The sequence below is a fragment of the Zingiber officinale genome, chromosome 4A, assembly GCF_018446385.1.
Source record: "Zingiber officinale cultivar Zhangliang chromosome 4A, Zo_v1.1, whole genome shotgun sequence".
NCBI lineage: Eukaryota > Viridiplantae > Streptophyta > Magnoliopsida > Zingiberales > Zingiberaceae > Zingiber > Zingiber officinale.
In genome coordinates, this window is record NC_055992.1 from 157,869,015 (window position 1) to 158,445,730 (window position 576,716).

Consider the following 576,716-nt stretch of genomic DNA (forward strand, 5'->3'; position numbering starts at 1 on the left):
TTCCAAGCAGCGGCGAGGCACTAGGCCTTCTTGGATATTAGAACAACAACCACTTTTTAGACAAAAACCTCTTAAAGATATTTAATATTTAATTTACTTTGAAAGCTATAATTTAAAAGCATTCAATCCAAATATGATTTTGGAACCCAATTTAGATTTCTTCCTACTGAGTTAATTAAAAACTTCTTAGGTATATATTTCTGTAAAATTTTCCTAATTTGGCTCTTATGGTATTTAAGGTAACAATTCAATCCACTATATTTTCTAATATATTGAATATTTGAGTATGTACAATTTTCAAATTCTCTAATTCATTTTTCAAGCTTTCATTTTTATTTTTTATTTTATCATAGTCTTCTAATCGATAAGATTTAGCTAGAGTTGACTTTAATTCTTTAACTTCTTTTTCTAATTTACAACAATTGTTTCTTAATGATTTAACAAATTAAAATAATTTATCATGAGGAAAAGATCGTACCTGACTTATCTTGTCAATCCCGTGATCCGAAGCTCCCCCTAAAGTACAGCTTTCTTCCGATGTCGCTCCTCCTTCATCGATACTTTCGATGCTCATTTCGGACGAGCTTGCTTCGTCTCCTTTTTCTTGGTGACTTGCCACTAGCGCAAGTCCACGCGATGACTTCAATTTCTGATTTGGACGACGTTTCTTCCCACGTCGCGTTCATATTCTTGTACTTGTTCACTTGGGTCGGCTTCTTGTTCTTGCTCTTATCCTTGTCTTTTAATTTAGGGCAGTTATCTTTCACTTGCCCTTCTTCATCGCAGTGGTAGCATCTTATCCTTCTTTTTCTACCCTGCACTTGATTAAATCTTTTAGTTTTAACTAATTTTTTAAATTTACGTACCATCAGTGTTGTTTTATTATCATCGAGAGAAGATTCTCAATCTTATTCGTCCAACTTTGCTTTCAAGGTAATGTTATGCTCCTTCTTTAAACATGCACATCTCGTTTTATGGACTTTAAAAGCTGAAATAAATCTTCTACAGTAGTTGAATCTAGATCCTTAAATGTATAATAAGCATCTACTAATGATGCTCATTCAGTATTTCTAAGGAATGCATTAAGAGCATACCTTAGTCAATCTCGATTAATTACCTTTGCTCCAAGATTCGTGAGTCCAGTGATGAGCTCCTTGATCCTTGAGTGAAGGTGTGCAACGATTTCACCTTCTTCTAGTTTGATGTTGCTGATCTGGTTTCTGAGTAGATCCCGTTTCGCGAGTTTCGCCTCCGAGGTTCCTTCGTGTAGTTCTAGGAATTTCTCCCAGAGCACCTTTGCAGACTCGTAGGCTCCGATCCAGTTGACTTTTTGTGGCGGTAAGACGCTTAGCAGATGAAACTCTGCTTTGTCATTTGCTACGAAATCGGCCTACTCCTTTTTGGTCTAGTGGTATTTTTCTTTACCTTCAAGTGCTACAAAACCAAATTCCATTATTAAAAGGAAATCGAAATTAGTTTTGAAAAATACCTCTATATTCTTCTTCCAATTGGCAAAATCCTCCTCGAACTTCGGTGGATAGATGTTTGATCCGGCCATCTCGTGTGCTTTGTTCGACGGTTAGTCCTTCTGAAGTGAACCTTGCTCTGATACCACTTGTTGGCCTGATAGCGGCCGACTAGAGGGGGGAGAATAGTTCTGCAATCAAAAACAAACATTTCTCGAACTTTTATAGCGTAATTAAATCTAACACTTGCATAAATAGAATTAAGAAATTAAATAAAGAAAAAGATACATAATTGATTTTCTTGGTTACAACTAGGGAGGTTGTTAATTCAAGTGATTCGGCGGTAAGAATGGGGGACCCACTTCCTGAAGGGTCCCAGCCTGAGGACGGATGGAGGGCTGACTAAGCGGGTAATGGCCGCGTCAAGTAGTTGAGCAGGTCCGAGCGGAGCCAGAGATAACCCAGCCATAGGCTTGGGTTTCCGACGCCAAGGCGGGAGGACTGAATGGCCGAGCGGGTGTTTGCCCGGCTGGAACCGAAGGGCCGAGCGGGTGGTCCGTTCGGCCAGGATAAGGGCGAGGATACAAAGGTTAGCCGAGCGGCCTATTCGTTCGGCTCGGGATATGGGATGTCAGCAAAGGCATGTCTGATGATTATGTCGTACACAAGATTTCACGATAGAGGGTCTTGCCGTCACATCATGGAGAGGTTGATACAGTAGCGGTATGGCCTTATGGATGCCCTTCTGACAGACCCATACCTGGGCATGGTCGAAAGCAGGTGATCGCTTTGATTGGCGCACCCAGGCTCCTTCGAGAGGTCTATATAAGGTCTCCATTTCTTCACCGGAGGTACGCTGGTCTAAATCTCTGAAGCCACCTCTTTGTTATTCCTCGCCTGACTTGAGCGTCGGAGGGCCGTCGCCGGGATACCCCTCCCGTCTCGGTTTTGTTGCAGGTTCGCCGGAGCACTCGAGGATCCAGCAGGGAGCGCCACATCCCCAACGTCCGTTGACTCCCGGTTCGGACAGGATCAATTTGGCGCCGTCTGTGGGAACGCACCTGCATCCAAGCAGAGGCAATGGACGAGGCTGGAAGAATACATACCGTGGCACTCTCACAAGAAGAGTTGGACGCTATAGTCGAGGCGAGGGCAGCCAAGATAGTGGCGCAGCAAAAGGAGAAAGTACAGGCTGAGCGAGCGCAACAGCAAACCTCGGCTTTAGCAGGCCGGGTGGCGCAAGCAGACCGCCCGGAATATGTTTCAACAGGAGGGTTTCCTCAGGCACTCTTCCGTACTCCCCCAGAAATCGCGCCCGCTCACGGGGAGCAAGGATCTTCATCTGATGAGCCTCCCGTTCGGGATCATAGGAAGGGAAAAGCTCCCCGAGCGAACGCATCGCCCGAACAGGTTCACCGACAGTTCTCTGAAGCCATACATCGGGATCCGTTACCAAAATACTATACACCACCGCCGATCGGAGCTTACAATCGGACGACCGACCCCGACGATCATTTAGGGAAGTTCGATAGCATCGCCACCTTGCATCAGTACTCCGATGGCGTAAAGTGCCGGGTATTTCTCACCACTATCGGAATCTGCGCATAGGTGGTTTCGGAGGTTGCCGGACGGCTCTATCACTAGTTTCCAGGAGTTCCGAACGGCATTTCTTCATCACTTTGCGAGCAGCCGACGTTATCAAAGGACAAGCGTCAGCCTGTTCACCATCAAACAAGAACCAAGAGAATCTCTCCGGGCGTATATACAGCGATTTAATCAGGTAGCGGTGGACATCCCCACAGCCACCTCGGAGACAATGGTAAACGCCTTCACGCAAGGCCTCGTGGAAGGGGACTTCTTCCGCGCGCTCATTCGCAAACCGCCCAGAGACTACGACCACATGCTACACCGGGCGAATGAGTATATAAACGTGGAAGAGGCGGAGGCTGCCCGACGGAAGGGAACTCATGCCGAACGTCCGGCCCATGCCGAACAGAAGCAGCCCGCTGCCCATCAGCCACCAAGAGGACCAAGAGTTGAGGCATCTCGGGCACATCATGCGAAGTCCCCGGTGGTCCAAGAGGTAGCGGCCGAGCGGTCAAAGATGAAGAAAAAGAGGGTATGGACCCCCATGTTTTGCTCTTTCCATAATACTGACTCCCACAACACCCGCGACTGTCGGGGCCTGCCTTCAATCACCCATCCCGTACGACGGGGTGGCCCGCGTCGACCGCCTTCGCCCGACCGCCAGCAGCGGCATCAAGAGTCCGGTCGGTGAACATATAGGAGATCTCCCGACCAGCGCTTCCCTCCAAGGCATGAAGATCGTTCTCGGTCCAATGAGCGACCTAGGCAGTCCGCTCGGGAAGAGGAGAACAGAAACAACACCTCCCGGGGAGAAATCAATATTATTACGGGTGGGCCAAGCAGCTCAGAATCCATGAGGTGGGTTGCAGCCAAGAAAAGGCGAGCGGGCCCGAGATCAGTTTCGGGCCCAAGGATCTTGAGGGAGTTGAAGTGCCGCATGATGATGCCCTTATCATCAAAGCGGTGATAGCCAACTACACCATCCACCGTATCTTCATTAATACTGGCAGCTCGGTCAACATCATCTTCAGAAAGGCCTTTGATCAACTACAAATCGATCAAGCCGAGCTGCTGCCCATGACAACCCCCCTCTACGGGTTTACGGGCAACGAGGTTCTCCCGGTCGGACAGGTAAGACTGGCTATCTCCTTAGGGGAAGAACCGCTCCGGAGGACGAGGACAACAAACTTTGTGGTGGTCGACTCCCCTTCATCCTACAACGTAATACTGGGGCGACCGGCGTTAAGCGAATTCCGAGCTGCTGTGTCGACATTCTACCAGAAGATCAAATTCCCGGTCGAGGACAAAGTCGGTGAAGTACGAGGAGATCAGTTGGCCGCTCGGAAATGTTATGTGGAAATGGTCCGAGCCGAATCCAGTGCAGCGCGAAAGGCTCCACGGATCGAGGTACATGTCATAACTGAGAAACCTCCTGCTTTAATTTATGATGAAAAAGAGGAGGTTCAGATCCATCCGAGCCGATCGGAGGCTACAACCTTTATTGCCGCCGACCTGGAGGACGAACAGAAAGAAAAAGTGGTCAAATGCCTCCGGATGAATCATGACATCTTCGCCTGGTCGACGCATGAGCTGCCGGTGTCTCCCCCAGCATAGCCCAACATAAGCTTACCAGTAAAACAAAGGAGAAGAGATTTCAGCGCCGAGCAGAATATTATCATTCGAGCGGAGGTAGAAAGACTCTTAGAGGTCGGCCACATACGGGAGGTTCAATTCCCAAGCTGGTTAGCAAATGTGGTGCTCGTCTCCAAGCCGGGCAACAAATGGAGGGTGTGCATCGACTTCAGAGATCTGAACAAAGCTTGCCCGAAGGATTTCTACCCTTTGCCCCGAATCGACCAGCTCATAGATTCTATAGTCGGATGCGAGCTTATATGTATGCTGGACGCCTACCAAGGCTATCATCAAGTGCCGCTCGACCGGAGGTATATTGTACGAGCCAAAGGCTCAATTCCGAAGGCCCCGTGCCGCTCGGCCGGAGGTATATTGTACGAGCCAAAGGCTCAATTCCGAAGGCCCCGTGCCGCTCGGCCGGAGGTATATTGTACGAGCCAAAGGCTCAATTCCGAAGATCCTGTGTCGTTCGGCCAGGTAAACGTTGTCCAAATTAGGCTTAAAAGCCCGTCTAGCCCAGATATTAAACCGTAGAGCCGCGCCGACCGGCTATAAATATCCACGCCGACGAGCTCCGTCGTTAAAGATCGAGAGCCGCGCCGACCGGCTATAAATATCCGCGCCGTCAAGCTCCGACGTTAAAGATCGAGAGACGGTCCGGCGTCTATAAACCCTCCGGCCGGGAAACCGGGAGACGAGCCGGCGTCTATAAATCCCCGAGCAGAAGACCGACGAGCTCCGTCGTTAAAGATCGAGAGCCGCGCCGACCGGCTATAAATATCCGCGCCGACGAGCTCCGTCGTTAAAGATCGAGAGCCGCGCCGACCGGCTATAAATATCCGCGCCGACGAGCTCCGTCGTTAAAGATCGAGAGCCGCGCCGACCGGCTATAAATATCCACGCCGACGAGCTCCGTCGTTAAAGATCGAGAGCCGCGCCGACCGGCTATAAATATCCGCGCCGACGAGCTCCGTCGTAAAAGATCGAGAGTCGCGCCGACCGGCTATAAATATCCGCGCCGTCGAGCTCCGACGTTAAAGATCGGGAGACGAGCCGGCGTCTATAAATCCCCGAGCAGAAGACCGACGAGCCCGCGTAAAGATCGAGAGCCGCCGACCGGCTATAAATATCCGCTCCAACGCCGTCGTTAAAGATCGAGAGTCGCGCCGACCGCTATAAATATCCGCGCCAGCTCCGACGTTAAAGATCGAGAGACGGTCCGACGCCTATAAACCCTCCTACGGAAACCGGAGACGAGCCGCCTATAAATCCACGAGCGTAAGCCCGCCGAGCTCCGACAAGAAGATCGAGAGCCTCGCCGACCGGCTATAAATATCCGCGCCGACGAGCTCCGTCGTTAAAGATCGAGAGCCGCGCCGACCGGCTATAAATATCCGCGCCGACGAGCTCCGTCGTTAAAGATCGAGTGCCGCGGCGACCGGCTATAAATATCCGCGCCGACGAGCTCCGTCGTTAAAGATCGAGAGCCGCGCCGACCGGCTATAAATATCCGCGCCGTCGAGCTCCGACGTTAAAGAGCGAGAGACGGTCCGGCGTCTATAAACCCTCCGGCCGGGAAACCGGGAGACGAGCCGGCGTCTATAAATCCCCGAGCAGAAGCCCGTCGAGCTCCGACGTTAAAGATCGAGAGCCGCGCCGACCGACTATAAATATCCGCGCCGACGAGCTCCGTCGTTAAAGATCGAGACACTACGGTAAGATCGTAGTGGCAAGTACCTCTTGGGAGAATTTAGGAGTCATTTATCAGAAGTAGGGATTCAATCCCAACTAACTGCACCTGGTACACCCCAACAGAATGGTGTAGGAAAAGGAAGGTATAGGACTCTTATGGAAATAAGTAGATTGATGAGTTATTAAGAATATTATCAAAATCATTTTAAGGATATACTCTGGAAACGGGAGTGAATATAGTACCTTCTAAAATCAGAACTCTCTACTCATATAGAATTGCTGAATAGGCGTAAGCCTATTTCAAAGCATATTCGGATTCGGGTAGTCCAGCACATATGCAGAAGAGAGACAATGATAAATTGGACAGGAATTCACTTGTTTGTGGGTTATCCTAGTGAAATGAAAGTAGGTTTATAGTCTTAAAAATCAGAAGGTCATTGTTAGCATCAATGACCGATTTTTAAAAAAGGACTATGTAATAAACCATGTACCCATAAGAAAACTTGTTCTTAAGGAAATAATAAAAGACATGTCTAATCTAGTACCAACTGTACAAGATGAGATACCACAAAGAAACTACAACACGTATCACAAATGATACATAATTGCAGAAAGTGTCTTGTCGTAGTGGGAGGGTTGTTAGGCAACCTAAAAAGATTCATGATTTGGGAGAGTTTTTGGACTCGATCCCTGGAGGACATGAACCTGATCTCCGGACATATGACGAAGCACTCCAAGATAAAGATGCAGCATCTTGGCAAAGAGTAATGAATAAAAGAATTAGAATATATGTATTCTAATAAAATCTGAAAACTTGTAGAACCACCAAATGGTATAAAAGCCTTTGGGTATAAAAAGGTCTATAATAGGAAAAGAGGGATAGACAGGAAGGTAGAAACTTTCAAAGCAAGGCTAGATGAAAAAGGAAACTTTTTCACTGGTAGCCATGCTTAAGTCTATCCGGATTCTTTTATCTATTTGGTAAGTGGATGTCAAGACAGCATTCCTTAATGGAAGTCTTGAAGAAAGCATCCATATAAAGCAACCAGAAGGGTTCATTGCAAAAGGCTAAGAGCATCTTGTGTGCAAGCTCAATCAGTCTATGGACTGATACAAAGCTTCAAGGTCTTGGAACATCCAGTTTATCAAAGTAATCCAGACCTTTGGATTCATTTAGTAACTGGATAAGTCTTGTGTATACAAAAGGTGTGATGGAAGCGTGGTGGTATTTCTTGTACTATACGTAGATAACATTTTTGGTAGTTGGAAACAATATCAAAATGTTGTCAGAAGTAAGGGTATGGTTGTCCAAACAATTCGATATAAAGGACTTGGGAGAATGTATATATTCTTGAGATCAAAGTAATAAGGGATCGAAAGAAAAGAATATTTTACTTATTCCAAGCTTCATACATAGGAAAAATCCTTGCTCGTTTTAAGCATGCAAAACTCCAAGAAAGGTTTCTTACTTTTTTAGGATGGAGTAACTTTATCTAAAGATATGTCTCTGTAGACATCAAAGGAGATAAAGGAAATAAAGGCAGTTCTTTATGCTTCGGCTATCGGAAGCCTAATATATGCTATGCACGAGATCAGAAATCTGTTTTGCCAAGGGCATAGTTAGCAGATATCAAAGTAACCCTGGACAAGGACAGTGGACTGCAGTAAAGCATATATTGAAGTATCTTAGAGGCGCTAGAGATTATATGCTAGCTTACAAGGCAGTTAATTTGGTCCCTGTGGGTTACACGGATTTTGACTTCCAATCGGATAAGGACAATAATAAGTCAACCTCGGGGTTTTGTGTTTACTTTAGGAGGTAAAGTCATAACTATGGAAAAGTGATAAGCATAAGTGTTTTTCTGGACTCCACCATAGAAGCTTAGTATATGGCAAGCCTATGAGGTAGCCTTAAAAGCTGAATGGCTCAATAACCTCAAGATAGACTTAGATATGATTTCTGGTTTGTCCAAAGATTATTACAATTTATTGTAATAATGTTGGTGCAGTAGCAAACTCAAAGAAACCATAAGTCTATAAGGCAAGTAAACACAATAGAGCGCAAGTACCACCCAATACGAGAAATCGTATAAACGAGGAGAAGTTGTTGCCGCCTAGATTGCATCAGGTAATGACCTATAGATCCTTTCACTAAGGTCCTTAAGGCAAGAGCTTTTGATGGGCATGTTGAAGGGTTGAGAATCAGATGTATGACAGCAGATATGACAGCTTAGTCTTTTAGTATAAGTGGGAGATTGTTGGAGTGTAAACTGAAAGCCTAAGCTTTGTAAACATTCATTATGAATAAAGAATCACATTTGGTCAAATTGTCTACATTTAGTTGTAGTTGTTCAATTAATTTATACTGTAGATAACATAGTATGTGGTGCCACATGCAGAAGATGATGTTATCAGTACCTTATAAATTATAAACAGTAGCTCACGACCAAAATGGAAAGGAACAAACCATTAGAAGGTCGTAGTGTAATTAGGTATCAGTTTATCTTGACTGTATAATTACACTAGTACACTTAGAGTGTATTGAGTAGGACCATTTGAGGTCGTTTCTTTTATACTGATTTTATAAAGAAACAAAGACCTCGGTTATTATGGAAGTGTGTGCTCTTAATCCTGATATTATAACAAGCACATATATTTGATATTTATTTCTTTAATTTATCAATGGGTGATATTTAGTTCGATGAATCAATAAGCCCGATAAGTTGGGAAATGGTATCACTTATAGTGTGTGTTATTGATTATAGAAGGAAACTGTGTCCTAGAGATACTAGGTTGAGAATGTCCCCAAGAGGAGCTCAAAAGGATTGTCATGTTAAACCCTGTAGGTGGACTTAGTCCGACATGACGATGAAGTTGAGTGGTACTACTCTTGGAGCTAGATATTAATTAAGTGAGTTGCCAGTAACTTACTTAATTAGTGGACATTTGTTATCTTAAACACAGGGAGACTAACACACTCATAATAAGAAGGAGCCCAAAAATGTAATTAGGGATTGGTGCGGTAGTTCAATAATAATTCTCTAGTGGAATGAATTATTATTGATAAAATTAAGTTATGTGTTCGGAGCGAACACGGGATGCTTAATTTTATCGGGAGACCAAAACCAATTCCTCCTCTCGGTCCCTATCGTAGCCTCTTAATTATAGAGTACTATACCCACCTATACCCACCTTCTTACCCATCCTATAGGGGGCCGACCAAGCTAGGGCCGGCCATGTTTTGGTTCATGGGTGAATTCATGTGGCCGGCCCTAGCTTGAACTCAAGATTAGGTGGCCGGCCCTATTAAAATCAAAAGGAATTTTATTTTTTAAATTTTTCTTATGTGGATAACATGATTTAAAAGAGAGTTTAAAAATTTAAATCTTTCCTTTTATAAGATTCTACAAAAGATTAAGAGAAGAGTTAAATTTCTTTCCTTATTTGTAGATTAAAAGGTTGATTTTAATTTTGGTAAAAACTTTACTTTTAATCATGTTCATAATTTAAAAGAGAGTTTAAAAATTAAATATCTCTTTTATAAAGCTTCTACAAAGATTAAGAAAAGATTAGATATCTTTCCTTATTTGTAGATTGGAAGAGATTTTAATTTTTAAAGATGACTTTCTTTTTATCCACATGTTTAAAAGAAATATTTTAATTTATAAAATTTCCTTTTTATTGACCATCATGAAGGGAAAATTTATTAGATAAATTTTTTATAAAATTTCCGGAAACAAATTAAGAAAGTTTTAATTCTTGATTGAATTAAATTTCCTTTGCTTGGTTTAAAGTGGCCGGCCACATTGTTGATGAGATCAAATTATTTTTAATTAAATAAATTTTCCTTATCAATGGCAAAAGAATTAAGGAAATTTTTATTTAAATTTCCTTATTTGCTAAGGCCAAGGATTATAAAAGAGAGGGTAGAGGTGCCTTCATGGCTTACAACTCTATTATTTTTCCTCTCTCTTTTTCTTCCTTGGTGTGGTCGGCCATCCTCTCCTCCTTTCTTCTCTTTGATGGCCGAACCTCATCCTTCTTGTGGAGACTCATATGGTGGCCGGATCAAGTTTAGAGAAGAAGAAGAAGAAGGAGAGAAAGAAAGCTTTGTTTCTAGCATCCCTTGGAGCATGGTGGTGGTGGCCGAACCTCTTCATCCTAGGAGAAGTTTTGATGGCCGAAACTTGTAAGGAAGAAGAAGGTGCTAGGTGGTTCTCATCTCGGAAGATCGTTGCCCACACAACGTCCGAGGTTAGAAGAGGAATACGGTAGAAGATCAAGAGGTTTTTCTACAAGGTATAACTAGTAATTTTTCTTTCCGCATCATACTAGTTATTTATGGAAATAATACCAAATACAAGAGGCTTACAATTCTAGAATTTCGAATATGTTTTTCGATGTTGTGTTCTTTTGTTTTTTCTTTTCCTTGTGATTTGATTGTTCTTTTCGGTTAACCTAAAGTTATTTTAGGAAATTAAATATTAGCTTTCTATAAAAGGTTTTGTCTAGTCGGTGGTGGTTGCTCCCATATCCAAGAAGGCCGTGTGCCTCGCCACGTCAGTACTGGGAACCAATTATGGAAATTAATATTTAATGAAATTAATAACTTAAGGTGATTTGGGTCGAACGTGTTAAGTTCCGCAGGAGATCCAAGTCAAAACCTAAAAGAACAAATAGATTAAGTTTTGGATCAAACGTGTTAAGTTCCGCAGGCGATCCAAAATTTAATTTAAAAGAACACATGGTAGCTAGGAAAAGGTTCAGACCTTTGTACAAAATTTTTGTACAGTGGAACCTCTAGGTTTTCCGAGTAGCAACCAACAGGCACAGCGGTCTGCCATTTGGTTCTGAATGCTGGCCGCTCGGGAAGTCGTATATAGAAGAAGAACTCCTTCCAGTGCTTGTTGGAGGTTGGCATATTCTCAAAAAATTTGAAGCCTATTCTACTTTGGAAAATAAAAGTACCCAACTCGGATTGTTTGGGGTAGAAGAAGTAGTGGAATATTTTGGGGTCGAGTGGGATACTGTGCAGCTTAAAGAGGACGATCACCCCGCTCAGCAGCCTAAAGGAATTCGGCACAAGTTGGCCGAGCGGGATGCGAAAATAATTACAAACTTCCAAAACAAAACGATGGGTAGGAAATCTAAGGCCGCCCTGGAATTGGTCCAGAAAAAAACAAATGGTACCGATCGGCGGGTTATGGGACTGGTCGGTCGGGTCGGCTACAACTATTTCATGGTTGTCCGGGATCCCGTACGTCCGAACAAGACGCCGAGCGCCCTCCTCGTCAAATTTACTCTCCATGGTCATATACCAGGGACCATGAACATCAACAGCGGGTACGGAAGTGCTCGCCATGACTAAAGTACCCAGAAAAAGAAAGAAGGAAGCCGAAAGAAACTCGGAAACGGAGGACAGATAAAGGTTCGCAAGCAAGGGGACGAAAGGAGTTCCCCGCGAAAGGGAAAGGCCGAACAAAAGGAAGGGAGAAGCTTACTGAGAAAAGATGAACGGAGAGGATCACCAGAAAGCCAAAAACCACCAAGAGGCAAGAACTAGGACAGCCGGAACGATGCAGCCGCGGGCACCTTCGACGGAGGACGCGCAATTAAACAGAGAATGCAGCGTAAGGGCGAAGACGAAGGCTTTATGCGAACGAGGCTGGTCAGCCTCGTCCGTCGGATGCAGGTCATGAGAGACGAGGTCATCATCTAACCGTCTATTTCAAAACAATCGGCGTCCCATCACCACCGCGCGAGAAGAGCCACGTGGCGCTCTGTCACCAGGCGCAATTAATGCGCCCATACCGCGCATGCTTCGACTTAATGAAAAGGATTTGCGTGATTTTCGAGAAGATTTAGACAAGCAAACATCCACGTTGAGCGCCAAGACATCCAAAACGAAGAGCCGAGCGGCTGAATTTGGCATAAGGGCCGAACGGCTCAAGGGATATTATAAGCGACGGTAAGGCGACGACCGCCCGCTCGGACACATAGTCCAGTCAGTCGGACTCACTGCCTCCTTCGACTAGACTTGAAGGGGAGGCAAGTGATCCGGCGGTGAGAATGGGGGACCCACTTCCTGAAGGGTCCCAGCCTGAGGTAAGATGGAGGGCTGACTAAGCGGGTAAGGGCCGCGTCGAGCAGTTGAGCAGGTCCAAGCGGAGCCAGATATAACCCAGCCATAGGCTTGGGTTTCCGACGCCAAGGCGGGTGTCTGCCCGGCTGGAACCGAAGGGCCGAGCGGGTGGTCCGTTCGGCCAGGATAAGGGCGAGGATACAAAGGTTAGCCGAGCGGCCTATTCGTTCGGCTCGGGATATGGGATGTCAGCAAAGGCATGTCTGATGATTATGTCGTACACAAGATTTCACGATAGAGGGTCTTGCCGTCACATCATGGAGAGGTTGATACAGTAGCGGTATGGCCTTATGGATGCCCTTCTGACAGACCCATACCTGGGCATGGTCGAAAGCAGGTGATTGCTTTGATTGGCGCGCCCAGGCTCCTTCGAGAGGTCTATATAAGGTCTTCATTTCTTCACCGGAGGTACGCTGGTCTGAATCTCTGAAGCCACCTCTTTGTTATTCCTCGCCTGACTTGAGCGTCGGAGGGCCGTCGCCGGGACACCCCTCCCGGCTCGGTTTTGTTGCAGGTTCGCCGGAGCACTCGAGGATCCAGCAGGGAGCGCCACATCCCCAGCGTCCGTTGACTCCCGGTTCGGACAGGATCATCAAGGAAGTTAAAAGCGTACTAAAACTCTCCTTTAGGCGGAGAAACCTCTTTACAATAATTTGCACACTCAATTATAGAATATAACTCAAGAATATTCAATTACAAGTGTTGTGTTCTATTTCCTAGGTTCAGGGGTCATGTTATAGCCCCTGGAAAATCTTATCCTGCGATAAAAGGCACCTCCGGCAAGGCGCCAGTGGATAAAATTTTATCCACTGCCAACGACAAAATTTGCCTGGTTGAAGGCGCCTTCCACTAAAGGCGCGGAGGCGCCTTCAATTCCCTTTGAAGGCGCCTCCAGCAGTGTTTCCATCCTCCTTTCGCTCTTCTACTGTTTCGATCGCCTGGGTGATCTCGGCCATTCGAAATAGGGCTTACCCAAACCCTTTTTTCGACCTTCTCCTCGAGCAGATTTTCGCTCCGAGCTCTTGTCCCTCGGACTGTCGCGCACGTCCTTTTTATCCACCAGTGTACTCTTCCGCAACACCTCGCCCCTCGGATGCACCAAGTTCGTCAGCTCTTTCCTGTGCCGTCCTTCTCGATAACCGCAACTTTCGATCGTCTTCCTATGCTCCTAAGCTTCTACACACTTAGACACAGAGTTAAACACCAATAGGATCTAACCTGATTTGGTTGATCACATCAAAACTACCACGGGATACCAACTATCTCTCTTTTTTTAATGTGATCAAACCCCAGTTAAGTTGGGGTAATTAAAAAAATTTCTAATTTTTGCAAGTAAAAAAAATTACAAGTAAGAAAATTTTTCTAAGTAAAATTTGCTAGAAAAAAAATTTTAAAAAAATTGAAGTAAAATTTTTTAACCTTTCTGTAAGAGGAAAATTTACAAGTACCCTTTAGACTTATTCTACCCTACTCCCCTTTTGATCATATTAAAAATAGGGTTCATTTAAAAATTTAAGAGTAAAAAAATTTCTAACTATTTTAAAAAGATAAGAATTAATTAAAAATATTTAATTAATTTTTAACAGAAAATTAAGGTATTTTTAACAGAAAATTAAGGCTCACCAGAGGGGTGTCTTATGGTGGATCGATGAGCCGGTTGTGATACTAATCAAGTGGTCGTGTCCCATAAGAATAAATGAATGTGAGCCGAATGAGAAGCTGGATCTGACGGCACGGAGTCGAACACGACTTGGACCCAAAAGGTAGCATGCAGGCCAGGACCTAACAGCAACACTCAGGCCGGGATATGAGATCGACACGTAGACCGGGATACGAAATCGACACGCATGTCAGGATATGAGATTGGCAAGCAGGTCGTGATACAATAACAGCACGAAGACCGAAACAAAACGATGACTCTATGGCTAAAACACAATAGTGGCACAGAGGTTTGAGATAATGACATGTAAGCCTGAAGGTCGAAACGCGATCACAGCACCCCGGCCAGAGGCCTACGGTGACGAGGAATCTACATAGGATAAGCGTCGGATTCTCAAAGATAGCGACAGCTAGCCATGGCGTGGAGGTGGCAGCAACTATGGCACGAAGGCCATGGCAGTGGTGGGCAACAGCGACACCCTCAGCACTGGAGTGGGTCGTGGCCTCGTGGGTGGCCGGCGGCAGCTAGGTGGCGACTGTCGGTGTGGAGAGGAGGCGGCAACGAAGGGGGGGTTAGTGGCGTGCATGAGGGAAAAGGGAGTTGTTGGCCGCGTGACGGGAGATAGCGACGAGACACGTCCTCATTGTCGTATGCTATGACAGTCGCTGGATGCAACGCTGGTCGTCGGAGAGGGGAAGAGAGGAGAGGGGTGATTCGGTCATGGAGATGGTAGACATCGATGGCGAATGACATCAGAGGCGGCGTTCGCGAGGGTGAGGTGGTCTTCCTCAACGTGAGGTGGCGGAATATCACGGGAGAGAGAAGAGGAGAGGCAACATCGATGTCATTGGGATGGAGAAGGAAGAGGGGAGCCGACCATTGAGAGAATGAGAAGTGTCGATGTCAGCATGAACGCGTGGCGACGAGGGGAATGAGGCTTCGGAGGTCTGTTGGTGTGAGGGGAGCAAGTATGTGTGCTGCCGACACCAGGGGAAGCAACGAGGCGACTAAGGCATGCTTTCCCAGTGGTGGCGGCGGAAGAGAACAAAGAAGCTGGTCTCTCTCCTGTGCTTCTTCCAGCGGAGAAAACCCCAAAGGAAGAAGACGACCCTATCCCTTTGGCAGCGGAAAAATCTCCAAGTCCCCCCTCAAAAGTGCTTCCTCCCCTCTCCTAAAGCCCTAAACAATGGAATGATAAAAATACCCTCCCTCCTCCCCTTAATTCCTCTTGGACCCCTAAAATATATCCGCATCACTGTCCATGGTCATCATTCGTCAGTGTCCCAATGCAATCATTGGTGATCTCCGGCCATGAAAGTCGATTGTTAACCATCCGAAGCGGTTGTCGGAGCTAGCAATGCGCAGAAATCGTGAGACGTGGTTTTTGTTTTTTGCTGCAACAATCTCTACCGCGACAAACACCGTTGTTGAGCATCAACCTCCCGACGCAGTCATCGGGACTCGCCGACCACATACGTCGATTGCTTGCCTCCTCACGAGGTCGTCGATGCCCGCAATTTGCGCTTCTACCACGATAGTTTCTGCCACAACAAACACTGTTCGTCGCCCCACAACTTGACACCGACACACTATGTAATATGCGTCCACTCCCATTTCAAAGTCTATCATAGAACCCTTAGTTAAGGACATCGTTGAACTCGACGGCAAAGAATCATTCCTAGTTGGTGAGATTTGTAAAGACACCATCAACTCTAATGGTCTTCTACTTGAGGACAGATCCTCTGGTCCGCAATTTACGGACCAGAGGATGGTCCACTATTATAGACCTTTGATTTAGATGGACCATACCAACTTAAAAGTGGGCTCTATCTAAATCAATAGTTCTCATACAATGGACCATCCTCTGATCTGCAAATTACGGACCAGAAGATCTCTACTGCTTCTACTTAGGGAGCTTTTATTGAACCTGGTTCTCTGATATTAATGTCAAATTTATTTCGACATATCAAAAGCATATAATAGATTATAAATTTTTTAAAAAATAATTCTATATAATAGATTACAAACTTTTAAAAAAATAATCCTTAATATACCTCAATCGATGGTGTCATAAACTCCGAAAACTATGAACTCAGAGTCGGATAATAATCACAATTATCAAATTATAATTCGATTATATTCCTTACCGTATAATATGTCTTGGACATTACCAACAGACCATAACATTACAAACTAACCAAAATCTCCAGTGAATTCATTTCGTTTCGTTTCATCTCTGAGCCCTTCATTTACTGTTAAATGGGAAATCAAGAGAGTCCATCAAATAATTGAAGGTTCTAAAACGAAAAAGAATCCCGGACACGTGGGAGTTGGTAGTTGGTCCAACCCAACTGCTCCCCACTTCCATTCCATTTATGTACACGATAAACGACGAGCGCCGAGTCGGAACTCGGACCTGCAGGTGAGGCGAGTTACGACTCGACCGAGTTCTCCCGCACTAGCTCACGAAGCGCCCGCTCCGACTCGGCGCCATCCGCCCGGGCGACGAACGGGTGCCCCAGAAGATCCGCGACCGACCACCGCTTCCCGCTCTCCTTCTGCAGGCAGCACTCGATGAATTCCCGGAACTCGCCCGAGGCGGCACCCTCCGCTACCGTCCCGATCGCCCCTCCTAAGCAGATCGCCACCATCAGCGCCGCCCAGTCAGGCTGCGCCCCCTCCGGTAGCAGCGGAAAGTGACCGCGGTGCAGTTCCAGCACCGCCAGCCCGAGGCTCCACACGTCAGCCGCGTACGGGTCGTAGTCCCCGCCGTGCGACGCCGGATCGAACCGCTCCGGGCTCATGTAGGCGCAGGTGCCCACGTAGGAGTCGCAGGGGTCGAGCGACCGCCGCAGCACCTTGCCAACCCCGAAATCGGCGATCTTGACCACGCCGACGGAGTTGATGAGGAGATTGGCGGGTTTGATGTCGCGGTGCACGATCTGGCGGGAGTGGAGTTCCGCGAGGCCTAGGAGGGCCTGGCGTGCGATGGAGGCGAGCGCGGACTCCGGAAAGGGGCGGCTCCCCCGTCGGCGGAGCAGGGCGTCGAGGGATCCGCCGTCCATGTGCTCGAGGAGGAAAGAAACATCACCGGATGGGGTGGTGATGACGGAGTGCAAACGAACCACGTGGTTACAGTCCGAAGCGCGGCGTAGGATGTCGATCTCGCGGTACGCCTGACGCCGGAGCAACGGATCTGCGCGGACAACCTTGAGCGCGTACACGGCGGCACTGCGGCGGTGACGGACCCTGTGAACGGTGCCCCCGTTGCCGTGGCCGAGCACCCGAATCTTCTCGAAGTCCGAGACCCGCAGCTCAGTCGACGGGGCCAACGAGGAGGAAGAGGAAGAAGAGCACAGTGCCGCCGCTGCCGCCGGAAGAGGAGGAAGAGCGAAGCGGACGCCACAGTCAACGGCGGCGGCTGTTTCCGGAAGTTCGAGGGTGAGATGAAGCTGGGGAAGCCTTCGATTGCCGACGGCTGCCATGGCGAAACCTTCGGTGAAAGGATTAGGGCTCGATCGGCGACCCTTCGATTCGAAAGGTAGCGCTTTTATTAATAGCGAGTGGGATGAGATAAGTGAGAATCCGGTCACCGTCCGTAGGATAACCAAAGCCCTACGACCCGCCCATATAATTGCACACTGGTGGACACATGGGTCCGTTGGCCAAGGAGGTGAAGGGTTTTCGCGGTGCGCGGATCCCATCGACCAGCGTGAGTTAAACGTGGAGACAGCGGACGAAGTCGGGTAGAAGGTGTGGGGATGGTTTGCGTTTTTTGGTAATTAATTAAGAGGCCATTTAATTAATAAATCAGTATTATTAATGGAAAAAAAGGGACACGTGAACTATACGGTCATTTTTTACGCACGCGGCGGGCCCATCGTTAGTCAGTTAGGCTGGGGGGTGTGAAATTTATAATACTAATATTTTATTGTTATATTTTAAATGACAATTTATGAAAAGGTACACCCTGTTTTTTCAATTAACCAAAAACATACCGTACTTTATTAATTACCTAAGCATTAATTTATTTTATCTTTCCATTCTACCCCTATGTTAAAGCATATAACCTTAATATCACACTCCCAAATTCATTTTTTTAAAACACATTATTAGGAAGACTAAAAATAATAATAGATGATCTATTTGACTTCTTATTATCTAAGAAATTTATATGACCTGAAATGAGTGCAATCAGAATTCTCTAAATTAATTAGTAGGCTTCAACCATAAATTTACAGGACTTAAAACAGGTGCAATTGGAACTCTCTAGGTCAATTAATGAGTTTCGAACCTAGAAAATTCCGATTATACTCATTTTTCCAAAGTTGTTAAAATGTTATTGAAAAAAATTGATTAAAATTTCACATAGGATCTAATATGAGTTCATATCAAGCTCAATGTGAGATTTCAGTTGATTTCACTTGAAATCTACTAATTGACTTAGAAAGTTCTGATTGCATACAGTTTAGGTTATGTGGATTTCTGATATTACAAGGAGTTCAAATATGTCTTTCGTTATTTATTTCGACTTCTCTGTAAGCATTCAAATGTTATTGAAAGAATCAGCTAAAATCCCACATTGGGTCTGATATGAGTTATGGTCCAACGTGAGATTTCAGTCAATTTTTTTAATAATATTTTAATACATCATGAGAAGCTAAAATAAATAATAGAGGACGTATTTGGACTTCTTGCAATCTTAGAAATCTACAGGACCTGAAATAGGTACAATAAGAGCTCTCTATGTAAATTAGTGGAGTTCGACTAAAATCAGCTGAAATTCTATATTGGGCCTGATATAAGTTTATATCAGGCCAGTGTGGGATTTCAGCTAATACTTTCAATAAAATTTTAATACATTCGGAGAAGTCAAAATAAATAATAGAAAACATATTTGGACTTCTTGCAACCTCAGAAATTCAGAGGGCCTAAAATAGGTACAATTGAAACTCTCTAAGTTAATCAATGGATTTTGATCGAAATCTTACATTAGGCTTGATATGAGTTCATACTTGGACTCCTTGCAACCTAAAAAATCCACAGGACTTGAAATATGTGTAATTAAAGCTCTCTACGTCAATTAGTGGGTTTCGACCAAAATGGCAGAAATCCCACGTTGGACTTGATATGAACTCATATTAGGCCCAATGTGGAATTTTAGTCGATTTTTCAATAGAACTTTAATATCTCTGGAGAAGTCGAAATAAACAATGAAGTGCATATTTGGACTTTTTGTAACCTCAAAAATTCACAAGATTTTAAATGGATGCAATCAGAACTCTCTAGGTCAATCAGTGGATTTCAACCAAAATCAGTTGGAATTCCATATTAGGCCTGATATGAACTTAAGGGTGTCAACTCAAGGACCCAACCTGAGTCGACCAGAAAAAAAATCAGGTTCTGGTTGGCCATTTTTAGATTAGGGTCAGGTTCGGGTTGAAGCATTTTTAGGTTAAAAAATTTCGAGTTTAGTCGGGTCAAGTCAGGGTTGATCTAAATATAGGATTTAGTGGATTTTTTTTTGTTAAATAAAATTTTATTTTAAAAATTAAGATATTTTTGTGTATTAATATCAATGTTAGTATGATAATGATGGAGTATTGAGATAAATGTGAAAAATTATAGGAAAAATAGCCAAAAAAAAAGTCATTTTTGTAGGGATCGGTGGCAGGCTTGAAGGGGAGTTGGATAGCTAGGTCACCCCCAATTCACTTTCTTCTCTACAAGGTGTTAGTGCGTAGCGGAATATACTAAACAAAACAATAAGAACAAGCAAGAAAGAACAAACGCTAATACAAATCCTTTACGTGATTCGAAGATTGCTTGCTCCTACTCCACGGCGTGTCCTTGAGGTGGACGAACCCTTGATCCTTCGGTGGATCAATCCCCGACAATCTCCAGCTAGCTCTTACTCCTTCTCGGTGGAGTACAATCTCTCACAAGGTTCTCTTCCTCTTACAAGATGAACTTAGATTTAGGAGGAAGAGAATAGACTTGAAGCTTTGGGCAATGACAAGGAGTGATTCAACAATAATTAGTAGTCTCCTTCAAGCCCCAAAGCTTCCTATAAATAAGAGAAGAGAGTTGATCATCATATCAACCCATCTCAGCACCAGTCGACTGGCAAAACTATCAGTCGACTGGTGCTACAGTTGGAGGTAGCCAACGGCTACTTTGCAGCACCAACGGTCTGCCAACGGTTATTTACCAGTCGACTGCATGTTTTAGCAGTCGACTGGTAGCTGTTTGCTGAGCGAAGAGAATGTTTTTGTTCGCTGCCAGTTGACTGCGCAGTCGACTGCTAAGATTGCACATACACTGCTAAGACTGCACATACACCCTTATCCTCTCCGGAGTCACCCTTGAAGTCCTCTTCCTCGGCCTTCGTCCCTCAGATGCACCCGAGCCCACGGCTCCTCTCCATGTCATCCTTCACGTTACCTTGAAGTCCACTTCCCTCGGCTCCACTCCGTTGCGTCTCGTCCGATGGTCCCTCGGATGCCTTCCACACCATCCTTCACCGACTCAAGGATCTGAGCCCTAGGATGAGCTTCCCAAGCTTAGTTGCACCAAGCTCCTCATGTGTGTTTCACAAAGTCCTGCAAGACTCAAACACACATATCAAACACATATTAAAGCATAACTTAAACTCTTTGACACACACATCAAAATCATGATCCTACCGATCAAATTTGGGTCAATTGCACCAATAAGAATCGGGTTTTTGGGTTATTTGGGTTGGTCGAGTCCGGGTTGAATTTGGGTTTAGGTTCTGATCAAATTCGGGTTGGGTTTTAAAAAAGAAAATCCAATCCAACTCGAACCACCTGAATTTACATCCTTATATGAACTCATATTAGATCCAATATAGGATTTCAACCAATTTTTAAATAATATTTTAACACTTCTAAATAAGCCAAAATAAATAATGAATATCATATTTGAACTCCTTGCAACTCTAGAAATCCACAGGACTTGAAATTGAGAGAGGAGAGAGAGATGTTGAGGTTGAATGCGGTTGATTGGAGGGATAGAATGGGAAGGCTAAATAAATTAATGTATCATTTTGTAATTATTAAAGTATAGTATGTTTTTTTAATCAATTTAGAAGGGCAGGCGCGTTCTTTTATAAATTATCTTGATTTAAAATCAATATCAAATAATAAAATTAAATACAAGTTTTAGTATGATATTTATTATAATATTAATTTACCCTAGAGCATAGGGCCGACGATGGGCGCATGACATCTCTGGTGTAATGCGCAGGAATCGATTATCAAGAGTTGATGATCTGGAATTACCCCCACCATAAGTCTAACATCATGTGTATCTGTGTTTATCTTTTTCTATATTCATGTGGCTAATATTAGTGGTCGTTAAGGTAGCATATCTAATTTTATTATTTTATTATTATTATTATTATTATTTAATGAAAAAAATAATTGGCATAAAATATTAACAAAAGGGTTTCAGCGGGAGTTTATGATGTTGAGTGCCCACCCCACCTATTAGCCGCCTCTGGGCCACTTGCTTTGAGTCCAAATCAATTGATTGATAATCAATAAACATTTTCAAATAAATGACGAGATAGAATTATGAAGGTGACAAGAAGCAACTCATGTGGCCTCCCCTGAAAAGCAGAAAATATAAAAATAATGAATTTGATTAACTAGACTTAAGTGATCGTGCTAGATAGGGTTAGACATGGTTGACTAATCGAAGGACCAGTTAAGAAGGGATGAAAATATTATTTAGACTGGAAGAGAGATCTTAGACTCATTGGGATCAATTGGATGAGACAGAATAAAGGGATTAATCATGGTTAATTAAGCAATCGAGTCCCATGAGGTAATTACAATTAATTAAATAAATTATTTATGTAAATATATTCTTTTCATTATAAATTTAGTGTCTTATCTTGTGTCAAAGTCGAATAGATGGAAAGCTGGAGACGTGATATTCTTGTTGACCGTCTGTAGACTCTGCTCAGATCTATAACACATGACGTCAGTGCCGAGCTAAGAAAGAGGTCCCCGGCGTTAGCCCTGCGACGCTCAAGTCAGTCACTGACGATGAAACAGAAGGCGGAGCAAAAATGAACAGTAGAGAGCACAATGTCTCGCATATTGTGTACTTCTATTGATGCTTGGACCCCCTTTATATAGAGCTCCTATAACGCGCGTGAACACTCTCCAAGACGAGAATGCTTTTCAAAGTTTTTCCTGAAAAGACTTGTCAGTAAAGTGTCCCTGACATAGTACCTTAACGAGTCGAACGTATCTTTGAAGTGACAGTAGAAGCTTCTGCCGTACGATCTTCTAGCTATCCATGCCCGGTGTCGGCGGTACCAACTACCAAAAGGATGTCGATGGATATCATAGGGAATGTACTGCTAAGCCGAACGGATTGACCGCTCTGTCGAAATTTCGTCGCTCTAGTGTCCCGTCCGGTCGGTCAGAACCTCGCTACTCCTATGCGTGTGTCCGCTCGACCGAAGTTCCCCTCTACCACTGTCGAGACCTGCTACTAGGCCGAGTGGGGTAGCCGCTCGGTCGAAGTTGAACTCTGCTCATATCAAACTCTGATGTCTGGGCCAAGCGGGGGTAGCCGCTCGGTCCGACTTCTGCACCTCGTCTCCTCCGTCTGACGTCTAATAATCCATTGAACGTTGGTCATTTGATACCTCCCCGTGTCGAGCACGAGCTTAGACCGGAACCTTCTTCCTCGATCGATACATACTTCACCCGATCGATCGATACTATTTACACATTGATCGTCTTAATTTCCACCTTCATCGTAACCATGGAATATGATGTCCCCTCGGGGCGGTGCGATGGTTAAGGTATGGGGCGTTGCCACATGAGGTATTGGGATCGAAATTCGGCGTAACCGAGCATAACCTCTCCCATGTATTGGCCATTTGTACTAATAGCTAGTAGCCACCCGTGATTTACCTCCTCTGTATTGATCTAGGGACAGATTGACGAATATGCTGGGACGAATGAATCATCTTTTGTCACATGAAATATGACTCCTCGTCAGCACCGCATCGGTGCCTATTTTATATATATCATTTCAACTAACTAAATCAAAAGGAACCAGTTGTTACTTATTTATTTATTTATTTATTTATTTATTGTATATTATTAAAAATAGTCAATTTGTTCTTTATCTGCTATAATTATTTACTCATTTATAAATATTTTGTTTTTATAAAATAAATATATTTTCAGTCATAATAATAAAATAAGACAATAATTATGGAATAAAAGGATGTCGCTAGGAATGGCTATCAAATGTGCCAATCAATCATTCCCTACACAACACGGCACAATTATGATAGTTTTTCCTTTATTTTTTCATTTTAAAAACATCAATATATATATTAGAAAATAATAGAAAGGAATGCCTTTTAAATTTCGTTTTTTTTTTCTACACGATATATATAAAATAATTATCTTGTTAAGTTCGTTAAACCAAACGGGTGGTTGTCTTAATACTGTATTTTTTTATTAATCCAGTTATTTAATTTTTAATAAATTTTGAAAGTAGATAATCCAATTTTAAAAAAATCTCTACCGATCAATAAAATAAATTCAAAAAACACAAATATCTACGATCCAACTTGATAATTGAATAATCCTCAGTGTTTGGGTTACCCGTTTGGCCATTTACCGTCGCACTGCATTTGTAGGAACCGAAGGTGCATGCACCCAACATCCGCACTTATAACGTGTCACGTTCACTTCATTATCTACTTCGTGTCACGTTCACACACCATCAATTTTATGGAATTGGAGTTTGGCATCGAATGGCCTACTGAGCTTTTCATGGGCCCCTCAAGCTGATACGACTTACTCTATCAATTCGCTGACGTCGCTGATGACGTTTTCTGCATAAATTAATCCGTGCTACACAAGAGCACGATTTGCATAGGAAGATCATATTTCATTATTTATTCGTGCTACACAAGCTGTAATAAATTAGTAGATCTCGAATTTGTAAATACGAGTTGCGCGTGGGTCACGCCTAACTTTATCTGAAGAGGGCCGCATGTGGTTGAGTTTGCTGAAATAGAATCGGCATGTAGTCTGAGTCTGATAGGCTAGCGGGGTGGAGTGTTTTTGACTTTTTATCTTTTTCGATTTCTATGGATCATTGAATGTTTTTATAACATACAGATTATTTTATATGGACGTCAAAATACCATCAGTGTCATAGACAGATATATACAAATTTAAAAATGAAGGTGGATTGGGTTTTCATAAACTGTGAGCTTAGGGCCTTACCCTTCTGGTTAAGGTGGTCTAGCACATACAATCCAAGGAGGATGCTTTAGAAATCAAGTGGATGCATCATGCTTACTTATGGAGAGCAGATGTTTAGACTTAGGAGATGGAACACTTGAATTCCTTGCTAATTAAGCGAGTACTATAGATATGAGATCTCATCCTATCGATTGTTGGGGAGCCGACGAATGCTATGCAAAGGATATTGGATTGGTCGGAGTAGGATGGTGGAGTGGTTAAGCCCTATGATTTCTTCAGGCAAGTCGGTTCTTAGGTGCAAACGGTGTGGAAGGTGTACATTCAACCCAGCAATGCACTTATGCTTTAAATGCTGACACAAAACGTCTTATGACTAGAGATTGTTGGGACCGTTGGTCGGTTAGAATGGGGGTTGAATAGTCTTGCACAAAAAATAAAACAAACTTTTCTCGGACTTAAAATAACACTTGCATAAACGATAAATAAAAGAAACTTGAAAGGTAGAGACTCAGAGAGTTTTATTTGATTACAACTGGGGAGATTGTTAATTCAAGGAAATAATGCGCAGTAATTTCTCTTTCAGGCGGAGAAGACTTTTTACAATAATGAAAACTCAGAAAGGGAGAAGCTAAACAAAACAGAAAAACTCACAAGTGTTGTATCAAGAATTGCTTGTTGTTATTTAACTTCTGGACCAAGGCTGTATTAATAGCTTTGGTCGAGGGTGTCTGGAAGGGTTCCAAGCGCCAAGAATGAGATAGAAATCTATCATCGACGTAACGGTCAACATCCATGTCAAAGTGGATAAAATAAGGTTCCGGGTGCCCCAACCCTAAAAGTCAACAAGGTTGACTTTTTCAATCCGGACCCTCTGCTCTGATGTTGCTCGCCTTGGTCCGGATCTTCCGCTTCGGCTCCACTCGCTTGGGTGATTTCGACCATCCGGAATAGGGCTCAACCGAACCCAACTCCCGGCCTTCTCGATCAACCTTCTGTTGGACCCCGTGGTAGTTTTGATGTGATCAACCAAGTTGGTTAGATCCTGCTGTGTTTGATCCCTGTGTCTGAGTGTGCAGGAGCTTAGGAGCACAGGAAGTCGAGCGGAAGACGCAGCTAGCGAGAAGGACGGCACGGAAAGGGAGCCGACGGGCTCGATGCGTCCGAAGGATGAGAGAGCTGCGGAAGAGTACTCCGGTGGGCGTGAAGAGCGTGCGCGGCGTTCGAGGGACGTTAAGCCGGACGGAAGGCTGCTCGAGCAGAAGGTCGGGAATTGGGTTCGGGTGAGCCTTATTCCGGTTGGCCGCAATCACCCAAAAGAACGGAGCATCGGAAGCTGAAGAAACCAAGCTGAAAAATGGAGCTGCCAGCTTGGAGGTGCCTCCAGCAGGCTTGGAGGCGCCTCCATCATGAAGGCGCCTTCAACAGGTCAGATTTGACCGTTTGTGTTGCGGATAAAGTTTTATCCGCTGACCGAGCTGGAGGCGCCTTGAACCTTGTTGGAGGCGCCTTGGACCCTCGGGATAGACTTTCCATGAGCTATATAAAGCCCCCTGGAGGTAGGAATGAAACATAAACTCAAGCATTCAATCTGTAGTGTTTCCTAGCAATAGTTCTGAGCTTTTGAAAGTGTAAAAGGCTTCTCCGCTTTCAGCAAAGGAGACTTTTTTTACTGCGCTTTTTCTACTGGCCTGCATTAACAACCTCCTTGGTTGTAACCAGGTTAATTCTCCTATGTCTTTCTTTTACTGTTTTATTTAACTATTGCACTAATTGAGTTGAAAGTACGAGGAGGGTATATTTATTTATTCAGGAGCAATTCACCCCCCCTCTTGCCGGCCTCCGCTGCACCAACAAGTGGTATCAGAGCCTGATCGCCTCAGAAGGACTAACCGCCAACTGAAGCACTACGATCAAGACGATGGCCGGAGCGAACATCCATCCCCCGAAGTTCGACGGAGACTTCGCCACTTGGAAGCGAAAAATGGAGGTATTCTTCAAAACCGAGTTCGATATCTTACTAACAATGAAATATGGTTTTGCAGCTCCTAAAGACAAATAAGAGTTCCAATGGACGAAGAAGGAGCAGGCGGATTTTGTGGCGAACGGAAAAGCTGAGTTTCACTTGCTCAGCGTTCTTCCGCCCCAAGAGGTAAGTCGGATCGGAAGCTACGACTCCGCAAAAGACCTCTGGGAGAAATTCCTAGAGCTCCACGAAGGCACCTCGGAAGCAAAGCTAGCGAGGCGCGACATTCTTCGAACACAACTAACGAATCTCCGAATGAACACCGGCGAGAAGGTAGCGCAACTCCAAGCACGGATCAAGGAGCTGATAACGCAATCTAACCCCAACTCAATCTTTTAAATTTATCAAGTATCTTTCTAAAGAGTTAGATCAATTAAAAAAAGAGAATACTGAACTAAAGTTGAACCTAGCAAGAGCATGCCCGTTAGAAATGTATGATCATCTAAAATCAGAAAAATGAAAATTAGAAATTAGAAATTGAAAAACTGAAATCTGATGCATGCTTAAATCAATTTCCAAATTCAAAATTAAGAATTTATGGTAAATTAAATTGGTATATAAGGAAGCATCAAGGTCAACTTAGGAAAATACCAAGAAACTATGTACCCCTTAGATTTTTGAATAATCCTGTAGGAAGGAACCTCTATTGGGTTCCAAAATCTGTGCTTAATTAATTTTTCAAAAATTAAAAGCTTACAGTGAGAAAATTAAACATTGAAATTCCTTATGGAAGCTTTGTCTAAGGAAGTGGTTGTTGCTCCAATAACCAAGAAGGCCTAGTGCCTCGCCACGACCTGGAAGCTAAAATATTGAAAGAAAATGTTTAATTAACTTTCTGAAAAAGCATTAAACAAGAATTAAATAATGCTTTGAAAGTTTATCAAAAATTTGTTAAAATAAACAAAAATTCCTTAGAATTTTTTTTTAACTTAATTTTTTTTTTGTTAGAATTTTTTTTTGAGAATTCTAAAAGTTCATTCACTTGACTTAGAAATTTTTTTTGGGAACCCTTGAACATTTACTTAGGATTTTTTTTTACTAAGAATTTTTTTTGAAAATTCATTTTAACTTAGCAATTTTTTGAAAAATTCATTTTTAAACTTAGAAATTTTTTTTTAAAAAAACTTCATTCTTACTTGGAATATTTTTGAAACATTTATTTTACCTAACATATTGTTAGATAATTCTCTCTATTTTTTAACCTCGTTTTTGCTGTGATCAAAGGGGGAGAGAAAAGTACAAGTTTAGAGGGAGTTAGAAAAAATTTTAAAATTTTCTTTTCTTTTTCTATTTTTTTGTTGCAATTTTACTAATTGCAAAAAATTATACTTAACTTGTTAGTCTAGTAATTTTTCTTTAAAATTACTTTTTATGTCTATTTTAACCCTAACTTGAACTTGGGTTGATGCACATCAAGAAGGGGGAGATTGTTGGACCCCGTGGTAGTTTTGATGTGATCAACCAAGTTGGTTAGGTCCTGCTGTGTTTGATCCATGTGTCTGAGTGTGCAGGAGCTTAGGAGCACAGGTACTAAGACGCAGCTAGCGAGAAGGCGGCACGGGAAGGGAGCCGGCGCGATGCGTCCGAAGGGCGAGAGAGCGGAAGAGTATTCCGATGGGTGTGAACGTGTGCGGCGTTCGAGGGGCGTTAACGGACGCTTTCGAGAAGGTCGGGGTGGGTTGGTGAGCCCTATTGGGTTGGCGCAATCACCCAAAAGAGCAGAGCCGGAGAGGCTGAAAATGGAGCTGCCAGCTTGGAGGCGCCTCCAGTAGGCTTGGAGGCACCTCCATCATGAAGGCGCCTTCAACCCTGTTGAAGGCGCCTTCAACAGGTCAGATTTGACCATTTGCGTTGCGGATAAAGTTTTATCCGCTGACCGAGCTGGAGACGCCTTGAACCTTGTTAGAGGCGCCTTGGACCCTCGGGATAGACTTTCCAGGAGCTATATAAAGCCCCTTGAGTGTATTGATACTAGTTCAAATTATAACTTATAATACTTGCACTATATGTGCATGTATTATTTTTCAATTTTTTTATTTCTTTCAGTAAATTATCATTTGCTAGTTTTAATTTATCAAAATCTTCTAATAGACAGGATTTTGCTAGAATTATTTTAAATTCTTTATTTTTTTTAATTTACAATAATCTTTAGATAATAATTTAACGAATTTAAACATTTTATCGGGAGGAAGAGATCGTACCTGACTTACCTTGTCGATCTCGTTGTCCATGGCTCCCCTTGAACTGCTGCTTTCTTCCGATGTCGCTCCCCCTTCATCGATGCTCTCGATGCTCATTTCGGAAGAGCTTTCTTCGTGTTCATCTTGATGACTAGCCATCAACGCAAGCCCGAAGAAAGCCTCAACTTCCGATTCAGACGCGTTTCATCCCACGTCGCCTTTAAAGTCTTGTACTTGTTCATTTGGACAGACTTCTTTCCTTTGTCCTTATCCTTGTTCCTTACTTAGAGCAGTTGTCCTTAACTTGCTCTTCTTCATTGCAGTGGTAGTATCTAATTGTCTTTTTCTTTCTACCCTATGGATGGTTAATTTTTCATGATTTAAATAATATTTTAAAATGTCTTACCATCATTATCATTTCTTCGTCGTCGAGAGATGATTCTGACACATGTTTGTCTCTTGTTATCTTGAAGACGATGTTGTGCTTCAGCTCCTTCATACCTGCACATCTCGATTCATGCACTTCAAAAGCTGAAAATAATTCTTCTAAGGTAATAGATTCTAAGTCCTTAGAGATATAGAAGACATCTACTAGTGATGTCCATTTTGTATTTCTAGGGAATGCATTAAGAGTGTACTTTAGAGAATCTCGGTTGTTTACCTTTTCTCCGAGATTTGAAAGTCCGGTGATGAGCTCCTTAATTCTTGAGTGAAGTTGTGCAATCATTTCGTCTTCTTCAAATCGTAGGTTGGTGAGCTGGTTCCGAAGTAAGTCTCTTCTTGTGAGCTTGACTTCGGGCGTTCCTTCGTGTAGCTCAAAGAACTTCTCCCAAAGCTCCTTTGCTGAGTCGTAGGTGCTGATCCGGTTGACTTCTTGTGGTGGAAGGATGCTCAACAGATGGAACTCTGCTTTGTCGTTTGCCACGTAGTTGGCCTGCTCCTTCTTCGTCCATTGATATTCTTCCTTTCCCTCGGGTACTATAAAACTGAACTTCATTATTAATATTAATTCAAAGTCAATTTTAAAGAATACCTACATTCGTTTTTTCCAGCTAGCAAACTCCCCCTCGAATTTCGGTGGGTATATGCTTGGTCCAACCATTGATTCAGTGTTTCGATTGACGGTTAGTTCTCTTAAAGCGTCTTGGCTCTAATACCATTTGTTGGGACCGTTGGCTGATTAGAAGGGGGGTTGAATAGTCCTGCACAAAACACAAAATAAACCTTTCTCAGACTTAAAAGAACACTTGCATAAATGATAAATAAAATAAACTTGAAAGGCAGAGACTCTGAGAGTTTTACTTTGTTACAACTGGGGAGGTTGTTAATCCAAGAAAATGATGCACACTAATTTCTCATTCAGGCGGAGAAACCTCTTTACTGAAATGAAAGCTCAGAAAGAAAGAAGCTAAATAAAACAAAAAAAACTCACAAGTGTTGCATCAAGAATTGCTTGGTGTTATTTAGCTTTTGGACCAAGACTGTATTTATAGCCTTGGTCGGGGCGCCTGGAAGGGTTTCAAGCGCCTTGAGTGGGATAGAAATCTATCCTTGACGCAACAGTCAACATCCACGTCGAAGTGGATAAAATAAGGTTCCGGGCGCCCGAACCCTAAAAGTCAATAGAGGTAACTTTTTCGATACGGGCCCTCTGCTCCGGTGCTGCTAGCCTCGGTCCAGGTCTTCCGCTTCGGCTCCGCTCGCTTGGGTGATTTCGGCCATCCGGAAAAGGGCTCAGCCAACCCAACTTCCGACCTTCTCGAGTAACCTTCCGCTCCGGGTTCTCGTCCCTCGGAAATGCCTTGCGCCTTCTTCTTGTCCGCCCGCGTACTCTTTCGCACCACCACGTCCCTCAGACGCACCGAGCCCATCGGCTCTCTCCTGTGCTGTTCTTCTCCCTAGTTGCGTCTTTTGCTCAACTTCCTGTTCTCCTAAGCTCTGCACACTTAGACATAGGGTTAAACATAATAGGACGTAACTTAACTTATTTGATCACATCAAAACAACCTTGGGGTACCAACAAAGACAAGTAAGACTATATAGAGGATTTGTAAGACCGTTAGATTTGATAGAGGGGGGGGTGAATATCGATTCGAAAATCTCGAGTTAAGACGCAGCGGAAAAGTAAAGAAGTAAAGAGATGAACACTGTTGATTTTTACTTCGTTCGGAGCCTGTGACGACTCCTACTCGAAGGCCCGTACTCCTTGAGTACTTTCGTTGGGCAATTCACTAGCAATTCGGATAATTACAATTTACGACAAACAATGAATTAAAAAGAGAGCCGGAGTGAGTCGTCGGAGCTTTGTGAACGTTGTTGGAGCGCAGAGCAGCAGAGTGATTGGACTCAGAGTTCTCAGAAGACTGATATGTTGAAGCTCCTGCCTGGGGCTTCTTTTATATCCCTTCCGGGCGCTGGATCCCTTCCGGGCGACGTAACACTCCCAACCAGCATGCTCCAAGTGTCAGCGTCGTCACAGGGATAAAATTTGCCTCGGGCGCTGGATCCCTTAGGCGCCGGACTCAGTGCCTGAACCATCCGGCGCCGGGATTCCCTACAAGCGGTGTTAGTCAAGGCAAAATAAAACCCCGCAGTTATTGTAGATTTTATAGATAAGCAAAGTATGACTTAGATTCCGTCTTTCCGAGGCCGGAATCTAGTCACGATCTCGACTTAGATATCCGAAATAGATCTAAGCCGGATCGACGCCTAATGTTCCCTTCCCGGGAACGCGTCCCTGATCCTCTCCTCGGTGACTTACCTCACTTACCTGCCAGACGTCCGGTCAGCCCGTCGACCCGTCTAGACTTCTCGCCAAGCGTCCGGTCAGCCCGTCGACCCGCTTGGACTTCTCGCCAGCTATCCGGTTAGCCCGTCGACCTAGCTGGACTTCTCGCCAAGCGTCCGGTCAGCCCGTCGACCCGCTTGGACTTCTCGCCAGCTATCCGGTCAGCCCGTCGACCTAGCTGGACTTTTCCTGCACACTTGATCAAAGTGTCAGACAACAACACAACTAACTTAACCTATTTGTCATTCATCAAAACCTGGGTTAGACCATTTGTGCTACCCGCACCAACAGGATTGACAATGTACTTTTTACATATAGGTGTTGAAGATGCAAGAACATCTATTCTTTAAATGTTCACCTGATGTGGATATAGTTTATAGAGACCTAGGAAGAATTAAAGAGAAAGAGGAGGGCAGTTTAGTCATTAAACTGTTTAGAGCTTAGGCTTATTAGGTAGCACTGTTCATCCGAGAGAAGGGGGCTTGGGTGTTCCTTGCTGCTCTGGTACGCTGCCACCATGGATCAAGGAGGAGGGAGAACTTCTACTTGGCTTTGCATGCCGCCACCTTGAGGATCAGCGATATCAGTCTTTGCACATCCGTTGTCGCTCATGTCATCGTCGCGCGTCCACTCTGGATCCATCCTCCCTCCTCTGTTCTCCCTCCCTCTCCCCTCTCCTCCTCTCACCGGAGCCGCCTCCGAGCTGCCTTCTTCCTTCAATTCGCAGAATTAGGAAAGTCATCTTCTTGGCAAGGGGTCACCGCCTCTGAGGAGGAGAGAGGGCTTCAGGTTCTTTCGTGACCGGGAAAGCCTCACATGACACTACGTCGGCACCTCCTCGGCCTCACCCACAACACTATTCTTGCCGCTTCCTACCTCTTCTCTCTCTCTTGCAGGCGCATGTCACCATCTCATGAGATCACCATCACCACTGTTAGTGCAATATCCTTTGGGTCAAGGTTGACCTGGTTGACTAAGCTTAAGAAGACTCAAGCTTAAGTCTTGATGTTTGGCTTTCGATGTTTGACAATATATTGAGACTGACAATATATGGAGATTGCAGGTGCAATCGTTCATTTGGGGAGATTGTTGGTACAATTCTCCTCTGGTCAAGGTTGACCAGTTAGATATGAAGAAGAGTCAGGTAGGTCAAGACTGACCAGATACTTGATTGGGAAGTCCTGTTGAGTGAAGCTAGGTAGTATGAAAATCCTGGTGAGTGAAACCAGGTGAAAGACCTAGTGAGTGAAGTTAGGCAGAAGGAAAATTCTGGTGAGTGAAGCCAGGTGAAAGACCAAGTGAGTGAAATTAGGCAGAGAAGAAGTCATGGTAAGTGAAGCCAGACAGTTGGGAAATCCTGGTGAGTGAAGTCAGGTGAAAGATCTAGTGAGTGAAGCTAAGTAGTATGAAAATCCTAGTGAGTGAAGTTAGGTGAAAGACCTGGTGAGCGAAGTCAAGCACGTGGAAATCTATGTGGGTCAAGGTTGACCAAACACCTGGTATTGAGAAGTCCAAGTAGGTCAAAGGGTTGACCAGATACTTGGCACGAGGAGAAAAGTCCAAGTGGGTCAAAGAGATTGACCGAACACTTGGTGAGGAAGTCCTAGCAGGTCGAGGGTGACTGGATGCTAGACATGATGTCCCAACAGATCATGGTTGATCGAATGTTGGATTTTTAGGGTCTTTAGACTTGATTTGGCAAGTCAACAGTGAGTCAATCGATCAACCGATCGATTGAATCATAGTCCAATCGATCGATTGATAGATTGGATGGATGCCGCGAAGAAGCCTTAGCTCAATTGATCGAGTGATCGATTGGGAGTTATCGTCGTGAGCACAGAGACCCTCCCAATCGATCACCCGATCGGTTGGGAGCCTCCAATCGATCGGGTGATCGACTGAGAGCTTGGAAATCGCGCAAGACATGTGAATCGATTGGGTAATCGGTTCAAGCAATTTCCAAGAGCACAAAGGTGCTCTGGATCGATCAAGCGATCGATCCAAAGCCTCACCAATCGATTGAGAGCAATTCAATCGATTGGGATCCGACCGTTGGCGCTGGATAAAGTCGTTGTAAGCGTCTTCTTCAGCACTTCTTCGCCCGATACTTCTCTAATCTTCACAGCGACTTCTCTGAGCTCTCACCGCCAGTTCTTGAAGGTTCTTGGAGGTAAGTGTTGGTGCATCCAAGTCAAGAGGCGATCTACAAGAAGAAGAATAAGTTAGGGTTAGGGTTTCCAGTGTAAATCTTGTAAGATTTCAATTGTATTTGTTTCCCTTTCTTTCTTCTTGTACTGAGAGTGTTGTAGGGCTTCTCCGCCTTCGGTACTTACCGTAAAGGAATGTTTTCATAGTGGAGAGTGCTCGTGTGTGGATCCTTGGATTAGTCACCTTTTCTTGATGTGGATGCCAAGTAAATCTTTTGTGTTAGCATTGTATTTTTGTTTCTTGTTCTTTCCGCTGCATATCATCACCAAGAAGCAAGCTACGACGAGCGCGATGAGCTATTCACCCCCCTCCTCCTTAGCACATTTCGACCCTAACAAGTGGTATCAGAGTGAGGTCGCTCTTCACCGAAATCATCGCCGGAAAGGGCAACAAGGCTAGAGGGTGAAGAAGTTGGAGCAAAATTCTTCAAGTCAAAGATTTCATCAAGCTCAACTTCAAATGGAATTTGGAGATGGATTTGGATTTGACACGAGGGTGCCTCCACCATTTGTATCCATAAACTTCGATCTTTGGAGATCAAGGATCGAAAATTTTCTTATGATAGAGATAAAGCAATGATTTGCTCTAATAGAAGGTTTTGAAGGTCAACAAATTTAAAGGGAAAAACTCTCAAGAGGAGCAAGTGGAGCCAAGAGAAAATTCAAAGGAGCGAGGCAAACGACAAACTGACCAAGCTATTGGTCAATTTGTTGCCAAGCAATATTTTGACTTAAGTTGGAGAATTCAAGGATGCCAAGGAGCTTTGGAGAAAATTGGCAAAGATTCATGAGATCCCTACCACTGTACTAAATTAAGAAGAATCCAAAGAGGGCGACTCAGTGGATCAAGATTAAGAGCAAGAGGACTCCGAAGTTGAGATATGCTCAACTTCTGAAGAAGAAGTCCAAGAAGTCTCATCTTTAAAGGAATGCAATGAAAAGGGCAAGGAGGGAATATACTTCTTGTCCCATATACAAGATGAAGAAGCCTCCACCTCTAGAATTGAGGGGGAGCGACCTTCGTTGACACCAGATCAAGAAGAAGGAGAAGCTTCTACATCCGGGTCAAACGGAGAACAAGATGATGCATTATTCAAAAATCAAGATACATCAAATGGAGGATCAAGTGTCATCCCTACATGCGAAGGTAAAAATATTTCAATTAAAAATAAAAATCATATTATATGTTTTGAGTGTAGGGAACATGGACATTATAAGAGTAAGTGCCCTAAATTAATCAAGAAGAAGGGCTAAGTGGCACTAAAGGGCAAGGAGAAGCCTAAGGAGACCACCCCCACAACTAAGAAGAGCAAAGAGCGCATTGTGTACTTTTTGTGTAATCAAAAAGGACATTATCGGAGTCAATGTCCAAAGGAGAAGAAAGTGGTCAAAGCTGAAGTCGTTGTGAGCGTCTTCTTCAGCACTTCTTCGCCCGATACTTCTCTAATCTTCACAACGACTTCTCTAAGCTCTCACCGCTAGTTCTTGAAAGTTCTTGGAGGCAAGTGCTTGTGCACATCCAAGTCAAGAGGTGATCTACAATAAGAAGAAGAAGTTAGGGTTAGGGTTTCCAGTGTAAATCTTGTAAGATTTCAATTGTATTTGCTTCCCTTTCTTTTTTCTTGTACTGAGAGTGTTGTAGGGCTTCTCCGCCTTCGGTAGTTGCCGTAAAAGAGTATTTTCATAGTGGAGAGTGCTCGTGTGTGTGGATCCTTAGATTAGTCACCTCTTCTTGAAGTGGATACCAAGTAAATCCTTTGTGTTAGCGTTGTCTTTTTGTTTCTTGTTCTTTCCGCTGCATATCATCACCAAGAAGCAAACTACGATGAGCGCGACGAGCTATTTGTTGGTTAGTCCTAGGAAGATCGTACCGGTTCTACTATACAAAAATTTTGTACAAGTGTCGAACTTATCCTAATAACCTATTGTGTTCTTTATAAATTAAATTCGGAATTGCAAACGGAACTTAACATTATTGATTTCAAATTTAACTTATCTGTTGTTAATGGTTTAGACTTTGGATCGCAAACGATGTTTAACATTATTGATCCAAATTCACCTATGTTATAAATTAAATTAAATATTAATTTCAGAAATCGGCTTCCAGGTTAAACATGGCGAGACACTAGGTCTTCTTGGATATGGGAGCAACCACTACTTTCTAGACAAAGCCTTTCAATGAAATATAATATTTAATTTCCTTATATAACCCTAGGTTTAACCAAAAGGAACAATCGAATCACAAATTCGAAAAATAAAAGAAAATACAAACTCGAGTCATAAATTTGAAACCTAGAATTATATGCCTCTTGTGTTTGGAATTCATACGAAGAAAAAACTAGTATGATGCGGAAAACAATTACTAGTTATACCTTTCTTTGTAAGCAACAACCTCTTGATCTTTTACCGTATTCCTCTTCTTATCTCAGACGTTGTGTGGGCAACGATCTACCGAGATGAGAACCACCCAAACCCTTCTTCTTCCTCCTAACAAGTTTCGGCCAAGCACTCCTCCTTGAGATGAAGAGTTTCGGCTACCACCAAGCTCCAAGGGATGCTAGAAACAAAGCCTCCTTTCTCTCCTTCTTCTTCAAGCCGACCACCAACAAGAGCTCTAAGAGAGGGATGAAACCGACCACTAAAGAAGAAGAGAAGAGGAGAAGAGCAAGGTCTAGGGCCGACCACCACCAAGGAAGAGAGGGAGGAAAAATATAATAGAGTTGATACCCATGAAGGCACCCTTACCCCCTTATTATAATCCTTAGTCTTGGTAAATAAGGAAAATTTAAATAAAAACTTTCTTATTTTCTTTTCCATAAAAAAGAAAATTTAATTAATTAAAACCAATTTCCTTTTTTTAAATCCACATGGTCGGCCACCTCATAGCTCCAAGCAAGGAAAGTTTTAACACAAGAATTAAAACTTTTTAATTTGTTTCCGGAAATTTTTAATAAAAATTTATCTAATAATTTTTCCCTTCATGGTTGGTTATAAAAGGAAATTTTATAAATTAAAATCTCTCTATTAAAACATGTGGATGATTTCCAAAAAGGAAAATTTTCTCTAAAATTAAAATCATCCTTTCAATCTACAAATACGGAAAGATATCAAATCTTTTCTTAATCTTTTGTAAAAACTTATAAAAGGAAATATTTAATTTTAAAACTCTCTTTTAAATCATGAACATGGTTAGTTTTATCAAAAATTAAAACCTTCCTTTTAACTACAAATAAGGAAAGATATCAAATCTTCACTTAATCTTTTGTAGAAAGTTATAAAAGGAAAGTTTTAAATTTTAAACTCTCTCTTTTAAAACCATGATATCCACATAAGAAAAGATTTTAAATAAAATCCCTTTTATTTTCTAGTGGCCTGCCACCTAAGCTTGGGATCCAAGCTTTGGTCGGTCACCTTAAATTGGCTCCACTCTTGGCTTTGGTCGGCCCTAGCTTGGGCTCCAAGCTAGCTTGGGCGGCCACCTAAGGGTGGGTAAGAAGTGGGTATGCGGTGAGTATAATTCTCTATATACAAGAGGCTACGATAGAGACCGAGAGGAGAAATTAGTTTTAGTCTCCCGATGAAATTAAGCTTCCCGTGTCCACCTCGAACACCCAACTTAATTTTATCAACAATAATTCATACCACTAAAGAATTATTATTGAACTACCGCACCAATCCCAAATTACATTTTGGGCTCCTTATTATTATGAGTGTGTTAGTCTCCCTATGTTTAAGATGTCGAATGTCCGCTAATTAAATGAGTTACTGACAACTCTCTTTAATTAATATCTTAGTCCAAGAGTAGTACCACTCAACCTTATCGTCATTTCAGACTAAGCCCACCTGCAGGGTTTAACATGACAATCCTTATAAGCTCCTCTTTGGGACATTAACAACCTAGATTCTTGGGACACAGTTTCCTTCTATAATCAACAACACACACTATAAGTAATATCATTTTCCAACTTATCGGGCCTATTGATTTATCAAGCTAAATCTCATCCTTTGATAAGTTAAAAAAATGAATACTAAATATATGTGCTTGTTATTATATTAGGATTAAGAGCACACACTTCCATAATAACTAAGGTCTTGTTCTTTTATTAAGTCAGTACAAAAAAAACTTACCTTAAATGGTCCTGCTCAATACACTCAAAGTGTATTAGTGTAATTTTATAGTTAAGATAAACTAATACCAAATTACACTATGACTATTCCAATGGTTTGTTCCTATCCATCTTAGTCATGAGCTACTATTTATAATCTATAAATAACCGATAACATGATCTTCTGTGTGTGACACCACACACCATGTTATCTACAATATAAATTAATTGAACAAATACACTTATCATATAAATGTAAACATTTTTTACCAGTGTGATTCTTTATTTCAAAATAAATGTTTACAAAAGCTAGGCTTTTAGTATACACTCTAACAATCTCTCACTTATACTAAAAGACTAAGCTGTCATATCTGCTGCTATACATCTGATTCTCATCCCCTCCATATGCCGATCAAAAGCTTTCGCCGGAAGGGCCTTAGTGAAAGGATCTGACAGGTTATCTGTTGATGCTATCTTGGCGACGACAACTTCTCCTGGCTTTATGATGTCTCATATCAGGTGGTACTTGTGCTCTATATGTTTACTTGCCTTATGGGCTCATGGTTCCTTCGAGTTTGCAACTGCACCGCTATTATCACAATAAATTGTGATGATTTTGGGTAAATCAGGAATCACATCTAAGTTCATTAGGAAGTTCCTAAGCCATACAACTTCTTTGGCTGTCTCAGAGGCTGCCACATACTCAGCTTCCATGGTTGAGTCTGAAACGCATTTCTGCTTAACACTCCCCCATGCAATGGCTCCACCTCCTAAAGTAAACACAAAACCTGATATAGACTTACTATTGTCCCTATCTGATTGGAAATCCGAATCCGTGTAACCGACAGGGAGCAAATCATCTGCTTGGTAAGCTAGCATATAATCTCTAGTCCTTCTCAGGTGCTTTAATATATGCTTTACAGCAGTCTAATGTCCTTACCCAGGGTTAATTTGATATCTGCTAACCATGCCCACGACAAAATAGATATCTGGTTTCGTACACAGCATTGCATACATAAGGCTTCCCACAGCCGAAGCATAAGGAACTACCTTCATGTCCTCTATCTCCTTTGATGTCTTCGGAGACATCTCTTTAGATAAAGCTACTCCATGCCTAAAAGGTAAGAAACCTTTCTTGGAGTTTTGCATGCTAAAACGAGCAAGGATTGTATCTATATATGAAGTTTGAGATAGGCATAACATCCTTTTCTTGCGATCCCTTATGATTTTGATCTCAAGAATGTGTGCACATTCTCCTAAGTCCTTCATATCAAATTGTTTGGACAACCATACCCTTACGTCCGATAACACTTTAACATTGTTGCTAATTAACTAAATATCATTTACGTATAGTACAAGAAATACCACCACGTTTCCGTTACACTTTTTTTATACATAAGACTCATCCGGATACTGAATAAATCCATATGACTAGATTACTTCATTAAACCGAATGTTCCAAGATCTTGAATCTTGCTTAAGTCCATAAATGGACCGATTGAGCTTGCACATTAGATGCTTCTTGCCTTTTTCAAAGAACTCCTCTGCTTGCTTCATATGGATGTTTTCTTCAAGACTTTCGTTAAGGAAAGCTGTCTTGACATCCATTTGTCAAACTTCATAATCTATATGAGCGGTAATGGATAAGATTATCCGGATAGACTTAAGCATTGTTGTAAGATACTGCAAAATTAAAATAATAAATATTATTGGACGAAAAATCTTATTAGATTTTTCAGAATTTTTAGAAATTTTTCGAGATTTAAATGGAGTCCGTATGACCCATTTTGAGAGGATAAATTTGGGGTACAGAGGAAGCCTGTTTGGAACACCAATAAAGTGGGAGTTGATTGAGAAATTAACCTTAGGGTTAATTAATAATACCTAGGTTTATATTGATTTTTTTCCGATTTCTTCCTCACCTCTCCGATTCTTCTTTCCCTCTCCCTGCGATTTATCCCCTAACCCGCAATGCCGACCCCGCGCCTTCTCATCCTCTTCCTCATGATTCCCCAACGCCGAGCTTGTGATCATCGGCCCCTTCCTTCGTGTGAGGCTAGGACGACGACTCCGGCTGCATGAGAGCAGTTGATGCTCTCCCTCTCGCGACGCTCCCTACTTTCTCTCTCGGGCTTGGACGACCCGATGCCGACGACTTCCCTAGTGATCTCGTCCTCGCCTCACCACCGGAGGAACGCAGACAGGTCTTGACGGTTCTGATGTTGTTTAGACCATCTCCAACGGAGCAATCGCCTCTTCGGCGGTTTGCTTGCTCGGGATCGATGGTGGTTCGGCGACTAGGGCATTGCAGGAAGCTTGCCTTGTGTTGTTCAGAGCCCTTCGATCCCCTCTGATCCTTCTTCTTGATCTCTTCACTGGCGGATGATCTGTTGCTCCACATCTGTTGGATCGAAGCATGTGACACCACCAGGAAGAGTTTAATCGAGGTATGCCTATCTCGCATCATACAGTTTCAAGATCTTGATTGATTGATCTTCTTGGTGATATTCTGCCTGTTTTGGATTGGAGGAAAGCATCGGATCAAAGTATGGTGGAGGTCCCTATTGTCGATCACTACCCTCTCTAATTCTTGAAGTGTGGAGGCCACGGGTGAGGATGGAGGGTTTGTTGAGGTAAGGTTTGATCTGTTTATTAATGGTTCAGCTATTCTTTGCTGTACAAAATTTAGTTTTGGATTGTTTTGGAAGGATAGGTGTGTGTGCGCCCTTGTAGCTTATGGACAGGGAATCATGGTGGTGAGCTGCTGTATTGCTACTAAAAATCTCACGGTAGGTGATTTCCAGTGAGGTATTTCTGCTATTTTCATTAGTATATGCTAGGTTAGGTGGTCTAATGGGTTGTAGGGTTTTGTTATTCTTGCTTAGATTGATTAGTGAGAATTAAGGAATCAATTAAGATGTGGATTAATAAGGATTTGTATCGTATTATGTTGGAGATTGCATGATTTGTGGTTGTTTGGATAAATTGTTAGAGGTGAATCATGAGGGTGATTATGTATGTTTGAATAATGATGTATAGTAGATAATAATGGGATATTGGAGTTTATGATCGGTTATGGATTTGGGATTCATTTGTGGATGGAGTTAAATCTAGTTAGATTAATTTGGGTGAGAATTTAAAGATGAATTATGTTGGAGTTTGTGATTGATGATGGTTGACGATTTGGTTGATAGGTTGATTGGATGATTATCGAATTGGGAGATATTGTTATGATGTTGGATAAAATTAGATTATTGTTTTGGAGGAGTTTTGGAGATGTATCATGTATAACCTAATCTAATTAGGTTATATTATGATTAAAGTTAGTTGGAGGATTAATCCATAATCATGTTTGATTAGGGTTATCCTAATTAGGTGGGGGAAAGTTGTTTAGTTATTTACTTCATATGTAACTAGCTAAATACATTATATGATTGCAGGACTTTGGGTTGAGACGAGTGTTTCGACGTGGGATTTCCAAATCACGATCGACAGATTTAAGGCGGGTATTTCTTCCTTGGCCTCTTTATAGTTTCTTTGAAACTTAGTGCATGATTATTATTGGATGAATTAGGCTGCTTTATCTTATATCATGATCGGTTGTTGTTTTTCCTGCATGATACTTATGCTTGACCCTTGTGATGATCTATTTAATTCATATACAGTCTCCACTCTTGATATCTACTCTGTTGTGATTACACGTGTAGAGTATGTCTTGTAGGGATTGTCGGGTTATTGGTATTACCATGTTGATTGGGTATATGATGTGGACTGTACATAGGCGGGTATGTGTTATAGGAGTCACCTTGTTGACCGTGCATTTACATGTGGTGTGTACATACGTATTTGTCATGTACTTTTGGAGGAGTTGTGTTGATTGTATGTTTGAGGTATATACACATGTCTATTACGTTTTTACTGGAGGATACATGTTGATTGTACTTATATTTTTGTGTACATATGTCTAGTGGAATTATTGGAGATTTTTGGTTGATTATACATGTGTAGTGTGTACATATGTTTGGTGGGATACGTGGAGGTATCATGACGATTATACTCTTGTTGGAGGTATTTATGAGTTTTGGGATTGTTGCATGGATGATGATTATATATATATATATCATGTTCATCATTCATTGCATCTGATGACCATTGTCTCCCTTGTGGTTGAGAGAGTCATCGGTTTGGTTTAGCGCCACACACTCTGCCACTCATGGGTAGTGGTAGCAGGAGCAGTTGCCGCTCGTCCTGTCGTGCCACCCGGTTACGAGGTTTAGTGAGATCCGACGTTATGAGCAGTCAGGGACCCTGATGCTATGTAGTTAGATAACTACTTAGCATTCCGTCTGCCTCAGCTGCTTTATAGAAGTTTGGAGTATGAGGCTTGTACGGTTGTCACGGACCCAAGCCTCTCGGCCATACTAGGGTGGCGGTGTCTGGAGAGGTGTCGGGGTGACCATGGAGCATGTATACGCAGTTATTATTCTTGCATTTGATGCGCGGTGCATCTGCATTTGCATACATGCCTAGTAGATACTAGTTGCATGTGATTGTGATATGTTGCACTTGTTTGAGATATGGTTAATGCATTTGGTTGTCATGTTGCATACATGTCATTTATTTTACATGTATATGCAGTCGTATGTATTTATATTGCACAGGTGTCACGGGTATATCTGTTACAGATCCGGTGAGTTTATTGATCATTGTACCATGTGTCGATTCCATATTGGGTATGTATATGTCATTATGTTAGTTGTGATTTGTATAGTTTATATGTCAGGTTATTATGTCAGATATGTTTAGGTGCATTGTGTTGGTGCGGGTAGCACTAACGGTCTAACCTAGGTTTTGATGAATGACAAATAGACTAAGTTAGTTTTGTTGTTGTCTGACACTTTGATCAAGTGTGCAGGAGAAGTCCAGACAGGTCGACGGGCTGACCGGATGTATGGCACGAAGCCCAGTTAGGTCGACGTGCTGACCGGTTGGCTGGTGAGAAGTCCAAGCGGGTCGACGGGCTGACCGGACGCTTGGCAAGAAGTCCAGCTAGGTCGACGGGCTGACCGGATAGCTGGCAAGAAGTCCAGACCGGTCGAAGGGCTGACCGGACGTCAAGTCACTGGAGGGGAGTGACTGTGAGGACGCGTTCCCGGGAAGGGAACATTAGGCGTCGATCCGGCTTAGATCCATTTCGGATGTCTAAGTCGAGATCGTGACTAGATTCCGGTCTCGGAAAGACGGAATCTAAGTCATACTATTTGTGCTAATTCATACTATTATAAAATGCGCTAACAATCTATTTTGCAGGATATATATTGCCTCGGACTAACTTTGTTTTGCAGGAAAAAGGAGTTTTCTGGAACAAGGTGGTCCGGGCGCCCGGAAAGCAAAGTATATCCAGGCCAAGTCGTCGCCACGTGGAGCATCTCGGTTTGAGCAGCTACGTCACATTCCAGGCGCCCGGAAGGAATCCAGGCGCCCGGAGCAACATATAAAAGAAGCCCCAGGCAGGAGCTTCAGAATCATCTTTATATCTGAGAACTCCGCTACTGCTGGTCCTGCTGCTCTACGTTCTTGCGACGCCAACAAGCTCCGATAAAGTGCTCCTTCGAGTTTTAGTTAATTTCCTTGTCGGTATTTTTTCACTAGCATTTCCTGTACTTATTTTGTAACTATATTCGAATTGATAGTGATTGCCCAACGAAAGTGGTCAAGGACCACGGGCCTTCGAGTAGGAGTCGTCACAGGCTCCGAACGAAGTAAAAACAACTGTGTCTATTGTTTTTAAATTTCGCTGCGTTTAACTCTTTTTAACACTATTTTTTGAATCGATATTCACCCCCCCTCTATCGAACGATCACGGTCCTACAAGTGGTATCAGAGCAGGTACCGCTCTGATTTGGTGCAACCACCAATCAGACTGGGGGTGAAAACTTTCCTTTGTTTTTTTTTCCTCTTAAAAATTTTTTTTTCTAATTCTAAACTGGTATATCATTTTTTTTGCAATTAAATCTAAATTGGTGCAACACCGATCTAGATTTGTCTACTAATTTTTTCGTCCCGCACTACTAATCCAAGACCAAGTCTTGGGATTTTTTTTTGTCTCTTTTCTTTCGTCTGTGCACAGGACTAAAATGTCTCAGACAGAAGGATTCAGTACAGTACGCCCTCCACTCTTCAACGGGGACGATTTTCCGTACTGGAAAAAGCGGATGGAGGTTTACCTCAAGACAGACTTCGACCAGTGGATGAGCATTACGAGACCCTACAAAATTCCAGTAGACAACTCTGGGAATTTACTGGATCCTGAAGACTGGACAGCAGACTTAAAGAAAAAGGCATCAACAAAGAACTAAACAGAGTCGGTCCACACAAAAACGCTAAAGAACTGTGGGACAAATTGATCGAGCTGCACGAGGGAACGAGCGACGCCAAGGTAACGAAACGAGACCTGCTTTTAAATAAAATTTTTAATATAAAAATGCAGGAATGAGAAACGGCGAATCAGCTCCACGCGAGGATCAAGAACATCCTCAACGGGCTTCATGCGATAGGCCACCAGATGGAAAACAGAGACTTAATAAGGTACGCATTAAACGCCTTTCCTCGTAATAGTTTGTGAGCATCAATAGTGGATGCCTACAAAATTTCAAAAAATCTTTCTAAGTTAAAATTAGATGAGCTTTTCTGTGAATTAGAATTACATAACAAACTAATGCTAGAGCCGAGAAAGGTATAGCTTTATTCTCGAAGTAGAAAAAGCAAGCCTGAGTTTGAAGAAGATTCCAACCAAGACTCAGAAGACGAAAAACACAGTGAACTTGGTAAGAAAAATGTTCACCGGAGAAAGAGGACCTTGATAAAAGGACGTTCAAAGATCGGCTCTCCACGAGCAAAGGCGTTACTTGCTTGGTGCAATAAAGGGACACTACTGAGCAAATGCCCAAAGCTGAAGCTCGACAAACCAAGCCAACCAAAGAAGGCACTCAAAGCAGCGTGGGACGACTCCTCGGACGAATCGGAGGAAGAAAAGCGAAACATCGAGCCACCTCGCGCTGATGAACCTCAAAGAAGATGAAGACGGGTCTGAACCCGAAACAAGCCACGAGTCCGTACTCGTTTCCGAAGGCCCGAATGAGGTATACTTTAATTTAAAAAAAAATTTTTTTGAATTATTTCCTGTTTAAACAATAAATTAATTAAAACAGAAAATGAAAACAAATCACTTATTGAGGAAAATCAAAACCTCAAGGAACAAATCAAAAATTCAAATCCAACTCAAGATCTAACACTTGAGGAGGACAATTTATCATTAAAAAATGAGATTAATAATTTAAAAGAAATGTTAGAAAAATTCACAACAAAATCAAAAAATTTAGACTTAATCCTGAATAATCAAAAAGCATGTTATAATAAAACCGGACTAGGATATAAGTCGAATTCAAATAAAACCTTCAAATCATTAATAACCCAATACAAATCAACCAATCTAGCTTGGGTTCCGAAAGCGTGTCTGACCACGCAAGTAGGACTTAATCAATATTATATACCTAAAGAAAAAATACATTATATAAAATCGAATAAACCAAACCAAAATCCAAAATACAAACCTGAATCAAATTCAAAATCTAAACACTTTAAAAATCAATAATATTATCACAAAGTTAACCATAACTATAAAAAGAATCGACACAAACCTAAAACCAAAATTTAAAATCAATGGCCAATAATTCAGGGGGAGGCTCCAGAATAGCTGACACCTCCAAAACTAACTTACCCGACAGGGTAACCCAAAACAAATTAACCCGGCAGGGTAATTAGGATTAGAGACCAAGTTTAACTTGAATCATGGTACCGGTGAAGTTTTTGGATGATAGTACGTTAGGGAAACTTGGGCATCGCATGTCTAGAAAGATATGGCTTCGATCTGGTGCATTTGGCCAAGTGGAACTGACTGAAGCTACCCTTAAATGAATCCTAACCAGTTAGACCAAGATTTAGTACTAAGCTCTGTGGATAGGACTATTCGGAAAACCTCGAAAGGTTGGTTACTTCTAATGACGTCCATGTGACTCACCAAGCTTAGAAGTTTATCTGAAGAATGCATGTTTGTAGAGACCAAAACTAAACCTGAATCTAATACTAGTTAAACCAAACTCTGTAATCAAACCAATTCATCTCACAAAATCATAGGATTCCCTGATTGATAATATAGATCGGGTGAGATGAATAAGGCTTAAATTTGCTTAATTAAAAATTAAGTTCAAAATTTTAAACTTAAAAATTAAATTAATTTCAAAATTTTAATTTTAAACTTAAAAATTAATTTCAAAATTTTAATTTTAAAATTAAATTAATTTCAAAATTTTAATTTTAAACTTAAAAATTAATTTCAAAATTTTAATTTTAAACTTAAAAATTAATTTCAAAATTTTAATTTTTAAACTTAAAAATTAATTTCAAAATTTTAATTTTAAAATTAAATTAATTTCAAAATTTTAATTTTAAACTTAAAAATTAATTTCAAAATTTTAATTTTAAACTTAAAAATTAATTTCAAAATTTTAATTTTAAACTAAAAATCAATTTCAAAATTTTAAACTTAAAAATTAATTTCAAAATTTTAATTTTAAACTTAAAAATCAATTTCAAAATTTTAAGTTTAAGACTTAACTTAAATAATGTCTGCTCAAAAATAAAAGACTAACTTTAAATCCTAATTACTGTAGGAAACCAAGTGGATTTTGGACAGTGGTTGCTCCAAACATATGACTGGAGATCACACCAAGTTCACTCAACTCACTTACAAAAGCTTAGGAACAGTTACCTTTGGAAACAACGGCAAACTCAAGGTAATTGGTATAGGTAACATTGAATTAAAATTAGACTTTATAATTACAAATGTTTTACTTGTTGAAAATTTTAAATATAATCTTCTGAGTATAAGTCAATTGTGTGATACTAGATATAAGGTTAAATTTCTATCCACAGAGTGTTTAATCAAACATCTAGATAATCCTACCATAAGCCTAAAAGGTTTTAGAAAAGACAACATCTATGCCATCAACTTAACCATTTCTTCCATTAAGTGTTATTTAACACAAAAATAAGAAACTTGGTTATGGCATAGGCGAATGTCTCACACCAACTTCAGAAATATAAGTAAACTAAATGGACTTGTGAGAGGCTTACCAAAATTACCTAACTTAGATTCAACCATATGTAATGCTTGTCAACAAGGCAAATGTTCCTGTCTGGAAGCTGAGAAAATGAACCTGCCGGTATGACGTGTCTGGAAGGTTGACCGCATCCCCATGACCCGGTCGATGAACTGTCCGCTACGTTGACCAGATCGTCAGAAGTCCTCCTCCGGTCAACTGTACCTGTATCCAGCGACCGGGTTCCCCCGGTCTCTGGTACCTCGGTGCTCGAGGCGAATCCCACAAATGCATAAATATCCGGACAATCGAAGTGCTGTCGATCGGATGGATAGATGCTATACGGACGCTGTCGCGCGAGCGATCGAAATGACGCCTATCGGTCGGATAAATGCCAGACGGACGATACCGCGCGTGCGACCGGAATGATGTCGTTCGGTCGGATAACTGCCGGGCGGACGATACCGCGCGTGCGACTGCGATGACGTCGATCGGTCAGATAGATGCCGGGCGGACGATGCCGCGCGTGCGACCGTGGTGACGTCGATCGGTCAGATAGATGCTGGGCGGACAATGCCGCGCGTGCGACCGTGGTGACGTCGATCGGTCAGATAGATGTCGGGCGGACGATGCCGCGCGTGCGACTGCGCTGACGTCGATCAGTCAGATAGATGCCGGGCGGACGATGCCTCGACCCCGAACGGGGGAGATAGATGATCATGAATCTGATCCGTGACCAGTGAAGGCCGCTCAACCCCGAACGGGGGATATAGACATATGATGTGCTGGTCCGCTGAACTGGTCCGAAACCGGTGATGATCGCTTGAATATAATCCTCCCGGCCGATCGGCTCGGGGGTCTTCGCCATCGAGCCTCTGGCTCGTATATAAACCTCCCGGCCGAACGGCTCGGGGGCCTTCGTCTTCGAGCCTGTGGCTCGGATATAAACCTCCCGGCCGAACGGCTCGGGGGCCTTCGTCTTCGAGCCTGTGGCTCGGATATAAACCTCCCGGCCGAACGGCTAGGGGCCTTCGACATCGAGCACGTGGCTCGGATATAAACCTCCGGCCGAACGGCTCGGGCTTTGACATCGAGCTCATGGCTCGGATATAAACCTCCCGGCGGAGGGGGCCTTCGCCATCGAGCACGTGGCTCGGATATAAACCTCCTGGCCCGGCCCGGGGCCTTCGACATCGAGCACGTGGCTCGGATATAAACCTCCGGGCCCTTGACATCGAGCACGTGGCTCGGATATAAACCTCCGGCCGAGCGGCTCGGGGGCCTTCGTCTTCGAGCCTGTGGATATAAACCTCCGGTCGAGCGGCTCGGGGCCTTGATAACTCGACCCGAGCAGGGAGAGAATATATGATATCTTGGTCCGTGCAGAGGTCTTGACCGGGAGGTTTATAGTCGCCCGTTCGACTCTTGGTCGGTCGCCGGGAGGTTTATAGTCGCGGTCCGATCATGCCCGACTCTTGGTCGGCCGGGAGGTTATAGTCGATCCATTGCGGCCCGACTCTTGGTGATCGCCGGGAGGTTTATAGTCGCCGGTCCGATCTTGCTCGGCCGCGCCGCTCGAGGTTACAGGTCGACCTTTTGATGATCTTGTCTGGCCGGAGGTTTATAGTCGCCGGTCCGATTGCGGCCCGACTCTTGGTCGATCGCCGGGAGGTTATAGTCGCCGGTCCGACTCTTGATTTTTAACGCGGTGCTCGTCGGTCTCCAAGTGAGACTATATACCCGACCGGCTCGGGCCTTCACATCGGGCTCGGATACCATATACCGGGCCGAACGGCTCGGGCCTTCTGGGCTCGAATACCATATACCCGACAGCTCGGGCCTTCACATCGAGCGCTGGGCTCGGATACCATATACCCACAGCTCGGGCCTTCACATCGAGCGCCGGGCTCGGATACCATATCCCCCAAGCGGCTCGGGCCTTCACATCGGGCTCGGATACCATATCCGAGGCAGCTCGGGCCTTCACATCGGCCGGGCTCGGATATCATATCCGGCGAGCGGCTCGGGGTCTTCGATCGGCGACTAATCGGATCATATAATTGTGAGAGCAGTATGGAAAACCGATGAAGTCATGAGGATGGCGAGAACTCTTGGCGTCGTCCATCTTCACGTTCGGATCGGCGCGTTCCCTAACGGCGCCATTTTGTTCTGTCTGCGAGAAAACGAACTGCCGGTATGGCGTGTCGGAAGGTTGGCCGCATCCCATGACGCCGGTCGATCGCCACTTCGTTGACCAGGTCGTCAGAAGTCCTCCTCCGGTCAACTGTACCTGTATCCAGCGACCGGGTTCCCCCGGTCTCTGGTACCTCGGTGCTCGAGGCGAATCCCACAAATGCATAAATATCCGGATAATAATAGAATATTGAAATAAATGCAAAGAAGGTACGAGAACGTACCCTGGCCCAGGGGGGCGCCCTCGGATGGATGGATGAGTTGGTCATGTTGCTGACCGAGTCGTCGTGGCCCCAACCGTGAGCTGGGTGGGGACCCGCTGATAAGCAGAATCCGATGGTGGCGATACACAATGGCTCATAGGCCGATACGCGACACGCAGGCCGGATCATCATAGCAGTAATACAAAGAACAGAACATCACGGCTCGACGGCCGGAAAACACAATGGATGCATAGAAACGCCGCAAAGGGCCGGATCTCAAATGTACAGCCGTCGATGCGAGCTGTCAGGACGGAGGTGTCGGTGGCTGCGGCAGGAGCTGCCGGTGGTGACGGCGCTAGACGCCGGAGGCGTCGGCTGCCAGAGGCGGCTGTGGCCGGAGGCGGATCCCACTGTAGGGTGATGTCGGGGGCTGCCGGACGAAGCCCGCGCCGGAGGAGATTTCCGGCAAGAAGAGGAGCAATGCTCCTGTTCCGGTAGGTGACTACTGACAAGGGAGGAGGACACGAGGTGTCTTCCTCGCGGTGGCCTCTCGTGCCAAGGTCATGACTGCCGACAAGAGGAGAGGGAGAAGGGAGCGCCGGCGGCTTCGTCGGCGCTAGCGGATAACTCGAGAAGGAAGGAGCCTCTCCCTGGTGGCTAGCGGCGGAAAGGATCACGGAAACCCCTCTAAAATGCGAGCAGGCCTCCTCCTTGGCTGGCGGCGGAAAAAACCCTTTCCCCCTCCTCCGTTTCTCCCTGGCGGCGCCCCTCACAGAAACGCGAGCCTTCCCCGTTTTCTTTCCTCGTGCTTGCCTTAATCACCAAAGAAACCTAAACCTCCTATTACCAAAATGCCCTTTTTCTTCCTCTTAATTACCTTTGACCTCTTCACATATCCGGATCAGCAAACAAACTAAATCCACTCACAAACAAACAAATCAACCACAAACTAACTCAATATTAGAACTTCTACATTTAGACCTTTTTGACTCCCATGGAGTCAAATCTATAAATGGAAACATATATTGTTTAGTAATTATAGATGATTATTCTAGGTTTACTTGGGTAAAATTCTTAAAACATAAAGATGAAACTTTTGAAATTTTTATAAATTTTTGTAAACAAATTGAAAACGAAAAAGATATTAAAATTAAAAGAATTAGAAGTGACAACGGGGGAGAATTTAAAAATCACAACTTTAACAGTTTTTGTCTTGAAAACGGTTACCATCATGAGTTCTCATGCCCTAAAACCCCCCAACAAAATGGGATTGTAGAAAGAAAAAATAGAACATTACTTGAAGCTTCTAGAACAATGTTAAATGAGTATAACCTACCTAAATACTTTTGGGCAGAAGCTGTTAGTACAGCCTGCTATGTATAGAACAGAACAACAATAAATAAAACCCATAACAAAACATTCTTCGAAATGTTTTATAATAAACAACCAAATATAAAATATTTTAAAGTATTTGGGTGCCCAGTTTTTATCTTAAATACAAGAGAACACTTAGGAAAGTTCTCCTCTAAAATTGAAAATGAAATTTTTGTAGGATATTCCCTAAATAGTAGAGGCTATAGAATTTACAATAAGGTTACCTTAAAAATTGAAGAAACTACTAATGTAAAATTTGAAGAAACTAAACAAGACTTAGAACTTACACAACCACCTGAATTTGTTCCAGAAACCAACCAAACTCTAAGTCATGAAGAAGAGGAACAACATCAAGAGAGTCAACCCCCTAGAACAATAAGGGTTAACCCAAATCACCCAACTGATCAAATAATTGGTGACCCAGACTTGAGAGTTCAAACCAGATCATCCTTTAGAAACCTAAGTCAAATTTCTTTAATTTCAAAAATTGAACCCAAGACTGTGGATGAATCCCTACTAGACCCAGACTGGATTATAGCTATGCAAGAAGAACTAGCCCAATTTGAGCGTAATGAAGTTTGGGACCTAGTACCACCACCTAAGAATAAGAAAATAATAGAAACAAAATGGGTATTCAGAAACAAATTAAGCGAAACTGGGGAAATTACTAGAAATAAGGCTAGAATAGTAGCCAAAGGGTTTAGTCAGGTTGAAGGACTTGACTATGATGAGACCTATGCCCTAGTAGCCAGACTAGAATCCATTAGAATGTTACTAAGTTATGCAGCCCATAAGAGATTCAAACTATACCAAATGGATGTTAAGTCTGCCTTTCTTAATGGACTAATTAAAGAAGAAGTATATGTAGGTCAGCCTCCTGGATTTGAAAGTCTAGAACACCCTGATTATGTTTTTAAGTTAAAGAAAGCATTATATGGACTTAAACAGGCACCCAGGGCATGGTATGAAAGGCTAGCATCCTACTTAACATCTAAAGGATTCAACCAAGGTCAAATTGACCCAACCTTGTTTGTTAAATCATTAAATGCAGACATATTTATTGCACAAATATATGTAGATGATATAATATTTGGCTCAACAAATTCAGATTTTTTAGAAGAATTTATTAATTTAATGGAAAAAGAATTTGAAATGAGCTTAGTAGGAAAATTAACTTATTTCTTAGGATTACAAATCAAACAAACAAATGAAGGAAATTATATTTATCAACACAAATACAGTAAAGAATTACTTAAAAAATTCGGAATGGAAAATACAAAAGAAATAAAAACACCTATGGCAGTAAACACAATCTTATATAATGACCCAAATGGAAAACCAGTTGATTTAAAATATTATAGGAGTGCAATAGGTAGCCTACTATACTTAACTGCAAGCCGACCTGATATTTTATTTGCAGTTAGTATGTGTGCTAGATACCAAACTCGTGCTAAGGAATCCCATCTGACACAAGTCAAAAGAATTTTTAGATACCTTAAGGGAACAACAAATGTAGGAATTTGGTATCCTAGGACAAATAATTTTGAACTAATAGGGTATTCTGACTCAGATTATGCTGGATGTAAATTAGACCGCAAAAGTACAAGTGGTGGATGCCAATTATTAGGTTCATCACTTGTCAGCTGGTTTAGTAAAAAGCAACATTGTGTTGCTCTATCTACAACTGAGTCAGAATACATAGCTATAGGCGAATACGTTGCACAATTATTATGGATGAAGCATACTCTAAAAGATTTCAACTTAAATATCACAAATGTAAAAGTATTAATTGACAATATAAGTTCAATTAACTTAACCAAGAACCCTGTGCATCATTCAAGAACCAAACATATTGAAATTATGCACCACTTTATCAGGGATCATATTACTAAAGGTGATATTGAACTCAAATACATTGAGTCTAAATCAAATTTAGCTGACATTTTCATAAAACCACTCCCTGAAAGTGAGTTTAGCAACTTACGTCGAAAATTAGGGATGTGCTCAATAGACTAGGAATTTTAAATTTCAAAATTGTTTTCAAAAATAATTCTTTCAAATTATAAGTTAAAATTGTGTGTTTTCAAAAATTTCGATTTTTAGATTTTCAAAAACAGTTTTGGCCTTAGACTAGTTTTGAATCCTTAGAAAGTATGTACCCAGAGGACTAGTTTTTGAGCATCTCACCAACACCTTAGGTTTACCTTGCTTGTGTTTGACAAACATAGAAATGGGTGAGATGCATAGGCCAACTGTCTAGACTTAAGATGCTTATTTCGGTGCATCAGCATAAGTCTGGACGTTAAATACAACTCAGATATTAATCAGATTAAGGTCTTCAGTCAAGTCAAAGACTGACTGCTTATAATCAACTTAATCTGACTAACCATGTGAAAGCTACTATCTTCTGATAATTAGTTAGTACCTAATTGGTTAGACAACTGTTTAAATTTAAGTATCAAGTTCAGGGGGAGAAATTAATTAAAATTTTGTGTGTTTGAAAAATACCTTTGTACAACTATTTTAAAACTGACATATTTTTAAAATACCAGCTAAACTAAGTGTTTGAAAAACTTGGAAGTTGAATCTCACCTAATTTTTAAACCCGATTTAAAAAGTTGAATAGTTAAACTTATTCAGTTTTGTAACATATGCTTGAAAATTAAACTTTCCAAATTTAGCTTTTATCAAATTAGCCTTAAAAATTTATTTTGGCAAATTTAATCTTACTTGTTTAATTTTTGCTTTGTTTTGAAAAATTGAAGTCATAAAAATTTTACCTTTTTGAGAAGTAAATATTACTTAAACTTGAAAAGAAAATTTGAAAGTCCTGATTTAAATTTTTTTACACGCTTGAAAAGCTAAACTTAATTAAACTTAATTTTATTTAACTTGTCTCCCCCAAGTCAACTTGATTTTTTCCTTGGATTTAAAAATTGTACTTTGAACCAAACTCAGATTTTTTTTCAAGATTAACTGTATTTATTTTTTTTAAAGTAACTCTACATTATGATTGTTTACCCTTGCTTATTTTTTTTGATGAATGCCAAAGGGGGAGGGTTAGGTGGTTAAGTTAGAGATAAACCAACTTGAAAACACTAAAACTAAATTTAAAACTGATGCACCTGTTTTTTTTGCGCTCTTTCTTTTTTGCGTTCTTTCACTAACTTAACCAGATTGTCATTCCATCAAAAAGGGGGAGATTGTTGGTGCGGGTAGCACTAACGGTCTAACCTAGGTTTTGATGAATGACAAATAGGTTAAGTTAGTTTTGTTGTTGTCTGACACTTTGATCAAGTGTGCAGGAGAAGTCCAGACAGGTCGACGGGCTGACCGGATGTATGGCACGAAGCCCAGCTAGGTCGACGGGCTGACCGGATGGCTGGCGAGAAGTCCAAGCGGGTTGACAGGCTGACCGGACGCTTGGCAAGAAGTCCAGCTAGGTCGACGGGCTGACCGGATAGCTGGCAAGAAGTCCAGACGGGTCGAAGGGCTGACCGGACGTCTGGCAGGTAAGTGAGGTAAGTCACTGGAGGGGAGTGACTGCGAGGACGCGTTCCCGGGAAGGGAACATTGTTGGTGCGGGTAGCACAAACGGTCTAACCCAGGTTTTGATGAATGACAAATAGGTTAAGTTAGTTGTGTTGTTGTCTAACACTTTGATCAAGTGTGCAGGAAAAGTCCAGCTAGGTCGACGGGCTGACCGGATAGCTGGCGAGAAGTCCAAGGGTAGCACGAAGTCCAAACGGGTCAACGGGCTGACTGGACGTTAGCGAGAAGTCCAGCTAGGTCGACGGGCTGACCGGATAGCTGGCGAGAAGTCCAGACGGGTCGAAGGGCTGACCGGACGTCTGACAGGTAAGTAAGGTAAGTCACTGGAGGGGAGTGACTGCGAGGACGCGTTCCTGGGAAGGGAACATTAGGCGTCGATTCAGCTTAGATCCATTTCGGATATCTAAGTCGAGATCGTGACTAGATTCCGGTCTCGGAAAGACGGAATCTAAGTCATACTTTGCTCATCTATAAAACTGTGCTAACATTCTTTACTGCAGGGTACATTTGCCTCGGACTAACCTTTTCTTGCGGGAGAAGGACTTTCTGGAGAAGAGGGGGCCGGGATCCAGGCGCCGGAGGTCGGCCCGGAAGGATCCCGGCGCCCGGAAGGCAAATTTCATCCAAGTCGTCGCCACGTGGAGCATCATGGTTTGTGCAACTACGTCACCAGCGCCGGAAGGGATCCAGCGCCCGGACATATAAAAGAAGCCCAGAGCGCAAAATCATCATTCGAGAACTCTTGATCCTGGTCCTGCTTGCTCCACGTTCCTGCGACGCTAACAAAGCTCCGACAAAGTGCTTCTTCGTCTTTTTGGTTAATTTCCTTGTCGGTATTACTTTGTTTCATTAGCATTCCTTGTACTCATTTTGTAATTATATTCGAATTGCTAGTGATTGCCCAACGAAAGTGGTCAAGGACCACGGGCCTTCGAGTAGGAGTCGTCACAGGCTCCGAACGAAGTAAAAACAACTGTGTCTACTTTTCTTTTCCGCTGCGCTTATACTCGATATTTTCGAATCGATATTCACCCCCCCCTCTATCGAACCTATCGGTCTTACAAACATTAGGCGTCGATCCGGCTTAGATCCATTTCGGATGTCTAAGTCGAGATCGTGACTAGATTCCGGTCTCGGAAAGACGGAATCTAAGTCATACTATTTGTGCTAATTCATACTATTATAAAATGCGCTAACAATCTATTTTGCAGGATATATATTACCTCGGACAAACTTTGTTTTGCAGGAAAAAGGAGTTTTCTGGAACAAGGTGGTCCGGGCGCCCGGAAGGGATCCGGGCGCCTGGAAAGCAAAGTATATCCAGGCCAAGTCGTCGCCACGTGGAGCATCTCGGTTTGAGCAGCTACGTCACATTCCAGGCGCCCGGAAGGAATCCAGGCGCCTGGAGCAACATATAAAAGAAGCCCCAGGCAGGAGCTTCAGAATCATCTTTATATCTGAGAACTCCGCTACTGCTGGTCCTGCTGCTCTACGTTCTTGCGACGCCAACAAGCTCCGACAAAGTGCTCCTTCGAGTTTTAGTTAATTTCCTTGTCGGTATTTTTTCACTAGCATTTCCTGTACTTATTTTGTAACTATATTCGAATTGATAGTGATTGCCCAACGAAAGTGGTCAAGGACCACGGGCCTTCGAGTAGGAGTCGTCACAGGCTCCGAACGAAGTAAAAACAACTGTGTCTATTGTTTTTAAATTTCGCTGCGTTTAACTCTTTTTAACACTATTTTTTGAATCGATATTCACCACCCCCTCTATCGAACGATCACGGTCCTACACATTGATTATGATAGTATGATCATGTTCTTTATTCCCTACCGAGACTGTATACTTGTGATCTCCATCTTTGTTTATGGACCATGCACTATCTTGTCTATTACCCGCTGAGTTACCTATACTCACCACCGCATGTATACATTTATGTTTTCAGGTAGCTTGTAGATGGTTGGTATCGCTCGGAGTATCCTGTCTGTCGGGTCCTACGTCACATCCGAAGACGATTTCACCTAGTGTTTGTTTTCTTTTGTATATTCTTTTCTTATTTTTGACATTGTATTTGTGTTTAGCCATGTGGCTATCTTATTCTTTTGGTGTTGTATTTGTGTTTAAGCCGTGCCAGCATGTATTGTATTTATTTGCTTTGTGTGGACTTTCCTTCATTTTTCCGCTGTGTTTTTAGTACAGCCGTGTGGGCTGCTTTATATATAACTGCGTGGTTGTGATTGTTTCATTCCAGCCGTGTGGGCTGTGATTATAACTGCGTGGTTGTGTATATATTCCAGTCGTATGTGGCTGATGTATATTTTGTATGTATTGAGGCTTCAGATTGTCACCGGTATAGGGGAGATGCTGTCGGATTTTTGTCTGGCAGGGACTTCTTTGGGGGCGTGACAATTGCTACCAGTGAAAAGGTCTCCTCATAATCGATTCCCTCTTTCTGAGTATACCCTTTCGCAACAAGCCTTGCTTTGAAAGTTTCTACCTTCCCGTCTGTCCCTTTTTTCCTTTTGTAGATCCACTTGCATCCAACGGCTTTTACACCATTTGGTGGTTCTACAAGCTCGCAAACCTTATTAGAATATATAGATTATATTTCAGAATTCATTATTTTTTGTCAAGATGCTACATCTTTATTTTGGAATGCTTCGTCATACGTCCGGGGATCAGGTTCATGTTTACCCAGGATCAAGTCCGAAGACTCTCCCAAAAATATGAATCTCTCAGGTTGCCTCACAACCCCTCCCACTACGACGAGGCACTGTCTGTAACTGTGCATAATTTTTGACACGTGTTGCAGTTACTTGTGGTACTTCATCTTGTACTGTTTGGTATTAAAGTAGACGTGTCCTCTCTCATCTCTTCTAGAACAATTTTTTTTCTAGGCTTGTGATCCATTATATAGTCTTCTACCCCTAGATTTTTGATCGGATACTAGGGGCACAGCTCCCCAATCAGACTTTAGGGGCACAACTCCCCTATCAGACAGTAGGGAGACAGGTCCCCGATCAGAGACTCGCGGTACTGCTTCTCGATCAAGATCTAGGGGTCTCGCTCTTTGATTATAGGCTAGGGGCCTTACTCCCCGATCAAGGACTAAGGGTCCAGCTCCTTGATCAGGTGTGCTATAGGCTCACACTCTTCACCATGGGATTTTGCATTCTCTTACGTCTACAGGCTTTCCACCCTCAACCCGCAGCACTCTGCTTCCTTTTATTGTTACGGGCTCTGCTCCCTTATATTGCTATGAGCTTCATGTTAGGACCAAAAGTAGCTAGAGGGGGGGGGGGTGAATAGCTCGTCGCGTGCTCGTTGCTCGATGTTGCTTGTTTCTTCAAGAATGCGCAGCGGAAAATACATAAACAAACACAAACACGCTAACACTAGGAGTTTACTTGGTATCCACCTCCAACGGAGATGACTAATCCAAGGATCCACACCACGCACGCACCCTCCACTATGAAAACACTCCTTTTCGGTAACTACCGAGGGCGGAGAAGCCCTACAAGACTCTCAGTACAAGAAGAAGAAAGGGTAGTAAAGAATAAGCAAAAGCTTACAAGAAATGCAGTAAAAACCCTAGCTTCTTCTTCTTCTCGTTGCAACTCGCCTCTTGACTTGGATGAACCTCCAAGAACCTTCAAGAACTGGCGGTGAGGAGCTTGGAGAGTGCTGGGGAGGAGCTGTGTTGAATCTGGAATGAATCGGTAAAGTGCTGCTGAAGAAATCGCACGCCAACAGCTATAAACGACGCCAACGGTCGAATCCCAATCGATTGGATTGCTCCCAATCGATTGGGGAGGCTTTGGATCGATCCACGGATCGATCCAGAGCGCCTCTGTGCTCTGGAAAAACTTCTGGATCGATCCAGCACTTATCGCGCGAAGCAGCAGCGTCCCAATCGATCCACTGATCGATTGGGACCTCTGGATCGATCCACGGATCGATCCAGAGAGGTTCTGTTCGTGGGGACTCACCGGATCGATCCACGGATCGATCCAGATCTTCTGGATCGATCCACTGATCGATCCAAACCTGCTGGATCAATCCACGGATCAATCCAAACCTGCTGGATCAATCCACGGATCAATCCAAACCTGCTGGATCAATCCACGGATCAATCCAAACCTTGGTTTTTGCCCAAAACCAAGCCCAAAGCCCCCTAAACCAACATCTAGTCAACCATGACTTGTTGGTACATAAGACCTAGCATCCGGTCACCCTTGGCCAGCTAGGACTCTCTCACCAAGTGTCTGGTCAATCCCTTTGACCCACTTGGACTTTTCTCTTCTTGCCAAGTATCCGGTCACTCCCTAAGACCTACTTGGACTTTTCTTCCTCGTGCCAAGTATCCGGTCAATCCCTTTGACCTACTTGGACTCTCACCAGATGTCTGGTCAACCTTGACCCATCTGGATTTCTCTTGCCTGGCTTCACTCACCAGGACTTTCCCAATTGCCTAGATTCACTCACTAGGTCTTTCACCTGGCTTCACTCACCAGGATTTTTCTCCTGCCTAGCTTCACTCACTAGGACTTCCCAATTGCCTAGCTTCACTCACTAGGTCTTTCACCTGGCTTCACTCACCAGGATTTTCCTCCTGCCTAACATCCCAGTTAGGACTTCCCAGTCAAGTATCCGGTCATCCTTGACCTACTTGACTCTTCTTCATTCAATATCTTATTGTCAAACATCTAAACCCAAACCAAGACTCAGCTTAGTCAACCAGGTCAATCTTGACCTGAGGGATGTTGCACCAACAATCTCCCCCTTTTTGATGTTTGACAATACCACAATAACACTTACAATGCCACATGTAAGTTAGGCTAATCCCATAGCCTCATTCTTCATGCCACTAGGTAATGAAAGCATAAGTTAAGCTTTTCATTCTCCCCCTAAGAGGGAAAACTCCTTCTTAGATAATGAAAGCCTAACTTACTCCCTTTCACACGTCCTTTCATTCTCCCCCTATTGGCACACATCAACCTATGCCCCCTCTTTGGGCACACTTCAACAAATCCTTTTGTTGAAAACTCTCCCCCTGAAGAGTTGCTCATCATTGGTTACAACTTCACTCGTTGAACCAACATGATAATGAAGGTCCCATACCCTTCATTTATGCTTAACTTCTTCCTCAATGTAGACAAATACCCAACCTTGAGCATTTTCTAACATCTTGAGTTCCCACTTGAAATAATGAGGATATCCACTCCCCATTTCAAGTTCAAAAGCTCGTCCATGAGCATTTTCTTTAAAGAAGGTTAACCACCTTCCAAGGTTCATGAAAATAATTTTCATGCCTTTAAAGAGTCCCTCCCCCTAAAGACATGGTGGTAACTTCTGTCATTGCACCAACAATGACTTGGAATCCCTAAACCTTTAGGAAACCCAGATTTAGAAGTTTTGAGGTTCAAATGTTCAAAATTTGAAACAAACCTCAACCTAAACTTCAATGAAGTCTTCCTTAACCATTCCATCCTTGTTTTCAACACGAAAACACCCTTTTTATGTATACAAATGTATTTTAAGGGTTTGGAATGGTTACATAGACTAACCATGGTTCAAAGATGCTGAAGTCAGGCCTTCCCAGCCAAAATCAGCAACTTGGATCGATTGGAGTTGGGATCCAATCGATTGAACCAACCGAATCGATCCACTGATCGATTCAGTATGTGTGGATCGATCCACTGATCGATCCAGCGAGCTTCTGCTTGCGAGATTTACCTTCTGAATCGATCCACGGATCGATTCAGGATCGATCGGAGTTCTGATAGTTGCTGAAATTCCATTTCAGTCAACTTCAGAAACCCCTAGAAAATTCTACAAAAATCCAAAAATCATGAAATTTCGTGTAGACATTATTTAGGGCATACTTAATCATGGAAAAATAGCTTTCTATGAAAATACTTTATATTTTCAAAGATTGACACAAACTTGAAAACTTGCAAAAACTTTAGCGTTTTCTTCAAGTTTGTGTCTAACTATTCAATGGTGATTACTATCAAAAGATAGCCTTCACCAAAGTTTTCCAAAAATATTTTAAAAACATTTTCAAAACCAATATCCCATCATGTTCCTTGGGCATAATGCACATGACTTGTACATTAGATTTCCCAATGATGGGAAAACGCATAACTATGTGTTTTGATGAACTTAACACTCAAAAGAATGCACTAAATCAACATCTTGAGTTTTGTTCATCATCCTAACATCTCACTTGTATCTAATGTGCACTGAAACACATACAAGTCATCTTATAGGTCTTTGTGAGATGTAAGATTTTGGTTTTGCCCTATTCTAGGGATCATGCATATCTATCTAGGCATTTTGAGAGGTAGACATCCACAAAGGATGTTACTTGTTGATTTACTTGTTAAACAAATGTCACTTGTTTATTCCACTTGTTGTAAACAAATGCCACTTGTTTAACTAATGCCATATGTCCTTAATTTTTAAGGAAATAAACATAATGCATGATAATGTTATGACATACATCAAAATAAAATAGCTTTCAAAAGAAAGATTCCTATAACTACATGATGTATGTATGGCATGACATGGTATTTTTGTATTTTTCATGATAAGTCATGAATGCAAAATACAAATAAGATAAAATATGATGTCATGGCATATTATGAGCAAACAATCATGACAAGGTTTAGCATAAATAAAATATACCTAGATTACCTATCTAAGTATCGTTAATCTTAGCTAATCCTAAAACTTAAACCCTAGATTGCCCAAAGTGCTTCAAGAGAGTGCCAAAACCTAAATGGGCATTTCTAATTCTCTTGATTAATTTATGCCAATTGAAATTAAGCTTATCCTCAAATGTTGGCATATTCCATTTTTCCTCAAGAGTATCACATAAATCAAGGCTGAGTGCCTTAAATTTATAAGAGAATACCAAAATCCCAACTTGGTATTTCTCTAGGTTTTCTCAATTTATGCCTTTTAAGATAAAATCAATTTTCCACCATTAGGCACATTTTACTCTTTCAAGGAGTAAATAATAATTCCATTTCATTTTCAAAGGTTAACAAAAACCTTGAAAATGCTCCTTGAGTGTCAATTTCCTCAAAGTTGGGTTAACTACCCTTCTAATCGGAGTTGACACTCTCTAACCCATCTATGGGGTAGAGAAGATGCTCCTAGGAACCCAACACCTATTGGTGCTCCTTGGATGCTCTAGGTACTCACTAGGGATAACTTCCCTAGATACCTTCCTAGTGACCTTGTTGAGCTTCTTAGAAGCCTTGGTCACATTTTCTAGGTCAACTCTAGGGATAGCCTCTCTTGTGACCTTGTTAGTGACTTTCTTAGACTTCTTAGAAGTCTTAGTCACTTTGGTTGCAAAGATACTTCTAGGGATATCTTCCCTTGTATCTTGGACTTGACCTCTAGACTTAGGGTTTGTTCCATAGCTATATGGAACCCTATGATAACTAGGCACATCCTTTTTAGCTTTGGGTTTGTATCCCAAACCTCTATGACCATTGGATGACCTTTGTGCTCCTAGACCTAGGCTATGCTCATTTTGGCCTAATAAGATATTTTCCATCCTTCTTAGGGTCTTTTCCATTTTATCAAGTCTTGACCTCAAGACTTGATTTTCCATCACTAAGTCCTTAGTTTTTGGTTTTCCATTAAGTCCATGAGCATTTTTGTTTCTAGTCTTGTAGCTACAATCCTTAGAGTTCTTGCCTAGACTTTTACCTACATTCCTAGCCTTAGGTGTAGTAGTTTTGGCATGTAGGGCCACATGCTCTTCCTTAAAGCCCTCATGCTTCCTATTCTTATGGTAAATCGCATTAAAATGATAAAAATTAGAACTATCATGTTTTTTACCATAATGTAAAGGAGTAGGCTCAATAAATGTTACCTTCTTCTTTACCTTGGAGGCTCCCCCTTGACTAATGCCTCCTTGAGCCTTGACCATCTTCTTCCCCTTGAGGCATTGACTCCGGTAATGCCCCTTTTGATTGCAAGAGAAGCATATGATATGCTCCTTGCTCTTCTTTGTTCCGGGAATGGTCTCCTCGGGCTTCTCCTTGCCCTTCTTCTTGGTCAAGTTGGGACACTTGCTCTTGTAGTGCCCACTTTCCCTACACTCAAAACATATTATATGATTTTTATTTTTAATTGAAACATTTATACCTTCTTGTGTAGGGATGGCACTTGCTCCTCCATTTGCTATTTCTTGAATTTCGGAGGTGGCACCATCTTCTTCTTCTTCACTTGACCCGGATGTAGAAGCTTCTCCTTCTTCTTGATCCGACGTCACCAAGGATTGCTCCCCTCAATCCTAGAGGTGGAGGCTTCATCATCTTGAACATGAAACAAGGAGTATGCTCCCTCCTTGTTCCCTTCGTTGCATTCCCTTGAGGATGAAACTTCTTGGATTTCCTCTTCTTCGGAGGTTGAGCATCTCTCAACCTCGGAGTCCTCCTCTTGGTCTTGCTCCAAAGAGTCACCCTCTCTGGATTCTTCATGATCTTGTACAGTGGAGGGGATCTCTTTATGAAGCTTGGCCAATTTGCTCCATAACTCCTTTGCATCTTCAAACTCTCCAATTTTGCAAAGGATGGTGCTTGGCAATAAATTGACCAAAAGCTTGGTCACTTTGTCATTTGCCTCGCACCTTTGGGCTTGCTCAGGGCTCCATTTGCTTTTCTTTAGAACTTTGCCCTTTGAATTTCTTGGAGCCTTGAAGCCTTCCATTAGAGCAAACCATTGCTCTATCTCCATCATAAGAAAATTTTCGATTCTTGATTTCCAAGAATCGAAACTCGTAGAAGTGTATGGTGGAGCCACCCTTGTGTCAAATCCAAGCCCATCTTGGAATTGCATCTTGAAGTTGAGCTTGATAAAGTCTTGAACTTGAAGAATTTGCTCCAACTTCTTCACCCTCTAGCTTTTCTTGATATGCTTGACCCTTCCGGCGATGATTCCGGTGAAGAGCGGCCTTGCTCTGATACCACTTGTTAGGACCAAAAGTAGCTAGAGGGGTGAATAGCTAGTCACCCGCTCCGCGCTCTTGCTGCTTTTGTTCCTAACAGAAAATACATAAACAAACACAAACACGCTAACACTAGGAGTTTACTTGGTATCCACCTCCAACGGAGATGACTAATCCAAGGATCCACACCACGCACGCACCCTCCACTATGAAAACACTCCTTTTCGGTAACTACCGAGGGCGGAGAAGCCCTACAAGACTCTCAGTACAAGAAGAAGAAAGGGTAGTAAAGAATAAGCAAAAGCTTACAAGAAATGCAGTAAAAACCCTAGCTTCTTCTTCTTCTCGTTGCAACTCGCCTCTTGACTTGGATGAACCTCCAAGAACCTTCAAGAACTGGCGGTGAGGAGCTTAGAGAGTGCTGGGGAGGAGCTGTGTTGAATCTGGAATGAATCGGTGAAGTTCTGCTGAAGAAATCGCACGCCAACAGCTATAAACGACGCCAACGGTCGAATCCCAATCGATTGGATTGCTCCCAATCGATTGGGGAGGCTTTGGATCGATCCACGGATCGATCTAGAGCGCCTCTGTGCTCTGGAAAAACTTCTGGATCGATCCAGCACTTATCGCGCGAAGCAGCAGCGTCCCAATCGATCCACTGATCGATTGGGACCTCTGGATCGATCCACGGATCGATCCAGAGAGGTTATGTTCGTGGGGACTCACCGGATCGATCCACGGATCGATCCAGATCTTCTGGATCGATCCACTGATCGATCCAAACCTGCTGGATCAATCCACGGATCAATCCAAACCTGCTGGATCAATCCACGGATCAATCCAAACCTGCTGGATCAATCCACGGATCAATCCAAACCTTGGTTTTTGCCCAAAACTAAGCCCAAAGCCCCCTAAACCAACATCTAGTCAACCATGAATTGTTGGTACATAAGACCTAGCATCCGGTCACCCTTGGCTAGCTAGGACTCTCTCACCAAGTGTCTGGTCAATCCCTTTGACCCGCTTGGACTTTTCTCTTCTTGCCAAGTTTCCGATCACTCCCTAAGACCTACTTGGACTTTTCTTCCTCGTGCCAAGTATCCGGTCAATCCCTTTGACCTACTTGGACTCTCACCAGATGTCTGGTCAACCTTGACCCATCTGGATTTCTCTTGCCTGGCTTCACTCACCAGGACTTTCCCAATTGCCTAGATTCACTCACTAGGTCTTTCACCTGGCTTCACTCACCAGGATTTTTCTCCTGCCTAGCTTCACTCACTAGGACTTCCCAATTGCCTAGCTTCACTCACTAGGTCTTTCACTTGACTTCACTCACCAGGATTTTCCTCCTGCCTAACATCCCAGTTAGGACTTCCCAGTCAAGTATCCGGTCATCCTTGACCTACTTGACTCTTCTTCAATCAATATCTTATTGTCAAACATCTAAACCCAAACCAAGACTCAGCTTAGTCAACCAGGTCAATCTTGACCTGAGGGATGTTGCACCAACACTTCATTCCTTTTAATGGGTAGAGCTCAAATTATTCTCTTCTTAACTCTGTGGACATTTGGGAGTTGAGGGATCGACACTTTCTCTCCCCGACTTCATGGACATTTGGGAGTCGAGGGATCAAGTCAGATCCTCAGCCGATCGACACCACTTCGCGAGTAGTTATGATAAAGGCTTTACCCCCTCATATTGCTACAGGCTCTGCTTCTGTGGACTTCAAGGCTTATCCTCCTCTATTCGGGATCGTGCTATCACCACTGGTCTCGGACCAGAGTATTGCCACTGGTCTCAGACAGGAGTATCGCCAACGACCTCCTGGTTGGCGCTCCCGACTCTCGCCCCAGCGCGAGTTATAAGCAAGTATGCTCTCGCGACCAACAACCTCCAGGTCGGGCTCCAGACTCTCACCCCAGTAAGTGAGCATGCTCTTGTGACCAACGACCTCCTGGTTGGGCTCCAGATTCTTGCCCTAGTGCGAGTTATAAGCAAGCATAATCTGGCGACCAACGACCTCCCGTTCGGGCTCTAGACTCTCGCTCCAATGCGAGTGATAAGTGAGCATGCTCTCGTGACCAACGACTTCTCTGTCGGCGTTCCATACTCTCACGCCTAGCGCGAGTTATAAGTGAGCATGCTCTCACGATCAACGATATCTCGATCGACGTTCCAAACTCTCGTCTCAGCGCGAGTTATAAGTGAGCACGCTCTCATGACCAACGACCTCCCTGTCGGCTTTCCAGACTCTCGCCTCAGCGCGAGTTATAAGTGAGTATGCTCTCACGACCAACGACCTCTCGTTCGGCATTCTATATTCTTGCCCCAACGTGAGTTATAAGCGAGCATGTTTTTGTGACCAACGACCTCCTGATCGCCTCTCAAGACTTTTGCCCTAGTGCGAGTTATAAGCATGCGCCGCACACGGGCACATCGACTAGCCGGTCAAGTTTCCTCCCTGGTTGGGTACTCTTCTCACTCACCGATAGGTCGATGTTCGCCACTCAGTCATCACTCGTCCCACTCACTGTTAGGCTTACAGGCTTCGTGCCCACTCGGCTCATGGGCTTTGTGCCCACTCGGATCTTTGGCTTTGCCCCCACTTGCACTGCCTTCAATGGGCTTCATGCTCGCTCGTTGCATCGACGTTGTGCTTTCCAATCTATCAAGATCTTCTCCCCCTCGGTTCACCAGCTCTGCGCTTGCTCGACTCAAGGGCTATACTCCCGTTCGCCTTCGATCTCACAGACTCCACGCCCACTCCGTTCACAGGATTCGCTCTCGCTCAGCTTACAGGTTTCACTCTCATTCACCATCGACCTCTAGGTTCTGCTCGGCATTGTCTCTATTGCTCGTTCGGCATCTTCGTAGCCGCTCGATCTATATCATTTGGTTGTTTGCTCAACCACTCATTGTACCACTCAGCCACTTGCCCAACATTCTCTTGGATGCTTGATCGACATTCTCTCGGATGTTTGATCGACATTCTCTCTAATGCCCGGTCGACATTCTTTCGGGTGTTCAGTCGACATTCTCTTAGCTGATCGATCAGTATTGCCTGACCATCCATTCAGCTACTTGCTTGTATCGCTTGACATTTTTACGTCCACCAACTAGGCATTCGCTCGATTGCTCGGTCAACACTTTCTCGATCGCACGCTCGACATCACTTGCCTATCGTCTTTCGACCCGCTTGACATTCTCCCTATTGCCCGGTCGACACTTTCTCAGTCGTGCGCTCGGCTTTGCTTACTCATCATTCATCTACCCGCTTGACATTATCTCAGTCGCCCATTCGATATTTTTTTCGATTACTCGGTCGACATTTTCTAGGTCGTACGCTCGACACCGCTCGCCCATCGTCTTTAATTTCCATCCACTCGACGTTCTCCTGATTGCTCAGTGTACATTTTTTGATCGTTCGATCACGGTTTACTATCACTCGATTGACATTTTCTAGGTCACACGCTCGACACCGCTTGCCCATCGTCTTTAATTTCCATCTGCTCGGTGTTCTCTCGATTGCTCGGTGGCCATTTTTCGGTCGTCCGGCCCGGTTTACTATTGATTGGTTGACATTTTCTCGATCGCGCACTCAATACCGCTCACCCGTCACCTTTCTACCCGCCTGGTGTTCTCTCGAGAGCTTGGTCGACATTTCTTTGATCTCTCGCTCAATTCTATTCGGTCTGTTGCTTTGTTCCATTTATACACACACTCGACATTCTTCTATTCGTTGGGCATTTGTTAGGTACCATTCGACCGTTCGATCGAATTCTCTCGGGCAACATTTTGGACTCTTGTCTGAGATTGAGTTATAAGTGAGCAGGGCTCTCATGGCCAACAACCTCTCGGTCGGACACAATGGCTAGTCGGTCGGGTTCTCTCCCTGATCAGGTGTTGGTCTCACTTGTCACTCTATTCGACACTCATCGCCTGGTCGACATTCCTCTCATTCATTGCTTGCGCCTCACTCGCCACTTTGTCCGGAACTCATCGCTCGCGTCTCACTCATCATTCTATCCCGCATTCGCCGCTCGGTCGACACTTGTTTTGCTTCTTGCTTGACATTTACATGATCACCCAACCGCTCTGATCATCATCGTCTGACCATCTACTCGATATCGCTTGGTCTCTCGAACGACATTCAATCGATCGCTTGCTCGGCATACGCTCGGTACCATTTTTCGCCGCTCACTTGGTATTACTTTAGTCACTTGCTCGGCATTGCCACAACTACTCGTTCGACTTCATATGATAGGTCCAACGATTGGACTTTGCCTTTAGGAGCGATTTTTGCTTTACATTATACTGGGTCTAGTCAGTCGGACTTGCAGCTCATTCGACTAGACTTGAAGGGAGTCTTTTGATGTGCATATAGTTTATAGGAACTTAGGAGGAATTAGAGAGAAAGAGGAGGGCAGTTTAACCATTAAATTGTTTTAGGTGGCACTGTTTATCTAAGAGAAGGGGGCTTGGGTGTTCCTTAGTGTTTTGGTACGCCGCCACCACGGATCGAGGAGGAGGGAGAACTTCTTCTCACTACAAAAAAAAAGTACATTAGGATCGAAAAATTAGTAGGGTTGTAAAAACAGATCCAATATAATCAATCAAGTGTAACCACTCTTAAAATCACTCCAATTGATTTTTTATGAAGCGATTGGTAAACCGTTGCTATTGGACATATATATATAATTGGTTATTAGAACCGATCCTATAAATTTCTTTTAGAAGCGGTTTAGGAACCGCTTCTAAAGGTCACATACAAGATTAATGAAAAAAATATGCTCGCATCTTATATTATTTTCACAATTCTAGCAAACTTTTATATTTTGACGACCCTCTTTGTACCAACGACCTTCTGTTTTCTATCAACCATCTATGTTTCAACGATCCTCTCTATTCTAGTGACCCATCAGATTAATTGCACTTTAATATCATCCTTTGACATCCACATTATAAATCATCTTTGATTTTATTTCTCAAGATAATTTTTTTGTTTAGTTGTCGTGTGGTGACAATATTTTTATATGTTAATGGTAATAAAATTATATATATATATATATATATATAATTACGACATATATTAAATAATGGTTGGATGGATAATATGACTCAAGGTAAGTCATGCATTATTATGAACCAAATTCAATCCAATTAAGTTAAGCATAGAAATAAAACAAATTGGATGGTCTCGTTCTTTCAACGAAATCAAACATATTTGTTTTGAAAACAATTCAAAAAGTCAAAAAAAATATATTTTTAAATATTATTTATCCTTAAAATAATAAAAATACAATTTACTTGGTCTCCGATCTTATATTCCAATTAATTCCACATTCATCTAAAATCCATAATCGAACCACCAGATCAAAGGCAGTGGGCTTTCTGGAAGAATCTCGGCCCAATAAATCTTTCAAGTTCTTTGCTGCATTGCTCGGCCGTCCTCGAAGCCACTGCAGTCGCTACCCGCGGTGGCTCACTGCGGCGGAGAAGCATCGCGACCTCGTCAACCCTTCTCTCGCCACCGCCACCGCCACCTTCCCTGCGCCGCTACTTCGCCGTCCCCTGAGCCCCCGATCCCCTCCTTCCTGAGGGGCTGTAACCTTTGGCGAGAGCTTCCGCCTGAAACCCTAGGGCTCTGCTTGCCTCTTCGTTTCGATGACGCTAGAATCCAAATACGTCAACGAGGAATGCCTGCAGGAGTGGAAGGGTTCGAACGCTGGGTTCAAGGTCGCCGATCCGGTCCCCATGGGCCGCTTCCTCTACGAGCTTTGCTGTGCCGTGGTCCGTGCTTATCGAGAGTTGTAGGGTTTTTAGATTGCATCGCCTCCGCCAAAGATGGAGCGAGGTCTGATGTTTTTGTTTTTTCGATTGGATTGGGCTCAGGTTCGTGGAGATTTGCCGACCCCAAAGTGCAAGGCGGCGTTGGACTCGGTCGTGTTCGTGGAGGAGCAACAGCTGGAGGATATGAGTTCTGTCTTGGCCGATACCATTGCTCATATGGGGCAAGATGTCAGTTACTTTTATGCAATTCCCATAAAGATTCGTTCTATCTTATTCATGGAGCTTATTACTAGCTCATGATCTTCTGCTTTTGAGCTGGATTCGTGAACTAAGAGAAACTTTTCTGGTTAAGCTATTTAGGTATTTTAAATTTGTTTCTCTTAAGAGTAAATGGTGGCTAAAGTCTCAGAACACATTAGTATAGTTAGTCAGTTCATTGGGTTCACTGAAAGCATATTAAACCTCTCCTGAAAATTAAGTTGATTGTTCTGTTGCTATGAATGCTGGTTAGTACATGCAATGAGGTGTCATCCTAGCATGTGTAGCGTTTGTTTTACTCTATGAAGAAACAGTAGACAATGAAAGAAGTCCTAGCCGGGCATAGTTGTGGATTCAGCCATTTGATTAAATTTGAATAGGTTCTAGGTAAGTGACTTTGAATATTATGGAAATTATCTGATTTTATGCTAACTGGAGAAATATTTCAAGTTTGATTCAGCCATTCGATGGAATTTGACTTTACCACAGAAAAAAGGGATCAATTTAGCTGCATAATTAGGGAAATCCTAGTTAATGTACAATAAGGTAATCGTTCCAAGATAACATGACCTGATGGTCTTCTAGTGATTTATTGAAATCCTTGAAATGGTTTTCTAGACTGCTCTATTTTCCTCAAACAATTTCCTTTCTTATTGGACAGTTTGTTGACATATTTTTGGTCATTTTTGAAGAGTAGCTGCATTCTTCAGGTTAACAAAATTTAGGAGTTAAAAAGTATTATGTATGCTGCAAAAGTTTTCTTAAAGTCGGTATCATACAACATTTACTTATCTATTTAAAGAGCTAACAATTCATGTTATCATGACACAGTGTCATGCCATTTTGTGTTGATATCAGAGGATGTAGAATGTTAAAATGCTAGTTGAAACTTCCTAGGCAACCTATATAAGTGATGCAAGATTAGCTAAGAGTTCTTAAAAAGACAATATGTGACATAGGATTTGGTACTTTTAACGAATCATTTTATTTCAATAAATCAGTCAGTTAATATCGTAGTAGTGCAATACTGTCACTTCCATAAGTGTACTTCTGTCACTTCCATGCTAGCTCCTACTTCATATTGTGTTCTTGTTGAATTCAGTTTGGATTTATAAGTATAAATAATTATGATTCAACTTCATCATTCACCCATTTTTTAAAGTATGGCTCTGTAGTATGGTGGGCTTGCACTTAATGAATGTTTAGAAGGAAGATGAATTCAGTAATGTCTTTAGTTCAATTAGCTATTGAATCATGTTACCTGATGCTTGAGCCAATTATTCCATACCTTTGTTGACTTTGACCTATAAAATTTCTTGTAAGACCTAATTTAATCATATTAGACAGTTTGAGGATTCTTGCTAAATACCCCAACCAATTTGAGTTCAGTTGTACATTCTTTCTGAATGTATAATATCACTGTCAGAATTCGAATGGCTCTATTCCTATATAAACAAAAACTCCTCACTCGTTGCAATATCATAATCACCAAAAAAACAAACAAAGTGAATACTCAAAGATGAAATGATAGTAAATGTTGAAATATCTAATAAATAAATTGCTTCAATATATACTGGACTCATAATGACAATAGAAAAATAGACCAAAAAGGAAAGTTTACAAAGAAAATGAATCACTATAGACATCATGCAACATAAAACAATAGAAAGACACTCAAAACCGTTCGTTGGGTTTAAGCATGACCTTGAATTGAGATGGAAAATTGAACCTTAAGTGATCCGCTCAAGTCTACAAACTTGGAGATCAAAGGAAGCAAAGCGTGATGTCACAGCCCATTCAATGTCAAGCCTAAGAAATGTTTCTCTAGAATTCTCTTCTCTTCATGAAGACATCTATACTTTGTAGGAACCTTCTAGGCACATAATATACACCATTGGATCAACCTTCCCTTCTTTTATTTATCATTCCCAAGAACATCCTCATCAATAATGGTAGACTCCTTAATAATCTCTCAAGCCCTCTCAATCTCTGTTAGCGTCTTGTGTGGGTCTTTGGTAAGTTAAACTTACATAGTAACTTTGCAGGGATAAATTATCTAAGTGTAATACAGGCGAGTGATATTGAAATTAAGCTTGTGGCTAATGATATCAGAGCTAGGTTCTCATTATTCCTTCCCATTTTTATCCTTCTTTTGTTCTTCCCATTTTTATCAGTCTAATTCTTTCATGTTCATCTTTCTTTTATTTCTTTGAAAGCTTGTTAAAAGAGTTAATGTGTTCTTTACTTTCAATTATTTCTCCTATTTAAGGGTATATCTTCATATTATTGTAATAGAAACTACACATTAGATTAAACAGATTTTATTCCAACAGAAGGATTACGACACCAATACATGGCCCTCACCCTTGCATTATTTTATATCATGGTTCAGTTTTGTGGTAGTCCATGTTCCTCCTCCATTGCCAAAAGCATCACTATAGGCCTTTTAACCTCGTGTGACAAATTTGAATCTATAAACAATTAAAATTTATATCAAAATGAAAAAAATCCTGTTCGCATGCATGTTTTTTTTTGGAGGGGTGGTTACTCAAATTTCAAAACTTAATTGTTATGTTCTTTAGATTAAGAACTGCAGTGACAATTGTGTGTGGAAAAGAAGTAAAATGGTGAGAGAGAAGAGAGGAGGGCAGCTAGACCTGATGCATCCATACTCTGAGCATGGCACATATAACTTTGCTTTTATATAACTATATGTTAGGATTTGCCCAAAGACCAAAATCCTAGAGAGATTTACGTTATCTTTCTAACTTTCCCTACTCTAATACCACCTGTGTGTATTTCTGGTAACTCTCGTCTTATGTTCAAATGTAATCAGGTAACTAGAATGACTTGGCTTTTGATTGGATACACTTAGTCATATCCAAAAGGTTCAGTTGGATTCTCACCTTCCAAAGATAATTGCTGGGTGATGAATTATGTTTTTGGTTCACTTGAGTCCATTCATCCATGTCCATGTTGTGAACTTACCTTTCTGGAAAGCTAATCTAATTGTACCTTACTCTTGGAAAAGGTCATCTCCTTATTTGTTTGCATCATGATATTTTGTGGTAAAGGAATTCAATTTGGTTTATCTTAGTTGACCCACATCATTTTGTAAATATTTATAGGCATATGTCATATCTTTTGTTGCATCAAATCACTTCTATCTAATTTGTGTTGGTTCTCTTTCTCTCTGGTTCTATCTAACACATCCGTTGCAATTTATTTACCATCACATTCTCTTTATATTTTCAGATTACAATGCCCGGGGAGAATCGGGCTCGTCTTATCAAATTGGTAAGTGCATTTTTGAATTATGCCAATCATAAACACTAGAATTTGTTGATTTTCTACAGTGTGGAATGAACCTTTCTAAATTTTTACCACTTTTACAATTTTTCATTACATATTTCTCATTGGACATGAATTTTGCCTTTAGCATTTCTCTTCATGCTGTATTTCCTTTGAGAGAAAGAAAGAGAAAGAGAAAGAAAAAGAGGGGAAAGAAAAATAAACATTTTTTTGGAGGGAAAGTTTGGTAGGAAAAAAAAGTGAGAGGAAATAATCTTTTTCTCAAAAATTTTCCATCTAAATTGGACACAAAGTATCACTTCAGCTACTTTGCTTGCTCATTGCCCCTGACTATGAGTCCAGCTGCTACATTTCAGGAAATTATTTGTTATTTAACTTTAAAAGAAAATAAATATATAATGAAAAATTTATTATTTTTTCCCTTAATATTCAAATACAAATTCCTTTAAGGAAACACAGTTGCCTTATTTCCTTCTCTTTTCTTGCATTCATATTTCTTGCATTTTGTCTCTCTCCAAGGTAAAACCGGCTTGGTGTTTAATAAATACAGTGTTTTAGATGCTGTAACTCATGCTTGTTTGTCATCTCTGTTGCTGCTCTTGTTATGTTGTTTATTGTGATTTTTTTACAATAGGTTTTATGATACCCATCCTATTATGTATGCATAATAGTCCCGATTTGGGATGTCCTTCTGTTTTGTGATTTTTTGTGTTTGTTAGCTGAATTGACCACCATGGACACCAATTAGTATGTGCTAGTAACTGTGATAGTAAAAGGTGCTGTCACATTCTTTTGTGGTCCATGAAGGTAATGCTTAGCAAATTGGCTTGGGAAGGCTAATAAAGTTGTCAAGAAATTAATGACTAATGTTATTTTTTATGGAAAACATTAATTTAAAACAGAAAATTTTCATGAATCGAACAAATTCATGTTTCCTTCTCTTGGCATGACACATTATTGCCTTTCCTTCCCAGACTCACTGTGATACCATGTGCTATGATGTCGTTGTGCCACACGATTGTGAATCTCGTGCTAATTGACATACTTTAAGAAGCTTCAAGCTAGTGAAGAAGATTAATTATTGTTCAGTTTAATAAGATCAGGAAACATACTAAAATAAATAGAGGAAAGTGGAGATTATATGGAGAAGCAAAATCAATCGCTATTGAAAGAAAGAAATACTCCAGTCTTCTACATCATTTCTGGAGCAAAGAATCTGTTATATACCCAGCCAAACACCAACTCAATAGTGAACTGTGATTGGCTTGGTGTTGATCAGGTGGAGTTTGTTAACTGGTTATTCAGATTGAGTTTGTGTCTAGTTTATTTTGGTCAAGTGGAGTTATTTATGGAATAACCGTGAGTTGCTATTTGGTAGTGGAGTTGTAGGAGGCTTTGGTGTTGTAAATGACTTTGGAAGTGCGGTAGTGGGAGTCTTCTTCTATGTTCTAATAGAGTCAATATTTAGTTATGTGACTTACTTTGAGGTTTGTAAACATTGTACATATGAGAATAGATGGTTAAAAGGTGGAGTTCATGATTTCAAATTGTGGCATTGGTATTGATTGTGATCCCAACCGGCAATGTAACTTACTGATCCAAGATGCTAGTCAACAGTGGCTTGATTTTGATATTGATGGCCAACTGTTTCATGAATTTATAATTTATTTTTTCCTATTGTGTCAATCCCGGGGTCTAATTCCCACTCATGAGGAAGTACCTCACTTAATGACGATGTGATAAAAGGGAACCAAAAGCCAAACAACTATATACTTATCCAAGACACTATATACTAATTCAAAATAACTAATAAATTCAATAAACTTTGTATATTCATATATTTTTTCCCTACAAGTACAATGAAAACTATACATATAAAACATCATACAAACAAAACAAAAATACAATGAAATAAAAATCAAATTAGCAACCTGATTGAGATCTCTGAGCAACTCTATGTACTAGCTGAAATTAACTGGTGCTATTGTTCACTACAATGTCGTCTCAATGATTAACTCTCTTTCATCCTTGAGATATCCTCATAGACTCCTAGGTTGTACCAAATGCTCTCCACATAGCTGGTGCACCACACCACTTTCCCTGCTTGTTGTGTTTTCCAATTACTGCATTTATTGTGGTGTTATCACTTTATAACTCTCACCATCTCCATTCACATCAAACTTATCTTCAATGCATCCCCTATTTCTGGCACTATCATAGTTCTTGCTCAACACAACCTTTCTCCTGAATTCAATGGTAGACTAAAAATTTCTCCATTAGGTTGATGTGAGAAGCCATCAACTCTCATGCTGCTATGATGTTAGCCCTTTTGCCAACCACTGTTGCATGGCGGATCTGTGATTTCATTCGACCCTTTTATTAGCCAGTCTAGTATATAACTGCACTTCAAGATCCTACATGGATCCACTGGCCACAAGTCACAACAAGGGGTATATACTCTGCTAATCTTTGATAGGCAGCCTCTGATGATACTTCCACTTGGATCATAATGACATAGCAAACTGATGGTCTAAATGGTCATTTCCCTGACATTCTGGGGGGATGATCATTTGAAAAAACCAACCATAGGCATGACTATGTGGAATATTTTGAACACTTAGAAGTTAGAACTATGTCAGGAGAGGTGCAAAACATGCGCTTAACGATAACCATGTCTTTGAAGGAGGGATCCAGTTCCTAAATACCAGTAAATTGTGGAAGTCTTGATGTTAACTTCAGTTTGATAACTAGTTATTTGGGTTAAATTTAATTTTTCCCTCTGAGATCATATCAGAATATGAAAAATGAGTGAATGTAGAAAACGAAATAAGAACATCTAGAAGGAAGAACCTTTGGAAATTAATTAGTTTTAGTTTCAGTTCCCTGTCATCACTAATGTAACCAATAATTGATTTCCAACTTCATTAAACTGTTAATAGAGATGCAAGAGGCCTTTACAATCCAAAGGTTTTGAAATTACAATTTTGTATAACTCTCTTTTTTTGTGTTCAATCTTCTCTGGCAATGCCTTAATATAATATTCATTTGGAGTGTAGAGCTGGTGATCTGGCGATAAAAAGAGTGTATTATGCCTTTTACATGTTCAAATGTCATGGTCATGTATGTTCGACCAATTGATAAATTGGTGCACACACACTTTTTAAGGGAAAAAATTTAGATGTTCTAAATTCTTATTTAAAATTATTATGGACTTATGGAAATTGTCTAATTATTCATTTTAAAATCTTTGCTACTTCCAAAGTTTGGATTTCTTTGTACCATTTTTTAATTTAGTTTTTAACATTTGTTATGCAGACTAAATGGCTAGTTGACTCGTCACTGGTTCCATCTAGGCTTTTGCAGGAGAGATGCGAGGTGAATCTGTTTAATTGTTTAGTTGAATTATGTGTTGACTATTTCATGGATTATTTAATTTCATTTTTCTGACTGATTTCTTTCATTCCAATACCTCATTAATCCTTCTTCTAGGAAGACTTTTTGTGGGAATCTGACTTGAGTAAGATTAAAGGTCCAGATTTGAAAATGAAGGAGGTAATGGATTTAGTTCAAATGTTTTATTCTGGAATTTTAATCCTTGTGATATATTTGCTGCTTGTAATTCTTTCTATAGACATTCATTCTTAGGTAGTTTCTTTGCTTTATACGCCCCATTCTTTATTTTCACACATTGGAGAGTCAAAGAAAGGTGTTGATTAATGAGGGAACTGAGTATCTGAATCATCACTTTTTGTTGCAGGTCAGAGTAAACACTCGCCTTCTTTATCAACAAACTAAGTTCAATCTTCTAAGAGAAGAGAGCGAGGGATATGCCAAGCTGGTAAATAATCTATTTGATATCTGAATTTTTTTGACTTATAGTAGTAATTCACTCAAATGTTAATTCATTTCCTGTATATATAATTGCCCTTGTAACTATCATGGTTCAAAGCATGTGCTTCCTAAATCTGTGCTTCATAAAGTGCATATATAATGATTTGCACCGGTTACTTTCAATCTTTAAGCATTTTACTTTGGGCTAATGTTCCAAGCATGGAGCCGACAATTCTATTAACAAACCTTTTGTGGTAATGGACATCGACTCTAAGATGAGTTGTGGAGTGACATGATATAGGCATATCAAACAAGCAAATTTAATTGGTCATAATTGTCAATACATATGTAGATATGATTTATTTATGCCTTGGCACTAGTACAATGCGTGGGTGTGTGGGTGATCTTGTAGGAAAGGTAAACATAACTGTATAACCACGATTTTGCATGTAAATACCTTAAACACTAATCAAACATCAATATGACCATGGTTTGTAATACCAAACTGTGTTGGTTGACATGGGTGGAATCTATGGTCCATTGACGGACACCAACATTGGCATCATATGGAGTTGCGAGGTCGTAGCAACTTCGTTGTGACCACGCGGAGGCCTTTGCGAGGTCGTGAGGCCACCACGACCTCATGACAACCACACGGAGGCCTCCATTTGGTCGTGAGACCGCTGCGACCTCGTGGCGGTTGAGGGCAGGCTGTTAGTTATTTTGGTTATTTTATTTTATTTTTCCTTTCTTCTTTCCTTGTTTAGAGTTTATTTCATCTTAGTTTAGGGTTTAGGCTATATTTTCTTCTTTTTAGGTTAAGGGGGTTTAGGGTTTAGGATAGTTAATTTCTTTGCCTTTTTTCTTTTTTTATTTTTTTACAATTAATTCCTTTTCCTTAGATAAAAAACATCTATAACAATCAAATATTGATAAAAATATTTTTAAAATGATATTTTTTTTATATTTGAAAAAAAACTAAAACTATAATTGCACGACACAACATAATATGGTACCTAAACCGTATAATTTTGCTCATATATCGAAACTCTGGAACGGCTCAAAATTTTAAACTTTGAATTCGACATATGTCCACACTATATGATGTTACAATAATCAATCTCTTTAACTTGAAGCATTCTAGAGTTGATATTTTCTAAACTTTAGATATAATATATTGGTTACATTTTTGATAAGATTTGTTTTAAAGTACTCCACATGTTTCTAATTTGTTTTAGAAAGTAAATTGTGGACCTTTCAATGGAGTATCTCTTCCTTAGTTGTAATTTTCATCACTATAATGGAATACCCTTTGGTACGTGTATTGAATGAACATACTGGAAACTCTATTCATGTCTCTGAGCATCTATGGAAAGATTATTTTTAACTATGGTTATTAAAATCAGCTGATTTTGAAACAAATTGTCTCAGCCGTATAGGTATCGGCAAAGGCTGATCTGACCTCCCATAGCTTGATTGAGAAGTTTTAAAAAGTAGATATTTGACAAACTTAGAAATCAGTTATACTCTAACAGAAAGTAGATTGAATATTGTTTTGAAGTTTGAGATTATGACGAATGTGGTCACTTTAACCGGTTCTTTCCCATCTTAGCTTGAATACTAGCAATATACTAGAGGGAGAGAGTCCTAATTGCTCTAGTAAATTCTAGCTTTAATCTCTCACTTTATCATCACCTAAGATTTATTGCATGTGATCTACCACTAATTAGACTAAGCATCTCATTTATGTCTTTTTCATTTTGTGTTAAGATAGATATTATCAATTGAGAAAGCATAACACTTCTCTTGATCAATACTGTCTCAAATCCCCATACATAACTAAATCCAATAATTTGAAATATTAAATAATAATCAATTGTAAAATGTAATTTAAGAAGATCTAACATTTGATTATTGATTCAAATTAATAAAATATGATTTATTATCTATGATAATATAAAAGATATACTTTCACTTTAATAATATAATATTAGTTATTATTTAATATTTATAGAATATTTTTTTCTCAATGATAACAATAGTAATTTGATATTACTAATTTAATAATAATAATAATTGTAATAATATTATGACATTACTACTGTTATGACTAATCTAAGTTGTTCATTCTAGTATTCATCACATATATTGTCACATTAATGATATTAATTTGTGAGGTATAAAATAATTCTTGTTATTGCTTAAATTAATTTATTTAATTTTGCACTTTTTTTATTATGATTCTAATTTCACTCGTCTTGTTAATTTGATACATATGGATAGGTGTTTTGATCATATGATTTTGATACGGATATCAATTTTGATAATAACGTTTATAGCTACCAAATGTTCTTTTGTTATGGGTTATAAGTAGCATTTATACTGGCTCTATTACTTGGACTCTTCATTTACACGTTCAATACTTGCGTAGACACTAACACTCTATTACTTCTCTTTGTTTACTCAATACTTGTGTTGGACACTAACACTCCAACTCTCTAAGTTAACACTTGACTCCTTTTATTATGTAGATTTTTTTTTAGAAATAGCCATGCTAGACTCTTGGATCCGCATCTATGATAGAGACTCCTAACAAGCATAATATTTGTAAACAACTCATGTTTAGTGCAAAAGTAGTCGATTAGTCAAGCTTTTTATCTATCAACTTCCAATTTGGTCGCCAATAAGCTATACCCTTGGTTTAAAATTTTGTACCATGTCAAAGAGCACAGTCAAAACATATCATTCTAATAAATTAATGAAACTTGATACTACTCAACACAAGCATGATATTAGTGAAAGATGAAGAAATAAAGTAGCGATAGATTTGATATTTTCAGCAACTTTTTAACGAAGGTGTAGATGAACAATATAACTTTGGAAATTTAAATTTTTATCAAAGAATTTAAATTTCAGAAGTAGATCATGCGTTAAATGGGATTAAAAATGGAAAAGTGGTTGAACTGGATAATATTTCAATAGAGGTATCGAAGTGTCTAGGGAAGCAATGTATTGAATGACTTATGAAGTTATTCAATCAGAGGAGGTAAGTACCACCCCTTATAGAAACAAAGGAGATGTATAAATTTTGCGAGTTACAAGGGCATTAAGCTAATGAGCCATATTATGAAACTTTGGAAAAAGTGATATAAAAATATTAAGGAAGGAGACCAAGATGACAAATTAATTTGGATTCATGCATGAAAGGTCGATAATATAAGCTATATATCTTATTATACAACTGATTGAAAAGTATTAGGAAAAAAAACAAGACTTACACATGATATTTATTTATTTAGAAAAAGCTTATAACAAAGTTCCAAGAGAAGTCTAGTAAGAATTCTATAAAAGAAAAGTGCTACGTAGAATATATTGAAACAATTAAAGATGTGTAGGAGAATCTAATGACAAGAGTGGAGACTTCAGACGGGTTAATTGAAGTTATTCTTATAAACATAAGGTTATATCAAAGATCCATATCTTTTTACGCGAGTTATAGATGAACTCACCGCCATGTTACTATGATGCTTGTTGTTTGCAAATGACAATGTTTTGATAAATGAGACATGTGAAGACGTAAATGCTAGTTTGAATTTTGGCGGGAGATATTAGAAGTTAAAGTTTTTCGGTTTAGCAGACTAAAGACAGAATATATGGAATTTAAGTTTAGTAGTAGTAGATATAACGACGAGTATATCTGCTATATTATATGAATTGGGTTATGTAGCGAACACACGAACAAAAGATGAGAGTTGCAAAAATGAGGATGTTAAGATAGATGTGCGGACATTGGACATGATAAAAATAAGAATAGAGTTTCACCTATTGAGGTAAAACTACAAGAGACATTTAAATTGGTATGAACATGTATCCTAGTTAGGTGATGCGAGATTATGACAAATATGCATATTTATCGAGGAAGAGGGAGACCAAAGAAGACTTGGTTAGCAATGATAAAATAAGATAAATTTCATTTAAATATAGTCAAGGATATAGTAGAGCATCGAGCCCAATCTCATAGGAGGATCCATAAAGTTGACCCCATGTAGTGGGATAAAGGCTTGGTTGTTGTTGATGGTGAATATAAATAATATATATCATTTTAATTTTAGCTTGTGTTCGTACAACACAATGTCAAAACTGCATCATTCTATATGAGTCTTTAATACCAAATTTATATATATAATTGTGTTCTTTTCGTTTTCATCTTCCTCCCCCCCCTTCAATTCACTACCAACACCATACGTTAGTACGGTAACGAAACAGTGTTGTCCAAATTTCTACATTTTTTGATTGATGAATTTCATGTTGTTTATTTATTTTGGCACATGTATTTCACGTGGTTGAATTTGTTAAGATTCTTCAGGGAGCACAACCTACTTTAGTCTTTCCAAAATTGCTGAATTCTAATACCTGAAATACCAAATAATTCTTTTGTTGATTATAGAGCTCAAATAAGCATCTGCATGTCTTTGTTTGCTAAATATCATCTCAAGCGATCAATATTTTGGTTGAGTTAGATATTTTGTGTTAATAGTGCCAGATTTAGAAGTAAGGGTTAGCCTCAACTGGGGAGAGAATTGGTTTAGTTTTGTTTGAATATTTTCAAATAATTGTACTGCTACATTCTATATTTTCAAATAATTTTTGGATTGATTTTGTAGGTAACACTTCTTTGCCAAGGTGTATTGGAAGGGATGTCTGCAAACACTTCTACAGTGACAATTAGCACAATAAAGGTTTTATACTACTGCTTTATGTTTTCATTCAGAACTTCAGTAAACTGGTTCTTATTGTAATTTGTTATGCAGTCATTGATTGGACATTTTGATCTGGACCCCAATCGTGTCTTTGATATTGTAAGTTGGCTATTAATGCGTATGCACGTTTTTCATATGCTCGCAATTTTCGCATATTAGTATTTTTTAAAATATTTTTGCTCATGATTGAAATAACTGCTTTGTTGCCATGTTCAAAATTGAATGTAATTTTTCGATGAAAGACAACTTATGATTTTGTTTTTCTTGTGCTGCTATTTCTAAGGTTTTGGAATGCTTTGAACTCTATCCTGACAACCACACTTTCTATGATCTGATACCTATTTTTCCGAAGGTATGTATTAATGCCTACTTTAATTCTTCTTTGCTTAACTTTTTGCCAGTTTTCCCCTCTTCACTTCTTTGAAAATTTCTGTTTACAGTCACATGCTGCTCAAATTCTGGGGTTTAAGTTCCAATATTATCAACGGTTAGAAGTAAACAGTCCTGCTCCACCAGGGCTTTTCCGGTTAACAGCTTTGCTTGTCAAAGCTGAGTTCATAGATCTGGATAGTATGTAAGTTCTCTACAACTAGTTTCTTAGCACTTAACATTGTATTTTTTTACCTTGTCTCCGCTTATGTTGGCCTTCTTTTGATCAACTTATTTTGATCACAAATGACAAGTAACCCATATTTTAAGTTGTTCATGTGGTATTTTGTTTGTCATCTCATCTCGATATGGAGAACTATTCAACAAGTTTAGTCATTCGTCTTCTTTCAACTTGGTGCTAGAGCAAGACTCTAACATGGTACTATGTGAACCATCAATTTTCATTTTTTCCTGTCATGAAGCAGACACATTACTTCTTTTTGATATATTCTTTTGTTTTATGTTATTTTGGTACTTTGTCTAACACCCTAGCATCACTCATGTTTTATTATATATCCAGGGATAAAATGTGCAATGGAATTAACACTCTTCTGTTGTTGCTTTCTTTATCATTATTTCTTAAGGTCGTTTCTTTCCTACATGGGATGCTGAGAAATAGTATATCCTGTGAGCATTGCGCATGCGTAATTCTATGAGAATTTTGATAGTGCTTAGCTACTTTTTTTTATTTTTTTTTGCTTGTGCACAGTTAGTTTCTTCTCTACAAGTTCTTTGGTTTTTTTTTTTGGATACCTTGTCATTTGTGAAGTTGTCCAAGTTATTAACAATCATATTATTTTTTTTTTCACATAACACTACATTATGTAACAGTGCAGCGTTATAAATTTCAAAACAATATTTTTTCATAAACTGCTTGGGTTATTACACATTTTAGCTAATGTTTAATTGAAAGTTCATATTAGTTATAATTGTGTGCTTGGTGACTGTAATTTACATGCAGTACAATAGAGCACCTTTTTTTTGAGTTACTTCTTGGTATCTTGTTACAATAATTTTCATCTGATAGTGCTAGGCTATGAGAGAATTTGATGCCATGATTCTATGTTCAAGTTGGATGGAATTGGGATGAGTAATGTCATGGTGATATTGACACAACTTAGTATGCAACCTATTGATATTTATAATGTTTTAGTTGGTTAATGTTCTATGTTAAACATGCTCAAATGACGCTCTTTTTTTGTCTTATTGGACATGTATTGGAATGCTGTCCACAACTGCTTTTTTTTTACATGTTTACACCTGTTTGTTATCTTGAATTCAATACTGGTGGCATTTTAATTTCTCTTTCAGATGCTCGCATTTGCTTCCAAAGGATGATGAGGCATTTGAACTCTATGATGGATTTGTAGCAAGACGTTTGGATGAGGTGCATTTTATTATTGCATATTTTTTATATAAGCCTGATGTTGAGTGCTGACCATGTGAAACAACAATAATCAATTATTCGGATCATTGTCATAAATTTTTTTTGATATCGGATCATAACACTTGTAACCTTTTTGCGTAGGGGAGTAACCCACGAAGACACATGTTCTTGCCCTTGGTTCAAGTTTTCCGGTTATCCTATGTTCGTGAACAAAAGTTGCACAACCAAATATTTTTAATGATAAATTAGTTGAAAGACGAACAGTAGGAAAACATGTTCTAAATGTATTGAATGGAGTCTTGAATTGTAGAACTTTAAATGATATTCTATTAATTAAATATGCAACAATTGAAATAGCTTCACTTCACAAATATTTTGGCACTTTAGTTGAAAATTGTAATGCCCAGGCTACCTCCAGGAGGTGATTATTTTTTCTTTCAACAATACCATTTTATTAAGGTGTATCTATACACAGAGCTGTGATGAACTATCCCCTTTTTAAGGAAAAAATTTCCTAAGATCATGTTAAAATACTCCTTCCCATTGTCACTTCTAAAAATCTGTATGTTAGTTTGAAATTGAGTCTTCACCATATTGAAATTTTTTTAAAGACTTGTTTAACTTCTGATTTTTCCTTCAATAAATACACCCAGAAAAATCGAGTATGATCAGTAAATGTGATAAGCCATTTCTTATTAGAGGGAGTGCTTATCTTATTAGGGCTCCAAACATCATTGTGAATTATGGTAAACACTTTTGATGGCTTGTATGGCTGTGAAGGGAAGAATGTGCGGTGGTGTTTTGCAATCTCACATACTTTACAATGAAACAACGATGAATCTTTATTGTGAAACAATTTAGGAAACAAGTGCTTTAAATATCAAAAATTAGGATGATCTAATCTAAAATGGCACAGCATAATATTACTGTTCGAAACAGAAATAAATTCAAAGCAGGAACCTCTTGGTTGAGATTGTTTTCTTGATTCAGATCCATCTTCAAGGAGGAAGTAGAGTCCTCCACTCTTTTTAGCATTGTCAATCATCCTCCCCGAGGTCAAATCCTGGAATACACTATGAGACGAAATGAAATTAGCTTGACAATTTTGATCATGGATCAATTTATTGACAGATAAAAGATTACAAGCTCATTTTGGAACATGAAGAACATCATTTAGAGTGAGCATAGGTGATACTACAACAGAACCTTTTCTTGCAATGGCTAAAAGAGTGCTATCTGCAATCTTAATTTTTTGGTTACTTGCACAAGGTCTATATGAAGAGAAAAGGTTTGACATTCCTGTCATATGATCAGTTGCACTTGAGTCAATCTAGGCACGATTAGAATTGACACTAAGGTTGTTGTCATGCAATTACTTTTTTGAGCTATTGAACAAGAATGATTTTTCTAAGACTCGGAGTTTGTAAAGAAAGATTGTTGTATTGATAGTGTATGTGGATGATATTATGATGTGATTGAAGTGGAAAGACGGAAGAAAAGCCTAGCAGTTGAATTTGAGATTAAGGATTTGGGAGCGTTAAGGTATTTCCTTGGTATGGAAGTCGCTCGCTCTAGAGAAGGTATTGTTGTCTCTCAACGAAAGTATATTCTTGATTTCTTGGAGGAAATATGAATGAGTTGTTGTAGACTCGCAGAGATTTCCATGGATCCTAATATAAAACTCATGGAAAAAGGAAGTGTTCCTGTTGATATTAGTAGATACCAAAGGTTTGTTGGGAAACTAATTTACCTATCTCATACTCGGCCAGACATTACTTTTTTAGTCAGTGTTGTGAGTCAGTTCATGCATGCACCATTTAAGGAACGCCTTGAGGTTGTTTATAGAATTATGAGATATTTGAAGACTATTCCCGGAAAAGGTCTAATTTTCAGAAAGACTAATCAAAGGATTGTTAATGTGTTTACTGATGCAGATTGGGCAGGATCGGTTAATGATAGGAGATCCACTTCATGATGTTGTACCTTTGTATAGGGAAACCTAGTAACATGGAAAAGTAAGAAACAAAGTGTTGTAGCTAGAAGTAGTGCAAAAGCTGAGTTTAGAGCAATGGCTCAGGGAGTTTGTGAGGTATTGTGGATATACAGAATACTTGAAGTGCTCAAGAAACCCATAAAACTTCCATTAAAGTTATACTCTGATAATAAGGCCGTAATAAGCATTGCTCATAATCCAGTCCAACATGATAGAACGAAACACATTGAGATTGATTGACATTTTATAAAGGAGAAAAATTAAAGCGGGGACCATTTGCTTATCATTTGTACCTTCTAACAAACAAATAGTTGACATCTTGACGAAGGGACTTGCAAGAGTCAACTTTGAACAATTAATAAACAAGTTGAGCAGGATTGATATTTATGCACCAATTTGAGGGGAAGTATTGGTAAATTAGGAGATTCTGATTGCATAAAATCAGGAAATAATATTTGGAAATCAGGAAGTAATATTTGAGATAATGATTGCATAGAACTAGGAAAGAATCTTGGAAAATAGGAAATAATTGATTTTAATAATTTCCATTTATTATGTTTCCTTTCTTTTATTTGTTCCTATTTCAACACTTTGTATCTTCTATTTAATATTAACAATTCCTCTTCTTCTAGTTTTTTTCCCCTTCAATCTTCCTGGTTTTCTTCAAATATCCACAATTTTTAATCACTTTTATTGCAAAGAGAGTCTTCTTTTTCCTCTCTTTACCCTTCTCACCTTCAACACTAACTAATTCAGTTTGTCTAACTATTGTATTTATTGGTTCACTTTGAATATGTCCATCTTTATCTATGTTCTTTGATTTTACCAATTTGTCGATGTTACACTTTTGATTCTGGATTGTATTGTTGATTCTATCATCATTAACATCCTCAAACATTCATTTAACCATTATCCTCTATTACACTTAAAATCTTTTAAAGTACAAAAACATATCTTCTTATATGTTAGCAGATTTTCCACATATAATACCTGCTTTTTATTTAGTTAGTCAATGATATTTTTTAGTCTTTCACTTGTTAATCTGTTGGTTGAAAAGCAACGTTCCTTTTTTGTTCCATACTACTTTTTTTTGTCTGTTGGTTTTTTTTTGCTATATTTTGGATGTTCGTTTAAGATATTCAAATTGCACATAGAAAATTTATACGCCAACAAAATATTTTAGGTGAAATTTTTGTTTTATACAGGTTAACAAGATTGGCAAAATTAATCTTGCTGCAACTGGCAAAGATCTAATGGATGATGAAAAGCAAGATGTTGCTATTGATCTATTTGCTTCTTTGGATATGGAGAGTGAAGCAATCAAAGAACGGGTGCCAGAAGTTGGAAATAACCAAAAACTTGGTTTATTAATCGGCTTCCTTTCCGTTGATGATTGGTAAATATGTTGTGTAGAGAAGATGAATTTCTTGATAATTTTGTTTTTTTTTCCTTAAATTGATATTTATATGGATATAAGCACATGTTCTTTAGTATTTTCTTTTTTCTTGCAAAGATGCATTTTATTGGACTTCTTTTATGCTAATTTGGTAAAATTTTATTAGGCAACACGGGCATTGCAGAACTGGGTTAATCTCTGGAAATAGTCATAATGTGTACCTTTATTTCAATGCCTGTGCTACTTATAGACTAGGGTTAATATTTGAATTAATCTTAACTTAGGTTTGTTTCACATAATCTTCATTTTGTTTCATGACACGAACTTCCCATTTTCATCTATCAATCTTCTAAAAATGTGAGTGTGGCACAGTATTATCGACCGCACGAGCTGAATGGGATGGAGTTTACTGATGTGAGGATTTCAAATATCCTTGGATCTGTTGAGAGAAGTGAAGCCAATCTTCCATAGACGGAGAGGATATGCAAAGTTGATTAGTCATTAGAGGATGTTGTATCCTGTTTGTGTTCATCTGTTCTTATTTGTGCAATTGTTTGCATGTTTTATTCATCTGTTATCATGTATATAATTGTTTACAAAGCTGCAACTAAGCCATATAAATTGATACTTTCTCTACTCCAACATGGACGTCCTACAAAGCTAAAACATGATCATCTATCTCTTCACTACCACACAAGTAATCAACTGCAACAACTGAACTTCCTACAACAGCACTATCAAATAACTTACAATCTAAAAATTAATCTAATATATTAACTTCATTTGGCTCAAATAAACTGGATACAAACTAGGCACAAATTTGACAGATATAAGAAAAACTATTTTGGATGGTTGGTTTCCAAATAGAAACAAGTTCTCGCATAAGCTCGCAGAAATGATCATATGGTTTGCTGGTTAGCTACACCAGTATGATCTGAGATGCTTCCTAAAATCTCAACGAAGGCTTCCTTCTGTAAGTTATAGGAGAGCATGGGACAGGTTTCAACTACAATGAGCATTAAGCTGCCGAGTGTCTTTTTGTTGAAATCATTGCAATTGTAGAATCAAGCATTTGATTTCAATCCTTATTCACCTATTTACTTTCATTCATCTGAATTCTTGTTTCTGCAGGTGTTTAAATTGTTTCCTTAACTGTTCTGTAATAAATTCATGCTATTCTTTTTATATTCTGGCTGGAATTCCCTACTTGTTCTCATGGAAATGGCACCTTGGATTTCAGGTACCATGCCCAAATTCTCCTTGATCGACTTTCTCGTCTAAATCCAGTTGAGCATATTGACATTTGTGATGGATTATTCAGGTATGCTTGATTTTTTGGTATGCTTCTTTTACTGTTATTTTTTATCACTTCATTCCTTTTCCTTATTATATTGAAGTGTATGATGGCTGATTTTGATCAGCCACTTCAGGAATAACTCTGCTGAGCATTTATTTTGGTAGTTTTCTTATGTAAATTATCCTACTGTTGGACCAAATAAGTATCTTTGCCTAGACCTTTCTCCAAATTAGAGAGATATTCAGGTGGTAACAGGCTCGGTTATCATTTATGACCATTTTTTTTTCACATGTGGATAAAGCTAAAAATTTATGGCTGAGGATTAATTTATCTTGCATTTATACCGTCCAACAATTTGAAAATCTAATCCATATATAATGGACTTCCTTAGGATGAGGTGCATCCAAAATGTCACCTTTTATAGTAAACCCAAGCGTTGAAATCTTGATCCATTATAGATTCTGGTCTTTTGTTGATTTTTGTACTATGAATGTATGCTACATTGAGTTATTACAAATTGTTTTGGGATGAAGAGGCCGATATCAATCAACCAAGACTATATCCGCCAATGTCAAAGCATAAGGATCTAGATTACATATATAAATGAAAAAAAATAATGAGACCTTCCATCCTGATTTTTGACTCTTATTAACTTGTATAGGTTGACTAGGTGGTGTATCTTGTTACTAGCATTTTCTCTAATACACTGTTAATAGAGTTTTACTAGACTAGCAAATCCTGAGCTGGATATCATTGATATATAAACACAACTCTCACACCAGTTTTATGAAGGCATAGACACACTCACACCTTGGTTCGTCAAGGACCAATGGGAGAATATTTAACTGTTCAAGGGCTTACTCAGATATCTCATTTAATCTAATATGCATATAGATGGAAGTTGTTGCTTAGGGTTATGACTTTGATTCTTCCCATAAATTCACATGGTATCAGCTATAGGCAGGATCTTGCTGCCCCAAAACCTGTGTATTCAGAGTGTGCACCCTTGTTGGTGAATTCTTTCCTTGCTTCAAATGTTGTGGTTTGTGGCACTTGACTGTAGATTTAGAGAGGATTGCACCATCTTGTGATCCTTACTAGATTGTGATCTCCTACCTTACAAGATCGCAACAGCATCAAGTTTTTCTGCTTCATGATTCTGTCAGTTCACTTGTGATCCGTTTGCTTTAGCATATAGATCTGCTATAGATACTGGCATCAGTTCCCAAGGATTAAAATTTTAAATCTTAACCTGATAGAAGCACTGGTCCTAGTTTGATCAAGTGTGTTACAATATTGACACATGATATGATCCTGTATGCATTGCATCACTTTGATTCTTAGTTGTCCCTTAGTTCCAAAATACCTATTTTACCTTAATATTTATAAAGTTACATATCTGGATTAAACAGTAGCTGTAAATGAGAACATCCATTATATTCTTGTTCTGATTAGCTTGTGTGACATATTAAAAGATTGATCATGTCAGTGGCACTTTCTAATACCTTGTTAGTAGTGTTTTGGCTGACACTAAAATGGATGACACTGTGCCTAGCAATTTAAGAGCGGGACCATATTGGATATGCTAACATGATATTCACACTAGTGTTTTCAAGGCTTATACACAACTAGTCTCTAAGACCTCAGAGGCCGGAAAAGGTGCAGGCACACAAAGGAAAAGTAAGGGATAAACCTGCATATTGTACAAGGACCTATTCATAAGTATCTCATTCAATCTAATATACATATAGTTTAAATGTGGCTATCTTGGCTTTTGATTTGATTCTTCATCATGAATTCACGTGTAGCATGACTAGTGTCATGTGACTCAATTATAACCTGTCTGACCTTTTTAATTATACAGATTGTGTCACATAACATGTTTAACTCATTTTATCAAACGGGTCATAAACTAGTCGATGGGTCATTGTGGTTTTAAGATTTTGACCCTTATATGGGTTGGGTTAGGGGTGCAAATGAGCCAAGCCACTCGTGAGTTGCTCTTGAGCGGCTCGGTCAAAACTTGACTCGAGTTCGAAGTTGACTGAGCTCAAGCCGAGTTCGAGCCGGCTTGATTATAAATCAAGCCGAGCTCGAGCCTAATTATTACTGGCTTGGTGGCTTGTCGAGCCAAACGAGCAAGTAATAATATATATTTTTATAATATATAATATATTAATTTGTTTATTAAAAAATAAAAAAATTTCAAGCTCTAGCTCGGGCTCATAATTAAATATCGAACTCGAGCTTGAGCTCAACTCTATCAGCTCGAGCGAGCTCGAGCTTGAGTCGAGCAGGTATAAATCAAGTCAAGCCGAGCTCGAGCCTAGGTTGGCTTGAGCTTGGCTCGGTTTGTTTACAGACCCAGGTTGGGTATGGGTTTAGATTAAATGTATCACAAGTCAGAGAGAGAAGATCTATTTTTGACCGATCAACCCAAATTGCCACTCATTGTAGCTAGGAGCTCGCTGCCCCCACATCCATGCCATCCTTAATGTCTTCCATAGTGTGCTCTGTTGGGGGATAAGGATGGGGTTTAGATAGTGTTTCTAAAACTGGAACTGACAGGGAATTGTAGGCATTACTGGTTCTCTTTTCTTGTTGTACCAATTCAAAATCTAGTTCAACCAGGGTGCTCTCCATCAATAGGACTGGAGGTTGGCTGTTGATTTCTGGTTTAACCAGTTGATCTAGACGTTGGTTTGGGTTAAAAAACACTTCTTTTGACAGTTGTCTTCTTATTTAAGAGATGCTGTTCTCCTTACTAGATAGCAGGCTCCTATTGATCCTTCAAAATATTGCAACAACACCAGATCATTCTGCCTCGCAATCCTCTATAACCTCACTTCAGCATTGAATGTTTCAAGTTCTCAGCTCTTTGATGCCTCTGTTTCAGCCGAGATCTGCTTTACCTGCTGAACTGGATCTTCAGCCTCAGATCATATTGTCACAGAATCCGAGTTACTATCCTGATACTGATTTACTATGCTCATAACCAGATATGCTAGTTTCTTCCAGGATGATATGCTGATATGTTTGATTTACTGATCGTCAACCATCTTATTTTTATCTGTCAGTGCATCTCCAGTCTGAAGATCTTTTTCAAATCTTTCCTACATTCACGACTCATCGTCTATCTTCTTGTTGTTGCCAACTGATCTTATCTGCTTCTCACTTCAAGGGATTCCTTTGTTCCAGGAGAATGTCAAGTTCTTTGATTATTTCACCTTCTATTTTACAACACCTCTAAATCTTTCTGACTCCATAACCATCATTTCGATGAAACGTGGAAAAAATGCTTCTTAGGTTGTTATGAAAGTTGCTGAAAGAGATCCTCAACCATTTGCTGCAAGATCCTCACACATCAATCAAACCATTGAGGCATTTCGATTAGCACATCAACGGTTTGATGTGTGCATATATCAGTTGATTCCAGGCATTTGCTGCCACTTTTAGAAACTTACTCAAGGTCACATTAGTTGTTGAATCATGCAAGGCGGTAATGATAAGCTACTCACTATTCTTTTCCTTCCCACTGTGTGATCTGAATTGGGCCAATCAAAACTCATTCTAGGAGACACATCTATCCATGTTCTAGAAATGGATGTTGTGTGCGCCCACTACTAATTCCTCCTGAACTAGCACAAGATTGATTTGCTTCTATGGTTCAGTCACATTTGATTATCACTCTAGGAGGGGATCATGGCTCCACATGCATTAAACTCATTGATTCTAGATTCAAGTGCTTCTGGGCATTGTCTCATAGTATATTTCCTGTATCTCTAGCCTCACAATGACTTCCAATCCTACTAGTGTCATTCTTGCCTACCTTTCCTCATTAGTAAAAGGCATTGGCCAGGTAATTCTTACTTTGTTTCACTTTTATGCCTTTTTTTTTGTTTAGTTCACTATATTTGATAGAAATTAAGTCAATAATTACTTTTTTTACTTTTGTTGTTTATTCTGTTTTAATACTAGATTCATGGATTAGAAGAATGTAAGACATAAATCCCAATAATTGTGTAAGTTAGCCATGGCTCCAACTTCCGCTCTGGTGATTGAGTTCACTTGTTAGAAAGTAGAAACATTGTTTCTTGGGACATTCAACCATGCAAAGTATACAAAAAATGCTTTGTAGTTCAGTCTTAGGTGTCTTGAGTGTTTGTGGGAAAACATGTTTGGTTCTATTTAATGTTTATTTTTGTATGACAATTTTTTTAATGAAAGGGCGTTAATCCTTTTTATTTATCTTCCTTTTATGTCTATTTAATGACCCCAAGGATAATGTTTGGTTGTTGTTGTTATGTTGAGATAAAAATACTGGTTGGTGTTTTCATATGAGCAATGGATAATTCTTAGAATACTTCTTAGCTTTTTTCACTCTTTTTTACTAGTCAATATTCTGCATTATTGATCTTGTTCTCATACATCATTACAATTAAATACTGTAAAATCAAAGAATAGGAATTTTTCTCCATTCCTGAGTCTAATGTTGAGCTACTTCCTTTTCTTGCTTTGTTATCTTGTCAACCATTTTCAGTTGGGGAATTATTATTACAACAAATTCAGTCACTAAGGATCTACAACAAACAACTTAGATCCTACAATAAACAAAATTTGAGCTTGTTACAGGTGTTCCTAAAAATTTCATCTTAATAGATCCTTTTGATCCCAAATTGTATCTTCAACCTTTACCACTTTTGTTTCTATATACTCATAGTGCACCACCACATATTCTCTTTTGCACTACCTAACAAAATTTAAAATCTTAATACATGTTGGAGATTTAGTTTTTCACTGGGATGGGTACTCTCTTTGTACTTCTAAAGTGTTGAGAGTGCCGATGGTAAATTGGAGATGGAGGATGGAAGAAGATAAGTAGAATAAAAAGAAAAGGAAAATGTAACTACAAGCCCATGGGTAAGGTTAAAAGTACCACTCCATACTGGAGTTTTGATCTCAATTAGAATTGTACAGTCTAGACATTGTATTGTGCTGACTTGGTATGCTTTGGCAAATCTAAATCGATTTCAATGACATTTCATTCTTTAATACTCTTTCACTTAGTTTAATTATTTATAAAAATATGAATGCAGCTATTAAATAATCAGTTCGATTAAAGTTTCACGCATTGTATTGCACCAACTTCCTGCATATTAAAGCATGTTGGGATAAATTCATTTGGGTTTTTGCTCATTTATTCTTGACTTATTTATTCCTTTTTTTACTTGTATTTCTACTTTTAATATGGCTATATCAAATTGTAAAAGATAAAAATAATTTTATTCAGTATTTACTAAATGGTTGTGCAAATGAATACTATAATTTCCCACTTAACTTATTTACTTATAAAAATAAAACTATAGGAATTAAATTATTAATCGAATTATTAGAATTTTTAAAGAAATAAGGTACATGGAAATAATAAAAAATTACTTAAATGCATATTGACACATATTATGACATGCCAAGGCCTACTGAGTGTCGAGACAATACGATTTTCATTGACATGTTTGGTACAAGTAGCATAGAAGAGATCATTTGTTACAAATTTACTTAAAAATACATTTTGATCGTGTTGCTGAATGTGGTACATAAAATAGATTTTAAAAATCAGAAAAGTAAAAAAATTAGAAAGAATAAACTAACAATAATTAGTATTTAATGAATAATCCAACAATAGATTTTTTAAAAATCTAAAAATGAACTTTGTTTAATCTTTACTATGTATGTCTTTGATTAGTGCTTTTCCTTTTCCACTAGCCATCAATCTTATGTTAAAAAAAATCAATCTAATCAAAAGTCTTAATTAAATTGATAACAATTTTAAGTTAATTTAATTCTAAATTAAGGTTAATTAAATTGAGTAGCTTTAATTTTTTTTTTTAATAATTTAAATTCTAGTTAATTTCAATCAAATAAATTTTAAAACATGATTAAAATGATTTTTTTGTTAATTACATTGGATTTGAAATGTGATGAAAATAATTAAATTGTAATTAAATTATATAGATTAAAATATGATTCAATTTAATTAGTTTAATATATATTTCAAATGTGATTAATTAAATTAATTTAATTGATATAAAACCGAAATGAGTTAATTCTAATTTAAAATATGATTTAAAATCTATAATATTGTCAATTTAATCATTTTTGAACTAAAATATATTTAATTAAATTAATTTAATCTATAATTTATAATAATTAAATTAGTTAAATTAATTAGTATATTGATTAAATTGCATATAATAAACTTTACCTTATTAGAATTTCCTTATGTTGACTTCCCAATGTTTGCACCATCTCCTCCTTGTAAACTTTTGAACACCCTAGACTTGCAGGGAAGTTACTTGGTGCTTCTCCTTGAGAAAATTCTTAAGAATAACTTTGAATTCTCTGCTCACATGGCTGCACACCTCCACCACATGGTGGTAATTCTCCTCGTAGATGCTGCAAGCTGCCAAAGAGTTATCATGATTTTCTCTAGATATCTCTCTCTCAAAATCACTTTGATGTTACCATGATTTTCTCCTTTTCTTTATAGAGTTCAGTTATAGCTCGTCACTTCTCATCATTTGGAGATAAATTGTGATATTATGGCTATATCATACACTGGAATTTAGTTCTCTTGCTTTGTGGAAGTCTATTATTGTGTGCAAGTTATTATTTACTGTTAAAACATTCTCTAATGGTTTAGTTGACATGCGAAAACATCGATTGGTGGCAAAAAGGTATATATAATATATAGTATTGGCAATATAGGTATATTCTCACGTGGCTAAGATTTCTTGAATATCAAGATTGCTTTCTTCCCCAATATAGGTATATACAGTATATTTAATTTTTACATATATGGATATCAAGATTGCTTTCTTCCCCAATGGTCTCAATTAAGAGCTATATATAAGACATCTTTTGTTGTTTAAAGGGACCATGACCTTCTATCTAAATTGAAAACAGTAATTCTATATATGGAAGCAATCTCCTAGAGCATGATTTGGTAAAATCTTTCGCTTATCTAACCAAGCATGATCAAGAGTGTATAAGGCCACTCCTAGTTTCAGGAAATGTTCTTCTCATTGTTTATGTTACTCATAGGTTACTATATAGGATTGACACTACATGAATTATAAGGTTGAAATTCCATCTCTATTAGCAATATCAAATTTAGGATTAGGTAACATGAGGTAATTCCTAAGCATTGGAATGCTCTGATAGGGATGCATTCACATTTCAAAGTAAATATGTGATAGAGGTTGGTGTTATATGTACTAGATCCTTTGACATCTTGTGGATCCAAATGTTGACTAATACCAGGGCATAGATGCCATTATCTTGTCTAGGGAAAAATCATAAATTGGTTGGCTTATTGAAATATCTTGCATTCACTAAATTAATATGCCATCTTGTTTTGTGATTGTGGTAGCCCCTTTCTCGAGTCTCATTGTCCTGGGTCATTAGTTTACAGGTTCAAGAATTCTTCAATATCCCAAGGCTTCCCTAGTTAATCTCTTATATCATGATTGTGTCATCTTCAAGATGCATATTGGCATGGTCCTAGTTATTGTCTTTTTAAGCGAATGATGCTACTATATTGTCAGGATGCATAAATGCATATTGGGCATAAACCAAGTTATTATGTCTTTTTGGTTCAAACAGTTGGGTGTCTTTCAACTAAACCGATTAAATTATATTATGATAATTAGGTCATCATTTGCATTATATTATGATTTAGTTTTCCATTGCAGGACAAAACACGAAGAGTTTCTTTTTGTTAGATAGAAAGCGATATTAAGAGACCATTATGCAAGGTTTAAAATTTCGATCCGTGTCGAGATTTTGGTCCCAGACCGGAACGATACGATTTCGGTATCGTGCCGTGCCGATACGATTTCGGTATTTTTTTATTTATATATAGTAATTATTAGATAAATATATTTATTATGTATAATTTAAAAATAAGTTATATATTAATTTTATATAAGTTTTCATTATTAAATAACTTAATATTGTTATAAAAAATAATCAAATATAATTTTTTTTAAAAAAACAATTGATCTATAAATAACTTGAATTAAAAGTGATAAATCATAATATTATAGTATGTTAGCGTGAATCAAATAGATGCAATGGTTAGTGTAATATTTTACTTAGATAACCTTTATAGTTCTCCAATATCCCGATTAAATAATCATAATTATATAAATTAATACAAAATAGTATTATATATATAAATTTATTTACTTAATTAATAATTTAAATAATATATATTTAAAATAGTAAAAAAAATAGAATATCAATAAAACATTAAAACAGTAAAAAAAAATAATTAAAAAATATATATAAGAATATAAATTTGATTTATTAGAATTTTTATAAATTTTTAAAAAATTTTAAAACAGTAAAAACAATTCGGAATATTATTTAATAAAATTTATTAATTTTTTTAAAAATTTAAATATTTTTTTTTATATTTTATTGAGATAATTTAATTAGGGTTTATGAAAGCTTCTTTAAAATATCACAAACAAGGAGTAATTGTTTGATTTATTTAAAATATTAATTTTGCACAGTGGCGTCACGTCCTCCCATGACGCGTGCGTGCGCTTGCGGCCCCAAAGGCGTTTAGCGACACCTCTGACGACGCTTCCGCCAGAAGCGTCATGCGACGCTTTCGACGCCGCTAGAAATGTTGTGTCAAGATGGCGTCCGCGACGCGCCCTGCGATGCTTCCGATGGCACCGGAAGCGTCTCGTGATGCTGCCGACGACGAGCGCGCTTCCTTCTGGCGCGTGACGCACACGACGAAATCGCCGCTAGTTTAGTGCCGATTTCAGTGCCCGGGCGGAATGGTAAGTTTCGCCCTTTCCGCCCGGCATGGAACGAAATTTTGAACCATGTCATTATGTATGTTGTTAGTTCTAATGACCTAACATCTATGATAAGCCTAGAGTTGAATATACATGAAACAAGTTGAGTTTATACTAAATCTTTGGACCAATTTGAGGGGGAGTGTTTGGACCCTCTTGTGGACTACCTGTGCTGGAATAATCTCATGAAGTCTAATATTTGTAAGTGTAAGGAGATACCTAGGATTTTTATTTTCTTCTTAAACATTAACTAACATATTAAAAAGTGATCTAAGAGGAAGATAGAACTCATTGAGCATTTAATAGTTGTGGTTTAGCTGTAGAAGTTCAACATAGAGGACAAAGGATGAATAAAATATATAGGTGATGAGGTTAGAGACAGACACATAAGTAATGCAGTTGTGTGATGGTTGCTGGTTTACAAAAAAAAGGATATTTGAATCAATATAAAAGATGTTTAACTATCTACAGTTGCAAGCTGCACAATTTTAACATTGAAAATTTACCTTCAGGGTTCAAGTGTTTATTTATTTATTTATTTATTTATTTTCTTCTCTAGTAGTGGTGGGTATAACAGTCTAGCAGTGGTATTGTGATGGGTACGCTTGCCTTTCTTGTTAAGTCATGATTTATTCTTTCCATTCAATTTTGGCCTCAATAAATCTTCTATATCAACTATCTTTTATCTGGCTGTAGGCTCATTAAGAAGACTATGTCAAGAGCTTATGATTTAATCAGTCAAACAAGCTTTAGAAGCCTTGGAAGCCTTAGTTATCCTTGCTCTGATTCCTTGGATGCAACAGTTGCCGCTTCCAAGCTGAATATTTATGATGATCTTCCCCAGGAATTTTTTCAAATGATTGCTGCTGTTGGACCATACCTCTACCGTGATACAATTCTGCTTCAGAAGGTGAAAAGTTGTTTTATTGCTTAATCATGGTGACAATGCTTTTTCAAACTGTTTCTTTATCCATGGGCATTTTTTTGTACATATGTTAACCACATGATGTCTTTCTTATGTTTTCTTTCCCCCTCTGCATGATTTGGTCAATACCATAGGATTGCATGGTGCATCATTGATACAATATTTAAGCCATAGACTAAAATTACAGGCTAACTTCCAATGTTGAATATAATGAAGATACTATGTCTACCTATACCAATATGTAACTTATAGTAGGGTGAGCATTCGGTTAATTCGATTAATTTGATATTAATTTTGTATAAATTTTTTTTATTGTTATTTTAAATAAATTTAGTTAATTCGGTGTTAATTGAAATAACTAATTCGGTTAATTCAATTTTAGTAAAACTTTGATTTGATTTGGTTAGCCAACACTAAATCGGTTTTCGGTTAATTCGGTTAATTTATGTACCGAATTAACCGAATGCTCACCCCGCTGTCTTATACCCTATAAATATCAATACACTCCTTATTCTGGTTGCATATTTGGTGATATTTGCATGTGCAGGTGTGCATATTGTTAAGGGCATATTATGTATCTGCACAAGATATTTCCAGTACTGTCTCATGTGCTGATTTGAATGATGCAAAGAACCGAGATCCTCGTTTTCGAGCTAAAGAAGCTAGACATAGAGTTGAGGAAGCTTTAGGAACATGTTTACTCCCCTCCCTGCAAATGGTACCTGCAAATCCTGCAGTTGGCCAGGAGATATGGAACATTCTGTCTATGCTTCCTTATGAGGTTCGCTTGGTATTGTTATTCTTTGTAATGAGTTAATATTGGTCCTATCCTGTCAATTTTGCATTGTAGGCCCGTTATCGTCTATATGGTGAATGGGAGAAGGAGGATGAACAAAATCCAATTCTTCTGGCAGCAAGGCAACTTGCAAAGGTCCATATCTTTTAATTTCTTTCATATCATCTATGTATATTTTGTATGCACAGAACTTAGTTCCAGTATTTGGGAAATTAGTTGGACACAAGGAGAATTTTGAAAAGGCTTGCAAAGGAAAACTTGAAACAACTGAGTCGCATGGTAGCCAAGCTTGCTCATTCTAATCCGATGACTGTTCTCCGCACAATAGTTCAGCAGGTTCACTTTTCCCAAGAATGACTATCCTATTATTTTTTTTTTGGATATATCATGCCTCCATCCCCATTGGAGATAAAGAACTATGGAAAGACCATAAATTGCAGATTGAAGCATATAAGGATATGATAACACCTGTTGTGGATGCATTCAAGTACTTAACACAGGTACCGTTTTTATTTGATCTTTTATGCCTATTGTGCTTCTGGTAAATGGTTATATTGGTTCTCTTGTAGCATTACTGAGCATAACCATGATGTTGTTCGGACACTATCTTTTTTTATGCACATTCTTATTTTATCAAACTGAACCAACATACATTTGTAAATGCCAAGTTTATATTAACATTCACTTTTAGCTTATCGTGCTGACTATAGTTTGCTGCCTCGATAACTATCTCTTATCATTGTACGTATATGACCATGTTGCTGGGGAGATTTGCTACAGAATCTCGATTCAAACTTGTGTGCTTTTGAGGTTTGTTATATGGTGGATCAAGATATGGATCATTGCTTCATCATTGTACTTGAACTCTATGAACAAAGCAACACCACCTGTTAGTGTCACCTACTACAAGAATAAGATAATTATGAAGGGAGTGGACAATGGAGGACGCACTTCCTTCAACTTCCCTCTATTTCCTCCTTTATCTTTCTTTTTTAGCCTTGAGTATAGAGTCATATATCTGAATCAATTTTCAAACGCTGTAACATGTGAATACCTTGAACGATAGTGAATTGTTCTAGGTGAATTTTCTGGTCTATTAGAGTTGGTAATTTGATTCATGGGTGGTAGTATTGGTGTCAGAAATTGCAAAACCTAAGTATCCTTGGCATCTGATTGGTGGGATTGAATCCGGATAAATTCAAAATATGTAAAATAAATAAGCTTGTTTAATAATTAAGATATAAAGGTTATTCAAAAACCTAAAGATGCTTGATATATTTGAGTAATATTATTATTATAAAAGAAAAATTTTCTTTACTCTGTAAATATCCGAATAAATAATTTATATCATAGAATTTGATATACTCACTATTAACCAATTATATATAGTATTATATATTCATTGTTGCACATGAGCAAAAGGTGAGAGTTGCCAAGATGAGGATGTTAAGGTGGATGTGTGGATATACGAGAATGGACAGAATAAGAAATGAGAGCATTAGAGAGAGAGTTGGAGTTGTAGGAAAAAATTCCAAGAGACACATTTAAGATGGTACGGGCATGTACTTGTACTTAGACGACCAATAAATGTTCCAGTTATACGATATGAAATTATGACAAATATGCATATCAAACGAGAAATACTAAAAAAGATTTGGTTAGCAACAATAAAACAAGATAAAATTTATTTAATATAGATGATGATATAGTAGGAGATAGAACTCAATGACATAAAAGGATCCATATAACCGACCCCACCTAGTGGGATAAACCTTGGTTGTTAATATACTCACTTATATTGAAAATTGATCACTCAATCAATAATATTATATCAAATAATATAATCATTAGCATCAAAATATTCATTTTTAATCTAGATATAAATAAATGCTATAGAAACTTGTAATTGCATATCAAATATATTGCACAATTAAATCTGTAGTTATATATATTAGTTTTTACATATTATTTGACTGTGTTCATTAACAATTTAATTAATAATGTTAATTATATATTCAATATTATTTACTTATTTATTATATTAATTAATCTAACAGTATTGGAGTATTAATTAATTATGTAGTAATTAATAGTTTTGATTATTAATTTGTTTACCCCCAAACAGACCAATTTGTTCACTTATACATGCTCACAGCATCCTTCTTCTAATGTTTCCATCCACCTTAAATCCGCCTCTACTATCACCTTTTTCCTACACCTAATCCAATTATTCATATGTTAAAAACACAAAAAATAATACTGATAATATTTTTAGTATTTAGTTTAAGCGCATCCTTTAATTAGTATATTTAATGAATTAGTTATATTGTTTTATAATGATTAAAAAAATATCAAACAATATTTTAACTAAAACATTTACATATTGAAAATTCAGATTAAATTATCAAACATAAACATAATGAATGACATCTGACAATTATTAACATCTCATGAATGGTGGTTAAAATGCATTAACAATTAATAGTACATAAAATAGCAATTGATTTAACATAACTAAAATTATATAAAACATTTAAATACTAGATGATAGTTAATGAATAAAAATTATAACTAAATAATATTGTTAGTTTCATTTCCTCATTTGTCATAGAAGCAATTAATAACACTGAATGTTAAAACTGTTTCATATATTAGAAGCTTTGCAAACTTATAATTAATCAGTGAACACGTGTCACTGCAGGGACACTTCATTCCTCTTCTCCTTCTGAATTTAGCAGCCACACAACTTCAAGGCACTATTTCTTTTCCCTTCCTAGCCAAGGCCTGTGCCTCTTCTGTAAACTCACAGCTATGAGGTGTCCCAACTCTAGTTGGCTTCATTTTTCTTTTTTTTTTTTCCATTGCCTGCGACGGCAGGATGGTGGAGTGATGCCACCTGATTTTGTGAAAAAGACCGATTCCTTAAATTCTCATCTCTTCGATCTGTTTTCTGGCCAAATCAATTATATTCTGGGTTGTTTTTTATTTATTATTTCGTACCTCCAAAGGATTGATAGCATTGCTTGACTTCTTGACTGAAATCGGATTATTCTCAGCTGATTTTGATCCAACTGAGCTGATGGGTATCTAGGGAAGAACACTATTCTTTTAGTTTAGTGAGGAAAACTAAAACCAAATATAAAAATTTCAGCTTGGAAAACCCAAACCCAAACCAAGACCAACTGAAACTGTTTTGGTTTGGTTTGAGGTTCGGTTTGAACCACACTGAATTGTTCGATTTGATTTGGTTTTAAACTGTTAAATAAATATAAATATAAATTAATCAAAAATAAATTAAAAACTAGTTTCCGAATAATACTTCTATTGAAATTAGTGACAAAATCATAATTTAAGGTTAACATAGATTAGGGAAGATAATAATAAGAAATCATAATAGTTAACATTGCATTTTCCCCCTTATATATATATTGAAAAAACCTTAATGGTTTGGTTTTAACAGCATGAACAAGTTCAAACTGAAACCAAATCAAAACTGAAAATTGTTCCTAGTATCCAACCTGAAACTAATCAATAAACCAATAGATTGAATTTTTTGGTTTGGTTCAATTTGGTTTGTTGGGCTTGGTTTATAGATGCCTACTCCTATCCGTATTGAAATCGGCTGAGTTTGCCAACCATGGTCTAGTTTTGCTTTTCTTAATTCGTCTGGTAAATAACAATTGGTATTGATTTCTAGCATTAATTTCATGATCATAACTTTTATAACAGCCACTGCTGTTATTCACCAAGTAAGCTTGGGCAAGCATAACTAAAATGAAATCAAATTGTATCAAACCATAGTGGGAAAAATTTTAGTTTGTCAGTTTGACCTTTTTTTCATTTATTTTATAAAATAAAAAAATCGGTATAATTTGGGACAATGGCAAGCTGCTGATAAAACCAAACAGAACCAACATGGATCATATTTAAATATACCTTATATTTATATGTTTAGGTATGTATTTTGTAAGTTAATAAAATTTAATGTATTATTTGAAGTATTTTTGGTATTACAAAGAAATATTTACAGGAATCATTATAGTACAAGAATCATCAAGGAGATGGTTTTTGACAAGATATATGAGAACAAGTCAATAAACGATTTGATGAATATTGACAAGAGAGTAACAAAGAATAAGATACAACTATGACTTAATAGAATACTTATGTATGATTGTAACAAAAATTTCCATAGTAAAAATTAAATATGGACCTTAAAGTTGTTTTTTTTTTACTTGGAGTGGAAGTAGGGGGGAATGAAGTAGTTCAAGTGAAGGGAAATGGAAAGAAATGAAAGGTAAGAATTAATACTACCCACTATTGTAACTCTGTCCCATGCCTGTTGTTTACTTGGACGGAATCAAAAGGAAAAAAAATTATGCCACTTGATTATTTGTGGGTAATAAATGCCTAAGCTTCATTTAATTTCATTTTTGCTTGATTTGGGTAGAAATAAGAAAGTGAAATTAGTTGGAATTAAATTAATTTCTTCTTTTATACAAACAGGATGAATCAATGATTTGATTTGTTTTCTTATCTATCCTATTTCCATCCAACACAACATCATATTGGAGTGAGCTAGAGGAAAAGTTGATGTATTTTTATTTTGACTCAAAAAGTAAAAGAAACATGATGCATTGTTTGAAATCTTGTGTCGTGTTGTGAAGCCTAGTCAAAATGTATCGTTCCGATAAATTATAAAAACTCGAAACTACTATAATTTATCCTGTGTTGTTAACTTAATTTGTTGATGAGTATAGTGTCATACTAACATTCAACACCCTTTGACGTGTTACAAACAACGTGAAGATAAAGTGATGCTCGTTAGTTTTTTAGCTTATGTTCATGCAAAACAATGTTAAAATTGTACGATTTTGTATAAGAGATAATAATATGGATGTGTTCTATTTTTTATTCTTCTTTTTCATCTCCACTGGCACCATAACTCAAAAATAACAACAATATGGTTCTAGGTAAAATCCAAAATTCAGGCATGACGCGAGATTTTGAATGGTACATGCCTAATTCAAAAGCCTTGCAATGAAAAACAAAAGCAAATCTAACAATAATGGTTTATCTGACTTAGAAAACACATGACCTAATCAACAAACTAGTAAGGGGTAATGGATATGGTAGGAAAGTTCAGTGGTTATGTTCAACACAATACAAAAGAATAAGGGAAGAGACATCAAGAGGGTTAGTGGGATGAGAGGCGAGAAAGGAGGGGTCTGCCACTTGAGGGATGGTGGTGCTGTAACATGACAAAGGGGAAGCTGCAATGGCAGTAGTCTTTCTCCTCTAAGGGGAGATTAGGTGGTCAGTTGAGAAGAAGTTCATCCATAACTTACTAATAATATTTTCTTTCATTCAAAGAGTAAAGCTCTCGTTGGAGGATTCATATTGCAGGATTCTTCCATGTATTATTTCTCAACATGCTATAGCATGTTGCACTTTCCATTTAGACAACTGTAAATTATCTTTACATGTTTGTAGCACCAAAACCTTGCTTTTGTTTGAATAAACTGACATCTGAGTGTCTCTTGTCATCTGCCTTAATGCCCTAGTCCATATTTACATTTTAAGTGCCAAATATTATTGTGTTATCAGAACTAGTATCCTAGCTTCAGAACATTCATTTGGCAGATCATAGGATAAACCTTGTCTCTTTATTTTTCTTCGTTTTCATTGTTTTGAGGAATTGGAAACAGTCCTTTTTTTTAAAAAAAAAATTTATGTGCATTTCCTCAGTACTTTTTCTTCCATGCATTTTAAGGGACCACCACCAGGTTCATGTGTATGTTTCTTCGTGAGGTAAATTTGTTATGCTAAAAATATTTTTTATTGTCATGTGTAGATTGTGTTCTTTTACAGAGTTCTTGCACCGAGCAATTTATTTGTTGGTTGATCTATTGAATTTAGTTTTGCCATGTCTTATATATTTATCAATTATTTGCAGTTTCATGTTTTTTTTCATGTGTATATTTCCATTTTCCATGACAGTTGGAGTATGACATGCTGGAATATGTGGTGATTGAGCGTCTAGTATATGGAGGGCGATCTAAGCTCAAAGATGATGGCCTTAATCTGTCAGATTGGCTTCAATCTCTTGCATCCTTCTGGGGTCATCTGTGTGTATATATTTCTTCAAATAAATGCTTTTAACCTCCATAATGTTTGCTCATGATAATTTATTATGAGCTGAATGTGTTTATTTGTTAAACTCTGGTTTGTTAAATTCGGCCTACAAAAACTGCTTTTTTTGGTACTATCACCAATATCACTTATTTGCTTGTTTTCAGTTGTAAGAAGTATCCTTCCATGGAGTTGAGAGGTCTTTTTCAGTATCTTGTCAATCAGTTGAAGAAGGGCACTGGTATTGAGCTTGTTCTTTTACAGGTAGCTTCAAAGGCTTTATCTTTTGTTTATGGTCTTGCTAAGAATTTTGAACCTACACATTTTGGTCCAAGTGCAGGAACTTATTCAGCAAATGGCAAATATGCAATACACTGAAAATATGACTGAAGAACAACTTGATGCTATGTCTGGAAGCGAGACTTTGCGGTATCAGGCTACTCTCTTTGGAATGACTAAAAATAATAAGGTAAATTCACATTCGGCCGCTATAAGTCATCATGTGAGACTATTAATCAGATAATCTTTCAACATTTGTGATGATTTGTGTTTTTAATATACTTGTATATGTTTGCCCACATTTATCATTTGCATTTCTATTACTTCTCACTATAGAGAGAGGTAGGATAGTGCATGTCCAAAATAGAAACTCATCTCTCCTGTCCTTTCACTCTCTATGCTCGCTCTAGCTCAATTTAATTATGTCCTTTCTGCTCTAGCAATTATCTGTTTACCTCTGTATTCTAGATAGTGAGAGAGATAACGCGTGCAAACACTTTTTCCAACTATTTAGGGTGACTATATGAATGTCTAAATCTCTTTTAGTTGAAATTTAATAGTTTTATTTGGCCTTTACCTCCCCTTTACTCCAATTGGTTTGACTTATCTAACTACAACTTCTTCTAGTCATGTTTGGACATTTTCATATGATGCTAACTTACGTTCTCTCATTCTATCATAAATAAAAACTAAAAATTTGGTCTCTTAGTAACTGAATACACACATCTCAACATATGCATTACACATTTGGCTGTAGCTTTTGCCTAATGCTCAATGCCAAACTGGTATCTGTTGTGGCTTCAATGCCTATGCAAATTAGTTTCGATTAGACAAAGCCTCAATGAAACGGATTTGGCTATATTTTCTTTTACCTGGACAATAATTTTTCTTGTTTAATATCTACATTGTTTCAGATTTAATCGTTGAGAGTTTGCGAGTTTTTGCATGCTATTGTATTTGGTTTCTCCATTTTTGTTCTACTATTGGCACCCTACAGAAGAAAATTTTGTTCTCAAATTGGTTGGCTGGCTTCAAATGAGAGATTTTACTGTTAGGTTTATCAATGCTCAACTTGGTATAAGTTATTTCTGTGATTATTAGGTGTATTTTTTGTTATTTCTTATTGTTCTAACTCTTATTTTGCCAATATTTATGTTTTTTTTATTATTACATAAATTGATTTTCTGCATGGGATTTAATAGATAGGTAAACTTTTGGATTTAGGCCAATATCTATTTCCACTCTTGTTGGATTCATTGATGAAGACAGCCATCTGAACCTTGGCATGCTAGATTCAAATTTAAAGTTGATGCTCTAAGATAAAGAAAAATGTACAAATTGTATGTCATTATTTCTTTTGCTGTTGCTTTTGCACTTTGTGTGTGAGAGATAACATAGTTGCCAGAATCCATATCCATTTGTAGATCTGATGGTAGAACCTTGGCATGCTAGATTCAAATTTAAAGTTGATGCTCTAAGATAAAGAAAAATGTACAAATTGTATGCCATTATTTCTTTTGCTGTTGCTTTTGCACTGTGTGTGTGTGTGAGAGAGATAACATAGTTGTCAGAATCCATATCCATTTGTAGATCTGATGGTAAAAGAATATCCAAGTATGAATTAGTTGTGTTAGTTTGATAGGATAAATGAAATTGGAATCATTAAGAAACAAATTGATGAAGAGAAAATTAAATAGTTAACTAATGTAAAGTTACCAAGTAGTATTAGATTATTGTAGCAAAAAGGTGATTAGCTCATCCTAGGCTTCCTTCATAGTCCATCCCCAGGTCATGGGAAGAGAGGTAAATCACGGGATCAACTTATAAAATAGTATTAAATTATTAATATATAGAACGATGGTTTTGAGGTTAATGTTGATCAAGTGGTACTATATTTCTTTCTTGATTGACGATGACATCTCTTGATCTAGCGAGAGTAGTTGATAAGGCACTTGGTTTAGCTAGTGACAGATTGTTAAGGTTGAAGGGTCAATCAAGCAGTGGCAAGTAGAGCAATTTAAGTTGGATTTCTCAATATTAACTCAGGCAATCCCTATATACATTAGCAAATTTTGACACAGTAACAATTCTATACCTTAGCAAGTGTTTTTTGGTTGTCATTTTATTGTGTGGTTGATCTTCTGGTGTCTTGCAGTTCTTTATAAAACTCCCAAGTTGTTTAATTGTATGATCATATCTTGTTTTTTCTTTTTGGGACTGAGTTAATCTACTGGAGTCTTTGCAGTTCTTTATAAAACTCCCAAATTCTTTGGTCATGTGATCATATTTTGTTTTTTCTTGTAGGTACTGAGTAAATCCACCAACAGGCTGAGGGATGCATTGCTACCTAAGGAAGAACCAAAGTTGGCTATTCCACTTCTAGTACTTATTGCTCACCACCGCTCCATGTAATGTGTTTTGCTTCACCATTTATTCAAAACTGTTTCAACTTATTCTGTTTGTGTATCCATTATGTTAGTTGTTGCATGATAATTTTACTAGTTCATTTTGAATTGTGATTTATAATGTAATTATAACTCCAATGCTGAGTTCGTTGCTTCGTGTATAGGGTTGTCATGAATGCAGATGCGTCATACATCAAAATGGTTAGTGAACAGTTTGACAGGTGTCACGGCACACTCCTGCAATATGTAGATTTTCTATGCAATGCATTGGCTCCTGCAGCTTATGCTCAATTAATTCCTTCTTTAGATGAACTTGTGCAAAAGTACCATCTGGACCCAGAGGTGATTTTTGTTTTTCCTTTTTATTCTCTCTTTTGGTTAATTAATACAAGTGTCTCAAACTTTCAATTTTTGTTTAAAAATCTTTCTAAAAATTTCACTTGCTTCCAATTCATAGCTAAACTGTTTAAGCTATTTTAATAGTATCCTATTCTTAATAATATATGTTCTATTTGAATTTATAAACCAATTTTATAAACTCTTTATTTGTTAAAACTCTTTTTCCTTCAAAAAATAAGGTATTTTCCATTAGGAACAATGTGTTTTTTAACTTGAAACACTTTCTTCATTCAAAGAAAAATCATTTTCAAAAAATCAATAATTATTTGAATTGAAGAACTCATGTGGACAATTGGATGAAGTTAAAATTGTTTAAATAGTTTAGCTATCAAATTGTAGCCATGAAACTTGTGGGTGGTTTTGGGAAGACATGAAAGTTTATCTTCAGATTTCATTGAATGCACCTTTATTGGAAATAGCATTAGAATTTTCTGCTTTTACTTTTTTATGTGAGCCTACATATGACTTGTTGCTTCTTATAGCACCTAGATAAAACTGAGCTGTATGATAGAATATGATTTTTGTTTTGTCATATGTAGATTTAGAATCTAAATTCTCGTTTGGCACAGGTTGCCTTTCTGGTATACCGGCCCGTGATGAGACTCTTCAAAAGAATGCATGGATCTGATTCTTGCTGGCCCCTTGACACCATTGACTATTCAAACAATGAAACTGAAGAAAATGAAGTAGAGCCTTCAAATTCATCAAATGATGTTGTATTGGATCTTGGTTCACCATGGAGACCTATAATGTAAGTTCTGTTGGATTTAAGCTCTGTTTCTTAGCTTTGATCCAATCTCTCTCACAAAGTTTAGCTGTATGCAGCCTGTCCAATATGTAGCTGGCTTATTTCTGAGCTCAATAACTTTTGGATTTTACATTGAAATTGCATCATGCTTCTTAATATTTAACATATTCATGTTCTACTTATAATTTTTCAGGTGGTCAGATCTTCTTGCTACAGTCCAGTCAATGCTTCCCTCAAAAGCTTGGAATAGCCTTTCTCCAGATCTGTATGCCACATTTTGGGGGTTAACTCTTTATGATCTTCATGTTCCCAGAAACAGGTATGAGGCAGAGATTGCCAAACAACAGTCTGCCATGAAAGCCTTGGAAGAGATTTCTGACAACTCAAGTATTGCAATCACAAAACGTAAAAAGGACAAGGAAAAGATTCAAGAGGTTTTAGATAGATTGACTAGTGAATTTCAAAAGCATGAGCAGCATGTCTCATCTGTGCTCCAACGGCTTGCTCGTGAAAAGGATAAGTGGCTAAGTTCCTGTCCTGACACTTTAAAGATCAACATGGAGTTTCTTCAGCGATGCATTTTCCCTCGTTGCACTTTCAGCATGCAAGATGCTGTATATTGTGCTAATTTTGTGTTTACCTTGCATTCTCTTGGAACACCTTATTTTAACACAGTGAACCATATAGATGTTCTTATCTGTAAAACCCTGCAACCTATGATCTGCTGCTGCACTGAATATGAAGCTGGAAGACTTGGAAGGTTTTTGTATGAGACATTAAAAATGGCATACCACTGGAAGGTAAATGGGAATTGTTTCAGTTGTGCTACATTGGTTTCTTATGTTGGTTTTGTAAAGTTATCTTATCAAAATTGTCTTATAGGAAGATGATTCATCAGTTTGCTTCAAATTCATGCCATAAGATCTTGTTTTTTTCCTTTCAGAGTGACGAGTCTATTTATGAAAATGAATGCGGAAACATGCCTGGATTTGCCGTTTATTACAGATTTCCAAACAGTCAGCGTGTCACTTACAGCCAGTTTGTTCGAGTATGCACTTTTCGTGTTTTTACTTTTATGTAGCATTAAATTCCTAGATTGTTTGAAGTTTAGAAGTTTCGTAGATGCAGCATTGTTGCTTAGCCTTGGTTAGACATTTTAAACATGTGGCTTGTAGATCTTCATAAACATGTTCGATAACAGAAGGAACAAAAAATAACTTGCTTAATTTCAGATGCAGAACACACACACACAGAGTTTATAGGTTCAACAGTCTATGCTAGAAGTTGTTTATGATTTTTTTTTCCATGTATTGATTTTTATCATGTTCTTATATCTTTACCCAAATGTTTTATGTGCCAATCAGCATGTTATCTTGTTTTATTTGCATTTTTTTTATATCTCGTGTATTCTCATCTTAACTTGTTTTGCATTATTCTTCAGCTAGGACATCCTCTTCCTTGACTTATTTCTACCTCTGTTTTTTCTAACCCTTTCTGTTTCGTTTTTATTATGTCTGCCCAATTTTTTAATCCTGCCATGGATGTATTGTCTTTCGATGACATTGTTGCTACGACTTTGCATCATCTTTGAAAGTGCTAGGCTTTAAAGATCTGCTCTGAATTAGATGATTGAAATATATCACTAATGTATGTTTCCTACACCTCCATCTATTTATTCAATAGATTTACTTGATACTCCTATGATTTTTGCAAAGTTCTGCAATGGCCATCTGCTGGGTAATGCAAAAAATTTATTCTCAGTTTATGGCTAGTGTTCTTGATCTTAGGAAATAGAACACACTTTACATATATATAATTGGAGATTATTTTAGCAAACTCAGTTTCATTAATTATTTCAGCTAATTTTGTTACTGTATTTTACTGAATTTTTATTTTGTTTTGAGAAGGTACACTTCAAATGGAACACAAGAATAACACGGTTACTTGTACAGTGCTTGGAATCTAGTGAATACATGGAAATAAGAAATGCACTTATTGTTTTAACCAAAATATCTAATGTGTTCCCTGTTACCCGAAAGTCTGGACTTAATCTTGAGAAAAGGGTAATAATCATTTCTTTACCCTTTTTTTCAGACGCCATCTAAAGAATTCAGAATTCTCATTCCCATTTTGGTTGGACTATTCTTTATAGGTGACCAAGATTAAAGGGGATGAAAGAGAGGATTTGAAGGTTTTGGCCACTGGAGTTGCTGCGGCATTGGCTGCTCGTAAGGTTAGTCATAAACTGGATAATGTTGTTTTTGACCGATTTAATTTGCAACAAATTTTATCCATATCAATTTTCTGGTCAATGTCTTGCTCATTCTTTATCTACTGACACAGAGCTTATGGGTTTCTGAAGAAGAATTTGGCATGGGCATTGTAGAGTTGAAATCAACAGCATCAGCTGCAAAATCAGTACCTGGTAATTTTTCAACGTCTTTATCAACTGCAACATTACTCCAAAGGATGTTAAGAGGACCAAATTCTTCTACAGGAAATCAGATTGTAGACCCTTTGAGCACAGGCAAGGAACATATCCAACACATGAAATCTACTGATAGAACAGATGGCGGAAGTGTTTTGAAGCCTGATTCTACACAACCGAAAGTGAAAACTGGCCTTCTGGCAAATGGGCAGGAAACAAACTTCTCTATATCTGCTACAATGAGTAAGAATTCTGGTCTTGTGAAAAACATCGATGAATCCATGAGATCAGATGATGTGAGTGCCAAAGCTTATACTAAAGGTGCTGCAGAATCCGATGTAAGTAATGATCATACTCCAACTATGCATCTTATGTTGCACACTTCATCGCCTTTGTAGATATCAGTTTCGAGAATCTATTATGTATAATTTTCTGGATATATTCGGGTCTGGTATCATGGTGTTAAATTCTTCAACATACTTTTCACTAAATGAAAGAAAACAAATATTTTAGTTTACAATTTAAATCTCGTGCTATCGTACCTTCTTGCCTGATATTATTTTGAGCCCATACTGAGCCATGGGACAATGTTGGAACATCACACCATTTGCTGTCTTCAGCAAGTGTTCAAAGGTGACCATGAAAGAATGAATGTCAAACAAAGCATGACTTGTGAGCCAGCAAACAATTTCTCTGTTATGTGCAGGTGGGAATAACAACTGTACATCCTTTCTTCATTTCCAATCCTTCCTCTCTGTTGATTCCTCTTCATCTTCTCTCTCTCTTTTTCTTTTTTTCAATCTTGCTCCTGTCCACCAACTACACCATATCAACAGAGTTAAGTTGTGCCAATCTATATCATGCAGCATAGGTCAACATCAAGGAATGAAATAAGCAGCTAAACCTTGCTTTATTTAATTGTTCATTTAAGTGCTATTTATTTAACTGCAACATGCTTTCAAACACGAATAATGAGCAAAGTAACTTTATATAACAATGAGGGGATGCCATTTTATAGTCCTTACAAGCCAGACTAAAATTTACTTGGGCACAACAAATTAGTCTTATATGATTTACGTACAATAAATTTCTCAACATAAAATTATATTAGGTTTGATTGAAATAGTGAGAATATAAATTAATATAAAATTATATTAGGTTTGATTGAAATAGTGAGAATATAAATAAATAAAAATAGAAATTGAAGCATCAATTGATTTCCTTTTCCCCAGTTTATTTTAAATGGGTATTTTATATGCATCATTCTCCAGCAATGACAGCCTCTTAAAGAGTTGTTGTCTACAGCATAGTCATTTCCTCCAATAAGGAAAATTGTAAGTCAACAATAGGAAAAACACTGTGCATCCCAACTATCCCCTCTGTCTTGAATAACTGTGCTAAAGATGAGTTCTTGCATGATAACTAAAGGCGCACATCTGTGGAAAAATTGGTAGACAAAGATAGAACATTGGATGCCTTACAATTAGCAATTTTACTACGTTAAAGATTGGAATATTAACAATATTTTATTAATCATTCTCAGTATGATTGTTCTCATAACTTTGCAATGTGTGTCTTATATACACTCATTTGAACTCTGTTTGGTAGAAGAAACAGAATTGAATCAATTGATTACAAGCTTGATACTCATGAGTAACTAAAATTGAACATGTACTAGTAGACAATTAACAAATTTTATATGATATCTAATGTTTATCTAATGTTCTTCATCATGTTTATTTAGTTTAATTTGTTCTTTTAGATTCATAAAATAGTTTGGAGAATTCAACAATTGTGAGTTCGGGCTATGGTTAGTGGCATATTGGGTGTTCCTTAAAATAGGCACGTTATTAGGTGACTCTTCTTGACTTAACATAAGCTCATTCAAGGTTCTTTGATTTTAGTAGAAGTGGGTTATGCTTTGCCTATTATCTCTTATGATACTATGGTTGGCATCAATTGTGTGTCTCTCATTTCTTTCTCAAAGTGGAGTCTTAAGGCAATTTAACAAGTGTTTTTTGTAGAGTTAAATTTTAGGACTCATTTAAAAGTTCTTTAATCAAAGGAAAGTGCAACTAAATGAGGTGAAGGCTCTGATTGCTGGATCTTGGGTAATAAAATTTGCATTGCTCTTGGATCTTCTTTTCCTTTTCAACTTGAGACTGTATGAGGAGATAGAGAGGCTTACTTTTGCTGTTTGTAGCTTTACTTTTATTTTTTGCTTGGCTACGTTTAGTAGGATTAAGCTTAATGGTTATTTATTTTGGTTAAAAGAATATGTACTCTTTCCATCGTAATGATGAAGAGGCCAAATAACAAAGGTCAATTAAGAATAGTGTAGATAACATATGGAAGAACATCCACCCTATTTGTAACTCTGCTCCCATTTGAGGACATCAAACATCTCTCCGTGATTGATAAAGAGGTGTCGTCCAACATTTAAAATTTGAGATCTCCAAACGAACCAGTAAGGATGTGGGTAATTTGGTACTTGTATCAACACACAATATAGTTTAGCACGAGTTGAACTGTGTTGATGTCTTTGATCTACTCCTACTTAATCCATTTACCTAAAAAGTATAATTAGTTGTGTGAATATTACATAGAACAACTTGCAGAAATTTAATTATAATTCAATGCTACTTGTGCATAATAACTTATATTTTATTATTATTATTATTGTTAAACCAATGTTTAATTGAGCTAAAAAAACATATTCAATTCAGTAATGAATTTACTTGAGTTCAAGACTTGAAATGGTTTCAACAAGTTTATGTTAACCTCTACTGGTGAAATTATAATTTTATTGATTAGAGTTTGATTTTAGGATTGAATTGTGTTCAATCTGGTTTTACGTTGAATCATTTTTAATTGAACTTAGACTGGATTGCCTAGGGCACTGCCATGTGATGGCATGGCTAAGCAATCTGACAGTAATAATGAGAGGTTGAGAGAACAAAGGCTAAGGAAGATAAAAAATAAAAAAAGGAACAGTGCATAGTAGCTTGGTTTCTCTTCTTAGACATTGTTGGAGTTTGTATTGTTTGACATTGCTGGAAAGGAATATCATCCAATACAAATGATACAAAGATTTTTGTTGCACATCACAGTTAAAACACTTTATTTTTGTATGCTGCAGCCTTGTGTGAGTTTGATACATTAGATGATTGATACATTTTGCCCACGTCAACTGGCACAAACCTGGATCCGAGACTGATTTTGTCTACCCATACAGCTTTGTATTACAGAGGATGGACTTTTTTGGAGTTTGATTCATGCATATTTCAGATTTATGACAATTTATATCTGTTATGATATAAAAGAAATATAAATACATATGTCGGTCCCTTTCCTGACAAATCAAACTTGTAGGATAAATATCTGGCCAATCAACTTAACATGGTACCAAAGGAGAATGTCTTGAGTTGATATCCTACTTGTGTCAAAGATACTCTCATTATTCATGTGCTGGATTTGAGCCATCAATATACCCATCCACACATGAAGTGGAAGGGATAGAAATATAAACTATAGGTTGGTCTTTTTTTTTCAATGTTCAAGCTTCTAGGATAATGAATTAGCCAATCAACTTAAATACCATATAGAGTTGTCCTCCATGTGCTTCCTATGCGGGTAGTTCGAATGCATCTGGTTTTCTCCTAGGTTTTTCAACTTTATGCGGTTCATTTAATCAATTATCCTTTTTGTTTTCAAATTGAAATTGTAAGTATATTTTCCTGATGGCCCACACCAGTTTTATAATCTAGTTTCTATACTAAAAGCTGGTAGAGTTCTTATACTGGTATAGTTGTTGGTCAACATGCAAATTATGTACCAGGCATTTTGAAGGATATATGTTAATAATCGATCTAGGTTTGGTGTACATCACTCTTACTTTTTAAGTCAAATAACCTATTAACAATTTTTTGGGAATTGTTTAGGCTGACTAATCAAGGTCTTTATTAATAACAAACTGTTTTTCATTTTGATATTTAAGATTCTCATACCTATCATCTATAATTCTCATAGTACAGACTACTGAGGATATTTCTTCTCATCACATAAGAAAAAAAAGGTAGATCCGTGCTACCTTAACGGCCTCTCTAATGTCAGACCCATAAATATGGAGGGAGGTAAATGCAGGTACGTGTTAGGCGCATGGTGGGGTGATCACAAGTTGTCAGTTCTTCGGAATCGACCTCTAGTCATTACGCCAGGGATGTCATGCACCCATCATCTGAGCTACGCCCTACGGGCTCTTCTCATCACATAAGAGTATTAATAGATAATGGTCATAATAAGTTGCATGGGTGAACAAGAGCATAACAAAAAATCATTCTTTTATGGTTAAGATATGATGAATAGAATAATTAAAGATATTGGGTTGATGCTTGTAAGGTTACTTTCAACTGCACTCTTTGTCTTGCATTTTATGCAACTGTTGTTGTATTGTGTCTTAAATGTGTTATTGTATCAGATCCTAAGCTTCTTTTTAATATTTTTACAATTAATATTGGCACAATATACCAAATCTTCTCTTGCATCATATCGAAATTGTTCTTGAATTTTGAAATTTTTATGACCTTTGCCATGTGGAAAATAATTGGCAACTTCTGAAGACACTATAATTTCGTGTAGTGTTGATTGAAATTATACAAAAAGCAATAGGCTTGGCTGATTGTCTCTATAATGGAGAACTTGCTGTAAGAATCCATGCTTAGGCTAACAACTTATGGCTGCCCTTTCCTCGTAGAGGCATCAATTTATAGATCAATCGGCGAACGATACTGCAAGAATCAATATTTGCTCATAGTTACCAACTTATAGATGCACTATCATCATAAGACATCAATCTAAAAGATCAACTTTTTTAAACTCTATTGTTTTTTGTGATTTTCTGAATGATCGCTTGTAACAAAACTGAAAGCAATCTACCTGATGAACAAGCTTTGTTGCCCTAATCATTTTCTAAACTAGCAACAGGAGTAAACCTTATTCTGAACTAGATATATTCTTGTTGGCAGACAAGAGTACTGCAAAAACGAGCTTCTATTCCAAAGTTGATAAAACAGGAGGTTGCCAAAGAAGACAACAAATCTGGAAAACCAGTTAGCAGGAGTGCCAGTCAACAGTCTTCTATATCTGCAGACAAAGATACCCAAGTTTATCCAGCTGATACTAGGGAGGGTGGAACTATTGTTACTTCTTCTGCAGTATCCAATGGCATCTCTGTGCCTGCTTCTGCAAAAGCATCAGTTGCATCTACTAGAATGAATGAAATGCATGAAAATGTGGAAACTTCTGATGCATCCATTAGACAACAGAAGAGAACATTTCCTGGTGAAGAACAAGAAAAAACATACAAACGCAAGAAAGGGGAAACTGAAACTAAAGATGGTGAAATTACTGATGTACGAGTTTCTGATAAAGAAAGAGGTCATGATGCAAGAGCAATGGATAAATCTCCTTTTCTGGAGCCTGAGAAGCCTTCTTTGGAAGAGCAGAGTACTAATAGATCACTGGATAAATCAAAGGATAAAACTAATGAAAGACATGAAAAGGATCACAGAGAAAAGTCGGATCGCACTGACAAAGATCTTCATGACAAATCAAGAGATAGGTCACTGGAGAGGCATGGAAGAGAGCGTTCTATTGAAAAAATACAAGATAGGAGCACCGATAGAAATCTTGATAGGTCAGTTGAGAAAGCTAGAGAGGATAGAAGTAAAGATGATCGGACCAAGCCCAGGCATACTGAGATCTCCACAGATAAGACACATCTCGATGAACGATTTCATGGACAAAGTTTGCCTCCACCTCCACCATTACCTCCCAGTTTTGTTCCTCAATCAGTGGGTAGCAGTAGAAGAGATGATGAGACTGACAGAAGAACTACTAACACAAGACACATCCAGCGACTTTCTCCTAGACATGATGAAAAAGAAAGGAGGCGATCAGAAGAGAATACTTTAACCTCCCAAGATGATTCAAAACGTAGAAGAGAGGATGACTACCGTGAAAGAAAGCGTGATGAACGGGATGGACCATCAGTCAAGGTAGACCTTAATTCTGTGTAAAATTTTCTATCATTGTCCAGAATGATAAAAGATCACGTTTTAAAAAGGTTACACAATTATCCACATTATATAAAGTCCTTTTCTCTATTAAAATTTTCAAAATTCTTTTATTTATCATTATTATCCTATTTTAGGATTTGCATAATTGGCATGTCCAAAAGGCTTTGGCTTTCATTATCTATTAGGTGATCATGATTAAATATATAGGTGGATCTTAATGTGGCACGCATCTGAGATAATTGGCTAAAGAAACAAAGCAACAATTTTATCAGAAGCTATGGAACATTGTAGATAAAACTCTTCCGGATGAAAACTAACCACCAATATGCAAAAATTGCCAACAAATTTGTAATGGCAGCATGTTGTACCGAAGTGGAAACTGGAAACATCTTACTTTGATAAGATAGTATATACCAAATGTGAAAAGATATATGGTTATCAGCAACATTACTATTTAATTAGTGTTTGCTCTTCATCCTTGTCTTGCTTTGTGTTATCCATTCAATAACCTACATAAAAACAAATACACCCGTGCAGTTTATTAATCATTTTTGATTGGGCAATATGTTTCTGCTCCATTTGTAATCTTCAACATTAAGCAATGCGTGGCAACTGATTGGTCAGCTCCACTTTTAATGATGTGTAATTTCCTCCAATGCATGTCTCAATTATTATCATATCAACTTTCACGTCCATCAACTTTTAATGGGTACAAGGTCTTAAATCATACTACTCGTTTCATGTTTGCAAATGGATAGTGATGGTTAGGTTTTCAATTCCTTTGCAAGATAGTTGACTGTCAGATTTTGGTCAAGATCATTAATATGCTAAAAGTCAATGATGTTTTTGTGTTATGATCACCAGATGGATGACAGGGAAAGGGATAAAGTACCCATGATGAAGGATGATACGGAACTCATTGCAGGCTCCAAGCGAAGGAAACTGAAGAGAGAACACATGTCTGAAACAGGTGGAGAGTATTCCCAAGCTGGTCAGCTACCTTCCTCACTTGCTCCAGGAATGCCTCAGTTATATGATGGTAGAGAAAGGGCAGACAAAAAGGCAGTCATAGGGCAGCAACGTGCTGCATACATAGAGGAAGCACCAAGAATACATGGGAAGGAAGCTGTAGGCAAAATTAACCGAAGGGAATCTGATCAGTATCCTTGTGCCTACTTATATGCTTTCAATTACATTTCTTCACCAATTTATAACATCCTCTTTAGATCTAATCTTGTGTTATTTCAGTCGACTTATAGTTTTTACTTGTATATGTGAAAATATTTTTTTTCACAAATTGTAAGTAGCATAAAAATGAGTCAGACAAATAGATGACCAATTAGATTAATATTTTTCTTCATCAACAACTACTTATATACCTACCTTTTATTTTGCTCCAGTGTTCTGAGTAGTTTTTTTCCCCTTTTGTAGTTGAAGAAAAAGGGTGTGCACTTCTAGGATAATCATCAGAATAGTGAAAATGGCTACATGGTGTTTATGTGTTTATATAGTTTGCATGGCTGAGTAAATAAATCTCTCTAAGCCTTTAAGGGCTCTGCCTCTTTTACTTTCTACATCAAGAATTCGTCAGTCCTTGTCTTAGTATACCTTGGTAGAACAGTAACTAGCTAAGAGAGGAGACGGAACTGTATGCTTCTGTATTCTGTAAAATCTGTGCAGGCTAAGGCAAAAAGCAAACATGCTGTAAGACTTGAAAATAGCCAGGGTAAGAAAATGAAGTAAACACAAAAGTTCTTGAGGCTCTCTACTAGGTGAGGCTCATTGGTGAGATCTAGGAAGCCAAAAGGGCATCCCAAAAAGTTTTAGAGTATCTACAAACCATCAACAAAACCAAATTTGTAACCCAACTTGAAGCACTAAACCAAATTGAACCCCAACTTGGTTCTACAACCCATCAACAAAACCAAATTTGTAAACCAACTTGAAGCACTAAACCAAATTGAACTACATGAATTATTGTGCGGTACAATTTACATTTCAAGTTGCAAGTTGTTTGTTGCACAAGGCCAAAATGCATATCTAGATAATTGATGTTTATATGATTTTTTTTTTTAAAAAAAAACAGTAGATAGCAAGCTTCTCTTCTTGTTTTCATCTTCCATTTTGGTCTAGAAAGTGTTACTTTGACTTGTAACTTCAGACTACATGAAAGGGAATGGGAAGAAGAAAAGCGAAGACCTGAAGCAAAAAGGAAGCACAGAAAGTAGTCAGCGATGAGCATCTATGTGCTGATGTTCTAGGAGCAACATCACAAGCTATTGCAGGCTTAGCCAGGTGTAAGATAACATCTAATGGTGTCAAAATTTTGTTGAGCTATGAACCTGTTACCTCGATGAGTACATCTAGTGTTTCTGCTGTCTGTGCCATGCCAGTGCTGTCGGGGATCAGAATAAACTCAGAAGATGGATTCAACGATGGAATTTGTAGTACTGCATTTGTGGACCTTGCCACAAGCAGATCTATTAAGCTTTCAGATTCTACAGCACAGAAGATGACAGAATTCTCATTAACTATTCCACTGTATCTGCATTGTTTATGGTGTGTCATTATCCTTACAGATCCATTTGTGGTAGCCAATCATGAAAATATTAATTATGATGATTGTGATATAATTTATTTGGACATTGTTGGGAGATCGGCGCAGCGTGCAACAGTGTGTAGATTGGAACTAGATTTAAATTAATTTTGCAAGCATCCATAGTTTTTGTGCTATAGGTTCAAAATATGAAGTAAAAGATTTTAATTGGTATGAGAAGGATTAATGATCCATCTTGTGTATGTAAACGCTACGCCCTCGTCTTGCGACCAGTAAATTTTGTTCTTCTATATGTTTTGTAGGAATTGGTGTAAAGTAATTTTGTAGATGTTGCAATTCTTGACATGTTTTTGGTGGTTGGTGTAGGGCTACTTACAGTGATGGCCTGGTTTCAGTTGGCATGGCCTATTAATCTTTTATCTGTAGTCTTTTCTGGATGTTTTTCAATAATCCAAAAGAAAAAAAAACTAGCCACTTGTGACTTCAAATTCTACTATTTAAATTTCATATGTTAATAGACTGACGAGAACATTTATAAAATAAATAAAATAAAATTAAATAAAATAAAATAAAAGAAAAGATAAAGATAAAATATCTTATCTGAATAAAATGTATTAAAGGTGAATGTAATAGATGAATAAAATGTATTAAAGGTGAATGTAATAGAGTATTAATAAATGATGCAGAAATAAAAGAATGATAGAAGAAGTAAAATTTTTTAATAAAGATTTAGGTGATTAACTTAATTTAGATAATTTAAATAGATTAATGAGTATAGAAATTTATTTAAAAATAGAACAAGTTTTAAATGAGATGTACAATGAAAAACTTGTTCGATTAGATGATATTCTAATAGAGGTATGAAAATGTCTAAGTAAAAAAAGTATTAATTGACTTACAAAATTATTTAATATGATATTGAAAAAAAATGTCTGATTAATAAAGGATAAGTACTCAGTTTTCTTATATAAGAACAAGGGAGATATATAAAATGATGTAAATTATAGGGGTATTAAATTAATGAGTTATACCATGGAACTTTGGGAAAAAATAATAAAAAAATATTAAAGAAGGAGATCACAGTGACTAAAATTCAATTTGGGTGTCCGAAAGATCAACAATAAAAGTTATTCATCTTCTTAGATAATTAATTGAAAATATAAGGAGTAAACAAGATCTACACATGGTATTAGGGTTGTAAACGAAATGAGACTAGCTGAGCTTTGGGGTGTTCAAGCTTGTTTGATAAGGTAATAAGTCGAGCTTAAAATGAACCAATCTTTTGAAATGGTTGTCCAAACTTGACTTGGTATATTTTTTATGAGCTTGAGCTTGTTTGAAGCTTAGCTTGGTTTGGTTTGTTTAGATGTTATCGAACTCTTAATTCAAAAAAGGTAGATCCGCTACCTTAGCGACCCCCATAGTGCCGACCCCACGGATATGGAATCGAACTCTTAATTCAAGCTTGGCTTGAGCTTGGTTTGTTTAGATGTTATCGATCTTTCAATTTAAGTTTGTTTGATTGAAACTTTCAGTTGTTTGATTGATTATTAAGTTTGATAATTCAAACTTATTTATTTATTTTAATGTTTATTTAATATATTGATAAGAATTTTATTAATGAATATGGTCCGTGAACATTATTCATGAATATTATTCATGAACGTTATTAACAAACATTGTTCACGAACGTTGTTCACGAACGTTAACGAGCTGAACACATATGTGTTCAAATTTGTTTATTTAGTTTAACGAGCTATTCAAGCTTGTTCATTTAATTGATCTTGTGTATATTGAACGAACATAATCAAACTCTTACCAAACCGAATACCAAACTTATTCATGAACGCTTGGTTCATTTACAGCCCTACATAGTATTCATTTATTTCAAAAAAGCTTATGATAGAGTCCTAAGAGAAATTATATGGAGAATTCTAGAAACAAAGATGTGTTAGCATAACATATATTAAACTAATTAAGGATATGTATGAGAATGTAACGATAAAAGTAAATACTTCAGGTAGAGTAACTGAAGCATTTCCAATAAAGATAGGGTTACATCAAGAATCAGCTCTAAGTCCCTATCTTTTTAAACTAATTATGGGCGAACTCACTGCACATTCAAGACACAGTACCGTGGTACATGTTGTTTGTAGATGATATTGTTTTAGTAGATGAAACACGGAATAAATGTTAAACTAGAATCTTGTCGGGAAACACTAGAAGAGAAAGGTTTTAGGCTTAATAAAATAAAGACAAAATATATGGAATTTAAGTTTAGCAATATTAGATATAATAAAATAATTGTTAAAATAGGAGATGACGAGTTGTTCGGAACCGATAGCTTTAAATATTTAAGATCATTTTTACAAAATGATAGAGAGATTGAGAGAGATGTTTTACATAGAATACAAATAAGATGGTTAAAATGGAGGAGAGCATCAGATGTTTTATGTGACCGTAAAGTATCTCTAAAACTTAAAGAAAAATTCTACAAAACTGGAGTTAAACCTACTATGTTATATGAGGTTGAATGTTGAGCTATAACTCGAGCACATGAATAGAAAATGAGAGTTGCAGAGATGAGGATGTTAAGGTAGATGCTGAGATATAAACGAGCTAAGCCGCTTGTGAGCTATTCGGGTCTCGATTAAAAAACATCGTTCAAGTTTATTTGATTAAGTTAACAAACTGAGCCCAAGCCTGATTTCAAACTCGAAAACATTATCGAGCCGTGCTCGAGCTTAACAGTATTTAGTTTGTGAGGCTCGCGAACATATTCGTTAAGAGACACGTTTATCTTTATTATTATTATTATTATTAAATATCGCATAAATAATAAATATAATAATATATTATTAATTATTATAGCTAATTATCTTAAACAATCTTTAACCGAGCTTAGTTCAAGCTGAGCTCAAGTCGAACTCGAGCAATTTAATTTTATTACGAGTCAAATTCGAGCTTAAGAACTAAAGCTTGAATCGAACTAGAGCTGAGCTTGAGCTTAGGGATAACAAATTGAGCATGGGCCTCTTATTGTTTTGCTCGGCTTGTTTACAACCCTAGGTAGATGTGTGGATATACAAGAATGGACAAAATAAAAAATTAGAGTATTAGCGAGGAAGTCGGAGTTGCATCTATAAAGGGAAAACTCCAAGAGACACGTTTAAAATGATGTGGACATGTATTTAGACGACCAATAAATGTTCTCAATTAAGCGATGTGAAACTATGACAAACACGCATATTAAACGAGGAAGAGAAAGATCAAAAAAGACTTGATCAATAACAATAAAATAAAATTTATTTAAATATAACTGATAATATAGTTGGAGATAAAGCTCAATGCTATAAAAGAATTCATATAGCTGACCTCACTTAGTAAGATAAGACCGATTGTTATTGTATGTTGCCAATAAACCTTTATTAATTTGTCTTTAGGGCTATGATAAAATGAAAGAGTATTTAATTCTCTTTATGATATTTGATTTTCAGTTAAAAGTGTATTTGTAATGATTTTTTTTAATGGGCCCACAATGGTTCAATTGTGGGTTATTTATTTTTTTTTGTAGTCGAATTGGTTGTTTTAGATTCGATGTTATCGGCATTTTAAACCTTTGTTACTTTGTTATGGTTTTTATTACATTTCTTCGGAGAGGACGGAAATAAAAATGGAAGAAAATTTTTCACATGGAATTTTTTTGAACGTTTATTTCTTGAAAAAGAACAGACTACTCGTCCACTAACTGTCCTTCCTTCCTCGCTTCCTGCCTATGCGTGGCTATGTATTTTTTATTCACATTTTTCTTCTTCCTATTTTGTCTTTTTTTTTAAAAAAAAAAATTCTTTCCTTTTGTTTTTTTTCTTTGTATCTTTATTTTCTCTATAGATGTTTTTGGTCGGTCATACCACAACTTAGGAAATAGACAATATTATGCGAAATTATTTTTTAAATAGCGTCTTCATGATCAGTACTACAGCACCATATTTTTTCAATAGAATTATGGTTTGCTGGCAAATTAATAAGTAAACTTCTACAACCTATTTCATTTTGAGTTAATCATCTAATCACATATGATTACATGGTTTAGTTATAATGTTTCAGTAAGTTTATCCTATTAGAGTCCATACAAATAAAAAATAACAAAATTCGGGTTGAGGGAATTAAGCAGAAAACGTTTAACATTTTAACGAATTATTTTATGGATATAATTGTCAGTTCCAAATTTTAATGCACATTGTGGAAAATGTTGTATCCCAGTAAAATATTTTTAAGAAATAAATTTTAAAATAGCACTCTTATTATTTATGTAATAATAATAATAATAATAATAATAATAATAATAATAATAATAAGATAATTTGAAAATAACATTAGTATTACTCTTGGTATTATGATACAGTGGTTAAACTCTTCAAATGATTAATTAGATATTTACAGATGGAATTTTTTTCAAGGGATAATAAAGCTGGCCGTTTAAAAGGATTATTTTTTATTTACTTAGATGATTGATGAAAACGTTTTACGAAGTCAATCGATTATTTTTAAAATTAATCTATTTTTAAAAAATTGAATAGCTAGAATATCAAAAAAAAAATAATAACACCGGCATCATCATGACATTGACTTGTTAAAACAATCTAATCTCCGGTGTTGACCCAGGGATTAATTGGTCAAAGTCTTTATTGAAGTCGTCCCGTTTAGTATTATCATACACGTCCATGCTCAACCAGAAGTGACGATACAATTGATAGGTCTAAAATCAACGACGTTGTATTTTTCATTAATGCCCCCACCTCGTTCATGAAATTTCAAAAAATATCCTGTCAAAGTTGGACAAAATCCAAAGGGTATTTTTTTTTAATTAAAATCGAAAAAGGTACTCATTTTTTATTTATCATGAAACAATATTTCATCACATCTCAATCCATTCTTTATTTGTGAAAATACAACTTTTTCGATACTATTATATTATAGTAGGTACCTAAAACTACAATATAAACAAATGACTTTTATATATATATATATATATAACTGCTACACTTACATAGTTATAGTTATAGTTATAATAATTATTATAATATAATATTCACCAGATTATAAATAAAATATCAATGTCATAACATCTACCTTTCTTAGCTACTATAATATAATATTATTGTTAAAATATAATATAATATTATTAGTATTTACTAAAATTGAAGTGGGTATGTTGTAACAAGTGTGAACCATGACTGTTATAATAATAAAAAAATAAGGATATTTTTGAAGATAAAAAACTAAGGATGAAATGGAAGGAAACATTGTCTTGGTGATAAATAAAAAAGAAACGCCCCTTTTATGAATCTAATAAAAATGAATACCCTTTTATTTTCCAGTGAGTTGGCGTTGAGGCTGATCAGATCGTCAATCTCCCAGAGTCAACATGGACTTATAGAGAGATATACCAAGAGAAGAAGAATTAAGGAAGTAAAATGTTAGAATAATGACGGGGGTATCTAGGCCTGGCACACTTTGATGCTTAAGTAAGTCTACGATGGGTAGAATGGAAAAAAAAAGTACAAATATTCTTTTAATACTCGAAAGTAGTTTTGATGTGATCAATCAAGTTATGTTAGGTCCTGTTGATTTTTAACCTCTGTGTCTAAGTGTATAGTAACTTAAGAACACAGGAAGTCGTGCGAAAGACACAGCTAGCGAGAATGACGGCACGGAAGAGAGCCGACGGGCTCGGTGTGTCTGAGGGACTAGATGCTGCAGAAGAGTACGCGGGCGGATGAGAAAGAGGCGCATGACGTTTTCGAGGGACAAGAAGACAAAGCAGAAGAGTGCTCGAAGGCTGAAAAATGAGTTTGGGTGAGCCATATTCTGGATGACCGAAATCACCCAAGCAAGCGAAGCCAAAGCTGAAGCGGAAGATCCAGACCTAAGCGAGTGAAGTCGGAGCAAGAACCCGGACTAAACAAGTTAACATAAGGTTAACTCGTTCGGGCGCTCGGACCATGAAAATTTATCCAGATCGCGTTTTGCCCGATCCGTTGAGACGGGGATAAAATTTTATCCCCCTCTAGGCCATGGAACCCTTGCAAGCGCCCTGACCAGGGCTATAAATACAGTCCTAGTCCCAGAATCTTAGACAGATCACTTGTAAATAATTTCCTTTGTCTATCTTTGTATTTTGAGTGCTTTAACTGCGGTAAGAGGCTTCTCCGCCTAAAGGAGACTTTGATAGTGAGCTTCAACTTCCTTGGATTAATAACCTCTCCGGTTGTAACTAAGTAAACCTCGTTGTGCCTCTACTTTCTAATTTCTTATTTAATTTATGCAAATGTTAGTTTAATTAAGCTATAACGTTCGAGGAAGGTTCGTGTTATTTTTATAGGGCTATTCACCCCCTTTAGCCGGCCGCTAAGGGTCCTACATATTCTTCCAAGTCAAGATGGTTCCCTCTTTCTGCACCCACAAGAGCAGACAACCTTTTATAGAGTTGCGGTTGTGCTCTCACGTTCTCCACGTGTTCCGAGATCCGTGCTTATATTACCCACGCTTTCTAAAATAAATGACCAAGTTATCCACCTCTTTTGGGGTAAACGGCTGTGTTTCACACATTCTTTAGAGAAAAACGGTAACGTTGTCAATATTTTCAATAAGCAATGGTTCAATGCCCCACTCGCCGGAAGTCAGGTATATCTATTCAGCTCTGGGGAACCAGGAGTTTGGAGCGGTACGAAGCCAGAGACAACATGAAGTCGACGGTGGTCTTGAGTCTGAAGACAACACAGAGTCAGGGGCAGTCTGGAACCCATAGACAATACAGAGTCGCGGCGGTCTAGAGCTGGAGACCACACAAAGTCGGGGGTGGTCTAAAGTCGGAGATCGGCTTTCTATTAACTTTGGCCACTACTTTAGTAGGACATTGACTTTCCCTTAACCACGTGGCAGCCTCTGATTATCTTTTGTATCACTAGTCTCCCCTTTAAGTCTAGTTGAAGGAGACGAGAGTTTGATTGACTGGACTGTTGTGTGGCTGAATAAGGTGATTCCTGTTGTCCTAAGCAAGTTGACTTGCTTTAATTGCGGCAAGAAGGGTCACTTCGCTCGGGAGTACACTGAGCCGAAAAAGGTAAATCCGAATGTGTATTCTTTTCTTGAGTATTTTGTTTCTAGCTCAGTATTGTTAGTTGATTCTTATCCTTTATAGATTATATAGCTCAGGAGCGAGTTACATTTGTAGAGTACCGTCGAGTACCATCTGGCAACAGATGAATCTATGTAGGAAATAATGCAAGAGTTAAAGTCAAAAGAGTAGACACTTGCAAACTCAACCTCCGTGGTGTTAGTGTTTTGTTTCTACATGATATCCTGTATACTCCTGAAATTCGATGGAATATAATCTTGGTTCCGTTACGTGTTTTCTTGATTTAGGATATTGTATAGCCGATGTGTTGAACTTAAGATTAACTCTGTGTTAATCGGATATGATTTTTTAACAAATAGTTTTATGGTTTTTGATGTAGAAACAAATGTCAATTATGCTATTAAAGGTTATTTTTTAAACATTGCTCTAACTAATGATGCAGATATAACTGATGAGGTTTGGCATGCTAGATTAGGACACATAGGACAAGAATGTATGAATCGGTTGACTAGAGAGGGTCGATTGGGTATTGAGATATGCCTGATGCGGGTGCGTGCTAGAACACGTTTCATAAACATGCGCAGCAGAAAATAAAATAATAATAATTCCTAATTATTACTGTTGGTGCGGGTAGCACTAACGGTCTAACCTAGGTTTTGATGAATGACAAATAGGTTAAGTTAGTTTTGTTGTTGTCTGACACTTTGATCGAGTGTGCAGGGGAAGTCCAGACAGGTCGACGGGCTGACCGGATGTTCGCACGAAGTCCGGCTAGGTCGGAGGTGAGCCGGATAAGGCGTGAAGTCCAGCTGGTCGTGGTGACGGGCAACGAAGTCGGCTAATTGACGGTGACTAGATAGTGGCGAAGTCCGAGACGGGTCGGCCAGGTGACGGACGTCTGGCAAGTAAGTGAGGTAAGTCGGAGGGGAGCTGAGGGCAGCGTTCCAGGAGGAACATTAGCGATCGCTTGAATCCATTCGGATATCTAAGTCGAGATCGTGACTAGATTCGATCTCGGAAGATGGAATCTAAGTCATATTTTACTGTTAATTCTATTTCATAAATTGTGCTAACAATCTGTTGCGGAATACATATGTGCCTCGGACTAACTCTGTTTGCAGAAGGAAGTTTCGGAAGCGAGGTCGGCGCTGAAGGGATCAGGTCAAGCGGGAGGATCGGGCGGAGGTATCTGGCGAGTCGTGCACGTGGAGTTCGCTGATTAGACACCTGCGTCGCACGGTAGCTCGGAGGATCAGCGCCGGGCGATATAAAAGAAACCCCAGGGATGGAGCTTCTTCAATAATCAATCTGAGAACTCTTCTACTGCTGGTCCTGCTGCTCTACGTTCCTGCGACGCCAACAAAGCTCCGACAAAGTGCTCCTTCGATTTTTAGTTAATTTCTTTGTCGATACTACTTTGTTTCACTAGAATTTCCTGTATTCATTTTGTAATTATATTCGAATTGCTAGTGATTGCCCAATGAAAGTGGTCAAGGACCACGGGCCTTCGAGTAGGAGTCGTCACAAGCTCCGAACGAAGTAAAAACAACTGTGTTCATTTACTTTTCCGTTGCGTAGTTTTACTCGACTTTTCGAATCGATATTCACCCCCCCTTCTATCGAACGATCACGGTCCTACAATTACATCATACACACCACACGCATATAAGGATACAATATGTCAAACATGATCTCATAATTAAAATTTTATGGATACACACACTACATGCTCTGTATACCTTACGAATGACTTATAACGAGAAGGGCACCAACCGTAGCTACGTTATCGAGCCTCGTATCTATTCGTATCAACACCGAGCTCCTCAAGACAACTCTTTGAGTACAAGCCTCTCCTTCAAAAGTTACTAGCCACGAAAGAAGAAGAGAGATCAAGAGGAAGAAGAAGCAAACAAGGAAGATGTCTCTTCCTTGCTTGCTGGTCATGGCAATAAGGAGAAGTATTTCTCCTTAGTATGGGTGGCAACAAAGGGAGGGGAGAGGGAGAGGAGGATTAGGTTTCTAAAATTCCAATTAACCAAATAATGAAACTTCTGTCTAATTCTTTTTAATTACATTTATATATAATCCTTTTTAATGAGTTGGATTAGAAAGCACAAATCCAACCAATTATCTCTTAATAAAAAATTAGCTCATTGACCCCTTGGTTTAGTTCACAACTAAACCAAGTTGGTTCATGACTCATGATTAAACAAAATATGGTTCAACTCTACCATAAGAGATGTACTCCATTCGCGCTTCCATTATGATAAATATTTTCATATTTGTCTTATGTATGGTCTAACCAAACATTTATATCTTGATCTAAGAATCCTATTCTTTATCTTATTTTATGTCTTTTAGAGACTCATTAGTGCGTGTGAACTAATAGGTTCCCGGTTTATCTTGGTCGTCCATAATTAACTACTTAATTATAAAATGATCATGAGCGACACCTAGCAGTACATCATGATCCTCAATTAGTCGAAAATCATAATTGATATTAGAATTAATTCTAAACCCTTTAGCAGCTACAGTGAGTCATGTCTCGTTCCTTTCACTCGTCTTATACCTACTTGGTTCAGGACATGGTTTATGTCTCTTGTCCCCACTAGGCTGACTACATCACACCTAGCCCAAGTAATACTTCCTCGTTCTGCGGATTCAAATTACTCATACATGGGTACAAGAGTCTCACACTCTTAACATGTGATGCTTTGACTAAAGACTTTAAGTAATAATCCTAACAAGTGACTATTGTTGGTCCCTTTAGCGGCCGGCTAGAGGGGGTAGAATAGCCCTACAATAAAAAATGAACCTTCCTCGTTCTTTATAGTGTAATTAAATCTAACACTTGCATAGACAAAGTAAATAAACTAAAAGGAAAAGACACAATATAATGAATTACTTGGTTACAACCGGGGAGGTTGTTAATCCAAGAAAGATAAAAGCTCAGTAAACTCTCTTTCAGGTGGAGAAGCATCTTACAGCAGTTGACACACTCAATTACAACTCAGAACTCAAGATGGATCAATCACAAGTGTTGTGCTATATTTCCAAGGTCCAGGAGTCATTTTATAGCCTCTGGAAAATCTTATCTTGGGTTAGAAGGCGCCTTCCATTAGGCTGGAAGGTGCCTTCAGCAAGGCGCCAGTGGATAAGAGTTTATCCACTGCCAACGATAAAATCTACCTGGTTGAAGGCGCCTTCCAGCTTATGAAAGGCGCCTTCGATGAACAGTACGAAGGCACCTTCCATTCCTGGAAGGTGCCCTCCACAGTGAGGCGCGGAGGCGTCGTTGAGGTGCCTTTAATTCCCTTTGAAGGCGCGTCCAGCAGTGTTTCCAGCCTCTTTTCTCTCTTCTGTTGCTCTGATCGTCTGGGTGATTTTGGTCAACACTAAGAAAGTCTCCTTCTCTGAAGGCAGAGAAGTCTTTTACACACTAACAGCTCAGAACTATTGCTAGGAATGAATACAGAGTTGGATGCTTGAATTAATGAATATTTCCTAGCTCCATTGGCCTTTATATCTCAAAACATTCTCGGGAGCTCACCGACCCAGCTGTTGGAGCAATCATAATGGTCCATGCGACCATGTGTTTTGGTGTTTGGGCAAAGGGTTTAAGTTAGGTTCACCCTTGTTATTTGATATGTGTACTTGAGTTGTGCAGGACTGCAGGATACACATGTGACTCAGGTTGACGACTTCGGATCCGGTGAAGGATAGAACATCCGAGGGACCGTGGACAAGGCAGCAAGGACAAGGGCCGAGGGAAGCGACTTCGAGACATACGCGAAGGATGACATTGGGGACGAGCCGCGGGCTTGAATGCATCCGAGGGACGGGAGCCAAAGGAAGTAGGCTTGAAGGCAAGAGGTCAAAGCTGCAAATCAAGCGTCAAATGAGTCATAAGGGTGAGGGTACGAGTGCATAAGAAATTGTACTCGGAGTAAAATCCTAATTTTAGGGTTTTACTGTAGCAGTACTGTAACAGTCGACTACATATTTTATCAGTCAACTGGTGCAGTCGACTGGTGCAGTCGACTGGGGCAGTCGATTGGCAGCGAACAGAATGCCTCTGTTCGCTCGGTTAGTGTGGAATCGAGCCGTTGGGATGTAACGGTCGAATTTCCACAGAGGGCAGTTGACTGCATGTTTTGGCAGTCGACTAGTAGGCGGGGTTTTCAACCCGCGGCCTATATAACCAAGGCTTGGAAGCTTGGTTATCCCTGACGAAATTAGACTTGGTTAAGGTCGAATTAGTAGTCTACAAGTGCTCAAGAGTTTCCCTTGTGTCCAAGAGGTCTTGGTGAGTTTGTGGTGAGGTTTCTCCACCCACAAGGAGGTTTGAGCTAGCCGGAGGTCTGCCGGGGAGTAATCCACCGACGGATAGGGATCGTCCACCTTACGGACAGCCGTGGAGTAGGAGCTTTATCTCCGAACCACGTAAATCGTCGTGTGTTGGTTTGCTTGCTCTTTTTTGTTCTTTGTATTTGTATTTAGCTTTCGTATTTGTGTTTGTATTATTTGTATTTCGCTGCGCAACTAACAAATACTTAGAAAGCGATCGATTTAGGGGCGCCGTCTATCCAACCCCCCTTCAAGCTGACTACCGATCCCCAACAAGTGGTATCAGAACGAGGACGCTCTCTATTGAACTAACCGCCAAGGAGGCAAAAGATGACCGGCTTGATTGAACCTCCAAAGTTTGAAGGAGGAAGCCTTGGGGACATCACCTATTGGATGATAAAGATGGAGATCTTCTTCAACACGGATTGGGATACCATGATGGTGGTAAAGGAGTCATTCAAAGTCCCGGACAAGAAAGGAAAGAAGCTCAGAACACGACATTGGACGGATGAGAAAACCTCATGATCGGAGGCAAACTCATAGGTAATAGCAATTTTAATTAATTTATTGCATCCTAATGTGATATAGGTAAATATGAGAACGCCTATGAATTGTGGAGTAAAGTGAAGAAATTACCATGGGAGGAATTTTTGCCTACACAAGAAGAAGACGAAGAAAAATCTGAAGAAAGTGATGAAGTGGTCCAAGAGAAGAAGAAGGACCAATCGGATGTGGAGACCAATTCAACATCAAAAGAAGAAGAGGAAGTAAATTTGGTCACATTTGAGGAAAAGGATGAAGAAAGGTCATCCACAAGTGTGGATGAGGAAGATATAACATCTATATCCTCAAGAATTGAAGAAAATTCCAAGGCAAGTGAAGAAGAAGAAGAGGTCTTGGAAGTGGTCAATCTAGCAAGCACCTCCACCGAAGCAAAGTCAAAAGATCACATCATTTGTTTCGGGTGCAATGAGAAAGGACACTACAAGAGTAGATGTCCTATGTGTAAGAAAGAGGTATCTCCTAAACTCAATTCAATCTCTTTAGAATCTAATTTGAGTTGTAGGAAGAAGAAGGAGAAGAAGCACATTAGATGCTTCACGTGTGTAGAACTTGGGCACTACCACACAAGATGCTCAAGGAAGGGAGAGTTCAAGAGGTTGGAGCATCTAAAGAAGTGGGAGAAGAAGAAGAGGAGCTCAAGTCAAGAGGGAGTTTCAAGGGTAAGGGAGGTATACCCTAATTTGAAGTGTAATTCAAACTCTTATGTGTTAGGATCGATGGTCGCGGCTAGAGAGGGGGGTGTGAATAGCCGACCCCAAATTCTCGTTTCTTTCTACAATTAGAGTTAGCGCAGCGGAAATAAAACGAATAGAAATGAAATCGGAAAGATCAAACCTCAAACTCGTCGATGTAACGAGGTTCGGAGATAAACTCCTACTCCTCGGCGTGTCCGTAAGGTGGACGAAGCCTATCAATCCGTCGGTGGATGAGTCCCCGGAAAACCGGCTAATAAGAACTCCTTTTGGGTGGAGAAACCTCACCACAATATCTCTTGCAACAGCAAGAATGAAGTACAGAAATACAGCAAGAAATACAGACAATATGAATGTAAAACACCTTGCTTGCCTTGGTGATCGTTTGAAGCGAACTTCACGAAGAACAACAAATGCTGATCGGTAAGCTCACGAAGCTTTGAAACAAAGAGCTCAAAGAAAGCTCAAGTCAGTCTCGTGAGGAAGAGAGTTGTCTTCTCCTTCGTCTCATCGAGAGGTCTTATACACTGCGAGGAAGACAAAGACAGAATCTAGCCGTTGTGCCAACGGCAGGCAGGACCGATCAGTCGGAAGCTCGATCGGTCCAGATCTCTCGATCGGTCTTGGGGACCGACGGGACTGTATGATCGGTCCCGGACGATCAGCACTCTTCCTGAAGAACTCGCCCAAGTTCTTCGATCATCTCTGATCGGGTCGTGGACCGATCAGTCGTGGATCGGTCCACGATCGGTCCCTCCTTTCTCTTTGCTGTTGCGCTTTACGATCGGTGCACCGATCGGATAACATACAGTAGCATACTGTTTGGTTACTGATCGGTCACCAGACCGATCAGATAACCCAGTGTATCACTGGATCGATCCACTGATCGATCCAGAGCTCGATTTTTGCCCAAGCCAAGTCCAAACCAATACCCAGTCAACCTTGACCTGTTGGTACATCATGCTTAGCATCCGGTCACTCCCTTGACCTGCTAAGACTCCCCACCAAGTGTCCGGTCAATCCCTTTGACCCACTTGGACTTTTCTCTTCGTGTCAAGTATCCAGTCACTCTCTTGACCTACTTGACCTTCTCAACACCAGATGTCCGATCACCCTTGATCCATCTGGATTTTCCCTTGCCCGGCTTCACTCACCAGGACTTTCACCTAGCTTCACTCACTAGGATTTTTCACCTGGCTTCACTCACCAGGATTTTCAATCTGCCCGGCTTCACTCACCAGGACTTCCAAACTGCCTAGCTTCACTTACTAGAACTTTTACGTCTCCCTGGCTTCACTCACCAGGACTTTCCACATCCGGTCCAGAGAACGAGCTACCGAGCCCTCTCTGACCACAGTTCGGAGAACGAGCTACCGAGCCCTCTCCGACTTCCATCCGGTCCAGAGAACGAGCTACCGAGCCCTCTCTGACCTAGTCCGGAGAACGAGCTACCGAGCCCTCTCCGACTTCCACTTGCCAAGTTCCCATACTTGGACTTCTCCGTGCCAAGTCTCCATACTTGGACTTTTCCCATGCCAAGCTCCCTGCTTGGACTTTTCCCGTGCCAAGCTCCCTACTTGAACTTTTCCCATGCCAAGCTCCCTGCTTGGACTTTTCCCGTGCCAAGCTCCCTGCTTGGACTTTTCCGAGTCAGGTCAACTCACCTCGGGTCAACCAGGTCAACCTTGACCAAGGGTTGCACCCACAACCTCCCAAGTTTCTGTTCTTGTCAAACATCAAGATACAACTTGAGTCAGGTCAATCAGGTCAACCTTGACCTAAGGTTGCACCAACAATCTCCCATCAAAATACAACTCTTCTGTTCTTGTCAAACATCAAAATACAACTCGAGTCAGGTCAACTCGAGTCGGGTCAACCAGGTCAACCTTGACCTAAGGTTGCACCAACATTATGTTCCCATGTATGTTAGGAAAAATAATGTTAATCATTATATGCCCATGCAAAATTTTAGTTTCAAATATCATGATAGGAGTAGGGTAATTGTAGATCAAAACCCTAGGAGACTCATTCATGAAAAATCTAGAAATGGTAGACCTAAGGAGACCCAAGGCATTAATCCCAAGAAGGGGAGACATATGCCTAGAAAGGGTAGGTCTAGGAATGTCCAATTTGGACAAATTAACTCTAGGGTTAGGAACCTAGAGAAGGAGAATCAAGCCTTAAGGGGAAAGCTTGATAAGTTAGAACAATTCCTTAAGAGATTCAATTTTGGATCTAAAGAATTAAATATGGTGTTGGGTAGCCAAAGACCCAACCATGATAGATCGGGCTTGGGATACCGATCTAGTTCCTCCAAGGCTAATGAGAGATCATGTGCTAGGGTGGCAAATGATCATGGCAAGGGAGAGTCCTCCAAAGCTAAGGGAAAGTCTTATGCTAGGGTTGCATATGACTATAGCAAGGAGAAGCCAATAAATGGAAAGGGAAAGTCATTTAATGATAAGGAGAAATTAACCAAGGACAAAGTGTCCAAGGTTAAGAAAGTTAGATTTGTAGGTCAAGTATCACCGGAGGTGCACCGGAATGGCCTAGCCATTGTGGATGAGTCACCTAGGGAGGTGGCTAAGGCTAAGAGCTCTAGGGGGAGCTCAAAGAGTCAATTTGGGACCCATGGCCAATGGATCTCAAGTGAGTTTTACTTGGGAGTCTAGGTTAGGTCATGGAATGTGCCAAGTGGTTTGGAGACGGACTTGAGTCTCAAACTTAGGGAATTGACACACATGGGTTGTGTTTCATGCTTGAAAATATGACATTTGGGTCACATAGCATGATAATTAGTTTTGGATGTATAGATGTCATATAAACCAATGCTAGGGATGCATTGTGGGTTAGTATGGACAAATACATCAAGAGGAAGCCAAAACTAGGACTTTAGGTCAAAGTTCAATTGAACTTTTTAGCTAGTTTTGTGTTTTGTGTCAATCTTGGGATTGGTGATAGATATATTTTTATATATATATTTCCCAAGTAGATATTGATATAATAGACCTCTCCACAAAATTTGGAGATTTTTGGAGGTTTGTGGAATTTCTGGCGCATTTCTGAAGTTGGCCAGAAAAGGCTGATTTTTTCATGAATAGTGTACCAGTCGACTGGTAACACTGTTCACGAGCACAGAATATCTCTGTAAGCTCGTTTTCATGGGGGCAGTCGATTGGTACTTCTTGCAGTCGACTGATACCAGTCTGAAAGTGTTTTCAACACTAGATTTTGACCGGGTCAGCTCGTATAGATGTATGAAATCCATGGGGGATTAATACATGAGTTTAGGGTCAATTTGAATGACAATGTGTCAACAATTAGGATATTGTTGGAGAACTTTTTGGATGTTAGGCAAAGGGGGAGAAGTAAGGTTTAGTTGGGAAAACCTGAAAGTACCTTTGTGTAGAGGGAGCCTTGGGATAAGTTCTTAAAAAGTCCGTTGTAAAAATCCTAGCTTATTGGGGAGCATAGGTGTAGGGGGAGCCTTGGGATAGGTTCAAATGCATGATGCATTGATTCGGCGTTAAAAGTCAAAGTGTGTAGCCTTGGCATTGTAAGTCCATTCGGCGTTGTAAGTCCAAGTGTGTAGCCTTGGCATTGTAAGTCCATGTGGCGTTGTAAGTCCAAGTGTGTAGCCTTGGCATCGGTATGGATGAATTTGTACGTCTTGTTGGCCTTCTATCGGTTGGGACACTAGCATCTCTTGAACAGCTTGTACTGATGTATCTCAAGCTCAGTGGATCTTGCATGAGTCGATCTTGATTATATCAATATAGTATTCTCTAGCCACCGATTGGTCTCCTTTCACCTCTCCAACTTGGTTTTTTATAGGGGCTGAATTTTTTTGATGAAAGTGGAGACTACTACTTAGAAAATACTTAGCGTCGATCTCTCTAGTATGACGTTGTAGATGGAGGGCATATTTATGATAGTAAAGGGTGTATGTCGAATCCTCATTAGCGGATCATCCCCTAAGGAAAGGGAGAGATTGATCTGGCCGAGTAGTTGCATTTCATGCCCTGTGGCAAAGGCGAAATTGTTCTCCCACAACGCCCCTGCCGCACCCGACCCTAGGTCATCACGAGGGAGGTAAATCACGACAACCGAGCAGGCAAGTAGTGGGTGGGGTGAGGTGCACAGGGTCTGGGGATTTATGCCCCAACAGTCCCACGGTTTGACCCCACATTCTCAAGTGGCAAATAAACTACTACTTACCAACTTGGATGACCCGTGGGGTCTGCACTTCATGCCTTGTGAATCCATACATGGAGGTGTTTATAGGACGAAGCTCTTCTTCATTAAGTTATATTTGCTCAAAGTTATTTTTGAAGATGATGTTGACGGAGTACCCATATCTATGAACATTCTTTTCACTATGTAGTTGGCAATAAGAGCTTTGATCACCAGAGCATCGTCATGAAGAGTCTTTACTCCTTCTAAATCCCTGGGCCCAAAGCTAATTGAAGGATCATTTCCTTTTTCCCAATTAGTGCTGACTCCATAACTCTCCTATCTTCGGCCATGAGCCTTTCTGTCCCGAGCGAAGTCTACATATGTTGGACTCCTAAAATCATGTGGACAGTTCCTCGGGGATCAATCTTGCCTTTTGCCTCTTTTATCTTTATCCTTCTCCCAATCCACTTCCCTATAAGATAGAGATAAGCCTCGAGGCGTCCTAGAGGAGTAGTGAATTTGTTGATTTGACTGATGATTAGTATCAGCATGGCAAATGGGACAGCAAGAGCCTCGGTAAGGCTTGGGGGATCTTCTACTCGGTAGGCTCTGATCGACTTTTTATTGATCAACCATTTGTCATAACTCCCTTGCGTATTGTTGGCAATCGTGACTAGAATGAATTTTTGATTGATGATATGCGCAATAACCATCCATCTCGAGTGGCCCTCGACCTAACTTAGGCGTAGGGGTCGCGACAATTTCCACCGTCTGCACAACTTTTTCTCCCATTCAATTTGTGAGTTTCTGATTTCGTAAAGTAAGATGGGGAGCGTTACGATCTGGCTGATTAGAGATGGAAATCAAAGTTGGAATTTCCTTTCTCCTTACTTATTGAGCTTCATCAACATGAACATATCTGACTTTCTGAGCCTGGAAATCTTCAAAATCGACTGAGGACTTCTTTACTAGAGACGTAAAAAAGCTCCATCGGTTAAGCTTGTGAGAAAACACTGACTAGGACACCCAAGATAATTGAGGGAACATCCATAGATACCTAGTTTAACCATTGTAAATATTTTTTCAAAGGTTCTTTGGAGTTTTTCTTGAGAGCGAACCGATGGAGTGAAGTTTTTTTTATTCATCTTATTCTTGGAAAAGTGATGCATGAACACAGTTTTATATGTATTGATGTAATAAAGAGATGTTCTCAAATTTATAGATATGGTACTCATGTCAGTTGTTCCATTATATTCCCCGATCGACGGTGCTATGAAATATCATGATAATTCATCTTGAAGGATGTTTCTTGAAAATGGAGGGCCTTGAGGGGCATTCTCTCTGCTAGATGCACGAGCTTTTCCCTAAAAGGATCTTAACGTGGGATCTCTTCCGAAGATTCCAAGGATGATACTCGCACAACTGCTGTCCCAATTGGAGTGGGACTCGTAGCCTGAGGCATTCTGGTTGGTCGAGTTGATCGTTGATGAGGCGCATCTCGAATAGCAGAGGGTTGGGTACTGGCGGTGTTGGTTGTTGGGATTGTCCTTGCAACACCACTTACACTGTGGCGGCAACTTAGCCTATTGAAATCATGTGTTGTCGAGGTGATGACATCAAGTCTTCTAGTGTCACTCATCTCAACATCTCAATTATGGTCTTAACTTAGATTTCTGACAGATGACACTAACTTGATCCTGCTAGAGATCACCGACGACTGAGCTAACAATGAATTGACATTGAGGTTCACCAAGTCGTCAATCTCCTAGGGATAGCAGAAACTTGTTGAGAGATCCACCAAAGCCTAGAAAGAAGGAACAAGGAAGGGGAGGGTTAGAATGATGTCCGGGGTGTCCCGACTCAATCATTCTGACACTCAAGTTAATCTACGACAGGAGAGAATGAAAAAGAAGAGTACTTGATGTTCTTCCAAGTCAAGGCAGTTCCCTTTTCCTGAGCCCGCAAGAGCATGCGACCTTTTATAGAGTTGTGGCTATGTTTCACGTTCTTTATATGTTTTGAAATCTGTACTTCCATTACCCACATTTTTTGAAAAAAATGATTGTGTTGTCCACCTTTTCAAGAACAAATGGCGGTGTTTTCCATATTCTTTAGGGGAAAATGATTATGTCGTCTGTATCTTCACTAGACAATGGCTCAATGTCTCGCTTGCCAGAAGTCAGATATACCAATCCAACTCTAGGGAACCTAGAGTTGGGAGAGGCGAGGGTGGTCTGGAACCGGAGAACGACTTTCTGTTGACTTTAACCACCACCTTAATAGGATTATTAATTTCCTCTTAATCACGTGGCATACCTATCGTATCATAAACTAATCAAAATTATAAAGATTAATTCAAATAATTTAGACAAATATATTAGGAGACCTGCTTTTCCCCCCTCCCCTGGCACCCTCACCTCCTGGCCCCACCCATTTTTTTGACCTTTATACCCCTGGCCCTTATTAAGTGTCCGCGTTTTTTTTACAAATTTTTATTTCTTTTTAATCAGTTTTTTATCAAATTTTTTTTTAACAGTTTTATTTTTTAATCAGTTTTTATCAATTTTATTCTTTTTAAATAATTTTTTATTATATATTTATAATATTTTATTTATTTTTTAGTTATAGATTTTCACATCTCACACACTCCTCCTAGCTCCATCATATTATTTACCTTTATATTATGTTTTATTCCATTTATTTTTGTTTTTTTATTTTTTTATTAAATATTTTTTCGGCATGAATATCATATTGTTTTTATATTTGTAATATGAAATCGGATCCTATGTCTCCAATTTTTTCTCTCCCCGTGTTCCACTCGTCGCCTCTAGCCCTCTACCGATGACCTCTGGTCGTTGCCGCGACCAGAACTATACCCTAGGGGGAAGGTAAATCGAGGAGGATCGCCATCGACATGATCGACATCGAAATTTGGTCGAATTTGAGCAGAGACTCAGATCGATGGTGAAGGAAAGTCTGCTCAAATCCGGCCAAATTTCGGCGATGATCACATCAATGCGACCCCACTACGTTCACCTTCCCCCTAGGATATAATTTTAATCGAGGCGGCAACCGAGGGACGTCGGTGGTGCCGCCGACGGTGGGTTGAGGCAACGAGTGGAAACAGAGGCAGGTGATATTGGAATAGAGGATTAGATCTCTTGTAAGCTTTTATTTTTTTAATAGTAAATTTCAGGGGTTATTATTTATAAAAAATTTAAAAGTAAAATATAGATAAAAAATGAAAAAATTGATGAAAAAATAATAAACAAAATTTATTAAAAAAATAAAACTAAAGAAGTAAATAAAATTGAAAAAAAAAATAAAGAAGTAAATAAAATTAGAAAAAAATAATTTGTTATTTAAAGAAACAGGGGTTAAAAGGTCATTTAATAGGGGAGAGAGAGGGTGGTGGACTGTTGGGGGTGGGAAAAGCAATTTACATATATTAGCTTAATTATCTCATCAATAATGATTTTTATGTTTTGCACAGTAGATATTTATAGTTTATTTTAGATTTTCATATATTTTAATTAATTAAATATAATGACCCTATAACTTGCTTTTACTAACAACTTAAAAATATCATTGGAGAGGTACGTGAACCTTCTATGTTAAAACAATAAAATTATCTTTTAAGAAAAATATAGTTCAATGCCATTAAAATATAATAACAAAATAAGATAGTTTGTTTCTTGAAATTTCAGGATCTAAAATATTATTATTATACATGTCCAAAAAAAATACATTCAAATGATTGAAATATTATATTTTGCAATTTCTATACATTCTTTTTCCAATCTCAATTCAAAATTACAGCGCAAAATGAATAAAATAAAAAGGGATAGAAAAAAAAAAAAAAGCTCCCATCAATATAAATTCGAAAGGAGAACTGGAGAAGGATCATATTGGATCAATTATAATTATAAGTAGTCTTGTGCTATATTTTATTAGAGATTGTTTTCATCTTACATTTTGTAGGCAGTAATTTTATGATTGGGCCAAGTTTTCCTTCAACGAAAAAAAAAAACTAAAGGAATTTAAAAAAAAAAAAAGATTGTTTTTACTGAATCCTCTTGAGGCCCTTGAAGTCGGCGGTGTCGATGCATTCCTCCCTTCCTCTCCACTCGCTCAGCGCCCTCAGTAAATCCGTGGCCTTCTCCTTCGCTTCGTCGCTGCACCCGATCTGAAGAAGCAGCAGAAGCTTCTGGAACACCCCCGCCTGCAGCAGCTCCTCCGCGCACCTCCCATTCCCTCCTCCTCCTCCCTCCTCCTCCCCGCTGCACAGCTTCCACATCGCCGACACCGCCATCTCCGTCGCAGCCTCTGACACCCTGAACATTTTCTTCACCAGCGCTGGCACCGCCAGCGCGTGACCGCGCGCCGCCTCCCTCCCCTGCTCCAGCCCCATCAGCTCGTCCAGAACGCCCAGTGCCTTCTCGCACGCGCCCCTGTCCGCGTCCACCAGCGTCTCCACCACCGCGCCGACGAGGCCTAATCCGATCGCCCTCGATGACGCCGAGGTCTCGTCTTTGATGATGTAGAAGACGGCGACGAGGGAGGCCTTGGTGGCCTGAGGCGAGACCGGCCTCTTGATGAGCTCCACCAGCGCCTCCACCATCCCCTCCGCCGCGGCCACCGCGCCGGACTGCGTCCCGTTGGAACCCACCACTAGCTCCCTCACGAGCACCGCCGCGGCGGCCGATTCGCGGCCATGGCGCATGACCGCCGCGAGACGGCGAAGCGACGCCGGCGCCCCCAAATCCTCTGCCACTGCCGCTTCGGTGAGCGGCCGCGGCAGCGCGGCCAAGAGGGAGATTGTCTCTTCCTCCAGCGCGAGGGGTGGATCTTGGCGGTCCGCGCTAATCCCCTCCGCGAACGCGCGGAAGGCAAATGCGACCGACCGAGTGGCGCCGGCCGACACGAAGCACCGCCGGTTCCGCTCGCTCTCCCTGGCGAGCCGCTTCCCCGCGGAAATCAACCTCTCGCAGCGCTGCCAGTCGCCCTCCTGGGCGGCTTCCGACATCTCCGACGCGAGATCCACGGCGTCGGCTCTGGTGAGCGGGGCCCTCGGGGTAGGGACGCGTCGGGGACCGTAAGCGGCGGTCCAGTCCTGGATCATGCGGAGGAGGGAGTGGTTGGGGATGAGGAGGAGGTCGGCATCGGGGCCAAGTGGGCGGTTGGTGACTGGACAGGTGCCGTTTCCCTGATCCAACCACGCCTCGATGCTCCGGCGGTCGTAGGTGATGCCGGTTGGCGCGGCGACGGGATCCTCCATGAGCTCGAGCGATATCGGGCACTGGAAGTGCGCGGGGACGGAGAGCTCCTCGGAGGCCGCGGCAGCGGAGAGGGCCAGCCGCTTGTCTTCCTTCCGCTTGGGGCTGCGGCGGCGAGTTCTCCACGGAAACGCCATGGAAGATGAAGATCTGAGAATGAAGATCGAAGATCGGAGAACGGAGATCAGAGATTGGATATCGAAAGAAGGATGGAGAAGAAGAAGAGGAGGAAGATGGGCGGTGGAAGGGAAGCGGATGGAATGGGTGGGCGTATATGAAATTGAAGGGGAAGAGGAATTTTTTGAAATGTTGAAAGAGTAAAGAGTCGGATTTGAATGTTGACCGTTGATTTTTGAACATGTAAAACCGCGGGAGGAAACGGTAAGCGCCACGCTGGACGAGGGGACGCCACTTTCTTCCTCTCTTTTTTTTTCCTTCTCTTTTCGTAATTTTGTTCGGTCTGATCAATCGTTTTACCGACCATAATTTAATTTTTAGGTGAAATTTCATTTTACCACCCTAACTTTTTTATATTTGCAAATTTCTACAGATTGTTAGAGACAATCTCATTCATTTAATAGACCCACTATTTTTGCCTTTAGCTGGACGCTATCCCTACGTCAACGTAGAAAAAATCACGATTAAAAATGATTGAAATAGTTAAGAAGAATTTTTAGTGGCCGAGGTCTATCATCTTAAAATGATAATATTTTCCATAGACACTACTGATAATATTTTTCTTACGGGTATAGTTGAATTAGTATTTAAATGATAAATTGTCACGAGATTAAATTTTTGAAGAACAATTTCTTAAAGAATGAAATTTCTCTCATCTAAAAACGATCGATCATGATTTACCTTCTTTATTTAACTATGGAATTGACGTCGATGAAAAATACTGTAGAAATTTTCTATGAAAACTAGTAAGATATTTTTTAATTTAACCCTTATAATTGCAGATATTAATTTTAAAGTAAATTATATAAACTTCCGTATGTCAATTTATTCTCTTTTATTCCCAGATTTTTTTTAAGGCGTACATATTCCATAAAAGTATATTATTATTATTATTAGTTTGTTTCCTTGACTTAAATAAAAATTGACGTGACCAATGGTCTATTAAGAATGGACTTTGGTCAAAAGTCTTCCTCTTGATCAACAACTACTACTAGTACCCTTCTTTGGGGTCACAAAAATAAATTAATTAGCATGCAATAATTAAACCACCTCGATAAAATGATGAAATAGATCAAACTTTTGAATTGACCGGCTCTTGCAATTTATCTTAGACTTAATTATTAGGGTGGACTAAATAGGCGTGTTACGACACACATAATCACGAGAACATTAACATCCGAGAAGAATGCGTCCGACTCGTTGTCCATTTCCCTTTCGAGGTCTCCTTGCTTTGGTGTCGAGTAACAACAAGTCCTCTGGTCATTGCCTTGCTTATCGTGTCGTGCGGACTCAATTCGAGCAATTTTGTGTAGCATGGCTAGTGATTTGGTTGAAATTGATAATAGTTGAGTTAGTTATGGTTAGTGATTGATTGAAATCTACTTGAACCGTAACTGAGTTGGAGTCCAATTCGATCATATTTTGTGGTTTAGTTGGAGTAGTGTGTGTATGGGAAGCTCTCACTTCTTTTTCTTTAGATGAAATCTTTATTTTTTTTTAGTTTGTACTAGGTATCTAGCTTACATCATTGGGATAACTGACTTTGTCTCATAAAAATTTCCTACCGACTAATGAAATAAATTGAGAAGTGTTTGTTATAAGTAGCCTATCAATCTAATATTTTTAGATCAATCATCTATTAAAAAAATTAAAATGGTGTCTTGCTATTCATTACGATGGGTGATGAAATCTCACCTTTGATTCTTCTCATTCTTGCTTCCTAGTAGTTTACTCTAGCAAGCAACATTTGCCCAATTTCTCTAATGGTAGATCTCTACTTCTGATCTTCTCTCACATTTTGTTTCCCTAGTGAGAGTTGTGGCATAATTCTTTGTTATGAGATTGTTAGTATAATCATTTTCGGGTTAAGTTTGATCAGTTTGACTAAGCTTAAGTAGATTCGGACTTGGGTTTCTATATTTAGACAATATGTGACAAAATATCAAGTAGGTCTGGAGTGTTGGATTTTTCGGGCCGCGAAAACCGCTTTTCGCGTCACGGAAACCCCGAATCACCCAAAGCCGTAGATCCGTGCAAGGAAAATTTCCGAAAACATGAGTACGAGTTTTAATACTTTGATCTACAGTAGATCTACAAAGAAAACATTTTACCTTCGATGCGTGCCCTCGCAAAATCTCGCTTGTCCAAGGTACGTGTCGGATCTCCAAAGTATCAAGATAGATACTTCTCTAGTGATATCCACATGAACAAGGAGTACTCTCTAGCACTCAAGGATGGAGAAGAAAGACCCCAAGTGTGCTAGCACTCTCTCTAGGGCTCTCGGATGGGAATGGAAGAAGAAAGGAAAGCAAAGAAGAGAATACAATACACTCCTCTAAAAATATTACCTTTCTTCTTGGACTTCTTGGATTAACTCACTCAACCACCTTCTCCTCTCAATGGAAGTCACGGCAACCTCTAGCCAAGAGAGGGGAGAAACAAGGAAGAAGATTGAATGAATGCACACATAACTCCACAAAATCAAAACCCCCCTACCATTAGTGTGGCCGGCCACACAATGTAACCCCCTTCATTAATGTGGCCGGCCACATTAAAACCAAGGGAAGAGTGTAACCCCCATGAGGTGGCATACCTCATGAGGTGGAGGTGATGTGGCAAGGATGAGTCATCCTTATGATGTGGCAATACATCAAGTCAAACTTGATATTTCAAATTCCATTTGGTCAAGTCAAAATTGATCAATTTCTTCCTTGTTGAGTTAAATCCAACCTTTGATTCAAGTCAATTTCAATTTAATGAATCTCAATTCATTAATATAAATTGACTCAATGAATCAAATTTAAATTAGACTCATTCAACAATTGAATCTAATTGAGTCTAACTCAATAAGTCTAATTCGAATCCAATCTTTGGTGCATCATATGAACCTAATCCAATTAGTTCATCATATGAACCTAATCTCCATCCACTTGTTCTTTGTGTGTGACCCAATAGGCTCTTGTAACGTTGGCAATGTTTCTAAACTCCTTTAGAAACATAAGCAATGAGCGGCATCTAGCAATACATCATTGCTACCCAAGTTACAAGAATGTTGAGATCCAACATCACCTTGTGACTATTAATTGTGACTTCTCACAATATATGACAAGTGTCCTTCTATCCTAGACATCTAGATTGATCAATGTGAGGCATAGACCGTCTCATCCTCTGACCAATCTAAATCTTGAACTCCAAGTAGACTCACTCAATCAAATGAGCTCAATATCTCATATTGACTCATTTGGGTATGGCCATACACTTCGTGGTCTTACTCTATCAAGAATATCGATGTCACTCCCGTCATATAGGAGGGATAGATCCCATCTACATCACTCACATCCCTCTGCATAATTCGTTACATACCCAGTAATCGCCTTTATAGTCCACCCAGTTACGGGTGACGTTTGACGAAACCAAAGTACATAACTCCTTATGTAGGGATCCATGGTGACTTCAGGTCTAAGGACTAATAGTCATACTAATAGCCACATGAGAAAGTATATGACACTCATATAACGATCCATGATACTTTCTCATGGCGGGTCATTCAGTATACATTCTCTAATGCATACTCATGTGTCAGCTTGATATCTCTATATCCATGACTTGTGAGATCAAGTCATCGAGCTGACCTACATGCTAGTCTTATTGTATTAACATTGTCCCTGAATGTTAATACTCGACTAGGAATGATTTAGAGTAGTGTTCCCTATATCATCTCACTATCGATTCAACTAATCGATTGATATAGGTATGAACCTTCTACTCAAGGACGCTATTATACTTAGTCTATTTGACACTAATACAAATAAGTATAATAACCAAACAAATGCCTTTATTAATATACAAGAATATGATACAATGAGTCCATACAATCATCAAATGATTGGCTCTAGGGCTCTAACTAACATGGAGGACCAGATACTTGACTAGAAAATCACAACTGAAAGTTAGGCAAAGATAAGTTCTAACTGTGGTTAGACAAAGGAAAGTCCAAATGAGTCGAGGAGGATCGCACATTGGCAAAGGAAAATCTTAACTGAGCTTAGGTAGGATGGAAGTCTACCGAGTGATTAGTCCTAACTTGAGAGTTAGACAAAGAAAAGTCCAAGTGAGTCAAAAAAGATCGCACGTTAGCTAAGAAAAGTCATAATTGTGAGTAGACAAAGAAAAATCCAAAGGGATCAAGGAGAATCGCATATTGGCAAAAGTAAAATCCTAACTGCGGTTAGGCAAGGGAAAGTCCTAACTGAGATTGACCCATAATAGGTGTTGAATCAATTGACCCAATCGATTCAGACCTTACTAATCGATTGAGTCAATCAATTAGGCAGTAATTTGTCGTGAAGAGAGGTCAATATATTGGAGGAAATGATTAAGAATAGTTTAATCGATTAGGCATATTGGGCTAATCAATTAAGGCATTTTGCGAGAGAATAGAAAGATTGAGAATCGATTAAGGCCTTGTCTAATCGATTGGTATAGCTCGCCAATCGATTAGGGTTTAGAAAAAAAAAGCTATTCTGCAAGTGAACAGACAAATAATGATGTGGCAATCGATTATGAGTGGGCCTAATCCATTGGGAGGCGTCGAAGAAACCTAGAAAAGGGTTTTAGTGGGCATTTCGAAGCAACACTCTCGTAACATTGTTGGCCGCTAGTTCTTGAACAATTTAGAGTGGAGTATTGCTGCATTTTCGAGTCAACAAGAGACAGTCCATAGCAATAAGAGATCAAGAGCAAGGTTCTTTATTGTTGTATTTATTTCCTTATTCTTGTTGTATCCTTGTTGTATTTTCTCATGTATTCTCGTGATTAAGTTTGTATGAGGCTTCTCCGCCTTCGAAAGGAGGTCTTCATAGCACAACTGTGAGTGAGGAGGTCACCCTTGGATTTGTTACCGCAAGGAGGTGAATTTCAAGTAAAACGAATGTGTTAGCGATTGCTTGAAGTTTCCACTACAACAAATTATCATCGAAGCGATCGGAGTTAATCACCCCTAGCTCCCAATGCGTCCTAACATTCTTAACTAAGTCATAAGTTTTTTTTTTAAAAAAAAAAAATTCCAGGTATTCATCTCTTTAAATCAATTAATCATAGAAGTGACTGGTTCGATTTTATGAAAATTTTCCACCGGCTAGCATGATAAATCAGGAAGCGGTCACGAATACCTATTTAAGCGGTCAACGTTTTAGATTTTTCATCCAATTGAAAATTTTCTATAGTGTGTCGCAATTGACACTACAAAAAAATCTATATTACCAATGAAAATTTCTATCCATATTTCGTCGCTATATTGGTTTAGCGACAAAAAAATGGTAGCCTGAATATATCGTGTTGAAGATGATTTACCGATGGAATTTATATTCTGTCCTTATCTAACGATGGAATATCTTACAATTCCATCGGTATATCTAGCTACAGAATTAGTGTTTTCGTCAGTATATCTAGCTACTTTCCGTCGATAATTACCTACAGAAGTTATAATTCAATCGGTAAGCATCGATGGAAACATAGATACCATCAGTAACCTATTTTAATCATGATACGTACCAATGAAATCTTATTTTCTGTCGGAGAACACCGACAGAATCCATGGATTCCGTCGGTACACACCAATGAAAATCTTTGGTCTGTCGGTACACACCGATGGGATCCTTGAATTTCATTGGCAAACACCAATGGAACAAAGGCTTCAATTGAAAAAACATCTTAGTTCTATCGATATTTAGCAACGGAATATGTGTTTCCGTCGAAACTTACCGACGGAAAACAAATTTCCATTGGTAAATTTAAAATTTTTCTTGCAAGAGAACCTTTATATTTAGAATGTACCCTGTGTCTAAGTTCCAAATATATATAAACCATTATAGACAATGACGATACAGACACAATTCATACATCACAATCAGATGAACAAATACAATTCATACAATACATCATCTATCACATTCATGTTAGGGCGATTTGTAGCTAGAGGGGGGTGAATAGCTTGTCGAGCTTATTGTCTTGCTTCGTGATGATGATATGCAGCGGAATGAACCATGAAACACACTGACAACGCTAACACAAAAAATTTACTTGGTATCCATCTCAAGAAGAGGTGACTAATCCAAGGATCCACACACGACATGCTCTCCACTATGAAAAACACTCCTTCTTGGTAACTACCGGAGGTGGAGAAACCTCGTACAAGACTCACACAACAAGATACAACACACGCAAGAAGAAAATACAAGAATGAAAATGAAAAACCTTCTTCTTGCTTGACCTTGTTGATGGAGATGACTCTGGACCCTTTGGAAAGTGCAACAACACTTCTCTTCCAAGCTCTCAGTCCGACGGTAAGTAGTAGTGAAGGATTGTGTAAGCGCTACGGAGAAGAAAGCTAGCCACGACTTTATCCTTGACGCTTTTAGGACTCCCAATCGTTTGGGCTTGTTCCCAATCGATTGCCACATGAGATCGACGCCATCCCAGCCGTCCGTTGCTCGCTACCTGCGCAACGATCATATCCCAATCGATTGGGGAGGCTTGAATCAAACGGCTAATCGATTCAGAGAACCTCTGTGCTCCGCTGGAAATAACCTGAATCGATCGACCAATCGATTTAAGCTTCCTCGCGTCTGCGTAAGAAAATCAGCCTCCAATCAATCGACTGATCGATTGGCAGTGCCCAATCGATCGGCTAATCGATTGGGGACCATTCTATGCTCACGACATCGCTTCCCAATCGATCAGTCGATCGATTGGGTGATGTTTGTCGCAGCATTGTGCCCAATCGATCAATTGATCGATTGGGCTTGGTCCAATTTAATCACTTGATCAAATTGACCAACCCTAATTTGCCCGAGTCAAGTCTAGGGCTCCCATACCCAATATCTGGTCAATCGTAACCTGTTGGGACTCCTCATGCCTAGTATCTAGTCAACCTTGACCTGTTGGGACTTCTTCGCCAAGTGTCCGGTCAATCCTTTGATCCACTTGAACTTTTCTCCTCGTGCTAAGTGTCCGGTCAACCTTAACCCACTTGGATTTCCTTCCACTAGATGTCCGGTCACCCTTGACACATCTGGATTTCTTTATGCCAAGTATCCAGTCACTCCTTTGACCTACTTGGACTTCCCAACACCAAGTGTCCGGTCAACCTTGACCCGCGTGGATTTCCACGTGTCTGGCTTCACTCATCAAGTCTTTCCATCTGCCTAGCTTTACTCACTAAAACTTTCCATCTACCTGGCTTCACTCACCAGGACTTTCACTTAGTTTCCCTCACTAGGATTCCCCCATTGCTCGACTTCACTCATCGGGACTTTCACTGCCTAGCTTCCAGTTAGGACTTTCCCAGTCAAGTATCCGATCAACTTTTACCTACTTGACTCTTCTTCACATCAAACTGGTCAAACCTTGACCAAAGGAGAATTGCACCAACAATCTCTCCAATCGGACGATTGCTCCTGCAATCTCCATATATTGTCAAATATCAAAAATCAAATATCAAGACTCAAGCTTGAGTCAACTTAAGCTTAGTCAACTTGGTCAATCTTGACACAGGGATATTGCAACAACAAAACATACAAACAAACACAATCATACAAACTAATCACAATAATACACAAATGATAATTAATCGAGATACCTTGAGATACAACTTAATGCCTTCTCGAGAACCCCAGACTGGACATCGGTAATCGATTCCTACTATATCTCTAAGGATTTTGAGGTAAGTGCCTTAGAAGGTTTATTTTCTACTTTGAAATTACACGAAACTTGATGTGCATGACTGAGAAAAGAAAAGGGGTTGAGTCAAAACAAAGTACTGTAAGTAAGCAAACCGGACTAGATTTAGATTCATCAATGGATGAAGACGATGAAGCATACATGGTAAGAAAGCTAAATCAATTCTTTAAGACTAATAAATTTAATAAGATGTAGGCTAAGAAGTTTCTCCCTAGAAGAAGAAAATTTTGATACTACAACTGCATTGAAGAGGGGCGCATCAAAGACAACTGTCCGAAGCTGAAAAGCAAAGTAAAAGAAAACAACAAAGACAAAGGGACAAGAAAGTTCAAACAACGGAACCTCAAAACAACCTAGGATTAGTCGTCAACAGAAGCATCTGAGAATGAAGAATATGCTAGAATCACACTTACAACCAACTATCAAGTGGAAAGTATTGAGAAATGGGGAGCTACTTCAGAGGAAAACAGCGGTGAAGGGAGAGCATCCAACTTCGAATCCGACACGATAAGTAAGGTATGTCTTCTGTCTCTTCACCAATTATACGAAAGTATTAAACTCATGTCTACATCTTTATGTAAACTTAGATCTAAGAATATTAAATTGAAAAAGGATAATATGAATTTGAAAATAATCTTAGCTAAAGCATGTCCACTAGAAGAATTCGATAAAATTCAAATGGAAATTCTAAATTAAAAGAGTAAGTAGAAAGATTGAAAAAAAATTATGCATGCTCAAAGTTTTTAAATTTTAGAAATAATAGATTAAATTGGTATATTAAGAGTCATAGGGATCAAATTATAGAAGTAGTTAGAAACAATATTCTATAATTTTTTTTGATAAATCTAGTAGGTAGAAATTTATTTTAGATTTCTAAACCATGCTTAATTTGCTTTGATTAATTTTTATAATACATGCTTAAAATTTAATTTTGCTTTTAATATTGTTACAAAAATTAATAAATTCTTAAACTCTGAATTTTTTGACCAAATTTTTTTAATGTGAAAAATAAAAATATTATATGTTAATATAAATTTTTTAAAAATTTGTTGACTACTATATCATTTTCTATGATTTTTTTTTAAAAAAATACTCTTTTATTAATTAAAAAATCTTGAAATTTTATTTACAAAATTTATTTTTTCTGTGGATAAACATCATGTCTTATATACTTAAAAAAAATTAGCAATATTTTTCGAAGTCTAAAACTATTCTTAAACATTACATTCTCAATATATATATCTCTGTCTCAAAAAAAATATTTTGATAATGAAAAAATAGTATGTTCGTGACAATTTTTATACTGATTCGAATACATATCTTCAACATTAACAAAAAATTTCAATATTCTTCAAAAACTGAAATATTTTTTAGATTAATTTTTTCAATTCTAAATTTTAATTCTTAAAAATTACTTTCTTTGCAAATTAATATCGATAAAAATCCACAACATTGGGATGTTTGTATATGACCCCCTAGAAATTTTTTTAGATATTTTTTCTCTAACTCTACTTATTTTTTTTTCTATTTTTATATGATTAAAGGGGTAGAATATGTTATTAAGTTAAGTTTAGGAGGAGACTTTAATGCATTTATTGCATTTATTTCATTACAATTACTACTTGCACTTAAATGTCAAATTACATTTTACTTGTTTGTTTAATCTTAATCGTAATGGTTGATACATATAAAAAAAAAAAGAAGAGATTATAAGTATCCTAAATTAATTTTGATATGATCAACCGAGTTAAGTTAGGTCTTGTATTCGTTAACGTTTGATACCTTGTGTCTAAGTGTATAGAAACTTAGGAACACAAGAAATCGAGTAGAAGATGCAGTGAGCAAGAAGGAAAATACGGGAAACGAGTCGACGAGCTCAGTGCATTCCAGGGATGAAAAGCTATAAAAGAGTGTACCGGTGGACGAGAATGACGCGTGAGGAACATTCGAGAGACAAGAAGCCGGGAGGAAGTCTGCTTGAGGAGAAAGTCAAAGTTGGGTTCGGATTAGCTCAACTTCGAATGACTGGAGCATCACCCGCGTGAAAAAGTCAACTCCAAAGCTAACTTTGGAATCTGTAGCAATTGGAGGCGCCCTCGTGCCTAGGTTGGAGGCACCCTCATGTGATCCGGAGGCGCTCTTGTGCCTCTTCAAGGGAGCGCCTTGCTGGAGTTTGGAGACGCCTCCATTCCTGCAAAGTCATTCGTCGACTGTTGAAGTTTGGATAAATATTTATCTACACTGGAGGTGCTCTGGACTTCTTTGGAGGCACCCCCAAGCGATGAATACCAACAACCACTTCATCCCAAGAGACTATAAAATATCTTATGATGCTATGAATAAAACAACAACTTTTGTATTCAATTTTTAGTCTTTTCTTGAGTTATCAAAGTATGTAAGAGACTTCTTCGCCTTCAACAAAAGAGATTTTTTTGTACTTTCAACTATCTTAGATTAACAATCATCTACATTATAACTAAGTAAATAATAGATTTCATACTTATTATTTTTAAATTATTATTCTTTTAAATATTAATTATTTATACCTAATTAATCTTATTTCTTTATCTAGTTTAAAGAGTAAGAAAATTACTCATGGGCTCCGAGTTCACTTCATGAATTTTCTTTCTTAGTATTCAGTGATTCATCACCTTATTAACACGTCTCATCACCAAAAAGTTTCTCCTGTAGATCTTTGTTATTTACTTCATATCTTATCACTTCATTTACCAACTGCTATTGAACTTTCATCATCAAGAAATTTCACCTTTAACATTTTTTATTTACTTATTATCTATCTTAATCTACCGAGATTTCATTTACCAACAATTGAATTTTCAAATTTTACCTGCGCTTGTAAGACTTTTCTGGTCCAATCATCCATAACTCACTTTAATTTTTATAAAAGCATATTGATTTTTTCCATTGCACTTATAACGTGAGTATCAAAATAAACTAGATAAGCATGCATTGACCTACTTGACACGTAATATTAGTATAATATAAATCTAACTTTAGAACTTTATCAACTACATCAGAATTTAAGGGCAGATTTAACCAATTGATGCCTGTTGGTATCAACCTGGATTACCATTAGATCCGGCCTCTTGAAGCCATGCGGTAGTTAAGATATCAAATATTATTAATATTTGAAATTTTAGGATCGAAATTTATGTGTTTGAGTATATCTTTTTTAATGCATTGGTCATATATATTAATCACTAAAAAAAATAAGTTATTAGTGATGGAATTAGCAATAGACACTTAAATTCTGTCTCTATATAGCGACGGCCAAATTAATTATCGTTGCTAATAACAACGGACGTGAAATATGAAATTTAATTTGTCTCAATTAGTAACGGATAATATCGATCACTTTGTATTACATGCTTATGTTTTTTTTTACCTCTGAATATAATAATTTATTTAATTCATTGCTAATAGCAATAAATAATAATTATCTATCACTATTAGTGGTATATGGATATGTTTTTCGCCTTCAAACTCGTTAAATTATTTAATCCATCACTAATATAGACGGATAATTAATTATCCGTCGGTCGCTAATAGTGACGGATAATTAATTATTCGTCGTTTAGTGTTATCTGCATGTGTTTTCTCCTTTTAAACTCGATAAGTTGTCGTAGTAATATTTGGGATATTAGGGCACAGCGCCGCTGTCGATCTTCCTTGCGTGTTTTCTCTTCATAGCGTAGCTGCTTCGACGATTTCCTCCTTCGACTTAAGGTACTCCTCCGACTTCTCTTCCTTCCCCCCGCTAGGCCCTGCTTGGCCGCGCAGAGGTCGCCTGCCAGAGTTGCCGCCCATGGCCTGGCAGAGGCCACCGCCCGCGCCCTGGCGGAGGGCGACGACCTCTGCTTGGTTGCGACTGACGGCCTCTGCCAGGCCGCGACCGACGACCTTTGCTAGGGCGCGACCGATGGCCTCTGCCAGGCTGCGACCGACGACCTTCGCTAGGCGCCGCGGCAGCCTTCGCGGCTGGCAGCCTCTGGCAAGCGGCCTCTAATAGGTTGCGGGCACAGCCGGCAGTCGCTGCCAGGTTGCAGGCGCAACCGACAGTCACTGCTAAGTTGTAGGCTCGTCCGACAGCCAATGTCAGGCTACAGGCGTGTCCGACAGCCACTACCAGGCCGCAGGCGCATCCGACAGCCACTGCCAGGTTGCAGGCGTGACCAACAACCCTTGCCAAGTGGTCCAGGAATTTAAATGACTTTGCTTATCTTTAGTGTTGCACATTGTGTTTCTAGAATGTTGATCTATATTAATGGTAGTGAACTCATATAGGTCTTTAAAAGCCCTCAATTGATTTAGTACTTAGATCATCAAGTTTAGAAGTAGGACTAGTTTTATATCAAATTTAGAAGCTAATTTTTAGACTCTTGCTAATTATTTTTCTCTTGCACAATCGTGTAAATACTCTACTAATATATTTTATGTGTATGTGCATATTGTTTATTTAGATACTATGTTACTTATTTAGTTAATTATCAGATTGATCTTATCTGCAAGATTAACCATATTGATATTACTTGTATGATTAACCATGCTTGAAAATATAATTACGCTTAGTTTGACATGATTAACCATGTTTGAAATTTTATTCCTTTTAGGATACAATGTATATGAATAATGCTTGGATGTACAATAGGTCAGACAATGAATTTATCAGTCAAGAATTTGTTGTTGGGGTTGAAGAGTTTGTGAACTTCGCTAAATCTCATCCAGAATGTTTGAATGATGCCTATTGGTACTCCGTGATAGTTTTGATGTGATCAACCAAGTCAGGTAGGTCATGTTGGTATTTAATCCCTGTGTCTAAGTGTGCAAGAGCTTAGGAGCACAGGAAGTCGAGCGAGAGACGCAACTAGCAAGACGGATGACACGGGAGAGAGCATATGGGCTCGGTGCGTTTGATGACGAGGTGCTGCGGAAGAGTACACTGGCAAACGAGAAGGACGCACGTGGTGATCCAAGGGACGAGACGCCAAGAGGAAGACTGCTCTAAAAGAAGGTCGAAAATTAGGTTCAGGTGAGCCCTATTCTAATTGGTCGAAATCACTCAAGTGAACGGAGCAACGGAAGAGCCAAAGGAGAAGTTTGGAGCTCGGTAGTAGCTACTGGAGGCACCTTCAATGGATCGAAGGCGCCCTCATAACCTTCTGGTGGAAGACGCCTTCAACCCTTTATGAAAGGCGTCTTCAATCACTTGAAGGCCCCTTCGACTGGGCAAATTTTACCTTTGGCAAAGGATAAAGCCTTATCCTTTAGTGCCTCATTGGAGACGCCTTTCAACCTGTTAGAGGCGCCTTCCAGCCCGGGATAAAATTTTTCAGGAACTATAAAAAGACCCCTGGACCTAGGAAATAGAACACAACATTTGTAACTGAATACTCTTGAGTTCTGTTCTATAATTGAGTGTGTTAACTGTTGTAAAGAGGCTTCTCCGTCTGAAGGAGAGTTTAGTGTGCTTTCAACTTCCTTGGATTAACAACCTCCCCGGTTGTAACCAAGTAGCCCTTTCATCCCTCTTATTTTTTTAGTCGTTTATTTTGTTTATGCAAGTATTGATTATTTTTAAGGTATAAAGATTGAGAAATGTTCGTTTAAATTTTGTAGGGCTATTCACCCTCTCTAGATGGTCGCCTAAGGTTCCAACAGTGTCGAGTTAAAGTGTCCATATAATCAGCGTAAATGTAGAAATATGGCTTTCCGTGATGAGGATACAGTGAAAACTCATATATGTATGTTGGATCGAGACCACGCTAGAGGGGGGGGGGGGTGAATAGCGTTCGTGGCTATTTCTTTCGATTCGTAAAACAAATGAGTAAAAGCGCAGCGGAATAAAGAAATAACAAACACAGAGAGACAAGGAGATTTACTTCGTTCGGAGCCTAAGGCGACTCCTACTCGAAGGTCCGCGATCCTTGATCGCTTTCCGTGGGCAACAACTATAAGCACGATAAAAATATTACAGGCTAATTACAATTTAAGGCAGTAAACAGATTATACCGACAACAAAAACTAAATCTGAAGCTCCGGGTTGTCAGGGTGTCGTTGCAGCACTTTCTGGATCGAATCGTTAGCAGTTTGTCGCAGAGAGATTGCTTAAAAGATTGTTGTGAAGATTGTTGTTGAAGTTGCACCTCGACCCTTCTTTTATATGAAGTTCCGGGCGCCTGGATCCCTTCCGGGCGCCTGGAGTGTGACGTGGCCAACCAACCAGGATGCTCCACGTGGCGAAGTCGCGGCAGGGATAAAGTTTGGTCCCGGGCGCCCGGACCTATTTCGGGCGCCCGGACCTATTTCGGGCGCCCGGACCTCCGGGTGCCCGGATCCATCCCGGGCGCCCGGACAGCCTTTTTCCAGCAGGTTCCTCACCTGCAAACAAAGGTTAGTCCGAGCAAAATCCCCTGCAAGACAGTGTTAGAATAAGATAAGACATTGTGAAGAAGAATTGACAGTCTTCGGACTGTCCGAGTCTGACTTCGGATTTCCAACCGGAAATCCTAGGTCGACCCCACGCCTACTGTTCCCTCTACGGGGAACGCGTCCTCACCTACTCCACTCAGGAGATTTACCTGTTGCCAGTCGATCCTCCAGATTGACTGGACTTTTGCTTAGCACTCGACGCTTCCAGACTTCCTGTTGGACATCCGCTTCCCGGCTAGTCCAGTCTTTCACCTGGTTCGCGACACCAGGACTTTCCACCTAGAGTTACCACCCCCTAGGATTTTTGCCTGAAGCCATCGACCTGCCAAGACTTTCCGCATAGGGTTACCACCCCCTATGACCTAGGGTTACCACCCCCTAGGATTTTCCACCTGCCTAACCGCAGCCAGGACTTTCCTGAAATACTCATTCAAACATGTTAGATCACACACTAACTTAACTTTGAATCCTTTGCCATTATCAAAACTAAGGTTCGATCGTTGGATGCTTCTGCACCAACAGGTATGAGTTTATTCCAAATTATTACAACTGATATTGTTATGAAAATCCATATGTATTTGAAGAAATTTGACCTTCCGTTGCTTTGTCGTCCTGCCCGATTGCTCCAAAGGAATCATTAATGCATGTAAATGCAATGCAATTAATGGTTTACGATGCAATGAATGCATATAATCAATCAAATAGAGAGGAAACACCTACGTTCGAAGTTCAAAAAATGTATGACATGTTGAGGCTAGTGAGAGAGAATTATGGGAAGGCATTCCTTTTGGCTATTCTCAACTATCAGCTACTGCAATATTACTAAACATGAAGGCAGGACATTATTTCTCTGAACGATGTTATGATGAAATGTGTCAATTGATGTCAGAGTTGCTTCCCACTGATAACTGCATGATTGATAGTTTCTACAATACAAATAAATTGATTAGAGATTTGAGTTTGCCAGTAGAGAAAATTTATTGTTGTATCAATAATTGCATGATCTTTTGGAATGAAGATAGCGAACTGATGAAATGCAGAATGTGTAATCACCCTCATTAAGAAGAAGAAAAATATTCACTTAAAAGTCATGTATTACTTTTCGTTAACTGCTAGGCTCCATCGCTTGTATGCATCTGCCGCAATAACAAGTCACATGAGGTGACATCAAAACCATGTACACAAGGGAAATATAATGTGTCATCCTTGTGATTCACCAACGTGGAAACATCTTGATACAATATTTTCCTCCTTTGCCTTAGAACCATGTAATATAAGACTTGGACTGTCCACAGATGGATTTCAGCCATTTGGAAGTTATGGATAATAATATTCATCTTGGCCAATTATATTAACACCATATAACTTACTTCTATGGATGTGTATAAAAGACGAATTCATGTTTCTTACTGAGCTTATTCCAAGTCCTCAGAATCCTAAAGGGCAAATAGATGCTTTTTTACAACCTTTGATTGCTAAGCTAAACCATTTATGGAATGTAGAGTTTGAGACTTATGACATTAAAAGTAAATCAAACTTTACAATGCATGCTGCTTTATTATATCAATTATGTATATCTTATACTGTGCATTTGCATATATAGTCATGCAGCCAACACAGAGACCGCTGGTGACTAGATTGTGTTGGGAGTTGTTGGTGACTGATAAGTAATTATGTATTTAGTAATTATTTTAGTACTTTAACTTCTTTTTAATAATCTAACATATCTAATACAATATTTTTCCATGCAGTTTTATCTCAAATGGTCACTAGGCAGCAACATATATATCCAAAAAGTTTAAAGAATGATTGTCTCCTGCTGGTATTACATGACGACTTGTAGATTAAGATATGAAGAATTTTTATTATGGAGAGTTTTTAGTAAGTATTTAGAATAGAAACTTATTTGTAATTAACATAATATTAATTGTCAAAATATATTAATGCAGAAGAGATATGTTTGGAAGGAGGGTCAGGAGGAAATGTTCAAAACAATTTGAAATACCTGCTGCTCTAAACTGTACAGGGACATGTTGTACTGTTGGTTGCTACTTGGAATATCGTACTGGTTCCCTTGTACAAAAATTTTGTATAAGTCTCGAACCTATCCTAACAACTTATTGTGTTCTTTAGAAATTAAATTTGAAATTACAAACAGAACTTAACATTATTGATTCCAAATTCAACTTATCTGTTCTTAGAGGTTTAGACTTAGATCGCAAACGATATTTAACATTATTAATCCAAATCCACCCATATTACAAATTTGATTAAATATTATTTCAGAGATCAACTTCCAAGTTAAACATGGCGAGACACTAGGCTTTCTGTTGGTGCAACCTTAGGTCAAGGTTGACCTGGTTGACCTGACTCGAGTTGACCTGACTCGAGTTGTGTTTTGATGTTTGACGATGTTTGACGAGAAGAGAGTTGTATTCTTGATGTTTGACAAGAATAGGTGTTTGGGAGATTGTAGGGGCAACCTTAGGTCAAGGTTGACCTGGTTGACCTGATTCGGGAAAAGTCCAAGCAGGAAGCTTGGCACGCGAAAAGTCCAAGTATGGAGACTTGGCACTGGAAAAGTCCAAGCAGGGAAAGTCCTGGTGAGTGAAGCCAGGCAGGTGAAGATCCTAGTGAGTGAAGTTAGGCAGTTGCAAAATTCTAGTGAGTGAAGCTAAGTGAAAGTCCTGGTGAGTGAAGCCAGTCAGGTGAAAGTCCCGGTGAGTGAAGTCGGGCAGTGGAAAAATCCTAGTGAATGAAGCCAGGTGAAAATCCTAGTGAGTGAAGCTAGGTGGAAGTCCTAGTGAGTGAAGCTAGGCAGATGAGAAGTCCTAGTGAGTGAAGCTAGGTAGAAGGGAAGTCCTAGTGAGTGAAGCCATGCATAGGAAAATCCAGGTGGATCAAGTTTGATCTGACACCTGGTATTGGTAAGTCCAAGTGGGTCAAGGTTGACCGGACACTTGGCATGAGGAGAAAGTCCAAGTGGGTCAAAGGGATTGACCGGACACTTGGTGAGAGAGTCCTAGCAAGTCAAGGGTGGCCGGATGCTAAGCATGATGTACCAATAGGTCATGGTTGATCGGATATTGGTTTAGGGGACTTTGGACTTGGTTTTGGGCAAAATCCATGGGCTGGATCGATCAGCCGATCGATTGGCTCATGCCCAATCGATCGCCTGATCGATTGGGTGAGTCCCCACGACAAGCCTCCTCCCAATCGATCGGGTGATCGGATTGGGAAAAGCTCGTGATCGCACAAAACAGCTCTGGACCGATCGGCCTATCGATCCAAAGACTCCAATCGATCAGTCGATCGATTGGGAGCTGTGATTTTGCGCGATAAGCCCTTGATCGATCAGTCGATCGATCGGTGGACCGATCAGGCAGACTCCTGATCGATCTGTGGACCGATCAGGGCACTAGCCGTTGCGACGCAACGACTATATTCCTTCGTGTTTTTCTTCGCAGGTATAAAAGAAGCTACAGGGCTTCGTTGCTGTTACTGCTTCTTCCTTAGAACTTCTGTTCTTGTGCTCTAGAGCTTCTGCTCTTACCTGCCATCAGAGCTTTGCTGAGCTCCTCGCAGCTGAAGCTTCGCGTGAGCTTCTCGTCAGCTGCTGCTGGTGTGAAGCTGCTGCTTCATCACTCCAGTCAACAAGAAAGGCAAGCAAGTGTTTCATATTATCTTTTGCTTTCTTGTATCTGTTGTACTCCTATCTTGCTTGTGCAAGAAACATTGTGGCGAGGTTTCTCCACCCAGAAGGAGTATCTTGTATTAGCCGGTTCTCCGGGGACTCATCCATCGACGGATTGGTAGGCTTCGTCCACCTTACGGACACGCCGAGGAGTAGGAGTTCATCTCCGAACCTCGTTACATCGGTTTGTTTGAGGTTTGTCTTCTTTTCCTTCGTTTCTACGTGTTATTTTCCGCTGCGCTAACCCTAGTGTGTAGAAACGCGACGATTTGGGGTCGGCTATTCACACCCCCCTCTCTAGCCTCCGTACGAAGGATCCTAACACTTTCTTGGGTATGAGATCATCCACCATTTCCTAGGCAAAATCTTTCAACGAAATTCAATATTTAATCTCCTTATAGTAACCCTAAGTTTAACCAATAAGAACAATTGAATCACAAGATCAAAAAAACAAAAGAAACACAAGATCAAATCATAAATTCGAAACCTGGAATCGTTAGCCTCTTGTGTTTGATATTTCAAGATCTAAACAAAAGAATAAACTAGTTATGATGCGGAAACTAATACTAGTTATACCTTTTGTAGCTTATAGACCTTACGATCTTCTGTTGTATTCCTCTTCTTATCTCGGACGTCGTGTGGGCGACGATCTACCGAGACGAGAATCCACCTAAGCCTCCTTTTTCTCCTTACAAGTTTCGGCCACCAACAATCTCTTAGAGATGAAGAACTTCGGCCACCAACCAAGCTCCAAGGGATGCTAAGAAACAAAGTCTCCTTTCTCTATTTCTTCACCATGCTAAATCCACCCACCAAAATCTCCTTGAGAGTTGATGCTGTCGGCCACCAAAGAAGAAGAAAAGGAGAAGAGGAAGAAGATGAGGGTCGACCACCACCAAGGAATAGAGGAGAGGAATAATAGATATATTGTTATGAGGTGAGACACCTCTACCCTCTCTTTTATGTTCTTTGGTCTTGGCAAATAAGGAAAGTTTTAAAACATAATTAAAATTTCCTTATTTTCCTTGCTAATGTCTAATAAGGAAAATTTAATAAAACCTTCCTTATAATTCTTTCAATAGTCGGCCATATCAAATCCTCCAAACAAGGAAAGTTTTAAACACAAAATTAAAACTTCCTTATCTGTTTCCGAAAATTTTTAAAATAAAAATTTCTCTTTTAAAATTCCCTTCATGGTTGGTTATAAAAGGAAACTTTTATAAATTAAAATCTCTCTATTAAAACATATATATGAATGATTGCAATTAAGGAAAGTTTTCTTCAAAAATTAAAATTTTTCTTTTAACTACAAATAATAAAAGATATCAAACCTTTCTCTTAATCCTTTGTAGAAACTATAAAAGGAAAAATTTAATTTTAAAACTCTCAAAATTAAAATCTTTCTTTTAACTACAAATAAGGAAAGATATCAAACCTTTCTCTTAATCCTTTGTAGAAACTATAAAAGGAAAAATTTAATTTTAAAACTCTCTTTTAAATCATGGCTTCTACGTAAGGAAAGATTTTAAAATTAAAATCCCTTTTATTTTTATTGTGGCCGACCACCTAAGCTTGGGTTCCAAGCTAGGCCGACCACATCTTAATCCCATTCAAGGCTTGGTTTGACTGACCCTTGCTCCTGAACACCCAACTCGAGTTCATCAATAATAACTCATACAACTAAAGAGTTATTATTGAACTACCGCACTAATCTCATATTACTATATGGACTCGTTCTTATCATGAGTGTGTTAGTCTCCCTGTGTTTAAGATATCGAATGTCCATTAATTAAGAGTTACTGACAACTCACTTAATTAATATCTAGCCCCAAGAGTAATACCACTCAACTTCATTGTCATGCCAGACTAGGTCCACCTACAGGGTTTACATGACAATCCTTATGAGTTTCTCAAGGGGGCATCATCAACCTAGATTACTAGGACACAATTTCATTCTATAATCAACAACATACCATATAAATAATATCATTTCTCAACTTATCGGGCCTATTGATTTAACGAGCTAAATCATACCCTTTGATAAATTAAAGAAATAACTATTAAGTATACGTGCTTGTTATTATATCATGATTAAGAGCACACACTTCCATGATAACAGAGGTATTGTTCTTTTATATAGTCAGTATAAAAAGATACTACCTCAAATGGTCCTGTCCTGCTCAATATACTCATAGTGTACTAGTGTAATTTATTAGTCAAGATAAACTAATACCTAATTACACTACAACCACTCTAATGGTTTGTCCCATTCCATCTTGGTTGTGAACAACTATTTATAATTTACAAGGAACTGATAACATGAACTTCTGTGTATCTCCTTACACCATGTTATCTTCAATATAAATTAAATGGACAACTACACTTAGCATAAATGTAGGCATTTGACCAATGTGATTCTTATATGTTTATACAAAAGCTAGACTTTTAGTATACACTCTAACATATACAAGTGGAGGCAGAGGAGCACCAGACCATCTGAGGTCTCTGATGTAGTTTGATAGTCTTGGAGAGTCATTTGGGTTGCCCGGCATTGGTAGGACAATTCAGCGATTGCACACAACAATCATAATTCAGAGCCTACTAGACTGAGCACCAGATCTACAAAGCATACTGCTAGATCTCGTTCGATGGTGGAGCATGCCTCTGACTTGGTATGATTAAAATTAAGTTATATAAATATTTCTGACATATGTTTTGTAATTCGTTTTAATGTATTTATATTTTTTATATACATGCAGCTATATTACATAGACCTTCAATTTGTTAGGAGATATTTAATAAAACTCATAATAAGAAGGATGTGTCATTTGTTGATCAACATTTTTTAGCAATTAATATAAGTATATTAAATTTCGTGAATATAATTGTACACTTTATGTGCAGGTTACTAAAATTATTATTTTAACATAGGAAGCAATGACCACTAGAGTTGTTGAGGCGTCTCAGCCTAATGTAGAGGGAGATAGGTCACAATCTCTTTCCACTGATGTAGTTAATGACATTTATTATGATGTCGTCGGTGGAAAGAAGAAGACATCCCTCTATGGGCTTGACTCTCAGGCCAAAGTTATGTATGAGCGAATGAAGACTCTAGGGATCAGGGGTTGTCTTACTTCCTCCTCCTCATCTAGTGAGGTACGAGAATTGCGAGAGGAAAATGAGGACTTGCGGACTCGACTATCGTCATTGGAGCAGACGATGGCCGGGAGACACACAAAGATACGAGACATGCGGTGGCGATAGACTTAGGGCAATATTTCATCAAATGCAAGCATTTGTAGCGACGTTATCTTCGGATTCACAGATGGTTGACCCACATCGTTTGGAGTCCTAAGAGACCCAGGATCCCAATGATTAAGATAATTTATTTTGAGGTATGTATAATTTATTTAGGAATGCAGGTATGCATTTTTAAAAATGTTCGTTAGCTAAACTATATATTAGTTTAAGATAAATAGTTATATCCTTCGTAGTTTAATATCTCATTTTCTATTCACAACTAATCTTAATGAAATTTCATGTAGGACGTAGAGACGATAGTTCCTTATTTTGCTTAGGATGTATTGTTGTATTGGATTACTATCTATTTGAGAAACTTTATCTTGTATTAGACTCGAACCTATGTTTGGATTTTACTATTTTGTATCTAGTTTAGTTTAATTCAGCTTGATTGTTGTCTGTTTGTGATGTGTTATGTATTTAATTTATTAGGTGTTATGAGTTTGTTATATTGTTAGTTTTTATGTGTAATGAGTTTTGTTGTTAAGTATTATGAGTTTATTGTGAAAACTGGTTGTGGTGGTTGTAGTGATTTTTATTCATACGTAAACAAGGATAACTGGAAAAGAAAAAATCTGAAAAAATGAACAATATATTAGCGATGGAAAATTGACTTTCCGTCGCTATTAGCGACAGTTTATTCCTAAATTCCGTTGCTAATAGCAAAGGAAAATTGACTTTCCGTCACTAAATATCGTCGGACGATGTCCTTTCAGTATGTACGATATCTAAAAAAATAAATAAATAGCGACGGATATTTAAATATTCCATCGCTAAATACTTTTGACAGAATTATTGCTCCGTTTGATTTTTAGCGATAGGTTTTTAAAAATCCATGGCTAAATTTTTTGACGAATGTCTAAATTGCCGTTGCTAATGTGGTAACGACCAATATACAACCGATAAAATAATTTCCGTCTCTATTTTTTATATTTTTTATAGTAAATGGCTAGTAATCATTAGTTATTTATCTCATCCGTATTAAAACAGAGTTAAGTTGACAAGGATATTAGGGATAAATGAATCATCTTTCATCATATAAATTACCATTAGACTCTATGGTATCTCAAATAGTTAAGAATTCTAAATAAATTATTTTCTGACATGTCAAAAACATAAAAAGATTCTTTACACTATATTATTAAATCATATATATTTATTAATTATTTATTATTAAATGATCTTTACTAGTTTTAAAAGATTTTTTTTAAAACAAAAATTCAGTATTGATCTAAAGTAAAAACCTCAAACTCACGTAACTATCTGAATTTTTTTAATTCCACAACCACTCGAGACGAACTTTTCCCTCAAATAAAAAACAGCATCCAGTTAATTTGATTCATAAATTAATTAAATTAATCGAAAATTAATTTAGTGTTGGTTAACTAAATTTTACTAAAACTAAATTAACCAAATTAACTATTTAATTAACACTGAATTAACTAAATTTATTTAAAATAATAATAAAAAAAATTTATACAAAATTAATATCAAATTCACCGAATGCTCATCCCTAAATTAACCGAATTAACATATGTGATTGTTTAATTGTATAGAAAATTTATATCAATTATTAAGATAAATTATAGATTATTTAAAAATCTAATGGCCTATGATTATACACTTTATTTAAAAAAAACATTCTATATAAATATATCATAATTAAATTTAAATTATGAATATCCAAATGATAATATAATACTCTTCCGTTATCTCATAGCCGGGATGGCTTTTTCCTCTGATATAGAGTAGTCGGTGGACAAATTTTGATTTTTCAAAGTCAATATAATTTATTTGGCTTTGAAATAACAAATAAATTAAAGGAATTGTGTCACACGTTGGACGTAGGGAAATCGTTGGGAAACGCCATCGTTGATTCGGAACGGATCTCCAATCGCGTTTCCCGGACGCCTTCACTTCGCCGCGACCTGAAATTATAAAACAAAAGAAAAAGGAAAGTCATCTACTCGACCAACGACAATACCGGCTTCCCTCCATTAACAACGGCTTGATATTTTGTGGGCCAGCTCTCCCCCCAGGCCAGGTAATCGCTGGGTAACCGTGCTTTCCTTACCTTGCACCAGGAAACGCAACTCGAATCCTCACCATCCATTTATCGGAGGGTGATCCCTTTCGCATGTTCCTGCGAGAGAATCTTCCTCCCTAATCTAGAATGTACTTTCTCTCCCTTAATAGGGAGTGCGGAGAGTAGCGCAGAGAGAGAGAGAGAGAGAGCACATTGAGCAAGCGAGCGTGTGCCGGAAGCCAACAAGAACCCTAATCGCCTCCCTCTTCAATGATTCTGATCTCCATTCTATAGCGCGATCGTTGATGAATCGTTTCTGATTGCTACTAATCGTCTCGGATGCACGAATCTGTCTTCTCTGTTGTTATCGATTTCTCGTATACTGAGTGGATTGTATTTTAAGATTTGTTTTCCTTTTGCTGCATTTTTTTTTTTTTTGAGTTTGGTTGCTGATTTTTCCGGTCATACGATTTCGGTTTTTGTACGTGGTTTTTGACTGTTTCGTACTTTGACGGATTCTCGGAGGGATTTTTGAGTTGGAGCGCTATAATCCTGGGCATGAAACTGGGTTAGACGCCAAAGCGATGGAGGTGAGGAAAGAAGTTGCGATGCCGGAGCCAATGCGGTTTACGACTGTAAGTGGCGGGAATGGGGCGTCGCGGCCTTGGATTTTGGACGAGAAGGATGGGTTTATCTCATGGTTGCGGGGAGAATTCGCGGCGGCCAATGCTATCGTTGATCTGTTGATGTTTCATCTTATGGCCTCTGGATCGCCAGGCGAGTATGAAGGCGTCTTGGAATCCATCAACGAGCGGCGGTACTACTGGACGCCCTTCCTCCATATGCAGCAGTACTTTCCGGTGGCGGATGTCGCGTCCGCTCTGCAGCAGGTCGAATGGAGTCAGCGGAAACTAATGCCACAGAGGTATTCCTATGGCACAAAGGGGAGGGACGGAAAGAAGTCTGGGGCTGGACACCATTATGGTCATCGATCCGACGGGATTCTAGAAAGACATGGATCTGTTTCTCTTGGTACGGCTGTGGCTGATGATAGAAATGTGAGGAAAAAAGATGGTCAGGTAGAAAATGGTAAGCATGTACACCAGAATAATGATGCCCCTACGTCACAGACAAAGTATTCATCTCTTCATTCTGAGAAGGATGGTGAGCATTGGGTTCATTGCAAAGTTTGCCTTCCTTCAACTTTTTCCTAGATATTTCAGTTTATGGTTATAGAAGAACTTAAATTGCCCTCAAAACCATAACTGAAATGAAATAATTTATTGAATCTATGCATCATGTTTGCTTTTCTATCCATGTGATTTCTCTGACTTCCATGCGCCATTTTAATGGATCAGACCCCATCATTAATTTTAAATCTGTAAAACATCTGCATTTTATTTTCTTTGAGAAATTAGGTTTGATACAAGTTTTTCTGTCACTTTTTTTTTATTACATGGTATAACCTGATATGCTCATTTTATGCAAATAAATTCATTCAGGAGTTTGCAATTCATCCAGCTCTCAGGAAAATGTTGGCCAAGAAGATGGAGGTGGGAGTGTTGAGAATAAGTGTAATGAGTTGGATCCTTTTGTTGTGGGTGATAGCCAAACCTTAGCTAATAGAGGTATGCCTTTCATCTTCATGCTAATTTATTTTTGGTTGAATTACTGGAAAAATCTATAAAGAGGATGTTTTATTTCAAATGTAATTTAAGAATATATTCTTTTTTCAGTTCATATCTATCCTGGTTAATGAGATTCAATCCTCTACTTCTAGGGTCTTACAATAATTCTGCTAAGGACGGAGCAAAGGCGACTTCAAATCCCAATGAGAATCAGAATGTTATTCCAATTGCAAAAGAATTTATGGCCAATGAATTGTGTAATGGCACAATGGTATTTTTCTTATATATTAGCGCATGCATATTCTCATGTCAGGTTTCTGTTATTTGGTGGAATTGCATAACATTTTTTACTTGGCAATGAAACTACTTCACCATATTATGTAGGTTAATGTTGTTGAAGGGCTTAATATCTATGAGGATTTACTGGATAGATCAGAGGTGGATAGACTAGTTTCATTAGCTAATGAAATGAGAACTGCTGGTCTTAAAGGAGAACTTCAAGGCAAGTCAACCTGATCACCTTACCCTTTTTCTCCAATATGGTTGACAGTAAAAGAAAATATTGATTTGGTGTTTCTTTACAAGTATGTGGGTTTATATAATAGTCAAAATTTATGGTGGTTAAAGACAATGTTTTCCCTGGATAATTAAATTTTCTTTTATTTGTTGTTTGCTCCTGACATACTGAAAGTTAATCTTATTAGTTTGTAATATACATTAAGGTGGATACTGCAGGTAATCTTACCTTACATTTTCCTAGAATTAGCAATGCAATGGACTCAACTTTTCTAAACTTTGTTTCAGTACCCATTTTAATCTTGAAATTCTGATATCTTTTTTCTATCTTCATTCTGCAGCAATATTTCGTTCATTTAAATTCTTTGAAGATTGTTATCAGCTTCTTCATCTAATTATATGGATGTTGTGACTGAAACTCTTGTTTTCTTCAAAGCGTACTCTTTATATAATCCTTAGACTACGATACTTTTACCTATGACAAATCAGGTTTCATAGTGACCCCTTGTAGAGAATAAAGAGAAGTTAGGGAATCATTTCTTGGATATTGAATTACGAATGGTATTCAGCAGTTTTGCCAGAAATTTATTGGTTTTTCTTTTTATCTTAGAAACATCTTTAAGCTTCAATTGGTTTTCAAGATAAAGCCAGCTGTATTAAATCCTACATTTTACATGCATGGAATGATTACGAGCAGGGCAAACACTGGTAGTTCTGAAAAGACCGATGAAGGGACATGGAAGAGAAATGATTCAATTAGGTGTCCCAGTTGCTGAGGGACCTCCAGAAGATGAAAGTTATGGTTTTACCATAGGTAATTTCTGAGTCTAGTCAAATGAACTCGATCATTTATCCTTCAACATATATTAAATCCTCTAATTTAAGCTCTAACATTTGCAGAGAGAGAAGTCGAAGACAAAATTCCTAGTTTACTGAAGGATGTGCTTGATCGTTTGGTTCGGCTGCAAATATTTCTTATGAAACCTGATTTTTGTACTATTGATTTCTTTAATGAGGTAAAACTTATTCTAATGCTTTGATACTGGAACTTGTTTAGATGCAAACTAACATGGCTGCTTATGTAAAGGGAGATCATTCACAGCCTCACTCATGGCTACCATGGTATGGTAGACCTGTATGCAACATATTATTGACTGAGTGTAATTTTGTATATGGCCGAGCAATGGCATTAGATCAAAGGGGAGATTACAATGGTTCACTGAAACTCTCTCTCACTGCGGGGTATGTTCCTTAGTTGAAGCTTCTCCCTTTTCACTCTTCTCCAATTTAGTGTTATATGGGAGAAATTCAAGTCTCAAAAATTATTATTATTTTTTTGTGGTTTAAGATATGTTTTCCTTTTTCTAATCTTTATGTTATCCAGTAATTAAGCTTCCAGTTTGTGTTTTGGTTTCTTGGCATTAAAGCCAAGTCTTCAATTAACCATTATATTTGAACATATGAAACACGAGTGAAAACCTCTAGCTTCGTATCAACAATCTTTGCAACAGAAATGGTAATCATAACCAGAGCATGATTGAGGAGCATATTGAATACCATTTTATTTGTTCATTCGTAGAGTTGGGGGAAAATTCATGTGAAAACTTCAAGGGTTTTAGTCATATGTAATCTGGCATGAGTTGGGAACGAAATATGGTTAACAATGAATGTATCTGAGACCTCATAGCCTTGGACCAGCGACTAGAACGGTGTAAATATTTTAAAGGAAAGTTGCTATAGTAGATGAAGTCTACAATTTTTGTTGGTTTGTTAGAATGGATCTTTACATGTTTTCCAAAATTTGTATGTCCCGAGTTTTGTATTGTTTATCTAAGCTAGTAAGGCAATCATAATCTTAAGCTCCTTAGAAACCAGGTAATGTTTAGAATGGAGTTTTTTAATCCATGTGCCATGTGAATTAAGATCATCAAACACTCAACTAATTGAGAAGAATTGGCACAAATAAGTCATGAGTTCGAACTAATTGAGGGGTTGGCTATGTGGATATATAGTATCCATCCGTTGAAATTAAGATCCATGCTATAAAGCTTTTGATATTATTTTACACTAGTTGTCAGGAGCTGGTACAATCCACGACCGTTCCTTCCGGGCTTGAGACTGATGTTTTTATAGTATTGCCATAGAAAATCTTATTCCAAATGTTCACATACAATTATGAAAGATACTAACTTTTTCAATTAGTTTTAAATTTTATTATTTTATGTTTCATTTCCATTTAAATAAAATTGTGTTGATCAAAAAATTATGATATGATTGATTAGGTAATAAGAAATAGCAGATTTCTTTCATATGAGTTTGTTGCCAGAAAATCTCACAATGGCATAGGTGTATGGAATTTTAATGTTTTTTTTTTCTATCAACAATTTTCGTGGTTCTAATTTTAGTAGGAATGGTAGACTAGAAATCAACAATCAAGACTTAGATTTGATTTACTATTATCAAAATTTACATATTGTTAGATTATTCAGGTGTAAACACTTAACAAAATTATCTATTTTGTTGATATCACAACATAAGATGATGACGATGACATTCTAGAATGCCTATGTTAAATATTATCATAAGATGTGCGTGACTATAATAATGTGCATAGTAATTATTATGGAAGCTAGCATTGAAAAATCCATGCAAGACTGTCCTATCTCGGCTTTGTTGCTCCAATCTGGAATGTCTAATTTAGATTTTCATTAAAAGTCAGAAACCTTCATTGTATGCACATTGAATTGGTGGAATTAATCTGTAGCCATTTCTCTTTGTTTTTCCTTCAGGTCTCTTATTGTGATGCAAGGGAAAAGTGCCGATCTAGCTAGACGCGCTATCCCTTCACTTCACAAGCAGCGAATCCTTCTAACTTTGGGGAAGTCTATATCAAAGAAGACTCTCATATCTGAAGGCTTGTTCTCCGGACATCCAACCTTTGACCCATTATCTGGTAGGACACATCCATCAAGCCATGCCTTATTTGGGCAACCAAATCACCCTCAGGCAGCTACGCCTTTCCCTGCACCAATGTTGTCAGTTCATCCTATACACCCTGGCCACCGACAGTCTGTTTCTGGCACTGGAGTCTTCCTTCCCCCTGGGTCTATTCATCCCCCACCACCAAAACTTACATCAACTGAAGCTATCCATGCTTCACAAGCAGTTACTTTAGCTGACAAACCAATTTGTAATGGCGATGCTTCTCCAACAATCGAGCAAAAGGCATCCCCGAAGAGTACAGCAGAGTCGACTAGACGCAAGATGGAAAGCAATGCTTGCTCGAGCAACATCGATAGTGCTCCCAGCGCAGAGCAGCAAGATGCTGTTGTGAAGAAGCTAGCAAGCAATCTGACAGAATGTTTAGTAGAAGAGAAGGTAAAGAGACAGAATGATGTTATACCGGGTACTACAAGGAAAATTTTGGAGCAAATGTAAAGAGAGTGGAATCACATCATTTCTGATAGTTTCTGCATTTCATTGGTTATGAGAAAACCTTCCAGGTTTGTAGAATCTCTTAAATTTAATATTTTCATCTTAAATCTTGAATGAACTTGCAAAAGTGACTTGCATTTACTAACATTAATATTTTTCTGACTGCCAACGGAAGGATATTTTCCAGACAATAGGTGGGTTCCTTTTTGAATTTAGATAAACAAACATATTAGTTATGTATGTTTTTGTTTTTGTTTTTGTTTTTTTTTCAATATCTTATAGTAAAATATTACTATGAAAATATAAATGAACTCCTAAAAGTATACAAAGTATAATTACTATATCATCAAAATGTGACCAAAAGGTGATGAGCTCAAATTTTAAAAATAGTCTCTTGTAAAAAGTAAAGTAAAATTACATACAATGGATTTTTTTTTGAGATTTCGTATTGCGAAAGTTTTGTGCACCAGATTGTCTTTATTATCAAATGTTTTTTTTGTTGAACTTGTTTGTTAAGGGTTTGTTTTATTATTTATATAGAGCAAGAGATGATATCGTTTATTTTCCACTATCACCGGTTTTATAGTAAGACATAGATAGGTAAATTATGGAAATATTTTATCATAAATTTTTTTGAAGCTCTTGATAACAAAGGTCGTTGATTTTGAGCATTCCATACGATTAGTTTTACAGTCATTTGTTGAGATTTTACCTTTGAACTGTTACCATTGTATGGATGATTTTACCTTTGAACCGTTATCATTGTATGGGGAAGGGTTCGAACATGATAAATATTTTATTGTCAAGAATTGATCTCCAAATCTTTCGATGATGATGCCCCATATAATGACCATCTGTCCATCTATGTGGGACCTCTTGCTCAAATACAAAGTTTGTCCATCCTATGGGACCTCTTGCTCATATACAAAGTAGGTTCAAAGCTTGTATGATGAAATTATCATTTTGTTAGATGTTTTTGAATTGAGATTCGCAGTCAAACAGTTTAGTTTAAAACCTCAAGATGGTCCCACACATATTATGTGGTATACGATGATTCGTTTACTTTAAGTGTCTTCGTCAATATTTCTTAAGTTAATATGGAAAAGATAAATCATGAATAATTATTAGTTATTAGTATAGGTAGTCAAGATATGAAAAAAGATATCGATTTTTAACTTTAAGATTTTATGTAACAATATCATATGCTCATTGTACCATCATGAGAGAATCTGGTCCCACACAGATCATGTCATATAAAATTTAAGATAAATTTTCTTGATTATATAAAGGTGATACGATTGTAGGGAGTAATATCAATTATTTCGTTCTTGAGCGTCTTTATCATCGACCCACTTGATGAAGACACATAAATCATGTACTGAATCATGAGTATTAGCTAGAGCCCTAGAGCCAATCATTTGATGATTGTATTTTGGACTTATTATATCATATTCTATATAAATAAAGACATTTGGATTTTGGTTATTATACTTACTTGTATTGGTGTCAAATAAACTAAGTATAATAATGTCCTTGAGTAGACGGTTCTCACCTATATCAATCGGTTAGTTGAACCAATAGTGAGATGATATAGGGAACACTACTCTTAATCATTCCTAGTCGAGTGTTAACATTCAGGGACAATGTTAATGCAATAAGACTAGCATGTAGGTCAACTTGATGACTTGATCTCACAAGTCATGGATATAGAGATATCAAGTTGACACATGGGTATACATTAGAGAATGTATACTGAATGACCCGCCATGAGAAAGTATCATGGATCGTTATATGAGTGTCATATACTTTCTCATGTGGCTATTAGTATGACTACTAGTCCTTATACCTGAAGTCACCATAGATCCCTACATAAGGAGTTATGTACTTTGGTTTCGTCAAACGTCACCCGTAACTGGGTGGACTATAAAGGCGATTACTGGGTATATAACAAATTATGCAGAGGGATGTGAGTGATGTAGATGAGATCTATCCCTCCTATATGACTGGAGAGACATCGGTATTCTTGATAGAGTGAGACCACGAAGTGCATGACCATGCCCAAATGAGTCAATATAGGATATTGAGCTCATTTGATTTAGTGAGTCTACTTGGAGTTCAAGATTTAGATTGGTCAGAGGATGACACGGTCTATGCCTCGCATTGACCAATCTAGATGTCTAGGATAGAAGGACACTTGTCATATATTGTGAGGAGTCACAATTAGTAGTCACAAGGTGATGTTGGATCTCAACATTCTTCTAACATTGGGTAGTAATGATGTGTTGCTAGATACCGCTCATTACTTATGTTCCTAAATGGGTTTAGGGCCATTGCCAACGTTACAAGAACCTATATGGTCACACACTAAGGACAATTAGATGGAGATTAGATTCATATGATGAACCAAGAGGATTAGATTCATTTGATGAATCAAATTGGATTAAGAGTAATCCTAATTGGGCTAACTTGAGTTCAACTCAAGTTGATTCATGTGTTCAATGAGTCTAATTTAGATTATGACTCATTGAATCAATTTAATTAAATGAATTAGATTCATTATATTAAGTTGGCTTGAATCAAATGGTTATATTAGATTAACCATGGAAGAGATTTGGTCAAGTTTGATTTGACTTGAGAGGAAGATTAAAAGTCAAGTTTGACTTGACTTTATGCCACCTCATTGGTGAGTTGACATTGATGTGGACCAATGATGTTACTACACATCATCATGGGTGTCATCTCATGGAGGTTACAACTCTTTAATGGCTCCACATTAATTGCACTTAATGTGGAAATGAGAGTTACATTCTTTTGAATGTGGCCGGCCACTATTGTAGGGGAATGAAATGAATTTTTCATTCAAGCCTCATTTACTTCATCCTCTTTCTCAAGTTTTTGCTCTCTCCCTGATCCGGCGGTAAGAATGGGGGACCCATTTCCTGAAGGGTCTCAGCTTGAGGACCGATGAAGGGCTGACTAAGCGGTTAATGGCCACGTCGAGTAGCTAAGTAGGTCCGAGCGGAGCTAGAGATAACCCATCCAGGGGCTTGGGTTTCCGACGCCAAGGCAGGAGGATCGAAGGGCCGAGCGGGAGTCCGCTCGGCTGGAACCGAAGGGCCGAGCGGGTCGTCCGTTCGGCCAAGATAAGGGCGAGGGTACAAAGGTGGCCGAGCGGCATATGCGCTCGGCTCGGGATATGGGATATCAGCAGAAGCATGTCTGATGATTAGGCCGTACACAAGATCGCACGATGGAGGATCTTGCCGTCACATCATGGAAAGGTTGATACAGTAGCAGTATGGCCTCATGGACATCTTCCTGACAGATCCATATCTGGGCATGGCCCTTCTGACAGACCCATACCTGGGCATGATCAAAAGCAGGTGGTTGCTTTGATTGGCGCGCCCAGGCTTCTTTGAGAGGTCTATATAAGGTCTCCATTTCTTCACCGGAGGTACACGAGTCTTCTACTTAAAAGCCACTTCTTTGCTATTTCCTCGCCTGACTTGAACGTCGGAGGGCCGTCGCCGGGACACCCCTCCCGGCTCGGTTTTGTTGCAGGTTCGCCGGAGCGCCTGAGGATCCAGTAGGGAGCGCCACGTCCCCAGCGTTCGTTGACCCCTGGTTCGGACAGGATCAATTTGGCGCCGTCTGTGGGAACGCTCCTGCATCTGAACAGAGACAATGGACGAGGCTGGAAGAATACACAATGTGGCACTCTCACAAGAAGAGTTGGACGCTCTGGTCGAGATGAGGGCCGCCAAACTTGTGGAGCAAAAACAAAAAGCATCAGCCGAACGGCCGGAGCAACAAGCAACATCTGCGTCTGGTGGCCGAGCGGAAGCACCTCAAGCCACCGTCGCATTCCATCGGGCCTTATTTCGCACCCCTGAAGCCGCACCAGCTCGAAGAGATAGAGGCTCTTCTTCAGACGAAATGCCAAGGCGGGATGACAGAAAAGGGAAAGCTCCCCGGGCGGACTCATCTCCCGAGCGGATCAATCGCCAATTCTCGGAGGCTATTCTACGAGACCCTTTACCCAAGCACTACGTGCCTCCGACGATCGGCGAGTACAACGGAACAACGGACCCGGATGATCATCTGGGTAAGTTTGATAACACAGCTACACTCCATCAATATACAGATGGAGTAAAGTGTCGCGTCTTCCTTACAACTCTCTCGGGATCGTTTCAACGGTGGTTTCGGAGGCTGCCGGACGGATCCGTCACTAGCTTCAAGGACTTCCGAACGGCCTTCCTCCACCACTTTGCCAGCAGTCGGCGTTATCAGAAGACAAGTGTCAGCTTGTTTGTCATCAAGCAAGAGCCAAGAGAATCGCTTCGAGCTTACATCCAGCGATTCAACCAAGTGGCGATGGATATCCCGACGGCCACATCGGAGACGATGATGAATGCCTTCACGCAGGGCCTTGTGGATGGGGACTTCTTCCGGTCGCTCATCCGAAAGCCGCCTCGAGATTATGATCATATGCTACATCGGGCTAACGAATACATAAACGTGGAAGAAGCACAAGCAGCCCGGAAAAAGGAAACTCCTACCGAGCGGGCACCTATTCATGCCGAGCGGAAACAGCACGCCGCTCAGCAGCCACCTAGAGGACCAAGAGCCGAAGCAGTCCGATCCCCCCACGCCAGGTCACACGTACAAGAAGTGGCTGTCGCTCGGCCAAAGCCAAAGAAGAGGTGGACCCCTATGTTCTGCTCCTTCCACCAGACGAATACGCACAACACGAAGGATTGTCGAAGTCTTCCCTTCGTGGCTAATCCCGTTTCCAGGAAAGCCGAACGACGGTCACCTCCCATCGACAGGAGACAAAGGACCTATGAAGCCGATCGGACACGCACCGAGAGGCGTCATCAACAGACGCCCGATCGGCACCGATCTCCGAGACAGGAGAATCGACGGGCGTCCAGAGAACGGTCCCGACCGTCCACTCGAGAAGAAGAAAACAGAAGCAATACTTCCCGGGGCGAGATCAACGTTATTGCAGGCGGGCCGACCGGAGGAGACTCTAACCGAGCCAGAAAGGCGGGCGTCCGGCAGCTGCAGATCCACGCAGTCGGAGACTTAGAAGGAGTTGAAGTGCCCCACGACGACGCGCTGCTCATTAAAGCGGTAATAGCAAATTACACTATCCACCGAATATTTGTTGACACAGGGAGCTCGGTCAACATCATATTCAAGAAGGCGTTCGATCAGCTGCAAATTGATCAAGCCGAGCTGCTGCCCATGACGACCCCGCTCTACGGGTTTACGGGCAACGAAGTGCAGTCGGTCGGACAAATACGGCTGGCTACCTCGCTGGGAGAGGAGCCGCTCAGGAGGACCAGGACAATAAATTTCGTGGTGGTTGACTCTCCCTCGTCCTACAACGTCATTTTGGGACGACCGGCGCTCGGCGAATTCCGAGCGGTCGTCTCAACCTTCCACCAGAAGATGAAGTTCCCCGTCGAAGACAAGGTGGGAGAAGTACGGGGAGACCAGTTAGCAGCTCGGCGATGCTACATCGAGATGGTCCGAGCAGAATCCAACTCCGCTCGGAAGGTGCCTCGAATCGAGGTAAATACTATCACTGAAAAGCCACCCGCCTTAATTTACGAGGAAAAAGAAGAGGTGCAGATTCATCCGACCCGATCGGAGGCCACGACTTTTGTTGCCTCTGATCTGGAGGAGAAGCAGAAGGAGGAGCTGATCCAATGCCTCCGACGAAACCATGATGTATTCGTCTGGTCGACACATGAATTGCCTGGAATTTCGCCGAGCATAGCACAACATGAATTGCATGTCCGACCGGACGCTCGGCCAGTGAAGCAGAGAAAAAGGGATTTCAGTGCCGAGCAGAATGCCATCATCCGGGCGGAAGTAGAGAAACTTCTGGAGGCCGGCCACATACGAGAAGTGCAGTTCCCGAGCTGGCTGGCTAACGTAGTATTAGTCTCCAAGCCGGGCGGCAAGTGGAGAGTCTGCATCGACTTTCGGGACTTAAACAAAGCATGCCCCAAGGATTTTTATCCCCTACCCCGGATAGATCAGCTGGTGGACTCTACGGCCGGCTGCGAATTAATTTGTATGCTTGACGCCTACCAAGGCTATCATCAAGTGCCGCTCGCCAAGGAAGATCAAGAAAAAGTAAGCTTCGTAACGGCCGACGGCACATATTGCTACAATGTAATGCCGTTCGGATTGAAGAATGCCGGGGCCACCTATCAACGCTTGATGAACAAGGTGTTCAAGGAGCAGATCGGGCGTAATCTGGAAGTCTATGTGGACGACATTCTTATCAAATCCGTCCGAGCGGCCGATCTCTTCAAGGACATGGAAGAAACCTTCCGAACGCTTCGCAAGTATGGAGTCAAGCTAAATCCCCAAAAGTGCATCTTCGGAGCGAAAGGAGGGCGTTTCTTGGGGTACATAGTGACCGAGCGGGGAATCGAAGCCAATCCCAACAAAGTGAAAGCTCTGCAAGACATGCCGCCTCCAAGAAATACAAGGGAAGTGCAGCGGTTGACCGGTCGGATAACTGCTTTGTCCAGATTCATCTCCAAAACCGCCGACCGGAGCCTTCCATTCTTCAAGATCCTGCGCAGGGCTACGAAGTTTCAGTGGGATGAAGAATGTGACCGAGCATTTGAAGAATTGAAAACATATCTAAATTCTCTGCCTGTACTTGCCAAGCCGATCGGGGGTGAGTCACTTTATATGTATCTGTCGTCAACTGAACATGCTGTAGGCTCAGCACTTGTGAGGGCGAGCGGCGAAGAGCAACCGGTGTATTTTCTAAGCCACATTTTAAAAGATGCTGAATCTCGTTACACCGGGCTCGAGAAGTTGGCCTTTGCTTTGGTTCTAGCTGCTCGGCGCCTTCGACCGTATTTCTTGGCTCACACCATCATTGTCCGGACGAACAGTCCACTCGGAAGAGTACTGTTGAATCCAGAAGCGTCCGGACGGCTCATCAAGTGGACGACAGAACTAAGTGAATTTGACATCCAATATCAACCCCGCTCGGCGATCAAAGCCCAATCCTTGGCTGATTTTGTGACCGAAGTGCAAAGGCCAGAACCGGAAGCTATGTGGAGAATATATGTGGATGGGTCCTCCACTCGGCTCGGAAGTGGGATTGGAATATTGCTGCTCTCACCTCAAGAAGAGAAGATGCACCTATCCGTCCGGCTGGATTACAAAGCTACCAACAACGAAGCAGAGTATGAGGCCCTCATAGCCGGATTGCAGGCGGCCCGGCATGTGGGTGCCGGTCGGGTGACTCTCTATTCGGATTCACAGTTGGCCGCTCAACAACTTTCCGCACCTTTGAAATCAACGTGTTCGGCTTAAACTCGTTGAGGCCTTTGAAAAACTCAAAGCTACTTTCCGAGAGGTTCTTATACAGAAGATCCCGAACGGAGAACCAGTAGACGAGTTAGCCAAACTCGCAAGTTCAATAACACCGGTTGCCATTCCAACCAATTGAAAAAGTACTACTGGTGGCGCACGTCGATCGGATGCAAGGCCTCACGTTTCCAAGCGACTGGAGGACACCTCTTATAGAATTTCTCCGTTCGGGCACCACACCCTCCGATGAATACAGCCCGGCTCCTCGGAAGAAGGGCGGTCGGTTTACACTCATCGGAGATCAGCTTTACAAGAAAGCTTTCTCGCCACTTTTGAAATGTGTAAGCTCGGAGGACTCGACATCCTCCAGGAAGTACATCAAGGATCATGCGGAAGTCATCCGGCGGGCGCTCATTGGTCAAGAAGATCCTCTTGGCGGATACTTTTGGCCAACTTTACAAGCAGACAGACTAGCTGGTCTACACGCCTTTCATGCCGAGTATCACAACTTCTCCCACCGACGAAGAAATGAAGGCGTCAAGTGTTTCATGCCGTTCGACCAATGGGGAATGGATATTGTCGATCCGTTTCCGATGGCGCCGGACAGAGGAAATTTTACTAGTGGCGGTCGACTATTTCTCCAAATGGGTGGAGGCCGAGCGGCAGCAAAGATCCGAGCAGATGGTTAAAATTTCATCCGGCAACACATCATTTGTCGTTTGGCATCCCTCGTCGACTAGTGTCCAACAAGCGGCAGTTCACGGGGAAGATGTTAGAGGATTGGTGCAAGAGCTACGGCTCGAGCAACATTTCACATCCGTGGCCTATCCTCGGAGCAACGGTCAAGCTGAAGTGGCCAATCTCCTGCACGCTCGGCTCGACCACTTGGGAGGAAGTTGGCCGGATGAAGTGCCGAGCATTTTATGGGCCATCCGAACAACTCCTAAGGAAGGAACGGGCGTTACACCTTTTCATCCGGTGTATGGCGGTGAAGCGGTCATTCCAGTTGAGGTCGGCGTTGAATCCATCCGGGTCCAGTGTTATGATGAAGGCAACGCCGAGCGGAGGAATATGGAGCTGGATTTGGTCGACGAAGAGCGTGCCAAGGCATCCGTTCGGCTGATGGCGTACCGTCAACGGATGAAGCAAAACTACAACCGACGCGTCATCCCCCGATCATTCCAGGTCGGCGACCTTGTCTGGAAGAAAGTCAAGCCGGTCGGCGACGTCGGCAAGCTTGAAGCTCCGTGGGCAGGTCCCTTCAAAATCATCGAAAAGCTCTGCTCGGGCGCGTATTATTTGGAGGACGAGGACGGTCGGCAGTTAGATAGGCCATGGAGCGCGAACCACCTCCAGCCTTACCGGGCGGGATGAAAGGTGTACCACTGTAAATCATTCTGTGTACTTTTTTTTCGACTAATATTGGAAATGCAGAAATGAAGAATCAAGAGAACAAATATAAGGCATTGGCAAGAAACGAAGGCTCCGCGCCGTTTAGCCGGAGGTAAATGGGTCGAGCCAAGCGCTCGAGGATCGAAGTCCCAGTACCTTCCGGACGTAGATAAATTATCCGAGCCAAAATGCTCGAAGCAGACCCTGAGCCGTTCGGCCAGGAGTACGTTCTCCAAGCTGGGTAAAAGGGGCATATGGATTATCCGAGCCGAGCACCCGAATAGTGAAAGCCTCCCAGCCGATCAGATTCGCAAGCGAATGACCCGTGCTGTTCGGCCGGGCATAAATATTGTTCAAGCGCGGGATATGAAGGCCAAGGTCGCTCGACCTGGTAAGGAGTTAGCCTCGAAGGCCGTCTAGCCCAGACGTTAAACTGTAGAGCCGCGCTGATCGGCTATAAACATCCGCGCCGACGAGCACCGTTGTTAAAGATCGAGAGCCGCGCCGATCGGCTATAAACATCCGCGCCGACGAGCACCGTCGTTAAAGATCGAGAGTCGCGCCGATCGGCTATAAACATCCGCGCCGACGAGCACCGTCGTTAAAGATCGAGAGTCGCGCCGATCGGCTATAAACATCCCGAGCGGACGAACGAAGATCAGAGTAATAAACCGCGAAAACTACCGTCGTTAAAGATCGAGAGTTGCGCCGATCGGCTATAAACATCCGCGCCGACGAGCACCGTCGTTAAAGATCGAGAGCCGCGCCGATCGGCTATATACATCCGCGCCGACGAGCACCGTCGTTAAAGATCGAGAGCTGCGCCGATCAGCTATAAACATCCGCGCCGACGAGCACCGTCGTTAAAGATCGAGAGCCGCGCCGATCGGCTATAAACATCCGCGCCGACGAGCTCATGATCGTTCACAAGTACTAGATTGATTAATGCCGGTCGGCCGACGGTTTGCCAATACTTCGCGCGCACTGAATGCAAACAGTATGGTTAAGCGCTAAGTGATTTTGAGGAAACGAGCCAATTGATTAACCCGATCGGTCGTTTCGTAGGAAACCCGGGGAGCCCAACAAATTATACGAATAAGCAGCAACGCATTAAAAAGGGGCAATGAAAGGCAAACAAAAAATACAAGGAACATAAGGGGGCCGAACGACACGTACAATAAAATTTTTTGCATCCGCCGAGCGGATGAAATACAAAAAGTACTTGAAAGAACTCGCCTCACTCCGCGTCTTCAAAGTTAAAAAAGGCGTCCGGGATGTCATCAATCATGGCCGCCAGGTCGGAGGCGGGAATATGCATTCCCTCGGGAAGGTGGCCACCCTTCTTCAGGTACGCCATGGTTACCCTGACCGCTTCGGCGAAAGTAGAAGAGACATTGTCGCCAAATTTTGCGCCGAACCGCTCCGAATGGAGATATTCTTGGCGCGCTGCTGCTAAGCGACTCGGCTCTCCCTCCTTATACCTCTTAAGCACCGCCCGGGAGGCAATTAGGGAATCTTGCACGGCCTTCAAGTCCATCTCAACTTTCGTGCGTTCGGCCGAGCGGATCTCCCGCTCGGCATTCAGCTCGGCCTCTAGCTTTTTAGATTGCTGATCTAGGGCCCGGACTTCAACTTTCATTTTATCCAGATCAGCAATCGCCCGCCTCTTCCGGCCACTGGCGCGCTTCACGTCCCCGTCCCGCTTCTTCACCAAGTCTTCGAGTCGGGCCACCTCTGCAGCCAGATCAGCAGCCTTCTTCTGTTCGGCCTCGAGGGTCTGTTTCTCCCGCTCGGCCGATGGACCCCCTGATACTTGGAGTTTTTCCAGGAGATCCTCCAACTCGGCCAGCCGGTGGCTAGTGGCGATTTGCTCAGCCCAATGCTGTAAGGAAATAATAAAATCAGGAATCAAACAATAGCATGACACATGAAGAAAGATGAATTTACCTGTGTGGCCTGCTGCATGTTGTTATCGCCGAGCTGCTTGGGTGTCATGAGGGCCACCTGAATCTGGGCGTCCTCGAAGAGCTTGGCGAGCGGACCAGTCAGGGTTATTTCGTGAACGGGGCTCGAAGGCCGATCGGCGGACAGTAAATATTCCTCCGATGGGAATCGGAGAGTAGTCTTGATGGAAGGGTGGCCGGCCGGCGCTTCTTCAGTCGCGGCCGCCTGATGTGAGGACTCCCCTATGGTGGACGTCTCGCCCAACCGACGTAAGCGGCGACGAGTCAGGGGAGGACGGTAGGCGAGGCCACGGGAGTCCCGATCTGTGATGGCGTGCGGCGGCGGATTCGCCGATCGGCGCTGTGGTGCCCCTCTTGGGTCGTGGAAGGTGGAGTCTCTTGACGTTTCCACGAACCTCAATGGTGGATCTCCACTGGGGCCTTGACTCGGCGGGGCGAGAAGCAGGATCCGCCTCAACCTCCGTTAGCGGAGGGGGCATCTTTTTGGGATGCGCCCCCTCCATCCGGCATGGGATGAGACCCCGCTCGTGAGCTCTCTCTTGGTGGCCGCTTCAATTTCCACGGTCAACTTGAGTGACGGTAGCCTTGGCGCCACATGACTTCAGCTGCAGAAAAGAAATTAAAATCAATTAGACAAAAAGACTAAGAGTAAAGAATCCTTACTCATGCGGAAGGGAGATTTGCCGAACGGAGACAATCCGAAAATATACAACACCCTGAGAAGCAATGGTCAATCTTGTATCGTGACGGACAACGATTCGCCGCATGAAGATATGCTGGGTTGCTTCTGAATTTGCCGAGATCCGGCTGGGTCGGCACGGCGGTTTGCCATTTGGTTCGAAATGCTGGCCGCTCGGGAAGTCGGATGTAGAAGAAAAATTCTTTCCAGTGCTTGTTGGAGGTCGGCATATTGTCAAAAAATTTAAAGTCTATTCTACTTTGGAAAATAAAAGTCCCCAGCTCGGATTGTTTAGGGTAGAAAAAGAAGTGGAATATTTTGGGGTCAAGAGGGATACTGTGCAGCTTAAAGAGGACGACCACCCCGCTCAGCAGTCTAAAGGAATTCGGCACAAGTTGGCCGAGCGGGATGCGGAAATAATTACAAACCTCCAAAATGAATGGATGGGTAGGAAATCTAAGGCCGCCCTGGAATTGGTCTAAAAAGAAACAAACGGTTCCGATCGGCGGGTCATGGGGCCGGTCAGACGGGTCGGCTACAACTATTTCATAGTTATCGGAAAGCCCGTACGTCCGAACAAGGCGTCGAGCGCCCTCCTCATCAAATCGGCTCTCCATAGTCAGGTACCAAGGGCCATGAACTCCAACAGCGGGTTCAGAGGAGCTTGCCATCTCGAAGGAGCAAAAAGACAGCGAGAAACCGAAGGAATGGGAACAAAGGAGGCAGAACAAGTTGGGAAGGCCTTGTAAGGGAAGGGAGAAGCTTACTGAGGGAAGGTAGACAGAAAGGATCACCAAAGAGCCGAAGACCACCAAGAGGCGAGAGCTGGGATGGCCGGAATGATGCAGCAGCAGCGGACACCTTCGACGGAGAATACGCGATGAAACAGAGAATGCGGCGTAAAAGGCGAAGACGAGGGCTTTATACGAATGAGGTTGGTCTGCCTCGTCCGTCGGATGCAGGTCACGGAAGACGAAGTCATCATCTAGCCGTCCGTTTCAAAATGACCAGTGTCCCATCGTACGGATCGTCACCGCCACGCAAGAGGAGCCACGTGGCGCTCTGTCGCCAGGCACAATTAATGCGCCCATACCGCGCATGCTTCGACTTAATGGAGAGGATTTGCGTGATTTTCGAGAAGATCTAGACAAGCAAACATCCATGTTGAGCGACAAGACAACCGAAATGAAGAGCCGAACGGCTGAATTTGACAGAAGGGCCGAACGGCCCCAGGGATATTATAAGCTATGGAAAGGCGGCGACCGCCCGCTCGGACACATATAGTCCAGTCAGTCGGACTCACTGCCTCCTTGACTAAGGAAGCAAGTGATCCGGCGGTAAGAATGGGGGACCCATTTCCTGAAGGGTCTCAGCTTGAGGACCGATGAAGGGCTGACTAAGCGGTTAATGGCCACGTCGAGTAGCTAAGTAGGTCCGAGCGGAGCTAGAGATAACCCATCCAGGGGCTTGAGTTTCCGACGCCAAGGCAGGAGGACCGAAGGGCCGAGCGGGTCGTCCGTTCGGCCAAGATAAGGCGAGGGTACAAAGGCGAGCGGCCTATCTTTCGGCTCGGGATATGGGATATCGCAGAAGCATGTCGATTAGGCCGTACACAAGATCGCACGATGGAGGATCTTGCCGTCACATCATGGAAAGGTTGATACAGTAGCAGTATGGCCTCATGGACATCTTCCTGACAGATCCATATCTGGGCATGGCCCTTCTGACAGACCCATACCTGGGCATGGTCAAAAGCAGGTGGTTGCTTTGATTGGCGCGCCCAGGCTTCTTTGAGAGGTCTATATAAGGTCTCCATTTCTTCACCGGAGGTACACGAGTCTTCTACTTAAAAGTCACTTCTTTGCTATTTCCTCGCCTGACTTGAACGTCGGAGGGCCGTCGCCGGGACACCCCTCCCGGCTCGGTTTTGTTGCAGGTTCGCCGGAGCGCCTGAGGATCCAGTAGGGAGCGCCACGTCCCCAGCGTTCGTTGACCCCTGGTTCGGACAGGATCACTCCCCTCTCCTCCTCTTTGGCCGAATACCACATAGGTGCTAGCACACCTTGGTTTTGGTCTTCTCCATCTAGAGTTGTTTGTGTGGATACTTCTAGAGGAGTATTTATTTTGATACTCTAGAGATCCGGCATTTTGGACGAGCGGGATTCACGTCGGACACGCATCAAGGGTATAAACATCTTAACCTTTGTAGATTTAGTGTAAATTGAAGTTTTCTAACTCGTACTCGAAATTTTTCGAATTTTTCCTTTGCACGGATCCGGTGGCATGGGTGATTCGGGGTTTCCGCGACGCGAAAAGTGGTTTTCGCGGCCTGAAAAATCCAACAATGAGGTGTTGTTATCATGAGGTCTGGGATTCGAATCTTGGTAAAGTCGAGATAAATGTCTTCTTTATGTGCTAACTAATAGCCGTTCGTGATTTACTTCCTCCGTGTTGATCTTGAGACGGGTTGATAGGGATGCTAGGGACGAGCGTATTCACTTTTTGTCATCATAAATCCTGGACTAAAAGATCTCTTCACTTGATGAAGGCACATAAATCATGGACTGAAAGGTCTCTTAGGTGAAAGAATATAATATTTAACTCTGAAAGGAATGGATTGTATAAAAATTGACTCTTGTCCTATGAATAAAATAATTCTGTCATCCGAATATTAACTGGGCTACGCCATGGAGTCTACTTAATCAAGTTCCATGGTATTAGTTGGAGGTCATGCCCTTTTTCAAATTTTGGTCATTTACACTAATGATGAGTAATTATTTATGATTTATTTTTTTTATGTTATCTAGAAATAAATTGACGGAAATATTGAAGATGAACGCTTTTATCACGTAGTGTTAATTGGAGGCAAGCTGCTGCCACTTCAATGTGCCACTTCAATGTCAAGACCGAAGGGGGCAAGTTACTCAATCTGACCTGATCATCTAGGCAATCCAAGTAGACTAACAGTGAGTTATGTTGGTCAAATGATCTGTTGGGTCAATCAGGTCAGTCGAGCTAAGTGGGTAGGCCATTATGCAGACTTGGGTTGGCCAAGAGATCCAAATGGTCCAAAGAACTAGCTAGATCAAGTGGGCTAGTCGAGCCAGTGAAATCATGTGATATGTTAAATTAGACCAACTCGATATGCTAAATTAGAACATAAAATAATAGACCAAGTATATTGGTAAGTTAAAAATAGATAGAGCAACTAAATCAGACAAATTGAAGCTGGAGGATGGACCACTATTAATTCAAGCTAAGCAGATGAGTAGAATAGATAGAACAAATCAGGCAAATCTAACTTGTTAAAGAATAAATTGAAATAAAAAATATATTATCACCTTGCACGCTCCAAGTTATTATATGAGTAATTAGTTGAGATCTTTTTCTGTTTTACTTTCCTAGTTTAAATTGGGGTAGGTGGTCAGAGGTTGTCTGGAGGTCATGGTGATGGGCGGGTGGCCGAGCACCGAGCGAGGGCGACCTCTGACCGTCCATCCCGACCTAAATTATAAGATTGTTTATTTCAATTTCTATAGATTTATGAGATTGTAATGAGTTCAAATATGTTATTCATTGTTTGTTTTGATTTCTTAGGTGTGTTAAAATATTTTTAGAAGAATCGACATGTAAAAGAAAGGAAAGAAAAAAGAAAAGAGATGTCGTGCATAGATGAAAAGAGAGAGAAATGACCGAGAAAATAAAAAATAATCAAATTTATCAAGAGGATAGAATGAGAAGAGCACTGCTTTGATAAATAATAAAGTAGCATGTATTTTTTAATAAATTCAAAAACTTATCTACAACTTTTGATAAATTGCCGTTCATATTTATCAAAGAACATAATTTCAAAAAATATCTTCCTCACCTTTCAATGCTAAATTAAAGTAAAAATTCGACTTCTTTATTTTAAACTGTACCAAATTAAAGAGTTTCACTATTAATGATAAACCCAGCTACTCAAAGAGTTTCACCATTAATGATAAACCCAGCCACTATTAGGTGACCATTTTAGTTTTATAGAATTTTTTCATTAGTCATCATAGTAAATCGAAAAATACTCACAACAGACGATCTAGAAATCTAGTATTCCTTGATTGTGCGCTCCATTTGAAAAGAAAATTTCTACAAATGTGTCATAACTAGGGATCGAATTGTCAGTACCAAGGTGATAATTTAGGTATTTGATCACTGCACCATAGTCTTGGGAGCATTTCACCATTAATGATCCTACAAAAGTTTTTTTTTAAATGTATATTATTAAACTTATAATGATCTCCAAAAATTATTTATATATATATTTAAAAATATTAGAATTTTAATATATTTTTTTTAAAATAAAAATACAAAAAAGATTAATAAAATTTTTTAAAATTAAAGGAAGGTTAATAATAATAATAATAATGCATATATCTTTTAATAGCTAATTAAGCGAAAAAAATTAAATAAATAAAAATAAAAACTTAATTTGGTATTATTTTAATTAAAGCATCATGTGTTGATTTCATCAAAGCATCACTATTTTAGTGTTGATTTTGTCAAAACATCACTACTTTTCTTAAAAACATTATCACTTGGTACTTATTTCTTCAAAACATCACCATATAGCTGTTAATTATCAAAGCACCATTACCTATATGAATTTTTGAAAACAGGTTGTGAACAGCTACAAATGCCTTGAATTTGAGGCTTTAGAGCATGATAAGCTTAAGGAGCTCGGTAGAAACTTATATGACTTGAATTGGGTTTCATCATAACAATCTAAGACTATCAATGATTTTTGCTTGAAATTCATTTATATGAACCTAAATAATTTAGAATTATGAAACTCAGACCTACAGCAGAAGATGAGAATGTAAAGAAAGTCAAAATGGAGTGCAACCCTAATTCTAAATCTCCTATCTGAAATTATAAGTTGTGCCAATTGACAAGTTGGTTGAATTTTTAAAAATAGATTGTGGATGGATAAGAAGACATTGAATATGAGACTCTAGAGCACGATAAGATTTTATATAGAAGACTCAAAATCAAGATTATACATCATACCTATCTTTTCTACATTCTCATCTTCCACTTCCATTTCATATAAAAAATTCTATCGTGCTACTCAATTTCTCCAAATCAAAATTTATTTATGACCTTAGATAAATTTTATAGGATCCAATCCAAATCATGTAGATTTTTACATAGCTCCTTAGTCTTATCATATCATAAATTAAGTCTTAGATTCAAAATTTTCTTAGCCGTACACATTCTATTCTAAAAAAAATTCATGCAAGTGGTGATGATTTAATGGAATCGATATTATGATAATGATACTTTAAAGAAATTGACACAAAGGGGGTGATATTTTGATTAAATCAATATCAAAATGATATGCTTTAACTAAATTAATACCAAAGTAATCTTTTATTTTTAGTTATTTAATTTTTATTTTCTTCGGTTTTAATTTTGTTTAATTTTTCTCTCTTTTAATTAGTTGCCTAAAAGATAAAAATAATAAAAATATTTGTTATTTGAAAATAACGTTACTTTAATTTAATTTTATTTTTTTTATTAATTTCCTTTTATTATTTTTAAAATTTTTAAAAATGGGATAAATTTAGGAGAACATTATGAGTTTTATATATTATTTGAAAATCACTTAAATTAAGTTTTCAAGTGATTAATAATTTTTGTATGAAAGATTTGATTTAATTTGTTCGATTTGGTTAAAATAGTAAAGATGTTTAAAATGTTTCGGCTAAAATACTGAGTATTATTAATGATTCCTTACTAATTAAAATTAAACATTATCAGTCAGACAAACGATAACTGTTGTTTGCTTATTCTATTTTGTCGTCTCTTAGGTGGGACCTGACTACTTTTTATTCGTCAATTTACTAAAAAGGAGCATCTGATTTTATAAATGGACTAAAAGATATATTACAATTTGATAATTATAAAAGTGTGCATCAATATATATAATCTTTTTATTCATTCATATTATCATATTATGATGAATTTATAATTTTTTTTTAAAAATAAAATATATAATTAAAAGATACTAGGCTTCTTACACAGCTTAATTATTTATTTTTTATTCATCCCTCTATTCATCCCTCTGGATAATTACTCCTAGATTTCCTTCTCTCTTTACGAAAACGTAATCAAATCTCTTTCTTTAGTTAATTACTAAAAGCTAATCCATCCTTTTAGTAAATTGTCGTTTTTTCTTTTTTGTTTTCTTGGCCTCTCTTTATTCTTCTGCACCCAAAACTCTTTGGATCTGACAAATAGAAGGAGGGCGGGGAGGGAGCTGCGAAATCTCACTGTGCTCTTTGGATCTGACAAATAGAAGGAGGAGGGCGGGGAGGGAGCTGCGAGATCTCACTGTCCTCTTCTCCTCGTCGGGCCGGGGGTGGCGATCTCTCGGCGAGGTTTTGGATTTGGAGGTGGCGGCGCTGGCTTGCCGAGGTCAAGGAAGGTGGAGAATGGCGGCGGTCGCGGAGGCTCCTGCTCCCCGCGACTCCGGGAATCTCAATCAGAACGAGGGCCCGTCGCCGGATGACGCCGTGATCTTTTTCGGGATATCGCTCTTGCTCGGAATAGCATCGAGGCATCTACTGAATGGGACGCGCGTCCCCTACACTGTCGCGCTGCTCATCCTCGGCATCGGCCTTGGATCCATCGGTTCGTCTCACTTTCTTTGTCATTGTATTTGGCATAATTATTCTGTTTATATATCATCTAGTTAATATATATAATTAGATTTGTTAATTTATGACAAATATCAACGAAATAATTATCTTCTCGTTGTTTTTTATATTCTTTCTTTTCTAGTTGTTTACACGTGAACTTTGTCCTTTTTTTGTTTTAAATATTTTTTTAATTATATTTTTTTTCTCCAATTAATTCTTCAACCTGCCAGCTAGCCAGCAGCGGTATCCTTGCGCCAGTCCCATATGCCAGGCGCCACCGCCGCCACCTCCGTCGGCGTCTCCGCCGCCTCCACCATCGGTTCTCTGCTCATCAACGGAAACAACCTTCGATCCCTCCTCCACAGCAGCAATTTTCCTTTCGCTAACCATCTAAAGAAGTATTTTTGCTGCCTACATCATCTGCCCTTTCGTGAACTCCCTTTCCTTTTCCCCTTAATTTCAAGAACAACAAGCTTCTTCTGAGTTTTTTCAGCCCACGGCAGCAAGCATTCTTTCCTTGTTTCCTCTCTTCCACCGTTCTTTCTTCCGACATTGCTTGATCTTCCGGACAACACCAGTAGTTTTTCTCTGTCCCGGCAGCCTTCCTCTTTTATTTCCAGCAACAGGTTAGCTGAGGTCCAAGGCTAGCTGTTTTCTTTTCCAGCAACAGGCCACGACTCCTCTCCTTTCCTCAGCAGCTTTCCTCCGAAGCTCCTCCGGTGACAACAAGAAAACCTTATTGTTGGAAAAAGAATTATGGGAGAAGAAATGGACTTTACGTCGAAGAGGAAAATAAGAAAATAAATGTTAACTCCATTCATTTTTATTTATTGAAAAGTAACATATTTATAGTCTTATTGGATAACCAGTAATCTCAAAAATATTGAATCTAGACAATTTTATTTTTTTATCACGAACACTTATTCTTAAACTCCGCCCATGATGACCGGTCATGGTCGGTCGCAAGCCCGAATAAAGGAGGAGGGTTGCGTTAGGTTGTCAGCCAGTGTCAAACTATGACAAATATTCAATAAATGAATCCATTAAACTATTGTGCTAATGCTAGGTTGTTCCTCGGAAGGAACGCGTTGCAGGGTCTGACTGTAACGTCTCGGCAAGGACCGCTACATCTCCAGAACTCGGATGTAGTGATGAATATGCAAGAGTTCGCGTTACAGGGTCCGACTGTAACGTCTCAGCAAGGACCGCTACATCTCCATGAGAACTTGGGTGTAGTGTTAAATAAACAAAAGTTCTCATACCATAGGTTAGATAAGAACAAATATGATAGAAAAACTAATAATCTAAGATTTGGAATATGGAATATAGGAACTCTCACTGGTAAATCAATGGAGGTAGTAGATATGATGATTAGGAGAAAAATTAGTATTTTGTGTGTACAAGACAAAATGGATAGGTGAGAAGGCAAAGATGATAGAAAACTCGGGTTTTAAGTTATGCTACACTGGAAAGAGTAAAGCAAGAAATGGAGTGAGTATCATTGTAGATAATTTGTTAAACGATGAAGTTGTAGAAGTAGTTAGAAAAGGGGATAGAACTATAGCCCTTAAGATAATAGTGGCGAAAAAAACTATGAACATAATTAGCGTATATGCGCCACAAGTAGGATTAGATGAAACTACCAAATCAAGGTTTTGGGAGGACTTAGATGAAATATTACAAAATATTCCACCAAATGAAATGATTTTAATAGGAGGTAATCTAAATGGGCATGTCGGAGTGAAAAATGAGGAATATGAGAGAGTACATGGGAGTTATGGGTTTGGAACGAGGATGAGAAAGGGAAAACTATATTAGATTTTGCGATAGCATATGAACTTATATTAGCTAATACGTTTTTTAAGAAAAGAGAAGAACACTTAGTCACATTCAAAAGTGGGAATAATAAATCGCAAATTGACTTTCTTATGGTTAGGAAGAAGGATAGAAAGATTTGTAAAGATTACAAAGTCATCCTTGGAGAAAGTAGAAGTACAAGCATTAGGTGAAATATACGATGACTCTAATACAACATGGGATAAGATGATATCAAAGTTGAAAATAGTAGCTAAGAGTGTACTCGGTGAGTCAAAGGGGCATCCTCCACTAAGTAAAGAATCTTGGTGGTGGAATGAGAAAGTACAAAAGAAAGTGAAGAAAAAACGAATAGCTTATAAGGAATTAAAGTACAAGAGAAAGTGAAGGAAAAACTAATAGCTTATAAGGAATTATATATTTCTAAGAACGAGGAAAATTTAAAAAAATATACAATAGCGAAGAAAGAAACTAATTAAGTAGTGAGTGAAGCAAAAAATGAAACTTTTGAACGGTTATATCGAAAATTGGATATAAAAGAAGGGGAAAGAGATATTTATAGAATAGCTAAAGTGAGAGAAAGGAAAACAAGAGATCTTAGCCAAATAAAATGTATTAAAGATGAATGTAATAGGGTATTAGTAAATGATGGAGAAATAAAAGAGCGGTGGAAGAGATATTTTCATCAACTTTTTAATGAAGGTTTAGGTGACCAACATAACTTAGGTAATTTAATTAGGTCAAATGAGCATAGAAATTTTAATTTTTATCGTAGAATTCAAAGAGTAAAACAAATTTTAAATGAGATTGATGGAAAAAAAAATGGCTTGACCGAATGATATTCTAATAGGTATGAAAATGCTTAGGGAAACAAATTATTGAATGACTTACAAAATTATTTAACATGATATTGAAAGCGAAAAAATTCAACGGAGGATAAGTATCTTAGTTCCCTTATATAAGAATAAAGGAGACATACAAAATTCTGCGAACTATAGGGTATTAAACTAATGAGTCATGAAAAAAAGTAATGAAAAAAATTAAGAAATGAAACCAAGTGACCGAAATCAATTTGGGTTCATACGCGAAAGGTCGACGATAGAAGCTATACATCTCCTGAACAATTAATTGAAAAATAAGAGTTACATATAATATTCATCGACTTAGAAAAAATTTATGACATGGGATTAGATGGAGTCAAATTTTAGAAAAAGTGTTAAACGTATATCAAGGTGTAAGGATACGTATATTAGTGTAAAGAATTAGTAGTGAATAACAAAGAGTAAGAATTTGAAGGGAATAAAGATAGTCTATAAATTATCTTTTGGATCAAACTAAACTTTAACACTAGCTACGAAAGCAGCGAATCCATAGATGAAACATTTGAATACTTATTTCAACAGCTTAACAAAAGGAGAAAGAGATGTTTATACAATAGCTAACGCGAGAGAGAGAAATAAGCATATTAGATTTAGTTGCAATAAAGATGAATCTAATATGTATTGGTAAAAGATGAGAAGATAAAGAACTGGTGAAAGAGATAATTTTATCATTTTTTAAAAAAGATTGAGAGAGACGTCTTACATAGAATACAAGCAGGATGGGTGAAATGGAGGGGAGCGTCGGGTGTTTTATGTGTCCGTAAAGTACCTCTTAAACTTAAAGGTAAGTTCTATAAAACCGCTGTTAGACCTGCTATGTTATATGGAGCTGAATGTTAGACTATGATTCGAGCACATGAGCATAAGATGAGAGTTGCATTGATGAGGATGTTAAGATAGATGTGTGGACATATGAAGATGGACAAAATAAGGAATGAGAGCATTAGAGAGAAAGTCGGAGTTGCATCTATTGAGGACAAACTCTGAGAGACACGTTTAAGATGGTACGGACATGTACTTAGACCTGCAGTTAGGCGATGTGAAACTATGATAAACATGCATATCAAACGAGGAAGAGAAAGACCAAAAAAGACTTGGTTAGCAACAATAAAACAAGATAAAATTTATTTAAATATAGATGATGATATAATAGGAGATAGAGCTCAATGACGTAAAAGGATTCATACAGCCGACCCCACCTAGTGGGAAAAGGCTTGGTTGTTGTTGTTGAATAAGAATGAGGTTGAAAATCACCTTAATAAAAAAATTAAGCTTATTCAAAGTGACCAAGGCAATGAATACGTTTCACCATTCATTGAGTTGTGTGTTAAACATGAGATTAGATACAAAACAACAACTTCTTATACAACTCAACAAAATGAAGTTGCTTAGCGAAAGAATTGCACTCTAGAAGAAATGATGAATGCTCTTCTATTAAGATATGAACTGCCAGAGTTCTTGTAGAGGGAAGTTATGTTAAAATCAAATTACCTTTTAAATAAGGTGCCCCAAAAGAAAATAGATAAAAGCCCTTATGAGTTATGAAATGGAAGATAACTATCCTACAAATATTTGTGAATGTGGAGATATTTTGCCAAAATTTTCATGCCTGATCTGAAAAGGATTAAAATAAGATAAAAAATTGTTGATTGCATATTTATTGTATATGCACATAACAGCAGTCAGTAGATATTGAATTTTTTAAATATGAGTCATAAATTCCGAATATGCACAAGAACTCGATAATAGAATCGAGAAGTGCGTCGTTCATTGAGCATGTGTTTCCGTATAAGATCCGAGGAACCTGATAGATCGTTTGGAGCGATAGAGGGGGGGGGTTGAATATCGCGCGTTTAAAACTATTTTTTTCTTTAACCTTTTGAAACCAAAGTCGTGCAGCGAAAATAAGAGAAGGGACAAGGTCTTTTACTTCATTCGGAGCCTAGCTCGACTTCTACTCGAAGGCTCGCGGTCCTTGACCGCACCAATGGGCAAAGCACTAAAGCTCTTCTTTCTGAGATCCACGAAAAGAAGCAGATCGTACAAATAAGCAAGATAGTAACAACCCTACTATCTTGCTTAAATGAATTACAATGCAAGCTTATATAAAAATATACCGACAAGTAAATGCAGTTGAAGCTTTGGTCGGCACTTCCGGATAGTGTGGCTTGCTGAGCTGATGAGGGCTTGTAGCATGGTTTGCTTGCAGAACAGAACTTGAGTCGATCAGAGAAGTGTTACCGAGCCTCAGACCTCAAGCTCCTTTTATAAGTACCATTGTTGTTCGGTCGACCGACGTCGGCCGAACCCTCCTTCCTTCCTCACCTCTCGCGACGTTGGCTCGATCTTTTGCATTGGCCTTTACTTCGATCGACCGATCCCTCTGTTCGGTCGACCGAACGTCTTTGTTCGTCGAGATTTGTCGTGATCTATTTACTGCGCCTTTAATATTAATGGTTGGTCGACCGATCCTCGCGTTGGCCGACCGATCGCTCAATTTCCTGCGTCGATCGTTCCGATAAACCGATCTCGTTGAGTCATCTTGGTTGATCGATCCACGTTGATCGGCCGTCCGAAACCCGCAACACGAAGTTAGACAATAATCCTGCAAAGCGAGATTAGCGATAATATAAAATCGTGAGTAATAATATAAGACAGAATCTGTCTTGATCTCAACTCGAAAACCTACGGTTTCTTCACTTGGATCGCGACCTTAGGTTGTTCCTTTGGGAACTCAACCTCATCACTCCTCCGGTTGCTTACCTCAACTTACCTACCAAACACGGTCCTCAAGACCGTTTGGACTTTACTCCTACATGTCCGATCGTCGATCCACTAAGACTTTTCTAATATTATGTTAGTGACAATAATATACAGAAAACAACGGTAAACCTAAACCTAAATTCTGAGAGATCCATTTGGTCCGGCCGATCGGAAAATCATCCGATCAACCTTGCAAGTTCACTCCTCAAGACTTCTCGTTACTTAAGGTTACACCCTAGGATTTTCCATACGGCTTCACTCACAAAGACTCAGTGTTCGGCTACCGGAGATCGTGTCCTCGCACTATCCACAGCTTCCATGATATACCGAGATTTCCCTTACCTAGCATACAACTAGGACTCAGTATTCAACTACCCAGGGATCAAGTCCTCCAGACCTATCCACCTGGCATCCACGATATACCGAAATTTCCCTTACCTAGCATACAACTAGGACTCGGTGTTAATTACCCCAGGATCAAGTCCTCGCACTATCCACCTTCCACGATATACCGAGATTTCTCTCCTTTTGCAACTAGACTATCCCTTGCTCGCCTACAACTAGGACTTCCCTAGATCAAGCTCCATACTTAAACATTCTTACTTAAACATATTTGTCTGACATTAAAACCTTGGAGGTCGATTGCACCAACAGAACCAAATTCTGAAAACAGACATTTGAAAAACAAGAGGAGATGAAGATGATAAACTGAGGTTGAGCTTAAACGAAGTAAAAGAGTTCGAGTGGAAAAATCCTACGAAATAGATTTTATCACTTTTATATTAGAAAGTGAGTCCCAAAGTTACTAAGAAGCAGTAACCTTTTCTAATAGACCTCACTTGAAGAAGTAAATGCATCTGAGATAAATTATATCTTATAAAATCACACTTGGGAACTTGTGTTCTTCTTCCGGGAAGTAAATCACTAGGTTGCAAGTGGATCTTCAAGAAAAAAATGAAATCAGATAGCACAATTGATAAGTACAAGGCTAGATTGGTAATTAAAGGTTACCAATAATGAAAAAACCTTGATTACTTTTATACGTATTCTCCAGTGTTGAGAATAATTTTAATTAGAATATTGTTGACTATAGTCGCTCTATGAAATCTAGAAATATATCAGATGGATGGAAAGACGGTCTTTTAAAATAAGGATTTAGAAGAGGAAATCTATATAGAACAACCTGAAGGGTTTTCTATGCCAGGGAAAAAAACAAGGTTTATAGATTGGTGAAGTCGTTATACGACTTGAAACATGCACCAAAGCAGTAATATAAAAAAGTTGATAATGTCATGAAGAAAAGTGGATTTAAAATTAATAAATATGATAAATGTGTCTACATAAAATCACATAGAATGATTATGTCTTTTTGTGCCTATATGTAGATGATATACTTATCATTGAGAGTAATGATAAGATAATCAAATCCACTAAAAATATGTTGAACTCAAGATTTGATATGAAAGACATAGGCCTAGCTGATATGATTATAGGAATCAAAATTCTTAAAAGGACTTATTCTTAGTCAATCTCATTGCGTGGATAAGATTATTAAGAAATTCACCAAAAATGATACTACATTGGCATGAATGCCAATAAATATGAGTCAACATCTATCGAAGAATCAAAGAAAAAATATCTTAGATAAAGTACTCTCGAATGATTGACAGTCTGATGTACTTAATGAGTTGTGCACAACCAGACTTAGCCTACGTAGTAAGTAAATTGAGTAGATACACGACTAATCCCGGTGTTGAGCACTGGAAAGGGATAACAAAAGTATTAAGGTATTTAAGGTATACTTGTGTATATGACTTGCATTATACGATATATCCTGCTGTGATCGAAGGATACAGTGATGCGAACTGGATAACTTTTAGAGGTGTATTTATTTCATGGAAATCTTCTAAGTAAACCATAATAACCAGATCCATCGTAAAATCTGATTGTAGCTCTTAACAAATGTAGTGAAAAGGCTAAAAGACTACAGCAATCTTAGAAGATGTTCCTTAATGGCCAAAACATATGTTGTCAATTTACATACATTCCGATAGTCAAACAGCAATTAGTTAAGCACAGAGCCAAATGTATAATGGTAAGTCTAGACATATACATCGTAGACATAATACCATTAGACAATTACTCTCAACGAGTGTTATCACTTGTGAAGTTAAAGGATAACCTAGTGGATCCACTAACCAAATAGTTAAATCGAGAATTAGTTGCAAGCTCATCACGAGAGATAGACTTAATGCCGATAAAAACTAATGGTATAAAGGAAACCCAACCTGTGTATGCTAGAAATCACAAGAACTAGGTTCAATAGGATAACCTAACTATACCAACTAAGTAGGGGAACTTGTAAGGAAATAGGTTGCTAAACACGCAAACGCGCAACGGAAAAACCTATTTCCTCCAGAAGATCCATGCGAAGGGAAACAAAATTATATACTAAGTTTATATCTAAGAACATGATAGAGTATATCTTTGGAGCGTGCACACGATCTCCCGACAGCTCGGATCTGAGCACGATCAAGCGTTTATGCCTCTTTCGGTATCCACACGAACAAGTGTTCCTCCATTTGTCTCACAAACTCACAAAAATGGAGAAGAAAACACTTATGGTTGTGCTAGCAACCAAGAGTGATTTCGGCCAAGAGAGGAAGAAGAAGAGGAAGGATCATGAAAAAGTAAGACAACTGAGAGTAAAATGACTTAAGTATTTTTCATCCAATGAAAACACTTAATGTCATTAATTCCATTAATGAGCCTTAATGAGTATTCACTCTCTATTAAGAGTCATTTTGAAACTCCTCATTTTTTCATTCAATTTCGAAAATTGAATATAATGATTCATTGAATTTCGAAAATTCAATGAATGTCTTCGTTATCCTCGTAAGTCTAACAATATAACTCATGAGTCAACTCGAGTCAACTCACTGAAGTCTAACTCAGTCAATTGATTGAGTCTTAATTAATTCTCATGCAATTCAAATTCAATGAATCACTATTTTATTAATTTGAATTGACTTCCTCAAGTCTAATTTGAATTGGACTTGATCGATAACTAGATCGATTGAGTCAACTCGATAAATCGATTGATTAGACTTAATCCAATGATTCATCATATGAACCCATCTCCAAATCTACTCGTTCTTTGTGTGTGACCCAATAGGTTCTTGTAACGTTGGCAATGTACCCAAATCAACATTTAGATACATAAGCAATGAGTGGCATCCAGCAAGGCATCATTGCTACTCAAGTGACGAGAAAGTCGAGATTCGACCTAACCTGTCCGTGACTATTATCTTGTATGACTTGGTCCCTCTATCCTTGATATCTAGATTGATCAATGAGGCATAGACCGTGTCATCCTCTTATCAACCTTTGTGTTTCTTGATCTCTAAGTAGACACACTCAATCTAATAAGCTCAATATCTCATATTGACTCATTTGAGCATAATCATGCTTTCTTTGTATCCTACTAATCAAGGGGCCCACAGATATCGCTTCCGTCATATGGACGGGATAGATCCCATCTACATCACTCACATCCCTCCAAACAATTCATTGCATACCCAGTAATTGAATTTATTGTCCACCTTGTTACAGGTGACGTTTGCCGATACCAAAGTACACAACTTCTTATGTAGAGAACTGTAGTGACTTCAGGTCTAAGGACTATTCATACCAATAGTCACATGAGAATGTTTATATATTCTCTAATATAAACTCATGTGTCAACCTGATATCTCATATCCATGACTTGTGAGATCAAGTCATCCGTTGACCTACATGCTAGTCTCAACGCATTAATATTGTCCTTGTATATTAATGCTCGAGTAGGAATAGTTAAGAGTAGTGTTCTCTACAATATCTCATTATCAATTGAACCTACTACCCAAGGACATTATTATACTTATTCAATTGGCACTGAACTGAAATAAATATAATAATCAACTTTGCCTTTTATTAATAATGATATATGATACAAAATAAGTTCTTTACAATCATCTCATAATTGATACTAGGGCTAATACAAACAGAACTACCTAATAAAAAGATGGAAGTTAAACATACGACTTTACTCTTAAGAGATCACTCATGTGAAAAAGAAGTGGAGTCGTTTCGAAGAAAATTAGAGGCACAATTCTTAGAACTTCTCACAAAACTAGGCGTGTTCATGGCCTAGAATGAACTAAATTGTATCAGAGAGAGTCTTGGGTGAAATATGTCAATACTTACATAGATGGTACACCATTTCAAGGACATCGTGTCTACTGTAGCAAACAAATCTTTACAAGGGAAGGTTCAAAGGGTAAAAACTACTTGTCCTATATAAGACTCAACTGTTGAATGTTATCACATACCCTATGTCTATTTGGGGGATTATTGGATATACGTGAATGGAAAAGAAGAGAGGAAAGACGCTCCATTCACATTGGGAATGGGACTTTAGTCCTACATTAGGAGTTTCAAAGTGTATTGGTTGGTTTATATTGTTTCACAAGCATTGCAGTTGTAAACAAATGTATGGGGAGAGGCTTTCTCTCATGCTTGGGTGCGCAAGGGTGCAAATCTAGGGCCCAGATTGTACTAAACCAAGTTGACTCGTGTGCGAGCACGACCTACGTACGACGAATGTTGGACTGATTAGAGCCAAATTTATCCAAGTGAATGAATCAACATTTTGCTACTCAAATCCAATTTTACTATCTACTCAAGTGCATAACGAATGCAATAACTGATGTTAATGGTGTATCTAAAACCTCCAAGCATTTTGATCCAGGTGAGTAAAGGCATTAAATGGCGATTAATTAGCCAATTAAATGTTGAATAAGGTTGGAGCTCCTATAAAAGAGGAGGTTATGATCTTGAGCGATGTGTGCATGAAAGTGATCGCTATCCACCTACGTTCTCCCACTGTTTTTCGTCTGTCCTACATCCGCTCGGTAGATTCACTCATGATAGAATTCGGGTACCTCTTAGTTCGCTGCAATTATCAATGCTTGGTGGGGATCGTGATTTACTATTGTATTATAGAAAACAGACATCCAACATAACCTCGAAGCATAGCTAGAGATGACGAATCTGTTTTAAGAAAACTATTTGAACTACGAACCTCGGTATCTTCTATCTTTGGTCACGGTAAACATCTCTGCACACGTCTCTATTCATGGCTCTGGTCACAGCAGACGTCTCTAGTCACAGCAAACGTCTATGGTCACGGCAGACATCTCAAGTCTGAAGTTGATTTTAATTTGTAATTTTAATTTCAGCAAATCCTCTATCTCCGACAAACAATCTTCATCGTGAAAGATTGTCCAACAAAGAGAAGAAATGTTGTAGGTGGAAAAGGAAAAGCCTGGGGCGACTAACTTATGTAGGAGAGAAGGGTTCAGCTAAAGGAAGAAGTTGGAAGAAAGGAAGAAGAAGAATAATAAAAAGGGAAAGAAAGAAGAATTGAGAGATGCGCGAAAAGGAGAAAGAAAGAAGTGTTGGAGATTAAACTTATTTTTAGATTGAGATAAAGTTAGAAGATAGAGATAGAATATTATGGATAGAAATAGAATAGATGAGATTACAATTGTTGATATGAATGAATGTTCATGAGATATAGATAAAGTTAGAAGATAGAGACAGAATATTATATATAGAGATAGAATAGATGAGGTGTCATAAGAATGAGTGTTCAACAACAACAACAACAACCAAGTCTTTTCTCACTAGGTGGGGTCGGCTGTATGAATCCTTTTATGTCATTGAGTTCTATCTCCTATTATATCATCATCTATATTTAAATAACTTTTATCTTGTTTTATTGTTGCTAACCAAGTCTTTTTTGGTTTTCCTCTTTCTCAATTAATGTGCATATTTGTCATGACCTCACATTACCTAACTAGAATATTAATTAGCCATTTAAGTGTGTGTCCATAGCATCTTAAATGTGTCTTTCTGAGTTTTCCTTCAATAGGTGCAATTGCGACTTTTAATATTCTTATCTCTTAGCCTATCTATTCTTGTATATTCGTAAATCGACCATAACTTCCTCATCTCTACGACTCCTTGATTCGTAGCCCAACATTTAACTTTATATAACTTAACAGGTCCTATTGTCATTTTGTAAAATTTTCCTTTAAATTTTTGGAGGTACCTTACAATTACAAAGAACACCTGATCCGTTTCTTCATTTTAACCATCCTACTTATATCTTATGTAAAACATCTTTATCAATCTTTTCTCTATCCTTTTGTAAAAATGATCCTAAATTCTTAAAACTTTCAATTAATGGTAACTCATCATTTCTTTTTTTAATAATCATCTTGTTATGTCTAATACTATTAAACTTAAATTCTATATATTATTTACTCTACTAAGCCTAAAAACTTTTACTTTTAGTATTTTCTATCAAAATTTGAGCTTAGCATTTACTATCTTATCAAGTAAAATAATGTCATCTACAAACAACATGCACTATGATAATTTATCTTGAATGTTTTGAGATCCTCTATTAAAATATAAAAAGACATGGATTTAGAGTTAATTCTTGATACAACCCTATCTCTATAGGAAAAGCTTCGATTAATCAATTTAGAGTCTTCACTCTTGTTATTACATCCTCATATATATCCTTAATTGTTTCAATATACATACAGTAACACCTTTCTTTTCTAGAATTCTCTATATAATCTTTTAGGACTATCATTTGTTTATTCTAAGTTAATGAATAGGATGTGTAAGTTAATGAATATGATATGTTAGTGTTGTTTTTTTCCCAATACTTTTCAATTAATTTTCTAAGAAGATATATAATTTCTATTATTGACATTTCAGGCATGAATCCAAATTAATTTTTGATCATCTTGATCTCCTTAATCTTTTTTTTATCATTCTTTCCTAGAGTTTTATAGCCTATGGTTTGCCTGATTTTGTATATACCATTAACATATAAAGGCTAAATCTTATCCTCCGTTGGTCGAGCGTTCTTTCGTTTTCAATATCAAGTTAAAAAACTTCGTAAGTCATTTAATATTCTACTTCCTTATGCGCTTCTATACCTTTGTTGGAATATCATCTAATCTAACCTCTTTTCCATTTTACATTCCGTTTAATGCTCTACAACCCTACTTAAATTTCCTTAGCTAGTCACTTAAACTTTCATTAAAATGGTGATGAAAATATCTCTTTTATCACTCTTTTATTTTCTCATTCTTCACTAGTATTCTATTAGATTCATTTTTAATCTATATTATTTGGGTAAAATCCCTTGTTTCTCTCTCTCTCTCTCATTTTCACTATTCTATGGATGCCCCTTTACCCTTCTTTTATATTAAGCTGTCAATTCAAGCTTTCGAAAGCTTCATTTTTGACTTTACTCAGTACTTAATCTTTTTCTTGGCTATTACATACTTTTTAAAGATTTCTTTATTCTTACAAGCCTACAATAACTTATAGGCATGTCTACTTCCTCATTCCACCACAGATTCTTTACTTAATGGTTACGTCCTTCGACTCAACCGAGCACACCTTAGCTTTCAACTTTGATACCATCTTATCACATGTTGTATTAGAGTCATCGTATATTTCACCTAATGCTTGTATTTCTACCTTCTCCTTAAATATATTTTGCTTCCATTCTTTAACTTCCACCACTTAATTCTAGAATTATATATATATATATTTTTATTGATACTATGTTTGAGGCGTATATCCAACACTACTACCCTATGTTGGATAGTTAAGCTTCTCCAATGATGACTTTGCAATCTTTACAAATCTTTCTATCCTTCTTTTCCTAACCATAAGAAAGTCAATTTACGATTTATTATTCCCACTTTTGAATGTGACTAAGTGTTCTTCTCTTTTCTTAAAAAACGTATTAGCTAATATAAGGTCATATCTATCGCAAAATCTAATATAGATTTTCCTTCCTCATTCCTCGCTTCAAACCCATAACTCCCATGTACAACTCATATTCCTTATTTTTCACTCCAACATGCCCATTTAGATCACCTTCTATTAAAATCATTTCATTTGGTGGAATATTTGTAATATTTCATCTAAGTCGTCCCAAAACCTTAATTTCATCTAATCCTACTTGTAGTGCATATACGCTAATCATGTTCATAGTTTCTTTCGCCACTATTATCTTAAGGGCTATAATTCTATCCCCTTTTCTAACTATTCCTACAACTTCATCCTTTAACAAATTATCTACAATGATACTCACTCCATTTCTTGCTTTACTCTTTCCAGTGTACCATAACTTAAAACCCGAGTTCTCTATCATCTTTGCCTTCTCACCTATCCATTTTGTCTCTTGTACACACAAAATACTAATTTTTTTCCTAATCATCATATCTACTACCTCCATTGATTTACTAGTGAGAGTTCCTATATTTCATGTTTCAAATCTTAGATTATTAGTTTTTCTATTATATTTGTTCTTATCTAACCTATGGTGTGAGAACTTTTGCCTATTTAACATTACACCCAAGTTCTCATGAAGATGTAGCGGTTCTTGCTGAGACGTTATAGTCGGACCCTATAACTTGAACTCTTGCATATTTATCACTACACCCGAGTTCTGGAGATGTAGCGGTCCTTGCCGAGACGTTACAGTCGGACCCTGCAACGCGTTCCTTCCGGAGAACAACCTAGCATTAGCACAATAGTTTAATGGATTCATTCATTGAATATTTGTCATAGTTTGACGCTGGCTGGCAACCTAACGCAACCCTCCTTTATCCAGGTTGGGACCGACCATGACCGATCATCATGGGCCGAGTTTAACATCATTCTTATAGAGAATAAATTTCTCTATACTTTCATCTATACTTTTTAGAAAATACATAGTATTTTGTGTTATCATCTATAAAAGTGATGAACTACTTATTCCCATTTCCCACTACGTGTCGGTGTACCTTTTGAATCACACATGTCAGTGTGAATCAGGCCGAGTGGTTCGTTGCTTCTTTCAACATGTTGAAAGGATGATCTTATTATTTTCACATTAACACAAATCTCACACTTGTATTTTGGGTCAAGATGGAATGCAGGTATACTTTGTATGTTAATTAATCTAGACAACACATCGTAGTTTACGTCCTAATCTACCATGCCAAAAACACGAAAACTCAAACATATAAACAGAAGATTTTTCAATTTTATTAACCTTAGGCTTAATAGCCATTACATCGAGTTTGAATAGCCTATCGGTTACATAGCCCTTTCCTAAAAATGCTCTATTTTTAGACAAAACAACTTTGGCTGATTAAAAAATAATACGGAAGCATGCTTACTTAATAATGATTTGGACATTAGATTCTTCCTAATCTACGAAACATATATCACATTGTTGAGTGTTAACCCCTTGCCCGAGGTCATTTTCAGGACCATTTTCCTTTGACCTATGATGTCCGAGGTTGCTAAGTTCTCATGAACAGTTTGTTCTCATCTTTAATTTCTTAAAAGTTGTGGAGCAGCTCCTTATTACAACATATATGTCTGGTGGCATCGATATTGACCCACCATTGTCGCGGATTTAAACCCACCATGTTCAGTTCGGAGACCTCGACACAAAGGTCATCCATTTCTGCTCATTTAGGTTGACCTCCGGCTTCTTCTTTGACTTTCTGCACTCCGAAGATTTGACCGACTCGGTCAAAACACTTCGCATAGAACTTTTTGCTTATACCTCCCCTAGGTCCCATCTTAGAAGACTTAGGATTCTTCCGTTTTGAGTTTTGACCGTGCTCAACCACGTTTGAGTTTCACAGGCTAGTAGCCTGATAGAATAACTTTCTCTCGGAACTCTTATTGCCCTCCTCAATTTGAAGTCTAACAATGAGTTCTTTTACATTCATTTCCTTCCACTTATGTTTTAGGTAGTTCTTGAAGTCCTTCCTACCGGGATGCAACTTCTCAATGATTGCTGCCACCTGAAAGGTTTCACTTAGCACGATATGCCTTTTGAGTGAATCTCGTGCAGAATCACCTTAAGCTCCTGGACTTGTCGAATCATCGTTTTGGAGTCAATCATCTTGTAGTCTAGAATCGTCCCACAATGAATTTTTGGCTCTTGCATCTTCCGTCTTGTACTTCTTGTCCAAGGACTTTCACAGCTCCTTTGTCGTTCTTTTTATATTGTACACAACATACAACGAGTCGGTATAGAAGTTGAGGATGCAGTTTCAGCAAAAGAACTCAGAATGAGTCCATGCCTCCAGTGCATTGATGCCCGATGGCCTCGACATCAGTAGCATCCTGAGCATGCTTGGGAGGTTCCTCGTCAAGAACCAAGCTAGATTTAGCGTGGTCAGGTGAAAGAGCATCTTATGCTGCCATTGCTTGAAGGTCAACCTAGTGGACTTCTCTGGCCTTTCCCATTGAGAGATTTCCAATGGGGGTGGAGGGAGTCTTCATGTGTTGAGCCTGTTGTATCTCAGCCATTTTCGTGGTCATCTCAATAGAAAAATTTTTTGTTTTAAGACCGTCGGGCAATCTTTCACAATGAAGATTGCTTGTAAGAGATAAGGGATTTGCTGAAATTGAAATTACAAACTAAAATCAACTTCCTGTTGATATGCCATGAGTTGATAATCTCAGGCTGTCAAGTAGGGAAGAATAAGCTAATTGGAAAGATGGGCTGCTAAGAAGGCTTGGCTGAGACCTGGGTAGAGATGTCTACCGAGACCAGAGATGTATGTCATGATCAAAGATGTCTGCCATAACTAGAGATGTCTGTCAAGACTAGAAATGCCTACCGTGACCATAGACGTTGTTGTGACCAGAGACCTTTGCAGAGATGTCTGCCGAGACCAGAGATGTCTATTGTGACCAGAGATATAAGATACTGAGGTATGTGGTTCACGCAGTTTCTTTAAAATAGATTCATTGGATATCTATTTCTCAAGATACAATGGTAAACCACGATCCCCACCAAACATTGATGGTCGCGACAAATTAAGAGGTACCCGATTACTATCATGAGTGGATCTGCCGAGTGGATACACGACAGAGGAAAAACAGTGGGATAACGCAAGTGGATAGAGATCACTTTTCTTGCATACACCACTCAAGATCATGGCCTCCTCTTTTATAGGAGCTCCGACCTTATGCAACATTTAAATGGCCAATTAATCGCCATTTAACGCCTTTTCTCACCCAGATCAAAACGCTGGGAGGTTTAGGATACGCCATTAACATCAGTTAATGCATCCTTTATGCATAGGGCTGTAAACAAGGCAAGCCGAGCCAAGCTTGGGGTGTTTAACCTTGTTTGATAAGATAACCGAGCCGAGCCAAACTGAGTCTAAAATGAACCAAGCTTTTGAAATGATTGTTCAAGATTGACTTGGTTTATTTTTGATGAGCTTGAGCTTGGTTTGCGCTTAGCTTGAGCTTAGTTCGTTTAGATGTTATCGAACCTTCAATTCAAGCTTAGTTTGAGTTTGGTTCGTTTAGATGTTGTCGAGCTCTCAATTCAAACTTGTTTGATTGTTTGAAATTTTTACTTGTTTAATTGATTATTGAGCTTGATAATTCAAACTTTGTTTATTTTAAAAGTGTTTTTTTGTTTATTTAGCATATTGATAAAAATTTTATTAATGAACATGATTCACGAATGTTGTTCATGAATATTGTTGACAAACGTTGTTCAAGAACCTTAATGAGCCGAACACATACGTGTTCAAACTTATTTGTTTAGTTTAACGAGTTGCTGAAGCTTGTTTATTTAATTGATCTTGTATGAACAAATATAAATAAGCTTTTACCAAGCCGAATACAAAGTTTGTTCACGAACGTTTGGTCCATTTACAGCCCTAGTTATGCACTTGAGCCGGTATCAAAATTGGATTCGAGTGGCAAAATGTTGGTTCATTCACTTGGATAAATTTTGTCCAAACCGGTCCGACATTTGACGTGTGCATGTCATGTTTGCACCTGAGTTAACTTGATTGAGTGCAATTCAGGCCCTAGATTTGCACCCTTGTGCGCACTCACGGGTGAGAGAAAACCTCTCTCCATACATTTGTTCACAACTACAATGCTTGTGAAACAATATAAACCAATCAATACACCTTAAAACTCTCAATGTGGGACTAAAACACAACAAAACTTCTTTCCTCTCCACTTCTTTTCCATTCACATACATCCATCCAACACTGACCACTCTTTTCTTTAAAACTGCAGTAGCAACACCTTGTTGTCCCTTTTCAAGCCGTCGACAGCCTTCTACAAAATGTTGCTCTTTTTCTAGCGATCACAAACAGTTTTTCTTAATTTCAGTTTTTTCTCAACAATAGCAACTCTCCCTCTTATCGTTCTTCACCGTCCTTTCCCAATCGAGGAGTAATGACGTTCTACCCCTCCGTCAAGTTTGTTGGGGAGTAATGACGATAAAAATAGCGGTCCAAGATGAGAATCATAAATTAATTGATTTCAATCGTCAAAGATTTGACATATTTAACATTGTAGCCATATCATAATTATTATTATTTCCATAAGTGTTAAGATGATCTATTATTGTATTTGTCATATTAGTATTCATATATATTGTCTAGTTAATCTGTATAAATAGGATTGTTAGCTTATGACAAATATCAACAATGAACCAATTGTCTTCTCATTATTTTTCTCTTGATTCTTTCTTTCCTATGTGTTTCTATGTTTTTATGTTTCAACACTACCTTGCAATTACAACTGTATTTGTTGATAACCTTTTGTGATACTAAATGGCGGAGGAGAATTTCTGCATAAGAAGATCTGCATACCGTTTGATTGAAGATTTAGAAATGTATGTGGATGTGACTGTGAATACAGGCACAGTATGTCTCAGGTCTCGAGATTGACCAATGTTCTCTAATGCATAAGAAGATCTGTTCAAAGTGTCAAGATAAACTTTGAGGTTATTATGCTACTTTAGTGGTCTTACTGATATTCATGTTATGTTTGTTGTTGCTTTAGTTCATTATAGCCATTCTTAGATAGATTATTAGGAAAGACTGATTTTTTGTAGATATTTCAAGGATTAATACAGCCTATAGCTTCTGGATCTTCTAGACCAATGGCCATCCTAGTTTGCAACTAAATCTACTGATACACAGTGAGATGTTAAATGTTATTTGTAGATAGAATTTCTTGGTAATTTTGCACCAGATTGTTCATGTAATGGAAAAAAAAAGTTTGATGAAGAAAAAAGGGGCGATGTTTCCATTGAAGCCTTTTCACCACTTCACTTAATGATTCAAGTGACTATTTATTCAATCTATCCAATCCTATTTTTTCATCTTTGTATATTCAATGCGGAAGTTGTTTTAGGACATGTAGATAGCTTAATCGATTATAATGATGGCAACATCTAGATAATTTTTTAAACTGATATTCATTTAATGAAGTAACATATGCTTCCATATGAGTCCTTTCACTTGAGTGAATGATTTTAGCCACGTCATGCATCTATCTTAACTTTTTCAGTCATCTTTGTGTATTCCATGCAACCTTCCAAGCTGCTTTATAGTTTAGAGCATGTAAATGACTTTCTTTATTATAGTGAAAGTATTGACTGAAGCAGTGTGTGTGGACAAGTTTAGCACTGTAGTCCACTGTATGACTGTTATTCTTGAATCAATATTATGATGGAATCTTAAATGGATTTGGTATTATACAGCTCATTTTCCATCTTAACTTATATGGTTGCCTTCCTCCACTATGCAATTCTTATCCAATTTACTTTGTTTTCAGAATATGGAACAAACATTGATTTAGGAAAATTAGGATCTGGCATCCGTCTTTGTAAGTATTAACCTACTAGCAGTTAATGCTAACTGATATATCTGACTGTGATAGGGCTTACTGGGTTGTTTCCAGGGGCAAATATTAATCCTAATCTTCTCCTATCTGTTTTCCTTCCCGCTCTTCTTTTTGAGAGCTCATTTTTATTGGAAGTTCATCAAATAAAGGTATTATTCTATCTTCATATAGAAAATTATTAAAAGGTTATATTCTCTATGTTTTCATATAGTTGATTATGTCAATTAATATTTGAAACTCTATTTTTTGGACTGGAATCTTTCTTTAGTGAAGTGTGAAAGATTAATAACGTACTCTTGTTATGGAATCTACACTCTTGGAAGGTAGCAAAGGTTTACGTGTTTCTCCTTGTCTGCATGGATGGAATGATATATAACTAGAACATATTACCATTCCATTGCTTCTTTATGGAAACTAGGAAATAACTTAATACTAGTGAAATTATAATTTGTAGATACCTTTCCTAGGTCTGCATCAATGACATTGCAAGGCATGTGCATAACACATGCCATATTTTCTACATCAATGAATCCATTAAAAAAAATTTAAAGAAAAAAACTCTGTTGGAGAAGTTCTCCTTATTTTGATTATAAGTTCATAGCTGCACTGACTGTTTAAAACTTCAAATATCACTTAACGTATATGGATAAATTAACATTGGTTGTTCTGTGTTATCATTAAGTTCTCTCCATTTTAGTTTATCATCAAGGGCACCCCAAGGACTCACCACTTTGTACTTTCTAGCAAATAAACCCCTTTGAAGTTGTCTAAACTGGTACAGTCTCACCCACTTGCCAAAACAACTAGTCCTCTTTTAGCCTGTCCAAATATTATTGCAACCTTTTAATTTTGTCAAACTAGTGTACCTTTCCGTTTCCTTGCAATGCCACTTGTTCTCTCTGCACATTGCCTTGTCTCCCTTCTGTTGGCGAATTCCTCTCTTTTCTTCTCTAATTTTACACTATTGTTCTTCATTTCTCTGCTTTCATGTATTTGAGTTTATTGTTTGTCGTACATTTGGAAACACTTGTGGAAATCTCTAAATAAGTAGATCTTGATGCTTTTGACCCTCACTTAGGTTATTCTTTTGTGACTTCTTTAGGACCATATGGTAGTTTTGCCAAAAGTACTACGTGGACTTATCTTGATATAAATTGGAAAAGGAAGACATCAAACAACTTTACAAGATCCATGGAACACAGTAGCGATTGTGGTGAAGTTTGACCATTTTAAGTCCATGTAGCAGTCTTGGAAACATTTCTCTATATGAACCTATACTTGTCTAAATTTGAAAAGAAAAGCATAAAATGAGTCTTGAAGGTCCATGTAACTGAAAGGAGGGTTTGTTTGTGAAATTCGACCATTTTGAGCGCATATAGCATATTTGCCAAAATCGCTACATGTACTTTTATTGTCTAAGTTGAAAAAGAAAGACTTAGCCCGGTGCATGAAGCTTTCACATGCGGGGTTCCGGAGAAAGATCCATTGTACGCAGTCTTATCCTACTTTTTGCAAGAGGCTGTTTTCAGGATTCGAATCCGTGACCTTTTAGTCACAAAGCAACAATTTTACCGTGTGTCAAGCTCCCCTTCTGAAAAAGAAAGACATAAAATGACTTTAAAGGTCCATAGAATTTAGAGAAGAGCTTGTTTTTGGAATTATACCTGTTTAGATTTCTGTAATAGAGGAGTTTGAAAATTGCACTACATGGACTTGTAGTGGTCTAAATTTGATAAGGAGGGCATATATGACTTGAAGGTATAGGGTATAAAGAGGAGTATTTGTTTGTGAAATTAGACCAATTTGGGTTCATGTACAGTTTTGGCCAAACCCAAAATGTTCAAAATTGAAAAAGAAATATATTGTACAAATCCAAAGGGTTCAGGGAACACAGAGATTACTTATTTGTGAAATTAAATCAATTTAAGTCTATATAATAATTTTTGCCAAAATTGCTATATGAAAATTATTTACTCTAGTTTTGAATTTGAGTGGATATATGCATTCCGTGAAGCCTTTGAAGTTCACCCATGATGATTGCCAACCTCCAAATTGATTATACTTTTAGGATTGCTACTTCACATTTCTATTACAACAATTAATGAAAATTTTAATAGGCTTTAATTCTTTCATGTATACATAATTGCTTGTGATGAAGTATAACCCTAAATAAGAAACCATGAAACCTTTTAAACATTTTGTGCCACGGTGAACTAATCACAATGCTAAGGTGTCTTCCGTGCAGCTTGTGCAGGTTAGTGTCGTAGAGAATCAGTGAATATTAACAAGGGATAGATGAGAAAAACTTAAAAAGAAAAGGGAAGTTAAGTGTGGGAACGAGGCTACATAACAATTTCAAGCAAGGTGTCTTCCAATCGGCTTTCATTTCTAACTTTTGGGGAGGGGTGGATGGGTGGGGGTGCAACGGATTGAGTGGGTAGATTTAGAGGAGTATTTTTTGGCAGGTAAAAACAAGTGGGTTGCTCTTTCATGATAAATTAAATTGGGGTGTCCCTTTTATGATTCGGTGAAATGGGACATCCTTATGATTTTTGCCCAATATTGTTCCTTGCAGATAATTATAAGAATTTTTTTTTTTGTTTTGAGCAAATGCCATTGAAATGACCCTAAGTTTTTTTTGTTTACATTCTATGCACCATATAACATTCCAATAAATAAGAAAACTATTTTATTCTCTCTAAATCATAAATATTGTTTATTTATTCTTTATGCGGAATCGGAAGGTCCTCGGGAGTGATCAAGGGTCCCAAGTCTCCAACGTCATCCATTTCTTCACCTACCTATCACAAACCAAACCTAGTGAGTCTAACTCAGTACCTCTAATCCATAGTAGCAAAAATTCCTTAACCAGTCGCATGCATCATTAACTTACAATTTATTGTCAAAGAAACAAGTAAGCAGACATATAAGCATTTTTCCATAAAACATTAAACTATGAGTATCACACAACATTTTTGTGTATCCTTTAATCATTAAATTATATAGCATTTTCTTTTAGCATTTATCATATATCATTCTTGGGTGGAGATGTATCAGTTATCCTTTATCCTTTGTTTGATTGATCAATTTGTTTAACCATGATACCAGACGGCGGGGCGTCAACAATTCTCGTCTTTGGGTCGTGGCCAAATATGAGAATCTGGTATTGGAGTCCCTCTGAGCTTTGACCCTCACAAAATTTCCATTAATCTTTATCATCATTGTCATTTTTTATTTTTTTCATCATTAACATGAGCTCGATAAGCATGAATATCATTAACTAAATAAAGCTAAATAAGTATGATTATCATTTACTACATAAAGCTAATTAAACAATCATACCATTAATCTACACGAGGCTCAAATAAGCATGTATATCATTAACTGCACGAGCTCAATAAGCATGGATATCATTAACTAAATAAAGCTAAATAAGCATGATTATCATTTACTACGTAAAGTTAATTAAACAATCATACCGTTGATCTACATGAGGCACAAATAAGCATGCATATCACTAACTACGGGAAGCTCGATAAATATGAACATCATTAACTACTTAAAGCTAAATAAATATCCACACTCCTAGACCTCCTTGAACATCAAGTGACCAACCATTCGTCAAAATCTGCTACACACCCACACACCCTTCGACAACTTCTCAAACCTTGTCGCAAATAGCCCAAGTAATCCTTCAAAAATCTGCTACTTGTAGCTCCCAATTCCCCCTCAAAAACTTGCTGCACATACCCTAAATACCCCTCAAAAACCTGTTGCTCTTAGCCCTCAAATCTCCCTCGAAAACCTATTGCGTATGACCTTGATATCTCTCAAAAACTTGTTGCACTTAACCCTTAAATCCTCCTCGAAAACCTGCTGTGTATAACCTAGAAATCTCTCAAAAACCTGTTGCTCTTAGCCCTCAAATCCCCCTCATAAATCTGCTGCGTATAGCCCAGAAATCTCTCAAAAACCTGCTACGTGTACAGGTTCAAAGGCATAGGAAGAAAAGTCAAAAAACTGCTGCATATACAGATTCAAAGGAGTAGAAAAAAAGTCGAAAACTTGCTGCATATACAGATTCAAAGGCGTAGAAAGAAAGGTCGAAGATTCAAAGGAGTAGAAAGAAAGATCGAAAACCTGCTGCATATACAGATTCAAAGAAGTAGAAAGAAAAGGGTTTAAGAGGTGCCTTTGTGCTTGGAGGCTTGGTGTTGGCGCAGGTGACGACGAGGAGCAACGATGGGGCGCCCCCTTGGCCTCGTTCTTCCTTCCAAGGTCGAAGCCGAGATCTCTCCCTCTCTCTTTCTTTTCTTCTGCCGAGAGCTCTCCCTCTCCCTTTCTTTTCTTCTGCCGAGACCTCTCCCTCTCCGTTTTTTTTTTTTTAATTTCCACCGCCCCTCTTATAAGAACTAAACCCTAGGGTTGTGTCCATTCCTTACTAATTGGGCCGAGCCCATGAGTCCATTACTTGGTTAATAGCAATTTGGCACCCTTAAATAAAATAAAAAATTTATTATCATGTTCTCCCTTGGCTTTTTCTTTAAAAAAATAAAGTCGGACCCTATAAATCCTCTCCCCGTTAAATGGATTCGTCCTCGAAATTCTAAACTTACCAATTAACTCCGAGTAGCGGTCCCTCATGTCAGCTTCCGTCTCCCAAGTGGCCTCCTCGTTAGTGTGAATCAGTCACCTGACCTTGACCATCTTGACCGTCCAGTTCCGTAGCTTCCTCTCTTGCCGGTCCAGTATCTGTATGGGTCTCTCCGGATAGATCCGAGGTAAGCTGTAATGGTTCAAAATTTAGCATATGGGAGGGATTCGACATGTACTTGCATAGCATTGAGATATGGAATACATTATGTACCCCTGAAAGATTAGGTGGCAAGGCCACCCGGTAAGCCAATGTTCCCACCTTGTCTATGACTTCGAAGGGCGCAATGAATCTCGGGCTGAGCTTACCTTTCTTGTCAAATCTCATAACACCCTTTATCGGTGCTATTTTCACGAAAATGTGATCCCCAACTATAAATTCCAGGTCCCTTATTCTTTTGTCAGTATAGCTCTTTTGTCGACTTTGAGCAGTCTTCATTCTATCCCTGATTCTGGCTACTAGATCTGTCGTGTGCCTCACGATTTCTGGACCCACCTCTGCCCTCTCAACCACTTCATCCCAATGGATAGGGGATCTGCATTTCCTTCCATAAAGTGCCTCATAAGGAGTCATGCTTATAGATGACTGATAACTGTTGTTATAGGTGAATTCCATAAGTGGTAGCTTCAGTTCAAATCGATCACACGCTCGCAGTAAGCCTTCCAAAATCTGTATCACCCTCTTCGATTGACCAGGGGACGAAATGCTGTACTAAATAGTAGTCTAGCTCCCATGGCTGAATGCAAACTTTTCTAGAAAGCCGAGGTGAACCTCGGATCTCTGTCCTATACTATAGAAACGATAGAAACGAGAATCTTATGCAATCTGACTATTTCCCAGACGTACAACTCTACATACTGAGTCATGGAGAAGGTCGTCTTCACTGGTGGGCAGTGCGTCGCCTTAGTGAGACGATCAACTATCACCCAAATGACATTAAAGCCTTTCACCGTCTTCGTAGGACCACTACAAAATCCATGGTGGTGTTCTCCCATTTCCACTCTGGAATTAAAAGTAGCTTAAGTATCCCTGCTGGCCTCTGATGTTCTGCTTTGACTTGTTGATAAGTTAGGTATTCAGATACGAAATGCGCGATGCCATGTTTCATACCTGGCCACCAATAAAGTAATTGCAGGTCCTTATACATTTTTGTACTCTCTAGATGTACAGAATCTAGAATATTATGAGCTTTTGTCAAAATCTCAACTCTTAAGTGAGTCAACACCAGAAATCCAGAGTCGGCCCCGATATTTGACAGTACCATCTTCGACCGAATATAAACTCAAACCCTTAGACTCATCCTTCTGTATCCATTTTTATAGCTGTCCATCAATAGCTTGTTCTATCCGAATTTTGTCCCTCAAGGTAGGTTGTATTGTTAGAGTGGTTAAGCTGGGAGCCTGACTCCTAGCATACATCTATAGGTTAAATCCCTGAATTTCTGTTTGAAGAGGTTTCTGTACTGATAGTTGTGCAATGACTATTGTTTTTCTACTAAGGCATCAACAACCATATTAGCTTTCCCAGGGTGGTAGCTAATATCACAGTCGTAGTCCTTCACAAGCTTTAACCATCTTCTCTGTCTCATGTTCAGTTCTTTTTGGGTGAAGAAATACTTTAGGTTTTTGTGGTCAGTAAAGATTTGCACTTCTCCCCATACAAATACTGTCTCTATATCTTAAGAGCAAACACAACTGTTGTTAGTTCAAGATCATGGGTCGGATAATTCTTTTCATGCACTTTTAGCTGTCGGGACGCATATGCAATGACTCGATCGCGTTGCATAAGAACCGTGCCCAAACCTAGCTTCGAAACATCTGTATACAACACATACTCTTCTTGTCCTGAAGGCATAGCTAAAGCAGGCGTTGTAGTAAGTGCTTGCTTCAACCGTTCAAAATTGTCTTGACAATTAGCTCCCCATGTAAACTTGACATTCTTCTTCAGGGCCGTTAAGGGCACTGCAATGGAAGAAAAGCCCTTGATGAATTTCTGATAGTAGCTCACCAAACCTAGGAAACTGCTTATCTCAGTTGCATTTTTAGGCATTGACCATCCTCTGACTGCCTCGACTTTAGTAGGATCTACTTTTACCCCATCCTTCGAAATAACATGACCTAGGAATGCTACTTTCTCTAACTTGAACTCACACTTGCTGAACTTTGCAAATAGCTTTCGGTCTTGCAATATTTGCAAAGCGATCCTCAAGTGTTGACTATGCTCCCCCTTGCTCCTTGAATAAATCAAAATGTCGTCTATAAATATAATAATGAACTAATCGAGATATGGCTGAAATACGTGATTCATGAAATCTATGAAGATTACTGGGGCATTTGTCACTCCGAATGACATCACTATAAACTCATAATGTCCATATCGCGTCCTGAAAGCCATCTTATGCACGTCCGTTTCTTTTACCCTCAGCTGATGGTATCCTTATCAGAGATCTATCTTCAAGAATACCGACGCCCCTTGCAACTGATCAAATAAATCTTCGATTCTTGGCAAAGGATACTTGTTTTTCACCGTCACTCTATTCAACTCCCAATAATCGATACGTAGTGTCATACTTCCATCCTTTTTCTTCACGAATGATACTGGTGCGCCCCATGGCGAAAAGCTTGGGCGAATAAATCCTTTTTCGAGTAGCTCTTGAATCCGATTCTTCAGTTATTTCATTTCTGCTGGAGCGAGACGATACGGTGCCTTAGAGATTGACACTGTACCTAGTATCAGCTTAATGGAAAATTCCACCTCCCTTTCCGGAGGAATGCCAGAGACATCCTCAGGAGATACACTAGGAAATTCTCGGACAACTTCGACATCCCCCACCTTCTGGTCGACTACATCAGGTATAAAAACAACATTGGCTAGAAATCTTTGGCATCCCCTCGTCATGAGCTTCCTCGCATTGATGCAAGAAATGAGGTGCGACCTCTCTCTATTCTTGGCTGTCTCAAAAATAAACGGCTCCCCGCGTCGGAAGTCGATCGAAGCTCCATTCTGCGATAACCAATCCATTCTCAGAATAATGTCGAACTCGGGCATTGACAATACGATAAGATTTACCTGAACCACATGCTCCTATAGTCTAAGCTCCATGTCCTTCTCCATCCTGGTAGATAACATCTGCTCGCCAGAAGGTCCGGTGACTCTAAACCCAATCCCCATGTCTTCTGGTAAGATTCCCAGTCGCTTTACGAAGGCCTCGGATATAAATGAGTGTGTAGCTCCTGAATCCTGCAAAGCATAGGTAGCTACACCTGCGATAGATATCCTACTTGTGACAACAATACCATTATACCCATTTAAGCATACCAATTTCCAAAAATTGCCCGTTAAGCCCCTTAAAGTTTTGTATCGATCAAATTCCAGTCCTTATTATGTTTGGAGCTCTATATTTCTTGTCTATAATCCTGTTATTGGAGGTCCCATCTCAGATCATGTAAAACTTCGAGACATGCAATCCTAAATACCCATGCTTAACATTTTATGCGATAGACAATAAATACATTAAATTATTTAGTTGGATTACATGTGACAAGCATAGTGTCTGGCTCTACTTCCTTGGCATGCATCACAAATGCTCGTCCGATCACCGGTTCTCGCAGCTTTAGGCATTCTTTAGCTTTGTGTCCATCTCCTCCGTATTTGAAGCACTTGTAGGTACCCCACAGACATTGGCCTGCTGGCAATTGCAATCATTGCACAATGACTTTTCCTCTATTTTTAGGGCAGCTGCTCCTTGTGGTTGTTGCTTCGTTTTCCTGTGAGGCTTCAACTGCCCCTGCTCTTTCTGTGGTCTGGTATATGACTTCTTATTCTACTGTTATGGATGAGGCCTCTTCCTCTGCACTTCCCACTCGATATCTTTCAAGGACTGCTCGGCTTTGTAGGCTCTAGTGATAGCGTCCTGATATTCAGTTGGATCGGCCAGCAGAACGTCCCGGCGGATGGTAAGCCTGAGACCATCCAAAAAGTGCCTCAATTTTTCAGTAGCATAATTTGCGATTAGGGGCATAAAATGACATCCTCTATCGAACTTCTTGACAAACTCAGCAACAGACAGGTCTCCCTGTCGGAGACTCATAAACTCCCTCTTCAACCTCGATCTCACGTCAGTGGTAAAGTACTTTTCGTAGAAGATTCTCTTGAACTCCTCCCAGGTCTGGGTATTCTGATTAACCCCCTTTTCAGCTCCCTTCCACCATAGAGAAGCATCATTCTTTAGCAGATATATAGCACATCGAACTCTGTCAGTGTCAGTTATATCCATGTATCGGAATATCACCTCCAAGATCGGATCCACCCCTCAGCAACAAAGGGGTAGTAGTGCCAGCAAAATCCTTAGGGTCCATCCTCCTGAACTGCACATACACGTCCTCCTCTCGTCCCCTATGGGCGTTACTAGTATGCTGCTCCAGGAGTCGAGCCATTCCTTCCAGTATATGGATAGCAGCATCTGGTAGTGGAGATGGGGGATCGGGCACAACATGTCTCTCCTCACGCTCTCCTCCAGCACGGCCATCTTCTCTACGCCTTTGATAGACCCGTCTTGGAGGCATACCTGCACATATCATCCAATCATATTCGTAACCATCTTGCACTCATTCGGAACATTTAACCGCCTAACTTTTATATCATATAAGCATTTAAATTCAGCATATACAATTCAAAGCGGTAATAACTCACAAACTTGGGGCTCAGCTCTTGAACTCCCTGGAACTTGACAATACACATCCCTTACAAAATCCTTGCTCTGATACCAACTGAAATGACCCTAAGTTTTTTTTTTGTTTACATTCCATGCACCATATAACATTCCAATAAATAAGAAAACTATTTGTAATCAATAAACAAGTCAAACATCCTGGAGATCTAAATTCAATACTATTTTATTCTCTCTAAATCATAAATGTTATTTATTTATTCTTTATGCGGAATCGGAAGGTCCTCGGGAGTGGTCAAGGGTCCAAGCCTCCAACATCATTCGTTTCTTTACCTGCCACAAACCAAACCTAGTGAGTCTAACTCAGCACCTCCAAACCATAGTAGCAAAAATTCCTTAACCAGTCGCATGCATCATTAAATCTACCTTTACTTGGAATTTATTGTCAAAGAAACAAGTAAGCAAGCATATAGACATTTTTCCATAAAACATTAAACTGTGAGTATCACACAACATTTTTATGTATCCTTTAATCATTACATTATATAGTATTTTCTTTTAGCATTTATCATATATCATTCTTGGGTGGAGATGCATCAGTTATCCTTTATCCTTTGTTCAATTGATTAATCTATTTAACCGTATTACTAGGTTGCAGGGCGTCAACAATTCTTGTCACTAGGCCGTAGTCAAATATGGGAATCTGATATTGGGGTCTCTTTGGGCCTTGTCCCGTAAACGGGGTTCCTTTGGGGCCTTGACCCTCACAAAATTTCCATTAATTCTCATCATCATTGTCATTTTTCATTTTTTTAATCACTAAATAAGCATTCATACCATTCATTTAAATAAGGCTCAAATAAACATGTATATCATTAACTACATGTGCTCGATAAGCATAAATATCATTAACTAAATAAAGCTAAATAAACATGATTATCATTTACTACATAAAGCTAATTAAACAATCACACCATTAATTTACATGAGGCTCAAATAAGCATGAATATCATTAACTAAATAAAACTAAATAAGCATGATTATAATTTACTACATAAAGCTAATTAAACAATCATACCATTAATCTACATGAGGCTCCAATAAGCATGCATATCACTAACTACGTGAAGCTCAATAAATATGAACATCATTAACTACTTAAAACTAAATAAACATCCATACTCCTAGACCTCCTCGAACATCAAGTGACCAACCATTCGTCAAAATCTGCTACACACCCACACACCCTTCGACAACTTCTCAAACCTTGTCGCAAATAGCCCAAGTAATCCTTTAAAAATTTGCTACTTGTAGCTCCTAATTTCCCCTCAAAAACTTGTTGCACATGCTCTAAATACCCCTCAAAAACTTGCTGCTCTTAGCCCTCAAATCCCCCTCGAAAGTCTGTTGCGTATGACCTTGATATCTCTCAAAAACCTGCTGCTCTTAACCCTCAAATCCCTCTCGAAAACCTGCTGCTCTTAGCCCTCAAATCCCCCTCGAAATTCTGCTGCGTATAACCCAAAAATCTCTCAAAAACCTGCTGCGTATACATGTTCAAAGGTGTAGGAAGAAAAGTCGAAAAATTGTTGTATATGCAGATTCAAAGGAGTAGAAAAAAAGTCGAAAACCTATTGCGTATACAGATTCAAAGGCGTAGAAAGAAAGGTTGAAAACCTGTTGCATATACAGATTCAAAGGAGTAGAAAGAAAGGTCGAAAACCTGCTGCATATACAGATTCAAAGGAGTAAAAAGAAAAGGGTTTCAGAGGTGCCTTTATGCTCGGAGGCTTGGTGTTGGCGCAGGTGATGACGAGGAGCAACGATGGGGCGTCCCTTTGGCCTCGTTCTTCCTTCCAAGGTCGAAGTCGAGATTTCTCCCTCTCCCTTTCTTTTCTTCCGCCGAGACCTCTCCCTCTCCTTTTTCTTCTCTTTTTTTTTTTTATTTTTTTTTATTTCCACCGCTCCTCTTATAAGAACTAAACCCTAGGGTTGGGTCCGTTCCTTACCAATTGGGTCGAGCCCATGAGTCCATTAGTTGGTTAATATCAATTTAGCCCTCTTAAATAAAATAAAGAGTTTATTATCATGTTCCCCTTGACTTTTCTTTAAAAAAATAAAGTTGGACCTTACAACCATGACCAGAATCATTTAAAAAGGATTGAAATATTAATTAAGACTGAGAGAATTCGTGAAGGAAAAATTATTGATTGAGAGCATGGTTTAAAATCTCAATCTGTTTCAGAGTTTTGGTTTGTGGTCTGAATGATACGGTTTCGGTACCATATCGTGTTGTGCCGATATGATTTTGTTTTTTTTAAATATAAAATATATTAATTTTTAAAAAATTAATCTAAATATTTAAAAAAATAAAAAATAAATAAATTTTTTAAAAAGAAAAAAATACTAGATTATGGCACCCCATATGATAAATAAATAAATAATTTATTATATTTTTTAGAATTAAAATAAATAATATATATATTAAATTAATGGGATAGTTTTAATAGGGTCTAATTATGCCTATTTAGATTATCCCAACTATAGTTGGGAGTCGATTGAAATTATTAACCTAAGTTTAATTAACTTAAATAGTTTCGCCTCATGCGAAACGTGCCGGTGTTAGTGGTGTGTCGGTCGACAGGCAGAACGAAATGTTCGGCCATGCCACCCAATTTGTCATGAGATTTTAAACCATGACTTGAGAGTACTACTAGGGAACATGCGTTATATGTGAAATGCAACCAAACACAAAAAAATACTCATGGTTAACTCTAAGTGACGAGATGAAGTGTTAACATGGTTTTTAGAGCAAGCATTTGTATGGAAGAAAAGACTCATTTAATAATAACTTGGTTCCTTTGATTCTCTAGACTCATACAAAATCATGGCACTTATGGTCGAGCCACGATATTGGAAGTACCAAAATGCACTATGCACTAAGTAAAGCCTATCATGTATTATTTTTGGTTCCTTATTCCTTTCATTTACAATGTAGGATATTAACAATCTTATTCCCATTTCAATTGGGGGATTGATGAGTTTGCTGCCATTTATATGATAATGTGTATCATACAATTATCTTTCATCATTAGGTAAGAAATGGTGCATCCGAGCTAGCTTGCACTTTCTCAAGATTGACACTAAACTTCTGTTGGTACAGAAATGCTTGATGCAAATGCTGCTGCTTGCTGGACCAGGTGTTCTCATATCAACCTTTTGCCTTGGGGCAGCTGTGAAGGTGTGCTGACTTCCATTATACTGAATTCTTTGAGGCATCTTTGTCCATCATTGCTACAATTATAAACCTCTCTTGGGCTTCAAAAGCTTTGTAATAATTCTGCAGGTTACCTTTCCCTATGGTTGGGATTGGAAGACATCATTGCTTTTGGGAGGGCTTCTTAGTGCTACTGATCCTGTTGCTGTTGTCGCATTACTGAAAGAACTTGGAGCAAGTAAAAAGATGAAGACAATAATTGAAGGAGAATCCCTCATGAACGATGGGTATGACCTTTTCATGCCATTTATTTTAGATATTGTGCTGCATCCTTACAAAAATTTCATCTATACATGGGTTTCAATACAATTTTGTGGTGCTTAAAACTGGGCACCAACTCGCAATTATCCTTACAGATTGGTGCTTAATGACACCAACTCATACTAACATACAGTAAGGGTGTTGGTATGGAGACCCTACTCTGTTTATGGGAATTTTCTGTTTTCATTTCTAAATTTCTCATTTTATAGTATTTTATCTAGTGTATTTTTCTTGTGATAAAATTAATACTTGAAAAGGTGAAAAGCTGATATTTTTTTGATTTTTTTTCTCAATATATAATTTTTCCCCTAGGAAGCCCAAATCGGATACAGAAAATAGAGAATTGCACAAACCCAGCTGGTCTTTGAATCTTCAGTAAAGGCAGTGGATTAGAAAGGCCATTAAGGCATTAATGCTTCTGCCTGTGAAGGATTCACAAACAATTCTGTATGGTTGTCTGGTTGTCATGGTAACTCTGTGGAGAAAGAAATAAATCTTTGTGCATGGTTTTGTAACGCTTGTTGCCATGGTAACTGTTAGAATATGTAATATATTTATAGGGGTATTTCTGTAATTATGTAACATATATCTTTTCTATAAAAAGCCTAACCCATGGTATCCAATACATGAGGTTTAGTTTTCTTTTTAACATGGTATCAGAGCCACCAGCAAACCCTAATTTCTTAAGAAAACCCTAAAGTTTCCGCCGACCTTCTCCCTTGCGCCTACCTCGCCGACGAGTGCCCCCACTTCTCCTCTTCTCCTTTCCACACTCGCTGGCCCCGCAAGAAGCCGCCGCGACTCGCGCCTTCCCCCATCTGGACCAGATCGCCTCTTGGTCTCTAGTGCCTTCCTTGTCCCGTGCCGCGATCACCACATCCACACACCCAACGCTGTGACAGGGTTTCCGCTGCAGCCGCCGTCGTAAAGGACGGAGAACTCTGCTGCTTCTGTTGCCGCACCTCTTCTTCGGCGTTCTTCTACTGCCGCCACAAGCACTGCCGACGAAAGCACAACACCCTAATCCCTGGCCGTCGGATTAGGGTTTATCCTCACATCTCTTGTCGTCTCCAGGATCCCCTCGATTGTCTTCCTTCCTGCAGATCGCATATCTCTCACCCAGCTTGTCCAGCCGATTGTCAACGACGCCACAGTTCTTTCCAATCTGTTTTAATGGCTACATCCGGTGTTCCAAAACCGGATACCTCAATCTTTACCAACCACATCACTGCACCCCTCTCTTCTGAGCAGTTGGATGGTAAGAATTATGCCTCTTGGGCATCTCACATTGAGCTTTGGCTTATTGGACAGGGATATGAGACACATCTCACTCAAACTGAAGAAGATGTTCCAGTCACCGATCGCCCTCTATGGAAGAAGGTTGATGCTCAGTTGTATTGTATTATCCGAGCTACCATCCATTCATCTCTTAGGAATGTCTTCCGTACTCACAAAACCTGCAAGACCGTTTGGACACAGGCTCAACAACTCTTTACAAACACCTCTCGGCGACTCTATCAGGTTTGTGAAGATCTCATGACCTTCCTCAGTGAGCATCAGATTAAGGATTCAATGTCAACTTATCTGGGTTCGGTCTCTAGCCTTCTTTGTGACTTTAATGAATTGCTACCGCCTGCGGCCACTCCTGTTGAAGAGTTTGAAAATCGGAAGAAATTTTTTATGTCTTTGGCTTTATATGGTCTGCCCACATGTTCATGATCAGATCCTGGGCAGCCCCACAGAAGCTACCATGGACAATACCTGGACGACTCTCCTCCGTGTCCGGGCCAAAGTCTTGACGATGCCTCCTTCTGTGCCCGTTGACTCGTCGGCTTTGATCTCTCGACACAACAACAGACCTCCACCTCGCAAGGGTGGCAAAGGGCGTCCTTGGTGTGATGCCATCGACCGGGACACACGATTGATAAGTGCTGGAGTCTACATGGTCGACCTCCTCGCATTGCTTAGATTGTTCAGAGTTCTGTTACTTCCTCAGTTTCTGCTTCACAGTTAACACCAGAGCCGCCGACCCCACTACCTTCCTATAATGACTTTCTAAAATGGTTTGAGGATCGTCATACTTTTGATTCCACTACTACCGTTGCACATGCTGGTAATTCCTTTGTTGGCATATCTCGTTCTTCAGAAACTTGGGTTCTTAATTCAGGGGCCACCGATCATATCACTGGTAATGCTTTCCTATTTTCTTTTCTTACTACTTCCGGTTACTTACCTATGGTCATTATGACCAATGGTTCCCAAACTCAGTCCCAAGGTATTGGTATTGTTCATCCTTCTCCGTCTCTTTCCATTCAAAATGTTCTTTATGTTCCCGGAGCTCCATTTAATTTATTATCAATAAGTCAACTTACTCGGTCTCTTGATTGTGTCATTTCTTTTAGTAAAACGTCTGTTTCCTTACAGGACCGAAGTACGGGGAGGATGATTGGCTTCGGATGTGAGTCTCATGGCCTTTATCTACTTCAACAACCCTCTCTTGGTTGTTCGGCGACGACATCTCCATTTCTTATTCATGCTCAGTTGGGGCATCCAGGTCTTGATAAGTTAAAACAATTACATCCTAGTCTTTCTCACTTAGAGTCTTTATCTTGTGAGTCGTGTCAGTTAGCTAAGCATGTTCGTAGCTCTTTTTCTCCTCGCACTGTGAGTCGGGCTATGTCCCCCTTTGCCTTGGTTCATTCTGATGTTTAGGGTTTGAGTCATGTTTCTTCTACATTGGGATCACGATATTTTGTTACTTTTATAGACGATTTTTCCCGTTGTACATGGTTATATCTGATAAAAGATCGTTCAGAATTGTTTTCTATTTTTGAATCCTTTTTCCTTGAAATAAAAACTCAATTTGGTACTTTCCTTCGAACTTTGCAAAGTGATAATGCACGCGAGTATTTATCTACTCAGTTTCGTACCTTCTTGACATCTCATGGTGTGTTGCATCGCACGTCTTGCCCTCATATCCCTCAACAGAATGGGGTTGCAGAACGCAAGAATCGTCATCTTCTTGAGACCACTCGAACTCTTCTTCTCCATTCTCATGTCCCTCCTCAGTTTTGGGGTGATGGCGTACTTATTGCGTGTTATCTCATCAATCGCATGCCTTCATCCACTCTCCAGGGTAAAATACCTCATCAGGTACTTTATTCGCATCAGTCTCTTCATCCTTTACCATCTCGGGTCTTTGGTTCTATATGTTTTGCTCATGCTCTTGATCCCGGCATTGACAAACTCTCTCCCCGGTCTCATAAGTGTGTCTTCCTTGGTACCCACGATCTCAGAAAGGGTACAAGTGGTATTCCCCTATTCTTCGTCAGTACTTCATCTCTGTTGATGTCACATTCTTTGACTCGGTTTCTTTTTTTGGTCCTTCCGCTTCACTGGCCAAAGTTTCTCCCTCTCCAACTACACCAGTAACTATCTTTTGTCCTCCGGAGGCGCCTCTATCATCTCCAGCCTCGTCTCCTCCTTTGCAGGTTTATCAGCGTTGTCCTCGTTCTGCTTTGCCGCCGACCAACACTGACACTGCCGTGGGCACATCTTTGGAGCCAAGTCCTTCGCCGTTTCCTCCAGTCCCATCTCCTGACTTTGATGTTCCTATTGCACTTCGAAAGGATATGCGTTCCACTTGTAATCCTTCTCCTCACTATGTTTCTTTGAGCTATCATCGTCTTTCTCCATCCTATTATTATTGTCTGTCTTCCTTGTCATCTGTTTCTCTTCCAAAGATTGCAGGTGATGCTTTTGCACATCCAGGATGGAAACAGGCTATGCTTGATGAAATGAGTGCCTTACAGAGCAGTGGGACTTGGGACCTTGTTCCTCTACCTCCTGGAAAATTAGTGGTTGGTTGTCGATGGGTGTTTACGGTGAAAGTTGGTGTAGACGGCACGGTTGATCGGCTTAAGGCTCGTATCGTCGCTAAAGGCTATACTCAGGTATTTAGATTGGATTATGGAGACACTTTTTCTCCTGTTGCCAAGATGTCTTCTGTGCGTCTTTTCTTGTCTATTGTTGCAATTCGCCATTGGCCCCTTCATCAATTGGACATCAAAAATGCATTCTTACATGGTGACCTGCTCGAGGAAGTCTACATGGAGCAACCTCCTTGTTTTGTTACCCAGGGGAAGTCTACTGGTCTTGTATGTCGCTTGCGAAAATCTTTATATGGTCTCAAGCAGTTACCCAAAGCATGGTTCAGTAGATTTAGTATCGTAATTCAACAGTTTGGCATGACTCGAAGCGAGGCTGATCATTCTGTCTTTTATTCATCTATGTAGCGGTTTATGTTGATGATATTGTCATCACAGGTAATGATCATCATTTTATTCACAAGTAAAACAACATCTTTTCAAACATTTCCAAACAAAAGATCTCGGTAAACTCAAATATTTCCTAGAGATAGAAGTGACACAGTCTAAAGATGAGATCATTATATCTCAAAGGAAGTATGCAATGGATATTCTGGAAGAAACAGGAATATTAAATTCAAAGACAGTCGATAATCCCATGGATCCTAATGTCAAGCTCATGCCAAATCAAGGGGAGTCTCTTTCAGATCTTGAACGGTACAGACGATTAGTAGGGAAACTAAGCTACCTCACTCGTCCAGATATCTCATTTGCAGTAAGTGTAGTAAGTCAGTTTCTCAACTCTCCGTGCAAAGAATATTGGGATGCCGTGACTCGCATTATTCGATATATCAGGGGTGCACCAGGAAAGAGCCTTCTATATAAAGACAAAGGACATACTCAAGTTGTGGGGTATTCTGATGTAGATTGGGTAGGATCTCCCTCTGATAGAAGATCTACTTCTGGGTTCTGTATATTTGTCGGAGGTAATCTTATTTTTTGGAAAAGCAAAAAGCAGAATGTTGTGGCAAGATCCAGTGCAGAGGCAGAATATCGAGCTATGGCTACAGCCAGTCAAGAACTTATATGGCTAAAACAGTTGCTTCAGGAACTAAGGTTTGGAGAGGTTACACAAATGTCACTCATATGTGACAACCAGGCCGCTATGCATATTGCCTCAAATCCAGTCTTTCATGAGAGGACAAAGCATATTAAAGTTGACTGTCACTTTGTCAGAGAGAAAGTCATATCTGGAGAAATATCTACTAGTTTTGTCAATTCACATGATTAGCTAGCAGATATATTCACTAAGCCACTCAGAGGCCCCCGAATTGACTACATATGTAACAAACTGGGTGCATATAATCTATATTCTCCAGCTTGAGGGGGAGTGTTAAAATATGTAATATATTTATAGGGGTATTTTTGTAATTATGTAACATACATCTTTTCTATAAAAAACCGAACCCATGGTATCCAATACATGAGGTTTAGTTTTCTTTTTAACAGAAACTACTCGTGGCGAAAGAAATAAATCTCTGTGCATGGTTTTGTAAAGAATCATCACATTGTTGATTTCACGATGAGGAACTTGCAAGATCATTAAAATCAAAAAGTTGCAATCAAGAAAGTTACTATAAAGGAATTAAGGTAACAATACAAATTAGCAGTTTTGTAAATATAGGGTTTAAGATTTAAGTATAGACATAATAAGAAATGTACGTAGACGAGGATGGACAAAATAAAAAATGAGAGCATTAAAGAAAAAGTCGGAGTTATATCTATTAAGGGAAAACTCTGAGAGATACATTTAAGATGGTACAAACATGGTCAATAAATGCTCTAGCTAGGTGATGTGAAACGGAAAAGAAAGACAAAAAAGACTTAGTTAGTAACAATAAAACAAGATAAAATTTATTTAAGTATAGATGATGATATAGTAAGGGATAGATTCCAATGACGTAGAAGGATCCATATAGCCGACCCCACCTAGTGGGATAAAGCTTGGTTATTGTTGTTGTAAATATAGTATACATGATGACTAACTAGGTAGAAGTTGGTAATAAAAAAATAAGATGGTGATTTACAAATATGGCTTGACCATCATGGATTTTCATCCATGTAGGATAACTACCACACACTAACATTAGCTAATTTGCCCCATTTATCCCTAAATGAATATTGGTGCTCTATTTTTCACCGCCATGTGGTTTTAGCTTTTTTTTTTTGTTTTTTTTGATAATTCTTTGCTCTTTTGTATTGGTCATACATATCACAAATTCTTTTGCGTAAAAATAATAATGAATCAAAATTACTTGGTAAATAAATGTTACATAGTGTTATGGATCATGGAATCAACTGGGGGGGGGGGGGGTAGATGCCCTGAATTCTTGTAAAATATAATTTAATTCAGTTTGTTAGATGACAATGTATGCATGTACGATTCATATATCAAAGTGTGATATATACATCATCAAAATAAATACACAATAGACATACTAACAAATACTTACAAGATTATGTAATATGGTTTGGAGACTTGCTCCTACATCCACAACCCACAACATGTCCATTACATCACTCCTTGAAATTTATCCACTAAATTCTCCCTTAAATGGGATGATGGAGTATGCCACTACAATGAGTTAGTTACATCACTAGATTCTCCTCACAATGATCAAACTACTGAGCTACTCAGTTCAACCTCTATCAACTCTCCCTAGTTTGTTGGGACATACCCTCAGCCTAGGTCCTTCTTAGCCTGTCAGGGCATCGAGTATCCTTGCTTAAATTACCTGTGATCCTCTTAAGTCATACTAGGCAAGGCCTTGTTGTTGGAGACCTTCACTAGTGAAGGATATAAGATATAACTATTGCTTCTAGTTCCATGCAGAAGCAATCACACTTAAAATATGAAATAAGTATAAGACAAGAAAAATCAACCTCTAGATTATTTGATAGATAAAAACTTAGACTTATATGAGAAGTTATCAAGGGAACCTTAATCAGCAAGCATCAAACCTTGAATGAGCTTTCCAATCCCCTTGGTGATCCTTGCTCTAAATGTGTGCCAGGTATGAGCCAAAATACATGTTATTAGGAATTCACTACTACTAAGATATAGCAATTAACAATCATGCTTGATATATAAATATATAAAAGCAAGCATGTCTCAAGATATTTAATATGATAAGTCATCAAATTATGTAATTTACCCACTTCAAGCAAATTTAATAGATGAATCATAAATAACGATTTGCATGAGGGAAATCAACAAGGGAGGAACCAACAATCTCTTCATTAAGGTTACTTTTCATGCTATAAGATGCAACCATGGAAATTAGGTAAGCTCCCACGTCGATTGTTCTACATTGGATAGTTGTGTACTTTTGGGTAGAAATCAAGTATCTTCACAAAAAAAGTATACTTAAGTGGTCAAATCAAGTGCAAAAGTAAATAGAAAATCAAGGTCCTCTTCATATGTGAGTTTGTTTGACTCAGGCAACAATAACTGGGTTGCATATTGCTCTTATTGAACTAATGAATGTATATTGTGATAATCCAGCTATAATGTTTGTTGCTTCCAAGCTAGTCACCCAACATTTTGAAAAGCACCTGGAGATAGTGTATAATTTTGCTAGAGAAAAATGTATAATATAAGGAGTTTACGTCTTTTGTTAATTTCAATCATAAGTTGATGGATTTGCTAACTGATCCTTATAGAGATACTAGAATTGAAGATATTTAACAAATTTGGATTTTACTTTATAATATCTTGGAGGGAGTGTTGAGACTTTGCTATAATATCTACATATAAAAGGGCAAGTTGTAATATGTAAATGTCTAATGTAATACATATATAGGCAGGCAGAGGGAGCTACCTATGGTTTGATGATTTGTCCTTATTATTGAAGACATATCGATTGAATAAATATATGGTGTGATCCCATCTACTATCCTATAATCTGAATGGTGACCTGATCTTTTTCCTATTCATGTAGTCATGTATGCATCCCAGATTTTCATTTCCACTTAATACCTATTCCCAATATGGTTTGGAGAATGAAACATTATACTATGTTGGAACATTCCATTTGTCTCCAAATAACAAGTAGAAGATCATCTATTTCTTTTGAGTGCTTAAAAATTGAAGTATGTAACAAGCCCTGGGAAAAGCGTAATACCGTCTCCCTAGGCTGGAGACCTTTGCTCACTTAGGAGAGACAAACACATGCTGATGATGTGGGGGTATCTCAACAATCTCATATCACAATATACTAAGTTTTGAAGGTCAAGACAACCAAATTTGCTCTTATAACATGGGCTCAGGTGTTAGGCCAATCTAATTTAAAATGCTCAGTCACTTAGGTGAGGGATCTTCCCTCACTTCAAGAGTGATATGCACAGATTGTTGTTATGAGCCATCTCAATGAAGTGGTTGACATAGATAATTGCACCAGAATGTGTTAGTAGACCTTTACCCAATTGATAATCAGTTATCTGGACACACAATTATTTACCAATTTTTCTAATTGACACATTTATTGACTGAAATTTCTCCATTTACTAAACTATTCTTTTTCAGGACTGCAATTGTTGTATTCCAGTTATTCTACCAAATAGTCATGGGTCAGAGCTTCAATGTGGGTGAAATTATTGAATTTATATCAAAAGTTTCACTTGAAGCGTAAGTTGTATACTTTATTCATCTTAGTGTATTTAAGTTAATATGCAATGTGGGTTATGAATTTTCTAATTTCAGTGTAGCTATGGGCCTAGCTTTTGGAATAGCATCTGTGATATGGTTGGGTTTCATATTCAATGACACAGTTATTGAGATCACACTGACTCTAGCTGTCAGCTACATTGCTTTCTTCACGGTAAGTTTAGACATCTCTTTCATTTCCCGTGTTGAATTTTCTTTGCATACCTTTCTGGATTCTAAGTTACTAGACAAGTGCACCGCATTTAATCAATCACGGCTCAGTTTTGTTCTTAAATAAATTTATCCATCTAGGTGATGCAATGATGGGATGTTGTTTACAATTTATTATTGTTTTGATCATGTATTTTTTCACTTTTGTTTGGTTCCTTCTGCAAAGCTTACATAGGTTAATTTTAATTATACATCTTAATTGATCATCCAAGGCATTCATAGGTTATGATATTTGAAAATCTTTTTGAATATGCACTAAATTCTCCCAATGTTGGTTTTCTATCTTCAAAAATACTTCTAAGTAGTTCAATCTATTTGGCGATATTTCAGGATGCTTAGATGTTAGATAAACTTTATCCAATAGTATTTTGAAACTTTACATTTTCATGCTCCACTAAGATATTGGTGGTATTCAATGATGTTGTATTAGACTTTCTAAGTAAGCGGGCATATATACATAGCTTGCTTTTATGTGTTGGGTCAGTTGGATGCAAACAACAAACTCAAAACACAAAATAATGCAAGTGGTTTTATGTGGTTCGAAAGTCCCAAAGACTCGTATTCCACGACCTATAATCCTTCGATGAATCACTTTTGCTTTTGGAATTCCACTACTTTTCTCCTTCTCGGATATGTAGGTGGAGAAACCTTTTGCAACACCTGCTATTACATCAACAAGAGGAATACAAAGATAAGCAAAATAAGTATAAAAATTTAAAAAAATTACGACAATTAGTGCTTTTTCTTTGCTGCTCTCTTGCTCTTTTGCATGGTTGGAAAATGGCTCAACAATGCTCCTGCATTCTTTCAAGAATCATCTCTAAAAAGCTCCAGAGTTAGTTCAAACTTTCCAAGCTTTCCTCCTTTTATATGCTGCTTGCTATTCTAGAATCCACTAATCAATTGACTAGTTCAAACCCATTTGTCGACTAATTACCGTAGCTCATGGTTGCTACGCAAGTACGCAACCTTCTCAGACCAACAACTCTTTTCATGTTGCATCAATTGATACCTATCGATTGCCTAATTGATTGTACTAGTCAACATTTTGTTCATTTGCTTGCTAGCTTGAGTTGGCTACTCAGTCGACTTGACCTCCAGGTGATTGAGACCTATATCAGTCGATTGATACTTTGATTCCAATAATTCTAAGACTGAATCTGTGTCATGCTATGAAATCTCATGTCTCTAAGATTTCCTTATCTTCCTGGTATAATTGACCGGCTTATCATAACTTTCATTGCCTAAAGACCTAGTCTTTGAGATTTAGTCAAGCTTGACTAAACAAGATTTCCAATTCCTAGAGATCATTTTTTGGGACTTCATCCATTGCCTATTATCTTGTGGATTTCGACAAACCAAGATTTTCTAGTTGCCTAGCTATAAGTCAACTTTGATCTACTAGGACTTACGTTTGTTTACAATTCACTCTTCTAGGACTTCCTCTATTGTTAGACATCCAATCAACCTTGATTTGTTGGTACTTCATCACTTGCTAAAGATGAGGTCCTCCTTGACCTATCCGTACTACCACGGCCACACAATGTTGGACTTCCTTTTCTTTGCTAACTTTTTATTGAACTTCCCATCACTTGCCAATACCCTTTGGACTTATCCATTGCAAACTACTTTTTGGTCTTCCCATCCTTGCCAAATGTCTAGTTGATCTTGACCTATTTGAACTTCATCCAACGTTAAGTATAGCCAACTGAGGCCTACTTGACACATCCAAACAACAAACGCATCGCTTAAACCTTAAAACACAACCTTGATGATAGTACCAAGCTAGCCTAATTGCACCAACAATACAATAATGTCTCAGCATTTTCAAATCTATCACAAGGTTATAAATCTATCACTTGTGAAACCTTCGTTCATTCGAAGTCACCAACTTGGTGGAACATCAACTCACCCAAGTCATCTACATCAATTGCCAACTCAACAAGAGTTAATTAATTTAAGAGAACCTAGTGTCAAATCCCTAAATACCTAAAGCTTGATCCCCTAGAGTAGCAATCTTCCCATGCATCATCATAACTTCTCGTTGCAATGACATTTGCATGGTGAAGCTTATCTTGCAAAATAGGTGGTGGAGGTGGTGAGTCCTAGATTGGAGGTGGGATGCAATAGATTAGAGATGGTAGTGTGAATAATAGAGGAGGTGGGGGCGATGGTAGGAGGGATAGTGGTGAGGAGCTAGAGGAGTTGGAGACAAGGATGATGATGATGGAGGAGATGGTGGAGGAGATGGAGAAATCCAACTTGAAAATGACTCCTCTCTTCCAATGATGATAGCGAATGGTTCACTGTTGGATCGAGATGCGCTAGAAGGGGGGGGGGGGGGGTGGGGGAATAGCGCTCGTGACTTTCACACGTTTCGGATTCGGAAATCGTTCGAGTAAATGCAGCGGAAATAAAATAAACAAACACACAGAGGACCAAGGTATTTTCTTGGTTCGGAGCCTGTGGCGACTCCTACTCCAAGGCCCACGTTCGTTGAACGTTTACTTTGAGCAATACCTATATCTCGTAAAACTATTACAAACTAAGTACAATTAGAAGCAGTGATAAAAATTATACCGACAACAAAAGACTAAATCTGAAGCTCCGGGTCGTCGGCGTTGAGTTGAAGCTTTATCGGAACGTCTCATTAGCAGCAGGTTGCAGAAAGATTACTTTTTGGAAGGTTGATTAACTGCTGCCTCGAGAGCTCCTTTTATACACTGCTGGAGGTGCCTCCAAGGCAGTCCGAGGCGCCTCCAGGCCTCCCGAGTCGGCCGCGTGGATCAGCGTTGAAATCTTCTCCTCTTATCCTGCTTGAGGCGCCTCCATGGTCACTCCAAGGCGCCTCCAGGCCCTGGTCTGAGGCGCCTCCAGCTCCTCTTCGCAGCCAACTTCTGCTTTGCACCCGAGGCGCCTCCAAGCTCCCTGGAAGCGCCTCGGACACTGTTCATCCGAGGCATAACTTTGTTTTTTGACCCTGCAAGACATGTTAGACCATACAAACACAACATATCCTGCAAAACAAAGTTAGCACATAATAAATATGATAAATGAAATACTTTGACAGTCTCTGAACTGTCCGGTTCTGACTTCGGATTTCCAACTGGAAACCCTAGGTCGAACCGACGCCAACTGTTCCCTCTACCGGGGAACGCGTCCTCACCTACTCCACTCAGGAGAGTTTACCTTTTACCAGTTCGGTCCTCCAGACCGACTGGACTTTTGCTCAGCGTCCGATGCTTCCGGTCTTCATGCTGGACGTCCGGTCCACACCAGGATTTCAACCTAGGGTTACCTCCCCCTAGGATTTTGCTTGAAGCTCCGACCCGCTAAGACTTTCCGCCTAGGGTTACCACCTCCTAGGACCTAGGGTTACCGCCCCCTAGGGTTTTCCCTTTGCCTAACCGCAGCTAGGACTTTTGCCTAAGTAAATTTAGGACTTTCCTGCAATGCTTATTCAAGATATCAGATAACAAAACACCTTAACTTTGAACCCTTTGACATAATCAAAACATAGGTTCGATCATTGATGCTTCCTGCACAAACAATCTCCCCCTTTTAATTATGGCAATATAGTTCAAAGTCAAGAAAATATAGCAGTAGTATTAGGAATTTAAAGCAAAGGAATAAATGAGATAAGAAAAGAAAAATTCCTTATATTCCCTCCTTACTTAATGATCTCTCTCCCCCTTTTGACATAAATCTAAAAGAAATTACTTAGGGAGAAGGATTCTATTTTTCATGTAATTTTTAACTGTTGGACCTCGTGGTAGTTTTGATGTGATAAACCAAGTTAGTTAGGTCCTGTGTTTTGTTTGAACCCCGTGTCTGAGTGTGAAGGAACTTAGGAGCGCAGGAAGTCGAGCGGAAGACGCAGCTAGCGAGAAGGACGGCACGGGAAGGGAGGCGACGGGCTCGGTGCGTCCGAAGGACGAGAGAGCTGCGGAAGAGTACTCCGGTGGAGCGAGAAGAACGCGTCTTGGCGTTCGAGGGGCGGACGGAAGCTTGCTTTCGAGGAGATGGCGGGGGGTTGGGTGAGCCTATTCGGATGGCGCAATCACCCGAGGCGAGCCGGGCAAGTCAACGGAGTTGACTTGTCGGCGGTTGATCGACCGAACCTATTGATCGGTCGACCGAACCCTCTTATCGGTAGCCAACCGCAGCGGACACGTCGAATGCCACGTCGGTGGCGTTGGTGAAGGCGATCGGTCGGCGAATCTCCGATCGGTCGACCCAAGTTTATCCAGAGGCGAGTCGGCGGTTTGATCGGGCGACTCAGTGGAGGCGTTGGCGATCGGTCGACGAACAAAGGATCGGTCGGCCGAACCTATCTCGATCCACGGAGGCACACGGGCGGGTGAATCGGCGGTTCGATCGACCGAACACGGGAATCGGTCGATCGAGTCAAACCTGATCCCGGAAGATCAGGTGATCTGATAAGCTCGAGAACCCCTATATAAAGAAGGTCTCGGGCAGCTTTAGAAAACAACGATTTGATATGAAATTCAACTCTGTAATTACTGTTTAAGCAACTTCTGTGCTCTCAAAGTGTACAAGGCTTCTCCGCCTTCAAAGAAGGAGTTTCTTCTGCTTTCCATCGCTAGATTATGACCCTCTTGGTTGTAACGAGTTAAGATGCATCTTGACTTCTCTTTACATTATTAAGTCTTGCTTAATTTTAGGTTGAAAAGCTTTAAGGAGGGCAATTCACCCCCCTCTTGCGGCCTCCGCTGCACCTACAATTGGTATCAGAGCCTGATCGCCTCAGAAGGACTAACCGCCAACTGAAGCACTACGATCAAGACAATGGCAGGTGCGAACATTCATCCCCTGAAGTTCGACAGAGATTTCGCTACATGGAAGCGAAAAATAGAGGTATTCTTTAAAACAGACTTTGATATTTTAATTACTATGAAATATGGTTTTGCAGCTCCTAAAGACAAAGAAGAAAGCACGTGGAGCCAGAAGGAGAAAGCCAATTTCGTCGCCAACGAAAAAGCTGAAATCCACCTCCTCAGCGTTCTGCCACCTCAGGAGGTAAGTCGGATCGGAAGCTACGACTCAGCAAAAGATCTTTGGGAGAAATTTCTGGAGCTTCACGAAGGTACATCTGAAGCGAAGCTGGCGCGGCGCGACATCCTCCGGACATAACTAACAAACCTCCGGATGAACAACGACGAGAAGGTAGCGCAACTCCAAGCGAGAATCAAGGAGCTGATAACGCAACTAACGAACCTTGGAGAAGAAGTAACCAACCGGGTTTCCATCCGATACGCGCTCAATGTCTTCCCGAGGACTTTAGAATGGGCGTCCTTAGTAGATGCTTACTACATTTCTAAGGACTTTGAGGTAAGTAGTTTAGAAAACTTGTTTTCAACTTTCGAACTTCATGAGTCTCGAGTTGCAGAAAAACCGGTAGAGAAGTCGAACCTCAACATTGCCCTACGAGCTGAAAAGGACGATCCCGACTCCGAAGCGTCAACCGACAAAAACGAAGCTGCGTTAATGGTAAGACGTTTTAATAAGTTTTTTAAATCTAACAAGTTTAGATCGCAGTCAAGTAAACGTCATCAAAAAGGAAGGACAGTCCGGTGCTACAATTGCAACGAAGAAGGGCACATCAAGGATGATTGCCCAAAATTGAAGAGCAAACAGAAAGATAAGGAAAGAAGCAAGAAGCCAACTCGAACAAAGCACAAAAATCTGAAGGCGACATGGGACGACTCTTCATCCTCCGAGTCAGAAGTCGAAGAATTTTCAGGAGTAGCTCTACTAGCTAACTATCAGCCAGAAGAAGAATCAAGCTCAGAGATGAGCATCAATGAAGGGGGAGGAACATCAGAAGAGGAAAGCTGCAATGAAGGGGGAGCATCACCAAATCAGATAAGTCAGGTACGCAATCTTACCCCTACTCAGTCCTTTCGCTTTATTAAAGCACTTTCTAAAGAGTTAGATAAATTTGAAAAGGAAAATCAAAATTTGAAATTAGAAAATGCAAGGTTAAAAAATGAAAATCAAGAACTGAAATCTGATGCATGTCTAAAAGTAAATATTTTTCCAAAATAAAAAATAAAGTTATATGGAAAATTAAATTGGTATGTTAAACATCATCAGGGTCAAATTAGGAAAATACCAAGAAACTATGTACCACCTAAATTCCTGATTAATTCAGTAGGAAGGAACCTCTATTGGGTTCCAAAATTTGTGCTAAACTAATCTCTTAAAATTAAAAGCTTTATAGAGAGAAAATTAAACATTTTCTTTATGAAGGCTTTGTCTAAGGAAGTGATTGTTGCTCCAATAACTAAGAAGGCCTAGTGCCTCGCCACGACCTGGAAGCTGAAATATTGAAACAAAAATGTTTAATTAATTTTCTGAAAAAGCATTAAAAGTAGAATTAAAATTCTTTGAAAGAGTACAAATATTTTTTTTAAAAATATTTATTTGGATTTTTGGAAAATTTTTAACTTAGAAAATATATTTTAAATTAGAAAAACTCTCATAACACTTGAATAATACTTTGAAAAATTAATCAAATAATGGTTCTTCATTTTTTTTAAATGCTTAGAATTTTTTTTTTTTTCTATCGTAAGAACTTGCTTCCCCGTTTTTGCTGTGATCAAAGGGGGAGAGAAAAATACAAGTTTAGGGGGAGTTAGGAAAATTAAAAGTTTAAATTTTTAATATTTTTCTAAATAGTGTTGCAATTTTATTTATTGCAAAACTTATGCTTAATATGCTAGTTTAGCAATTTTTCTTTAAAATTACTTTTTGTGTCTGTTTTACCCTAACTTGAACTTGGGTTGATGCACATCAAAAAAGGGGTGATTGTTGGACCCCGTGGTAGTTTTGATGTGATAAACCAAGTTAGTTAGGTCCTGCGTTTTGTCTGAACCCTGTGCCTGAGTGTGCAGGAACGTATGAGCGCAGGAAGTCGAGCGGAAGACGCAGCTAGCGAGAAGGACGGCACGGGAAGGGAGGCGACGGGCTCGGTGCGTCCGAAGGACGAGAGGCTGAAGAGTACTCGGTGGAGCGAGAAGAGCGTCTTGGCGTTCGAGGGCGGCAGGCTTGCTCGAGGATGGCGGGGCTGGGTTCGGGTGAGCCCTATGGGATGGCATGATCACCCAGGCGAGCGAACCGTGTTGAGTTGACTTGTCGGCGTTCGATCGACCGAACCTATTGATCGGTCGACCGAACCCTTCATTAACCGAAGCCAACCGCAGCAGACACGTCGAATGCCACGTCAGAAACTGACTGTTGGTGAAGCTGATCGGTCGACCGAATCTCCTGATCGGTCGACCGAACCCAAGTTTATCCAGAGGCCAAGTCGAGCAGTTTGATTGGGCCAACTCAGCTGGAGACCGTTGGCCGATCGGTCGACCAAACAAAAGGATCGGTCGACCGAACCTATGCTCGATCCACAAAGGTTATACCTGGACGGAAGAATGGGCAGATACAGCAGGTTCGGTCCACCGAACCTGGGGATCGGTCGACCGATCCCTCTCGAGTCAAACCTGATCCCGAAGGATCAGGTGATCTGATAAGCTCGAGAACCCCTATATAAAGAAGGTCTCGGGCAGCTTTAGAAAACAACGATTTGATACGAAATTCAACTCTGTAATTACTGTTTAAGCAACTTCTGTGCTCTCAAAGTGTACAAGGCTTCTCCGCCTTCAAAGAAGGAGTTTCTTACTGCGCTTTCCATCGCCCTAGATTAACAACTCTCTTGGTTGTAACCAGGTTAAGATTCTGTCTTGACTTCTCTTTCTGTTATTAAGTGTTGCTTAATTTTAGAGTTGAAAAGCTTTGAGGAGGGTTATTTTTACTTGCAGACAATTCACCCCCCTCTTGCCGGTTCACGCTGCACCAACATTAGCTCCCCTGAAAAGTAGCTAACTTTGAAAAATTATTTGAAAAACACTTAGTTAATTTTGAAAGTGTTTTGAAAAACCTTAGTATTGTCAAAACACATAGCTTCTTTAAATAATTATTTTGAGAAACACTTTGCTAAATTCTTTTGAAAGCTTTTTAAAAGATTTTGAAATAATTTTCAAAGTATTTTTAAATAATTTTTCAAATGATTTTGAAATACTTTTCAAAGTATTTTTAGATAATTTTTCAAATGATTTTTAAAGGATTTTTCAAATAATTTTGAAATTGATTTTTAAAGAATTTTTCAAATAATTTTGAAAAAGATTTTTCAAAGAATTTTTCAAATATTTTCAAAGTTTTTTTTAAAAGATTTTTATAATAATTTTCAAAAAATTTTAAAAGATTTTTTTATAAAAATATTTTTCAAAGATTTTAAAAACGTTTTTAAAATTATTTTCAAAGATTTTTAAAAGTTTTTTAAAAGAATTTTTAAAGATTTTTAAAATTATTTTCAAAGATTTTTAAAAGATTTTTAAAAGTTTTTTAAAAGAATTTTCAAAGATTTTTAAAAGATTTTTCAAATAATTTTCAAGATTTTTAAAAGATTTTATTTTTAAAAAAATAATTTTCAAAGAGTTTTTCAAAGATTTTTAAAAGTTTTTTAAAATAATTTTCAAATATTTTTAAAAGTTTTTTAAAAGAATTTTCATAGATTTTTAAAACATTTTTAAAATTATTTTCAAAGATTTTTAAAAGATTTTAAAAATAATTTTGAATAATTTTAAAAAGATTTTTAAAGATTTTTAAAAGTTTTTAAAAAGATTTTTCAAAGATTTTTAAAACATTTTTAAAATTATTTTCATAGATTTTAAAAAGTTTTTTAAAAGAATTTTAAAAGATTTTTTTTTAATAATTTTCAAAGATTTTTAAAATTATTTTCAAAATAATTAAAGTGAGTTAATTAAATTAAATTTATTTATGATAACTTAATCAAATTTTTTATTTTAAACTAAGTTCAACCTAGATCCATCTCACCCGATTCTAGTTTATCAATCAAGTAATCTTAAGTAATTTTGTGAGATGGTTATCTTTTAATTTTGGTTATTTCTAAGGTTTAATTTACATTTGAGTTAAACTTAGTGTTTTCAATTAGTTAATTAAACACACATTTCAAGGATTGATTCCCAGGTCGTGGCGAGACACTAGACCTTCTTGGGTATGGGATCATCCACCACTTCCTAGACAGAGCCACTCAAAGAAATTATGTATTTAATTTACTTTTTGAACCCCTAGGTTTAACTGGGCAAGTGTAAATTACGCCTAGGTCCTTAAACTATCCTGATCTAGACATGCATATTAAAAAGTAGAAAGTTCAAGCATCAAACAATTCATTTTATGATAAAAATAGTCTTTTTATTGGCTCCCCCTGGATCATAGCCTCGATATAGTCTATCAAGGTAATGGATTTGATCCTTGAGGACCCAATATATTCCAAGTCCAACTTGATTTACCAAATTGGACTTGGTTACCATGCTTGGATTATGTTTCTATTGTTTCTTTTAACTAGGGATAGATATGCTTTATATTTTCTTTTGGTTTTAAATCCAAGTCCAGATTTGTTATAAATGGCTCGTTGTTTTCTAAGAATCAGATCCAGATTCTTGGAGCCCAAAGTAAACCGTTCCAACGTGTCCTTGAGTTCTTTAATTTGAATTTTCAAATTGGAATTTTCTTCCTCAAGTTGTTGGACTTGAGTTGAACTTCCAATTTGAACTGGCTCATTTAAAGCACTCAAGTCAGTCGTCTCCTTAAGGGATGTTACCTTCTTTTGGAGCGACTTGATCCGGACGTTGGATTTTGCCATCTTCTTTAATAAGTAAGGTACTAGTTTTTGCAAGTCATTGAATTGAGTCTTGGCGAGTAGAGAACTTACAGTGGGGTTCGGGCCTTCGGAGACGGATGCGGATCCGTGACTTCGCTCGGGCTCGGTCTCTGACTCGCTCTCGGTTTCAGATTCGAACTCGGACTCGGTTTTGACGATGTTTGCTTGTACTGGTAACATGAGGAAGCTTACCGGTTCTTCTTCATCAATCTCAGATTCGTCTGACGACTCGGACCAAGTTGCCTTCAACACCTTTCTTTTCTTCTTGTTTGGACAATCTGGCTTATAGTGCCCCTTCTGGTTACAGCCGTAGCAGGTGATCCAGTCTTGTCCTTCAAGTTCGTTTGAGTCGCCTTTTTTAATTTGCAAATCTTTCTTACAAGCTTTACCAGTTCGGAAATAACCTCGTCGTCGTCTTCTGCGTCTGATGCGTCTTTGGACTCGGGTTTGGTTTTGCGCTTTGTTTTAGTTTCCCGGGTTCTGCTTGTACCTGCAACCAAAGCTATACCCTTCTCGGCTGGGCGTGCATTAGTCTGTTCATGCAACTCAAATTCAGAAAAAAGTTGATCTAATTTTATTGATGAGAGATCCTTGGATACCTTGTACGCATCTACCATGGATGCCCACAAGGTATTTCTCGGAAAAGCGTTGAGTGCATACCTTACAACGTCCCTGTTCTCCACCCTTTGGCCGATCGCATGAAGCCCGTTGACTAGGTCTTGTATCCGGGCGTGGAGTTGGGTAGCCGTCTCACCTTCCTGTAATTTTATATTATACAATTTATTCAAAATTAAATCGCGTTTACTTACTTTAGCGTCGGAAGTGCCCTCGTGTAGTTCAATCAGCTTCTCCCATAATTCTTTGGCGCTGACCAACTCTGTTGAGTTCTTCTTTTGTAAGCCCGCATTGTAGCATGCAGGTTGCTTTGACATCAGCTTCAACCTTCTTCTTAATGCTGGTATCCCAGTTGATGCATGAAACTAGTTCTCCGGTGCTGTCACGTGGAAGCTCGAGACCGGTCTGGATAATAATCCACATCTCGATTTGCGTCTTGAGGTGGTATTCCATCCGGTTCTTCCAATAGTCAAAGTTCTCGTCGGAGAAGAGTGGCGGGCGGACTGTGCTAAAGCCTTCTTGGAGGGCCATTTGTAAAACTTGCACAAAAAATAAAAAATAAAAACAAATCCCAGGACTTGATCCTGGATTAGCAGTGCGGGATGTATAATAAAAAGATCACGAACTCGAGTGGTGTTGCACCAACTTCGACCAAAAATCGATTCGAATGTAAAAATAGATCGGAATATAGCAATTATACTAATTCCGATTGACTTCGAAAAATTGAAAAAACCACGAAAAAATTTGCTTGACTGGTGGTTGCACCAAATTGAAGCGACCCCGCTCTGATACCAATTGTTGGATCGAGATGCGCTAGGGGGGTGAATAGCGCTGGTGGCTTTCACACGTTTCGGATTCGGAAATCGTTCGAGTAAATGCAGCGGAAATAAAATAAACAAACACACAGAGGACCAAGGTATTTACTTGGTTCGGAGCCTGAGGCGACTCCTACTCCAAAGCCCACGTTCGTTGAACGTTTACTTTGGGCAACACCTATATCTCATAAAACTATTACAAACTAAGTACAATTAGAAGCAGTAATAAAAATTATACCGACAACAAAAGACTAAATCTGAAGCTCCGGGTCGTCGGCGTTGAGTTGAAGCTTTATCGGAACGTCTCATTTGCAGCAGGTTGCAGAAAGATTACTTTTTGGAAGGTTGATTAACTGCTGCCTCGAGAGCTCCTTTTATACACTGCTGGAGGCGCCTCCAAGGCAGTCCGAGGCGCCTCCAGGCCTCCCGAGTCGGCCGCGTGGATCAGCGCTGAAATCTTCTCCTCTTATCCTGCTTGAGGCGCCTCCATGGTCACTCCAAGGCGCCTCCAGGCCCTGGTCCGAGGCGCCTCCAGCTCCTTTTCGCCAACTTCTGCTTTGCACCCGAGGCGCCTCCAAGCTCCCTAGAGGCGCCTCGGACACTGTTCATCCGAGACATAACTTTGTTTTTTGACCCTGCAAGACATGTTAGACCATACAAACACAACATATCCTGTAAAACAAAGTTAGCACATAATAAATATGATAAATGAAATACTTTGACAGTCTCCGGACTATCCGGTTCTGACTTCGGATTTCCAACCGGAAACCCTAGGTCGAACCGACGCCTACTGTTCCCTCTACCGGGGAATGCGTCCTCACCTACTCCACTCAGGAGAGTTTACCTTTTGCCAGTTCGGTCCTCCAGACCGACTGGACTTTTCCTCAACGTCCGATGCTTCCGGTCTTCATGCTGGATGTCCGGTCCACAACCCGTCCAGACTTCTACCCGGTTGGCGACACCAGGATTTCAACCTAGGGTTATCTCCCCCTAGGATTTTGCCCGAAGCTCCGACCCACTAAGACTTTCCGCCTAAGGTTACCATCTCCTAGGACCTAGGGTTACCACCCCCTAGGATTTTCCCTTTGCCTAACCGCAGCTAGGACTTTTGCCTAAGTAAACTTAGGACTTTCCTGCAATGACCATTCAAGATATCAGATAACAAATCACCTTAACTTTGAACCCTTTGACATAATCAAAACATATGTTCGATCATTGATGCTTCCCGCACCAACATTCACTACTGAGGGATTGAGAGTGTTAGAGATAATAATTCAATCCTCCTAGATCAATCCCAATCGCAATCAGATCAGGATAATCATATCAGCTTCACAAAATCAACCAAGCATTAATATTTGATTGGATCTCCATAAATACTTGATTACACTCTAATTGTAGCACAATTTCCTAAATACCTTATTAACGTAGCTTTGTGTATAAATAAAGACAGTACCCTACACAATTGTATCAAGCGAATAGTTCTTCTTCTTTCTCATTGTTTCTCTAGTTTTAACTTGGTATCAAAACCCTTCAAAGGGAAAACTCCCAGAATTTGCTATGGCGCATCTTCCCATAGTTCCGACTACATCGATGTCTCCGTTTGCATATCTAGTGCCAATTAAACTCGATCAAAGAAACTACATTCTCCAAAGGTCTCAAGTTTTGCCTGTATTGAAAGGGCATGGATTATTTCAATAGTAAGCGAAGATGCAATAATCCCTCCTAAAATAGTTTCTTCTACCAACGAAAATGGAGATTCTATCAGTGCTTCCAATCTCGATTACCTTGTCTAGAAACAACAAGATCAACGTCTCCTTAGCTGGCTGCTCTCCACTCTTTCTGAAACCATCTTGTCACAGGTTGTCAGGGTTTCGTGCACCTCGTCATGGAGCATGTGTTGCTCCCTAGAGAAAATGTTCTCCTCCCAATCGAAGGCGTGATTGATGTGACTCCGTTTGCAACTTCAAACCGCTAGAAAAGAAGCTTCCATCACCGATTACGTGCAAAATATAAAGTTGATATCAGATAACCTTGCGATCGCCGGTCAAATAGTTCCCGAAGCAGATCTCGTCCTCTATATTCTCGGTGGCTTGGGCCCCGAGTACGAAAATTTAATCGTGTCAATCACAACAAGGTTGGATATGGTTAGTATTGATGACCTTACTAAGTTTCTGTTAACCCATGAATATCGTCTTCAACAACTCCACCCTTTGGCTGCCTGCATCGTCACCCCTTTTTTAGCCATGGCAGGACTTCATCTTCTCTCTTTGAAAGGGTCGGGAGCTTCCCTTGTGCAGGAGGATAGAGGCACCTTAGGGTATGGCCCAAGCAGGACTAACAACCCATTCTTGCGATGGCCGGAATAACAAAGGAGGACACGGCAGATATCGACGATCCAAATGCCAATTATGTAGGATGTTTGGTCATATTGCGGCTAATTGTCAGTCTAATCTCTCGTGCCAAATTTGTAATGGTATAGGTCATTCTGTTGTCTCTTGCTAGCGTCGATTTGATTATCACTTCAGCTCCACCAATAACCCGATTGCAATGGTCACTGCACCATCTACTATTTTGACTTGCATGGTCTCCAGATTTAGGTGCTATTGATCACCTTATTACTGATCTTGACAATCTCCTTATGCACTCTCCATACTAAGGTAGGAAAAAATTATGGTTAGAAATGATAATGCTCTCCCAATCTGTAATATTTCTCATGTTGTTGTTAATAGTCTTGACAGATCACTACACTTGCATAATATATTGCACGTGCTTGCTATAACGAAAAATCTATTAAGTGTTGCCTGCTTTACAACCGATGATAATGTCTTCTTTGAATTTCATCTGACATTGTGTGTTGTTAAAGACCAAATCACGAAGAAGGAATTTCTTCGTGAAACACTTGATGGGGGTTTATATCAGCTAATCTAATATGGGGAATTCAACACCAAACAAGCTACTTTTCTCGGAGAGCAACACGGTGTCACCGGCTTGGACATCCATCTTCAACAAAATTTCTTTTATTGTCTCTAAATTCTTGTTACCTATCTCAGGAAATAAGATAGTTGCTTGTTGTGATGCTTGTCAATATGGGAAAGCTCATAAACAGCCATTTCCAAACTCGCAATTTCGAATTGCAAGTCTTTTAGAACTAACACATTCAGATGTTTGGGGCCATCACCAATTTTCTCCTCTAATGGATGTTATTTTATGCATTTTCTGGATGATTATAGCCACTATACTTTGGATTTATCCTCTTAAGCAAAAATATGATGTCTTATCCATGTATCTAAAATTTAAAGCGTTTGTTGAGAACCAATTTACTAGGAAAATTAAAGCCATTCAAACTAACTAGGGTGGCGAATATCACAATCTTGCTACTATCACTGGCTTACACTGAATTCATCATCGCCTCTAATGCCCATACATGAACAAGATAAAGTTGTTGAACGCAAGATCAGACATATTACGGAGATAGGCCTCACCTTACTTGCTCATGCGACTATGCCACTCTATTACTAGGATGAGGCATTTCTTACTGCGGCTAATCTAATTAATCGACCCCCAACTCCTACATTGCGTCACTAGTCACCCTTTAAGATCTTATTCCATCGGCTTCCTTGTTGATTCTGAAGCATGAAATACATAAACAATATCCGTAAATACTTATGGTGGATTCGCAATAGAACTTGTTCTTCGTGAGTGGATCTGTAGCATAACTTGTTCTTCGTGCTTGTCGTCAGAAGAGTGATCATGTAATCAAAAAGCCCTTCACAAGTCCATGAGCCAAATCCCTCTTTAAGCAGATGTTCCTCTTGCAGAGACAGAGACTATTCTTAGTCGCTAAAACACCAAGAGTTCCAGCAGTCGTTAGTATCTCTACTTGGACACATTAATAATGGAGGTAAGTGGGTAGTTTGTGCACGATGCAGTTTTGTGATAACTGCAAGCCCACTGCATCACTACCAACATCTCTTACTTGTCCAAGTCAAGTCACAAAAACCAAATAGCCATAAAGACTAAATAAGAACATCCATACGTGAGGAAAAATGGTTCGTGCGATAACAAGCACACAGAGCGATTAATGCTAAGAAGGTTATTATACTTTACATAGCCGCTCATCTAAACAAATTGGAGACATCAACATCTTGCATTTACCAGCAAATTGGAGACATCAACATCTTGTATTTATCCCAGATTACATCGTTTACATCATTACAAACATCTCTAACCTCTCATAATAACAATCATGTTGAGAGCATGTTCAATATTATAATTATTCATAATAACATTTTAAGTACTCAACCAAAAATGTAATTAGTTGACTAGTGAATAAATGCATCTATGTTAATATGCTTTTTTAGTTAAAATCTATTCATTCTAATTAGTTACTTTATAATTGTGCTTCATAGACCGAATCATCTATAGCTAATATGATACATGCTAAAGTTGTCGTCACTGATTAGAAATTCAAGTACACAGAAAATAGTCACTTAGGATAAAATTGAGATTAACTTATAATTTCAAGGGTCTCATATAGTAGAGAAGCAGAGATTCATTCTCTTATTACCCTTATTGTCACTATTGCACGTGGTATGAATCACATATTTTTCTCTTTATCAATAAAGAGTGCATGTTTTTCTCAATTTCAACATCGTACAGATTTTTGATCTAGACATTCCCAATACCTAAACTTGAATTCAACTCATGAACTCCAATTTAGCCTCTAGGTTTAATAAATGGCGGGTACATTTACTCCGATTATGAATATTATAAATGATCTCATCTTGATACAACTATTAAGTTGATCCCAACTTATAGAAATGTCTCCATTCATAGCTTCACAAGTCGTGCCATAAATAATGGTCTTATCTCTATTTATACTTAATAAACGGAGATGATTTTCCATGTGAGTGGACCAATCTTAATCTACCAACATAGACTTTATTCAAATGTAACAAAGACATATACTGAATAAATCATGATATTTCATATATCTAATTATTTTTACAATATGTTACATTTTACAAAGTCCTCAAAACTTCAATGTCCTTAAAATAACTCTTTAGTTAATGACATAGTAAAATGATCTGCAAGCATAGCACGTGTAGGATATACTCAAGAATTATCTTTTTCTTGTCAATAATATTCCTTACAAAATTATACTTAATTTCTGTATGCATACCTTTGCTGTGATATTTAGGATTTTAAAAAAAAACTATAGCAGCTTAATTGTCACAATATTCAATAACAGAATTCCCATTATTCTCAGCAATCTTTAGATACTTTAAGAACCTTCTTAACCAGACAGCTTCTTACATAGCCACTACACGAGCCACATATTCAGCTTCCATTGTCAACAACGCTACACAAGTTTGTTTCTTACTGTTCCATGAGATAACGTCACTATTTAGCAAGAAGGTATAACCATATGTGAATTTTCTGTTATCAAGGTTCCTGCCCAATCTATATTTGTGTAGTCCTTCAGGCTTATCTTTGAACCTTGAAAACAGAGATGTCCCTTTGAGATATTTGAATATCCTCTTCATTGTTTTTCAGTATCTCGATCCAGGGTTTGACTAGAAACGACTAACTAGACCAACAATATAGTCTATATCAGGACATGTACACAATATAGTCTACATTAAACTACCAATGACACTGGCATATGGTCTTTTCATCATGTCGGTTATTTCCTCAAGAGTCTTGGATACATACTTTTACTTGATATATGAGTTTGTTCAATGTTGCAATCTGACATATTCAAATGTTGTAGCATCTTAGAGATATAAGCCTCTTGACACAAACTCAAGAGCCTTTTTGATCGATCCCTTATAATCTTTACTTCTAAGATGTACTCAATTTCTCCCATATCTATTATGTCAAATTGTAATGAAAGTCATGATTTGACTTCTGTCAGAAACTTTATGTCACTTCTAGTTATTAGAATATCATCAACATATAATGATAAGATGACACTTTCCTTTTTTTTTTTTTAGTAAACACAATGATCCTCATTGATCATTTCGAAACCATAAAATAAAATGACTTCATTAAATCTTATGTTTCATTATTTTGATGCTTGTTTTAGCCCATATTAAGTCTACATACTTTATTCTTTTGGCTTTCCACAGTGTAACATTTTAGTTGTACCATATAGACTTTCTCGTCAAGATTGCCATTAAGGAAAACTATTTTTATATCCATCTAATGTAATTCTAAGTCAAAATGTGCTACTATAGCTAAAATGACATAAATTGACACAAATTTCATAATCGGAAAAAATGTCTCTTCAAAATCAATATCCTTCATTTGGGTATATCTTTTTGCAACTATGTGAGCTTTGCATCGATTAATCGATCCATCTGTTTTCCTCTTACTTTTGAGAATCCATTTATTTCCAATAGCCCTTTGGCCCAAAGGAAGATTGATTAAATTCCAAACTTGATTCTTTCTTATAGACTCCATTTTCTCATCCATTGCAACTTTCATTTTTCTCTAACTGAGCATCTCAATGCTTCCTCAACCGTTTGAGTTCCTCATTATCAAGTGGGAGAATCATTAATGTCTCATTCTCAATGTCAAACTTTCTCCGAGGAATAATCTGATGACTACTTTATAGGTTAGACTGTTGAGAAATTAACTCATTCATTGACAAATCACTCCCACTAGGTTGACTAGATTTAGGCATCCCTTGTGATACCTGATTTATTGATAAAGTACAATCCTCTTCCTCTATTACAAATAGAGAAATAGTTTTATCTACTTCACCTCTCGTTGGGAACTCAATTTTAAGAAAAGTAGCATCTCTAGATTCTATTTTAGAGATGGTTCCATTTTGTTGCTCATCGATGAAAATATAACCATTAGAAGCATCAAAATATCTTACAAAGATACACTTCTTACCCCTGAGTCCTAATTTTTCATATTTGTAAGTCTGATCATAAACATAAGCAATTGACTCCCAAGGTCTTAGATTACTCAAATTTGATTTTCTGCCAACCTAACGTTCATATGAAGTAAATGGAACAGATTTAGAAGGCAATCTGCTACTCAACCTCAAAACTTAGAAAGATAGGTTTTGAGTTGAATCGGCAGAAATTCAGATTTGAGTAATCTAAGATCTTGGGTTCAGTTGCTTATGTTTATGATAAGACTTACAAATATGGAAAATTAGGATTCAGGAGTAAGAAGTGTATCTTTGCAAAATATTTTGATGCTCCCACTAGGAAAGACACTAGCGCAGTAGAAATCAACTTAAAACCTATCTTTCTAGGTTCAGCTAGGGCAATCTTTGTCATGCCCCAGAGGAGTCCCTGTCCGAAGAAATTTCGACAACATCTCCTCTGTACGGGTGACAATATGAAACATTACTACATACAAAATATACATCAGCCATATACGGATGGAATATATACACAACCACGCAGTTTATATCATCAGCCACTCGGCTGGAACAAAATAAACACAACCACGCAGTTTATATCATTAGCCCACTCGGCTGGAACAAAATAAACACAACCATAATAAACGCAACGAAAAACACAAAACAATATGAATGTAAGACCAACAAAATCACTAACTAAAATACCTGCAACCACCAGACCAGACTCCAAAATCCACATCGACTTATTGGAAAACAAAATATGCAAAATCAACATAGCACCCAAACAGTAACAAAACCAAAAAAGAAGACTATCCTCGAGTGTGACGTGGGACTGGCAGCTGGGACTCTCCAAGCATCTATGACTCATCTACCTGTTACCTGGCGAAAGAAAACCAAATTGCGAGGTGGTGAGTATTGGAACTCAGCGGATAAAGAAAGGATAGTGCATGAACATATATGCAAATAGAAAGTGAGCTAAGAGTATACGGTCTCATAAAAGAAATAGCAGATACTACAATAGAACCAAAATAAATGCTCATACCTGAAACCATATCTTAAGCTACATCTACAATGAGAATATATCTCAACATATGTAAGCATATCAGTATATGTGAACAACAGCAGTAAGTAAGCAATAACAACATATATAAACAGTAGCAGCCAAAGCAAATATAATAACAGCGTATGCACGGATGGTCACTCCCGCCCACCTCTCTGCACCATGACCCCTGTATGGTCGAGAGGCCGGGTCAGTGACAGACTGTACACCACTCCAGCTACCACTCTCACGAGTGGCCGAGGGGACAGTTGCATAGTAGCTAACTAGCTACATCTGCGACGGGGGTCCCTACTGCTCGTAACTCCAGCTACCACTACCTATGATTGGCCGAGTGCGGCACGACAGGACAAGCGGCATCAACTCCAACTACCACTCTCTTGAGTGGCCGAGGATGCGACCCTGGTCAACGACTCTCTCGACTGCAAGGGAGAATTGGTCGTTGACATGCATGCCATGACATGATGCGCCAAATGCAACAATCATCATACAAATATAAACAAAAATTAGGTATGCTACATGAAGCCAACATGCTCATTATAGAACATAACTAAACAATAATCAAAACATGCAGATATGGTATCCAATATCTGCTAAATATCATATATGACAACAAGAGACTGTATGGATATAGAAATCAATAACTCAAAGGTCTGAGTGGAAGTATCAAGCGTAAGAAAATAAGAGTGGAGTCAAGGTAAAACAATCCTTATCCAAAAATAACTCATGCACTAAGTTCAAAGAAGATCGTATCAAATCAATCCCATGTAAAGACGCTCGCCTCAAATCAAAATCCTGCATCAATATATTTTATTTAGCTAAATTCACATCGATTAAATAGCTAAATAAAATCCCTAAAACTAATTAAGAAAACCTCAATCCAACGCTAAATCTCGATTCATCTAATCCATTTGATTGAGTCAGGTTTAATCCAACATTCCTAATTCATCGAATAAATCCAATCATCCTCAATCAATAACCAAACGCTCCACGTATGATAATCAATTCAATGAGCCTAACGACAAACATACAATCATGATATTCAACCAATCTCAATTACACAAACTATAAGAGGTTTGCTAACTCCAAAATCCATGATTAACATCATAAATCAACAAACCAAAACCAATGTAGAAATAAAATCAAATCTCAACATATCTTACCCCAAGTTTGGCAGCTAGGGGTACTGGACACGACTCACGACCAACAACAACAATCCATTACTGTCCTCTACTTCTACCCTTACTACCTATCAATCTAATCAATGAATCCATCAATTAGTCTTGTAATTCAAATCAAGCTTGATTCTATAACCTTACCACACAGATTTATGTTGGCAATGCCAGGGGCCAACGATGGTCCTAGCTCAGCGACGATGAGGGCGAGCGTCGCCAGCACCGTCACGGGGGCGTGCCGCTCGGCCGCCTTCAGCAGCGGCGTGTAGACGGCCCGTACCCAGTGGACGAGGCGCGTCTCGCGCTCGCCAACGCCGCGGCCGGAGAGGAAGATCGCGGCGAGCGCCGGAGCCAAGGTAGCTCAGCGTCGGTGATCAAGCCCGCAGCTGTCGGCGTCGGAGCTCTATGGTCGGCGGTGTTGAAGAGGGGCGGCGCCAGAAAACTAGGGCACGGCTTGGAGGGAAAGAGGGTCGGCGGCTTTGCTGCTCGCGTGAGGAGGAGAAGAAGATCCCCGGCTGTTGTGGCTCGGCGACTAGGGTGCTCACGTGAGGAGAAGGGAGATCGCCGGTTGTGGCTCAAGAGAAGAGAGGCCGACGGTGGATTCGGAGGAAGGGTTCGGTGAAGGAGGAGGATGGCTTCGCGCGAGGGGGCTCGGGAGAGGTGAGGAAATCGGCGTGATTTGGGGAAAAGAAAACCTAGGTTAGATATTTTATACCTAAGCTTTAATTAACTAACTTTAGGTTAATTTAATCAATCAACTCCTAGCGTAATCGAGATATCTAAACGGCCGTTTACCAAGCCTATAAATTTATCCCCTCAAATTTATCATACGAACTCCAATTAATTCCCAGAAAATTTCTAAAAATTTCTGAAAATTCCCTTAAAGTTATTCCTCAAATAACCTTATTATTTTATTATTATTTGGGTGCCGTATTTCACAATCTTAGGCAGACCAACTTCAGGATTCTCTATTGGATTCACATTTAGATCCTCTTCTGGATTCTCCTCAACCTCTTCAGGATCCTCTAGATCCACATAGTGAAGTAGCTTCATAGACAACTCTGCATATGTGATGCGCCCTTCACAGCGCCCCTTATGCATAGTGTGCTACTTCTTTGAGACTTGTCGGCAGTGAATGAATCACAACCCAAATCTAATAGTTGTCCGGGATAGAAAATCCTATTGCTCAAGTCTCCAGAATAATCTATCAAGCCTCCTAATGTGTCCTCTGACTCTATAAGTACGATCATACTCTATGTATTGGATAGCCTCTCTTAGCTTATTTTGCAATACATCACTACGAGTCATAGTGTATATTATCCGTGTCATCTGAAATTGAAATTACTAAGGCAGTACAGTAACAAAACTTACTCATTCCAATTCAAAAATATGCATAAAACTAACACATAAGCAATCAAGAAAAATAATTTTTCTTGATTTGTGAAGCTTTAGTCAACTAATCCGCTGGATCGGTTAACTGGTGTTTATTCAGTCGGTTGATCAGTCAACTATTGACTTCGAAAGTTGAGTCCCAGTAGGTTCAAACTGGTGTTAATTGAGTTTGATGTGATCCAAAATTCTTATAAGAACTAATATTATAAGAATTAATTTGATTGGATCTTTGCCAAACCCAATTGTTTAAGCCCAAGCCTAAGTCCAATTAATTGAAGCCTTGAATCATTAAGCCCAATTTTAATTAATTTCAACATTAATGCATTAATTTAAAAACATTGCATTAATTTCTACATGCATTTCATTAATTTAAAAACATGAAGGCTTATGCCAATAACATGCAATAATAAAAAAAATGTTGTTTTTTTTTCAACATGAAACCTAATGCTTCGTTTCTTTTCTTCCGCTGTCACTCGCCGCCATTCTCTTCTTTGCCTCTGCCAAAACATCCACACCGCCAACCACTCCAACCCCTTCACCCGTTGGCCAAACATCGAGGATTGACCCCCTAATCATCCGTCGGCCAAAATCGGAGGACTAACCCCAAATGCGTTTGGGATCCTTTGTCAGTCGCAGATCACAACTGCCTCCTGGCGACGGGGCAACCACAATTTCATTCGATGAATGTGACAAATCACGACAAGGTTGCGTTTTCGCCTGACGACTGTGGCAGATCATGACATTGCCACAATCTCGCCTGGTGCGGTAGTAGGCAATGGAAGAATGTGACGGAGCCAACTCCGTTGAACAACAGATTTCAAAGAAGAAAGATTTTTAGGAGTTTCAATCCTTTAGAATTAAAATTTGCTTTGATACCATTGTTGATTCTAAAACATGAAATACAGAAACGAAATCTATAAATACTTATTGTGGATTCACACCAAAGCTTGTTCTTCATGAGTCGATCAGCAGTAGAACTTGTTCTTCGTGCTTATTGTCGAAAGAGTGATCATGTAATTGAAAAACCCTTCAGAAGTCCACGAGCCAAATCCCTCTTTAAGTGGATGTTCCTCTCGTAGAGATGAAGACTATTCTCAGTCACCAAAACACCAAGAGTTCTAGCAGCCGTTTGTATCTCTACTTGGATGCATTAATAAAGGAGGTAAGTGTGCAGTTTGTGCACGATGCAGTCTCATGATAACTATAGGCCCACTACCCCACTACCAACATGTCTATGGGTATCTTCGCACATTTGGCTGTGCTTGTTATCCTTTGAATCGGCCTTACAATCGTCACAAATTGAATTTCTGGTCTGTCAAGCGTGTGTTCCTTGGGTACAGTGATGCTCACAAAGGATATCGGTGTCTCTATCCACCTATTGGTCGGATTTTTATCTCTCGCCATGTTAACTTTGATGAGACCTCATTTCCATTTGCTGCAGCACAATCCTTAATGCCCTCTAACTCTATACCACTCGCACCGACTGCAATGTTTCCTCAGAGCTCTCTATTTGGTCTTCTATTGCTCCAGTGGACTATTTGCCTCCCCTTATGATCATTTGGGTGCTTAGCCTCAATCCAGTTCAGATACTACTAATTCTCCATCGCTTTCACCTCCATCTGTTGCATCTACTAGTGGCCCTCTCAAAGCACCAGCTTGCTCCTTGCAGCCTATGATTGCCTGTGCCAAATCAAAAGTCGTTGCACATATTGTCAGTATGGAGGATTCTGAACCAACTTGCTTTACCATCGCCAACAAAGACCCTGCTTGGCGGGACGCCATGACTTTTGAATTCAATGCCCTCATTTAAAATGACACTTGGTCACTTATTCCCTGCACATCTACTCAGAATATTATCAGCTACAAGTGGATTTTCAAACTTAAGCATCGCTCTGATGGCACCATCTAGCATCACAAAGCTCGTCTTGTCACCAAAAGCTTTAACCAACAGCCTGGTATACTAGGTTGAGACCTTTAGTCCTGTCATTAAACCCACCACCTTATGCACAGTTCTTGCACTTGCTGTCACTCAAGGTTGGCCTATCTATCAACTTGATGTCAGTAATGTTTTTTTCCATGGGACTCTTCACGAGGAATTTTACATGTCTCAATCACCTGGCTTCACATATCCTGACTTTCCTAATCATGTATGTAAACTTCACAAGGCTATCTACGATTTCAAACAGACTCCTTGGGAATGACATGCCACACTACGAGCATCTTTCCTCTCCTTGGGTTTTTTGGAATCCAAGTCTGACTTCTCACTATTCTTCTATCACTCGGCTCAGATTACTTCCTATTTGTTAGTCTATGTTGATGTTATTATCTTCATTGGCAATTCCTTCCCTCATATCTCCTCTTCACATGCTCAACTATGTGAGAGATTTCCTTTGAAAAATCTAGGTCAACTTCACTATTTCCTAGACATTGAAGCTACTTGCACCCCTCAAGGGTTTTTTCTCTGTTAGTCCTGTTTCAATTGATTTAATTGAGAGTAGTTTGTAATAATGCAATGTTGACATAAATTTGGTAGTTTTCCATTAGGAAGTCTTGAATCATTTCCATGAATTATAGATAGTTTAACATTCTAAATTAGCTAAAAAAACATAAATTTATTTGACATTGATTGTCATTTAAGTTCCAAGATTTAAAATTCTGAATTAGTTCTAAAATTTACAAGTTGGATTTAATAAAGATAAGGAATTAATATGCTAAAACTATTTCTTTATTGAATATGTGTGAATGGAGAAGAGTTGGAAGAGGATAGAAGCTTCATTGTGAATGTGACTTTAGTCCCACATTAGGAGTTTTTTGGCACATTGGTTGGTTTATATTGATTCACATGCTTTGATGATGTGAACAAATGCATGGAGAGAGGCTCTCTCTCACGCTTGGGTGTGCGGGGGGTGCAAGTCCAGGGACCGGATTGCACTGAATTATGTTGACTCGTGTGTGGACACACCTGTGCATGTCGAATGTCGGATCGGTCGGGGCAAAATTTGCCCAAGTGGAACAATCAACATTTTGCCACGTAAACCTTTTGTTGCTGTGTAACGGATTCATTAAATTCGAGATTAATGCGGAATCAAAACGGTCGAGTGATAATGAGTGAAATGGTGGGCGTTTCACTACTCGGCGAATAATGATCATTAAGATCATTAACGCTGCCATTGGTCTGAGCTCCTATATAAGGAGGTTGTGATCACAGGTAGAGGACACATAACAACACAAGTAGAAGCTCTCTACCTTCATTCCCTCCTCTATCGTGCAACCCCTCTCGGTAGAGTGCCCGTGATAGCAATCGGGTGTAACTCAGTTCGTTGTGATCACCAGTGCTTGGTGGGAATCACGGTCAACCGGTGTATCCTGCGAAATAGATGACCCTAGTAAACCTCGAAGCACAATCGGAGGTGGGCAAATCTGTTTCAAGGAAACTGCATCAATCACAGGCCTCGATCCGTTGCTCAAAGCCCGACCGACCTCTTGTTTGGTCAGCCTCTTGGCTCGACATCTTTGCCCAGCCTGCATTATTCGTCCGATCGGCACCATCTCGACCTGCCTGTCTGTTCGCCTGACTGGCACCATCTCGGCCTGCCTGTCTATTCGCTCGACCGACCTAGCTCGGTCTGCCTACTTGCCCGGGCCAACCTCTTTGCCTAGTCGAACTTGCTCGACCTTACTGCCCAGTCGACCTCTCTCTGTCCTCCCAGTTGATCGTTTTACCCGCCCGATCGTATTACTCGGTCGGCCTATCTGATCTGCCCGAGCAGACTCTGTGATCTGCCAATGATTCACACTATTTCGCTAGGCCTGCTCGAGCTGCTCTGCCCGATCGGCTGCACTACCCAGTCGGTCTGCTCGGCTAGCCACTCGCTCGGTCTGCTCCGAAAGCTGCTACTCTGCTGATCTGTCCACTCGGCGACTTAGTCCGCTCTGTTGCTTGGCAGATTTGCTCGCTTGACAACACAGGTCTGCTGCTTGGCCGATCTGCCCGCTCGGCAATACAAACCTGCTGCTCAGTCTGTCCGCTCGGCGACTCAGTCCGGTCTTCGGCACATAGCAGAAACCAGCCCCTGCTGGCAGTCTGAGATTATTCGCTCAGGTCATTTCGACTGTAAGTTGAATTTAATTTAATATAGTTTAAATTCAACTAATACCCCGTAAATCTCCGGCAACAGATTGTTTCTTCCAACATTCCTAACATATTTTTTCCTAACATTTTGATCTTAGGCATCATAATCCCTGAGCTCTACATAAATTGCAATTTACTAGATCTTGGAACCCATTTTTCCTCTTTTGAAAACTGATGAAGCTAACTTAACTTACATCATTATAACTACATTGGAAAGACTAGATCTAAATGTAAAACAAATGAATCATTTAATTATTGGAATGAAAAATATGTTAAATTCATTTTTTTTTTATCTGATTTCATTTGTATGGAATGGGTGAAACTGGAAATACCAATGTTTTATGTGTCACATTTTCAAAATGACTATAAAAGGAGTCTGTTGATGGGTGCAACTGCAATATATTGAATCATTTTCATTGTTTTTTCATGAATTTCTTAGAGTAAAGAAATTTGTCACTGTATATGCAAGTTCATTTGCCAACAAGGTAGTGTATTTTCTTTTTTGCATTAAAACCAGCTTATTTTCTTGTTATTCATCATGGTGATTCTTTTCATAGGCTCAAGATGGGGCAAATATTTCAGGTGTCCTAGCTGTGATGACTTTAGGAATGTAAGTGCACTTTCTTGCAATGATGCTTGCAATTGTTTAGTTTGCAATTTTCTTCATATAAGTTCACTTGAATTGGCAGGTTTTTTGCAGCTTTTGCTAGAACAGCATTTAAGAGCGATAGTCAAAGAAGTTTGCATCATTTTTGGTATGGCTGCTATAGGCCCTGATAAAGTATATTCTGGAGATTGGCTGCATTTCTTGGTCATGTTTGCTTTTACAATAACACTTATGCGTGTAAACTTTTAGACAATATCGAATTACACTCGCTTTTATTGCGTTCATTGATGTGGTCAATGTACTTCTGTCATGAGAAAAAACTAACTTTTAATTCTTTTTCAGGGAAATGGTCACTTACATTGCAAACACATTAATATTCATCTTAAGGTATAACTAGTTCATTTTATGTTTTATTTTCATAGGCTCATCAAAGTTTACCGTGTTCATTGATAGAAGAGTTTTTGCATTTATATTGTATGTTTTTTTCTTTTCCCCTGTTTCTGGTTATCCTACTTAGTTACAGAAACAGATTCTTTACATTACTAAGGTATGACTAAGTTAGCTTTCCTTAGATCTTCTATTGTTGCATTGGTTAGCGCCTCATGGAATGAAGAGTCTCTTTCTTTCTCCTTCTTTTTGTCTACGTTCTTATTTGCTTAATTTCATGGTTCGTACTTTTCTTATTTGTATAGGATGGAGATAGAAAAAATATTATTCTATTTTAAAGAGAAGCATTAGATCGTATTTATAGGACTCAGCATAACATCTTGTATAGAAATATTTAAATCAAAGGCAAAGCTAGCAAGGATGCTGAAGGTCTTGCAAGTCTCACTATGAACATTTAGATGATAAATAAAATAATCTTATACTTTGTTTTGTAATAGGTTTATGAAATTAAATTTTTAATTATTTTTCTTAATCTTGAAATATGATATTGCTTGTTTGGACTATTGATCTGGTACAAGGGATATTGCTGTTATGCTCTTACCAGACTACCATATAGCACAATGATAAGGCCATAAATATGTTCAGGATATCTCCCATTTTGTATTGTTGATATTATTTATTTATTTATTGATTTTTCTTATGAAATTTCGAAGTCTTGTTAATGATCTTCTGGAAAAAGAGTGGTAGTGAGCAATTTTTATTTTGAACATCTCTTTTTCTGTGCTATTAGTAATCTTCAATTGCTGTTGCTTTCTTGTCATGATTAAACTCTTACCATTTTCTTTTGCTTCAGTGGAGTGGTTATTGCTGATGCTATATTCCACAATGAAGGCCATTTTGAAAGGCATGGTAAGTAATGTTTTCCCTATTAGTGTGATTGTTACAAATTTCTTTAAATGCTCCCTCAATGAAAAATTTATTAGGGACAGCTCATTTGTCATTCACCAGGAAATATAAAACTTGCACAATATATAGGACTTTGAACTTTTCTGATCTCACCTGTTTAACAATGTTGATATGTGCACCTTTTAATTTTTTTTTATTTCCACTCTTTTAGCTAAAGCGATTTTAATTCACATTTGAAGGCATTATGAAGCAGAAACCTTTGAAGGTACTTTGTGACCTTGTTTGAGTTTTCAACGAAGTTAGGAAAGCTTTGTGTTGAGACTTTCTTTGGTTTATCTACTTTACATCTTGGTGTGTTGGGAAAACGGTCTCGAAGTTTAATAATTTGTATATAGCTTACCTTATTTAGAAAAGGCGTTTCAAAACTTTAATAAAGATAATGGACAAGAAAGAAAAGGAGAAAGATGCTCTAGCTTACCATGCCTTGCTTTGGGCCTTGAGCACCAATTTGTGTGGTAAAAGCACTAAAGTTGTGGCATTATGGTTTGAGAAGAGTTGTCATGCGAATGATGTCTGATGCGTTGATAAAAGGGGGCCCACCAAGTGCGGGTCAAGAGCGGAGATAGCAATCAACATGGAGATCAAAGTCAAGGCGGTCAAAGCCAAAGAACCAATTGGCTCGCCAAAGGTGGGTCGAGCGGAGGTCTACTGCAGTTGCCGATCAGGCATGAAGTGTCCGATCGGCAAGTGACTTGTCCGAGCGGAATGCCCGGATAGCCAAGAGCACTACGGCCAAAACATCAGATGCTCATCACGAAGTAGAGGAACGCTAAGGCAACCAAAGCGCTGGTCCGGTTGGGCGGAAACAATCAACTGGGCTAAAGCATTATGGAGAAGATCGGCTGAGGTCGACCGAGTGGGGATCCTCGGTCGAGCGGCTTCCCCGCTCGGCCAAACATCCCTTTTATATCTCTTAATATCCCTTTGGGAGATAGTGTCGCTGACAACGAAGCATGATCAACAGGTGGATCGTATGACAGAAGCTTCTACTGTCGCATTAGGGTCAGAGACACTTTCCTGACAAATCTTTTCATAGGACGTTTAGGGAAACGTGCCTGCGCCTTGAGGCACGTCCACGTCACCCACTGGGACGCTATATAAAGGGATCTATGCACCGGCAGAGGTACACATTATTCACTATTCACTCCTGTGTTTACTATTACTCCTTTTTCTTTCATTTTTCCGATGACTGACTTGAGCGTCGGAGGGCTGACGCCGGGGACCCCTTCCCTAGCTCGGCACTGATGTCGACCCAGAAGTCACATCCCCAGCCAGCTTTCTTCACGATTTTCGGACAGGATCAATGTCATAGCCTTTGTCTTCCAAGGAAATATGCTCTAATGTCCAGTGTTTAAACGTTTGTCTGATTAACATGACATCATTTATTGGAAAAGTGCAAATCCATATAATTTTACTAAAGTTGTTGATACCTCAAAATGGTTAGCTAAGGATTCTGTTTTCTTGACAGATTCCTCGCGTTTTTAGCCTCGGATAGGGTGAATTTCATTTTCACTCCAAAAGACGACACGTATTTGTAAAATGCCTTCCAGATTTTTCATTATTATCAAAATGCTGATAGGGTTTACCCTTTACTTGCCAAATGCCTTCAAATTTCATTATTGTCAAAATGCCCCTGTAACCTATCTTTGTTTGCATAATGCCCCTAAGTTTTTAACTCTCTAGTCAGCATTTTAACAGTGAAATTTGAGGGAATATTTTGCAAAAAGAGATACTCTTTTGGGGTGAAAGTGAAAATTACCATGGTGGATTTTACATGAAAACTTCCAGGTACTGTCAGTCAGTATAAGTAGACTGCAGTAGCTCTATTTCAATATAATCTTGGAACATTGGACATTGGTTTTTCCCTTGGGGTTGTATCTTCTTAGGAAGACTTTGATTTCAACTATGTGCATACAAAAAACCTGATACAATGGGTATTCATTCTGACCCAATGAAATCAGACCCAAAACTTGGATTCTTTTGGTCTTCTTTAGGCTACTATAAAACATGATTGACTGTTTTATCAATCTTTCATTTTCCTTGCACACCAACTTTGTACGCACTTGCTCACCTACCTCTACTCTTGTGCTATTGATTGTGCCAAGAACATTTCTCGCCTGCAAAAGCAATCTGGTGGTCTGTTTTACTGGCCAAAACATGTATATGTCTGCCTGGTCCAGTGTACTTGTTTAATTCAAAATAGCAATTAATCTAACTTGACCTATGTTTATTACATATATAATATACAATTTGTTAGCTAAGTTATTACTGTATCGAATCTTGCTTGTTTAATTATAACATCAATAATAGTAATGAAAGAGTGTTACTAAATTTGACAATAATATTGGACTTAGATATCGCATATTTCAATCATGTTGACCCTTATTTTCAACCATGTTCACATAATAAATCTATGCTGCTTGACTCATTCTATGGTCCAGTTAGAATGCTAATACTATATGTCTAGTACAATAAAATATCATCGATGGAACCAATGATTTGTTAGTGTAGTTTTAAAAGATGGAATGTAGGAAACTTAAAGATAGTTCTAAAATAGATCACTTAAATTTTAAATAGTCAAAGTTTCAAAAAGTGTGTGCTAGTGGTTTGTGCCTTGTGGTCCACCCACATGTGATAGTGCATATACACTATTTTGGAAACATATGTGGGTAGTATTAAAAAATGGTTATATTGATTAAAAGGATTGCGTATTATACAACAAAGAATATCAGTGAGGATACTTCCACATTGAAAAAAAAAATTAATCAAACAATGTGAGACACATGAACATGAAGTATGACAATCAATAATAAAATACAATGCAGAATAGATGAAATATAAGATATACATTAATAACATTTGAAGAATTAAAAATTAAATGTTACAAAACATCAAATATGGTAGCTTAGGATTGTAAGCCATTTTTGGTTCAATTTAAAGTAGTTCAAATGAATTAAAAAAATCAACTGCATGTGCAAGACCTTATATCTACAGCTGCTAAGCAACTCCCTTTCAAATATTTCTAGGTAATCCATGAATTGTAGGATCGAATTTGACGCTAGAGGGGAGGGTGAATAGCGTTATGAATTTACGAACTAAAATAACTTTAAAAATAATCATAGTGGAAATAATTTAACTAGCATAAATTTGATCATGTAAGACAAGATAATATAAATAGGCAAGACTAGTTTATAAATTGACACGCAAGACAATTAAAATAAAGTAAGGTGGAGAAACCTCATAGAAAAAAATCTAAAAATTAAGCACAATTTAAAAACAGATATGACAACACAAGAAGAATAAAAGGATTATGTTAGGTGTTGCCAATCAGAATTGAAGCGTGAGATTGCAACATGTTGCAACATAGAAATCTTGAGAGCACTAGAGCATGAGAATGAATTAGAGATTGAGTAAATTAGTGACTTGCAAGCTTTGCCTCGAGGCTCTTTATATAGCCCTCTTTTGTTGCTAACGTCACTCCCCAGTAGCCTAAATCTTACTTCCTGTTGACGTGATTGCAACTTTTATCCGTTAGATAATGTTAACCGTGTTCTCCGGTGAAGCCCTTCGGTCGCCTAGAGAGGGGTCAAACTTGATCTTGACTCGACTCGCTCAAATCGCTAATAACATTATCTCTCGGTCGCCTGAAAGTTGCTCCTATCACCTGGATGCTCCGGTTGCCCCAACCCTGGTAGGGTGCTTGGACTCTCCGATTTCCATCGTTGAGAGTCATCACTAGCCAGTAGTCCCAAACTCCTCGTTTGGAACCGTCCAACTTTGCTTTCCTACAATGGTTACACATAATGAGTATTATAGAAAATGAAAAGTTTTTCGTACTTTGGGTCTAGATGTTCAACCCCAGCTAACTCATCTAGACTGAGTTGCCAAGCTACAACTCTCAGCTGATTCCACTTGGACTTGTCTACCAGGTTGCAAGTCCAGCTTACTCTGGTCTTATCTGCCAAGCTTTAGCTTCCAACTTACTCCACCTAGTCTTGTCTGCCAAGCTTCAACTCATAGCTTACTCCACTTGGATTTGTCTACCAAACCTTCAGTTTTCAGCTGGTTCCACTTGGACTTGATTCACTTAATTTCCCAACTAGGACTTTCTTGCTTGGTTTCCAACCAAGACTTAGCTCCTGCCTAGACTCCAGATGCCTAGTTCCCAACTAGAATTTCACCATTTGTCAAGTAACTAACTCATGCACACTTGACACAACTTGTTAGATTTCAATAAACCTAACTTCAACTTTAGTCATACATCAAAATTTTGGGTTCAATGTTGTGCTCCCAACACCAACATGAATTACATGGAATAATTTGTTGACATTTTGCACATAATTCTTATTGTTACCATTTAATTTTGATGATTTTTTATATAAACATCACGAAATGTTTCTTTTAACTTAGTTGTCTCACAGGAGCAGGAAGCTATCTCCTGGCTGTTACCTAAAATAAATGCTTGATGCTTTGGAATGAATAATCACTATATTTATGCATATTTTACCATTCTAATCATGCTAGTACCTGAATCTCTTATACTGTTAAATAGGACTGAACATCAGTTGGCATTAAAAGAATAGTTCATGCTCATAACTTATGTCTTGTTTTTCTTCTCTTCTTAGTTCCCCTAAGCCTCCTTCGGTGTTATAATACTGGCGATAATCTAATTAAGGAAATGTGAAGGATTAAGATATTGTTGGAATACATTTGGTAGGATTGGCCTCAAACTGTAATAGTAGTTGTATAATGATAGAGCATTTGTCAAGTTGGATATAGAAACACTAATTGTACTGTCTTGCTGTCGATATATTTTAACCAGGGAGTTCGTGGGGCTATGTAATGTTGCTCTATGTTTATCTTCAACTCTCGCGGATCATTGTTGTGGGGTGTTTGTATCCCTTTTTACAATACTTTGGCTATGGTATTACATGGAAAGAGTCCATAGTTCTTATCTGGTCAGGATTGAGAGGGACTGTTGCATTGGCTTTGTCACTTTCTGTTAAAGTAAGTAGGTCCCTCTAAATGTTATCCATCTACAAGTTTTATTTACAGTCCTCTATGCAATATAACTACTGAACTTTCTTCTGAAACTACTACTCATATTAGAAGTCACTTTAAGCACTTTTCATAACTTTGCTATAACTGAAATTGTACTAGTTAAGTTGCCTTTCTTTTCAATCTTATTTATCAATTTGACAACAGAATGGTCTTGGGCCTTTGAATGGTATATATGACTGCATTTTTTTTCTGACAATTGATAAATTCATGATTCAAGTATCAGGTAATATGGCCAAACGACAATAAACTAGAATGACCTGCCCAAATTAGCTTGAGGACAGGCCTGATTGAGAGCTCTTCACTGGTTCAGCTCATCTGAAGTGTCTGTAGTTTTTCCAAGTCGCCTTAATTTGACCAAAGGGACCACAATTAAATAGAAATATACCTTGATCAAGTAGCCCACAGTCTGTTTGAGGCACTACTATGCCCCATGCAATCACCCAGGGTTCTAATTGATCCAAAGACGGATTGATTGTGAGAAAGCAAAATTCTAAGGAATGACCGAGCCAGAGTCAAAGATCTAAAGCTCTAGTCTCCATAAATATCATTATTGGTACCCTTTTCACTGCCTCACGTTCAGCTCCAAGCCTCCAAGTCATTATTAGAGGTGTCACGTGGCTCAACATGTGGTGCTTCTATAACAATCCTATCATCTCATAAACTCTCCCTCTTGTCCATTGATTACCGCTTTATGTGCCAACTTGTAGTTGCCCTTGCTTTCTTCCTTAGGTCGAGCCCTTCTTCCCTTGTGTGCGCGCTTAATTTTCCATGTGTATTCCTGCTGGTAAATAATCTTATGAAAATTATACACACATCAATTACTCTCCCTACTATTATATCTTACTCGATACATAATATTACCCTTGTACTTCTACTAACTACCCCACTTTGAAGAATCAGCCTATTAATCCTCTATCTTATTTCCATAGTAAACCCTTGCATGCCTATAAATCAAAGATTTTTGAGTAATTTTTTTTACCTTTCATCCTGTTATCTTTCTCTTTCATCGTCTCTTCTGGTCGTATCTTCTTTCTCCAATTTTCATCTTGCTTCTTAAATTTTACTTTTTTGTGTCTTCATAAGTTTGGTAATCACTTATGTTAGCCTCGAACCATCCACTAGATAACATGGGAACTCTCCCTGCTCTACTGACACTCAATGCTCAAGTTGTCACTGACCTTGATTACTTCAGTTAAGGCAAACCTTTTTCGAACCACATTGTTCAAAGGGCTACCAAATCTTGTCTATTCCACCCAAAGTGGAAATATACTACTTCACCTGAAGTGCCTTTCAGTCCTAATTTACTTTGAACAAAGGGATATCTCCAAGCAAATTTCTTCCCTTTTATAGTGGACCGTCAACCAAGCATGCAAATCAAAATTACCTAGACTGCATGAATCCTTGACGGCTATCATAAATGGGGCAAGGGTTATCCAAAATATTTGATTATAGGCAAAGCCAAAATAACCAAAATTCAAAGTAAGTACTTTTTCTCAGAGAACTACAAACTGATAGCCCCTACCAACTTGATAGGGTTAATCATGAAGTCCAAGCTTCTAAGATTAAACTTTATTGTTCTTGATACTCCATGATTATTGATCTTCACAGAGTGCTCGCTGAACCTAGAGGAAAAAAATCCTCCATGCTAAATGGGAAGTGACAAATCATGGAAGAACTTTAAGAAAGCCTGTGATTACCTATGTGGTGCTCATCTCTTCACCAAATCATACAACAAAACCTCTTTTCTAATGCTCTGAGGACGTAGAGAAATTGATTCACAAATATATGGCATTGTTGAATTGAGTGTAAGATGGTGTGCATTGCTCTGATAACAATGCATTTTGTCTTGGCCCTTATTTTGTGCTGACTTAGGATAGTTCAGCTAGCACAAAATGCTTAAATATTTGTTATCTAAAGACTGAAGTAAAGTTGGAGATGCATCAACTAGAGCACTAGGAGTAACAAAGAGGATGATGCTAAAGTTGGAGAAACCGAGTTGTATTTATAATATGTAGCTGTATCTGATTCATTTTAATGTTATTAGTTTAAGTCCAACTCTTAGTGGTTAGCAAAGAGATTTAGGAGCATGTGGAGAAGACAACTTCAATACCAGATGTCCTGCATTGATTGAATTGTTTAATATAGGCTTGGACAATTATAAGATTAATCTCAGTAGGATGCTTTAAGAATCAATGGCATCTAATGCGCATACTCGTTTTAGTATTAGGAAGGTGCAGTCACTAGTTGAGATGCTTATTTTCTTTTATAGCTTGTTTCTCCTAAATTTTAATTCGATTGACTTATAAAAGCTATAGATTTATATTGGAGGTAAAGAACCTATGTGGGGGAAATTATATTTTGAGTTGATCTCGGAAAGCTTTGAAGCGCGTTTAATGTTGACACGGCACAATACCAAAACTCAACCATTTCAATCAGAGATTGAAACTTGGGCATGAGGCGATATTTTAAATCTTAATTGTCGCTACTTATTCTTGCTTTTCTATGCCATTTTTTTTTTGTTTTCATGGCATCTTTCCGCCATTGCCACATTAAATTTCCTCTTTCTCATTTATTATTAACACATGAAGTCAAAGCTTCCATCCTACAGCTTATGCTACCAGAAAGGAGTGTTTTAAAAAAAGGTTGAATCAAAAATAAAGGAATTGGGCCATTGTTGTATTAGCCTAATGCCATCCAACCAGTTTTATTCAAATTCTTTTATAAAAATAAAGTTAATTGCAAGGTCTTATCCATCAATTTTGTGCAACTTTTAGGTTTGAAAGCTCTTAGAGGCTTGTGATATTGTTGTGTGCTTCTTATGCAAAGAACAAATAACAACTTGAATACGAGTTAAGTCCGACCAGAGAGATGCATGTATTGACAAAGCCTTCAAATTAAGACTTTCTTGTTAGGTAAAGCCAAATTAAACATTAGTATTCAATAAGGTGCTTGTGTGTGTTCGTGTCAAGTATGTCTGTGCCAGAAATATGAGAATATAAATGTAAACAACAATGCTCGCACCTTCACTTTACTTGTTTTAGAAACGTTGCTCCTACTCCAGCACACCAATGGAGGCTTTTGAGAATTGTTCAAGTGACCTCTTCCAGCTCAAGGCTCTCCAGGTGCTTTATAGATGTTACCCAAACGACTCTATTTGGTCCATTTCTAGTCCAGTAATCAATCAGGGAGAAGTAGTTGCATAAGCAATGACTAATTGAGTAGTTGACTTGAATTTCCCTCCAATCTTGATTGGATTGATTTCTAATCAAATGTAGCTTAAACATGAATATTTTGTTCTCCTCAACTATAGCTCGAACATAAATATTTTGTTCACCAAACCCTCATTCAATTGACTCATAAGTAAGTTGATTGAACCTATGCTCACCTCCAATTTACTAAATCTACTTGGAGATCCCCTTACTTGATTTACCTCAATGTAAACCTATGCAAAGTCTTTGGATCAGGCTAAGCCTTTGAATTTAATCTCGAACTTGTTGCCCCTCGATCAAAGGCCTCACTTAAGCCACTAATAGTCGATTATTTAACTAAACACATCATCCCATGATAATGTGGCCCAAAGACAAAAATCCAAGATTATATTTCACTTGTAATCTCTCATAGTTTTCTTGTCTCTATGTCTTCAATTTCATTGATGCTCTTTGTTGCCCTCAAGTTCACCTCATGTTAGATCCTCAATTCCTTAGATGCACCAAGCTCTCTAAGCTTGTTCTAACATGTCATCCGTCTTCTCTTGCCTATTGAGTATTTGTCCTGTCTATCAAGTTTACTTCTTGTTAGGTTGCCTTAGATTACACCTCAGATTAGACCCTTGGTACTTTTAATTCTTAAAGTCAAGCCAGCAAACCACCAACCACTCCATGCTCCTTACCCTAAAGTCCACCCCTGCTAAGTCTTCAATCTTCGAATAACCAAGATCTCCAAGCTTACTCCATGCCATCCTTTGTGTTGCCTCTAAGTTCACTTTGCTACGGGCCTCTGAGCCATCGAGCAGAAATCATTCAAACAATTTGAATGTCAAGTCAACCAAGCTTTGCAAGGTCCATCCACACTTCATCAAATCCATGCACACTTTATTCACACATCTGAAACATAATTCAAACATAATGTAACCTAAAACTCTTTGCCAAACACATAAAAACCAATTGTGTCAAATCTCACCACTTTGGAGCATTATTGCACCAACACCTTAGGCTAAAGTAAATTTTTTTATGGTTATGGTATGATTTGTCATCCTTTAAGAATAAGGCTGTTGGGTTGTTAAGAAACAATACCTAAATAGATAATGCAATAAAAATTAAAATGTTAAGATTGTTGTCTGAGGTTTCTAAAAGGATATACTAAAAGATGCTAATATTTGAGAGGAATTAGGTATAGTTTAAATATATAAAAATGATAAAAAAATATAAGAGCTAAGATGATATAGATTGTTCAAAGGCGATTGATACATTTTTTTAATTAGAAGAGTCAAATTGTTTAGAGTAGAACTCATGTAAAAAGTAGAGAGAGTCTAAAGAAAATTTTACTTGGTGTAATAAAATATAGTTTAATTATTTCTAGTCACATAGCCATTTCATTGAGATCAATTAAGGAATAAAAAGCATGTAGCCGACTTTAAATAGTTTGGACAAACATAGTTTGAAATCTTGAGCCATATCGAAATTTCAGCCTTTGATTGTAATGACAATTTTGATATTGTGTTCAAGTGTCGATGCATGATGCTAGTACAGAATTGGATGTGAAGAGAGGAAGATGATGAAAAACAAGAAGAGAAAAGACAATTAAATACTTGAGCGCAACAAGTGTAAAAGTATTTTATTGGTGTTTTGGACTATAACTGGGATGCTATAATTCCAACACCATGTTGTGTTGACACGCGACGCACTTTGGTGTGCATTGAAATATTTTGACATATTAAAGCATGACACGATGAATTTAGATGAGTTTTACATATTTAATCCACTTTCACTTAAGTTTTATACTTTAATAAGACTATTGTTAGTTGAATTTTAAAAAATTACTCTTTTTTATTACAATGCATGTCGAGAAGTATTATTTGTAATTTTACTCTTTTTTTACTTTAAAATGAAAACTATTGTGCATGATATGACATGTTAAGCGATGTCGAGTGTTAGCACAACACGATACTTGTTCACCTAATCATCACAGGCGACATAATAGAGATTATCTGCATCTGCCAGTATCAGATTTTAGTTAATTACTAGAACAATATCTTTCAAAGGTACTATGATTATTATCTTGAACGGGTCCAAATTGGAACTCAATTCTCAAATTGGTTGTATTGGATGATTTGGTCCGATCATAAAACATTGATGTAATCAAAGGTGCATTGTAAGTCATACTTACAGAGATAGTAGCCTTCTAGCCCTACCAATTACCTTTAGTAAAGCTTTGCTTTTGATGGTATGGCTCAGCCCCATGACAAGCTGACACTTTAGTTGGCCTAAACATTATGTGAGACCTATGTAAAATGGTCCCCATTTTAAAATATCAAGCCTTCTGATGCATGTAGTTATCCAGTAACTTGAACACTATGACATTGTTACTGATCAGGAATGGGCACCACATGTTAAGTCAGATAGAGACGGTTTAATGAAGAAAGGAGTGTTCTAAATCAACTATAGAGAAAATAGATAAATAAAAAAGTTGCACAATAATGGAAAAGATATAAAGATTTTGATGTTGGTTGTAACTAGCTTATTATCAGTATTTTTTACATTCCATACGTATATACCTCAAGACTCTAAAAACACCCACCACAGCCTGCTATAACTTGCTGATCATAGGCCACATTTTGACTTTTGGGATTAATGCACTTTTCAGTCCTATGCAGAAGTTATACTGTGAGTTGCCTTGAATGGAGAGTTATTTATTTGCTACTTGAAAAGGACTATCATCTCTTTGGATGCTAATGTAGCACTTTGCTTTTGCTATTCTTCAGCGTAACAGTGACAACTTGAATCAAACAATTCTCACACAAGAGTTAGGGATCCTGGTATGTTTTTAAGAGTTGCTATATTTAAATGTGCCAATAAAATTACCTGAAATATGATATTGTTTGTTTGATGCAGTTTCTATTCTTTACTGGTGGGGTTGTTTTCTTGACATTAATTGTGAATGGATCAACTGTACAGTTCTTGCTTCATTGTCTAGGCATGGATAAACTGTCGACAGAAAAGGTTAGTACTTATATTAGTGTCAATCATAATCATTTTCTATGCAAGTTATTACTTTCCACAGAATCATACACGACTTTTATCTTCCAAGTAAATTGACTTGATTTTGATGTGCTACAATCATTATAATTAATATGAAATGACGATGTTGGTTACCAAAATATCTATTGAAGTTACACATTGAAGGAGATTATCTTAATTATTTGTAGCTTTAAGAATGTAATTGGAGTTCATGTGTTGAAAATCTTCTTTTATTTGTTTCCTGAATCAATTAGTCTATCATACAAATGATTGTACCTTCAAGTAAACATAAATCTGAGCAAGCACCATCAGCTAATAATTTCATGTTGCACCACTTTTTGCTGGTTTCCATTGGAGGTTGGCTAACTTAAATTGATGAAATATGCAGTTTTGATAATTTAGACTCGGACAACATTTCTTAATTTTTGGAGTGTTTGTTTCATTTAATTTAGATACAAATTATTTTCTCCAAAGTGATTTGCTTGCCTTTGAATACATTCTCACTTGATGCAAATCAAAAGGTAAAGTAAACAACACTGTGTCATGTCTCCATCGGCACACAGCTTATGTCAGTCGTATTGCACGTAATTCTCGTGATCAGTCATGGGGTTTTCTCATATACTCATGGCTGGCACGATACGAGACAAAAGAATCAGATCGATTCCTTCTATTGAAAATATCAATAAAACATTCCTAAAATTTTACCTGGTGCAACAATGGAAAAGACTTCTAGTGATGAGTATGACAAGAGGTACTGAGTGGCAGTAAACAACAGTAGCAAATGATAGTGAGGAGCGGCAACAACTCTTTTATGGAGAATCAACAATAGGTAATATATAGAGGAGTTGGAAGCAACAATCGTTGGTGATCATCAGCTAAAACATTGGCGATAGCCAGTCAAATCACTGAAGTGAGGGACTGTCGGCTGGGTTGGGAAATCCTCATGAGAGAAAGAAATCATGACTTTTTAAAAGGTTTATATATATATTCTTTACTAACTCAGTCAATATAACTTAATGTCAATTAAAATCACTTTAAAAAGGTTAAAATGATCATAAAAGGATTAAAATGGCTGCTACAACATTGTAGCAACCACTAGTTTTACGATGTTTTAGACCCATTTTGAAGAATTTTTTATTAAATTTAAGTAATTTTGAGCAAGTTCGTAAAGATTTTTTTTTATATATAAAAGTGACATATATAGAGTTTTTGACTGAGTTGAATCGGCTTATTTTTACATGTTGTAGTAGCAATTTTGTGGTTGCAACAACAACGCTGGAACATGGACATTTTCGGTATGAAAAATATAACAGGACGCTCTTATGACTTTTTTTTGAAAAAAGAGTGTCGTTTTAACAATTCAATCAGAGGTGCCTTTTTTTTAAGTTAGCACCAGATATCCTACTTATATCAACTAATTCTACGAGTGACCAACCCCACGGAAGTTTCTCACTAGCCACCAGAGGAAATCGGGAAGTGCTCACAGCGGGCGGCCCATCAGCTCAGTGTTTTTAGGTTAACTACCCATTAAGAGAAAGAGGTGTCCTTTTTTATTTTTACTCAAAGTGATATATCGGTTAATTAATTAGATTTAATCAAAAGTCTAAACTTGATCAATTTAATTAAAATTATATCATTTATAATAACAATAATACTATAATAGAAGAGCTAGATACCTGGATTATAAAAAAAAATATATTATAATACAAAATTGGTACCTAAATGGGTGTTTGCTCCAATCGGCCTTGGGGTTAATTCACAACGGATGCAAAATGCCTCTTTGGGTGCTTGACCTACCCATGCAAAGGGCTGCTATACTAGGACAAAATGCTCTCCATAATTTACCTACTTGTATCTTGTAAATCGACAATACTTAATTGCTTGGGGTGAACTATATTATCTTTTCTCCAATAATATTATAATATAATTATTGTATTATTGTTATTAAAATTTTAACAGTAATTATAATTATAGCAGTTATTTTATATGTATTAACATTATATTTATTATAATTGTTATAATTAATATTGTTTATTTATTTAGTTTATTTAATTGATATAACTAATATGTTAGAAAGATGATTTATTATTATTATTTTATTATATAAGAATCACTTTCATAACTTTCAAATAATTTAAAATTTTAATTATATTTTTTTAATAATTTTAAATATTTAAACCAGCACCTATAGCAATTAAATATTAGTAAAGATATTTTTTTGAATTAATATACATATATTTAAACCTAGCGGGATAAGACTTGGTTGTTGTTGTATAATATACACATTTTTTTAAAAAAAATATTAATGTTGTGCCGAAAACATATCATTCCGATTTAGCACGTAAACTCCGGCACAACTTCAAATTTTAAACTTGGGCATGGTTGAACTCCAACAGTTTCTTAAAGTGCGTTTATTTATTAATATTAAAAAAACTCAAAAATATTACATGGGTTATTTGTAAGTCTCTGGGTCATTTTGAAGTATGTATGGATTTTAATGACTTAAACTTTTATGACCTTCTAAAGTGTATGCATTTATTCAGATATAAAAAAACTCAAAAATATTCATGACGTAGCAGTTTTGGTAAAATTATAACATGGTCATCTTTGAGTTTTTTGGTCACTTGGAAATGAATAACTTACAAAATTTATAATTTGAAAAGTAGATTGTTTTTTAAAAAGTGAACTAATAAATGAAAATGGTATAATTTTGGTAAAGATGGATTGGTCAATACTATGGTCATTTTATCCTCAAATTTTGAATTTAAATACCTAGATGCACTCTAGAGATTATTGGTGTTCATCCATACTTTTAAAGTGAACAAAACACTAAAAAAAAATTAAATAGATAGATGCACTTTAAGTGACCATTGGAGCTCATTCATACATTACCAAATGACTAAAAAATAGTCATATAATAATTTTTTTAACCAAAATGACTACATGATTGTGTAACAATTTTAGCCAAAACTGTCAAATTGATATACTAATTTTGAAATTGTTCGATGAATCAATTACTTTGGACTGCCAAGTGGATCTAGCAATTCTGACAATTGTTGCTTGGCCACTGTTGACCAAAATTATCATATTTTTATTTACATTTAAGTCTTTTTGAAAAAAATTATTTTGCTTCTGAATTTATTAAATTTGTTTCATTTTGGTCTCTAGTATTTGTTTTCAACTATATATATATATATATATATATATATATATATATATATATGTTGTAGTTTTGACCAAAACTACGTAAGTTTATTTAAGTGCATGCATTAGACTGGTTAGGCTTTTTTTTTTTCTGACTTGGTCAATTTTTATTGTATTTGATAGGACAAACTAAAATAATCCTTTTGCAAGAGAATGTAACTAAATATTTGTTAGGAGTTTTAATTACAACCATCCTAGTTCCTTCATCGTTTCCTTATTTTCTAAGTTTTTTTATTCTGGTATGGAATAAACAGAATGAATGTCTTTTATGCAACACAATTTAGCTAAAGAAAGTTAAAAGTTTTCACAATATTTCTGATTCCTTTACAATCTCTGTCTAAGTTCATTCTGTTATGTCACCTTGCAGATTCGTGTACTAAACTTTGCAAAGTACGAAATGCGGAACAAGGCCTTAGAATCTTTCAGTGATCTTAGAGATGATGAAGAACTTGGGCCTGCTGATTGGCCCACTATCATTAAGCATATTACATGCTTAAATAACTCAGATGAAGGTCAAATACACTCCCATAATGTTGGGGAGGGTGAGTCTTACTTGCAGACAATGAACCTGAGGGACATTCGTGTGCGTTTTCTGAATGGTAAGCTGCTTCTAAAATATGCACATAATTAATATATACTAGGACAAATTTGGTCATTTTCTTCTTCAGCATGCATTGTCAGCACCATGCACATGTATTTTTATTTTTGAATAAGAAAAATATTCTATCATAGGTAAAAAGTACAAAAAATGGTCTATAGCAGATATTTATGTCTGACACAGCATCATATTAGAGTATACCCCTAAAGACATGTATATATGTAGACTCACACTTCTGAATATCTACTCAATATTTAATTGCTCATCCTCAAAAATACATTTATTTCTAGTTTACCTTGGCGGCCCATGGAAAACTTCCATGGGGTGGGCCGGTTGTCCCAGGTTCAGTATTACCTGGTTCATCATTTACATTAACGAAGACAAAGCCAAGTGTCGAGCCTTCGTTAATACCCTATTCCCACGCTAACATCTCCCAAACACCGTTAGAGCCCATCTAAAAGTGGACATCTCCTACTGCATATAAAGCCGATTTTTGACCGTCCTCCATAACTCAACAATAGGGGGGCATCCAAAAAAATAAATGCTCCTACATCTCCAACACTTGTCGACAAAATGCACACTACCTATCCTCTAAATACTCTTGTGTGTCTTTGGTGCGAAGACGCCCCAAGGCCAGCATCCAGCAAGTGGTAGTGTGACTAGGTTGCAAGTACCACACCATTCGTGCTTATACCTTCTTTAGATCGGGATGTCAAAAGAAGTCATATACCCAAGCCACTTCGCTGTCCTATGCGAACCAACCTGCCTGTCTTTGTCCAGCAGTCGCCGGTGAGCCCGCATCCGAAAGAATTCGGTCCCATATCAATAGTAGCCTCTTAATCAAGGGGGAGTTGGTAGAGGCTATGAAACATCCTAGACCTTTATATGTATTACAAACTGGTTCAACTTGAAACCAAAACAAATTTGAGTTTAAACATCATAATAGTGAATAAAATCTTCAAAAGCACAAAGAGTGCAATTAACTAGTGAGATAAACTCAACAGACTATCAAAATAGATAACTCAACTCTGACAAGAGGACCCAACATCCTAGTGCAAGTAGAAAAGTAGACTAATAAAAGAAGCCCTCAGGTGTGCACTGCCAGGCACAAGAAGGTTGATCCGTCAAGTCCTTCCGTCTCCTCATTACCTACACCATATGAATCTAGTGAGTCAAAAGACAAAGCAAGTTCAACCTTTATATAAATAACATCTATTCACATTTAACAAAAATATTTAATAAATTATCGTGTTAAATATCAACGGAGAATAACCTCTTGACTTCAGTTTCATAAACCTCCAAACTACTTTAAATTAACATTCAATTTTTAACCTTCATTATCATTTATTTTACTTGTAAAATTTGTAAGTTACAAGAATTCAGATCATCAAGTGTAGCTCCTTTGTACCTTAACCTCGGATCGTTTGGTCAAACATTTATCCAAGTAATAGGTTGGTAAGGTTTACCAGACCCTTCTTAAGCCGGATTCCCAAACCCCTCTAGTTCTTGGTAAGGTTCATCGGACTCTTCTTAAGCTGGATTCTCAAACCCCTCTACTTTGGTAAGGTTCATCGGACTCTTCTTAAGTCGGATTCCCAAACTCCTCTGTTTTAATAAGGTTCATCAAACCCTTCTTAAGCCGAATTCCCCTATCGTTACAATGCCACATATGGATCACATTATTAAACAAAGTATTATTACTTTTCATGCCTATAAAACATTGCTACATAGTTGCTGGTTCACTTTGCATACCAAAACAATCATTAGTTTGCGTGCATTCACATCCTACTAACAATTACAGTAATAGAGTTCAAGGTACTAATACATGTAGGAAGTAAATAATAGCTTAGGACTGGTGTGTTAGGAATTCGACCCCCTTCCTATCTTACTCAACCATCCCTGAACAAAATTCCCAGCCGGACCTCCTTACCCACCACAAAACTGCCGAAAAGAAAACTCCCCAAACAACAACGAAATCCTCCCTTCAAGCTGAATATCCTCCCTCACCAAAACAGCCCTGAAAGCTCTCAAAACGGACCTTCCTCACCCAACAAGACCAAAATCAACCCAGAAATTAGAAAAAAAAAACTGCCACATCTTCACCGAAACAAATCTGAAATTTAAACCCGCTAACCACATAACCCACAACAATCACAAAGACCTCTTTACTATGAACTTGCCTTGGTGTTTTATGTATGGGAGATCACCCGCTAAGACGTAGGGAAAGGTGACATTAAGCGTTTCGACGAGGTTCTTCCTCTATCTCTTCCAAAGTCGCTAGGGTTTGGATGGGGATATGGGGAGGCAGACGGCTTCAAGAGTGAGGGGAGGGGAATAATAAAACTTGTATTTAAAAGGGTAAGTCGGGTCGGGTTGCTAGCAAATCAAGTTGGGTTCGTTAACCTATTAATACATTAATTATTTAAACCCTTTAGTATTAAACCATAACATAAATCTTGATTTGTTTAAGTGAACCGTTTTTTTTTAACGCTACAGGCTACTTCCTAGGACCACACATTTGTACGTCTTGGATACATGTGGCGGACCCATTTGATTTAAAGAGCATGTGCTTTTACCTCAATCCACCAAAGTACTTTAGTTAGCAGAGTTAAGTTCCAACTCTTTAACTCTTAGAATCTCAAGCCTCTCTCCTTCGGTTTACACATATCAGCCCAAGAAACTGGAGTATGCTTAGATGTCCACATGAAAGACCTGTAAATGTTATAGATACGGTCTATGACTCTCAGAGGCATGGGCAAGATGGACATCCATAGACATTCCACACTTTGAAGCATCGATGAAATAAGTTGCATCTTACCCGCATAAGATAGAGTCTCGGCCATCCATTAATACGCCGGACTAAGGAGACAAGGAGAGGGCTATAATTTGAAATCCGAAGCCGCTTAATTGCAAGAGGAATCCCAAGATATCTAAACGATATAGCTCCCTCTTGAAAGTCGTGATGGACAGTAACCTCATGCGGACCCTATCCTCAACTCCAGCCAAATAGATGTAGGATTTCAGTCTGTTAACCCAAAGACCAGCTATTTCCCCAAATTTGTGCAAACAGGTAAATAATGCAACAATCGAATTCTCATCACCTTTACTAAATAAAAGAAGATCATTAGCATAAGCTAGGTGAGTTTATCCTAGAGGCGCACACTGAGGGTGAAATATGAAGGTCGAACCAACAATGCACTGCTAGATTTGTCTCCTAAAGATTTCTATACATATTCCAAATAGATATGGTGACAATGGGTCTCTTTAGCGCAACCCCCTAGCTCCCTGGAATAGCCCAAAAATCCCACCATTATGGCAAGTGAGTATGAGATAGTGGTCATGCATTCGATAATCCAATCTTTAAACCTCCCTAGAAATTGCAACCCAAGAAGAGGCTCCTTCATAAATTCCTAGTGGACTGAGTCAAAAAGCCTTTTGCAGGTCAATATTCATAATGCACCTCGGAGATAATCTCTTTTGGTTCTATTTCTTGAAAATTTCTTGAGCCAAGTGGATGTTATCTGTAATGAGTTGGCCCTTTACAAATGCAACTTGTGACTGGTGTACAAACTTGTTATAATATCTACTAGACGACTTGCTAACAACTTTGAGATGACCTTGTAGAAGATAGTAGGAGATAGGTCTATAATCTTTCACTTTGTTGGCATGAGAAGACTTCAGGACCAGCGAAATCAAAGTATGGTTCCATTTCTTAATTAGCTTCCCGCTGTTGTTCAATAGTGTTCTAAGCTTGCTTAAAAAACCTCGATCCATAGTCATCTGAGCATGGGGCATGCTGATCTCCTATGTCAAAGAGCTCCTCCTTTATCTCCTCAACTGTGGGAAACCAAACTAGTTGATCATGCTACGCTCTTTGAATAAACTGACCAAATTACAAACAAGATATTGGGAATTCAGTCTTGCCCACTTGTGCCAAGTTGGTTCTAAAAATAATTAGTAAATACTCCAACAATCTCCCCAAACGATTCAGTAAGATTGTCATCCTCCCTCTCCACCGCTGTAATTTCATTACATTTGTTATTTCTTTTTGCAAGCACATGAAAAAAAGAGGAGTTATGATCCACCTGTCTGAAACTGTGTTCAGCAACACTTAAACGAGATGCAACCTGTTGAATTTCTTTGTAATTGCCATCCATAGTGCCACAGTCCAGCTTCTTGAGCCTCCTCCAATCTCATTTGTGCAATTGCTGCTCGTGCCAAAATGTGCTGAAAGTGCACAACATTTAGAGTTTTCAAGTATGATTTCATAAGTTTCAAAACCTACACAATTCTATACTGCAATGTTCCTTGGACAATCTGCTGCTTGTAATCTGCTGCTTGTAAGCTGTTTTAACTAGCTCCAAGAAGGTGCTGTGCTTGGCCCATATATTAAAAAACTTGAATGGCTTAAGAATTTGAATGTCACTGTTCAAAATAGAGATGGTGCACGCCGAATGATTTGACAGACTGCCCGGAGGTGTGAAGCTAGCAAAACTCTGTAACTCAGCCTCTAGCTAACACTTATTCACTAAGGCTCTATTAAGTTTACTGCATATGTGACCGTTGGACCGTATGTATCAGCAACCCATATGGCTTAAGTCCTCCACTAACTGCAACAAAATTCTGACATTCAGTAAGACTGTTATGTGAGAGAGGGAGTCCTCCAAACTTATCCTCCATTGATAGATAAGCATTGAAATCCCCTAGGACAACCCAAGGCAAAGCCATATCATCTGATAGATGATGTAAGATTTCCCATAATGGTCTCCTTCCAATAGTCAATCTGCTATACACAAAAGTGACAGCTATGGGTCTGTGTGTCACTTTGCAGATCACTTTACAATGCACAAACTGATCATGCCATTCTCATACCTCAAGTTCGACCCTTTGTTCATCCCATATCAACAATATCCTACTCTGATCATCTGGAACATCTAGTTGTTCCATCTAGAATTGCTGGAACCGACTCAATTTCAATTTCTGATAACTTATTGCTGATAATTTAGTTTCTAGCACTCCTAACACTGCCAATTTGTTATTACAGAGGAAGTTCTCCACTCCCTTTTGTTTGAGGCCTTTATTGAAGCCTCGTATATTCCAGCTAGCAATCTTCATTTCTTTTGCTGAGCTGCTCGTGCCCTTTCACCTTGTACCCTCCTACTCAGTTTAGTATAAGAAATAAGACTCTCCTCCAGTGACAGTTCTGGTACTGTTGTATCTGCTACTGCTATTTGTTTTCCCTTGCTTGCCATCTCTATTTGCTTGCCTAGTGGTTCTATGGCACCCATTGCCCTGCTCATGCTCCTGGTCATAGGGTTTGTCTTCTGGAATTCCTCAGTTTCTGCATGGACAGTTTATGAACCTGTGCCAGTTTTCACTGCACGACAATGCCCAAACTTGTGCCTGTTTGTGCCAATCCATATTGCTGTTTCCTGCTTCCTTCCTTTCTTTCTTCCATATTTCTGAAACACATATTTCTCAGTTATAATTTCCTTGCCTTTATTCAGATGAGCTCCATCTTGCTGGGACTTCAATGCTTACTCCTGGTTTGCTATTTGGCCAACATCCTGCTGCCCCAAACTGATTTGAGGGTTGTCAGGCAATGTGGCCTCTGGATTCAACCGGTGAACTCCCGAGCCATTTACAATTTCCTTGTCTTTACTCAGATGAGCTCCATCTTGCTGAGACTGCGATGTTTCTCTTTGATTTGCTATTTGGCCAACCTCCTGCTACCCCAAACTGACTTCAAGATTTTCTGGATTGAGTCGGTGGACTTCCGAACCATTGACAGCAGTGAGGGTATCCCCATGTAGTTTGGAAATCGGCTGAGTTGAATTACCACACTGAGAATCATGTTGATCAGCGCTCTTACAATGCTTTTGATAATGACCCATGTGCTGGTATTATAAACAAAACTTGAACTTTGATTCGAATTGAAGAGGTAGAGCTACCTCAGTACCTCCTGGTAGCATAACGGGGATAGAATGTAGTGGTTCTTTGGTGATGTCCACTTCCACAAGCAATCGAGCAAAATTAATTCGTCTTCTTTGCCTCATCACCTAGTCTGTATAAAGCGGCTTGCCTAGTAGCGGAAGCTGTTTTGCCAGAGCCCGCACCATCCAGGATTCAAGGAGGTGATTAAAAATTATCAGCAATCATTGGAGCTCTTCCCGCTGGAAAGAGAAACCTGTAGGTAATGGTTTCAGGTATAGCATGCAACCTAACGCAATGTATGGACCACCACATAACACTTTGTCACAATCCTCCGCATTCTGAAATTTAAACAGTAGCCACATAGTTTTATGTAGCTGAACTTCATACTTGACCCTCCACCTGTTTGCCATGCTTTTGATGGTCGACCAACTCGGGAAACATCCTACAAAACACCCTACTAAGCAGTTTCCAATGCCGTCTTCAATTGTGTCCACATCCTCCAGTTCCAGTGCAACACTCCCAGGTCTTGGCTGAACAAACTGTAATGCATTTTCTTCATTGAAAAGTCTATTGGACGAGAATAGATCAGTCCAATGTTTTGTATTTTTTATGCCCTCCTGTCTTTGTTGTTCCATTGGGTTATCATTTGAGTTCGTAGTTTGCACCTGTGAAGCATTGTTTCAGGCCACCAGAGGCCGCACCACTGGTTGTTGTACTGCTGCCGCATTTCTCCTTTCACCCACATGCACCTGATTCCGTCTCAGATTTGGCAAGTGGACCATAGTTGGGATGATGATTTGGCAAATTGGTAGCTTTGGGATGTCATGACCAATTCAACAAGCTTCTAAATCCAGTTGGAGTTACCAAATAATTCTGTAACTTGTTGGCCAAGTAAAGGAGAATAGAATTGGATTAGATAGCCATTAAGGAGAGAAATAATTGTTTCCAAAGATGACCCAGATCTGCATCCCAAATCTAGAAATAAAAGGAGAGAAAACTGCTAGCTTTCCAATTAAAGGAATTTCCTTGTGTGAAAACCAGCCACAAGGATCCACTATGTAGCCACTGATTGGGTTACCTAAGACACGTCAGTATATCTTCCATCACCTACCCTCCGTGTCAGCCCTCTTCCACAAATCAGCATCGGCAGGAGTTGCCACTTGCATTGAGAGGCTTGATTCTCCAGGCACAAGAACTCCGCCCAACCTTCTTAGATGTTTTCCAAACTACACAGGAAAACCTCCCTCCCCATGTGAGAATATCTCATCTGAAGGACCTCCCAAGAGCACCACCAAGGTGTGGCACATAAGAAGTGAACCACGAATCCACACACTTCATTAGAACCCGTTGCACAACAACACTTTATAGGATCGAAAAGCACCGGGGGGTGGGGGGGGGGTGAATAGTACTCGTGGCTAATTCATTCATTTCGAGTAAACTCAAAGTAAAGATGCAGTGGAAATAAGAGAGAGACAGACAAAACACAAACACTAAGGATTTACTTGGTTCGGAGTCTGTGGCGACTCCTACTCCAAGACCCGCACGTGAGAGTGCTTTCGATGGACAATCACTATAAGTTCGAGAATCTTTTACAAATAAGTAAATAGAAGTATTAAACTTAAAAGATTATATCGACAATACAAAAGATGATGGAAGTAGTCTTGAGTGTCGGAACAGCAGTTGAGCGTCGTTGAGTCATTTCGGCGTAGAGCTCAGCTTCAAAGATTGCTTGTAGAATTGTTGTTCGAAGTAGCTGACCGAGACCCCTTTTTAGAGCTGCTTCAAGCCTGATCCAAATCCCCTAGTCTTCAGGATCAAGCCTTGACTCGACCCGGATCGGTCGATCGATCCCCTGGTTCGGTCGACCGAACCTGCTGAACTTGCCCAACCTTCCGTCTAGATGCAGCCTCTTTGGATAGCGCCTGCATTCGGTCGACCGATCCCTCTGTTTGGTCGACCGATCAGCCGATGGTCTTTGCCTCATCTGATCCGATCAACTCGCTCGACCAAGTTTCTGTCTATCTTCGGTTCTGTCGACCGATTCCGAGGTTCGGTCGACTGATTCCTCTAGTCAACCCTTCATTGAGAGTTGGATTTTAATCCTTTGTGTACTGGGGTTCAGTCGACTGATCAGGTCGTTCGGTCGATCGATCAAGGTTATGTCTAACCTTGCAGAACTGTTAGTTTCCTACAAAACAGAGTTAGGCAAATAGAGCAAATAATATTAAACAATTAAGTTGACAGTCTTCGGACTATCCGGTTATGACTTCGGATTTCTTCGGAAACCTACGTCGGACTGACGCCTACTGTTCCCTCACCGAGGAATGTGTCCGTACCTACTCCTCTCATGAGAGATTACCTATTGCCAGATTGATTCTCCAGATCAACTGGACTTTTGCTCAACGTCCGAAGCTCCGATCTTCATGCTGGACGTTCACTCCACGACCCATCTAGTCTTCCACCCGGCTCGCGACACTAGGATTTCAACCTAGAGTCCCCGACTCTAGGATTTTGCCCGATCGCCAAGACTTTCCGTCTAGGGTTACCACCCCTAGGACCTAGGGTTACCACCTCCTAGAGTTTTCCACCTGCCTAACCGCAGCTAGAATTTTTGCCTAAGAACACTTAGGACTTTCCTGCAATCTCATTCAAACTTGTTAGACCACAAATAACCTTAACTTTGAACCCTTTGTCATTATCAAAATTCAGGTTTGATCGTCGGATGCTTCCCGCACCAACACACTTTTGCCTACAAGAACTCCAAGATGGTTTGCAGTCACCTCCCTAGAGAGAAGGGAGAGTTTCTCTCTCTAAACGACATGTCTACCCCAACTCTTAAGAGGGAGAGTTGATTGCTTTCACCATGAACATGTATGTGTTGGCCATTGAGAGTAAGTAACATAACATCAGCATGTTATGGTAGAATCTCAATGAAATGTCAATTGCAGCATTTTATTGGCACACATCTATTTTGATGAGGTAATTCAGGGAGAACACCGTTTTCAAAAATAAATAAGTAAAACTTAGGGAGAACATACTATTTGTTCTAACAACAGGCAACAAAATAAAAAAATAAAACTTTTATGCACATTGAAGAGCAACTTAGAAGGTGTTGCACTTTTTGTTTATGAATATCATCTATAAATGGTTTAGAGATTAAACATAAATGAGCTTGCAACTCATTGCAAGTGGGAAGTTGCCATCTCAATGAAGTACATTGATTAATAATACTTGGATACATCTGACAAAGGTCATATAATTCCCTAACAATCAGTAAGTTGAATCAGATTGGATGAGCTAAATTAAACAGCAAGTTGAATCAGATTGGATGAGCTAAAACAAACAGAAAGTTGAATCAGATTGGATGAGCTAAAACAAACAGCAATTTGTTTGGCATTATCAAGATAATTTTATGAGAACTAACGAAACTTAATCTGGGAGCATGATTAGCATTAATTTACTAAAAGTATTTTGGCTCTTTTTTTCTTGCCTAGGTTGAATCTTATTTAAGATTCACTGAGAAAATGGCTCAAAGTACTTTTTTTTCTAGACACTTGCTATGGACTACTTCTGGTGTGTGAGGATACCAAAATCCAAATTTGAAATTTGTCCGACTTATGACCTAAATGATATTGTGATTTATGTTGAGGGTGGATTAAAATGAATATATTTTGCTAAGGAGGATAGACCATGAGATGAGTTTGATTCATAGGAATAACTATTCTATTCTATGTAAATTTCCATGGAGTTAAGATTTATTCCTTTGTTTAAAAGTGGGAAAAATAAGTCCAAATTAACTTTCTTATGATCAAGAAGAGGATAAAATTTTTTGGTAAGATTGTAAAAGTCATCCCTAGAGAAAATTTAAACACGCAATATAGGTCGGTGGTGTTAGATATAAGTGTCAAGTATAGTATCAATAGCAGGAAAGCATGCATGACTCCTAGGATCAAATGGTGGAAGTCAATGAATGGAAAGCTAAGTCTCTTTAAAGAGAAGGTAAGAGGATAAGTATTAGGAGAAATATATAGCGACTTGCATACGATATGGAATAAGATGACATCAAATTTAAAAATGATGGTCAAGAGCGTACTTCGTGAATCAAGAGGACAGACACTGCTATATAAAGAATTTTGATGGTGGAATTAGAAAGTAAAGAAAAAAGTGACGGAAAAATGAATAACTTATAAATAATTATACACTTGTAAGAAAGAAGAAAAAAATGCTAAGTAAGCAACGAGTGAAGCTAAGAATGAAGCTTTCGAATGCTCGTATCAACAACTTGATACAAAACAATGGAAAAGAGCCATTTATAAAATAGCTAAAGTGAGAGAAAGGAAAACAAAAAATCTTACCCAAATAAGATGCATTAAAGATGAATCCTATAGAGTACTAGTGAAGGATAAGGAAATAAAAAAGTGATGAAAGAGATATTTTCATCAACTCTTAATGAAGGTTAGGTGACAAACTTAGCTTAAAAAATTTAGGTAGTTCAAGGGAGTATAGAAATTTAAATATTTATTGAAATTTTAAATTTCAAAAGTAGAACAAACATTAGATGGGATGCAAAATGAAAAAACGGTTGAATCAAATGATATTCCAATAGAAGTATAAAAGTTTCTATGGGAGAATGTATTACATGGCTCACTAAGTTATTTAACCTAACATTGAAAATAAAGAAAATGTTTTATCAAGTGAGTACTCTAGTCCCTTATTTAAGAAAAAAAAGGAGACATAAAATTGTATGAATTATATAAGCATTAAGCTAATGAGTCATACCACGAAGCTTAAGGAAAAAGTACAACAACAACACCAAGCCTTATCTCACTAGGTGGGGTCGGCTATATAGATCCCTTTATGCCATTGAGTTCTATCTCCTACTATATCATCATCTATATTTAAATAAATTTTATCTTGTTTTATTGTTGCTAACTAAGTCTTTTTTGATCTTCCTCTTCCTCGTTTGATATATGTGTTTGTCATAGTTTTACATCGCCTAACTGGAGTATCTATTGGTCATCTAAGTACATACTTGTACCATCTTAAACATGTCTATTGGAGTTTTCCTTCAATAGATGCAACTCCGACTTTCTTTTTAATGTTCTCATTTCTTATTTTGTTCATCCTCCTATGTTCACACATCCACCTTAACATCTTCATCTTTGCAACTCTCATCTTCTGCTCATGTGCTCATGTCATAACCCAACATTCAATTCCATATAATATAACTGGTCTAATTGCGGTTTTGTAAAATTTTCCTCTAAGTTTTAGAGGTACTTTAAGGTCACAGAAAACACTCGACGCTCTCCTCTATTTCAACCATTCTGCTTGTATTATGTGTAAGATATCTTTCTCAATCCCTCCATTATTTTGCAAAAAAAAATCCTATATATTTAAAACACTCGGTTCTGGGCAACTCATCATCTTTTATTTTAACAATTATCTCATTACGTCTAATATTGCTAAACTTAAATTTCATATATTCTGTCTTTATTCTACTAAGCCTAAAACCTTTCCCTTCAAGTGTTTCCCGCCAAGATTCTAGTTTAGCATTTACTCCTTCATGTGTTTCATCTACCAAAACAATATCATCTACAAACAACATGCATCACGGTACTTTGTCTTGAATGTATGTAGTGAATTCGTCTATAATTAGTGCAAAAATATAGGGACTTAGAGTTGATCCTTGATATAACCCTATCTTTATTGAAAATATTTCAGTTACTCCACATGAAGTCTTTACTTTGGTCGTTACATACTCGTACATATTCTTAATTAGTTCGATATATGTTACGCTAACACCTCTCTTTTCTAGAATTCTCCGTATAATTTCTCTTAGGACTCTATCATAATTTTTTTTTAAGTCAATGAATACCATGTGTATATCTTATTTTTGCTCTCGATATTTTTCAATTAATTGTCCAAGATGTATAACTTCTATTGTCGACCTTCCATGTATGAACCCAAATTGATTTTTGATCACTGTGGTCTCCTTCCTTAATCTTCTTTCTAAAATTTTTCCCAAAGTTTCATGGTATGACTCATTAGTTTAATACACCTATAGTTTGCACAATTTGTACGTCTCCCTTGTTCTTATATAGGGAACTAAGTACTTATCTTCCATTAATCAGATATTTTTTTCGTTTTCAATATCATGTTAAATAATTTTGTAAGTCATTCAATACCTTGTTTCCATAGGCACTTCCATACCTCTATCTGGTCAAATGGATTTTTCATTGTGCATCCTATTTAAAACTTGTTCTAATTCTGAAGTTTGAATTTTATGATAAAAATTTAAATTTCTATGCTCGCTCATTTGACTTAATTAAATTACCGAAGCTAAGTTTATCACCTAAACCTTTATTAAAAAGTTGATAAAAATACTTCTTCTACTGCTCTTTTATTTCTTCATCGTTTACTAGTACCCTATTACATTCATCTTTAATACATTTTATTTGGATAAGATCTCTTGTCTTTCCTTTTCTCACTTTAGCTATTCTACAAATATCTCTTTCCCCTTCTTTTGTATCTAATTTTTGATATAATCGTTCAAAAATTTCATTGTTTGTGTCATTACGTCATTCACTATTTTCTTAGCTTCTTTCTTTTTTTAGCTTCTTTCTTGGCTATTATATTTTTTTTAAGTTTTCCTTGTTCTTATAAATATATAATTTCTTATAAGCTATTTGTTTTTCTTTCGCTTTCTCTTGTACTTTCTCATTCTACCACCAAGATTTCTTACTTAGTGGTACATGTCCCTTTGACTCACCGAATATACTATTAACTACTATTTTCAACTTTAATACCATCTTATATCATGTCGAATTAGAGTCACAATATATTTCACCTAATGCTTGTACTTCTATCGTCTCCTTAAATATATTTTACTTCCCCTCCTTTAACTTCCACCACTTAATTTTAGGAGTCGTATATATATTTTTTCTATTGATACTATGTTTAAGGCGTATATCCAACACTACTAACCTATGTTAGGTAGTTAAGCTTTCTCTAGGGATGACCTTGCAATTTTTACAAATCTTTCTATTTTTCTTCCTAATCATAAGAAAATCAATTTACAATTTATTATTCTCACTTTTGAACATGACTAAATCTTCTTCTCTTTTCTTAAAAAACATATTAGCTAATATAAGGTCATATGCTATTGCAAAATCTAATATAGTTTTCCCTTCCTCATTTCTCGTTCCAAACCCATAACCCCATGCACCCTCTCATATTCCTTATTTTTCACTCCGACGTGCCTATTTAGATCACCTCCTATTAAAATCATTTCATTTGACGGAATATTTTGTAATATTTCATCGAAGTTGTCCTAAAACCTTAATTTGGTAGCTTCATCTAATATTACTTGCGGTGCATGTATACTAATTATGTTTATAGTTTCTTTCGCCACTATTATTTTAAAAGCTATAATTCTATTCCTTTTCTAACTACTGCAACTTCATCCTTTAACGAATTATTTACAACAATACTTACTCCATTTCTTGCTTTACTTTTTCTCGTGTACCATAACTTAAAACTCAACTTCTCTATCATCTTTGCCTTCTCGCCTATCCATTTTATTTTTTGTACACACAAAATGTTAATTCTTCTTCTAATCATGATATCTACTACCTCCATTGATTTACTAGTGAGGGTTCTTATGTTTCATGTTCCAAATCTTAGATTATTAGTTTTCCTATTATATTTGTTCTTATCCAACCTATGGTATGAGAACTTTTGTCTATTTAACACTATACCTAAGTTCTTATGGAGATGTAGCGGTCCTTGTCGATACGTTATAGTCGGATCTTGCAACGCAAACTTTTGCATGTTTAGCATTACACCTGAATTCTGGAGATGTAGCAGTCCTTGCCGAGATGTTACAGTCGGACCCTGCAACGTATTCCTTCTCGGGAACAACCTAGTATTAGTACAATAGTTTAATAAATTCATTCATTAAATATTTGTCATAGTTTTAACGTTGACGGACAACCTAACGCAACCCTCTTCCTTTATCCGGGCTTGGGATCTACCATGATTGGTTCGTCATGAGTTGAATTGAAGTTTCAGGAAAAAGTGAGAAAAAAAATTAAGTCAATTTGGATTCATGCATGAAAAGTCAACAATATAAGTTATACATCTTCTTGGACAACTAATTAGAAAGTATCAAAAAAAAAAGAAGCAAGACTTAGATATGATATTCATTAACCTAGAAAAAGTTTATAACAAAATATTAAGGGAAATTATATAAGGAATTCTACAAAAGAAAGGTGTTAGCATATCGTATATTGAAACAATTAAGGATATGTATAAAAATATAACGACAAAAGTGAAGACTTCAAGCGAATTAACAAAAACGTTTTCTATAAAGATAGGATTACATCAAGGATAAACTTTAAGTCTATATATTTTTATACTACTCATAGGTAAACTCACTCAACGCGTCTAAGACACATTACTATGCTGCATGTTGTTTACATATGACATTGTTTGGTTGATGAGATACGTGAAGGAGTAAATGCTAAGCTCGAATCTCGTTGGGAAACACTAAAAGTAAAAAAGTTTTAGGCTTAATATAGTAAAGACAAGAATATGGAATTAAGTTTAGTAGTATTAGACGTAGCAAGGTAATTGTTAAAATAGGAGATGATGTGTTATTTGTAATTGAGAGTTTTAAGTATCTAGGATCCTTTTTGAAAAAGGATGTAGTAGTTGATATATTTTACATAGGATATAAATAGGATGGTTAAAGTGAAAAAGGGTTTTAAGTGTTTTTGTGATCGTAAAGTACTTCTAATGCTTAAATACAATTATTAAACGAATATTAGACATGCTATGTTATACAAAGTTGAATATTGAACTACGAATCAGGCAAGTGTATGATGAGAGTTGCATAGATGAGAATGCTAAGATGGATGTATAAACAGAGGAGGTCATTAGAAAGAAAGTCAAAGTTGCACCTATTGTGGAAAATCTCCGAGAGACGTCTTTATGATGGTATGGATATGTACTTATCAATAAATGTCTTAGTTAGACGATGTGAAAGCATGAAAAATAGAGAAATTAATCAAGGAAGAGGAAGATCAAAAAAGACTTGGCTAACAATGATAAAATATGATTTCGTAGAGGATTGAGCCCAAAGTCATAGGAAAATTCATATAGCTGATCCCACTTGGTGGAATAGAAGTTTGGTTGTTGTTGTTGTTGTTGTTGTTTGCCTAGTTCTTCTTCCATTTTCTACATTTTTTGAGAACTCAGTGCTATATCTCAATTGTAAATGTGAAAAATACACTGCCCTGTCGATTTTCAAGTTCTTTACTACACAAGGAACTAAATTTATCTTATGTTTCAGGTGTTCAGGCTGCTTATTGGGGAATGCTTGATGAGGGAAGAATAACACAGTTTACAGCAAACCTCTTGATGCAATCTGTCGATGAGGCTATGGATTTGGTAGCAAGTGCTCCTCTATCTGATTGGAAGGGTTTAAATTCCAGTGTTCATTTCCCAAAGTATTATAGGTTCCTTCATATGAGAAGACTTCCACGGAGGGTGGTCACATATTTCACTGTGGAACGGTTGGAGTCTGCATGCTATATATGTGCAGCATTTCTTCGTGCCCATAGTATAGCCAGGAGGCAACTTCATGATTTTCTTGGTACATTACTTGCCACTTTATCTGTATATCATTGTTTTTGGCTTATCTTTGTGCTAATGAATAATCAGTTCAGAACGTGCTTCAAAAACTAGTTCACGAATATTAAAAATGATATCTATGAGCCTGCTACACAATTTATGAGAGATGAAAAATTGTAGGATACTAGCAGTCAAGGTTTACAATATCATTTTGTGCAGGGGTTTTATCCTTGCATAGAATGGTATAGTTTTGGACACTGTATTGTTGTTGATAACCAACACCCATGAAAGTGTGCCGAGATAAGTTTAAATGAGTTTTTACACTTTTACTTTCCTTCCACTTAGTTTATTTCCTTCAATAAACATAAGGAAAGTTAGATGAATTTTCCTCTTTTAATATTCATCTTTATGTTTCAGGTATTTCCTTTAGCGAATTAGATAGTGAATTCAATACTAAAATTATTATACCATAGTATATTGATGCTCGACACATTTCTGCACATGTTAAAATGTGCTAAGATGAATTGAAATGGATTTTGCTCATTTAATGATTTGCACTTAGATTTTCTACTTTTGAAAATAAAACAATATCAATTAAATAGGTAAATTAAAAATGAATTACTAATTTTGTACTTCAATTCAAGTTAAGTTGAATCTAGGTGAATTTTACTACTTTAATTTTCTTCCACTAAACTTCTTTACTTTTAAAATAATTATGTAGCAATTAGATTATCAATTGAGTTAAAATTTTAAAACAACTAGCTACAAAATTAACAAACATAATTAATTTAATTGAATTAGAATTTTAGAGCAACAAATACCAAAAATTACAAATATTAGCTTGATAAGCTTTGGTGTGTGTCAATGCATGCTAAAGTATGTCGAGTGTTGGCACTAATACAATACTCATTGGTACAAACAGCAACACTAGCATAGAAGAGATTCTTAACCACACAGACATCAGTTTTTTATAATCTTGACTTTTTTTTATAACTCTGGTTATAGATGGTTTGCATGACTACTTGTGACACTTTTACTGAAAGATCTTCCTTCACCAGGTGAGAGTGCAATTGCTACTGCTGTCATCGATGAAAGCAATGAAGAAGGTGAGGAAGCTCTAAAATTTTTGGAAGATGTTCGCCTAGCATTTCCCCAGGTATGTAACTTCTAGTGCATTCCTTGAAGAATCATACTTTTGTTGGAGATGTATAGGTTGATATTAGAACAATTACCACGTTTATCCTTTGTTTCAGGGACAAGTTGAGATAGTTAATTATTCCACACATTTTTTGTTTGTTCTCCTATTTGTTGAATAAAGTCTGAATTGCTGTAACATTTTTCAGAAAATGGAATGAAAACTTATAGTTGTCTCTGATGACTATGCACTTCATGTTCTTCTCAAACAAATTTGTCTTGCTTCTAGGTCCTCCGTGTTGTCAAGACAAGACAAGTAACATATTCTATACTGAAACATCTGAGTGAATATGTGAAAAATCTTGAGCAAGTTGGACTACTGGAAGAAAAGGAGACTTTTTATCTATATGATGCTCTGCAGGTAGCTGAAACATCCCTGTCTCACATTGGCGAAATTTCCATCCTACAAAATTCCTTGATCCTTAACTTATGCAATGCTAATTCTACTGACTTTGCAGACTGACCTAAAAAAGCTTCTAAGAAATCCACCTATGGTTAAAATGCCAAAAATCAGTGAGCTGTTAAGTTCACATCCTTTGCTTGGTGCATTACCCTCTAGTTTCCATGAGCCTCTTGAAAATTCAACCAAGGAAACAATAAAACTTCATGGTGAAAACTTGTATAAAGAGGGTTTGAAGCCCACTGGAATATGGCTCATATCAATTGGAGTGGTTAAGGTTGGATCCAAAGTCCTCCATGTGCTATGCTTTAGTTAAGCTCTTCTTTTCACTTCAACTGTATCTTGGTATTTAATAAATGATTATCTCCTCAGTGGACAAGTAAGAAGTTGACAAATAAGCATGCTTCGCATCCAACCTTCTTACATGGAACTACTTTGGGATTATACGAAGTGCTAATTGGGAAGCCATATATTTGTGACATGGTTACTGATTCTGTTGTCCATTGTTTTTTCATTAACTCTGAAAAAATACTATCACTGCTAAGATCAGATCCAGCTATTGAAGATTTTCTTTGGCAGGTATACTATTGTACACTATACTCATGTTTATCTTTATTTATTACTTCTATAGTTTAGCTTCATTGACAATCAGGTATGTCGCTAGAATTAAAATTTCCTCTTCAGAGTAATTTCTAGATATGTAATACGAGGTAGTATAAATATTTAATGAGAATGTGATTGATGCAGATGCCAGTTGAACTACACTTCTGCAATCATGATCTTTTGTTATGTTCTGACTAATAATTAATTTGCAATGTTCCTACTAATTGAATGAAAAACATGTTTATTAGTTAAGCATTTCAGTTCCTATAATGTTTCAACCTTCATGTTACTCGAATTCATGTGTCCCGTCCCTTTCTATTTTCTTACAATTTTATGTTTACTTTGCAGGAAAGTGTTATAGTTGTTGCTAAAACCATACTTCCTCAAATATTTGAGAAAATGACAATGCAAGAATTGAGAAATCTTATTGCTGAAAGATCGAGTATGAACATATACATAAGAGGAGTAATAGAAATCAGACCAAGGTCTGTTGGTTTTTTATTAGATGGATTTCTAAAGACTCAAGATTCAACTGAACAGTTGATAGCATCCCCAGCTGCATTACTTCCCTTACACATGGAACAAAGCTTTATTGGTTTAGAGTCATCAGGTATTACATTCTTTTTATGTGTGTTAAAGTTTATTGGTTAACTACTTATCCCAAAAGCTGAAGCCAATAGGAAAGGGACCAATTTGCATTTATACTTACAATAGACCACTGCAGTTGTCTATATGGGATGCAGAGCCTTCAATATGCTCCCTCACTCCTTCATGTTTTTTATACTAAGTAGGATTTGAATCTTCGACCTCTTGATCTGATATCAAATTAAAGCTGATTGGCTAACCACTTACTCCAAAAGCTCTAGTTATAAAGAAAAATATTGATTTATATTAATATTTAATTTGTAAAGTGACTTTCTTATGGTTAGAAGGAAGGATAGAAAGACTTGTAAAAATTACAAGGTCATCCTAAAGAAAACTTAACTATCCAACATAGGTTAATAGTATTAAACCCATGTTTGCCCCTGTCTTGTATGTTTTTTCTTCTTTAGCAAGCTAGGAACAAGTGCCCGCATGAAGGGGTTGTCCTGAATGTAGATAGCATGTTCCTAAAGATGCAAACTCATGTGTCTCGGTTCTTAGATGCCCTCTAGGTGTATTCTTTGTAATATTCTGTTTTAGTAATATATTTACCCTCTCTAAAAAAAAAAGATAATAGTATTAAATATGCGTCTCAAGCATTATATTAATAGAAGGAAAATGTGCACGACTCTTAAAATCAAGTAATGAAAATTAAAGGATGAGAAAAAATTATATTTATGAAGAGTGGTAGGTATACAAGTATTAGGAGAATTGCATGCGACTCGAATATGACATGAGATAAGATGACATTAAAGTTGAAAATGATAGCCAAAAGTGTATTCGGTGAGTTAAAAGGACGTGCACTACTAAGTAAAGAATGGTGGTGGTGGATGAGAAAGTACAAGAGATAATGAAGGAAAAACGAATAACCTATAAGTTATTATACACTTTAAGAACGAGAAAAACTTTAAAAAGTATGCAGTAGCTAAGAAAGAGGCCAAGAAAGAGGTAAGTGAAGTCAGAGTGAAGGATGTGGAAATAAAAGAGTGATAAAAGTGTTATATTCATCAACTTTTTAATGAAGGTTTAGGTGAATAATTTAACTTAGGTAATTTAAGTAAGTTAGAGGAGTATAGAAATTTAAATTTTTATTGTACAATTCAAACTTCAGAAGTAGAACAAGCTTTAAATGCGATGCAAAATGGAAAAGTAGTTGGATAAGATGATATTCTGATAGAGGTATAAAAGTTGCTAGAGAAATAAGGTATTGAATGACTTATTAAATATTCAACTTGATATTGAAAACGGAAAAATTATTTGATCACCGGATGGAAGTACTCTAATCCCCTTATATAAAAACAAAGGAGACATATATAATTATGCGAATTATAGGGGTACTAAGCTAATAAATCATGTTATAAAACTTTGGAAAGGATAATAGAAAAAAAGACTATAGAAGGAGATCATGGTGACCAAAAATCAATTTGGATTCATGCCAAGAAGATCGACAATAGAAGCTATACATCTTCTCATACAACTAATTAAATAGTATCGGGAGTAGAAAAAGTTTACGATAAACTCTAAGAGAAATTATGTGGAGAATTCTAGGAAAAAAAGTGTTAGTGTATATTGAAATAATTAAAGATATGTATAAGAATGTAATGACAAGAGTAAAACTCCAAGCAGATTAATCGAAGTTTTTCCCATAAAAATAAAGTTACATTAAAGATCAACTCTAAGTCCTTATCTTTTTACACTAATTATGGATGAATTCACTGCACACATCCAAGACACATTATCTGGGCATGTTGTTTACAAATGATATTATTTTGGTAGATGATACACGTCAAAGAGTAATATTAAACTCGATCAAACACACAACCCTTAACAAACTTTACGAGCATGCAACTTCAGATAGTTAGCAATTCAAGCATGCAAGAATTTTATGGAAAATGTTAGAGTAGGTGCCCTGCAAAGCCAACTGTTGGCTAGGACTTTATTGACTCTTGAAAATAAACAACCTTTATTTTAATATAATTCAATTCAGTTTGACATTACTTTATCTTTATACTCATGCTATAGGCATAGATAAAGTCCTTGAATATACTATAGTGAGATGTGGTGGTACATATGAAGGTCATCATGAAATACATCAATATTCACTGTATATTCTAAATTTTTTCCTAGTCAATTGGATCGCCTAATAAACAAGGATAAAAGGCTGCTTAAGCTAGAGATTAGCATCTGTGATGTAGTGTACCATGTTTCATTGGTAAGGGCATAGAGATGTTCAAACATATAGATGGGTGATCATATGATGAGTTTATCGAACATCCCTCACACAGACTTTCCAAGTGGTTATCATTTATCGAGTGGATAAGTCTTTGGTTGTCTGGGGAAGGGGAGCCTTGGAGCAACGGTAAAGTTGTTGCTTTGTGACCAAAAGGTCACGAGTTCGAATCCTGAAAACAGCCTCTTGCAAGAAGCAGGGTAAGGCTGCGTACAATGGATCCTTCCCCGGGACCCCGCATAGTGGGAGCTTCGTGCACCGGGCTGCCCTTTTTATAAGTCTTTGGTTATGGTTGTACACTAGTAGTCCTTACCCGAGACAACACTGAGACTCTATATGCTGAGGCTGCACTTTGACTCATTTATCGACTCTATTAGGGTCATCAGGTGGTGAGATTGGGTGTAGTAACGAAACATATAGGAGTCAGTGTATTGTAGTCGGGGATTTACCATACACCCACAGGTGTAGATATGATATGTAATATATTGTTTTACAGTGAATGAAGTCTCTGATCAGAGCTATAAGATGTACTTTAGGAAAGGAGTTTCCTAATTACACATGCGATATCACTATAAGATATATCACATGGCTGTTGAATCAATATACAACCCTCGATATACCAATGGTTGTAGATTCGGCCGGGATATATGAGATGAAGGGACCGGACTGTACGTTAACCATAATCGACTGGTTCTTGCAGACACTATTAAGTGATACCTAGGGAATCATGAGGCGGTACTGCTAGACGCTCTTACCATGATTCGTTGGGTGTTAATCAGAATTAGTTCTAACGTCCTATAATTAAGGAGTTAATCATAGGATGAGGCTATTAAGGGTATGCCCGAATAAAGGACAAGTATAGTCCTGAATCACAAAGACTTGTGAACTCACGGCTAGCTATATCCCTGAACCATTGAGGGTCACACAAGTATTGATTTCACTATTTCCCGTTGAGAAAGTCAAATTCAAGTAGTTAAATTTGGCGAATAAAGTTTGATGCGATCAAATGTTGACAAATAAAGTTTGATATAATCAAATGTTAGTTGATTTCCAATCAATAGAAGCAAGGAGAGTGGAAGAGTTCCACACAACGTATATAAATTTGATTTATATTATTGTAATAGCGAGCAAATGTGTTTGCCGCGTCAACGATATTGGATCGTTGATATAATTACAATGGACTCGTATTATTGGGTTCTAGAAAAGTTCTAAAAATCCAATAGACTAAGATGGAAAAGACAATGTGTTTTGAAAGTTCAAGCCCAAAAGGAAATGCAATTACAATTAAACTGCATCATGAAAAAAAAATCAAAAAGGAAACTTGGTTCAACGTGAGAATGAAAAAAAAATTATCTTTTCTTTTTCCCTTAACCTCCACGTTTTGGAAATAATGGAGCACATTTCCTCCACTAATCCACTTTCCCCACTCACTCTTCCACTCACTCCATGTTTTTTTTTTCTTCTTGCTCTTTGAAACTATTAGAGAAGAAAGCTCTCTTGTGAAGCTCTTGATGAAAACTACGGCTTCATTTTTGGAGAGAGGATTTTTGGCAGCAACATTTTGAGACCTTGCTAAATTTCGGACAGCAAGCTTCTTCTTCCTTTGTTTGGAGTTCCGACGACCATATCCTCTAATCTATTTGGAGAATTTTGGCAGCACCTTCTAAAGAAAGAAGATAGAGATCTTCTCCCTCTCTTCTATCGAAAAGTCCCATCTCCTTGTTATTACTTCTCCTCTTTGAGAAGTATTTTTGCCGCCCACTTTCTTGCAGAATTTTGGAAGGCATAGCCCCTTGTTGAGGGCTATTAGGCAACCCCTTGTGAAGGGGTAATTGGACAGTCCCTTCCTCATCTTTGAGGAAGACATTTTGATCGTCTCGACGAAAAATGACACTTGATCTCTAGTGTGATCAAGTGTTGGAAAGAGGACTCCGATCGTGGACCGAATTAGACGAAGGAAGTACAAGCTCGTGACAACAACAAAAAGTATTTCACTACAACCGGAATAGTTAGAATCATCCCAAACATAAGTTGTTTGGAAGGTATGTTTATGTTTGTACTTTGATTCGTATGTATATTAATGCATGTGTTAATAGTTTTAATTAGGTTTTCCTTAAATGATCTAATATGTTTTTTTAGATAGTTTAGCATGTTTAAATAAAATAATTAAATTAGCATTATATGAATCAATCACATGGTAGTTTATCTTTGTTATGCTTTTAAGGATCTTACTTATACGGTTAGATTGTAATGCATGCTTAGATAAAGATCATGCTTATGTTTGTTTTAAAACCATACGAATACTCCTTTGATTTAATTGTTAAATCACAAATAAAATTTCAAATTTTCGCTATGCATAGGAGTGTAGAAATACGATCATCGAATTTCGAATTCGATTCCAACATAAACATGCAAATATAGTCACAGTATAAAAAAATGTGATTCTTATTTATAATTCCTCCTTTCCAAAAAGCTTCTAGAGGTGGAGAAACATTAAAAAGAATCTAAAAATTAAAGCTCAAAATCAATAGAAATATGACAACAAAAATATGAACGAGTTATATGTTAAGTGTTTCCGTTTTGAAGATAAAGCCTAAGGTTGCATCATGCCATCGCAGAGCATGGAAGACACAACGAGCACACCGAGTATGAGCAGGAATAGAGTATTGGAATGATCAAGAGTTGTTATGAAAGCTCTGCCTCGAGACCCTTTTTATAACTCTTTTGTTGCTAATATGACAAGCTTCGGTCGACTAGAACCTCCTCGGTAACCTGGAAACTGTTGATGTGGCTACAACTTTTATTCGATAGATAACGTCGTTCGCGTTCTCCGGGTGACTAGAAGCCCTCCGATCACTTGGAGCATGGTCAAATCTGGTCTTGATTGTCTCGCTTGGATCGCTGAATCTCGTCTTCTACCGGTTGCTTGAAAGTAGCTCTGATCGCCCGTACAATCCAGTCGCCTCGACCATAGTTGTGGTCACCCAGAACCCTTCAACTTCGCCCGTTGAGAGTTATCACCAGCCAATCGCCCGAACCCTCTTTCGATCGCTTAGAACCCTCGAACTTTGCGCATAATGAGTACGATAAAAATTGTTAAGTTGTTTGCACTTAGCTAGGTGTTTAGTTCCTAGCTAACCCATCTAGTATGAGTTGTTAAACTTCAACTCCCAACTGACTCCACTTGGATTTGTTTGCCAAGTCTTCAGCTCACTCCACTTGGATTTGATCCACCTAGTTCCCAACTAGAACTTTCTTGCTTGGTTCCCAATCAAGATTTAGCTCCTGCCTGATTCCCAATTATGACTTCACTTGCCTAGCTCTACTAGGACTTAGTCGGTGCTTGTTCCTAACCGGGACTTTATTTGCCTTGCTTCACTAGGGCTTTGGCATGGTTCCAACCAGGACTTCATCATCTGTCAAGTAACCTACTCTGCACACTTAAGACAAACTTGTTAGATTTCAACGAACATATCTTTAATCTTAGTCATACATCAAAACTTTGGATTTACTATTGTGCTCCAGCACCAACATGACAGAATATATGGAATTTAATTTTAGTAATATTAGACGTTGTTAGAATAAGTATAGGGGTAGTTTGGTCTTTTGGTTTATTTCTTCTTTTCTATATAAAGGCCTAACTCGTGGTTCCTACATATACACGAGATTTTAGGTTTTGCTTTGAACATGGTATCAGAGCCAAAACCCTAATTTCTTTTTTTTCTTCCCCGCGCCGAACTCCTTTTTTTTTCTTTCTGCCGCGCGACGCGAGTTCTCTTTCTCGGCGCGACGCGAGTTCTCGAGCGCCGCTTCCTTCCTCGCGTCGCCTCCTTCCGCGCGAGTTCTCACCGGCGCCAACTGGCATCGACCTCTTCCTCGATCGTGCGGCTAGGGCTCGCGACAACTCCCACCACCGCCGGCTTTCTTCTTCTTCCTCGCCACTGGCCAGCAGCTTTCTTCGCTGCCTTGATCGGTGTCGGCGCACGCTTTCTCAGAGTTTCGAGGTGAGCCGCTTCCGCCCAACTCCGTCTGTCCAGGCGTGTGGCCAGCACTGGCGATTCTTCCCGTCGCCCCCTCACCTGTTCCAGCGCCGCACGCAGCCTCTCTTCCCAAACTCTGATCCCGTGAGCTCTTTCCGGTCGTCTCAGCAGCCTGCGCCTCTGGTTGGGTGTCGCTGACAAGCAATACCTTCCGGCCCTTTCCCGATTTGGAGGCAGAGGCTGCAAGGAGAAACCAGCAGCATTACTTCCGGCGGTTGTGAGTTACCTTCTTCCCTTGATTCCTTGTTGCTCTCGCCAGAGGAAATTGCAAAAGATAGGGTTTCAAGGAACGGGCCTAGCAACGAGCTCCGTTTATCACATCTCTTGTCCTCGACCGATTGCAGTTCTTTCGAATCTGCTTAATGGCTACATCCGGCGTTCCAAAGCCGGATACCTCGATCTTTACCAACCACATCACTGCACCTCTCTCTTCCGAACAGTTGGATGGTACGAATTATGTTTCTTGGGCATCTCACATTGAGCTTTGGCTTGTTGGACAGGGATATGAGACACATCTCACTCAAACTGAAGAAGATGTTCAAGACGCCGATCGTCCTCTGTGGAAGAAGGTTGACGCTCAGTTATGTTGTATTATCCGAGCCACCATCCATTCATCTCTTAGGAATGTCTTCCATACTCACAAAACCTGCAAGTTGTTTGGACACAAGCTCAACAACTCTTTACCAACACCTCTCGGTGTCGCTATCAAGTTTGTGAAGATCTCATGACCATCCTCAGTGCCCATCAGATTAAGGATTCAATGTCAACTTATCTGGGTTCGGTCTCTAGCCTTCTTTGTGACTTCAATGAACTGCTACCGCCTGCGACCACTCCTGTTGAAGAGCTTGAAAATCGGAAGAAATTTTTTATGTCTTTGGCTTTATATGGTCTGCCCACGGATTATTCTCATGTCCGTGACCAGATCCTGGGCAGCCCCATAGAAGCTACCATGGAAATTACCTGGGCGACTCTTCTCCGTGTCCCGGCCAAAGTCTTGACGATGCCTTCTTCATTCCGTCGACTCGTCGACTTTGGTCTCTCGACACAAAGGACCTCCACCTCATAAGGGTGGCAAAGGGCGCCCTTGGTGTGATCATTGCCACCGACCGGGACACACGATTGATAAATGTTGGAGTCTACATGGTCGTCCTCCTCGCGTTGCTCAGATTATTCAGAGTTCTGTTGCTTCCGCAGTTTCTGCTTCACAATTAACACCGGAGCCGACTTCACTACCTTCTTATACCGACTTTTTGAAATGGTTTGAGGATCGACAGACTTCTGATTCCACTGCTACTATTGCACATGCTGGTACTTCCTTTGCTGGCATATCCCATTCTTCGGTCCTTGGGTTCTTGATTACCGATCATATCACTGGTAATAAATCCCTTTTTTCCTCTCTCACTACTTCTGGTAGTTTATCAATGGTCACCATGGCCAATGGTTCCCAAACTCAATCTCAGGGTATTGGTATTGTTCATCCTTCTTCATCTCTTTCAATCCATAATGTTCTTTGTGTTCCCGGAGCTCCCTTTAATTTATTGTCGATAAGTCAACTTACTCAATCTCTTGATTGTGTCATTTCTTTTACTAACACGTCTGTTTCCTTACAGGACCGGAGTACGGGGAGGATGATTGGCTTCGGATGTGAATCTCATGGCCTATATCAGCTTCAACAACCCTCTTTTGTTGGTTCGGCGGCGGCATCTCCACTTCTTATTCATGCTCAGTTGGGACATCCAGGTCTTAATAAGTTGAAACAGTTACATCCTAGTCTTTCTCACTTAGAGTCTTTATCTTGTGCGTCGTGTCAATTAGGTAAGCATGTTCGTAGTTCTTTTTCTCCTTGTATTGAGAGTCGGGCTGTGTCTCCTTTTGCTTTGGTTCATTCTGATGTTTGGGGTCCGAGTCGTGTTTCTTCTACAATGGGATTAAGGTATTTTGTTACTTTTATAGACGATTTTTCCCGTTGTACATGGTTATATCTAATAAAGGATCGCTCAGAATTGTTTTCTATTTTTGAATCCTTTTTCCTTGAAATAAAAACTCAATTTGGTACTTCTCTTCGAACTTTACAAAGTGATAATGCACGCGAATATTTGTCTACTCAGTTTCGTACCTTCTTGACATCTCATGGTGTGTTGCATCGTACGTCTTGCCCTCATACCCCTCAACAGAATGGGGTTGCAGAGCGCAAGAATCGTCATCTCCTTGAAACCACTCGGACTCTTCTTCTCCATTCTCATGTCCCTCATCAATTTTGGGGTGATGCCGTACTTACTGCGTGTTATCTCATCAATCGCATGCCTTCATCCACTCTCCAGGGTAAAATACCTCATTAGGTACTTTATCCACATCAGTCCCTTCATCCTCTACCACCTCGGGTCTTTGGTTCTATTTGTTTTGCTCATGCTCTTGATCCCGGCATTGACAAACTCTCTCCCCGGTCTCATAAGTGTGTCTTCCTTGGGTACCCCCGGTCTCAGAAAGGGTACAAGTGTTATTCCCCTACTCTTCGTCGGTACTTCATCTCTGCTGACGTCACATTCTTTTTTTGGTCCTTCCGCTTCACAGGCCGAGGTTTCTCCCTCTCCACCTGCACCAGTGACTATCTTTTACCCTCCGGAGGCGCCTCTATCACCTCCAACCTCGTCTCCTCCTTTGCAGGTTTATCAGCGTCGTCCTCGTTCTGCTCTGCCGCCGACCAACACTGACACTGCTGTGGGCACATCTTTGGAGCCAAGTCCTTCGTCGTTTCCTCCGGTCCCATCTCCTGACTTTGATGTTCCTATTGCACTTCGAAAGGGTATGCGTTCCACTCGTAATCCTTCTCCTCACTATGTTTCTTTAAGCTATCATCGTCTTTCCCCATCCTATTATTATTGTCTGTCTTCCCTGTCGTCTGTTTCTCTTCCAAAGATTTGATGCCTTTGCTCATCCAGGATGGAAACAGGCTATGCTTGATGAAATGAGTGCCTTACAGAGCAGTGGGACTTGGGATCTCGTTCCTCTACCTCCTGAAAAGTCAATGGTTGGTTGTCGATGGGTGTTTACGGTAAAAATTGGTGTAGACGGCACGGTTGATCGGCTTAAGGCTCGTCTTGTCGCTAAAGGCTATACTCAGGTATTTGGATTGGATTATGGAGACACCTTTTCTCCTGTTGCCAAGATGTCTTCTGTGCGTCTTTTTCTGTCTATTGCTGCAATTCGCCATTGGCCTCTTCATCAATTGGACATCAAGAATGCATTCTTACATGGTGACCTGCTCGAGGAGGTCTACATGGAGCAACCTCCGTGTTTTGTTGCTTAGGGGGAGTCTTCGGGTCTTCAAGAAGTCACCTAAGGCATGGTTCGATAGATTTAGTACTGTAATTCAACAGTTTGGCATGATTCGAGCGAGCTGATCATTCTGTTTTTATCGCCACTCATCTACTGGTTGCATCTACGTAGTGGTTTATGTTGATGATATCATCATCACAGGTAATGATCATCTTGGGATTTCACAAGTAAAACAACATCTTTTCAAACATTTTCAGACAAAGGATCTTGGCAAACTCAAATATTTTCTAGGGATAGAAGTGGCACGGTCTAAAGATGGGATCATTGTATCCCAAAGGAAGTATGCAATGGATATTTTGGAAGAAACAGGAATGTTAAACTCAAAGATAGTCGACAATCCCATGGATCCTAATGTCAAGCTCCTACCAAATCAGGGGAGCCTTTTCAGATCCTGAACGGTATAGGCGATTGGTAGGGAAACTAAGTTATCTTATTGTCACTCGTCCGGATATCTCATTTGCAGTGAGTGTAGTAAGTCAGTTTCTTAGCTCTCCATGCAAAGAACATTGGGATGCAGTGACTCGCATTGTTCGATATATCAGGGGTGCATCAGGAAAGGGTCTTCTATATGAAGACAAAGGACATACTCAAGTTGTAGGATATTCGACGCAGATTAGGCAGGATCTCCCTCCGATAGAAGATCCACTTTTTGTATGGAGGTAACCTTGTTTCTTGGAAAAGTAAAAAATAGAATATTGTGGCAAGATCCAGTGCAGAAGCAGAATATCGAGCTATGACTATTGCCAGTCAAGAACTTATATGGTTAAAACAGTTACTTCAGGAACTAAGGTTTGGAGAGGTTACACAAATGTCACTCATGTGACAACCAGGCCGGTATGCATATTGTCTCAAATCCAGTCTTCCATGAGAGGACAAAGCATATTGAAGTTGACTGTCACTTTGTAGAAAGTCATATCTGGAGAAATATCTACTAGTTTTGTCAACTCATATGATCAGCTAGCAGATATATTCACTAAATCACTTAGAGGTCCTCGGATTGACTACATATGTAACAAGCTTGGTGTATATGATCTATATTCTCAAGCTTGAGGGGGAGTGTTAGAATAAGTATAGGGGTAGTTTGGTCTTTTGGTTTATTTCTTCTTTTCTATATAAAGGCCTAACTCGTGGTTCCTACATATACACGAGATTTTAGGTTTTGCTTTGAACAGACGTAATAAGACAATTGTTAAGATAGGAGATAACGAGTATTTGTAATTGAAACTTTAACTATTTAGGATTATTTTTGCAAAAGGATGGAGGAGTTAAGAGAGATTACTTATATAAAACACAAATAAGATGGTTGAAATGGAGGAGAGTGTTATGTGTTTTTTAAGGGAAGTTCTGCAAAATAGCAGTTAGACTTACTATGTTATATGGGTTGAATGTTGGGCTATGATTCGAGCTAAAGTTGATGTGCGTATATACGAGGATGGACTGGATAAGAAATGAGAACATTATAGAGAGTCAAAGTTGCACCTATTAAGGGAAAACTTTGGAAAATATGTTTAAGATGGTACAAACATACATTTAGACAATCAATAAATGCTTCAGTTAGGTGATGTGAAACTATGGCAAATACGCACATTAAATGAGAAAGAGAAATACCAAAGAATGGTTCACTTTATGGTTGTGTATGCGATGGGAATGGCAAGGCAAGCACTATGAGTGAGCACTGATCAAGAGGTTACTTCATATCCAGGATACACTATAAATCCTAGCACCTGCAGGTCAGTCTGCTTCCGAGCTACTACTGATTAGGTGGTTTTCTGGTGATCAAAGCATGGGTACAGCTTCAGCCTATGAAGCCTTCAGACCAAGAGGCGCCATCAAGGTATAGGCAAAGGTGGTGTGGAAATCCTACCTCATACCCAAGCATCAGTTCACTTTATGGCTAATGGCTCATGGACGGTTGGGCACCAAAGATAGGTTGGTTTATGAGATGGACAACGTTTGTCCTCTTTGTAGGCAAGCAGATGAAACACTGGATCATCTCTATTTTGCTTGTCTTATCAGCAAGATGTTATGAGACAAGGTGTGACATTGGCTATGTATGCAGCAATTAATCTCCACTCACAAGCAACTACTAAGAGTGTTTCATGGGAATATACTGTTGTGGTTATGAGTCTTTAGACGTTTTCACAAAACATACGTAGCGGAAAAATAAAAATATAATAAATTTCTAATTTATTACAACACACTGTTGGTGCAGGGTGCACCAGAATCGAATCTGAGTTTTGATATTGTCAAAAGTTCAAGTTAAGTCTTGTTGTGATCTAACAAGTTGACTGAGTGTGCAGGCTGTTTACTCAACTAGGAAAGCCCTAGTCGTGACTAGGCAAGAAAGACTTAGCAGATCGTGGAAGCCAAGCGGAAAGACCAAGTGGGTCGAGAGGACCCAACACTTGGCAGGGAAGCTCGATAGGTTTGGAGGACCGAAGATTGAGGGAAAGTCTTGGAGGGTCGATCCGATGCTAAGCGGCAAAGTCTAAACAGGTCTAGAGACCAAGGTTTGGCAAGTAGGTTGAGGTAAGCAACTGGAGGAGCGACAGTGAGGTCGTATTCCGGGAAGGAACAAACCCTAGGTTGCTGATCCAACTGAAAAAACCGGGAATGTTTTCAAGTTGAGATCAATCCAATGTTACTGTCTTTTACTACGTATGCATCTCACTATATTATTGTGTTAACCTTTGTTTTGCAGGGAATTATCTAACTCCATTTTGTAGGGAATGACCTGATCAGTCGACTGAATCGGAGGATCGGTTGACCGAATAAGGCTAACTCAGACCAAAGACTAGTTCAGACCAAAGCATAGCACAATCCGATCAAAGCTTGATCGGTCGACTGAACCAGATGATCGGTTAAACGAACCATGATATTGTGGCACAAATTATACCGAGGCAAAACAGTGAAGGAAACCTGGCTGATCGGTCGACCAAACCAGAGGATCGATTGACAGAAAGATCTCTCATTAATGGTGCATTAAGTGCGAATTTCGACGAACAGAGAAGGTTCAATGTTCGATCGACCGAACATGGTGATCGATCGACCGAACCATTAAACATCATTAATATTCGAAGATCGGATCTTAGCGAAGAAGGAAGGGAGCAGGTTCAGTCAACCAAACCCGAGGATCGGTCGACCGAACGGTGACGATTCTTATAAAAAGGAGCTCGAGGTCCGAGGTAGGTAATCAGTTTTCAATTCACCTCTATGCAAAGACTCTGTTCGTGCTACTGTTATGCAACACACCTTCAAGCAAGCTACTGCTTCGACATAGCGCCGATAAACTTCATCGACATTTTTTGTTCGGTATAAATATTATTTAACTTGCATTATACTTGAGTTAAAATAAGATAGTAGGTTGTTACTATCTTATACTTTGCATCTGTATGAATTATTTCTCTCCGAAGGATTTCGGAAAGAAGAGTTTTAGTGGATTGTCGGTACGAATACGATATCGCAGATCTTGGAGTAGAAGTTGAGATAGATTCTGAACCAAGTAACCAAAAGAATCTTCTATTTTTCGCTGCTTACTTTGATTGGTTTTACGATACCAAAAGAAAAGTTTTTAACGTGCGATATTTACCCCCTATCGCATCTTTCGATCCTTTACACACACCCACGCAAAATACAACACGTGCAGACATAAGCATAAAATAAAATGTTACAAAATAAAAGAATAATAATTATTCTAGGTATATCTTACGGATGATGCGAAGGGGAAAGAGCATCAACATTAGTGACATTCACGAACCTCGTCTCTATTCGTATCCACGACGAGATCTTCATGACAACTTTGCTGAGCAACAAGGTTTGCCTCCGATTGGTACTAGCTAAGCGTGAAGGCGATGCGATCCAAGAGGAGAAGCGGAGAAGCTTTGCAAGAAAAATCTCCCTTGGCTTCTTGGTGGCCGACGATAAGGAGAGGGAGAGGAGAAAGAGGGTGCCTAGGGTTTTCCCAAAACCTAAACCAATGAATCTACGTTTATATGTTTCTCCTCATGGAGGGGTATTATAAACCTCTACATGACTTGGGGGAGCAAGTCATCTCCTCAACCCAATAAGTAAAACTAAATCGATCCATTACCATTAAGAATAAGTTTGGTTCAAAATCAAACCATCTTGGTTAATAATTAAACCAAGCTTATTTGGTTTATTATTAAACCAAGTTGTTTTATAACTAAACCAAACCCCTTTTGATTTATATCAAATCATTATGAAATCATATCTACTATAATAGTCATGGCTCATCCGCACTTCCGTTTCGACAAATATCTTTCCATATTTGTTTTTTGTTTGGTCCAACGAAACATCGTATCTCTTGATCTGAGAATCGAATTCTCAAACTTGTTTTACATCTTTCAGATACTCATAGTGTGTGTGACACAATAGGTTCTCGGGTTATCTTGGCCCTCCATAATTAATTATTTAATTATGAATCGATCATGAGTGACACCTAGTAGTACATCATGATCCTCAATTAATCAGAAAATCACAGTTAATTTCAGAACAAGTTCTGAACCATTTAGCAACTACAGTGAGCCATGCATCGTTCCTTTCACTCGTCTTATATCCACTTGGTGCAGGACATAGTCTATATGTCTGTCTCTACTAGGATGACTATGTCACACTTAGCCCAAGTAATATTTACTTATCATGTGGATTTGAATTACTTCAATTATGTGTCTAAGAGTCTCATACTCTTAACATGTGAGGCTTTGCAAACGCTTTGAGTAACAACCTGATAAGTGGCCATAGGGTATACGTCTCTCCGTAGAGCGGTGAATCCTCTATGGGCTATTTAAACACCTTCAGGCACTTCGAATTATACCCAATCATCTCGAGTCCATATCTCCATGAAATTACTTTGCTTAAGATGTCAAAATATAAGTCTCCATGAGACCATGACCAAGGTGATTTGAATACCTCAAGTCGAAGGAAACTTGCACTCAAGTTGCAGTAAGAACTTCAAACATATCCATATATGTAGAGAACCATATAAAGTCTTACAGCAGGTCACTCCAATAAACTAATTACCATAACTAGCACCCACGCTTAACTCTCGACATCCCAATGTCTCCAGCTAGTGAGTAACAGCTACTTGGTCAGACCAAGGAGTATAATCCGTGCTAGTCTCACAGAATTGATAATGTCCAGATACATCAATTCATTGACTAGGGAATATTCCAATACTTTCATAATTACACATATAAAAATGCTCACTAGTTGAGATATAATCACAAATCCTCTTATGTTATGAATCGTATTGCGGGTATTCAGTAAGTGAGTTTAAGATCATTCAAACACATAAACAATGTACACTCAAATAGTGAATCTTTATTTATCAAAACAAATAGTGCAACTCATAAAACAATTGTCTTAGGACACCTCTCAAACATAACACATACATAGTACCACAAAAGCCAGGTTTTTGGCTACGATTTTTCTTCTTTGGCAAGCTAGGAACAAGTGCCTACTTGAGGGGGTTGTTCTAAATATAGATAGCATGTTGCTAATGATGCAAACTCATGTGTTTCGGTTTTTAGCCGCCCCCTAGGTGTGTCGTCTATAATATTCTATTTTAGTAATATATTTACCTTCTTAAAAAAAAAAAAAAAAGAGAAAAACTAAAGAAGACTTGGTTAATAACAATAAAATAAAATAAAATTTATTTAAATATAGATGATAATATAGTAAGGGAGAACCCAATGACATAGAAAGATTCATATAGCCGACCTCACTTAGTGGGATAAAGATGGGTTGTTGTATTAATATTTAATTTATAATGGACTATTGCATTTGTCTATGTCAAACCAACGACCAATAAATGCTCCAGTTAGGTGATGTAAATTATGACAAATACACACATTAAATGAGGAAGAGAAAGGCCAAAGAAGAATGGTTAACAACAATAAAATAAGAAAAAAATTATTTAAATGTAGATGATGATATAGTAGGAGGTAGAGCTCAATGGTGTAGAATGATCCATATAGCTAGCCCCTCTTAGTGGAATAAGACTTGATTGTTGTTGTTGTTGTAATATTAATATTTAATTTATGGACTATTGCATTTGTCTATGTGGAACCAATGAATATGGAGCCCCTTAACCCCTTAGTATTGGGTGATCAAAGAAGTAAAAGGAGAGAGGGAAAACGAAAGAGAGTTATGAAGACATTGTTGTGGTTCCAAGCGACAGTAGTTACCCTAGTTCCAAGTGGTGATGGTAGAGGAAAAGAAAAAGTGTTGGGCGAGCAAAAGAGAGAGAGAGAGAGAGAGAGAGAGAGGAGAGGGCCCCCAAAGATTAGAATGTATGTAGTCAAGTAGTAAAAATGTCACTCTTCTTTTTCAAGAAAAATGCCCAAACCTTCATGGAGAAATCATCAATAATCATCAACATGTAGAACGAGCCACCCTTAGATAACAGTCTCGATGCCCCCAAAGATTAGAATGTATGTAGTCAAGTGTCCCCTTTGTGTTGTGGATGCCTGCTGAAAATTTGACTCTCTTATGCTTTCCAAGAACACTGCTCACAGAACTTCAGCTTCGTAATACTATGTCCATCAAGAAGTCCTCTTTTGCTCAATTCGATCATTTCATTCTCACTCATGTGACCGAGACGCATATGTCAAAGTCTCGTGACATCAGAATCAGACATAGATGAACTAGCGACAGCAGCATCGCCTGTAACTATGCAGCCATGAAGAACGTATAAACTGGCAGCTCTTCTGATCCCCTTCATCACTATAAGAGATCCTCTGTTAACCTTTAGAACTCCACCTTCACCAGTGTACTTATACCCTTTAGAATCAAGGGTAAGATCAGATTTCTCTACATATTTGGAACGTGCCTTACATCAACCAAGGTTTGAATGGCTCTATCAAACATCTTCACCCTGACTGATCTAATACCAGTAATCTTACAAGAGGAATTGTTTCCCATCAACACAATGCCTTTTGAGACAGTTTCATATGTAGCAAACCAGTCCCGATTGGGACACATGTGAAACGTATAGCTGGAATCCAGAATCCATTCCTCACTGGATCTAGGGTCACCATTAGATGCGACTAGAAGTTCTCCATCACTATAGTCCTCAACAACATCAGCAACGCTAGATTTCTCTGGCTATTTTCCCTTCTGCTCAGATCTGTTGTTCAGTTGTTCTTATTTGCATCTTGTAACACTCTAACTTAATGTGACCCTTCTTCTTACAATATCGACACGTCTTGTCCTTGTTGTTCCTGGACTTTGACCTGCCCCAGGAATCACCACTTGAACTTCTCTCATGAGGTGTCCCTCGAGCAACTAAACTCTCGCTCTTTGCCTCTAATCCACCTACAAGCTTATCCAGCTTCTCCTTAGACAGCAAAGCATCATACACCTCATCCAATGTTAAGGAATCATGAGTGTATACTGAAAATCGCATACGAAGTAGGCAGCGAACACAGTAAAATCAAGGCTAAGTCCTCCTCGTCATACTTTACTTCCATGGATTCCAGATTCCAAATCAGAAATGATTTCCTTAAACACTATCAAGTGGTCTTCTAGAATTGTACCCTCTGACATTCGATGTGAGTGGAGACGTTGCTTCAGATGCAACTTATTGGTGAGACTTTTCGTCATACACAATTGCTCCAATTTTCTCCACAGTGTCGCAGCGGACGTTTCTTTCAAGCAGTCTTGAAGAATCTGGTTCAACAGATGTAGATGAATCTGAGAGAGAGCTTTGCGATCTTTGCGACTCTTCTCCTCAACGGTCCACAATGATGACATATTATCAATCCCTAACAGAGCACCATCTAAATCCCTTTGGGCTAGAACAGCTCTCATCTTCACCTCACAACGAGAATCTGGTGTTTTGATCCAACAGCGGAATATTGTACTTCATTGTTGCCATTAATTCGAAAGAAAACAAAACAAACCAGACTCTGATACCAGTTTGATAGAATCCAACCAAAAACTTAATGAAATATAGAGCGAATAGAACACCAAGATTTTACGTGGAAACCCTTGCGGGTAAAAAACCACGGGAAGAGGAGAAACTTTCACTATATCGAAATTGGTACAATGGTGGCCAAAAGCAGAGACGGCAGAATCTTCAAAAACACCTCAAACCACAAAACCCTACATTATATATATAGGGTAATGAATCAGGTCGGATCCAAATGGAATACAAATCAGGTCGGATGCAAATGGAGTTCGGGTCACAAATTCTAACACAGTGAATAGTGAATAATAAGTCATCCATATCATTGTAGTACAAGTGCAACTGATGGATAGTTTCATAGGAAAAATTCCTGTATATAGAAGCTAGAAGGTTTAAACAACGGAGTGTTTATCTGCTGGTTGAACAGGCTGCTAGTACAAGTGCAAGTGTTTCTCAAAATTGATTTATGCATCTTCATATACATTGCAAGTTGCTTGTGTGTAATTGTACTATCGTTTTATTACGAAGAGATAAGAGTTATACAACTTCTAAGGTACAAGCATTGCTAAACAACTGCTAAGAAACAGTTTATTTTTGCACAAATGGGGGATTGGACTGTGAATCTATGAGAAAACACTGGAAACAGTTTTTGAGCATTATTTGAACTGTGCTTTCGTTTTATTATTATTCCCAAGTGTATTCAGGATTTGCCATGTTCCCCTTTCAATAACTGTTGCTTGCTGCAAGCTAATATTTCTTTCATCATTCTTAGTTTTTGAACTAACCTTTTGAGTTACTTCGTTTGATTGCAGGCATGAACAATCTCAGCTTTTGTCATGCTGCCTCTGGCTACCAGGTAGAAACAAAGGCTAGGGTGATCTTTTTTGACCTTGCTGTGCCAGAGACTGAGGCTTCTCTTTCAAAGAGATCCGCTTCATGGATTTCTCTCCCCGGTCAACCTCAAAGAACTCTAAGCAAGGAGCATGCCGGCTTGCTCAGCTGGCCAGAGAATTTGTTCAAGGGGAGAGGAGATCATCAGAATCCTAAAGAATCCGACAAGCAAACAGCTAGTTTACCAGCTTATGGGAGCTTGGTCTGTGAATCTATAAAGCAACACCATTTTTTCTCCTTGCAAGTAATAAACAATTTCACAATCAAACTGAATGTTCTTTAATGCAGGCCAATATCCCAAGCAGCTATTGCAGAAATGACCCGATGGGTTCATCAGTGAATCGTTCATACAGCCTGTCATACCCTAGACTTCCATTGCGATCGGTGAACGATACCAGAACTCTTGTGTCAGTTCAATCAGAAAGCAGTAGTCTCAAAAACAGGCTAGCTCCAGCAGGATCTGCTAGCAGATTGGGCACAGACCCTCCATTACCAATCAGAAAGGATGGTGAAGATAACTCGAGTGACGAATCAGGAGGTGAGGAAGTCATTATCAGGATTGATTCCCTCAGTAATCTATTCTTCTGCCAGACATCTGAAACTTCAAACGCTCAAAATAGGTAAAGTATACAGGTACTTGCTCCTAAATATTGTGTGTATTATATGTTGTTTACACCTCCAAATACACTCCTTGTATATCCTTTATAAGAGCAAAATGCACATTGCTCCTCTCCCTAAACTTGAGATCACCATGAAATAAGTATTTCCACCTAATTTTACTGAACCGCATACATGTTTCCATACTATCCATTTCACGTATCTATGTTTCATAATTCCAAAAACGCATAGCACATTTCCATTATACCCTCCTTTCCACGAAATAATCACCTGTTCGCCCAAACCAAAGGAAACGTCTAAACCACTTTGTGTGCGTGCATGAAATCTCCAAGTCTGCCCCCGCGGGCTGGATCAACCGGTTAAGGCGTGGCATCCTTGCACAATGAGTCGTAGGGTCGAAGGTCCACGGACGCGCACTGGATGAATAATCTGGGCCGGCTGTGTTAAATCCGGAGACACCACGCTTTAACTGGGCCAGCATTCACCGCTGATTTACCTCCTCCTAGGATCCCTGTGGGGCCAGGCCTAGGGGGCCGCTGGGCGGCGGGATCCGCCTTTTTTGCACAATGAAATCTCCAAGTCTAGGGGGCCGCTGGGCGGCGGGACCCGCCTTTGCACAATGAAATCTCCAAGTCCCCTAAGGTGACGGTTACACCTTTTTTGCAATGAAATCTCCAAGTCCCGACAGACAAATGCTTTGCCTTCTTTGTGAAAAAATAAACATGGATGGATGCTCAAAACTTAAATCTAGCGTTCTTCATTTAGTTTAGCTAACTCTGGATCGATAAGCAATTGGATTAATTTTTCCTTTGCAATGTAATCTGGACATCCTACAACTTCTTGTTGTGGCAAAAAGAAAAAAAAAAACGAAACGCTTTCCCAGTGCCCCCGTCGTATCCGATCCAAGGCCATCACGAGGGAGGTAATTCGCAGCATCCGAGCGAGCATGTGATGGACTAGGTGTAATACGGGGATAGGGGATTTATTCCCCAGCTGTCCCGAGGATTGACCCTGCGATCTCATTGTGACAATACCTGTCACATACCAACTCGGATGACCCGCGGAGTCCATCCTACAACTTCTTGTGATTCTATATTAAATTGTGTAGTCGGTGTTCCAAGTAAATCAATCTTGGCATAGGGAGAATATCAATAATAATACACAATTAATTAAAAAATTTAAATTATATAATATGAATTCAACAATAGTTGAAATATACGTAATGATCATCTGGGTTGTAATTTAACTCTTTATTTGTATGAGAATAAGTAGACTTTCATTTATTTATTCTCGGTTGTAAATTTTTGTTGGTTGTTGAGTAGGGACATGTTCAACAAATTAAACATATGTCATAACCTATTTGTGAAATAAATTAACTCACTAATTAAAATTTACTGTAAGTAAACTTGTAAATTCTTTCATATAAGATGGTGAGAGGTTGCTGTTGTTGAGAAAAGGCTTGATTGTTGTTGTATAAGATAGTGAGAGTAAGACTAGGAGTCTTTAATGAAAAAATATCCCTAAATATTAAGAATTGAGAAGTCATATAATTATATATCGTCTTAACCTAATTATAACTTTGTAGATTGTTAAAATTATCGATGATATATATCTATAAACCCTAAAGGTAGTTTATATGTACAAGCAAGCAAAACATAAGAAAAAATATCAAATTTAAAATTTATAAAATAACAAAACATCTGAATTCATGGTTTTTTAATATGGATTTATTAAATTTTTTTAATTGAGTTTTTTTTCAAATAATTCACCGAAGCAATATTAGAATCTATCTTCTTTATTTAGGATTCTAAGCAATAATGTTATATCTTTCACTATGAATGACATAATCATATTGGAGAATTTAAATGTCATTGCTTTCGAATTTCAATTCTTAAATATGTTAACTAATAGTGTCATGAGTTGTGATATTTTTGGTATGCTAAGGGATCACACAAAGGATTACTATTTATAAGTTGAATGTGTCTTCGATGAAGATGTATTCTTGAATGGAGCCTTCTCTTTGTGGACGCTATACAACAAAATCCTATAAAATGTCTAAACGCACTCATCCGGTGTAACTTTTTCTCCAAACTTGATAATTGTTTCTTTCTCTAGAAGTTGATGTAATTTCTTCAATGATCTACAGTTGGAAAAAAAACAAGCTTAATAAAATGCAATGAAATAATTTTGATAAAACTAATTTCAACTAAGTTAAGTGAATGCACGGGCAGCAGAGCACAGTAATGATCTTCTGGTCCGTAAATTGCGGATCAGAGGATGGTCCACTGATATGGATCCTTGATTTGGATGGACCCCATCTATTTAAATATGAGGTCCATCCAAATCAAGGGTCCTCATGTAATGGATCATCCCCTGATCCGTAATTTGCGGACCAGAGGATCTGCTCTCAGCAGAGCGGGTGTCCCCGAAGTGTCATTCGCACTCACAACTGCAAGCATGGGAGCTTGCTGCTCGAGAGTGTGAGCACAGCCGCTTGCGAGCACGAGAGGTGTACCGTGTACGGGGTGTTCTTTTCCTTCTCGGGTTTCATCCTCCTATCTTCCCAACAGATCTCTCTCTTCCCAAGGGATTATTTTCTTTTCCCTTCTCTTCCTTTCCATAATTGATTCATGAGTATATCGAAGTTTATGTGGAGGGACACGGAGCAATGTTTCGCTAAACTTCTTGATGGCCTAGTCATATAGGACCTCCTCCTTAAACAAAGATACATAGATGTCGACCCAATTGATGAACCTCCACACACACGATCGAAAGTTGGAGCTTCATTGAGAAGTCGAATATAGAAAGAAAATAAAAATTATGATCGATCCTCCACAATCCGAGCAAAACTATGCTTGTCAGCGAATCAAGTTCCATGGTGTTAGTTGGAGTCACGCTGCTTGCCACTTTAATGATTGGTAAGACTTTTGAATTATTCAGTGAAAACCATTGTTAAGACTTAAGATCGGTGGGTGCAAGCTAGCCGGCCTGCCCCTGCTCGTTATATGGTCGACGATGAGAAACGATTGGAACGAGTGAGTGACCATTATACCACATAACTTGAGATACATAAGGGTATCATTACCTGGGGTTAGCGTCCCGACTATGCGATTTCAGCTGTATACCTATATTTATCTCCCTCCATATCCGTGGGACTGGCTCTAGGGGTCGCTGATGTGACGGTTCCATATTTTTTTTTTGAAAAACATAAGGGTAAAATTATAATTTTGAATGCAGAAGGGACTTTAATTGGAAAATTAGAAATTTTTAGTATTTATAGATTATTTTTAAAGGCTCTGTATATTAATAAATCAGCATGATATTATTTTTAAAATTTTAATGATTTATTTTATTTATATATTCACAAATTAAACAAGTGTAAAACAAAATTATCTCTTTTTAAAAAATATATCCAATCAAATTCAAATTCCTTTTTGTTACTTTGAAAAGTTAAAATTCACAGGGTTTCTAATTTGACCTTTCAATAATTTAGCTACCTAGTCCCTTAACCCATTTAGCTAAATTTTAAATTCCTCAAGTCTCATTGTCATTGTCGCTACTAGATTCAATGTGATCTTAGATTTCTCTCAAGTCAACGACAAATAATAAAAATTATTATGCAAGAACTATAGATAAATCATACCAACTCGACACGGTATATTAAAAAAACAAAATGATAGACTAAGTATATTAGTAAGTTAAACGAAGTCAGTAGAGCGAGTCAATCAAGCAAGTTGAACTAGTTATAGTTACGCGAATCAAACAAATTGAAGATGGATCATGGATGGATCGATACTTTATTCCAAAGGTTGGTAGTCGTCCGTAATTTATCTCCTCCGTGTTGATCCTGTGACAGATTGATGGAGGTACTAAGGACGAACGTATTCACTTTTTATCATCATGAATGGACCGATACTACTGTAGGATGAGCAAACGAGTAGAATAGATGATGGATCGAGCAAAGTAGGAAAACCTAACTTGTTAAAGAAAATAATTGGAGTACAATCATATAGCAAAGTATCACCTAGCAGGCTCTAAGTTATTAATAAATGCAAAAAGTCAAAAGTGAAAGGTTTTATTTAAAAAAAATATATGTATTATTTATTTAATAAATAGGTACAATTGTGTGTGCCTAATAATTGCATTAATAAGTCCATTATTAACATTTCGTCAATGGATGTACAACTTGAGTTGCCGTCACTTTCGATTTAAGTCGTTCGCGGGTGGGCCCACCGCCACACGGTTGGGACCCGCAAACAAGTATTTGGACAGATTGAGTTTCACGTCATACTTTTATTTAAAATATTAATAGATATTTTAAATAATATTTAATAAAAAAATCATTTTAATGGACATTGTATTTTATTTTTTGGAAAATATTTTTACAAGTATATATATTTTTAAGATGTATATTTTAATATAAATATTTAGAACTTGTAAAAATATTTTGACAAAAATTAAATGGGTGTCCAATATTTGTGTTTTAATATGATGAGTAATTTATTTTTAATTAAAATAAAATGAGTGTCGCTATGTATCCTTTTAAAATCATCGGTACAAAATATTTTTATATTATCTAATTATTTGATCAGATGGAAACTAACAACTAACTTTTATAATTATAGAATCTAATAACTAGTTTTTGCCATATATTATTTGATCATTCGACTATATAAATACTAATTTCCACAACATGTAAAAGTTAGTATTCTAAATTTTACAAAATAATTTTATATCATTTTAATTTTAATTTTATGAGTGAAAACTGAATTAAAATAATATTTCAATAAATAAATCAAACGATGAAGATTTCATGATACTCATTATATTTTAAATGAATATAATTTAATCATAATAAACAAAACATATAAAAACTAACATATAGCAGCTATCAGTTAACTTCTATATATTATTGAAGCTACTGAATTTATATTATGATTTATCATTAAAAATTGTTGAAGAATATTTTAATGACTCCTTAATGATTAAAATTAAAAATTATAAGTAAGACATATATGACTTCATAAAAACTCATTCATTTTGATTTTAACAACTAAAACATCATCAAAACATTTTAACTTTTTCTAGTCAAAATCAAAAGTAAAGGCACGAAGGCATTGCAATTTTTCTATAAAAATCATCAAATCTTATATAAGTAAGAGCATCTCCAATAGATAAGAGATTTTGAACTTTTTTTATCCCCACAAATAACAAGAAGAAAGAGATAAAGAAGCTGGTTGGAAAAATTATATCCAGCTTTTTAATTTTCAGTGACAGGAAGAAAGAGATGTCCTAAGCTTTTGAAAATCTTAAATTAAAGTTACAATGTGACAGAGCGTTAATTATTCAAAAGAATTCAAATATCAATTTTTTCTGAAATATTACGATATTAATTAATTTGCAAATTCAGAATTAAAAAAAAATTATAGAGAATTAAACTTTATCACGGTAATTCCGTCGCCTCCCCTCCCTTCCCCTGTTCGAATTCCTGGCCGCTGCTTTTTCTGTTTCTTTTTCTTGTTCTTTGCTGTCCTCGTTTTATTCTTCTGCACGAGTAGAACGAGGCACAGTGTGAGACTACTCCCCAGACCCTTTGGGTCTTATAAGTAGAGAGGAGGGAGGGCGGGGAGGGAGCAACGGGATCTCGCTGTCCTCTTCTCCTCGTCGGGCCTGGGGTGGCGATCTCTTGGCGAGGTTTTGGATTTGGGTGTGGCGCCGGCTTGCCGAGGTCAGGGAAGGTGAAGAATGGCGGCGGTCGCGGAGGATCCTGCTCCCCACGACTCCTCGTCACCGGATGACGCCGTGATCTTTTTCGGGATATCGCTCTTGCTCGGAATAGCATCGAGGCATCTACTGAATGGGACGCGCGTCCCCTACACTGTCGCGCTGCTCATCCTCGGCATCGGCCTTGGATCCATCGGTTCGTCTCACTTTCCTTGTGTGGATGGATCCATACCATTTTAGGTCCGTTTTTTGAATGAGCTGTATCTGTCGATAACCTTTTCTGATACTAAATGGTGGGGGAGAATTTCCATCTACCAAATAAATCGAGAAATATTTAGATCGATTAAGCCATTTATATTATAATGACAAATGTTTCCTTTGGTCTCTCTATCCTTTGAGCCTTATGCTAGTATTAATTCTCCTCTAAATATAGAATCTATTGGTCCTTTTTCAACATGACTATGCCATCTCAGCTTATTTTCTCTCATTTTTTCTTCATTTAGAACAACAATTAATTGCTGTTAGATGCGAGTATTTTTTATTTTATCATTTTTAGTAACTCTATACATCCATCTTAATATTTTTATTTATGCTATGTTAACCTTTCTGCATGTGTTGTTCCTACCAATCCAAAATTATATTCCATAAAATATGATGCAGTTTTACTACGAGTGTGCATTTAGTAAATCCAATTTAGCCTTAAAATTCATTCTTGTTCCTCTTTAGTTGAAGGAAATATTGATTTTGGAAGGTGCAAAATTTTAAAGACCAAGTATTATTGTCTTTTGGTACTACCACTCAAAAGTTGAATTTAGGCAATTTCATCTTTAGTCAGTAGAAATGTTAAATTTGAAACACAAGTAGGATTTACCATTCCGCCAACGAACCAACATTGGCATAGAGCCGCGAGGCCGTGCCGTGTTTTTATTTATTTAATTATTCATTTTTTAAATTTTAATTTTTCTTTGTTTATAAAGTTAATTCCAATTTCTTTTCCTCTCTTAATCTTTTTCCTCTTTCATTCATTATTTTTTTCCTCCTTCATTGTTTTTTCCCTCTTTCATTCCATCCACGAGAGTAAATAGAGAGAAAAAACCTCTTTAAGGATTGTTAATTTAAGGATGTTAATTTTTCCTTCCTTCATCCAGCCACATGATAAACCAAGAAAAAAAAAACCTTAATTTTTTCCCTCTTTCATTTGTCCACAAGGTAAACAAAGAAAGACGGAGGAAACAAATTACTGAAAAATATAAAAAATTAAATATAATATAATTTTTAATCTTTTAAAATATACTTCTATGATTTAAATTATTGCATATTTAAATTCAATTTAATTTTAAAGTGATCAAAATAAATTCAAATTAGATTTAGTTTGAACCTACTTGATCGTGTCATGTCTATTCGGATTTAAGCTAACCCTAAATTGACTTTTTCTCAATAAGCATCAAACATTTCACGAGATAATATCAAAATTTAAGCTCAACATTCAACATCTCAAATTTAACTCAATAATAAGCATCTATAACAATTAAATATTAATAAAAATATATTTTAATTAATATATTTATATATTAAAAAAGTGCCAAATTTGTATCAACACGTTATGATATGTTACTGAAATTGTATCGTTCTGGTTATAAACCAAAACTGTAGGCTTGAAATTTTAAACCTTGAATTGAAAAGTGCAATTTAGCCTTAGACTTGCTTTTAGGGCATCTATAGTTAGCTAAAATATTAAATTTGAAAGGTTTAGAATATCAAAGACCAAGAAATCACATCGTTTTGAACTATTGCTCAAAGTTGAATTTCTGGGTTTATTTGAAGTTTACCTAAACTTATGTTGTTTTAGAATGAAAGACTACTAAAGGATTACCATTTATTTTTTTTGGCAGAAAGCCTGAAAAATTTTGTGAAATAAAAGTCTGTCAATATGTTTGAGCCTGTATTATTAAAAAGGCACCATACTTATTGAATTTACAAACTCACAAATTTAGTTTATGGTACTTTTGGTAAATGATAGACAATGACATTGCTCCATCATTTATCCATTTTCGTTTATAGGTAGTGAAGTCTTGTTTTGATACATCCATCTTGAGGTACTTCTGATGATCCTTGAATTTGTCCCTACTATTTCTGAAGATAGTCTTGTCGGGGAGTAGAATTTATAGTCTGATGTTTGGTCTCTTCCTGTATGACCTAGTAGTACATGTTAGAAATACAGTTACAGAAGTTAACCTACTGAAACTTTTTGCATGAAAGTCAGCCTCAATGTCCAATTGTACTAAATAGTGCACAATGGAATCAAGGATTTAACATCCAATCACGCTAAGTTCTTAATGAAGTTGATTAGGATTTGGTAAATTTTTTTTTCCTATCTGAAAATCATCAATTCTTTCTAGTATAGCAACCTTTTAGTCTCTGGTGTGTGGTTTAATGTCTAAGAGTTATAAATTGAAATATTTCACTTTTAAAATACTGAAGGCAAGTTCCTACAATGTGTATTTTTTGCAGGCTTCTAGCAATTGATTATGAACAATTTATATTCTGGTCATTTGATGATTTCAAGATATGTAGATCTGTATAATGTCATCTCTAGTGGCGTTCTTGTTGTCTGGTTCTTGATGTTGTATCATGGAGGACACATTCTGTTAAAGACATGCATACTTGACATTCTTGCCACGTGTCAAAAAATTTGTAAAATGGTGATGAACTGTTAAATCAAGGGATCATAATGAGTGCATAGACCATATTTACTCACTTGCTTACTTATCAAGTATTGCTTGTAGTTCTGCATACCTTTTGGTTGAAGATTTACAAATGTATGTAGATGTGACTGTGAATATAGGCACAATACTTCTCAGGTCTCGAGATTGACCAATCTTTAATGCATAAGAAGATCTGTTCAAAGTGTCAAGATAAACTTTGAGGCTATTATGCTACTTGAGTGGTCTTACTGATATTTATGCTATGTTTGTTGTCGCTTTAGTTTAATATAGTCATTCTTAGAAGAGACTGTAGATTATTAGGAAAGACTGATTTATTGTAGATATTTCAAGGATTAATACAGCCTATAGCTTCTGGATCTTCTAGACCAATCACCAATGGTCATTCTAGTTTGCAACTAAATCTATTGATACACAGTGAGATGTTAAATGCTATCTATTTTGTACTGGATGTTAATGTAATGAAAAAAAAATTGTTTGATGAAGGAAAAAGGGGCGATGTTTCCATTGAAGCCCACTTAATGATTCAAGTGACTATTATGCAATTTATCGAATCCTATTTTTTCATCTTTGAATGTCCAATGCAGCAGTTGTTTTAGGACATGTAGACAACTTAATCTATTATAATAATGACAACATCTTGATAATTTTTTAACTGATAAAAGATGCGGTCAATACAGCCATTTAATGAAGTAAGATATGTCTGGAGTTAAAGGGGGGCTATGCTTCCATATGAGTCTTTTCACTTCAGTGAATGATTTTAGACAGATCATGCAATCTATCTTAGCTTATTCAGTCATTTGTGTATTCCATGCAACCTTCCAAGCTGCTTTATAGTTTAGAGCATGTAAATGACTTTCTTTATTATAGTGAAAGTATTGATCGAAGCAGTGTGTGCGGACAATTTTAGCAGTGTAGCCCACTGAATGACTGTTATTCTTGAATCAATATTATGATGGAGTCTTAAATGACTTTGGTATTATACGACTCATTTTTTTCCATCTTATTTGGTTGCCTTCTTCCACTATGCAATTCTTAAACAATTTACTTTGTTTTCAGAATATGGAACAAACATTGATTTAGGAAAATTAGGAGCTGGCATCCGTCTTTGTAAGTATTAAACTACTAGCAATTAATGCTAATTGATATATCTGACTGTGATAGGGCTTACTGGGTTGTTTCCAGGGGCAAATATTAATCCTAATCTTCTCCTAGCTGTTTTCCTTCCCGCTCTTCTTTTTGAGAGTTCGTTTTTATTGGAAGTGCACCAAATAAAGGTATTATTCTATCTTCATATAGAAAATTATTAAAAGGTTATATTCTCTATGTTTTTATATAGTTGATTATGTCGATTAATATTTGAAGCTCTATTTTTGGACTGGAATCTTTCTTTAGTGAAGTGTGAAAGATTAATAACTTACTCTTATTACGGAATCTACACTCTTGGAAGTTAGCCAAGGTTTACATGTTTCTCCTTGTCTGCATGGATGGAATGATATAAAACTAGAACATATTAGTATATCCATTTCTTCTTTATGGAAACTAGGAAATAACTTAATATTCGTGAAATTGTAATCTGAAGATACCTTTTCTAGGTCTGCATCAATGACATTGCAAGGCATGTGCATAACACATGCCTTAATTTCTACATCAATGAATCTATTAAAAATAATTCAAAGAAAAAACCACTATTGGAGAAGTTCTCCTTATTTCTATTATAAGTTTATAACCGCACTAACGCTTTAAAACTTCAAAAATCGCTGAACTTAACATATAGGTGGCGTTTGGTAGGGTGTAATGTGTCTTGTAATGTCTTATATTACAAGGCTGATTATTTTGTTTGGTTTACTTTTAAACTTGTAATTTAATGTAATCTCGATTACAAAAGATAGTGAAGTTTTGTAATCTGGATTACAAAGCAAATACTATATAATTCGATTACATTACGATGTCATCGTTTAATCAAAATTTGAATGCCGAATATACTCCTAGTCCGTCGGTCGCTAGCCACCGCCGGTCGCCGACCGTCGGCGCCCCCGTAGCCTCCCCCGGCCGCGGACTGACGGCAGCGCCGTCGCAGGATATTTTTATCATTTTATAATAATATGAATTACATTCCTTATAAAAAATAATGAATACCAAACAAAAGAATGTAATCACCCTTTTAATCAAAGATTACATGCATTACATTACAAATTTGATTACATTACAAGTTCGATTATATTACACCCATCCAAACGTAGCCATATGGATAAGTGAACATTGGTTGCTCTGTGTTATCATTAAGGTAGACACTTAGACAAAAAGTCAGATTCGTGTGTACAAGATTATTGTAGTGTCATCTTCTGATGTTCAAATTGTAAGACAATAAGATTTTTTTCACATTGTTACGATGATGTTTACTGAACACTCAAGTTGTAAGAATATTACTGAACTTATTCATTGTATGAATAAGTAAACACTGTGGTTGCATGTTAGGAGCTTTGATTGATTTGCCTCTCTTTTTCCTGACTCCACTATCAATGGACTTTAATCGGTCTGAAGTTGTGATTATCATGAGCAGTAAGCATGTAATCCTAGTCCACTACTCATGATTGAAGTGTTTGGGAACACTAGTTTCATAACAACAACAACTAAGCCTTTATCCCACAAAGTGGAGTCGGCTATATGGATCCTTTTATGTCATGGGATTCAATCCTCTATTATATCATGCTTTATATTTAAATGAATTTTATCCCATTTTATCATTGCTAATCAAGTCTTCTTTGATATCGCTCTTCCTCCATTATGTATTTGTCACCGTCTCATATCGTTTAACTGGGACATTTATTGGTCACCTAAGTACTTAAACGTGCCTCTTGGAGTTTTTCCTCAATAGGTGCAACTTCGACTTTCTCTTTAATATTCTCATTTCTTATCCCATCCATCCTCATATATTCGCCATCCAGCTTAACACCCTCATGTTTGCAACTCTCATCTTCTATTCATGTGCTCGCTTTATAACCTAATATTTAGTTTCATATATGATATAACATAGTAGGTCTTACCGTCATTTTGTAGAATTTTCATTTAAACTTTAGAGAGACTTCATGATTACAAAGAACACTTGACTCCAGTTTCATCTGCATTCAAATCGGTCCCATCATCATGACCACCACCATCAACTCCACCACCACCCTTTTGACTGTGATTCCAAAACAATTGATGTCACTATCATCAACTTGGACCTGTATCATTATCTTGGACCTCTTATTGAATGACAAAGTGAGTGTGAAGATGCCAACATCTACAAGTTCCTCGTCACAACATTAAGAGAGTCAATCTATAAGTTAATTGTGAGTCTCCAAGTACTTACCTTAAAGCATTGGTCCTTCCCTTGCAAATTATTTGCGAGTAAAGCTCACTCTCTTGCCATTCTTTTCACTCACTTGAGTAGGATTCAATCACTTTTTTTCTCTTTACTAAGGATTGGATGTTGTTGCCGACCCCACCTAGTGGGAAAAGGCTTGGTTATTGTTGTTGTTGTTATTGTACTAAGGATTGGATTTGTGTTCTTATCTATTGTCATTAGAGATAAAAAAAAGGGCAGCTTGGTGTACGAAGCTCCCACTATGCTGGGTCCCGGGGAGGATCCATTGTACGCAGCCTAACCTGCTTTTTACAAGAAGTTGTTTCCAGAATTTAAACCCGTGACCTTTTGGTCACAAAGCAACAACTTTACCGTTGCACTAAAGTAACAACTTCTATTGTCATTAGAGATATTGCAAAATTTTTCTTATACTTGTTGCTGTGAATCTTTGATTGTCTATTGTTAGGACTACGGCTATAACAAGTTGAGCCGAGCATGGCTATTTTCAAGCTTATCTTATTAAATTAAAATAATGTTTAAGCTTGTTTATTAAAAAGCTTAATTGAACTTGAGCCAAGCTTAATTTTTTATAGAGCTCAACTAGAGATAAGTTTGTCCATTTAATTTAGTTAAATCTTAAATTGTCGACCCAACTAGAAGAGACTGTTCTGGTGTGCCAATCAATTGGATAAGGGTTTCCAATCTAGTTAACCCAACCAACTGAAACAGTATTCGCAAAAGGTTGGCAGCCTACTAGTTACAAAGTTTAGGTAAACAAAATATTTTGAGCTCTAGTTGATTGAAGACCTATCTGGTCGAATAATAACCTTTCCAGCCAATTGGAAGGTTGAGCAATCAACTATACTGATTTCAATTTGAGTTTAACATTCAAATTTGGGTCATATAGTTGATTTACCTTGCTTCTAGTCGATTAGATGCATCCAATAAGTGAACAATAGACCCTAAACTATATCTAATCTGTTGCGCTTATCAAAAACAAATGCCCAAAGGAATCTAAAAGCTTGAATAAAATTGAAAGACTTTAACCCTCAAACTCTTGGTAATTTATCTTTTCTTTATTAGGAAGGGATGCTATATTGTGAGTGAAATCTCGGTTAGGATTACAATTGTTGAGCTTGTGAAATCTTATTGGTTGGAGGTGTTAACCTTGAATTCTAAGGGCTTACCCTATTGCCTCTTGTGAATGGGTGGATTAGTAAATTCGTTGTGGGTGATGCACCAAGAACAGGGTTTATGAAGCATGTTAGCGCATGATGTTACTTTATATGTATTTCAGTTGCAATTTGATCATTTTAACCGATCACACAAGCACACTTTTATCTAACATTGATTTTTAGTTGTATTGTTTGCAAGAACTCATGATAACCAAACATTATTTATTCAATCCCTAGCTGGGCAATTCAAATTCAACAACAAACTCATCGGGAGGGGGTTGCCATTATCAGAGCCATTTGGAGCTTTGACATTCTTATTAAGTATAATCATTGTACCTATAAAGATTTTTTATGTGCTGAACTTATACTAGGTTTACATACTTGGTCCAATTAGAGACTAATATTATTAGGCAAAAATCATAAGGGCGCCCCTTTTATTGAATCATCAGACTGGTGCCCCATTTTAATTTATCATCATGGGCACCCTAAGGATGCACCACTTTGTACTTTCAAGCAAATAAACCTCTTTGAAGTCATCTAAACCGTTATATTCTCACCCACTAGCCAAAAAAAACTAGTCCTCTTTTAGCCTACATCCTTCACAAACTGGAAGACGCCTGTCCAAATATTATTGCTATTTTTAATTTTGTCAAACTAGTGTACCTTTTTGTTTCCTTGCAATGCCACTTGTTCTCTCTGCACATTGCTTTGTCTCCCTTCTGTCGGCGAATTCCTCTCTTTTCTTCTCTAATTTACACTATTGTTCTTCATTTCTCTGCTTTCATGTATTTGAGTTTATTGTTTGTTGTACATTTGGAAACACTTTTTTGCCCTATTTATAAAGCTTGTGGAAATCTCTAAATAAGTAGATCTTGATGCTTTTGACCCTCACTTAGGTTATTCTTTTGCGACTTCTTTAGGACCTTATGGTACTTTTGCTAAAATTTCTATGATGATTTATCTTGATATAAATTGGAAAAGGAAGACATTGAACAACTCTACAGGATCCATGGAACACAAAGAAGCGATTGTGGTGAAATTTGACCATATTAGGTCCATGTAGCAGTCTTGAAAATATTTCTCTATATGGACCTATACTTGTCTAAATTTAAAAAGAAAAGCATAGAATTGAGTCTTGAAGGTCCAACTGAAAGGAGGGTTTGTTTGTGAAATTCGACCATTTTAGGCACATATAGCAAATTTGCCAAAATTGATACATGTACTTATATTTGTCTAAATTGAAAAAAGAAATACATATACAAAGGGTCCATAGAACTTAGAGAAGAGCTTGTTTATGGAATTAGGCTTGATAAATTTCTATAGTAGAGGAGTTCGAAAATTTGGACTTGTACTAGTCTAAATTTGATAAGGAGGGCATATATGACTCGAATGTATAGGGTATAAAGAGGAGTGTTTATTTGTGAAATTAGACCAATTTGGGTTCATGTACCATTTTGGCCAAACCTAAAATGTTCAAAATTGTAAAAGAAATATATTGTACAAATCCAAAGGGTTCAAGGAACAGAGAGTACTTGTTTGTGAAATTCTATCAATTTAAGTCTATGTAATAATTTTTGCCAAAATTGCTATATGAAAATTATTTACTCTAGTTTTGAACCTGAGTGGATAGATGCATTCCGTGAAGCCTTTGAAGTTCACCCATGCTTTTAGGATTGCCATCCTCCTCCAAATTGATTATGCTTTTAGGATTGCTAGTCCACATCTCTATTACAACAATTTATGGAAATTTTAATAGGGTTTAAGTCATTCATGTATACATAATTGCTTGTGACGAAGTATAACCCTAAAATAAGAAACCATGAAACCTTTTAAGCATTTTGTGCCATGGTGAACTAGTCACAATGCTAAGGTGTCTTCCATGCAGCTTGTGCAGGTTAGTTTCGTAGAGAGTCAGTGAATATTGACAAGGGATAGATGAGAAAAACTTAAAAAGAAAAGGGAAATTAAGTGTGGGAACAAGGCTACATATAACAATTTCAGGCAAGGCGTCTTCCAATTCATTTTCGTTTCTAACTTTTGGGGAGGGGTAGGCATGTGAGGGTGGAACAGATTGAATGGGTAGATTTAGAGTATTTTTTTGCAGGTAAAAATAAGTGGGGTGCTCTTTTGATGATAAATTAAAATGGCGTGTCCTTTGACGATTCGGTAAAATGGGGCATCCTTATGATTTTTGCCCATTATTGTTCCTTGTGAATAATTACAAGGAAACTTTTTTTTTGAGCAAATATCATGACTAGAATCATTTAAAAATGATTGAAATGTTAAATAAGATTAAGAGAATTTGAGAAGAAAAAATATTGGTTAAGAGTACTAGGGAACATATGTTACATGAGAAATGCAACCACACATCAACAACAACAACAACCAAGCCTTTTCCCACTAGATGGAGTCGGCTGTATGAATCTTTTTATGTCATTGAGCTCTATCTCCTACTATATCATTATTTTTATTATTGCTAACTAAGTCTTTTTTTGGTCTTCCTCTTCCTCGTCTGATATACATGTTTATCATAGTTTTACATCGCCTAACTGGAGCATTTATTGGTCTCTAAGTACATGTTCGTACTATCTTAAACATATCTCTCGGAGTTTTTCCTCAATAGATGCAACTCCGATTTTCTCTCTAATGCTCTCATTTATTATTTTGTCATCCTCGTATGTCCACACATCCACCTTAACATCCTCATCTCTGCAACTCTCATCTTTTGCTCATGTGCTCGAGTCATAGCTCAACATTTAGCTCCATATAACATAGCAGGTCTAACTGTAGTTTTATAAAACTTACCTTTAAGTTTAAGAGGTACTTTACGATCACACAAAACACTCGACGCTCCCTTCCATTTCACACATCTTGCTTGTATTCTATGTAAGACATCTCTCTCAATCCCTCCATCGTTTTACAAAAATGATCCTAAATATTTAAATCTCTCGGTTCCGGGCAACTCATCCTCTCCTATCTTAACAATTGTCTCATGACTTCTAATATTGCTAAACTTAAATTCCATATATTCTGTCTTAATCTACTAAGCTCAAAGCCTTTTCCTTCTAGTGTTTCCCGCCAAGATTCTAGTTTAGCATTTACTCCTTCATGTGTTTCATCTACTAAAATAATATCATCTGCAAATAATATGCACCACGGTACTGTGTCTTGAATGTGCGCAGTGAGTTCGTCCATAATTAGTGTAAAAAGATAGGGACTTAGAGTTGATCCTTGATGTAACCCTATCTTTATTGGAAATGCTTCAGTTATTCCGCCTGAAGTCTTTACTTTAATCGTTATATCCTCATACATATCTTTAATTAGGTCAATATATGTTACGCTAATACCTCTCTTTTCTAGAATTCTCCATATAATTTCTTTGGGACTCTATCATAAGCTTTTACTCCATATATTTTTCAATTAATTGTCAATGAATACCCTATCTTTATTGCTCAAGCATTTTTTCGTTTTTAATATCATATTAAATAATTTTGTAAGTCATTTAATACCTTGTTTCCCTAGGCACTTCCATACCTCTATCGGAATATCATCTGGTCCAATGACTTTTCCATTGTGCATCTCATTTAAAGTTTGTTTTACTTCTGAAGTTTGAATTCTACGATAAAAATTAAAATTTCTATGCTCATTTGACCTACTTAAATTACCTAAGTTAAGTTGGTCACCTAAACCTTCATTAAAAAGTTGATGAAAATACCTCTTCCATCGTACATCAAAAAAAAAAAAAATACTCATGGGTAATTCTAAGTGACTAGTTGAAGTGTTAACATAGTGTTTAGAGCAAGCATTTGTATGGAAGAAAAGACTCATTAAATGATAACTTGGTTCCTTTGATTCTCTAGACTACTACAAAATCATGGCACTTATGGTCGAGCCATGATATTGGAAGTACCAAAATGCACTATGCATTATATAAAGCCTATCATGTATTATTTTTGGTCCCTTGTTCCTTTCATTTACAAGGTAGGATATTAACAAACTTATTCCCATTTCAATTGGAGGATTGATGAGTTTGCTTCCATTTCTATGATAATGTGTATCATACAATTATCTTTCATCGTTAAGAAAGAAATGGTGGTTTGAGCTAGCTTGCAGTTGCTCAAGATTAACACTAAACTTCTGTTGGTACAGAAATGCATGATGCAAATGCTGCTGCTTGCTGGACCAGGCGTTATCATATCAACCTTTTGCGTTGGGTATGCTGTGAAGGTGTGCTGACTTCCATTATGCTCAATGCTTTGAGGCATCTTTGTCCATCATTGCTACAATTATAAACCTCTCTTGGGCTTCAAGCTTTGATAATAATGCTGCAGATTACCTTTCCCTATGGTTGGGATTGGAAGATATCATTGCTTCTGGGAGGGCTACTTAGTGCTACTGATCCTGTTGCTGTCGTTGCATTACTGAAAGAACTTGGAGCAAGTAAAAAGATGAATACAATAATTGAAGGCGAATCCCTCATGAACGATGGGTATGACCTTTTCATGCCATTTATTTGAGATATTGTGCTGCATCCTTACAAAAATTTCATCCATACATGGGTTTCAATACAATTTTTTAGTGCTTAAAACTGGGCGCCAATTGGCAATAATCCATACAGATTGATGCTTAATGACACCGACTCATACTAACACACGGTAAGGGACACAGTAAGGGTGTCGGCATGGAGACCCTACTCTGTTTATGGGAATTTCCTGTTTTCATTTCTAAATTTCTCATTTTATAGTTTTTTTTATAGTGTATTTTTCTTTTTTCTTTTTTTTTTTTGTTAAGTTGGAGTTTATTTGTAAAAGAAATAAAAGAAATTTCAAAAACTGATATTTTTTTATTTTTTTTTCAATATCTAATTTCCCCCCTAGGAAACCCAAATTGGATACAGAAAATAGAGAATTCCAGAAACCCAGCTGGTCTTTGAATCTTCAGTTAAGGCAGTGGATTAGAAAGGCCATTAAGGTATTAATGCTTCTGCCTGTGAAGGATTTACAAACAATTCTGTATGGTTATCTGGTTGCCATGGTAACTCTGTGGAGAAAGAAATAAATCTGTGTGCATGGTTTTGTAAAGGTGGTTGCCATGGTAACTTGTGGAGAAGAAATAAATCTCTGTCCATGGTTTTGTAAAGAACCATCACATTGTTGATTTAACAATGAGGAACTTGTAAGATCATTAAAACCAGAAAGTTGCAATCAAGAAAGGAATTAAGGCAACAATACAAATTAGCAGTTTTGTAAATGTAGTATAAATGGCTACTGACTAGCCAGAAGTTGGTAATAAAAAATTAAGGTGGTGATTTACAAATATGGTTTGACCATCATAGATTTTCATCAATGCAGGATAACTACCACACCAACATTAGCTAATTTGCCTTATTGGTGCTCTATTTTTCACCAAAATGTGGTTTTTGATTTTGATTTTTTTTTGATAATTCTTTGCTTCTTCTGTATCGGTCATACATATCACAAATTCTTGTGTAAAAATAATAATGAATCAAAATTAATTGGTAAATAAATGTTACACAATGTTAAGGATCGTGGAATCAACCGCGGGGAGGGGGGGGGGATAGATGTCCCGAATTCATGTAAAATATAATTTAATTTAGTTTGTCAGATGATAATGTGTGCATGGATGATTAAGATATCAAAGTGTGAAATATACGTCATCAAAATAAATGCACAATAGACATACTAACAAATACTTACAAGATTATTAGTATAGTTTGGAGACTTTCTCCTACATCCACAGCCCACAACAAGATATCAAAGTGTGAATGAGTTTTCCAATCCCCTTGGTGATTCTTGCTCTAAATGTGTGCTGTGTTTGTGCCAAGTATGTGCCAAAATACATGTTATTAGGAATTCACTACTACTAAGATATAGCAATTAACAATCATGCTTGTTATATAAATATATAAAAGTAGTCTCAAAATATTTAATATGATAAGTCATCAAATTATGTAATTGTCCACTTCAGGCATATTGAAAAGATGAATTATAAATAATAATTTGCATGAGGCAAATCAACAAGGGAGGAATCAACAATCGCTTCATTAAGGTTGCTTTCATGCTATAAGATGCAACCATGGAAATTAGTTAAGCTCCCACATAGATTGTGTTTCTACATTGGCTAGTTGTGTACTTTTGGGTAGAAATCTAGTATCTTCACAAAAAAAGTATACTTAAGTGGTCAAATCAAGTGCAAAGGTAAATAGAAAACCATGGTCCTCTCCATATGTGAGTTTGTTTGACTCAAGCAACAATTACTGGGTTGCATATTGCTCTTATTAAACTAATGAATGCATATTGTGATAATCGTGTTATAATGTATGTTGCTTCTAAGCTAGTTACCCAGCCTTTCAAGAGTACAATACACAGAGATAGAGTATAATTTTGCTAGAGAAAAATGTAAAATACAAGGAGTTTGCATCTTTTGTTAATTTCAATAATAAGTTGATGGATTTGCTAACTGGTCCTTTTAGAGATGCTAGAATTAAAGATATTTTAACAAATTGGGTACTTCATAATATCCCAGAGTTAGTGTTGAGGATTTTGCTATGACATCTACATATAAAACAAATTGGATACTTTATAATATCCTGGAGTTAGTGTTGAAGACTTTGCTATAATATCTACATATAAAAGGGCAAGTTGTAATATGTAAATGTGTAATGAAATACATATGTAGGCAGGCAGAGGGAGCTACCTATGGTTTGATGATTTTTCCTTATTATTCAAGACATATCAATTGAATAAATATAGGGTGTGATCCCGTCTACTATCCTATAATCTGAATAGTGACCTAATCTTTTACCTATTCATGTAGTATTCGTCCCAGATTTTCATTTCTACTTAATACCTATTCCCAATATGGTATAGAGAATGAAGCATTATTCTATGTTAGAGCATTCCATTTGTCTTCAAATAACAAGTAGAAGATCATCTATTTCTTTTGAGTGCTTGAAAATTGAAGTATGTAACAGGCCCTGGAAAAGCGCAATCTTGTCTCCCTAGACTGGAGACCTTTGCTCACTTAGGAGAGACAAACACACATGCTGACGATGTGGGGGTATCTCAACAATCTCATATCTCGATATACTAAGGTTTAAGACCCAAGACTATCACTTAGGTGAGGGATCTTCCCTCACTTCAAGAGTGATATGCACAGACTGCTGTTATGAGTCATCTCAATGAAGTGATTGACATAGATAACTGCACTAGAATGTGTTAGTAGACCTTTACCCAATTGATAATTTGTTATCTGGATACACAATTATTCACCAAGTTTTCTAATAAACACATTTATTGACTGAAATTTCTCCATTTACTAAGCTATTCTTTTTCAGGACTGCAATTGTTGTATTCCAGTTATTCTACCAAATAGTCATGGGTCAGAGCTTCAATGTGGGTGAAATTATTGAATTTCTATCAAAAGTTTCACTTGGAGCGTAAGTTATTTACTTTATTCATCTTAGTGTATTTAAGTTAATATGCAATGTTGGTTATGAGTTTTCTAATTTCAGTGTAGCTATGGGCCTAGCTTTTGGAATAGCATCTGTGATATGGTTGGGTTTCATATTCAATGACACAGTTATTGAGATCACACTGACTCTAGCTGTCAGCTACATTGCTTTCTTCACGGTAAGTCTAGACACCTCTATCATTTCCAGTGTTGATTTTTCTTGGCAGACTTTTCTGGAGACTAAGTTACTAGACAAGTGCACCACATTTAATCAATCAGGGCTCAAGTCTTGTTCTTAGATAAATTTATCCATCTAGGTGATGCAATGATGGGATGTTGGTTACAATTTATTAATTTTTTGATCATGTATTTTTTTTTCACTTTTGTTTGGTTCCTTCTGCAAAGCTTACATAACTTAATTTTAATTGTACATCTTAACTGATCATCCAAGTCATTCCTAGGTTTTGATATTTGAGAATCTTGTTGAATATGCACTAAATGCTCCCAATGTCGGTTTGCTATCTTCAAAATACTTCTAAGTGGTTCAACATATTTGGCGATATTTCAGGATTTTAGATAAACTATATACAATAGTATTTTGAAACTTTACATTTTTATGCTCCACCATAGCTATTTAAGGCGTGAGGCTCCCAAAAGCGTATAAGTGCTGCGGGGCATGGGGCGGGAATTTTTGCCAAAAATTTTCACTAACAAAATTCAAATATTTCACAAACTATTAAACAATATTGTAAATATAAAATTCATTAGCGATGCATTTGTTTCCAATGGGTGTACTTATTTTCCATTTTACCCCTTCCGCCAACCACTGTAGTTTGCATTTAAAAAACAACACCTACTGTATTTCAAAGAACAACACTACTGCGGTGCTGATTTCAAAATACAACATCAAAGTGGTGCTTATTTTAAGCAAAAATAAGTGAAATAAGTTGGAGGGAGGTTGAAGCTGATGTTTTAGAAAAATCAGCACCGAAAATAAGGGAGATAAGTGGGAGGGGAGGATGATGCTGATGTTTTAGGGGAGAGGAAGAGTCCGGTAAAGAGAAAATCAGTGAAATAAGTTTGCAAGGGACTAAGGGAGGTTGATGTTCATTTTTTAGGGGAGAGGAAAAGCCACACAAGAAAAATGTGTCGTATGCATGCAAGTTAATGTAACCTAATTAATTTAAAGGGTAATTAAAGGAATGAGTTGGGCTTTAATTTTTTTTTAACTTCAATAAGGTGAGGCAAATCGAGCCTTAAGCGTGCCTTAATCTCTCAAAAAGCGTGCGCTTAAGCGCGATTCATTCAAGCACTGCGCCTTGTGCCTAGACACAGCCAGTTGCACGTTTTTCACAACTATGTGCTCCACTAAGATGTTGGTGCTATCAATGTTGTATTAGACTATTTCTAAGTAAGTGAACATATATATATAGCATGTTTTTATGTGTTGGATCAGTTGGATGCGACTAGAGGGGGTGGGGTGGGGTGAATAGATGCTCACTTCTTTTGATTGTGTGTCTACAATTCTAGTTAGCATAGAGGAAAATACAAACAACAAACTCAAAAGAATGCAAGTTGTTTTGTGTGGTTTGATAGTTCCCATGACTCCTACTCCATGACCTATAATCCTTTGGTGGATCACTTCTAGAATTCCACTACTTTTCTCCTTCTCGGATATGTAGGTGGAGAAACCTCTTACAACACCTGTTATTACATCAATACAAGAGGAATACAAAGACAAGCAAGATAAATATAAAAAATAACAATAATTAGCACTTGTTTTTGTTGCTTCTTGCTCTTTTGCTTGGTTGTAAAATGGCTCAAGATGCTCCTGCATTCTTTACCTCTAAAAAGCTCCAAGAGTTAGGTCAAAATTCCCATGCTTTCCTTTTATAAATTGCTCACTATTCTAGAATCTGCTAATCAATTGACTAGTTTGAATTCATTTGTTGACCAATTACTGTAGCTCATTGTTGCTACACTACCTTTTCAGACCAACGACTCTTTTCCCATTGCATCAATCGACTAGTCATGTATTGAATCTTGCCTAATGATTATCTAGTCAACTAGTCATTATTTTATTCATTTATTTCCCAGCTTGGGTTGACTACTTGGTTGACCTGGCTGAGACCTATATTAGTCGATTGATACTTTGATTCCAGCCATTCTAAGACTGAAACTGTGTCATGTCTATGAGTCTTCCTTATCTACCTAGTTTAATTTGACATTGACTTACCTAAACTTTTGTGGCCTAAAGACTACTTCCAATGCCTAGAGAATCATTTTTTTCGAGACTTCATCCATTGCCTATTATCTAGTGGACTTCGACCAACCAAGATTTTCCAGTTGCCTAATCTCAAGTCAACTTTGACCTGCCTGGACTTTCGCTTGCCTACGGTTCACTCTTTTAGAACTTCCTTTATTGCCTGACATCCAATGTTAAGTATAGCCAATTGTGATATACTTGACACCTCCAAACATTAAAACACAACTTCGGTGAAAGGCCAAGCTAGCCTAATTGCACCAACAATACAATAGTAAGTTGAATCTTCACTTTTTTATGCTCCATTAAGGTGTTGGTGCTATACAATATTGTACAGGTAGCTAAACTCAGTCTATGTTTTTTTGGATAAGCAGGTGCATACATATAGCATGTTTTTATGTAATTGTATAGTATGTTAATCTTTAAATCTAATGCATGTTTTCAATAGATGTTCAAATCTATAATAATGCCTCAGCATTTTCAAGTCTATCACAGGGTTTCAATTTCATTAACAAATCTATCACTTGTGAAACTTTCATTCATTCAAACTCACTAACTTGGTGGAACATCAACTCACCCAAGTCATCTACATCAATTGCCAACTCAAGTAGGATTAATTAATTTAAGAGAACCCTAGTATCAAATCCCTAAATACCTAAAGCTTGATCCCCCCAAAGTAGCAATCTTCCTTTGCTTCATCATAACTTCTCGTTGCAATTGCATTTGCATGGTGAAGCTTATCTATTGGGGTTATTAGAATATGTAAATATATAGGAGTATTTTTGCAATTTGTGTTGTGTTATCTTCTTTCCTATATAAAGGGCCTTACTCGTGGTACCCATAACACGAGGTTTTATTTTAACATGGTATCAGAGCCAGGTTAAAAGAAAACCCTAATTTCTTCAGAAAAACCCTAAATTGCCGCCGCCACCTTTTCTCTTCGCGAACCTCTTCGGCGCGCGACAGAGGCTACGCCACCTTCTCTTCGCGAGCATCTCCACCGCGACAAGCCCACCTTCTCTTCGCGAGCATCTCCACCGCGACAAGCCCACCTTCTCTTCGCGAGCATCTCCGCCGCGACAAGCCCCGCCTCACCTTCTCTTCGTGAAAAGCCCCGCTGCGACAAGCCCCGCCTCGCTGCCTCTTCCCGCTGCAGCCACAGCCATGAAAGGACGACACCCTCTTTGTATTTGCCAACGACCGCACCATCATTCTCGACGTAGCCAGCAAGCGCGTGATCCGCAAGCTGCCTCCCATCCCTTCCCTGACGGTCAACGAAGTTATCCTAGGTCGGGCTCCTCTGTGACCGTGAGTCGGAGGGCAACCTGTACCCGTTCCTCCACTGGTGACTCTCCTGAGCACTGATCTCCACTGCTTCTGCTGCCGCACCTCTTCTCCGGCGTTCTTCTCACAACACCCTAATCCCTGGCCATTGGATTAGGGTTCATTCTCACATCTCTTGCCTGATCTTGCCGTCGCCAGGATCCCAACTTGTCCAGCCGATTGCCAACGACGCCACAGTTCTTTCCAATCTGTTTTATGGCTACATCCGGCGTTCCAAAGTCGGATACTTCAATCTTTACCAACCACATCACTGCACCCCTCTCTTTTGAGCAATTGGATGGTAAGAATTATGCCTCTTGGGCGTCTCACATTGAGCTTTGGCTTGTTGGACAGGGATATGAGACACATCTCACTCAAACTGAAGATGATGTTCTAGTCGCCGATCGCCCTCTATGGAAGAAGATTGACACTCAATTGTGTTGTATTATCCGAGCTACCATCCATCCAACTCTTAGGAATGTCTTCCGTACTCACAAAACCTGCAAAACCGTTTGGACACAGGCTCAACAATTCGAGTATGTCCTTTATCTCATATAGAAGACCCTTTCCTGGTGCACCCCGATATATCGAATAATGCGAGTCACGACATTCCAATGTTCTTTGCACGGAGAGTTGAGAAACTGACTTACTACACTTACTGCAAATGAGATATCTGGACGAGTGACAGTAAGATAGCTCAGTTTCCCTACTAATCGCCTGTATCGTTCAGGATCTGAAAAAAGCTCCCCCTGATTTGGTAGGAGCTTCACATTAGGATCCATGGGATTGTCGACTGTCTTTGAATTTAACATTCCTGTTTCTTCCAGAATATCCATTGCATACTTCTTTTGGGATATAATGATCCCATCTTTAGACTGTGCTACTTCAAAGACAGTCGACAATCCCATGGATCCTAATGTGAAGCTCCTACCAAATCAGGGGAGCCTTTTTCAGATCCTGAACGATACTGGCGATTAGTAGGGAAACTGAGCTATCTTACTGTTACTCGTCCAGATATCTCATTTGCAGTAATTGTAGTAAGTCAGTTTCTCAACTCTCCGTGCAAAGAACATTGGGATGTCGTGACTCGCATTATTCGATATATCAGGGGTGCACCAGGAAAGGGTCTTATATATGAAGACAAAGGACATACTCGAGTTGTGGGATATTCTGATGCAGATTGGGCAGGATCTCCCTCTGATAGAAGATCTACCTCTGGGTTTTGTATTTTTGTCGAAGGAAACCTTGTTTCTTGGAAAAGCAGAATGTTGTGGCAAGATCTAGTGCAGAGGCAGAATATCGAGCTATGACTATAGCTAGTCAAGAACTTATATGGTTAAAACAGTTGCTTTAGGAACTAAGGTTTGGAGAGGTTACACAAATGACACTCATGTGTGACAACCAGGCTGCTATGCATATTGCCTCAAATCCAGTCTTCCATGAGAGAACAAAGCATATTGAAGTTGACTGTCACTTTATCAGAGAAAAAGTCATATCTGGAGAAATATATACTAGTTTTGTCAACTCATATGATCAGCTAACAGATATATTCACTAAGTCACTAAGAGGTTCCCGAATTGACTACATATGTAACAAGCTTGGTGCATATGATCTATATTCTCCAGCTTGAGGGGGAGTGTTAGAATATGTAAATATATAGGGGTATTTTTGCAATTTGTGTTGTGTTATCTTCTTTCCTATATAAAGGGTCTTACTCGTGGTACCCATAACACGAGGTTTTATTTTAACAGGGGTTAATCCACCAAGTTGCTGGCAAAATAGGTTGTGGAGGTGGTGAGTCCTAGATTGGAGGTGGGATGCAATAGATTAGAGATGGCAGTGCAGATAATAGAGGAGGGGTGGGGGCAATGGTGGGAGGGATAGTGGTGGGGAGATAGAGGAGTTGGAGACAAGGATGATATTGATGGAGGAGATGGTGGAGGAGGTGATGGAGAAATCCAACTTGAAAATGACTCCTCTCTGCCAATGATGATAGCGAATGGTTCACTACTATGGGATCGAGAGTAGTTTGTAATAATGCAACGTTGACATAAATTTGATAGTTTTCCATTAGGAAGTCTTGAATCATTTCCACGAATTATAGATAGTTTAAAATTCTAAATTAGTTAAAAAAAGAAATTTATTTGACATTGATTGCCATTTAAGTTCCAAGATTTAAAGTTCTGAATTAGATCTAAAATTTACAAGTTGGATTTAATTAAGATAAGGAATTAATATGCTAAAACTATTTCTTAACATTTTTTTCCCAGCATTTTGATCCCAGGCATCATAATCACTGAACTCGACAGAAATTGCAATTTACTACATCTTGGAACCCTTTTATCCTCTTTTGAAAATTGATAAAGCTAACCTAACTTGCATCATTATAACTGCATTGGAAAAACCAGATCTAAAGATCTAAATGTGAAACAAATGAATCATTTAATTATTGGAATGGAAAATATGCTAAATTCATATCTTTTTTATCTGATTTCATTTGTATGGATTGAGTGAAACTGGAAATACCAATGTTTTATGTGTCACATTTTCAAAATGACTATAAAGGAGTTTTGATGGGTGCAACTGCAACATATTGAATTATTTCATTGTTTTTTCATGGATTTCTTAGAGTTAAAGAAATTTGTTCAAGTTCATTTACCAACAAGGTAGTGTATTTTTCTTTTTGCATTAAAACTAGCTTATTTTCTTGCTATTCATCATGGTGATTGTTTTCATAGGCTCAAGATGGGGCAAATATTTCAGGTGTCCTGGCTGTGATGACTTTAGGAATGTAAGTGCACTTTCTTGCGATGATGTTTGCAATTGTTGAGTTTATAATTTTCTTCCTATAAGTTCACTTGAATTGGCAGGTTTTTTGCAGCTTTTGCTAGAACAGCATTTAAGAGCGATAGTGAAAGAAGTTTGCATCATTTTTGGTATGGCTGCTATAGGCCCTGATAACCTATATTCTGGAGATTGGCTGCATTTCTTGTTCATGTTTGCTTTTACAATAACACTTAAGTGTGTAAACTTTTAGATAATATCAAACTACACTGCTTTTATTGCATTCATTGATGTGGTTAATGTACTTCTCTCATGAGAAAAAAAAATAACTTTTAATTCTTTTTCAGGGAAATGGTTGCTTACATTGCAAACACATTAATATTCATCTTAAGGTATAACTATTTCATTTAATGTTTCATTTTCATAGGCTCATCAAAGTTTATCTTGTTCATTGATAGAAGAGTTTTTGCATTTATATTGTATGTTTTTTTTTCTTTTCCCCTGTTTCTGGTTATCCCTACTGAGTCACAGAAACAGATTGTTTACATTACTAAGGTATGACTAAGTTATCTTTCCTTAGACCTTCCATTGTTGCATTGGTTAGCGCCTCATGGAATGAACAGTCTCTTTCTTTCTTGTTCTTTTTGTCTACATTCTTATTTGCTTGATTTCATGGTTCGTGCTTTTCTTATTTGTATAGGATGCAGACAGAAAAAAATATTATTTTATTTTAAAGAGAAGCATTAGATTATATTTATAGAACTCAGCATAACATCTTGTATCGAAATATCTAAATCTATTCTACCTACAATTATCAATAATTTTTTACTAATAATTCTAAAATTTTCTTAAAGTTGGAGCATACATGATGTTATCTATGTCCAACTTGTCACAAAATTCGTTCATGATGATCTTGGGATATTTTCACTGGATGAATGTGACAATTTTTAAATGATCTTCAAAATGTCTACTATGGGTTAATTTTAGGAGTAAGATCAAATGAGATTGATCGGACTCCAAATGACAAGAATGTTAGAGAGGAGATTGTAAGATCCAGCATCTATTCAAGAGAAAGATGATACTAGAAGAGAAAGATGACTAGGACTATCTTTTTGAAGTTGCAGCTAGTGGAGACAGAGCATTGCAAAATAAAAGCAAAATTAGAGTTCCAACAATTTCTTAGAGTGGAGAAAAAAATGCCTGAAGGAGTTGCTGGAAATTTTATTATGAGAGAAGAGAGATGTTGGAAACTGAAAATTAATTCCATATTAAATCATCCTCACAAACGAGAAAAGAGGGTGGTGAAATAGAAACTTGTGGCACCTTAATTTGAGACGGAGGAAAGACAAAAAAAAACTTAAGAAGAATAGATGCTTCACATTAATCAATTTCGTTTTGAAATACTCTCTCCCTTTTGATTCACCATTCCCATCTTTTTTTCGCAGATCTAACTTTGTCTTTTCATGTCTTCTTTTTTTTTTTTTAGCCTTGTGCCTTCTCTTCTTTTTTGTTTTTTGATTTTTTAAAAAGTTGGTCCCTTCCTGCTATGACCACTATTTGTTTTGGATGTGGCCCATCCTAGACTAATCATGTTGGATCTAGTCAATGGCAGAGTCAAACCAAGAGATCCCAATCAAAGAATCCTCTCAAATTAAATTACAGGTGAAAAAGAAACACATAGTGAGGTCAAGACAAGTGTTGTTTTAAAATTGTTCCATGTAGATTGACATGGAACCTTCTGGTTCTGCCTATTGTCCAACAAGTGAAACAAGTTTGAGACGCTTGATAGAAAGAGAAGGCCACTCTTGCACGATGGAGCTTTAATGAGTGACCATGACGAAGCTTCTATGAGCGACTATAAGGACTAGGCTTCTGTGAGGGTGAGGGCTACACTTCAACTATTTCATGGCAACCCTTCTGGGATGGGACTTTTGCGATGATAGTTGCAATGAAGGATCATCTTCTTTTGGCATAGTTGTGACTCCTACCCTTTCCTCTAGATGCTCTTCCTCTTCTCATTTTTTCTCTTATTCTTCCTTCTTGGTGCATCTGACACCACATGTCAGTATGGCACCAACATCTCCAACGGCCAAAACCTTGAAATTTGAACAATATTTCAGACCTTGGATATAATCTTTCTAGATGGAGGTGGGAGGCCCGGTAGTCCTCGACCAACATTTGCTAGCAGTCATTGAATTTTTTTTTTTTTTGATAAGTAAAAGTTGTATATCATGTGTCAAAATGTACAAAATGAGGCTTTAGGGGTTATTCATGTCTGTTGAAGTATCGAATCTGAATAGACGCCTAAAGACCTATATACATGAAGTTGCACGCTCCTGTATCCTTTCTACATCTAACTATCCCTCACCAAAAAATAAGTCATTGTTGTTGCTATACTTAGGGGGCAATGGCCAGCAGTTTCTTCTGCCTTTGGTCGTTTCTACATAGACCTGCGGTGAGAGGATGATTGTGGTGGATAGACAATCAAAGGCAAAGCTAGCAAGGATGCTGAAGGCCTTGCAAGTCTCACTATGAAAATTTAGAAGATAAATAAAATAATCTTATATTTTTGTTTTGTAATAGGTTTATGAAATTAAATTTTTAATTCTTTTTCTTAATCTTGAAATAGAATATTGCATGCTTGGACTACTGATCTGGTACAAGGGATATTGCTGTAATGCTACTACCAGGCTACCATATAACACAATGATAAGGCCATAAATATGTTCAGGATATTTCCCATTTTGTATTGTTGTTTTTTTTTATTTTTTTATTTATTTTTCTTATGAAATTTCTAAATCTTGTTAATGATCCTCTGGAAAAAGAGTGGCAGTGAGCAATTTTATTTGAACATCACTTTTTCTGTGCTATTAGTAATCTTCAATTGCTGTTGCTTTCTTGTCATGATTAAACCCTTACCACTTTCTTTTGTCTCAGTGGAGTGGTTATTGCTGATGCTATATTTCACAATGAAAGCCATTTTGAAAGGCATGGTAAGTAATGTTTTCCCTATTTGTGTGATTGTCACAAATTTCTTTAGAATGTTCCCCGAATGAAAAACTTTTTAGGAATAGCTCAATTGTCATTCACCAGGAAATATAAAACTTGCCCAATATATAGGACTCTGAAGTTTTCTGACCTCACCTGTTTAACTATATTGATATATGTACTTTTTAATTATTTTTATTTCCACTCTTGGAGCTAAAGTGATTTTAATTCACATTAGAAGGCATGATGAAGCTTATACCACTGAAGGTATGAAACATCCTAGACCATTATATAGACGAACCTCACAATATCAACCTTAAAGAGATTCAATTTAAATCAACAATTTCGATTGATAATGCCTTACAAACTGGTTCAACATGAAACCCAAAACAAACTGACATTAAACATCATAATGGTGAATTAAATCTTCTAGAGAACAAGGAGTGCAACTGACTAGAGGACTCAACATCCTAATGCAAGAAGAAAAGTAGACTAATAAAAGAAACCCGCGGGTGTGCACTGCCAGGTACAAGAACGCTCATCCATCAAGTCCTGCCGTATCCTCATTACCTGCCGTATCCTCATTACCTGCACCATATAGATCTAGTGAGTCTAAAGACATAGCAAGTTAAACCTTTTTACATAAATAGCATTCGTCGCATTCAAAAAAAAAAAAACTTGATAATTACCATGTTAAATAGTGTTAGAGAGTAACTTCTGACATTAGTTTCATGAACCTCCAAATTTTTCCGTAGATTTACCTTCAATATTTAACCTTCGTTGTCTTTTATTTTATTTGTATGACTTGTAAATTACAAGAATGCAAGTCATCAAACGTATTTACTTTATACCTTAACCTCTGATCATTTGGCCAAACATTTACCCTAGTACTAGGTTGGTAAGGTTCACCAGACCCTTCTTAAGTCGGATTCCCTAACCCTTTTGTTTTGGTAAAGTTCACCGGACTCTTTTTAAGCCAGATTCCCAAACCCCTCTTTTTTGGTGAGGTGCATCGGACCCTTCTTAAGTCGAATTCCCAACCCCTTTATTTTGGTAAGGTTCACCGGACCCTTCTTAAGCATGATTCCCAAATCTCTTTTGTTAATTGAAACATTGACTTCTCTTTTTTTTGTTTATATTGTCGTATCTGCTTAGTTCATTCAGGAGTATCCTTGGTGTGCCAACTAGAAATTAGTTATGGGAAAATTCATTTACATTACAATGTGTTTCCCAACGTCCTTACTTATACAATGGAATTATTATGACATAAGAAAAACATGTAGGATTTTTCTATAGAACTAACACTTATCATTTCAAGTTTCGATTACATATAAGATTCAGTGTTAATAGTTGAGGGTGTAAAATGATGACAATTTAAACTATATGAACATTTTGATCATTTTGAAATTAAGGCATTTTGATGAATGTGGTAGATTGTGGGGGGTAAAACTAATTTTTCCCTAATGACTAAGATCCTAGCAATAATCAATACTTAGCAATAAACAATGAGTTGAGAATTTAGACATTGATAGAGGAGGTCATCACGTGGATCATGTTAGATAAAATGTTATATCTTCTTAATTACTGGAGTAAGAGTATCTTGACATTAGTTTAATATTCAGTTAATAGCATAATAACATCAGATCCTATATACAAAAGGACAGGTCATGAATAGGGCAAACAAACAATGAGGAAGGGAGAAGTAGAGACCAGAAATATTGGTAACCGTGTACAAGTTATTGGAAGAAAATATTTCATAAAGAATAATTTATAGACTTAAGATAGAAGCTTTCAGTTCTATCAGAAGTATTCTAACACATTGAACGCTATAAGATCCACTGGGTCCTAAGATCAAGTATATAGCAGTTACCATATATTCTGAGAGAGGGGTTGAAAAATCATGTTGTCTTCAGATTCCTCCAACGATACCTTGGGATTATCAAAGTTTGACCTTAACAAGCTATCTGATGTGGAAGGTTTAATATAGGCTTGTAAGAAAACAAATTCTGAAATTAATCTTGCGATTAATGCCGATGTTGCATGCAATTGAACAAAAAAACGTCAGCGAGAGAGAAGCAACTCATCAAACATGCATCCATTTAAGATTTTCTAACAACAATGCAGGAAAACTTCAAGATCCTAGCCTGGTTAATGTCTATATCATACTATGATCACAAAAATGAGGAAACTTGCGATGTATATCAAAATATTATACTACGATCCATATGGTGCAGTAAATATCAAAAACCATAAAAGGGAACTTGCCTTGGTGTTTTTGTGTATGGGAGATGACTAGCGAGACGTAGGGAAAGACGGCCATAAGCGTTCCGACGGGGTTCTTCCTCTATCCCCTCCGAAGTTGCTAGGGTTTGGATGGGGGTGGTCGGCGGCTACCAAGGTGAGGGGAGGGGAAGTAAAACATGTATTTAAAAGGATAAGCCGGGTTGGATTGCTAGCCAATCAGGTCGGATTCGTTAACTTATTTATACATTAATTACTTAAACGTATTAATGCTTTAATTACATTTTTTTTTCAGGCACTACAAGGTACCTTGAGACCATGCTCCAGTTTTCAATGAAGTTAGGAAAGTTTTGTGTTCCCACTTTCTTTGGTTTACCGACTGTACATCTTGGTGTGTTGGGAAAACAGTCTCGAAGTTTAATAATTTTATCTATATAGCTTACCTTAGTTAGAAAAGGCATTTCAAAACATTAATGAAGATAATGGACAAGAAAGAAAAGGAGAAAGATGCTTTAGTTTACCATGCCTTGCTTGGGGCCTTAAGCACCAATTGTTGTGGTAAAAGTCCTAAAGCCGTGCCATTATGGTCGAGAAGAGCTGTCATAGCTTTTGTCTTCCAAGGAAATATGCTCAAATGTCCAATGTTTAAACCATTGTTTGATTAACATGACATCATTTATTGGAAAAAGAGCAAATGCATAGAGTTTTACTAAAATTGTTCCTCGAAATGGTTAGCTAAGGATTCTGTTTCTTTACAGATTCCTCTTGTGTTTTTATCCTTGGATAGGGTGAATTTTATTTTCACTCCAAAAGACTACACGTTTTTGTAAAATGCCTTCTAGAATTTTCATTATTATCAAAGTGATGATAGAGTTTACCCTTATTGCCAAATGTCTTCAAAACTTCAAAATTGTCAAAATGCCCCTAAGTTTTAACTTTCTAGTCAGCATTTTAACAGTGAAACTTGAGGGAATATTTTGCAAAAAGAGGTACACTTTTGTGGTGAAAGTGAAAATTATCATAGTGGATATTACTTGAAGACTTCCAGGTACTGTTAGTCAGTGTAACTAATCTACAGTAGCTCTGTTTCAATATAATCTTGGAACTTTAGATATTGGTTTTTTCCTTGGGGTCGTGTCTGTTGGTCCCTTTGGAGGCCGGCAAGAGGGGAGGGGTGAATTGCCCTACAAAATAAAACTCGAACCTTTCTCGGATTTCAACTATATAATGAACACTTGTAATAAATAAATAAAAGAGACTAAGTAAAGAAAAGCAGACACCAGAGTTTTACTTGGTTTGCAATCAGGGGATTGTTAATCCAAGGAATGTAAGCGCACTATCTGATTCTCCTCTGGGCGGAGTAGCCTCTTTACAACGCGTGACAAATGAAAAGAAAATCGAAAGCACGTAAGGAATTGATTAGTTAGTTTTTCTAATGCATATATTTATAGATCGGGGCGCCGAAGGGGTTCCGGCGCCTGGGGATAAAATTTTATCCCCAACGCTCGAATCGAGTTGACTCGATCCGGTCAAACCTCGTTCCGGCGCCGGATGGTTCCGGCGCCGAGGTCCGGGCGCCGGATGAGTTCGGCGCCGGACCCCAAAAGTAAACTCTGGTTGACTTTTTCCGTCCGGTCGCTCCGCTTCGGGTCCCGGTCTTCTGTTCCGGCTCCACTAGCTTGGGTGATCTCGGCCATCCAATAGGGCTCATCCGAATCCATGTTCCGGCCTTCTCCTCGACGCCTTCTCGTCCCTCGAACGCCGCGCACGTTCTTCTCGTCCACCGGTGTACTCTTCCGCGGTCACCTTGTCCCTCGGACGCACCGAGCCCGTCGGCTCTCTCCCCGTGCCGTCCTTCTCGCTAGCTGCGTCTTCCGCTCGACTTCCTGTGTTCCTAAGCTCCTGCACACTTAGACACAAGGGTTAAACAAACGCAGGACCTAACTTAGCTTGTTTGATCACATCAAAACACCTTGGGGTTCCAACAATCTCCCCCTTTTTGATGTGAGCAACTCAAGTTAAGTTAGGGTAACCATATGCAATAAAAACGATTTATATTTCAATAAGTCCAAATATTTTTCAATTGAAAAATTATAGTACCTCCCCCTAGACTTAACATACTTCTCCCCCTTTGATCACATAAAAATTGGGGTTATAAATAAGTCTAAGGTAAATTCAAACAAAAGCTTTAATTGTAAAAGATTTAATAATATCTAAGTAAAATTCAATTTAAAGACACTCTTCAGAATTTTTCTTTCGAAAAAAAATTTAAGTAAAATATTTTTCAGATAAAACAGTCATAAAAAAAATTTTAAGTTTGAAAAAAATTTCAATTTTCTAATTAATTGAAAAAATTCTAAGTTAATATTCATAAGAAACAATTCTAAGTCAATTTTTTTTTAAAAAAAAAAAAATTATAAGGCAATATTTTAAAAAAATTCTAAGATAACTTAAAAAAAAATTCTAAGTCAATTTTCATAAATATTTCTAAGATAATAAAAAAAATTAAGAAAATAAAATATTTTCTAACACAAATTGAATAACTCTTTTAAAGCATCAAGTAATTTAAATTAATGCTTTTTCAGTTAGTCAATTAAACTTTTCATTTCGATACTTGGCTTCCAGGTCGTAGCGAGGCACTAGGCCTTCTTGGTTATTGGAGCAACAACCACTTCCTTAGACAAAGCCTCATAAAGAAATTAGTTGTTTAATTTCTTTGCTGAAAGTGCTAAGTCTAATTTTTAATTTTAAATTAAATAGGTTTTTGGAACCCAATAGAGGTTCCTACCTACAGGATTAACCAAGTATTTCCTAGGTATATAGATTTTTGATATATTTCTAATTTGATTTTGATGAAATCTATAATACCAATTTAAACCTCCATAATTTCTAAAAGTAGAAATATTTGAACTATTAGATTTTTTCAATCTTTCTATTTCTTCTTTTAGTTTTTCATTTTCAATTTTTAATTTTTCAAAATCCTCTATAAGACATGATTTTGCCAAAATTCTCTTTGTTTCTAAAATTTCATTTTCTAATTTGGCATTTTTATTTTCTAATTTATACATGGATTTAGTCATAGCTTTGATACCAAAGTAAAGTTCATCAGGGGGTAAGAGGCATACCTCACTTACCATATCGGACTTGAAGCCTGAATCTCCCCCTGCTTCGCTACTTCCATCTGAGGTCGCTCCCCCTTCATCGATACTGCGTTCTGATGTACTTTGTCCTTCGTGGCTTGCCATCAGTGCAATCCCCGCATCCCAAGTTGCTTTTAGGTTGTGTTTCTTGGGTGTCTTCATTTTAGCCTTCTTGAGTTCTGGGCAGTCTTCCCTTAGGTGTCCCTCCTTCTGACACTGATAGCACCGTACCTTTCTTCTACCTTTTTGATTCTTTTTATTCTGCATTTTAAATTTATTAGATCTAAAAAACTTTTTAAAGTTTCTTACCATGTACGCTTCTTGATCATCTTCCGAGTCTGACTCGGGTTCATCCTTGTTGGTTGCGTTCAGCGCCATAGTCTGGGTTGTGTCCTTTGATATCTCTGCATATCTAGTTTCGTGTAATTCAAGGGTAGAAAACAACTCTTCTAAAGTACTTACCTCCAGGTCTTTTGAGATGTAGTAAGCATCGACGATTGATGTCCATTCCGGAGTTCTTAGAAACGCATTGAGCGCGCAGCGAATAGTATCCCGGTTTGTTACCGTTTCACCCAGATTTTCGAGACCAGTAACTAGTTCTTTTACCTTTGCATGTAAACCGGCTACTTTCTCACCTTTCTCCAGACGGATGTTCATCAGTTTGTTGCGGAGGATGTCCCTTCTAGCGAGCTTTGCTTCGGACGTGCCTTCGTGGAGTTCCAAGAACTTCTCCCAAAGTTCTTTAGCAGATAAATAATTTCCGATGCGGTTGACCTCTTGAGGCGGTAACACGCTCAACAGGTGATGTTCCGCACGGCTGTTTGCTACCGACTCATTCTGCTCCTTCTTTGTCCAATCGCTCTCTTCTTTTTCTTTTCCATCTTTATCTATTGGAGCTACAAAACCATATTTCATAATAAACCGAATTTCAAAATCTGTTTTTAGGAATACCTCCATACGACGCTTCCAGTCTGCGAAGTTCTCCTCGAATTTTGGTGGGACAATACTTGGTCCGGCCATCTTTGTTGCTTCGATCAACGCCTTGGCTCTGATACCACTTGTTGGTCCCTTTGGAGGCCGGCAAGAGGGGAGGGGTGAATTGTCCTACAAAATAAAACTCGAACCTTTCTCGGATTTCAACTATATAATGAACACTTGTAATAAATAAATAAAAGAGACTAAGTAAAGAAAAGCAGACACCAGAGTTTTACTTGGTTTGCAATCAGGGGATTGTTAATCCAAATCTGATTCTCCTCTGGGCGGAGTAGCCTCTTTACAACGTTGACAGCACAAATGAAAAGAACAGAATTGAAAGCACAGAAGGAATTGATTACAAGTTAGTTTTTCTAATCTGTGCAAACCAGTGCTATATTTATAGCACTGGTCGGGGCGCCCCGAAGGGGTTCCGGGCGCCCTGGGGGGATAAAACTTTATCCCCCAACGTTCAGATCGAGTTTGACTCGATCTAGTCAAAAACCTCGTTCCGGGCGCCCTGGAGGGGTCCGGGCGCCCCGGAGGGGTCCAGCGCCCCAGACCCCAAAAGTCAACTCTGGTTGACTTTTTCCGTCCGGTCGCTCCGCTTCGGTTCAGCTCGTCTCGGTTCGGGTCTTCTGTTCCGGCTCCACTAGCTTGGGTGATCTCGGCCATCCGAAATAGGGCTCACCCGAACCCATGTTCCGACCTTCTCCTCGAGCAGCCTTCCTTCCCGGTTTCTCGTCCCTCGAACGCCGCGCACGTTCTTCTCGTCCACCAGTGTACTCTTCCGCGGTCACCTTTCCCTCGGACGCACCAAGCCCGTCGGCTCTCTCCCCGTGCCGTCCTTCTCGCTAGCCGCGTCTTCCGCTCGACTTCCTGTGTTCCTAAGCTCCTGCACACTTAGACACAAGGGTTAAACAAACGCAGGACCTAACTTAGCTTGTTTGATCACATCAAAACACCTTGGGGTTCCAACAGTGTCTTCTAATGAAGACTTTGATTTCAACTCTGTGTGGGCAAATAACTCGTACAGTGGGTATTCATTCTGACCTAATGAAATCAGACCCAAAACTTGGATTCTTTTGGTCTTATTTAAGCTGCTATACAATGTTGTAAATGACAGTAGACGGTGGCGGTCATTGACCGCCTAAGCACCGCCTAGACGGTTGAATTTTTTATTATTTTTTATATATAATGTTATAAATAGTCATTATTCTTATATTTACTTTTAATAAAATATATTAATTAAAAATAAAAAAATTAATCTAAATATTTAAAAATAAAAAATAAAATAATTTTTAAAAATATGTATATTAAATTAATGGGATAATTTTATAATCTTTTATTAAGTTTATTTAAATTATCCCAATCATAGCTAGGAGTTGATTAAAATTATTAACCTAAAGTTTAATTAAACCGTGCACCTTGTTTTGGCCAAGCGAAGAGTCTGATGATGCGTCGAGCTCGGGCGAGCCCATCGCAAGCTCGGGTGACGTGTTTGGGCTAGCTCAATGCGTTCGAATGCGTCGCCAGGCTCACCCGACACGTTCGGACGTGTCGCAGACCAAGGGACGTGTCTGGGTCCGTCGTCGGGCTCGTGCGACACGTCCGAGCCCATCGCAGGGCTCATGCGATGCGTTCGAGCCCATCGCCGGTCTCGCGTGACGCGTCCAGGCCCATCGCAGGGTTGGGCGACGAGCATGTCATTGTGGTGCTTGGGCGATGCTTTTGGGACCATTGTCGAGCACGGATGATGCGTCTGGGTTCACACGACGCATCAGACTCGTAGTTGGGCCAGGCATCTCTTCCTAACGTGTCGCGATGGCAGCGGAGGTGGCAGTTCCCAGCGCGGTGATGATGGAAGGAGGTGAGTTACCCCTTAAAGCACCGCCTTTGCCTGAGGTGGTGCGGTTGATACCTGCCTATTGCCTAGGCAACCACCATTTAGAACACTGCTACTATAAAACGTGATTGACTGGTTTATCAATCTTTCTTTTTCCTTGCACACCAACCTTGTACGCACTTGCTTATCTACCTCTACTCATGTGCTATTGATTGTGCCAAGAACATTTCTTGCTAGCAAAAGCAATCTGGTGGTCTGTTTTACTGGCCAAAACATGTATATATCCTTCTGGTTCAGTTTAGTTGTTTGATTCAAAATAGCAACTGTTATAACTTGACCTATGTTTATTACATATATAATATACCATTTGCTAGCTAAGTAATTTACTGTATCAAATTCTTACTTGTTGAATTATAATGTCAGTAATAGTAATGAAAGAGTGTTACTAAATTTGACAATAATTTTGGACTTAGATATTGCATATTTCAATCATTTCCCTTAATTTCAACCATGTTCACATAATAAATCTATGCTTCTTGACTTGTTCTATGGTCCAATTAGAATGCTAATACTATATGGCCAGTACAATAAAATATCATCAGTGGAACCAACAATTTGTTAGTGTAGTATTTAAAAGATGGAATATATAGGGAACTTAAAGATAGTTTTAAAATAGATCACTTAAATTTTAAATAATCAACTACAACAACCAAGTCTCCCACTAGGTGAGGTCGGCTATATGGATACTTTTACACCATTGAGTTTTATCTTCTACCATATCATCATCTATAAAAAAGATAGCCCGGTGCACGAAGCTTCTGCTATGCGGGGTCCCGAGGAAGGATCCATTGTACGCAGCCTTACCCTGTTTTTTGCAAGAGGTTGTTTCCAGGATTCGAACTCACCTTTTGATCACAAAGCAACAACTTTACCATATCATCATCTATACTTAAATAAATTTTATCTTGTTTTATTATTGCTAATCAAATTTTTTTTTTGTCTTCTTCTTCGTTTGATATGCATGTTTGTCATATTTTCACATCACCTAACTGTACATGCCCGTATCATTTTAAACGTGTCTCTCGAAGTTTCCTTTCAATAAATGCAATTCCGACTTTCTTTCTAATGTTCTCATTTCTTATTCTGTCTATCCTCATATGTCCACACATTCACCTTAACATCCTCATCTCTGCAACTCTCATCTTCTGCTCATGTGCTCGAGTCATAGCCCAACATTCAACTCCATATACCATAGCAGGTCTAATTGTGGTTTTGTAAAACTTTTCTTTAAGTTTTAAAGGTATTTTACGGTCACATAAAACACTCGCCGCTCTCCTCAAAGACATCTCTCTCAATCCTTTTATCGTTTTGTAAAAATGATCCTAAATATTTAAAGCATTCGGTTCAGGGTAACTCGTTACCTCCTATCTTAACAATTGTCTCATTACGTCTAATATTAATAAACTTAAATTCTATATATTCTGTCTTTATTCTACTAAGCCTAAAACCTTTCCCTTTAAGTGTTTCCCGCAAATATTCTAGTTTAGCATTTACTACTTCATGTGTTTCATTTACCAAAACAACATCATCTGCAAACAACATGCATCATGGTACTGTGTTTTGAAAGTGTGCAGTGAGTTTGTCCATAATTAGTGGAAAAAAATAGAGATTTAAGGATGATCCTTGATGTAATCCTATCTTTATTAGAAATGATTTAGTTATTCTGTCTAAAGTTTTTATTCTGGTTGTTACATCTTTGTACATATCCTTAATTAGTTCAATATATGTTTTGCTAACACATCTCTTTTCTAGAATTCTCCATATAATTTCTCTTAGGACTCTATCATAAGCTTTTTCTAAGTCCATGAATACCATGTGTAAATCTTATTTTTGCTCCCGATATTTTTCAATTAATTGTCTAAGAAGATGTATAACTTCTTTGGCGACCTTCCAAGCATGAATCCAAATTGATTTTTGGTCACCGAAGTCTCCTTCCTTAATCCTTTTTATATTAGTTTTTCCTAAAATTTCATGGTATAACTCATTAGTTTAATACCTCTATAATTTGCATAATTTTGTACGTCTTCCTTGTTCTTATATAAGGGAACTACAGTAGTTATCCTTTATTGATCAGACATTTTTTTCATTTTCAATATCATGTTAAATTAAGTCATTCAATACCTTGTTTCCTTAGGCACTTCCATACCTCTATTGAAATATCATCTGGTTCAACGACTTTTCCATTGTTCATCCCATTTAAAGCTTGTTCTACTTCTGAAGTTTGAATTTTACTATAAAAAATTAAATTTTTATGATCAATTGACCTACTTAAATTACCTAAGTTAAGTTGGTCACCTAAACCTTCATTAAAAAGTTGATGAAAATACCTCTTCCATCGCTCTTTTATTTCTCCATCATTTACTAGTAATCTAGTACATTCATCTTTAATACATTTTATTTAGATAAGATCTCTTGTCTTCCTTTCTCTCACTTTAGCTATTCTATAAATGTCTCTTTCCCTTTTTTTATCCAATTTTTGATATAATCGTTCAAAAGTTTCATTTTTTACTTCATTCACTACTTTCTTAGCTTATTTCTTGGCTATTGTATATTTTTCTAAGTTTTCCTCGTTCTTACAAATATATAATTCCTTATAGGTTATTCTTTTTTTCCTTCACTTTTTCTTGTACTTTCTCATTCACCACCAGGATTCTTTACTTAATGGTGCATGTCCCTTTTACTCACCGAGTGCATTCTTAGTTATTATTTTCAACTTTTATACCATCTTATCTCATATTGTATTAGAGTATTATATATTTCACATAATGTTTGTACTTGTACCTTCTCCTTAAATATATTTTGCTTTCCGTCCTTTAACTTCTACCACTTAATTTTAGGAGTCGTATATATTTTCCTTCTATTGATACTATGTTTGAGGCGCATATCCAACACTACTAACCTATATTGGGCAGTTAAGCTTTCTCCAAGGATAACCTTGTAATCTTTACAAATCTTTCTATCCTTCTTCCTAACCATAGGAAAGTTAATTTATGATTTATTATTTTCATTTTTAAACGTGACTAAATGTTCTTCTCTTTTTCTAAAAAATCGTATTAGCTAATATAAGGTCATATGTTATTGCAAAATCTAGCATAGTTTTTCTTTCCTCGTTTCTTGTTCCAAACCCATAACCTCCATTTACCCTCTCATATTCATCATTTTTCACTCCGACATGCCCATTTAGATCACCTCCTATTAAAATCATTTCATTTGGCGGAATATTTTGTAATATCTCATCTAAGTCGTCCTAAAACTTTGATTCGATAGCTTCATCTAATTTTACTTGTGGTATATATACACTAATTATGTTCATAGTTTCTTTTACCACTATTATCTGAAGGATTATAATTCTATCCCCTTTTCTAACTACTGCAACTTCATCCTTTAACGAACTATTTACAACAATACTCACTTCATTTCTTACTTTACTTTTTCTCGTGTATCATAATTTAATACCCGAGTTCTCTATCATCTTAGCCTTCTTGCCTCTCATTTTTGTTTCTTGTATACAAAAAATACTAATTCTTCTCCAAATCATCGTATCTACTACCTCCATTGATTTACCAGTGAGGGTTCCTATGTTCCATATTCCAAATCTTAAATTATCAGTTATCCTATCATATTTGTTTTTATCTAACTTATGGTGTGAGAATTCTTACCTATTTAACACTACACCCAAGTTTTTTTTTTTTGAGATATAGCTGTCCTTGCCGAAACGTTACAATCGGATCCTGCAACGCGAACTCTTGCATATTTAACACTACACTCGAGTTCTGGAGATGTAGCGGTTTTTGTCGAGACGTTACAGTCGGACCCTGCAACGCGTTCCTTCTGGGGAATAATATAGTATTAACACAATAGTTTAATGGATTCATTCATTGAATATTTATCATAGTTTTAATGTTGGTTGACAACCTAACGCAACCCTCCTCCTTTATCTGGACTTGGAATCGGCCATGACTGGTTCGTCATGGGCTTGGGACCTTCCTTTAGATAATCAAAGTTTCCAAAAAGTGTGCACTAGTGATATGTGGTCCACCCACATGAGATAGTGCATATACACTATTTTGGAAACATATGTGGGTAGTATTAAAAAAATGTTTATATTGATTAAAAGGACTGCATGTTATACAATAAAGAATATTGGTAAGGATACTTCCACATTGAGAAAAAAACAATTAATCAAACAATGTGAGACACATGAGCATGAAGTATAACAATCAAAAATAAAATACAGTGCAGAATAGATGAAATTTAAGATGCATATACATGGCATTTGAAGATTTAACAATTAAATGTTACAAAACATCAAATATAGTAGCTTAGGATTGTAAGTCATTTTTGGTTCAATTTAAACTAGTTCAAATGAATTAAAAAAATCAACTGCATATGCAAGGCCTTGTATTTGCAGCTACTATGCAACTCCCTTTCAAATCTTTCTAGCTGATCCATGAATTACATGGAATAATTTGCTGGCATTTTGCACATAACTCTTATTGTTACCATTTAATTTTGATTATTTTTTATATAAACTTCACAAAATGTTTCTTTTAACTTAGCTGTCTCACAGGAGCAGGAAGCTGTCTCTTAGCTGTCACCTAAAATAAATGCTTGATGCTTTGGAATGAATAGTCACTATATTTATGCAGATTTTACCATTCTAATCATGCTAGTACTCTGAATCTCTTATACTGTTAGGACTGAACATCAGTTAGCATTAAAAGAATAGTTCGTGCTCATAACTTATGTGTCTTTTTTCTTCTCTTCTTAGTTCCCCTAATCCTCCTTAATACCAGCAATATTCTAATTAAAGAAATGTGAAGGATTAGGATATTGTTGGAATATATTTGGTAGTATCTTCGTCAGACTGTAATAGCAGTTGTCGAGTTGGATATGGAAACACTAATTTTACTGTTTTGTTGTCAATATATTTTAACCAGGGAGTTCGTGGGGCTATGTAATGTTGCTCTATGTTTATCTTCAACTCTCGCGAATCATTGTTGTGGGGAGTTTGTATCCCTTTTTACAATACTTTGGCTATGGTATTACATGGAAAGAGTCCATAATTCTTATCTGGTCAGGATTGAGAGGGACTGTTGCATTGGCTTTGTCACTTTCTGTTAAAGTAAGTAGGTCCCTCTAAATGTTATCCATCTACAAGTTTTATTTACAGTCCTCTATGCAATATAACTACTGAACTTTCTTCTGAAACTACTACTCATATTAGAAGTCACTTTAAGCACTTTTCATAACTTTGCTATGACTGAAATTGTACTAGTTACTTTGCCATTCTTTTCAATCTTATTTATCAATTTGACAACAGAATGGTCTTGGGCCTTTGAATGGTATCTGTGACTGCATTTTTTTTCTGACAATTGATAAAGTCATGATTCAAGTATCAGGTAATATGGCCAAACGACAATGAACTAGAATGACCTGCCCAATTTAGCTTGAGGACAGGCCTGATTGAGAGTTCCTCACTGGTTCAGCTCATCTGAAGTGTCTGTAGTTTTTCCAAGTCACCTTAGTTTGACCAAAGGGACCACAATTAGACTGAAATATACCTTGATCAAGTAGCCCACCGTTTGTTTGAAGCACTACTGTGCCCCATGCAATCACCCAGGGTTCTAATGTGGATCCAGAGACAAATTGATTGTGAGGAAGCAAAATTCTAAGGAATGATTGAGCCAGAGTCAAAGACCAAAAGCTCTAGTCTCCATAAATATCAGTATTGGTACCCTTTTCACTATAGCATCAAGTCCTCTTTATAGGCCTCACGTTCAACTTCAAGCCTCCAAGTCATTACTAGAGGTGTCACGTGGCTCAACATGTGATGCTTCTATAACAATCCTATCATCTAATGAACTCTCCCTCTTGTCCATTGATTACCGCTTTATGTGCTAACTTGTAGTTGCCCTTGCTTTCTTCCTTAGGTTGAGCTCCTCTTCCCTTATGTGTGTGCTTAATTTTCCATGTGTATTCCTCAACAACAACAACAACAACCAAGCCTTATCCCACTAGGTGGGGTCGGTTATATGGATCTTTTTATGTCATTGAGCTCTATCTCCAACTATACCATCATCTATATTTAAATAAAGTTTATCTTAATTTATCGTGGCTAACCAAGTTTTTTTTTTGTCTTCCTCGTTTAATATATGTGTTTGTCATAGTTTCACATCACCTAACCGGAGCATTTATTGGTCGTTTAAGTACATGTCTGTACCATCTTAAACGTGTCTCTCGGAGTTTTTCCTCAATAGATGCAACTTCGACTTTTTCTCTAATGCTCTCATTTCTTATTCTATCCATTCTCGTATGTCCATGCATCTACCTTAACATCCTCATCTCTGCAACTCTCATCTTCTGCTCATGTGCTCAAGTCATAGCCCAACATTCAGCTCCATATAACATAGCAGGTCTAATTGCGGCTCAGAAAATTTTCCTTTAAGTTTTAGAGGTACTTTACGGTCATATAAAACATCCGACGCTCTCCTCCATTTCAATCATCTTGCTTGTATTCTATATAAGACATCTCTTTCAATCTCTCCTCTCAGTTCCAGGCAACTCGTCGTCTCTTATCTTAATAATTGTCTCATTATATTTAATATTGCTAAACTTAAATTCTATATATTCTGTCTTTAGTCTACTAAGTCGTCTTTAGTCTACTAAGTCTAAAATCTTTCCTTTCTAGTGTTTCCCACAAAGTTTCTAGTTTAGCATTTATTCCTTCACGTGTTTCATCCATCAAAATAATATCATCTGCAAATAACATAAACCACGATACTGTGTCTTGAATATGTGCAGTGAGTTCGTCTATAATTAGTGTAAAAAAATAGGGACTTAAAGCTGGTCCTTGATATAACCTTATCTTTATTAGAAATGGTTCAGTTACTCCGCCTGAAGTCTTTACTTTACTCTAGTCATTACATTCTCGTACATATCCTTAATTAGTTCAATGTATGTTACGTTAACATCTCTCTTTTCTAGAATTCTCTATATAATATCTCTTGGGACTGTATCATAAGCTTTTTCTAAGTCAATGAATACAATGTGTAGATCTCGTTTTTGCTCCCGATATTTTTTTAATTAATTGTCTAAGAAGATGTATAGCTTCTATTGTCGACCTTCTAGGCATGAATCCAAATTGATTTTCGATCACCATGGTCACCTTCCTTAATCTTTTTTCTATTATTTTTTTTTCGAAGTTTCATGGCATGACTCATTAGTTTGATACTTCTTATATAAGGGAACTAGAATACTTATCTTCCATTGATCAGACATTTTTTTCATTTTCAATATCATGTTAAATAATTTTGTAAGTCATTCAATACCTTGTTTCCCTAGACATTTCTATACCTCTATCGGAATATCATCTGGTCTAACGGTTTTTCCATTGTACATCCCATTTAAACTTGTTCTACTTCTAAAGTTTGAACTCCACAATAAAAATTTAAATTTCTATACTCATTTGACTTACTTAAATTACCTAAGTTAAGTTGATCACCTAAACCTTCATTAAAAAGTTGAAAATACCTCTTCCATCGCTCTTTTATTTCTCCTCGTTTCCATGTGTATTCATGCTAGTAAATAATCTTATGACAATTATACAACCATCAATTACTCTCCCTATTATTATATTTTACACGATTCAAAATATTACCCTTGTGCTTCTACTAAATAGCCCACTTTGAGGAATTAGCCTATTAATCCTCTGTCTTATTTCCATAATAAACCCTTGCATGCCTATAAATTCAAGATCTTTGAGTAATTTTTTTTACCTTTCATCCTGTAATCCTTGTTTATCTTTCCTCATCAGTGTTCTAAATGACGGTCGAGGCGGCCTCCTAGGCGGGAGGCGGGCATCAACCGCACCGCCTTTGCCGAGGCAGTGCTTTAGGCGGCAACTCACTTTCTTCCACCATTGCCACACATAGAGTCGCCACTGTTGCCATTTCGCCACCGCGATACATTCGGATGCATGGCTTGGGCCCGACGATGAGTTCAGATGGTCGCGCGAGCCTGGAAACAATGTCTGGCCTGTGACGCGTTTGAACGCGTCATACAAGCCCGAACGTGTCGCCCGAGCTTGGCGATGGGTCGAGAAGCGTCGCTCGGGCCCAACGCTAGGTCTCAACATGTTGCTCAGGCCAATGACGCATCCAAACTCATCGTGCGGTCCCGACGATGTGTCAAACACTAAATAGAGTAAGTTGTAAGTCAGGATTTAATTAACTTACTTTATGTTAATAATTTTAATCAACTTCTAACTATGCTTGAGATAATTTAAATAGACTTAATTAAAACCTAATAAAATTATCCTATTAATTTAACCGGCTAAGCACTACCTAGGCACCGCCTAGGTGACCGAGGTGGTAGGCGGTCACTGACCGCCCCGCTACCGCCTGCTACCATTTACAACATTGTTCATTATCTCTTATGGTCTTATCTTCTTTCTCCAATTTTCATCTTGCTTCTTAAGTTTTACTTTTTGTGTCTTCATAAGTTTGGTAAGCACTTCTATCAAGTCCATACACACTTTATGCACACATTTGAAACATAATTCAAACATAATTTAAACCCTAAACATAAGTGAAATCTAACTTAAACTCTTTGCCAAACACATAAAAACCAATTGGTCAAATCCTTCCACTTTGGAGCATCATTGCATCACCACCTTAGGCTAAAATAATTTTTTTTGTATGGTTGCGGTATGATTTGTTATACTTTAAGAATAAGACTGTTGGGTCGATAAGAAACAACACATAAAATAGATAATGCAATAAAAATTAAAATGTTAAGATTGTTGTGTGAGGTTTCTAAAAGGATATACTAAAAGATGCTAATATTTGAGATGAATTAGGTATAGTTTTAATATATAAAAATGCTAAAAATATAAGGTAAGATGATTTAGATTGTTCTAAGGCGATTGATACATTTTTTAATTAGAAGAGTCAAATTGTTTAGAGTAGAACCCATGCAAAAAGTAGAGAGACTAAAGAAAATTTTACTAGGTGTAATAAAATATAGTTTAGTTATTACTAGCGATATAGCCTTTACATTTAGATTAATTAAGGAATAAAATGCATGTAGTAGACTTTAAATAGTTTGATGATGATGATGAACAGGGTTTGAAATCTCGAGCCATATTGAAGTTTCAGCTTTTGACTGTAATGACAATTTTGATATTGTGTTCAAGTGTCAATGCATGATGCTAGTACAGAATTGGATGTGAAGCAAGGAGGATGATGAAAAAAAAAGAGAAAAGACAATTAAACACGGGAGCACAACCAAGTGTAAAAGTATTTTATTGGTGTTTTGAACTATAACTGGAATGCTATCATTATAACACCATGTTGTGTTGACATGTAATACGCTTTGTCATACATTGAAATATTTTGACATATTATAGCATGACACGATGAATTTAGATGAGTTTTACTTATTTAGTCCACTTTCACTTAACTTCTTTACTTTGATAAGATTATTGTTAATTGAATTTTAAAAATTATTCATTTTACTCCAATGCATGTTGAGAAGTATTATTTGTAATTGTACTTTTCTTACTTATAAAATAATAACTATTGTGCATGTTATGGCATGTTAAGTGATGTATCGTGTTAGCACGACACAATATTTATTCACCTAATCAACACAGGTGACATAAAAGAGATTATTTGCATTGGCTAGTATCGGATTTTAGTTAATTACTAGAACAATATATTTCAACCGTGTTGCCATCTCATACTATGATTATTATCTTGAACTGGTCCAACTCAATTCTTAAATTGGTTGTATTGGATGATTTGGTCTGATCATAAAACATTGATGTAATCCAAGGTGCATTGTAAGTCATACTTACAGAGATAGTAGCCTTCTAGCCCTACCAATTACCTTGAGTAAAGCATTGCTTTGGATGGTGTGGCTCAGCCCCATGACAAACCGACACTTTAGTTGGCCTAAACATTATGTTAGACCTCTGTAAAATGGTTCCCATCCTAAAATATCAAGCTTTTTTCTGATGCATGTAGTTATCCAGTAACTCAAACACTGTGACATTGTTACTGATTAGGAATGGGCACCACGTGTTAAGTCGGATAGAGACGGTTTAATGAAGAATGGAGGGTTCTAAATTAATGATAGAGAAAATAGATGAATAAAAAATTGCACACTAAAGGGGGGAAAAAATAAAGACTTTGATCTTGGTTTTAACTAGGTCATTATCAGTATGTTTACATTCCATATGTCTATACCTCAAGACTCTAAAAACACCCATGCCAGCCTGCTATAACTTGCTGGTCATAGGCCACATTTTGACTTTTGGGATTAATGCGCTTTTCAGTCCTATGCATAAGTCATTCTGTGAGTTGCCTTGAATGGATAATTATTTATTTGCTACTTGAAAAGGATTATCATCTCTTTGGATGCTAATGTAACACTTTTCTTTTGCTATTCTTCAGCGTGACAGTGACAACTTGAATCAAACAATTCTCACACAAGAGATAGGGATCCTGGTATGTTTTTTAGAGTTGCTATATTTAAATGTGCCAACAAAATTACCTGAAATATGATATTGTTTGTTTGATGCAGTTTCTATTCTTTACTGGCGGGGTTGTTTTGTTGACATTAATTGTGAATGGATCAACTGTACAATTCTTGCTTCATTATCTAGGCATGGATAAGCTCTCGACAGAAAAGGTTAGTACTTATATTAGTATCAATCATAATCATTTTCTATGCGAGTTATTACTTTGGACGGTCAAGTGAATCTAGCAATTTTTTGATATATTGTTAAAATTTATAACTCACACGCATTAGACCGGTTGGGTTTTTTTCTTTTTGGCTTGGCCAATTTTTATTGTCTTTGATAAGACGAATCAAAATAAACCCTTTCACAAGAGAATGTAACTAAATATTTGTTAGGAGTTTTAACTATAGCCTTCGGTTCCTTCATCATTTCCTTAATTTCTAGGCTTTTTTATTTTGGTATAGATTGAACAGGATGAATGTCTTTTATGCAACACAATTTAGCTAAAGAAAGTTTACAGTTTTCACATTATTGCTGGTTCCTTTACAATCTCTGTCTAAGTTCATTTTGTTATGTCACCTTGCAGATTCGCGTACTAAACTATGCAAGATATGAAATGCGGAACAAGGCCTTAGAATCTTTTGGTGATTTTAGAGATGATGAAGAACTTGGGCCTGCTGATTGGCCCACTATCATTAGGCATATCACATGCTTAAATAACTTGGATGAAGGTCAAATACACCCCCATAATGTTGGGGAGGGTGAGTCTTACTTGCAGACAATGAACCTGAGGGACATTCGTGTGCGTTTTCTGAATGGTAAGCTGCTTGTAAAATATGTGTATAATTAGTATATACTAGGACTATCAAGTTGGTCATTTTTCTTCTTTAGCATGCATGGTCAGCACCTTGCACATGTATGTGTTGGCCATTAAGTGTTAGACAACATAACATCAACATGTTATGCTAGAAGCTTAATGAAATGTCAGGCGCAACATTTTATTGGCACACATCCATTTTGATGAGGTAATTCAGGCAGAACACCATTTTCAAAAATAAATAAATAAATAAGTAAAACACAGGGTGAACATTCTTCCTGTTCTAACAACATGCAACAAAATTAAAAAAAAAAAAAAAATTAAAAGTTTTATGTACATTGAAGAGAAACTTAGAAGGTGTTGCTTAGAAGGTGTTGCACTTTTTGTTTATGAATATCATCTATAAGTGGTTTTGAGATTAAACATACATCACTCATTACAAGTTGGAAGTTGCATTCTCAATGAAGTAAATTTGTTGACAATACTTGGATACATCTGACAAAGGCCATATAATGCCCTAGCAATCAGTAAGTTGAATCAGATTGGATGAGCTAAAACAAACAGTAAGTTGAATCAGATTGGATGAGCGAAAACAAACAGCAATTTGTTTGTCATTATCAAAATAATTTTATGACAACTAATGAAGCTTAATCTTGGAGCATGATTAGCGTTTACTAAAAGTATTTTGGCTCTTTTTTTTTCTTGCCTAGGTTGAATCTTATTTAAGATTCACTGAGAAAATGGCTCCAAGTGCTTTTTGTCTAGACACTTGCATATGGACTACTTATGGTGTGTGAGGATACCAAAATCCAAATGTGAAATTTGTCCAACTTATAACCTAAATGATATTGTGATTTGTGTTGAGGGTGGATTAAGATGGATATAGTTTGATAAGGAGGATAGACCGGGAGATAGAGTTTGATTCTTAGGAATAATTATTCTATTCTATGTAAATTTCCATGGAGTTATAATTTATTCCCCTTGTTCAAAAGTAGGAAAAATAAATCGTAAATTGATTTTCTAACGTGGAAAAAGGGATAAAAAATAGTCAAATTGCAAAAGTAATCCTTAGCGAAAGTTTAAACACCCAATATAGGTTGATGGTGTTGGATACGTGTGTCAAGCATGGTATCAATAGAAAGAAAACGTGCATGACTTCTAGGATCAAGTGTGTAAGTTAAAGGATGGAAAACAAAGTATCTCTATGGAAAGGGTAGGAGCACAAATATTAGGAGAAATACTTGACAACTCTAATACAACATAGAATAAGATGACATCAAATTTGAAAATGATGGTCAAAAGCGTACTTGGTGAGTCAAGAGGACTGATATCAATGTATAAAGTATCTTGATGGTGGAATGAGGAAGGAAAAAGTGACAACAACAAACAACCTATAAGTTATTGTACACTTTTAAGAAAAAAAAGCATATAATAGTAAAAAAAAGAGGCCAAGAAAGTAGTGAGTGAAACGAAGAATGAAGCTTCCGAATGCTCGATACAAAATAAGGGGAAGGAGACTTTTATAGAATAGTTAAAGTGAAAGAGAGGAAAACATGGAATCTTACCCAAATAAGATGCATTAAAAATGATTTCAATAGAGTACTAATGAAGGATGAGGAAATAATGGAGTGATGAAAGAGATATTTTCATCAACTCTTAATAAAGGTTTAAGTGAGAAACTTAGCTTAAGAAATTTAAATAGGTTAGAGGAGTATAGAATTTTAAATATTTATCGAAAAATTTAAATTTCAAAAGTAGAGCAAACATTAAATAGAATGCAAAACGAAAAAATGGTAAACAAAGGAGACAATTGTATGAATTATAGGGGCATTAAGCTAATAAGTTATATTATGTAACTTTAGGAAAAAGTGATAAAAAAAAATTAAGGAGATCGAGGTGACTTAAAATCAATTTGGATTCATGCCTGAAAGGTTAATGATATATCTTCTCATACAACTAGTTGGAAAGTATCATAAAAGGAAGCAAGACTTACACATGATATTCATTAACCTAGAAAAAATTTATAACAAAATCTAAGGAAAATTATATGAGGAATTCTATAAAAGAAAAGTGTTAGTATAGTGTATATTGGAATAATTAATGATATATATAAGGATATAATGAGAAGAATGAATACTCTAAGCGAATTAATCGAAGTCTTTCCTATAGAGATCGGGTTACATTAAGGATAAATTTTAACTCTATATCTTTTTACACTAATCATGGATGAGCTCACTCGACACATCTAAGACATATTACCATATTGCATGTTGTTTACAGATAACATTGTTTTGGTTGATAATATACGTGAAAGAATAAATGCCAAGCTCGAATCTTGGTGGGAAACATTGAAAGTTAAATTTTTTAAGGTTAGTAGAGTAAAAATAGAACATATGGAATATAAGTTTAGTAGTATTAAACGTAATTAGGTGATTGTTAAGATGGGAGATGATGTGTTAAATTGAGAGCTTTAAATATCTTGGATTGTTTTTGCAAAAGGATTGAATGTTGATATAGATGTTTTACATAGGCTATAATTAGGATGACTAAAATGGAGGACTTCAAGTGTTCTGTGTAATTGTAAAGTACTTCTAAAGCTTAAATGTAAGTTTTATAAAACAACGATTAGACCTGCTATACTATATAAAGTTGAATATTGGGCTACGAATCGAGCACATGAGTATAAGATGAAAATTGCAGAGATGAGAATGTTAAGATGGATATATGGACATAAGAGGATGGATATGATAAGAAATGAAAATATTAGAAAGAAAGTCGTGGTTGTATTGTTGAGGAAAAACTCCGAGTGACATCTTTAAGATGGTACTAGCAATCGTGCACACACGTTGCGTGAGCTAGGCCTCTTATATCGTGGGGCAATCAAGGAGAGATCTAAGGAAAGAAGAATTAACCTATAGAAAATAGTTTTAATTTTTAGTATTGCCCTACTTTTATTTTTTTTAGTGGGACAAGACTCTAATATTTTTATAATTTTATACCAAAGCTATACGTGGTTCTACCCCTGGTTACATGTATAATATAATACATGAACGCATGCGGGTAACGGACTCTCCTTTATAAAAAATTAATTTAATTTTTTATATATCAGATATAAATTGGGTAAGAGTGCGTCAGACCCATGCAATAGTGTAATGCTAGGGTGATGCTCGAGAATCCCAGCACCAAACTACTATAACGGACTTCCCCTTAATAAAAAAAATTAATTTACTATCATACTTGATTTTAGCCAAAAATCCTAGAAAAGTATGTTTTCTAACATCGCCGGCCCAAGGTATTTATAGAAGCTTTCCTGCTCACAGTGTGTCAATTCTAAGATGTGAGACTAAAGAAAACTCTAGATTTTTAATTAATTAATAATACACTAAGCTGAGTCTCGATCTTTAGATCCCTGATTAATAATGAGAAAAATTTCCAATAATACGCCGCAGCTGAGTCTCAAACTCTAGATCAATGATTGATTAATGAAAAAATTCCACACCACAGCTGAATCTTAAACTTTAGATCCCTGATTGATGCGTTTGTAGAAATTACTAATAAACCTTGAAATTATTTTTAGCGTGAAAAGAAAAAAGGACATTAACGTACTTTCATTTTGGGCTTCACCAAAATTAGTTAGTAAAGGGGGCAAATTTTTAATAAAATAGTAAGATGAACATGTAATTAGGTGGCCAATAAATACTCCAGTTAGACTATGTGAAAGCATGACAAATACACAAATTAATCAAGGAAGAAAGTAACCAAAGAAGACTTGGTTGGTAATGATAAAATAAGATTTAGTAGAGGATTGAGCTCAAAGTCATAGGAGGATCTATATAGCTGACTCCACTTTAAATAGAGGTTTGGTTGTTGTTGTTGTTGTTTGCTTAGTTCTTTCATTTTCTACATTTTTTGAGAACTCAATTCTATATCTCAATTGTAAATGTGAAAAATACCACTCCTTGTTGATTTTCAAGCTTGTCACTATGTAAGGACCTAAATGTATGGTATGTTTCAGGTGTTCAGGCTGCTTATTGGGGAATGCTTGATGAGGGAAGAATAACACAGTTTACAGCAAACCTCTTGATGCAGTCTGTCGATGAAGCTATGGATTTGGTAGCAAGTGCTCCTCTATCTGATTGGAAGGGTTTAAAATCCAGTGTTCATTTCCCAAAGTATTATAGATTCCTTCATATGAGAAGATTTCCACGGAGGCTGGTCACATATTTCACCGTGGATCGGTTGGAGTCTGCATGCTATATATGTGCAGCTTTTCTTCGTGCCCATAGAATGGCCAGGAGGCAACTTCATGATTTTCTTGGTACATTACTCGCCACTTTATGTGCATATCATTGTTTTTGGCTTATCTTTGTGCTATGAATAATCAGTTCAGAACTTGCTTCATAAACTAGTTCATGAATATTAAAAATGATATCTATGAGTCTGCTACACAATTTATCAGAGATGAAAAATTGTAGAATACTAGCAGTCAAGGTTTGCAATATAATTTTGTGCATGGGTTTCTATCGTTGCATAGAATGGTACAGTTTTGGACACTGTATTGTGGTTGACACCCAACATGCTGAAAATGTGCCGAGATAACTTTAAATGAGTTTTTACTTTTTTCTACTTAGTTTATTTCATTCAATAAACTTGAGGAAAATTAGATGAGTTTTCCTCTTTTAATATCCATCTTTATGTTTCAGGTATTTCCTTTAATGAATTTGATAGTGAATTCAATACTAAAATTATTATACCATAGTATATCTATACTCGACATATTTCTGCACATGTTAAAAGGTGCTAAGATGAATTCAAATGGATTTTGCTCATTTAATGATCGGCACTTAGATCGACCCCACCTAGTGAGATAAGGCTTGGTTGTTGTTGTTGTTGTAATGATTTGTACTTAGATTTTCTACTTTTGAAAATAAAATAATATCAATTAAGTAGGTATATTAAAAATGAATTATTAATTTTTTTACTTCAATGCAAGTTAAGTTGAATTGAGGTGAATTTTACTACTTAAATCTTCTTCCACTAAACTTTACTTTTTAAATAATTATTAGCAATTAGATTATCAATTGAATTAAAATTTTAAAACAACTAGCTACAAAAAATAACAAACATAATTAATTTAATTGAATTATAATTTTAGAGCAGCAAATACCAAAAATTACAAATATTAGCTTGATAAGCTCTGGTGTGTGTCAATGCATGCTAAAGTATGTCGAGTGTTGGCACTAATGCAATACTCATTGGTACAAACAGCAACACTAGCATAGAAGAGATTCTTAACGGCACAGACATCAGTTTTTTAGAATCTTGACTTTATTTTATAACTCTAGTTATAGATGGTTTGCCTGACTACTTGTGACACTTTTACTGAAAGTTCTTCCCTCACCAGGTGAGAGTGTAATTGCTACTGCTGTCATCAATGAAAGCAATGAAGAAGGTGAGGAAGCTAGAAAATTTTTGGAAGATGTTCGCTTAGCATTTCCCCAGGTATGTAACTTCTAAGTGCATTCCTTGAAGAATCATACTTCTGTTGGAGATGTTTAGGCTGACATTATAACAATTAGCACGTTTATCCTTTGTTTCAGGGACAAGTTGAGATAGTTAATAATGCCACACATGTTTTGTTTGTTCTCCTATTAGTTGAATAAAGTCTGAATTGCTGTAACATTTTTCAGAAAAATGGAATGAAAACTTTTAATTGTCTCTGATGACTATGCACTTCATGCTCTTCTCAAACAAATTTGTCTTGCTTCTAGGTCCTCCGTGTTGTCAAGACAAGACAAGTAACATATTCTATACTGAAACATCTGAGTGAATATGTGCAAAATCTTGAGGAAGTTGGACTACTGGAAGACAAGGAGACTTTTCATCTATATGATGCTCTGCAGGTAGCTGAAAATCCCCGTCTCACATTGGCGAAATTTCCATCCTTCAAAATTCCTTGGTTCTTCACATATGCAATGCTAATTCTACTGACTTTGCAGACTGACCTCAAAAAGCTCCTAAGAAATCCACCTATGGTTGAAATGCCGAAAATCGGTGAGCTGTTAAGTTCCCATCCTTTGCTTGGCGCATTACCCTCTAATATCCGTGAGCCTCTTGAAAATTCAACCAAGGAAACAATAAAACTACATGGTGTAAACTTGTATAAAGAGGGTTTGAAGCCCACTGGAATATGGCTCATATCAATTGGAGTAGTTAAGGTTAGATCCAAAGTCCTCCATGTGCTATGCTTTAGTTAAGCTCTTCTTTTCACTTCAACTGTATCTTGGTATTTAATAATGTTTATCTCCTCAGTGGACCAGTAAGAAGTTGACAAACGAGCATGCATTGCATCCAACCTTCTCACATGGAACTACTTTGGGATTATACGAAGTGCTAATTGGAAAGCCATATATTTGTGACATGGTTACTGACTCTGTTGTCCATTGTTTTTTCATTGACTCTGAAAAGATACTCTCACTACTAAGATCAGATCCAGCTATTGAAGATTTTCTTTGGCAGGTATACTATTATACACTATATCTCATGTTTCTCTTTATTTGTTACTACAGTACTACTACAGTTTAGCTTCGTTGACAACCAGGTATGTCGCTAGAATTAAAATTTCCTCTTCAGAGTAATTTCTAGTCATGTAATATTAGGTAGTATAAATATTTAATGAGAATGTGATTGATGTAGTTGCCAGTTGAACTACACTTTGCAATCATGATCTACTGATAATAATTGAATGAAAAACATGTTTATTGTTAAGCATTTTAGTTCCTTTAATGTTTGAACTTTCAAGTTACTCGAGTTCATGCATCCCTTTCTATATTTTTACAATTTGATGTTTACTTTGCAGGAAAGTGTTATAGTTGTTGCTAAAACCATACTTCCACAAATATTTGAGAAAATGACAATGCAAGAATTGAGGAGTCTTATTGCTGAAAGATCAAGGATGAACGTATACATAAGAGGAGAAGTAGTAGAAATCAGACCAAGGTCTGTTGGTTTTTTATTAGATGGGTTTCTAAAGACTCAAGATTCAACTGAACAGTTGATAACATCCCCAGCTGCATTACTTCCCTTAAACGTGGAACAAAGCTCTATTGGTTTAGAGTCATCAGGTATTACATTCCTTTTATGTGTGTTAAAGTTTATTGGCAAACTATTTATCCCAAAAGCTCAAGCCAATAGGAAAGGAACCAATTTACATTTATATTTACAATAGACCACTGCAGTTGTCTATATAGGATGTAGAGCCTTCAAGACAATGGGATGCAGAGCCTTCAATATCATGTTTTTAATACTAAGTAGGATTTGAATCTTAGACCTCCAGTTGTCTATATGGGATGTAGAACCTTCAATATGCTCCCTAAACCACTTAATCCAAAAGCTCTAGTTATTAGGAAAAACATCAATTTATATTAATATTTAATTTATAATGGAAGCCGACCCCACCTAGTGGGAAAAGGCTTGGTTGTTGTTGTATTTAATTTATAATGGACTATTGCATTTGTCCATGTGGAACCAATGAACATGGAGCCCCTTAACCCCCTTAGTGTTGGGCGAGTAGAGAAGAGTGGAAAAGGCAACTGTCTGTGCAAGGAGAGACAGGAGGGAGAGGAAAGTGTTGTGCGAGCAAAAAAGAGAGGGAAAAGGAGAGAGAGTCATGACTCACGACAACAACTCTCATGGCTCATGCAGTGGCAGTTGTCCTGACTCTGAGTGGCAAAGGCGGCTGCTTGTGCAAGCAGAGACAAGAGGGAGAGAAAGATTAAGAGAGAGAGCTTCTGAAGGAGGAGAGGCCGATAGTGGCTATGGGCAGGGTAGGGTGGCAAGTAGAAAAGGGCATGAGACAGTGAGTGGTGTTGTGAGAAGAATAGATGAATCAAGAGGAAGAGGGGGAATACATGGAGAGAGAAAGAGGGAGGAGTTTATATAATTCCCTATTAAAAACTAAGGTAACTCAATTTAATGCACTTGAACTTGACTTTCCCAAATATGAATTTGGTTTTAACCTAAGCTTGTTAAAATGAGTCCAGATCTCAATCCGAACCTATGTGATCCTCTCACCTTGTCTACACAATGGATCCAAATTCAGTTGGACTTCAACTCAACCTTTCAAAATCTAAAATATTGGTCCAATCAACTTATTTTGTCGTCTTAAAAGTTAAAAAATAATTTTAAATGTGAATATTTAAATATGATAAAATTCGATAGCTGACACCATTTTTGGATTATTTGTGAGACCATGGGCTTGGAGAGAGTAATTTTTTTTTAAAAAAAAAAATGCTCTTATCTGTTGTTGAACATTACAATGCTAAGAATGTGTGTCTGTACCTTGTACCTTGTGCCTTGCCTAGTTAAAACCACATTTTATTAGAATGTGTGATCTCAATTCTTGGTGTAACTAGTCAATGTAAATACAAGTAGCTTAAATCAATTGGATAAGTTATTTTTTATCTATATCAATAATCTCTTATCGTACCGAACGACACATTTAAAATTATTGTTCTAATAAATTATCATGTGACCTAGAGGTCACGGGTTCAAGTCTCGTTAATAACCTCTTCAAAGCGGGTAAGGCTGCATGCAATAGATTCTTCCTCGCATTTGTGGGATCCTCATGCACCGGGCTACTCTTTTAATAAATGATCAAAATTCAAAACTACTTGCCATTTGCCAAATAGTATTGTGTCATACTAACATCCAAACCTCTCTTGATAGGCTACGTATAAAGCATGTCAAGATGAATTGAAATAATACTTGTTATTTTTCTTAACTTTTGTTAATGGAATTCAATGTCAAAATTGTATTATTTCATATGGGAGCTAAGAATATAGATGTGATCTTTCCTTATTTTTTTTTCATCTCCTTCTTCCCTGTCAAATTCTCCACTAGCACCATATATCGAAACACTGATATGGTATGATATAATACTGAAATAGTTTTGTTCCAATCAAATTTTGGAACTTCGATACAACTCGAAATTTTGGACCTTGGTAGCCGTAACGTCATTAATATTTATTTTCTTGGTTGGGCTTAAGCCAATTAAATTTTGATGAATTCAAGGATTGTCTCAATGAGTAATCTATAGATATTTCTATTATAATTTTGAGTTTTTTGCACAGGTCAGGCATATTCCTGGCAAAAATAACAAAGAAAATTTCATAGAATTTTGTCTGTTTTGTGGAAATAAAACAAATAGATTTAAGGGCCTTGGTCCAAATTTTTATTATTCACCTGTTATAAATGGGCAAATTGTACTTTTTTGTTTTCTGATATTTATATTTATAAAAGTAATGTGATTAGGAATTGAGAATTTATATCAAATAAGGTCCCATTGTTGAGATGATGGTATCAATTGTTATTTGATTTAATTCAATAACATTGGTGAATTAAGATAAATGGAAAGAGAGGGATTTGAATCCTTGGTAAACAAAAGTCTACGTAGCAGTTCCAATGCTACACCTTGAAAAACTCTGTCATCTCTCCTACATGATCTTATTATTGACTAGAAACCCAGTGAATAGTGAATAACAAGTCATTCATATTATTGCACTACAAGTGCGACTGATCCATTTGTTCATCTGCTGGTTGATCAGGCTGCATGAGTCTGTAGTAGGAAAAGAACTTCCAGTTCATAATTTGTTAAAACGAAAGTCTATGAAATCATAAAATTGATTTATGCATTTGCGTATACATTGCAAGTTGCTTGTGTCTAATTGTCCTGTAGTTTGATTACAAAGAGACGAGTTATACAACAGCTAAGATACAGCTTAGAAACAGTTTATTTTTGCATAAATGGGGGATTGGACTATGAATCTATGAGAAAATACTGGAAACAGTTTTTGAGCATTATTTGAACTGTGTTTTCATTTTATTATTATTCCCAAGTTCATTCAGGATTTGTCATGTTTCCCTTTCAATAACTGTCGCTTGCTGCAAGCAAATATTTCTTTCATCATTCTTAGTTTTGGAGCTAACCTTTTGAGTTGCTTCATTTGATTGCAGGCGTGAACAATCTCAGCTTTTGTCATTCTGCCTCTGGCTATCAGGTAGAAACAAGGGCTAGGATGATCTTTTTTGACCTTGCTATGTCAGAGACTGAGGTTTCTCTTTCAAAGAGAACTGCTTCATGGATTTCTCAATCTGGTGAACCCCATAGAACTCTAAGTAAGGAGCATGTCGGTTTGCTCAGCTGGCCAGAGAATTTGTTCAAGGGGAGAGGAGATCATCAGAATCCTAAAGAATCCGCCAAGCAAACAACTAGTTTATCAGCCCGAGCAATGGAACTAAGCATTTACGGGAGCTTGGTCTGTGAATCTATAAGCCAACACCATTTTTTCTCCTTACAAGTAATAAACAATTTCACAATCAAATTGAATGTTCTTCAATGCAGGCCAATATCCCAAGAAGCCATTGCAGAAATGACCTGTTGGGTTCATCAGTGAATCATTCACTCAGCCTGTCACACCCTAGCATTCCATTGCGATTGGTAAACGATACCAGAACTCTTGTGTCTGTTCAATCAGAGGGCGGTAGCCTCAAAAACAGGCTAGCTCCAACAGGATCCGCTAGCAGATTGGGTGCAGACCCTGCATTACCAATCAGAAACCGGAGGAACCCGGAGGATGGCGAAGATAACTCCAGTGATGAATCAGGAGGTGAGGAAGTCATTGTCAGGATTGATTCCCTCAGTAATCTATCCTTCTGCCAGACATCTGAAACTTCAAATGCTCAAAATAGGTAAAGTATGACAAGTACTTGCTCCTAAATGTTTGTGTGTATTATATATTGTTTACACCTCCAAACACACCTTGTATATCCTTCATAAGAGCAAAATGCACTTTGCTCTCTCCCTAAACTTGAGATCATGAAATAAGTATTTCCAAGTACTTTATCATGTTTGTTGTTCCCTCACTTGTCACCTTAGTCACCGTGATTTACCTTCTTTGTGATGGTCCTGGGGTTGGCTGACTATCGGAGGCGCTGGGGGCGAGCGCTTCGCCTTTTTGCCACTTGTTTGTTGTTCCCTCAAGGAACAGTTCTGACAATGATTTTGCTTTTCTTTAATTGCAAATTTTTTCCTTTCACTTTGATAAACTGTGGGTCTATCTTTCCTGTTATCTTATTATGTACTTGTAATTATTTAATTAATCTATTATTTCAAATGGTTGAATTAAGACAGTGTGATTTGTTTCATCTTAAAATGTTTATTATGTGGCTCTTTAGATTTTGGACGGTCAATGAATGTATTTATCTCTTATAGTCAATGAATATTTTTAATGTAGATAATTACATGGACAAGACATTGAATTTGGAGCTTGCCATTATATATGTATATTTAAAACTATTCTCTCTATTAAGAAGTTTTGGTTAATGTTAATAATATCCTTGTTATTTATTCTCCCCGTCTCCATTTTACTTGTCTATATTCAAGTAATCCGAGCTTAATAGTAGGTTATATTTGTGTTCTTAAATTACCAAACTAAGACTTAACAAGACAAGATTGATTTAGCATTCCTATGAGTATTGCATGGACAAGATTATAGTTAAGAAACCAAAGCGTAGAGACTTGAGTTGTGGACCTGAAAACATATAAATTGGCAGTATTAAAGGGTAGCCTGATGCATGAAATTCTTGATAGTGTGAGGTTTGGGGAAAGTGTTGGATCATATTAAGTTTATTGTGCAATCTTACTCTGTATTGTAAGATGTTTATGCAATTTGAACTTATGATCACAAATTGATAGTGCTAGAAAAGAAAATAAAAAGATAGTAGAGTATTGGAATGCAATGCACATGGCCATGGTTCACCATTTTTCAACATAATAAAAAGCCTTACAAGTGAGCGTTGTACGGTGTTCACTCCAAGTTCTCAAATCAAAATACTCATGTCAAAAGGTGATTGGGTCACCCCAAAGACTCCTCATTATCAGTCTCACAATAAAATAAAGGAAGTAAATCTCGAGCGGCATCTTTAGGTGAGTGAGATTTTATTCTTCAAAGGATTGTTTTCTTTGAGATTCGATTTTTATTTTCATGTGACAATATATCACTTAAGTACTAATTCGACTATGTCCGTGGGGACACATATATGTCAAACATAGAGCCCATCACAATAATACAAGAGAAAAATGACTTAAATATTTATCCATTGCAAAATAATAGTTGGACAAATTAAAAATATATATTTTTGGATTATTTTTATCATTTTTTTATCCGTTCAAAAATCAAGCAAAATGAATTTTCCTTCCCTTCCTTGTCAACCCATGGTCTAGGTCAAATCTTTTGCAGCATTGTTGTGAGGTCACTCGCAAGTGGTCATGAGTTATCGTGAATTCTTTGGAGTAATGAAGTATAGACGTCAAATTATTTGGCTACTTAGGTAGGTGTATGGAAATTGAACGTCAATTTTGTTGTGTGCTAACATGATCTAACATTTTAAGATCAAATTAAATAATTTATAGTTGATTATATAGATATGATATGTTGGGCCCCCCTTGTGGGTGCCCAGTGTGGGTGACTGAGTACACGTGGGGTGTTCAAAATACTTTTGGGGGCTCTGTGTGTACTCAGTAACCCATGCTAGGCGCGACGCCCAAGGGGGTGTCATGTATATAGTGAAATGTTATATTGCACATATATCCATGAGCATTTAATTTTTTTATTTAAGGTTTAGTATTTAAGCTAAAAGAAATAAAAAATTTTAAAAAAATAACAATAAGTGCTCACAAGTTTTATGTAGGTGTATGCAAGATAATAAAACTATCTTTTATCAATCTTATTAAACTAAAAATTATACTTAGTGCTATTTCAAAAGTTAAATTATGTGTTTCGAATGTTACAATAGCCAAAAAGGTATTAATTGAAGGATCTCTTGATCTTGAAATTTAAAAAGAAAAGTTAGTTTATATCATATCATAATTACCTAAATCAAAAGCTTTAAGAATAGCTAGAAGCAAAATAGACTCGTGTAATAAAAAAATATAATAAAAGATAATTTCATTTATTCTAGGTATCTTTTATAATCTGTCTTCAAATTATATAAAAGAGAATAAATTATCAAATACCTAAAGAGAAATGTCTAAAGCATGAAAGATATATAAGTTGATGATGCAATCATCCTTCTAATCATTTGACAATGATAGTTAAGAATCACAAATATAATATATTTGAATATCCTTCATACTAGAGGAATTCTCGAACTATAAAAATACACATAATTTTTGTATAATTTATAAGCTTTATTAGAAAGCCAATAAATAAAATTACTCAATATCATAACTAAATAATAAAATCACATCTCATTATCTAATATATTATTTTCAATGCTATTTCTTTTGCTAAATAGAAATCTGAACACCTTGACCATTGCACCATAATCCTTGAAGTAATTTTTTATATACGAACTGTGTATGTTGATTGAGTAAACACGATTAAATTAGAGTCGTTGTTGCCCACTTACAAAAGAAGCCATGGGCTTGAAGATAAGAATATCTTTCTCTTTAGGGTAATTAGTAAACAGGTAAGATGGATCTTGAATCTCTCTATTCCCTCTTCTCTTCTTTCCTTCCGATTCAATTCACATTTCCATCATCTCAAATAAACACAGGCCATTTGCGTCTTTTGCGCGGGGATCACGGGCTTCCGTCCGTGTGGGGGGACGAGCTACACTCCACTCCGATAGGTTCGACAATCCACGACACAACAGCAAACTCCTTTTCTGACTTACACTTTTCCTCCACGCGTAAATCTCCGACGGGACCCGCGTGAGAGGCGACCGATGCACGGGCTCGGTGCCGATGAACACCACCTACAGCAGACTTCCATTTCCGCCACTAGTTAACTCCCACGTAGAGTCTAAGCAGCGGGTGGGACCCGCAACAGGGTCCATCCAAGCCGGTCGATTTCACTTCTTCACACAGCAAACCCGGAGGTCTCCTTCTCTCTCTCTCTCTCTCTCTCTCCCCCCTCAACTCGGTTCTCGAAATCGACGACTACGAGGTTTCAAAAAGCGGAGCGAGAGGACGAGCGGGGGGCGTCGATTGTCGGAGGAGGAGAAGCAAGACAGGGCGATTTCCAGACTCAGATTCATCATTACGATCCGACCATCGACGAGGTTTTGCGAAGCGATCAAGAGGGCAAGCGGCGCGTCGATTTTTGGAAGAGGAGAAGAAAGAGGGCGATTTTAGTTTCAGATTCATCGTTACGATCCAATCAGCTCCTCCGGAAATCCGATCTTCGATAGTCGCGAAGGATCTACATTTTCTGTTATTTTTTTTGGCTTTTGACCCCCTTCTTGTTTCTCTAACGGTAAAGATCGCGAGCCCTTCTGGTTTAAATCGTGGGTTTTTTTTCTTGTTTTCTTACATTTTCTTGCATGGTATTTTGTGTTGACGAAAATGTTCTCACTTCAGTCTCGGCGTTGACAATTTGTTGGATTTTAGGTTAGGGTTTAAGATAGGGCGTATTAGGCGATTGCGCAGCTATGCTGATCTCAGATGTTGGGATAGTATTTTAGCTTTTTTCTGTTATTGTGCGTGGCTGAGGGACTGCGCCATAGCGGATGAACGCATGAAGGCGGTGGTTCACGAAGTTGAAGTTGAGGATGGTGGTGGGGAGGTTGGGTTGCAGGCATTGGTCGAGCACGAGGAGGAAGATGATGAATTAGAACTCAGCCTTTCACTGACCCATCGGGAATGGAATGTAGGGTTTACAAGTAGTGGGCCTGCAAGAAACAGATCAGCATCGTCAGAGCAAGGTTCTGGGAGCTCCCATGATGTCAAGAGGTCAGGACGTGTCAGGCAATTGGATATTGGAGAATGGGAGAAGAATTGTGGAGAGGTGGGTGACTCTAAAGAAAGTTTGATAGAGATGGGAGCAACATTGGACAAGGATAAGGATGCCCAGCACAAGTGGCCTAAAGTCTTTTCTGACCAACAGCAATATTTTTAGCGCCTCGTCTCTTTCCACGCACATATTTCAAGATTCTTTTCGTTCTTGCTGATCAAAATACCATTTTAATGCTTGTTGAATTTTTGGTTTGAAGTATGTGCTGGTCTAGTTTTGGCCTATTAAATTTTTTTTCCAACTTGAATTTTGTTACTTATTGGCTATTGCAATGGTTATATTACTTCATCATAATTTGCTGGTCATGTGATTGATATAGAAACAACATAGCTCCTTACAGTTGCTACCATGATTATGCAGTTGCAATGAATATGCATTAGGGTTTACTATAGAAACATTTGATTTGTTTGGAAATGGATTGATAGAGTTTAAACCAGCTACCTTCGGGTGTTTATTTGTATGCCCAGTTATATTTGTCATGTCTACATGATGGGTTGTCTACAACTACAGTCTACTTTTTTAGCAATATCATGTTTGGATTTGTTGTCATAATGTTTATTGCCTTGTGTTGTTGTTATACTCCAACTTTTAATTCTTCAAACATGGTTTCCTTTTCACTCCCTCCCTGATATTCTTTTCTTTGCTCAGTGAAGTGCCTACCTCTTCTACTGAACCAGTTGTACCAGCATCTGCTATTGATTTTATGACACTAAGTTCATCATATCAACCTGAAGAAATGAAAGGTCAGAGCTCCAGCACTCTACCAGATGATGGAAATAACAAATCCGATGGTGGGGTTGCTTATGGGGATATCTCAGGTACTAGAAATACTGAGGATGTGGAGTTCAGGATGGATCTTTCGGATGATCTACTGCATCTGGTATGTCTTGGAATTTCTTTTGATATGTTTCTTTAGTAATCATTTACTTGAAGCCTTGAACTTGCATTCATTATAAGTGGGATATGCTTTGCAGGTGTTCTCTTTCCTAGGACAAAAAGATTTGTGTAGAGCTGGGTCTACATGTAGGCAGTGGTTGGTAGCTAGCACAAATGAAAATTTTTGGAGGTGCCTAAAGTTTGAAAATACAAGGATCTCCATACAGAACTGTATGACTTCTTCTTGTCTTCTTGCTTGTCATGTTTATCTCTATTAACTGAAAAATGATATTGGCAAATATTAGCTTCTATAAATATCATTTACCTTTTTTAGCAAAGTACACTTTTATGGACTATTTTTTCTCTGATATGTTAATACCCAAAGGCGAATCAAATTCAACCCAAAATGCCGTTGCTAGGAGGTCTCTCTAATATTTAAGCATGCCTGTAGGACTTGCCTTTGTAATGTGAGACTAAAAAGAGGAATTGTGTTCTCTTCTCTCTTCCTCCTACCCTCTTTAGCATGTACTCTCGGCCCCAACATAGCTAGCAGTGGAGCTATCTCTAATATTGTGTTAAAGCCTAAAGAACAACCGATCTAATCCCAAATGTCAAGATACTTAGATAATAGTCCCTTTGATACTTAAACATGCTCATGAAGGCCTCAAATAACAATCTGAGACTAATGTAGCATCAATTGCATGTAATTGGTTGTTTCCCTTTGTCAAAAAAAAAAAACATGGTTCCATTGCAAGAACAGGTTCAACAGAAGTAGAATCAAAAGTAGATCCACATGCTGATCCAATTAAAGAACTAATGGATCCAAACAAGAACTTGATTTTACTGTCTCAAAATCTAAGATTAGGATAAAGGCTTAACCAACTATTATTTCTACAACTACTACACCTACTGTTTAGGGATATATCCCTAGCCGAATACCTGACCGTAGACCCCCTTTATATTTCCATAGGCTACACCATTCTCCATAGATTATGCCATTATTGTCCAATGAGGCAGTTGGGATGAACTGGATCAAAGAAGGGTTGGGTTCGAAGAGGTCAGCCCCAACATCATCTCCATTTCGGCTTAGGGAAAGCATGCAATTGGGTCTCTTTTATTTAATCTATTTTGTTGAAACCAAAAAAAAAAACAAAAAAAAAAAATTCAACCATACATCGTTTTCCCTTCACTTTCTCTATGTTTTTCCATTTCACTACTTTCTTAGTGACAATACTTCCTATTCCTAAGCTTTACCTACAGTAAATTGAAACCAATGAGTATCTATAATTTGAAAAGAAAAACCTGAGAATGTCAAAACTGATCTTAGTAATTTCCTAAAATCAAATAAATACTACTTCCTTGCTACCAACTTATGCTATATGCTGCCCTTCTATCAAACACATTTTCTATCTCCTGATCATAGAATGTGACAATTACTTGTATGGGCTTCCTTCAGTTAAGTTCCCTGCTTGAACTTGGGGTTCATTTAATTCCTTTGTTTTGGTAGAATGTTGGACGCCTGTCTCATCACACTGGTGGCTAAATCATAATAAAGAGATTATTTCCTTAGCATTGTTATCAACAGTACCATGTTATCAAATTTAATAGTTTTTCATGTATATGTGTGTCATTTTATGAACTTCAATTATTATTTTCTTAGAAGGGGAGTCTTAACGCAACGGTAAAGTTGTTGCTTTGTGACCTAAAGGTCATGGATTTGAATCCTGGAAACAGCCTTTTGCAAAAAACAGGTTAAGACTGCATACAATAGATCCTTCCCTAGAACCCGTATGGCGGGAGTTTCGTGCACCGGGCTACCCTTTTTTTTAACATTGTATGTTATTGGTTATTGTGACTCCACACTACTTTTGCAATAAAAATCTGCTTTGTAATAAAAGAAACAATGGTTATATCATATTTTATCATACGATAGTATTATATATCATCATCATAGCGTATTGATCTCAACTACTTGGGATGGTCTACATAGATCCTATCCCTCCATTGACTGTTGTGCAAGGTTATCTCAATTAGTAATATTGGGATCCATTAGATTATGTGGTATTACGTTAACTGGAGTGTGTTTAGATTTTCCAATCTTATTTAGTGAGACAGTTGTTAAACCATGGTGCATTAAGCAATTATAAGCTTAGGAAAGTTTCAAGCCCATTTGTATGGCTCATTGGCCCACTTTCCTGCTCTCTTTTCAAGTTAATTTGTAGAACAGTTTTTCATAGAAAATTCCAAACTTCATCAGTGAGGGAGCCACTGAAGGAAAGATGAGTCAAATTTCACATTTCATACAAGGGAGGATAGGTAAAATGCAAAACTAAAAGCAGCCAGAAGCCTAGAAACTTTTCTTTTTTCTCTATATGAAGAAGCTTCAGGTAGAAAAACCTCAATCTGAGGCTATTTGATATTGCCATACTTAACCATTTAACATGTTTTTGGATAGGATAGAATTAAGTCACACAAAAGAAAGTGATGTTGGTGCAGCGGGACCTGCAAGAGGGGAGGAGTGAATTGCCTACAAAATAATAACTACCCTCCTCGTACTTTCAACTCAAAAATTAGCAACAATAAAATAAAAAATAACAGAAAAGAAGGAAAAGGAACTCAGCAATTGACTTGGTTACAACCAATAAGGTTGTTAATCCAAGGCGGTTGAACGATGCACTAAAAGTCTCCTTCTCTGAAGGCGGAGAAGCCTTTTACACACTTAGAGAGCTCAAGAGTTACTAGGAATTGATTACAGAGTTGAATGATTAATTTCCTAGCTCCAGGGGCCTTTATATAGCTTTTGGAAAACCTATCTCGAATGTTGAGGGCGCATCCAAAGGGATTGAGGGTGCCTCCAAGGTGGATAAACGGATAAAGTTTTATCCGCTTGCCAACGATCACAAAGACTGGGTTGAGGGTGCCTTCAACCTGCATGGTATAAATAGCTTCCAGTTTCTCTTTTTCTTCTTCTTCCGAAGCTCCGATCGCTTGGGTGATTTCGGCCAGCCGAAATAGGGCTCACCCGAACCCAATTTCCGACCTTCTCCTCGAGCAGGCTTCCGCTCCGGCTTCTCATCCCTCGAACGCCACGTACGTTCTTCTTGTCCACCGATGTACTCTTCCGCAGCTCTTTCGTCCTTCGGACGCACCGAGCCCGTCGGCTCCCTTCCCGTGTCGTCCTTCTCGCTAGTTGCGTCTTCCGCTCGATTTCCTGCGCTACTAAGCTCCTGCACACTTAGACATAGGGATTAAAACCAAACAGAATCTAACCTAACTTAGTTGATCACATCAAAACAACCATGGGGTTCAACAAGTGAATGGTCTGCAAGAGGATTCTTCCATTACATTGGTTTTGTTTCTAATTCCAGATTTCAGTCTTGTGCGAGATCACTACTTGTTGACTCTAAATAATTCCTCATAAATCAAATGATATTCCAACTATTTACTTCATATTGAATGTTACTTTGCTTACCAACTGCTAATGTATGATTTTGTTGCAGTTATTTCTATTTGTGATCATTACCCTAATGCTACTGAACTGAGTATGAATGGCACACCAAATTCTGATGCCCTTGTCATTCATGCAATGAATTCTCTGAGGTTTATTTACAGCTCTCTTTGACTTTGGCTCAATTTTTATTTATTTAATCATTGCTAGCCCTTATATGTTGGTTTGTCATAATTCACAGGGGACTTCAAACCTTAATCTTGGACAAGGGGCATTTTAGTGATGTTTTTTTTCATACATTGACGAGCTGTCCTGCATTAACTAGTTTGAAAATTTCTGATTCATCGATTGGCAATGGTATTCAAGATGTAACTGTATACCATGAAAATTTACACAACTTGCAGATGATAAAATGTAGAGTTCTCCGAGTTATTATCAGGTGATTGTAGTGCCAATTGGTTGTTTGTTTTGCTCTGACCATATTGTAATGTGTAATCTAATTACTTTGCACAACATGAGTGCTTGGCAGATGTCCTCAGCTACAAACTTTGTCTCTAAAGCGCAGCAGCATGGCCCATGCTTTGCTTACTTGCCCACAATTAAATGTGCTGGATTTATCATCCTGCCACAAATTATCAGATACTACAATTCGAACTGCTGCTATGTCATGCCCTTTATTGGCATCAATAGACATGTCATCTTGCTCTAGTGTCACTGATGAAACCATACGCGACATAGCTTCCACATGTCCAAACATATGCATGTTTGATGCTTCAAACTGTCCAAATATTTCATTAGAGGTTAGTTTCAAATGCCATGGTATTTTGTTGCGATACTCCAACGTCATATCTCATATGCACGTAAGAGTATGTGTTTGGACTTTTCAGGCTGTGAGATTCCCAAAGTTAATGGATTTAAGGCTTGAAAGCTGTGAGGGTATAGTATCTGCTTCTATGACTGCAATATCATACAGTGTGATGTTAGAGGTTAGAGACATACAACAATTTTTCCTCAGTGTGTTTCCTTGATTTTGTCAATTTTCTGACCTTGAGATATTGCAGTCATTGAAGCTCGATAACTGCAGCATGCTTACTGCCATGACACTTGATATGCCAAAGCTGCAGACTATAAGTCTCGTTCACCTGCGCAAGTAAAAGTTTCTTTATTTTCTCTTTTCCTCTTTGATTGTGTTGTTTCTTCTCTATAACTAAAACTAAATCGCACATGTATTAGATTTGTTTATTTAGATTTGCGGAGTCCTGTGCTCAAGCAGATCAAAATTTCTAGGTGTTCAGCACTTCAAGACATAAGTATCACTTCAAATGTTCTTCAGGTCTGCTTTCTCTTATGTGAAGCTAGAATTTATTTTTCTATTATAGAATAAAATGCTATTGAAGTGAAATATGATTTTGAAAGTATGACCCTGATTCTTGTTCATGCAGAAACTGGTGTTGCAAAAACAGGAAAGTTTGGCTTATTTGTCTCTGCAATGCCAAAGCTTGCTAGAACTGGACCTTAGCAATTGTGATTCTTTGACAGATTCTCTTGAAGTTTTCAATAGTGAGGGAGGTTGCCCCAAGTTGAGATCATTAATTCTTGACAATTGCCAGGTCTGTTGTTTAGTTATATCAGTTTGTGATAATTAATTCTTGACAATTGTCAGTTCTGTTTTTACTTCGATGTAGCATATAACAATATTGAATTTCCATGAACACATGTTTCCTAAGCATGCATCATGTTATAGACATTGTTTTACTGAAATAGATGCTATTTTAGGTTCAGTATATTATTTCAATCATAAGTAACAAGCAGAATAGACACTACAATTGATTAGTTAATCACATAAATATTCTGTGTAGTTCTCAAATGTAGAGTGAACACTACAATTATATTTTAGTATGTATGCATATGCCATCATTATTAAGTTATTATTTGACATTAATTGTATTTGTTAAACTGGAGTTCAGGTATTTGTTGAGAACTTGGTAAAAGCAATCCAGAAAGATGCCATAGTTAACAAGATGTAAATGAAATGTAAGTTTGGTTAAAATATTTAGTTTACTTCCACATGGGATATTATACTAGAAGCTAGTATGTAGAAGTGCTATATACGTGGATGTCATTGTTCAGTTTTCTATTACCATTTTTGCTGGCATGGTCCACCCATAGTCCCAAACGTTTTTTTGAGGGTTCTTTCATCCCAAGTAATTAGTCTACAGAATGAGCTCTACCCCACTTCAACATGGAGCTAAGTTTGTATGCTTGAGTTATCTCAGACCTAAGAGCACTTGTTAATGGCCTAAGATGCCTAAGTTCAAGTATTCTTGAGTTATGAGGCCTGAAAGGGTTTGTATTCTTGAGCTCTAGCCCATTTCGAGTTGGTAATTTTGATGTCAGTGCTGGGTGTCCTTGGTGTAAGTTATTTGCCAAGATATAATGCTAATGATGAGAGTGTAAATACAATAAATTCAAGGATTGAAATGAGAACAAATTTAGAACTAAAAGTTTTAAATTAAGGGAACTAAAAATAGATATGTGAAATGTCATTTCAATAACAAGAACTGATGGAATATTTAAGATAGATGGTCATGAAATTCCTATAAGAGTTGTAGATATGTAAGTGTTGTATCTCAAGGAAAATGATAAAGATGCAACTAACAGTATATAGAATCAGCCTACCAATTTCACCTTGTGAGTATTTCATGAAACATGGTACATGATGATTGTGTGCCCCTAGCATAGATCAGAATATAAAGATGGAGGTGTTGAACAACTAAAAGGATAAAATAAAGAAATACTAATACCTGAGAATAATTAATTGATTCAATCACAATAGAAGAAGTTGAATCAATTATCATGGAAGTTGCAAAGAATAGAGGGAAAACAAACAACAATCAATTAATGAAATAAAAAAATATTCAAATTAATTTGAACATTACTAGTAATGTAGCCTTGCATAGGGCTTAATGGCATAGTAATGTGAGGATGAAAGTTGTTGTAAGAAGTGTTGCACAGGAAATCTTGTACTGTGTCGAGCATAACTGTCGAAACATTTTGCTCCGATAAATTACCAAAATTCCATACTGCTCAGCCTCAAGACAATATCTCCTATGCCGTATCAATCATGTCGACGAGCATTATTTCATGTGAACACTTGATGACATGCTAAAATTTGAGATAATGTTCTTTTTTTTTTTTACTTTGTGTTCATATAAGATAATCTCAAAATTGTAGCAAACATTGAACTATATAGTTGTTTAATTTTTTCTTTTTTGTCTTCATCTCTTTCCTCCGTTCACCTCTAATTTATTACCAACATCATACATCAACAGTATCCTTCTAGTCAAGGACCAAAATACCGGCACGGTTCGAGATTTCTAACCTTGCTGCAGGTACTTATACATGATCCAATAATAACAACATTATCAACATCTTATACTACAAGCTGTTAGTACCAACTATTTTGGACTTTGGATATAAAAGGCTATATCACTAACAACACTTAGGCTTCTTACTTAAGAAGACCCAATTCATTATCATGCATAATTCATGATGTTATTATTGATATATGGTAATCTAGCCGTTATGTTGAGCATTTCGTTTTGGCATGTTTGAAAGGCTTGATTCAGTTCATGACTTTCATTTCTGAAATCTTTATTTATTCACCTTTCAAACTCTGGTAGTTATCTGAAGTGATTTAATTTGAAGTTTTAGATGCATATTATCCGTTTTCATCCATCATAACTATGACTAGAGTTTTTATTTTTTATTTTTTGATGTTATGTTGTAAATTATGCTGAAAAATAATTGTATTGTTTATGCCTTTATTCTTTGATGGTTTCATTTTGTCCAGAGCTTAATTATAATCAATATCAAAAGTTATACTCTAGTCTCTCTATCCTTGGATGGGTGTCGTGCCATCACTACCCTTGAACTGTCATGTCCAAATCTTCAAGAACTAAATCTTGATGGTTGTGATCACCTTAAAAAAGCTTCATTTAGCCCGGTATGTGGCCATTATTGACTCAATCATTTATGTTCTTATAATAACTTTTATCAAGTTTTCTACTAACAGGGAATTTTCTTTGTCATTAGATCATTTTTAGCAAAATATTTCAGGTTTACTATTGTAATTTCCAGTTAATTTTTCCTTTTTGTGTAGCTTATTGAAGTTTTTGAATTTTTTTTTGTATGTTTAAATGATACATTTTCTATACTGTATTGTATATATGTAAACTAAAAGTTAAATAAGACCGTGTTCTTTTTATGAAGAGAGTATAATATCTTTTGAGGGAAATTTTTCAGATCCATGAATTTAAATCATTAATAGAGTAAATTCTCGGCTCTATTAAAATTCAATTTTGAACATCCTTGAGGGAGAGCTGTTAATGATAGATTGATTATTTTGATATCTATTTTGGTGTTGTTAATTAAATCTTGTAACTCATATTCTGAACAATTGCATAGTTAGGCGGCTGTTAAAATCTTGCAGCGATGACAATTTTATCAATACATTGTTGGAAACTAATGCTGATTAATTGTTCTGGTAATTTATTTGGGCTTGTTGATGAAATATCATAGTTATTTAAGGTGTTAGGCGCCCAAAAGCGCATAGGTGCTATGGGGCCTGAGGCGCATAGCGCAAGGTGAGACGCATGTCTTTACCAAAGTAATGCACTCTGGGTATAAAGTTTTACAATTCAAACTTATATAAAGAATTTCTGCCAAAATATTTCATTAACAAAACTATAATCCATAAAATATTAAACAATAATGTTAATATAAAATTCAATAACAAATAAATATGTTATGCACATAATTCAAATTTTTTTAAAAAGAACTTCAAATATCTAAATCTTCATCATCTTTCTCAATCATATCATTATCATTATCACTAGATGTTTCATATTTGTATAAGATTTATGGGTTCCATCAAGACTGATTTCTTCCTCTTCGACAAGGCACACGCTTAAGGCACAAGAGGCTACTCCTTATGCCTAGGCACAAAAGGCTACGGCTTATGCCTAGGCACAGCAGGCGAGTGCCTTTAATAACTATGTGAAATATTAAACTTATTTGAGCAGTTGTGTGGTTATTAATTGCTTAAATCTGCATGGTTGACTTTCTTAAGGCAATATCTGTTGGGAACTGACTCTAATGCTTTTTCCTTGTTACACATGTGCTTGATGTGTTCTACCTAGCTGTTATTACCAAAAAAAAAAAAACTGTTTTCAGTTTGATGCTTTGCAACTTTGGCTGATTGCCACCAATTACTTTTCTGAAATTTTCAGTAAATATGGTTTTTTTAGTGTAAAACGGTTTTTAAGTATCTTTTGAGCAAATTCAGTCATCTTATATATGTCCACGACAACTCCTTTCATATGCCTTGATATCAATCGTGACTGTTGTTTAGGTTGGCCTTGAGTTGCTTGATTTGGGTATCTGTCCACGATTAAGTGTTCTGCAGATTGAAGCGCCAAGCATGCAAGTGTTAGAGCTTAAGGGATGTGGCATACTGTCTGAGGCTTATATTAGTTGTTCTTGTTTGAAGTCCTTGGATGCTTCCTTCTGCAGGTTATTTACTGTCATCTCTTCTCTGGGAATGTGTTTTATTTTCTTTTAGATGAACTTGTGAACTTTTGTCTGTTTTGCAGGAACTTAAGTGATGAATCATTGTCTAGAACAGCTAGATCTTGCCTGCAGATTGGATCTTTGGTCCTTTCATCATGCCAATCTGTTGCATTTGATGGGCTATCTTCCTTGCATTTGCTTCGACATCTGGTTCTACTGGATCTGTCCTATACCTTTGTGACAGACTTACAACCTGTTTTTGACAATTGTTTTAAGTTGGCGGTAAGTTTATATTTTTGTTTTCTCTTGAGCTTGTATCTTCTTTATTTGGATTCATATTTGTGATTTTGATCTGAGCTGTTGGCATTCATTCATGCTGGTTTCCTTGAATATAGTTGATAAAAGTTCAAATTGGTGACATGTATCATAGTAGTTAAATTATGCACCATCTGAGATTTACTCTAAGCTGTATTATGTGCAAGATGTATCAGATTAAGTGGAGAATGATATAAATTGTTTCAGATAAAACAAATGTTTGAATATCTAAGATTTTTTTACATGTATATTTTATATTTCCCCTCAATTAGGGTTATGCTTATAAATCCAGTTATATGCTTGGAAAAAAATGATACTGTTTTATTGAGCTTTGGGATTTTAACATGCAGGTCTTAAGGCTCTCTGCGTGCAAGTACCTCACAGATTCCTCCTTGGGTGCCCTGTATAAGGAGAGTGCACTTCCAGCCCTATGCAAATTAGATCTGTCATACTCATCTGTTGTGCAGCTTGATATACTAAATATTCTCGCTCAATGTACGAATTTGGCTCATCTGAATTTGAATGGCTGTGCAAATATGCATCAACTTGTCTGGAACAGAAGTTATTGCAATTTATCTCAAAAATCTGTCAATGTCTGTTCACCTTCCCCATTGAAAGACAATGAGAAGGATGTCTACCTGGAGACTGGCCATCTGCTTGAAATTTTGAACTGCACCGGTTGTCCAAACATTACAAAAGCCCTTATTTCTTCAAGTGCCAATTGTTTTTATTTATCAAAAATAAACCTTAATTTATCTATAAATCTGAAGGAGGTAGATTTGGCATGTGGAAGCCTTTGTATGCTAAACATAAGGTAATACTCATCCTGAATAGTTTCCACTAGCAGTAGGCTTTTGCGCTCTCTCTCTTTCTACCTTACACACTGTGCACCTTTTGTTTAGCTATTGTAATTCCCTGGAGTTCTTGAGGCTCAAGTGTCCAAGGCTAAACAATCTCTGGCTTCTGGTAAATGACTGCTTGTGATTATGAATTTGCTAGTAATATTTCTTCAATTATCAAAAACTCTGTTGTATTTTCCTTTAAACTTCCTGTCCTCATCTCAGCTATATTATATTTTTGCAAAGAAGCATGATATTTTGAGGGAGGAATTTTTTTAGTTTTTTGTTTTGGAAAATATCGTCATATTTCCAATGAGAGGTAAACTGAGTTTATGAATTTCTGATGGCATTTAACAATATTGAAACTTGGGGGACATTTTGCACAGAAAGGTGGGAGGGAGTGTGAACTTTCCCTTGTATTTTATGTGCTTTTTTTTTTTGCCACACTATTTTGTTCTAGTTAGTTGTTATGTTTTTGTATTTTAATTTTTTTTTTCCTCTAATGCCAATATTCCAAAAGATATATCTTGTGTAAAATTCAATTTGGCCATTTATTAAGGTAACATGGGATTTTGTTAAACAAGATGCTCTATATCCTTGCATTATTGTTAAGAATCAATTTTACAAATGCCTTCATGAAAATTGGTATTATATGCTTCTTTTTCACAATTTGTCACTTCAGTCTTGTTCTGATTTATTTTTAACCACAGGCTTGCAGCATGCTAGCTGAAGAAGAGTTAGAAACTGCCATTTCTGAGTGTCCCACACTGGAAATTATGAACATCGACTCTTGTCCTAAGGTTAGATATCATATCTACATCTTGCTAGATTATTGGATATCAGATTTAGTTATTTACAACATGCAATATTTTTTTCATTGGCTCAATTTACAAATAGAAAATGACATTTGATAAAGTTATACATTTCCGGTCATATAAGCAGGATCTTGTGATTTGGTACATTTTCATAAGCACCACTATATTGATTGGATTGCCCTAGTAAAATAAGCCAATCATCGGACCTGTAATAGTGAGATGCCTTTGGCAGCGGTAGGCTAAAACGAAATGCAATTATGGTGTGCGACACAATATGCAGTGTTATCCTTGAAAATCTTGTACAACATTCATCGTGTTTTCTGTGGCAGATACGTGCTAAGGATTTGACCAAATGGCATGCGATATGCCCGAGTCTCAAACGAATACAAAGCTGCGTATAGAAGCTGTTTTCCAGCAGGCAATCCTTCGAGTGCAGCTATAGGAGCAGCCACTTTGTGCCCCCTTTTTTTTAAGATGTACATAATTTGAATGTGTTGTTTTTCGCTATTTGAGGCTATCTGGTGCAGATGCACACTATCATGTTTGCTTTGTAGCTTCACTCTACTGATCTTTCATCTTTTTTCTATTTTTTCATTGTAAAGAGGGAGGTAGGGAGAATAATATGTAGCAATACGGTGAAAAGTTATAGTTCGTAGACACAATTGGAGAACCTTGTGAAAACTGAAACAGACAGAAAGCTTGCCCTGGAAAATAAAACAATAATGCAGTTCCCTGCATGATGTTTCATTGACAAGCATCATAGTCCAGCTCTATACATGAAATACAGTTCAAATGTCTGATGATGCCTGTCGTATTTTATTTCAATGACTAATATTTTCAATATTTAATGCGATACAAGATTATGATTCAAGGTATTATTTAATAGAAAAGCACAAGTTTTTTTTTACAAGGCTTTCAAAAAAATGAATTCAGTTTTTTTTAAATAAAGATATTTTAAAGAATCTGTAACGTAAATATGCCATTAGTATCTGTAATTTTTTAGGGTCTGGAGTACGGGTGCAGATGAATTGAATTGAGTAGACTAGTATGAAAGTATTAATATTGCAGTTTGAATTTGAAAAATACATGTGATATTTAAATTTGATTCAAAGTTCTAAAATATAAATGATTATAGCTCAAGGTCGATTTGAAATGAAATTTGAGCTCTCTAGATTTTGATTCGAGCAGAATTAAACCGTATATGGAAATGAATTAAATTTGAATTATTCAAACCAAAGTATATTTATACTAAAATTATAAAAATAAATAAATAGAGTTGAGTACGAATATGGCTATAAAGTGATTGATGAATAATTAAATAAAATATTAAAAAATTATTGAACGTATTAAAATTCCACTCGAATTTCATAATTTTAAATATTTTTTTAATCACCAAGGCAAATTGGGCTTAACAGACAACCCAACGTCACCTGTTTTTTCAAACTTTCTAAGTGTAACGTGCGTAGGTGAGATTTGAAACCAAGACCATCTCTTTTATCTACATATATTGTTTGTATCTATAATTCGTCATCAAGCTGCCGTAGCACATACATCATTCACAAACAGATGGTTAATTTTCACATCTAGATATCTAACACATTTAGATACATCCCTAATTTTCACATTTTGATCCCTAATACATCTACGAGTAAACTACTTGTAAACGAATGTTCCAATCGAACAGATAAAAATGCATCACTCGCCTGAAGCTTTGAGGTTCATTCATTTACAGAAAACTTTTACATGCTATGGCTTTTGAAAGCTCCCTAGGTAAAACTAATTAATTGGTCATGCTACGAAAACATGTACTCGATTTCCAAACTGAAACCCTACTTAGGAAACAAACTCACTCAAAAAAGTGCTTCCAACTTGGTAATCTCCGTGTCCGAAACCGCAGGCTTGTCACTTTGGTAGCTTGGGTCCATATAAGCATCTGCAATTGCCTTCCCTTGATCTAGCACCTTGGATGGTACAGTTTGCAAGAGGCTGCAGAGAGATACTATATACCGTCAGAAAATTATGTGACTGTTTCGTCTATTCTATTCTTTCTTATGTTCTGGAAAACAGGAGACTTTATCTCAGGGTGGTTGATGTAATTAAAATAGATCGCATTAGTTTTGAATTACTAGACACTAACATGATGATGATGATGTAGGAGTGGTTAACATTAGTTATGAAGAACTTACTACTTAAAATAGACGATTAAACGGATCAAGTTTCAAGCCACAAGTTGTTTCGGGAATAGTTCTACTAAATCGGAAGAAAATATGTGCTTAGCAATTTAACATTACTAAATATAATAAATTCTTCAGTACCTGTCCAAGGATCCCAAAACAATGTCAAGTTTTCCCTTCATGGATTCAGTGGAAGCTCTGGGATCATTTCTTATTGCATTCAACAAAAGCGAGTCAAGATCCTCTAAGGCCCTGTAAATGAATAAAGTAAATCGATTTATAAACCCAAATGCTTTAATCTAGATACATATCTAGAAGACAAATTTAACCTTAGGCATTGCTCAACAGCATCGGAGGCTGCTTTTCCATTACCATCTTCAGTTGCATATTGTGCCACCTATAATTTCCAAGATCATGTACAATGCTAGAAGGAATCAACCTCATTAAAATTGCAAGGTAAAACCCTCAAAATGGGAAATTTTAGACCAAAACTACTCTGACAACATCGAAAGGCAGTCAGAAACTACTAGCTGCAGCAAGTTTGAGCCCAGAGAATATTAATTTTTCCCTTTCTTTCAGAAACCAAGTCATTCAAATCTCATCTAAAATTTCCGCAGTTAACAAGGCTGGCAAAGCAAATAGTTCTGAGAGGCATATATTTGAAGGAGTTATCTAATAAATAAAGGTTGTTCATTTGATCCAAACTGAACTGGACTGTGTTGAACTGAAATTGCTTTTAGAAAGCCAAACAGAACGATAATTCTACTGAGACAGTAGTTTATCTGATCAGTTTGGTTTAAACAGCATTACTCTAAAAAGGATTCTGGTTACTATTTTTATTTGGTGCAAACAAATATTTAAACAACTAATGTATAAATACTTATCAAAAGCCAATCCAATCAAAATTGAAACTGAAATTCCTTAAATTGAAGTGAACTTTTTTTTTCATGAAACCAAAGTAAATTGAAAAGCTTGATTTAACCTGACTCGGAATTTTGGTTTGAATTATGAACTGCATAACAGACACCCATAATAAATAAAAAAATCATAACATAAATACTTACGGCTCGGATGTTAATGCGTAGAGAAGCTGCTGGGCCAGAACGCAACAAAGATCGACTTATGTCATAATTTGGCTGCTTGCTATCCAAGAATTTCTCTGTGTAGCAGAATAAGGAATTGCTCATCAAAAAAGATAATTTAAGAGCCTCCTGTATTCTTACTCCAAAAAAGAACAGTAGGGAGATTGTATGCTATAACAGTCTTTATCATCCATACTAACTTGCATGCCACTTCAAGGGTGATTGAGAAAGTAAGCAACAATCTCATGTCAGCCTCCACTTCTGCTACTCATCCTCTCTAGTCAATCCCCTGCCCTCTTTGTCACTCATCCTCTTTGCCCTATCCACCTCCACTGCCACTTCCCTCTCATCTTCATTGCCCCCACTGCCCCCTCGTCCTCTGTCCCAAGATTGGGTGGCCCTAGTAGAGCTCTGGGAATAAGAAGATAACAACGAGGTTGGAGCAAACACTTAAAGGGTTTGAGATCATCACAAAGAAGCGTGAGAGGATGTGATGGTTGACCAAGCAGAAGCAAAGGAAGCACCAGAAACATTTTAGTTATCACAGCCAAATGACATCAAATAATCTATTTTTCCTGTAACTTTTTTCTCCAACAAAGGAAGGGACCCCTAAATGCAGAAATAGCTACAAGTTCCTTGTTTTATTGTATAGAGCAAGGAATGGTGATAACTCAAATAGAACGACCCGTGTGACCCGTGTGCAACTAGATAATTCACATAGTAGAGAGATGGTTTCATTGAGTTCCTGCAATTCATTTAAAAGCTATATCGATATAATTAAGATGTTTTAGTAATTTCTAGCAATGGCATTAGGGTAAGCAATTGAGTTCCACTAAGTAGTGTAAGAAGATCAATTGGAGAAGTTACCCAAGTCCTCAAATTGTGCTCGACTCAGTAGAACAGCAGGAACATACGATTCCAACGGATCCAACTTCTTCCTAGTGTCATTCCCAAATTGAATCAGTGTCAACCACAAGCAGAGAGCAACAACACCTCACATGAAGGTTCAATTCTATTCTCTTTTCCATTTGATCGAATAAAGAACTGGTATTGATTCCACAACGATGAAATTTCTAAATAAAATCGACGTCAAAGAATCTCTAGGAAGAGATTAGCTTACCGCTTCAGGTACTTATCGAAGGGATTTGCCGCATCAGCGCCTACGGATGAAGAAAAAAAAAGGAGATTAGCAGCTGTCGATTTCGGCTGAAGAAGCAGTGAGAGGAGAACGTGGCGGAGGATCACGTTTGGAGTGGGCGGAGAAGCCGCCGAGGAGGAAGAGAAGCGCGATCGAGGCGGCCCGCCTGGTGGACGTAGGGGCATCTCGAGGGAGTGGCGGAGGGAGCGGCAATGAACACTTCGCCCAGAAGTGCCGCCTCCTGGTGGAGTCGTCTCCGGTCGTGAGATGTGCGGCGGCGACAGAGGGAGAAGTGAGCACAGTGGACGACGCCATGGCGGACAGAAAACGAGCGACGGCTGGCCTTATCGCTCCCGGATTTTGGTAACACGATATTCATCGGAAAGTAACGGACGTTATATTAAATAAAATGGCAATGATAATATCAATTTAGCGCCTAATATCTCTCTCTACATAAATTTATCCTTGTCAGAGATGAAATGGATTTGAAAATCTGGAGCTGTAACTGATAATTTTAAAACTGCGAGAGGTAAACTAAAAGGTTTGAAAACATTTGGGTGGTCCGAGTGAAATTTCCTCCTGAAAATAACAGATTCCGGTATATATTATGTAGAACGATTTTTCTGATATACCAAACCGCTACAAATCAAGTGGCGGAGAAAGCGCCGGTGAGAAGATAAAACGGGGACCAAGACGAGATTGATGGCCAACAGCGCAGGCTGGCCTCGAAATTTTGAGATTTGATCTTCTGATGGCCGCCGCCGGTGCCCCAGCTCTTCTCACCGTCGTCTCTCATCATCTCTTCTCAGTGCCACGTCTCTCTCTCCCTCTCTCCCTCTCATTCTTAACCATCCAGTGTGTTGTATGAGGTTATAACAATCGTTGGTGTCAATCCGCAGGTGCTTCTATCTCAAAATCCTGCAGCTTGACGCGCTTCTCCTCATCCGGAGCTTCGCCACTCACTTCTTCCTTCACGCCTGGCTTAGCTACTGGTAATCGACCCTTGACTTACAAAGATTTGAACTTTTTTTTTTTTTTTGGAGTTTCCGATGATGAATGGCACTGCCACTTCGATCCAGTGAGTGTTGCCAAAACTGAAGGTTTCAGTGTCCTTTGTTGTCCACACATTCCAAGCCCGGGCAATTACAAGTCGTAGTTTCAAAAGTACTTCTTTATCCCTAAATGAAAGATTGCTCGATTTTCTCTCTTTTTATGGTATTTATAGAGATTGTGAAAAACCAATTTTCATGCAGATTCCACCCTTGTACCTCATTGCAGAAACAATTTTAAATGTTTTGTAGAGCTTGCTTATGTAATGGCCTTCTACTCAGGTTCAGTAGTTCCACTTAAGCAGCATAACAATACCATTTTCTTCTGTTGTTATTGTTTGCTACTTTGTGGAAAAGGTAGTGTCTCTATTTCTCTTGTTGTCTGACTTTAGCTCTTTCTAGCCAATATTATTTGTCATCTCACATTGCCTATCAAGCTCAATTCTTTATCAACTGTGGTGCTGTTTCTGCTTCAGAAATGGTGCATTGTTCAATGCTCCTAGTCAAGTCCTGTAATTGATCTTCCATTTTGGTGAATGTGATTCTTAATGTTTCCTCCTTTTTTCTTCAATGGAATAATGTACTGTTTGAGTGATCAATGTTTCTTTATCAAACTTCTCAAATTATGGCTTCCACAAGCCTGTCATTATGTTGTTGGCATAAATAAATTGGATGCTTAACATAAGCACAGAGTTCAAAAGATCTGATGGTTTACACAAGTAGCTTAGTTCAATAAATCCAATGCCTTACACATTTAGAAAAGTTTCATAAATCTGATGCAATATTTAATAAATCATATAATTCTTGTTAAAACTGATATGGGTGAGTGATAGTGATAGTGACAATAGTGATAATAAATTACTGACCAAAAGGGGGGCATCAGCGAACTCACTTTATTGTGTGTCGATATAACTCACTTTATTTCACCCTATGCTTAACAGAATGAGATACTACTGTGATATGTCCTGTGCATTCTTTTTTGTCTCAAAGAATATCCTGCTATAAGTATTAAGACTGAATGCTGAATGTCTTGGTTAACCATCTTCATTAATAAGGTTCGATGTTTAGAGATACACAAGCTGACCTTTTGTCAAATAATCACCTTTTCTGAATGAAATAAAGGAAAATATCTGTTTTTATGAAGTTCCTCAAACGGTGAGTTTATTAAGTGAATGTTCCATGTTTGAGGATCTAACTTTCCTAATCCTACTAATTGCCGAAATCATAGAGAGTAGAGGAAGGATCTTCCACAATACTCAATAGCTACTATATATATACCATGTCATTATTTTGAGTTAGATTCTGGATGGTTATAGTTCTTTGCTGAGTAAACTCAAATGTGCTCTCCTGAAAGGCATACATCGGAAAAGGAGATGATGGATAATTATCTAATTTGTTGATTTTTTCTCTTTTTCAGCATATTTTTCAAGCAATGCTGCTTCTTTCTTCTCATGAATCGATAGATTTCTGTCTTAATGATCGCATCCCTTGCTTTAGCAATAGTATTCAAATTAGGCTCTGTAACCTAAATATTCTTCGCGATTTTCTGTCAGACACATTACCTTATGATCCTAAAATTTGAAAGAATTTTACATGCAGCATTTTGGATTACATCCAACAGAAGGAAGATTAATGAGCAAGAAAAATCTATTTCCATAAGGTGTGAGCAGCGAACCAAGGAGAATACTGGATTGAATGTATGGCTGGGTCGGTTTGCTATGGTCGGTTTTGCAACAGCTATAACTGTCGAAATATCAACAGGGAAAGGACTTCTAGAGGTATGAGACGGGATATCTTCGTGTCTATTAAACCGAGTCTGATTTCAATAATATTGTTTAAGGTCATTAGATTTATAGTTGCTAAATTGGAACTCGTGTGTGCTTAGAAATTTTAGGTGTTCTGTTTTTGTATACATTGTTATTTATAGTTCCAAACTGATAGTTAAAACCCCTTGGATGATTTTCTTATGCTACCATGTACCTTTTTCGACTTTTTCCCCCCTTCAACTCGTGTTGCCCGGCGTTACAAAATACCAATAACTAGCTTTGCTTTGCAGAATTTTGGGTTTACAGCACCAATTCCAACTCTAGCACTGGCTGCAACAGCATTAGTTGGAGTTCTTTCTGCATTCTTCATCTTTCAGTCAGCCTCTCGAGATTAATCGCCGTCTTGTTTAAAGTTCATTGACATTCATGCAAGCTGTATTGCTAATGTTACTGGACAAGCTCTATAAGAAGTCTATACATTTGTGTTCCCGTTCATTCTTTGAATTTCAATCAGTTTGGTTTCGACGCATATGTGGAGCATGCGAGAAGTTTAACCTCATCACCGTGAAAGTATCGATGAACATCGACTGATCTACACTGCATTGTTGCGAAGCTACTTTATGGTCCTGCAGACATGATTGACTCGCTCGGTCGTTGAACACTTCAAGTTCATTTGCTTCTTGGTGAGAAACTTTTTTTTTAATAATTCAGATATCCGAGTTTCTCTCGATTAATCCTAGAGGTAGACAGTTTTCTTCCCTAGTTTGTCGCACAATTTATACAAAGATCTAACTTTTATAACATTCGTCTCTATCAGAATTCTTGGTGAGAATCCTAGCTTCCGACCATGAGAAGAGGAGATAGAAGAACCAAATGAGGCCTCACTATCGTGGAGCAAGTATTTAGAGGAACAAATAAAATGATAATTTGAATCATAATAAAGATGAATATTCTAAAAATCTGCCTCCAAGTATGTATAAATTGTATTATGAATGTATCCATAAGCGAATCAGGAAGATCATCGATCTTTAAGATTTATCATAAAATTGGAAGGGATTATAAAAAAACACTTTAAATATGGAAGGCGGCAATGATTTAGTTAATTAACAAGATAGGAGGCAAGATCTCCTGGACCATTTTTTGTGGTCCAGGAGATGTGTCACTCATATTTGCGGTTGGATCATGATTGCGATCCGGTTGTAAATGGTTACGATCCCTTCTTGGGTTTATCGTCTCCAACAGGTTATAGTTTTTATTCAGAGCGGGTGGTCGGAGGTCGCTCGGAGAACACCCTCGCTCGGCGCCCAGTAACCTGGCCACTTATCTACCACGGGAGGCCTTCGGGCGACCTTCGGTCGCCCGCTCCGAACAAAAACTATAACTTGTTGGGGACGATGAATCCAGGAAGGGATCGTAACCATTTGCGGTCAGATCGCGACCGTGATCCGACCACAAATACGAGTGGCACATCCTCTGGACCACAAAAAAAATGGTCCAGCAGATATGTGCTCACAAGATAGAGCTCTAACTTTAACATGCTATTGTTAGCTCTTCAGGACGTAGCACAGACGGTGGACACATGACATTTCTAATGTAATGATTAGGGATCAATTTTCAAAAACTGATGATCTGGGTTTATCCCATCATGTGTTTAATGTCTGTTGATCCTGTCCGAGCGCTGAGTCGATGGATACTGGGGACGTGGCACTCTTCGCTGTCTTCGACTGGTGATGTAGATCTCCGGCGAACCTGCAAAGAAGCCGAGCCGGGAGGGGTTTCCCGACGACGACCCTCCGACGCTCAAGTCAGGCAGTGAAGAAGAAGAGAAACGAAGTAACGCTACTGTGGCTACAGTAATGAGAATTACATACCTCCGTCGAAGTCTGGGGGTCCTTATATAGGACCCCGGGGAGGCGCGGGCACGCTTCTCGATGCGTGCATGCTTCCCCAAACATAGCTCAGTAGGGTTGTGTCAAAAAAGCATGTCTAACGTCATTCCGCAATCGTCCGAGCATATCCCGGATGCGACGGTGGAAACTTCCCTTGTACGATACTCTGTCCGCTCCGGCTGCCGACCATGCTGTTTGTCGACGACAGGTGTCTCGAAGATGAAGTTACCAGCTGTCCTTTTTGTCTCCTAGCGCTCTTACCTATTCCCGTGCCGAGCGAACCAGCCACTCAGCGCTCATGGCCTCCGGGAATGCGCATACCTCGGCGGGGGCGGGGAAGCCCTGCTCATGTGCTCGGATGGAATTGCACCTTACTGTCATGCGGCTCGGCCGAGCGGTCCGCTCGGCCCATAGACTCTACTTGAGCATCAGAAACCCGACCCCTGGTCGGGCTGTCTTTCGTCCGGTCCGGGAGACCCCTGGCTGGATGTCCGGTCGGCCGGATGCTCGGTCGGCCCGCTACTCCGCTCGGCACGACCTCTGTCCTCTCGGCACGACCTTGGGGTTGACCTTCTTGACCATTGACCTCCACGTGTCGTCGACCTCCCGCCGACGAGGGTCCCCCGTCCTTACCACCGGATCACATGTCTCCCCCTCAAGTCTAGTCGAAGGAGGCGCTAAGTCCGACTTACTGGACTGCGTCTGGGTGGCGTGTCTGCCGCTCATCCATCGAGATTAGTGTCCGGCCGTCCGGGGACTATGCAAGTAAGTAACGTCGTTCTGCGTGTCCCCGGTTGGTACTTGGAAAGTTTCGTTTGCCTGCCATTGTCCTGCCGCTCCGGCATCGGTCACGCTGATTATCCCTAGAAAACTCCTCGACCTTTGTGTAAATCATCGTCATTAATGCTAAGCACGCGGGCACGCTCGCATGATGGTGTTCATTAAATGCGACCTGTGAGCGAGCATCACGTGGTCGCGCATTCGTCACCGTTCACTCGAGCCATCAGGTCTGATGTGACCTTTGGCTTTTTCAATTTGACGGTCAGATCCCCTCCTTGGATCCCGTAACCTAGATCAGACGACTCCGGTTGATCGAGCCCAATGTTTATAAGCATATCTCCTCTTCGGCCGCTTCACGATATCGCATGCGCATTCGAAAGCTTCTGCTTCTTCTCGTCCACCGCTCCGTCGAATTCGTTGCTCAGCTTCCCGGTGATCCGCCGCCTCCCTCTTTGGTTCGATCTATCGTAAGGCTCCTTCGCTCTTTCCCTTTTCAGTTTTTCTGTGTTTTTCTCCGCACTTTTGCCGTATTCGTGCCTTCTTAGACACTGTTCCGGCCATCCTTTTCCTTAACCTCTGTCATCTCTTCCTTTGGCCCTTACCACCAATGGTCAGTTCTTCTCGTCAGTCCGGACTCGCCCCCGGCCTCTGGTATACTACCACATAGAGTCGTTTCGACGAGAGGGATGCGCTGAGCCTTACCCGAACCTTTGAACTTCCCTCTGACCACGAATTGATATTAGCCACACCTTCCGATCGACCACACGACCCTCCGCCCGGCACTGTTTGTCTTTTCCGAGACCAGTTCGTGGCCGGTCTGCGCTTCCCTATTCATCCGTTCATCCTTGAGGTGTGTAACTATTTCCGCCTCCCGCTCGGCCAACTCGTCCCTAACTCCTTCAGGTTGCTGTGCGGGGTGGTTGTCCTCTTTAAGCTACACGGCATCCCCTTAGTCCCTAAGACCTTCCACTACTTCTACTACCCCAAACAGTCCGAGTGGGGTACTTTTCTTTTCCAATCGCGAATCGGTCTCGTTTTCTTCGACAAGATGCCGACCTCGAACAAACAATGGAAGGAAAACTATTTCTATCTTTGTCTTCTCGAGCGGTCGTCCTTCCGCACTAAATGGCAGACCACTATACCGAGCCCGCCGGACCTCGGTAAATATAAGAGCCAGCCAGATTACCTTCACGCAGCCAATCTGCTGGTCGAGCAAAGATTTAACATCAACAAGCTGCTCCACGAGGGGGTGCTATATATATTTGGACTGAGCCCGATCAGAACGAAGCTTCCGGGCAGTATGAGTAAACATTTTCCTTGTCCCCCTTCCTTTTGGTATAACTGATTTATTCTTCTTTTATGCAGCTGACATTATGTGGAGTGCCAAGGTTGCTGATCGGCTGAAGTTGAAAGCTGCCGAGGTGGAGGCGGCAGCCGCGAAGGAGATGGCCGATCTAGGTATTGAACAGGTCGGCTCACACGAAGGTGAAAGTGAAGAAGCTTCTCCTGCGGTTGGAGAGTCGGCCGTTCGGATCCCTGCAACTGCACCGATCGGTGATGTTATCTCGTCTGCCGGACAACCAGCATCGGAAGAAGCGGGGCACTCGACCGAGGACTCCCCATTGATAATACACAAACGGCGCCGGACGGATCTCCACACCCAGTCAGTTACATCTGTGGAGCCAGTGACTGAGCCGACCGGCGCCCCTACTGTAGCAATCACCCCGGCCCCTGCTCCAGTCGAGGCCATTTCTTCAGATCGAACTCCTTCCCAGATTGATCTGCCAGTGGCTTCGCTTGGCGTGCCGCCTGTCAGTTCCCAGCCCCGAGCTCCTCTTCGGCTTAGGCGTTCGGGTATAATATCCACTCCGTGAATCATCCGGGCGCGCAACCTCAGCTCAATCTGATCCGAGTGGCCGTCGAGTGGTTAAGGTCGTCCACCACCTCCCAACAGAAGCATTTCTGCTGGCGGCTGACCGGCCAGTCGCCCCTGAGCATCAGATTACTATCCGCGGACCACTCGCCAGGATATGGGAGGATGCGAGGGCCCATGTTGCCTTGATGACTCCCGGTCAGCTCGGCGATAGCCACTTGCAGCAAGCAATCGGGGTATGTTTCTCAACACCATACGTCCCTATTTGACTTGGTCCGTGATATTGTTTCCTCTGTGCGAAGAATTGGGTAGAGAACATCGCGGTCGGCAACCGCCTGGCTGCACTGGAGGAAGAATTAAAAAAGCTTCAAATTTCCGGAGGGGCGCCAGCTTAGGGGCCCTCACATGCCACGCTTCGAGCCGAGCTGAGCAAATCGGAGAAATTACTAGCGGCCGAACGACACAAGTCCTCTGGCCTGGAGACCAGGGTAACTGGCCTTGAAGCCCAGGTCAAGTCTCACGACCAGGAGATGAAGCTGGCAACCAATAGAAAAAATAGGGTCGTCTCCGATTTAGAGGCAAAGAACGTGTAGGCCCGAGCGCTGGAGCAGCGTGTCAACGAGCTGGCCGATCTGCTATCTGTTGAGCAGGAGGGCCGATCGGCCTCCGAAGCTAAACTTCAAGGAGAAAAGAAAGATCTCCAAGACGCCCTTGATGCTTCCCGAGCGACACTAAAGGAATATCAAGATGGTGAATCAGGCCGCTTTGAAGTGATGAAACAAAACTATCTCCGCTCGGACGAATTCGGCGAGAAATTTAGTGATCGGCTAGTTCTAGTCTTTGAGGAAGCCATCCGGGCGACAACGATTTATCTGAAGGCTAAGGGCCAACTTCCAGAGACGACCTCCATCCCTCCTAAAGACTTTGCCGGTTTACTAGAGACCATCCCCAAGCCCCTTTTTGAAGCCTTGGAGTGAGGAGCGTCTTTCACTTGTCTCTGTCTATGTTTTGAAGTTTTGTCTGTATGCTCGCCGTCCGGCGAGTTAACATTATCGCCTTTAATTCGACTTTTAACTTACTTGTCTGCGTATTTTTCGACGGTGGGTCAATAAAACTCCGCTTCTGTCGATGTTACTTCTTCGAACGCATTTTTCTCGAGTGGTATTTAGTAGTCCTTGGTCCGGGGGGTTTATAGTCGTTGATCCGACTCAAGGATTTAACGTCGCCCCTCAACGGTCTTAAGGGCGGGGGGTTTATAGTCGCCGGTCCGACTCTAGAGTTTAACGTCGCCGCTCGACGGTCTTCAAGCCGGGGGGTTTATAGTCGCCGGTCCTACTCTAGAGTTTAACGTCGCCACTGGACGGTCTTCAAGTTGGGGGGTTTATAGTCGTCGGTCCGACTCTAGAGTTTAACGTCGTCGCTCGACGGTCTTCAAGCCGGGGGTTTATAGTCGTCGATCCGACTCTAGAGTTTAACGTCAGCCGATCGGCGCGGGGTCTTCGACATCGAGCCTGTGGCTCGGATAATATACGTCCGGCCGATCGGCACGGGGTCTTCGACATCGAGTCTATGGCTCGGATAATATACGTCCGACCGATTGGCGCGGGGTCTTCGACATCGAGTCTGTGGCTCGGATAATATACGCTCGGTCGATCGGTGCGGGGTCTTCGACATCGAACCTGTGGCTCGGATAATATACGCCCGGCCGATCGGCACAGGGTCTTCGACATCGAGCCTGTAGCTCGGATAATATACGCCCGGCCGATCGGCACGGGGTCTTCGACATCGAGCCTGTGGTTCGGATAATATACGCACGGTCGAACGGCACGGAGTCTTCGACATCGATCATGTGGCTTGGATAATATACGCCCGGACGAACGACACGGGGTCTTCGACATCGAGCCTGTGGCTCGGATAATATACACCCGGCCGAATGACACGGGGTCTTCGACATCGAGCCTGTGGCTTGGATAATATACGCCCGGTCGAACGACACGGGGTCTTCGACATCGAGCCTGTGGCTCGGATAATATAAATTTTATGACCGAAAAAGAATATAACTAAAAAACTGACCTACCGACCAACAGAAAATCTGACTCAATTTCTCGACTCCCGAATACCCGTGGAGTGAGGAGGATACAATATACTCGTCGAAACCCATCAAAGTCATGAGTAGGGCGAAACTTTCCGGGTCGTCCGTCTTCACGTTCCAGCACCTGGTGCGTTCCCATCGACCCTTTGTTCTGGCCCCATATTGAGAGTTGCTCCGGCCGGTCGTCTGATGTGCCCGACCGCCTGATGCCGACGTTGCCTGTTGCGTTATCCGATCGGCTTGAGCCTTTTGCTGTTGCTCGACTATCTTGGCCGCCCGCGCTTGGATGAGCGCATCTAGTTCTTCGGGAGAGAGTGTCACCATGAGTTGGCGTCCAGCTTCTTCCATCGTCTCTGCTCGGATTCAGAAACATTCCCACAGACGGCGCCAATTTGATCCTGTCTGAGCGCTGAGTCGATGGATACTGGGGACGTGATACTCTCCGTTGTCTTCGACTGGTGATGTAGATCTCCGGCGAACCTACAAAGAAGCCGAGCCGGGAGGGATTTCCCGGCGACGACCCTCCGACGCTCAAGTCAGGCAGTGAAGAAGAAGAGAAACAAAGTAACACTACTGTGGCTACAGTAATGAGAATTGCATACCTCCGTCGAAGTCTGGGGGTTCTTATATAGGACCCCGGGGAGGCGCGGGCACGTTTCTCGATGCGTGCACACTTCCCCAAACATACCTCAGTAGGGTTGTGTCAGAAAAGCATGTCTGACGCCATTCCGCAATCGTCCGAGCATATCCCGGATGCGACGGTGGAAACTTTCCTCGTACGATACTCTGTCCGCTTCGGCCGCCGACCATGCTATTTGTCGGCGGCAGGTGTCTCGAGGATGAAGTTACCATCTGTCCTTTTTGTCTCCTGACGCTCTTACCTATTCCCCGGTCGAGCGGACCAGCCGCTCGGCGCTCATGGCCTCCGGGAATGCGCATACCTCGGTCCGGACGGGGAAGCCCAGCTCATGTGCTCGGATGGAATTGCGCCTTACTTTCATGCGGCTCGGCCGAGCGGTCCGCTCGGCCCATAGACTCTACTTGAGCATCGGAAACCCAACCCCTGGTCGGGCTGTCTTTCGTTCGGTCCGGGAGACCCCTGGTTGGATGTCCGGTCGGCCGGATGCTCGGTCGGCCCGCTACTCCGCTCGGCACGACCTCTGTCCACTCGGCACGACCTTGGGGTTGACCTTTTTGACCAATGACCTCCACGTATCGTCGACCTTCCGCCGACGAGGGTCCCCCGTCCTTACCACCGAATTATTTGTATATCTACATTTATCTTTCTTTATATTCATGGAGTTAGCACTAGGGGTGTTATTATAGCGAATCTATATTTTTTTTAACACGCTATTGTTAGACAAATTCTAAAATATCATGGATTTAAATCTAATCTAAAAATTTTATTTATTCTGTGAAAAATAATTCATGTGTGCAAAATTTTCTTTAGTAATGCACACATAGGTTTCCAAATTAACTAAAAAAAACACATACTACTTTAATATTTATCAAAGTATATACTCAATTATGTACCCATCTATCAAATCTGATTTCTTCTCTTTCTTTTCTATTTTCCCTCTTCTATTTTCTCTCCTCTTTTCTCTCCTCTTTTTTCTTTCCTCTCTCTTTTACATACATCCATAAATATTCATGGGTCTTGATATGAACTTGATATATTTATATTATGTTCACATTAGGTTTTAGAGATAATTCTTTCGATAGCATGTTAACACCTCTGAAGAAGGTTAAATAAATAATGGAGGACATCGTTGGACTCCTTGTAACCTCATAAAATTATAAGTTCTAAAATAAGTCAAATCAGATTTGTCTAGACCCATTAATGAGTTACGACTAAAACTCACTAATGGACTTAGACATATTCGATTAGACTCATTTCAAGTCATTTGAATTTTTGATGATGTAAGTAGTCCAACGATATCCTCTATTGCTTATTTCGATTTTTCCAAAAGTGTTAAAATGTAATAAGAAAAAATCAACTCTAAACCCCAATGTGGGCATGATATGAATTATAATTCATATCACGCCTACATTGGGGTGAGCCTGATATGATTCATATCATGTCCACATTGGGGTTTAGAGTAGATTTTTCTTTATTACATTTTAACACCTCTGAAAAGCTGAAATAAGCAACAGAGGGTACTGTTGGACTCCTTGTAATTTCAAAAATTCACATGACCTTTGGATTTCTGAGGCTATAATGAGATCAATGGTACCCTCTATTGCTTATTTTGATTTCTCCAGAGGTGTTAAAATATAATAAGGAAGAATTGACTCTAAACCTCAATGTGGGTCTGATATAGAATCACATCAGGCCCAATAAATCCATTAGTGGTTTCAGTCAAAGATTACTAATGGACCTAAACAAGTCTAATTGGACTCATTTCAGATCCTTTAGATTTATGATGTTACAAGAAGTCCAACGGTGCCCTCCATTACTTATTTTGACTTCTCCGAAATTGTTAAAATATTATTGGAAGAATCGACTCTAACCCTAACGTGGGTCTGATATGAATCATATCAGACCCAACGTGTCCATCCGTGAATTTGGGTCAAAACCCACTTTCGAACCTAGATAAGTTCGATTGGACTCATTTCATATCGTATGAATTTTTGAGACTGTAAGGAGTCCAACGATGTCCTCTGTTTCTTATTTCAACTTCTCAGATGTATTAAAATGTAATAAAGAAGAATTGACATGAGTATGATATGCTTCATATTAGGCTCAACGTGTCCATCAGTGGATTTTAGTCAAAATCCACGGATGGACTTAGACTGTTCCGATTGGACATATTTCAGATTTTGTGGATTTCTAAAACTACAAGGACTCCAACGGTGTCCTTTGTCATTATTTAGACTTCATGTAGGTGCTACAATGTAATAAGGAAGAATCGACTCTAAACGCCAACGTATCATGCTTACATTGAGCTTGATATGATTCTATATCAGACCAAATGTATCTATCAGTGGATTTCAATTAAAATCTACTGATGAACCTAGACAAGTCCAATTGTAGTCATTTCAAGTATTGTGCATTTCTGAGATCGCAAGGAGTCCAATTGTGCCCTCCATTACTTATTTCGGATTATCGGAGGTGTTAAAATATTATTGAAAAAATTAACTCTAAAGCTAACGTGGGCCTGATATGAATCACATCAGGCTCACGCTGGACCTAATATAAAATTATATCAGGTCCAACGTAAACCCACGTTGAGGATTAAAGTCGATTCTTCTAATAAAATTTTAATATATCTAGAAAAGCTGAAATAAATAATTAAGAACCTATTAGACTCCTTGTAGCAACATGAATCCAAAGGATCTGGAATATTTAGATATGTTTAACTTCATTAATAAATTTTAATCAAAACTTATTGATAGACTTAAGTAGATCTAATTTGACATATTTTAGATCAAATAGATTTTTAAAATATTAAATAGTTTAATGACACCCTTCATTACATCTCTGAAAGTATTAAAATATAATTAAAAAAATCATGTCTAAACCCCAACGTGATTTAGCCGGAGGAATAGAACATGAAAAATACATAATTGAGGTCTTGTCTTTCTCTGGATAAATACTAAAGCAGGGCGCTTATTTTGATTAATAACTTTGGAAACCTTCGTTGGTGGTAAAAAGATGAATATGTTTGTCTCCAGTGTATCCGTCAATTCGTCCCAGTGCCAACACGGAGGAGGTAAATCACGGGCAACTACTAACTTTTGGAATAATGATTAACATACAAGGGAGACATTTACCTCAATTTTACTAAGATTCGAACCTCAAATTTTATTGATGATAACACCTTATATGCTAGTCACTATACCCATCCGTGTAAACCTTCGTGCTCTTTGATAGATTATCGAATTTTCTTAGACATTTTTTTCCTTAAAAAAAAAAGGTATGATTTTTCATGTTTAGAAGTAGAAAAAAGAAAACATTTTCCCGTTGTTTCTTTCTCCTTTTTTCTTTTCTCATTCGATCTCCATTACATCGCGCTTCAGATCATCGGAATCGAACTTCAGCTTGATCCCCGCCTGACCTAGCGAATCGAATGGAACGACAACTCAATTTGCACGAATTTGGGTCTCCAGAATGCCGGCGAGGGAGTTAGGTTGCTTCTCCTTGAGGGAGCTCTATCAGATCGGTTGATGCGATGGAGGTAAAAGGCGGCACCGTCAGTCGAGGTGGAGAGTTTAGGGTTTGATCGTTAAAGAAGGGGGTGAATGGATCAAACAGTGGAAATTTTTTAGTGGTAAAAAGTTTTAATTTTTATTAATCATACTGTTTCTGGCGCACCTGCACTTGATTATGTGATGCATATTTGACTGCTTTTGATTGTGAAGCTTTCAGATGGCTTGGGACGATTCCTCCGCACCTGGAGCTTAGGCGTTGTCGATCAGGCGCCACCGAAACAGCCACCACGGTTCTTCCTTTTCTACAATCATCCAAATTAAAAGCAAAGAATCCTTTACCTCTAGCTCTCGGCACAGCTCGCATCTTGAAACTCCCTCTTCCTGATGGCGGTGGTCGCTGCTCCCTCTTCCGGTCTCCGACGAGGGGGATGTCTGCTCCTCCGCATTACGCAGCAGCGAGAACCGCCTGAAAGACACGCCTTCCGTGCCATGTAAGTCGTTTTTTTTTGTTCCTCGTCTTATTCCTCTCTGGAAACAAGCACGCGATCCAGATCCCCTTTCTTGCATCATAGAAACGTAGGAAAGTTGCTTCTGGTTCTGTCGTCTGATTTCTTTCCTAAAACAATCAAAGCGATGCGGGTTCTCCTCTTTTTCCTCATTATAAATTGTTCTTTTTTTGCCGATGAAGCTTTAGCCCTTTTGGTGATACTCGTCGTTGGAAATTGTAGGAAGGATGAGCGTGCAATGTCTTCTGGCGCCATGAATAAGGCAGGCATTTCCGGCGATCTTAGTTCCATTCCTAAATTTCCTCAGATTGAGGTGTCTTCTAGTGATCAACCCTCATCCAGTCGATCAATTCTCCGCTTCGAGCCAGCCAGTCAATTGGAGGACAAACTAGAATGCTTGCACAGGAAGGTCTTCGGCCGTTTTACTGCCCGCGAGGCTCTTCTTGACGAAGAATTTTGGGTGAGCCTAACCTTATGTTGCTGGATACAAGTTCCATTTAGCTGATGATTGATGCTTCTATTTTCTGTTTGTTTTCTGACAATTAGTTTTGTCCTATCTTGATCTTAGTTTTTAATTTTCCCTATACCAATTGTTCACGAATCATTATAGATGGCGGCATGCTTGAGAGCGGAGAGTCACTGGGAGGATCATTCTTATGCACGGTTAGCATATAGACACAACATTATCTTTACTCCTTTCCTCAACAACAAGCATCAACTATTCAACTTCACTCCACTGTTTCAACTCCTAGTTTGATTGACTGAAGATAGTTGCTTTACTTTTTTGGATTCTTAACTTTTCCTTTCAATGTATTATTTCAGCTTCATTGAAGCCTACAAAAGGCAATTTGCTGAGCAGGTAAGAACTATTTTGTTTTATTCAGTGAAATGCATTATTGGTAGCACATAGTTTAAAGAGAGAAACTAGTTTACTAATGTTTCAACGAGATTCAGTTAAAAGTTAGTTGTAGGTGGGTTGGAATGATGTCTTGTTAACTCATAGTAATCAGCAATCTTAAAGCGCAGCCACTTTTCTTAAGAAAATTTGTGCTCACCAATGGCGTGCAACTAGGGTCCAATAAAGTTTCTCTAGATACAATAAGATTGCACTTGAATTTGCCTGTCGAAGTGGAGAAATCAGGAGGTCAAAGCTTTGTCTGAATCAGGCCCACAGCAACGCTCTCTTATATGCATAAGTGTTCTTAGATTAACTAAATGTCTTATTGATGGATATATTTTTTTTAAAAAATCCCTCATGCTTTTGATTTGCCTTGTGAAGTTATTTGGTAATTCTTTAAACTGACTCGGCAACCTTAGATTTAGGGTGCAAATTAATGCAGGAATTTTCATCATTAAAGAGAAGATGCAGAAGGAAGGAGGCTGAGAAGTGTATCTGTGTTGTTGCAGTAAGATCTACTTTTTGTTTTATTTAGATACTAAATTTCTTTTAGTCTTGCATGACAGCAATTTCTAGTTAACCTTATATATAACAATAAATTAGTCATGTATGAGTAGAATTTACAGATATGGTTAATGACCTAGAACCTGTGTTTGAAGTGGTTAATGATCTAGAACCTGTGTTTGAAGTAAACAAGATCTCTCGTTCATGACACAGTCTCACATTGCACCATCTTAACCAATTCTGGTTGTAAATAGTTGACCTGTTTATGGTATGAACATGATTTTTACTGACCCATCTAAATTTGTTTAGGTTAAGCAAACATGCCATATTAAAATTTAACAATTCTATTTGTACTTTACTCCTGTAAGTAAAGAAAACAGTTAATTTGCATATACTAGAACAACAGATTCATCCTGAAGCTTTTCCATATCTTACAAGAGAACAATATATTCTCATTATTATACATGAAACAATTACGACATTCTTCAGTTGTATCACTTTGAAACTTAAATTGTCTGGTGGCATGATACTGGGTGGTTTGTTATAGTAAACAACTAGTTTTTTTTCCTTAAAAAAAATTATTTGTACTGGACTGGACAACAAAACACACAAGGTGTTGCATGCTTGCGATTTCTGTTGTGTATAAGGCATATACTTTATCATCCTTTATTTATTCATTTCCCTTTCCAAGGGTGCCCTTGATCACGTGACCAGAAGGCTAATATTTGAATAGTGAAATCTGGCATTAACACAAGAAACCTCTAGGTCATACACTGATGGTTAGTGAAAGAGGCAACAGGCTACTAGGATTTATTTAATGCTGTAATATTGCTTAGCCCCTTAATGTTTTAGTATGAAAACATAACTAGAATTTCCTATGATAAAGATATGTTCACACATTAAATCTGAAATTCATTAGAATGTATATAACCTCTTGTACTTGTATCATCAATTAGGGTTGTAGTAACTTTTCAACTTAGACTTTTCACCCATAAGTTTTGTTGCAACCTTTGGACTTTTCCCAACATTTTGTCAAGAGCTTCCATCATAGCCAATTTCAATCTGACTAGTTAGGTGTAATCTTTCTTAGATTGCAAAGATGATTGATTCCTTCTTAATTACTATGAATCTTTTCTTCAAAGCCATTTTTTCATAGTATCACTGGAAAACTCTCAACAATTTTCATATTTTGTTCTTGCTGTTTCTCCAAATTGTCAGACGAGGATGGATGAGAATGTCAACCACACAGAATTGAGCAGCATAGTTGGGACCCTAGACCTCAACATAAGACAATTTTACTGTGGAGATACAATTCTTGGAGTATGAGTCTATAATTACACTCCTTTTCATTCTTTTCTTGCAATTTATGGTGAGAAACTCATGAGTCAAGTTGTTGACTAGGAGCATGTGAAGTCACCTGCTTTCTCCAATATTTATGGATTGGATCAAACAAGATATGTATATGTAGCAAACTTGTGTGTCGCCAAGAATGCTCGCCGCGAAGGAATTGCAACAAACTTGTTGTCATTGGCTGTTGATGCAGCTAAATTACATGGTACGTGAGATTATGTTTCATTGATTATGCCTTAAGGTTATGTGTAATAGCAGGAGAGGGCTCATGCTAAGCAACCAAATGGCACATAGTGTGCTTACTTTAGCACATCAAAAAGGAGGGAACATACATGGACTCGGAGGGTGGGAAAAAAAATTCATTCTGATTGATGGCAAGTATTTTAGCTCCCATAACTAGTGTTTCATGGAAAGTTAGTCTGGGCATAAATGGTGAACGATCTAGGTTTTATGTGTGGACAATAGAATCAATCTATTTGAGTGGAAGGAATAAGGAGTACAGGTAGATTGATGATGAAGAAGAATTCAAGTTTTCAGTAGGGTGAGTTAGATAAACAAGCAGAAGCCATGGGTTTGTCGTGTTGGAGCATCAATTCCATCCGAATGACTAGTTATTTTGAGTCGATGGTCCTTGTGAATGTGATGAGTACTTCCCTATGTACAAGCATTGTACTTTCCAAATACCATGATTTTATTTTTGATGGTTGTTTTTCATATTTGTTTTTCGTACCACTGACATCAGCTTTAAATGCCAGGCATCAACCAGATATATGTACATGTAAACAAGGATAACATTGCAGCTCGAAGGTTATATGATCAAATAGGATTTCAGGTCTTGATCCTGCATGCTTTTGTTTACCTCTTGTAAATTCTTTTAGTCTTTTATTTTTTATTTTAAAAAAATGAATTTAGAAAATAAAAAAGAAAGATAAAAATCCAGTTGTGATCTTTTTCTTTTGACGTCTTTGTACCATAAAATTTATTTTTCATGTGAATGCTTGATCTTTTCAAATGTAAGAAAAGACAATGAATATCAACTATGTTTTTTCATAAAATATTTTCCATTTTACAGAAAGAAATAAAAAGTAGTTTTTTAAAAAACACAGACAGAGACTTAAATTGTTACACTCTTTGTGAACAGATGGTGCAAACTTCTGTTCCTCGTTTGCTGGTGGACGACAAGTATTTACTGTGCTTGAAGATTTAAGCTTCCTTTCCTTCCCTCCATTGCGTTGTAAAGGTCAGTAATAGCTGTCAAAGATCAACACTCTTAGTGTACTTGAGATCATTAGATTTTGGTTAATGTTTTCTTAGTCGTCATATTTTCTCTGGAAAATTTTACTTTGATCCTTATGTTTTCGAAATGCTTATTAGAATATGGAAGTCTTACCTTGCAATCCAAACTTTTCTTTCAGTTTGCACCTTAAGTTAAATGGCATTCCCTCAACTTATGGTGAATTGACAACCACATAACTAGGTTGAGGACGGGTCGAGGCAATATAAAATGTACATTGGCAATGGTAAATAGAGATTAAACATCATTTGCGATATGTATTCTTTTCACCCTGATGCTTCTGTGTCCATGAGCTATGACATGGATGCTAGATGACTGTCACATGAGCGTCGCATCATGATGGAATTTGACTTTAGCGTTCGACGAGTCGGGCATGCAATGTCGAATCACTTCACCAGCTAGCATGCATTTGGCAGGGAGACTAGGCCAGTGGCACAGTTGGCCCAGCATGGATTTTTAACTTCGTTTTAAGGGTTATTGGTGATAACTTCTTAGGTATAATGGTGGATTTTTTTGGTTGCTGCTATCTTCTTATTGGTGAAACACTCTGGAACCTAGGAGATGAGAACAGTAAAGTGGAGATTTTACGGTTTCTGCCGAGAGGATTTCTTACCCATTTTTAGGCAGATGAATTTAAACTGGGATTGGAGGCTAACACATTCCAATTGGACAGGACCAATCATGTTTAACCTTTTTCCGCATCTTGATGTCACATCTGTTTGAAATCCTTCCTTGCTTTAGAGTGTGTGGTTTCTTTCGATTGTTTTGATTCTTCTTTTGCCCGCGACAGTTGCTCCTTGGAAGTAAGTTTTCTTCATTCGTCTTCCTAACTGTGTATTTACTATGGCCTTTGGGATTTGGTAGATACGATCATTGCTGATGTTGTATTTTCCAGGATAATAAGAAACTTCAACTATCTGAGGCACTGGTAAACTTGTCCAGGAAGGACTTGCTTTATCGAAAAGGAAGCAAATGGGCGAGCATAAATATCGAGCACGAAGGTCTCTTAGCATTCTTAGTGTCTTCAACAACTATACCTTTAATACAATTGAGAGGAACAACTAAGATCTGGTATAAGGAAGAACATCAAAGGTAGCATTTATCATTGTACTGAACGTGCCATAGTTTACACTTCGCATTGTGTCATATTCGTTTTCGATGTTGGCTCTTATATGCGAGGATTTGTTTGGAATTAACTTGTTGCATGGAGATGTCATTTAGGATCAGACTTATGCTCTGCTTTTCTCTCCTTTCATATCAAATAACATCTTAGTTGATTAATTATATGATGATTTTTGATATATGTGCATGTATCTCCAATTGAGTTAGCCTAGGGACGGGTTGACGGGGGCGCTGGGGGCGAGCGAATCGCCTTTTTGCCACATGTATCTCCAATTGAGTTAGTTCGAAGAGCTGAATACTTAGATTATCAAATAAATGAAAAAAAAAAAATCTCCCATCGATTTTATAATCTACCGGTTAATTTTACGATTTGTAGAGAAATTTTATCATTTAAACTAGTGCAGTGGTTGATACTTGTTTCAATGTTAAATGCTGATTTTGCTCCTAGTCCAACACCATTAGGTCTCATGTTATATTCCGTTGCCGAAGCAAAAATCCTTTCACCTATTGTTGTTCGCCTCCAATTCATGGTTAGCGCCACCTACAGTAGTCTTCTCAATCAAGAGGAGAAGCTTAGATGTCATCTCCACAGTGGCAAAAGATGAATACGTTTACCTCTAATGATATTATATTCCTATGAATCCATCATCTCGTCCAATGACTTCGCTAGAAGGTTGCCCTAACAACAAGACTACTCTCATATTCTTCTTCACCCTCTTTGATCGGTAGGCCTATTTCTCTTTAAAATCAGTGTCTCCTACTTTATTTCAGAATCGTTTCTCAAGAAGCATTTATAGTGAGTGGTTATTAGGGGTGACAATTTTTGACCCAGCATAAAAATACGACCCGAATCGAACACGAAAAAAATCAAGTTAAGATTGGATAGTTTCGAGTTCGGGTTGAAATCGGGTCGACCCAATTGACCCAATTAATAAACAGGTCGGGTTCGGGTCAACTTGAAATGACCCAATTACAACTCGCGAACCCGTTTATAAATAATTATAAATTAAAATTAAAATTATAAATTTAAAAAAGTTAAAAACCCAAAACATAGAGATATGCTATTGATTGCAATGTTGCTATGACTTATCATTTATGATATGGATTTTTAATTTGTGTAGATAAATGTTATTTTTAATTTTTAATTTAATATACAAAATTTCTTTAATGAATTCAGGTCATGTTCAAGTCAAACGGGTCAACCGAATCAAACGGGTCGGGTTTGGATCAAGTGCAAATAAACATATCAGGTTCAGGTTGAATAGTTTGACACGAAATAATAATCAGGTCGGGTTCAGATTGTCATTTGCCAACCCGTCAACCTACCAACCCGAACCCGTCAACCCGAACCTGAACCGAATTGCTACCCTTAGTGGTTATCAATTCAATATTTTTAGATTAACTGTCGATTAAAGAAAATTTATTCATTAATTTATCAAAGCTAAGATTCAATCCTTGAATACATTATTAATTCGGGTCGAATACATTATTAATTCGGGTCGAATAACGGGTCGTTTTGATATTTTTTAGTGTTAGTATAGATGATTAGTGAAAATTTTGTCTCATAGATGATCTTAATATTACTGTCACCTTTATCTTTAGTTCTTAATTTCAAAATTTCCAACAAAAGGAAGGTGACTATTTAGGGTGAAGTTAGGGGTGAAAAAAAATATTAAAAATTTAATACATTGTATATATCGTATAAAAATATATTGAATCATGCCAATTTAACAGTATATTAAAATTTTCGTACAATATTATATTATATAAAATTTTTTAATATCGATATAAGATTTATATCAAAACTTTAATATCAAAATTTTATTATAACTGATATAAAATTTATTATATATTTTACTATAACTGTACCGACACTCTAAACCCTATACTAAATTTATCGATATGAATTTTTTTTTTATACTGAATTTTTCAATATGACATTCAATTTAATGTCCAATATAGCATTCCTCGATCTAGTTAAATTTGAAAATGACTGAGGTCGAGAAGGGTAAGGGTGTTCCAAAAGAAAATAAAGATACTATCAGGGGCTTTTTTGATAGTTTTGCGAAATTGGAGAGTTTGTTAAAATATATTTACTCGAAATATATTTGGTGCCTTCAATTTAACAGCCGTGCGATTAGGTATGGACGGTGATCAGTGAAGCAAAGTGGCGCGCATCGGGAGACCAAGAGGAACGGTCGTGATGCAGCCTCGGTGTGATAACTACGCGGCTGGGATTCAAGGAAAGGCCTTGACGTCCTATCGCTTCTCTCGACATTATAAGGCCAGGGGTCAACTGAAAAGTACAGGGCGAGGCGGAGGGGAGGGGAGGCGAGGCGAGCGAAATCGAGCGGAGAGGAAGCGAGGGCAAGATTTGGGGTTTGTCTTCTCTTCGCTACTCCTTGTTCTTCTTCTTCGATTCCAGAAATGGAGCTCCTTCCTGTTGCTGCGCCTGCAGTAGGCGTGGGATCGCGCAGGGCTTGAGAGTAGCTGCTAGTGGAATCCTCCTCCGAAGCAGAGGCAGCTCGTGAGGCGAATCCGAGGAGGTTCCTTGGCTATCACAGGGGGGGGAAAAATAGAAGCTTGCTCGTTTTTCACCTTTTCCTTTTCTTCTTTTACTTGATGGATCGGTTCCCAGCCATATATCCCCTCATCGATCTCAGGAAAGGTGGCGTCTTTTTTTACATATTTTCTTGGTTTCCTTCCTGTCACTTATTTCCCTTGGTTAGCGTCGGTGTTTCTTGCATGGATCTGCTTTTTGGTTGATAGAATCTTCGAATATCGTGAGGAAATTTCGTGAAAGATTGGTTTTTTCGACTTTGTTTCAAACTTTACATTTTCTGTACTGAAATTTATGTTGATTGACGTTTTCGCCTTGTTCTACTTCTTTTGTTTGGATGCCTGTTGCTTGGCTTTTGGGTTCTTAAATCTATTTGTTTGCTGATTTCTGATGGGAGTGTAAGATGTAAACTGTTGTCTTACTTGATGTTGATGTTCCTTTTGGGATTTCAAACTGAAAAGTACAGAACAAGAATATTTGGGAAGAAATATGTGTATCCACCTTCATTTTGGAAGATCTAGGCAGATACAACGAACCTTATCATTTATCCATTAGCAAAACTATATTAGTGACAGAGTAGAATAAAATATGAAGATGTGTCTTTTTTGTTAGAGAAGATGTTAACTCTTTGCCGCTGCAATTAGTAGTTTAATCTTGTTTATGCTATCAAATAAATGTAATGTTTACACTAATTCAAAAGAGATGCAAAATGGAAGCTGTTAATGAGCAGAAGGAAACTTTGAATTATATAACATGTGTATTAACTCATTTAGTTCTTTTCATTTCCCATAACCTTCTTATGGTTAACTAGTTAAGTATGGTTGAAATTGTTCTCTAATGAAAGTTTTTTACACTCACCAAAATTAGTAGTTTCAGCATATCATTCCCAATAAATAGGTCAACCTAAGCAATGGCTTTGGAGGAGTAATTGAAGAAAAACATTGAAATGAAGATATCATATAAGCCCTTCTTACAAGCAAGCGTGATCACGGGCTGTATGATTTATAAATGTAGAAATGGAATTAAGAACCATGGGCTTATGCTGAAAGTGGGGAAGATACAATTCATGAATTAAATTTTCCAATGAAGAGAGTTTAGAATTCAGAGACCAGTTCTCTTAAGGATGCTCAGGCAGCAATATCAACTAAGACCTGATCATGTTTCAGTTCCAAGGAAGTTTCATAGTTCAACTTCTTACACCTGTTTCCAATCAATTATCTTTTGGGTCTTTGTATTGATTTCAGAAAAATGCTGGGCACCAATTCGGATGGGGTTTTAATCATGTTCATTTTATTTCAATTGTGTGATGGGATTCTCCTTGCTGATAACTTTTAATTCTACTAGATCCTTGGTTAATTTCTTGTGTGTTTGGGTGACTTTTTTTGGTATGTTAAAGAGCAAGGGGAAAAAAATTCTAGACATATGATTTGTCCAATCCAGGCTAATTGAACTCAGTTGTGAGCCAGAGACGTCAGGAAACTCTAGGGGAGTATTCATGAAAACAAAGATGACTGAATCATGAAAACAAAGATGACTGAATCTTCAACCAATGAATGAAAAAGAGCCCAAGTGAATTTTGAAAAAAAAAAATTGTTTTGTTCATGTTGATGATACTTTTATTTTACTCATACCTTCTGAGATTTTACTCTTTTTTCTCATTTTCTCATTAATGCTCATGTTGGTTATTTGTGTAAAAAATGGCTGTGCAAGAGCTAAAAGTTGGGAGAGCACTGGGCTAGTGATAAAAAATAATGCCTGAAATGATTATTCTAACATTGGTCCAATCTATTGTCAAGTGTCATTGCTCAGATTCTTCTTTAGTGCATGTATCGTTGCCGTTTTCATTTCTATGTTATGATGTTGCATTATGTCATAAAATTTGACTATCTTTGGTGGTGTGCAGTGGAATGGAACTTTATTTAGAACTTTGGAAAAGAATATTGTTTATTACATGCATTGGAGATGATGATCTTTATTATTTATCTTTCCTTGTTTTCTTGTTCATATTTATATTTATATTTATGTGTCCGATTTTGTTTTATTTACAAATTTCATCTGCAGGTTTGGGATAAATCTTCCTGAAACTTCCCGTATAAAAAATTGTAAGTAGTCAAGATTTACTAGTGCATTAGGTAAAGATGAACTCCAACAAAGGTCTTGCAGACAGCTGGATTGCAAAGTCTAGTTCATTGAACAAAGTTACTGCTTTAAATCCCAATGCAGCTGAATTTGTTCCTTCATCTCTTAAATATACTTACGAAACCACCAAAATTTTAGATGCCACAAAGCTTGATCATCCAGGATCTTCTAGAAAAGCAGTCTTAAACAGATCAGAATCTAACACTTCAAATAACTCGGATGATGAGGTACACCAGTACTGGCGCCAACAACTTCCAGATGATATCACTCCTGACTTCGAAGTCATAGGAGAAGCACTGCATGAACCTGGACACCTTACACTGGCAGGTTTGTCAATCAATGATAATGCTGAACGACCCAAATTTCCAGGATCAATGACCAGTCAGATATTAGATATGCGGCAAGATCTATCTTCTCCAACCATCAGAAATGTCAGCTTGAGTGGAAAAATGGAATTTCCTGGATCTATATATGCTAAAGAACAATCATCCGTTGCTCGCATGACTTCAATGGCTAATGTATGGGGTAAGTCATTTGTCAATGATGAACTGCAAGACAGGCACTTTCATGATAGTGATCTTACTGCTGGTTCAATGGGTGATAATATTTTCCTTGAGAACTCGGTCACTGATCCCATTGAGTTCCTGTCATCACAATTTCCTGGATTTGCTGCTCAGAGTCTTGCAGATATTTATTATGGAAATGGATGTGATTTAAACTTAACCATCGAGATATTAACTCAGCTTGAGGTAAGTCTGTGGGTGTTCAGGATACTTGTATAAATTATTACTATGGTGGTTATCATGGACCCATAGATTGGTTCTATTTTAAGAAAGTAAAGAAGATACGATTCCCTTGTTAGATAATTTAACTGATATTGCAGAGAAGCCAGTATCATGATATAAACAAAAAGGTAACTTGACAAAATTTCATCATCCAAGCTTTGCTTGGAATTGAAAGCCAGGTGGTAATAACCCAACTGTAATCTGCAAATCCTTGAATATGATAAATCTTTGTGAAAAAATAAATCCATTTCTGGTAACAATTAATCAATTATTGAATAAGTAGAAGTATTTTCTGAATTTCAGAGAATTTATTTGGTCTGAATGTTTGATGATACTATTTTCAAAGTGCATAACTGTTAAAAAAAAGTTACTGAAATGTGTATCAATAACACTATATAGCACTAAATCATTGCCCTGGATTTAGAAATATTGATGGAAAGAAAAAAATGAATCTCTTAATTTTCTGTAGAGTAAAAAGTTTTGAACGTATTTTGGTTCATTAAGTGTCTCTCTTCTATAGTCTATGTTGCATGTTGCAAAAGGTGAAATCTGTCACTCTGGTGGCGCCCCCCATGTTGTTTCATTCTGTTTATCATTTGGAGGCAAATGATGATATTTATGTAAATATGCTTAGCAACAACACTGTACGATTCTTCTAGGACCACTTAATCTGCAACATATGTAGATTGATATCCAGAGGAAAAATAAAGAGGAGAACACTAGGAGCTCTTTATGATTCAGAATTTCCAAAAACATCCTGGCTGGTTTATTGTGGCTTAAAGCAAAGCCTCACCTTTTCCCCTTAACTTTTAGAATGGGCTGACATTTTTACCACTTATTAATTATTGTAAATAGGAAGATATTATGAATAACTTGGTTGTTAGGACAACTCTGATCTTGGAAGGTACATGCTCAAATGTTTCCATGTCATGGTCAAGATTAGCATTATGAAGACAAGATTGAGGTCTGTAGAATACCCTTGTATCCCATTTGTTTTCCTATCAGAAAAGAATTTTCTGTCACAAACAACCACCGGAGAAACACTTCTTCTCTATCTCATGTCTTGTTTCTAACAAGTTATTATCCTTCATTTGCTAATTTGACAATTTGTGATTATATTTAGACGGATGTTAGCTGTCAGTGTTTCTTTGGTTTGTTTTTGAGGTCTAACCATGAAATAGTAAGAATTGTTCTGATTAGTTTTTGCCTTCATGGAGTATAATGACTGATAAAACTCAGTCTGATTAAATAGGTTGGAAGGGTTCCTGACAAATAATTTTTTGTTGCAGCTTCAAGTTGATGGCAGTTTTGATCCGAACGGTGATTCAAATCCATTGGCTGCCCCAAACTTTAGTCCACTGGACTTTCCTGCCCTTCCAGTGGCTGATTCTCAGAATGGGTTGTCAAAATATGGAGATAACCAACATGGCTCTGATTCATATAGATCTCCTGCCATATCAAAAGGCGAAATTGATTTTGCTTCTACTGTTAGGAAACTGGCATCCCAGGATTCTGGTCACTGGAAATTTGAAAGAAATGGTTCTGCTGATGGAAATGCTGGTTCAAGTAGAAGTTCCCAACTTTTAGGTAGCACATATAATGGTAACACTAAAACTGCATATGGAGATAAATGGAGTAGTTCAAGTTCAGTTCGTTCATCTCCTGTTTGGCTTGAGACTGGGGATGCAGTGGGTAATAAATATTTTTAAGATGATCACTCTCTAACTTGTGCATTTTGTTTAACAATTCTGTTGATGTAGGTGATGTTTTGCTTATATATTTCCTAGTTTTTTTGTGACAGCAAATATATATTCGGATACAAGAGAGGAAGCTCGTGATTTGGCACGCCTTCGAAATGCATGCTTTGATCAGGTTAGATATTCTCCCTCCATTGGTATTCTAATGAGGAGACCAATTAATTTCCATGATAAATAAGATTTTTAGAATAATTGTTTGATGGTTTGACTGTTTCTCAACAGTCTGATATTCTTGAATATTTTATGCCTGGTAAATATGCAAACCAATATGGATAACTAGATCTTAGTGACAGATAAAATCAAGGCCTATGCATAATAACGGCAGAGGGGACTAGGCTACATGGTAAAGTTTCCTAGCATTGCAAGATTTAAAATCTCGACCCGTGCCGAGATTTTGGTTCTAGACTGGAACGATACTAATTATTAGATAAATATATTTATTGTGTATAATTTAAAAATAAGTTGTATATTGATTTTATATAAATTCTCCATTATTAAACAATTTAATATTGTTAGAAAAAATAATTAAATATAGTTTTCTTTAAAAAAAATTGATCTATTAATAATTCGAATTAAAATTGGTACAACATAATATGTTACCTTTCTAATATTAAAAGGAATGACATACATTAAAAACAATTTCAGAATATTATTTGATAAAATTTAATATTTTTTTAAATTTTAAATATATTTTTTATATTTTATTGGGATAATTTAATTAAGGTTTATGAAAATCTCTTTCAAATATTACTTAAGGGGGAATTGTTTGATTTATTTAAATTGTAATATTAATTTTGCATAGTAACACCCTCTGATGCGTGCTCGCCTTTGTGTGATGCCTATGACGCCTCGCGGACGCCTCCGGCGACACTAGAAGCTCTCGCGACGCTTTTAGCTCCGCTAGAAGCAACATGGGTGCGCCGGCAACGCTTCCGATGCCCCGCGAACACCTCCGGCGGCACTAGAAGCATCTGGCGACTCGTCCGGCAACGCATCCTTGAGACACGCGCGCGTGATGTGCGGGTTTCGCTTCTCCGATGGAACGGTAAAAACCGTCCGTGCTGGGTGGCACGGAACGACATAAATCACTGAGTCATTGTACAATTATCTGTTATCTTTTCAAATATACATGGTAAAGTTTTCTCCATTTTTTGGTTTTATCTATCAGGTTTGGCCCTTGCCTTCCATATTTAATTTGTTAATTTGATTCATAAGTTTGCACTTATAGTTTCCTTTGCTTCTTTCGCTGCAAATACAAATTTTCTAGAATAAAGAATATACTAAATAAAGTTCCCACTCAATGTTTGGTTTTGGATATTTTTGTCCTAAGAGCTATTTTTGGAGGGGGAAAAAAAAAAGTGAATCCGGAACAGCTATTGTAACCAAATTGATAATAAATGAAATTTTCATCATAATCAATCTTCATAGCTCAAATTTATTTATTTTTTCTTGGATTGCTGATTGGTTATATGGTCTTTCTTTGCAATGGAGGCCATCAATTTTTTTTATTTTTCTAGTTTATTATAATATAATATTTGTGAGAATTTGGTAATGATGTTGATTAAAACAAATAATTATATAAATTTTTGTTAAGAAAAATTAAATACTAATCATATTGCTATATCTTTTGGCTCATGTTAACTGTATTAATAATTATGAACATGTTTTTATCTCCTCAGTTAATCCAACTGGTCTTGTTTTAACGTTTTCCTGGTTACTTTGCTATGGGATTGAACCAACTAATTTCCTTGTGTCTAAACTATCGTCATGATAATATTTCCCTAATTAAGTTTGAAGTACCATTAGCTAAAGAAATTTGTTTCTTGAAGAACATAAGGATATGTTAGTTTTCTCAATTGTTCTTTCACCAACTAATTATGTGCGGAAATCTGCAAACCAACAAGATACCCAGTTGAAATGTGTTCAAGGCTACAAAGTGTTCTTCTTCAAGGATTTTCTCTACTCCTATCTCATGTATACATATTTCAGCTTCTTTATTTCTGGGCTGATGGATTTCCATTTGTTTGATGTCTATTTTTCATTTTATATTCAGTAAAAATGTTATAACTGTTCTTCTGGACTTCAGAGTATTATGATAAAAGAATATCTGCATACTTGAAGTAGTTAAACGCAAAGCCAAGTCTGATAGCTTCATGTGGTAACGAGCAAGAAGAATTCACATTATGTTGTAACTGTTTTTTTTTCCTTTTTTCTTTTTGTCTGTTTTACTCTTTTCGACTGTTGTGCTGCTCTGATTTTGGAATGCTTGTGAGCTAATTTCTTGTTGATTCGTCGTGGTTTTCTTGGCATGTGCTTCAAGAATTGCTTATAGAAGTTAGTTATTTTCGTGGATACGTTTGCAGGCAAGACAGGCCTATCTAATCGGAAACAAGGCTTTAGCGAAGGAATTGAGTTTCAAGGGACAGTTGTACAACATGCATATGAAAGCAGCTCATGAAAAAGCCAAAGAAGAAATCTACCGAAAAAGGTCAGGCATTCTTAGCTAAAAGCTTATATATCCCGGTATTGTATATATTATGCTCTGAAGAAAGTCACAGTTGCTACGGTTATTAATTACCTGGCCATGCAATGCGTAGATAAAGGATAGGTAGACAATTCGATATCTTCCATTTCAGTGAATTCACAATGGATAATTTTTGTTGGCAATCATCACTTGACCGATCCATTTCTGCATTTATAAACTACAGACATGAACAATTCCTACAACTGTATACTGAGGGATCCTTTGGCTTTACATAAACAATTGAGTCTTTTTTAAGGAAGTCCAATTTTAGCTGATCAGTATCATTGCCTTAGTGAATTTAACCTATATTCCTTGAAACAGAATGAATACTACTGTTTTGTGTTGAACTTCATTTTTCGATTTGTGCTCATGCTAGATTCTTCGAGATTGCAGTTGTTTGGCTGCTCACTAGCTAGAGTGTTCCTCTATATTTTCTCAGGAACAAATCACAGGGCTACGGCGGGGAGCAAGACCGCCTCATCGATTTGCATGGCCTTCATGTGACTGAAGCCTTACAAGTCCTGAATCATGAGCTAAGAACCCTGAGGAGCACAGCGAGGGCTACCCGACAGCGACTGCACGTAATGATATGCGTGGGGACTGGCCACCACACCAAGGGCTCTCGAACTCCTGCAAGGCTTCCGGTGGCGGTTGAACAATACCTCCTAGACGAAGGCATTCGCTTCAGCCAGCCTCAGCCCGGCTTGCTGAGTGTTGTGATATACTGATGTTCGGTGCACATCGCAGAGGTGCAAAGGTCAGAAAAGAAGGGGAAATGAGGAGGAACAAAAATGAGAGGAAGTCGATAAAACAACAACAACAACAAAAAACTATCAATTCTTGCATTGTATATTTGAGGTGAGGTGAGAAGAGGCATAGTAGTGATACAAAGTTTCTAGATACACTAATATAACATTATGAAACTAGCAATCATGTCTTTCTTGTCTCCCCTCTTTGGCCATGCAATCCAATGCGATTTGGATTGTGCTTAGCATAACCCATAAAAGAATCGGTCGAGCCGAACCGGATCAACAGGACTCGGTCTATTTTCGCCCTGATCGACTGTTTTGACACGTGTAAGATTAATATTATCCGCATTACGATGAAGCCTATGCCGTCGAACCTTGCTAATCCTACGTACATAGCATTGGCATGATCGAAATTATAGACGTTCACGGACTTTTTCCACACAAAAAAAGAACATACAATTAAAAGCGGGCGTCTCTATCACGTAACTCTCCCGCCACCCCCATTTAATTGGAAACCACGTTTGGCGCGTGACGCCGACCATTTACGACGCCGCGCTGAACCGCTCAACTACGCGTCACATTTCTGGCCACCACTAGGACGGAAATGGGACGACAATCTCATAGAGATTAAATCTCCAACTCTATATAAATATTAATATTAATTAAATTATATATATATATATATATATTATTATTATTATTATTATTTAATAAATATCGTTATTAAAATATGCAGTGATGAAAATAGCATCCTTGTATCCATCCCCTTCAACGGATTTGAAAAATACAAACTTATATCGGAAAATACGGAGAAAATTATAATCCTAACCACTGCTAATTATTTAGCTAGTTAAAATATGCCAAAAAGTCCACGATTAATTCGCGATTTGCTTATTTCTCCCTCGTTGGACTCGGTCGTCACCGCGTCCCGAAATTAATTAAATAATGAATTTGTTTTAGTTAGACTCGGCCCGGATCTCGTTTCAAATTTCAGGGTTGAAAAAGAAAAGAATCTCAGTGACCAAATTGAAATATCTTAATTAATTATCCGGCGTCTGGTCGTCTAGTGAATCACGTGCCTTAAATGGAAGCCGGCTATAAATAAACAGCAGCGGAAGCGGCCGAGTTCCGCACAGTTGGACCGTTCCCGGCTGGCGGAGCTCGGTGGATAAGGGATCGAGAGATGGCGGACGCGGGCAGGAAGCGGGGGCCGACCAACTTCGCCGTGGCCTGCGGCCTCCTCAGTCAGTACATCAAGGAGAAGGGCAGCGCTGCCGATTTAGGGTTCGGGATCGCCAGGGCGGCCCCCGAAGGTAAAAGGCCTTGCTCCTGATGGCACTTGTTCGATGCTTCTGCTGGGAAAATTTTGATTCTTTTCTTATTAGTGCGTGTTGTGGATATTTGTTGGATGCTTGAAAATTTTTGATCTTGATGCAACTCGCCTTTTTCAGTCGGTTCTATTCAAGGTTTTGCCAGAGAAGTTGAATCTAATGGAGTATTCCGATTGTTTATTTCAAAATTTGTGCCGGAAACTCTGTTTGTTGAACATTGCGTCACATTTTTCAGGCAAATCGGAGTCGTTTCGTGTGCCGATCACTATGAATTTGCTGCCAAGCGCAGACGTCTTAGGCGGAGAGGAGAGCGACAAGGAAAGTGAAGGGGAGGTTGTTTCCGATGAGAACCCTATGGGTCTCTTTTCCCAGCGTTCCGGCTTCCTCGCCTCAGCGTCGGACGATTCCAGGTCTCAGCTCTCATCCCTTGAATATTACAAGCTTGGGACCATAGTCAAAAAATCGATCATCTAGTTTGTTTTTTTTTCTAAATCATGATTAGATCCGTTTTTAGCCTTTAGTCGTTTCTCTGATAAGAAATTTGAAGGCGATCTAAGCATTTCTCCTACTACTGTTGCAGGGTGACAAAACAATCACAGCTTACAATCTTTTATGGAGGAAAGGTGCTGGTGTTCAACAATTTCCCAGCTGAGAAAGTTAAGGATCTGATGCAGCTAGCAAGCTTGGGTAACTCTGATCAAAACTCAAACTTGGTTCGCAAAGCTGCTACTGATCCTGTGCTTCCCCAACTCAATCTGTCAAAACCAGCACAACCTAATCTCTCTGGTAATGCATCATCCCTTGTAGTAAAAACAAGATTTTGTCGGAACCTCTTCAAAGATTTACTGATGTCCTAATGTTGAACTGCAGATCTTCCTATTGCTAGAAAAGCTTCGCTCACACGATTTCTCGAGAAGAGAAAAGATCGGTAGGTAATCATTGTTCATAATTGTGCAACAAGTGTTGATTGTTTGAGTTAGTTTAATCGGTTAAACTCAAAATTTTCAGGATCAGTGCAAGAGCACCATACCGAATTACTACTCCATCACCTCAAGTGGCTACTCCTATGAACCAAGAGGACTTCAAATCATGGCTCGGCTTGGGTCGTCACTTTATCGCGCCTGGTCTGAGTCTAAACTCTGAGTATAGCAGATAAAATTGTTTGAAAGCCGGATGCTGATGCTTCTTCCTTAGAAACAATTTTACACGAAAACTTAGATTGCTTCTTTTTTTTGGAGGAAATTGTCTTCCTTCTGTCAGAAGTCATATTGATGTTTTCGCTGATGTTTTAAGTTGCAGTACTTGCTGCAACATAGAAATCAAAAAGCATGAGGTTAAATGCTTGATTTCTGGGATCTTATTGACAAAATATTTGTTTTCTAAATATACAAAGCATTCTTCTAACCTTCTGAACAAACAATAAGATTTCTCATGTCGATAGCGAAATCCTGCATCAAGATTTGCATCTGTTTCATGATGACAAAGCAATGTTGAACTTGAGGCTTTCAGTTTGAAATTCCATCTTTTTGTGCATGTGATTGGATTATTGATCCTATTGAAGCATTGAAATGCCATACTTACTAGTATTAGTCAATACTTATAATTTCAATAGACTTTGAAGAGTTCCAAACAAACATGTTCACCAAGTACAAGCATCAACCTCTCTGTGCACATCAAGATAAAATTTTACTTCAGAAAATTATACAAAATGGTTTGGTGCTGCCATAGAGCTGGGAATAGTAAGACTGTTGGGAGTTGTATTGTTTTGCAGGCCATTGGAATGTCTGAAACACCTTGTCTCTCATGAGCATAATAGGGATTGAACATAACTGGCATTCAATTACTGAAAAATGGCATCATTTGTGAGTTTAATAGGTTAGCAGCCTTGGCAACACTACTAGCCATTTTCAACTTGTTTCAAGAGCTTTAAGAGGGCACACTTGATGTAGAAAGATCAAATCATGCTTTTCTCATGCTTCTCTTAAGCTAAAAAATGAATGATACAACTTGGCCAATCCGCTTCAAAAAATTTTCAAATATTAGAAAATGTATCCATCAAACTCATTTCTAATGTCTTAGTAAAAAAAAACAGTTCGGATTCTTTGTCCTCATTTCTTTCTATCCCCGTGTCTCACTGCCGATCGGACGGATCAGATTATATTTCAAGGATGTCTTGCACATCACGAGGATATTGCACACATCTTAAAGATGCTATGATACATTGAGATATAATCTGATCCGTCTGATCGACAGTGGGACACGATGATAGAGAGAAATGGGGATAGAGAATCTGAACTAAAAAAAAACCTCAAAACCTCATTCAACTTTTAATGAGCAACCATCAATTTGCATTCCAACAAACCCAAGTTGCTACATGTGCTTTCATTTTTTTTATAATTCAAGTGTCCAAATTTCGTATTTCTCGAGTTAGTAATCGTAAATCAACATCTTGGGTGAATAAAAAAATTAATATTTAAGACAATCCAAATGACCAAGAGGCCGTGGAAACTAGCTATAGGAAATGCTTTGAACAAGTGATGAAGATTAAATTCAAATAACAAGTTAAAGTTTTATTATTATTATTATTATTATTATTATTATTATTATTTCACGTGGTATTTACATATAATATTATTGTAATAGATTATGGGATAAATTTTGTGAAATAATCTGACTCATACAAAATCATTGCGGTGGATAAATTTTTCATGGTTTATATTATTTTTAAATACTATGGAACAGTCTTGAACGGACTGAAGGTTGAGCATGGATCTTCTTGACACAAAGTATAATTTAAAGGATGGACCAATTCATTCGGTGGAGTTCTATTGACCCCATCTACTCTATAAGTGGGATTTTATTCATGAATCGGGTATGAATCCTTTGGTCCAGAATTTTTGGATCACCCTGGTCCTTTGTTCATTCATCGACAGAATGAACTGGATCTCATTTGTTTAACAGGTGAGGTCCAATTCATCCAACCAATAAATAAACAGGACCTCTTTTGGTCCAGAATTTTCTGGATCAGAGGATCTGTCCTCCTATGAACCACCCCTAAATGAGAAGAGATCCTCTGAACCACTTTTTGCGGTCGAGAGGATGCTCCCTTATCATGTATTGGTGGGGATGTATGATCCTCGCATATTTTATAAGTGGGAATCATGCATCCCCATCAATATATATATATAAAAGAAGTATTCTCTAAACCATTAAAAACGGTATATCCGGCCTGTTCTTGGATAACCATATATAATTTGCCTGCAATATCAACGTGGGCCGGTACGGTTTCGCCTTAATGGGCCCAGCAGCGGTGTCGAGCTGGGCGTTCCCATACTGGACCATCCTCACGTGTGGAACTCGTGCCCACAATGCTACTCTGCCTTGGACAACAAGTCGCGAGTCGACGAGCGCCTCGTGCCTTTTAAGAACCCACCCAAATCTCCACCTTCACTGCCGTCGTTTCCTGCTTCCTCAGCTCCCTCTCAATTTGCGGAAATGTTCCTCACCAGGTTGATCTCCTCTCTCTCTATCTCTATCTCTATCTCTCTCTCTCAATTTTATCTACCATTAATGTTTCTCATCGATCGTGATTAATTCTTGCTTGTGTTTCGGGTGGGTTTTATGATCTCAGGACCGAGTATGATCGTGGCGTCAACACTTTCTCCCCGGAGGGGAGGTTGTTCCAGGTCGAGTACGCCATCGAGGCCATCAAGGTTGGTGCTTTCATCATCAGCTTATTCTGCATTTTGTTTCATCGTGGGATCTTTGAGACGGAAGGTCCTCGGATTCTGTGTTTTAGATCTGGTCTGAATGAGTTTGATTCTGGTGGCAGTTGGGTTCTACCGCCATTGGATTGAGGACGAAGGAAGGCGTAGTGCTTGCCGTCGAGAAGCGCGTGACCTCACCCTTGCTGGTTTGCTGATTGACCCATTCCTTTATTTTCTGTCTGTGTTTAGATTATTAATATGGATGAGTACAAGTTGGATTTTGTTGCTGAAGTTCGTAAAATATCACACAAGCAACAGTACAAGAATCAGAATTTTACCTTTAGAATAAGAGCCCGTGTTTTGTGTTCTATGCGCTAGAGCAGCGTCTGTAGGAATTGCACGATATCTGCAAATATATTATTTGTATTAGAATTTGGATGTCTTTACTTTACTTTAGTTTCTCTAGTCGCCATCAGATGACTACTCATCATTTAGGTGGAAGTGTAGGAGGATAGTAAATCCTTAAGTTTGAAAGCCTGTGCTATTACTGGATGAGGTACCTGTCTGATATAGTGTCTCATTCCTCAATTGGAGAGTGTGAATAAAACAAGGACCTCGCCCATTTATTTAATTTATTCAGTTCCTTGTCTCAGATTAACTACAATCATGGGTTGGAATGATACTTTAAACCTTGCCAAAAAAGGAAATAATGGTTTGGAAACTTTTATTGAGACATCCTTTTCTATGGTGACTGGCAGTCGAGTATCCTGTTATGAGAGGAGGTGGTGGAAGAGGATGAGATGGGAAAGTGTAGAGTGGGAGAGAGATTCAGGAAAACTAATTGGAGAGTGGTAACAGTGTGAATAATGCACGATAGCTACAGAATGAATCATTGTAAAATATTCAATGTCATGTGCGCATTTACATGTCAAAATGCTACATAGACATGCATTAATCAGACAAGACTGAGGTACTAACAATTGATGATTTAAGAAGAAAAGATTCCTATGATTCCAAGGTTCTTGTCTCCACTTTAATGGAAATTTGGAGTTTTCTTTGTTGTAAGTATTGAATGCATTTGTGACACCACAACTATTGATATATGATTATCCAACTGACACTCAGCCACTATTTTGTTGTGTGCATTGTTGTATACTTTTCCAAACTATATGTCTTTGCATATAAGGTCACCATCCTTTATAGACCATTCAATCAATAGTCTCATCAAACATCATTTATGCAAGAATAATTCCAGCATCAGCCCCATCTTTCTTTCCGTTGCAATGGAGTGAGTTTCTGTCTTTATGCCTTTTGGATTAGTGGCCAGCAAGTCACATCTCCTCGATCACCTACATATTATGAGCGAGCAAAGGATATGAGGGCCTTGAGATCATAGGTGCATTTGGAAGTGGAAGAATAGTCATTTGAACATCCACAAGACCAAAAAGGTTGGGTGGAGGTCAGAGTATCTACATGCGAGATAGAGGGAGGGAGGTTGAGATTCACCTACAAGAGAGAGAGCATGGGCAAATAGGGAGGCGGCATTGCTGCCTGTGATGAAAATGGGAAGAAATAAAAAGCACGAGAATGGAGAGAAGTAGATTAGGTATTAATTGACATTTTTGTAAGTTAGTCCAGCAATTTTCTAAAATTGCAATTGGGTCCTTAAAGAAATAAGTATTATATCAGTGCCTGCCACTTGCACAAATGATAGATAGTGAGAGAAGCCAAAGACGTGTGTAAAAGAAGAGAAGATGAAGACGTACCTCAGATGCAAACCCATTATGTTTGCCTATTGGCGGGTGAAAAGATATTTTTTTCAGTGTCAATTGATAAGGAACAACTATTTAAACATTGATCTCTAAAAGATTTTAGTTTTCAGTTATATTGAAGATTGCCTAAAATTATCATTTAAAGTTCATTAAAGTACCAAATATTTTTCGGGCTACATAGGTTTTATATCATCATTGGAATTTATCCTAGTTTATTTCACTAGTAATATTTAGATTTAAGATCACTTTCGACGACATTAACTAGAGTTTATTTGGTCTCCCTCTATCCTCAAACCTTTTATTATAATTGATCCTATCAAGAATCTGAGAAGATGGAACTGCCAGAATGACGTGTCTGGAATGTTGACTGCATCTCTATGAACCGGATGGTGAGCTGTCTTCTGTGTTGATCAAGTCGTCAGAAGTCCTTTGGCCAACAGTACCTGTAGTACCCTGGCCCCGGGGGGCATCCTTGGATGGATCGATGAGCTAGTCGCGATGCTGATCGAGTCGTCAAGGCCCTGAAGGATAGATGAATGTGAGTCAGCTGAGGAGTCGGATTTGGGGATGACGACATGGGATCCGGTGTAACATGGATCCAAAAGGCGGCACATAAGCCGAAATATGTCAACGACACCTAGGCCGGAATACCACAGCGGCTCACTGGCCGGAACACGGCACGCAGGCCGGATAATACCGGTAACTCACAATCATAATAGCGGTGCGTAGAGTGAAACACAGCGGCTCGATGACCGGAACACAACACACACGGCATAACACAGATCATGGAGGCAAAGTGCAATAGCAGCGGCCCGAAGGTCGGATCAACAGTGGCTCGAGCGTCGGATCAACACTGAAATCGTACACCGACATGGATCGAATATCGGATGGAAGTGTATGATAGCACGGCTCAAGGGCTGAACAGAACGTGGCAGCAGCACTGGATGGTCGGATTTGGCGACAGGGGTGCCGACAACGACGATGGTGGGTGTGACACCGATGAAGGCCGTGGGTCAGCCGGTGGTTGTCGCTGGAGGTGGCATCGGAGGGCGACCACGGCCACTAAAAGCGACGCCAGAGCACAGCAGCGGTGATGCTGTCGACGGTTGTGGCTGGTCGCTACGGCGAAGAGGCCGCCAACACGCGACTGTGTACACCAGAGAAAAGGGGAGCGAGGTAGTCGGCTGTGGTGCGGAGGCTGCTGTCGCAGAGTGCAGTTGGTGGCGCCCTCGACGCTTGAGTGAGTCGAGGGTGGCCGGTGACGGCGCTGAAGTGCGGCTGTCGAAGGGCCGTGGAGCAAGGAGGCCATCCGTGAGAGGGGAGGTTGCGCGATGACAGCGGCAGCCCGCGCAAGAAGGAGAAAAGAGAGCCAACCACGGAGACGGACGACGTCGATGGCAGCCGGCAGCCGGCGTGCGACAAAGGATTTGGCGGTGTTTCTCTGCCTGTCCCTGTGGTGGCGCTGGAGAGAACCTGAAGAGTCCACCCCTTTGTGGTGTGGCGGCGGTTGGCGTGGGAGATAGAAGTGACGGCGACCGGCGTGAGGGAGAGGCATCTCCTGCGGCAGCAGAACCAAAAACCACGAAGCCCCCCTCTCGTCTCTGGTGAACAGTATCCATTTTAAAACCAAACCCTCAAATCATGAAATGACCCAAATGCCCTCCCTTCCACCTACCCTTATCTCCTCACCGCATCAATAATCAATTGGACTTCTCTAACTATATAACATATTGATTGCCTTTCAAAAGCTCATGTCTGATTAACTTGCTTTCTCTTGCACCGAATTTGTTCCTCAGATATCTATACATATTATATTTGTAAACATGTAAATCTGTTATATATGATGTTGTAGGTGCTTAAATGCTCAAGTCTGGTAGATGCTTAAATCTGATATATGAAGTTCCATTTCCTGTGAAATTTGCATTCTATCTTCGTCAGTCTTGTAGCATACATAATGTGTGACTAATTAGTTTGATGAATCACATATACAACTTCATAGCTGGGCAAAATACCAAAATTGATCCATGTCCTCTAATCAATTGGATGAACCATTCACTACCTGTGTCTGCATCAACATGACAGTGATGAATGATAATGTCACAACTCCTTTTTTAGGTTGTTAAAAATGTAGCTCTGTGCAGATATGATACTGTAATTTATGAAATGTGGTGTTGAAGCCATGTTCCTTGGAATACTTCTCTACTTTATGTGCTACAAAGAGCTTATGTTTTGAACAAGGTTGAAATTCTTCTTAGGATATATTGAAGCATCACTCTCTGCATCAGCTGATCTCTGTTTCAAGTTTGCTAATGGTTTCTTAGTGCTTAGTCCATTTTGATAATCTTTGACTTGTTGACCATTTTGTGGCTTCTTACTACTTAATCCTTTTTTTCTTTTACAGGAACCAAGCAGTGTTGAGAAGATTATGGAGATTGACGAACACATAGGCTGTGCAATGAGTGGATTGATAGCTGATGCACGAACTCTTGTAGAACATGGTCGTGTTGAGACTCAGGTACGGTTCTACAGCTTTGGTCATATTGGAACTTTCATCATATTTGTTTGAATTCAGCAAGACTGGTCAGACAGATGATTTTTGTGTTTTCTTACTGATTAAATCAATTTGTCTACCAGAATCACAGGTTTTCCTATGGTGAAGCAATGACTGTTGAGTCAACTACCCAAGCACTATGTGATCTGGCGCTTCGATTTGGAGAAGGTGATGAAGAATCAATGGTTAGCACTATAAATTATTTTTGCAAATACCCCTAAGAATAAGTATAGGGGGACATAGTTTCCGTATCTCCTATACTTTGTAGAATTCATGGTTTGCACTATAGATTCCTTTTGCAAATACTCCCAAGAATATAGTTTCCGTATCTTCTCTTCTTTGTTTTTCACCATGGACATGTTCTTAATTAGCATGGCTATGCTGACTCACTTTTTGAGTATTCAATTTCTAGTATGATGTTTGTTTAATGAATACTCAGGAATTTCTTCAAATTCATATTGATGGTATGTTTATATGTTAACATAGTTTTAATGTTCTGAAGAACAGCTTCGAGTTTTGTTTCTAAAATGTTTAAAATCACAAATAATGAAACTTTTCATATGATTTTATTCAGTTTAAATAATCGCGTGGTAAACATATTTATTTTGCAAGCTAATTCAGTAACAAATAAATAAAATTTATCTAGCAAAGGCATAATTGTGTATACCCAATCTAGTTTCTGATTGTATGCAGAAAACTTGGTGGATTTGCATTGAATATAGTTGCTAACATTTCTTATTCAGTTTTAATGTAAAATTGGTTGCATTTTCAATTATGCTGATTATGTTGCTTTTTGTGAAAAGCAGCCAAAGAAGAGAATGTCTTTGTCCAATAATGCTAAGTCAGAGTCATTTGCTGAATAAAATGTATTTACATGTACAGTCCCCAACTCAATTCATGCCAACAAGAAGATGAAAATACAAAAAATCAAAAAGAAAAAGCTTTCAAAGAAAAGCCCCATAACCTGTGGGCAGATTAAAACAAACAAGAAACAAAAAGGATTGAGAAAAACAAAAAAGGAATTTACTCCTGTGTATCACCTTGCATCTTCAATTTCTTCAATATCAATAACAATCCTTATAAATCATTTGTAATGTTCATCATCACCTTTGACTATTCTTCATTTTCTTTGCATGCCACCCAGATTGAGATATTTAGGGGGCGTTTGGTTTAGGGTAATAGGAGTGGGGAATGGGAATGAGAATCATTGATTACCATTGTTAATGTTTGGATTATAGGAATAGGAATACAAATAAGGGAATGAATTCTTGAAATTGGGTAATAACTCATTCCCATATACCTCCTCTTCAATGAACCATTACCCTATTTTCATCAATCAAAATATTCTCTTATTCCAAAAATACCCCTGACTTAAAACTAAAATTTTCTCCATTAATATCAAATATCAAAATATATTTATTTATTTTTTCTTTCATATCACTTCTCTCTCTTTGTTCTCTCTCATCATTTTATCACACACTTTCTCTCTCCTTAATCTCTCCTATCACACTCTCTTTCCCCTTTTTTTCTCATTACACTTTCTCTCTCATCATACTTTCTCTCTCCTCAATCTCTTCCATCGCACTCTCTTCCTTCTTTTTTTTTCTCATTACACTTTCTCTCTCATCACACTTTCTCTCTCCTCAATCTCTCCCATAACACTCTCTTTTCTCTTTTTTTCTCATCACACTTTCTCTCTCATCATACTTTCTCTCTCCTCAATATCTCTTGTCACACTCCCTCGTTTTTTCCTCAACACACTTTCTCTCTCCTCAATCTCTCCCATCATAATCATTGTTCTCTTTTTCTCTCACCATACTTTCTCTCTCATCACACTCTCTCTCCTCATTTTTTCTCATTATATTTTCTCTCTCTTCATCCTCTCCCATCATACTTTCTCTCACATCATATTTTCTCTCATCTTCTCTCATCATACTCTCTTCAATCACACTCTCTTTTCTCATTTTCTCTCATTACACTTTCTCTCTCTTCATTCTTTCTCATCACACTTTCTCTCTCATCATATTTTCTCTCTCATCATGCTCTTTCATCATATTTTTCTCTCACATTCATCTTTCTCTCACATCTAATTTTTTCTCTTATTTTCCGTTAAGGGTAAAAAAGGGAATTTTGATTTATTCCGATAGAAGATATGCAACTAACCAAACATTGCTTTTAAGAGTGATATCCATGCTCATACCCATTCCCATTCCACAATACAATGATTCTCATTCCAATTCCTATTCCTAGGAAAGAATCAAACACCCCCTTATATGTTTCGTAAAAGTATAGAAGGGGGAGAATGATAGTATTGTTAGGAGTTAACAATTCCCTGGGTGAAAAATCTTAAGCAATTTCCATCAAGTTTACATGTATACTCCTTTTAATAGAAAACAGATTCATCACTTCTCCAAAGGCGTGCAATTGTGTTATTTCAACAACAATGTAGTGGAGCAAAGAAGTGAAAATTTTCATTCTGCATTAACGTTGTTGTCAAGTCAACAACAGAAAAAAAAAAACAATCAGCATTTTATGCATAGTTTTGCTTTACAGGGGTGTTGCTAAGATCTGTATTTTTGTCATGATTTTGCACTAAATAGATTCAGTTTCTTGCAACCAAGAATTTGCATTTCTGCTTAGATCCTCTTCTTTATTATCTTCTCCATATGGTTATAAAACCATGCCGAGGTATAGCCATGTATGTCTCTGTTCTGCGAGATTATTGTTTATCCATGATTAATTACTGAATTATTACTTGAGTTTCCCTGTCTAGGATTAATTGCAGAATTATTGATTCCCTCGTTTAAACTTGCACCTCAAACTTCCAATAATTGTCATATGAAGGTCTAACTAATTAGTATTTGTGCAGTCACGGCCATTTGGGGTGTCTCTTCTGATTGCTGGTCATGATGAGCATGGACCTAGCTTGTAAGTACTGGCTACTTATTAACGTTATCTAGTGAAGCAACTGATTATTGATGTTGTTGTGGTTGTGCAATAGTTATAGATTTATTTTATTATTAATGGTGTTTGCATTGGAAAAGTATGCACATACCATTATGGAAATATGACAAACTTTTTTAGTTCCTTTAATATTTAACTATCTCATAGGATAATATTTTATTTCCTCAATAAGCTACAGTGTCTGAAGTGCTAAAATGTATAAAATTTTCACGTTAAACCCTCCTATTAGGGAACTGATTTGATTGTCCAAGTGGGTTGTTTACTACTATTAGCATAATCTTCCTGTGTCCTAAACGATTCTTCCCAGAGATCACTCTTTAGGAGATACAAATATTCTAGTGCATATGTATTATTGTGCTGGACCTTTTCGTATGTTAATGTTTCTGCTCGATATTACAAATGTCAGAAGTTATCTGGTAAAATCTGAAGTCTCTCCTACACAGTCTCTGCTATGTAGTCCTGTATTTCAATGTTTTGCTTCAAATGTTACATGCTATAAATTGCAGGTACTATACTGATCCATCTGGCACATTCTGGCAATGCAATGCAAAAGCAATAGGATCTGGATCCGAAGGAGCTGATAGTTCTCTTCAAGAGCAATACAACAAGGTAGCTACTATGGCAATTTTAGATATATGTGGCTATGCAAGGCAAATTTGCTTTGACGGCAGCCTTCTCTATTGTGTCTACTTAGATCTATAGTAATTTTCTGTTTGTGGTATTGTGGTGGCGGTGATGAGAATAATTTCATGAGGGTGCTTGTTTATGCAGGACCTGTCCCTTCTGGAAGCTGAAACTATAGCTCTTTCCATCCTGAAACAAGTCATGGAAGAAAAGGTATATTTCTTGTGGTTTTTCTGTATCTACCTGCTTTAGAAGATAGATTAAAGCATCCCTGTTATCAAACCTGGATTAGGTTCATTCAAGCTCCTGGTCAATGAATTATTACTTGGTCTATTTGGATAAACTAATCGGGTGTGCTTAGATGTTTACTTCTAAATCATATAAACACTGCATTTAAATTGATAAAGAGAGAATACACTATTCAATCTGGTACCAGCTGACCTGAATGTATGTTTTGGGTACTTTGTATTAGACAGGTGAATTGGACTGAAGCTTAAGGATCCAGTTCTTGGGTTTCATTTTGTTTTACATAAATTGCAGAGTATTGCAACTTTTACATTGCTAATTACTCATTTGCATTAACAGGTAACCCCTAATAATGTTGACATTGCAAAGGTGGCTCCTACTTACCATCTATATACACCTGCCGAGGTTAAAGATGTCATTTCTCGCCTCTGATCGGCAAGGCCATTTATCTTGTTATCTGCGTTTCTTCGTACTTCATACTACTTGCTAGATTGCTGTTTAATTGAGCTGGATGCTGTGACCTTATTGTGTTCTGGTTGCTTATCCACTGAACCAATTTATTCCGTTCAAAGAAGTTTAGTAATGCCATCTGCAATTTCTCTAAAGTTCTATTCCCTTGGAGTCTATCCTGTGAAATTATAATATGTCATCTCTCATTTTTCACATTCGCAGTGAAACAATTAATAGCTCACAAAAAATAGCTGAAGGTTGAATTTTAGTTTGCAAGTGTCTTGTACTTTGACTGGTTCCAAAATTTTGGGCTCAGGGTAGTTCACATTTTTATTGTTTTTTTTAGAAATTTGATATGGACAACTTTCTTGGGGGCCTTTGCTAATATTTTACCTCATTTACTGGATGTTTTTCAATTTTCGCCAATGTAACAGGAGACTTGGAGAGGAAATACTACAAGTGTTCAAGTCAATGTCACATTTAAATGCGATATTGTTGGATATTGTTGGAGAATTGCTAGTCCAGTTTATGCGGCGAAGATTGTGAATGAGGAAGTGGACTGTGTTTAACTAGCCCTTTTTGGTTCTCATACCTCAAAGAGGTTGAGGGTATTAGGGTTTAGGGTTATGTTAGGTTGTTGATTATGTTATGCGAATATTCTATGAATCTATCGATTAAATTATTATGCTACAGAAAGAACAACCTGAAACTATTGCCGAAATTTTGTCCATTAATAATTAATCTATGCAATACTGCATACAAGATGATATTATCTTGGTCTAAGAGCTGTGCACTTCTTCAGCTGACTGAAATGAGATGCAAAGATGTGATGGCGAAGGTAGATATAGATGGAAAAGCTCATGCTAAGTTGAATTTGTACTTCATCTAAGATACTTCAAATGAGGCTGGGATACTAGAGAGTTTTAGCAACTGCTCATGGGTTCCATCACGTAGGCTTTGTTCCAAATATTTATGGAATGGCAAATGGACTTTTAGCTTTCCGGCTTCTAGGGTCATATAGGAAGCCTTTGAACCCAAGATCTGGAAAACTCCTGTTTGTGTCTGTCGATCCTTATGGACCGAGCAGAGTATAGAATTAAAGGAAGATTTTGCTTGTAGAATTGGAATGGAGAAAGGCTCTCTTTCACCGATTACAAAATGATTGGTTAGTAACACATTGATGTGGACAATCAACTTAATAGGAGTGTTGCTCAACACATCGATAATGATAAGTGGAGGCACGCCATACAACCTTTTGCTTCCCATTTGTCATTGCCATTATAGGCCTTCCACACGAAGTAACATTTGGCCAACTTTACAATCTCATGCGGAATTACTAGTCGCAATGATTCATTGTTCCTTCGGTTGCGAAGTCTGCTAGTCGTAGCATAAACAAAAGGGTTGTGACAAATGTAGAATGTGTTTGCTCTCTTTCTCAAGATAACTATGCTACATTGCTTTTGATTTTGAATTTATAACTAAACTTTACACCCTATATCTCATATCTACTTTTAAACAACTATAGTAACATATCAAGCATATTTTAGTTAATTTACCCGTTTTTGTATTATGGAACTCTTTTCATTTTCAGTTTTATTTATTCTAATCACTCTAAATTAGTTTTACATTTTCATTTCTAAAACTGTTAAAATTTTATTTTCTCAGAAATGATTTTCATTTCCATTGCTAATTAAATTTTGGAATGAATAGATTTGAATAGAAAGAGGACTTTTTTGCTATTACAATACCACTGACGAATTAATAAAATGGCACAAAAATTAAAGTCAATAGCAATCAATAAAACATGAAAATTAACATGATATTTTTTAAGGACGATATAATTTAATAATTGTTAGTTCTTCTGAAAATATTATTGTTATTTAATATAATTTAATAATTGTTGTTTCGGCTGCCGAATGAATCACCGTGCACGATACATGTTGGACTAATAAAGGCTGGGAAGCAAGTGCTCAATGGATATCGAGAGCTTCTACTTTAAGGTGGCATATTGTGTTCAATGAACACTGTTTCATTTACCAGACAAGAAAAAGATCTATGTTTCATGTACCAAATCCATGCGTTTGGTCGATCCATCCAACATAACAAAAACATGAATGGACTAGTCTTTTTTTGCTTTATTCGAATGACCTCAAAAACTTGAAACTTTGATAGGAAAAACAGAATGATCTTGCGAGTTTTAATCGCGGAATTCTCCCATAAAAGCCTCATGGAATGTCTTGAGCCTGGAGATGATGGCTGGAATCTTATCCTCCTGTGGCAGGATCGTGCATCTTATATGCCATGTTCCAGGTACCTTCTCGAAATAAAAGAGACGAGATAGATTAAGTCAGTTATCGCCTATATATAAAAATTTAGCCCATGAAGAAAATGGTTTACAGATTGAATTGAAAACTAGCTTGCCTGCCCAAAGCCTGATCCAGGAACAACTACGATGCCTGTGGCATCGAGAAGGCGCCGAGCATAGAACGCGTCTGGTGCTGCATTCACTGTCTTGGCTGCTTGAATTGCCTTGTTAGGTAGGTGCAGACGTGGGAAGAGGTACATTGCTCCTTCAGTTTTGTTGCATGTTACGCCTTCTAAACTGTTAAATGCGTCTTGCAAAGCCTGCATTAAACAAACAAAGAGAAGAAGAAAATCTTGAGAGACTTAACATCAAGAAGGAACCAGTAGACTAGTACTTGTTTGTTATGGAAGTGTTCTGCTGGTACGAAATCGCGTGGGGCTTAAGTACCGAGGAAAACAATCTATATAGGTGTGCCAACACATTTCCAAAAATCTAGTGAATGGTTATCTCATTGTGAGGATGTTGGCCTGAGGCAAGAGCTCAAGTACAAGAAATGAGTAGATCAATGAAAGAAAAATTCCTAGACTTCTACGTGTGGAAGTCCCCATGCGAAATTTTGAATTGTGTTTGTGCTGTCATTAGGTTGCTGAAGCTCTAAAATTTACCATGAAAATTTGCACATATAAATTGAAGCTAAGAACTTTGGTTTGTGATGCCAATCAAAGAAAGAACCAAGAATCAGAGAGGATGAACATGATGTCACCTTTGCACGTCTGGCCAAAGATGAAAGTATCCCTTGTTTCTCTACATTGAAAGATTCATATGATTCGTCTCCGATCTGCAATTTGTCCAAATTACTGCTTGAAATATTTTGATAGCTTGCAGAAAGTAAGGTGAGTAGGAAGACAAACCTTTGGTGGATTCATGACAAGACTAGCAAGAATTTGACCAGAAATGTTCGAGCAAAGGTTTACAGATGCCAACTTGTAAATTTGTTCTCTCACTTCAGCACTGAAGCCAGTTACCTCCATGTACCCTCCTCTCTTTCCGCATTCTCCATAGTAACCTGATGACAATAGAAAAATAAAAAAAGGTAGAAAACAGGTATAGAATAACTGAGAAACATGCATACCTTTAGAAACTGACTGAAACGATACTAATGGGAGATCTTCATCTCCATATCCCATGGACCTTGCAATTTTCTTGAAAGAGTTAAATTTCTTATCATCAACGTATATATTTTCCTGATATACCTGCAACATTTTGATGTAATGTATCCAGGTTCAAGCAACTAATGATATGTTTGTCTCGATGATGACAAATGAAGTGTTAGGTGAAGGAAAAGAGCTATCTTGGTGACCTCACCTCATCAGCCAGAAGAACCAGACCCTCATTCTTACAAAAATCAACAATTTGTTTCTGGTTTTCCTCTGCAAGAACCTGGCAAAAGGACATAAGATCCACTAAATTAATTGTGGTGTCGGTATGACACTTTAAACAGTCAGCCAAAGTATTTGGCATAATTATAATAGGAATCCATCTCCTTGTAAAATCAGTGTAACAGATATATTATGATTCAATGAAAATATAAAAGGATAAAACAATAGGTGAGTCACTTTTGCTAAAGTTTTGTTCCCCTGTTTGGAAGTCGCAAATGGCTCTTTAAACATTGATATTTGCATTGGTGAGACAATCACATTAATATGAACTCCATCACATGTATAAGAAAATACATTTTGGTCAGATTTATCAAAACATGATATTAGATATTCTAGAATTGGAAAGAAAAGAATAATTTTTTTATATGTGACTAATTATGTTGTAAGGTATTAACATGAGAAAAATAAATGACAAACCTGTCCAGTGGGATTGCCTGGATTTATCACAACTAATGCCCTAACTGTGACTCCCTTGGATCGAGCAACATCTAGTTGTTTCTTAAGCTCTGCAATCTCCAATCCCCAACCAGTTGATTCGTCAAGGTAATACGGAACCTAACCATTGCAGTTCTATCATTTAGTCCCTTCATTTCATAAACAAGATGGCTTGCTCAAGATATATGATTAAATATACATGTTAGACTTTCTAACAGACATGGGAAATATCTTATGGAAGACGGCATAACTAATTAGGTTTCAATACATAAAAAAATAAAACTAATTGTTGAATCTAAAGATTGACAATGCATATTTGTGTTATCCTCAAACACGATAGAAAGAACAAGAATTAATTTCAGTAGGTATATGAATAAATGAGCGTACAAGAGAGCCGCCATGGAGAGCAATGGAAGCGGAATATAATGGGTACTGTGGAATGGGGCAGAGAATGCCATCTTTCTCAGATCTTATTAATAACTGCATCATCATGTGCACCTGAAAGTGAAAAGATGAGTAATCACTAATCAGCATGTTGAACAATGCGTCCAATCTTCATCATGAAAAAGGTAGAAGTTTAACTAGATACCGCAGGGCTTGCTCCATCTGTTAGGAAAATATCATCTGGATTTGCAGGAAAGCCATCACGATAAGAAATTCCAGCAGCGATTGCATCTCGTAACCCTTTAATGCCCTGCAAAATCATAAGCATTATATACCTCGAGACTCTTTGACAAATGGAGATGAAAACACTTGTACAAACAACAGAAGCAAGTTGTTACCTGACTGTGGCTGTAAGCTCCAGTGGCCTTACCAGGAATCACATCCAAAATCTGCTGAGCTCTTGCTATTGCATCAGCACTGCATACAGTCAGCATTAGTTATGGACAGTGGAACTAATATGTGTATAGTAAATATTCTCAGTGGTAAGTTGTTTACCTAGCAGAAACATTGTTTGGATACATCCACAACAACAACAACAACAACAACCAAGGCTTATCCCATTAAGTGGGGTCGGCTTGTTTGAATACATCCAGTTGTTGATATATGTACATATGAACTTATGCACTTGTTTGAGTTGGTTATAGTGCAAGTTCAGTGCAAAATTGATAAAACTGTTGTCTTATGCTGAAAATGTATTATCAGGTAATCGGAAGTTCTTATGCTGAAAATGTATTATCAGGTTACCAAAAGTGGGGGTTTGCATACAAATGCTTTTCAATCTGAATAATTTGGAAAATGAAAAACTATATGGAACATCAATCATCAAACTGAGGGGAGGACAAAGTCAATCACTAAATTGTGACGTTACACAAAATACTTATTCAGAAGACGACATGGTTCTTGCAGCGTTCATTTTATCAACAAGGTTCCACAGATAACTTTACTCTGAACTGAAGCTAAAGACAAGACGTATTTTATGTAGTATGAATGGAACTTGCATTGAAAACCAATTACAAGATTTTTCAAGACAGGATCGTTAACATTGCTATCAGCATACATCACAAACAAAAGAATTTCATGTACAGTTAGAATTACTTAATTCAATAGCAATGCATTTAGAATCAATGTTCCCAATGTACCTGAACAAGGCGTGAATCTCAGTTTTGTCCAGAAGAGATGGGTGATCACACAGGGCAAGAACCTGAAATAGCATATCTGAGAATGAGGAACTAGATCTCACTCACTAATCAAAACAATTCTATATATACCCACCTCTCGGAAAAAAGTAATGGGATGCTGGCCTAGAGACTGAGGATTCCCAATATTACAGTATAATATCTGTCAATATGAAACCAAATTTTTAATGAAATTGTGGGAGGACAAGTTAATTAGAGCTAAATGAAAACTAAAATGAGAAATACTCTACAAACAACAACTAAGTTATCCATCATACTAGATTTTAAGCATGCAGTGCACGAATCTGCAAAAAACATGCAAACAGAAAAAGAATACACACCTCATCAAATGGATGAAACCCTGGCTTGTTTTGCAGCTCCTGCTGTAATCTCTGTATTGGGGGAATATATAACAGAACAATAAATTATTTGAGGTGATACAATTACTTGAGGCCAACAGAATCAGGCATATTATTGTCTAAAACTATTTGTTAATCTGAGTTCATCTTCATCATTGAATGTAACAGTAAGAATGTCACAACATCATACTATGTTCTTAGATGCTAACCACCAGAATATGTATGACCAGGAGAATGGAAACTAATGTAAGTCATATGTTCAAACAAAAAAGATATAACACATTTCTGCCATAAACATTTGATACTTGCAAGCTTTTATCTTCCTTAGATTATTTGAAAGTTTATCTTCCATGGATAGTATTTACAAGGTCACGTGCTGAAATCCTGGATTAGTAATAGCTTAATGGCTTTCTGGCTTTTCAAACGTAGAGGAACTTCATGAAACTAAAATAGGTTTCATTCTGCTCCACAGATATAATCGAGGATATCCTAATCAAACCATAAATTGTTGAGGAACAGCAGATTAAATATCCAGATTCTTCAATTAGTAACTGTTGTCTGAGTATGCAAGTTAGCCAAGGGTTAAGGTAATAAAATTATCCCCGTCAGGAAATCTCAATGCAATTGTGATTCCAATTTTTAATTTTTTTTCCCGGTGAGACGTCTTTTTCATAAATTACCCACTGATGTCCTTTATTCCTCAAATTTTTCCTTGTAGAGAATCAACTTTCCATCAAAACTTAATTGAGTTTTAAAATAAAGCTATCAGTTAGATCAAATGTGTCACTGTTGGTTATATAGAACCTCGACTAGTCTGGCCCAACGGAAATTTTCCATCTACTATCACGGTAAATCAGAAAGTGCTCGCGGCCCAGAAGCCCAGCATCCTGTGGTTGCGCGTTCCGTTTGAAGGAAAAATTCCTACAAATGTGTCGTAATTGGGGATCGAACCGCGGATACCTGAGTGACAACTTGACGTCCTTCACTGTAGCCCTTAGGGCGAGTACAAAAATAGACTAGCACATACATGCAATCACCTTTCTAAAATGTTATTACCAAGCTAAATATTAGGGGATGTTTGGTTGGATGGAATGGGAGTGGGGAATGGAAAAGGGATTGAAAGTTGGTGTTTGGTTTGGAGGATGGTGGTGGGTCCCACATATTCAATCCCTCAAACATTGCAATGGGCCATTACTGATTAAATCAGACTAGATCCTGATCCGCAATCCCTAGTTCCTTCCTAGTCCCTTCCGCAATTTGCACGTCGGATCGCAGCTGGAATCCGACCAAAATTGGCTACGATCTCCCCTGGGTTCACCTTTTCACCTAGGTTATATTTTTGGATCGAGTCAGGCGACCTCCAGCCGCCAGCGGTGGATGGGCCGCCTCCTGCTCAGCCCAAAACTATAACCTAGGCAGGAAGGTGAACCTAGGGGAGATCGCAGTCAATTTTGGTTGAATTCCGACGGTGATCCGACGTGCAAATTGCGGAAGGGACTAGAGATTGCGAACCGGAGTATCTGGACTCAAGTAAAATGAGGGGAATGGGAACAAAACACTGTTCGGATTGAAAAAAGTGTGTTCTGCTCCAAATGTTGTAAAATGTCGAACTTTCTTTATTTTATAAATTATAACATGATAAATTACAACATAATTTAACTATAATTATTAGTTTATAGATTTAAAAAAAAATGCAATGTAATAAAAAAATAATGTGAGGGAGTAATTTTAAATATACTTATTTTATATTTTTAAAAAATGAGATATAGTAAAAAATAAAATGTGAAAATACATTGATACTGATTCATTTATTAGCAAATCAAGCCACCATTTGTGACAATAGTACTAACCAAACAACATACTTCTATCAATCATACCCATTCCCATTCTCCACTTCTATCAATCCCATTCCCATTCCCTTCCACGAATCAAGCCCCCTAAGATTTCTGTGTATGGGAGTTGTAAGCATTCAATCATGCACTAAATCTCGGTGGGATACCAAAAATATAAATTGTCAAATTGCTCATTTTACTTTTCCCGTGACTGGTATGATCATTTGGTGGCACCCCTACTGAAAATTGCACATATATAAAACGTTAACAGAATTTCAATATGTTGTTCATCAGCTGAAAGATAATTAAGGAACTATTTTCTTAGGCTCCATGCCTCCATCTCTAGGCACGGAATAAAGGTAGCAGTTTAGGATTGATATCAATCACAATCTAGCAAAGTGAAATCGAAAAATACAGAATAAACGCTAAAGGGAAACGAAGTACCTGGGCATGGATAACAATTTCACCTCGGACAGCATACTCGCACTGCAAAACCTGAAGTAAAAGAAAGAAACAGCTCTAATATTATCTATATCCTTAGCCATTATTTTATGCTTCTAAAAGCCTATCAATTCTTGGCGGATATCAGTTAGAAAGAAACATCAGTGAGCAAGCGCAAGCAACCCAAGAGTATAATCCCACAATAACACTCTCAAAAAGAGAAGAATCTTGATTTGTGAGTAGCGGTGGAGGGGACGCATGAAACAGGAAAAGCTTAATAAAGTATAATCAAAGTCGACTGGCATATCGGAGAAGCTCACCAGTACAATTTGTTTACCAAACTAGCACGAAAGCTTGGAGCCGAAGAAAGACGATCGAAGAGACGATAGAAAAAAAAATTAAAAAAAAAAACGAGATCTGTGTTCGAGGAAAAAACTTCCAACCTTCGGGTTGATCGATTCGACAGTGACAACACGAGCAGAGGGCTCCATGGCAGCCGAGTCGGCGACAGTCAGAGACGGAGGCGGACAGCGAGAGGAGAGCTCGGAGACAAGGAGGGAGTCTTTCGCCCTTCCCGTGGCGAATCGACGCAACGCGAAGACCCTGACCTCCCACCACTTGTTAAATACTCGCTCGCTTGCTTGCGGACCACGAAAGGATAATTATCAAACTGAAGAGTGACGTTCACGACCGGCCCTCCCAAGAACGCCCACGGATTCAACGGCCGTCGTAATCTCTACCAGAAAGCCGAATAGGACACAAAGTGAGGACTCAAAATGTACTCTTCTCTGCGCAAAGGACAAATTGAACGATCCGAAGCTGGTGACCTCGAGCGGGTAAAGCCGGAAGCCATGGCCCATAGGAAACAGATTCCACTCACAACTTCGTTTAGAAATACTGTTGGCGAAGCAGAGTCGATATCTTTAGATGAGCGTCACTTGCCAATTTGGGACGACAATTACAAACAAATTAGGCACGTAATTTAAATTTTTTTTAAAAAAAATGGGGATCCATCGCATTAGCAGCCCCCGACTCCGTTGGGAGGGAGGTAAAGCAGAAAAATCCATGTGCCAAATACATAGGCGGAGTCTACCACTACGGTCTCCTTACCATTCCTTGAAGTCATAATTTAATTTAAAAAATAATAATCCCAATTAATTTTATTAGCTATCTCTAAGATAATCCGTCCAATCTCACGAAAATTTTTCACCAACCACCCGTTTATATCATTTGAAAAGTTTAGATCATTGACATTTGGAAAGTTTAGATCATTGGAAAGTTTGTTGACTATATCTATTGACATTTGGAAAGTTTAGATCATTGGAATACTGGTAGTTTTGTGTGTGTGTGAGCTTTGTTCCAACATTTTATGAATGCAACTTTTGAAGGTAAAACTTTGACAACAAAATAGTCTGTTAAAATAAAATTTTCAAAGCATGTTTAGTCTCAGAAAAAGAAAATCTATTGATGCAACTTCCATTCTTATCACAAATCAAAATGACCAAAAATAGTCTCAAACTTTCAACAATCATCTAAAATCATTACTCTTTCAAACTCAACTGTAAGGATTTGGAAGTACAGACAACAAATTGAAACGAAAAGTTTGAGCCAAAGAGAACAATACAATTCTTGAGGCCCGATGAAATTAATGGTAAATTAAGATAAGTGGAAAGGAAATACAAAGATGAACTTACAATCTGCAAATTAAGGGAAATACAAAGATAGATAGCGTGACTAAACCTATTCTCTAATCCTGCAACCTTAAGGGCATCTTCTTTGGATGTATGAAACTCCATGCTCTTCGTATCTGTAGCAAAGATATTCATGATTAAGTGGTAGTAATTAGGACAAAATGATAAAGTATGACGGAGCTAAAGACGATCTGTTTTTGGAGAATTGAGGTGCCTCCCCACTTGGGTTAAGAACATCTATTGCTTAAACAGAATGAATGATTGGAATTTTAACAACTATCAGTTTTAGCCAAGAACATCTATTTTCCAGGTATACAATGCATTGCCAAATTAATGAAAAAGCAAATCTTACTCTGCCTTGGAGAACCACATTTGCTGAAATGATCCAAGTGATGCTAAAATGCTCCCTCCTATCCACACACTGATTTACAAACAATTAAACTGAGGATTAAAATGTGGAATTATCGTACATACAATGAGATCTAGAGGAGACAAGCCCTACAGATATAATACTAATTGTATGGTTCAGACTACTAGAAGCGATTACACAACGATGATGACATTAGCAACATTAAGCGATGAAGTACTAATTACAAAAAGGTAGGACAGTAACGAAGGCGTCCGAATATAACACTAAATTCTATGATCTACTGTCCATGTTAAACAAGGTTAAATTAGTTGAATCTCAAAGCCAGAATCACTGAACAATTGCAACTAACACTTGTACGCATTCTCTTAATGCTTTAATAGATGTCATATGCATATCTTCTAGGAGACAAACAAACCACCATAATAGGGAGGATGAACCGAATTGATGCAAAGTCAAACCTGAATCGCCTCTCGGTTGAATTTCCACTCGCCAATACTTTAACACGTGCGGCTTGAGGGGCTTCCTGCAATGTCAGTGACACATTGAACAATTATAACCCAGAAGACTAGCGATGTGGTCTCCAAGATTATATTTTAAGAACACTAGAATACATAAGGCTACCAATTCCCTAGACAACATAAAGCAATCATTTTTTTGCTGTGTACTAAAAGATTCAGAACAAAAAATTTAATTCTGACCTGTGGGTAGGCTAAATTTAACTAAATTTCTTGAAAATGTACATAGTGAACATAATCTGAGAGGCACAGAGTTACATGCAGATGAAGAAAACCCCAAAACAGTTAAACATGGATAGAATGAGAAACAAACCACTTGGAAAAAGCTTGCAAGTTTTTCTGGGAAGTCAAATTCTCTAGTCTGTCAGAGTTACCGATAGTGGATCTATGTAGTGCTAGACTGCTAGTAATAAAATTAGAGGCAGATGCTGATGTTTCTTACCTCCATCAAATCCTTCTCAAGACGTTCCTTCAACTGCAGCATCGATGCTGTGCCACCAGCAAGCTGTTACAGGCACATCAAAATTGATCCAAAACAATGAAAAAATAATTAATGTGGGAGGGTCCTTGAAAGTAAAGCATTAGTAGCATAAAGAGAAGATATAACACTGACTGCAAAGAATGGACAATGCAAGCATTAGAATATGTATAATATTGACTGAAGAATGGAAGATATAATTTGTGCTCTGATTGCTTTGAGTTTCTAGGATTTGTGAACTAAAATGTTATCCATCATTCAGATCAAGGTCGGATGGAGGACAACTTGGCTACAAGTTCTTTACCTTTTTCACATATAAACTTGCATTAGGATCCCACGGTCAAGTAATCAGACTGTAACTTCAACCTTAGCCAACATTCTCAGTTAAGGAGACTGATTAAGACATTATGTTTAATTGAGGAATTCAACAGTCAAAAATATTAACCAATCATCCTTGAGTCAAACTTCAAGTAGAAAGCATTCTAGATTAACTACTAGCCAATACTCTTGGATTGTTCAAAAGATCTGTTCCAAGTACATTAACATATAATGCATTTGAAGAGTTAATTGAGCTAAAATTTGGCTACTAGAGATGGCAAATTTATTTATTTTTGGTTCATTGTATCCCCTTTTCAAAATAAATTGACATAGATCTTACCATGCTATGTTTAAGATGTAATTTTCAGGAGAGATTTCCTTGTTCTATCAGTTTGCAAAGGATTTCCACAACTCTCATCCATGGAATATTTATAAGGCAATAGGCATTTTATTTCTCAGGTGATCTACAACAATTAGAAAGAGATCACATATGATATTTGCAATAATGTTAGCAGCCAATATCAGCTACTAACGTAAAAGTGATAAACAGGGTTTCATAATGCAAAAAGCTAGGACAAAATGTAAATGTTATAATAGAAAGAAATCAATGACCAATAGTTTCAAAGAATAGCCATATATTTTACCAATATACTGCTAAATAGTTCCCTTCTGATGTCCACATCACATCTGTTTATGCTTTCAATAACCTAGATGGCAAAAATGAGAAAAGAAGCTTAATAAAATGTTTTAATAATAAGTCAGAATCCAGAGATGTTTATGAGAATAATTCACCATTTGTGAAAGCCCACTAACAGAAGTAGAACTGGTAAAGCTCTCCATTCCAGGAATCGTCTAAGCACATATGTAAAAAAGAATTAAAGTAAATGAGTCAAACAAGCTTCAAGAATAGATTTCCAATCAAATAAGAGAAGTCATTTAATGAGTCCACAAATTGGCAATAAAAATCTGTACACAATTGGAATCAGATGCAAATCCATGGAAATAAAGGCATGTAAGAAAAGCATAAAGTATACAAAGTTAACAAAGATACCTTGTAAGATACCATTAACTACATCAACTTTTCCTGTCTCAAATTATAAATGATAAAAAGAGAATTTGAGATGTTATTTACAGTAACTTTTTGGGGCACTGAACTTAATCAACTATGATCACTTGAGAATGATCATCATTAAATGTACAGTATTTTACACAACTAGATGTACTTGAAATGTTTTGGGCGCCTAAAAAACTTGAAGCCATTCTTTGCATCAGTGTTGTATCTTCTCTTTATTCTACTGATGCTTTGTTTTCAAAGAAGACACAACTATTTGTTTTTTGTTTTCTTTAGGTTTTATGACCTAGATGTACCTATAAGGCTGTAACATTTAGATTTCTTCAGGTCCTAATACAAGGAATCGATAATAATGTGTATCACACATTAGTAGGCCCATAGCTAATGTCCTTGAAATCTACTATGAGAAGTTTTTATCAATCATATGATTAACACTAAGAGAGGAGATGATCAATGAGAACACTTAGCAAACTCAATATTCCAGCAAAGATATATTAAAAAAAAAACTATAGCAGTTGAGGTGATTGGTGCATAACACAATTAAAGTCATTGCAAAGGAAAATAAAGATTTGCTAGTTTCGTGCCATTACCAGCACTAGCGATGGGTTGAACAAGATATCAGGAATCTTAAATCTATCTGCCCCAACCTCTATAGTCCTGAAAATCAATTCAAAGCAGTGCAGAGACTACTAAGTATGTGATTATATGGCTTCAAACAAGAAGAGATCAAACAGAGAACTATAAGCTGCAACATGTCCCTATAAACCAAAATCCTGAATTCAAAGAAAATATCAGTTGGACTTACTGCCCATCAGGAAGCTCATAAGAAGTCATAGGTACATTTGCATAAGCAGTTTCTGCAAAAGAACCAACAAAACTAACTTATCCATACACATTGTTGAAGAACAAAGAACACCTTAACTTATGTGCATGAGCACGCCACCAACACTGGAAAAATAAGTAGACAGTAGAATGGATGTTGCAAACAGAAAACAAACAATATCAATAGCATATGCGCAAAACTAAAATAATTAGTTGTAATCCATGCAAGCATAAAACTCTTACAGTTCCGGGCAAAGAAATGGAGCAAAAGTCCCATGTCCTAACAGGCTTGTTAACTATTACATCTCATACATTATGATTGCCAGGAAGCACTTGCCAATCTAATGTGAACTGAGTTTACCTTCAAAAGCAGTATCAGGAACTCGGCAGACAGATTCCTTAATATCGCTGGCAATAGCTCGCTGCCAAACAGCAAAAATTAGCAAGAATATCCACCAACAAGAAGATTGAGTAAGCCCAATGAAGGAAAAAAGCAACAAAGTGAAGATTACCTGTGAGTACAACTTGTAACTTTCAGTAGTATTTGGAAAGTCAAGATTAATGATCTGTTCATATGCAAGACATGAAGGGCAAAATAAAATTCAATACATTGATCAAGTTTCGCGGATAATCATTCTTAAAAAAACCATTATGCAAGATGCAGGGACAAGTTTAATAGGCCATGGTCATACATAATTGCAGAATGCAAGGAAAATAAGCTTCAAACCTGGAATGGCAATAGAAAACCATTGAAAAATAAACAGCCGCTAAGTATTACTTTTGTATATTTGAATGATTTTGGTCAGTAGAAGATAATTGCTAATAATACTTAAAATTTCATTTCCTAATTTTATTTAAAAAACACAAACCAAACAAGCTAACTTGACATTCATAAAATTTCCGATCAAAAAGAAAGGTAGAAACTTTGATTCTGACTCTTAGTTGCTATTGAACAGTTCAAACTAACAAGGCTTATTCAACTTCAGGGAGTGTTTGAACTAAAGCACAACTTCAGATTCTAAAGAATTCTAGCAACAGATAAGAAATTAATTGGAGCCAAATCAAGAGTGTATTAGTTCCAAACTATACTTAATGCAGATTAACTCTAAGCTGACTTGATTGGACATTCAGCTTGGTCCAATCCTATATTAGCAGTGATTTGGATGAACATACAGGAACAAGAGACAAGGATCAAATTAAACAAGTAGCATGATTATGACAGCATACCTGAAACTCTCCTTGGCGTATTTCTTTCTTCTTAAATGAATATCTAGGTCTTAACTGCAAAACAAGAAGATAATGATGGCAGGCATCTAAATATTTGGAAAGATAAAATATGCATCAGAGAGGCATCTTTTTTCCAAACCCACCGTTGTGCCTTTGCTTTCCAAGCTTTTCATCATGCAGTCAGTCAATAATTCACCACCAACTGGGGATGTCAAAACAGCCTATATTTGCATGTTAATAAAGCATAAGAAGGCACCCCTACTAGGGAACATTTGGACAATGCTAAATTGTTTTGTGACTTTAAGAAGGCAGCAAAGATTTAATGACAGGATCTCAGTTTTTGCATGTAGAAAAATTTAAAACAAAAATCCTCAGAAAACCAACAAAAATTGAAACACAATTTATGCAAAAGGTCATACGCTCACACGGCCGGCCCCACGGCCATATGTAGAGAAGTAGAAATTGAACAGGTCACCACATGGGAGGGTATGTCCAACAAAAATTGAAACACAAGCTACTTATAACAGTAGAGAAAAACCTACATAAGTACAGAATTATTTGGAGCAAAGAAATATTTAATAGTTTGTATGGCTAAAGAAACTAAACCACATCCCTTTTAAGTTTCAGAAATAAAAGATGTATTATGGAAAGTTTTGGATCAATAAATGCTAACCCCATCCACCTATATTAATTATATTATGCAACACTAAAATGAGTCTCATATTTACATTGTTACATTATATTTGCGATGATGACCAGATTTTCTAGAAGAAATTCAAGTTTCTGCATGTGATGGAAACATGCTATTAATTGATAGTTCCACTTCTTAGGTCAAAACAATACATTCTAATTTCAAGAAGAAATATTTATCAATCTCATGATCTCAGAAATATGATTAAAGTGTCCCATTTAGAATTGGTCAAGATAGAAAGATTTTCTTGTCATGACTCATTCACTAATTTTGTATGTCAGCCAAGATGTTCAATTGTAATTTGCTGCTCCATAATTTTAATTCAATTGAATTTGTTATTACTATAGTATATTTAGAGGTAGCCGACCCCACCTAGTGGGATAAGGCTTGGTTGTTGTTGTTATTGTATAGTATATTTAGAGGTAAACAAGCTAAAGCTAAGTAGAAGAGGATCTAGGATACTTGACACACTTTTTAAGGGTGTTGAAGCATGTGGAGACTAACATTGTCAATGGGCTATGCTTATGTCTGGAGACTACTTGAGCTTGTGAGGACTTGTGTCTAGCTAGATCCAACTCAAGCTGATTCAGGTGTCCAGCACAACTTGAATTGCTCAGGCGCAACCCTGCATAAGCAAAGGCTAGCTGGAGTAGGGCCAAGTCCGAATAGGTCAAGACCACAAATCTAATTTTTTTAATATTTAACTTTTTACATTATTTTTAAAAATTACTAAAAATTTGGGAGGAAACTTTTAAAATTAAAAATAAATATTGATAAAATGATTATTTGATATTACTAAAAATATTTAATATTCATATTCACATAGAAATATAGCAGGTCGGACTCAACCCACAAATTGCATCCGGTCAAAATCCGTGCAAGTTTGGACCGACACGAACCCACATCAGGTGGTAGGCCCGATTGTTGAAGCATGAACCATTTGTACAATTGACAATTCTAATGGGGAGTCTCTATAGTGTGGCACCAAAATAACAATATTCTAGCCAAAGAACAAATTTTGGTAGAAAGAAAAGATGAGTGACAAATTCTTAGATACCACTAGAATACAGCAATGTGAGCGTACTTATCATAGCCTATCATCACCTTAGTTCAAATAGAGCATGTGTGATAGTCTACAAATTTTAAGAGAACCCAAAGTAGATAACCACAAAATAATGTGAAGGTAAGGAATTCTAACAAAATGTAATGAGAATGAGGATATGAGGTTGAGCACTAAGTACCTTAAGAGTAATTGGAAGGTCAAGATCGAAGCTATTTTTGAAGACAATGACAGATTTTAGTAGGGTATCAAAGTACAGCAAGCATTGCAATATGTTTGAACTTGTGATCATCTACATTATGGTTAAATCTCTTGTATTGATCATTCTGCAGAAGATGGTCGAATTAACAAATGTAATAAACAAAAGCACTTCATCTATATCCTCGAGTGTGGTATGTGAGGTCATGAAAAATGAGGTGGATCCATAAATACAATAAAATTGAAATGAAAACTCCACATAACTCAGAAAAGTAACAATAACAGTGATTGCATCCTATATATGAAAATTGAACAAATGCACCTGGATACACATGGAAAAAGACCAAATGTTGCATCAAAAGGAAAGGGAAGACAGTAACTTAACCATGAAGAACAGAAGATCATATTTGACCCAATCATGCAGGTCATGCAAACAACAAAGTTACCCTCACAGACCAAGGAAGTCATAAATATTGGAAGGTGCATTACGATAAGCCTACAATTAAAGGAAACATAAATACTCCTCGACTGGTAAATTAATGGTAGAGGACTTGCTAAGACAACCTTATTGCTTAGTCTAAGTCATGCTTGTAGTGCTACCTCAAACATTACAGAGAAGGAAGCACATAATGAGCGCATGACTTTTGCAAATGACGTAGAGTAGTAGGACCATGAGGTAAAAGGGAAGGCAATGTGTTGCTAGAAAGGTTCAAAGAAGACCAGGAAGAGTTGAAACAAAACATCACAAGAAGTCTTAAATAAACTTAGGGGGTGTTTGGTTCTTTCCTAGAAATAGGAATCGGAATGGAAATCATTGTATTGTGGAATGGGTATGAGCATGGATATCACTCTTAAAAGTAATGTTTTGTTAGTTGCATATTTTCTATCGGAATAAATCAAAATTTTCTTTTTTACCCTTAAAGAAAAATAACAGAAAAAATTAGATGTGAGAGAAAGATGAATGTGAGAAAAAAATATGATGAAAGAAAATGATGAGAGAGAAAGTGTGATAAGAAAGAATGAAGAGAGAGAAAGTGTGATGAGAGAAAATGAGAAAAGAGAGTGTGATAGGAGAGAGCATGATGAGAGAAGATGAGAGAGAAAATATAATGTGAAAGAAAGTATGATGAGAGAGGATGAAAAGAGAAAATGTAATGAGAAAAAATGATAAGAGAGAGTGTGATGAGAGAGATTGAGGAGAGAAAAAGTATGGTGAGAGAGAAAGTATGATGAGAGAGAGTGTGATGAGAAAAAAAGAGAACAGTGAGTGTGATGGGAGAAATTGAGGAGAGAGAAAGTATGATGAGGGAGAAAGTATGTTGAGGAAAAAAAGGAAGGAGTGTGACAAGAGAGATTGAGGAAAGAGAAAGTGTGATGAGAGCGAAAGTGTGATGAGAAAAAAAAAGAAAAGAGTGTGATGGGAGAGTATGATGAGAAAAAAAGAAGGAAGAGAGTGCGGTGGAAGAAATTGAGGAGAGAGAAAGTATGATGAGAGAGAAAGTGTAATGAGAAAAAAAGACAAAAGAGAGTGTGATAAGAAAAAGAAAGTGTGTGATAAAATGATGCGAGAGAAAATATGATGAGAGAGAACAAGGAGAGAGAAGTGATATGAAAGAAAAAATAAATAAATATATTTGATATTAAGGGAGAAAATTTTAGTTTTAGGGCAAGGGTATTTTTGGAATAAAGGAATATTTTGATTGATGAAAATAGGATAATGGCTCATTGAAGGGGAGGTACATGGGAATGAGTTATTATCCAATTTCAAGGATTCATTCCCTTATTTGTATTCCTATTCCTATAATCCAAACATTAACAATGACAATCAATGATTCTCATTCTCATTCCCCACTCCTATTCCCTAAACCAAACACCCCCTTATAGTGCTAGACTTGGATGGCAGTGGTGGTTGAAGCCTTCACTCAACAAGGTGCAGTTAAGTAATTGGACCAAATGATACAGCTGGACAAAAGACAGCAAGGCAGTGAACAGAGAACCAGCACTAGCTGACAGACAGGAGGAATGAGATGGCACTGTGCAGAGATGCAACAAGCATAGAAAGGAGGCAGAGGGTTTTTCCAAGAGCAGAAAAAGATTAGGAAACCCTCCAAAACTAGTAACAAAAGAGCTCTCCATTTGACTAATACCCACTGAGAAGAAAGAAGGTGATGTTCTGAAGAAGGGAGTGGTGCAGTGAGCAAGAAAAGGAACACTGCCCAGAGGAGGATCTGCTGCCGAGAGTGGTCGTTGTTGGTAAGTCCTTCAGGTCAAAGGGGGAGCAGAGGGAAGGGTTGTTGCTCTAAGGAGAGCAGATTGACTCACTAGAAGAGAGAAAGTAGAGATGTTCCAACCTGAGTGATAAGAACAGAAATGAACCAGAGAGGAGCAGAAGCAATACAGCAATACTTACTGCAGATGATAAGCGATAGATCTACTGATAACTAGGAGGTCTTCAAAATTTGCTGAGGCAGAGGTTGCTGGGTAAGGAATCGCCTACTCCGCTCATAAATATGAACAAGTCATCAGGATGGAATAGATCCAGAAGCTAACAAACAATAGAGTCAAGAGCAGAAATAAGCCAAACCTGCCAATACAACCCCAATGTCTAATTGAATTCAGCAGCTGAGAGATTCACTAGAAATGAAGCAAAGTGGTTGGGATGTGCAATGAAAGAGGTTTATGGATCTTATACTATATGAGGGAAATTTTTGGGTCAATAAACCCAAGGTACCCCCATCCACCGATATCAATCATATTACGCTTTGCAAATGAGCCCAATATTTACAACATTACAAACTAGTCTTCAACAAGATGCAAACAAAAGAATAGCCAAAGCAATAAAATGTTTAAAGAGAAGCCGAGAGAAAATAGTAGGCTACTGGCTGGTTGTATTATATAGAAAGGAAATATTAGAGATGCGGCCATGATCCATCCTTTTAAAGGTGGTAACTAAATCATTCTTCCAGTAACTTTTTCAAAAAAAACCAGATATCTTAGGGGGAAACAATCCCTTGAAAGTTGATCTTTGATTGATTACAAATCCAAAAGAACAATTTACTTAGTTTGATAATTGCCTGAGGCCTTTGTCTCTTCAGCATTATAAATAAGAAGGTACCATAATAAGCAGAAAGTAACCTTTTGGAGCACAAAACCATCATGCACAGCAGCTACAGTTGTGGACCCACCACCACTAAGCAAAGAACACAAACACAAATTGTCACAAGAAAACATGATAGAGAGAGTTAGCAGTTTTCTATAATCAACAAGAAGCACCAATAAACAAACAGACTGTCACCTAAAGACTCAAAATTGCATTGCGAAAGCCACTTCTAAAAGAACATGGTTTTACAAAATGGAGATTTTTTAAAGATATGAAAGAAATCATCCAAAACAAATTGTACAAATGGTGAAATTTACTGAGTAAGAAACTTATGGGATTTTCAACTACTGAATTAGTGTCTTCAAAGTCTTTATCAAGTATCATAATAAATTGAGCTAAAATAATATATTTCTATATTTCAGCTTGTGGAGAGAGTTAATTATTAGTCCCACATTAATTATTAGGTACCAGATGATGGCGGAGTCTCATATATATAAAATGGGTGTCATTATTCTCATGATATTGAGTACAAATTCTATTTCCTTTTTAACTCTGTTAACCTGCACCTAACTGACTTGAGAATACAGTGAATCAGGATATTCCTTTGTCATCATACACAAACGTTCAACTAATAACTATCAAGGGCGACTATTATGCATAATCAAATGTTTTCCATGACTTTTTGGTTACTTATAGTAGAAAGTGAACAATATTACAGGACACCTTGTCCTACCAGGGAGAGGGAATCATTTACAGTATAAATCATAATCCATCATAGCACATTATATTCATGTTTTTATTAAAACTCAAAGCAAATTAAAAATTCACCAATTTCATTAAGATCTTTTTCTAGTCTGATTAATCTCTTTTTTAGTTATGAATATTTATTACTACACTTGAGTATTATTCTTTTAACCAGGACTACTCCTTGCTTTTTTTACAGAAGACAACATCCTCATGGCATCAATATATTGGATTTTGTTCCCGAGTGCCAGAATTCTTAACACATCAACATTAGTAACAAAACAACACCTCCCACACTTGGAAACAACCTTAACAGTCATTGAATTCAATAAAAGGTCATATCATTACTGATGTCAATGTCATTTAGATTTTTAATTATGTGGAACATTCTATAGTTTCCAATCTTCCTCTACCACTCAAAAGCTTTTAGCTTTGACTCGACTACTAACATTCTGATCATAAAGCAAAAAAACTATCATTCCAGTAACATTCACAGAACAGTTCAGATAAATTACTCACAAGCTTTCCCATAGTGCATAATATAACAACTAAAATACATTAGTAACCTGGGAAAAAGAAATCAAAATCTCCACATGTACGGCCTAGATACTAACATAATAACATATCTATTATGAGTATTGATCAATGGATCTGTAAAATTTCAATTGAAGAAAGAAAAATGCAGAAATAAATAATATTTGGTGCAGGTTTACCTGTCAACAACCAAAGATGTAGCACGTCCAGAAGAAAAAGAGGTAAGAACCTGGAAGTGCCATTTTCAGTAGCATGAAAAATGAATAACAATGCTCAATCCATATATACAACCAAAAAACAGAGAAGAGAAACTTCAAGTGGAAATGGAGACTGTTTATTTGTAAGAAAGGAAGGGGCAAAATCATACAGCATTTTTTGCAACAAATAAAGCAGGAACTTTATAACTCTCAAACATAAGCTCTGCTGCCCTGCAAGTTAAAACCACACAAGTTAGAACAACCAAATAGAAAACATGTTTTCTGTTAGGACCAAATGTTCATCAAAGACTTGAAGCACCCTACAGCACACAGATGTTTTAGGACATAAAAAAAAGATGCTAAGTTTTAGGAAATAAAAACAAGATACCAAGACACAAACCCCGATGAAAGAAAACACATCTTAAATTACAATTAATGGACTTGAAATGCTACTCCCTGGTGTCTAACTATCCTATGAAATAATTTTTCTCTAATTCCAAATTCATGAATATTTGCTCTTTCCAAGAAGAGTGGTTTATCTTATAAGAATAAAGAAGAGTATTGTAACAATTATAATAACATAAGTACATAACCAGTAGCACAAGTAAAAAAGAACAACAGGGATGCAAGAAGGCATAAATTGGATTCAATGCAGTTGTAGGAAAATAGTCGCATAAGCAAAGAAGATACCAATTAACAGATTAGCAAGATACATTGTAACATATCCAACACCTTACATTTTGAGATCATTGACTCTGGCATACATGTGAGTATGTGACGGCAACCCCAAGGGTAAAATAATAAATGAAAGCATGAATTTTGAGCCCAAGAAACATAAGATCCAGCATCAGGTAATACACAACTTCAATTGTCTTTTTATACGGCAAAGGAAAAAAATTAATACAAAAAGTATTAAAAATTTAAATCTTGAACTGTGCATATATCTAGTTAAATATGTTCGAGAGTAGATGGAGAAAATTACTTCTCTCTTTGCTGGGGAGTGTTTGATGATGGTTCTGCAAGCAGCATGGGATGCTCCTTTGGATCAATTAGAAGGCATTCCCTGGAAAAGTGGCAACATAACAAACCATGTAGTTTCCAAATAGGAAGGAATATTCTGCTCAAGATAATATGACCTGAATTTGAATTTAAATTAAATTGTAACAAAATGTGACCTAGGATTTGAGTGAATCCTTGAACTGATAAGATTAGACCTAATGGAACTTATTGCGTTGAATTAAGATTCAAATGGGCTCAATTTCACTGAGAGTTTTATCAAGTTATGGTTTGATGAGGCTTGTTTGGACTAGATCTGAGCCTCAAATGGGGCTTAATTTGGAGATAATTCACTGGCTTTGGGGACAAATCACTGAATTTTGATGCACTGAAGTTTGGGAGTGTCATTGATTTGTTGCCACCCTCATCTCTCATGTATTCTTCTATTGAGAGAATAGAGAGATTGCAAGCCTATAGCAATCCTTAGACGATCAACAGCAACAATCGTTTCCCTCAATCATTTGGCAAAGGACTGTGTGGTGGTGCTAGAACTATGCAGATCGAGGGAACTACATTATGGATCTTATGATGGCCGAGCAAGGGGCAACCAGTAGGAGTTTTGAGAAGTGTGTAACCCTTGGGATGATTGAGACAAGGTGTAGGGGAGGATCAAAATCATGCTTTCAGAAGACCCAATTTTTGAAAAGATAACAGTAATGATCTCAAAAGTGCCAACAATGGAGAGGATTAATTAAGTTGCAATTTAGCATACTTGTGCTCAAATTTTCCGATTCAGGATTTGTAGGCTTTGAACGAGTGCAAGGTTCTGATATGCCTCATCCTTGATTTGTATTTATTGGTGTTTGTTAGATTCATTGCTTGAGTCATAGGGTTCACTATGGTAATGACTTTTGTTTACTTAGAGTTCAGATTTGTCAATTAGTGTTTAGATTGAAAAACTCTTGACTGGTTTTATACTGATGCCATATTTCTAGTAAAAACTGAAATTTATTAACAAGAGAGATTGGGACTTTTTTATAGGCCAAATCATTACCTAACAGGAAACGAATACGCTATCCCCAACAATATTGGTAAATAGGTAACCTATCCCTATGTGATCCTTAAACAATAATATGACTTACCCAAAACTTCCTATTTTTTATATTATCAATCTTGTAATTGGTGATTATTGAGCAAGTATGCAGTGGAAGAGAGGCTTGGATATATGCTGGGTTATGCAACAGCAGAGAGGTCAATGGTCGTCATTGTGCCATTGAGCGAACAGTCAATTGGATCGTAACTCTGTCAATGGTTGACTAACATTTGTTATGAACTTATTGCATGCCTGAAATCATGTACGATCAGGTTAGTTGAGATGAGAGATTGTATCATTTGAGGCTCTAATTCGTACGGTGATGTTCTTGGTTGTTAAAATAGTAAACTATAAGTAATTTGTGGAGAAAATTGAGGGATAATTTTAGGGGATCCGAAGACGACAAGCTTTTAGTGTGTTGTAAATTCAGTCTTTGGTTTGAAATTTTACTTCATTCAACAAGTTTTAGACATTCAAACTAGGGTTAGGTCAAAATATTTGAGTTGGTTACTAGCAGCAAACCAAACCCATTAAAAGAAATCTGAATAATCTTATTATTTCAATCATTTAACTTGCCTTTCTCTTGTGCCTCTTGTAGAAATATTCACCTTTTAGAATGTTTGGATGAGATATTCCAAATCATTCTATATGAAGAAGATATTCCGAATGATCTTATTTGGAAGAAAATGTTCCAAATCATTCTGATACCTGGTAGAAGATAGTTGCTTTATTTCTTTTTTTTCAGAAATTTCTTAGTTATTTCACTTTATTAGAATCCCGTGTTTCTATTCTAGAAACCCGCCTTAATCTCTTAGAAACCGAATTTACTCAAAGAAGGCCCATCTCCACCAGATGAACCAAATCCTTCGACTTATCTTCAAGACCCTTATCTGGATAAAGGTAAAAGTCCTCTTATTCTAGAAGAACCACCAAACCCAGAATTCGTTTTTATTCAAACTCCTAATATTTGTAATACAAGACTCACTATTGATATTTGGGTCCAATGTACCCTCAATATCCAAGGACATGAATTCACTTTACATACTTTCTTAGACAATGACACCACAACCTCTACTATAGATGAAGCTTTGCTTCTTTCTTTTCTTCCTCCTACCCTTATTAAGACCACCAATACTCCTCTTCTGAGCACCTAACTTGATGGTCAACAATTAAGCTGTCACAAGTTTGTGAAGAATGTTCACCTTAGATTTTATACTAATTGCGGTGTTTTTAGTCCTCCATTAACCTTGCCACAACTGTGGACTCGACCTATGCCTCATAAATCTATTCCTTTAATCCGTGGTCTTAATTTCCTTATTTCTCCGGACCATGCTCTCTTACTTACTAAAGATTATGCTATTTTTCTCTCTACTCCCATTATTTCTCCTATTCTTTCTGCTTATCCTTCAGAGGTCAGCGCTGGGTCGCGTGGTGGAGCCCCCCTGCTGAATGTTGTAATCCTAATTCATCTTCGTCACCGTGTCCCTGTAACCCTAGTTTTTCTTCATCACCTAAGGTCCCTAAGGTTACGCTTTCACTACAGGAAAACTAGATAGACTTAGCTCTTGGAGCCCCGAAGACAATTATAGTGAAGACATAGAAGACTTGGATTTTATCTCTAAACCAGATACTTACTATCAAGATTGCTTTAAACCCTCTTATTTAAATACATTACTTAGTAAGAAAGACACATTAGATGCTGTCATTTCTAGACTTGAAAAAATAGAAATTCTTAGCGAAAATCCCACTAAATATTGAGAAAAAGATAAAGTTTATTGTAAACTAAATATCATGTCTTTTGGGTTAAAAGTTGCCCCTCAAGTCTTTCAAAGAAAAATAGATGACATATTTAGACCTGTTACTAACTTCACCTGTATACATTGATGATATTCTGGTATTTTCTAAAACAAAAGAACATTATGCACATTTACACATGATATTTAATTTGTTCGAAAAATATAGTTTAATTGTCTCTCGAAGAAAAATAAAACTAGTCGTTCCTTACATTGAATTCTTAGGCAGTCTTATCGGTCAAGGAAAGATAACACTCCAAGCTCATATCACCAGCAAAATCCTAGAATTTCCGGATAAAATGGAAGACATAAAACACTTAGATCTTTCTTAGGATTACTCAATTATGCAAGACCCTATTTAAAAGACATTGCAAAAATTAGTGGCCCCTTGTATAATAAAACATCTCAAACAGGACAAAGATATTTTAATCAACAAGATATTGACTTAGTAAAACAAATCAAAGTAATGGTCTACCAATTACCCAGTTAACTTTACCCTTAGACACTAATTACCTAGTCATTGAAACAGGTGGCTGTGAAACAGGATGGGGAGGAGCTTTATTTAGTAAAAGATCTAAGTATGATCCAAAAATTTCAGAACAATTGTATAGATATGCATCAGGAAAATATAAAGAAAAGGGCAAACTTACATCTTTAGATTTTGAATTACTAGCAGTAATTTACTATTTAGAAGCTTTCCTGTTGTTTATTTGTAATAAGCCTGAAATTACTATAAGTACTGATTGTGAGACTATTGTAAAATATAGCCAACAGATAAAAGAAGTGAGAAAAGGATTAGGCTCTAAACGTTGGATAAAATTTACAGATGTCATTCTTAATAAAGGACTTAAAATTCAGTCGGAACATATTAAAGACAGTGCTAATTTTCTCTCGCTGATACTTTATCGCGATTACTAACTTAGTTTTGGGGGGGGTCACCCATCTCTTCCCTTCTTGCCTTCTTGATGATGAGTGAGTTTTGGGGAGGGGAGGGGGGATCATTCTCCAAAAATTAGTTTCATGATATCAGAGCAGTGTGTCACCCATTTCTTCCCTTCTTGATGATAAGTGAGTTTTGGGAAAGTGGTTTCAGAATCCTTAGGTGAACATCAACATTACAAATCATAAACCACAAGCTAGATAGCAAAGGTTACCAGCCGTATATGGAGGAAACTGGGGAACCTAGTACTGACAGTGAGTCTTTGAGGGTATTTCTAAAGAGGGCCCAACTAGAACAACACCACAAGCTTCTTGAGCCAGTTGACAAGAAATAATTAAGCACAACAGTCAACAATTTTGCTCATGAAGGCAATTACTCTTCATGCCAAAAATAAAATTCTTTGGATATTTGATTCTGTAGCTGACACATAACCCTCGAAATATTTTACGCTTATACCCCTTGTCATGTAAATCCCAGACTTAAATAGCAAATGAAACATTCACTTGTATGGCAGGCAAGATTCAATAAACCTATCAAAAACAATTGTCTCAAATTCTTGCTACGCATACCAAATTTAGCCTATAATTTGGTTTATATTAGAAAGATGATACACAAACTTACTTGCATGGCTAAATTCTCTGCAGCTTATAAAATTCAGGAGGGAAGATCAGTGAGGATGATTGGCAATGCTAGAGAATATGTTGTTTGCTACTTTGAGGTTGATGCTTGTGTAATTAAACAAGCTACAACAGTTCAAAGTAACTCCTTTTTTGTTTGAACTATGATTGAAATAATGTTATAGCACCATTGGCCACCCTATTTCCACTTTCTTAAACACTTGTTTCCAAATCTATTAATTTCAATTTTATCAGTTAGCTAAACACAAACGCATATCGTTCCTTGTGAAACCATATAGAGAGTTTCATCCCTTCTCCCTAATCCATAGTGACATATGAGGAGGACCCTCTCGTATCAAAAATCTTGCCAAATTCTTGATGGTTCTTTACCTTTATTGGTGATCACATAAGAGCTGTCGGGTTTACCTCAAAAGAAAAGCTGAAAGATTTGTAAAAAAATAAAAATGTTCTAATCAATGATTGTTCTGCACCTCTATTCAAACCTAGAGAATTCACAACAGAAAAGTGCACTCCATTCTTGGTGAATAGTTGGAAACTAATGAATTCTCCAATAGAATACATATCCTTGTACATGATTGTCAAGATTGGTATTGACATTGGATAAAAGAATCCAAAATATCAGTTGCATCAGATTGGTAGTATTATTGAAATCGTAATTGGTGAAAAAAAAATAAAAAAAAAGAGATAAAATATAATATAATTATTGCATATATGAAATTACAATAAATGTTCTAAAATATTAAGAAGATTGCTTGTTCTATGTCAGTTAGATATCTAATTATTGTTAATATAATATACAAAAAAATGAAATATATATTAAGATAAAAATAATAAAAATAAATAAGATTATAACAAATATTAAAATTATATTTTCACTATAGATAACTCAATAAGACTAGATTGTTTATTTATTTTGTAATAAACATATTATTATTTAGTATTCAATGTTACACGGTTTAATCAAGTCACTAACTACAACACTTTTTTATAGTTGTCACCAATTCTTCGAACTAGCTAATCCTGAGGTGACCAGCTTAGCCCCATAAAATTTCTCACCGGCCACCAGGATAAATATTATCAAAAAGCGCTAATGGTAGCCCATCCAGACAGCCAACATTCTTAGGCCCACTTCTCACTGAAAGGAAAATCCCCTGGTGTGCCGCAGCTGAGATTCGAACCTTAGATCCCTTGATAATCCGCTGAAGGGTCTAACCATTGCACTATTGCCCTGGGGCTCCACTAACCACAGCACTTGAATTTCTTTTTAGTTGTAGGAAGGACAAGTTTAGGGTCATGTTAATCGAGAGAGTGCATTGTGTTCTTCTCGATTCACAATATGCTCTCATGATCCATAATAACCTTGCTCCACCTACAGTGTGCAAGAGAAAGATGGGTAAGCACATCTAATAAGTAACTGCAAAGTTGAATAAATGTTCCTTAATCTCGAGGGGAATCTCTCAATCACTTCTTTTACAAGCATTTCTAAATTCTTAATCTATATCATCTCTTTGACCTAGGCCCTCTAGATGCATTTTTTTTTTGTAGCTATCCAACCTCAAAACAGCTCAAAATTTGATTTAAGGCAGCACAGTACCAGAAACTTGAAAATTACTAAAGTTAACAAAAATAAATAAATAAATAATAATAAATGCAAGTAAGGATTGATAAAGGGATATGATCACATTTAAGCAATGTTTTATAGTAAATCACTCTACAAAGTTTGGTTATTTCACCTGAATGCATGATTCCATATATTGTCAACAATATCCCAATCTACAACTCCATCCTTGAAAGGTGATATCACCTAAATCAACAAAAATCAATAAACATCTAAGAAATAACTTTTTATTGAAAGAGCAACATATGACCTAACCTCCATTTGATCACGTCTATACCCTAAGGCTTGGGAGCCTACGTATAGCTTCCTTGTCTTTGTCTTGTCAGCATTTTTAGAATCATACGTGATTTCGGAGTCTTTCTCGGGTTTAACCTCATCAACAACTCCCACTTGATCAATTGATCCAACAACCTTCACAAACAAGTCAATGAAGTAAATATGTAGTAGTAAAATTCCCGCATAAAAGAATTGTATGAGCAAACAATAACCTTGTAAAATATAAAGGAAAACATAGTAGAAGCAGTGAACAATTTTTATTCTCAACCAATTACGTGAATACTGCATCAAACTTAAGATCCCAATGTTATGTGTATTCTCCACTAATGTCAGAACTTGTCTCCTAGAGAAGGATACAATGAGCAAGATTAAAACCATACGTATCCAGAACATCAACACCCTTGGTTATTGTCCGGAGATCTGTCCAAATTGGAGAACATGTCTCCCTCTCGACCACCATTTAGCCCAAAAGGCTTCTTTTTCTGTCTATTTAAATGCCACAAAGTTGAATCTCTGTATATTTGTTACCCCAACAATTGTTTCCCAACCAGATTTGAATGCACGGCCACTAGTTATCTCAAATATTGTTTTTAGTTGTCTTGAAAACCAACAGCAACAAAATGACTACAACACGAACTCTTCAGTGTTGGCAACTTGAACTGGTGGAACGAAGAACTTTCTTGTTTCTCGCTTTCCAAAATAAATAGTATACCGTAGCACCAGGAACAAAATGATAGATTTCGTAAAACCTAATAGATTAAAAAAAATGTTAATTAAAATTCAAAACAACAAGCTACCGTAAACACTTACAGATGGAAAAACGGCCTTCGGGGAGTCCTCTCCGGCGTAGCCAGCCTTGCATGTGTAGGAGCCCAAGTCCAGAACTATCGCCGAGACCTCGTCTGCAAATGAAATGCCAAAAAAGAGTTCAAACCACGCCGCCTCATGACAGATCCTCGGGCTAGGGTTTCGGTGGAGGACAAGTTTAGTGAAACTCACCGCCCCCGTACATGATTCCTGCAGAGGAGAAGAAACCCTAGCTCTTGGAGTCGACACCCAGGAAGCGTAGCTGACAAGACAGAGCTCGCCGGAGTAGCAGAAGAGGGATCGAGAAGTTCTTCGAGCAATTGGGCAGAATGACCCCGCGGGTTTTTTAAAACGTGGGAGGGTTTTAAGTCTTTTGGGACCTCAGTTGTCTTTGCCGATATGAAATTCTTATTAATAGTATGTCGATAACGTCTCTAATTTCTCTGGAAAAACCTTCTCGAAAACCCTTCCATTACCTTTCCGGGATATTAATGTTCCAAAGCCACGATACTTTCCAAATTATAACAGCCTTCCACAAATCCGAAAGACAATCCCTCGACCCAACGATTTTAATTTAGTTTGAAGCCCCCGATGGTGCAGTAAAAGAATATCAAGTTGATATTTATGATTCGATCATAACTATAGTATAGAGTCGTGCACAGTGAAAAAGAATAGACAAGTCTGTTTACTTCATTCAGAGCCTAGCTCGATTCCTACTCGAAAGTCCGTAGCCCTTGACCGCACAGTTACAACTCTTCTTACAAATCGTTATAACTCTTCTTTCTGAAATCCTTCAGAAAAAACAGATCATACAGTTACAAAAATATAAGATAGTAACAATTCTACTATCTTATATGAAATTAAGTGCAATAAGAAATGTACCAACAGTAATAAAAAAGGGTTGAGGCACGGTCGGTGCTTTTGAACGAAGTAGTTTGCTTAGCTTAATGAAGGCTTGGAATACGAGCAACAGGCAGAAAAGAACCTTTTTGATAATCAGAATTTTTATTCTGGCCTCAAACTTCGAGCCTCATTTTATAGGTGTGATGGAGGTTCGGTCGACTGATCCATCTGTTCGGTCGACCGAACCAGCTCCCATCCTTTCCTGGCTAGAGTCTGACGCTGGCTCGATCTCTGACATTAACTAATCTTTAATGGTTCGGTTGACCGATCTCATTTTTCGATCGACCTAACAAGCTTTTTCCTTGTTCGTTGAAATCTGCCGAGATCTTCAATTAATGCACCTTTAATGTTGATTGGATCGGTCGACCGATCCCTGGGTTCGGTCGACCGATCAGGCTTTTTCCTTTTCCTACTGATCGGTGCTAATAAGCTGGCCAGTGCTGAGTCACCATGGATCGGTCGACCGATCAAGCTTTGACCGGACTGTACTCTATTTTGGTCCGAACTGATACCTGCTTTGAGTTGATCTGGTTCGGTCGACTGATCCTCCTGTTCGGTCGACCGATCGGGGTCGAACCTGCAAAACAGTGTTAGATAATAATCCTGCAAAACAGAGATTAGCACAGTAATATTATAATGCATGAGTAGTATAAAAGACAATAGAACTGTCTTGATCTCAACTTGGAAACCTTCCCGATTTCTTCAGTTGGATCAGCGACCTTAGGTCGTTCCTTTCAAGAACCCGACTTTACTGTCGCTCCTGCAGTTGTTTACCTCAACTTACCTGCCAAACATGGTCCTCCAGACATGTTTGGACTTTTCCTGCTTAGTGTCTGATCGCTCGTTCCACTAAGACTTTTCTTGCAATACTACATTAGTCAACAATAATAGTAATACAGAATACAATGGTAAACCTAAACTTAGATTTATTGAAACCATCCGAACAACCTTGCTTGGAGTTCACTCCTCCAAGACTTCTCGTTACCTAAGGTTACCACTCCCTAGGGTTTTATCAACCTGACTTCACTCACCAGGACCTAAGGTTACCACCCCCTAGGGTTTTCTCAACCTGACTTCACTCACCAAGACATAAGGTTACCACCCCCTAGGATTTTCTCCACTTGGCTTCACTCACCAAGACTCGGTATTCGGCTACCCAGGGATCAAGTCCTCCAGACCTATCCACCTAGCTTCCACGATATACCAAGATTTTTCCCCTTGCCTAGCCTATAACTAGGACTTCCCTTGATCAAGTTTCATACTTAAGCATACTTAAATATATTTGTCTGATATTAAAACCTTGTATGTCGATTGCACCAACAATGTGTTCTTACTTTCAGTCGTGCTTTGTTTTTCTGTAGTGTTTTGTTTTCCTGCTGCATACTCAAGTTTCCAAAAAGATTTTAAAAGGCGATTTTTTTTTAAAAAAAAAAGAGATTCACCCCCTCTCTTGCTCACTTTGATCCTTGACATTATTGGTGCAGAATTTTACCTCTTGATGTGTAAAGCCATTGCAAATATGAAGAGTTTGGTCGATCTCAACACGATCAGTGTGTTCGATCCTCTAGTGGTATCCGCATAAGCACAGTCGTCACCTATCTCACGAGCACAATTAGAGTTTCCAGATAACTTACATGTAGTGCTAGCTACCATGCATATATATATATATATATATATATATATATATATATATATATATATATATATATATATATATATATATATATATATATATATTAAAAAGTTGAGTTCAAACCCTAACTTTTAGGGTTTTCATAATCTTATCGAATAAGACGTGTTTGTAACCACCAAGTGTTATCTAATAAGATGAATAAAACATTGTTAAGTCTTATCTAATAAGTCTTTATCTAATAATGTGGTTAAGTCTTATATGCTAAGACATTATCTAATAATGTGGACTTCATTTGACTTGAGTTTATTTGAAAAACTCAAACCAATATTAGATTAACCATTAATTCAATAAATTTAAGATACAATTAGATTAACTCATTAATCTAACAAGTTTATGATGTAGGCCGGGTTCACTTAGTCTGGCAGTCTTTAATTCTTGGGTCATAACTATCTCTTGGAAAGTCCAAATCATGCAAGGCTAGAGACATTGGAAAGCTAATTCAATTGTCTTTCCAACCATATATTACTCATTCCCAAATGTGAAGATGTGAAGCATTTTCAGAGTTACGAAGCTTCAAAGTTGGACTGGAGAGTGAAAAGTCACATTGGAAGACCAGCCACTATTTTAGTTTTCTGCATTATGTAATTTATAAGTACTAGGTGTTTTGAGTTGGGGGGGGGGGGGGACTTTGATTCTTGATTATTGTTATCTGAGTTTGAGAATAAGAATTCTCTACTTCTGCTTCGTTCCCAATTTTTGAAGTCGAATTGTGCATTCTCGTTCCTTTTTCCCAGTATTCTAACACTCACCATTTGGTATCATAGCCAGAGTTACGCTCTGGGTTTTTCTCTTTTCTCCTATGGTAGCAGGAATGGGAAGAGGTGGATGTGGTAGAGGCAACATGGAAAATTTGGAAAATAATCGAGATGCTGAAATTTAGGCACTTTGGAGACAAGTTGAGGAGCTGACCTTGCGTCTTGAGCATCAGGAAGCCAGGAGTGAATGCGGTTCAAGCCATGGTTATGCCAGTGATGACTCGGAGCATGTGAATCCTTTTGCCGATAGAAACTTTAGGAGTTTCGTTGAGAAGATTAACCAAACAGCCGATGTTAAGGTTGGCAAACCAGAGTTTCATGGTCGCTTGCAACCGGAGGGATTTCTTGATTGGCTCAATGTTGTAGAAAAATTCTTTGAGTACAAAGACATTCCAGATGGGCAAAAAGTTAAGTTCGTTGCAACCCGACTCCGAGGATACGCGTCTTCTTGGTGGGATAAAACACAAGAGATGAGATTACGGAAAGGAAAGTCAAAAATCATTTCTTGGGAAAAGATGAAGGCAAGATTGCGTAAAAATTTCCTTCCGGCGAATTTTGCTCAAACTATTTTTATACAATTCAATACTTTGCAGCAAGGCAACAAAAGCGTGACTGATTATACGGAAGAATAATTGACAATCAAGAGTCGGAAGACCAACTTATTGCTTGATACGTCAATGGATTGAAGGCAACCATTAAAGATGAAGTAGAAATGCAACAGCTTTGGAAACTTAATGATGCTTATCTGAGTTTGAGAATAAAAATTCTCTACTTCTGCTTCGTTCCCAATTTTTGAAGTCGAATTGTGCATTCTTGTTCCTTTTTCCCAGTATTCTAACCCTCACCATTTGGTATCATAGCTAGAGTTACGCTCTGGGTTTCTCTCTTTTCTCCTATGGTAGCAAGAAGGGGAAGAGGTGGACGTGGTAGAGGCAACATGGAAAATTTGGAAAATAATCGAGATGCTGAAATTTAGGCACTTTGGAGACAAGTTGAGGAGCTGACCTTGCGTCTTGAGCATCAGGAAGCCAGGAGTGAACGCGGTTCAAGCCATGGTTATGCCAGTGATGACTCGGAGCATGTGAATCCTTTTGCCGATAGAAACTTTAGGAGTTTCATTGAGAAGATTAACCAAACAGCCGATGTTAAGGTTGGCATACCAGAGTTTCATGGTCGCTTGCAACCGGAGGGATTTTTTGATTGGCTCAATGTTGTAGAAAAATTCTTTGAGTACAAAGACATTCCAGATGGGCAAAAAGTTAAATGGTTGCAACCCGACTCCGAGGATACGCGTCTGCTTGGTGGGATAAAACACAAGAGATGAGATTACGGAAAGGAAAGTCGAAAATCATTTCTTGGGAAAAGATGAAGGCAAGATTGCGTAAGAATTTCCTTCCGGCGAATTTTGCACAAACTATTTTTATGCAATTCAATACTTTGCAGCAAGGCAACAAAAGCGTGACTGATTATACGGAAGAATAATTGACAATCAAGAGTTGGAAGACCAACTTATTGCTTGATACGTCAATGGATTGAAGGCAACCATTAAAGATGAAGTAGAAATGCAACAGCTTTGGAAACTTAATGATGCTTATCTGAGTTTGAGAATAAAAATTCTCTACTTCTGCTTCGTTCCCAATTTTTGAAGTCGAATTGTGCATTCTTGTTCCTTTTTCCCAGTATTCTAACCCTCACCATTTGGTATCATAGCCAGAGTTACGCTCTGGGTTTCTCTCTTTTCTCCTATGGTAGCAAGAAGGGGAAGAGGTGGACGTGGTAGAGGCAACATGGAAAATTTGGAAAATAATCGAGATGCTGAAATTTAGGCACTTTGGAGACAAGTTGAGGAGCTGACCTTGCGTCTTGAGCATCAGGAAGCCAGGAGTGAACACGGTTCAAGCCATGGTTATGCCAGTGATGACTCGGAGCATGTGAATCCTTTTGCCGATAGAAACTTTAGGAGTTTCATTGAGAAGATTAACCAAACAGCCGATGTTAAGGTTGGCATACCAGAGTTTCATGGTCGCTTGCAACCGGAGGGATTTTTTGATTGGCTCAATGTTGTAGAAAAATTCTTTGAGTACAAAGACATTCCAGATGGGCAAAAAGTTAAGTTCGTTGCAACCCGACTCCGAGGATACGCGTCTGCTTGGTGGGATAAAACACAAGAGATGAGATTACGGAAAGGAAAGTCGAAAATCATTTCTTGGGAAAAGATGAAGGCAAGATTGCGTAAGAATTTCCTTCTGGCGAATTTTGCTCAAACTATTTTTATGCAATTCAATACTTTGCAGCAAGGCAACAAAAGCATGACTGATTATACGGAAGAATAATTGACAATCAAGAGTCGGAAGACCAACTTATTGCTTGATACGTCAATGGATTGAAGGCAACCATTAAAGATGAAGTAGAAATGCAACAGCTTTGAAAACTTAATGATGCTTATCTGAGTTTGAGAATAAAAATTCTCTACTTCTGCTTCGTTCCCAATTTTTGAAGTCGAATTGTGCATTCTTATTCCTTTTTCCCAGTATTCTAACCCTCACCATTTGGTATCATAGCCAGAGTTACGCTCTGGGTTTCTCTCTTTTCTCCTATGGTAGCAAGAAGGGGAAGAGGTGGACGTGGTAGAGGCAACATGGAAAATTTGGAAAATAATCAAGATGCTGAAATTTAGGCACTTTGGAGACAAGTTGAGGAGCTGACCTTGCGTCTTGAGCATCAGGAAGCCTGGAGTGAACGCGGTTCAAGCCATGGTTATGCCAGTGATGACTCGGAGCATGTGAATCCTTTTGCCGATAGAAACTTTAGGAGTTTCATTGAGAAGATTAACCAAACAGCCGATGTTAAGGTTGGCATACCAGAGTTTCATGGTCGCTTGCAACCGGAGGGATATTTTGATTGGCTCAATGTTGTAGAAAAATTCTTTGAGTACAAAGACATTCCAGATGGGCAAAAAGTTAAGTTCGTTGCAACCCGACTCCGAGGATACACGTCTGCTTGGTGGGATAAAACACAAGAGATGAGATTACGGAAAGGAAAGTCGAAAATCATTTCTTGGGAAAAGATGAAGGCAAGATTGCGTAAGAATTTCCTTCCGATGAATTTTGCTCAAACTATTTTTATGCAATTCAATACTTTGCAGCAAGGCAACAAAAGCGTGACTGATTATACGGAAGAATAATTGACAATCAAGAGTCGGAAGACCAACTTATTGCTTGATACGTCAATGGATTGAAGGCAACCATTAAAGATGAAGTAGAAATGCAACAGCTTTGGAAACTTAATGATGCTTATCTGAGTTTGAGAATAAAAATTCTCTACTTCTGCTTCGTTCCCAATTTTTGAAGTCGAATTGTGCATTCTTGTTCTTTTTTCCCAGTATTCTAACCCTCACCATTTGGTATCATAGCCAGAGTTACGCTCTGGGTTTCTCTCTTTTCTCCTATGGTAGCAAGAAGGGGAAGAGGTGGACGTGGTAGAGGCAACATGGAAAATTTGGAAAATAATCGAGATGCTGAAATTTAGGCACTTTGGAGACAAGTTGAGGAGCTGACCTTGCGTCTTGAGCATCAGGAAGCCAGGAGTGAACACGGTTCAAGCCATGGTTATGCCAGTGATGACTCGGAGCATGTGAATCCTTTTGCCGATAGAAACTTTAGGAGTTTCATTGAGAAGATTAACCAAACAGCCGATGTTAAGGTTGGCACACCAGAGTTTCATGGTCGCTTGCAACCGGAGGGATTTTTTGATTGGCTCAATGTTGTAGAAAAATTCTTTGAGTACAAAGACATTCCAGATGGGCAAAAAGTTAAGTTCGTTGCAACCCGACTCCGAGGATACGCGTCTGCTTGGTGGGATAAAACACAAGAGATGAGATTACGGAAAGGAAAGTCGAAAATCATTTCTTGGGAAAAGATGAAGGCAAGATTGCGTAAGAATTTCCTTCCGGCGAATTTTGCTCAAACTATTTTTATGCAATTCAATACTTTGCAGCAAGGCAACAAAAGCGTGACTGATTATACGGAAGAATAATTGACAATCAAGAGTCGGAAGACCAACTTATTGCTTGATACGTCAATGGATTGAAGGCAACCATTAAAGATGAAGTAGAAATGCAACAGCTTTGGAAACTTAATGATGCTTATCTGAGTTTGAGAATAAAAATTCTCTACTTCTGCTTCGTTCCCAATTTTTGAAGTCGAATTGTGCATTCTTGTTCCTTTTTCCCAGTATTCTAACCCTCACCATTTGGTATCATAGCCAGAGTTACGCTCTGGGTTTCTCTCTTTTCTCCTATGGTAGCAAGAAGGGGAAGAGGTGGACGTGGTAGAGGCAACATGGAAAATTTGGAAAATAATCGAGATGCTGAAATTTAGACACTTTGGAGACAAGTTGAGGAGCTAACCTTGCGTCTTGAGCATCAGGAAGCCAGGAGTGAACGCGGTTCAAGCCATGGTTATGCCAGTGATGACTCGGAGCATGTGAACCCTTTTGCCGATAGAAACTTTAGGAGTTTCATTGAGAAGATTAACCAAACAGCCGATGTTAAGGTTGGCATACCAGAGTTTCATGGTCGCTTGCAACCGGAGGGATTTTTTTATTGGCTCAATGTTGTAGAAAAATTCTTTGAGTACAAAGACATTCCAGATGGGCAAAAAGTTAAGTTCGTTGCAACCCGACTCCGAGGATACGCGTCTGCTTGGTGGGATAAAACACAAGAGATGAGATTACGGAAAGGAAAGTCGAAAATCATTTCTTGGGAAAAGATGAAGGCAAGATTGCGTAAGAATTTCCTTCCGGCGAATTTTGCTCAAACTATTTTTATGCAATTCAATACTTTGCAGCAAGGCAACAAAAGCGTGACTGATTATACGGAAGAATAATTGACAATCAAGAGTCGGAAGACAAACTTATTGCTTGATACGTCAATGGATTGAAGGCAACCATTAAAGATGAAGTAGAAATGCAACAGCTTTGGAAACTTAATGATGGTTATCTGAGTTTGAGAATAAAAATTCTCTACTTCTGCTTCGTTCCCAATTTTTGAAGTCGAATTGTGCATTCTTGTTCCTTTTTCCCAGTATTCTAACCCTCACCATTTGGTATCATAGCTAGAGTTACGCTCTGGGTTTCTCTCTTTTCTCCTATGGTAGCAAGAAGGGGAAGAGGTGGACGTGGTAGAGGCAACATGGAAAATTTGGAAAATAATCGAGATGCTGAAATTTAGACACTTTGGAGACAAGTTGAGGAGCTGACCTTGCGTCTTGAGCATCAGGAAGCCAGGAGTGAACGCGGTTCAAGCCATGGTTATGCCAGTGATGACTCGGAGCATGTGAATCCTTTTGCCGATAGAAACTTTAGGAGTTTCATTGAGAAGATTAACCAAACAGTCGATGTTAAGGTTGGCATACCAGAGTTTCATGGTCGCTTGCAACCGGAGGGATTTTTTTATTGGCTCAATGTTGTAGAAAAATTCTTTGAGTACAAAGACATTCCAGATGGGCAAAAAGTTAAGTTCGTTGCAACCCGACTCCGAGGATACGCGTCTGCTTGGTGGGATAAAACACAAGAGATGAGATTACGGAAAGGAAAGTCGAAAATCATTTCTTGGGAAAAGATGAAGGCAAGATTGCGTAAGAATTTCCTTCCGGCGAATTTTGCTCAAACTATTTTTATGCAATTCAATACTTTGCAGCAAGGCAACAAAAGCGTGACTGATTATACGGAAGAATAATTGACAATCAAGAGTCGGAAGACAAACTTATTGCTTGATACGTCAATGGATTGAAGGCAACCATTAAAGATGAAGTAGAAATGCAACAGCTTTGGAAACTTAATGATGGTTATCTGAGTTTGAGAATAAAAATTCTCTACTTCTGCTTCGTTCCCAATTTTTGAAGTCGAATTGTGCATTCTTGTTCCTTTTTCCCAGTATTCTAACCCTCACCATTTGGTATCATAGCTAGAGTTACGCTCTGGGTTTCTCTCTTTTCTCCTATGGTAGCAAGAAGGGGAAGAGGTGGACGTGGTAGAGGCAACATGGAAAATTTGGAAAATAATCGAGATGCTGAAATTTAGACACTTTGGAGACAAGTTGAGGAGCTGACCTTGCGTCTTGAGCATCAGGAAGCCAGGAGTGAACGCGGTTCAAGCCATGGTTATGCCAGTGATGACTCGGAGCATGTGAATCCTTTTGCCGATAGAAACTTTAGGAGTTTCATTGAGAAGATTAACCAAACAGCCGATGTTAAGGTTGGCATACCAGAGTTTCATGGTCGCTTGCAACCGGAGGGATTTTTTGACTGGCTCAATGTTGTAGAAAAATTCTTTGAGTACAAAGACATTCCAGATGGGCAAAAAGTTAAGTTCGTTGCAACCCGACTCCGAGGATACGCGTCTGCTTGGTGGGATAAAACACAAGAGATGAGATTATGGAAAGGAAAGTCGAAAATCATTTCTTGGGAAAAGATGAAGGCAAGATTGCGTAAGAATTTCCTTCCGGCGAATTTTTCTCAAACTATTTTTATGCAATTCAATACTTTGCAGCAAGGCAACAAAAGCGTGACTGATTATACGGAAGAATAATTGACAATCAAGAGTCGGAAGACCAACTTATTGCTTGATACGTCAATGGATTGAAGGCAACCATTAAAGATGAAGTAGAAATGCAACAGCTTTGGAAACTTAATGATGCTTATCTGAGTTTGAGAATAAAAATTCTCTACTTCTACTTCATTCCCAATTTTTGAAGTCGAATTGTGCATTCTTGTTCCTTTTTCCCAGTATTCTAACCCTCACCATTTGGTATCATAGCTAGAGTTACGCTCTGGGTTTCTCTCTTTTCTCCTATGGTAGCAAGAAGGGGAAGAGGTGGACGTTGTAGAGGCAACATGGAAAATTTGGAAAATAATCGAGATGCTGAAATTTAGACACTTTGGAGACAAGTTGAGGAGCTGACCTTGCGTCTTGAGCATCAGGAAGCCAGGAGTGAACGCGGTTCAAGCCATGGTTATGCCAGTGATGACTCGGAGCATGTGAATCCTTTTGCCGATAGAAACTTTAGGAGTTTCATTGAGAAGATTAACCAAACAGCCGATGTTAAGGTTGGCATACCAGAGTTTCATGGTCGCTTGCAACCGGAGGGATTTTTTGATTGGCTCAATGTTGTAGAAAAATTCTTTGAGTACAAAGACATTCCAGATGGGCAAAAAGTTAAGTTCGTTGCAACCCGACTCCGAGGATACGCGTCTGCTTGGTGGGATAAAACACAAGAGATGAGATTACGGAAAGGAAAGTCGAAAATCATTTCTTGGGAAAAGATGAAGGCAAGATTGCGTAAGAATTTCCTTTCGGCGAATTTTGCTCAAACTATTTTTATGCAATTCAATACTTTGCAGTAGGGCAACAAAAGCGTGACTGATTATACGGAAGAATAATTGACAATCAAGAGTCGGAAGACCAACTTATTACTTGATACGTCAATGGATTGAAGGCAACCATTAAAGATGAAGTAGAAATGCAACAACTTTGGAAACTTAATGATGCTTATCAGTTGGCATTAAAGGTTAAATCGAAATTGTTACTGCGTGGTGCAAAGAAATTTCCTGATGTTCAAAGCTTATATTCTTCAAAGGAATCAACCAGTAAAGGTCTTTCAAAGAAAAGTGGAAACAAAGATGGGGCTTATTCAGCTTCAAAAAATAAATCGATCTCTTGTTTCAAGTGTAGCCAACCGGGCCATTATATGAATGAATGACTGAAGAGAAAGAGTGATACTCGTGCTGGAGTTGTGGAAAAAGAAGAGGAAGAACCACCATTTGAAGAAGATAGCCCGAGATATGATGACGATGAGCATGATCGGGAAGAAATTGAACCGGAAGAGGGAGAGTGTTTGGTGATCCAAAAGGTTCTTGCAACCCCTAAACAAGATGAAAATCGGCCTTGGCTAAGGCACAATATCTTTCGAACAAGATGCAAGTCTCATGGGAAGGTATGCTCATTAGTCATTGATGGTGGTAGCTTCGAGAACTTTGTTTCACAGGAAATGGTGGACAAGCTCAAGCTGACAACAATACCACATCCACATCCATATTCTGTCTCATGGATCAAGAAGGACAATGAGGTACACATTGACAAGAAATGTCTTATTCTTTTTCTATGGGAAACAATTATCGTGACGAAGTTTGGTGTGACATAACTGTTGGTACGGTTAGCACTAACGGTTTAACTCAAGTTTTGATGAATGACAAAATAGGTTAAGTTAGTTTCGTTGTTATCTAACACTTTGACCGAGTATGCAGGAGAAGCCCAGACAAGTTGACGGGTTGACCTGATATCTGGCACGAAGCCCAGTTAGGTCGACAGGCCGACCAGATAGCTGGCAAGAAGTCCAAACGGGTCAACGGACTGACCGGACATTTGGCACAAAGTCTAGCTAGGTCGACGGGCTGACTAGATAGCTAGCGCGAAGCCCAGACGGGTCGAAAGAATGACCGGACGTCTGACAGGTAAGTGAAGGTAAGTCACTAGACGGGAGTGACTGTGAAGACGCGTTCCCGGGAAGGGAACTTAGGCGCCGATCCGACTTTGAACTATTTCAGAACTCTAAGTCGAGATCTTGACTAGATTCCGGTCTCGAAGAGACGGAATCTAAGTAATATTCTGTTTAATTTTAAACTATGCTAATACTTTGTGTTGTAGGATATATCTTATATATGCCTCCGGACTAACGTTTTCTTGAAGGAAGGAATCTGCTAAAAACTAAGGGTCCGGGCGCCCGGGAGGGATTAGGACGCCCGGAGGTGAAAAATTATCCTCAACGTCATTTCACCTCATGGAGCTCCCTGGTTGGCTCGGCTACGTCATAATCAGGGCACCCTGAAGGTTCCAAGCGCCCTGAACCTCCTATATAAGGAGGGTCAAGGTTGAAGCTCCAACAACAACTCACGATTCGATCTCTGGTGCTCCTGCGACGCTGCTGACAACACTTTGCTTTTTTATTCTTATTTTTCTTGTCAATAATTTTTATTTATTAGCATTCGTGTACTTTAAGTTGTAAACATTTTTCGAATTGCTAGTGAATTGCCCATCGAAAGCACCCTTGTGTGCGGGTCTTGGAGTAGGAGTCGCCAAAGGCTCCGAATCAAGTAAATCCTTGTGTTCTCTTTGGCTTGTTTACTTTTCTGTTGTGCTTACTTTTTCAAAAAATTTAAATCGCTATTCAACCCCCTCTAGCGAAACTCTGCGATCCAACAAGTGGTATCAGAGCAAGTACCGCTCTGATTTGGTGCAACCACCAAATAGACAGGGGGTGTAATTTTCTTTCCTTTTCTTTATCGGTTTTCAGTTTTTTGTCTTAATTCCAAACTAGTATTATTACCTTTTTGGAAATTCTTTTCATTGCTATTAATCTGATTTGGTGCAACACCAAATCAGTTTTTTAGTTTACTTCTTCTTATCCCGCACTACTAATCCAAAACCTAATCTTGGGACGTTCTTTTGTCTATTTTTTTCATGTGTGTAGGATGTCTCAAATCGAAGGCTTCAGCACAGTACAACCTCCCCTGTTCAACGGGGATGATTTTCCGTACTGGAAAAAGCGGATGGAAGTATATCTGAAGACGGACTTCGACCAATGGTTCAGCGTCACTAGAGGCTACAAGGCGCCGGTCGACAACTCTGGATTCCACTAGAGTCGGAACAGTAGACTCCAGATATGAAGAAGAAAGCTTCAACAGATTTCAAGGCCCTCAGCACGCTGCAATGCGGGCTGACAATAGAAGAGTTGAACCGGGTAGGACCTCACCAGAATACGAAAGAACTTTGGGACAAGTTGATCGAGCTACATGAAGGAACGAGCGACGCCAAGGTAACGAAATGCGACTTGCTTTTAAATAGATTATTTAACATTAAAATACAGGAAGGAGAAACGGCAAGTCAGCTCCACGCAATGATCAAGGACATCCTCAACGGACTCCACGCAATAGGACATCAAATGGAAAATCGAGACTTAATAAGGTATGCCTTGAACGCTTTTCCACGCAATAATTTGTGGGCATTTATCATGGATATCTACAAAATTTCTAAAAATTTATCCAAACTAAAATTAGACGAGTTTTTTTATGAATTAGAATTGCATAAGCAAACTAACGTCGGGACCGAGAAAGATGTAGCTTTAGTTACAGATTCCTCCAAGGAGAGATCTAAAAACAAGTCTGAACCCAAGAAGAGTATGATCAAGAGACTGAAGATGAAGAGTACCTGGTGAACCTGGTAAGGAAGATGTTCACCAGGAGAAAGAATAGCTTCAGTGAGAAGGACCTGTAGAAGATCAACTCTCCAAACGAACCAAGGAACGTGACCTGCTTCGGATGTAACAAAAGGGCCACTACAAGAATGAGTGTCCGAAACTGAAGAGCGACAAGACAAAGACATCCAAGAAGAAACCTCTCAAAGAGACTTGGGACGACTCCTCCACGGACGAATCGAAGGTCGAAGACCAGAAGCACTAGAGTCACCTCGCGCTGATGGTCGTCGAAGAAGAATCAGACGAAGAATCGGAAGACGGGTCCGAACCTGAATCGAGCCACGAGTCCGTACTCGTTTTCGAAGGCCCCGACGAGGTAAATTTTATTTTAAATAAAAAATTCTTTAAAATTATTGCATGTCTGAATAATAAATTAGTTAAATTGGAAATTGAAAATAAAACGCTCCTTGAAGAAAATCAAAACCTCAAGGAACAAAGCACAAAATCAAATCCAACTCAAGATCTAACACTTCAGTAGGAGAATTTATCACTAAAAATAGAAATTAACAAATTAAAAGAAATGTTAGAAAAATTTACAACTAGATCTAAGAATTTAGATCTAATATTAAATAATCAAAAAATAATTTACAACAAAATCGGACTTGGCTACAAGTCAAGTTTGAATAAAACATTTAAATCGTTAATAACTCAACACAAACTATCAAGTAAAGTTTGGGTTCCGAAAGCGTGCTTAACCACGCAAGTAGGACTTAACCAATACTACATACCCAAAGAAAAAAAATGCATTATATAAAACTAAATAAATCAAATCAAAAATTAAAATACAAACGTAGATCAACAAATTCAAAATCTAAATATTTTAAGTCATACCAAGACTTAGAATATCATCAAGTAAATTATAACAACAAAAAAGAGCAGACATAAACCAAGAACAAAAAATTAAGTAAAGACCAATAATTCAGTGGACGCTCCAGAATAGCTGACACCTCCAAAACTAACCTACTCGACAAGGTAACCTAAACCAACCTACCCGGATGGGTAATTAGGACTAATTAGAAAGGGACCAAGTTTAACTTGACCTATGGTACTGGTGAAATTTTGGATGATAGTACGTTAGGGAAGCTTAGTCTATGCATGTCTAGAAAGATATGACCTCGACCTGGTGCATATGGCTAAGTGGAGCTGACCGAAACTACCCTTTATGAATCCTAACCAGTTAGACTAAGGTTTTGTACTAAGTCCAGTGGATAGGACTATTTAGAAAATCTCAAAGGCATGGTTACTCTAATAATGTCCAAGTGACTCACCATAGCCCAGAAGTTTATCCAGAGAATGCCTAATTGTTGGACCCAAGGCTAAACTTGAATCTAATACAAAGTTAAACCAAACTCTAAAACTGAATCTAATTTATCTCACAAAATTATAGGATTCCCTGATGGAAAACATAGATCGGGTGATATGACTAAAAATTTAATTAAAATAAAATAAAATTAAATTAAATTGAATTGAAATAAATTAAATTAAATTTTAATTAAATTAAATTAAATTTTAATTAAATTAAATTAAATTTTAATTAAAATAAATTAAAATAAAATAAAATTTAAATTTTAATTAAATTAAATTAAAATCAAATTAAAATTAAAATTAAATTAGATTAAAATTAAATTGAATAAATTAAAATTAAAATAAAATAAATTAAATTAAATTAAAATTAAAATTAAATCAAAATTAACTTTTAAAAAAAAACATTTTGAAAACTTTAAAAAATTATTTTATAAAAGAACTTTAAAAATTATTTTAAAAAAATATTTTAAAAACTTTAAAAATTATTTTTTAAAAAAACTTTAAAAATTATTTTAAAAACTTTAACAATTATTTGAAAAAAATTCTTTTAAAAACTTGAAAAATTATTTTAAAAATTCTTTTAAAAACTTTAAAAATTCTTTTTAAAACTTCAAAAAAATATTTTAAAAATTCTTTCAAAAACTTTAAAAATTAATTTTAAAATCATTTTAAAAACTTTAAAAAATTATTTTAAAAAATCTTTTAAAAACTTTTAAAATTATTTTAAAAACTTTAAAAATTATTTAAAAAATGAAAAAAATCTTTTAAAAAACTTTAAAAAATATTTTAAAATTCTTTTAAAAAAACTTTAAAAATTATTTTTAAACAAATTATTTTAAAAATTCTTTTAAAAACTATTTTAAAAACTTAAAAAAACCAAGGCGGGCAGTACCCCTGGTATTCCCTTCCGGGGGCGCCCGGAAGGGACTTCGGGCGCCCCGTCGCAGCTAATCCCGGGCGCCCGGGAACAGTCTGGGCGCCCAGAGCCCCCTATATATAGGGAGGCAAGGGCGCCCTCTCCCCTTACACCTCATCATCTTCACTCTTGTGAATGCTCTTTCCGAGCTTTACCGTGAGAGTGATCAATATTAAAATTTTATTCTGCGGTTATTACGCTGCTACGAATCAATCGAGGTCGTCATTTCTAAAAATATTATTCGCGATGCCTCAGTATATTTCTTTATCCCTCCTAAGTTTCCTTTAAATATTTCACTGACTCCTTTTGCTTAGTATGGTTTTTTAAAAATGTAGAAAACATTCTAGATCTGGTGCTGAGCCCTCGACTGCTAGTATTGACCCTAGGTTCCCTACTGACGAACTTAGGATTAAGTTTGAGCCGACCATTTATATGCCTATTAGGACTAAGTGCTTAGATAGAGAGTTTTTCTTACGTTCTTGTGTACCAGTTGTAGAGGTTATTAACCACTATAACTTGCAGAACCTTGTTTACTGCACCAGCTCAGTAAACATAAATTTATGTGGTGAATTTTATAATAACTTGGTTAGGGTAGATTATCTCACTTATGTTACTTGGGTAGCTGGTACGAATATTACATTATTTTCTACCACTATTCAGAACTTCTTAGAGTTACGACCATCTACGTGTCCTTTTCAATGTTACCCTCCTAGGGATCTACCATTTGGTGATCCCTACTCACACATTACTCTGGATACGATTTACTCGTATTTCTTCGGAGGGGAGCGAGTACCCACAATGGCTATATTTAGATCAGTAGGCCTTCGAGTTCACGATTATGCACTTTATAGGGTTTTAGTTTTCTGCATCTTACCACTATCCACTCGCGACATAACGATGATGCGTCCATTTCATTCCTTTCTCTTGTATGCCCTTTGCCATAGGTTAAGCATAGATATTAGTCTACATATCTTTCAGACCATTATCTACTCAGCTGGATTCATCACCAGCGTTCGAGTTCATATGTCGTACTGTCATATTTTGACGACATATTTCGCCCACCTACATATTGACGTCACCCAAGGTAATGTTCGGGCCATGACTGAGTTCGACGTCATAGGACCTAGGAGCTTTTCTTTAGCGGGTGCCCATGTAGATGATGATGGTGTCATGTCTTGGCGGAGGGGGGGCACAACACCAGCCAGACCCAGATGCTCAGGAGGAGGCAGAGTAGGATGAGTTCATGGTCGCGTTGTTCGGCGAGGACGCTCCGACCTCGATATCACCTCCACCTCCAAACCAAGCACCTAGTCCCGCTCATCGCACTCTAGGCGATCGAGTTGCCGGACTCGAGTTATCCATGACGAGTCTTCGGCAGGAGGTCTCCGACTTGAGACGAGACGTGAGATAGGATATCTCAGACCTTCAACGTGATCTATCCAGTTCCCGAGAGGATGCCCAGATCCGTCAGGCTGAGTTGATCGAGATGTTCCATTCCTTGGGATTCAGACCACCCCCCTCCTCATCTCGATAGACTCCCTGATCACTATGTATATTCTATTATGATCATTGTATTTTGACTTTGACATTGACTTTTGATATTCTAGGTTACTCCGACTTAGGTATATCTCGACTTTAAAATGATTGATTCTGATTTGTCTAATAGATTAGGAAATTTAAAATTATTTTAAAAAATAGTTATTTTAAAATTCTAAGGTAAAACGCTTTTATATTTTCAAAATTTCCTATTTTTAGAATTTCAAATCAGTTTTAGCCTTAGACTAGAATAATCCCTTAGAAAGCATGTGTTGGATCGTTGCAGGTCGACTAAAAGGGGGGTTGAATAACCTGAAAATACAAAAACAAAATCAACCCTTCTCGAACTCTCAACAGAACACTTGCATAAATAAATTAAACAAATAAACTAAAAGTAAGAGACAAAAGAGATTTACTTGGTTACAACCGGGGAGGTTGTTAATCCAAGGAAGATGAAGCGCACTAGAATATCTCCTTCAGGCGGAGAAGCCTCTTACAGTGTTTAAGCACAGAAAATAGAAACTCAACTCTAAACTTAAAGCACACAAGCATTGGAATTACAATTCTCGAGTTCGTTCTGATTGTTGAAAAAGCTTCTGGACCAAGGCTATATTTATAGCCTTGGTCGGGGCACCGTGAGGGTTCCGGGCGTCCTGGGGGGGGGATAAACTTTATCCCCCAACGTTCAGATCGAGTCAAAACTCGATCTTGTGAAAAAGTAAACTTCGGGCGCCCGGAAGGGTTTCGGGCGCCCCGGACTGTTTCGGGCGCCCTGGACAGCTCCGGGCGCCCGGGAGGAAAAAGTCAACCCCATTGACTTTTTCCTTCCAGGTCTTCTGCTCCGGCCCCGTTAGCCTCAGACCAAGTCGTCCGCTCGTTTGGGTGATCTCTACCATCCGAAATAGGGCTCACCCGAACCCAACTTCCGGTCTTCTCGAGCAGACTTCCGCTCCGGCTTCTCGTCTCTCAAAATCGTCGCGTGTTTCCTTCTCGTCCGCCAGCGTACTCATCCGCAGTCTTTGTCCCTCAGTCGCACCCCGTCTGACCTTCTCGCTAGCTGCGGCTCTTGCTCCCCGAGCAGTCTTCCGCTCCGGCTTCTCGTCCCTCGTAACCACCGCACGCTTCCTTCTCGCCCACCGGTGTACTCTTCCGCAGCGCCTCGCCCCTCGGACACACCGCGTGTCATCCTTCTCGCTAGTTGCATCTTCCGCTCGACTACCTGTGCTCCTAAGCTCCTGCACACTTAGATACAAGGTTAGAAATACACAGGACCTAACTTAACTTGTTAATTACACCAAAGCAACCTTGGGGTTCCAACAGCATGTGCCCCTAGGGCTAGTACTTGAGCATCTCACCAACACTTTAGGATTCCCTTGTTTGTGAACATAGAAAGGGTGAGATGCATAGGCAAATTGCCTGGACTTAAGATGCTTATGTCAGTGCATCGATATAAGTCTGAGCGTTAAATACCAAACATATATTAATCAAGTTAAATCATTCAGTTTAGTGAAACACTACCTGATGATTAGACTTAACTTGACTAACCAAGTGAAAGTTGCTATCCTCTAATAGATAGTAAGTAACTAACTAGTTAGACAGATTTTTGTAATGTCAGGTTCAGGGGGAGGTTAATCATTTTTATACTTATTTTAAAATTAATTTTTGAAAAATACTTTTTTTTTAATCAAACCTAAGTGTTTTAAAAATTTCTTTGGATTTTTCAAAATTAGTTTTGAAAGTTAAAAATCACTTTTGAAAATTAGATTTATGCTTTTAAACTTTTCAAAGGCAATTTTGAAAATGACAACTTCGAAACTTGGTTTTGAAAATTGATTTTAAAAGTTCGATCTTACTTTGTGTTGAAAATTGGATTTTTCAAGTTTAAATTTATTTTGAAAATTATGTACTTATACATTTATGCTTGAAAATTAGAATTTCTAAACTTAGCTTTTATGAAGTTAGCTTCAATAAACTTATACTTGAAAATTAGCTTTTATAAATTTATGATTACAAAAATTATCTTTTAAAAATTAATCTGTAAAAATTACTAAGTTATTTTGCTAGATCAGCTATTTTTTTTCAAAACTTAGCTATTTTACAAAGGTTAAGAGGTAAATGGAAAATTGTCTATATTTTTAAATTTAAACTCTCCTAGGATAATCTGACTTACATTTCTAGATTATTTTTACTTTGCATTTTTTTTTATGTTAATCTTTTGATGAATGTTAAAGTGGGAGGATTAGGAGGTTAAGTTAGTTAAACAAAACAAATAATAAAAATAACAAAATTTAACTTAACAACCTTATGCTTGTTTTACTTGCATACTTTTTCATCAACTTAACCAGGTTGTCATTGCATCAAAAAGGGGGAGATTGTTGGTGCGGTTAGAACTAACGGTCTAACTCAAGTTTTGATGAATGACAAAATAGGTTAAGTTAGTTTCGTTGTTATATAACACTCTGACCGAGTGTGCAGGAGAAGCCCAGACAAATCGACGGACTGACCTGATGTCTAGCACGAAGCCCAGCTAAGTCGATGGGCTGACCGGACGTTTGACACGCAGTCCAGCTAGGTCGACGGGCTGACCAGATAGCTAGCGCGAAGCCCAGATAGGTCGAAGGGTTGACCGAACGTCTGGCAGGTAAGTGAAAGTAAGTCACTGGACGGGAGTGACTATGAGGACGCGTTCCCGGGAAGGGAATTTAGGCGCCGATCTGACTTAGAACCATTTCAGAACTCTAAGTCGAGATCTTGACTAGATTCCGGTCTCGGATAGACAGAATCTAAGTAATATTCTGCTTAATTTTAAACTGTGTTAATACCCTGTGTTGCAGGATATATCTTATATATGCCTCCGGACTAACGTTTTCTTGAAGGAAAGAATCTGCTAAAAACTAAGGGTTCGGGGGCGCTCGGGATGGTTGCGGGCGCCCGGAGGTGAAAAATTATCCTCAACATCATTTCGCCGCGTGGAGCTCCCTGATTGGCTCGACTACGTCATAATCAGGGCGCCCTGAAGGTTCCAGGCGCCCCGAACCTCCTATATAAGGAGGGTCAAGACTGAAGCTCCAACAACAACTCACGATTTGATCTTTGGTGCTCTTGCGACGCTGCTGACAACACTTTGCTTTTTCATTCTTCTTTTTCTTGTTAGTATTTTTTATTTATTAGCATTCGTGTACTTTAAGTTGTAAATATTTTTCGAATTGCTAGTGAATTACCTATCGAAAGCACCCTTGTGCGCGGGCTTTGGAGTAGGAGTCGCCAAAAGCTCCGAACCAAGTAAATCCTTGTGTTCTCTTTGCCTTGTTTACTTTTCCACTGTGCTTACTCTTTCAAAAATTTTAAATCGCTATTCACCCCCCTCTAGAGAAATTCTACGATCCAACAGTAACATCTATGGATGTTGGACACATACTTTTGGGTCAACCTTGGCAATATGATAGAAGTGCTATTCATGACGGTAGAAAAAATACTTACACATTTATGGTGGGTAAAACTGAAATTATCCTTTTGGCGTGTAAAGATATTTGCAACCCTAAATCCTTTATGAAGGAGGAGGGGAATGCCTTACTCACTTTGCCGCAGCTTGAGAAAAAGGTTCAACAGGGTTGTATGATCTATGTTTTGGTGGCAAAAATAGTGGAACAGCCTATGGAAGCACCAAATTGTGTCAAAGCTCTATTGGAAAAATTCCAGGATGTCACGCCGAAAGAATTACCGCATGGTCTTCCCCTTTACGGGAAATTCAACACCATATTGATTTAATTTCAGGAGCTACCCTACCAAACAAATCTCATTATCGAATGAGTCCAAATGAACATGAAGAGCTTAAACGGCAGGTGTTGGATTTATTAAACAAAGGCTACATCAGGGAAAGCTTAAGTCCATGTGTTGTCCCTGCACTTTTGACTCCAAAAAAAGATGGTTCGTGGCGCATGTGTGTTGATAGCCGAGCACTCAATCGAATCACCATCAAGTACAGGTTTCCTATACCAAGGATTGATGATATGTTTGATATGTTAGCAGGTGCTCAAGTATTCTCTAAAATTGATCTTCGAAGCGGCTACCATCAGATTAGAATCAAGCCAGGAGATGAATGGAAGACGACTTTTAAAATTAGAGAAGGCTTGTACGAATGGCTTGTTATGCCATTTGACCTATCTAATGCTCCGAGCACTTTTATACTTTTATATGGGTAATGAATCAAGCTCTTCACCAACTCATTGGTAAGTTTGTCGTCGTTTATTTTGATGATATTCTTGTGTATAGACAAAATACCTCTGATCCTTTGATCACATTGAGCATTTAAGAGCTGTTTTATTGACTTTGAGAAGGGATAAACTTTATGTAAATCTCAAAAAGTGCTCTTTCATGATCAACCGCCTAGTTTTTCTTGGTTTTGTTATGACATCTTTAGGAATTATGGTGGATGAAGAAAAGGTCAAAGCTGTCGAGAATTGGCCTACTCCTAAAAGTTTACATGATGTGCGGTGTTTCCATGGATTGACTTCATTTTACTGCTGATTCATTTGAAACTTTAGCAACATTGCAGCTCCTTTGACAGATTGTTTGAAGAAAGGAGAATTTATTTGGACTTCGGAAGTGGAGAAAAGTTTTCAATACATCAAGGAGAGGCTTTTTAGTGCACCTGTTCTTGCATTACCAGACTTTGAAAAAATATTTGAGGTAGATTGCGATGCATCTCATGTGGGTATCGGGGGAGTGCTTAGTCAAGAAGGTCATCCCATCGCCTTCTTTAGTGAAAAATTGAATGAGACAAGGAAGAAGTACTCCACTTATGATTTGGAGCTCTATGCAATTGTCCAAGCCCTTTGCCATTGGCGACCTTACCTTATCCAGAAGGAATTCATCCTTAATTCAGATCATGAAGCCCTCAAACACATAAACTCTCAAGCAAACTTGAATATGAGACATGCTGGTTGGGTATCATTTCTACAGGAGTATACTTTTATGTTGAAGTATAAAAGTGGGAGACTCAATAAAGTGGCGGATGCGCTTAGCCGACGAGTTGCGTTGTTGAATTCCATGACGGTCCAGCTTGAAGGAATTGATGCCATTAAGAACCTGTATTCGGAGGATCCAGATTTTAAGGGGATTTATCAAGAGTGTAAGGGAGGTAAGTATGAAGACTATTGTTTACTTGAGGATTTCCTTTTTAAGGGAACTTGTTTGTGTATTCCTAGATGCTCTTTTAGAGAATACCTCATCAAAGAATTTCATTGTGGTGGACTTGGTGGATATTTTGGAAGAGATAAAACTCTGTTGTTGATCAAAGAAAGGTATTTTTGGCTTACTCTTTATCGAGATGTTGCAAAATTTGTGAAGAGGTGCCAAGTTTGCCAAAGTTGCAAGGGCCAAAGTCAAAATTCTGGTGCTTACACTCCATTGCCTATTCCTGATGCTCCTTGGGAAGCTATTAGCATGGATTTTGTTGTTGGGTTGCCCAAAACACAAAAATGTTTTGATTCGATTTTTGTTGTGGTTGATCGCTTCTCAAAGATGGCTCATTTCATCCCTTGCAAAAAGACCATGGATGCTTCATATATTGTTGATCTTTATTTTAAGGAGGTGGTTAAACTTCATGGATTGACAAAGACTATTACGTCAAATCGTGATACAAAATTCCTGAGCCATTTCTGGAGGAACTTGTGGAAAAAATGGGCACCAGTTTGTACTACAACAGTTCCTATCATCCAGAGACTGATGGACAGACTGAGGTTGTGAATCGTACATTGGGAAATTTACTTCGGAGTCTTGCTTCCAAGAGACCAAAGCAATGGGATGCTATCCTATCTAGAGTTGAGTTTGCTTATAATTCTGTGGCCAATCGTTCTACTGGAAAGAGTCCATTTATGATTGTTTATGGAAGGAATCCAACTCACTATCTTGACCTTACTAAAGTTCCAACCTCTAGCAAAAAGGTTGAAGACTTCGCGTTAACTACAGAACGAATTCAGGAAGAAGTGAAGAAGAAGCTGTTAGAAAGTTATTAGTCCTATAAAAGAGTTGCTGATGTTCATCGATGAATTCAGGTTTTCAAAGAAGGAGATCTTGTTTGGGTTTATTTGAGGAAGGAAAGTTTCCCTGCTGGTGCATACAACAAGCTCAGAGAAAAGAAGATAGATCCTTGCCAAGTGTTAAAAAAAAATGATAATGCATACAAAATTGAGCCACCAACACATATACACACTCATCCTACATTCAATGTTCGTGATTTACCTCCCTATCATGGAGAAAACGATTTGAACTCAGAGACGAGTTCTTTCCCGCATGGAGAAGATGATGCAGGCCAGGTTCACTTAGTCTGGCAGTCTTCAGTTCTTGGGTCATAACTATCTCTTGGAAAGTCCAAATCATGCAAGGCTGGAGGCATTGGAAAGCTAATTCAATTGTCTTTCCAACCATATATTACTCATTCCCATATGTGAAGCATTTTCAAAGTTATGAAGCTTCAAAGTTGGATTGGAAAGTGAAAAGTCACATTGGAAGACCAACCACTCTTTTAGTTTTCTGCATTATGTAATTTATAAGTACTTGGTGTTTTGAGTTAGGGGGGGGGGGGGTGGCGGGGGACTTTGATTCTTGATTATTGTTATCTGAGTCTGAGAATAAGAATTCTCTACTTCTGCTTCGTTCCTAATTTTTGAAGTCGAATTGCGCATTGTCGTTCCTTTTCTCCAGTATTCTAACCCTCACTAGTTTAAGATCCAAAACTAATTTAAGACTTAAAACTTAGGCCACTTTATTTTAGTCATATTAAAATAAAATAAACTTTAAATTGATGCGCTCTCTATGTGTAACTCGATATGTTCTCATAACATTGGCAATGACTCAAAATCATATTTTAAAGGCACAAGCAATAAGTGACATCTAACAATGCATTATGACTACCCAAGTAATAAGAATGTCGTCTTTTATCCATGATATCTAGATTGATTTATGAAGCATAAATCGTGGCATCTCTCATCAATCTATGTGTTTCTTGATCTCTAAGTAGACTTAATTAAATAAACTCAATATCTCATAATGACTTATTTGAGAATGATCATCCATTTTAGTAGTCATACTTAATCAAGTGGCTCACGGACATTTATATGGAAGAAACAATTTCTATCCACATCACTCATATCTCTAAGTATAACTATTGCATACTAGTAAACAACTTTATAATCAACCTTATTACAGGTGATATTTATTAATACTAAAGTACACAACTCATTATGTAGGGAACTATAATGACTTCAGGTCAAATACTTGTTTAGACTGATAGTCTTATAACAATATTTATGACACTTATATAACAATTCATGAAATATTTTCATGGCAAGTTAATTCAGTATATATTCTTTAATATATATACTAATGTATTAATTTGATATCTTATATTCATGACTCGTGGGATTGAGTCATCAGTTAACCTACATACTAGTCTTAGTGCATTAATATCAGCCTTTTATATTAATATTTGACTAAAAAAATTTGAGAACAATGTTTTATACATCTATAGTATCTTACAATCAATTTAACTAATTGATATGTTATAAAATAAAACCTATCTCTCTATGTCATTATTATATTTACTCAAATTTGCACTTTAAAGCAAATATAATAAAGATAAAATGTTACCTTTTGTTAAAATATAATATAATAGTGTCATATCAATCTTCTCATGATTTACTCTTAAAACTGACACTAACATATGAAAGAGGGAACTTTGATGCAACAGAAAATTTGTTATAGTAAAAGATGATTATATTCACCTCAGACATTGCAAATAATAAATTTGTTGCTATGTAACATATAGATTATGTATTCGAGTTGCAAAAATAATCTTTTGTAATGAAAGACAAAGTTACGTATAATAGATATTTCTTCAGAACCTTGCATTGATGGGAGCTTGATGATTCAACTATATTTGGTTTGTTAATTTGGATTTCTAGACTCTTTTACTCACATGTTATCGATACAATTACAATACATCCATACATCAAAAGGATTTGTACATGGTAACAAATTCACAACAATCATAACGATTTGAGGATTCATAGAATAATAAGAAGGAATAAGAGCAAGATATAGCTATTTATCATCAAACAACCTCATACAAATTCCTCTCTTTTTAGTTTACATCTGTGCATCATCATCGCGGTTATGAACTCAATGTGATCATCAGAATCATTTACATCCGCACCAACCTGAATGAAATCCACAAATTAAGAGGAACTAGCTATGACCTGAAATTGTTTAAGCTCGCATCAGTACTCAAAGTGATCAGCCATCAATGCCAACTTCTTGAGCTTCTTGACCTTTTATCTAAGTTTGTTTTCTTCATTTTGTGTCCAAGTGATTGACCTCTTCATTTTCGATACCATGAAATCTCAAATGTGTGGTTCTACTCAATCATCCTCACTAGACTATTAATTTACATAGGAGATAAAAAATAATCATCAGCATAAAACGGCTAAAACAAAACAAAGCAAGCTAGAATTAAATTGAGAAAACGAAAAGGATACAAGGAAAAGACTAGGCCTAAGCGACATCCTAAGATGAAAGAAACGAAATATTTGCCATGTAGGTTTCTTAAACAAATGCAAGGTGTTGTCTCTACACTCCATTTTACTAGGTTTAGGGTTCTTAAATTATATAGGCCATGAGACAACTTTCTCAAAGGGAAGCACAAGCTACAAGCTACAAGCTTTAGTTCATGAAATAACAACCCAATTATGAGATTAGCTTTATAGAGCCCTACACCTTGGAGTGGAAATGCATGTGCAATCATCACAAACCTCTAACAACTTTTTCCCCTTCTTTTTATAAAAAAAATTCACATAAAAATTATTCCCTAAGAGATCATTATTCCACTCTTCTTTGATCTCCCCTAAACCTTCTTAACTTTAATTCCTAACCTTTACCTTTTCTCATTGAATTTTTATGTAGACTTTGTTCATTTACAATCTAGAGGTTAGAGATAGTCGTGAAAACATATAAAGAGGAGGTGGATTAGCGTGTGGTGATGTGCTTTAATTGTAGACTGTTTGTCTTAATACTATATTAGATGTTATACTATTGATCATTCTAGGTTAATGATTGCTCTAAGAAGGGTTTATAGGTAAGTTAAAATTACAACACAATACAAAGATAAAAACAATGAATATCACCAAACAATTTCATTAGTAGACAAATCAATCAAACATAATTGCTTGCCATTTAATTGAAACACAAACTCTGAATTGCCAATTCTTTTCAAGATCAAAGAAAAAAAATATTTAGAAAAAAAGGAACTAAAAATTGGCATCCAAACCACACTATTGGTGAATCACATCGCCAACCTCATCAAAGACAGCAAACAGGGCACCTGACCAATCCGTTTTCGTTGCAAGCCCCGCAGCGCCGGAAACCGCCGCCTAAGTCTTCCCACTCCGCCTCCTCCGCAGCCGACTCCACCACTTCTTCTTCCTCGTCCTCCGCCTCCGCCTCCGCCGCCGGCACCTTGCAGCTCCCCGAGCACTTCTCGCAGACCACAAACCTTATGTCCCCACACCCCTCGCACGGCAGGCCGCCCTCGCCGGGCGCCGCCATTTCGCACCCGTCCAACGCCCCCTGCAGCTGCCCGTCCTCGTGCATCCGCCGCACCTCTTCTACTCCCCCCACGTACCCTCCGTTCGCGAACACCGCCGGCAGGAGACTCTCCTTCCTCTGCTTCTCCCCTGCCTCGCTCGTCAGCACAGCGAGCTCCTCCCTGAATCCTCTGTCCATCGACACGTCCCGCTCGTCGACGCGAACGCCGTAGCTTTTCAAGATCATTCGCACGAGAACGCAGTCCTCGTACGTCTTCCGCACGCCGCGGAGGCTGGTGAAGTATAGCACCACCTTCCCCTGCTCCGCCGCCTTGCCCGGCTTCGGATTCGGCTTCTTGGGATCGATTCTGTCTTGGTAGAAAAGAGTCCGCGACTCCGGTGAACGGAGGAGGCAGGGGTGCTGCGGAGAGAGCTCCTCCATGGCTTTTCGGAACGCGGAGAGTACCTCAGGATCGAAATCTCCGGCGGTTATTCCATTATCGTCGATCTTCGACGCCGCCGGCTTCAAGAGCGGGGATTGAAAAGTCACGCCTGTGCTCCAGATGGTCGTGCTTTGGACCGATTTGAGAACAGTCTGGGAATCGTGAATCGGGTAGAAGGAGAAGGAGTGGCGGTCGACGAAGGTGGTGACGGAGAAGCGAGCGGTGGCGGCCTCCTCCAACCCGGCCATGAGCACCGCGGCGTCGATGGCCTCCGGCTCGTTCGGCGGTGTCTCGGTCGGCGTCTTCGGGATTCTCTCGCTCATCTTTTCCGACCAAAGTTTGCCCTTCGCAATCGTAGTAGACACGTCCGCATTCCCCTCGACGACGGCCGCCTTCTCGGCGCAATGCTTCACCTCGTCGGCGGCGACGGCCGAGTCCTGGCCGAGAGTGGATGAAGCGAGGCCGACGACGTGGCGGGCCTCCCCTCCGGTTGCGGCATTGGACTTGCGGTCCAGGGGAAGAGACTGGCTTCTGGCAAGAGTAGACGCCGGCGGCCGCCGGCGATCGCGCCGGTTTCGCTTCGAGATCGTGCATCCCATTGATAATCAACGTCAAGCTGGAATTTTGAGGCGAAATCGAAGAAAAGATTGGATTTTGATCAGGAATGGTTGATTCCGATGGCGTCGGGATCCGAGAAAGATGGATTTGCAGGAGAATGTGGCAGCTGAAACAGAGAGCTTTACGCTGAGAAAGCGATGAAGGAGGTAAAGTCGAGAGCGACGCTGATGATGCTGGAAAGGAGCTTCAAGCCACTACTGTGATTCTAATAGCAATGTTTTTAAATGAAAAATAAAAAAATAAATTAGTCCAATAAAAAATGTTTTCAATAATGTTCAAACCGATGAAACACTTTGTGAAATTCTGTCTTCGAAGCATGCTTTGTAATGTCACCTTAGGCTAGCAACAATGGCAGAATAGATAATCCAGCAAAAGTGATTTTGCTTGCCCTCAGAGCTTATGTCAACTATTAATACGAAAAAGATAAATTACGAATAATTACAATCAATTATTATATAGTCGAATCGATTACCACATAATAGATTTATAAAAATAGATGACGCATATAATATTCATCATAAAATTATGACTTTTCTACATAAGTTTTTTATGATAAAGAATTATTCTCATAAACACATAGTCATACCCGATGGAGTAAAGTGATATATGATAGTAAAGATGACTATGCTCGTCAGCATCGCTGTCAATCTAGCTCAAGATTAATACGGAGCAACATGATATATATTTATAGTCATACTAGTCCAAAATATAACTATCAATTTAATCAAATTTAAACTTCGTATTATTTTATGTTTTTGAATTTCTAGTGCTTATAAATGTGTTGAAACCTCTTATGCTTTGAAAATTTACCAAAGCATACACTTAGATTTGAGAAAATTTTAAATCACGTACTATATTTTGAGAATGACCAAAGGGTGCACTGATTTAGATGACTTTTTCGTTCTACCTCTTTAGTTAATATTAATTTTTTATATGTTAATTTTCAATACATCCGAGCCATAATTTCAGAAAATCTAATTAAAAAGTAATTTTTGAGTTTTGGATGTGTGTGACCTCATTATGTCTCTCACTCTCTCTTTGTTGTATGAGAGCTCGGTGGTTATAAACGCAATACCATCCTGAATGAAATCTAAAATAAACAATGGAAGACACCATGTACTTCTCATAGTCTTAGAAATTTACTTGATATGAAATGAGTTCAATCAGACTTATCTAAACCGATCGGTGGATTTTGACAAAAATCTATTAATGGACCTAGACAGATCGGATTAGACTTAGACAGATAAGTCAGATTGAATCCATTTCAAGTCATGTGGATTTCTGAGGCTGCAAGTAAGCCAACGATACTAATTGTAAGGTAAAATGTGATCCTAGTCTTTGGGAAATCAAGCTCACATTAGGTTTGATCTGAATCAGACTACTACTATATGATAATGCTGATTCATATCCTTCAGGTTTGGACTGATTCAGATCAACTCTAATGTGGGCCTGATTTCTCAGAGATCAATAGCACTTTCTAACTAAAAGTTAGCATGATAATGTAGCACTTTCGAAGATGCCAAAATAAATAATGAAGAATATTCTTGGATTTCTCACTGTCTTAGAAATGGAGAAACTAAAATGAGTGAAATCAGACATGTCTAATTGGTGGATATTTTCTTGTTGATCAGCTAACTCGTAGGCGCAATCTTAATTGCCCGATCGAGCTCCTAGGCTACTATACTTTGCCCATGAGTAAGCTATGAGACTCGATCCACATGGTCGAATAAACCAACTTAACTCACCTACAACCTATATGCGTGATGGCCCGATGACCGCACGATCTTGTCGTAGACTTGATCGAAGGATGCACGACGACCCAACTATAGTGCTATAGGCCGTGCCCTTTTTCCGTATTCTTTTAACGTGCTCGAATGCAAGTGGCCAACAATAGCAGCTGGTTGTTGCCATTGTTGAGGGTTTGTCAATTCTTCGAAAACACTTTACATTTCCTCTTTAGTTGTAGTGGAGTAGTCAAGCTACTCATCACCCTTTTTCTTGTTTAATAAAAAAAAACAATTTTTCATTCCATGATTCAAGGACCCTGTTAAATGGGATTTAACTAAACAATAAGATCGACAGGACTCTATCGATGATTCGGGCATCGACTTCGATCGGGAGAATGACTCGAAGCCAACTCCTTAACCAGATGGAGCGTATTAGATATCGACATCGCACCACCGAGTCCCTTTACTTCTTCTCTTCAAAGATCAACTTGCCAACTTGCAGATCTAGTCTTTTAGCAGACATCCATGTGCTTGCCATTGTCTTATGGGACCTTTTCTTCTCAGCTTTCTTTTCATTTGTTACTTTTGAATATCGAATAGCGATGCACATGCCGTGCCATTCTTGGATTTGTATAGTTGTTATTCGAACAAATTAGACTCGAAAGTGAAGAGTGATTAGCGACTGATATATCGATCGAATGTGGATCGGTAGCTAGCTTGAATCATTTGATCTATCCATTAAACTAGAGGTGGTGAACTCGAAGCCTTCATTTGTGCAAGTTAAAACCATTTTATTCGACGGAACTTATGTTTTTTTTATTATTATTATTTTAATAATTTATAGAGAGACATTTTGCGATGAGACCCATAATAAAATTTAAATATCGGGGTTGACCCTAAAATTGTCCCAGACCAATTTACGTCAAATGGACATACGGAGTTGGGCCAAGCTATCTGAGGCCCAAATTCTAACCGATTGATCGGACGATTCGACTCGTCCGCTCAACTCGCCCGTTTCCGACGTCGGAGGCAGAAAAAATACGATCGAAACGCTACCGGATCATCTGATCGATCCCTCCGCCATGGCGAACACCTCAACGGAAGGAAGCGCAAGCGAATTCGGACGTCCAGAAGGAGGGACCGGCCGGCGTCGTTTCTTCAGCAGTGGAAGAATCCCGCGGAAGACGAGGATCGGATCCTCTTCGGCGGCTCGGTTGTTAGGGAGGGGGGCGGGAGCCTCCCCTCCGCCGCTCACTCCTACGCGGTCCACGATGTCCTCGGGACTAGCACAAAGGACGAGCTCATCGAGTTCCTACTCGATGCCGTCGCCTCCGACGCCGACCGCGGTGCCGCTCACTGCAAGGTGTTTGTTCACGGTCCTCGGCTTGTTCGGTAAGCTTGGACATAGAAAATTTCAACTTGCATATTCAGAACACAATTTATGTGGACCAGCGCACCTACTTTTTCTTGACTTCTTGTGGTGCAAATTGTAAGACCTTTTCACGGGTCCTTATTTAACTAAAAAACCAAATCAAGACTCACTTGCAATGCCAATTTCTGTGACTATGATATCCAGTCATATTCATAAGTTACAGAGGTATTTATTTTGTTGCATCTTTATCATTAATATTCATGACAAATTTGTACCATCCTGTATCTTAGTCTGTCTACTAATTTAAAACTTACTGGTAATTTTTTCCCTTTTTAGCTTTTGCCACCTGTAATCACATACTGCTGTGAGAAGGAGACCTGAAGTGAACATGTCTTCAGCGTATTCAAAGGCTGGCCTAGGTACTATATGAGATGGATGATAAAGCATAAGAACCACAGTCATGAAGTTGTAATTAGGATACTTACAAGGAGCAAAGCGCATTTGCCATCTTCTGACTCCTAGAAAGGGGTTAGTAATTCAATCAAAAAGGTATATCATTCATACCATCAATAAAGTTGAGAGCCTTTTTACCATTGGAATTAGCCACTCTGTTCTGGTTAATTCTAGTTGATTACATTATTAACCAGATTTATCTATGCTATGTAATAACAATAGTTCTGAGGAAGTTGCCCCCTGGGCAATGGTGTAGCGGTTAGGCCCTTCAAATGGTTAATTATGCATCTAAGGGTTGAATCCTAGCTACGGCACACTGCAGGAATTTTTTTCCAGTGTGATGACAACTCTAAGAACGGTGGCTGCTTGGATGGGCCTCTGCAAGCGCTTCCCGATTTATCCTTGGCCGGTGGGAAATTTCTGTGAGGCTGGGCCGATGACTTCTAGGATTAGTCGGTTGGTTCGAAAAGTTGGATACTTAGATTATCCAAAAAAGAAAAAGTTCTGAGGAAGTTGTATTTTTCTTTTCCATCTTATATTTTTCTGATCTGTCAGTTATAGATCAATTCTTTGGGCCCTTTTTGCAATTGTCATTGCACTATGCATGGGTATGGGCTTAACGCGAAACTTGAGTAGTTGGGGCATAACCTTTTATCTAAACCATAATGAAAATAAATTAGAATTTCTTCATGTTGTGTGGTTCAACTAAAATAGCTATCCTAGTGACGTTTGTGAATGCTTTTACTAGCCTCTTCTATTTCAAATGCATGTTTCACTTTGCAAATGTTCTTCTAGAAATAGGATTGCTTTAGCCGATAATTTGTTTTTTCAATAGTTTTTATAACACCATCAGACTGTCATTGATAAAAAGGAGACTATTCCATCCTTGTGTTAATAGGCATGGAGATGCTGGAGCTTTTAACACCAGATCACATCCTTTAGCACGAGATATACTGTTTAAAACAAACTTGATAAAAAAAAGAAGAAGAATATCATCAATCTAGGAAACAATCAATACATATAGTTTACATAAACTCAACGACAAGTCTCATATCCTTCAACCGTTTACTTGTCTATAGGAAATAAGGGTAAGGCTATTGCATATGAGCAAAAGCTGTCTCAAATGATTTGTTATTTCTTTTTCAGATCATTACCTTGTTGGATGTAGAAAGATTAGGTGAGTGTAATACTCTTAAAGCCCTCAAGCATGTTTTAAGCTCAAGTGGAACAACAAAACTATATCCAAGCTTAGGCTTCTCTGTAAGATCTAACATTTAGACAGCAATATGCCATGAATCTCATGGAGGAGAGGACCATGAGAATGATTTGAGGTGTATAACTAACTACACAGAGAAAAGAAAATTATAATAACATTATCATTTCCTTTGTTCTAGTCCAAAGCTCCTTCAGCTCAGATGGATTTATCTTGATCCTCTTTGTAACATGCTCAACCATACAACTAATGGACCTACAAATGCGACATCCATAGGAATGATATCACACTTAAAAACTGCAAAAGGACCAAATAGCTTTGGGTTGTCACTAACTTAATGTTTAAATACAGATATAATTATGGGGACTATTCTAGATATGCAACTTTTTGTCAATGTATTGATGCATAGAAAAAGCTTTTGAAAATTTAGAAGCTTAGTATGTTATGACCTCCATGCTACTGAAATCCATGACATAAATATGATTGCTCTGAGTTTCTGTACCACCAAATGCATTATAAATTTCAGACATGTGTCACTTTACGACCATATGACAGAAAAGCCACATGTTAGTATGACCCGTGTGCCAAAAGATGAATCAACATATCTTTTCTACTGAAGATTTATCAGGGAATGAGTAGCTATGACTTCCCTAGAACTCCTAATGGAATCTCTTTTACTTGAATGATTTATGTAACAACTAACCACTCGGTTTGCTGGATTCATTGTTCAGCTAGAGTGTCCCACACTGCTCATCAACATGCCAGTCATCTCATCATCATGCTCTACTTGTTCCAGGTAAACAGATAAGATCTCATATTTTGGTTCAGTTTTGATGATACATTATTGTGAGATCTATGATGTTGTAGAATCAATGTGTATGAAAATTTACTTGCATGGTTTCACTCCTTTGAAATTATGGGTAAAAGATCCATTGAAGCACCAAAAGTACACGCGTTCATTTATTTACTCCCTCAATGAATGAAAAGGGGAATGGCATAATTATTCATGTGAGCATGGGCCACAAGTAATGATGATTCAAAATGTCGATTCACTCACTTCAATAGCTCTCAATGCTAATAATTCAACAAACCATTTATGACCCCTAAGAAAGATGCGGCACACTCGGCTCTACATGTTGAAGAAATAGGTAGAATGAAATCATTAGCCGATGTCACATGTTGAGGTCTTTGTAAGAATTGGTGATGGAAGGTACTTAAAATAATGGCACTAGAAGTAGGAAAAACATTAAGTACTTGATCTTATGTAAAGTTGTCTATCTAGTCATAGGTGTTTATATATATCCTAAGCAAATTCTAGAAAAAAGATGCTAAAGTTTGATAGTTTCAAAGAAAGAATATTAGAATAAGTGAATGTTTTGACACTTTCCATGCATAGAGGCTTGTTAAATGATAGTGAGAAATGTACATAATTAGTTATTGTGAATTATTTACACAACTAGTAGGTTAAATGCATCCATGTGATGCTTATTAAATGGGGAATATTATCACATTGAAAATAACTCTTAAAAGGGCCTAAACTTTTTAATACTTGATGATATAATCTCAAACAAATGAGACTTTATTCTTAAACATTATGTTTATGTTCATTTTCATTTTCGGTACTAGATTGGCTCAACTAAAAGTTTAATTTTTTTACGAATAGTCAAAAGATAAAAGTAAAATTAATATAGCAAAAGAGTTACGAGTGTAGGATGTGCTATTAGAGGGTCACTTGAGTGCCTAAGGGCCACTTGGCTAGGCGTTGTATCGCTAAAGTAGAGGGTCATGGTAGTTTGTAATTTTATAGTAAGATTACACAATTGAATCTCTTAAGGTTCTTCTAACCCAATAAGTGTAGGCTGTTTCATCATAGTCGAAGAGTCAAAGAATTGTCATTCTATAGGCCAATCAAATTTAGATTCTATGCGCTCTACTAGCACGTGTTATCACTGTGTATATAATTTTGCTCCTACGAGTTGGTGTAATTGGTATCTGTATGAATGTTTGTTCCAATAGAATTTTAGCAAATGTAAAATATCTTATTGGGTGTCTGATCTCTCCTATGTAAAGAGCCGTTGTGCTAGGATAAAATGCTCGTGATTTATTTGTTTTTATCTTATCGTGGGGTCGATGATATTGAACCATTTGAGATGAACGATAGTACTTTTTGTTCCATTGCTCCCGAACTATGTATATAACTCTACATTGCCACCATTATCATTTGCATCTATCATGACAGGTCTTACACCTCGACATTGATAACCCCACACTTGGTCTGAAAAATTACATGATCTTTTTATTTTACGCCTTAATTTAAACTTGTCATAGAGCTCTAAGTCGACTCCTCTCTTGTGGGAGGTGAGTTTCGTGGGGGAAAAAAGGAGATAAAGAATGACCCCTCTATTGTCTAAGAGATATAAGTAAATTCGCTGAACATAAGTACATTCTAATTAATTTCATTTGTATTTTGTTTTTTTTTGCCAAAATTTCCAATATATACTCCAGCGATACTAGCTCACCTATAAGTAAATACCTTTCGTACACCTACACTTTTGCTACAATTATATAAATTGATCCGGTCCTGGACAATAGTGCACCGGTAGGATACTTTTTCAATTTCTTTTTTTTTTTTTTTTTTTGACATTTAAGCATCGAGTTCTAGTCTAGGTAAATTAATGGATGAATTTCTTAAATGGATGATTAACATAAGAACGTTGGGTTGATTGATTGTTTATTGTGAACTTTTTCTAATTTATTATAATAGTTGGTGAAAAATTTTTATAAGACTAAATTGATTATTCTCCATTGTTTATTGTGAACTTTTTCTAATTTATTATAATAGTTGGTGAAAAATTTTTATAAGACTAAATTGATTATTCTCCAGATTAATCGATATAAATTGAATATGTAGCGATATCTTATTAAAAAAAATCATCTTCTATAGCTAACTTAAAGACACTTGTTATAACTTTTTTTTTAAATACTTGGTATCACTAACAAAGAGAATTATTATTGATATACTCAAGTAAGATCCACTCAGGTACATAATCCACCCAACCCAAGTGATCTGTCTAGGACTCCAGTCGTGTATTTGGATCAGGAATATTCCTATAATAGCTCACATAGGACTCCAGTTATATCCTCACTTTGAATACATTATCATACCATGTTTTACACTCTGGGAAGATCTTCGGCTCGATAGTACACTTGCATTTTGGCAACATCTTTGACTACACATATCTCCGCCGAGCCAGACTCCTCCGATTCGCATCTCAGACTGTTCATGTAACTGCGACTCTGGCAGCCACAAAGCTATCGGCAACCGTCACTGATAAGAGACGACGGTGGATGAGACTGACGGTGACTGTTCAGACTATGTTAGAGGTATGACGCCAACGTCGTACCTCTAAACCCAACAGAACTCCATCTCTTGGACTAGTCCCAGGCTGACTTGGCAGCCCACGTGGACGACAACGATCACCAGTATAACAAGGTAGGTAAAGCTGAATGAAAGAAACTTTTATAATGCCTTTACACGAGCTCGTTTTCTTAACTTCTCATTCCTTAGTTCCGTATTAACTTGACTGATGGAGGTGTCACTGGCATGTAGATCAAGATATAAGTTTTATCAAAAAGTTTTTTGAAATAACAATCAAAGTGAAGCAGGGTGAATTCATTTGGCAAGTTGATTATTTATTACAATATTGTCGGCACATGCTGATGTGAATTGATGTATATGCTTAAAAATAGCTCGGGTGGTGGAATGCAAAGACTCTATCAGTTAGAATCGACACGCAAAAGGAGGTGCAGTCGTGGTTCTTGGTGTAATCATTTTCAGGTTAAGGTTGATTAAGTTGACTAAGTTCGAATTGATTCGATATTGAGTTTTGACATTTAACAATATGTAAGCGAGAAGTCAAGTAGGTCATGGGATGATTGGATACTTGACTTGAAAGTCCTAATTGGAGGTTAGACAATAGAAAATCTTAACTGAACTAAAGGCTAAGCAAGCGTAAGAAATCTATTGAGTGACTAATCAAAACCGATGGTTAGGCAAGGGAAATCCTAACTAGAGATTAGGCAAGAGTGAGAAGTCTATTGAGTGACTAGTTCTAATTAGAGGTTAGATAAGGGTGAGAAGTCTACCGAGTGACTAGTCCTAATTGGAAGTTAGGCAAAGGAAGTCAAACGAGAAGATTTGTAAGAGGAAAACTCAAGTACGTTAAGGAGGACCGGATACTTGGTGAGAAAGTTCCAGTGAGTCAAAGGTTGACCAGACATTTGGTGATCCAACGAAAAATTAGTAAAGAAAAGTTCAAGTAGATTAAAAAGGACTTGACATTTGGTGAAGAAGCCTTGATAGGTCAAGGATGATTAGATGCTTACCAACATAAAATCTCAAAGAGTCACGGATGACTTTAGGATTTGAGCAAAGGAACCCTAAACTCAGGTTCAGAGTTTAGGGTTGGACAATCAATTAACTCAATCGATTATCTTAAGGCCAATTGATTGAGAGTTTTTTCGTGAGAGCGATTAGCTTAAAGCCAATCGATTGGGAGTTTTTTTGCGAGAGCATAGTGAGGGCAATCAAAATCGATTGCAATCAATTGGAGTATTTTTGAAAAGAAAACAGAAGATTGCTGAATCGATTAACATCATCAATTTATTAGCTCCAATCAACTTGAGTGCTTTTTGTGAGAACAAAACCCTAGAAAAGGGGTTTTCATCGAGTTTCTTCGATGACAACAAGTGCTACTGCATTTTCTAAATATCAAGAAGCTAACTAAAGCAAGAAAAGAGTAAATAAAATAAAGTTCATTATTGTAAAGTTATTTTTTGATTTCATTTGTAACCTTGTTTGTATTTCTTGTTGTATTCTTATGTTCAAGATTGTATGAGACTTTTATGTCTTTGGAAAGGAGATTTTCATAGTAAAGTCATGAGTGAGGAGTAGACATTTGAATTAGTCACTTTAAGGAGATTGATATTAAGTAAATATTCATTTTAAGTTTCTATTGTAAATCAAGTTTGAAGAAGCAAAATGAGTTATTCATCACCCATCCTAACCCTAACGGCGGTGATAGTTATACCTGAGCAAAGGCTAAATGAATGTATCTATATTAGGACAAAATGAAAGCACCTCATGGTAAAATAAAAAATACATCTTACTCGTAACAAAAGAAAAAGATGTTTTAAGATCGATAATGGAAAGATTAGGGTAGCAACGATGGGTGCATTTTTCAAGGATGTTTGGCTTTATCAAATTTTATAAAATAAATGTGTCTTTGTTGTAATTATATGATTTCTAGGTCTCTACTCGACACGTGTTGTTGGTCCTAATGAAAATAACTTTTTTTTTCTTCAAAAATTACGATAGCAATCCAATTTTTTTAAGCATCAATGATGCTCCTCTAAATTTAAAAATTTTAAAAATAAACTTCATTAATTAAATATTAAAATATTATTTAATTATAAAAAAAATGATTACTTAAATTTATTAAAGTGGATAATTTATTCTAAGTTTTAAATATATTATAGAGAAATTAATATGAATGCTTTAAAATGTTACACTCAATTTGTTAAAAATAAATAATAAATTATTATTTTATATTGTTATGTAAGAATTTAAAATTTAAAAATATCAAAAAGTAGCTTTATTTAGGGTTCCTTTACTTGGAGGATGAATAGAAGATTGATTGATCATCTTTAACAAAAAAAAACTTGAGAACTTTGTATAAGCAAACCCTAGTTTGAGGTGGCCTAATTACAAGCTCATGGCTAATTTGTCTCATGAGAGCTTGGTGGAAACAAAAAAGTAGGAAATTTTAGTTCACCCAATTCTAAATAGATGTTGATGCATTGAAAATTCATCCTTTTTCTAATTTTACAAGTAAAACATGACGACTCTAATGTAATTGGATCCTTTTACTATTCATATTTCGAAGTAAATAGAATATTAAAAAATAGACAATGATGATCGCAAGACGAATAATTAAACTATTAGAATAAGTTTATTGGAATGTGGTTGCACCAACCTAGTGGCATGGTTGAACCAATTTGGATTAAATGAAAGCAAAGCAAGGGGCTTGGATTTAGGGTTTACCAAACTAACCAAACCTTTTCATCTACCATTTATATTGATAATATGTATTTTAAAATAATATTTAATATTTAATAATAATAATTAATAATATATTAGCTTGTGACTATGTGATGATAAATCGAGTTAAATACATACTTTAATCTATGCTTTTTTTTGTTTTAATATAAAAATATTATATTAAACTTTTTATTTGATAAAATTAAATCTCTTTCAAAAGTATTCTATGAATTTGAAGGTTTATATACCACAAAATTCTATAAATTCAATTTATTTATATATATTTTATCAAGTAATTGTTGGCTAGGTATATTTTGGGTGAAACAAAACAAATGGGGTGAAAGTTTGCGAGAATCAAAAAGTCACCCACCTAATCGAGTAACTTTTCACCAAGAGTACAAGGAGATAGTGTGCGAAATGATGAAGGGATTGAATCCCATGGAAGTTTGAGGAATCATAAGTCATGGAGTTATGTCCGAAATAAATAGATCTCTGGATGAGAATTGATCATGCCAAAGGCTAAAACACATACGCACGCGATCTTTATGATCAAAAACATTCTAGCAACAAATATAAAAAATAGAATATCGTCATCTTTGGGTAGATATGGTCTCAAATGAGGCTGTATAGTTAAATGATTTACAGTGTTAGTTTTAACAATATGATACATGACTTTTGTGCATAAGCAAAATATGATTGTTCTTACTAGCTAGCAATGGATTAGGCACATAGTAAACATTCCAAGCGACTTCAAATGCGAACGATGCTAACTTGAAAAAAAAATGATTATTTATATTTAAGTTGGATAACGTTGAGTTTGAGATGATCGGTCCGGTCCCACGGAAGTTTTTCACCGGTCACCAGGGTAAATCGGGAAGCGCTCGCAACGGTCAGCTCAGAAGTCCAGCATCCTTTAGTTGCGTGCCCCATTTGGAGGAAAAATTCCTGTAAATTCGTCATAACTGGGGTTCGAATCACCGGTACCTAGGTGATAACCTGAATACCCTGTCGCTGCACCATAACTCCACAGGCATTCTTGACAAACGATGCTAACTTGAGATACACGAAGAGAAGTTCTACATGCTAATTAAGTGTATAGTCAAAAGAGAGAATTTTTTTTGAAGAAGGATGCATTTGATGTCGAAGTTTTTGATTTTTGCTAGAAATTATTCTCTTAATGAATATGCTGACTATTAGAAACCAAATGGTGCAAAATTTTCATGGGAAAACTTGTATTTCCTTGTAGCTATTCGGTTAGACTTCCATGCTTTGGAAAAGTTTTGGAAATTATAAAGTTCTAGAAATCTGATTATTATTCAAGAATACCTCTTTTTTCTTCAAGTAAATATAATTGAACTCGTAAACCCCCAAAAAAATTCTAATAATAATAATAAATTATAGATAAATGGTAAAAAATTCAAAAAATACTATATATATATATATATATATATATTATTTTAAGATTTTTTTTCAAAAAATAGAACTCTCTTAAAAGTCTTTTTTTTAGTTATTTTTTTGTCAATATAAATTAGGACAAAAATCAAAAGGGCACCTATCATTTGTATTTTCATCATATGGGCATCCTTTTTTCTTAAAAAAAAAGTCAAATAAGTGCCCCTTTGCGCCTTTTTTAAAGTGATTTGTTCAAAATACCTTTACATTTTTTATTATTCGATCGTGTAGAAGATAACTGCTAGCTTCTAAAATTGTATAAACTAACATCTAATTTCTACAAGGTATAGAAGCTAGCAACAAACTTTTACAAATATATTATCTGATCATTCAATCATATAGAAGCTAGATGCTAGCTTCTACAATTGTTACTTTTAACCTGATTAAAACTACCATTTTATATCATTTTAATTTTCTAAATGATAACCTGATTAAAATAATATTTCAACAAACAAACCAAACAATGAAAATTTCATAACATTTATTACATTTCAAATGAACATAATCTAATCATGATTGAGCGTGTAGAAGCTAAAATTTAACTTTTACAACTTGTAGTAACTACTGCTAGCTTCTACACATTGTAGAAGTTAATTGGTAGCTTATATACATTGTAGAAGCTAGTCGATAGCTTCTACATCAGCACTGAACCCAAGGGTATTTTCGGAATAAGGAGCGCTCATTTGATTTTTTTAGAAAAAGGGACGTCTATATGATGAAAACATAAATAATGGCGCCCCCCAAATCCACAGACACATATATATAGCTTGGACATCCATTTGTGCATAACTCCGTGGGTGACTGAGTGAATTCAAGGCACCCAGAAATGAGTCGGGCACCTCAAGTTCACTCAATCGCCCATGGAGTCACGAAGGGGTTGTTGTTCATGCTAACAACTCCTTATATGAGGAGTTTTAGCCTACACACTTGTCAGTGCATGACTTTGTGGGTGACTGTGTGAACTCGGGTTACTCAAAAGTTAGTTGGGGGCCTGACTCACTTTCAAGCGCCCCAAGTTTACTCAGTTACCCATAGAGTCACGCACCGACGGGTGTGCAAGCAAAATCCTAAATGGATAACCACAAGCTAAAAATAAAATAAAATAAACTATGAATACAGGTCTGCAACAACTGTCAGCAACATACATATCTGATATGCTGCATGACTCCGTGTTCGCGCCTATGCGTGACTTTCATTATAGTAGCGTTTGCCACTTTTTTTTTATTGTAGTAGCGTCCCGTCAGAATTTAAAAGATAATCTGCCTTCTTTCTCTTTCCCTCTCAAAAACTTAAACATTTTGAACTCTCCTCCTTCGAGCTCCCTCGTGCTGCCCTTCATCGTCTTCGCAGATCAACTCTCTCGGTGCCGCCTTGCCTTATCTCGCTTGCCTATAGCCGTTCATCTGTATGTACATGCCCATATTCTATTATCTATCTTTTAACTCTCTACTCTTGCCTCGTCTTAGAGTTTAGGGTTTAACATGTTATAGCAGTTATGGAACCGTAGCTATTATAATGTTCTTGTTCTAGGGGCAATAGCTGTTATAACTTTCTGGTGTAGCTACATTGTAGCAACTATAGAATCGCAGCTGCTATAACATGGTTACATTGGAATAAGAATATTATAGCAGCTATGATTTTGTAACTGCTAAACGTCGTTAAACCAGAATAAGAATGTTGTAGCTACGGTTCTATAGCTGCAACAACATTGTATCTGTTGTAGATTTGATAGTTGCTCTAACGTGTTGACCAGAATAATGAAATTGTAGCAACTATAGTTTTGTATCTGCTACAACATTCTTATTCTAGTCAGCACGTTGTAGCATCTACCAAATTCTAGCTGCTACAATATTCTAGTCTAATCACGTTGTAACAACTACTAAATCATAGCTGCTACAACATGGTAAGACCACAAACAAGAATGTTGTAGCTTCAACAACATTCAAATTTTAAATTCTTTAAGTTTAAATATTTAAGCAATATCTTTAATTTATGAGAATTTGCATATTTTCGTGATTATTGTGATTTTAGTTGTACAATAAATAAGATGTGACTTTAGTTGTACAATATATGAGCTATGTTATTGTTGAGTTATCTATTGTCATATAATGCTTAAAGCAAATTGGTAATCCAAAGCAGAACATCTACTTCTGGTGTACAAGATTGAATCTTTGTGCTGCAACAAGACTTAGTTTAGAACTTTAGATAATTGAAGAATCTGACATTTCCCAACAATGAAAGAAAATGGCACCGAAGGGCAATTATATATTTCCCAAGTTGCAGATGATCAAAAGATAAAAATTAGAATGAAACTCTCATCACTAGAGAATACATTTTCATTCTATAACCAATATGCGTGAGAAGTTAGATTTAGCCCAAGGATGAACAATAGCAAGAAAAATAAAAGGACAAATGATGTTGTCTGGTCATACGAATGATCAACGGAATAAACATGCAAAATGGGATTAATGAAAAAAGGAAAGAGCGCGTGGCGAAGTTAGAACTGGTTGTATGTCGAAGATTTCAATTATCAAGGAACAAACTGGACCTAATTGGTTTGCCACTAACTTCATGTGAAGCCATAATCATCCACTCTAACTCCTTTGAAGATGTATTTGTTACGCTCACATTGTAATGTTTAGGCAGCAAAAATAGGCATGTTCAATCGGTCGGTTAACTAATTTACCGATTTATCGGTTCCAGTTAATTTTGGTTTGCTAAATTTTATGTAGAACTGATTAATCGAATGGTATTCTTACCGGTTCTACTAATTCCGGTTGAACTAGTTCCGGTCGGTTAACCGATTCCAATTGAGAACCGGTAACATAATAGGGCTTGGGTAAGTGGACTTAGTAGAGTGTGTTATTGGGCTTTTTTTTTTGCAAACTAATTAACTAAGGCCCAACTAAAAATTCTCTAAAAAAAACCGGTCAGTTCCCTGTTTTACCAATCAAATCGGTAAAAAAAAAAAATCTAAACCGAGAACAGATTGGTAAACAAGTAAAAATCGGTTAACCGGTTGACCGTTAAATCGGAACCAGTAAGCTACTAGTTTCGGTCCGATTTTCGATTTCCCAATTTTTTTACATATCCCTAACAAAGGAAGCATCAACTCAGCAATTTTCAGAGGCCAATGTGTCAACTTATCAACAAATACAATTATTAGAGATAGAGTTTTGAGAGCTTCAATGGGTAGATTGCATAGAAAGAGATATTAGAAACTTTGAGAAAGAGATAAGAGATGAACAAAAGGGTATTGATTATGTCTGGAATAAGGGAAGATGACATGCTGGTTATGAGACGTTGACATTGACTGTGAAAAGACTTCAAGCAATAGGGACCTGGCACCCCTCTTGAATCTGCATACCACAAAGAAGAACTAGAGGCAAAAAATGTTAGTCACCGGGTCAAGAGAGGTCATTGACGCAAGCATTCTGAGACTCAAGTAAGGAAAATAGTGATAGAGAAGATGAATAGAAACAAAGAAGAAACAAACTTTTCCCTTATATAGTATTACTTTTCCTCTCTACACGAATCTTAATGCATTGCCAAAATAGAGCCAACCATTATGGCCTTCTGACACCTTTCCTAGAATAGATCCATAATTCCTACGCTTTGTTGGGTAGAAACTTCTTGTATACAGCTAGCAAGGGGAATATTCCCCTGATTCCCTGATAAGAATTACACAATATGTTAAAAACAAATATTAGGTCGTTGAACTAATAGACCCCCACTATGCTTTGCTGATGGCTGACCGAGTCCTCTCCAATGTCCAGTCGGACTCTATACTTGGATGAGGTTAGGTCAATTGAGTGTTAACCATTCTGAGGACTTGACCACCTTAAGGACTTGGTGCTCACTCGAGTAAGTAGCCCGAGCCGAGCGGGCTTGAGCATCTGATCGAACAAGATATTCGATCGGCTGGACTATTTGGCTAAGCCATATGATTGTACAACTTAGATCTAAACTGAACTAGGCTGCAACTCGGGAATCCGTCAAATCGGGCGGACTTGGTGATTTGATCGAACAAGAAATCCAATCGGCTGGATAGCTCAGCCGAGCTGTATGCCCGTGTCGAACCCGAGTATTGACCCCTCCTTGATTTTGACCGCCATATCAGCTAGTTTTATTGACTTTAACCCAACTTCATAGGGCTAACCTTATTCTTTGATAGGTTGTGATTTTCTGACAACGTTGTCTCCTAGAGGGAGTTCGATTGACCTAGAGTCGACCGGGTTTAAGCTGATATCCATGCCTATGTGAAGAGTAGGGACCTGAGCCCCATAGGTCCTGCCAGCTCTATGGCTGGTCGAGTATAGGCAAGGAGCTTTGTTCATAAGGAGTGAGGAGTTGAGACTTGTAAGTCCAACCAGCTCTATTGCCACCTGGGTTTGGGTTGCGAGTTCTGTTTATGAGGAGTGAGGAGTTGAGCCTCATAGGTCATGCTAGTTCTGTGGCTGCCTGGGTTTATGTTGGGAGCTCTGCTTCTGAGAGCTGGTTCGTTTGGATATGTATACCCTAACTTTGACTACCTCCATACCTTGTGTTTGCCGCATCATCTTAACTATTGATCACACATTACCTTTGGGGTAATTCACAACATGTCGTATCATGTATCGATGCAGAAACACTAATTGAGTTATTTGCATCTAAGAAAAAGAAGAATTTAGTTTTTTTCTTTGATTACGAGACTGATTTAGATAATATATTTAGTATGTTTTTGGATGGATCATGTATCAAGGATGGTACACAGTGTATTTGGTGATGTAATTGTATTTGATACGATATATAACACCAACAAATATAGGTTGATTTCACATCATTGTAGGAGTTAATTATTATGATCATACAATTTTTTTTGCGGCTTTATAAGTAATGAGAAAACTAAATCTTTTATTTGGTTGCTTAATAAATTTATAGAAGTTATGCCTAAAAGTGCACCAACATGATCATCACTGATCAAGATCTTACTATGATGAAAGTAATTGTCCAAGTTTCCTTCAGACAGTGCATCAATATTGTTTGTGACACATACTTATCAAATTCTCAGATAAATTCAACCCTTTGATTTTTCATGACTACTATCAAAGAATAAAGAATCTAATTGGAAAGTCTACAACACCTGCTAAATTTGAGAATTCATGAGAAGATGTTATCAAGTATTTAACTTAGAGATAAATGATTGATTATCATTGATGTATGAATTATGACACAAGTGAGTGCTAGCATATTATAGCCATGTATTTTGTGCTAGAATGAAGTTAGAGATCTAAAGACTCGCATTCATTTTTTAAGAGGTATGTCTCAAATGAGAACTTATTAATGACTTTTATTATTCGTTTCAATAGGGCACTAAGACTAGGGATGTAAATGAGCCAAACCGAGCTGAACAATATTAGGCTCGAGCTCGGCTCGTTTAAGTTATATTCGGGTTCGAGCTCGGCTCGAACTCGAATCGAGCTTTTATCACAAGGCTCGAGCTCGGCTCGTTTTAGAATTATCAAGCTCGCGAACAGTTCGAGCTCGGTTCGTTATTAGCTCGATTATCAAAGTTAACGAGCCTAACTCGTTAAGTGAACTCGAACTCGTTTTCAGGCTTGTTTAGAGCTCATTTTTTGGCTCATTTTAAGGCTCATTTTAGAGCTTATTTTTTTGGCTCGTTTTAGAGCTCGTTTTTTGGCTCGGTTTAAGGCTCGTTTTTTTGGCTCGCGAGCCTATAAACGAACATGTTGGCGAGCTCACGAGCTGAATATCCTTAAGCTCGAGCTCGGCTCGATAAAACTGTCGAGCTCGAAATCAAGCTCGAGCTTGGCTCGATAAGATAAACGAACGAGATTTTTACCCAATCGAGCTCCGAATAGCTCGCGAACCATTTGGTTTATTTACATCCCTAACTAAGACATCAAAGATACAATAAGTTAGTTATTGATCAATTAATATGATGAACATTTGAAGATTAAGCAAACTAGTCAATAGAAAGTCAAATTATTAAGGTGTACACAAAAAATAAATGTGTGGAGTTTCAAAATCAAATGAATGAGAGCCATGGTTATCATGTAACAAACATTTATAGGAGTTGAGTTAGTGGTTTACCATGTTATACAATTTCAAAGTTGTTCTTCCTCCAAACCAAGGGTCCTGACATATGACAAACAAAGGGACTATATATCCTGTAGCTATAAGAAATTTGAGTTCGATGGTATTCCATTAAGACATATGTTACCTTTTTTTCCCGATCAACCAAGTGTTCATTTGCCCGATACGTATATACTTAAACTATGGACATCAGATGCAAAGATTGGAGCAATCTATTGTTTAGGGGACAAAATTTCATCGATAATCCAGATCTAGAAAGGTTTTTGATGTCAAGACACTTGAGGTTATCCTATAAATCTTCAGTATTAACTGATGATGCATTTTTTACTAATGAGGAGACAAACTTAGATGAACGATTTAATTGTGTGTACAACAAAATTCAAGAGATGAACATTAGTAGAACATGTAGTGGTGAAAGTCAATGGAAGAAATCTATGGATGATGCCCCTGGTATTATTGATCCATCTTTAGTAAGAACAAAGGGATGTGAGAAGAGATTAAAATCATCAAAGGAGAAGTCAACCTCAAAGTCTAGAATATGTCATGGATGCGGACATCGAGGTGTGTCACATGACTAACGCAACTGCCTAATTTTGTAGTAAAGATATGTGTCAATTAATTCTATATTTGCATGACAATTTTATTTACAAATCAAGTAATTTTAGGAAATTTTCTAAATGTGACGATGTATTGATTGTGAGATCAAATATATATAATCATTATAACAATAATGACGATACATATGAAGAAGAGATGTCATCTATAATTGGTACTATAAAAGTTTTATTTTATTTAATTATAATGGTTTATTGATTTATAAATTTTAGTTAATAATTAGATTTATTGTTATATGTTCTAACAACATGATCTAGTTTTGCATCTTTTGAAGATAATAATGCTTTCAATGCTGTGTGTATTAGTTGGTTAAATTCAAATAGTTATTTGTGTCAATTAACTATAATCTATTGTAATTAATGGTTGCGTTCCGTTAACTATAATATGTTGGAATTAGTTCTTAATGTATATTGTCTAAGTTGCAATTATTGTCATTTATTTCGTTGTTTGATCTTGATGGTTCTTTCAAATATTTGTTCTGTACTTTTATGGTTGTGGTTGTGCTTTACTACTTAAATATTTTCAATTTGTACAAGATTGCAAATCATGTTGTAGTAATTATGGTTTCGTAACTACTACAACGTCAAACTTGTGTTGTAGCAACTACAGAACTATACTTGTTACAATATGTTTTTACAAGCTACGAACTACATTGTAATAGCTATGGTTTCGTAGCTGCTATAACGTTAAACTTATGTTGTAATAGCTACGGAACAGTAGCTACTATAACGTGTTTGTACAAGCTGTGAACCACATTGTAGTACCTACCATTTCTTAATTATTACAACGTCAAACTTGTATTGCAGCAGGTACAGAATCGTAGCTACTACAACATGTTTGTACAAGACAAAGAGCATCGTTCAACATTAAAAGTAAAAGTTACAAATTCTATAAGACATACAAAATAAAGTAAATAGTCGTTATAAGACATCAATAAAATAAAAGGAACATCAACAAAACAAAAGAAAGATCAACAAATTAATCCTTTTGGCCTACAGACTTCTAAAGCGAGCCCCTGGCAAGCATTGCTTTCCAACAAATTGATGGTTTCTTTTAGAGCTACCTAGGTGACCTCTAGTTTTTGAAGCGCCCCCTTCAATTGGCTCATCGCTTGATCCCACTTTTATTGTAAGGTTTCTACTGGTTTAGAAGGCAGGGAGGACGAAGAGTCTTCCTAAGACCCCGACGAAGAGTCTTCCTAAGTCCCTACAGAAGAGAAAGATGTTGAATCATCGACCAATATCACGCGACCAGGAGAAGGTGTTGTTTTTCTTGGCTCCTAAACACACTATGATTTGTAAAGGAGAAACCATTATCTGAAATGCAAGGGTTTAGGGTTTAGAAAAATGAAGGATAAAGGATTTAAATACACGGGAGGAGTTGGTAAAATTTAATTTAGGGAGTTGAAATATCATTTTCAGAGTTATAGTCTATTAAATGCAACGGGAGGAGTTAGTAAAATTTAATTAATCAAGACCATATTGTAGCAGCTATGAGTCCGTAGTTGATACAAGATAGACTTCATGCATGAAGTGCTACAACACAAACTTCATGTTGTAGCAGCTACATGCTCGTGGTTGCTATAATGTGATTTATCAAATTATGACCACGTTGTAGTAGCTACGAACCCGTAGCTACTACAACAAAGACTTCATGTTGTAGCAACTATGGGTTTGTAGCTGCTACAACATGAAGTCTTTGTTGTAGTAACTATGAGTCCGTAGCTGCTATCACGTTGTAACAGCTACTGACTTGTAAATGCTACAACACAGACTTCATGTTGTAGCAGCTACGGGTCCATAGCTGCTATAACACAAACTTTATTTATAGCAACTACGGGCTTATAATTGCTACAACCTGATTTATCAAATCATGACAATGTTATAGCAGCTACAGACTCATAGTTGCTATAACATAGACTAAATGTTATAGAAATTACAGGCTCATAGCTGCTACAACGTGATTTATCAAATCATGACCACATTGTAGCAACTACAGGCTTGTAGCTACTACAACACATACTTCATGTTGTAGCAGCTATGAGTCCGTAGCTGCTACAACACAAACTTTATGTTGTAGTAGCTACAGGCTCGTAATTGCTATAATGTGATTTATTAAATCATGACTATGTTATAGCAATTACGGACTCGTAACTACTACAACATAGACTTCATGTTGTAGCAACTATGGGCTCGTAACTGTTACAACGTAATTTATCAAATCATTACCATGTTGTAGTAGTTATAGACAAATAGTTGCTACAACACAGACTTCACATTGTAGTAGCTATGATTTCATAATTGCTACAACACTGACTCTATGTTGTAGCAACTACGAGCTCGTAGCTGCTGCAACATGATTTATCAAATCATGACCACGTTCTAACTGCTACAATACAGACTTCATGTTGTAGCAACTACGGGCTCGTAGTTGCTACAACATGATCTAATTACAAAACATCATACTTGCACCAACTAGTTTAATACAAATATACAACATCATACTTGCAGCAACAACATCATATCATACATTTTAAAATAAACATACACAATTTAAATGTCATACTTGCAACAACAACCTCATTGATATTATATACCCAACCACATCATACTTGCACTAACTAGTTTTTATTTATCATAAATTTATGTCCAATTCTAAATCTATAAGCTTTCATTTTAGTTTGGATGAATTCAATTGATCTATGAAACATTAAACTCTCAATATAGCCCATTACAAAAAAAAACATAATCTAACCTACAAATTTTTTAAAAAAAACTTGTAGAAATCTAATTCCAATCAAGAATATGATACATAAATAAATACTTATGACTTGCTTTGTGTGGGACCATCTACTTGAATTGTTTTAAACTCTCTTGCAAAAATAGTTGCTAAACCTCGATATCATATGTGAAAGTATAACCAATTGAGACTCTTAAAAAATACCACCTACTCATAAATGACATTAGTAATCAATACATATTAAAAGTTAATTGTAATAGAATATAAAACTTAATACATACAGTTTATTTAAAAGATAGAAGTTTCTATCGTGCCGACAGAATTATAATAAATTATTTGACCTTCGTCCAAGTCTATAACCATTAGATGTCAGTGATTATCTTTATTATTAAGAGGACAGAAGATATATTTAATGACCTTATCTTCATCAGTTTTAATAGTTTGTACTAATGCATCGACATCAATCATTTCAAATAAATCCTATGTAAGCAAAATCAATTTTTAGTAGACTATATTCAAGAAAAAAATAAAAAAGATTAGTTCAATAGTTAAATACTTACAATAAACTTAACTCCACAAAATATGGATAGATAGTATGGTGTGTCAGAAGTTTTGACTTCATTTACTATAATTATCCAATATGCATTTATGTAATTGTCATCAGTGTACCGAGCCCAAACAAATATTGTCATAAAAGATTGTAAATCTATTGAGAAAGTAAAGTTGGACTATACTGGAAGTACCGTAACTCTACATAAATAAACAAAAACATAATAACAAATTATCACTATTATGATAATTGAATAGTATTCACAACTTCTATATTTGTAGCAGCTACGGAAAATTACATTCAAATGTTTTCAATGTTGATAGTGAAATTCAACATTCAAATGTATTATTGTTAATATAACATGAAAAAGATAAAAAAAATTGGTATTATTCTTGTTTTAATATACACTATATGAAACTTCAACAAATTAATCATCATTGTTTTACAATCGTTTATAACTACGCTACCAACTAACTCACTTTAATTGATTAAGCTTCAATAATGCATCTGCTACCACATCCTTGTTATTTTTCTTAAAACATGTCTTCACTTGCTAAACAAATAAATAAACAAACATGTCATTGAGAATTAATGACAAAAAATTAACTAGTATCAACCCTACCTTCACTTCTTAACAAGCTGTTGTTGTTGATTTGATGAGTTCTGTTTGATAAAATATAGGCTTCTATAATCTCATCTTGAACAATCTCCTTGTCTTTCTCTTTCCCCTAAGTTATTTGTTTTCTATCAGTTCTCTTTCTTTTAAGGGCTTGTTCAAATTGTATAGGCGGTAGTGGCTCAAAACTCTGTTTAAGACACCTCTTTTGTCTTGTATGTGTTGGCGGATTAGGCTATATAGCCTCTTTAGGCGCTCTATGGCCTCTTTATCATCAATAGTCGGGGTTGCTCATGGCTCTGCTAATTCCTTACTATGCAGCTGTGTTTGGAGCTCTGTACAACTAAAATTTTATCCTTTTCACCAATTCTCTTGTCCTTGTCACCAATGCTAATTTCAGCATTTCTGGCATTCCTATCTAGTAAATCTTAGAGTTCTCTTATTTTGTATCCTCTTGTTAATATCCTTGGTCAACTCAGCAACCAAAGTTTGTGGCTCAGCAAGTTGAACATCTTTTACCTTGCAACATTGATATTCAATTTGCTCCTGAACATCCTCTACAACTTGTTCTTGAACATGCTCTATTACATGCTCCTCCTGAACATTATCTACTACATGCTTCTGAGCATCCTCTGCTTGCTCAAGAAAAGACATGGTGAAGTTCTGTGTAATTTGATCATCAATTTGCTCTGCTACATCGTTAGGAAATTAGTTAATTGTAGATGCTCCTCTAAATTTGATGGAACCAAAGCTGATATTATTTTTTATGAAGGTCGCTAGCCAATCATGGTTTTTATTGTAGATATATGTGAGATTGTTTAGTTCCATCGACATATTCATGGAAGGGCAAAGTTCTTGTGTGGCTCTATGATTCTAATTAATATGTTCAAACATCCAAACCTACAATATAATAATTATGGTTATAAATTTTAAATCAATGAAGTTACAATAAAATTTAATAACTTATAGCAAATAGGTGTGCAAATCTTTTCAACATTGGAGTTTGATTTCCCTCAAACCCCTATGGCTTAGGCCTTTAAGAAAGTATCACACTTATAACCTTTATATGTGGGGTCATGTAGTCATATACATCTTTACACCAATTATATCTACCTATATTTTTAAAGTCATTTACACAATCAAGTAGTGATTTTATTAGTAGTTTAGATACAATGTTAGTAGTAGTAAATAACACGTATATAAAAAAATATAAAATAACAAGTTGACAAATCAAACATCAGATTTAGGATATGATTGTTTGTTGACATTGATCAACTTCTTCTCTATTTTACTCTTTGAACACATCCGATCTATGAAATATTGAAGATAGTGGGGTGAAACTGACATCCAAATGCAAAGGAATTTTATCGCCATGATATGGAAGTTCTAGAATGAGTGCAACATATTTTCTTATGAATCCAATCTTCTGATTCTGAAAGATGAAACCCTTAACAAGATAGTGATAATTGTCAAACATATTTTATACAAGGTCTATAATATTTGCAATATTCAGTATGTCTAGAGCCCACGTAAATGAGCTTTTACTTAACAACTCTAGCTATCAGTCATTTGGTTCAAGTGCTTTTATGAATGACTTAAATTGGGGATGTTACTTTTCCATTATTTTTTTTATAATATGCACGAGAAGTAGAGTTTCCGTGGGAGGTTGAAGTACTAGACGCCATTTAAATCTATAAACAAATAATTAATATTTTAATGATACATTATTTCAGCTAGTTTAACAAGAACATTGTAACAGCTAGAATTTAGTAGCTGCTACAACATACTGCCCAAAACAAGAACATTGTAGCAGCTATGATTTGTGGTTATTACAACGTGGTTACAACAGATACAATATTATAGTAGCTACGAAACAATAGCTGCTACAATGTTCTTGTTCCGGTGTAACTACGTTGTAGCAGCTACGAAACCGCAGCTGCTATAACGTTCTTATTCCGGTGTATCCACATTGTAGCAGCTACAATTTCGTAACTGCTACAACGTAGTTACACTAGAATATTGTAGCAGCTACGATTCTTAGAACACATGAATGTTGTAACAGCTACAATTTCGTAGTCGTTACAACGTGCTAGACCTTAAACTCTAAGACGAGGCTAGAGCATAGAGTTAAAAGACAGATAGTAGAATATGGACACGTACATGTAGATGAACGGCCGCGGGCGAGGCAAGGCAACACTAAGGGAGTTGATCGGTGAAGACAATGAAAGTGGCGTGAGGGAGATCGAAGGAGGAGAGTTTGAAATATTTGAGTTTTCGAGAGGGAAAGGGAAAAGAGGCCATTCACCGTCTTTTAAATTATGATGAGGCACTGTTACAATAGAAAAAAAAAATGACACGATACTGCTACAGTAAAAGTCGCATATAGACATAAACATCGAGTTGCCCAACATATTATATATATATATATATATATATATATATATATACACTAAAGTTATCCTGCGGACCAAACTTACAAAACTGCTATACAGACCAGTGCATTTCATTTTTTTTTTATTTTTTGTTTTATTTTTTTCAAACCTTCGGTTATTCTAATAAAATTTTGTCTTTAGTATTTAAAGGTTGAGTTATAGTATGTACACTGGGTGTACGATATAAGGTCCTTAGGTTAGTAAAATCCTATATATATAAGTAATGATACGTAGAGGAAAAAAATCTCAAGAAAAAGTTCAGGGATAGACACATAAATTCATGTCCCACTATTTTCACTTTTATGGGCCCATCATTTTATGTGTCTATCCTTGATATTTTCCTTTAGTATATATATATATATATATATATCATATGCTTCTTGCACGACCATGAGCGACATTTGACATGGATGATTTGACTCAGCCAAAATTATTTTTTTTAATCATTTTCTCATCTGCATGCAACAAATTTTCTTTCTTTCCTTTTAAATTAAAATAAATTTATGTTTTCTCTCTCCTATTGTTACATGCAACAATCATTGTAGTACTGATGATACAACGCTGTAGCAACTATTATGTAGTAGTTGCACAGTTGTATCAGCTACAACGGTGTTGTGTAGTAGTTGCTACAATTGTACAATAACTAATACAACGGTGCAGTGTCTACTACAACATTGTGTAGTAGTTGCTACAATGGTACAGTAACTTATACAATTGTGCAGTAGCAACTATAACGATTACAATGGTGCAGTGACTGTTATAACGCAGTAACTACAACGTGTAACAGTTATTGTATAGTAGCTGCTACAACATTGTAGCAGTTACACTACCTTTAAAAATTAGCATGTACACCATAATGATTGTTGTATGCAATCATATGAGAGAGAACGAGAATTTTATTTTAATTTCAGAAGAAAGAGAGAAAAGTTGTTTATTTTAATTTAAGGGCAAAGGAAAAAAAAAGTTGTTCTAGGCATATGAGAGAGATAAAAAAATTTAGATTTTGGTCGCATCAGATAGCCCACGTCAGATTTCGCTAACGGTCGCGCAGGAGGCGTCGAGCAACATATCAATTTTGTGTGTATATATACTGTTATGATATTCTACACGTTCGTTCGATGCACACTCTTGGACGACTCTCATATATCCAAACGCCTAGAATCCCTTCCAAATATCTCGATTCGTTTTTGAAAATCAGGGTGCTTGAGAGGGGTTCGGGATATTCGAACATGTGAAGATGCCTTAGTAATGCATACTATATATATTATAGATTTACCGTACCATACAGTGTGAGACTAGGTTGGGTTGGTCCCACCCATTCGGAAATCTTAATGGAAGCATGAGCTCAATTTGTCCTATCCCTCTCTTTCTCTCCTTCCCCTTTCCCTTTCCCTTTCCCTTTCCCTCCTCACCCACCCAAAGCAAACCACAATGCCTAACTCTAATTAATTGGCCCTCTCTCAATTAAACCACGCCACAGTCTGCTTCTTCCTCTCCTGCTTCCTGCTTCCTGCTTCCTGCTTCCTGCTTCGCTTCTTCTTCTTCTTCTTCTTCTTCATGGATTCTACCAACAGCGCTAGCAACCAGACGTCCACCAGCGCCGACAACGACGACGAAGACGACGTCCACTCCCAAGCTCATCATCTCTCCTCCTTCCACTCCTTCCAGCCGTCCACGGCCAGCATCGCTTCCTCATCCTCCATTTTCGACGCCTTCTCGCCCTACTTCACCCCCTTCCCCTTCCCGCCACCGCCACCGCCGCCTGAGGCCGCGCTTCTCTCCCTCGACGCAGCCTGGAACTCTCCCGCGACTGCGGCTGCTGCTGCTGCTGCTGCTCTTTCGCCTCCTCCGCAGCCTCCGTTCTCCATGCCGGCGGCAACCGCCGCCGCCCCATCGCAACCGCCGCCGCGAGGGCCCAGGAAGCGGGCGAGAGCATCGCGGCGGACGCCGACCACGGTGATCAACACCGAGACCTCCAACTTCCGCGCCATGGTCCAGCAGTTCACCGGATTCCCCACTCCCCCCTTCGCCGCCGCCCCCTTCCCCGCGCACCCTCGCCTCGACCTCTTCGGCGCAGCCGCGGCCTCCGGAGCGGTTCCCCCTTTCCTCCTCCACCCCTCCGCCCACAAGATGATCCCCTCCCCGTGCTCCTCCTCCTCCTCCTCTTCCTCCTCCTCGTCCGCCTCCGCCTCCGCCTCCCTCTTCGACCACACCATCGCCTCCATCACCCGGAGCCACCTCGCCACGACCATCGGTGCAACGCCGGATCCCTCCGACCCCATCCCTCCAAAATATCACGATCACGACAAGTTCAACCTCTCGCTCTTCGACGGCAGCATGCAACGACCAAGAGAAGCCGCCTTCCCCTCGTCGCCGTTCCTCCAGCCTCCTCAACCACAAATGGCGCAGCCTCCGCTGCCGCCGGACTTCATTTCCCACAGCGCCGCCACGAATCCCCGATGGCACGTGGAAGACCAAGAAAGCGAGCAGCAGACCCCTGAGCTACCTCGATCCAAGTTCCACTTCAGAAACTTCCACAACAACCAGAGTTAGCCGTCACTCAGAATCAAAATCTAAGAAGAAGAAGATCAAAAAAAAAAAAAAAAAAAGTGTTCTGAAAATGTGGTGTTTACAACGGCAGCCAATACCACTCACTCATCACATCCATCAATCATCATCATCATCATCATCATCATCACACTTGGTAAACGCCTTGATTACTCACCATTTTTATATTGCAAAATTAAGAGGACTCTCTACTTCTTGTATTCTATGTTTGATCAATGCCTCAACTCTTTCTCCATCTCCTCTCCAATTAGTTCATGAGATAGTAAACACACTTTAATTAATTAGGTGACTTGTTCTATTAATTTGAAAATAACTAAGCTCATTGAATATTTTTAGTGGTAGATAAACATAAACATAACCATTAATATATTCATTAAAGCCACACATAATTAGAATTGATTAACCGATTAATTAGTGATACATATATAAAGGGTTTCCTTTGCCATTAATTAACACATTCATGAGTGTTCTTATTGAGAAAGAGAAAAAAGAAAGAAAGATTCATCATCAATTTTCTCAGATGCTTTTAAAAGATTCATTAATGTTCTCATCAATTGGCAATTACTATTTATTTTTCAATTTCTCTAAGTATTAATCATAGTATAGTATTGATTATAGTACAACTCTCATATGTCCAACCCTTTCTTTCACATGAGAAGGAAAGGTATAATTAATCTTAGGGTATCTTTGTTTTACATAAAATATTATAGTCTTTCACATAATAGTATTATGTTTTTAACCAAATTATTTTTTTCAATGAATCAACACATGAATGTGAAGCCACATGCTCCATATATACGTTTGCAATGGTAGCAAAAAGGTGGAATCCGTCACCCTAGCGACCCCATATAGTCGGCCGACCATCTATGAGGAGGTAAATCGGAAAACTATAGTTGGTTAGTGCAGGGAAGACTTTTTTTCCTCAACGTTGTCGAAATTCAAACCCTTACCTTATGGTAACAACTTTACCCCGTACTAGCCAACTCAACCCTACCTCGGAGGCTACATGTGCATTTACAAGACTACAAATGAGATTGCTTGTCAATCAATACTATCACAATTAAAGTTCCTCGATAGTTATTCATCGTGTTAAAAGTATACGATTTCTCCTTTGTTAGAAGGTCTTTAGATTAATGATTTACGCTAGTTATATATATTTTCAAGTTCATTAGGCTCGTGAAGCTTTGATTGAAGTATGTTTAGCTTCTACCTTGATGACGACATCAAGTTTAAAGATCATGAGAAGACCAACCAATGCAATATTATTGTATCATTTTGAATTTATTTTAGATAGTTTATGCGAAGATAAATGCTAGTATTTAGGTAAGCGCTCATTACCGAAGAGCTATGTTAGTAAAATGGTAACTTCAACTAATGAAATGATAAGTGGTAACGCAAGCTCGAAAGATTTAGACCTTACTATTGTGTCTCTTAACATTGTAGGGTGAGCCGGACATCTTAGGTGCCAAACTTTTTAGTTAAAGGTAGGTTGATCAAACAACTTGATAGGTCAATCTAATGGAAGATCTTAGGTGCCTAATATTCTATTTGAAGTATGGAGACAGAGAATTTTGGTAGGTCAACCTCGATGGTAGATTCCAAAAGTCAAACCTTTTGTTTGAAGATAACTCAACCTAGCTTTTTCATAAGTTGGCCTATCTCAATCCTCAAAAGCAAACTTTACATTTGAAAGTAAATCTACCTAGCCTTTGGTTAGGTCAACCTATGCAATAAGATTGCAATATAATTTTGGATTCCAATGGCCATAAATAAATGTCTAGGGCAACTTAGTAATTTGCATAGGTCGACTTAATACTATTTTACACTATTTGAATCATCATATAAAAGGTTTTTGATTGTCACTTGACACAACAACTAACACGAAAAATAAATTGTTTCATACTTAAGTTAATATGATTGTATCAAGGACAAGCAAAAGAGCTTGCAATTTTCAATTCAAGACTTCTTGCTTAGATCTAAAGCTCCCTTCACTATAACTTATTAGATTGAGTACCGGTGATCAAGCAATCCGGCTTACATGCTAACTCATACCTTGGTATGGCAAAACGCGCTATCGAAGAGCAACTATTTGACATTTCATATCACATTGTACCTAGAATCATCAAGAAATTGTGGCGTGGGGAGGGTGATTAGATGCGTGAAAACTAAAACTTGATCAACAGGATCAACCGAGTTATCGATGAGACAAGTTTTGATAAAGACTCGTAAGAAACATCTCATCTATCAAATAAGCCTAGTTGATCGAGCTTCAACATGTGTAGGACTCTTGTTTGTATCTCACTTCAAACATGTGAATGAGATTATGTTGTACGATACATGGAAAATATTTTGATACTAGAAATGTGGAATTTTATCTCTCGCATTGATACATCCTCCACTTCGGCATCAGAAGATAAACCAAATGGATCTAGCAGGCAACTTTATAGTCAAGAATGAATGAGGCATCCGACATTTAGGAACTCGTACAGCATGCCTTGTTCTTCGGTATCTCCTGAGCTGGCCCAGGTAGGATGATCTTCTTACCGGGCAGCGCGGGCATGCCATTGCTGTTGTGTGGCTCTGAAGTTAAGTTTTTCTTGTTCACAATGTTGAAGATCTCTGTGAGCACTGTTTGGAAGGCATTCTCAATGTTGGTTGCTTTGAGTGCTGATGTTTCTAGGAAGAAGAGGTTTTCCTTCTGAGCAAATTCTAGGGCTTCGTCCTTGGTTACATCTCGCTGGTCCTCGAGATCACTTTTGTTGCCGACTAACATGATCACGACGTTCCTGTCAGAGTGGCTACGCAGCTCCTCGAGCCACCGGGGAATGTGATCAAAGCTTTGACGCCTTGTAATATCATAGACCAACAAAGCCCCAACTGCACCTCTGTAGTATGCGCTAGTGACGGCTCTATATCTGAAAATTTTAGCAGCAAATGTTCATCAGATTCCAGTTCAAATAAGCGAGCAAACAGATGAAGTTAAGGTCAATTTAATTAACTAAAATGAATTAGAGTAATTTAACTAAGAATTAAAATTACTTTAACTGAAATTGATCTAAATCAGAATTTAATTTAAACTATAAAAAACTATTTAATTAGATTTTGAGTAATTCAAAAAAAAATCAATATCATAAATGGTTAGGTCAAAAGAAAAGTAACTAGTCAAAGACATCGGTTGACTACATGACAAATTGCTAGATCCAGCTCGAAAACAGCTAAATGTAAATGGTGCAGAAAAGTAACATATGGTGGAGTGTTATGATGGAAAGAATATTTAGCTGGATATAGAGGACATGTAAAAGTTTGCACCAATTGTCCTACTAATGTCAAAAATGACATGATAGTACATCTAAGTTATAAGAAGATATTACTGGTGGTAAAAATCTTAATTTAGAGAAATAAATAAGAATGACCATGTGAGAACGTAAAAGTTTTTCAAAGAAAATCTTAGAAAAAGAGGGATGAGATCATTTGCATTAAAGAATCACTAGGGGAAGAGCAGAGAAGAGAATCTGGATTGGAAAGAAGTGCTAGTGTGAGAATCAATGATGGCCAATATCCTCAAGGGCATATTGATCAAATGTTTCTAAAAACACAAAAATCCAAACAACCAATTAAGACAACTTCGAAATGTTCTATCGGTAAATATTTTTTTGCAATCATATTTCTTTTCATACTGCAGACGATATGCATTTTGTAATATGGTAAATGTGATTTAAGAAGGTATCACTCCTATTAGGGAAGAGATGGGATATAAAATATTGAAAGAAGTCGTGGCTACTAAGACCTGGTATTACTAAATTTTATCTTCTTTTACCTCTATCGAAACTATAATAGACTAGAACAATGCATTAAACTGAATGTGGGTCTGATGAAGGCTAGACTGGAAATATATGTGATTAGGCATGAAAGAAACAATTGCAGCACAAAAAAATTGTCCCAGTATCTCACATGTTTTTTTAAAGAAGAATTACAAGTTGCATATAAATATTTGAATTATTGATGAAACTTTTAATATTAGTGCATAGTGATGACAAAGTACAAATAAAACTAAAAGACTGTCATAGACATGATTACAAAATTACAGATTGATAAGAAGGCAACTAATTTGTAAATTCATTTTATTTTAGATTCATAGTGGTATAATTTTAAAATATTTGTTTCATATAGAATGGCGACGGCGAAAACATTGATAACACTAAGTAGAATTTTATAATATGTGAATCCAAAAAATAATTTTTAATAGAAAATTAATTTCTTTATTTTTTTCAGGAGATTGATAGTTTAGATATGATATATGAATAAAACAATTGTCTAAAATTAACATCATTACCTTAATAAAAACATTTCAACCTCTCAAAGTGAAAGACAATATACGACATCTGATTTAATTTATACAAGACAAAGAAACAAATAGACATCTAAATAATTAGAGAAATTGATCATAGCCCATTACAATATGAGCCTTTGAGAGATATGTTAGAAGAAGTGAGAATAGGCACACATTCCTCTTTGCTCTATGTATTCCTATCTACCTTCATATGACACCAAATTGCTCATCTTCCTCACCTTGAGTTCTCTTCCTCTCAAAATCGCAAGACTCCAATCCAAATCTAGATCTAAACCATTTTTGTCACCAACAATCAATGGCCCCAAATGCCTGAACATCCTACTCCCTACCCTTGTTGATCGAGAAAGATTCCCCAGTAGAAATCAGACAAACCAACCAAATCGAGTAGTTTCACTAAATTCCACAAATTTATGTAGTATCTCAGACAATTACCAATGGTTAATCACGAACTGTATCAATTTATCTATGATTAATCAAGACTTCACAAATCTCATAGAGGGGTGTTCAATTTCTCACCTCCAACTTAGCCGATCCATAGCAAGATCAGAGGAGTTTGCCATCCACGATTCAAATGTTATTGTGCTATTCACAGACCATAAAAACATAGACAAAATGCTAGTATGGAACAAGAGATAGGATAAATCATCAACTAATAAATACAATCTACCAAAGAACACAAGATTAAAAAAAAAAAAAGTTGTAGCCCTGTGCACCTAGATTAAATAATATGGCCTCCTGAAAAAGCTATGGGATCTAAAACTCCTACCATTCATTCTATTTATATCAGCATCCCCCTAAATAAATACGTAACTTGTTCATTTCTTCGCCCACATTTCACTGTGATTGCGACCAAAGAAACCAAATTCCATAGCGTAAGAGATAAAAATGGAAACAACTAGCCAAAAGTGTTGAATGACAGAATCACACAGCAAAACAAGATCTAAGCAGCTCGTACGACAAAGGGTAAGTTGCAGGGCTCAGAGCTGAGTAAATAAAGCGGCACCTCTCTTGGCCGGCAGTGTCCCAGATCTGGGTCTTGACGCTCTTGTGTTGGATGACGAGGGTCCGCGTCTGGAACTCCACCCCGATGGTGGCCTTGGAGTCTAGCGCGAACTCGTTCCGCGCGAACCGCGCCAGGATCTGCGATTTCCCCACCGCCGAGTCGCCGACCAGCACCACCTTGAACACATAGTCGATCTTGTCGCTTCCGCCGCCGGCCATTCCCTCCTCCGACCTCTCGCTCGAGCTGCCGCTTGTCGCCCTGAGGAGCGAGCACCGGAGGTGAGTCGATGCCCCACTCCTCGCTGGCTCGCTTCAGTGACCGAGGAAGCCGACGGTGCCGAAACAAGTAATATATATAAAGCAAAGCGCTCTCCTCGAGTCTGCATCACGGTCGGTGAGGCAGTAAGCGGGACGTTGCTTTCCTGCTGAGAGTTCATTTACATAAAGAGCTTGTACACGGCGGTTTACCTGATTGAATAGGGGTGCGGTATCGTTCTAAATAACTGATATTGTAAACTGGGTGTGTTTTTGGACAAGTACATTAGTAACGATATGTAGCCTCGCGAATTCCTGATTAAAAAAGGGAAAATTTTCTATACCGAACGCATAAATTTAAATGTATTTAAAAAATTAATTTTGATATTAATTTTATTATTTTATTGTTTTTTTATAATTAAAGAAGGCCTAAGGTTTTTTTTAGTTGAGCGATATAATCATTCGTTTTTTACTCTAAAAGCAATTTATTCTATTGGGCAAAAATATAAAAAAAAACACCAAAAATTCTAAGGTAAAAAACTGATCTACATAGATCTCTCCACTGCATCCCGCGATATTAATCAGCGTAAATCGAATATTAATCAGCATAAACCAGAACTTAGTGCCAATTAAAAAAAAATCTAGTGATCATCTCTTCTTTATGACCATAAGATCACATCGATCGAGCTTGTTCAATAGAATACATTTGCTCGGACTATACAATCTGTGCCATATTTAGTAGATATATCAAGACCATTAATCCCTCTGCTAGATAAAACTATGGTAAGTGATGGAATTATATACAAAATTTTAACACAGCGGAAACCTTACAAAAAGTGCAAAAACAGAAAGAACGCTACTAGATTACCTCAACAAAAACCACAAAGAAACCGTATGTACTTGCAATCTTCTTGTAATTGACCAACACAAGAACCCAAGTTCAGCTTTTCGTTTTCTCTTCAATCCAAAATTGGGTTAAATATCAGGGGAAATTTTTTAGCTTCGGGGCTCTTCTTTGATGCAACGGATGGATACATAAATAGTTGAAAGTCGAGATTGATAACTAGCTGATGTCGATCTTACTAGACCTACAATGAAACAACAAAGTTTAGGATAATGTGATGATTTTAAACTGAGCTATAATAGTTTCCAGCAGATGTATATTTAATATTCCAAGATCATAAAACAGGAATATTACAAAAGCTATGCATATGCTCATTATTTACATAAATTCAACTGCGGAAGCAGATAGGTTGATAGGCAAATTAAAAAAATAAAATAAAATCTTATATTAGGTATGATGTTCTAATTGGCTCAAGAATGCTTTGGTTGATTTTAGATTTTTTGGGTCAGTATAAATGGTGAGTTAAATGTACTTCAAGATTATGACAAGTGGAATCTATCTCCCCTTCTGTCCTTAAGTTTGACTTGGGAACTTCATGGATCTTCATAGTTAAATCTATGTGAGCTTAAACATTGAGTCTTTACCATTCAACTAATCCTTGTCAAGTATGTACATGAATGCTAATTACTGAAGGGTAAAAGATTTTTTGGGAACTTCTTTAATCATTTTATTTATTTTATTAATTCTTTATGCAACTTCATCCTATTAATTTTTAGTGCACATATTTACATCCATGTATATATAAAAAAATTATTCCATCTTATATCATACACAACTTACTACGGAAATGTTATGTTGTACACCTATATGTGAGCATCGAGTGTTAATTTTTTTTATTTTTTATTTTATTTGTTTTAGGATTTAGGGTGTATTTAGGCTAAAGGAAGTGATTTATTTTTTTTTTGAAAAATAACACTAAGTGCTCACGGATGAATGTGCAACATATCATCCCTCCAACTTCATGCTCATTCTACACATTTTTTTTTCAAGATTAATAAGTCCTATTAATTTATCTCATCTCATTTAAGGTCAAACGCTTTTAGGGTTGAGAGGGAAAAGTCCTCATGAATTTAAGAGATCATTTAAAAACTTTAAAAATTGTAGGTGATGAAAACATAATAGTTCATAAATCAACACTTTTTTTTTAATAACAGTAAAAATTATTATTATTTTTTTAAACAGTCAAATATGAAGATTTTCTTGTCATTCTTGCATGTAACATGCAGTAGGCAGGCCATCAACTTGTTAGGTTGTAAAGCAAAATAATGTAAGAACAATGTCGATTACTTCCTAACAAATAAGTCATCGACATTCAAGTTGAAAGCTACATTGGATCTGTTTGCCGAGTTGAATTTGGTAGCAATAGTAGCATTTAACTAAGCTTTAGATGTAAAAGTTAGTAAGTGAGCCGAGACCTAAGTATTCTCTTTATGTACATTGTGTTCTATGGTATGTGTGACTTGCCTATCTTGTGAATGGTGGGCATAAAATTTGTAATGTTGTAGATCTGTTTGGATGAAGTTCTTTTTCTGTATAACAATTTTGATGAAACTTCTTATGAATGGTGGGCAAGATGTGGAGGGTTTTTTGTCAACATGCAAAGTTTCTAACGGGTGTAACTTTGTAGCTACTGTTCTAAATGAAAAATATGGTATGGGGACACTCTGTGGTCAAGATTAAAAAAATATGCACACGCGCACGCGGTTATGAATACAAGAATCAAGAAAACTTATGTAGTTCTAAGTTCAACAATTCCGAACGCAGAAATTAGTTTTTAGGATTCTTGGTCCAAAACTAATCTAGTTCTAGGTTCAACAACATAATGAGTTTCCAAACATATGAGTTGGATGGTTAGACCAGCCACACCAAGTGGGGTTCAAGGCCAATTTGTTTTTGACAAGAAGTTCCCTATAGTTTTGTTTCAACCATATAAGCTCACTTTTCTAGTCATGGAAGAATAGTTTCTCCAAGAAGGTATTCACAGAGTAGGCTTAATTGTTACAACAATAGAAACAATTCTACAAGAGTAGCCTAAACTCCTTTGAGATAAAGATCAATCATCATTAAACTTACTTTCTCCAGAAATAGACTCATACCTTCTGCCAATTGTGATCATTGAAGGAAGAATCATGGAAGAATTTGACTATATTCTCACAAAATTCTCTAGACTTCTCAAGATTAACAGCATGCCCAGCATTCCTGATGACTACTAGCTGAGCTCTATCTCCTAAATGCCTGCAGGTTTTACATTTAGAACAAATATGATCTCTAGAACTGTGCTTTATAATCCATCTACTCACCTCTTTAATCTGTGACCCAACTCTAAAGGAAAAATTCGATCTTTCTCGCCCCAAACTATCAAGGTTGGCTGTACAGAGAAACAGGTATCTTAAGATGTAACAACGTAGTATTAACATAATCATAAGCAGTTTATCTTTCAAGTAGCCTAGATAAGATGAAACAATCTTCAGTACCGTACTAATGGATTCTGCAAAGGTAAAAAAAAAAAAAATGAAAATGGGGCATAAGGAATGATCACCTGTGCAATCTCTGGAAGGACCAAGTGTTTTCTTTCATAGATTAAAGCATGAAGTAACTCTATCTTCTCTTTTGCATAAACTGTGCACATTACCTGGAAAAAAAAGACAAGGGCAGTAACTATCAAAGCAAGTCTCGCTTCACATTCATGAGGAAAACAAGAAATCTGCTTGGCATTCATGTTGGTCTGATAGATGAATGAGAAGGTTTAGAGTTAGAGCATGGCTGTCTTTGAATGATAATGTCGATTCAATCAAAACCTAATCATAATCCGTCCTAATTTTGAAGCTAATGTAAGATAGATCTTCGGATTGATCATCTATGATCAACCTGTATGTAGTCCCGGAGGAAGCAAGATGGCATTATGCGCGGTGGGTGGACGAAGGACAGCCGGACGAGCTGACGAAGCTTGTCCGGCGACTGGGGCAAAAGGATCTCTACCGCGTCATCCGCGTTCGAAACGACAAATAGGCCCTCGGCGAGATCCCTCTCCTCGAGGCACACGCCGGCGCAGCAGAGCACCACCCGCTCCACGGCTGACGGAAACATCGCAGCCATCTTGTACGCCACGAACCCTCCGTAGCTCACCCCGACGAGGCCGAATCTCCGCAAGCCGAGATCCTCCATAGCCGCCATCACGCATCGGGCCTGGTAGGCCTCGGACCGGTCCGATCCGGGCGCTTCGGAGGCTCCGAAGAAAAGAAGATCGGGGACGTAGAGGTCGAATCCGGAACGGCGAAGGGGGCGGAGGTAGTGGGACCATTGCCAGATGGCGGTGGCTCCGAAGCCATGGAGGAGGACGAGAGGGCGGCGAGAAGGGTCCGGGCGCGCCGGGGTCCAGCAATGGATGGAGGCGCCGTCCGCGAGGATGGCGAGGGAAGGGCGGAGGCCAGCTGCGAGGAAGGCGCAGCTGTGGCACCAATCGCGCAAGAGGGTGACGCTAAGGCACGGAGGCGACATCTCGACTCCGGTGCCGGCGAACCTCCGAATCGGATTTCATTCCAATCGGGAGGAGCAGCGATCGAACCAGCGACCAGGAATTAAATGCGAATAATGACGTCCAGAAAGCACACGTTGCCATCAGGATGACGCGGACACATGGATACCAACGGTGCGTCCCTGTTTCCTGACGTTGGAGAGACACGGTTTCAACCCGAACGAGGTGAGGTGTTGGCCATTGTCCGGGTTGTTGTGAGCGACTAACCAACTAGGAATGGAAACGTTGGCAACACGTGCCTGCGTCGTGATTACTTGCGTGCGTTACGTCATTCCGTGTTGTTGTGACCGACTAACCAACTAGAAATGGAAATGTTCGTCCGGGTCCCACAGTTACGAAACTTGGTCTAATCACAAAATAGAAGACCGTGCGTTAAATCATTCCGTTCAGATTTTTGGTCTTTCAGTAGTTTGAAGGGTAAAATAAAGGACTCAATCGTAATTTTAATTTTGTATGTAATCTTTAATTCTAAAATATTTTATTTTCATTCTCTACCAGTAAAATTTCATTTGCTTAACTTCCTCATATAAATATTATTATCTAATTATCTATCGTATTTTTTAGATACAAAAGGTCCAAAAATAAGTATAAATCTTCTTAAAGTCAGCACTTTACACTAGAATCGAATATATTTTCTATTAAATTGATCAATTTTTTTTCTATTTTAATATAATTCCTCCTAAATTTAATACCATTTTAAAAAAATCTAGTATAATTTCTATCCAATTAGTACTATTTAAAGAAAATTTAGTATATTTTCCATCCAATTGAAGTGGGAAAAAAATCATGCTCAATTTGATAGAAAGTATACTAAAATGAATATAATTCCTCTAAAGTCGACACTTTATACTAGAATCGAATATATTTTTTATTAAAATTGACCCTCATATTTTTTTTAGGTACAAATAGTGAAATAGTCTAAAAACAAGTATAATTCCTCTTAAATTCAGTATTTTAGACTAGAATCGAGTATATTTTCTATTAAATTGAACATGACTTTTTTCTTACTTAATATAATTCCTCCTAAATTCAGCACCATTTAAAGAAAATCTAGTATATTTTTCATCAAATTGAGTATCATTTAAAGAAAATCTAGTATATTTTCCATCTAATTGAGGTGGAAAAAAAATCGTATTCAATTTAATAGAAAATATACTAGATTATGGTTTAATGTACTGAATTTAAGAAAAATTATACTCATTTTTAGACTTTTTATACTTAAAATATTAGGGGTAATTAAGTAAGTATATTAGACTAGGGAGTGAAAATAAAGTTTTTTTCCAATGGAGAGCATTCAAAGTTGTGTTTGCCAATATGGACTGCATGTAAATTTTCCCTTGAATCAATTCTTTTCCTGTATTTTCTTGTTGATGGGATCATCATGATATGTTGGATATAATTATTCTCAGTAGATGAGTTTATTTATACATTTTATATGTGAATATCATTTAATTTTTTTAGTGATCTAATTTAAATTTATTAGGTTGATGTAGATTTTGTATGCGTAAAATTTTTAGTCCCGTATCTATTATCATTTATATGCTGATAATAGATGTTCAGTATATATGGACTTATAGTCCCGTATCTATTATTATATATAGGCTGATAATAGATATCAATTATATATAAAGTGTTGGTACAATATTCCCTAGGTCAAGGTTGACCTGGTTGACTGAGCTTGAATTGGTTCAAGCTCGAGTCTTGATGTTTGGGTTTCAATGTTTGACAATACATGGAGACAAGACATGGAGATTGCAGGTGCAATTGTTCATGTGGTGAGATTGTGAAGGAGAGTCAAGTAGGTCAAGGTTGACTGGATACTTGACTAGAAAATCCTGGTGAGTGAAGCCAGGTGAAAGTCCTAACTGGGAGGTTAGGCAGACTAGGAAGTCTTGGTGAGTGAAGTCAGGCAAATCAGCCCGTCGACCTAATTGGACTTTTCGCCAAGCGTCCGGTCAGCCCGTCGACCTGCTTGGACTTCGTGCCAGACATCCGATCAGCCCGTCGACCTGTCTGGACTTATCCTGCACACTCGGTCAGAGTGTTAGATCACAACAAACCTAACTTAACCGGATTTGTCAGTCATCAAAACCTGAGTTAGACCGTTAGTGCTAACCGCACCAATAATCTCCCCCTTTTTGATGGAATAACAACCTTGTTAAGTTAGTAAAAATATATGCGAGTAAAAAGAGTTTAAACATTTTGTTCTATCATGAGGTTTAAGTTGGTTTTTGACTTTGACATTTTGTTTTTCTAACTTAACCACCTATCCCTCCCCCTTTGGCATTCAGCAAACAAGGATATAATTTAAACATTTAAAAATACTGAATACATAAAAAAATGTAAGGAATGATGTCTAGTTAACTTGGGGGAGTTAAAATTTTTGAAGACTTGTTTAAATTATTAGCTTTAGCTTTTGGAAAATAGTTAAATTTTGAAAGAGTGGCCAATTTTTTAAGGATCATTTGCAAAATTAATTTAATTTTCAAAAATGACTTTGCAAACTCAAAGGAGAATTTTCTAATAAAAAATTTGAAAAGCTAATTTTCTAATATTAGTGTGTAAATTTCAAATTTTAGGATGAAGGTAAATTTTCAAAATATGTTTCAATTTTGAAGTATTTTTCAAACATAAGTTTGAAAATCAAAATTTTAAGGCTAAGTTTTCAAAACTAGATTTTCCAAACAACATTTTTCAAATTTGAAAAAGATTTCAAAGCTGGGTTTTAAAAGCTATTTACTTTTTAAAACTGATTGAAACTAAGTTTGAAAAAAATCTTAGTTTATAAAATCTAATTGAAGAATTTAGTTTTATAAAGCTAGTCTTTTAAAAATATTTCAAACATAAGATTTCAAAAACTAAGTTTGTAAACTTTTCTTTTCAAGACTTATTAAGTTTGTAAAAACTTTAAATTTGAAACCAAAATTCAATTTGAATAAAAGATATTAGAAAAGATATTATGTTTAAGGTGGAGAAAACAATTTTCGTGTTAAGTGTTGATTTAATCCTCCCCCTAAACCTGACATCTAAAATAGTTGTCTAACCAATTAGGTACTTACTGACTATCAGAAGATAGCAGCTTTCACTTGGTTAGTCAAGTTAAGTTCATTGTGATCAGTTAGTGGTTGACTAAACTGAATAACTTAACTTGATTAATGTATGTTTTGTATTTAACGCCCAGACTTATATAGATGCATTGATATAAGCATCTTAGGTCAAGGCAATTGGCCTATACATCTCACCCCTTTCTATATTTGTCAATCACAAGCAAAGTGAACCTAGGGTGTTGGTGAGATGCTCAAATACTAGTTGATCCGGTAGTAAGAGCGGGCCCCCCCTTCTTGCAAAGTCAACGCCAAGTGAAAGTCACCGGAGCAGCCGCCCATCCGAGGAGAGTGTGGTCCGACCGGACGGACGACCGTAGACGGCCGGCCCGACCGGACTGCCGGCCGGCTGATGGAATCGAATACCCGGATGGGTCCGGCCGGCTCGCACTTATGGTTGGAGGACACCCTGTCAAATCGGGGTTCCGACGCTCAGTTAAAAAGGTCACAGACCGAGCTGACCTTTTGACCGGCCACAGTCATAAAGCGCCCCTGTTTATTAGTCTCCACAAAGCACAGGTAAACCACTGCGTATGTCCGGTCGGATGTTGAGGGAGCTGTCCGCTCGGACGACAAGTTTGGAGCAAGGAAAAAGACCCGAGGATTTCTCCTCTGACAACCGGTAGGTTTCACGTGTGTGTCATGCTCCAAATCTTGTGACATGGGATTCTGCTGTCCCATCGAAGGCATGCTTTGACTGTAGCGATATGGGTCAGGTAAGTTTTCTGACAGCCACATACCTAGGAAAGGACAGGTAAGCTTTCTGACAGCCGCATACCTAGGAAAGGACAGAAGACACGTATGCACCTAGGTACGCGTGCCCAGACCCTTCATAGCTCTATATAAAGAACCTCAGGTTTCGCCGGTGAGGTACGTATTCTGAGATTTTGGAAGCCACTTTGTTCATCGTAGCTTACCTGACTTGAGCGTCGGAGGGCCGTCGCCGGGACACCCCTCCCGGCTCGGTTTTGCTGCAGGTTCACCGGAGCACTCGAGGATCCAGCAGGGAGCGCCGCATCCCCAGCGTTCGTTGACTCTTGGTTCGAACAGGATCACTAATCCTGGGGGAACATGATTTCTAAAGGGATTTTTCTAGTCTTTGGCTAAAATTGTTTTAAAATTCTAAAAGTAGGAAGGTTTTAAAAACTAAAACAATTTTAACCTAGAATTTAAAACAATTATTTTTGAAAAATAGTTTTGAATTTTGAAAAGTCCTAGTCTATTAAATTAGAGTATAACCAATCAGATCTGAAAATGAAGATCAATAGAACAATATGTACTACAAAAGTTGTAATAGTGTCATAACAGTACTATGTAATAATCACAACTATTGAGACGATGACGGAGGTGGTCCGGAACCCAACGACCGAAGTAGTGCCAATATCTCAGTGTGACGAGTTTGGTCGTCCTCTCGTATGTCTCGTCGCAGGTCGGAGATCTCCTGCCGCACATCTCGCCGTAAATCGGAGACCTCCTGCCGCACCTCTTGTCGGAAATCGGAGACCTCTCGTTGTATATCTCGGTGAAACTCGAAGGACTCTTGCTGGAGGCTCGACATAACTCTCTCTAGCCCGGATACTTGATCGGCTAGAGTGCGAGGAGCGGGACGTGGAGCTCGAGCTGGCGCTAGGGCAGGAGTGGCCTCGTCAGGAAAAAGTGGGAGAAAAAACTCATCTGCCTCCTCCTGCTGTGCGCCTGGGTCAGGCTGGTGCTGTGCCCCCCTCTGCCAAGTCATGATACCCTCACCATCTATATGAATACTAGCTAGGGAAAAGTTCCTAGCTCCTATAACGTCAAACTCGATCATATAGCGGATGTCACCTCTGGTGACATCAATGTCCAAAGAGGACATATATGCTGTCAGAATGTGACAGTAGGGCATATGAACCCGCTCACTCGTCACGTATCCGGCCGAGTAAATGATGGTGGAAAAGATATGTAGGCTAATGTCAATATCTAGCCTGTGACACAGGGCATAGAGGAGAAAAGAATGGAATGGGCGCATCATCACAATGTCGCGAGTGCTCAGTGGCAGGATGCAAAAGACTAAGACCCTATAAAGGGCGTAGTCCTGGACTCGAAGGGTAACTGACCTAAACTGGGTCACTGTGGGTACTCGCTCGCCCCCAAAAAAATACGAATAAATCGTATAAAGAGTAATATGCGAGTAGGGATCTCCAAAGGGTAGCTCCCTGGGAGGATAACACTGAAAGGGACAGGTAGACTCCCATAACCCCAAAAAGTCACGGATGGTAGTAGGGGATAGTGTGATATCAGTCCCAGCTGCCCTAGTAGTATATGTAAAGTCGTCTACTTTCACTAGGTTGTTATAAAAATCGGCACACAAACTTATGTTTACTGGGCTAGTACATTCAACAAGGTTCTGTAACCTATAGTGGTTTATAGCTTCTATGGCTGGAACACAAGAGCGTAAAAAGAACGCTCTATCTATACATTTGGTCCTAATGGCCATGTAGATGGTTGACTCAAACTTAATCCTAAGCTCATCAGTGGGAAACCTAGGGTCAACACTAGGAGTAGAGGGCCCAGCACCAGATTTAGACCGTTTCCTAAATTATATAACAAAATTATACTAATTAAAGAAAACAAACATGCAATAATATTCTTAAACTTTAAATAGAAGACAAGAATTTTACCGAGGAGCCATTGCTAAAATAATTTTAGAACTGACGACCTCGGTTGATTCGCGACCGCGTATTTAACCGTAGAATGAGAAAAAATTTAACTTTGAATGCTTTCGTAGTAAAGCTTGGAAGAAGCATGAACGAAAGCTTGGAAGAGGAGGTGCAAGGGTGGGGGGCGCCCCTGCCCCCTATATATAGGGGAGTCCGGGTGCTCGGACCTATTCTCAAGTGGGGCGAGGCGCCCCGGGTTCGTATACCAGGGGCGCCCGCCCCTGGTTTTTTATTCTGGTATTGATTTTTTTTTTTTTAAATAGAAGTTTGTAAGTTTAATTTTTAGGAAAATTTTTAAGTAGAAAATTTAGTTTAAAAAAATAAGTTTTAATTTTTAAAAAAATTTAAGTTTTAAAAATAAAATTTTAAGTTAAGAAAAATTTAAGTTTTAATTTTTTAAAATAAAATTTTAAGTTTAAAAAAATAGAGTTTTAATTTTAAAAATAAATTTAAAAAAATTGAGTTTTGATTTTTAAAATAAATTTTTAAGTAAAAAATTTAAGTTTTAATTTTTAAAATAAAATTTTAAGTTAACAAAAATTTAAGTTTTAATTTTTAAAATAAATTTTTAAGTTAAGAAAAATTTAAGTTTTAGTTTTTTAAAATAAATTTTTAAGTTTAGAAAATTTTAATTTTTAATTTTTTTTTAAATAAATTTTTAAGTTAATAAAAATTTAAGTTTAAAAAAATGTAAGTTGATTTAATTAATTTAAATTAATTTAATTTTAATTTGATTTTAATTTAATTTTAATTTTAATTTTAATTTTATTTTAATTTTAATTTAATTTTAACTTAATTTTAATTTTAATTTTAATTTGATTTAATTTAATTTTAATTTTAATTTTAATTTAATTTTAATTTAATTTAATTTTAATTTTATTTTTATTTAATTTTATTTTAATTTAATTTAATTTTAATTTGATTTAACTTAAATTTAATTTTAATTTCATTTTAATTTAATTTCAATTTAATTTATTTTAATTTGATTTTGATTTAATTTTAATTTAATGTTAATTTAATTTTAATTAATTTAAATTTTTTTATTTTAATTTAATTTGTAATTTAAATTTTAATTTAATTTTAATTTTAATTTAATTTAATTTTAATTTTAATTTAATTTTAATTTTAATTTTAATTTTAATTTAATGTTCTTAGTTATTTCACCCAATCTATGTTTTCAATCAGGGAATTCTATAATTTTGTGAGATGAATTAGATTCAATTTTAGAATTTGTTTTTAACTTGTGTTAGATTCAGGTTTAGCTTTGGGTCAACAATTAGGCATTCTCTAGATAAACTTCTGGGCTATGGTGAGTCACTCGGACATCATTAAAGTAACCATGCCTTCGAGGTTTTCCAAATAGTCCTATCCACTGGACTTAGTACAAAGCATTGGTCTAACTGGTTAGGATCCATAAAGGGTAGCTTCGGTCAGTTCCACTTAGCCAAATGCACCAGGTCGAAGCCATATCTTCCTAGACATTCATAGACTAAGTTTCCCTAACGTACTATCATCCAAAATTTCACTAGTATCATTTTTCAAGTTAAACTTAAACCCTTTTTAACTAATCCTAATTACCCTGTCGGGTAGGTTGGTTAGGGTTACCCTGTTGGGTAGGTTGGTTTTGGAGGTGCCAGCTATTCTGGTGCCTCCCCCTGAATTAATGGTCATTTTAATTTAATTTTGTTCATGGTTTATGTCTATTTCTTTTGTAATTATATTTTACTTGGTGATAGTTTACATTTTGTTGAGTTTTAATATGTTTAGATTTTAATTTTTTTTTGTTCAGGTTTGTATTCTAGTTTTTGATTTGGTTTATTTGATTTTATGTAATATATTTTATCTTTAGGGATATAATATTGGTTGGGTCCTATTTGCGTGGTCAAACACGCTTTCGGAACCCAGGCCTTATTTGTTGGTTTGTATTGGGTTATTAATGATTTAAATGTTTTATTTGAGTTCGACTTATAACCAAGTCTGATTTTGTTATAACATGCTTTTTGATAATTTAGAATTAAATCTAAATTTTTTGATCTAGTAGTAAATTTTCTAACATATTTTTTAAATTATTAATTTCTAATTTTAATGATGAGTTCTCCTCAAGTGTTAGATCTTGAGTTTGTTTATTATTTACAACTTGTTCCTTAAGGATTTGATTTTCCTCGAGGAGCAATTTGTTTTCATTTTCTAACTTAACTAATTTATTATTTAAGCACAAAATAATTTTAAAAAAATTTTGATTTAAGTTTAGGAATACCTCTTCGAAACCTTCGGAAACGAGTACGGACTCGTGGGTCGATTCGGGTTCGGACCTGTCTTCCTATTCATCTTCCGACTCTGCTTCACGGGCCATCAGCGCGAGGTGGCTCTGGTGCTTTTGATCTTCTGCTTCCGACCCTTCCAAGGAGGAGTCGTCCAACGTCGCTTTGAGGGCCTTCTTTTTGGTCGGCTTCGGTTTGTCGATCTTTAATCTCGGGCACTCGTTCTTGTAGTGGCCCTTCTTGTTGCATCCGAAGCACGTCACGCTCCTCGATTCGGTTGGAGAATTGATCTTTTGAAGGTCCTTCTTGCTGAAGCTTCTTTTCCTCCTGGTGAACATCTTCCTTACCAGGTTCACCAGGTGTTCTTCATCTTCAGAGTTCTGATCAGAGTCTTTTTCTGGTTCAGACTTGTTCTTCTTTTATTTTGAGAAAACTGCAAATAAGGCTACACCTTTCTCGACCCCGGCGTTAGTTTGCTCATGCAGTTCTAATTCACAGAAAAGCTCATCTAATTTTAATTTAGATAAATTTTTAGAGATCTTGTAGGCATCTACGATAGATGCCCACAAGTTGTTGCGTGGAAAGGCGTTTAGGGCATACCTTATTAAGTTCCGGTTCTCCATTTGGTGCCCTATTGCGTGAAGTCCATTGAGAATGTCTTTAATTCTTGCGTGGAGTTGGCTCGCCGTTTCTCCTTCCTGTATTTTTATGTTAAAAATTCTATTTAAGAGCAAGTCTCGTTTTGTTACCTTAGCGTCGCTCGTTCCTTCGTGCAGCTTGATCAGTTTGTCCCACAGCTCTTTGGCGTTCTTGTGTGGTCCGACCCGGTTTAGTTCCTCTCTAGTTAATCCGCACTGTAAGGTGTTGATTGCCTTGTTCTCTGTTGATGCCTTCTTCTTTAGGTCTGTAGTCCAATCTTCTGGATCCAGTAGATTCCCGGAACTATCTACTGGTATTTTGTAGGGTCTGGTGACGCTCATCCACTGGTCAAAGTCTGTCTTGAGATACACTTCCATTCGCTTCTTCCAGTAAGGGAAATCATCCCCGTTGAAGAGGGGAGGTCGCACTGTGCTAAAGCCCTCGATCTGCGACATTTTTAATCTGCACACACAAAAAAAAAAATATAGAGAGGTTCCAAGACTTGGTCTTGGATTAGTAGTGCGGGAAGAATTAAAAAATAACTAAATTGGTGTTGCACCAATTTAGTTTTAATTACGACGAAAAAATTTTCCAAAAGGGTAATAATACCAGTTTGGATTTTTACGAAAAACTGAAATCCGAAAAAAAAATAAAAAACAAATCACCCCCTTGTCTGATTGGTGGTTGCACCAAATCAGAGCGGTACATGCTCTGATACCACTTGTTGGATCGTGAAGTTTCGCTATAGGGGGGGGGGGGTGAATAGCGATTATAAAAATTTCGACAAGAGCAAGCGCAGCGGAAAAGACGAAATTAAAACAATGCTAACACAATAACCAATTTTACTTGGTTCGGAGCCTTTGGTGACTCCTACTCCAAGGCCCGCATACGAGAGTGCTTTCGTTGGGCAATTCACTAGCAATTCGAATAATCATTTTACAATTGAAAGTACAGTTGCTAATGAAAAATAAAGCAGTACCGACAGAGGAAGAAATCAAAAAGAAAAGAGCGCGTTGTCGAAGCTTTGCGGCGTCGCAGGAACACAGAAGAGCAGATCGTCCATTCAAAGTTCTTGTAGAAGCTCCACCCCTGCCCCTTGTTTTATATGAAGCTCGGGGCACCCCGGATCCCTTCCGGGCACCCTGGTGGAACGTGACAGGTCCAACCAGTGAGCTCCATGTGGCGACGACGTGTTTGGATGAAATTTGCCTCCCGGGCGCTCGGATCCCCTCCGGGCGCCCGGATCCCTTCTGGGCGCTCGGACCTCCGGGCGCTCGGATCCCCTCCGGGCGCCCGGACCACCTTTTTCCAAGGAGCTGCTTTCCTGCAAAACAAGGTTAGTCCGAGGCAAATATATAAATTATAACCTGCAAAACAGAGTGTTAGTTCAGTTTATAGTTTAGCAAAAAGAGTATGACTTAGATTCCGTCTTTCCGAGACCGGAATCTAGTCATGATCTCGACTTAGATATCCAAAATGGATCTAAGCCAGATCGACGTCTAATGTTCCCTTCCCGGGAACGCGTCCTCACAGTCACTCCCTTCTAGTGACTTACCTTTGCTCACCTGTCGGACGTCCGGTCATCCCTTCGACCCGTCTGGACTTCTCGCCAAGCGTCCGGTCAGCCCGTCGACCCGCTTGGACTTCGTGTCAGACATCCGGTCAGCCCGTCGACCTGTTTGGACTTATCCTGCACACTCGGTCAGAGTGTTAGATCACGACAAACCTAACTTAACCGGATTTGTCAATCATCAAAACCTGAGTTAGACCGTTAGTGCTAATCACACCAACAATAATAAGGGTATGCTGCATCAAACTAAGTCATTTCTTTCTAATAATTTTCAAATGAAAGATCTTGGTGAAACATCTTTTATTTTCGGCATACAGATCTATCGTGATCATTCAAGAGATATTCTGGGACTTTCACAACAGGCCTATATTGAAAAGGTGCTTATAAAGTATGATCTATAGAATTGTACACCTGGTGATACACCTACGTCAGGAGGTGACAAGTTCAGCTTGCAGCAGTGTCCATGGCTTAAACTTGAAATAAAGGAGATGGAGCAATTTTCATATGTGTCAGCAGTGGGAAGTCTCATGTATGCACAAGTTTGTACTCGACTAGATATATCATTTGTAGTGAGAATGTTAAGCAGATATGTAAGTAACCCGGAACCATGACACTGAAAAGCGATAAAAAGAGTGATGCGGTATTTGCAAAGAACTAAAAGACATATGCTCCCGTATTGGAGATCAAATCACCTGGAGGTGATTGGATATTTAGACTCTGATTTTGCTGGATGCTTGGATAGCAGGAGGTCCACTTCAAGCTATATCTTCATGCTTGCTGGAGGGGCTATATCTTGGAAGAGAGTCAAGCAGACGCTAGTAACCACTTCTACTATGAATGCAGAGTTGGTAGCATGCTACAAAGCATCCAATCACAGAATTTGGTTGCGAAACTTCATCACAGTATTACAGATCGTTGATGGCATTGACAAGCCACAGAGGATCTATTGTGATAATAAAGCCTTAAAACTTTATGCTAAGAACAACCGCAGTTCGTCGAAGTCTAAACACATCGACATCAAGTTTCTAGCGGTTAAAGAAAGAATTTAGAGCTGTTAGATTATGGTAAAATACATCAGCACAAATTCCATGTTGGTCGATCCACTCACCAAAGGTTTAGTATCTAAGGTGTTTCATGCAGATGTTGTGGATATGGGAGTCCTTCTTATGTAAGAAGAATTCATCTAGTAGGAGGCTGTATTTATTACTCTATGTTGATTAATAAAGACAAACATTTGTTTTGATTATTATACGTACTTAAAGTTTAAAACATTAATGGGAATTTATATGTTTATTTGACACTCTAACTATGATATCATTATTTACTGTTGCTATTTAGCATTTGGTGTTTATAAATAAGATATAGATTCCTTTTAGAATCATATAGTTTGGATCATGATTTGCTATTGCAGTTTAGGATAAAGTATTTTATAAATATGATCTGACATCTTTTGAGATCATCTTATGACCAGTTGAAAATTGACATGTACTGATCACATTTCATGTAATTTCACTCTATACATCTACATCTTGATCCATATCATTAATGACGTTGGTATTGTGATTACTGTTGGGGCTTGTTACGATCATATACAGTAGTTATGACCTCTTTAGTCTTATACTAATGAAGTTAATGAATCAGATTATTTGTAGGAGTATCTTGTACTCATAAAATTTGATATCAACTAAAGTTTTACTTGTATTCCACATACAACTCGCATATAGCCCAAGTGGAAGATTGTTGTATATAATTATCACTATTAGGTGGGTTTATTTATAAGTTGCATATGTAAATACTATTTGAACCTTTTAAAGTGATTTAACTTAGGCTTATTGGGTTCGGTTGTTGGATGTAAACCTTGTATGTGTAGAACCTTTAGTCAAACATTTATTATCATTTATATGCTGATAATAAATGTTCAGTATATATATGGACTTATAGTCCTGCATCTATTATTATCTATAGGCTGATAATAGATGTCCACTATATATAGGGTTGGTTCCCAGGCTTAAGGAATAATCTTGATATAGTTTCTTATTCCCCATTAACAAGAAGCTTTACAACGCTGTCATCCCTTAAGCTCCTTAGAAGACTTTCCTTTTCGCTGCATCTTCTTCTACAGAAATGAAGTCAACGACACTAAAGATAAGGATATAGTTCTTCAATTAGGTTCCTTGTCTATTATGTTTATGTATTTATTTTTCTTATGTCATGTTTAATTGATGAAACGAAGATCCATGTTTATATGTTCTTATATTTCCTATATGTGAATTCTTATATGGTTCTTAGAATACATGCGGCTTAAGTTTTATAAGAACCATTATGACATCCTTAAGATATATGTGATATCCTTGTGATGTGCAAGGAAGGTATCCTTGAGATATAATCTAACTCGTCTGATCGGCAAGGGGACATGAGGACAGAGGTATTTCGGGACAAAGGATCCAAACTCATCATTTAGGCTACGTTTGGTTCGGTGTAATGTAATTGAGCTTGTAATGTAATCAAATTTGTAATGTAATATAATGTAATCTTGATTATATTACTACATTTAATATAATATATGTAATATTTGATTACAAGGGTGATTACATTCTTTTGTTTGGTGCCCATTATTTTTTATAAGGAATGTAATTCGTATTATTATAAAATGACAAAAATATCCTGCGACTTCAACTGACAGGCCGTCGCACCTCTGTCGAAGCTTGCGGTAGCCACCAACAACTAGCGGTCGTTGCCGTTGGTCGCGGCCGACGGCGAGCGATGGCGGGTGGCGAGCGGTGGCGGGGGCGACAGCTAACTAGGGGTATATTCAACATTCAAATTTTAGTTAAACAGTGACCTCGTAATGTAATCGGATTACATAGTATTTATTTTGTAATCCAGATTACAAAACTTCACTACCTTTGTAATCAAGATTACATTACAAGTTTAAAGTTAAACCAAACAAAATAATCAGCCTTGTAATGTAATCCTAATTACATTACAAGGCAGATTACATCCTACCAAACGTAGTCTTAGAGCCTCCACGTCAGATATTCTATTTAAAAATTTTATCCTAAATTTTAGATAAGGTAACTAAAAAACCTTGACATTAGTTATCTTATTCATTCCTTAAATTATATATTTATAAATAGTACTTCTCTAAATTTAGGAAATATATTTCATTCTCTAAATACTATAAAAGAGAGAGAAGAAATAGAAAAGGTGATATATGATGTATTGAAAAATGAATATCTAAGAGCATCCACACTAGTTTTTTTATTCAAAATACATAATTTAAGGGAAAAAAGTTATTTTATTAAATTTAGATATTCATTTTTCAATATATCATATATAAGCTTCCCTATTTCTTTTAGGAAATAAAATTCATTCCCTAAATTTAGAGAAGTACTTTTCATAAATGCATAATTTAAGGAATCGATAGGTAGTTGATCAAAGATTTTTTAGATATCCTATCTAAAATTTAGGATAAAATTTTTAAATAAGGTATATGATGTGATACTTTAAATTTATTAAAGTAATTTTTATTTGAAATTATATATTTTAGATAAAGAAATTGGTGGGATGCTTTTAATTTATCCTTATCGCTACTAATTCATTATATAATTTTGATATCTTTGCCAGTGAATTTATTTTTAAAAAATTATCATATAAATTATCTTAATTTTATAATTGTTTTATATTTTTACATTGTTAACATATTTAATTAGATCTTTTTAGAGATTAAAATTGGAAAAAAAATCCAATTAAATATATTGATAAGATAAAAATATATATATATATAATTTATATATAGAATTGAAGCAATTTATATAATACTTTTTTTTTCAGATGAATTCAGTATATCAAAATGGCATAATGAACCAAAAGGAGATAGGGATAAGGAGGTTTGAACCGGATATTATTAGGGTTGGAATAATTGGTCAAAATTTTTTTTTTTAAAAAAAAAACAGGATTTAATTTTGGCGGATGGCTTGTTAAGATTTCCTAGAATATTCACGAAGAATATTCAAACAAAATATTTTGTTGTCAATGCCACTAGAGCCAATCAAGTTACTAAGCACGTCATAGTGGTCGAGATCATAATTTACAAAATCGTGATTCTATGATTTAGGATGAGAGTCGGATTAAAAATTATAAAATCATACAATCCTATAAAAAAATTTAAAAAAATATTGTGATGCAGGATTAATAATTAGAAATAAAAATCTAAAAATCTCATTTACATATAATTAAATTAATAATTTTGTATATAATGTAACTTAATACTCTATACAAATCTAAATTAAGTAATAATTTAACATCATTCTAGTACAATATCAATATATTTATAATTTTATAAGAGTATAAAATTTTTATAATAATAATAATAGCATTCAACCTTAATAATATTCTGTAGAATAATAGATAGTAGGCATAAAAAATTTATCGTTTTAGAAAAAAAAATATTATAAATTAAAAACTAAGTAAAAATTGATATTTAAATTCAAAATCTCTGCAAAATATGACAAACAGATAATTAAAAAATTTTAAAAAAATTGGACCTCTAAAAAAAATTTTAAACGATATATAATATATATTTTTTTATTTGAAATTGGACTATTAAAGATAAATCTTTTAACAAACTATAAATCTTTGAAAATAATTTTAATCTAATATATGATACATTCAATCCAAATTAAAAATTATAATTTATCGAAACTTTCATCAATCCTGCTTTAATTCTACCTATTATATTATGATCCTGCTCTCACTTTAGTGCAAAAATCAATTCTACTCAATCCATGATTGATTTATACCTCCGGATCATGTGATCCTATTTTACAAACATGGGTCAAGACCATCAAACCTCTAACTGTGATTGACTGATTATCTCGATGGTAAATAACTACCATACCTCAATATTTTATTAGAATATGAAATAGAAAGATAGTAACGGCAGACTAGACCTCTAGATAATCAAACAATAAACTAATATGCAGCACTGGGCTTGTTCCATGGCTATTCAAACTAGATATTTTACATCCCAATTCTTTCCATGGTACAAACAGCAGTCAAAGGTCACTCTACATCTCCTTTCAATATCCAAATGCTAATGCACTCTGCGATTAGTGGAGGGTAATTTACAGTAGCTGTTAATGAACTTGAGATGGGTCTAAAATGCTAGTGTTCGGCACACGAATTTAGTTCAACTCGGTCGAGGTTAAGCGTTGGGCAGGAGTGTGTCGCCATCCCAAAACTCTTCAAGCTCAACCATGAAATCCTCAGCCACTGCCTCCGACTCATTCATCATGTTTTCTTGCATTGCCTGCCCAAAACCAAAGTAAATAGGAGCAGATTAGTAAGGTTATGCATATGCGTACGAAGTGGGAAAAAAAAACAATTTACCAGATGAATAGAATAAGTACAATAAAATCTAATCTTATTATCTAATGCAAGCAAGGTTGGGCTACAAGCTGTCCCCTCGGGACGGTGGTTGAGACATAAAGTGTTACCACAAGATTGGGCTACAGTAGGATATAAAAAAGGGAAGGATAAAATTTCAGAGCATCAAAATAAGCTCAATACCAAAATATGGCCGAGATGCTATATCAGTCGGTATGTAACATGCAGAAAAATAAAGCTAGAGGACGAGCTACACGCTACCTTGGATTCTTGTAATTCAGTAACAACAGTAATAAGTCTCTGGTACTGTTCTCTAGCTTCGGGATACTGAACCATAGACTTCACCCTTGCGAGGGCTCTCTGCATCCTAACCTCGGTCTGTTTTCTGCCTTCTTGAAGGAAATCATAATCATCCTCCTTGGCTGGTTGGCATTGAATGGAAGTGCTCTCCATAGGGCTTTCAGATCGGAAGCCTCGTAATCCACTCCCTTTCCGTCTCCAGCGCAGTATAACCTTCTCCACGATTCCAACTGACCAGACAATGCTTTTAATGCGTTTCCTCACTTGGTGACCACGTACATGAGCCTGGAAAGTGTATCCAGATCAGAAATGCATCGAATTAATAATAGTTGAAAATGAGCTACCACGTACATGAGCCAGGAAAGTGTTTCCAGATTAGAAATGCATCAAAACTAATAATAGTTGAAAATGAACAACTTTAAAGGGCAGTTGGTGCACAAACTCCCACCATTGCAGGTCCCAATGAAGGATCGGACCATATTGAGTCTATTATGCGCAGCCCTACCTTACTTTGCATTTTGCAAAAGGCTGTTTCCATAACTCGAAAGATCATGTGACAGCAACTTTACTATTGCGCCAAGATTTCCCTTCTAAGAAAAAATTAGAAGGAAAAGATTTACCGTTGCAGCAACTTTACAGTTACTTTGCAAGGAAAAACTTTAAAATAAAAAATAAATAGATCAACATTTTATACGTTGCCTAAATTAGAATTAGTAAAACTAGCAGAGTGCTTACTGTACTATTTCCTAAAAGTTAATCCTTCTATTAAGAAAACAAAATGAAGGTCCAGAACAGACCAGCAAAGAAAGGCAGCTGTTTTAAATATATCAGTAATACCTAAATATAGTCACTAATACAGATTGCATTGACTTATCTGCCGATCAAGAAGAATTATTGGTGATGAATAACTTATACCAAAGGCAAAGGCTTTTACTATGAAAACCTTCAAAAGAAACTCCAATATTACTAGACAACTCTTGAGTCCTAAATATGACTAACAAAGCATAAACAAAAGGTAAATGAACAAAATTGGAGGAATACAAATGTTTTCTGGATAAAAATGAAAAGGAAATTTTATTGGTTTGAAGATCTGAGTTTGAGCACTGAACAAAAATAGAAGTAAATTAATTACATCAAGGATTAAATCTAAAGCAAGTATCCGCTAACCAGATATGTGGAGCGTAGAGTTGCATTCGACGTAAAAGAGGTGAATTAATTCATAAACGTTACCAAATAAACTAGGAAACTAACCTATTAAGAATCGACAAAAATTTGATAAGACACTTAGATAGTTCAAGATAAATACAAAGCTATGTTTTATTAGAAAGAAGAATCAACTATAATTTGATAAGACATTCATTTATAAAGTTCAAGATAAGTACAAAGCTAATCAAATATTCAGGGCTACTGTGATAGGTCTTCCTTCAAGATGGATTATAACCTGAAAGACTAATTTTGCATACTTATCCACTTGTCCACCAGTATAGAACTTCAATACTACTTAATAAGATGAACACCTATCAAGGCACCCCATGAGGTAGTGAAGTAAAGAAAAGATGCATTCTTATAATTACATTTAATTTTGTTATAGTCTTGGAATTTAATTTAAGAAATAATTCATGTTATGATTGAAATGGTTTATGATACATTATGTACTAGATCATCATGAACTTACTTTTAATAAATAGTCCGAGTATGGAATTGCAGATGAAGATTATAGTAGTTAGAGCACGTTTTCCATAAGTTGGAAAAGAATTATAAACTATCTATCTGGTATCTTTACAAGAGAGTATATCAAGAAATGTTAATCCCAAAACTTCTCATCCTTCCAAGAAGATTGATCTCTTCTACATGAGAACTGGCATTCTCTCAGATATCTCAGCCCAGCTAAGTTTATAGTAGTTATAGACCAAGGATATAGTAGTAGGGAAAGATCAAAAAAATTTAATCCCAAAACTTCAAAAAGGATCTTCGTTCTTCTACATAAGAACCTGTTCTAATCAATCAACAACAGCAAGAATCCTCATCGTGTCTCAAGACAGTTTCTGTTGCAACATATGCACACACATTGGGCATGCACATAACTAGCACATGCAAAAGTGGCAATAGCATAAAGGTCTGCACAAAACCAAGCAAACCAAGGAAACAAAGAACAAAATACCAAACTGAATATAAAGATCAAACCTGGATCTTAACCACTCGTTGCCTGAATATTAAAAATTCCCTTCTCCCTTTCCACCCCCTAAATTTGTTTTGAATACGACTGGCAGCAGCATGCAGAGGCATATCAGACTGTCCTGGTTTCTGCGACTTAATAGATACACGTGACAATGCTCGCTCATCAAACATTCCAGACTTGTCATTTCCACTCTCAGCAAGCTTCCTTCTGTGAAATGAATAAACTCTAAAGGCTTGGTGTATCCGAGCTGCAGCTTGAGAAGCATTGCGAACCGCAGTCAACGAGTCCTTAAGTGAAAGCCCAGCCTGCATGTCCCCATCTGGAACCTCAAGAAAACTAGGTTCTTCAACCCGTGAACCTGCCAAGGTACCCAAATTTGATATTTCATTGCTTTTTGGCTCAATAGTGAGGGCAGAAAGGTGGCTGGTCAAAGATGACTCTGCAAGAAAACCAGCAATGCCTTTATGACCATTAGCGGAGGCTAAGTCAGCAGGAGTTCTGCCAGAAGGGTACTCAGGAGTTGGATCAGTCAATAAACCAGGTGATGCGCCCATTGCAATAAGGGCACCAACTGTACGCTCCCTGAAAACACAGCAGATAATGGTAACATTCTGATGTTGGGCAAGTACCAAAATCAACAAGATAGGCGACAATAAAACATCCAGGCTACTCACCTGCCACTAAATGCTGCCCAGTGAAGGGCAGTCCACCCATGTGCATCTCTGAAGTTTATGTTGACGCCTCCAGACACAGTTGGTTCTAGAGCCCAATCGTAACCAAGCGCAGCTGCCAAATGTAGCACACCCTGGCCCTCCTCATCCCAGATGTTGGGGCCTTTACCATCTTCAGCAACTTTGTTCATAAGCCAAATATGCAGCCTCTCTTGTAATGATGTTTCGAGCAATTGTTCCTCCACATTTTCAGCAGAAAACCCGTTTCCTTCACTCAGCTTAATCAAATTAGACCACTCAGATTCTGACTTAAGCGAACTAATCTGGTTATCAACTTGAAAATCCCCTAGGATGTTCATATCAAAGGTTTGGTAATCAAGTGGCCCCAGAGAGAGTAGCTTACTAAGACGCAAATGAAGAAACATTTCATTTGAGTTATGAATATGAGCATCTGCCTCCTCCATATGGTGACCATCACTTTCACGGAATTCAAACTCTCTTACTTCACTGCAGGCAAGCCTGTTAGAACAGGTCACATAAAAAGGAACCCTTCCACATTTATGCAGTGGAGCATTGCAGCTAAGTATTCCATCTCCTACAATCTTTGCAGGAACTTCAATTTCCCCAAACATGCATGACCAATTAATTTTTTCAATATCATTGTTCTTTAAAAACTTCCCAGTAATTAAAACCTGTAGCATATATCAGTAAGAAAGATGAGAAACGATTGATATATTCCAGTATTGAATTATATTTGACCACCGTGTAGTATATAAGATATCTTTATATTCAAGTATAAATCGATCATTGTCCAATATACTACAAAAGCATAAATTATACTCCCTAATACCTTAGTCTCCATTCCCGCATGAACCCAGTTAGGCGCGAAATCAATTATACTGAAAAGTTGGTCTTGTGAAAGTGAAAGACTCATTATGTATGCATCTGCAGACCCTTGATTTGTAATGTCAGAATCTCCAACGACAATATCACTTCCTACAGTGCTCCAGTATTCTACGGGACTGGCTTTTATATGTGTGTCCTCAACCTCCCCTAGTTCTTTGCTCATCCACCTTGAGAAGCTATCGTATTTCTTCAGACCTTCACCTTGTAAACTGGACAGGTCCAATGACAATTGCTTTAAAATGTAAGAGTGATGACAACTTTCACCTACAGATGCATCATTTTCTATGGTAACAGCTGAATCAGTGTCATCATCAGAGATCTGGAGAAAAAACATTTAAAATGAGAAAGCTGTAGTAAAAAAGGGAAGGAACTGCCTAAGAATGAAAAGTTTAGAGAGCCTAGACAAAGATACTTGTCCAATAACCCCTAGAACCTAACAAAGATATTAAACAAAAATCCATGAAACATGCATATGGTAGCATGTGGGCAAACCTTTCATAAGATATCATAGGCGATCTCTCTACTAATGCTGTTACTGGCCTATGATAGCATGTGGATAAAGCTTTGGAAATAGACCATGGGTAACCTTGCTCAACTAATGCTGTCACTGCTATTAGTAATAAACATCCCGTGCTTATCAAAAGTTCTTACTGTAGCATGGCCTATGATATACTTTCTTATTGCTTATTCATTATAAATAACAAAGACCACACTGATCAAAGCAGTATATTTCCATCCATTCAGCAAGACTCAAGTGTTCTAAATGGTCATTGATCTCTAGTTATGTCACTTACAGCTATGCTTTATTAAGGGCAGCTTGGTGCATGAAGCTACTGCTAGTGTGGGTTTCCAGGAAAGAGTCGGACCACATTGGATCTATTGTAAGTAATCTTACCTTTCATTTTGCAAGAGATTGTTTCCACGACTTGAAACCGTGACCTTAAGGTCACATGGCAACAACTTTACCGTTGCGCCAAAGCTCCTCTTTAGCTATGCTTTATTGAGTAAGAGAAAATAAGCCATAGACTTAACAAGATCTGGAAAACAAAACATCATATACCAAAAAATTTCATGTCGATATGCTGCAGGAAATAATTCTCGAATTATGGGAAAAAAAAAATTAAGCCTGCATTGCCAAAATCAATTAACAAAGGATTAATTTACAATTAAAAGATAATACCTTCCTTGCAGATTTTTTTAAAGCACTGCAGACATCCAGCCTAAAGTTGACATTATCTGCAAATAGTTCCCCATCTACTGTCGCTTGAAAGTTATTGTGATCAGATGGCATTTGAGCCGTTGCATGTTGCAGAACTTCATTCCATGAAGCTTGATCAAACTGTGTTTTGGATCCAATAAATGCAGACTCAAAACCTGTTCCATCCAAATCTTTGTTCACATTTTCCGGCATAGATGAATAAAATTGTGATGCTGATTCTGTGTACTGTCCTTGAAGATCACCTGGGAAGTTTTTAACAATGTTACTCCAAGTTAGGCTTAACAAATTCAACTGAAAAGAAATAACAAAAAGATATGCACTTACCTTGACTATAAATGGAAGGATCAAGATTGAAAGGGTCCAATAACTGACCCTTCATTTTTCCACTATCATACTGCTGCACCGCAGAGAAAGTGTGGTGTCTGGAACTTGCTGGATTATCTGCTGCATTGAATTTCGCTTTAGATACACTGAAAGAAAAAAAATGCATGATTGAAATATGAATCAGTGGATCTATACTCGGTGTAAGATGATGCGTAACAGTTTATGCTGAGAAGGATTGATACCTGATTCAGCATCTTCATACTCTAAATTGTATACACTGTTAGGGCTTTCGACATCTGTTACTTGTGATGGCAGTTGGCTGTGGTTAGTGAAGGAATTAGAAGATGCAGGACTATCAATATGGTTAACTTGTAGAACTTCATCTCTAATTCGGCTGGAACTTGGTCTGTGACCCTGGATTGAGACATACACAAGCAAACAAATTCTGTCATATGTGCAACTATAAGCGTCGATAATCTCTGTACAGGTGCTCATCCTGTGTATACTAACTAATCAAGCATTACTAGCCTAAGCTTAAGGTAAAAAAGGTAACAGCGATAAAACTCAAGCTAACATAGCAATTCAATGGTCTTTTTCTTCAATAAATGATGCAAAAGGAAACTAAATTCAAGTAGTCAAACATTTCTATGCTATAGAAAACAAAACAGAAATCAATCAATTAAAAAAAAGAAAATCCTACAATAATCATTTGGCCACAATTGACCAGAGCTACTGTACGAACTCTGATAACGCTAAAAATTTAGTAAATGAGTCTGAAATTAGCTTAAGGATAGAAAGGACATCCCAAGAAGAAAAGTTGCACAAGAGGCTAAAGAATTATAGACTATTACTCAGGCTGGGGTACAAGTATTCGACATGGGTGCGTCGGATCCAACTTCCAAGCCTCTGATAAGGACATTTTTAAGGAGTTTTTATGCATGATTAATTGGGATGTCAGGTATTGACTCAGAAAGTCATTGTCAAGTGTTTCTAGTCAACATAAGTATGGAGACGGTAGATAAAGAGTGTCAAAGATCATTGAATAAGTAAAACATGTTTACATGTAGATACCTCAGAATATCAAACAGGTACATCAAGTATATTAAAAAAGAAGAGATGTTAGGATGAATAAATGCTACAAAACCATATAGGTTTGATAAACTTCAAAATTTACTGTTCTTAAGAATAAAACAAATTTAACTCAGGGTTATCAGCTAGTTACCACCTTCACTTCAAGATAGTGAACAAGTACGATGTGCATCAGGTCCCTACATGAGTCAAAACAATAGTTTCTCAAATAATAGGCGATTCAAAAAAAAAGCAAAATTAGCAAGTAGATTTACAGATAAGAAAATAGGTTCATATATGTATCAAAGAATTCCATAAAGTGAGAAATAAACTCAAAGAAGAAGACATAAACATGGAGAGAGGAACAAAAGAGCATTCTTTTTAGACCTGAGCTCTTTCTAGCTTCTATAAAAATAGAGGGTATGGATATTTCTTTTGTTAAGAAAGAAGTATCCTTATTACTGTTGGAGTAATTATTCTTTCCAAGTATGTTTGAAGATTTCATTTTTGAAAAGATATATACTAAGGAGCATTTGGTTTAGGGGTTTGGGAATGAGGGAATGAATTCATTCCCAAACCTTGTGTTTGGTTGATGAGAATGGAATCAAGATTTTGGAATGAAACCCAAAAATTTGAGTATTGATGAAACTCACCTCTTCCCTTGGGTTTTGATGTGAATGAGAATAAAAATTAAATTTTTGACAAAAATACCCTTAATATATTTGTTCAAATTTTCTTTTATTTCACTTTCTCTCTCCTTATTCTCTCTCATCATACTTTCTCTCTCCTAAATCTCTCTCATCATACATTCTCTACCATTTTCTCCTTGTATTCTCTCTCATCACACACTCTCCTCATTTTCTCTCTCTTCATTCTCTTCCATTACACTTTCTCTCTCATCACACTTTCTCTCCCATTACACACCTCATTTTTCATCACACTTTCCCTCTCATCACACTCTCTCTCCTCATTTTCTCTCATCACACTTTCCCTCTCTTCATTCTCTCTCATCACTCTCTCTCTCCTCATTTTCTCTCATCATACTTTCCCTCTCTTCATTTTTTCCATCGCACTTTCTCTCTTAGTACACACACTCTCTCATAATTCCCTCTCATCATATTTTCTCTCTCTTCAATCTCTCCTCATTTTCTCTTATCACACTTTCTCTCTCATCATACTTTTTCTCTCTTCAATCTCTCCTATCACGCTCTCTCCTCATTTTCTCTCATCATACTTTCTCTCTCTTCATTTTTTCCCATCATACTTTCTATCTCATCACACTTTCTCTCTCATCATTGTCTCTCATCATATTTTTTTTCTCGCATTTAATTTTTTCTCTTATTTTCCTCAATGGGTCAAAAAGAAAATTTAGGTCCATTCTAATTAAAAATATTCAACTAACCAAACATTATTTTTAAGAATGATACCTATTCACATCTCATTCCGATTCCTAGAAGAGAACCAAACGCCACCTAAATGGGCCTAAAGATAATTTTTTGTGTTTCTCAACCTAAACAAATATTATCAATAAGAGAATCAGGTTAAGACCGAATAATAATAATTCATGAAAATATTCTGGAATTTAGTTACATTTCTACTCTTAAAAAATTATGTTCACAAGTGAAGATTTTTTTTTTTTTACAAATTATTGCCTTCAAGGAGCCAAGTGAATAGTCACCATAAAAGAACCTACAAAGAGGAAATTTGCAGAATTTACATACATGCAACATTCCTCAATAAGATTGTTCCAGAATTAGAAATCCCAGTTCATTTGATAAAGTTCACACACAATTGTCAGTATAGGTTCTAGTCCCAAACTATCATTATGTTCTAGCATAACTCCTTTGATTTCCCTGAGATTTGAGCAACAGTTTATGAAGCAAATGTCAGAGGTTTTTCTAAATCATGATACGTTTGAGGAAACAAATTAAAATAACCCGTGTCTTGAAATGTTAGTCACTGTGCAAGTAAAAGTTCCATGAAATATCGCTACCATGGATCATACTAAGAAGAAAATTATAACTCAATCTCCAGCATCCAATAAATCTTCCAATTATCATTAATATTCTAGCATAACTACTTTACTTTGATTTGTTCAATACTTGATCAACAATACAAAAAAAAATGTCAGATATAACATGACACATATGAAAAGGCATTCAAAGGAACACCAATTCTTAATTTTAAAACTCTTCTTTAAATGTTAGTTACTATGCAAGAATAAAATTTGCAACCATGGATCATACTAAGAGATAAATAATGACTCACTCTTCCAACATCCAATAACTCCTCCTTTGAAAACTTTCATTCTCTTCACCATGAGCATAGTAGCAATGAAGTACATCAACACTCCCAGCCTGAAAGTGAACATTTAGGAAGGATGCAACAAGATAGAGCATTCAGATATTTGAAATTATAACACATCCTACAGAGAAGAAGAAAGTAAATACTTGAGATTGTTTATGTAATTCAATGCTAAGCATTTGCAACTTTGTCTAGTGTGCTCATGCAGGAGAGGTTAAAGTAACCTTGATCAATAATGAAATTAGAAAAAAGATTAAGATAATATGTAAAGGTCCAAAAATGACCAATAAGCACCACAAATTGAATCAACTGTGTGAGGAATAAAGTAACACAAACGAGAACTTTACTCATCTAAATTAAAAGAAAATAATTTTAACATTATGAAGGTTCTCTGTGTTGTAATTCACTCACATATACAAAACTTGCATAGGAAGCACGAGATGTCAATTTCTGTTACAAATTTCCTGTATCCATGAAGCTAACTAAAAAGCTTGGTGCAAAACCATGCTCTTTGTTTTTGAAATTTTGATTATGCAAGTATCTATATGTAAGCAAAAAAACAGAAAAATATTCTAATATGACAAAAATGCCAGGACATCGTTCGTTTTCTTTGAAAAATAAAAGAATGGTAGATTATTCTTTGGTAGAATTTTTCCTCTGGTTTCTCTCATTACTTAGGTTGTGTTTCCTTGGAGGGATTACAAAATAAAAGAGAAAGACAAGCAAAAATAGAAAGTGAAGAGAAGAGGAACAAAATGATATTACCTCTAGTTGTCTATTCCAAGAAGGGATGAATATAAGAAGAGAATAAAGTTTCCATTACAACCTTTTTTTTAAGATAAAGATTGGCAAATTAATAGAAAGGTGGCAAGTGGACTTGGGCAAGGAGTGGCAGGTCAATCAAAAGGGAAAGAAGAGAAACACTTTGCCTCTTCCTCCTACTCTCCTTCCTATTCTTCCTATGCCTCTTGATCAAAGTTGACTAGCACCACTTCATATGGACACATTTGATTGATGTTGACCGGTGTTAATAAAAATATCATTTTTGCCTACCCAATTGTCCTGTTGTTTCACCCACCAATGGTTTTAGCATTCTCCAACTTTGCATACATGTAAATATATTTATTGTGTCACTTTGTCCACATGTTGGTTGCTTGTTTAGTAGTATCCACCTTTAGTTAACTTGTTTATTTTATTGTTTCCTGTCTATAATAGAAAATTACCATAAAAAAAGTGGTAACATCACATGACAGCCAACAAAGGATGTGATAAGGATGGGTGTAATCATGCTCTATCTGATCGAGCTCCACCAATTGAGTAATACTTGGGGAGAATATGACATTGGAGAGATTGTTGGTACAATCACACACAAGTGGTCAAGTTCAACAAAGGAGTTTTGATGTTTGGGGAAATGTTTAAGTTAGACATATTACGATTGCTAATATGAGGGAAATGTTCAAATTAGACATTTAGGGTTCACAGCAGTGATGAATAATATTAGTCCTCTTACCATATAATTAATCACAAAACTATCTACATGGATATAACACTCCGCACCCAGTTGTTATCTCTGACATCAAATAAGGTATATAAGTTGTTAAAATGATATAAAAGGTAACGCATCGCATTATGAACATCTAAATATTGTTATATACAAGGATTATGTAACACAATCTTCGATTAATTGTTGTACAAAGCGAAGACGTAGACTTAACATAATTTACCTTTAGTCTCTCATGAGCCTCTTTCACAGTCTTCCCATCCTTCTTCTTTCTCCAATTATGACCATCCTTCCTAAAGTATCTCAATACTTTGCGATCAAAGAGAAAAAGAGATCCGCCTGGATAACAAGACAAATGTGCTCATTGAAACAGCAAATATAATTTTTAAAAAATGAAGGAAACAACTAAACTGATAATATAATAATAAAAAAACACATGAAGGAAACAAGTAAACTCCTAGAATCATGAATCAAAATTCTTTTAACATCAACCAACGCAAGCAGTTGATGACTACAAGCAAAGTAGTAGGAGAACATAGAAACGCATACTGGGTGGTTTATTTGGCGATTCTGGCGCAATATTGAACTTCTTGTAGTTCTGAAGTATTTCACAAATTTCAGCAGGGCGTAACCACCGATGTTGTGCTTCAATGAGTATCTGCTGAATATCTGCACGTGCATGAAATTGCCGGATCAGCAAATACAAAATTATAAATGTAAGAATGATGTGTCAACCATCTTAAAGTGGAGAAAAGGCAACCCCGCGCATACTCAAAATCTGTGTTAAATATTTAGAAAATAGTACTGTGTTCAACCATTCACAGAATCCCCGAGATCTAATCTATAAGGACTGTGACCATAGCCACCGACAACAATAACCTGGATTTGCTTCCTTGAGCCAATGTAGAAAAAAGAGAAATTAGCAAACCGATTCCCTGATTTTGTAGTGAAAAGGCACGCCTCCAATAACCTTAAAACGCGAAACAGCGATTAAAGCACTCACTTCCGGCCACTGATAACCAACTTACGCTCGACAAAGAGGCACACAGTTGACGACGATCACAGCACATAACTGGAAGGGAAAAAGGAAAAGAAGAAACAAAATCAAACAACCAAATTCATACCAAGCTGCGGGGTCAACGAAAACCGCCTGGCATCCGCCATCAAGCACTCAGTAAAGATTCAGGAGTCCCAAACTCGATGTAGAAATCCTAGCGCCTCGATCATCAAATCCCGAACGCCGGACCGTTGGCTAGCGTAGAACCGCCACCGGATCAGTTAACGCCGGGGCTAGAAGAAACCGATGGAGCCGATAACTCGACGCCCAGGATCTCAATAGATCCAGGAAAATGTTGTAATTTCTGCAGCGCGTAAGACGAGATTGGGATTAGAAAAAGGGAGAGGAAAAGAACCTTCCCGGAAGGGCGAAGGGAATTGAGCCGCCGACTTGGAATAAAGGGAGCGTTTCTGGACCCAATTTGACTACATTACCCCTATCGAATTACTTGATGACTGACACGTGGCCGTTTCGTGGGCAGTCGAGAGCTCTGACGTTGGATGCGGGACGCGGACGGCTGGGAATGCAGGCGCATACGACCTGTTGATGCGGGAGTGACAGTGCGAGTTCAAAACGAAGGGCCCCGCCCCGGGTGCGAGTGTGAAAACGCTGCGACTAGTCAAACAGCGTAAGCGAGTGAGGTACAGCTTAGCGAGTATAAAACGCCGTTTTATTACGTCATTTCGGGGATTTAATAAAATGCCGTTTTATCAATGTAACACCATGTGACAAACAATTACTTATTTCAAAGCGATCAATGTTACACCATGTGACAATCAATGTAACACCATGTTATCAATGTTAAGGGGGTGTTTGGTATGAACATGAAAATAGAAATCGGAATGAGAATCATTGTATTATGGAATGAGAATAGATATGAGCATGGATATCACTCTTAAAAGCAATGTTTGGTTAGTTGCATACTTTCTATCAGAATAAATCAATATTTCTTTTTTTATCCTTAAAGGAAAATAAGAGAAAAAAATTAGATGTGAGAGAAAGATGAATGTGAGAAAAAACTATAATGAAAGAGAATGATGAGAGAGAAAGTATGATGAGAGAGAAAGTGTAATGAGAAAGAATGAAGAGAGAGAAAGTGTGATGAAAGAAAATGAGAAAAGAGAGTGTGATAGAAGAGAGCATGATGAGAGAAGATGAGAGATAAAATATGATGTGAGAGAAATTATGATGGGAGAGGATGAAGAGATAGAAAATGTAATGAGAAAAAAATGAGGGGAGAGAGAGTGTGTGATGAGAGAGATTGAGGAGAGAGAAAGTGTGATAAGAACAAAAGATAACAGTGAGTATGATGGGAGAGATTGAGAAGAGAGAAAGTATGATGAGAGAGAAAGTGTGTTGAGCAAAAAAAATGAGGGAGTGTGACAAGAGAGATTGAGGAGAGCGAAAGTGTGATGAGAAAAAAAAGAAAAAAGAGAGTGTGATGGGAGAGATTGAGGAGAGAGAAAATATGATGAAAAAAAGGAAGAGAGTGTAATGAAAGAGATTGAAGAGAGAGAAAGTACGATGAGAGAAAAAAAGTGTAATGAGAAAAAAGAGGAAAGAGACTGTGATAGGAGAGAGAAAATGTGTGATAAAATGATGAGAGAGAAAATATGATGAGAGAGAACAAGGAGAGAGAAGTTATATGAAGACAAAATAAATTTTGATATTTGATATTAAGGGAGAAAATTTTAGTTTTAGGTCAAGGGTATTTTTGGAATAAGATAATATTTTGATTGATGAAAATAGGGTAATGACTCATTGAATGAGTGGTACATGGGAATGAGTTATTACCTAATTTCAAGGATTCATTCCCTTATTTGTATTCCTATTCCTATAATCCAAACATTAACAATGACAATCAATAATTCTCATTCTCATTCCCCACTCCTATTCCCCTAAACCAAATGCCCCCTAAATAGAGATTTGTGTTATTCATAGAATACAATAAATAAGTTTTGGGGTTTTTTTTCCATATATTATTATTATTATTATTATTATTATTATTTTCATACCTGATCAACGTTAACCCACAACACTCTCCTATGGATTCGATGCCTTGATGAAAATAACCTTACTTCATCATATTCTACAATATAAAATTAACTCCAACTTAAAGAACTCTTAAGTATTTTTAGTTGTATTAAGAGGGTGTTTGGCTGAGCTTATTAGCTCTCTAAAACAGCTTATAAGCTGTTTTTGAGCTTATAAGCTCTTCAAATTTGTTTGGTAATTTTTTTTTCAAATAGCTTATAAGTTGTCAAAATAAGCTATTTTAAAGCTTATAAGCTGGTTTTAAAAAAGTATGGGAGACCCTACTTTTCTAAAAAAGATCTTATTTTAATAATTTTCTTCTCTAAAATATCCTTATATAATTTCATAAATCTCTATCTTATCCTCAATTAATTTTTATAAACCTAGCGCCGTCGACTTCTCTTCCAGCGTTTCTCATCTTCTCCGCCGACTTCTCTTCCATCATTTCTCATCTTCTTCACCGACTTCTCTTTCAGCACTTGTCATCTTCTTCGGCGTCTCTTCCAGTGCTTGTCATCTTCTACGTCTACATCTCTTCTAGCGCTTGTCATCTTCTTCGTCGACATCTCTTCCAGCGTTATATCTTCTTCGTCTGTGCAGAAATTCAACAATGTATGGTTAGAATTTATTTTTTCTATCAAATTTCTTTCTATATGCTTATCTTTCAATGGTTGTTGCAAGATTAGTGACTTTTAACATCGAATAATATTCTTCTCTTCCAGCACTTGTCATGTTTTTGTCTTCAAATCTGTTTATCAGTACTCATGCTTTGAAGGTCTCTTATAGTTTGTGGTCAAAGTGTCTTTATGTATGGATAAAAATATGAAGGTCTCTTCAAATCTGTTAAATTTTTTTCCATAGTCTTTGGTATCCAAAACATACCAGTGTGTTGAGAGGATTTATCATTGGGATGAGGAAAATATTTATATGATCACCAATTGTAGATTTATCTCAGTTTCAAGAATTTCATTGAATATGCTCAATTTGGACCAACAGGAACCACTTGTACACTATATTGTGGCATAGAAACATGAATCGTAAATTAGCAAAAATTATCAATATCATCTTTTTAGTTTTATCATCCCCCTATCGAAGCTCCATTATTGATTGTACTTCCTCATTTATTTTTTTTGTTGTTGTTTTATTTTGTTAGTTTGGAAATGGAAAATCAAGACAATAGAAACAAAGGAGTCACGTCAAATCCAACTTTGAGTAAGAATACAAGTAAAATTTCAACTAAAACAAATCAACAAAGTGAAGGACGTTCAAATGCAAGATGGACTACATTTCTATCCCTGAAATTTGTTGATTTGTGCGAAGAAAAAATTTTACTAGGCAATCGACCAAATAGTCACTTTAATACGAATGGATGGAAAAACTTAGTGAGAAAATTTAATGATGCAACTGGACAAAATTATGTGTACAAGCAGCTTCGGAACCATTGGGATTCATAGCATCTTCTTTTATGTGAGACTAGTGATTCGGAACCATTGGGATTCGGGGGTGTTTGGCTATGTTAATAGCATCTTAGATGCTATGTTAAAAGAAGATGCTATGATTCGGAACCATTTGGGTTCCGAATACCAAATGGTTCCGAATCCCATATGTGAGACTAGTGATTAATGTTAAGAAGATGTTATGTGTTTGACTAAACTTATTAAAAACATCTTATAAGATCTAATAGCTTATAAGTTGTTTTAGGAGCTTATAAGCTGTTAGATCTTATTTCAAAAATAAGTTGTTAAAGTGTTTGGGCGAACTTATTATAATCAACTTAAAGATATTGATGTATTTGGTATTATAAGATCTTTTTATTAACAAAATTACCAAAAAGGGCATACATCATTATTGCATGTAATAAAGTTACAATAACTTAAGTTACAATACATCATTATGTTCTCACATATGGTTCCGAATCCCAAATGGTTCCGAATCATAGCATCTTATATTTAACCATTGGGAATAGTACAATTCATAGCATCTTCTTTTATGTGAGACTAGTGATATTGGAATTATCAAAAGAACATTATTTTTCATTTATCATTAAAACATTTTGATCAGGACGAATCTAAAAATTAAAATTTAAGAAGGCCTGAAAAGTATAAACAAAATTTGGATTAGATAAGAGCACGAATACTCTGTTTAAGATATAACTACTATAACATAAATATTTTAACTCTGATTAACATTAATAATATTATATTGTTATAGTTACACTTCATAATTATTATAATTTATACTCCATTTTAAATCAACCCTAGTCAATATTATATTTTAATCTTTATGAATCATAGTTACTATAACATAAACATTCATCTCTAGTCAATTAACATTAGCTTATAACAATTATTAGATTATAATTACTACATAATTATAGTATATTCAATAACTGCTATAATAAGTAAAAGTATTTTTAAAAATAAAAATATGTTTAGATGAAATGAGATATTATTTTGGTAATAAATAAACAAAGAGCATCATTTTAACAATTCTCATTTAATTTTTGCCAAAACGATGCTTTCTAATTTTGTTGCCAAAGATGAGAATAAGAATTATAAAAGATCTAAGATGGAAATGTCATAATTACAAACCAAAAAGAGTAAACAAGAAATATGAAAAAGAGTGTTCTAAAGATTAAAGTTCAGTGAATTGACGATGAAAATGGCAAAGAGAGGAAGAGATAAGTGACAAAAATTGAATGTCTACAAGTTAGAGCATCTTTCACTCTGAATATCAAAAAGAATAACATAGATACTTACGATGAGAGCACACAAACCTACGAGACACATTCATGCTTTTAACGCCCATATGTCTTGCATGGAAATCAAAAGCATCGATGTGATGACTTTTTTCATAAATGCTATGAGAAAGGCACATTGAGGTTAATCGTATTGCCATTGTGGGAAACCTTTAACTTAAGGAACTCACACTATAAGCTTCGAAGGAACTCACATAAAATTGTAAAGCTCCTTCAATGAAATCGCTAGAGAACCAAAAGTTTAAATAGTTTGATGGCATTGAAAAATCAAGTGTCCATCCACTTTGGAAATTTTGAAAGTTTTATCATGGTGAAAGGTGAGACAAATGGATGAAGCTAATCTTGTTGTTATAATGGTTGGCTTGGAATTTGTTTTATGTTCATTAAGATCATATATAAGAACCCTCAAAAAGACTACCATAAAATAGGAGAGACAACAAGAAGTTATGCTACTATGGATGATGTTAAAAAACCTAAAGTATCATACACGATCCCGTTCAAAAATTGTGAAGAAGGTTAGTTGGGGATATGACTTCTAGATTGACCGCATGTAGACTCCGCTCTGAACACAAGAAACGTCAGTGCCGGACCAAGGAAAGGGTCCTCGACGTTGATCCTCCGACGCTCAAGTCAATCACCGGAATAAAAGAAAACCGAGCAACAGTAAGCACAAGTGTGAATAGTGAATAACGCGTACCTTTGCCGGTGTATAGACCCCTCCTTATATAGTGCCCCAGTGGGCGACGTGCACGCTCCTCAAGGCATGGGCACATTCTCCAAACTATCCTATGAAAGGACATGTCAGAAAAGTATCTCTGACACCATACTTTAACAGGACATGTAAATCCCTAACAAGATAGTAGAAGCTTCTGTCGTACAATCCACCTGTTGACCATACCCTGTTGTCAGTGGCATTACCTCCCAAAGGGATATTAAGAGATATGAGATGGGTCCCACTATTTAGCCGAGCGAGGATAGTCGCTCGATCGAGACTCCTCCACTCGGCCAACCTCTACTGCTCTCCTCCACAGTGACTTGATTCAGTAGATTGTCTCCACTCAACCAGACAAGCGCTCTAGTCACCTTAGCATTCCTCCGATCCGTAATGAGTGTCTGATGTTCTTGCCGTAGTGTTCCTAGCCAGACTGGCGATCCGCTTAGACAGGCCACCTAACCAATTAGACAATTCATGCCCGATCGACAGTTGGCATCACTTTTCGCTCAATCATCTTTGGTGGGACCATTGACCACCGCTGACCATCGTTGACCACATTGACTTTGACTTCCACGTAGGCTGCCATCTCCGCCTTTGACCTACGCTTGGTGGGCCTCCTTTATCACCACATCACAAATCTTTCCCTCAAATCTAGTCGAAGGAGACTATAAGTCCAACTGACTGGACAAGTAGTGTCTTTGATAACCTTCACGGCCGATCAAACATTCTAGGCTTAGATGTGCTACTCGGCTATCACTCGTCGTTATAGGTTTAGAGTTGTCGCTCAACTGTTTCTTGCTGAATTGGGGTTAAAGCTGCCACTCGGCTACTTCCTGGTCAGAGATCTGTACCGATCGGGGTGGTTGACAGCGACAATTAGTAATTTTTTACACCTCGCCGCTTTCTCGGATGAGCGCTTGGTAACGGTTGCTGACGCCATCACAATTTCTGGAAGACTGTGCAAATCTTTAGCTATTATGGCTGAGCATGCTGCCCATGCTTTTTAATTAAGCCCCATTAATGCTTTTCCATCGTCGGACGTCACGTGTCCCGATCTCTGCCACCACACGCTTTTTGTGACAGGCGAATATCCGTGGATGATGTGACAGACACCTTTTCGAATTCCATAATCAGATTTCAACTTTGTTATCCACAACCTGATCAAACGGCTTAGAGCGATCGTTCGCTGGGCTTTATAAACCCTTATTTACTCATCGTCATCTTTATATTTCCTCACGTTTTCATTCTCAGGCATGTTCTGTGATGCTTCTCCTTCTCTTCATCTTCACCGGTGACCTTTCTCCGTAAGCCTCTCCTTTTTTTCTTTCGTTGAATCCACAATTCGCTTTTTTCTCAGTTTCTATGGCAGTCTCCCCTCAACCTCCTCCGTCTGTCCCCGGGCTTTGGTACACTTCCACCGGGTCCAAGTTCAACGGGGATAAGATTGATCAGATGAAACTCACCTACCGTTTCCCCTCTGCCTACGACCAGCCCCATCGACTTCTTATCCTTCTTTGAGGACCAATTATGTATCGGTCTTCGATTTCTCATTCACCCTTTCTTCTCAGCTGTATGTAAATACTTTCGTATCTCCCTACACTAATTAGTGTCGAACTCCTTTAGGTTGTTGTATGGGGTAGTCATGTTATTTTGTCTACACGACATCCCCTTACTGCCTCGGGTATTCCACTATTTTTATTATCTCAAATTGTCCAAGCCAGGGACCTTTCTATTCCAAGCCCGAGTGGGCTCTTTCTTTTTTGAAAAAATATTGTCCTCCAATAAGCACTAGAGGGAGCATTATTTCTTTGTTCGCTTCCCTGATCGGCCTGACTTCCCAACCAGCTGGTAGATGGAAGTAATGAAACCTCTATCACTTAGCAGATATTGAAGCCGATCGAACTACCTTCAAGCAGCTTTCAGCTTGACCAATCAGAAGTATCATATACATCGGCTACTATTGGAGAGTGTTCTTTATGAGTTCGGGTTAAGCCTGATCCGAACGCGGCTGCCTCTCACCCTAGGTATGCTCTTTCTTCTCTCAATCTTTGAATTTAACTGATTTTTTCTCTTTTTTTATAGCTCACATCATGTTGAGCGCACGTCTGAGCGGCAAGAGCAAGCTTGCAGATGTAGAGATTAACACCATTGGCATTGTCGAGCTATAGAGTTGTGGCCTACAGCCTGTCGACCAATCTTACGATCTGACTAACGAATTGGGAGAGAGCCACGTGGCAGCCAGTGAGGTCAGGGCAAGTAAGACAGCGACTAGCGATGTCGCGGCTGCCACAACTGAACTTCCTCCTGATCGGACTTCAATGTTGCCGATCTCGATTCCTTCGGAGTCGGCCACCTCAGGCGAGCCTCTAATACAACGACGCAAAAAGGCACCAAGGGGAAGCCTCGTCCCGTTAGACAACTTCTACCTTGTAGACCCCCACCCGTACTAGCTCGCGTCCTCCCTCCGAGCGAGGCGAGACTTCATCACCCGCCTTTCTCGAGCAGGAGACCATCGCGATTCCCACTTTCGTATCATCCGACCAGACACCTTCGCTGTCCAGATTACCGTTGAGGACCATATACGCGTCGCACATCGCGTATATACCTTCGTACTCCTCCCTGTCGGCCATCTAGGTATCCACCATCAGGTCTTCCCCCATGCCCAAGTCCACAGACCAAGCGACCTCCAAGCCTTCTAGTCCGAGCGGCCAGAAACACATAATGACTATCATTCATTTGTTAACTGATGAGTGGCACCACCTGAATGACGCCGAGCCCTGCTCCCCTGAACATTAAATCAGGATTCAAGGATCACTAGCACAAGTTTGGGTCGATGCTCGGGCCCGTGCAACGACCATTTTACTGGGGGAGCTCACAAACAGTCATACCTAGAAGGTCACTGGGGTATGCACATCACCCTCATGTTAATTTGCTTTTTTACCGATCTGCACTTCCTAACTTTTTTTTTTGTAGTTTTGGGTCGAGAGTCTGACCATGTTCCAGAGGTTGACTTTTTTGGAGCACGAAGTCTAACAGTTGTGCGTCCTGAGCTGCCCCTCTAAGGCCTCTCGGGCCCATTTTGAATAGTTGATTGTCGAGGTGGCTGAACTGAAGGCCAACCTGAAAAGGAGATCCGAGCAGTGAGAAGCAAAAATGTCGAGCAAGCCTCACCACTCGAGCGGCTCACCAAACAAGTCAATTCCTTTGAGGCGAAGATCAACTGTGCCAATGTCAGGAAGCTCAGAGCCATCAAAGATTTGGATATTAAGAATAAGGAGGCTCAGGTTTTGGCCCAAAATCTCAAGGAGGCGGAGCCCGCTCTAGCGACCGAACGAGAAAGCCTATTAGAGGAGCAAGTGGCTTCTGAGCTTCAGCTGAGCTTCAGCTCGACACCAAGGATATTGAGCTGGCTTTGCTGAAGGCCGAGTTGGAGGCGCCCCGAGCCCGGATGATTTGAAGTTTTCAAACGCGATTATCTCCGGTCGGACCCCTTCAATGACTGACTCATGGATCGAGCACTTCACCTCTTCAATTTTGGCATCGATGGGACCCTCCAACAACTAAGGATGGTGGCTATCTCCCTCTCGTGATGACCAACAAGATTATAAACTAGGAGAAACTCACTGAGTTCCTGTCAGATGATGTACTTGACTATCTTGAGTAACCCTCCTCTCTATTTTGCAAGCCACTTTTTGCACTCTCTCCAGATGTTCTGTAAAAATTTTCTAAGTGTCAATGGATGCACACTCGTTCGGTGCTTCTCCACTTTTGTTAAATTTTGCAAGTGTCCTTCCATGCATCGTCGTTCGACTCCCATGAGGTTGTCCGACGTTTTAAACATCAGATTACGCTATGTGAAAATTTTCTAAGTATGAATCCTTGCGTTTCCGCTCATCTATGTAATTAGTCGATGAGACGTTCGACTGCCAATTTCAGTGTAGACTGAACGACCTCTTAGCCTTTGTAAATGAAAGTCTTATCTGCCAATTGTCCGTTGAACCGGTGTTTATAGTCATCGCTCGACTCTTTGCTAACTTTATTCTCGAGTTTATAGCCACCGCTCGGCTGTGGTCGTTGACTCCGGAGTTTATAACCCCGCTTAGCTTTTGTTCTCGTTGGGTTTAAAGTCGTCGCTCGACTATCGACTCAAGGGTTTATAGTTCTCGCTTGACTGTTGAATTCATAGACAAGGGTTTATAGTCGCCGCACGACTGTTGATTTCATCGACTCAAGGGTTTACAGTCGTTGCTCGACTATTGAATTCGTAGACAAGTGTTTATAGTCGTCGCTCGACTATTGATTTTGTCAACTCAAGGATTTATAGTCGTCGCTCGACTATTGAATTCGTAGACAAGTGTTTATAGTTACCGCTTGATTGTTGAATTCATCGACAAGGATTTATAGTCACCGCTTGACTATTGAATTCACCGACAATGGTTTATAGTCGTTGCTCGACTGTTGAATTCATCGACAAGGGTTTATAGTCGTCACTCGACTGTTGAATTTGTAGACAAAAGTTTATAGTCGTCGCTCGACTGTTAATTCATATACTGGGTTTATAGTCGTCGTTCGACTGCTAATTCGTAAACTAGGGTTTATGGTCGCTGCTCAACTTTTAAATTGGTTGAACGACACAAAAGTCTGAAACACTTGAAATTTTTATTCATTGTTCCCCTGCACTTACAGGACATACATTTACATAATTTTATCTGAATTTAATTATGCACCTCTTACCCGACCCTATAGGGTTGGAGATGGTTTGTGCTCCAGAGCCGCTCAAGCTTTCTCTCGTCTTTATATTACAGATAGAAAGCTCCCGAGCGGAGCTTCTAAATGACTTTGTAGGGTCCTCCCCACGAGGCTTCTAATTTGGTGACGTTATTGACCAGCTTCACTTTTTCCATACCAAGTAATCAACTTGGAACGACCTCGGGATTACTCTTCGATTGTAGCTCTGCTTCATGTGCTACCTATACGCCATGAGTCAGATGACGGCCTTATGTCATACTTCATCTACCAAGTTAAGCTCCATGAGTCTCCGGTCGGCGTTTCCATCGTCGTAGAGCTACACATGGTCAAGCTCTAAGTTGACTTTCACTGGAACCACGACTTCACCCCTGTCACCAAATGGAACGGGGTTATGTCGGCCACCTCTCTTGGTGTGACGTGATAAGCCCACAATAAGCTGGGGAGTTCATCGGCCCAGCTGCCTCTAGTGTGGTCAAGTCGAGCTCGTAACCCTCTGAGGATTTTCCTATTAGTGACATCCGCCTGGCCGTTACTTTGAAGGTAGGCCACCGACATGAAGGCTTGTGCCAGTAGGATCTTTCGGGCCAATGATTTGCCGCCCGGATGACTACCGCAGAGCCTTGGTGAACCTCTTGCAAGATAAATTCAATATCCTCCGATCCGACGCACTTGAGCAGCGATCTTGAGAAAGCTCTTTTATATAACTAGTCTCCAATCAGAGTGAATCGTTTGACCCTCTTTTTCAGCAAGCGAGCTTCCTCCTAATCGGCCGGTGTGATGCCCCATCGGAGGATCTCTATCAGTGGCATCCTCTAGTCGCTCGGGAAGGTTGTTCCACTCGTCCTGTTGTGTGCGCCACCAGTGAGACTTGTTCAAACGGCTTATCTATGACTATCGACGATAACGAACTGGCTAACTTAGCTAGCTCGTCCGCGACTTGGTTGTCTGACCAGGGGATCTTCTATATAATCACTTTTTGGAAACCTGGCTTCAACTTCTCAAAATCTTCGGCGTATAGCTTGAGTCGAATGTTACTTTTCTCGAACGTGCCCAATAACTGCTGAGTCGCTAGCTGAGAATCCGAGTGGATAAGGACTCTTGTGGTTCCTACATGCTGAGCTGCCTGCAAGCCAGCTATCAGGGCCTCATATTCTACCTCGTTATTCGTAGCCTGATATTCGAGTCGTACGGGCAATTGCATCCTGTCCTCCCGTGACGATATTAAGAGGATGTCGATCCCGCTACCTTGCCGAGTGGATGAACTGTCTACATATATCTTCCAAGTTACGTCTGACTCGGTGTTCTCGACCTCGGTGACAAAATCAGCTAAGGCCTGGGCCTTGATCGTCGCCCGCGGTTAATATTGTATATTAAACTCGCTTAGCTCGGTGGTCCATTTGATTATCTATCTGGATGCTTCTGGGTTAAGGAAAATATTTCCGAGTGATTGTTAGTCATCACCACGATAAGATGTGAGAGAAAATACATGCAAAGTTTTTGAATGACGAGTACTAGCGCGCAAACTAATTTTTTGAGATTGGTATAGCGGGATTCTGCTTCTTTAATATATGACTTAAAAAATACACTATCTGTTGCTCAGAGCCATTCTGTTGCACCAACGCCGAGCCAACTGGATACTCTGTGAATGACAAATAAATCCAGAGCGGCTCGCTGGCGTTGGGTTTTGCTAATACAGGTAGGGAGGTAAGGTACTCTTTAAGCTCCTCCAGTGCCTTGTCACACTCAACATTCCACTAGAACTTTGTCGCACGATTTAGTATCTTGAAGAACGGGTGACTTCGGCCAGACGATTTAGAGATGAATCTTGATAGTGCAGTGATCTGTCCGATCAGCCGTTGGGCTTCCTTCAAGTTGCAAGGAAAGGGCATGTCCCGCAAGGCCTTCACCTTGCTCGGATTCCCCTTGACCCCCCATTTGGTGACGATATAGCCCAAGAAGTGGTCACTCCTTGCTCCAAATAGGCACTTATTCAGATTCAGCTTGATTCCATATGCCCTTAGAGTTTGACAGATTTCTTTGATATTTGCGCAAAGGTCAACGGATCAGAGAGATTTTATCAAGATGTCATCGACATATACCTCCATGTTATGGCCGATCTGTGGTCAGAACACCTTGTTCATCAATCTTTAATAAGTGGCACCGGCGTTCTTCAGTCCGAACGACATGACGTTGTAGCAATAGGTCGTATCAGTTGTAATGAAGCTGACCTAATTCTCTTGATCTTCACGGGTGAGCGGCACTTGGTGGTAGCCCTGGTACACGTCAAGCATACAGATCAGCTCACAACTTGACGTGGAGTCCACCATTTGATCTATCCAGAGCAAGGGATATATGTCCTTTGGGCATGTTTTGTTTAGATCACAGAAGTTGATGCAGACTTGCCACTTACTGTCCAGCTTGGAGACCAACACGACGTTGGCCAACTAGCTCGAAAATTATACCTCGTGGATGTGACCAGCCTCCATCAACTTTTCTATCTCCGCTTGGATAATCTAATTCTGCTCTGAGCTGAAGTCTCTCTTCCTTTCTTTCACCGGTCGAGCATCCAATTGGATGTGAAGCTCGTGTTGAGCTACGCTTGGCGAGATGCCCGGGAGCTCGTGTGTCGACCAGGCGAATACATCATGGTTTCGCCTAAGGAAGGCGACCAACTCTGCCTTCTTCTTATCTGTCAGGTCGGCGACGACAAATGTAGTGGCTTTAGACCAGCTGGGATGGATCTGAACCTCCTCCTTTTCCTCATAGACCAACGCGGGAGGTTCTTCCATGATGGTGTTCAACTCTAAACGATGCATCTTCCGTGTGACCTTCCTCTCTGTTTTGACAATCTCGACATAGCACCGCCGAGCGACCAACTGGTCACCCTTAACTTCGCCTATCTCATTGTGTACCGAAAACTTTATTTTTTGGCAGAATCTAGACACCACAACTTGAAACTCGTTTAGGGCCAGTCAGACCAATATGATGTTGTAGGCGGACGGCGCGTCTACCACAATGAAATTTGTGGTCCTGGTCCTCTTGAGAGGCTCTTCTCCGAACGATATGGCCAACTGAACCTGGCCGATCAGCAATACTTCATTGCCTGTGAACTCGTAGAGCGGGATCATCATTGGCTGCAATTCGCTCCGATTGATTTACAGTTGGTTTTACGCTTTCTTAAAGATTATATTCACCGAACTACCTGTATCAACAAAAGTCCGATGAATAATATAGTTGGCTATTACCGGCCAAATGATCAAGGTGTTGTCGTGAGGGATCTCCACTCCCTCTAGATCTTGTGGGTCAAAATTGATCTCTTATCCCTCGGCCTTCTCTTTGCTGCATCCTACAACATGTATCTCTAGTCGTCGGACATGCGACTTCCTTACTCGGTTGGAATCACGTTCGGTTGACCCACCGATAATCATTTTGATTTTGCCTCGAGCCGCGTTGTTTCGGTTTTCCTCCTCCCGAGCTGAGGGTCTGGTCTGCTCAGCAGAAGCTCTGGTAGGACTTGTGTTATTTTTTTTTGTTGAGGCTGATGCTGATGCCACTGGTCTGCCTATCTATCTTCTTCTCTTTGCCCGTCCAACCGGTGTTGATGTCGTCGATTAGGAGTTGGTGAGCGACGATGGTATACTAGAGGAGTTAGTCGGTTGGGAATCAGCCTCAAGTCGTAGCAATCCCGAGTGTTATGCCGATTAATGGAACTAGCAAAACAATAGTGTCCAAGTCTTACCTTTTGCAGCTTTGGGTTGACCTGCTGCTACATGTTGCACGACATGCGTTCTTTGTTCCTGGTGCAACTGTGCTAGTCTTGATCGGGGGCCTTTTGGTGGTTGATGATTGGTGGTCGGCCACCGTTCTGGGGGAATAGTATGCTCGACAGGTGCTTCCTTCCTTCACGTCGCTTATGCCTCCTCCACGTTTATGTATTCGGTGGCATGACTGAGCAGATGGTCAAAGTCTCTTGGCGGCCTCCAGATGAATGAGCAGAAGAATTCTCCTTCGGCAAGTTCCTGGGAGAAGGAACTGTTGGAAGATCGGTGGGCGGCTTGAAGGGGGGTTCGATAGACGGCGCCCCCAAATCACTCACTTTCTACGTATTTGTTAATTGTGCAGCGGAATAAAAATAATACAAACACAAATACGAAAGCTAAATAGAAATACAAAGAACAAGAAAGAGCAAGCAAACCAACACGCGCCGATTTACGTGGTTCGGAGATAAAGCTCCTACTCTACGGCGTGTCCGTAAGGTGGACGATCCCTATCCGTCGGTGGATTACTCCCCGGAAGACCTCCGGCTAGCTCAAACCTCCTTGTGGGTGGAGAAACCTCACCACAAACTCACCAAGACCTCTTGGACACAAGGGAAACTCTTGAGCACTTGTAGACTACTAATTAGACCTTAACCAAGTCTAATTTTGTCAGGTTGACCGGCCATCCCAAGCTCCCTCTTATAGAGCTTGGGGAAATCAGCCTTGCTGATTTGCCCGTTACCAGTCAACTGGTCCTTGCACCAGTCGACTGGTGCCAACCCAACGTCTCTCTCAACGGCTAACTATCAGTCGACTGGTCCCTGGACCAGTCGACTGGTCCCAGCCGTTTTGGGCACAGAGAGCTTCTGTGCTCACCACCAGTCGACTGGTCCAAGTACCAGTCGACTGGTACAACCCTAAACTTAGGGTTTCCCATCCCGAGTACATTTCACTCGCACTCGGACCCTCACGACTCACTTGACTCTTATTTGCAGTCTTGACCTCTTGCCTTCAAGCCTACTTCCTTTGGCTCTCGTCCCTCGGATGCATCCAAGCCCGCGGCTTGTCTCCAATGTCATCCTTCGCGTATGCCTCGAAGTCGCTTCCCTTGGCCCTTGTCCTTGCTGCCTTGTCCACGATCCCTCAGATGCATTCAAGCGCGCGGCTTGTCCTCAATGCCATCCTTCATCGGACCCGAAGCCGTCAATCTGAGTCACATGTGTCACCTGCAGTCCTGCACAACTCAAGTACACATATCAAATAACGAGGGTAAACCTAACTTAAACCCTTTGCCCAAACACCAAAACACATGGTCCCGCGGACCATTGGGATTGCTCCAACAATCTCCCCCTTTTTGGTGTTTGGCAATACGTTTAAGTTAGAGAAAACAAATAACAAATTAACATGCTAATACAATGGATTTACGATGCCAAGGCTACACACTTGGACTTACTCTGCCGAATGGACTTACGTTGCCAAGGCTACACACTTGACAACCGCCGAATGGACTTACATTGCCAAGGCTACACACTTGGACTTACACCGCCGAATGGACTTACGATGCCAAGGCTACACACTTGGACTTATAATGCCGAATGGAATGTATTGGAACCTATCACAAGGCTCCCCCTACACCTATGCTCCCCAATGAGCTAGGATTTTTACAACGGGCTTTTTAAGAACCTATCCCAAGGCTCCCCCTACACCTATGCTCCCCAATGAACTAGGATTTTTACAATGGACTTTTTAAGAACCTATCCCAAGGCTCCCTCTACGCAAAGGCACTAAAGGTTTTCCCAACTAAACCTTAATTCTCCCCCTTTGCCTAACATCCAAAAAGTTCTCCAACAATATCCCAATTGTTGAAAACTTATCATCCAAACTGACCTTAAACTCATGTATTAATCCCCTTGGATCCCATACATCTAAGCGAGTTGACATGGTCACAAACCAATGCTGAAAACAGTTTCAGACTGGTATCAGTCGACTGTCGAAAAACACTGTTACCAGTCGACTGGTATCTGTACCAGTCGACTGGTACCCTATTTCTGAAAAAATCAACATTTTCAGGTCAACTTCAGAAATGCACCAGAAATTCCCTAGACCTCCAAAAATTCCCAAATTTTGAGGAGAGGTCTATTGTACCCTTGTCTACTTGGGAAAAATACATTACAAAATGTATCTATCACAAATTCTAAGATTGACACAAAATCCAAAACTAGCTAAATTGTTCAATTGAACCTTGACCTAAAGTCCTAGTTTTGGCTTCCTGTTGATGTATTTGCCCATACCAACCCACAATGCATCCCTAGCATTGGTTTATATGACATCCATACATCCAAAATCAATTATCATGCAAAATGACCCCAATGTCATATTTCCTTGCATGAAACATAATCCATGTGTGCCAAATCCCTAGGTTTGAGACTCAAATCCATCTCCAAACCTTTTGGCACACTCCATGGCTCCTCTAGACTCCCAAGTAGTACCCACCTGAGATCCATTGGCCATGGATCCCAAATTGACTCTTAGAGCTTCCCCTAGAGCTCTTTGCCTTAGCCACCTCCCTAGGTGACTCATCTATTGTGGCTGCACCACAATGATGTCCCTTAGAAGATCTCCTTATCTTCTTGATCTTGGACACATCATCCTTGCCATAATCATATGCAACCCTAGCATATTTCTTTTTATTGGCCTTGGATGACTCTCCCTTGCCCTTATCATGCGCCACCCTAGCACATGAACTCTCATTGGCCTTGGAGGGACTAGATTGGTATCCCAAGCCCGATCTATCATTGTTAGGTTTTTGGCTACCCAACATCATACTTAATCCCTTAGATCCAATAGTGAATCTCTTAAGGAATTTATCCAATTGATCAAGCTTTGCCTTCAAAGCTTAATTTTCCCTTTCTAGGTTCCTAAACCTAGAGTCAACATGTCCACCATGGACATTCCTAGACCTACCCTTTCTAGGCATATGTCTCCCCTTCTTGGGATTAATGCCTTGGGTCTCCTTAGGTCTACCATTTCTAAATTTATCATGCATAGATTTCCTAGGGTTATGATCCACATTTACCCTACTCCTATCATGATATCTAAAACCAAAATTTTGCATGGGCATATAATGATTAACATTATTTTTCCTAGCATGCATGAAGGAGTTTAAATTTGAATTAACCTTCAAGTTAGGGTATACCTCCCTTACCCTTGAAGCTCCCCCTTGATTTGAGCTCCTCTTCTTCTTCTCCCATTTCTTTAAATGTGCAAGCTTCTTAAGCTCCTTCTTCTTTGGGCATTTGGTATGGAAGTGACCCTTCATTCCACATGTGAAGCATACAATGTGCATCCTCTTCTTTTGGGTTTCTTCATTCCTACCACCCATGTTAGCATTTAAAATAACTTGATTGGGTTTAGGAATTACCTCTTTTTTACCCAAAGGACATCTACTCTTGTAGTGTCCCTTCTTATTGCACCCAAAGCATACTATGTGATCTTTAGACTTTGCTTTGGTGGAGGTGCTTGCTATGTTGACTTCTTCCAAGACCTCTTCTTCATCCTCTTCACTTGTCTTGGATTCTTCTTCAACCATTGAGGATGTAGATGCTATATCTTCCTCATCCACACTTGTGAATGACCTTTCTTCATCCTTTTCCTCAAATGTGACCAAATTTACTTCCTCTTCTTGAGCTACTAATCCCATCTCCTTGGGCTCCACATCCGATTGGTCCTTCTTCTCCTTTTGGACCACTTCGTCACTTTCTTCGGATTTTTCTTCTTCTTCTTGTGTAGGCAAAAATTCCTCCCATGGAAATTTCTTTATTTTGCTCCACAAATCGTGGGCATTCTCGTATTTACCTACACGGCTTATCACGTCATTAGGCAAAATATCAATCAAAATAGATATTACCTTATCGTTTGCCTTTGACTGTGTGGTTTGCTCCTCCGTCCAATGTCGTGATCGGAGCTTCTTCCCTTTCTTGTCTTTTGGGACTTCGAACGGTTTCTTGATCATCATCATGATATCCCAATCCGTGTTGAAGAAGACCTCCATCCTCATCATCCAATACGTGATGTCCCCAAGGCTTCCTCCTTTAAATTTTGGAGGGACAATAAACCCGGCCATCATGTGCTTCCTTGGCGGTTAGTCCAACGAAGAGCAACCTCGCTCTGATACCACTTGTTGGAAGATCGGTGGCCGGCTTGAAGGGGGGTTGGATAGACGGCGCCCCCAAATCACTCACTTTCTACGTATTTGTTAGTTGCGCAGCGGAATACAAATAATACAAACACAAATACGAAAGCTAAATAGAAATACAAAGAACAAGAAAGAGCAAGCAAACCAACACGCGCCGATTTACGTGGTTCGGAGATAAAGCTCCTACTCTACGGCGTGTCCGTAAGGTGGACGATCTCTATCCGTCGGTGGATTACTCCCCGGAAGACCTCCGGCTAGCTCAACCTCCTTGTGGGTGGAGAAACCTCACCACAAACTCACCAAGACCTCTTGGACACAAGGGAAACTCTTGAGCACTTGTAGACTACTAATTAGACCTTAACCAAGTCTAATTTCGTCAGGTTGACCGGCCATCCCAAGCTCCCTCTTATAGAGCTTGGGGAAATCAGCCTTGCTGATTTGCTCGTTACCAGTCGACTGGTCCTTGCACCAGTCGACTGGTGCCAACCCAACGCCTCTCTCAACGGCTAACTATCAGTCGACTGGTCCCTGGACCAGTCGACTGGTCCCAGCCATTTTGGGCACAGAGAGCTTCTGTGCTCACCACCAATCGATTGGTCCCAGTACCAGTCGACTGGTACAACCCTAAACTTAGGGTTTCCCATCCCGAGTACATTTCACTCGCACTCGGACCCTCACGACTCACTTGACTCTTATTTGCAGTCTTGACCTCTTGCCTTCAAGCCTACTTCCTTTGGCTCTCGTCCCTCAGATGCATCCAAGCCCGCGGCTTGTCTCCAATGCCATCCTTCGCGTATGCCTCGAAGTCGCTTCCCTCGGCCCTTGTCCTTGCTGCCTTGTCCACGATCCCTCAGATGCATTCAAGCCCGCGGCTTGTCCTCAATGCCATCCTTCATCGGACCCGAAGCCGTCAACCTGAGTCACATGTGTCACCTGCAGTCCTGCACAACTCAAGTACACATATCAAATAACGAGGGTAAACCTAACTTAAACCCTTTGCCCAAACACCAAAACACATGGTCCCGCGGACCATTGGGATTGCTCCAACAGGAACTTACCAATATCTCTGAGGAAATCGATGGGATATCCATGACCACCTAGTTGAACCGCTTGATGCAAGCCCTTAGTGCCTCTGCTTCACAGCGAATAAATTGGCACTTGTCTTTTGGTAGCGGCGACTGCTAGCGAAGTGATGCAAGAACGCTACTCGGAAGTCTTTGAAGCTATGAATTGATCCGATCGGCAATTGCTTGAACTAGCGTTGTGCTGATCTTGAAAGGGTGGTGAGGAAGATTCGACACTTCACTCTGTCGGTGCACTAATGGCGTGTGACCGCATTATCGAACTTGGCCAGGTGGTCATCCGGATCAATTGTTCCATTATATTCTTCGATAGTCAATGGAGTGTAATGTCAGGGTAAGGGTCGTCTAGAATCCCTTGAGAGAACTGTCGATTGATCCGTTTGGGACTTTTCACATGTCCCGAACGGGCGCGTCGTCTGAGGATGACCCTAGCTCTTTATCCGCTCGGTCCTGTTCCTCTGAAGGGGGTGTGGAACGGTGCCCGATAAGTGCATTGGGCGTGTTCCCATAAGTGAAGTCGACTTCTTATTCTGCCCCCGAACGGAGATATGCTCCACTCGGTCTCTATATCCGGCATGTTGCCCCATTGTTGATGTCGTGGGCTCATGTACTTGGCGCTCGACCAGTGCTTGCTGTTGTTGTTGCTCCACCATTTTTACTGCTTGGGCTTGTATCAACATATCTAATTCCTCCTTTGTCAGTGTTACTGTCGTGAGTTGTCCAACATCCTCCATCTCCACGTCTCAGATACAAGTTACGTTCCCATAGATGACACTAATATAATTTTGTCCGAAAATCGTGAAGAAAGCTAGCTGGGGATGTAACTTCTAGGTTGACCGCGTGTAGACTCTGCTCTGCT

The 576,716-nt window shown here is 38.1% G+C and overlaps 21 protein-coding genes and 1 pseudogene across 39 annotated transcripts; 12 read left to right on the forward strand and 10 right to left on the reverse strand.

Annotated features, from left to right (window-relative positions):
* Positions 1-16,373: 16,373 nt before the first annotated feature.
* Positions 16,374-17,731, reverse strand: LOC121971874 (mitogen-activated protein kinase kinase 9-like). The gene has a single exon (XM_042523362.1). The coding sequence runs from the start codon at positions 17,662-17,664 to the stop codon at positions 16,612-16,614; it is 1,053 nt and encodes a 350-aa protein (XP_042379296.1). The 5' UTR covers positions 17,665-17,731; the 3' UTR covers positions 16,374-16,611.
* Positions 17,732-68,657: 50,926 nt separating this feature from the next.
* On the forward strand, positions 68,658-119,444 carry LOC121971876 (THO complex subunit 2-like). Of its 3 annotated transcripts, none has more exons than XM_042523365.1 (33): positions 68,658-69,000; positions 69,103-69,228; positions 72,514-72,555; positions 75,886-75,945; positions 76,060-76,122; positions 76,328-76,408; positions 81,066-81,140; positions 81,213-81,260; positions 81,445-81,513; positions 81,602-81,735; positions 82,902-82,977; positions 86,176-86,366; positions 87,607-87,687; positions 97,233-97,446; positions 98,009-98,242; positions 98,312-98,392; positions 98,474-98,593; positions 98,698-98,757; positions 104,258-104,385; positions 104,557-104,653; positions 104,730-104,858; positions 106,973-107,076; positions 107,238-107,415; positions 108,042-108,223; positions 108,414-109,020; positions 109,164-109,268; positions 110,128-110,283; positions 110,373-110,453; positions 110,564-110,645; positions 110,718-110,986; positions 115,673-116,704; positions 117,590-117,885; positions 118,859-119,444. In XM_042523365.1, exons 1-33 carry the CDS (start codon positions 68,875-68,877, stop codon positions 118,878-118,880), a joined length of 5,349 nt encoding a protein of 1,782 aa, XP_042379299.1. In that variant the 5' UTR covers positions 68,658-68,874; the 3' UTR covers positions 118,881-119,444. The 3 variants fall into 3 exon arrangements, with proteins under 3 accessions (XP_042379299.1, XP_042379298.1, XP_042379297.1); XM_042523364.1 differs by having other exon boundaries at positions 68,659-69,000; positions 118,887-119,444; XM_042523363.1 differs by having other exon boundaries at positions 68,659-69,000; positions 110,564-110,986; positions 118,887-119,444.
* A 20,504-nt stretch (positions 119,445-139,948) lies between these two features.
* Positions 139,949-141,755, reverse strand: LOC121973838 (U-box domain-containing protein 21-like). The gene has a single exon (XM_042525184.1). It carries the CDS (start codon positions 141,613-141,615, stop codon positions 140,266-140,268), a length of 1,350 nt encoding a protein of 449 aa, XP_042381118.1. The 5' UTR covers positions 141,616-141,755; the 3' UTR covers positions 139,949-140,265.
* Positions 141,756-165,028: 23,273 nt separating this feature from the next.
* Positions 165,029-170,558, forward strand: LOC121971877 (RNA demethylase ALKBH10B-like). Of its 2 annotated transcripts, none has more exons than XM_042523367.1 (8): positions 165,029-165,954; positions 166,368-166,493; positions 166,646-166,764; positions 166,878-166,995; positions 167,707-167,823; positions 167,910-168,025; positions 168,097-168,251; positions 169,799-170,558. In XM_042523367.1, the coding sequence occupies exons 1-8, from the start codon at positions 165,450-165,452 to the stop codon at positions 170,445-170,447; spliced, it is 1,905 nt and encodes a 634-aa protein (XP_042379301.1). In that variant the 5' UTR covers positions 165,029-165,449; the 3' UTR covers positions 170,448-170,558. The 2 variants fall into 2 exon arrangements, with proteins under 2 accessions (XP_042379301.1, XP_042379300.1); XM_042523366.1 differs by having other exon boundaries at positions 165,031-166,029.
* A 17,544-nt stretch (positions 170,559-188,102) lies between these two features.
* LOC121971880 (sodium/hydrogen exchanger 8-like) lies at positions 188,103-309,970 on the forward strand. 4 transcript variants are annotated; one of them, XM_042523370.1, is made up of 23 exons: positions 188,104-188,504; positions 207,718-207,768; positions 207,844-207,935; positions 220,273-220,350; positions 220,456-220,613; positions 229,099-229,200; positions 229,276-229,393; positions 255,833-255,885; positions 255,965-256,030; positions 256,225-256,269; positions 257,123-257,178; positions 262,058-262,242; positions 268,277-268,330; positions 268,407-268,514; positions 272,104-272,335; positions 287,621-287,923; positions 288,960-289,057; positions 289,325-289,456; positions 289,554-289,772; positions 289,868-290,074; positions 290,447-290,708; positions 309,086-309,366; positions 309,453-309,970. In XM_042523370.1, the coding sequence occupies exons 1-23, from the start codon at positions 188,306-188,308 to the stop codon at positions 309,786-309,788; spliced, it is 3,435 nt and encodes a 1,144-aa protein (XP_042379304.1). In that variant the 5' UTR covers positions 188,104-188,305; the 3' UTR covers positions 309,789-309,970. The 4 variants fall into 4 exon arrangements, with proteins under 4 accessions (XP_042379307.1, XP_042379304.1, XP_042379306.1 ...); XM_042523372.1 differs by lacking the exons at positions 207,718-207,768; positions 207,844-207,935 and having other exon boundaries at positions 188,300-188,504; XM_042523373.1 differs by lacking the exons at positions 289,325-289,456; positions 289,554-289,772; positions 289,868-290,074 and having other exon boundaries at positions 188,103-188,504.
* Positions 206,797-370,108, forward strand: LOC121971879 (sodium/hydrogen exchanger 8-like). 2 transcript variants are annotated; one of them, XM_042523369.1, is made up of 23 exons: positions 206,797-206,881; positions 319,289-319,339; positions 319,415-319,506; positions 326,903-326,980; positions 327,085-327,242; positions 330,111-330,212; positions 330,288-330,405; positions 336,551-336,603; positions 336,683-336,748; positions 336,944-336,988; positions 339,534-339,589; positions 352,784-352,968; positions 358,301-358,354; positions 358,431-358,538; positions 358,955-359,186; positions 363,201-363,503; positions 364,590-364,687; positions 364,957-365,088; positions 365,185-365,403; positions 365,498-365,704; positions 366,045-366,309; positions 369,200-369,501; positions 369,588-370,108. In XM_042523369.1, the coding sequence occupies exons 4-23, from the start codon at positions 326,909-326,911 to the stop codon at positions 369,936-369,938; spliced, it is 3,126 nt and encodes a 1,041-aa protein (XP_042379303.1). In that variant the 5' UTR covers positions 206,797-206,881; positions 319,289-319,339; positions 319,415-319,506; positions 326,903-326,908; the 3' UTR covers positions 369,939-370,108. The 2 variants fall into 2 exon arrangements, with proteins under 2 accessions (XP_042379303.1, XP_042379302.1); XM_042523368.1 differs by lacking the exon at positions 206,797-206,881 and adding an exon at positions 315,322-315,702.
* Positions 362,307-362,453, reverse strand: LOC121974117 (annotated as a pseudogene).
* A 3,017-nt stretch (positions 370,109-373,125) lies between the features above and the next one.
* LOC121971881 (F-box/LRR-repeat protein 15-like) lies at positions 373,126-386,658 on the forward strand. Of its 2 annotated transcripts, XM_042523375.1 has the most exons (17): positions 373,128-373,503; positions 374,689-374,920; positions 375,015-375,147; positions 378,417-378,516; positions 378,606-378,803; positions 378,894-379,164; positions 379,252-379,350; positions 379,426-379,514; positions 379,598-379,697; positions 379,807-379,974; positions 382,218-382,370; positions 383,778-383,938; positions 384,019-384,217; positions 384,601-385,064; positions 385,153-385,216; positions 385,800-385,889; positions 386,234-386,658. In XM_042523375.1, exons 2-17 carry the CDS (start codon positions 374,744-374,746, stop codon positions 386,303-386,305), a joined length of 2,538 nt encoding a protein of 845 aa, XP_042379309.1. In that variant the 5' UTR covers positions 373,128-373,503; positions 374,689-374,743; the 3' UTR covers positions 386,306-386,658. The 2 variants fall into 2 exon arrangements, with proteins under 2 accessions (XP_042379310.1, XP_042379309.1); XM_042523376.1 differs by lacking the exon at positions 382,218-382,370 and having other exon boundaries at positions 373,126-373,503.
* A 903-nt stretch (positions 386,659-387,561) lies between these two features.
* LOC121971882 lies at positions 387,562-390,668 on the reverse strand. Its single transcript, XM_042523377.1, has 7 exons — positions 390,406-390,668; positions 390,281-390,320; positions 390,028-390,098; positions 389,143-389,237; positions 388,408-388,475; positions 388,220-388,330; positions 387,562-387,890 (listed from the first exon to the last, which is right to left on the reverse strand). Exons 1-7 carry the CDS (start codon positions 390,611-390,613, stop codon positions 387,755-387,757), a joined length of 729 nt encoding a protein of 242 aa, XP_042379311.1. The 5' UTR covers positions 390,614-390,668; the 3' UTR covers positions 387,562-387,754.
* Positions 390,669-390,962: 294 nt separating this feature from the next.
* Positions 390,963-394,105, forward strand: LOC121971883 (stress enhanced protein 1, chloroplastic-like). 3 transcript variants are annotated; one of them, XR_006109272.1, is made up of 7 exons: positions 390,963-391,113; positions 391,198-391,290; positions 391,378-391,462; positions 391,552-391,629; positions 392,947-393,125; positions 393,404-393,796; positions 393,931-394,103. XR_006109272.1 is itself a non-coding variant. In XM_042523378.1 (4 exons), the coding sequence occupies exons 1-4, from the start codon at positions 391,050-391,052 to the stop codon at positions 393,506-393,508; spliced, it is 441 nt and encodes a 146-aa protein (XP_042379312.1). In that variant the 5' UTR covers positions 390,963-391,049; the 3' UTR covers positions 393,509-393,608. The 3 variants fall into 3 exon arrangements, 1 of the variants encoding a protein (XP_042379312.1); XR_006109271.1 differs by having other exon boundaries at positions 391,378-391,629; positions 393,931-394,105; XM_042523378.1 differs by lacking the exons at positions 391,378-391,462; positions 391,552-391,629; positions 393,931-394,103 and having other exon boundaries at positions 393,404-393,608.
* Positions 394,106-403,690: 9,585 nt separating this feature from the next.
* LOC121971884 lies at positions 403,691-409,735 on the forward strand. Of its 4 annotated transcripts, none has more exons than XM_042523380.1 (11): positions 403,692-404,018; positions 404,110-404,390; positions 404,628-404,865; positions 405,016-405,068; positions 405,228-405,264; positions 405,746-405,811; positions 407,026-407,127; positions 407,209-407,362; positions 407,913-407,989; positions 408,299-408,397; positions 409,347-409,735. In XM_042523380.1, exons 2-10 carry the CDS (start codon positions 404,284-404,286, stop codon positions 408,362-408,364), a joined length of 900 nt encoding a protein of 299 aa, XP_042379314.1. In that variant the 5' UTR covers positions 403,692-404,018; positions 404,110-404,283; the 3' UTR covers positions 408,365-408,397; positions 409,347-409,735. The 4 variants fall into 4 exon arrangements, with proteins under 4 accessions (XP_042379317.1, XP_042379314.1, XP_042379316.1 ...); XM_042523382.1 differs by having other exon boundaries at positions 409,394-409,735; XM_042523381.1 differs by having other exon boundaries at positions 404,117-404,390.
* Positions 409,736-411,845: 2,110 nt separating this feature from the next.
* LOC121971885 (polyadenylate-binding protein-interacting protein 7-like) lies at positions 411,846-420,271 on the forward strand. 2 transcript variants are annotated; one of them, XM_042523384.1, is made up of 6 exons: positions 411,846-412,241; positions 414,195-415,021; positions 416,347-416,749; positions 416,859-416,929; positions 419,178-419,302; positions 419,778-420,271. In XM_042523384.1, the coding sequence occupies exons 2-6, from the start codon at positions 414,272-414,274 to the stop codon at positions 420,064-420,066; spliced, it is 1,638 nt and encodes a 545-aa protein (XP_042379318.1). In that variant the 5' UTR covers positions 411,846-412,241; positions 414,195-414,271; the 3' UTR covers positions 420,067-420,271. The 2 variants fall into 2 exon arrangements, with proteins under 2 accessions (XP_042379318.1, XP_042379319.1); XM_042523385.1 differs by having other exon boundaries at positions 411,846-412,236.
* Positions 420,272-421,201: 930 nt separating this feature from the next.
* Positions 421,202-422,850, forward strand: LOC121971886 (protein TIFY 10a-like). The gene is made up of 5 exons (XM_042523386.1): positions 421,202-421,400; positions 421,654-421,828; positions 421,999-422,204; positions 422,289-422,346; positions 422,427-422,850. Exons 1-5 carry the CDS (start codon positions 421,271-421,273, stop codon positions 422,572-422,574), a joined length of 717 nt encoding a protein of 238 aa, XP_042379320.1. The 5' UTR covers positions 421,202-421,270; the 3' UTR covers positions 422,575-422,850.
* A 1,919-nt stretch (positions 422,851-424,769) lies between these two features.
* Positions 424,770-434,434, forward strand: LOC121971888 (proteasome subunit alpha type-5-like). 2 transcript variants are annotated; one of them, XM_042523389.1, is made up of 10 exons: positions 424,770-424,927; positions 425,050-425,131; positions 425,251-425,331; positions 429,299-429,412; positions 429,532-429,633; positions 432,318-432,376; positions 432,919-433,021; positions 433,184-433,249; positions 433,622-433,717; positions 434,167-434,434. In XM_042523389.1, exons 1-9 carry the CDS (start codon positions 424,914-424,916, stop codon positions 433,712-433,714), a joined length of 714 nt encoding a protein of 237 aa, XP_042379323.1. In that variant the 5' UTR covers positions 424,770-424,913; the 3' UTR covers positions 433,715-433,717; positions 434,167-434,434. The 2 variants fall into 2 exon arrangements, with proteins under 2 accessions (XP_042379323.1, XP_042379322.1); XM_042523388.1 differs by lacking the exon at positions 434,167-434,434 and having other exon boundaries at positions 433,622-433,887.
* A 1,292-nt stretch (positions 434,435-435,726) lies between these two features.
* LOC121971887 (alanine aminotransferase 2) lies at positions 435,727-442,831 on the reverse strand. The gene is made up of 15 exons (XM_042523387.1): positions 442,606-442,831; positions 442,166-442,216; positions 439,872-439,922; positions 439,628-439,693; positions 439,495-439,556; positions 438,694-438,772; positions 438,501-438,605; positions 438,299-438,409; positions 437,894-438,031; positions 437,403-437,477; positions 437,170-437,290; positions 436,949-437,103; positions 436,801-436,875; positions 436,154-436,357; positions 435,727-436,046 (listed from the first exon to the last, which is right to left on the reverse strand). Exons 1-15 carry the CDS (start codon positions 442,651-442,653, stop codon positions 435,930-435,932), a joined length of 1,458 nt encoding a protein of 485 aa, XP_042379321.1. The 5' UTR covers positions 442,654-442,831; the 3' UTR covers positions 435,727-435,929.
* An 847-nt stretch (positions 442,832-443,678) lies between these two features.
* Positions 443,679-463,756, reverse strand: LOC121971890 (actin-related protein 4-like). Its single transcript, XM_042523390.1, has 20 exons — positions 463,533-463,756; positions 463,344-463,435; positions 462,513-462,668; positions 462,373-462,443; positions 456,162-456,242; positions 455,350-455,410; positions 455,162-455,211; positions 453,740-453,794; positions 448,799-448,876; positions 448,656-448,709; positions 447,941-447,994; positions 447,790-447,850; positions 447,412-447,463; positions 447,197-447,263; positions 446,327-446,386; positions 446,179-446,241; positions 445,181-445,243; positions 444,682-444,746; positions 444,206-444,274; positions 443,679-443,969 (listed from the first exon to the last, which is right to left on the reverse strand). Exons 1-20 carry the CDS (start codon positions 463,543-463,545, stop codon positions 443,924-443,926), a joined length of 1,311 nt encoding a protein of 436 aa, XP_042379324.1. The 5' UTR covers positions 463,546-463,756; the 3' UTR covers positions 443,679-443,923.
* A 26,166-nt stretch (positions 463,757-489,922) lies between these two features.
* LOC121973840 (uncharacterized protein At3g28850-like) lies at positions 489,923-491,638 on the reverse strand. Its single transcript, XM_042525185.1, has one exon. It carries the CDS (start codon positions 491,378-491,380, stop codon positions 490,115-490,117), a length of 1,266 nt encoding a protein of 421 aa, XP_042381119.1. The 5' UTR covers positions 491,381-491,638; the 3' UTR covers positions 489,923-490,114.
* A 2,298-nt stretch (positions 491,639-493,936) lies between these two features.
* On the forward strand, positions 493,937-495,934 carry LOC121973841. The gene is made up of 2 exons (XM_042525186.1): positions 493,937-494,518; positions 494,835-495,934. Exons 1-2 carry the CDS (start codon positions 494,209-494,211, stop codon positions 494,864-494,866), a joined length of 342 nt encoding a protein of 113 aa, XP_042381120.1. The 5' UTR covers positions 493,937-494,208; the 3' UTR covers positions 494,867-495,934.
* A 22,387-nt stretch (positions 495,935-518,321) lies between these two features.
* On the forward strand, positions 518,322-519,317 carry LOC121972974 (formin-like protein 14). Its single transcript, XM_042524580.1, has 2 exons — positions 518,322-518,908; positions 518,999-519,317. Exons 1-2 carry the CDS (start codon positions 518,322-518,324, stop codon positions 519,315-519,317), a joined length of 906 nt encoding a protein of 301 aa, XP_042380514.1.
* Positions 519,318-521,482: 2,165 nt separating this feature from the next.
* LOC121971892 (ras-related protein Rab11D-like) lies at positions 521,483-525,034 on the reverse strand. Its single transcript, XM_042523393.1, has 2 exons — positions 524,687-525,034; positions 521,483-522,247 (listed from the first exon to the last, which is right to left on the reverse strand). Exons 1-2 carry the CDS (start codon positions 524,902-524,904, stop codon positions 521,806-521,808), a joined length of 660 nt encoding a protein of 219 aa, XP_042379327.1. The 5' UTR covers positions 524,905-525,034; the 3' UTR covers positions 521,483-521,805.
* A 525-nt stretch (positions 525,035-525,559) lies between these two features.
* On the reverse strand, positions 525,560-529,414 carry LOC121971891 (2-hydroxy-6-oxononadienedioate/2-hydroxy-6-oxononatrienedioate hydrolase-like). The gene is made up of 5 exons (XM_042523391.1): positions 528,713-529,414; positions 528,384-528,476; positions 528,145-528,212; positions 527,941-528,079; positions 525,560-526,028 (listed from the first exon to the last, which is right to left on the reverse strand). The coding sequence occupies exons 1-5, from the start codon at positions 529,340-529,342 to the stop codon at positions 526,023-526,025; spliced, it is 936 nt and encodes a 311-aa protein (XP_042379325.1). The 5' UTR covers positions 529,343-529,414; the 3' UTR covers positions 525,560-526,022.
* Positions 529,415-544,608: 15,194 nt separating this feature from the next.
* LOC121971893 (calmodulin-binding transcription activator 3-like) lies at positions 544,609-556,937 on the reverse strand. 4 transcript variants are annotated; one of them, XM_042523397.1, is made up of 13 exons: positions 556,634-556,937; positions 556,059-556,178; positions 555,733-555,848; positions 553,973-554,061; positions 551,862-551,904; positions 550,879-551,050; positions 550,637-550,753; positions 550,274-550,554; positions 549,038-549,412; positions 548,191-548,879; positions 547,522-548,098; positions 545,299-545,622; positions 544,609-544,960 (listed from the first exon to the last, which is right to left on the reverse strand). In XM_042523397.1, exons 1-13 carry the CDS (start codon positions 556,671-556,673, stop codon positions 544,856-544,858), a joined length of 3,048 nt encoding a protein of 1,015 aa, XP_042379331.1. In that variant the 5' UTR covers positions 556,674-556,937; the 3' UTR covers positions 544,609-544,855. The 4 variants fall into 4 exon arrangements, with proteins under 4 accessions (XP_042379331.1, XP_042379330.1, XP_042379328.1 ...); XM_042523396.1 differs by having other exon boundaries at positions 551,859-551,904; XM_042523394.1 differs by having other exon boundaries at positions 550,637-550,756; positions 551,859-551,904.
* Between the last annotated feature and the right edge of the window lie 19,779 nt (positions 556,938-576,716).

Excerpts from the sequence above, each read along its gene's own strand:
- LOC121971874 (XM_042523362.1), bottom strand. The coding sequence starts at position 17,664 with ATGGCAGCCGTCGGCAATCGAAGGCTTCCCCAGCTTCATCTCACCCTC.
- LOC121971891 (XM_042523391.1), bottom strand. The coding sequence starts at position 529,342 with ATGTCGCCTCCGTGCCTTAGCGTCACCCTCTTGCGCGATTGGTGCCAC. Across the intron at positions 528,477-528,712 it reads TCCTCCGGGACTACATACAG|GTAATGTGCACAGTTTATGC; the intron begins GTTGATCATAGA and ends TTTTTTTTCCAG. Across the intron at positions 528,213-528,383 it reads TCCTTCCAGAGATTGCACAG|CCAACCTTGATAGTTTGGGG; the intron begins GTGATCATTCCT and ends TTCTCTGTACAG.
- LOC121971881 (XM_042523375.1), top strand. The coding sequence starts at position 374,744 with ATGACACTAAGTTCATCATATCAACCTGAAGAAATGAAAGGTCAGAGC. Across the intron at positions 378,804-378,893 it reads GTTCTCCGAGTTATTATCAG|ATGTCCTCAGCTACAAACTT; the intron begins GTGATTGTAGTG and ends AGTGCTTGGCAG. Across the intron at positions 379,698-379,806 it reads TCACTTCAAATGTTCTTCAG|AAACTGGTGTTGCAAAAACA; the intron begins GTCTGCTTTCTC and ends TTGTTCATGCAG.
- LOC121971885 (XM_042523384.1), top strand. The coding sequence starts at position 414,272 with ATGAACTCCAACAAAGGTCTTGCAGACAGCTGGATTGCAAAGTCTAGT. Across the intron at positions 416,750-416,858 it reads TGAGACTGGGGATGCAGTGG|CAAATATATATTCGGATACA; the intron begins GTAATAAATATT and ends TTTTTGTGACAG. Across the intron at positions 416,930-419,177 it reads GAAATGCATGCTTTGATCAG|GCAAGACAGGCCTATCTAAT; the intron begins GTTAGATATTCT and ends ATACGTTTGCAG.
- LOC121971876 (XM_042523363.1), top strand. The coding sequence starts at position 68,875 with ATGACGCTAGAATCCAAATACGTCAACGAGGAATGCCTGCAGGAGTGG. Across the intron at positions 75,946-76,059 it reads TTTTGCAGGAGAGATGCGAG|GAAGACTTTTTGTGGGAATC; the intron begins GTGAATCTGTTT and ends TCCTTCTTCTAG. Across the intron at positions 76,123-76,327 it reads CAGATTTGAAAATGAAGGAG|GTCAGAGTAAACACTCGCCT; the intron begins GTAATGGATTTA and ends TTTTTGTTGCAG.
- LOC121971886 (XM_042523386.1), top strand. The coding sequence starts at position 421,271 with ATGGCGGACGCGGGCAGGAAGCGGGGGCCGACCAACTTCGCCGTGGCC. Across the intron at positions 421,829-421,998 it reads TCAGCGTCGGACGATTCCAG|GGTGACAAAACAATCACAGC; the intron begins GTCTCAGCTCTC and ends CTACTGTTGCAG. Across the intron at positions 422,205-422,288 it reads AGCACAACCTAATCTCTCTG|ATCTTCCTATTGCTAGAAAA; the intron begins GTAATGCATCAT and ends GTTGAACTGCAG.
- LOC121973840 (XM_042525185.1), bottom strand. The coding sequence starts at position 491,380 with ATGGGATGCACGATCTCGAAGCGAAACCGGCGCGATCGCCGGCGGCCG.
- LOC121971893 (XM_042523394.1), bottom strand. The coding sequence starts at position 556,673 with ATGGCGGATGCCAGGCGGTTTTCGTTGACCCCGCAGCTTG. Across the intron at positions 551,905-553,972 it reads AGTTATTGGATGTTGGAAGA|GGACCTGATGCACATCGTAC; the intron begins GTGAGTCATTAT and ends TGACTCATGTAG. Across the intron at positions 545,623-547,521 it reads AACGAGTGGTTAAGATCCAG|GCTCATGTACGTGGTCACCA; the intron begins GTTTGATCTTTA and ends TACACTTTCCAG.
- LOC121972974 (XM_042524580.1), top strand. The coding sequence starts at position 518,322 with ATGGATTCTACCAACAGCGCTAGCAACCAGACGTCCACCAGCGCCGAC. Across the intron at positions 518,909-518,998 it reads CACAAGATGATCCCCTCCCC|CCACCTCGCCACGACCATCG; the intron begins GTGCTCCTCCTC and ends CATCACCCGGAG.
- LOC121971877 (XM_042523366.1), top strand. The coding sequence starts at position 165,450 with ATGGAGGTGAGGAAAGAAGTTGCGATGCCGGAGCCAATGCGGTTTACG. Across the intron at positions 166,030-166,367 it reads TCTTCATTCTGAGAAGGATG|GAGTTTGCAATTCATCCAGC; the intron begins GTGAGCATTGGG and ends AAATTCATTCAG. Across the intron at positions 167,824-167,909 it reads AAGTTATGGTTTTACCATAG|AGAGAGAAGTCGAAGACAAA; the intron begins GTAATTTCTGAG and ends TAACATTTGCAG.
- LOC121973838 (XM_042525184.1), bottom strand. The coding sequence starts at position 141,615 with ATGGCGTTTCCGTGGAGAACTCGCCGCCGCAGCCCCAAGCGGAAGGAA.
- LOC121971884 (XM_042523380.1), top strand. The coding sequence starts at position 404,284 with ATGGCGGTGGTCGCTGCTCCCTCTTCCGGTCTCCGACGAGGGGGATGT. Across the intron at positions 405,069-405,227 it reads GAGGATCATTCTTATGCACG|CTTCATTGAAGCCTACAAAA; the intron begins GTTAGCATATAG and ends GTATTATTTCAG. Across the intron at positions 407,128-407,208 it reads GTGGAGATACAATTCTTGGA|GAGCATGTGAAGTCACCTGC; the intron begins GTATGAGTCTAT and ends GTTGTTGACTAG.
- LOC121971890 (XM_042523390.1), bottom strand. Across the intron at positions 455,411-456,161 it reads ACTCCCCAGCAAAGAGAGAA|GGCAGCAGAGCTTATGTTTG; the intron begins GTAATTTTCTCC and ends TTTAACTTGCAG. Across the intron at positions 447,264-447,411 it reads TATGAGCTTCCTGATGGGCA|GACTATAGAGGTTGGGGCAG; the intron begins GTAAGTCCAACT and ends ATTGATTTTCAG.
- LOC121971892 (XM_042523393.1), bottom strand. The coding sequence starts at position 524,904 with ATGGCCGGCGGCGGAAGCGACAAGATCGACTATGTGTTCAAGGTGGTG. Across the intron at positions 522,248-524,686 it reads GACACTGCCGGCCAAGAGAG|ATATAGAGCCGTCACTAGCG; the intron begins GTGCCGCTTTAT and ends TAAAATTTTCAG.
- LOC121971888 (XM_042523389.1), top strand. Across the intron at positions 433,022-433,183 it reads TTCAAGAGCAATACAACAAG|GACCTGTCCCTTCTGGAAGC; the intron begins GTAGCTACTATG and ends TTGTTTATGCAG. Across the intron at positions 433,250-433,621 it reads AACAAGTCATGGAAGAAAAG|GTAACCCCTAATAATGTTGA; the intron begins GTATATTTCTTG and ends TTGCATTAACAG.
- LOC121971879 (XM_042523368.1), top strand. The coding sequence starts at position 315,528 with ATGGCGGCGGTCGCGGAGGATCCTGCTCCCCACGACTCCTCGTCACCG. Across the intron at positions 336,604-336,682 it reads GCTGTGATGACTTTAGGAAT|GTTTTTTGCAGCTTTTGCTA; the intron begins GTAAGTGCACTT and ends TTGAATTGGCAG. Across the intron at positions 365,404-365,497 it reads TATCAATTGGAGTAGTTAAG|TGGACCAGTAAGAAGTTGAC; the intron begins GTTAGATCCAAA and ends TTATCTCCTCAG.
- LOC121971883 (XM_042523378.1), top strand. The coding sequence starts at position 391,050 with ATGGCCGCCGCCGGTGCCCCAGCTCTTCTCACCGTCGTCTCTCATCAT. Across the intron at positions 391,291-392,946 it reads CACGCCTGGCTTAGCTACTG|CATTTTGGATTACATCCAAC; the intron begins GTAATCGACCCT and ends TTTTACATGCAG. Across the intron at positions 393,126-393,403 it reads CAGGGAAAGGACTTCTAGAG|AATTTTGGGTTTACAGCACC; the intron begins GTATGAGACGGG and ends TTTGCTTTGCAG.
- LOC121971880 (XM_042523370.1), top strand. The coding sequence starts at position 188,306 with ATGGCGGCGGTCGCGGAGGCTCCTGCTCCCCGCGACTCCGGGAATCTC. Across the intron at positions 268,515-272,103 it reads ATAAACTGTCGACAGAAAAG|ATTCGTGTACTAAACTTTGC; the intron begins GTTAGTACTTAT and ends GTCACCTTGCAG. Across the intron at positions 287,924-288,959 it reads GCAACTTCATGATTTTCTTG|GTGAGAGTGCAATTGCTACT; the intron begins GTACATTACTTG and ends TTCCTTCACCAG.
- LOC121973841 (XM_042525186.1), top strand. The coding sequence starts at position 494,209 with ATGGCGAACACCTCAACGGAAGGAAGCGCAAGCGAATTCGGACGTCCA. Across the intron at positions 494,519-494,834 it reads CACGGTCCTCGGCTTGTTCG|CTTTTGCCACCTGTAATCAC; the intron begins GTAAGCTTGGAC and ends TTCCCTTTTTAG.
- LOC121971887 (XM_042523387.1), bottom strand. The coding sequence starts at position 442,653 with ATGGAGCCCTCTGCTCGTGTTGTCACTGTCGAATCGATCAACCCGAAG. Across the intron at positions 439,694-439,871 it reads GGTTTCATCCATTTGATGAG|ATATTATACTGTAATATTGG; the intron begins GTGTGTATTCTT and ends TCATATTGACAG. Across the intron at positions 437,291-437,402 it reads TGGTTCTTCTGGCTGATGAG|GTATATCAGGAAAATATATA; the intron begins GTGAGGTCACCA and ends AAAATGTTGCAG.
- LOC121971882 (XM_042523377.1), bottom strand. The coding sequence starts at position 390,613 with ATGGCGTCGTCCACTGTGCTCACTTCTCCCTCTGTCGCCGCCGCACAT. Across the intron at positions 388,331-388,407 it reads GCTGTTGAGCAATGCCTAAG|GGCCTTAGAGGATCTTGACT; the intron begins GTTAAATTTGTC and ends ATTCATTTACAG. Across the intron at positions 387,891-388,219 it reads GTTTTGGGATCCTTGGACAG|CCTCTTGCAAACTGTACCAT; the intron begins GTACTGAAGAAT and ends ATCTCTCTGCAG.